General features: G+C 45.3%; 1 protein-coding gene across 2 annotated transcripts; it reads left to right on the top strand.

The window, feature by feature from the left end:
• The first annotated feature begins 92,135 nt into the window (after positions 1 to 92,135).
• FAM234B (family with sequence similarity 234 member B) lies at positions 92,136 to 485,472 on the top strand. 2 transcript variants are annotated; one of them, XM_069652723.1, is made up of 13 exons: positions 92,136 to 92,376; positions 189,395 to 189,784; positions 228,265 to 228,360; positions 282,018 to 282,206; positions 308,656 to 308,783; positions 323,663 to 323,810; positions 382,270 to 382,411; positions 383,805 to 383,948; positions 397,554 to 397,635; positions 410,386 to 410,541; positions 429,772 to 429,883; positions 473,198 to 473,427; positions 482,399 to 485,472. In XM_069652723.1, exons 1-13 carry the CDS (start codon positions 92,340 to 92,342, stop codon positions 482,402 to 482,404), a joined length of 1,860 nt encoding a protein of 619 aa, XP_069508824.1. In that variant the 5' UTR covers positions 92,136 to 92,339; the 3' UTR covers positions 482,405 to 485,472. The 2 variants fall into 2 exon arrangements, with proteins under 2 accessions (XP_069508824.1, XP_069508823.1); XM_069652722.1 differs by having other exon boundaries at positions 189,395 to 189,790.
• Positions 485,473 to 576,716: the final 91,244 nt, after the last annotated feature.

Here is a 576,716-nt window from a genome sequence, read left to right as displayed (position 1 = left end):
AACTCTTGAAGTGGGGGATGCAACCAATGAGGACTCTACCCTGAGGGTTGTCGCCAAATCTGATTCTGGGAATGCCACCATTCCTGCTGCCTCTGTTCCAAACCCCAGCACTGCTCTTCAGGGGGAAGCCCTGAAGATCGAACTTTTAAAATTGGAGCTACAACGGGAACAGTTAGCCTTTCAAGACAAAATGTTGGCAACAGATGCTGAGCTTAAGAAAGAGGAGTTGGCAGAGCAAGTGATACTCAAAGATAGGGACACTGAGCACCAAAGAATCCAGCTAGAGAAAGCTCAAGTGGAGACTTCAGCTAAACCAGTTGAGAGTGTTAGGTCCCCAGCACCAAGTTTATGAAAGATTTGGTTGGTGTGTATGTGGAGGGTTCTGATATCCTCCAATGGATCGAAGTATTTGAGATGGCTTGTGCAATTCATGATGTTGATAAGAGAGATTGTCCTAAGTGTTTGTTAAGCAGAGTGCCTCAAACTGGATATAAGTGTATTCTGAAACTGAGTGTGGATGAAAGGGGTCAGTATGAGTGCATGAAGTCTGCTTTAATTGCCGAATTTGGTAAAACACTGACCCAATACCTTAAACGGTTCACGGAATTTAAGAAACAAGAGAATGTGTCTTGGATTGACTGGGTGAGTGCTGCGCACATGAACATGATGGGGTGGATTGATGGTTACAAAGTGAAAACGTTTGTTGAATTATTTCACCTCTTGTTTTTTGAGAATTTTTCAGAAGCCTGTTCACCAGAGCTGCGTCAGCATGTTGCTGACCAGAGCATTTTGGACCCCTTTAAGCTGGATAGGTTGGCTGACAAGTGGGTCTCCCACCGGGTGTCCCCTAAGGACCCCAGTGGGAAGGACAAGCACAAAGAAAAGGGGGCCTCTCAGAGAGCAGAGGAGTCCCAAAAGCAGTCACAGTCAGGTAAACCAACACCTTCCTCTCTGAAGACCCAAAAACCTAGTGGGGATAAGTCTGTTGTGGGTGGGAGTAAGAGTAGTGGTCCGCCTGCTGCAAATCAGGGTCCCAGTGGTTCCAGTACCGTACCCTACACTCCCGGCACATGTTGGGATTGTGGGGCTCTGGATCACCGAAGGGGTGACCCCAAGTGTAAAGGTAAGGCACTTGGAGTCCAGGCTGTCAGCCTGGCCTACCTTTACTCTGTACCTGAGGTGGAGGCCACTGTCCTCCCCTCGTCTACTAGGATCACCTTCAGTGCTTCCGTAGAGATTTCCTTAGTGTCCCCTGGGGCCTGGGACCAGTACGCAGAAGTACTGGCGACTATCCCACAGGACACTCGTAGGTTTTTGAGAAGTGTCCTCTTGAATGGGCAGCCTTCTACTGGTTTGAGAGACACTGTGGGAAGCATGACAGTGGTGGACAGGACTCTGCTCAAGCCACAGGACTATGTAGGTGCTCCTCTGAGAACCACCAGGTTAGCTGGTGAGCCTCCCAAATTATCGCCTGTAGCCTTAGTCAACTTTACGATTGGAGACAAGACAGCAAAGCTTCCGGTCCTGGTTCAGGACAACGTGTCTTCGAACATCTTGTTGGGAAACGATTTGGTCGAGTTGGGGATGATTGCGGATGGTCTACCCATGGCTGCTGTGGCGGTCACCCGATCGCAGGTCACACAGGGTCCGGCTGCGAGCCCGGTATCCTTGCTGACGGGGAAACCCAAGGCACGAAGGAAACGGAAAAATAAGAAGGCCACCTCTGTGGAGGGAGATCCTGCTCTTCCTGCTGTTCCGACAGCACCCATTGGGATCCATGCTCCAGACGGGCTGGGTCCAGTGGTGAATCCCGTCTCAACTCCTGTGGGAGAAGAGCCAGAAGACTTTCCTCTGGGAGAGGCTCTCAACCCGGAGGATCATCCCGACCTTCAATGCTTGTTAGCTGAAGGAGGACCCCCTTGGGCGGACTTCTGCAAGGGACAGAGAGAGTGCCACTCTCGCTCGAGGGTCTGAGGAAACAGGCCCTGTCCTAGGCACATTCCGGATTTATTGGGAGGGTGAGCTCCTTGTTTGTGAGCCCACTAAGCCTGAACCCGGTGCCCTCAAGAGGTTGGTGGTACCCCAGGTTTACAGGCCCTTCCTGCTGCAGTTGGCGCATGAGGTGCCCTTAGCTGGTCATCTTGGTACCAAGAAGACTAAGCAGAGGCTCTCTGTCCATTTCTACTGGCCCCGGATGGGAGGAGAAGTGGAGTCCCACTGCAGGACCTGCCCAACTTGTCACTTGTCTGGCAAGACTGGAGGCAGTGTCATTGCCCCACTGCAGCCATTGCCAGTGGTTGGCTCACCGTTTGAGAGGGTGGGCATCGACATCGTCTGTCCCCTTGACCATCCCACGTCAGGTGGACATCGGTTCATCCATGTCTTGTCGATCATGCCACCCGGTACCCTGAGGCTATACCCTTTCGGACTATTACTGCCAAGCTGGTTGCCCGGGCTCTCCTGGGCATTTTCACCAGTGTTGGATTCCCTAAGGAAGTTGTCTCTGACCGAGGATCCAACTTCACGTCGAGCTACATGAAAACCATGTGGAAAGAGTGCGGGGTAACCTATAAATTCTCCACCTCTTAACACCTCCAGATCAACAGTCCGGTTGAGTGATTTAACAAAACTCTCAAGGGCATGCTAGGCGCTTTGGAAGAGCCCCTAAGGAAGAAGTGGGATCTTCTCCTGCCATGCCTGCTGTTTGCTTACAGAGAGGTACCTCAAGAGGGTGTTGGGTGCAGCCCCTTTGAGCTACTCTTTGGACATCCTGTGAGGGGACCCCTTGCCTTAATCAGAGAAGGTTTGGAGGCCACCCCTCCAGGTCCCGCCAAGCAAGTGGGGGACTATGTGTTAGGCCTCAGATGGAGGATGACACAGATGATGGGTCAGGCAACAGCGAATCTCAAGGCCAGCCAGGAATTGAATAAGTACTGGCATGACCTTAAAGCATCGCTAGTGGATTGGACTCCGGGACAGGAGGTCCTCGTGATGGAGCCTACCAAGCCTTTGGCTTTGGCAGATAAATGGACTGGACCCTTCAGGATAATCTCCAAGATGGGCGAGGTCAATTATCTGGTTGACATCGGAGCCTCTGGGGTAGCCCCTCAGGTATTCCATGTTAACAGGCTCAAGCCTTTCCACAGTTGAGTCGAAGTCTCATGTCTCTTGCTAGCTTTAGAGCAAGAAGAGGATGAGAGTGAGCACTTTCCGAATTTGCTGCATAGCAACCCTCAGGATGGCTCAGTGGAGGGAGTACATCTCTCTCCCGATCTGATGACAGAGCAGCAGAAGGCCTGCAGGACTTTGCTCCGGTAGTATGCCTCTCTGTTCTCACTGACACCAGGCCTTACACCGTGGTGTAGGCACGAGATTGACACTGGTGACAGTGTGCCTGTCAAAAGCAGGTGCTACCGTATGTCAGATACCGTCAAGAACCACATCCAGGCTGAGGTCGCCAAGATGATGGATCTGGGTGTTATTGAACCCTCAACCAGTCCCTGGTCCAGTCCTGTGGTCCTTGTCCCCAAGGCAAGTTTCCAGGCAGGTACCAAGGATTGGACCACATCCAGGCTGAGGTCGCCAAGATGATGGATCTGGGTGTTATTGAACCCTCAACCAGTCCCTGGTCCAGTCCTGTGGTCCTTGTCCCCAAGGCAAGTTTCCAGGCAGGTACCAAGGATTGGAGGTTCTGTGTGGATCAAGGAGTCAATGCCGTCACTAAAACTGACGCGCACCCGTTGCCCAGGGCTGATGAGCTCGTGGACACCATAGGTGCTGCCAAATTTGTGAGCACCTTCGACCTTACCTCAGGCTATTGGCAAATAGCTCTGACGGACCATGCCAAGGAAAAGACGGTGTTCTCAACACCTGAGGGACTCTACCAGTTTAGGGTCATGCCTTTTGGGTTGAAGAATGCCCCTGCCACCTTCCAGAGATTGGTCAACCATGCGCTCAGTGGGCTGGAAGCCTTTTGTGTGGCCTACTTAGACGACATTGCCATCTACAGTTCCACCTGGGAAGAGCATTTGACACATCTGGATAAGGTGTTGCAGGCCTTAAAAAGGGCTAACCTCACTATCAAGGCCACCAAGTGCCAGATAGCTCAGGGGAAAGTCACGTATCTTGGTCATGAGGTAGGAGGGGGTCAAATCCAACCTCTCCCCAATAAAGTACAGGATGCACATGACTGGGAGACTCCCACTAGTCAAACCCAGGTGAGAGCCTTTTTGGGCCTCACTGGGTATTATTGCAATTTCATGGCAGACTATGGAACTATAGCTGCACCCCTGACAGCTCTGACTTCAACCAAACAGCCTAGGAAGGTTAATTGGACTGCAGACTTTCACAGGGCCTTTGATGGCTTGAAATAAAGTCTGTGTAGGGCACCTGTGGTGTGTGCGCCCAATTACAGCAAGCCCTTTATCGTTCAAACTGACGCCTGCAACCCCGGAATTGGAGCTGTCTTGTCCCAGTTAGATGACAAAGGAAGAGAACATCCTATCATCTTCATCAGTAGACAACTCAGGGTAGAGAACTTAGGTGGGCTACTGTTGAAAAGGAATGTTTTAGTATAGTTTGGAGCCTTAGGCATTTCAGACCCTACCTTACCAGGTTTACCTTCAAGGTCCAAACCGATCATAAGCCCCTGAAGTGGCTTATGCAGATAAAGGGTGAGAACCCGAAACTGCTCAGGTGGTCCATTAGCCTGCAAGGGCTAGACTTCACCATAGAGCATAGACCAGGGAAGAGTCACGATATGCAGATGGCCTTTCCAGAAGGTATGTTGACCGTCTGGATGAGGGTGTCTATCTCATGGGAGATTAGGCACCCTAACCTCAGCCTGGAGGGGGTGACTGTGATGTTGGAAATGCATTGGAGGGACAGGGCCTCCGTAATTTGTCCTTTACTGCTTTTTATTGTGTGTTCTGTCCTGTTTTCTGCGCAGGAGTTCATGTGGGACTCCTGGCGGTGCAGCTCTCTCTTTTGGTTTTGGTGAACAAACCCATGGGATACCCTTATGGCACCCATGGGAGGGGGTGCAACCCTGTGCCCCTAGTGTATGTTTTTGGGCACCTGTGGGTGGCCCACAGAGTAGGGTACGGGCTGGTGGCAACTCCGTGCTGAATTGACTAGTGCCCTGAGCGTTCTCCATTTTGGGATGCCCAGGCCCTGTCATTGGAATCGGTAGATTCCTGATGGAGACAAGATGGCCCCCATGGCCTCTTGCCTTCCATCACCTGTTACCTTGATCTTCCCGAAGTCCCGGGAATCCCTGACTCTGTCCCTTCCCCCTGACTAGCTGTTGGGTGGAAGTTCCGTATATGGTAGTGTGGAGAAGTGCTGACCAGACTGGCTGGAGCCTTCCCAGAGACCGTATGTCGTGGGTACGCCTGTGGGTGGGACCTGGGTGAATGGAGTGTGTGACGAATACGCATTCTGTGTTGTGGGTGTCTAGTATCTGGTATTTGACACAATGACTGAGACAGCCCTGCCCGAAACCAGTATGAATGCAGTGTGGAGTTTTGAATGGCTGGGTACTTATCCCAATACACATAACTTGTTGTGAGTCTCTGGAGAGAAGTGAATGGCCTGAATGCACTATGAGTCTGATTGGCTGCCTGCTTGCATGAATGCCCTTCGCTGTGATTGGATGCTTGAGTATGACCCAGCGGAATGAATGGGAGATCAACAGTATATATGGGGACCTCTCACTGCCAGGAATCGTGTTCAGAAGCTGAAGTCCACAACGACGAGTAACGGGAGTAACTGAACTTGACCTTGAAGCCCTGCTGGATGAGAAGAATTGCTGTTGCTCTCCTTCACAATCTGAAAGCTGCTGTGTCTCCAAGGACTGACCCAGAGAGGACCTGGTAAAGTGCCCTCTTCCCGAGCTCTGAGGGACCATCGTGCACCAGCTGATCTTTGCCAAAGCTCCCTGGTAGACAGATCTTCGACAGGCTGCCGACCCGAGACGGGGACAGCTGTGGAATCCCAAGGAGAAGCGCCCGGACTCTTGTCCGCCACTGTCGACAACCGCCGTCGCCGACCAGAGCCACCGTGCTCCCATTTGCCTAAGAACTTTTGAATCCAAGGACGCTCTCGTCCGCATCGTCGCCACTGTATCCTGCTGGAGAAGGCCTGACCGTCGACGCACCGAGGAGCATCCGCCGGTGGGTTTCCTGCCACCCAAAGACCAGAGAGACACCGACGACTCGACGCCCTTGCTGGGCCAAAGTTCTTCAAACTCTTTGCAGTCCAGAACTATCGACACCGAGGTGCCCCGCACGCCTCTTCCTTGCAGGACGTTTACGCTTCCCCATCAATGAGCACCGCTAGGAACGAAGCTGCCACTTCACCGTCGTAGCTCAGCCTGTTTTCTGTCGGACGTTCGGCGACCCGTGACTCCTGCCTTAAAGGGAGGACACTCAAGAAGGGCCGTCGATTCCCCGACGACGAACGCTACAACGCCAAGTACTTTGGGGTTGCAGAACTATTGGGAAGTCTCTTGTGAACAATATATGGACTGGGCTTGTATCTTTATTTTACAGGTTGCCCAGGTGGGGGGGATCTCCACACAGAACTGTGTTTAACTGTAGTGACCAGTATTTCTGCCAATTGTTCTTATCAACTGCTTTCCTCTTTTCTCTAATGTTGGTTTCCTTCACGACTTGATTTGTGTGCCTTTTAACCGTACATTTGATGCACTTTAAAGAGATCTAATCGTAATTGTGGTACCACGTAGAACTGTATAGATTTGCCATTATAGATAACCGAGTACAAAGTGCGTTATCGTGATATTGTATATAACATTGAATATTAATTATATAAAGACTGTGTTTTAACTGATACAGTGTGCGGACATTCCTTTGTGGGTGCTTGGCGACTACACTGTACTTAAGAACCAGCCCGCATCACCTTCCCGAGAAGATAGGCCTTGATTGCTCGATCACACACCAATGTTGAGAATCTTGGCAGGGGACTGTGGATGAAGTCAAATAAAGGGAATCCCAAAGCCAGAGACAACCCGACAGGTCAGGACCGTTCTAGGATACAGCCAGAGAGTGCAGGAAAAGGTCATCTTTCCTTGCCGGGCAGCACATATTATGAGGATCTCCCTAGAGAGCAATCCGCCATTAATAAGGCCAAGGAATGAAAGACACAGTACCTTCTTCTAGAAAGCCACACGGTCGCGTCACCTCACAAAAACAGAAGAAATTAATCAGGGACTAGAACAATGAGCGACAGAAAGACACAATATGGATCCTGAGCACCTAAAGGGATCCCTACATACACTCACAAAACATACTGGACAACCTCAACCAGCAAGACAGCGGCGCCACTGAATGCCGGAATGTCGCTGAAGGACCTTGAGCCTTAATTAATTCATGAGGCCAAAGAGGGTCTTCCACCTGAAAACCCAGAGTGGATGCCCTACAACCAGCAGGTCTGGGGCCAATGAAGCGATAGTAGAGTGGAATCCAGAGCTTCAGAGATCATGAACAACGGAACAACCGCTGTAAGACTTTGGTAGGTCTGAGCCCATAGGAGTGCCTATGTAAAGCTGAGGCACAGAGTAAGTGCGCAGTGAGCTTGACTAGGGAGGCAGACAGCATGGCGCGCCTCCACAGGAACCAGGAGACCTGGAGATCACACAGGAGCTGCAGGCCCTGGCAGAGAGAGCATGAAATAGCAGAGCCTAGACAAGCACAGAGGCCTCATCAAGCTCCTCACCTTGAATTTGCAAAAGAGTCCAAGCCGTAGGAGAGCTTACCTTTCCTGAAGGTCAACCAATGAAGCTGGATGGTGAGAGGGGCACTATATCCCTTGAAAATGAGAGGGATACTATAAGCATTGGGCGTGAAATTACAGTATCTCTTTGTAGTGAGGGGCAGTATTTGGTTTAAGAGTAAGAGGGTCGCTATATCCCCAAAGGGTCTCATCGGCGGGCACCATATCCCTTGAAATCAAAAGAAGTGAATCAAGCACTATACCTCTGGGGAGATTACAAAGAGTGATCTTGGCCCCTTAAGCTCTGGGACTGTAATTTGGGCAAAGAAGCACTGGGCACCACCTCCCTGTGACTTTACTTGTGGCAAAGAAGAATTCTTGGCTCTATATGCCTGAAACTGTCTGCGGTATAGGAATCAACAGGGAGACCAGTACCCTTAATAGAGAGAGTAGCAAGAGCAACCTGACAATTTATAGTTTAATCCCTCCTTACATGTTGTGAGAGATTGCAGTCTGACAAGGTTGTTGATGCCCTGACTTTTTGATTTTGATTAATTAATAAAATGATACAGGTAATGCCATATCACAAATGGTGATTTGGCAGCCATACCTATGCTTTTATAGGCTCCATGCCAAAACTGTAGTGTGCACCTTTGCCCTTCTTCATCAGTATTCTGATCTGCAGCGCCTTTTCTTCAGTGGCACAGGGCAAGTTCAAAGGTCACACATGCCCTTTTGACAGCTGATGTGACAGCCAAGTCACTTCAGCACAGTGGCGCATTTAAAGTCTGCACCCCCTTTCCCAAAACCACATAATAATGCGAAATTACTATTCTGCTGGGAGTTTATTTTTTAAACATAAGCCATACCTGAGTTTGGGTATTGTAACTAGTAATTCACATAATTATTCAAGCCTATTCTGATCTGTGTCATCTATGTGTCAACACTGTGAGCCTAGGTCAGCAGTGGAAGGGTTGTGTGTATTCTAGTCAGACAACCTGCCCCAGTGAGCCACAGGTCATGAGACTGAAAGACACTGCCTCTCTTTTGATCCTTTGTGAGGTCTGGTAACAATTCTATCCAGCACAACCGCCCTTCAGCAGGAGCTGTCCTGGGAAACAGGAAGCACACCCTGCACAAAAAGGTGAATGACTCCTGCAGGTTTTGCCAGTCTCCCTGAGCTGAGAAAAACATGTGGTACTATCTTCAACCCACATTCGACAACCATTGTCCCAAAGAGAGACTCCTGTGCTGCTGTTGGCACTCCCTCGACTTTGAACTGCTACTGTTTGCACCTTCAAACTAGCTTGACGCTGCATCATGCCATGCTGAGCCTGACACCCGTTCGGCTCAAAACAACCACACAATTCCTGGACCGGATGACACCTCGAACAACTGGGAGCATTTCATGGTTACCAGCGACTCAAATCTTCTTGGCATCAAATTGCTGCCTCATTGAACTGCACATCGGACCATCAGGATCACACTCTGAATGATCACCGGAACTCGACTCTAACTGCTGGAGCACCACTCATTTACCAGCAGTTACCACATCTCGGACTGGCCAGATCTTTGACTTACACTTGTAAACCTTCCAAAACATCATCACTCCCATGCCACACTGGAACTGCTCTGAGCCACCATTTCGAACCAACCTGCTGCCAGCTCACCTATTGGGCCTACATGGCTCACCGCACCCAGACCTGTTTCAATTTGCTAGAACAATGAAAAGAAGCCTGGTTTGACAGCATTGACCACCAAGAACTGTAAGAAGGTAATATTAACTACTAACTGCCCCTTGTTGCAGCTTTGGGCCCTAGAGAGTAGTTAGGTAGCCTTGGATCCATTTTCTCACAAATTCTAAACACTGCAGTACTTAATTGCCTTTTTCCTCCCTGCTAAATATTCTGAGGGCTTGCTTCTCTTACATTCTGCATTTCTCTGTCTTCCTTTGCAGGGATGAGATTGTATAGTGTTTTTATGGTTATTTTGTACTTTGGTTTTTTAAATTAAAGATATATATTTTTATAGCGTGTTCATCGGACAGTCATTTTCTTTTGGACTGTTTTACTTGCTGTTTGAGTTGCTTACATTCACATCCCTCCAGAGAGTATAGCCTTCCCTTGGCCTACCTTACCATACAAAGCAAAGGAGGTATATCTCTTGGCTGTGCCTGTTTCCCTTTAGGATTGGGATCAATGTTGGTTTGTAGATGTTTAGGGGCTGAGTAGGCGGTTTAGCCACTGCTCATCCCTATTCTCCTGCAGAAGAGAAGTCATTTTGTCACATACATTTTGCAAATAGTTTTCTGGCAGTAGGACATCCTTTTCAGTCACATTTAAAACCATAAAGATACAGGATAAAAAGGGTCAAATGCTGGTGGATTATAGCACTGTCAAAATGCTACCCATTTCTCAACACATCATAAAGCAGTATGTAACAGTGAATCATAATTTAAAACCAATTGTATTAATCAACTGGCTGGGGTACACAGCATTAGCCGTGTCCTGATCGAGTGGTGTCTCATGAGCCCTGGAGGATGTTGCTCTTGTCCTCTTGTCTGCAAGTCTTGCTTTGGTTTGCTGTGGTTTCTCATGTGTCCTGGAGGATGTTGCTCTTGTCCTCATGTCAGCAAGTCTTGCTTCAGTTCAGAAGCTCTTGATATTGATTTTTGCTTCGCATGAGATGGAGCTTTTCCAAGTGATGTTCGTTTTTTGTTCGGCATGTTTCAGTCACTCAATGGCTTCAGCATATTTGAGAAAATGTCCACGAAAGATTGATTGCTTGTGCTCTCTTCTCGTGAATTAACTGTAACCTTGCCATTTCCCATAGAGGTGTGATAGAAAAATGTTTTTAATTCCCTTTAAAAATGCTTTAATAAACACTTTCGAACTGTATACCGTAGTAATATATTTCAAAGGAATAACCAACACATCGAACATTTTGCTTCAGACAGTTTTTAATATTGCCTTTTTCTAGTACCTACTGTAGGTCTTCAGGGTGAGCATCAGTAAATGAGGGTGTCTACGGAGTGAATTTTTTGCATCCACACATAGACTTCAATCCTGCCCTAGACAAATGATGAATATATGCTAAATTTGGTAGCAGTGGGTTCAACGGTGTGGATTCATATAGCCGGACTGACATACAGACACACAGCCAAACAATTTTTTTGCATAAGGTTTTTGCATCCAAACATAGACTACGATCTTGCCCCAGACAAAAGAGGAATCCATGCAAAATGTGGTAGACGTGAGTTCAAAAAGTGTGGGTTTGTATAGCCGGACAATCATACACACACACATACAATATTTCCACATACACTCCCCTTCCTGGTCACCCGGGATGTTCATTATATCCCCCCACCCTCTCTCTGGCCTCCGTGATGTTGTTGTTGCCCTACAACACTCCCTCATCCCCTGTTATGTTGTTGTTGCCCCCCCTACCTGGTCCCCTGTGATGTCCTTGGCCCCATCCCACTCGCTGGTCCCCTGTGATGTTGTTGCCCCGCCACTCCCTGGTCCCCCCTGATGTTCATTTTACCTCCCACCCTCTCCCTGGTTCCTGTGATGTTGTTGCTGCCCCCCACACCCTCCATGGTCCCCCGTGATGTTGTTTGCCCCCCTCCTGCCCATCCATTTGACCCCTTTTGTCCTCTCCCAACCCCCAGCTTTGCCAGCTTCTTCTTCCCACTTCCCCTGCCCCCTTATCCCTACTTCCATCCCCACTACACCTTTCACTGCACGAGTTGTCTTGATTCACTATGGTTTTCACCATCACCGACTTGTTGCCAACGCTTGGATTGACTTATGGACACTTTGACTTTGGTGCATCACCTTCTCAGCTCTCATGCTGGACCTCCACTGGATCTCGTACTCTGGGGGACCTGAAACATGCTGTGCCTTTCGTCGTCTTGATTCCTTGCCTACATTCTGCTCCCTGCAACATTGCGTGTTTTACTGACCTCTGCAACTGTATTTGCTCATCCCTCTGCTTCTCTGCTCATTTCATTGTTTGATTCTCTGTTCTCTCCTCTTCTCCATTCTCCCTCTCTGCTCCCGCCCTCCCTTACTTCTTTCTATGCACTTATTCTATCAGAATTGTCGCTGGACATAGTTTGATAAGGTTAAAGGTCAAATTTTCGACTCAAAAGGGTCGGATGACAAAAGGGTCGAGTCAATTCGGCCAAAAAAAAGTGTCGATTTTTTTTTTCTTTTTTTTTTGGGGGGGGGGGGGTCGTCCCCAACCCAAGCCCTCATTTTTGGTGTAAAACACCTTTTTTTGCTATACTAAAGCAAAAAAAAAAAATATATACATTTTTAAAAAAAATTCAATCCTTTTGTTTTCGGTCGAATTGACTCGACCCTTTTGTCATTCGACCCTTTTGAGTCGAAAATTTGACCGGACACCGTATGATAGCAAAACTGGGTTGGCTCCTCCCCACTTCTCATACTTGTTCTCTGCCCCCACCCCCTCCAGCACTATCTGAAATGTCATCAGGCCTAGTACGATTGTCGCTTGTTTTGTTCCTCTCCCTCCTTTCTCCTCCCCTCTCTCTCACCTCTTGTAAATTACAGCTCTACCAGAAATATCATCAGGCCTCATACTGTAGCCGCCTGTCTGTTTCCCATTTCCTTCCTAATCTGTGTCTTAGCTCTGGTACTATCTGAAATGTCGCCAGGCTGTGTACGATAGTTAATTTCACCTTCTTGTTGTTCATGGCCTGTAAGAATGCATTGTATTTTCCCTTGTTCCCTCTCTTGCCTTGAAGCACTTTGAAACATATTGCGTATAGGCGCTATATAAATAAACTATCATATCATATATAAAGATAATACATAACCACATTTATCACACAAATCTTCTAAACAGTTAATAAATCACAAAATATATCCCAATAATTCAAGAGAAAAAGTGCAAAATACAACAGCACATATAAATCATCCTTCTGATTTGGTAATCAATTGTACCATCTGAATCCTATTTTTGTCATCAACTGTCCAGAGATCCAGAAATAATTCCTCAGTTGTGACTAAAACACACCACTCAATCACATGTCCCTTTCAAATTTGAAAATCGATCTGTCAGTGTTAGACTTGTGGTACATAGAAAGCTCTATGACCCTCTGCTGAACATGTTTCTGTTCTTATGAATCATGTGCTGAACATTCCTCAGGAGCTATAATCTTATTCATCAGACATAATAAAGTGCATATAATTTCTGTAAACACAATATAAAGTTCCTGTAAACTGGTACTCTGTATTTAGTTAAACTTCCCCTTGAGAAAACGTGCACAACTCCAAACACTGCTGTAATACCACATTAAATAGCTATTAGTTGTATCTGTTAGTTTGGTACAGAAAAATTCAACCCCCCCTTGATGTTCATGGCAAACAAATTTATCTCAAGAATAATTCACTCAGATTCATAATGAGTTTGTAAATAAATTGGAGCTCATCAGGTGCTTAAAAACATCACCTGCGGAAATACACAAAGAAATGATGTGCATTCAGAACCTGCATCCACCTTTAGTCCACAAGAGACAGCACCAGCAAAGAAACACTTGGCAGTATTAAACTCACAGAACTCAATCTTCGGGTTAGCTTTTTACTGCGAACACCACTCTCACTCGAGAGAATCAATCTCTCTATCTTTATTGCTTCTTTCTTTTTTCATGACTTTTTTCTTTTTTCTTTTACCTCTTCCTGCAGTCACTAGATTGTGCTGCTGAACAATAACGGCTATCTTTCAAAGAGTTACTCATATGGTTAACCTTGTGTTACTTCTATTCTTATTGGCCATGTTTCCACTTACCTGAGAATTTCTCACACATCTCAGCAGGCAAAACTATTTTGATATAGCATGCCAAATCAAAGAAATTAAAGGGATAGTCACATGACTCAACTCACATGTGACCGACCTACCCTCTCTAGGTAGACACTAAATTGTGCGTCCATCTATCAAAAAGGTGTTGTAAGGCAATCAGACCATCCACGTCAAAAGAACTTGTGGGCGGACTTTGTGCTTTCCAAAATTGCTACTGTTGACATTTCTCAGAATGCATGCTCACTTCCAATTATAATTATCGGACTCATTAGCTTAGTAAGGTTTCCGGTCAGACAGTCAATGATCTTGGAGGCAGGGTATTCAGGAAAAATTAAGAGACATATAAACATTTCTTTATACCTAGTTAAATGCTTCAGTGTCATAGATGTCTTGTAGGTTTTACCTTAATTTATGCCACTCCACTTCCTCATTCAGATCCTGTGTACCACTCTTAGAAAGATGAGCTCACGTTCTCTCCTACCTAAAGAGCTTAGCATCCTTCTCCCTCTTGTTTTGTGCCTCACATCTTCTGTACCACTGTTCAGTAGAATTCTTCCCACCCATGTTGTTTGACCATGAAATGTTTAACAAGCAGTGCTTGATCTATTTGGTTCTTTATGCAACTCCAATATTCAAATATTTGAGTTTTAATGTTCCGATTGGTTTAACCTAGGTAGCGCAACCATCATGGACAAATGATCATATATACAACATGTTCGAAATTGCAATTAATAAACATGTCCTGTACCCATGGTTTGTTTAATCTAATATCTATCTCTTTGGTCTTCTTAGTAAGTTTGAATACACCACATTTACCACATGGGTGGTCTCCTGTTATAGGGTTCATGCCTCACATTTCGTACAATGACCAGGGCTTTGCTTCATCTTTTTCCAGAGTACTCTTACTTAGCATATTTCCAATAGTGGCACTTTTCCGTTGGTCAAAGATCGGTCTTTCAACCCTTGTCTCAGATTTTTGAAAAATTTGCCTGTGTTTGCAAATAATGTTCTTAATTTTGAGACTCAAGTTGGTGAATGTGGAGATGCAAACCCTTCGATTATCTTCCTTAGCTCTCGTGGTGGTTTCCAAGAGGGCTTCCCTGTGGTTACCATAGGCTCTCTGGGGCAGCTCTTTTAACCAAGTGCTTCACATAGCCTCTTGCCCTTAGTTTTTTGGGAAGGGTATTTGCTTCCCTTTCATAGGATGTCTTAGTACTACTATTTTGTTTGCGGCGCAGAAACTGGCCAAAAGCGAGATTATCCCTCAGATGTTTGACATGATGACTAGTATATTCCAACAGAGAGTTGCTATCTGTCATTTTCTGAAAAGGCTTCACTAAGAGTTTCCCTTCTTGATGATAAAGTTTAAAATCTAAGAAGTCCTTCTCCTTGCTCTTAGTCATGGGGAACTTGAGGTGATGATTCGGGATATCTAGCCAGATAGAAAAGTCCATGGCCATCTCTTCAGTGCCTTCCCACACCACCAGGATATCATCTGTGTAGATATTGCTTTTCCCCAAACTTTCTCATACAGATTGGCCAGACTCAGGGCCATTGTGGCCCCAATTGCTCTGCCCTCTATTTGCTGGTAAAACATACCCGTTAAATCAAAAGAATTCTCTGTTACTGCTAATTCCACAGCACATCAAAAAGGAATTGGGTAATGGATCTTTATCTTTCCTATTCCACAAAATCTCTTCTACTTCTTCCAAGGTTGAGTGCTGGGGAGTGTTTGTGTATAGGGATATTATGTTCAACCCTATCAACACATTTTTACCAGGATCAAAATCTTGATTTTCCAAAATCCGGATAGCCAAGTAGTATCTTTAACAAAGGATTGTATGGTAGTTACAAACCCTTTCAGATAGTTGTCTGCAAACTGTTATAGGGGTTCCAAGACAGAATGTATCCCAGACACAACTGGACGACCCAGTGGATTCTGTATGCTTTTATGTATTTTGGGGAGGCAACACAAAATTGGATTTCTCAGCCCTTCATTGATCAGAAAGGCAGCCTAACAACATTCTGTTGCTTTGTTAACTTTTTGTTCAATCGTACCTTTAAGAGATTTGGTTGAGTCCAGTTTCAGTAATTCGTTCCAATTCTGATCATTAAGTTGGCGTAAACATTCCACCACATAGTCCGTCCTATTTAGAATGACTATGCCTGCAGCCTTTTTGATGATTATCTCTTGATTCCCTGACAAGGACTTAAGGGCCAGTTTTTCTTGCCTTTTAAGATTTTGAAATGTATTCCCAGGTTTAGATTCTAGATTCTCAAGTTCCGTCAGAACATTTATTTCAAATATGAATGATCCTGGTGAATGTTTGTGGTATGACAGTACATGGTTTTCTCAGACCAGTGGCATTTGTGGAGGGTGGACTCTCATTGGTGGCAAAATACTCTGTAATATGTATTTTCCTCTTGAATTTCTTGAACTCATTTCAGAATTCAAAAGGATCATCTTATTTTGTTAGTACAAAGCCTAAGCCTTTACTGAGCACTTGCTCTTCATTCTCCTTTAGCTTGTACCTGGATATATTAACTACGAGCGAGACGTGCTTCTCGTTTCTCTCAGCTCGTAATCCCAGTCTCCTTTAGTCTGGCCCTGTTCTAAAAATGCCCGGCTGTTTCCGTTTCTATTTCCTCATCCTTTTACTGTTCCTATGGTTGGAAGGAAGGTGGCCGGGATGACACAGACCCAGTGACGATTATTGTGTGGGTATGAGATTCTTTTGTAGGTCATGTGGTGCATTGGTGTAGGGAGAGGTGGAAGGGATCTGGAGGGCTTGGTAAAAAATAAAGGTGACACCTTGGGAAAGCACTCCGGTGCTTGGATGGTTGAGAAAACATGGGATGTTACTGTTGGAACACGTCCGCTTTCCTGAGCACCTGATTAGCAAGACACTCTACGCTGGGTGTCAATATGATTTAACCCATCCTAAGATCTTTTACATAAATTGTTCCAGGAGTAGAACATCATTTTCTGTTATAGAGTAACCTCTGGGACCTATAGGCATTTATCGACACAACCCTTCCTGATATATAGGTCAATAGAAGGATCGGGAAGTTTACTGGGCGTTAATCCTCGAGCACCAAATAGTAGCTATGAATCCCATGGGTCCAAGGTGGACTACAAATCATGACACTTTAGAGTTCCAGCATTTCTGACACTTTTTTCTAGACAATTCCACCAAGACAGGAACACTCTCGTTAGTTGCAGATAATCCTCAGTACTCCTATGAGTTTATCCTAACTTGACCCTGTCCAGAAATAAAGGGCCTCATTACGATTTTGGCGGTAGCCATGCCGCTATTGGGTCCGGGTTTGGGTCCGGGTTCCCAGAATGAGGAATTACCGAGCCATTCCGAGTTCGGAGGGCCTGGTAATTCCTCCCTCTGGAACCCGGACCTGGGCCTTCCCCATTCCCATTTCAGCCCCCATAGGGCTGAATGGGAATGGGAGAGGGAGCAAACAACGGGCCGATTACGAGCAGCCCATTGTTTGCTCCCTCTTCCCTCGCCGGGCCCGCCATGCACGTCTGGTGAAACCAGATGTTTCACCAGAAACGTTTTCACCAGTACGGGGTTGACGGCACTGGCACCTTTACCGGCGCCGTTAACCCCTTACCGCCTGACTTGTAATGAAGCCCAAAGTGTTGAAAACCTATCTTTTCAATCATGTGTTTTTTTCTATCCCAGCCAGACCAACCCAATTACATGAAAGTAGAATTCTATGGCAAGACAGGAGGCTCCTATTATGCATAACAATCTTTACTCTGACAACACAGCAGCAAAGAAGAAAAAACTTTGTAAAAACTTTTTTGAACAAAGAACTCATTACATTTCCAACAATGTAATATAAAAAATCCCAATCCAAAATGGAGGACAGGTCATGCCTCCAGTGTAACCAATGGGCATAGAGCCAGTTCCATAAATGTCCCTTTCTCTAACACCAACTCCTCTTTCTTTGCTGCTGACGCCACAGCTAAGTCACTTCTCCTAGTTCTTGCCTTGGTGTGTGATAAGAGTTTAGAGTGTTACTTTGTGTTAATGTAGAAGGAGTACTGTATTATATGCACTGTGACAGTGAAATTGTTATTCCTTTTGAATTTGTATGGTGTTAATGTAATTAGCGCGTTCGCGTTAGAACGCTTGGCCTGTCACAGTATTACTTTGTTGCGGGGCTCTGCTGGGAACGTCCGCTCTGTGTGGAATTCTTTTCTTCTTGTAAACGGCGCTCCCGCCGTGTTAGTTTCATTTACCTCGCATCGCCTGCCTCTCATAATAGGCAGCGACACGTGAACTTAGTTTCTCCTCAGGGGAGTTTGTTTATTGTATCTGGAGTCAGCGCTCAGCTGGCATGCTCGTTGAGACGCGCGCGGTAGATTAAAGAAGCTAAGCTTCTTACCATCACGTATCACCTTAGTGAGCATTTTATTTTATTTTTCCTCACACGCATCGCGTGTGTTTGCAATTATACACTGCTCGCGTATGAGGCCAGGTGCACACAGATAACACCCTGCTGAGGTGTTTATGTTGAACAAGCCTGCTCGGCTGCCCTATGTTTTACCCTGCTAGGGTGAATTCATTTTGAAGGATACCAATATATAGCCTGCTCGGCTGCCTTCAGTCCTGTCACCCTGGTAGGGTGTGTATGTTTCCATAGCTTGCTCGGCTGCCACCATTTCTGTCGACCTGTTAAGGTGTATTAGTAAATATATAGAATTTTTTATTAGCCTGCTCGGCTCTCTTGATTAACTTGCACCTGTTGGCCAGCCTGCTCGGCTGCTTTTGGTTGGAGTGGTAGTTGACACTCCTTTGGTGGCACTATATTGACTAAGTTGGTCATGGATAAAAATATGGCTCTGAGTTTGGCGGATGCCAGCACTCAAGTGCGTCCTTCAAAGAAAAATGATAATGTAGTAGACCAGTCTAGTCAGCAACCATCTGTAGCACAGGCAATCCAGTCTTCCCTGGATTCAGCCTTGTCTGGTTTCAAGGACACTCTAGCTTCAGCGTTTGATAGGCTGATCAACCGCATCGCTGATTTTCACCCCTCTCAGGATGCTGGACCCTCTGTCAAACCTCAGCCCCCTAAAAAATGTACCATGAAAACGAAACATATTTCAGGACACATCAGTCCTTGCCCTGTCACGTCCCCTGAGTCTTCCCCTAGCAGAGGTCAGAAGCGCAGGCGGGATGAGTCCCAGCAACCCCTCTCCTCGACCCCTTGGCCATTTTACGCACAGCTCTCTGCGGCAGTATCCCCTATACCTATTTCCACCTCAGATACCTCTGACGATTCAGATTCGCCCCCTAAGAGACGCAAAAGAAAGGTGACCCCTGCCCCTACACAAAAAGGTCCTGTGCTTAATGTTAATGGTGTTCCATTTTTTGACCCTGCCCTCATATTGCACCCTAGATCTGCAGAGTGGCACCCTTCTAAGGAGATTGCTTCATTCTTAGAATAATTGGATCAGGTGTCCTTTACCTAAGGGAGACAGGAGTAAGTTGAGGTCTGAATGCCCTAGGCCTGTCCTTCAGGACAAGGTGGTTTGTACTCCCGAAATAGATCAGCCTATGGCGGTGTTTCTTGCTCAAAAGGGTAAGGACCCCAGAAAGGGGGTTGACAAGGCCTGGCGTAATTGCCAGGATAAACTGTTAGATGTTTTGGATCCAGTAACACATTATCTTTGAGATGGCTGAGGAGGCTGCGTCCTCCAATTCCCCTATTGATGTGAATGTTTTGAGGGGTTGGATCCAGAGGACTGTCTGCCTGCTCGGCAATGCAAATGCCTCAATCTCCAAAGAGAGGCGCAAGTCTTTGCTTATGAGACTAGATTCAAATTTAGCGGACATGTCAGAATGGGAAGCAAGGCCTTCCGCTCAAGGAAACTTGTTTGGGGATAGTTTTCTGAAAGACCTTTCGGCGTATGTGCATACTTTTACAGCTTTGGATAAAGCTAAGGCCAACATTAAAAAAGTGTTTACGCATAAGGTTTTCCCCAAGGCCGGACGAGGTAGATCCCGCTCTTCCAGCTGGTTCTCCCAGGGCCATTCCTGTCAGTTTGCCTACCGAGGCACACATAATTCCTCCTCTGCTCGGGGAGCTAATAACCAATTCTTCCCTCAGCAAAATGCGGGTTGGAGAGGACGTGGAGGAAGAGGTACCAGGAGGTCCAGAGGTGCATCAGGTACTTTCTTGAGCGTTAAGAGTTTTTTCCCAAAGAGATCTAGGGGGCACACTGGCCAGGTTCCTCCCGCAGTGGGAGCCCCTCACACCAGACCCCTGGGTGTTACAGACAGTCCAAGGTTATCGCATAGAGTTTTATTCCCCTCCTTGCCAGTTATCAGTTCCCCATCCATTGGTTTTCGACGAAGTAAAACAGTCTCTAATAGATGTGGAGGTCAAGGACCTCATCTCCAAGGGAGCGGTAGTCCCGGCCTCTTACATGGCCTCTCAGTTTCTGAGTACCATTTTTCTAGTTCCGAAACCAGATCAGGGGTTTTGCCCAGTGATTAACCTAAAGGCCCTCAATTCCTTTGTAGTATACCACCACTTCAAGATGGAGGGAATCCATCTTCTCAGGGACATCCTTCTTCCGGCAGACTGGATGGTCAAGTTGGACCTCAAGGATGCTTACCTAGTGGTTCCTGTGTTCTCTCCACATCAAGAGTTTCTCCAGTTTCAGGGGGGGTGTCGAGTTAAGCAATTTGCCTCCCTCCCGTTCGGCCTGTCTTCAGCCCCATGGTGCTTCACCAAGTTGATGAAGCCTGTGATGGCTCTTCTCAGGTCCAAGGGGATCCGAATCATTATATATCTATTGACGACATGCCCCTGTTAGCCCAGAACTCTCAGAATCTGCGCTCTCATCTAGAATTTACGGTGACTCTTCTTCAGAGCCTGGGGTTAGTGTTAAATGTCAAAAAGTCCATATTGAAGCCTACGCAATGTATCCAATTTCTGGGCTTCGATATAGATTCAAAGCGTTGCATCCTTCTCCTCCCAGACACCAGGTTAACCAAAATAAGGAAAGAGATTTGGGTTATCCTCAAGAAGGACAACATTTCTCTCAGATTGTTGGCCAGAATAGTAGGGATGTTGTCAGCATCCATCCAAGCTATTTTCCCAGCCCCCCTTCACTACAGAGCGTTGCAGCGTCTGAAAGCTTGGCATCTGCGCAGATGTTTTTCTTACTCTCAGATGGTGGTGCTGTCCCCAGAAGACAGGTTGGAGCTCCTTTGGTGGCTCAGACACATGGATGCATGGAATGGGAAAGCAATTTTTGGTCCCTCTACGAATGTAGTGCTGGACTCCGATGCCAGCAGAGCGGGTTAGGGAGCCAGGCTGGGTCAGGTTTCCACAGGGGGAAAATGGTCCGAACAGGAGAAAGAGCTCCAAATCAACTGTCTGGAATTGTTAGCGGGGTCCTTTGCAGTCCGAAGTTTTCTCAAGGATCAAGGGTATTGTTGTGTTCTCCTCCGCATGGACAATGTTTCGGCAGTGATATATGTCAATCATTTGGGAGGGACCATGTCCAAGGTCCTAGCGGACCTGGCAAGGGACTTTTGGCATTTTTGCCTCGATCGCAATATTGTGTTAAAGGCAGAATACCTTCCGGGGATCAGCAATGAGGTGGCGGATTGGAACTCCAGACACCCTCAGGACAGGAGTGACTGGATGTTAGACAGGGGCCTCTTTGCCAAGATAGAATTTCTATGGGGTCCGTTTGCAGTGGATCTGTTTGCCTCGAGGCTAAACTGTCAGGTGCCCAGGTTCTACAGTTGGAGACCAGATCCTGGCACTCTAGCTACCGGTGCGTTCCTACAGGATTGGTCGGGTCAGAGGTTGTGCACCTTCCCTCCTTTTGCAATGATAGCAAGGGTATTGGTTCAGGTTCGCAGGCAAGAGGCCACGCTAGTGATACTAACCCCCTTTTGGCCTTCCCAAATCTGGTTCCCAGCCCTCCTAGAGTTGTCAGTAGATATTCCTCGTCTTCTTCCCTTTCATCCCCAGTTGCTAACGAGTCCAGGAGGTCTTCCTCACAAGCTGGTCCTTCAGGGGCACCTATTCCTTATGGCTTGGAAGATTTCAGCGCTTCCTGGTGCTTCCGAGGGCCTACGACTCTGTGTCAGTCATCAGGGACTCTTGGGCCCCCTGTACAAAGTTGGGATACACTTCAACTTGGAACCACTGGGTTAGCTGCTGTGTGGTTAGGCACCTCGATCCCATTTCTGCCCCTCCTGTAGAGGTGGTTAATATTCTGGTGGATTTATTTAAAGAAGGGAACTTATAGAACCATTAATGACTTCCGATCTGCTATATCAGCGGGACACCTTTTGGTTAAAGGGGAGCCTGTAGGTAGACATTTCTTAGTGCGAAGAGCGCTTAAATCTATTCATATTAAGGTCCCTCCAAAGCCTAAGTATTCAGTCCTTTGGGATGTTAATATGGTATTAGATCTCTTCCAAGCCTGGCCCCCTAACGAGGAGCTGTCCTTTCAACAGTTATTTTCTAAGCTAGCAATGTTGTTGTGCCTAATATCTATTAAAAGAGTGTCTATTATCAGTGCTTTAGATGTGGACAATAAAATGTTTACTCCTCAAGGGGTAAAGGGAACTCTTATTTCCAATATCATAATCCGTTTTTTCTGCAAATCTCTGGTACTTCAATGGGTACCACCATGGCGCCCACTTACGCTAATTGTTTTATGTATAAATTTGAGCTTGATCATGTATTGAGCAAACAAGAATGGAAGAAAGATATTCATCTGTGGACTCGGTATATAGATGATATTTTTGGGGTTTGGACAGGTACAGAAACAGCATTTGACGATGTTTTTGAGTACATAAACAACATCGATCCACGTGTGCAATTCACCAGAGAGTCATCACGCAACAAGATCAACTTTCTCGATGTGCAAATAATAAAAAATGACACGAGTTACAACACTACCCTTTTTCGGAAGCCCACAGATCGCGACAACCTGTTACACCGCCTTAGCTTCCATTAAACAAGCTTATTGAAGAACTTGCCATTTTAGCCAACTTATCCGCGTCAGGAAGATTGTTAGTGACCCTGAAGATTGTATTCTACAACAACTCGAGATGAAAGAGGGAGAATTAGACTCGGCAGTTCAAAGAGTCAACATTCTCGATCGGGAAACTCTTATCTGCTCCGAAAAAAACAGTCAGAGAGTTAAAATCACCAGTATATGTGTCTAAATTCTCCATCCAAAGCAATAAAATTAAGAAGACAATCAAAAAACACTGGAGCATCTTTAAAAACGACATTAGAGTACAGAATTTATTCAATGAACTCCCGGTGTTTGCCTTTCAGAGAAGCAAGAACCTTAGGGATGAATTGGTACACACTAGACCACCTCCTAAAAAATTGATCACACAACGTACTGGTACGTTCCCCTGCTTACACTGCATTAATTTTAACTTTGTGATCAAAGGGAATGTTATTTTTCACCCACGTACAGGCAAAATGATTTTTCTTAAGTCATTTGGAACTTGTGACAGCCTCAATATCATACATGGCATTAAATGCCCATATGGAAAATACTATGTGGGACAGTCAACCCGAGCAGCCAAAACTCACTGGAACGAACACCGTTCCTGCATCCGGAATTCTAAACCGAATTCAGCTGTTGCCCGGCACTGGGCTGAAAATAATCACAACCTTTCGCAAATTAAGTTTTTGATTTTGGAAGTCCTGACCGGGAACAACCCTCACGAGGATTTAAGTCTACGCCTCAATCGCAGGGAAACATTCTGGATCGACAAACTTTGCAGCCTTGTCCCAAATGGTTTGAACGAGGAAATCAACTACCATTGCTACATCTAAAACTCACTGAACATTTGTGCCCACTCTGATGTCCTGAGGGTTACTTATAGTTTCCATTACTTTGCCTTTATTGAAATTGACTGTAATTGACTTCATGTTTCCCAATTTGGTTCTAATTTTTACTCCTATGTTACCTAACTAAACCTTGCTGCATATCCCGGACCCCGGTCTGGGACCCAAGGTGCCGCCAGTGGGCGATACACCCCCGGCGACAAGGTCATTCTAATTGACTAAACTTCTGTGCCTATGATACCTTCCACAACCACATCGTACTTCCCGGACATCGTCTGGGACACAAGGTGCTGTCTTATGGCAACACCTTTGGCTACGTGGTTGTTTAGAATTACCATAAGAAGTTTGAGTATTTGCGGATTTTGATTCCAAAGTCCATTCAACACCATATGTACAGCATTGTGTGCATTGTTTAATTTGATTTATTTATTTAATGTATGTGCATAAGCTTTATGTTTATTTCCACACCACACGTTATACACTTGTTTTATGTACATTATGGCTTTCCTTATGTATATTTTGGTCTTTCTTTCACCAGTATCTATTAAGGGACATCATCCGCCATTTTTGTTCTGTTCCGGTTCCAACCTGGTTAGCGTTACATATATAGTATTTTTTTCCATTTCTACCCTTTTTTTTGGTGGTTTAGACTTTTCCATATTAAGTCACCATAAGTAATGCTATTTTCCAAGCATGCTCCTAAATTGAATTATTTGAAGATCTGCGCAGGCTGTCACCTGCAAGACACCTTTGTTTGTGCCCGCCAGCCTCCCGATAGCGCGAGGTGGACACGTGATACATTAAAGAGCCGTTGCCTCGGCAACGGCCTAACACGGCAGTTTCAGTCACTGCCCAACAGCCGCACGCAGGAGAACTCCAGCGCTCCACGTGTGGAAAGGTACAAGATCTGGTTTTTAAACGCTCCCTCATTCCTTTTTCTTATCGTTTGTGCCTGTTTCAACATGTCACTTAACTCGATCTTCTCCCACCATCAGATATGATCCACATATTATAGCCACTGTATCCACGGCTCATTGAGGCTCATCCTACTTTCATTTTGAACAACTTTTGTTTCCCTCTGTGCCACACCACTAAGATAAACCACTTTTTTTGCCTTTTGGTCAGTTTTGGTCAATCCATTTCATTTCAAAGCACTCATGTTATTTTGTGTTTCTTATTTTTTCCATCCTTCCTTGGAATCCCCACTGATTGGTATGTTCATATTTTGTTTTTACATTCTTTATATGTATGCTTATTTGTGTGATTTACTTACCCTGTGGACATTGTTGCATTATTTTTATGTTTTTTACTTTGAACTCATTAGACTTGCCCTGAAGAAGGAAATGTTTTCCGAAATGCATTGGCGCATTAAGTCTGTATTATGCATATGGGTTGTGGCAACCGCTTCCTCACTAAGAAGGCATTAGTGATAGCGTCATTTTGAATTGATTTGGATAAACTACTACTTCTGATATAAAACATCCAACAGACTTTTCTCATCTTTGAACCATATTTGTTACTCACCGGACGGGGAGTATACCAAATCGGTGGCCGGAAGGCGCAGGACTGAACTATTGATTGAAGAGCTAGGTCGGGGCCTCTAACCTAGCCTCCTCTCTGTGAGGGCACAAGACCTTTTTAACGATATGACTCTCTGCTGGGTAGAACCAGGCAGAGAGACTGATCGCTTAAAAGAGTGGGGAGAACACACCGCCACAAACCCAGATGTAAAGGAAAAACAAGAGGTGAGCAATTGGGAATACAGAAAGATCCCTTTTCCTCAATACTTCTTTCTATTAGTACCTGAACTATGCCCTCCCCTTGATTCAAGGCAACTGGAAACCACCTATAATTAAAAGAGGAGAATGTAACCTGTCCTGACTATAGTTGTCAATTAGCAAAGGAAAATTAATAACCACAAACAACCCTTACCACTAATGTGCTGTTGAATCTGCAATATCCAAAGAGTTATTGACAAAAGAAGGGCAAAATAACAAATAGGTAGGTTAGTTAGGGAAACTGAACCCGGGCAGAAAGAGGGCCGCACTAGAGTCGGGTTGGTGCACTATCAGCAAAGTGTCCCTGTGCACTACTGAAGAAAGCCCAATTGAAGTCTTATTGTGGCAAGAGGATGGTAACAGCAAAGGACACAATTAAGTTGGAGTGTTGCAGGTGATATAGTTTGGTGGCAAGGTACAATGAGTACAGGAGATATGCTGAGTAGCAAGTGGTGAAAAGAATGGTCTTACCGATGCTGTGATCTCAAACAGTTCCAAAGCGGCAGGCAAAGCAGTCCGTGAATGAAGTAAAGGTCTGGTACAGGAGCAGGCGGATATTACCAAAACGGCAGGCAAAGCAGTCTGTGAATTAAGAAAACAGGTCTGGTACACGAGCAAGCAGATATTCCAAAACGGCAGGCAAAGCAGTCCGTGAATGAAGAAAACAGGTCTGGTACACGAGCAAGCAGATTTTCCAAAACGGCAGGCAAAGCAGTCCGTGAATGAAGAAAACAGGTCTGGTACACGAGGGCAAGAGTAGGGTTGAAGGCGGAACTTCTAAATACCGGGATGCAACTTTAATCAGAAGCAGCATTTCGTCCGGTTCCGAGGTTTAAATCGGGAAGGAGAAGGCAGAACCGGACGAAACCGAGGCTCACGCGTCATCGCCTCTGGGCTGACAGAGGGAGGCGGAAAGCTGGGAATTGTAGTCCAAAATTGCCGCGGAGTGAGCCGAAGCCACTATTCTCCAGGGCAGTTGCCAGTGGGTATAGAATGGGTTTGCGCAATGACGCATACCCCTACAGAGGGCAACAACCTTCCTGCGGGCCTGTCGAGGCGTAACAATATTATTACCTTTGATACCGGATGAAAACATTTTTTCACCTGTTAATAACTATTTGCCCTTGTTGGGCCCCACTGAGAGCGACTGTGTGACCTAGTATTCTACTCGGTCTTTGGCTTCCGTTACTCCTCAAGGGGTTACCTTTTTTGTTTCACGGAGAACTAAGTGTATAACTTCTTCAAAATCCTATCCAGCCTTCCCAGAAGACAATAAATTGTGTGTTATCGCATGTTTGAAATGTTTTGAGTTAAAAAACGGAAAGTCTGCGACCTCCAAATACCTCTCAGCTGCTGATTTCCTATAGGAAGCCCCACAAACCAGTATCCCCTTCCACTTTGGCCAGATGGATTGGGTGGGTCATGCGGGAGGCGGGGGTTGACACTTCCTTTTTTGGTCCCCATTTGTTTAGGGGTGCTATGGTCTCAAAAGCCGCTTACTTGGGCGGCAGCCTGGAACAGATTCTTAAAGCAGCTGATTGGTCACGAGAGTCAACTTTTAAAACGTTTTATCATAAACGCATTGCTCACGTAGCTGTTGATGTTCTGCAAGGGCTTTGAACATGCATAATAGGAGCCTCCTGTCTAGCCATAGAATACAAAACCCGCACACTAGCGTGAGATGGAGGTTTAGATTCTATTAAAGACAAGGAGGCGAATATTAGTAACACCCGCCCGTCCTTATTTGTTGCATTGGTGCTTTCAGATTTCAGGTGAGAGGTCCTGGTTGCAAGGAGATCGCTTCAAGTTCGGTTTGCGGGAGGGTTCAAGTTTTCGCCTGTTTTCATTGGCATCATCACTCCTCGTGCTACAAGGATGATTTATACAGTGAACGTCCAAGGAAGAGCAGCATTAGAAAGAGGAGTTGCTGTTAGAGAAAGGGACATTTATGGAACTGGCTCTATGCCCATTGGCTACACTGGGGGTATGAGCTGTCCTCCATTTTGGATTGGAATGTTTTATATTACATTGTTGGAACTGTGATGAGTTCTTTGTTCAAAAAAGTTTTGAAAAAGTTTTTTCTTCTTTGCTGCTGTGATGTCAGAGTAAAGATTCTATGACAAGACAGGAGGCTCATATTATGCATTACAATCTTTACTCTGAAACCACAGCAGCAAAGAAAATACTTTTACAAACAAAAAAAGTTTCCACAACACAACTAGATAGAGTTCAATGTCAATGTATGGGGAACTCCCCAATCCATCATGGAGGACAGGTCATGCCCTGCAGGGGACCAATGAGCAGGGACCCTCTTCTATATATGTCCATTACTCTAACCCCAACCCCTCTTTCTTTGCTGCTGAAATCCACAAGCTAAGTCACTCCTCCTAGTTCTTGACTTCGTGTTGAATTTATGGAGTTTAGAGTGCTATTTATTTATGTTATTAATGTTAATTTGATGAGTTTTATTACACTGTACTGTGGAAATGGTCATGTATTTTTCATGTTCCGTTGGTAACTGGCTGAGTGCCGTGTTCGTGTGCGAACGCTGACCTGCAGGTCACATTCATGCTTTGTAATGCTCCGCTGGGAGCCTTCTGCTTCTGCAGTGTTTGTTTATATTTCTTCAGCCCTGAGAGGCCTTCTAATCAGGCTGCGGCTATGTGTGAAATTCTTTCCCTCCAGGCAGTGTTATTTTTAGCAGCTGCCCCAGCCCCAGAGCCAGCACACGTTTCCCACAGGTGGTTTGGGAACGCTTGAAATTCTTTTCACTTGAGAGGAAGTTTTGTTTTTCTACAAGTTCATTATGTAAGCGGCAGTAGGAACCTGCGCGCATTTTTTCCATGACTGTAAAGGCTGCAGCTTCTTTTACTCATTAACTTCCCGCACGTCGCGTGTGTGTGTTTTTCTGTTTACATGCGCATTGTCATTAGTTGCATACAGGCTAAGCCTGTCCTGGGGATCCGGCTGGGGGGGGGCAGTTTGCTAGGCCCTCCTTTGATGGGAGTAACTTCCATGAGCATTCCTGAAAAGGGCAGCTGTGTCCTCTTTTTAGAGTGAAACGCTTGTATTTCTACATTTAATTTATATAGTTCTATGGTGGTGAGGGATGTTTCAGCCCACAAGAGGCATAGCTCAAGGAGAGGTTTGCAGGTTTACCAGGCCGAGGGGCCTCGGTTCGCTGCCCGCCTTTGGCGGTATACACATGTGGATGCGAATGTGTATTTATTTATAGGTATTCACATTAATGTTTATATTTATTCATATAATATATATATATTTAAAATTGATATTTTATTTTGTGTTTAAATTGATATTTTCAGTATATATTAACACCAGTTCGCCTACTGAAGGGTGCTTTGCCTTCTTGGTAAGTGCTATAACCTGTTTAGCTTCAGGTTCTGCCTGAATTCTATGGGGAGGTTAACCCCTCGTATACTGCTGGTTTCCACACCCTGCGGGGGTGACCAGTTTCAGGTACTCTGGAGGTGCTCTGGAAAGGTACCGTCACCTGCTCGGTGGCAGGATTGGCTTGTGTTTCTGCGAGGTGATCCCTCGTATACTGATGGTTCCACACCCTGCTAGGGTGAACAGTTGAGGTACACTTCATCAGTGTATTCCTCACTTAAAGTTGGCAACTTTGTCGGTGTGCTGCATATGGCGTTGTTGATTACCTTAACGGTTTGTGTGCCATAACCTGTTTGGTTTCAGGTTTCTACCTCAGTTCTAATGCAAGGTTACCCCTCGTGTACTGCTGGTTATCACGCCCTGCTCGGGCAAACAGTTGAAGGCACAATTGCTCAGGGTATTCCTCCCTTATGGTTAGCAGTCTGTTTAGATGCTGCATATGGCAGATGTCATTATTTCGGTAAGCACACCGTAGCCTGCTTGGTTTCAGGCTTTGCCTGGATTCTGCGGCGAGGGACCCCCTCGTGTACTGCTGGTTGCCACACCCTGCTAGGGTGAGCAGTTAAGGTGCACTTGCCCAGTGCTCTCTTTTGCTAAACATTATGTTTAAGTGATGAATGGAACACATTGGAGTGTTCAGAATTGTCAGTGGCCCGGATAGCTCGGTAAGTAGCAGCTTATAGAAGGGCCGGGGGGGGTTTGGACCCCTGTGAGGGCGTAACCCCTCTTCTTTGGATATTTTATATGTCTATTTTATATAATTTATTAAGTACTTTAAAGAAAAGAGTGTGTGGAGGTTGTGGTAAAACAGACCCATGTGGGGGGTTGTACCTTCCTCTATAGACACTGGTGTTAACCTTCGTCTTTTAGTTAAACTTCTGTCGCCCTTTACCGTAGTTAGTTTCAGGATAACTCAGTCCTTCCTTAGGTCTTGCTTTCCCCGATATCAATTGCTCCACCCAACACCTGTGCTGATTAAGCTGCTGTATTTTCTCACATGATGAGGAAGAAACAGATGATGCGTTATGCCTCTGTTGAGGTCTGCAGGGCTGGAGGCTCTCTATAGTGGGGAAGGGGTTTCCCTTACTATTTGTCCCATTGGACATTCTTTTTACTATTGAACTGTTGGTGGAGACAGGGTCAGCTCGTGGGTAACTGTTCAGTTTTGTTGCATGGCAAATTGAGCAACCGTGTTCTACTTGGAGAAAGTGTTTGGGAAACACTTGATGATATCAGGTATACGAGTTGCCAAACAATAACTTTAGGGCGCTTGCCCCATGGGGTTTCCTCCCAAATCTTGGCCTGTGGTTCAACTAACCGTCTAGCAGTGTGTTGCACTTTCTCCTCTGCTCGAGGAGTTCAGGCAGGCTTTTGTACCCTCAAGAGCGTTGCTTAATCTCTTTTGTTGTGTATATATATATAGACATATACATTTTCTACAGTGCACCAATTAGGGTGCTGGTTTTTTCTCATCCGTACTGACCCTACTGATACAGGTTCCTAATTTTGGAGAGGTCTAAATAAGTATTTTATCCTGCTGAGATCGATAAGTGAACACTTCACGTCACACACCGTTCGTAATAGTGATATGCACCACTCATATACCTGAGGGTTCGTAGTACTGTATAAGTACTGTTTGCTATGGACAATGTGCTTCATTTTCTTTTTTCCCTGATTCCCTTAGTGGCCAGTCAGCCTCACACGAATACAGAGACTCAGATCTCGGGTTGGAGGGGACAGTGGTCCCAGATTTCTTTCACAACCTGTATTTACGAGGCATTGATCATTTTTCCCTGAGATCTTTCCCCCTCATTCCCATGCTCGTCATCCTTGGGGGATATTGTATCATGATATACACCACGTGGAGTATCGCCCGATGGTTTTTCCGGTTTTTCTTTTACAGGAGTTCAGACTCAGGGCCAGTGCAGACTCGCACTAAGCATTTCCCTCCCGTCAGTTACTTTCCTTTGCGCTATTCCTGGTATTTCAACAGGTTAAGCGGAGCCTGTCCACGGTCAGGGGGTTGGTTAGAGTGTATTTATTTCTCTTAAGGGTGTTAAAAGCGGGGTTTTAATGTGGTCCTCAGGGTAGCCTTCTTCTGGGTTGCAAGGTTTTTTCCCTTGGTTAAGTGGGGGAGGGTTCTCCTCATTTGTGAAGGCTCAATATCCCTTGGTGAGATAGAGGGGTCTGGGAGTGATACTAATCTCCCTTCCAAGTTATTATGACCCTCTATCACAATGTGTTCCAGCGTCTCTACATTAACTGTCAGAAGGTGTCTGCCAGTACGATTCCCAGAGGGCTGGGATATTTATATTCAGTTAATGACTTGATTCTCCTAGTCACCTGCACGGCAGGTGGACCTTTGGGTTTTCACAAGAGTTTGTTTTTACAATAAGGTGCCAGCTCAGGGTGCTGTGAGCTTCAAGGCTCTCCATTTTGACTGAAATAGAGGTTAGTCCTCTTCTGGTGTGCAGCTTCAGTTTAACTATTTAGTGATCGCTTCTTTGCAGTTTAGAGTCTTGCTAAGACTTGGAATTGGATGTCACTATGATGGTAGCGATTGGATGTAAGATACATTTTTTCTCCTTGCCAGGTTTGGCCTCTTAAGGATCAGGTTTGTAAATATCTGCTTCTTGTCATGGTTGCAGAGTTCTTCTTCAAGTGTTCGGAAGGTCTGACGGTCTCCGGTTGGCGGTTTGACAGGTTTAGCTTCTCAGGGGGGCCCCTCTCTTCCATTCTGCTTCGGCCTCCAGAGGACATCCCTCCTTAATATACACATATGTCTGAAGACAATTGTGGGTTAAGTCTATGGTTTTTCAGCTCTGCTCAGGATGGATCATCCTGTTACAAATTTATAAAATGATTTTTACTCCCATTTTACCTTTTGAAGATTTGTCTTTCCCTCTTGGTTCCCCAGTGTAGTTATGTGACATGCCCTGATCCTAATGCAATATCTTCCTTTAATGCATGGGATGGAACCTAAAAGACTTTCCCCCTTTGGGGTACTTTTTCTTTATCTCCAGGAGAGCTCTGTGCTTATTTTCTTTGGTTTGCTTTCTAGGATCCCAAAGATGATATTAATTTAAATGTTTTAAATGTTTTATTGGACAACAGAGGCGTTTTTTACAGAGGAGTTTTGTCCTATCCTATTAGTAGGAAAACTTTGTTTAATGGTTTTTCCCCTCTTTAGCCAGTTGGTTTTGGCGGCCTGTAAAGAACACTGGAATTGGCACAATTTCCTGTTTTCTTGCATTTGACGATGCCTTATAAGACAGTTTTCGGGCGAACTAGTCTTGGTCAATTCTCTTGCGATCAGCTGATTGATTTCATGAAAGCATAAAAATGTTTTTTCCTTTCCTATTATTTTATTATATTTTATTATATTGGCTCTATTGTATGGATCATGTTGTACTAATAAGATGCAAGGGCTTTGAACTTGCATAATATGAGCCTCCTGTCTTGTCATAGAATAGCTAATCCCCCACACTAACGTGAGATGGGGGTTTAGATTCTATTAAAGACAAGGAGGCGATTATTATCCCACCCACCCACCCTGGATATGATGTGATATGACAATTGTGACACGCATGTACACAGGTGGTTCAAGAGAGAACATTCTTTGGTTTGTTGTTTTTCCCAACCACCCACCCTTCTTGTTTGTTGTTCTTACAGCCACGAGTTGAGGTTCTCATCAGGAGTGTGGCTCGCAGTAACAAGTTGTGGAGTGCGTGATTTTGGATGAGAAGTCCTATCCAGAAGAACTTCGGCATAGATTCAGGCTGCGAGAAGGTGGAGATCTCCAGTTTCGTTGGATTATTTTTTCCCTGAACAGTATGGAAGGTATACCTAGATGTTCCCTGTAAGCCTATTACCATTCCAAGTAGGTTTATGTAGTTTGCCACGTAGGTTAACGTCAGTGATGATGAATTTTAGTATAAGAATGCTGTTTTTTCATATTATGTTTGAGATTGTGCTTTGCGACTTCGGATGATGTCCGTTGTGCTCAGTGTTTTAGATAATTGACATTAAAACAGTTGAACTTTGCCAACTTCCTGAGTCAGTTTTTATTATTGATGTTTGAGTGTATTCTGCATCACCATCCATTTCTAAGTACTGCTACCTTGTCTTAAAGGGCTAGGTCGGTCACCCAGTTTATGTGGTAGCAGAAATGATGGTCAAAGATCCATTGACGATTTAGTAAGCTTTGGGGTCCCGGCAATATCAGACGTCCTCTGCCTTTTAGCTTAGCTGAAAGAACGTGAGGCTCCTTGTAGATAGCGGCAATTAGATTAAAGAAAAAAGCTTGCAGGTATAGGAGGGACGGGTCCCTCGGTTTCAAACGAAATTCCCCTCCTGTATTCTTCAAGAAGCTGACGAACTGAAGGCTGAAGCGGCTGGTTTAAGGAGGAGACAATCACGAGAGTCAGAAGTCGAAAACACGAATGGTGAGTAGGCTGAGTGAGATGGCAAACTGAATGAGTATTGAGTGGGGAAAAGTGATATAATAAGGATAGAGTAACGGAGGGTTGGTTGGGATATTTTATTGTTTAAAGTCAAGACAATGAGCGTCATAAGTGTGAGATGATGAGCATTACAATTTAAGAGTATATAGGCGAGGAGCAACCTATATAGTGAGTCCAGAACCTATGTCAAGGATGTTTGAAGGAGCTTGTCCTAAAGTCCAAGAGACATTGTAGGATACAAACGACTAAGACGTTTTTAAAGAGGACAGCTCATACTCCATTTGAGTCATTTTAGGGGCAGTAATAGTCACGAGGAGCGTGAAAGACAGTGTATGTGGGCCGGCCAGTACATCAGTGTTGTCTGTCTGTCCTGTCTATCTGAATATTGTATATGATATATATGTGACAAAGAAATGAAATATTGAAGAGAAAAAAAGAGAAAGAAATAGACTGGTGGAAACGATTGAGATTTGGAAATGTAATTATTTATTTATTTAGTCACTGATGATGTTCAGTGAATAAGTAGATTGACATAGAACGTGATATAGAGGCTTGGAGCTGCAACGACTGGTGCACGCTCATAGTGTATTGTTTTTCTGTAAAGTCTTTGTCTGTGTATAATAACGGTGAACTGTGATAATCGATTGTGACTAAAGTCATAATGGAGGATATTACTCTGCTTGTACACCTGTGCAGACAGCTGTCAAGACACGCACCTAAGTTGAAGCAGTACAGTGCAAAATGAGTTAAGGGTACGGCAGATAAAGTGTTCATGCCATGGCCGCAAGGGGGATCACTGTCTAAAGGAGTTTTGCAGCACATGACGACATATTTGCATGCTGCATACAGAGGAAAAAAGTAAGAAAAAACGTTAGTAAGCTTAGAGCTCTGGAAGATGGATCAGGAGGAATGGGAAGACCTGCCTCCTGAGGACTGGATGCTTATCCAGTGTAATGAGGGGGGTGAAGAGCCTTCTGCCCCCCCTACCGCGCCTGAGATAAATGGCAAAAGTCCAGAAGATGAAGGATTATATCCTTTACGAGCGCTTAAGGCAGCGATAGGGTATAGAAACCCTACGTATAAGTCACCTGCATGTAGCAGTGACAAGAGTCTGGAAAGGATCCCAGAAAGAGATGTAATCCCTAATGTCCCATGGGATAGGGAAAAATGGGAAAAGGAGAAAAGGTATAAAGAGAGAAGTAAAACAACGGCTACGTCTTTGGACATAGAGAGAGCAATAAAGAGATGGAAAGGAGATAAAGATAAAACTGACGAGGCAGCACTCATACAGAACAAATGGATGGGCGGTCAGATATTGCTCAAACTCGATGGAAAGAGCATTGAGGAAGTAAGACAGAGGGAAGACCAAAACGAACAAGATAGACAAGATCAAGAACAAGGGAAACGATTGAAAATATACAAAGCTAAAAGAAAGAGTAGACAAAGGCTAGAACGGCTGTATCAAGATGAACAGTTGAGAAAACAGGAAAAAGCAGAGGAGCAAAGGAAGCTTGATAACAGGCAGAGAGCAATCGAAGTAGAAAAAAGAGAAGAAGAAGAACAGAAATTAAGGGATGAAAGAATTCAAAGACGCAAAGATGAAGACGTGCATAGAGAAAACGAGAGATGAGAGATGGAAAGACAGGAAGAGGACAAAGTTAGAGAAGAATCTAAGAAACTAAGGGAATTTGATGAGGAAATGGAATGAAAGAGAAGACAAAGGGAACGCGATCTCGATCGCATAGAAAAGGAATGAATGGAGCCTAATCCAGTAGTGGCATGGGAGGATATAGAGGAATTCTTCCCGGGACAAGAGATATTGCCAGGCCCGTCCAGATTAGATCTAGAAGATGATTATGATATGGAAGTTATTGGAGAGAAAATCGATCAAGTCTAACATGACATGAGGGCAAAAGGTGAATAAAAAAATGAGGGAAAAAATTATCGATTTGAAGGTGTACAGCTGCGAGGCTAAGAGAGAGGTTCATTTAAACTCGAGCATAAAGCCTTGTCTTTGGAAAAGCTGAATCTGAACAGAGATGAGAAAGAGGGAAGCCACACCAGTTGGGGACAGGATATGTCAGACAAATTTAGGGAAACCTTCCGTGGGGAGGAGGGATTCAGTCTGAACAACAGAAGTTCCAATGGTCAGATGTCATTCTTTTTCTAGTGTAAATACTAGCCTAGGACACTCTCACTAACCTACACAGAAGGCCATAGTTCTTTCTTAAACAAATACCAAGACGTTTTGTGTAAAAAAATACATATATATTTTATTCATTTTTGTACAAAATGTATTAAAAAAACACAGAGATCATAAATTCAATGTTATTAACAGCATAGAAAATCGATACGGCAGTATGTACCACAGAGCTAACATACCAAATAACAATTATATTTAAAAAAAATGTGTATATTTCACTCCATATTACTCTCTTCCAAACACCATCACTCACATTCCATTCATGCTCATACTTCCATCAAACATCCAACATGTTTCTTTCCATTCATTCCATTTAAAACCACATTTTATGGAAATTCACCAGGGAAAGCCCTGTGTTACCACCAGCCTATCCTATATCACATACTATTACTTTATCACATACTATACAAAAATTGTACTACTTTATCACATACTATACAAAAATTGTACACTACAATTTCTACAGCCACTTCTTATTGCACATTTATCCCAGTACTTCTTAGTGCCACCTCTTTTGGTTCTTCTGTGAAGGTGACCCGGATGGGTGCTCTTTCAATGTGCCTTGTCATGCACTTGAAGGAATAGTTCAGATTTACTTCTTGGTTTTATCAAACTGTGTTCCACAGGAACTGTTGCGACTAATAGACAAAACTCTCCACAGCCGAAATCACTGGTCCTTTTGCTAATAGTCTTTGCAATATTTCTTGTATGCTCATCCTCCATGGTTGTTAAGGCCACTTCTGTGTTATGTTCCTCGAGCGGTCTTCTGGCATACACTGCGTTCTTAGATAAGTACACTTCTCCGCGTGTTTTTAATAGTCTTTGTAATTCTGCTCATAAGCTTGTCATACAGAGTTGCTAGGGACACTTTTGTGTTGTGATCCTCGAGCGGTCTTCTGGTATGCACCACATTCTTAAAAGGATCTGTGTGCATGTGTGAGGTGCTCAGGACCCAGGGGAAGGTGTGTAATTTTTTTTACTGGGAATCTATGATAAATGGGCAGTAAAAATAAACATGCCTTACCCCAGTTCCCCCCAGTGCCTCGCAATCACACATAACCACATTCATCAATATTGTGATTATGTCTGAATGCAAGGCGCTGGCACATCATGGAGCAGGCATGGCATTTATTACTGCGCATGGTTGATAAAGCAAGCATGATAACTGTTATTATGTAGCTATAGTTGCATTTTCATGCAGTCTGTCTATCCATTTCTTATTGTGGTGTGACATTTTGTATTGGGCATCTTCGGTATTGCGCGTGGGGTAAGGGGTGTGGCGAAGGGGTTTGTGGAGAGCAGGCCAGCAGGAAACATAGTTTGACTACTTTGTTTCATACACTTCGACCACTGTGTGAACCCCAGATGTCTGGAGTCAACCCAACATTGATCTCCTCTTAACAGGTGAAGTCAGGCCTTGCGCATCAAGGGTTACCAGCTTAAAAGATTCAGTTTACGCCATTAATACCCCCAATAGCGTCAGGAGAGAACATGTGACAAAAATCGAAATGAAGAAGCGTGACTGTAGCAGCTAAGCAGAAAAACTCTAGCCAGCTCGATCCCAGCAACCACACAGACATATGCTGCGGACCACTTCCCCATCCCTCAAACAAACAGTACCCCTGTACAAACAAAACAAAACCAACTCCCGCTGTCACGCATCTCCAACTGGAAAAACCCATGTCCTTCCAATCGCCTTATGGGCCATATGGGCCAAATGAATAGGGCCCATACATGGCCCATGTCCATTTTGAAAAGAAAATTGCCACCGCTTATCACGAGAGAACCGTCAAGGAAAAGGGAACGCAATAGCATAACATATGAAGAACGAGGAGGTGGGGGGGAAGTCCAGTCAATCCCTTTGCAAACATCTTCATAGCAGAAACGGATGACAACACAGCAATCAAAAATCAAAAGCCTAGTCTACTATATCAAGCTGAAGGCCACCACACCCTGGTCTCCGTCCATCAAGAAACCGGCGTGCATGAGATGCGGGAGGAGGCCCTAGACCTGACCGGCCTGCCACGACCCCTGCACCTGACAACTTTAGACCAGGCAGAAGAGCGAGACAGACAACCCTTTGATAGATCCTCAGGCACCACACTTGTTGAAGGAGAAGGAGTGTGCAAGGATGGATTGATGATAGCCATGAATTCTTGCATCGTCGCGACAGTTCTGAGCACTCCATTGATGGTACATATAACCACGCAAAGGAAACCTCTACCTTATTTCAGGCCCTTGTCACGCAACCATTGTGTAAAGTCACATAAAGACCTTTTCTTAGCCATGGTGGATGGGGCGAGGTTCTGTAGAATGGTAACCACAGTAAAACAAAGAGGTGATGGCTGGAAGGTTCAGAATTAATCTTAAACCTCTGGCAATTGTTCTGGGCAACCCTCCAGACTATCGTTCTTCGCCTGCCAAGCAATTACAGAAAGAGGAAAGACCATATGCAAATCAGGCTTGGTCCCACACCCAAAGGGGCAGTCCTGCCCGAAATGCTAGGTCACATCCCTTCTGCACAAGATCACAAACAACCCCAGACATGTTTCAGTCTCATTGGGCATCTTTGTGAAGGTGTAGCTTTGGTCTCTAGGCCCAGCAGGCAAGGGACCCAGGTCTGGGCATACCTGTCACACTCGGGTGACAAAGCAAAACAAAGAGGTGTTGGCTGTAAAGTTTAGAATGAATCTTAAAGGTCTGGCAATTGTTCTGGGCAACCCTTCAGACCAAACATTTCTGGGGTTGCTTATGTTTCAGTGCAGAGGGGACCTTGAAGAAGAGTTAAGGATAGGATGCTCCAATTGGTGGCAGTACCTGATTGATTTGCATGTGGCTGGACCCCTTTTGCAATGGTGCAGACGGGCTGAAAAACAGTGGTGTGGAAGGTTGCCCCCAGAGCAGTGCCAGTGGTTTAGAATTGTTCAAACCTTCCACTTATGACTTTATTGATTATAGCTTAACTTAGTGCCACAGAAAACCAAGTTGGGGTCACCCTGGAGGCCATCACAATGATTTCCGTGACACAAAAGGAATGTAACCTGGTCAAGACATCAGGCGTCCGCTTGTTGCGAAGCTGAACTGAGGAGGACACCCGGTGGGTGCGATACAACTCTATGTCCTTGTCATCCGGTCATTGCAAGAGGGTTTTAAACAAATCAAGGACATAAGTGTGTAACTCTGAATCTTGAATCTGAGGCGGAATGCTTGTAAGGTATACATAATTCCACCTGGATCTATTCTGTGCACTCTCATGATGCAACTGTAGCTAGGAATTAAGCGATTCAATCTTGTCGAGACTGTTGGACAACTGAGCTCATAAGAGGTTTTGCATGCTTCATTCTCTAGGTTATCTATCCGGGTCTCGGCAGCATTGATCCTGTTATCAGCTGCAGAAACCTTGTGGGACAGTTTGCCTACTGAACCCTGAATTCCCTTCTTTATTTCTGGAAGCATTAGCAAAAGATTGGATCTGGTGAGTAGTGCAGATGCAGCGCTTTCCTCCTCACGCTGCACGTGGATATGAACATCAGCAATAGGGCCGAGCTTCTTAGATTTATCTTGGCTATGCATGAGAGCCAGCCCATCGACACTCTTACTGCCCTTGCGTGCCTTTGCTGTTGACATCGTAAAGCCAAGCGAGAAGGTGGCCCATAGTGCATCAGCATGACAGCAGGTCTCCAGGCAACGCCACAAGCCTTGTGCGCAAATCGATATCAGCACCACCTTTAATCCAGCTAAGAGAGTTCCAAGGTTTGTTATATATAAAGCTTCCATACCATGGATTGATGATCCAATCCAGGGCATCAGCCTCCATCCGTCCTCCAACTCCACTACACCTGAGCGGGTGATGCCACCCTTCCGCAAAATGTCTGCAGGCATGGCCAGTGTGACAGGGAGCTCATACAGGGCTTTGGACAGGGGACCCGGTCTCTTCCACTACCCGTGCTCCAGCTCCTCTTCCTATTGTCCGGGAGCAAGGAGACCCCTCCGTGATGAAGCACTGGTCGCCCAGGCTTAGAGGTGCATTGTGAGCTCAGAGAGCTGCAGGGGCGCCATCTTGATCTGGCAAGCCGACACAAGCCTCAGCTGCGATCCAGGCTCCCAGCATGGGGATACATCGGCTAGTCTCTGAGGTGAGTCACTGGAGGTGTAATCGCATCAGACCCTCCTATGCCCCCGATCAGGTGTTTCTGCGGTCGTGGGCCGATGGAGGGCCCGTATCCCCGTTGGCTCACAGAGCTCACATCAAGTGCTACCACTCGATTGCTCATCTTGGCCATGCCCCCCCAGCTTGTGTGTTTTAGTGCAATTTCTCCACCCTGTCTCTCACTCATTTTAGCACTACCCACTGAATGTTCATCTACCCCTGTTTCACATGCACTGTGACTCCATTTTCTATGTGATCTTGAGCAGGAGGGGAGCATTACGGAGACATCAATGAGGGGTCCAGAAAGGGCATTCACTTTGAACTTACCTCAATGTGGCCCTTTTTATACGGGCTATCCCAAGCCTCCCATTGCCGATGCATTATCCCATTATTAATGACTTCCCGATCATTTAAACATCAAACCAGATTACCAGCAGTCATCTTGACCATTATCAGACCAGAATTACCAGAGAGTCAACCGACCTCTGCTAGACAAGAATTAGCAGTAATCAAAACTGTCAATATTTTACCAGATCTAGATCAGGACACAACAAGTATATAACTGCAAGAATCATGATAAGAAGCCAGGACTTAAATAATCAGCTGAACCAAAAAACCCACCCTGAAACTTCAGCCCATATCAGCATAACCCTAAAACAAATGTGCATCTTGTTTAGTCATAAAAATCCTTGCCTCCTGTTAGCGGTCCACGAAAGAGCACCACTTACGATCAACCGTCTCCCAATCATGCCTGAGAGTTTTTAACCAGGACTCCCTACCTTTCAATTGGTTGTGCAGAAGGGTGTTTGAAGGGAGGCGACCCGCAAGCTGATGGTGCTCCCGCATTGCACAACAGAGTCACGGCACATAAATTGACAGAGGAACCAGGCTCACATATCAATTTCAGGTGATGTCAAAGAGGGGCGTCTTTATTCATTGTCCTGCAACTAACCGCACTGACCTGACGTGCCCTGCAGACCTCTTACCTTTATAGGCCATCGATCAGCTGACATTGGCAAATTTGAGAAAATACCCCTAGCCCTTCTGGCACATTTATCCTGCCTCCCACCAAAACAATTAACCCATTCATTAAGATGTAGTCCTTTTTTAGTGTCCACTTCAATTGATGACATGATGGTCTGCCAATCCTTGCCGAGGGGTGTTGGAGCAGCGCCACCCAAGATGACCTCCAGTCACTTATGAGTAAACCCATACTCCCATGTCCTAACAAGCCCAGGCTGATTTATTTCACCATGCAAATGCCTTCTCCCCTGACACAGTAACACTGCCGGTCAGCACTTTGCAGTTCAGTTCAGTTCATAAAGCCCATGCTCAAATTAGTTTATTGGCAATCAAGCAGAGGCAATGTCAAATGGGATCAAGGATACATAAAAAGTTTGTTAATTGGAAAATCTAGGAGAAATGGGCAGTGATGTAAAAAGGGCAGGGTCAACTTTTTGATTTATAATCAGTATCCACCTGAATATTACATTTTCTTTAGTGTCGTCCAATGTATCTGTGTATTTATTCATCGTTGGTTTTCCCTGTCAGCAGTACTGGCAACAGACCCAGAGGAACATTCCAAAGTGTTCAACCCCTCCATAGGCAAATTAAAGTGTTCCTGCATGCAATACAAATGGAAGAAGGAGCACTACCAGTTAAGCAAACAGTCAGATGGATTCCCGAGATGGTGAAGCTTGAAAGAAGGGATAAAAAAGACTGTTGAAGGACCAGAGTGGCAGAGCCCCATCATGGGCATCACAAGGAATGGATCAAGCAAATAAAGAATGTGCATAGACCTTAGAGCATTGAGCCAAGATGTGGTAAGTGACGACTTACCGTTACCCAACATCACAAAATTATGTTATCACTGAGAAAAGCCAAAGTGTTTTCCATGCTGGAAATCATTATCGCGTATCACCAACTGCAACTGCATCCTTGTCCGAAACTGACAGCTTTTAACACACCCTTCAGCACATACCAATATACCTGAATGCTGTTTGGCTATGTTCAGCAGCTCCTGTGTTCCAAGAATTAAAACACAGACATTACAGGGTATTGAAAAGGTGCAATACTTTCAAGATGGCATTCTGACTCCATACCATGGAAGAAACGAAGAAGAAAACAATGTAGTATTAAAAGAAGTACTGAAGAAACTAAAATAAGCGGTATTTCATCAAAAAAGATACCAGTGTGAATTCAACAAGAAAAGATTAGACTTCTTGAGGTACCCTATCCCAGCCATAGGAAGGGGGCCAAAAGGTTTTGTGAATAACATTTAAAAAAGCATCAGAACCAACTAGGCGGGGGGAGTGACAGCCTCCCAGCCAATGAGAAGGCTCAGAACGGCGTCTTTAGCACACCAGTAAAGACCCCTCTCCGAGCCTCCTCAGAGCTGGAGGCAGCCATCTTCCCTTGCCAGGAATCCCTGCGTCCCCTGCGTCCCCATCCCCTCACCACCCTTTTCCACATACTTAGGCCTTCCTCACTAACCTTGTGCTACATTGTCTCTCGCTGGCGCTGGGAACAGTAGTGTTCCGGGGGATCTTGGTCTTCCGAATGGCCGCCATGGAAAGGGAGACTGGACTATGAGTATGAGTAGTTCCCTTCTCCCCGATCCATGGCGGCCATCCTTGTGCCAGGGTACTAATAGCAAAATAACCCTTACGGGGGGGGGCATTACCGGTGAGGTAATGTCCCAGGGCTTAAGTTAAAGCCTTTGCTTCGCACAGGTTTGTAACTGATGCACCGGGCCATTACCTCAGTGGTAATGCCCCCTGCTCTGGTTATATTGCTTAAGCAATTAAAATATTATGGCAAGTTGGTAGGGGGATTCATTGCAAAAACAGAATGCTTCAGAAACTCTTGAGAAAACCAGAACCATATCAATGGACTGATCAATGCAAACAAACATTCAGAAGGATAACAGGAGATCCTGTCAATGCACCAAACATGAAGCCTTTCAAAACAAATCATGAATCCAGGATAGCAGTGGATGCCAGTACAAACAGCTCAGGGGTCACACTGAGGCAAACTGGAAAACAAGGAATATACCCAGTAATATTCACATCAAATGCGTTGATAGAAATGGAACAGCACATATGCATGCTGCAGTGCACTGTTATGTACGCCTTACGTCCCGTCGACGCGGTGACGTAAGGCACTGTTAATAAAAGCCCTGCCCCCGCTACGCATGTGCAGTTCCGGGCACCCCGCAGCACAGGCATGTCCGTGTCTCTTTTCGGGTGCTGCGCAGCGGGGCCTTAGCCCACAGGGCCCTGCATTCTCTCTTCGCCGCCGACGCATCGGCCGGGGAGGAGAACGTAACACTGGCGACGAGAGGACAGGATCGCACGACACATGCGATGCCCAGTCAATCAAGCCCTCGGCACAGGCAACATTTGTGGGAACACGGTGGGGGGCCCATTCCCCACCAAGAAAAAAAATGTTTTCTTCTACCTCTGCCTCAACCACCATCATCAACCATCAGGGGGCCTACCGCAAACCAGACCACAAACCAGTTGATATCCTGAAACACCAACAGCCTACCACAGGAAGACATACAGAAGTCTTGTGTTTTATCTCCTGCCACGCAACGCTGGAGCCAAGCAAGGCCATCTACCGCCTACTAAGGTGAGGGGGAATCAGCACACACCTGCCCAAACAGGCCCCAGATCTGCATGCAATGGCAACAGGCTTTTCTACTCCTAGGCCCAGCACGCCTTCAAGAATCGCAGCCACCCTTTCACCATCTACGCCACACACACGATCGCAAGGAGGGACGACGATGGCGCTGAGCCCTTTCGACCCATACAACGATCCCTCCTCAGTTGGTCTTCGGTGGCAGTTGTGGATCCAGAAATTCGAGATGGCCATGGATTGCAAAGACATCACCACATCCAGGAAAATGAGGTTGCACCTCCTACTCAATGTGGGTGACGAGGTTCTGCGCATATTCAACTCACTTGCAATAGCAGATGGCTCAAACATCTACCAACTAACCAAAGACGCTCTCACAGCCCATTTCGTGCCCCAACTAAACCCGGACTACAAAACATTCATTTTTTGCACCACCATCCAGTTAGAAGACAAGACACTTGACGCCTACCACACCAAGCTCAGGAAACTCACGATCTCATGCAAGTTTGACAACTTTGAAAAAGAAATCCGACGGCAAATCATAAATGGAATACACTCGGAAAAATTACAAAGGATGGTGTTAAGCGAGAAGGGCATCTCCAAGTCCAGGATCCTAGAACTTGGATGCCAGAGGGAGCTGTCGCATGCCAGAGCGGCACACATGGGCACGACCCTGCAAAAACTTCAACCTGCGTTAACGATGGCAACAGTGGCACAAATCATGAACCGCCAACAACTGAGAGACGAGGCCAGCGGCACAAACAGCTCTCCCCGGTGGCAGGCGAAAATTCCAGGACCCACTGAATGTAGGTGGTGCGGAGGATCTCACCACGGAAGACGAAATTGCCCAGCTCAAGGCACTATGTGCGGGGCATGTGGCCGGAAAGATCACTATGCAAGGGTCTGCAGATCGTCTGGGCCACCCCAACATCCTCAAACAACTCAAGACAAAACCACTGTGAAGAAAAAGAAACAAGCCAGTGCCCGCCGAGTTGAAACAACCAACTCGTCGACCGATGACAAAGGGGACAACGATGGAGACTCACAAAATGAAGCAGCAAACAGGCAATGGAAAAAAGGAAGAAAGGTATACTTAGTTTCAGCACTTGATTACAGAGGTACAGCACCCATGAAAAGACAGAGAAGACGGAAATGCCTAGTGGCCATTCAAGGCCAAGAAACACAGATGACGATAGACACTGGGGCGTCAGTTAACGTCATGCCAATGATTGTGTTCAGAAAACTATGCCCCCCACCAGTTTTGAAAAAGACTGACACACTGCTATTCGCCTATGGTTGCGAGACTCCCCTACCTATAATAGAACGATTTCGAACAACACTCAGCAGAGGTGACAAAACACTGCAGTCCAAGATAAACGTTGTGAATGCAGGCATTGAATGTTTACTGAGCGGAGTCTCAGATCTGGCACTCATAGGTTTTATCTGTGACGTGACAGATACATCAGACATCACCAGCATCCTTGACAAATACCCGAACATCCTCAAGGGTATCGGATGCCTAAAAGGGAAATCCATCAGACTACACATTGATGAATCCGTACAACCGTGAACAGTCCGCCACCGAAGAACACCATTCCACATAAGAAACCAGGTCGAGAAGGAACTGCGTGCACTCGAGAAAGCAGGCATCATTGAAGAAGTAACCGGACCAACACCGTGGGTGTCATCGATGGTCGTGACCAAAAAACCCAAACAACCTGGAAAGGTGAGAATCTGCATTGTCATGCGCCTCCCCAATGCAGCAATCAAGTGGGAGCGACACATCACCCCCACACTCGATGAAATTATAACAGACTTCACTGGATCAAAAGTCTTCTCCAAAGTTGACCTCAACGCTGGATACCACCAACTGAAACTTCACCGGGACTCTAGGTACTTCACAACATTTTCCACGCACCTAGGCCTATGCAGATAGAAAGGGCTCAGTTTTGGCATTTCCTCAGCGGCCGAAGTATTTCAGCAGGCTATCCAGGAGGTGATACGTGGCATCCCGGGGGTACTCAATGTCAGCGATGACATTCTCATCCATGCCAGTGACAAGGAAGAGCACGTATGTCGCCTCGACATGCTACTCAGCAGGCTAGAGAGTGCAGGCCTAACAATTCACAAGGACAAGTGCGAATTCTTGAAGGAGGAGATCTCTTTTTTTTTAGTGTGTGTTCAACAGCGCAGGAGTCTCAGCTGACCCTCAAAAAGTGGCAGACATTCGGGCTGCCTCTCCCCCGACCACACCCACAGAGATACAAAGTTTCTTGGGGATAGCAACATACTGTGGGAGATTCATCCCCAACCTGGCGACCATGTCCGAGCCACTATGGAAACTCACCAAGGCCAGCACAAAATGGGTCTGAATCCCCACCTGCCAGGAAGCTTTCGAACAAATCAAAGCGTCACTCTCGGCCGACACCACCATGACATACTATAATCCCGTGCCTTGACACCTACGGAGCAACGGTACTCACACATAGAAAAGGAAGCAATCGCAGTACTGTGGGGCTGTCGCCATTTTCACCTGTACGGCTGTAAATTCAAGACCTACACTACAGGGTGATACCCACAGCACCACAGGAGTACCACCAGCAGACATCATCCATTCCACATCACCCAAGCAGGGGTGCGGACACTTACGACAGTGCGCGCACTCACCAAAGAAGGACTGTGGCGAACGAACGCATGAGCATCAAGAGACACACCAGGAATTCCAAACACTGAGTCGGCGATCAGGTAATAATGGTAAGAAACCCGCCCATGTCGAAGCTGGATACCCAGTATGACTCTGTCCCATGGACCATAATACAAAGACGGGGGACCATGATAACAGCCACAAGGGGACAAAGACAGGTCACCAGGAATGCCTCATGGTTCAAGATGGTACAGAGACAACTGTGGACGGATAGAGAGCAGCAACCCTTGGAAGAGACAGATCTGTTAATTGAGGATGAGCACCACCATCAGGAGGGGGAAGCAACCATGAACTGCGGAATGGACGAGCTGCCAAGTGAACCAGAGGAGGCAGGTTCGAACAACGAAGGTGAGCAACCGAATGAGAGTCAGGGGGCAGCCCCCAGGCGTGGGCATTATGCTTTAAGAACTGCACCCAAACCTCCAGAAAGACTAAAAGACTATGGGGGTCATTACGACCCAGGCGGTAATTATGCCAACTTTACCACCATGGTGTAAACTACATTTACACCATGGTGGATGGCGGATTTACCGCCCCATTCCAAGGTGAGTGGGGCGGTAAATCCCCATTTCCCATTTTCCCTTCCCCATTCCCATTTTTGCCCCATAGGGCATAATGGGAGTGGGGAAGGCGCTAATTACGCCACCGTAAATTACGGTGGCGTAATTAGCATCATGGCGGGTTAGCGCCATGGATTTTAACGGCTGCTAAAAGCAGCCGTTAAAATTGGAATCAGGCGTTAAGGGTTAACGGCGGCGTTAACCCTTAACGCCTGGGTCGTAATGAGGCCCTATGAGTGGTAGAAGCCCAGCCCTGAGTGGTTTGAGAACTCACAGATTATATTAATGTTTGGAACAGACCATGATTGTTAATGTTTTGTTGGAAAAAAGGAGGAATGTTATGTACGCCTTATGTTCCGCCACGCGGTGACGTAAGGCGCTGCTAATAAAAGCCCCGTCCCTGCTACGTGTGTGCAGTTCCGGGCACACTGCAGCACAGGTGTGTCCGCGTCTATTTTCGGCTGGCGCTGCGGGGCCTTAGCCCACAGGGCCCTGCATTCTCTCTTTCCCGCCGATGCATCGGCCGGGGAGGAGAAACAATCGACAGGGCCTACGTTAGGGAAGGAAGTTCAAATTCTGGAAAGCTCACAATCCGTTGGTGAACATATTGCGACCAGGGAACATGGAGTTAGCATTGAAAATACAAGAGTACAGTTTTAAGATAGAACATATAACAGGATGGCAGAATCGCCAATGCCCATGTTACATGCGTTAAAGAAGAGTGTGTGGTAGCCATAATATCAGACAGAAGCAACATAAGAGACAACGAGATACAGGAGGATTCAGTAGGTAACAGAGTTCAAGGACATCAGATGGTGTAGACAGAATTTACTCCCGCAAGACATGCAAAACTACTGGAAAGTGTCTGCAGAAATATTTTTGTTGTATTTAATTTAATTTATTGTCACACGGATTGTATTTAACAAACTCAACACATACATCGATATTTATACTCCTTTTTCAAAAATGTAACAAACCTAATCATTAATTATGCACATTATACAATGTTATGAAAATATAGATTTCATATAGAAACAAACATGTAAAATCATCATAAATAAAACTTGTCCATAATCATCAAATTCTAAAACCCTCACTCATTTCCATCGTAATTTCATAATCATCAGAAAGCGATAAAGTGCAATTAATAATGGTAACACATATTCATTGTGACCTTATAATGATAAGAGATGTGATCGTACCTCTGAATGCTTCTGTGTCTCAAAGGGCACACAGGTACCACTTTAATGAGGTGCAGGATAAATTAGCTTTATTGGTGGCCCTTAACGGAGTCACAAACAGAGAGAATGGTTGGCAATTGCACATTATGCAAAGAGGAGAGAAGAGAGTGACAGCAAGACCAACTCTGCTCTTAAATGTACTCTGGAAAGATGAAGCCTGAGTTGACTTCATTGGTCCCAAGGACTACATGCCAGAGAAACAGAGCATGCGATAATCATGGTGGACTATTCTTTCTTTCTTGTCAATGTTATTTCAGAAAATAAACCAAATTCCATAAAAGTAGCAGATACAAATACAAGCACAACAGCATTAACAATCCGTCTCATAAAAAGGGAAATCTTGTCAAAACTAATTAAAAAAGTCAAAAAAATGCTAGGTCCCTGTACATTAACCAGCTTTAAACAACATGTTCCTTCTAAACACAAGTACATAAGGCATATTCATTAGATGTTAATAGACATTTTGTTAATGTAAAGTGCATTTTCAGTGTTAGAATAGAGTATGTTAGCCGAGTATTCATCCTATGGTGCAAATATACAACACATGACCAGATCTACCCGATTTCATTCTCATATTTCTGAAGGAAGGAAATTAATGTCTCGGGAGGATAGCTCAGGGCAAAGTGCAAGACGACACAGAGCACCACAGGTTCGATCCCTGGTCGTTGTAAATAACCTATCATATCATGCTTTCGTCTCACTGATGCATAAAAGTGCAAAATAATAAAAAGTAAGTTACGTTTTCATTTGAAATGTCACAAAGGCATTTACAGTTACTCCTAGACCTGTTACCCCAGCGTGTAGGGTTAGGAGAGACTGCCAGAGGGAGTGTATTCATTTTCATACAGAGTGATGTGATGAATCCGATGGAGTCATCGCTTGACTTCTGGAGGTAGCCTCGCCCTATGTGGTCAGAGGATGGCAGCCGCTACCTGATCCTAACCCTGGGGTTGTCTACATGTGGGAGGATCACATTGGTGGAGGCAGCCCTCAGGAGCGTGCCATGACTTCGTAGGATGATAGATGATATCCCCCTGTTTCTTTAGAGAATACCCCAGCCATTCCCCAAGCATTGATGGCTTGTTATCATACCTCCCCTCACCCACCTAAGAGAGACACTGACAGTACTGGGCATTTCAGGAGGGAGATTACCAAGCAACGCACACAGGTAACGATCGAAGGGGCTAGGGAACTGCTTTCCTCACTGGAAATCGTGTTTGTGTATGTGTACTTGTACAGTTTTTGCTTACATTACGATGTGCATGTGAATCAAGTTACTTGAATTGCAACGAGAAATTGAATCCGTGACCTCCTGAGAATTACTGATCGACACGCGCTGTGACTTATAAAGCAGCGTGTGTGTGTGCTGAGTACTTCCATATTTGTTGTTAAGGTTTCACTTTAAGTTGACACTCATCCCGCTGTGTGGCTGGGAGACAGTCCTTCTGATTTTAAGCATGATCTGGGTGTGAAACAGCCTTTCAACCTTTTATTCGATTAAGCGACCTGGGACCATAACTCCCAGAAGCACAAGTGCTCTATTAAAAGAAACATCAGGCACTTCAGCGCTGCCGCTTCAAGAGCTAAGCCGGTCTTGCGTGGGTCCTCGCCATCCACGGTGTCTGGCACACAAAACGTTGCCTGTGGAACCTAAGGCCACCCACCCTTTACCCAGCGGTAAGCATGGGTCTGCTACCCCCGAAATACTTCTGTTTGATATACACAGCCATCAATGCATGAATTTGGTCAAATTGAAAGCTGTAGAGGCCCTAGACAGAGCCAGCCAGAATCAGACCACTAATAGTAAAGAACTGGCTACATACAGGCCACCCAGAAAAGATAAAGTTATGTCGCCAGAAGCATCACAACACAAGCAAACAATGCCTAAATTCGACCTAAAGATTTGTTTACTAAACACACGGTCACAGAATAAGCATGTACAGTGCATTCACGACATGATAGTCGAAATAAATCTGGACATCCTTTGTATCACCGAGACATGGCTAAAAGAGCCTGTAGGCTCCACGTGTGATATCGCAGTCCCTGATGGCTACTCCATCAACTATGCCAATAGAGAAAGAGGGCAAAGGGGTGGAGTAGCAATAATTTCGAGAGACATCATAAACCTGTTCCCGAGTAATATATCATGTAATGGAAGTGAAATCCTGCATTTAAAACACCTACCAACACACAATAGTAACCTAAACTTAATTGTAGTCTAGAGGCCACCCACGGCTATGCCAGAATTCATTGAGGAGCTCACACACCAACTTAACTTGCGTAAAGGGCCGAAAACTGCAACCCTAATACTAGGAGACCTCAACCGTTGGTATGGCGACCCCAAGGACAAGGAACCCATCAACCTAGAGAAACTAATGAACAACATTGACTATAGGATCTCGGACCAAGAACCAACAATGGACAACGGTCACCAACTAGAATGGGTCATAACAAATAATCTGGAGTCACGGGATTACAAGACAGAACCATGCATATGCTCTGATCACTATAGTGTCACCCTTTTCATCACTCCCCCACTTCCTGAAGTCAAGACCCCTAATGCCCCAAAAAGGGCTACAAATCGGAATTTTAAAAACATAGACAGGGATCAACTTGAATTATGTATTGAAGAAATCAAGAGCAATCAAAATGAGGATGACTCTTGTGACTCTCTATTGACGAACATGCTCTTCCATCTCAAGAAACTGGTAGACCAGAAGGCACCACCACAAACTAAAATAGTCAGATCAGACTCTAAACAACATCAGTGGTTCTCCAGAGAACTTGTAGAACTAAAAAAGGAAAAAAGAAGAAGAGAAAATGTATGGCTCAAAAACCCATCCCCACACAACAGGGAATCTTGGAAAGAGAGTAAGAAAAGATACAAGAGCAAGATTACGGAGGCTAAAAAGAATTTCTATAACAAACAGATATCCTCTGCAGCAAACACCACCAGCAAACTTTTTAATATACTGAAATCCAGAGAAAAACCTAAAGCAATTGCGCTGCCCTTCATACAACTCAAGAAGAGTCTGACAAAACTCAGACAGCTTTCTTCAATAAAATCACCAAGGCTAGGGAATTAATAGTAAACGCCCAATCCTGTGAAAAGAGGTCAGATACCTTTCCACCTGAAATTTGTACCCAAGGCACAAAAGCCTTTAAGTTTACAGAAATCACCACAGAGGACAATAGTACTTGCAGTAATAAAATCTACATCTTGTGCGTAAAACATACTACCACCCAAAATGATACTGGACCACCCAGATATTTTTGCACCCATCCTGACGAAAATTAGCAACGCCTCATTCAGAGATCAGGTTGTCCCCAAAGTCATAAAAAGCATTACTATAACGCCATTAGTAAAAAAAAAAACAACCTGGATCAAAGCGACCCCAACAACCTCAGGCCCATTACGAACTGCAATTCCATCCTGAAAATCCTGGATAAGATTGCCACCATGCAACTCCAGGCCCACATAGAAGCAACAGAATCCTTACACTATCAACAATCAGGATTCCGCCCAGCGCTATGCTCGACCTCCAAAATAAAATGTTTAGGATAATGGACAAAGGGAGGGCTGGTCTCCTTATCCTCCTGGATCTAAGTGCGGCATTTGATTTGCTTGACCACAATCTTATTAAAATAGCCCTCGAGAAAACAGCCAACTGCTCGAAAGAAGCAATTGGCTGGATAATGTCCTTTCTCAATAAAAGTACCTCAAGGGTTCACTGGGGGGATAAACTGTCCCTTGAAAAAGACATCTTATGTGGCGTCCCACAAGGTGCCAGCATGTCATCTTTGCTATTTAATTTATCCCTACGGTACCTTTGTCTAGTCCTTAATCACATTAATGTATTCTTCACCAACTACGCTGACGATACTCAGCTGGTGATCTAACTGAGCGGTGATTTTGAGAAAGACAGTGAACAGCTACCCACACCCACAATACAGTAGAATCATGGATGGATGCAAACTGGATGTTCTTGAACGGCAAAAAAACTGAGCCAATGGTATTTGGTTCTCACCAGGCCAGGGCTAAATTACCACCTGCATATAGCTTGTTTCAAATAAAAGACACCCAAATTCAAGTCTCGAGTAAAGTTAAAACCCTGAGATTGATGCTTGAAGCATCATTGGGGACTGAAGCCCAAGCACAATACATAAAAAACATGTTCTTACTACCTCAGATTACTCAAAGCCATTAAACCTTATTTGTCGGAAGGCAACTGTGCTACCATAGCTAGGGCCACTATACTATCACGCCTAGACTATGGCAATGCACTTATTCTAGAGGCAAACAACCAATGTTTTAATAGCTACCAACTTACTCAGAACAATGCTGTTAGGATCATTAAGCAAAAGTCCAGATCCAATCACATTAGTGACTCCAGAAGAGAACTCCATTGGTTGAAAATAGACGACAGGGTCCAGTTCAAGGCTCTGACACTGGTGCACAGCTGTATTTTTGAGAAAGCCCCAGCATATCTAAAATCTAAAATCAACATCTATGTACCGGGCAGAGTGCTAAGATCCACTGATCTAGGTAAGATAACCGTAGCCCCACACAAACACAAGATGGGCTCAGGAAAATCTGGCCCTAATGTGGTTGCAGGCTTTTGGAACGACCTCCCTACCAACATAAGATTGGAGGTGAACTACCTGCGCTTCCGCAAACAACTGAAAACACACATTTTCAGTTAAAGTTCCATTCCTCTATAACTAGTTACCCGGTCCTCTAAACATGTATGTCTCGTATCTCTGTCCATGTTCTTCTATTTTGTTTTGTCTGTCCTTGTGTCCTCGTATCTGCGTCCCGAAGCTTGCAAGCTACCGGCGCATTGCAAATAAAGAAATAATAATAAATTACATTCTGTAGGCCTCTGTGCATTCATGAAATGTGGATGGGCCTTTTAACACCACCAGAAACACTATGCCAGACTTTAAATCTAAATTGTAAAAACTAAACTACCAATACCATAAAGCCAAGAATACTGGGATGAAAAATATGCACCGAGTAATGAAGATTACTGAGAACCCAAAGCACATGCTGCGCTGTAGTGTTTGGGAAAATCAAGCCGAAGCCGGGAGATTTAAACCAGCAAATCAGCTGAGCAGGAGTAAACCTTGCCGGCTGGAGAACACAACCTCTCTCGATGCTTGAGCGGGAGACGGGAGGGCTGGAATGGTATTCATGGGGCGAAGAGGCTTTCCAAAAGGGGGAAAGAAAGCAGACTGTAGGCGAATGTATGTGGCAAGGATGCCAGAAGCAGAGGAAGAGCTTCTGGCCGTACGCCGGTACTATAAAGCAGCCTCCTTCAAAATGAAGTCCAGTGAAGCGTGAAACCGAAAGGCGGGAGCATGAGAAGCAGAGAAACAGCGCAGAGGCGGCTAGAGAAGGCAGAACACCACACAACCACCAGAGGGTTGCAGCAGAAGCCCTGACAAATGCCAATCAATGCCGCTGAGTCCACCAAAGGGACCCAGGGACCCCGGGGCATCTCGGAAAGCCTGTCAAAGTACAACCAGCATAATTAAAGAAAATGAGAAAGAACGAGCAAGAGAAATACTCATGTGAAGGCATAACAAAGTGTGCAAAAGGGGATATTAAGTGTGTGAATGCATGTATTACATATGTGTGAGAAGCCCTGGCAGGATAGTGCATCAGGCAAGTTGAGAGACTGTCAAAACCTGTTACAACCTGGCAGGAGACAGTGGCACCCCCAGACATTTTGAATAGGGGTGGCCACACTGGAAATCTTGGGGTGGCACAACAAAACAAACACACATACCTGAATGGGTCAGTGGGGGGACAGCGTTTTCATAAGGGTGGCCACGGCCCCTTATGCCACCCCCTGGTGGCGCCCCTGGCAGGAGAGTATATCAGACAAATGCAAATTTGTTCTTACCAGAAAGCTCTGGCAGGAAAAGCTATTACAGTGCAAATGCCCTGACTGAGAAAGATAACATCTCACTATTATGCACCATTGCTCTCGGCCATTGATAATAAGATCTACTTGTAACAGGGTTGGGCTAGAGCAAGGTAAACCATCTACTTCTTATATTTGTCCTTACATAAAGAACTAAACCACCATTGTTTCGTCCTTCCTTACTAGTTGCCACTCTAGTAAAAAAACAATACATAATCACATTTCTGGCAGGCCAGTTTTCCAGGTTTCCTAGAATAGAATCATGTCATATTGTGTATTAAAGTTTACAAAGTCTTGCTCTGCTATCTTTTTCTTCGAGCCTAACTTGTGGACAAGTCATCAAAGTGTGTAAAGAAGCAAAGTTTGTAAGATGGGTTAGAAACAGGACTACGATAACATTATTTGAGGCGTTTCAATTAAAAGGAAACCCTGAGTACTTAGGTATGGACAATTCACATCCAAAAAAGAATGACATAAAGCACAGAAGAGCCACGCTTTACCACCCCGAAAGGAACAGGCAGGTGGAGAGAATGAATTGTTGCATAAAAAGGATTCTGCAAGCAGTGCAATACAGTGGATTGTATTCTGAGTATAACGCTCAGAAAGGGATAGAAGCCCACAGACCCACATCCAATAGCATGATAAAGAGTGTCTCTTTCTACGTGATAAGACGAAGACAAGGCAATACCCAACAATCACCAGCCTTGGTGCTTAGAAACACTGGGGGTCATTACAACCCTGGCGGTAGGGGGTAAACAGGGCTGGTAGACTTGCCGGCCCCCTTAACCCCCTACGGCCTCATTATGGGTTCTGCTCGCGGGACCCGCTAAGGACGCCTGGTAAAACCAACAACACACAGAAGGAGATCAGCCACCAAATCATCAATGGCATGAACTCCGAAAAACTGCGGCGAATAGTTCTGAGTGAGAAGGGGCTCTTCCTAGCAAACATCCTAGAGTATGTGCACCAGAGGGAACTATCGCATGCCAGTGAGGCTCAGATGTGTACCATGCTGCAGAAAATACAGCTTGCCCCGCCAACCACAGTGGCACAAATCACAAGTCGCCCAGCGGCCCGGGAAGAGAACAACGACCCCCATGCAGGCAGCCAGGAATACCCAGGCCCATCGAATGTGGATGGCGTGGAGGTGCACATCACAGGAAGAGAAACTGCCCAGCCCAGGGCACCATGTGCGGCGCATGTGGTCATCAAGATCATTATGCACCTGTATGTCGCTACTCATGCCCACCACAGCGTGCTCAGTCACAACTGCCGAAAACACAGCCCAAGAAAAAGAAACAAGCAGACATACGATTGCTGGTCACAGGAGACAACTCCTCCATGGACGAATTCGGGGATGAACACAGAAGGGTAGCAGCAGCAGTCGAGTCAGGACGCACAAGCAAAAAGAGCAAAATCCACCTTGTGTCGGCCCTGGAACAAAGTAGCAAAATTTCGAAAAGGAAGAGGAGACCTATGTTCCTCATACACATACATCTGCGAGAGGATAGCTCAGGGCAACGTGCTCGCCTTGGAAGCAGGACGACACGGAGCAACACAGGTTCGATCCCCATGTCCGCGCTTAGAAACCTCTGGGTATTAGGTGTGTTATGAAAAAACTATCATATCATATCAAGGCCATGAGACCCTGATGATGATAGACACCGGAGCATCTGTAAATGTAATGCCTGACGAAACATTTAAACGGATGCAACCTCAGCTGGAACTAAACACACAGACACTCTACTATTTGCATATGGCCGCAAAACGCCCATACCAGTCCTGGGTCATTTCCGAACACTGAGCAGAGGGGACAGAGAGATCTGTTCGAAGGTATACATCGTGAATGCTGGAATCGAGTGTCTATTCATTTGGGCATCAGCAGAATTGGACTGATCAAATTTGTTAGGGAGAATTCTCAATAATGTGACATTTCCCTTACCTTTTGAGACCCCAAGCAACTTTGCTGGATTTCTAGGATTTTAATGTTTACCTGGAAAGAGTGTGAGCCTTTTTTCCCCACTCTTTCATGTATTTTGATGTGTGTTTTACTTTTGTGTTCTTTGGATATGGAGTTTTTAGACAAACTCCATAGGCATCATCTTTTTCTTGTGTGTCACACAGCACCCTCAGTGCAGTGGCACCAGGGTGTCTTTCAGATACCCCCAGGTTTAAATACCTTCTCTGGGACTGACTACAATCTCCCAGAGCATGTGAAGTTAAATTGACTTTACTAGTCCTTTTAAATTCATAGACCCAGCACACACTATCTTCCGATATAGTGCTGGAAGGGTTGCCCCCAGATGCATCTGATGTTGTAATGGAGATGGGAGAAGTAGATAGAATGGAGTATGAAAGTGTGAAACTAGCTTTCATATCTAGGTTTAGGAAAACTCCTTCCCAGTATCTTAAGAGGTTTAGAACCCTCAAAAAGCATGATGGTTCCCCTTGGGCTACCTGGGTGTGTGAATGTTTGAAAAACTTAGATGGTTGGGTTAAGGGTTAAGGGTTACAGAGTTAACACTTATGAAGGCATGAGAAATCTGTTTATGTTGGAATCTATTTATGATGCCTGCTCTCCTGAGCTGAGGCAGCACTTGGCTGACTCCAAGGAAATTGATCCAAGGAAGTTGGCAAAGAATGCTGACTTGTGGGTTGCCAACAGGGCTACTCACAAGGGTTCTGGGGCATCTCGGAAGAAGGATGAGGGAAAGCAGCACAAGAAAGATAACACAGAGAATTCTAATACCTCCACTCCAAAAGAGGGCCACAAACATAACAAGGGTAAGCCACAAGGGAAACCGAATCAGGCTAGTGTAACCCCTGGTGCTAAACCAGAGGTGGGTCAGGCCAAACCCCCATTCATAAAGACATTTGGAAAATGTTATGCTTGTGGGGCAACTGACCATGTGAAAGGGGATCCCAGATGTAAGGGTAAACCTTCAGGGATCCACACTGTCTCCTTAGCCTTCTCCCCAGAGGAAGAAGTTCAAATGGCAAGTGGAAACTTTCACCTACTGGCTGAGGAACCCATGGACGTCTCAGCCAGTGTTCCGTTAGTGTCCCTGGGTCTGTGGGAACAACAGAACTTAGATGTCTACAATTCCATTCCAGACAATACTAAAGAGTATTACAAACACAGAGTTCTTTTGAATGGCCAGGAGACCCCTGCCATCAGAGACACTGGGGCCAGCATTGCTGTAGTGGATGAATATTTTTTCAAGGTAGATTATGTTGCTAAGGCACCCAAATACCTCACTAAGCTTGCTGAAGGCCCTGTCCTAATGCTTCCACAGTTACCAGCTCGCATCCAGTGCAATGACATGACTGTCAAGATACCTATCAGTGTACAGAGTGAAGTACCTGGGAGAGTCCTGTTGGGGAATGACTTAAAAACTCTTCAAGTTGTATCAAGCACCCCCAGGCCTCCCAGCAAAATGAAACAGGAGCAGACAAGCAAGGCCAGAGAGAGTACCTGAAGGGGCTCTCCAGGGGAATTTATAGAGGAAACTATAACCCCCTAGTACACAGGACTTACTGACTGCAATTTCTAAAAAGAAAGAGGAAAGAGGGAAACCTAAAGCCTCAAGGAAGAAGCCAGCCAGCACTCCTGTGCTACCAACAAGGACATCCCAGAGAAGACTGTCCAAAGTCACACCTGTGACTCCTCCGCCAGCAGAGTCTGAGTGTGAGGAACAACCTAGTGTGGGTGAATCAGCTGCTGAAGAATCAAAGCTGAAAGAGGACCTTGCTCCTGTTGGAGATCTGGATCCTGCAGACCATCCTGAGCTGCATTATTTACTGGCAGAAGGTGGGCCCTGCAGGGCAGACTTCAGCAGAGGTCAAAGAGAGTGTCCTACTCTTGAAAGTCTTTGCCAACAGGCAGCTTCCCAGCTGGAAGGGCAAGAGCCAGGGAAGCATAGGTTATACTTGGAGGATGGCCTCTTCTACAGTGAACCTACTGAGTCTATTCCAGGGGACTACAGGAGACTTGTAGTGCCTCTGGAAAGCAGACAACAGTTCCTGAAGTTAGCCCATGAGATCCCTTTGGCTGGTCACTTGAGTTTCAAGAAGACGAATGAAAGGCTTTCTCTGTATTTCTACTGGCCTAAATTGGGGTCTGATGTAGATAGATTCTGTAGGAGCTGTCACACTTGTCAGACATCTGGCAAGAGTGGAGCCAAGAATGTAGCCCCCTTGGTGCCTCTCCCAGTGGTAGGAATCCCTTTTGAGAGGGTAGGAATCAACATTGTTGGTCCCTTAGACTCTCCAACTTCTTCAGGTAACAGGTTTATCCTGGTTGTCGTAGACCATGCTACTAGGTATCCTAAAGCAATGCCTATGAGGACTGTTACAGCTCAGGCTGTGGCTAAGGCCCTACTTGATATTTTTACCAGGGTAGGTTTTCCTAAGGAAGTCATCTCTGACAGGGGATCCAATGTTATGTCCCACTACATGCAGGCCATGTGGAAGAACTGTGGAGTGACTTACAAGTTCTCAACTGCCTACCATCCGCAGACAAATGGATTGGTAGAGAAGTTTCATCGTACAATGAAGAGCATGATAGGTGCCTTAGAAGAACCCCTTAGAAGAAAATGGGACCTTCTACTGCCATGCCTTCTATTCGCTTATAGAGAGGTCCCTCAAGAGGGAGTTGGATTTAGTCCCTATGAGCTTCTCTATGGCAATCCAGTTAGAGGCCCCCTGGCCCCAATTAAGAAGGGATTGGAGAGTGCTCCTTCCCCCAAGCCAGTGAGAGTCACTGACTATGTGATAGGTTTCCAGAGGAGAATGTCACACATGATGGCAGAAGCACCAGATAACTTGAAAGTAGGTCAGGCTCTGGTGAAGCATTGGCATGGTGGAGTTTACTCAAGACCAGCAAGTTCTAGTTATGGTTCCTACAAGGCAGAGAGCCTTACAGGACAAGTGGACAGGACCCTTCAAGGTTGTGGGCGAATTTGGAGAGGTCATCTATCTGGTGGATTTAAGCAATCCTAAGGAGGCTCTCAGAGTCTTTCACACCAACCGTCTAAAAGCTTATGTCTCAAGATCAGAAGTAGGAGCTTTGCTTCTAGCTTCAGCTCAAGAGGAGGAGGAGAGTGAACCTCTACCTGACCTACTCAGAGGACAGCCTTTAGATGAGAAGAAAGAAGGAGTCAATCTCTCTTCTAATCTGACACTGGAACAACAGGAGGAGTGCAAGTTTCTGTTAAATCAGTTTGCCTCAATTTTTCGATATCACCAGGCTTGACCCCTTGGGGCCAGCATGATATTCTCACTGGTGACTATTTACCCGTTAAAAGCAGAGGTTACAGGATGTCAGATCTTGTAAGAACCCACATAAAGGAGGAGGTCAACAAGATGCTTGATCTCGGGGTAATAGAGCCATCTAAAAGTCCATGGTCTAGTCCAGTTGTGCTAGTACCAAAGGCAGGATCCAAGGAGTTGAGATTCTGTATGGACTATAGAGCTCTTAATGCATTCACAAAGACTAATGCCCATCCTTTACCAAGGACAGATGAACTTGTGGACAAACCTGGTTCAGCCAAGTACCTCAGTACATTTGATCTCACTTCAGGCTATTGGCAAATACCTCTGACAGACCATGCCAAGGAGAAAACTGCATTCTCAACCCCAGCAGGCCTCTACCAGTTTAAGTTAATGCCTTTTGGACTAAAGAATGCACCTGCAACATTCCAAAGGATGGTTAACCAGGTTCTGAATGGGATGGAGGACTTCTGCATGGCATACAGGGAAGACATTGCAGTGTTCAGCCCTACTTGGAAAGAACATGTTGACCACTTAGGATATGTTTTGCAGGCTCTTGAGCAGGCCCATCTGACCATAAAGGCCAGTAAGTGTCAGATTGGTCAGAGTAAAGTGGTCTACCTTGGACATGAGGTAGGAGAAGGTGAAATCAGGCCATTGCCTAGCAAGGTACCAGCTGTACAAAACTGGGCCACCCCTACTACTCAAACCCAAGTGAGAGCCTTCTTAGGCCTCACTGGTTACTATAGGAACTTCATAGAGAACTATGGGACCATAGCTTCTCCCTTGAATATGATCTCCTCACCCAAATTTCCTAAAAAGGTCAGGTGGAATGAGGAGTGCACTCAAGCCTTTGAAAGACTTAAAAAAAGCCCTTTGTTAAGCTCCAGTCTTAAGAGCTCCTGACTACAACCAAACCTTCATTGTGCAAACAGATGCTTCCAATACAGGTATAGGTGCAGTTCTGAGTCAGCTGGATGAGAAAGGTAGGGAACACCCCATTTGCTTCATCAGCAGGAAGCTGAAGGAACCTCAAACGAGGTGGGCAACCATTGAAAGAGAATGTTTTGCTATTGTGTGGTCACTGAAGACGTTTTGACCATACTTGTATGGATCTACTTTTGTGATTCAGACTGACCACCAATCCTTGAGATGGTTGATGCAAATGAAAGGGAAAAAACCTAAACTACTGAGATGGTCAATCAGCCCGCAAGCCTGCAAGGGTTTGATTTTCTCATTGAACACAGGTCTGGGTGTCACCACCAAAATGCTGATGGTCTCTCTAGGATGTTTGCCCGACTGGAGTAAGGAGATACATCCAGGAATGGATTAAATCCTCCTGTTCCTTAGTCTGTGGGGGACGAGTGTTAGGGAGAATTCTCAAGAGTGTGCTAATTTCCCTTACCTTTTGAGACCCCCAACAACTTTGCTGGATTTCTAGGATTTAAATTTTTACCTGGAAAGAGTGTGAGCCTTTTCCCCACTCTTTCATGTATTTTGATGTGTGTTTTACTTTTGTGTTCTTTGGATATGGAGTTTTTAGACAAGCTCCATAGGCATCATCTTTTTCTTGTGTGTCACACAGCACCTTCAGTGCAGTGGCACCGAGGTGTCTTTGAGACTCCCCCAGGTTTAAATACCTTCTCTGGGACTGACTACCATCTACCAGAGCCTGTGAAGTTAAATTGACTTTACTAGTCCTTTTAAATTCATAGACCCAGCACACACTATCTTCCTATAGGGTGCTGGAGGGGTTGCATAGCATCCCCTGTGTCAAAACACTCATGTAACAGTCAAATGTTACCCTTTCCTCTTGAAAAGGCTGGTGGCAGTGGTTTTAGAACAAACTATCATGATTTTTCCTGACTGCAAACGCCGGTAGCGAAAAATCGGGTCAAACATGTTTTTCAATATGGCGCCCATGACCCCTCTGTAAAAACAGACTCTGGTCAAATTTTTTCGCCGTTTCTTTTAGGAAAGGTACTTCTTGTGTTTAACTCTGCACGCCAAACCAGGTTTGGTCCCTTTGTTCGATGCCCTTTGGCAGACTTCAGTGCTGAAGCCCTCCTCTGGCGCCTGAGTGTCTGGGGTGGACAGGATGTGAGGGAGGTGGCCGAAACTCCCTGTGCTTATTCTCCTAGGAGACCTGAATGCACTCTGGCGTGATTGGCTGGCTGACTGTCCAGCAAGGACAGCCACCCTGCTGGGTGAGTGACAGCTAAGCTGGAATGAATGAGAGAAAACTGTTTAAAAGCAGGTCTCTGGGACTTGGAAAGCAGCGTCGACCACTGGAACGAAAGAACCTAAAACGAGCTGAGGGAGGATGACTGCTGCAACTCCTGGACCGTTGGTTTGTCCAGTGAAGCCCTGCCTGAAACTCCATCGACAGAGAAGCTCCTTCAAGGACGACTTCTTCCCTTTAGCTGGTGGGAACAACCAACTCGTAAACCACCTGGACACTGTCTCCATACTGGTCGAATTTTCCTCAGAGTGCTGTTGAAAACCGTATAGCCAGGGAGAAGGGTACCAGTTTGTGGACTTTAAGGCACTCACACCTTAAAACCGAGGCTTAGCCAAGCTTGTGGCCTCTTCCCTGGGCAGTGCAGGAACCTCCCAATGTCCCCCTTCTTGTCCCCAGGACTGAAGCTCAGGAAGAACGAGATCTGCCGCCTCAGCAACAGCTTTTCTTCATCAATAAGGCACTGTGCAAACGCAGTGTGGAAATCCTTTCTGTTGCAGTGAAAGTTGGTGAAACTTTCCCAACTTTGGGGTCTTGTTCGCTCCTAAACCGACATATAACTCTTTTTCTGGCAAACTACTTCCTCGAACATTGGCAAAGACTTAACCGTTTACTACCAGAACTGTGCTATCCTATCCAAGACCCTGAACCATTGACTTTGGCCTAGGCCTATTGAATTGAATTGTCAGATGTAGTGAACTAAAACTATTTGCCATGCCTATGAAAGTAATTGTGCTTTAATTCTTTTAACCCTTGTCTTTCTACCCCTTTTAAAAGTTACTGAAGTGCCATTTTGCTCCCACTTCAGGGGAGCCTAACTTGTTCAGAAACTTATTGGTTGTGTACTGTAGTGTATTAAGATTGTGATATTGAGCTGCTTCTTACTAGTGGAATGTTTTCCAACTGACTGTGTAAATAACTGTATATTCTTTTACCAAGAAACCTTGTAACATCTTGTACTGCTCACATTACTCTTGCGATAAGTCTGGCTGCTCAGCCACTGCTACCACATAACTGTGTAGTACCGGCTTGTACCAAAGATTGTGCTTATACCTGTAGTCTTAATTATGTGTAGTGTTCCCAAAGGGTACTGCATGTAATTCTGCCAAAAAATTTTTATCTGCAATGTCTCTGACTCCAAAGACATCAGCGACAGACTCACAAAGCACTCCAGCCTCCTCAAGGGCTTAGGATGCCTGAAAGTGAAACTGATAAAATTGCCCATTGATCCCACAGTACAACCAGAGCGGTGCGGCACAGAAGGGCACCCTTCCACATGCAAGAGCTAGTTGCCAAGGAACACGAGCTAGAGAAAGCTGACATAATTGAACCAGTGACAGGCCCGACACCATGGGTGTCCCCCATGGTTGTCACTAAGAAAATCGAAGCAGCCGGGGAATGTACAAATCTGTACCCCGACTGTGGATGAAATTGTAACTGACCTCACAGGGTCCTGATTCTTCTCATATAACCAGTTGAAGCTGCACCGGGTCTCAAGATATATCATTATGTTTTTAACACATATGGGTTTCAGATGGTACAAAAGACTGAGCTTCGGGGTATCTACCGCAGTGGAGGTATTCCAGCAAGCAACCCAAGAAGTCATCTAAATTAATTCCCAGAGTACTGAACGTCAGTGATGACATCCTTGTACATGCCAGCAGCCAAGAAGAGCACCTACGCAGACTAGAAATGGTACTCGACAGACTGGAGCTGGCTAGACTCACCATCCATAGAGAAAAGTTTTAATTCCTGAAAGAAGAAATCATCTTATTCGGATAGGTGTTTAACAGTAACAGCGTGTCCAATGACCCCCCTCAAGGTGGCTGACATTGAAGGGGCCTCCCCTTCAACCACTCCGACAGAGGTATGCAGTTTCTTAGGCATGGTGACTTACTGTGGCAGATTTATCCAGAATCTGGCAACGATCTCGGAGCCACTAAGCGACGTAACCAAGCCAAACATTAAATGGGACTGGAGCACACGCTGCCAAGATGCGTTCAAGCAAATCAAGGCCTCGCTGTTGGTGAACACCAGTATGGTTCTATAATAGCTAAATTACCAGAGTATCAGGAGGACAAAAGAGAGATGGGGGTAAATTGGCAGGAGATAACCTCAGCGCTTTGGAAAAGAGAAACTCTATGTTGAATGCTTTGTTACTGATACTGATCATATAATAGATGGAGTTAAATTGTTAACCTGGAATTCCTGAAAGAACTCTCAATTGTTGAATAATGCAGACACAGGCAAATGTATAAGAGAATCTAATTGTATTATTTCGCAGGAAACCTGGCTGGTTACTCCGTTGGTTCTGGATGGCTAGCATGTTTTTTCACAAGCTGCAAAACAAATTAAATTGGAAGACCAGCAGGAGGTCTGACTACTGCCATCCGGGGTAGTCTTGAGTTCGTAGTTAAAGAACTGCCCGATCTTCCTCATGGCCTTTTGGCGATCTTCCTGACTCGGTCTGACCCACTATGCATATTATTGGTTAATGTGTATTGTCAGAAAGAGATCTGTCGATTAGATTAATTTCTTCACACCATCATAGAAACCGTGGGCCAATGGCAAAATTATTTTTTATGGGGCCATGTCATTTTGGATGGAGATTTAAATACCAACTGCTGACTTCTTAATGATGAATGTGAGCAGTTAGGGAGAATTCTCATTTCTGTGCTTTAGGTCTTTTAAATTTTAATCCTGGAGTGAGTGAGCCCTTTTTCCTCACTCTTTCGTGTGTTTTTTTTTACCCGATATGGCTTATGTGTTTTAGGAGTCTGACAAACTACATAGGCATCTACTTCTTGTACGGTGACACACAGCCCCTTCGGTGCAGTGTCACAGAGAAATCCTTTAGATTTCTCATAAGGTTTAAATACCTTTTCTTGGGTGAACTACTGTTCCCAAGAATAGTGAAGTAAAATTGACTTTACTTACCTTTTCTCTTTGTAGGTCCAGCACACACCATCTTATGTGGAGTGCTGGGGGGGTTACTTAGTAGCCCCTTTTCCTACCTACTCATGCAACAGAATGTATGTTACTCCCACTAGTTTAAATGGCTGGTGGCAGTGGTTTAATTATCCTACCATTGTGCTTTTCTACCGCAGGTGGAATCCTCCGCTGCAGTATAGCACCCATAGGTGACCATTTTGTCAAAATGTCCGCTGTCTTCTTTTTTTTGCCATTTTTAAGTTGTGAGGTCTTTCTTGGTATTTACTCTGTGGAAGGTTTGAGCCTTTTGTTCATTTTGCCTTTGGCGGGCTTCAGTACAGAGACCCTGCCTCTGGCTCCAGTGTGTCTGGAAGGGTAGGAAGTGAGGGAGGTTCCCGAAACTCCCCTGTCCTTTGTCTTTAGGAATGCCTAAATGCACCCAGTCCTGATTGGCTGTCTGGCTGTCCTTTCAGGACAGCCGCCCTGCTGTTTGGGTGGCAGCAATGCTGTGCATGAGTGGGAGAAACCTGCTTAAAAGGTGAGGGTTTTGGGACTGAAGACAGAGTCAACCACTGGGAAGAACAACCCGACAAAGAAACCATGAACGAAGCTTGCTGCATCCTCCTACCATTTGAATTGCCTGTTGAAGCCCTGCTCTGTGCTGAAACTCCTTTTTCTAATTGACAAGAGAAGCTCTGGACAGAACGGCTTTTCCCCTTGGGTTAGTGGGACCAACTAACCCCGAGACGAGCTCCACTGGACCACCATCCCCGACTGGCAGTGCTTCTTCGTTGCTGTAAGAACCCAATGCCAGGGGTCGAGTGTCTGTAGTACAGTGCAACGTCTGCCGTGGAACGAAGCTGCAGGAGACTCCTAAGGACCATCCTGAAGCAGGACCTCCAGATCCAGAGTCCTCTCACCAGAGTGCAGGACTGAGGGAGCAAAGAGTCCAACCGGTATCCAAGATCCACAACAGTGCTGTTTATTAAGCATTGAAACTGCGAAGTGCCGCTGAACCGAATAGGGCCCGTAGCTGCCAACGACCTCCCAAGTACCACCATAGGAGCCCTCCAGATATCCTCCCTCTTCTCCCCATGACTGAGGCTCAGGAACAAGGGCATGCACTGCTGTAGAAAGACAGAATCCAACTGGACTACTCTTCTTCAAACCAGAGGTACTGTTTAGGCACGGGGTACTTACCTTATTGTCTTATAGCCGCGCTCTTCTCATTTTGGAATTGCATTCGCTTTCCTTTTAGAGTTGATTCCAACTCTCTTTTCATAGGTTTAACAGCTTGTGGCCCTACAAGTGATTTTATTTTTTAACAAACTCTCTAACATTGTGCAAGACTTTTGATCTAAGAAATGCAACAGATCCATAGGTCTCGGGAGGATAGCTCAGGGGCAACGTGTTATAAATAACCAATCATATCATATTATAGACTGTGTGCCAATTGACTTTGGCGGTCCTGGCTCCCTGAAGACTCTTCTGGTCCATTGGCTTTGATACTGTTTGTCCCTCATAGCTGGTAGCTTGTTGTAGACTGTTACTGCTGGGAAAGGCTAATCTAGATTTCATTGGAAGATTTAGCTGTCCTCACATCTACTGAGAAACTGTCTAACCTTTTTCCTTCCCTAACCTTTCCTTTCTGCAACCTCAGAATCTGCAAAGTATAACTAGTGTGATATATAAATGCCATTACTGTCCTTATGATTGAAGTCACCTCGGGGTGTAGGAATTGTGTAGGAAGCATATCCAAAGATTATCCACTAACTTGTTTTGATTCTGAAAAATAATTTTAAAGTATATTTGCAATGTTACAACAAATTGCCTTTTTAAGGAATGCTTATTTAAAACTTGATGTTAATTAAATAAATAACTATTTATAACTGAAATCTTGAGTGTAAGTGTTACTTGGTTACTCGTATTTACGGATTTCATTTGTACAGCTCACATTTACCCCTCTTGATATAGGCCTGGCTGCTCAGTCACACTACCCACTTATGTAGTTCAGACCTATACCAAAAAGTGGGTTAACTAATACCAAACAGGTAAGTGTTGTGTAGTCTCACACAGTGTGACTGCACCAATTCTTACCTAACAATTGCACATGGAGATGACTTTGGTGCTCGAGTGGCTGCCCAGTTTCATCTCTGGGCCCACCCAATGCTTCCAGATGAGATGTTCCTCGCCCTCTTCATTCAGTTTAGTGTAACCCTCCAAAAGGCCCAGCCAATCCCGTTTCATTTGATCTTTGCTCCAAGCTGCTTAGCCATCTGGACTCCGGTTACAGGGCCTCCACCCCTTATGCCGATGGCACCCAATTTTATGCGTCATCAAAGGCTTTTGAAGGTACTGCTCAGTAATCAAGGTACTGCCCATCTCCATTTCAGCCCTTCACAAACAAACCAATTTCCCTTTTCCCAAGGGTGTGGCCACCGGATGGGGTGGTCATCAGTCCGAGCCTGTGTTAGGACAATTTATCAACTAAGGTCTTGGTAAAACCATACAACTGAGACAGTACGAAACTCCACTCTTAGTATTAGGCTGTATCACCTGAGTATTTGGTAGCATAGACAGAGCAGCCAGGCTTATCTTGGGAGGGAGAGAGGGCTGTAGGAAGGTACAAAGAACTAGTAGTATACCAAGGGTTCAACAGAAACACTTACAACCAGTAGTATTATAATAAATGTTTATTATAAATACAATTAGGCCATGTTCAGTATTGGAGGTAAGTGCTTTGTCATTTTAGTTATATCTTGTGAATATTAGCTTGCTTCACATCTAGACAGGATTGTGAATGTTCGCTTGCGTCACATCTAGACAGGATTGTGAATATTAGCCATTGCCACATTTTAGCTATATCTTGAAAATATTAGCTTGTGTTACATCTAGACAGGATTGTGAATGTTAGCCATTGCCACATTTTAGTTAATATCTTGTGAATGTTGGCTTGCGTTACATCTGGACAGGATTGTGAATGTTAGCCATTACCACATCTTAGTTATATCTTGTGAATATTTGCTTGCGTCATATCTAGACAGGATTGTGAATATTAGCCAGTGCCATGGTGAATGTTGGCTCACATCACACCTATGAAAGAAGAAAGTTCCCAATGTGGCCTAAAGTTAGGCAAATAATTGAGAATCTGTAGCGTCCAGTCTCCACAGGAATCCTAAAAAAAGGTTTCTTGCAAACCCTATGCTACTCTTAATTAAAGATAGGTGAAGTCAGTTGATTAGAGCATAATAACAGTTACTTGGTCAATTAGATTCATACATATTCAGTAAACAGAACCATTCAATAGTCCATGGATTCATCCAGTTTTAATGTGAGGGATTGCCCAATGTGTTTCGAGTTAAGACACTCTTTATCAGGGGCTTCATATAAGAACTCTAGAAAGAGAATCTTAATTGCAGACAAAAGTCCAAAGGATTGTGAACTTACATTGACACATATACAGCTAAGACATTATGGTTTTAGTGCTAGAATGTGGTCTACTACTTGTCCCGTCTTCTGTTACTGGACACACCATAGTGTGAAAATCTTGTATTAGAAGGAGTTGATGCAACACTATTGACAGGTCCGCCTTATCTATAGCCCTAACTAGCCGCCACGTTCCATTAAATGCCTTTCACTGCCTTCTACTATCGGCAGCAGCACTTACATTCCTTACTCCTCCTTTTCCATATTTTCATATCCATCGCCCATTCATTTATTGGGTGTCTGTCACGCGTCATCGCCCACTCTTTTATTGGGTTTTACGAGTCATCTAACCTGTAAGGGTTAACTTATTTCACTCGTAACCAGACTCATTCACATTACAGAATCCGTCTCTTTATTCACCTTCATCATCATAACATCCCCATGATGCACTTTGCAATTTTTCCCATATTTAACATCAGAGTTTGGGCATACATTATCCTCTTCATTTATTTACTTTCAGAGTAAGTCTTTTTGGATTTTTGATAATGTTTTTTTTTGCCAAAAAACTCTTTTATCGGCATTTGACATCACACACGCCTCGGCATGGTGACGTCATCATGCCACACCGCCAGCCCCATATTATCGCACCACGGTAACAGCCGCATCTGGGTCCTGTTACATGGCAAGAGAACGCGAGTCCGCATCCGAACGTGGAGTCCTTTTGAAATCACTGTAAGTACCAATAAGACGCACACGCTGCAGCTTCACTTCACAGTACTATCCATGGCTGACTGTACGCTCCGCACATGTCTTTCTAGATCTGTGACTGGCAACTGAACTCCCATTGCAGCACTTGATGTGACAGCGCTCGTATTGTTCTTCTAAGAAGTGATAATTACCTGACAACTGTAGCCAAATTTGTAAGTTTACCGCTTACATTTTCTCTTCAGTTTCTGTATTGAATAGGATGCATTTGCACCCAAGAGCACGCTGACTTCTCGAAAAAGACAGCCGATTGAGTTGTTACCCTCTCACTTATCCATCTATATTTTACAAACTATGCTGACAACTGAGACCTACTTGGGCCATGTTGCCCATTTTTTTATTTAAGAACGCCAAGCATGTGACACACAGTTATCTATATTTGAGACATTGCCGCATTTTCCACTTTTTTCCATCCCCCATTTTTTCGATCCTGTGTCTTTGTATTTTTTAGAAAGTTTGATGCAGTATACTTAGATCCCTTTCACTGTCACAATACGGTTGACCCGAATAGCGATAACAACTTACGCTCTGTTTAATTGTCTTACACATAGACGACTACAACTGACACATTTCTCTCCTTTAGAGAGTACTTCTTTGGCAAGGAGCCGTTCCTGACCCCTGGTAAACTGCGTTTGGACTGAGTTATTTAATTGGCTCACTGCTTCTGGTTACCTGACAGGTAAAAGCTTTCCCCTTCAATTTTAGGGAGAATGTTCATCAGCCCACCCCACCATTTACAGCTGGGTGGCACTAGGTAATTTTTGTATCCCTTGTCTTTTTTACACAGAATACCAACTGCCTTTTGAAAACCCTTATAACCCATTCCGTTACCCATCGGATCTTAACCGAACATGCACTTGGGTAAGACTTAAGGGTTCACCTAAGCCTTTTCTATTTCATTTTACGCTTCATTTTTATTACAACACACCAGAGACCATTGTGGTAGTCCATTCTACTTTTATCATAGGTAAATTAACCATTTTCCTAATTAGCTGTGTAGTCACTATTATCAACCACATTATTTTGAAACCCTAAAGGTTATCAAATTGAAAATCTGATGATATGATACCTTTTTTTTCGATACCATTTCATATGTGTTAGGCATACAGTATGTTTTGGGTTCAGGTACTGCAAAACTAGGGGAAGACTGTTGAATTACATCACTTTTAGACATATACAATTAATCGCTGGGTCTAGGATTTCTACCCTATTGTTTACAGGATTTTAATGCTTTAAACTCTCTTGATACCTAGTAACTAGAGCTGATCACTATGAAGTTGAGCCGATCACTGACACTGCATCTAGTTTATCTTTATGACTCTGTTTTGATTGTCTAAATCGTTATGAAATGTGACCGATATCTGATATTATCGTTGTATGAATTCTTTTTGTAGAGTGTTTATATGAAGCCCCTGATGAAGAGTGTCTTAACTCGAAACGCGTTGGGCAATCCCTCACATAAAAATTTGATGAATCCATGGACTATTGAATGTCTCAGTTTACTGAATATGTATGAATCTAATTGACCAAGTAACTGTTATTATGTTCTAATTAACTGACTTTACCTATCTTTAATTAAGAGTAACATAGGGTTTGCAAGAAACCTTTTTTAGGATTCCGTGGAGACCGGACGCTACAGATTCTCAATTATTTGCTTAAAACTTTAGGCCACAAGAGAGTGTGCAGGGGCCGCAAGTTCCCACTTTGGGAACTTTCTTCTTTCATTGTACAGTTACAACCTAGATGCCAAGGTTGTCTTTCTCTCCCCCACACCTGCAACACATCAAACAACAAATTACTGATCCCAACATAACCAAGTTAGATTTGATACTCATAATCTTTTTAAATCAATCTGGAACATTTAGGTGTGCATGGTGTCAATTTGGAGTATTCACATCACACCAATACAGGATTGTGAATCTTAGCCAGTGCCAACTATTGGTTATATGTTGTGAACATTAGCTTGCCTCACATCCAGACATGATTTGAATGTCAGCCAGTGACACATTTTAGATATAACTGTGAATATCATCCAGCACGGCTATGGTACGTATAATCTGTAGACTACAATACATATACCTCATACCACATCTGTGGACACAGGCTACAGGCACGGCCAAGCATCCATGCACCGTAGAATGCAGCTATAGCTAAGGTTTCCGGTCTAGCAGCACACATAGCCGCCCAGATTGAAATAACAGACGTACCTCAACACCTCTGCCACTAACATACAGCGACTGCCTATGAAAGAAATACGGTACAGCTGGTCAGACAACGACTCTCTCAACAATAGCAATCTATTGCATACCCCCAACAGCGCCCACCCACGTGCCTGATCTCGCTTTGGGCAGCTTAGTCGAGCCTAGCCAGCCACCCAACTCCTAGACCGGCAAAATGCACACACGCATCTCCTAATCTAAACCCTTTAGAATTTTCAAGCACATTGATTACGGTCACTAAGGGCGTTCCAACTAAAAGGCGCATTGAGGCCACAGGGAAAGAGAGCTATATAAATAACCAAATACAATACAATCCAGACACTCACCTCTCCTATCACTATGCTCACTCTCTACTCTACATTAACACACAATTACAGCGCAGCTACACCCCTCGATCAATTCAGCCTAGCTGCTCACATATGAACAATACTCCATGAACAGCTCAACATTCAACTGATATCAAATACCGCCACACCTAATTCTAGGATGTAGCTATCATGAGGCAATCGCATCAGCTGCGCACATAATCGGTGCACCCAAGCACCCTATTACACCCTACTCTCTCGACTGACCTGGACTGCGGTCCACAAGGGCGTTCAACCTACCAGCACTTTGAGGTCATACCAATGATATATAGAACGCTATATAAATGCCAAATAACATAACATGACATAACTGCAAACCGAGTTGTATGTAGACGCCAGCCTGGTCAGACTGGGAGATATCTTACTTCAGTTGTCGCCCACTTGAGAGAACAGGCCAATTGTGTATGCATCAAGAGCTGTGAAACCAACAGAACTGCAATACTCACACATAGAAAAGGAGGCCATCACAGTCCTATGGGGCTGCAGACATTTTCACCTGTGCCTATACGGGCGCAGGTTCAAAGCAAACACTGACCATAAACCTCTGCTGCCAATCTTCACAGGTTCTTCCACGCACCCGCCCGCCAGAATCGTAAAATGGTTGCTGCACCTCCAGCAGTGTGACTTTGAACTGGAGTACCAAGTGTGGGCAGACAACCCAGCGGACTTCCTTTCCAGACAACCAAGAGCATCCACACCCCGCGAGGTGAAGGAATCAAAAGAGACAGTGGAACACATCTGCCAGATTATAAGCACAATGAAACCCAAGGCCATCAGCATCACCAACATCATAGAGGCAACACAAGCTGACCCATGCTGTGACATCGTAAAAAGAACGCTGTACTGGCAGGGGAGAGGAAATCTTTCCTCCGGAACATCTACAATCGTACGACAGCAGCCAGAGACTTCGTCACAGGGGTCTCCGGGTGCGTCAAGAACTGTCAGTTACAAGCGAGGCTCTAATTCTAAGAGGTACACATATCCTCATCCCCACCAGGATACAGGACCGGGTTGTCACGCTGGCGCATGAAGGTCACCAGGGGATAGTCAGGTCCAAAGCCAGAATACGGCACAGAGTGTGGTTTCCCCAGATTGACGCAAAGGTTGAAAGCACCATTAAATCATGCCGCCCATGTCAAGTGACATGGGCACCCCTGAGGGCCGAACTCATACAGTCTGCGAATCGGGGCACATCAAAGTGGGAAACTATCAGCATCGACTTCTACACAGTACAGGAAGGAATCTACCTGCTGGTGGCCATTGACGATTACTCACGATACCCTGAGGTGGAAATGATATTGTCAACAACAGTAAACACAGTGATCCTAGCTCTGGAAAAGATCTTCACCCCCCACAGCCTACCAAAACACATCAAGAGCGACAACGGCCTTTGTTCCAGGGGAAGGAAATAGTCAAGTACATGAACGACTTACACATCCGGCACCACCACATCACTCCAAGGTGGCTGCAAGCCAACTGGGACATAGAATGTTTTATGAGGATGATAAACAAGGTGCTATGCACATTCAAAGCCCAGAACAGCACATGGCGAGTGGATCTGTACTGATTCCTGCTAAATTACTGAGTGACCCCACACAGCTCGACAGACATCACCCCAGCAGATCCGATGTGTGGGACTCTACTAAATTCATCACTACTACACCACCACAGCAGGGCAGTAAAGGACCTCGACCCAAAATGTACTCATGCAAAGCGGTCGCAGCCAATGAACACATGAGCTCAGAGCGGCATGCAAAGGAGTCGAGTCACAAGGTGGAAGACAAAATGTTGGTGCAGAGAAACGGAACAAAGTCTAAACTGTCAACCCTCTGCGATCCCACACCCCGGAGGGTGACCCAGAGGGATGGAACAATAACAACTAGCCAGGGACAGGAGACCATCACGAGGAACGCTTCATAGTTCAAGCAGGTCCCACAGGATCTATGGACAGAAGATCAGAACCAGCCACAAGTGGAGAGCGATGACACACCACTGACCCTGAGGCAGCCTCATGACGACGCAGGGGAGCTAAGCCATGTCCGTGTGGCAGACCGGAGGGCGAGCCAGATGACGAAGAGGTTGCAGTGGTGGTACTCCCCACCAACACAGCAGTGGGTATTACCTGAGGGGGGCCCTGCGCACCCCAGGTAAGCTGAGAGACTATGTATGTTGAAGAGACCATTGCGTCTGTTGGGACTAGAATATAGTTAACTGTGTTTGGTGCATAGTAAGCACATGTTTTGTTATTTTGGAAAAAGGAGGTACAGCGGGACGTGCTGCGAGTGAAATAAAAGACCCCGGATGTCGGAAACCCGCCAGTTCAGAGCTGGAGACCTGGAGTGACCCCAGATGTCGGAAACCCGCCAGTTCGGAGCCGGAGACGCAACTGGTGTGATGCGTTTGTTTTAGCAGTGCTGCACAGCAAGGCCCACCCCATGGCTCACCAGGGGGCAGTACACAGCAGGGGGGCTTGCAGGGAAACATCAAAGGGGATAATGTACCAATGTTGTAACCAGCCACACACAGGCAGCCTAAGGGACCCGAGTGCAAAAGGCGGGTGACATGCAATCTGAGAGAGGAAGAGAAAGGAAAGAGACGCAGCGCCCAGCTCCCTCCATTCACCTTCAGATAAATAATCTTTATAGATGATGTTTGGATCAAGGACACTAAAACTCATGATGGTGATATTCTTTATGGAGTGCTGAGAAAAGACAACTCCACAGTAAATTTGATTGTTGGTCAAAGTATGTAACATATCTTTCATATACCTGCTCACCCTGCCACCCTCCTGCACTTCCTCCTGGCCACCCATCGCACTGGGGTCTGTATCTGTACCCATACAGTCCCCCCCACCATTTTCTTCTTTTTCTGCACTTATCAGACTTACCCAGTCTACTGCCGTAAACAAAGCACTTGCCACTTGCTGGCTGCACTATGACTCTTTATTGCCTCAATTATCTATTTATTTTTATTTACTATTATTTATCTGTTTCTCCTCTGCCCCGCACTCTCAACTCTCCCCCTTCTATGTACTTTTCCCCTTTCCCATGCACTTGCGCGTTCTCAATGTCACTGGTCTAAGTAAGATCATATTTGTGTTCTCCCATGTTCCCCTCCCTTTCCTTATCGCGCTCTGAAACACTTGTGTATGAGCGCAATACAAATAATATATCATATTGATGTATGTTGTCATTTGGAGACACATCTCCAGGGATTCTCACTACTCACCAAACGTTGTAGCCTATTATGTGTTTGACTTTTCTGGGAAAACAGCCAAGGCTCATAATTGAACCTGACAATATACAAGGATATACAACGGTTCACTTTTAATGGAGAAATGACCACGACAAGAAATGTATATCTCAAAAAGTTGATGTAGCAAAATTCAGATTTTCAACACATTTGTTACAGAAAGTCATAATTCTATTAAAGACACAGAGGCAAAGGATTATGCTTTCTCTTCAACTTTACTGATCAGCAGCAAAGAAAATCACCAATGAACATGAAACACAAAACTAATAAAAAACTACCATAACCATGGTTTTCGAGTCTTTGTAGTTCATTTCTATTGGTCTTCAAATGACCATGTGATGTCTCTAAACCAATCAAACAAGTCCTTAATGCTTAAAGCCTCCTGTCCTCTTTCCATTCCTCCTCTTTCTTTGTCCATGCAAGGTTGCGTCCAGTGCATTTTTGAAATTCCTTCCGTTCCATTCCCCTCCTAGTTCAATTCCCAGATTGCTTGTTGTCAGTCACCATCCCTATAGAATCATAAAATTAAAAAAGGTGACTATAAACCGAAAAAAAGGATGGGACAATCGTAAATTCAAATACATAGTAAATAACTTCTCTTCTTGTGCATTTACAGCATTACCCCATATTGTATTCATCATGCATTGATTCATATTCATAATAAAAATATCAACATTTCCGTATTTATAATACATTACATTCTTAGAATTGATAGGGTGGGATAATCCTTTGCCTCCGTGTCTTTAATAGAATTATGACTTTCTGTAACAAATGTGATGAAAATCTGAATTCTATGTGAAGACCATAGGCTCGGATTATGCTTGTTCAAAGCTTACTCACCACTAACGATGTCGCACTTTCCATAGGTTTGAAATAGAACGTTTTAAAAGTCGATTCATCACTAGGGGGTCTGGTCATCTTCACTCCTCTTACTAACCTACTGTTACGCTCACCTGGTATCCACAGGGACGCCACCCAGCCGGGTTACTCGCTGGTATGCTTCTCAGCTTTGCCCTGATGTGGTCTGCGGGGAAGGTTGTGCCTGAAAATACAGGAGGGCTGTGTTCAAGATTGACCGACTGGGGTAAGTATCCTCCCTCCACCCCCGTATGATTTCAGTCCCTCTGGTGCCCTCTCCTCACCTTGTGGTAGAATTAGGCGTGCTCTCCGTCCTGCCTTCTTTGCAGGGGCGTGTTGTCTTTCATGGGCGAGTGCGGTCCAGTTACTTCAATGACGCCGGCGTGTTTGATATTGTTCCGGTAGGTCTTATTGCTGTTCTTTACTTTTGTTGCTATACTGCATGCCTTTCTTTGTTTAAAATGTCTCTTTTTTCTCCCTTAGGTATGCAGAGCTTCAGCGCAGCGAACTGGCTTGGTTGAGCCCCGCTGGTAAATGTTGGCGCATTAAGAGCGCTATGATGCGGTAAGTGCTAAGCGCAGCGCTGCAAAGTCTTGCCTTTGCTAACCTGTGTTTTCCTTCCTTGTAGGTTGTGGTGTTCTTCAGTGCGAGTGGAATGTCCGGAATGGTGCCAGCCGAGAGGCGACCAGCCAGGTAAGCCTTTTGAGCAGTTCGTAATTTGTAAATGTCTCTACTGCTTTCTTTAATGTTGCCTCTATCTTCCTCTTTCAGGTCGTTCTGTCCGGGAGGCGTGCAGATTCGAGGAAGCTGTTCTCAGTAGCTGTGAGTGTTTAAAGATGAAGACTGCAGGTGAGATGCTGCTGCTAATGATGTTCCTTTTGTCTCCTTGCAGGTTCTGCTTCTCCGAGGTTCGAGGGAATAGCTGGACACGGTGAGCCAAAGTAACACGAAGCGTGTTGTCTTGCTCGGGTGTGGTTTGAATAGCCCCAATAAAATAGTCCAGGAAAAGTAGTCCCTAGGCTACCACACAAAAAACACTAGACCGCATAGCTTGGTTCTTAGGAACCAAGCTATGTGGATGCCTCCATGTTGGCTGACAATAATAAAGTAGTTCCCAAGCACATTTTTTATTCATGGTGTATGAGCCTGGCGCTGTAGACGCCAGGACTGGCCCCATGAGGGCTTTTGAAGAGGATTCCAGGCTCTAGAGGCCCGAGTCCTGACTCCACCTGTCCAATGGGTTTTCCAGAGTGGGTATTGGGCGAGGGTCCTGACAGCACTCCCCCCTAAGGCCCCTCGCATGGTGTTCCTTCTGTCTGGCCCAGGTTTGGTTGGGAAGTTCTGAAGGAATTTCCTGATTAGACGTAGTGCGTGGATATTCTCACTGGGCTCCCAGGATCTATCTTGTGGTCCAAATCCTTTCCAATCGACGAGATGATATAGCTTGGTCCTAGAGTATTTAGAGTCCAAGATATCTTTGACTTCGAATTCTGGTTCTCCGTCAACAAGTATGTGTCCCAATCCATGTGCCGGGTTGCATTGGCTTCAGGAGGGACACATGGAATACCGGGTGAATGTGTAGATTAGGTGGTAAATCCAGTTTCACGGCTGCTGGGTTGATAATTGCCTTAATGGTATAGGGTCCTAAGAATCTGGGATGAAAGGTCCGGGTTCCTTTGATGGATACGAATTCAGCGGCTAACCAAACTTTGTCTCCTACTTGATAATCAGGGGCCTTTTTCCGGTGTTGGTCGGCGAATCTCTTTTGTTTTTCTTTGGCATGAATAAGGTGCTCCTTTGCCGTTTTGAAAGCCTGAGTAATGGTTGTGTGTAGAGTCTTTACCACTGGCATTTCCAAGCTGGGTGGAAGGTCCAGTTCAGAGGTACGTGGATGTCTGCTATAAAGGGTATAGAAGGGTGTTTGTCCGGTGCTTGAATGCAAAGAATTGTTATATGCATATTTGGCTATCCATAGTAGGTCTTTCCAATTCCTTTATTCGTGGTGCAGCATGCACCGTAAATATTGCTCGAGTGTCTGATTGGTTCTCTCGGTTTGACTGCCCGTTTGGGGATGGTGACGGGTAGATAGCTGAACGTCGATCTGCGCCACTGCACAACGTTTTTTCCAGAAGTTTGAAACAAACTGGCTGCCTCGATCAGAGACCAGAACCGAAGGGAAGCCATGTAGCTTAACCACACCCTCCAGGAACACTTTTGCTAAAGTGGCTGCGTCTGGGAGGCCTTTGAGAGGAATAAAATGGGCCATCTTCGAGAATAAGTCCACAACTACAAGGATGGTGTTGAACCCTTGGCTTGGAGGTAGATCAGTGATGAAGTCAGGGGAAAGAGTGTGCCATGGAACTAGAGGAATGTCCAATGGTTGTAGGAGACCAGATGGTTTTTGTTTCTGTGATTTATTTTGTGCGCAGACACCGCAGGACTGAATATATTGAATGATGTCCTTACGCCACGTAGGCCACCAAAGGTTCTCTTTCACCTTAACTAGGGTTTTGGCGATCCCAGGATGCCCTTCGATCAGTGAATCGTGATAGTTTGAAATAATATGCTGTTGTAATTCCTTCTTGGGTACATATGGGCGATCCCTAAAAAAGGGTAGATGGTCCTTGATGGTATATTGTTCTCCTTGAGTTTTCCATGTGAGGTAGGCATCAGGATTCATTGTCTGTTGGATTTCTTTTCGTAGTTCTGCTTGTGTTAAGGCTGTCGTGATACCCAAGAGTTTGTCTGCAGGTATAATAGGTACTGGGTCTGTAGTTGTATATACTATTTCATCTATGCCCATGCGAGATAAGGCATCTGCCTTTCCGTTTCTGACTCCTGGTCGAAATGTAAATACATAATCATATTCGGCGAAGAAAAGGGCCCACCGTAATTGGCGCAAGGACTGGGCCTTGGCTGTTTTGAGATATTGCAGGTTTTGCTGGTCTGTGATGACTGTAATGATGTGTCTGGCTCCCAGAAGGTAGTGCCTTCAGGCTTTAAAGGCGGATTTTATAGCCAGGAGTTCCTTGTCTGTGATGGCATAATTAATCTCTGGAGGTGAGAACTTTTTCGACCAGAAGGCCACAGAATGTAGCTAGCCAGTTTCCGGGTCCCTCTGTGAAAGGACAGCCCCCATTGCGAGACTGGACGCATCAGTTTCAACGACATAAGGGAGGTCTGGACGAGGATGTTGCAGGATTGGAGCAGAGGTAAACCTTCGTTTAAGTTCCTGAAAGGCTTCTTCTACTTCTTCGGTCCAAGCAAACTTTTTATTGTTTTTTCGTAATAGTACTGTGATTGGGTGCACAACCTGAGAGAAGTTTGGGATGAACCGGTGGTAGAAGTTCGCAAAGCCGAGCATGCTTTGTACCCCTTCCAGAGACGTCGGTGAAGGCCATTTGAGAATGGCATCTACCTTGTGCACATCCATTCTGATGCCTCGTGGAGTAAGGATAAAACCAAGAAATTCTACTTCGGTGACGTGAAAAAAAGCATTTTTCAAGCTTTGCGAAGAAGCGATGTTGACGGAGCTTGGTGAGGACAGAACGAACGTGCCTGACATGATCTTGTTCCGAGGCTGAATATACTAAGATGTCGTCTGTGTACACTAAGGCGCACACATCAATTAACTCCCTTAAGACGTCATTCATGAAATACTGGAATGTCGCAGGAGCGTTGCATAACCCGAAGGGCATGACTTGATATTCAAAAAAGCCGTACTTAGCATGGAAGGCAGTTTTCCATTCATCTCCTTTTCTGACTCGGACCAGGTGGTACGCTCCTCGAAGGTCCAATTTGGTATAAATCTGGGCATCTTTAACTTGGTCTAGCATCTCAGGGATAAGTGGCAAGGGGTAGCGGTTCTTCACAGTGATCTGGTTCAATGCGCGGTAGTCAATACAGGTTCTCAAGTCTCCTTCCTTTTTCGGTACGAAGAACAAAGGACTGGCTGCGGGGGACTTCGAAGGACGGATAAATCCATTTTCAAGGTACTGGTCTAAATAGGATTTCAAATTAAGGTTTTCTGGTTCTGTGAGAGCGTAGATCCTGCCGCAAGGGATTTGTGCACCAGGAACAAGGTCGATCTGACAGTCATAGGGCCTGTGCGGCAGCAATGTATTGCCTTGGTCCTTTTGGAAAACATCCTGTAAATCATGGTATTCACTTGGCAAGGTATTAGCTGCTCCCAGGGTTGATACTGTCGCTCCGGAAGTCATGGGGATACAGACGTCGGGTTTCTCCTCTTGGTAATAGCAGGTAGGGGAGCAGTCACCGGGGAAGGTTAGTTTTCGTGCCCGCCAGTCTAGCAAAGGGTTGTGAGCAACCAACCATGGCATCCCTAGTATTAGCCTGAACTGAGATGCCTTGATGAGATTGAATGAAACAGACTCCCGATGTCCGTCCTGGCACAGCAAGGGTACCCTGGCTGTGCACTGGGTTACTGGTCCAGAAGCGATTTCTGTCCCATCCACGGTGGTTACCTTGTCCAGAGTTGGCTTAGAACACAAGGGAAGCCCCATCTCTGCTGCCAGTTCTTGATCAATATCATTTCCAACTGCTCCGCTATCGATGTATGCTTCAATGGCATGCATTCTTGATGACTGTTAGTGGTTATTTAAGATTACTGGTATTGCAAAGTGCGAGGTCAGCAACTCTTTCTTCTCACTCGACAAACTGACCTCTACATCTGTCGAGCTTGGTAGTTTTCCGATTCTTTAGCTTCATCCTTCTCTGTGGCCCGACTGTTCTTCTCGGGGGTTTTACTGGACAGTCCTTCAGGAAATGTCCTGGTTTCCCACAATACAAACAAAGCTGTTGTTGTCTTCTTTTGTCCCGCTCTTGCTTTGTTAATGGAGGCCGTATCCCTCCAATCTGCATGGGTTCTACAGCATTTTCAGGTACACGGTTGTGTTTTCCCTTGGTCGAACAAACACGGTCCGAGGGTCCGTCTTAGACCGGTCTGCCTTTCGGTCCTGCAACCGGTGGTCTAGCTGCACAACCAGATTTATGAATTCTGCACAGTCTCTGGGTGGATCACCCACCTGGGCTAAGACGTCCTTTAATTCGCCTTGTAAGCCTCGATGGAATAACGTGGTTCTTTTGTTTTCTGGCCACCTAGCTTCGGCAACCAGTCTGTTGAAGGTAGGAATGTCCGTTAACAAGTCCTGATTCCCCTGTCGGAGGGACAAGAGTTCATTGTCTACTGCTTGTTCCTGGGTATGGCGAGCAAAAAGTTTTTCCATTTCTCTCTGGAACCCCCCCAAAGTCATGTAATAGAGGATTGTCATGGGTTACCAAAGGCACTGACCAATCTGCTGCACTACCACTCAGGTATGATAAGACAAAAGCTACCCGAGCTTGGTCGTTTGGAAAGGCTCCAGGCCTACAAAGAAAATGAAGGCGGCACTGATTGATGAATGCTGCATACTTCCGTGGGTCGCCTGAGAACCTTTCTGGTGGTGCCAGGGGCACTGTTCCAGGTAACGTGATCTGTACTGGAGTGGGTGGTATGGTGGGGTTTTGCATCTTTGGATTGCTTCCAGGTAGAGGCGTCTGTCCTGCCTGTGATTGCAAGTATTGCCTGCTAATCTCTTCAGTGCGTTCTTTGGTCACTATTAGGTCCCTCAGGAGGGCATTAGTCTCTTGTCGGGCAGAATGAACCTCAGCACGAAGCTCTCCTAGTAATTGGGCCAATTGGTCCATTTCTGATGTCTCCATGGTGCCCAGGTGGATTTGTTATGGGAGGCTTCGCGTTCTGTTACGCTCACCTGGTATCCACAGGGACGCAACCCAGCCGGGTTACTCGCTGGTATGCTTCTCAGCTTTGCCCTGATGTGGTCTGCTGGGAAGGTTCTGCCTGAAAATACAGGAGGACTGTGTTCAAGACTGACCGACTGGGGTTAGTATCCTCCCTCCATCCCAGTATGATTACAGTCCCTCTGGCACCCTCTCCTCACCTTGTGGTAGAATTAGGCGTATTGTCCGTCCTGCCTTCTTTGCAGGGGCGTGTTGTCTTTCATGGGCGAGTGCGGTTCAGTTACTTCACTGACGCCGGCCCGTTTGGTATTGTTCAGGTAGGTCTTATTGCTGTTCTTTAGTTTTGTTGCTATCCTGCATGCCTTTCTTTGTTTAAAATGTCTCTTTTTTCTCCCTTAGGTATGCAGAGCTTCAGCGCGGCGAACTGGCTTGGTTGAGCCCCGCTGGTAAATGTTGGCGCATTAAGAGCGTTATAATGCGCTAAGTAAGCGCTAAGCGCAGCGCTGCAAAGTCTTGCCTTTGCTAACCTGTGTTTTCCTTCCTTGTAGGTCGTGGTGTTCTTCAGCGCGAGTGGAATGTCCGGAGTGGTGCCAGCCGAGAGGCGACCAGCCAGGTAAGCCTTTTCAGCAGTTCGTAATTTGTAAATGTCTCTACTGCTTTCTTTAATGTTGCCTCTATCGTCCTCTTTCAGGTCGTTCTGTCCGGAGGCGTGCAGATTCGAGGAAGCTGTTCTCAGTAGCTGTGAGTGTTTAAAGATGAAGACTGCAGGTGAGATGCTGCTGCTAATGATGTTCCTTTTGTCTCCTTGCAGGTTCTGCTTCTCCGAGGTTCGAGGGAATAGCTGGACACGGTGAGCGTCACGTTGCAAGCTGCGAAGTAACGCAAAGCGTGTTGTCTTGCTCGGGTGTGGTTTAAATAGCCCCAATAAAATAGTCCAGGAAAAGTAGTCCCTAGGCTACCACACCCAAAACACAAGCCCGCATAGCTTGGTTCTTAGGAACCAAGCTATGTGCATGCCTCCATGTTGGCTGACAATAATAAAGTAGTTCCCAAGCACATTTGTTATGCATGGTGTATGAGCCTGGCGCCATAGGTGCCAGGACTTGCTCCCTGAGGGCTTTTGAAGAGGATGCCAGGCTCTAGAGGCCAGAGTCCTGATTCCACCTGGCCAATGGGTTTGCCAGAGGGGGTTTTGGGCGAGGGTCGTGACACCTACAGATCAAAGGGTGTTCCCCAATCGCTAAGCCTCCCACTCTAGGGTGTACTGCCGATATCGCAGACCTGGCCGTGTTGATAGTTCTGTAAGCCTTTCCTTGAGCTGCATCTGAGCTAAGAAATTAGCTACATGTACTACATCCGTTCCATCAGGATGAATATTCCTCTTCAGACACCAGATACTCCATCTAGCCCATGCTGATTTATATGCTCCTTGTGTCCCTGGAGCCCAGGATTCGCTAATGATGTTTTCAGATTCATTCGATAGTCCTGGCCTAACCCAAGATCTCCTGAAATCGCCCAAGCTATTAGGTGAGTCTCCTCGACCTCACTAGTGGGTGGCTGAGATCTCTGGGGTCTCGAACGATGAATTCGTCATTGGGTAATGCCACTGGGTTCTGGTGTGATAATTCCAGAAGGCTGGGAAACCACACCTGCCCCCTCCAGTCCGGCGTAACTAGTACTAGGGATGCTCTCTAGCGTCTCACCTGGGCTAGCGTTCTCGCTATCATGGAGAAAGGAGGGAACGCATAGTTTGTCTGGTGGCCCCATGATTGCAGGAAGGCATCTGTCGCCTCTGCTTCTGGGTCCGGTCTCCAGCTGAAGAACCGGGGTAACTGCTTGTTTAGTCTTGATGCAAATAAGTCGATCTGGCATGGTCCCCATCTAGACATCAGCTCTTGAAACACTACCTCGTCCAGCTTCCAATCGCTGGCATCTCTGAGGTATCTGGAGTTCCAATCGGCCACTTCGTTCTGATGGCCCGGCAGATATTCCGCCGTCACTGAGACTCTCCTCTGAAGACAGAGTTCCGAGAAGACTTTTGCCAGTTCTGCCAGTAGTCTGGATCTTGTCCCGCCCAGTCTGTTGATGTACCTGACTGCCAAGACATTGTCCATTTTTAGCAGGACACAACATTGAGCCCTCTCTTGAGTCCAGCATTTCACTGCAAAAGACCCTGCTAACAACTCCAGGCAGTTGATATGGAGAATCATCTCTTGATCCGATCACCTGCCCCCTGTCGACAGGTTACCGCATCGGGCTCCCCAGCCCCATCTGCTGGCGTCGGATTCGATGACCAGGTCCGGGGATGAACCAAATATCGCTCTCCCGTTCCATGCATCCATATGGATTAGCCACCATTCCAACTCTTCCCTTACCTCTTGGGAAATGGTCACCTTTGACTTGTAGGAAGCGCCCCTCCTGAGGTGATAGATCTTCAGCCTCTGAAGTGCCCTGTAGTGTAGTGGTCCTGGGAATATTGCTTGGATTGATGCCGCTAGACGGCCCACGAATCTTGCAATGTCCCTCAGCGGCAGTTCTCCCTTCGCTAGTGTGTGTCTTAGCTGTTTTTTGATATCGTTCACCTTGTGACTGGGTAGACTGAAAGTTCCCTGAATAGAGTCCACTATGAACCCCAGGAATTCCATTGATTGTACTGGTACTATACTGGATTTCTCCCAATTTATTAGAAACCCCAGACTCTCTAACAATTCTATTGTTGTCTGAACTTGCTCTACTAGCGTTTCCCTCTCTTGGCACATCAAACATATGTTGTCTAGATAGATTATAAGTCTTATCCCTTGACCTCAGAGATGTGACACAACTGGTTTCATCATCTTGGTGAAACACCATGGTGCTGATGCTAGGCCAAAGGGCAGGCCTCGAAATTCCCATGTTGTTTCCTCCCAGATGAATCTCAGAAATTTGCAGTGATCTTCTGCTATGGGAACAGTCAGGTATGCATCTTTTAAATCTATCCTGGCTAGCCAGTCTCCCTGAATTAAGGTATCTCTTAACAAGTGTATCCCTTCCATCTTGAAGTGTCTGTACACCACATATTCGTTTAGGCCTTTCAGGTTTATAATTGGTCTTGTCTTGTGTTTCCCTTTTACTAGGAACATGTTGCTTATGTAACCCTTTGATTGAACTGTTACGAGTCTTATAGCTCTTTTGCTTTCTAGCCCTCGCAATTCTCCTTCCATTAAAACCTTGTCTTCCCTGTTCATTTCTAGCCTCTTTGGTGGGTTTCCCTGATGTGGTGTCTCTAGAAATTCTATGTAAAAACCTTGAGCGGTCTGTATTACCCAGGAATCACCCGATATATCCAACCAATTTTGTAAAAACTAAGCTGTCCTCCCCCTACTTCTGGGGTATTTAGGTGTGGGTAGACTGTTCTCACCTGGGTTGTTCTGCTGACGTTCCCCTTGTCGCCAGTTTCTGCCTCTTCCTCTACTCCTTGATGGAAAGAAAGGCGTTTGTCTACGATCGTCGTGCTCTCGCCACTGTGCTCTGTCTTGATAGGATCGATTATAGTGGAACCGGCCAGCTGAGCGACCCCTGCCTCTGCTGGCCCATCCAAAAATGTGCCTCCTGAACACTCTTTTGAGAAAGGCATGTGCCTTGCCCAAGGCTGCATAGGAATTCACAAATTTGTTTAGCTCCTTGATAAAGAAGTCCCCAAATAATTTCCCTTTTGCGGATGACGCTGATTCGAGGAGGCTAACTCACTCAGTTTAGGATCGATCTTCACCAACAAAGATCTCCTTCTTTCTGTACTGATGGCATGGTTGGCGTTTCCCAACATGCATATCGCTCTCTGGGCCCACCCGATTAGAATTGACGGGTCTATCGGCTCTCCTTTCACTTTAGCCTCTTCTCCGATCTGGAGAATTTTTGTGAGGGTTCCTGTCATGTCTAGCATCTTATCTTGGCATGACCGCCAGGATCTATCCAGACCCTTCCTCACATCTTTCGTGTATTTGCTCATGAAAGTAATCATCTTTTCATCTATTTCGGGTGTATCCACTGCACCCTCTGGGAGGTGAGATCTGGGGCATTCCGCCCTCATCTTGCTCCTAGCCTCTTTGGCTAGTGGCGCTCTGAAGCGCTTCTTTAGATAGTCCGCGATACTTTTTGGCGGCTCCCATTCAGATGATCTGGGATGAATTAGTGCCTCTGGATCGAAGTCATCGTCCTCTGCACCATCCTCCTCTGTCTCCTCTCTTTTCTTTTTCTATGGCGCTTTGTGACCTTCTTCCTCTGAGGAGGACATAGACAGTACTTCCTCCTCTGAGTATTCTTCCTCCCAGTCGTCCTCACACTCATCTGAGGTATCTGAGGATCCTTCCTGTCCCCTGCTAGGTCCCGCTTTTCCTTTCCTTCTCCTTTTACCACCCTTCTTCTATGGTGGCGTGCCCGGGGGGGTGTGAGCTTCCTTTGCCCTGCGGGCTGCTTTTCTGCCTCCTTTAGATTTCTTCTGTGCCTTAATGTCATGACCGCGCCGCTGGCGCATGCATTGTCAACCATCATGGACTACTTGGTACTCATTTATCCTCCTAATACTCCTTGAACAACTCCTTTTCACGCCTTGGTCTTTTATTTCCATTTGCTCAACTTTGGTTCTTTCTTATTTTATTCAATTAACTACATTTACCATAATGCACCTGGCTGCAGTCCTCAATTCCTGGCTATTCTCATTCATCGTTATTGGGACCACAATCCCCAGAAGTCCTAGCGGCCAGTGTTGCTTCCACCTGCTGAGGACCAGAGAGGGAGGAGGCAGATTGTCTTCAGGTGTGCTGCTACGGGTGCTGTCAATTAGCCTGCCTCAGAACAGGGCAGGGCTGTATATAAGCAGCTGCCTGCAGGAGCACAGTGTCTTGCATCTTGAGTCTCCCCGCTCCTGTTTGCCTTGACCCTTTACTTTGTATGCTGTTCCTGTTGCTGCATTATCCTGTTTTGTTCCAGTGCCCTTTCCGGGCTCCCTGTCTTGCAGCCGATCACGCTCCGCTGCCTTCTACCTACAGCCCTTGTCCTCTGGGCTTCCTGCCTTGCAGCCTATTACAGACCTCTTCAGCCCTCTACAGTCAGTGGCCCTGCTCCTCTGGGCTCACTCCTTGCTGCCCTGCTCCTCTGGGCTCCTTGCCCTGCAGCCTGCCTCACTCCGGCTGCCTACAGTCCTTGTCCTCGGGGCTCCCTGCCCTGCAGCCTGCTTCACTCCGGCTGCCTACAGTCCTAGTCCTCTGCTGCCCGCCTTGCAGCCTGCCTCACTCCGGCTGCCTACAATCCTTGTCCTCTGGGCTCCCTGCCCTGCAGCCTGCCTCACTCTAGCTGCCTACCGTCCTTGTCCTCTGGGCTCCCTGCCCTGCAGCCTGCCTCACTCCGGCTGCCTACAGCCCTTGTCCTCTGGGCTCCCTACCGTGCAGCTTGCAACCTTCTGCTGTCTCCAAGCCCTTGTTCCCTGGGCTCCCTACCTTGCAGCCTGCACCTCTTCGCTGCCTCCAGCCCTGCTCCTCTGGGCTCCCTACCTAGCGGCCCTATTCTTTTGGGCTCTCTGTCTGTCGCCTACTACTAATCTCTCTCTGTCCTGTTCTTGTGGACTCCCTGCCTTTCAGCCTACTACAATCCTCCGCAGTTCAACACAGTTTGCCTCTACCTAGTGCCACTCTTGACTGCAGACCTGCTTCCTACTTTGCAGCCTTCTGTTTTCCTGACTGCTGCTTCTTGTTCTCTTCCTTGAGTCCTCTGTACTCTACCTTACCTCAGCACAGCCACCCAAACCCTACTTGGGTACCCTGTGCCACTCTTGACAGAGTGCCATTCCTGACAGAATGCAAGAACAAAAAGATTCTTGTTCCATAGGCAGGAAGGGCACACACAGACCAAAGATGCTTTCTTTTCGGTTCAAGAAAGCTCTGCAAAAATCTAAAGTTTTCTTAAGGACTGCAAACAAAAAACATAGTTTAAAAGACAGACTCACCCTAGTAAACAAAGGTTTACAAGCACAGTACTACACTCACTGGCTCGCTGACCCTTCCATGTGTAACTACTATGACATTTGCAACTATGATCCACAGTCTCTATCTATAGAAGAGCTACAGCAAGAAAATGAATTCCTGCAGATTTTGTTAGGCCAACCAGTGGAAAACACTCATGCGGTTTCTGGCATTATTTCTGACACTTCATTCGACATTCAGCTGGTACACGAACCTTGTATTCCTTTATCCCAGGCTACCCGGTCTCAGGACCAATGTCGTAACACTGCTTCAGCCAAGGATATTGCACTCATTGTGGCAGACTCTCAACCAGAGAATGCTGTGGCCAAAGTGATATGCTCAAGATCAGCTTGGCAAGCTACACAACCTCCCCTGACTGCTGTAAACATTCATTTAACCGGACAAGGCATTCAGTATCCTGAGGTTAGTGCAGCTGGTCCTGGGTACAAAAGACCAATTCTGACCATCGGTTGTCTTAATGCTTCCCCAGTAACTACTAACCATGATAACTCTAAGGTCAGTCTTCCTATTGCAACACCCGAATTTTCTGCTGCACCAGATTCTAAAGCTGTAGAACAGGCTAATGGAACATACCTGTTACAAGAACAACTCTTAAGCCTTAAAAGACAAACCGAAGACCTCTATGATGAATTTGTCTATCTGCATTATAACAATCTAGCTAAGGGACACAACTTACCAGACCATCTGACACTATGTCCAACACCCGACATTCTGTCTTTAGAGTTTAACAGATTAAGACCTGTACTGGTAACACAGAAGAGGATACAGACTTATACAGAGCAGTTGGAAGACCTGAACTTGGCATATACATACCAGTTAAAGCTTTACACCGCTCATTCACTTACTAGCCACAGTAACACAGGCTGTCGTTCAGATAGTGAAGAATGGACTCCTCCAGGGGGCCAGATTGCTCACACGGCCATTACACCAAAGATCAAGTGTAATCATCTGACTGGACATTCCGCTGAGTCAAAGGATTGTTCCATTCTTGCCCTTGATGTCAGTCCTTTACTCCCACTTAAAGCCTCTACTGAAGTGACCAGATCTGAGATGTATTCTGCTTCTATGAACATTGGCACTCCTGACCAGGAGTCAGATCCTGAAACATACCCAGTACCTGTCTGGAATCCAACTTTGCCTACTGTCAATACCCCAGATCCATGTATCAACATGGGCACACAAGACTTTGCAGGCCAGCCTTCGGAAGGCTCACCCTTTCCTGCTCCTACATCCACCATGCTACTTGTTACAAGATCTGCTAGCCCTATCTCTGCTGCTCCCCCTGATAGTACTCCTGAATCCGCTACTGATGCCTCATCTCAGATCACTCCTAATGCAGTCGAAGCACCCCCTTCCTCTCTGCCTGCAAGGACAGTACCTGTTGCAAAGCCAGTTAAAAGTTCTCCTTTAAGGCTACAGCTCTGGTAGATCCTGTTGGTGCCTCTGCAGCACCTAAACTACCAGTCACGACACCATCAGTCTCAGTTGCGTACCTGTCGGCTGGTGCTCCTGTGACACCTATACTTCCAGCTGTTACAGCATCTGAACTTCCTACTGCCATTCCTGATCTTCCTGCAACTTATGGTGTTCCTGCAACATTTGTTACTCCTGAAGTCTCTGTCGCAAATCTTCATGTTGCCATTGCTGCTTCTGACTATTTGGACGACCGTCCTAGAGCAACCAATTCAGCTGAATCTCTGGTTCCACCTTTCAGCACTGTACCATTGCCAGTCCTAAGGAAGACCACTTCTTTCAAAGCAATATATGCCATGGAGTCTGCAGCACATCTCCACAGTTCCTCAGTTCATGAACACACTGTTGGGTTTTTGGTCCCTAAGAAGTTGTCTTTTCTGAATTATACCTCAAAGGTTCGAACCAGTTTTTGGTGCTTTATGATGTGCCTTTTTGGTATAAGACTCTCTCGCGGTGTGACAGGCCTTGGACGTGCTCTTCTTGTTGGTCAGTCTTCAGGGGGCATGGAGAGGGGCATACTGTCATGCCTGCGCCGCTGGCGCACGCATTGGCAACCATCATGGACTACTTGGTACTCATTTATCCTCCTAATACTCCTTGAACAACTCCTTTTCACGCCTTGGTCTTTTATTTCCATTTGTTCAACTTTGGTTCTTTCTTATTTTATTCAATTAACTACATTTACTATAATGCATCTGGCTGCAGTCCTCAATTCCTGGCTATTCTCATTCATCGTTATTGGGACCACAATCCCCAGAAGCCCTAGCAGCCAGTGCTGCTTCCACCTGCTGAGGACCAGAGAGGGAGGAGGCAGATTGTCTTCAGGTGTGCTGCTACAGGTGCTGTCAATTAGCTTGCCTCAGAACAGGGCAGGGCTGTATATAAGCAGCTGTCTGCAGGAGCACAGTGTCTTGCATCTTGAGTCTCCCTGCTCGCGTTTGCCTTGACCCTTTACTTTGTATGCTGTTCCTGTTGCTGCATTATCCTGTTTTGTTCCAGTGCTCTTTCCGTGCTCCCTGCCTTGCAGCCGATCACGCTCCGCTGCCTTCTACCTACAGCCCTTGTCCTCTGGGCTTCCTGCCTTGCAGCCTATTACAGTCCTCTGCAGCCCTCTACAGTCAGCGGCCCTGCTCCTCTGGGCTCACTCCTTGCTGCCCTGCTCCTCTGGGCTCCTTGCCCTGCAGCCTGCCTCACTCCGGCTGCCTACAGTCATTGTCCTCTGGGCTCCCTGCCCTGCAGCCTATCTCACTCCAGCTGCCTAAAGTCCTAGTCCTCTGCAGCCCGCCTTGCAGCCTGCCTCACTCCGGCTGCCTACAATCCTTGTCCTCTGGGCTACCTGTCCTGCAGCCTGCCTCACTCCGGCTGCCTACCATCCTTGTCCTCTGGGCTCCCTGCTCTGCAGCCTGCTTCACTCCGGCTGCCTACAGTCCTAGTCCTCTGCTGCCCACCTTGCAGCCTGCCTCACTTCGGCGGCCTACAATCCTTGTCCTCTGGGCTCCCTGCCCTGCAGCCTGCCTCACTCCGGCTGCCTACCGTCCTTGTCCTCTGGGCTCCCTGCCCTGCAGCCTGCCTCACTCCGGCTGCCTACAGCCCTTGTCCTCTGGGCTCCCTACCGTGCAGCTTGCAACCTTCTGCTGTCTCCAAGCCCTTGTTCCCTGGGCTCCCTACCTTGCAGCCTGCACCTCTTTGCTGCCTACAGCCCTGCTCCTCTGGGCTCCCTACCTAGCGGCCCTATTCTTTTGGTCTCTCTGTCTGTCGTCTACTACTAATCTCTCTCTGTCCTGTTCTTCTGGACTCCCTGCCTTTCAGCCTACTACAATCCTCCGCAGTCCAATACAGTTTGCCTGCACCTAGTGCCACTCTTGACTGCAGACCTGCTTCCTACTTTGCAGCCTTCTGTTTTCATGACTGCTGCTCCTTGTTCTCTTCCTTGAGTCCTCTGTACTCTACCTTACCTCAGCACAGCCACCCAAACCCTACTTGGGTACCCTGTGCCACTCTTGACAGAGTGCCATTCCTGACACTTAAGCCCTTTGATTTTCTCCAGGCCCTGTGAGAACTTGAGCCAGTCCTCCATCAGAGCTATCTGCTGTGGTCCATGTCCCAGTGAGGCCCTAGGGCTTTCTGGAGCACTTGAGTCATCTCTGTATGGCTCCTTTTCTGGCTAATGCTAGCCTTCCCCTCATCAATGGAGGAGCTCATGTTTGCACAGAAACACTGGGGAATTCAATAGAATCAAAGTATACCAGGATTTAAGATCTTACTCTATATCCTCTATGTATTGATATATATATATATATATATATATATATATATATATATATATTTATTGATCACCTGGTCTGTAATATCATATATGATTATATATGTAAATAATCAGGTTTTACCTGGGACTGTGCCCGTAATATTGTGCGGTACATCTATTGGCCTGCAGGGGTGCTGAACGTTGTGTTCAGTCAGAACGTTGCGCTTAGAAAGCGGAACGAATATGTGATAAATGATCTCTCCGAATTTAATAGAATGTCAGCGATCGTATAAATCTCCTCTCACTCGCTCCATAACGGTCTCAGCAATGAAAGAGAGTTAGTGCCGGAACTACGTGGTCCCGTCGCGTTCTCTCTCTTCCGTGGCCGCAGTGCCCTCTGTGATGGCTCTGTGGAGTTGCGGTCGCCGGAGCACCAGCCCCGTCGCGGCTGCAACTCCCAAGAACCGAATAAAGGTAATGCGGATATGCTCCACCTTATATTAATCGCACGCGCGTGTGATAATCAAATACAAACACTCTCCACACAAACACTCTCACTGTAGTAAGAAAGAATAAAAAAGGCACTTAACTCGCTGCCGAGCAGCAAAGAAAGAGGAGGAATGGAAAGAGGACAGGAGGCTTTAAGCATTAAGGACCTGTTTGATTGGTTCAGAGACATCACATGGTCAGTTGAAGACCAATAGAAATGAACTACAAAGACTCAAAAAACATGGTTATGGTAGTTTTTTATTAGTTATGTGTTTCATGTTCATTGGTGATTTTCTTTGCTGCTGATCAGTAAAGTTGAAGAAAAAGCATAATCCGAGCCTCCCGTCTTGACGTAGAATATGATGCTTAAAACAACAGAGACTCCTGTGGTGTCACGTGCCCAGTTAGTTCGGGGTCACGTGACACAGGAGAAATAAAGGAATCACCGGAACTGATGTGAGAACGCCAGTCCGGGTTTATGCCCCCAACAGAGTGGTCGCGTTTTCCTTGCCCACGAACCTAGAGCGCAGCGCACCATCGCAGGCCCATCAAGGCCTACACATGGATGCCGGGTCTGCATGCTGCACAGCAGACAGACATCACAACTCCCATCTGCTATTCTACAAAGTGGAATGCCAAAATCAATGGACACCATTTGAATTAAGATTTGAAAAGCTGACAAACTAAGTAAACAATGCATACTTGCAGATTTGAGAAGAGATGATGAACTGCTACATTTTTAAAATATAACGAGACCACAGATCCCAAGTTACATGGCTGCCTGCAGACAGCTGCTGGCACTTGCAGCTTCACTCTTGAATTGTGCACCACAGTAAGGGAATGGTTCTGCAGGATAGCCAGCGTACAGGAATCACCCTGCGAGAAATCAACAAATCATGAGGCACACAAATGCAAGCAAAAAGTGACGTTACACCGGCCATCACACAAAAAGAAATCAATGCAATACATGCCCACTTCTGCCCGTCCTGCATCCCAACCACCCATCCTTTCGTAGGAGCCCACAGCCCCTCGTAGGACATAAGCACGGCACATGTTCACTTTTCATGCATGCAGCTATCTTCGTTCTTTTCCCTAGAGACCCACGCACTATATAGAGAAGAGTTAAATAAAAGGAAGGAAATCAACTGATCTTAAATAGGTCGTAGTATAAAAAAGAGGGACACAGTAAATGCAAAAAGGATCAACGAAAAGCTCCACCAAACAGTAACTTAAAGGACGCACTACTTCGAGGAATCTATTTTTTTTTTTTTTTTTAGCCAAACCGAGTCATTTAGGGGGTCGGACTTGTTTAAGACCTTTTTCTGAGGTTTGGTTTTACAAACACTCGCGCCTGTCATACACACTGAGCGGCATTTGTTCGTTTTTCTCTGGGTTCGAAGTATAGAAGCCTTCTGCAGCTGCTAGTTTGGAACCAATGATACACAGACTCTCATCCACACAACAACCCCATGTTCTAGTCCGGTCCTAAACTACAACTCCCAGCATCCCGAGCGCGCCTCTTATCATCAACAATGGCTACGGTGCTATCTCGGGCTCTGAAGCTGCCAGGTAAGGAACCGTTACAGGGTAATGTAAGGGGCGACAATATTGGTGGGAAGACGCTGCGGCTGATAGCACAGCCGACTTGCCATCATCGAATCGTTAGACGTCGTTTGAATGTGCAGTAAGGTAGCTGGATAATTATATATTTTTTAACAGATATGCCTCCCAAAGACCACTATTCGCTTGCACGCAGAGGCAACCGCACCCGTAACACGCGCAACACCTTCGCTACCACCTAGTTAGAATTCCTCTCCTTCAGCAAGGGCAGATTTAAGGCAAAGGGCACAGTGGCCAACAATGACAAAGGGCCCCAGGTGTGCGGGTCATGGAGGCGGAGCCTAGAGTGGGCGGGGTTGCACAATGCAGCCATTTAGGGACAAATGTTACTATTTTTAATTTGTTTTCTTTAACTTGTGTTTCTTTTTAACAGTTTTCTTTATTGGGGTGTGACTCTTACTAGAGACAGCTGTGCCTCGTTTTGCTGTTAATTGTGGTAATCTTGAAAGATCAAGCCTGAAGCTAATATTGGAAACTATAGTGTTCAAGGCAATGGGAATGGACATTACAGGAGGTGATATCATTGAATAATTCCTACAGCATGCAGAACCATTTTGAGAATGTCCTCAGTGTTCTTACTCCACACACTTGTAATATCATTGAACATCACAAACTTAAAGGAGTTCACCTTTTTTTGTGGGCGCTACTTGTGGCACTTATAACCCCTTAACTCCAATCCACCACCTCCATATCTCCTCCAGCTCTACAGGGCAGTGAATGGAAATGGAGAGGGAATACGGTTAGGATGGTGAGGGAGAAAAGTGGAGAAGGGGCCGGGTGAAGAGGATTAAAGGGTGGGGAAATGTAGAGCAGGGGATTCAAGAGTGTAAGGGGAATAATGGAGGTCTAAAGAGTTGGGGAGAAATGAAGAGTAAGGGAGGGCAGTAGAAAGGGAGAGAATGGAAGCAAGTGAGTGTGGATGGGCAGCAGTGTAAAGGCAGCTGTTGTGAGTTGGGTAAACGAGAGAGGGAAACATTTGGTGAAGGAAGGCAGGTGAGTATGTGAATAGCAGCCAAAGGACGAAGAGAGTGATATCTTTATAACAAAGAACCTCTGGCAGAAATGATGAAAGAAAAGGCAAGAGGAGGATTAAGGGGAATAAGGCAAGAATAGAGGATGACATAGGGTTAAAAAAAGAGCAGGAAAGAGTGTGATAGTAGACAGGAAATTGCCAGTGAGGAAAAAAGGAGGGCAAAAAGATTGCTGTGTGGGAGAAAATGGAAGTAGGAGGGAAAGGAGTAAAATGGGGGCCTATTTGTGATGCGTGGTGGGCAGGTGCTTGCCATAGATGCCCACCTACACGCAGTCACAGCTGCATTATATAAACGAGCAGGTAAACAATTAAAATGCAGCCACTTAGATAAGAATGTATCCTGCACTAGCACCTCCAGTTTCAGCTTTGTGTCTACCTCATTTCAACAAACCAAGTGTTGTCCCTTAAAAGCTGCAATTGGTGGGTGATTATAAATGGGAGTGGAGTATAATGCTGCATGCTGTGTAAAATAATGCCTCAAGTAGATTACCCTGTATTGCGTTCTCCTTCACTGCAAATACCTTTTTTTAAACCAAATGATGTTTGTAGGTCCACCTTCCTTTGCAGGCTGCTACTGCAAATTTGCATTCAAGGTGGTGAAAATAAAGCTATACATTGTCTTTTTGCTTGACCTATATCTATAACGATGTATGCAGTGTCAGGTTGGTTTCTTATGTGATTTGTGTACTTTTCAAGGCATTGATAGAAAAACGAATTCATTTTTGGAAACCCAAACTTTAAAAAAATATTTATGTAACTGATCACTGGGAAGATATGTAGTCAAGTGCTTATATTACAGCCTGTGTCCAGATCCTGATTTCACAACTTTAACAAAATGTGTGATCATGGGCAAATCATTTAATCTTACTGTGCTTGAACTGCTGGCATTGGGTGTCGCTAGAAGTGATTTTATTTGCTATGAAGAAAAACCCTCATGTTTTACTAAATTATTGAGTTGGATATTTACAATAGTGAATATGTATGTGTTGCACAGCATATTATTCTCTTGGCTAATGCGTGAAAACAATTTTAATGTCTTTATCAAAGGTATTCTAGAGTATTGAAGACTGATGTCACTGCTTGTAATGTTATTTACTGTGATGTCGCTACTGATCATGTCAATCAATATTGTGCAAATGAGGGTTCTGCATATCTTTTGCTGGAGAGGTCCAGAAGACAAATTAGAACACATCAGTGCCTTGTATGCCAACAGTCCCGCTGTCATGAGCACTGCTCCCGAGAAGCCAAGTGAAGCCCAGCATCCCCGGAAGCAGGCTCACGACCATCGTCCCCGGCTCCAGCAAACCCCTATTGGGGCCCTTTGGACCATGTCCTGGCGCCTCTGGCGCCAGGCTCATAAGGAACCTCAGTCCCGGCGCCAGGGGCGCCGGGCTCATAATTCTTGCAAAGGTGCTTGGGTGGACCTACCTGTAGCAGACCATGCTGCATACTCACCTTTGCAAATGCTGGCAGGATGAAGTCCCCAGCCTTCTGCTGGGAGGAACTATTCCCTGAACTGGGACTACTTTCTTACCTAGGTGGGGCTGGTGCCACTCCTTAGCTCTGGAACACAGGAACTCTTTTACCTGGGCGAGGCTGAGGAAGAAGACACCCAATCACTCCAACACTATTTAAACCACACCCGATTGGGAAAACGTGCTTCGCGTTATTCTGCATCTGCAGCAGGACGCTCACCGAGTCAGCTCCAGCATTCCAGTGACATCTCCAGCTTCAGCTCAGCAACCTGTGGAAGAAAGACACGAGAACTATACTTACCATCCAGGAATCCAGACACCGGCAGAACCTGCAAGCAAAAGAAACATAAGGTTAGCAAGTTGCAACACGTTCGCAGCCGTGCTCGCTTACCTGATCCATCTGTGCTTTCACGGATTCTTCGCGGCCTTCTCTTCAGCAGCCTAACGGCACCTGTAGAGACAAAGAACATTGTTAAGTAGGAATCGGGTGAAAGCGGCCGCATTTACTTTTCTTACCTGCTTTTGGGCGCGGATTACGATCTCTTCAACCGCAGCAGCCCGGCACCTGAAAACAAGAAAAGACATTATTTAAGTGTCATTAAAGACTGCAAGAAAGCCTAACACTTACGTGTTTCCCCACGTGCATCCGCGACTGGGAAAACGCCCGCAAGGTCCCGACACCTGCAAATAAGAAAAGAACATTGTTAGAGGTGCTATAATAAGGTCACAGATCATTATACTCACGTACTTCGCACGTGCAACGGCAACGGACGAACAACGCCCGCAACATCTCAAGACCTGAAAACAGAAAACAAGGGACATTATTGAGGTGTCATTGAAATTCCCATACCTACGTACAACCGCACGTGTGGTGCTCTCAGTGACCACGCCCTCAGCATCCAGGCACCTGAAAAAGACAATGCAAAGACTACATTAAAGGTGCCCATCTCTTCAAGACTATAAGCTCTTTATACCTAATGGCATCCGCTCGAGCAGTAACAGCGGCATCACCTTTTGGCATCTCAGCACCTGTGCCACTTCTAAGGCCACAAAAGACTTTGAGGACCTCCAGTGACGTAACTGGAACCCACGCACCCCTGCATAAGTCGCAGGATGGAGAGCCCAGCATTTATACGCCTAAGGTGAGAGCTCACCAGGACATTGGACTTTCGGAGAGTTGGCGATTAGTGAGGAGGAAGTCCAGCCAAACGGTCATTAACCCTTTTTTCTTCCGCCTGCAGAAACCTTACCCTGCAAGCCAGACGGTCAATAAGAGGAAGCCCAGTCCAGAGAGTCATCCGAGCTCTACGCTTCTCAATTGAAGAGACTATAACAGTTCAGCCGGGACCAGCGCCTCCGTGGGAATCAGGTGAGCGTTACAGAACGCGAAGCCCTCCAATAACCTCCTACCCAGGCGCTATGGAAACTTCCGGCACTGATCAACTGGCCCAGTTACTAGGGGAATTAAGAGCTGAAGTACATGCTGCCCGCCAGGAAACGAATGCCCTGAGGAGGGAATTGATTATGTCCAAAGAACGAACTGATGGCCTCGCCAGACAGTTATTACAAACACAAGCGGGGCAAACCCCTCTACCTAATTCAGGAGGGACCTATACCCCGGTGGCTTCAGCCAATCCTGTTCAAATCAATCTGCCCGGAAATGTGCCTTTGGCTCCGCCCGAACGCTTCTCTGGTGACCCTAAGAGGTTTGCGGTGTTCATAAATCAGTGCCGATTGCACTTTCTTTGTAGACCAGCTGCTTTTCCGACTGATCAGACTAAAGTAGCCTTTGTGCTTTCGTATCTTAGCGGCAGCGCCGCTGATTGATCGATCCCTCTGGTTACACAGGATGACCCGATTCTTCGCAATTTCCAGGCCTTCCAGGCCAATATGGAAAGACTTTTCGCAAGACATTCCCAGGGGCAGGCCCTGGACAACAAACTCCTTTCCCTACGGCAGGGCAATCCGGATCTTCTGGCTTATATTGCGTCATTTAACAGACAAATCATAGAAAAGAGATGGCCCGAGGACAAGAGGATCACGCTTTTCCACAGGGGTTTGCGTGGCGAACTCAAAGACGTCTTAGCCCAGGTCGTGAATCCCCCTCAAGATTGTTCAGAGTACATTGATTTAGTGGTCCAATTGGATCACAGACTGCAAAACAGAAAGGCAGACCGCTCCAGGTTCGAAACTCGAGTATTCTCTAAACCACTAACTCACACCAAAGGAGTTGAAGCAGTAGAACCTATGCAAATAGGGGTCGTAAAGGGTCCCCTAACCCAGAAAGAACGCGACAGGAGACGACAATTGCAGCTATGTCTCTATTGTGGAAATTCAGGACATTTCCTCCGAGATTGCCCGGTGAAACCTCCGAAGAAGACAGTGGGAGCTTCAGATAAGAATTCCGAAAAGCCCGAGCCGGGAAACGACCTCGCCCGACAAGTGTAGAGGTCCGCTTGCCGAGCGTAAAAACCAGTTCTTTGACCTCGCACTTCATAATGTCAATGCTCCTCATAAATCAAGAACGACCGGATCGTTTGCATGGCATTAAAGCATACATTGATAGCGGAGCGATTGGAAATTATGTAGACCGCGAGATGGCTTCCAGGATGAACCTACCCCTTTGTCCTAAGGTAATTAAAGACGTCATTACCACAGTGGATGGTACGGAAATAGCCTCCGGACCGGTAACCCATACCACCACAGAAGTGACGTTATTAGGCCAAGATGGACATCGGGAGGTAATCGTGTTCGATGTGATCAAGGCCCCTCAGTTCCAAATAATTCTGGGGATCCCTTGGTTGGAGAAACACAATCCTCAAATTGATTGGTGAGCAAAGACGATACAGTTCCCAGAGTGTGCACCTACTTCTTATCCTCGACCCAGTATTGGCCTAGCGGTAGCAACATCCGAAGGACCGCAATTGCCTCCAGAGTATCAAGAATTCCAAGATGTCTTTCAGAAGGAACAGGCTAATACCCTGCCTCCCCACCGATCTTACGACTGTCAAATAGACCTGATACCCGGAGCCACTCCCCCTTGTAGTAGAATTTACGCCCTTACTGAGCCTGAAAATCTTCATTTGCGACAGTATCTGGACCAGTACCTGGCCAATGGATTTATCCGCCCATCAAAGTCTCCTGCATCCTCGGCTCTGTTCTTCGTACCTAAAAAAGAAGGTGACCTTAGAACCTGTATTGATTATCGTGCCCTGAACCAGATAACGGTAAAGAACAGATACCCCCTACCTCTGATCCCGGAACTCCTTGACCAAGTTAAGAACGCCTGTATTTATACAAAGCTAGATCTCCGGGGAGCCTACCACTTGGTACGGAATAAAGAAGGCGACGAATGGAAGACGGCATTTCGCACCAAGTATGGACTATTTGAATACCAAGTGATGCCCTTCGGACTATGCAATGCACCAGCCGCTTTTCAGTATTTTATGAATGATGTCCTCAGAGAACTCATAGATGTTTGCGTAGTCGTCTACATAGATGGCATCCTTGTGTACTCATCTTCAGAAGGAGATCATCGGAAACATGTTAGAGCCGTCCTTGAAAAACTCCGCCAACATAAGCTTTTTGCTAAGCTCGAAAAATGTGTTTTTCACGTCACAGAGGTCGAATTTCTAGGCTTTATTCTGACACCCAAAGGAGTCCACATGGACTCGAGAAAGGTGGACGCTATCATCAAGTGGCCATCACCTACTTCCGTGAAAGGTGTCCAAAGCATATTAGGTTTCGCCAACTTTTACCGCAGGTTTATTCCAGAGTTTTCACGAGTGGTGCAGCCCATCACTGCCCTCTTAAGAAAAAACAAACGTTTCGAGTGGTCAACGGAAGCAGAACAGGCCTTTCAAGAGCTAAAAGCCAAGTTCACCTCAGCACCCATACTGAAACACCCACGCCCAGACCTCCCTTACATCGTTGAGACCGACGCCTCCAGCTTAGCAATAGGGGCGGTTCTATCACAGAGAGATCCGAAAACTAACCAATTGCACCCCGTGGCATTCTGGTCTTGCAAGTTCTCGGCGCCTGAAATTAACTACACCATCCCAGATAAAGAGCTTTTAGCAATTAAGTCCGCTTTCAAGGCCTGGCGGCACTATCTCCTTGGAGCCAAACGCACTGTCACGGTAATCACCGATCATCGAAACCTACAATACCTGAAAACCGCCAAAGCTCAGTCCTCCAGACAGCTTCGCTGGGCACTTTTCTTTGCCGAATTTGACTTTGTAATTACTTATCGCCCCAGGAAACAAAAATGGCAAAGCGGATGCCCTTTCCCGGATTGGAATGGGAGATAATATTGTCAATCCTGAACCTGTGCCAATAATTCCAGAACAGAGAATCCTGGGCCTGATTTCTTCACAATCCATCGAAGATATCGAAGCAAAAGTTAAACAACTTGTGACCCTTTCGGACTTACAAAACTGGCAACTGAAGGGAAAGGACTTCATCATAAAAAAAGACCTGCCTTATTTTCAGGGACGACTATTCCTACCACATGCCGATTTACAAAAACAGGTAATCTCTTGCTACCATGATTCCTTGATGGAGGGCCACCCAGGCATTGCCAAAACCTCGGAAAAAGTCAAGAGACACTTCTGGTGGCAGTCATGGAGAAAAGACATAAAGGAGTTTGTGATGTCCTGTGGTGTGTGTGCCCAAAACAAAGGTCAGAAGGAAAGACCAGCGTGTCTCCTGCATCCGCTAGACATCCCGCCACATCCCTGGCATACCCTCTCCACGGACTTCATCACCGATTTACCCTCCTGTTCCGGATACAACACTATTCTAGTAATTGTAGATTTGTTTTCTAAAATGGCCCACTTCGTTCCACTAAAGGGCTTACCTTCAGCTTCAGTTCTAGCACGGGAATTCCTTGAAAATATTGTAAGATTGCACGGCTTCCCTTCGGTTTTGATCTCAGATAGGGGGAGCCAGTTTATCTCTCACTTTTGGCAAAGTTGCTGTCGTTTAGCTCAAATCGATGTGAGACTTTCAACCAGCCATCATCCCCAGACCGACGGACAAACTGAGAGGACAAACCAAACTCTGGAACAATATTTACGTTGTATGCTACAGCAGTCGGAAAGTAATTGGAAAGATATCCTTTGGATAGCCGAATATGCTTACAACAACTCAATCCATTCAGGAACCGGAAAAAGTCCCTTTTACATTTTATATGGGATTCATCCTCGAACCTCCAATCTCGACCCGCCCCAAGATCTTGGAACGCCTGCCGTGGATCAACTTCACAATGCTATCACTCAAGCTTTCAAAGAAGCGACAATCCACCTACAACAGGCTAAAGAATGGTACAAACGGAGCAGACCAACACCGAAGAGACGCCCCTCAATACCAGGTTGGAGATCAAGTTTGGTTATCCACCAAACATTTATCACTTAAAGGACCTCACACCTTCAACCCAAAATATCTGGGACCATATCCAATTACAGCCATAATAAACCCAGTGGCTGTCAAATTGGGTTTGCCATCCCACATGAAAATACATCCGGTGTTTCACGTATCTCTACTAAAACCTATGCAACCTGGAACCAGACTGAATAAACCTCCAGAGCCTATTCCAAGTAAACGGAGAACCTGAATTTGAGGTTAAAAACATCCTGGACTCCAAGATCATCAAATCAAAATTATACTATCTGATCGACTGGAAGGGTTACGGACCTCAAGAACGATCATGGGAACCCTCTGACCACGTCCATGCTCCTCGTCTAGTCAGAAAATTCCACCAAACTTTTCCCAATAGGCCAAAACCTCCGGGGAAGACAAGTTTGGGAGGGGCCTTGAGGGGGGGTGCTGTCATGAGCACTGCTCCCGAGAAGCCAAGTCAAGCCCAGCATCCCCGGAAGCAGGCTCACGACCCTCGTCCCCGGCTCCAGCAAACCCCTATTGGGGCCCTTTGGACCATGCCCTGGCGCCTCAGGCTCATAAGGAACCTCAGTCCCGACGCCAGGGGCGCCGGGCTCATAATTCTTGCAAAGGTGCTTGGGTGGACCTACCTGTAGCAGACCATGCTGCATACTCACCTTTTGCAAATGCTGGCAGGATGAAGTCCCCAGCCTTCTGCAGGGACTACTTTCTTACCTGGGTGGGGCTGGTGCCACTCCTTAGCTCTGGAACACAGGAACTCTTTTACCTGGGCGAGGCTGAGGAAGAAGACACCCAATCACTCCAACACTATTTAAACCACACCCGATTGGGAAAACGTGCTTCGCGTTATTCTGCACCGAGTCAGCTCCAGCATTCCAGTGACATCTCCAGCTTCAGCTCAGCAACCTGTGGAAGAAAGACACGAGAACTATACTTACCATCCAGGAATCCAGACACTGGCAGAACCTGCAAGCAAAAGAAACATAAGGTTAGCAAGTTGCAACACGTTCGCAGCCGCGCTCGCTTACCTGATCCATCTGTGCTTTCACGGATTCTTCGCGGCCTTCTCTTCAGCAGCCTAACGGCACCTGTAAAGACAAAGAACATTGTTAAGTAGGAATCGGGTGAAGGCGGCCGCATTTACTTTTCTTACCTGCTTTTGTGCGCGGATTACGATCTCTTCAACCGCAGCAGCCCGGCACCTGAAAACAAGAAAAGACATTATTTAAGTGCCATTAAAGACTGCAAGAAAGCCCTTACGTGTTTCCCCACGTGCATCCGCGACTGGGAAAACGCCCGCAAGGTCCCGACACCTGCAAATAAGAAAAGAACATTGTTAGAGGTGCTACAATAAGGTCACAGATCATTATACTCACATACTTCCCACGTGCAACGGCAACGGACGAACAACGCCCGCAACATCTCAAGACCTGAAAACAGAAAACAAGGGACATTGAGGTGTCATTGAAATTCCCATACCTACGTACAACCGCACGTGTCGTGCTCTCAGTGACCACGCCCTCAGCATCCATGCACCTGAAAAAGACAATGCAAAGACTACATTAAAGGTGCCCATCTCTTCAAGACTATAAACTCTTTATACCTACTGGCATCCGCTCGTGCAGTAACGGCGGCATCACCTTTTGGCATCTCAGCACCTGTGCCACTTCTAAGGCCACAAAAGACTTTGAGGACCTCCAGTGACGTAACTGGAACCCACGCACCTCTGCATAAATCGCAGGATGGAGAGCCCAGCATTTATACGCCTAAGGTGAGAGCTCACCAGGACATTGGACTTTCGGAGAGTTGGCGATTATTGAGGAGGAAGTCCAGCCAAACGGTCATTAACCCTTTTTTCTTCCGCCTGCAGAAACCTTACCCTGCAAGCCAGACGGTCAATAAGAGGGAGTCCAGTCCAGAGAGTCATCCGAGCTCTACGCTTCTCAATTGAAGAGACTATAACAGTTCAGCCGGGACCAGCGCCTCCGTGGGAATCAGGTGAGCGTTACACCCACAGTGTTGCAAAATTGTTATCCTGTGTATGGGTTCAAGAGCTCAGGGTGGGGTAGGGTTGGGGATGGCTACGCAGTTGCCCCTATGTTGGCTGTCAAACTGCACAGCAACATATTTCTTTCATGGCATTAAGGGCCTGATTTATGGAAGTGTTTTATAATGGCGCAATCGCATAGGAAAATGTTCTGTGAATCAGGCCCTAAATGTGCACTTTCCCTTGTGTGCGTGTTACAGGCGACCCTTTTCTGGCTGCAATCGCCTTCACTCAGTGGTATTCAAACTTCTTTTTTTATACCTAATTATTATTGGTTTTATCAAGTACAACAAGTATGTTCTTTAGGCAATGCAATAACAAAGCCAGGATCAATAAGAACAAAAAAGACATTGGTGCGTGAACGATCTGGAACTATGGTCTTAGAATGGAAACATAATACTTATCCCCGTTAACCCCAAGCCACCCACCCCCTGCTTTGGTAAATTGTCACTAACAGTCTAGAGTATCGACACTCGTTACTATAAGCTCTGCAAATGAAGAAGTTCAGCACGTTAACTAAGCACATGGCATCGAAAGCGTTGATTAGCACATTATTAACATTACGGTTGTATTGGATTGTCTTTATCATGGTTAAATATTTGTAGTGTAGCACATTTCTTAGGGTAGTTCAATATATTTGATACAGAATTCAGCCCAGGCCAAATATACTGAGGTGCGGACTCCGTGGAGGGCGGCAGTCAGGCTGTCCATGCGATATATATTTTTTGCTATAGTGACCCACTCCGATTTTGTCGGGAGAGATTCTCTTTTCCATGAGGTGACGAGACAGGCTCTTGCGGCCAAAAGTAAGCCATTGACCATCTTGGAGAGCTTGACGAGTGTATCATCCTATTCCTCCAGTTGAAACGGAACCAGTAAAGGGGTCTTGCTCCTAAAAACACCATCTAGATCTCTGACCCAGCTGAGAACTTCGTCCCAGTACACTTGTGCGGCCAAGCAGTCCCACCACATGTGCCAATAATTGGCTTTGGTCCCACAGTTGCGCCAACCGTGTGGATCTGTGCCCTGAGATATTTTTGCTAGCCTAATTGGTTCGTATTGCCATCTGTGGAGCAATTTAACGCCATGAAGTTTGTACTGGCATGCGATGGATGTCTTTGTGATTCTGCTACAGATTTGTGACCAGGCTTTGCGAGATAGCTCTTGCCCTAGGTCATTCTCCCATTTTGTTTTCAGGGTCTCAGCAGATGAGTTATTGACCTCCAATAATGCAATGTACATGGCTCCTATTATGCCGCTGGAGCCCGTCCATGTGTCCAGTATCTTCTCGAAGGGAGTGAGTTCCCTTTTCAGGTCGTCTTTCCATCTTCTGTCTGCTGTAAATATGAAATAACCGGGAGCGTACCTAGGTTCAGTGCCTCCTCAAGTTCTTGTATGGTTATGAAATTCCCTTCCTTCCATAGTTGGCCTTCCCTTTCCAACCCCACTTCATACCACGTCTGGAAGCGTTCTGGTTCCAGAATGGCATCCTGTATTCCTGGGACCTATATGTGCCCCAGCAGCGAGGGCCATGTTGTTATTCCTTCCATACCTTGCCTTGTCTCCACACATTCCACAGGGTCCCAAGGATGGGATGTTCTCTTATTCTCTGGAGGAGTTTGGATCTAGGCACCCAAATCCATCTCCCCTACGGTTGCTGGTCGTAGATGATTATTATCGAGGTCCACCCAGTGGAGATCTTTCGTCTGCCTGATGTGCGGAATAAGAATTTGCAGCTGGGTGGCCTTGTAGTACAGTTGTATATCTGGGAGAGCGACTCCTCCAATATCCTTCCGAAGTCTAGAGATTCTCAGCTTTTTGTTCTGCCATAAAAATGTCAGCATTGAGTGCTTCATGATTTTGACGAATGAGTTTGGCATGCAGATTGGGAGCATCTGAAATAAGTATAAAAGTTTGGGTAGGACTACCATCTTGAAGGCGTTGAGTCGGCCCATCCATGAGATTGTGAGTGTGTTCTATCTCTTGAGATCTTGCTCAATTGTTGCGATCAGTGGAGGGAAATTAGCGTCGTAGAGGTCTCTAAGATTGCAGGTAAGATTGATGCCCAGATAGCACAGGGTCTTCAGGCTTATCTTTATGCCCAGGGGTTCGAATCGTGCCACCATGGCATCTTTACTTTCATCCAAGGGGAGGATGATCGATTTCCCTGCGTTTATTTTGAGGCCTGCTAATGGACCATATGCTTCAATTGCTTCCATTGCTGCGGGAATCGACGTTAGAGGATTTGTCGTATGTAAGAATATGTCATCTGCATAAAGGCCCAGTTTATATACCCGTCCCCCTACCTTGATTCCTTCTACAGACTTGTTCTGTCTCAGCTGCTGTGCGAGAAGTTCTACGGAGTGCACGAAGAGTATGGATGACCAAGGGCGGCCTTGTCTGGTTCCCCTTTTCAATTTGAACCACCTTGAATAGCTTCCGTTTACTGCCACACTGGTTTTGGGAGCGGTGTATATTGCTTTGGTTACCCGGTGAAGTTTTGGGCCAATACCTATTTTCACTAAGATTCTGTCCAAAAAGTCCCAGGCCACCCTGTTGAACGCTTTCTCAGTGTCTAGTGAGAGGAGTGTCGGGTCTTCATCCATGTTCCGAGCTTCGTGAATCAGGTGAAGTGTTTTTCTCATATCAGCGACCTGTGGGCCCATTGTAAAACCCACCTAGTCGGGATGTATTAGCCTGGGCAGATGTTTCTCCAGCCTGGCAGCGATCACTCTGGTGAATATTTTTGCGTCGATGTTTAGGAGTGATATCGGACGATAGGAACTGCAGTGAGTGGGGTTCACTCCATCTTTGGGTATGACCGTCAGCAGGGCTTGGGCAAACGAGGGGGGTGCTGTACCTGTTTCTATTATGCTGTTGAAGAGTGATGTCAAGAAGGGAGTAAGAAGTATGGAAAAGGTCTTGTAGAAGCCTGGGGTGTAGCCATCGTCACCGGGGGCTTTGACTACTTTCAGTCACTGTATGGGCTGTTGTACTTCGTCTGCCACAATTGGAGCTTCTACGGCTTCCGCTTCTGGGGCAGAGAGTGATGGGAGAAGTGAGTCCGTAATGAATGCATCTATGTCTTGGTTAGATGATGGCGCTGTGTTGGAGTAGAGATCCTTGTAAAAGGTGGCGAATGCTTCCTGTATCTCTTGCGGCGTGTTGATTGACTCTGTTGTGTGAGCGGGTTTTGGCCTTTCTATCTCCTTGATCCATCTTTCAGCACGCTGTTTATGGAGCCACGCCGCCAGGATGGCATCAGCTGTTTCCTTTTTTTATAAAATATTTGTTTGAGAAATTGGAGATTCTGTACTATCTTCCCTTCCTCTAGTGCCTTAAGCTCATCTCTCGTCCCCTACCTTGATTCCTTCTACAGACTTGTTCTGTCTCAGCTGCTGTGCGAGAAGTTCTACAGAGAGCACGAAGAGTATGGATGAGGAAGGGCAGCCTTGTCTGGTTTCCCTTTTCAATTTGAACCACCTTGAATAGCTTCCATTTACTGCCACACTGGTTTTGGGAGCGCTGTATATTGCTTTGGTTACCCGGTGAAGTTTTGGGCCAGGACCTATTTTCACTAAGACTCTGTCCAAAAGTCCCAGGCCACCCTGTCGAACGCTTTCTCCGCATCTAGTAAGAGGAGTGTCGGGTCTCCACCTGATTCACAAATCTCGGAACATGGATGAAGTGTTTTTCTCATTGGATCAGTGCCCTGTGGGCCCATGATAAAACCCACCTAGTCGGGATGTATTAGCCTGGGCAGATGTTTCTCCAGCCTGGCAGCGATCACTCTGGTGTATATTTTTGCGGCGTGTTGATTGACTCTGTTGTGCGATCGGGTTTGGGCCTTCTCCTTGATCCATCTTTCAGCGCGCTGTTTGCGTAGCCGCGCCGCCAGGATGGCGTCGGCTTTGTTTCGTTTTTTATAAAAATGTTGTTTGAGAAATATCTTCCCTTCCTCGAGCGCCTTCAGTTCATCTCTCAGGCTTCTGGCCTCAGCAAGGTAGGCCTGTCTCTCTATGGGCACGGACTGGGCAAGTCTTTCGGCATTCTTTAAGGTTTGTTTCAATCGGTGATCTTTCCCTTTTCTTTTGGGCTCCTTCTCTGATGAGAGTGCCCCTCCACGTGGCCTTGGCTGCCTCCCATATGCTTTCCTTTCGGACGTCTTGTGTGTCATTGGTGATGAAGAACTGTTTGATCTTATTTTCGAGTTCTTGCTTGAAGATTGGGTCTTTCCATAGATGTGCATTACATCTCCACTTCGAATTTCGGTGTGGGAGCTCATTCCACTGTAGGTCTACCATGTCATGGTCAGACCAGGCGATCGGAAGAATGTCAGAGTGGTTCGTCACATCTATCAGGTCCTCATAGATGTAGATATAGTCAATTCTCGTGAGGGTGCCATGTGGGGCAGAGTAGAAGGTGAAAGCTCTTTTCTCCGGGTGGAGATATCTCCAACTGTCTCTCATACCGTACAATTCAAGGGCTTCGTGGATCTCTGATGTTTCCTGTTTTTGGTAATCTGTTGGCGCATGGGACTTCGTTTGACGGTCCTTGTTCGCATCCATCCAGGTGTTAAAATCTCCACCTGTGCCATACTGGTTATTTTTTCCGTGGTTCTCTGGAGGAACCCACTTTGGCCTTGGTTTGGTGCATAAATGGTTGCAAGTGTAACTTGTGTATTTCCAATTACTCCGGAGACTAGGAGTGCCCTTCCATCTGTGTCCGACCAGGATCTTGTAATTTGCATGCAAATCCCTTTACATATCAAGATCCCGACCCCGGCCCTTTTGATAATATTCAAACTCCAATATCTGTTGCCTACGAGAGTACTTGGAATTTTGCGCTCCTCTCCTCTTTGGTATCTGGTTTCCTGTAGGAACATGATATCAATGTTCGATCGCTTAAATTCTCTGGAGACTAAGGACCTTTTCGTTGGCGAATTTAACCCTTTGACATTGAGTGTGCATATTCAGAGGCTATTGACCCTATGTGCATCAACTGTTCCTGTCATCCGCAGCATAGGTGGAATCTGCTCTCTGAAATATGCTGTTTGTGCTAATTGAAAGTCTATACTTCATTTGTTGTGATGAGTGACTTGTGAAATGTACAGCTAGAGTGAGTGACGTTCGTACCCGCTCCCTCCCTGAAGGTGCCCGGTCTCCTTCGGCATCAGGATCCCGTGGAGTCAGAGCCACTGATGGGGTCTTTGGACCTGACCCCCTCATTTTATATAATTTTGTTAGGAGCCCCCAAATGGCGTTGTATCATTGTTCTCTTGGTGGTTTTAAGCGTTTTCGTAGGAAACTCCGAGCTGAACAGTGGCCGTTTGAGTGCTTGTTGCGTATTTGCTAGAACGGTCTGACTGAATTGAGTCCGGTTGTGTCTCTGCGGTTCCAGAGTCATGATGAGTATTTGCTGTTGTGCGTTAGCTACGTATGCTATGCGGTCTATGGTTATCAGCTCTCACATGCGTGGACATGTTAAGCCTCCAGAATTTTCTAGACCCAGGTATTTTCTTTCTGCTCGGGCCTTTCAGACACCACTCTAATTCTTTGGTAGTATGTGTTTGAGGAGGATATCATTCCATCAACCAGCTATTGGATGGCATTGTTCATTTCCATGTCCATAACAAGCTTGTATTTTTGCCCATCGCATTCGAACACAAGGGATACCCCCATCTGTAGCAAATACCCTTCTCTTTGAGCCATCTGGTCAATGGGAAGCACAGCCTTCTTTTAACGAGAGTGAGGGATGAGAAATCTTGAAATATTGTTATACGTGCAGAGTCTAGCAGTATTGTATCCTTTGTTCTGGCTTTTTCGATAATTCTGGACTTATATGGATAGTTGTGAAAGCAGACCAATATTGACCGTGGGCCACCATTGTGTCCCCCGGCTTTATGTAACCGCTCGATCTTCGCGGTGTCGATGGAGTCATCGTCGAAGAGAAGTGTGATTACTCGATGGATGATATTCTTTAAGTCACCCTCAGTTTCGGCTTTGGTTTCAGGAATTCTGAAAAAGTGGAGGTTGTTCCGTCTCTTTCGGTTTTCAAAGTCATCAATTTTTAACACCATGCTTCTCGGCGTTCAATTTCGGTTAGCTGGGCGTCCATCTGCATTTCAACAGTGTTGAGTGAACACTGGTTATGTTCCACATCTTTAAGTCTGTCCTCCATTTGGTCAATTCTGCTGTAGATCTTGTCGAATTTGTTGCTTATGTCTGTGCGCATTCCCCTTATTTTGTCGATTATGGCTGCAATGTCGCCTTTGGTTGCTGTAGAATCCTAGCTGTTGGACGTCATTTCTGTTGTGTTGATCGGGGAATTCCCCTTGTTGGTATGTTGGAAAGCAAATCTGGCCAGGTGTTCTTTGTATGTTATGTGGTACAGGCTTTTGCCACTGTTTGCTTAAGAGTACGAAAATTGTTCAATATCACACGCCACAACAGTTATTGAGAGTAGGTGCTGTGCTGTGCTTAGTTGACGGGCTCTATGCATCAAAATGAGACTGTTTCACCCACGGATGTGGTTGTCGCAATTGTGAAGGGGAGAGGCGGGCACACGCCCCTAGTCGGGGGCCACACACCTCTACTTCGCTTTATGAGGACATGTTTGGTTCTTCCGGCGCAGCAGCTACTACTGTTTCAAATATTACTGGCGTGTGCTATGCAGGCTGTGAGGGAGGGTCTTGCGCAGCATTATCAGGTGCACCGTGTTACCATTCATTGCCTTGTGCATGGGTGGTAGGTGCTCATGTTTTACATACGGCATGGGTGAAAAAGGTTTGTCACAAAGGGCATAATGTAGTTTGGTTATGTGTGCCGTTTCGGGTCCTTATTTCGCCTCTCCCAGCCTTTGCTCGTGATTGTCATAGCATCTTCATTCACCTCTTCTTACCCGAGGTGTTTGGGACTGCGGGAGGACAGGCAGGTTAAGACCTGCAGTCCTCAGGCCTTATATGTGGGTTTGGATGGTGGTGTGTCCCTGTTCGTTCCCCCGGCGCGCTTTGGCCGATGCTGGTTGTATTGCCGGTTGACATGTAGAGTTCAGGGAGGGAATGGGTCCAGTAGGGTGCTGGAGGGCTCAGCGGGGATAAGGGCCGAGGAAACAACACCTCATACCTTCAGGAGCATAGCGGAGGTCTTCTTGCACCTCTATCCTTTTCGTCCTCTGGGTGCAGTCCGCTCCTGCGCAGAATCGAGCCCCGGCGGGGATGCAGGGCTGCCACAGAGAGTTGCGGCGGGGACGCCGTAAGCTCTACGCGTCCCCGGACTGCATCGCTCTTCGCCCCACTGGGGCGGTTCGCATGCACGCCAAGCCCGGGGCACTGGTTGCCGCCAGCACTGCTTCGGAACTGCTATGCTGGGATAAGTCTTCCACTGCTGGCGTGCTCTTCGGCTGGTGTCCTCGTCTCTGTTTGTCGTTGTCGGGGAAGCCTCCACAGGTTGCCCTCGGATTACACGTTCAAGCATTGGAGCTTTCTCTGAATCCCCTCTTTTTTTGTGTTATTCCGTGGAGGCGGGGGTCCGTCGAGATGGTCTGCCACCTTACAGCTAATATATACCTCACGTCACCAGGGCCTCTGCCCCCCTGCATATGCGTTGTTCCCCTGCACCCCAGTGGGGCGAGAGGATGTTTTGGGGGAGGGAGGGGGGGCAGGCTCTTTAAAATATAAGCAGATGTTCTACTGCTTATATTTTGTATTTAAAGCTGTAACCTTAATCCTTTTTTATATTAAAAACATTTATCTTAATCTTATTTTGAAGAGTTTTGAGGTCCCCCTGCACATCCTTTGGTCCCTCTACTTTGAAGACCACTGCCTTAGTTGAAGACTTCAAATATGTGCTTGGCATCAGTTTACAGATTGCCTTTGATAGCATCCAGCAGTGTTTACACCTCTTTTCCTTTTACTCTGGTTTCATCAGCATTAGCATCTTTCTGACAGAGCAATTACTAACTTTTCAGTGGCAGTTTTGTCTTGCAGCTCACCTCTGGCTGCCTGCCCAGTGAGATTAAAATGCATTCGGTGTATACATTCTTATTTAAGCAACCCAACGGTGCCACAGACTGTGACCACCCCGCCTAACTGTTGGCAAGGGTGGCCCAATCATATTGAAATGGGCCCCCAAGAGCCCTGACAAATGTTTAGTTGGGCCCTCAGAGCGAGCCCTAACGCTGCCCTTCGTTATTCCAATGTGCCTCACTGCCAGCAAGCAGGGAGGAGTGCATTTGTATTGTGGCTGGTGTGATGAGATGGAAAGGTGTTGGACCGGGAAACAACAGGGCCCGTCTCCTTTTGTCTGTCAACCGAGTGCTAAGTCTGCCTCTGTCCTCCAGAAAAGCATAGGCAAAGGCCATGGCGCTCCCCACACTCGCATTGTAATCAGGAGGCAGGTTGTTACATCACCACCAAGGGAACAACTTCTTTTGAAATGTTTTGGGGGAGGGGGCTTACAGAGACCGATGCAAGTGCGGTTTGGGGGGAGGTTGCATTGCTGCACAAAGAGAATTTCTGCCTTAGTCTTTGAGTACCCAAAGGGAATACCTATCCTAATGAGAACCAAGACTAGCAAGGCACTGTTACAGTCCCATAGAACGGGCAGAGTACCTCCTGGAGGAAGGTCACACAGTTGGAGTTTTATAGCTTTGGCACGAGTGGTGCCTCCAGTAATCACATTTGGGTACAGAAAAGGGCCAGTCCTTGGATTTGCAGCACTGTCCCTGAAACAGATGTTAAACACCCCCTAATTTGCATATGCATTGACCTCACAGAAAATTAGTTCTTGGTACTGGGGGTGTGGGGGGGTTGAGGGGATTATGAGAAGTTACATTACCAAAGTAATCGCTCTCAAGTTTCACACCATGTGTAAGAAGGCAACCCAGTCCTGTTTTACCCTTTTTTGGATTCTAGGACTTGTATTTTTTTATTTCCCATTTGACATGTATGAAAACTACAACTTCCATAATTCCAAGCAAAACCAGCACTACAAGGCTTGCTATGACCTATATAAACCGCAGTGATGTGGGACAACATAATATTGCCTTGAAGTCTCTCCCTTTTGAAACTGAGTAAATGGGGAGTAGAAAAGGTGCTTTCACCAGAAGTGGTCTATATTCCAGGGATCGGGAATCTAATTTCAGACTTCCCGAGCAGGGTTTTCTCCCCTGTTCCTTGCCTTTTCCTCTCGTTCTTCCCTCTCTCCCCTCCATTGTTTGGCCTCCCTCCATCTCCCCCGATGAGTCTTATCCTAAGTAGTTCCCTTTCGGTCTAGGGTGTCTGACGAATTGACTTCTGCACTGCAGGAGTACAAAGATGAGTAGAGGCGAAAAATGCACACTCAGCCATCACTCGTCCGGAAAACCTGGAGCCAACACAATCATAAATGTAAAACAGGTAGAGTCAAGAGATATACCCCCTTCACCTTTTGTGGAAATTTGTCCTGAGGAAAGGCAATACTCTCAAGAGGGCTGTGATTGTCATTCAGTGCCAACCCAAACAACGAAGTATAGCAGTCCAAAATAAAGGAATGTCCAATCAAAGTTCTATAAAGATATATGCTTTAATCAAACACACCATGTACAATAATAACTAACTAGAAACCACTGCACAAACCCACTCCTGTAGAAAGCACACAGAATATGCAAAGATAGAAAAGATGCAGCACTTTGGGTAACGAGGCAGGTGGACAAAAGGCAACAGACCATAATGTTAAAAGGATACGTTTTGAGGTTGCAAAAGGGATTTTTTAAATGGTTTTATTTATTGGTTATTTGAAATGTGCACTATACAGCAGAATTGTGTTTCAAGGTGCTTCAAGACGGGGGGCATAAGGAAGGGGAAGAGGGTATAAAACAGAAACGTTCTTAAAAGGACTTGAAACATTCAATGTGCAAGTGCTTATAACATGAGAGAAGGGGAGAGGGGAGGAGGAGAAGTGTAGGAAGGGGGAAGAAGGGAAGAAAATAAAGAACAAACAAAATGCTCTGACTAGGTCGTGAGACGATTTAGAACATGCAAGTGCTGAGACATGAAGGGGGAAACGGGGAAGGAAGGGGAGTGTAGGAGCGGGGGAAGGTGAGAGGTACAGTAGACACAAAACAATTAAAGTGCAGGGACAAGTAGGTAAACTGCATTTAAAGGAGAACTAGACATGCAATTAAGACTAAGCAGATAAGAGCGACTACAGACTGGAAAAGCCTCACCTCATGGAATGATGGGCTACGTCAGGCATGTAGACAGCAATTAAGACAAGCGGGTAAAAGTGACTAAACACTGGCAGAGCCTCGACTCATGGAATGAGGGGCTACATCAAGTATGAGCACAGGTAACGATGTAAAACACAGCACATGGAGAAAGAAATGTTCAGGTGGTTGCATGTAGATCAGAAGCAAAAACATGGCATGGTTAAAGTTAACCAGCGGTTGGTGGTGGGTCAGAGCAAAACACAGCAGGTTGCAAAAGTCAATCAATTTTGCAGGTGGGCCAGAACAAAACAGAGCAGGTTTGAAACAGTGGTCGCCAGTAGGTAGAAGCACAACACAGATGGGTGCAGAGTGAATCGGAGGATGCCGGTAAGTGAAATGCAGTCCATAGCGCCGGCAGGGTAAATCACGCTACAGTAAAGGAAATGGACCACAGTGGGTAGTGAAAAAGTGGCAAGCCTCAATGGGTGGTGACGGGGCTGCTTCTGGAGTGCTAACAGGAAGGACATAGTAGCTGAGCTGAGCCAATATAACAGCCCAATTAGAATGACCTATACAGGCTAGGGCTCAAAGATGGACCTGGGGGTAGATACTAGTCAATAATACATTTGCTAAAGTCTAGGTGGTTTGACAGCATTTTACCTGGCTTCTCGTCATCAATCGCTGGTGCTCCTCAGCCCAAAGATGTGGAAGTCACTGTAGTCCAGCGGCAAGCTGCCGTCTAGTCTGGGTTGAACAGAAACTGGCTGCAGTCTCAAATCGTTTATTCGAGCTGTGGGGATCGGGCACTCTCAAGGTTTGGTTCGGTGGTCGAGCATCAAAGGGGATCGAGCTGGTGCATGTGCAGGTGTGTCGATCCTAGATGGAGATCATGGCTTGGGAGACATCAGGGTCAGGCCAGTCATCATACAAGTGCGACAATGAAGAGGTTAGTGCTTTGGGCAGGAACTTGAGCAATGCAAAGCGGGGGTACCCGGTTGATTTGAGCTAAATCTCCAGGGGCGCATGATCCGAAAGCGCAATTAATCCCAGAGCAACTTCCTGGAGTCGTCCTACCAATCTAGCTGAAACACAGATATAATCTATTCAAGATTGGGTTTTGTGGACATGTGAATAAAATGTAAATCCAACTTCCATTCCCCTCTTGGCTTGCCACACATTCACCAATCATAGTTGTATAAATGTGTCTTTGAGCTGTTGTGATAGTGTAGTCCGCGGCTAGTGTCTATTTGCGCATCCCATATTGCATTAAAATCCCCTGTCAGTTTTAAATGGCTGTATGTTACTTTTTCAAGTACCGCTAATGTAGTCTTCAGGAAACTTTCCTGTCCCACGTTCGGTGCGTACACCGTCGCTGCGGTAAATACTTCCCTTTGAATTCCGAATTTTACATATAGATACCTCCCTTGTTTATCACTTATTGAGTCCAATATGACCACCTCTAGATTCTTCCTAAACGCTTTGAGGATCCCCGCTTCCTTCTAATTCATATTAGCCTAGAATATCTGTGGTTAGCCTTGTAATTTAAGGCGCAATTTATCTTTTCTACGGATATGTGTTTCTTTGAGCGCGAGAAAGTCTGGTATCTGGAACCTCAGGAATGATACCAGTTTACATCGTTTTGCAGGAGAGTTCAACCCTCAAATATTATACATGAGCACTTTAAAGCCCATACTAAATACTATATCTGAACAATCTTTCCTTTTTCGTTGCACCTTAACCTCTACGCCCCAATTAGTACCACCAAGCTTTCTGTCAATCCCTTCTTTCTGTTGTTTAAGATAGAGTGCGTGCCCCCCACTTCTTAGGAAATATAGAATTCTTTTTCACCTGTCCACCTCCCCGCACCATATCTTCCGGTTCATCCTGCTGATGTTGGTACCCCCGTAACCCTTCTCACACTCCTCCCCTCCCCCCAAACTTTGACCTGGGTCGGTACATGTGTCCTAGTGACAACCACGGGAGTAGCCTTCAATGTGGTGGTAATCTTCCTGGGAACAACCAACTGCGGAGAGATATAACCTTCTCCAAGAGATCCCATTTTCGGTCCTCCGTTTCATCCCCATTTCTCATCTCGACCTTCCATCGCCAATTCTGATCGCCCTCCCCCAGTTATTTCCAAACGTCCCATCCATGGTTTTCCGTGTACCTGATTTATCTAGTCCCCACCATCTTCATCCTTCCAACTGTGGTGTGTCCTTCCCTTTTGTCCCAGCCTTTCGGAGTTTGAGTAATTCTGTTGTCTCATTTTTCCTTGGACCATTGTTATCGTCGCCTTTGCTGAGTGGTTCATCCTCCCACATCCGACGTCCCTGTTCGATCTCTACTTTCCGGTGCTACCGCATCCAGCCCTTCTTCAAATGTTGTGACTCAGAATTGCCTCCGCTTCCAAGAAGAAAATAGCAATCCAAAAGGGAAAGTCCACCTATACCGTACCTTCTACCGGTGGAGGATGCTGGTGACCGGATTCATCTGGCTTTTTTTTTTTAATAGGGTGAAAAGGATGATGGAGCTGTACGTCCGAGCCATTGATGGTAAGAGTCGATCCTGTCCATGCCACTCTCAAGACTCCCTCCTTCTCCCCATATGATGTAAATGCGGCCAACAGGTCCCGGGGTCAGGCCGCCCGGTTCTTTCCTGGGAGGTCCCACCCTATGAATGCCATCCAAGAGAACATCATCCGACTGAATTTCTAGGAGTAAGTTGGCACATAGTTTGTATAGAGTGTTTAAGATCTTTATCTGCAATTTCCTCTGGAACCTTTTTGATGCGAATATTAGATCGCCTTGACCTATTCTTCACACTGAATGTGTGTCATCCGTGCAAGCTGTTCCAGACTTTCATCAGTCTTCTGGCAATTCTTGTAGAGTGCGTTCTGCAGTTTCTAGACGTTCATCTATTTTTGCGATCTCCCCTTTTATTTCTTGTACCGCTGTTTTATATATTGGCTCTTATCATGGTGATTTGTTCCTGAAAAGACTCCTGCAGTGTTTCCCTTAGGCGCTGTTGGTGATCGGCCAAACATTGCATCAATTCCTCTTTTGAAATTGCCATTGTTTCTCCTTGTTCTGTTGTCACTGTATCTGGCGATTGTTGTCTTGGGGATCTAGTCTCACCCGGAGAACCTTTCACCCCTGATTGCCAGCACTTTGGGATTGTTCCTTCTGCCCCTCGATTGCTTACCTTAGAGGATGCCAAAGTGTCTTTAGGACGTCCTCTCCCTTTAAAATTCAGCATATGCTTCCTTAGTCTGTCCCCACTTAGGAGCCCACTAACTGGCTGTCTGTTAGCTGATGCCTTGGGTTTACCCACTTCTCATTCCTTTATAGCGCTCACTGACTATAGTTTCCATGTACATCGCCAGTGGTCACTACCTCCAGTCTTCAGATTCTGTTAGTTTCTAAACAAAATTACCTTTGGCCTAGCCCCACATGGGCGACCACTTGCTAGTCTCCAAATCTACCTCGGGTGGTGTAGATCACTATTCCCCCCCATGCTCTTGTATCTCAGGGTGATTGTGCACTGTGTTACTCCTAAGTTACTATGCTATGGACACAAACATACCTTAATACCATAACCCTAAGAATAGAGACAAAATGAAATAACATACACGACAAACCACACCAAACACTAAGAAATGACACGAGAAATAAGATAACAATGGACACAAATGAAAACGCACATCAGTTTCAATTATAACACAATGGAATACATTTATTCATGCACAGCAAGGCATGATGCAAACACTACTATAATGCAAATCTCGAATTTGCACCTTTTTATGCTCTGGGTGCAAATCTACAATGCAATACATGTAAGCCTTACAGGCGTCTAATGCAAGCAATCTAATAGCAATTTATCAAGTCCAGCTGGATCTATCAGGCTAATGCAAAATACATATGGAAAGTGTGGGCATTCAGCATTCCTCTTCAATCCACACCACACTTTCTCTATAAGACAATCCCTGCCTGATTTCCCCTTCTCCAAACTCAAAGCTCTATGTGAGTGTCTGTCCTAATTCCCCATTGCATGTGTCTTATTCAGATCAATTAGGCCTCATATCAGCAATACACCCCTTTTGCCATGTCTCTAATGTATCCCATCTCTCTCCTCTCCAGCTCCCTTGCAACCAGCCAGTCAGTCAGGGCCTCTCTTTGGCCTCTCAGTGGTCTAGTCTTCCTGCCAACTCTCTGCCAGTCTCCTTGCTAGATCGATCTCATCCGCTCTCATCAGAATGCTTCCCCAAGCTTCCTTTCATTGCCTCTCGATCTCATGCCAACTCTCTTCCAAAACGCCTCTTCTCTCTCAGTCATCTCTATCTAAATCTAAAAACTCCCAAAGCCTCACCTCTGGATAATTCAATGACATACATAAATCTCTATGGTTACATTAAGCATTCACTTGTTTCTGTCAAACCAGCATTTCTCTTGCTAAGAGCCTGAAAGTCTGTGATTCGTGTCTTGTTCTGTTCTCAGTCACTGTGTGTTCTCAGTGTGACATTTGCACATCATATCTTGTACATGCTATCTGTGTTACGAAACACCATCCTCCCATCTCTGTCCATATTTCTCTATTCACTCCATTGAAATACCTCTCTTCGTGTCTCTCTCTGAAGCAACTCACTCCCTGCTGCATAGCCCCCACCTTTTCTCATCTGCGAGCACAGGGCCTGATGAAGCCTCCTTCTCCTGTTGTCTACTCGGGCAGAGGTGAGCTCTTATCTCTGTCTGCCAACCAAACTGTTTACTCATTCCTCGTTCAGTGTAACTTAAAACAACTTTTGCAGTCCGTGGCGTTTCTGTTCTGTCTCAAAGGCTTCAGAATGACTTAGAAGCCAGCTACATGCTTTCTATTCTCGAATGTAGTGCCTAACGCATTCACTCATACCAAGCGCTATACTCAAAGCCCAATGCATACTCCTAAGTGCACACTCATGCATGTCTGTACAATGCATAGATAATACATAATAGTCAGTCTATCTCTACATGTTTCTACAAATATAACCGGCCTCTCTCTCTATCAATTGCAAATGGCTGCATAATATGTGGAATGGATAACTAATCACACTACTAATCAGAATGAATGATGTATAACTACTTAGGATGAAATGATGGATAAATGAATCCCTAAATGAGTCACAAATTACTAATGATTCACTACAATGAGTAATGGATTTCTAATGATAACATACCAGGCTTCATCATACAATATCTGGTTTTACAATTCAATCTGTGCTATAGTCTTTGCTCATGACCTTCTGTTCTCAGTCTCTTAATCCGAAAGGGGCCGTGTATATCACGGTGTTGTCAATCCCCCACAAGTTCTCAGCAGTTAAGGTCTCCTTTCCACCTGTAGGCATCTTGTTTCCCACAAATTTTGCCCCTACCTTCTTGTGAATTATTGTAAGGCTTGCTCCTTAATTGTATGCTTGAGGGTGGTAGGGGGGGCCGCATGATTCTCTATGCATTTGTTCAATCCTCTGGGTCACCATACCCTAGGGATGGTCCTCGGTACTACCACTTATGTTCTTTCAGGCCCCACTCCTCCTCACCTGTTTCACTCGCTGTGTCATTGTGGCTCGTGGGTTCTATAATTGCTTGGCGTTCCTTAGTGCAAGCGGGATGAGACTCCACCCTTTTTTTAGTGTATGATTGTCCCCATTGTCAGATACTGAAGTCCTCACTTCAGGGCCGCCATGTCTAGATCCCTTTCTATGTTTGAGAAGTCCATTTACAATCACCAGGGGGAATAGCTTCTCTACGTACGTTCCCCTCTCTGTGCTGCGACTCTCCTCCTTTATTGTGCGCTAGTTGCATGTCACCTCCTCCTGGCCACTTGAGGGAGAGTGCCTCTTCTTGCTATGTCCCAAGCTCCCCTCCTCCTCAGTATCCTCCCGTGAGTGCTGCTTAGTCCACAAGTGATCCACAACCTTACTGGTGAATCCTAATGGGGTGGTGCCCCACCCAACACCTCCCGTTGTTCCACTTCTCACAGGATCCGCTCAAACTCGCCCAAAGTCTTCAAATACACTTGAGTCTTCGCCTCCTGGGTGGATGTGGGTGGGAGCTTGCACCCGCTTACTTTCTTGCACGGGTGCTGGGGGGGGGTGAGATGGCGTAAATTACTCCTTTCTCGTAGGGCCGGAGACAAGCTGTGTTTAGCACGTCCTCCTTGTAACGACAGCCATCTTGGAATCTAAAATACCTTTTAAAGCATAATGGGACATATTTAATGGACACAAAGGTTTTAGTTTGCATCACATATGTGATGCAAACATACGTTTGCGGTATGCTTTATCCTTGTCTCAGAATGGTAGTGCCTGCTTACTGGTTGATGCTTTTTAGCTCTTGCTTATAAAATCCTTATTTTGATCCCAGCTACTGCCATATTCCGTTGTGCTCCCCCCATTTCCCTGACCATGTGTTCTCAAACATTTCACTGTCAAGTAATGTATCTGGTAATCGTGAATCCAATAACATTTAGACGGATGCTCTATCCACTTTTATGGAGTCCTAGAGCCTGTTCCCCTTTGCTTCTGACTTGATCAGTACGAAGTTGGAATCATCTGACCTTGTTTCTTTGAATATGGTTCTGACTTTGGGTCGTTGACTTTTCTGGTATGTGTAGGAGAAGTGCCCCTTCATCCCACATTTTAAGAACTCTAGATGCTTTTCCCAGCTGTGACTAATGCATTTTGTCTGGCCTTTCCCTTTGAGTTCTTGTGACCCATTCAGCTTGGGTTGATGCATGTCAGCATCACCCCTGTCTGTCCATGCTTCCCTTGGTTGCATAGGCAACCTCTTGATCTTTAACTTGTAGCCCGCTGCCCGTGGGTGTCTGAGCGTACTGACCTAAGTCAGGACTGTTGCGTTCACCACCCTGAACTATCATCGTGCATTTGGACCCTATTTCCACAAACTTTGAGATGGCTGTTACTTCCTGGAGGCTTGGTTCTGGCTCTCCACATCTTTTGTTCCATTCTGCAATCAGACATGTTCATTAGTTGGTCTCTTAAGTATTCGTCCACTGTACCAGTGAAACTAAAAGTGGCAATGAGTCCACTCAATGCACCCAAATAGCTGCTCACTGGTTCTACTTATACATTCACAGCTAGAAATGGTAACTATAGCACCACTTGCCTTTTGTTGCTGATAGATTAAGATTCCTTAATCTTTGCCATGGCTTGCTCATACTTCTTTTGTGATGGTGCTGAATGCTCCTCCCTCCCCATGTTGAGGGGTGGGTTCCATGTGTCTGCAGTTATGCAGATGTTTTGGACTACAGCTCCATCAGCGGTAGCCTGCTTAGTCAATGGTGAAGAATCTGGGGAGTTATAGTCGATAATTTCTGCAGGGCCACAGGTTGCAACCCCTTATCCAGAATGTTCCAAAGTCCCTCTGTGCCTACGCTATGTAGAAGGGGGACTTCTTTTTCATCCTTTGTAAACATTTTCTCACCAGGGTAAGGCAGGATTGGTGGTGGAGTGGATATGCTCTTCCTTGACCATCGCAACTAATTCTCCCTGCCCAGGTGTGACAAGACCACATTACTCCCCTTAAGAACCTGCTGAAGTTTACTGATCAGTATGCCTTTACATTGTGTTTGGGGTGTGTCTGAGATGGCAAAGTTGTTTCCAAGCTTTCTGGATGTATGCTACAATAGGTTGACGTAACAAAGGTAACCTTTCCTTGATGGTATTCGTCCTTCTGATTGCACAGTCCAGTGGTCGTCTTTCCTTAGTGCAATGTTTTATTATGATTTCACACTGGAAATCGACTCTTGAGACAATCATTGAGCCTCTCTGATGGTGCATGGATGTTCTCGAAATACTAAGTGTCTTTGGGGCAATCTCAATGGCAGCCTGCAGTGTGAGATGCCTTGTCCTTGTGATCAGGGGAGTTGCTAGGTCTGGAAAAGACCCGGGGCTAAGCTGATGTCGGAATTGTTGGGACTGGGGGCTAGCTAGTCTTTTGGCTGTAGCTCCTGCGATTCTATCCGGGGCTACAATCAAAAGATCAGGGGCTATAGCCCCCTTAGCCCCCCCTAGCAACGCCCCTGCTTGTGATGTCCCACTAGTCTTCAATCCGACTACTGTCCCTCAACTCCCAAGACTGGGATTTTAGAATGATCATTTCTTTGTTCTCGTGCAGCAGTGGACTAGAATTCCCATAAATTGCTGGTTCCTTTGCTCTTTATGCCAGCATACATCAATGTTGCAAGGCAGAGACCCATGAGCATCTGCATGTTCATGGTATGCCTTGTTTTGATTCAATTACTGATACATTCTGCAGCTGGATAGCGGACTAGTGTTGCTCCAAAGCAACTGTGCCTGCCATTTAGCCCACAACAGTGGAGTCATGTAAACTACTATCTCAGATACCACTTTGTTCCATGGCCTTGATGAAAATCTGGCAGCAACTGGTGCACCCTCTTCACTGTTGCTTTATTCGCACATCTGTCTTTTTACATACATTTTTCTTCCAAGGCATTAGGAGCAAGAGAGGCAGTTCTTATTACTGCCCACCACGTTAAATCCCCATATCTTTCATCCTCTACTTTGCGTCTTTGCCAGCTTCAGTGCTGTTCTCTGCGTGTCAGTACTCATTCCCAACTTGTTGAGAATAGCTCTGGTACTTGCAAGTACAAGAGTATGGTTTTATTAGGAGACACGCTGTAAAATATTCAAATAGTAACATTCTTAAATGAACGACATATGATCCTTATTACATACCATACATTGATAAAAACAGTTCAGTCTAGTAAGAAAGGTCTAACCTTTAGCTTTGATTGAGCAGCACTAGCTAAATCTTACTCCTTTCAATAAACCTATATTACGGTGAGCATTTTTCTTGATTCTTTTTTTTATAGGGTGTCATGCCACTCACCCGCGGGTGGCGCCGGGTTTGCAGAGCCTTAGTTGCCCCTTCCTGGAGGCTCTTTCCCTCTTGGTGCCTAACCCGCTTGCCTCTGCATACCGCACCAGGCTCTTGGGGAGATGCTGCTTCACCTGGGTCCGTGTAGGCGCGGTTCCCAATTCTCTCTGCTTTGCACATGCACAGACCCTGCGATGATGAGTGCTTGTGTTTCAAGCCTCGTTTTTGTTGGAAGGGCTATATCCGGCTACAACAGACGCTGCCAGTTGCCTCCCAACTCGTTCTTGTTGAATCATGCTTCACTCCCTCAGCTCTCAGGTTCAGCTGCCCCGAGCCCTTTCCTGAGCTCTGCTTGTTTCTTGCCTTCCTTGGGTCCTTGGTCCTTTCCCTCTGGTTCCCTCCTTGCCCTGTTGGGTCCGGGTTGGGATGGCTCCCTATTGGTTCTCAGTCCTTGGGATAGGTATCCCCCCACCACCCTCCTGCCTTGGTTTCTGGGCTGTTTGCTGCCTCCCTGTGTTCCCATACTGTCTTTCTCGCCTCACCCCTTTGTTCCATTCTGGTCTAACTAGCTGTTGCCTCTGCTGGTGCTTCAGCCCCAGCAACCATCTGGATCAGCTTACCGGTACACGTGGTTTGGACATCCGGGAACCTCTACATATGCAGTGGCCTTCCCTATCGGTGCTTGCACTGTCCTGATGTCACGGAAATTGGGGAAGTGCTGTCCCATGGCGTTGGGAGCTGATCCAGTACCTGTCTGTTTATCAGAGAGGTGTTGGGATCGTACCCTGCGCTACTTAGTCTTCAGCAGCCTGGAACCCAACAGCCTGGCTTCAAGATCAACGCCAACCATGAAGAAAACTGGTACGGCCCATCCTCTTGATATCATCCTTGACATAGGGTTAATACCATAGCTGATATTTATATACACATAAACTAGTATAATTTTGAATAGATTTGTTACATGCGAGGGATGTTGTGATGTTAACTGAACAAACTAGGTTGCTATACCTGCCTATTGCTCCTGGTAGTTTTTCTTGCTCCATTACACCCTGGGCTAATTTTTATGTTATTGTTTGTTTGATTTGGCGGATGACTTTTATCTTTGCATGACACTAAGCCCAGTGACCATAATTGTCTTTCTCCTTAATTGTTAACTTGGTGGTGCATAATTAGTACGTTCACATTGGAACCATCGGGTTACATACCGGTAGAAGTAGAATTGTGCAGTCCTATATTTATTTTCAGTGCAAGATCTCTGGTACAGGAATCATTTTCGGAAGAAAATCTGCAGAGTGAAAAGCTTACCCTGACCTGTCTGATATTTTATCTTAAAATCAGAAGTGGGCATCTACTTTATTCACTGCTACAAATAATTTGGATTACATAAGCCCTAAGAAAGTGAATTATATTTTTAATATTTGCATTAAAGACTGTAAACGCTTATTACAAAAAGAGATTAGAGCACTTGACAAGTTCACAGCTTCCTATTCTTTGAAAGACAGGGAGCTTTAGTGCCAGAATTATAAAAACTGGGTAATCCGCTATAAAAGAAAAACTACCTCTGTAGAAGCTTTGACAAGATGGATATTATAAAGGTTCATGATTTGCTCAGGTTTTGGACTGTGTGCCGTGGTACAAAAGGAGTGCAGGTGATTCCGATATCTGAAGGGAAGGGGGTAATTGTTTTAACCTTGAAGTATAGATTGTGTTGACATAATCATTCGGAGATTGATTTGGGTGCAGCTATATTCCATTGAAGATATCCAACAGATTATAATCAATGTAAAACATTTTAGGGACCCAAGGCAAGATGTATTAATTAGTGTGTTATTCCCCCTTTAAGTAGCTTTAAAACCTCTACACTTCTTCTACATTCTCTTCCTCAGACATGTACTGCTTCCTTCATCTACTTCTTTATACTTCTGCTTCATGTTCATCTTCACGTTGTTAAGGTAGCAATGGATATGATAAGATTAGGGGTTGGATCAAGGAGGTGTAGGGGGGAGAATATGAGTGAGAAAAGAACAGGGATCACAGGGGATCTTGCCCTGTAATTACTAAGTGAATGTTAGAAGAATTTAAAGACAGAAGAAGTAAAGATATGAAGAGGTAAATGTGACAAAGTGAATGTATGGCAAAGTGAATGCAGAAGAAATAAAGACATATATCCACGATCAAAAGCCTAACCATATCTATGGGCTGATATTTTGGTGTGTCTTTTTCGCATTTTCTCCAAAGGTCGACATTCCCCTCCTCATAGTCGACCTCCATGGTCATTCCTATTTTTTTTTTTAAATGTGGGAGACTTTCTGGCAAATTATAGACAGATGGGTCTTTTAGATATTTCTGGAAAAATGTTGACATTTCTTTCAAAAGAGATCCTGTCATGGACAAACTTGGAGAAAACGTTAGAGGTTAGGCAAACAGGTTTTAAGAAGTGTCAGGCACATAGGTCAATGGTTATTTTGAATGATATAAAGGAAATTGCATAGTTGAATAAGACTACCCTCTTGTAAGTAGCTTTTTTTTGGATTAAAACCAGCTTTTGATACAATCGACTGACATTGTTTATGGTGGAAATTGAAGAATAAGGGTGTTCTGCAAGGTTTAATAAAGCTGCATATGTTGTTAAAGGCATTGACATTTTTCCTAGTTTCTAATGCTGGTAAATTAGTCTAAATTACCCATATTGCATGCCTCTCAACTTATTACGTTTCCAAATGGGGATTGGCTAAATGTTTTTGACTGGAAAACCTAAATAAAATCCAGTGGAGATTAACGTTTTTTGTTGGTGATTAAGGTTTGTTGGCAAGGTTAGTCTAGTGAAGGGGCAGGTGATTGAACGGGATTGTATTTAGCTCTGTGACATTGTAATTTGTTTATGTGGGACCTTCAATCTGCTTTTGGTTGAGTTTCAAATTATCCTCCAAGACTGAAAGTGGCAACACACATCTATCTTGTACAAAACTATGATTGGATTAGAATGTTCCCTTTAGTGTTTGGATGGGATTATTCAGTGGAAAACAAAGTTATTCGATTTGGTGTGAAATGCCTGAAAAGAAAACCATATACCTAGTTTGTTAGATAAAAAGCCCATAGACGAGGTCCAGGAGTTCTTATCTTGGTTTTAACATACAAAAATGTGATAAACGATGGCAGGGTTTTCATGAAAACTTTTAATCGTGGCTTCTGAATTAAAGCAAACCCAAATACTGATGTGTGATGGCGAGGCTTTGCCTTGTTTTGAATGTAATTAGCTTAACAAATTAGGTCGCATTTTAAGATCTTTACTACACCTGCCATGTTCTGTCCTGATACAGATCATTACAGTAGAATTGGCATTGAAATCTTTTTTTGCGCCTGCCATGATAAGAAAAAAAACCTGAGTATTTTAGGCAAAAGTAAAAAAATGCAGGGTTTGATTCCATCAACCAAAATAAAAAGGATGGTCACAACTGGTCAATGTAAGGTTTTATCAGACTTATTGATGGGATGTAAAACATTTATGAAATCTATTGATTTTGATGCCTTTGTTTGAATTTGTATCATTTCATAAGTGATGTTATCAAAATATTGTTTTTGAGAGTAAGGCGGGGATTATTCTCATTTCAATTCCCCACTAGCAACTGAATCCCAATGACCATATGCTATCCCAATGAACACGGAAGAATCAAAAACGAGGATCATACCATATGCAAGCAGCTGTTTCACCACGTTCTTAGAACCCAAAAAAGATGGCCTAGTTCTAGTTTGGGCCTGTGAACAGCACCACATGTTTATATATGCAAATAAATTCCCCATAGAAACCGCCAGCAAACATTGTTGGCAATCTAAAGCAAGCTGAAGTTGAAATGCTTCCATAAATAGAGCACTGGGGTTATGACTGAACTGTACCTTCCAGATCATACAGAACAGGACAGAAACGCAGCATAGCAGACTACATTCTGAGACATCCATGGCAGTAGACCGTCACTGTGGCAAGAAGATTACCAGCAGAAGAACCCAACTTCATGTCAGGGGTGCTGCAATCGCTCCTTCTGTTATGAACAGAAATAGCGGACCACACAAAGAAAATCCCAGGTCTGCAAGCTAACGGGATATTATTCCCCAAAAGTCTGCATCCGAAGATAATTGATTTTTTGAGCCCTCACAGGTGGTCTCTCTCTATTTGCTTGCCCCAGGTGTGGGCTTAACGCCCTTCTACATGAGCAATCCTATTTCATTTTTCTCTTGTGGTTGCAGATGGATTGGGGCCCTTCTGACATTATGAGCAATGAGTCTTATTGAGTCATCAATTTGTAGTGTTCTCAGAGTGTCTTTTAGTTTCTAAAAGCCTGTGTTCCATGCTGTACATTTCTCCGCTTTTGCATGTTTGGTTGTCACGTTGCAGTTTTGCGCTGCAATGGCCATTTTTCTACCTTGCCCTCTTTGCCAGTTTTCATCATATCTGCATATTTATATGTGCTGTCATACTATGACTTGGAGTGGTCGTTAAAATGCTTTTCACTGCTGAACATTTTTCTCTTTTCCGTTTGAATTGTGTTCCACTATTTTGTTGCTTTGGGATTTTTCAAGTTCTGGCCAATGGTTGTCTTTTTCACAGTTGTGGTTTCTTTGACCCATTTCTAGTAATTCGCCTCGGCGTGGGAGTGTGCAGCCTCATCTGTAGCATGTTTTCCAGGCATTCCTTTTGGCATTCACTTTGTTTTTTTCCTGTATTCTTCCTTTCCCTCTGGAGTCGACAATTCTAGAACCTTTTCACACTGTATTTGTACTGCTTCCGTTTTGGCCATGTTTAGAATCTGTGTTAGTGCCACTGGGTCATTCAATGGACTTTTGAAGCCAGTTGATGAGTACCCCTTAATAACGCAAAGAACCTTTGCCTTTTCATTCAAGAACTTGTCAGTAGTTAAAGCACAGTTACTGCCAGTCTCCTTGCTCTGTGTGTTGAAAGACTGTGTTACATTTGTAGTTTTTCTAGTCCAGATTCCACTGTGGATCTAAATTAATTCTTGGATATTCCTGAAGGTTATTATTCCCCGTTTTTTTCCTTTGCTGAAACTATTGCATTAAAGTAATGCTATGGAGAAATGGCATACGAGGAGGAACAACAAGTGTTTGGTTATTTACCCACCCATTGCTCGCCCATGGCCATGCTAATCCCTATGGCCATGACCACCCACTTCCTGTCTCTCCCTGCCCAAAACACCTCCTCCAAGGATCTCTTTGATCTAGGTCTTAGGATCAAACTTTGAGCTCGTAGTGCCTGCCAGTCTTCTTCTGAGAGTTAATGACTTAATTGGACCTGTAAATGCGCTACTGGTGTAATCGCAATGTCTTAACCCGGGCATCCTTCAGCAACTCGATTTAAAAGCACTATGCGTGTCCTTCGCTGAAGTCCTGCTAAAAATCTGCATTGGCAAAGCCAACACTTTTGCCTTGTATATTAAGCATTTGCCAGGCACTGCCATTATATGCTCAGATACTCTCAACCTTTTGCAGCTGCATCATCAATGGTCAGTTATTACCACTATGGCAATCCCTGGCAAATGCCTTTCCCATGCCTACACAAAGGCCAAAACTGTTGGCATTGCCAATGCTTGTTTATTTTTGAAGACTACCTGTTGTAATGGTCAGCAGAGCCTTCAGACGGCTCTCAGTTGTTGCTGATTCAGCGAGGTTGCATCTTTGTTGCCAGATGTCTTGACCGGATGCATAGGATAAGTAAACCTACAATGTTTCTTGTTAATGCACACTTTATTCTCCCAATTGCCAACTATACATGGGCCTTCATGGGCTTTCCAGATACTCGAGTCCAGCGTGGGTATTTCCCTCTATCTACTTCCCGACAATTTGTTCCTCACCGGAAGTGGTTTCCCCTTACAAGAGGCCATCCACCTCGGAGGAAAGGGGAGCGAGCACTTGGTTTCACACTGCGTAAGCAGAGATCTGAGAAGGCGAAATTAGGAAATTACTATTGCAGGTTTAGGGAGAGAGGCTGAGCTGTGGCTTCTGGTCCTCACTCTCTGAAGACAGGCCCGCAGCTGTCAGAGAGGGTATTGCAGCAGTCTGGCCTAGCATGAACTACAGCCAATGCCAAAGACAAAGTCGTTGTGTTTTTATTTTTTATTTTAGAAAAGGTGGTAAACTTCTTAACATAATTTCACAAAAGCACATTTTTATTTAAAGCACTTGGTGATGATAGTGTAACATTTAAACATACAGATTGCACACATCCTTTTACACATTGCATTTTAATCTCTGTGAGTAACCTCTACATGAGGGTTGACTGGGCGACTCCTTCCTTCCTTTTGTTTTCTGATCCTAATTTATCCTTGAGATATTGGCGGAATTTCAACCATATGTCTTTGGGACTGCACTTGGTGGCGAATAAAGTTCCATTCACTCACTGTGCGTGCCAATTCTGTTTCCATCCCATCAGTAGACACCTTCTAGCTAGTAACAACCCCAGGTTAAGGAATCTATGTTTTAGTTCGACAACCACAAGTGGTTTGATAACCATCGCGAACATGAGCATTGACAGCGGGCACCCCTGCCTCGTACCACCTCCCAGTCTAATGGCTGATGACATGGTTCCGTTAATGTTCACCCTTACCTTTTTGGTTTTGTATATAAAAGGTTCACCCATGTTATGAAGCGGGGGGCCAAACCCATCATTCTCCAATATTTGCAATAAGAATGGCCAGTGTACTGTATCAAATGCCTTCTGCATGTCGAGCGAGAGGGGGGATTGCCTGAGCCTCTGGTGTAACTAAGGACACAAAATGTGTATAGCCTGCATAGATTTAATGCTGTGGCCCTCCCTGGAATCAACCTGGATTGGTCTGCGTGGATTAAGTGGGGCGTCGCTGGGAGTAGCCTATTTGTGATGTCCTTAGCACATATTTTGGCAATGACGGTGATTAGGGACAGTGGACGATACGAGGTGCACTCACTGGCTGGTTTGCCAGGTTTCAGTAACAGTGTTATGATAGCTTCTTACACCGACTCTGGTAACTGACCTTTGCCCAAAGCCTCTTCCCACATTTGTATCATATACGGGATCAGGAGATTGTGGTAGTCCTTATAATTTCTGATACTAGGCCATCATTCCCCCAGCGCTTCTTGTTTGATAGTCTCAGATTCTCCTCCCTAAGTTCTTCTGATGTCAGTGGTGCCTCAAGCACCTCAGACGCCTCCCTGGACAGCAATGATGTTAGTATGGACCTAAGATGGCCCTCTACCTCCTCAGATGTCAGGCCTCCCTTCGACTGATACAACCTGCTATAGAAGGCGTGAAATACTAAATGTATGTCTCTGTCTTTGTACACCTGATTCCCAGAGTCAGCAGTTATTTACGCTATAGATGACTTGCCAGTTTCTCTGTGGACCAACCTCGCTAACAGACGCCACTATCTTTCTAGCTTTTATATAATTACACAGCCCTCGCACATTTCAACTCAGCAGCTGGATTTGGCAAGACTCGTCACAAGATCCCATTTCCCAGTTGTATGCATCCCACATTAACATAGGATTATGTACATCCTGCACAACTACTTTCCAACAGTTTCCACCAAGTTCTTTTTAAATTTAACCACTGTGAAAAACCAGAGGGTGCACTCTGTTTTTGTGATTGTGGACTCTGGAGTACACCACTTCAGTAGCCTCACACTTTTGTGTGTTACACAGCACCTTCAGTGCAGTGACACACGTTTCGACTTCCCACTGACCATTTCTGGGGCTGACTACTGTCCCCCAGAAAAGGGTAACGTTGCCATTAACTTTACATAGTCATTTAACCACAGACCCAGTAAACCCCATCTTATATGGAGTATTGGAAAAGGTTAATTCTTAGCCCTTTTTATCTGCACCTCTTGGAGCATTGTTTCACTCCCTTAACATTAAGACTTGGCTGGTGGCAGTGGTATCTACCCTAATTTTCCTACCGCAATTATATCACATAACGTGGTATTGTTTTAGGCTATTTTAGTAGCCTCGAACTTTAAACCCGCTAGCCCAAATACTTTCTATTTCGGCTCTGGTTGGGTTTAATCACCATTTCTTTTTGTTAACATCCTTCTTGGGTCTTTCTTTGCGCGGCAAACCAGGTTTGCCTCCTTTGTTCGCCAATCTTTTGGCGGGCTTCTGACCAGAAGCCCTCCTTTGGCGTCTGGATGTCTAGGTGGGCTGAATGTGAGGGAGGGATGTAGTCACCCCCTGCACAGGGTCTCCTTGGAGACCCAAGTCACACTTTGTATTGATTGGCTGAGGTGGTTGTCCGGGCTGGGCAACACCCCTGCTGAGTGATTGACAGCCAGGCTGTGTGAATGGGGGATTTTGGCATAAAAGGCAGGACTCTTGAGCTAGAAGGCAGAGTTGCCTCTGGAACTACAAGGAACTAAAGAGAAGCGGAGAAGAAGACGGCTGCTGAAACCCCGAGTCCTGGTGAAGCCCTGCTGCAGTCCTGAGCTATCTACCCCTTCAACGACTAAGAGAAGATCCAGTCCGGAGTCTTCTTCCCTTGAGCCTGTTGGGATCAACCAGCTTGTCTTTTCTTCAGTCAGAGAATCCTCTCCTGGGTCGAAACCGCTGCTCTGCTGTAGTGGTCCGAATAGCCATCAGAAGAGCCCTTTCCTGATTTAAAGGAGCACACCTTTTATTAATCGTTGTCTTTCTCGCTGCTACTGGCCTCATCCCTGGGTAATGCAGATCACTCCAGACGTCCTCCTTCTTGTCCCCACGACTGAAGCCGCAGGAACTGTGAGTCTGCAGGAACAACTGCCGTGGCACCAGCTTTTCTCCAACGGAATAAGGTACTGTGCACACTTGGTCTTTCTCTCTGTCTGACCAGCCGGAATCGGGGTGAACCCTTTTCCTCCACAAAGATTTGTTCTTTCTTCCCTCCTTCTTATAACTTTTCCTTCCATTTGACAATCTTTACGAACTCTTGGCATCTCGACTCGTGAACTGTTCAACGTGTGATCCTTGGCAACTGAGCATCTGATCCATTGACAAAGGTGCCTTTGATTTTTATTTACTTTTCCCTTGTTTTAAATTCTTAAGTACAGAGTGTGTTTTAACTTCGTGAGCATTTCTATCCACGGGTACGCGTTAGTATCGCAACACCGGTCTGTCAAATCCTAATGTACTTACCTTGAATTTACTGGCACAAGTGAAATTGGTTGTGTGTGGTGTATTTTACGTGTGGTTTCCAATCTATAGAAGTGGTGTTTTATAACAGATGGTTTAAAAATAAATGTACTTATATTTTTTACCTGAAACCTTGAGTCAGTGTTTGCTTGAGTCACAGTAATTGTGGTCCTTTGTGTAATCTCTCCTACTGCTCATATACTCTTGAGATAAGCCTGGCTGATCCGCTACTGCTACCACTTTAACATAGTAGTACAGGCTTGTACCAAAGGTGAACTTGTATTACCAATTGTAGTCTTAATTGTGTGTAGTGGTCCCTAAGGGCACTGCACAGGATTCTGCCTAACACTGGTGTACAGCGGTGAGGATTTGAAAGTAACCACAAGGCTAAACGCCACAAATTCTATTAGCTAATGAAATCATGTCAAATATGGAAAGCTACACTGAGGAGGGTCTTTTGAACTACACTGCTGAGGTTTTGAGAACCATGTGTAGGGAGCGGAGTATCTCTGGTAAAGGAAAAACAATCTGAACTGGTTGTTAAGTTATTAGGAAAACCAAAGTCTGGAGAGTAGGTCAGAATGGCCTACCCCTCCAGCAAATGTGGATACTGATGTTTCTGATTCTGAGAGTGTTGAAGAAGAAGTAGATAACCCTTTGTTAGGAGTTCCTACAAACCCCTTGCCTGCTCAGCAACCACAACTTCTGTCCACAGGGACCCCCACAGGTCCTACACTTACTCCTGAGTTTATTGCACTAGATAAAATGAGATTTGAGTTACAAGTGAAATGTATTGATTCACAAACTGCCATGAAACATCAAGAGTTAAGGCTCAGAGAAATGGAGTTGAGTCATGAACTAGAAATGAAGAAATTGTCTTTAGAAAATGCTTCTCTCCCAGAGTCTTCTAGGTCTTCCAGCCCTAAGAGACCCTGTATGCCAAAGGAAATGATTGGTATGTATGAGACTAAACCTGATGTTTTGGATTGGTTAGCAATGTTTGAGTACAATCATGGGATTCACGGTAGTTCAGGGAATCTGTTGATTCCTTGGCTTTTCTCTAGGCTTCCCCCTGTTGCAAGTGATGCTGTAATGGAGTTGCGGGAGGAGGATAAACAGGATTATGAGTGTGTGAAGCTAGCATTAATAGCTAGATTTGGGAAGACCCCTTGCCCAGTACCTTTAAGAGGTTTAGGACCCTCAAAAAGCATTATGGTACCCCTTGGGCTACCTGGGTGTGTGAATGTTTGAAAAACGTAGATGGTTGGGTTAAGGGTTACAAAGCAAACTCTTATGAAGGTTTGAGGAATCTTGTAATGTTGGAGTCTATTTTTGATGTCTGCTCCCCTGAGCTTACACAGCACTTGGCTGATTCAAAGTAGATGGCTCCTAAGAAGTTAGCTAAGGCTGCTGACTTGTGGATTGCCAACAGGGATACTCGCAAGGATTCTGGGGCAACTCAGAAGAAGGATGAGGGAAAGCAGTTAAAGAAAGACAACAAAGATAATTCCAATAATGCCACTCCAAAAGAGGGCCCCAAACATAACCAGGGTAAGCCACAAGGGAAACCAAATCGGGCTAGTGTACCAACTGGTCCCAAACCAGATGGAGGTCAGAACAAACCTCCATTCAATAGAGCATTTGGGAAATGCTTTGTTTGTTGGTCAACTGACCATGTGAAAGGCGATCCCAGATGTAAGGGTAAACCTTCAGGGGTCCACACTGTCTCCTTAGCCTTCTCCCAAGTGGATAGCCAGTGGAAACTTTCAGTTACTGGCTGATGAGCCCACAAGAGTCTCAGCTAGTGTTTCTTTAGTGTCCTTGGGTCTTTGGGAACAACAGAACGTAGATGTCTATAACTCAATCCCAGATAATACTAAAGAGTATTACAAAGATAGTGTTCTTCCCCACATGTTCAGCAAGGGAGACCCCAAGTACCACATCCTGATTTATTATTTATGAAAACTTCCTTCTTTCCTAAGATCATTATCCCACACTTATTTTGTATTTAGCATAAGGATTGGCAATAGGTTTTTCTTAGTATAAACCCTTTTATTTGACAAGACGCCATTAGGACTGCCTTATTATTTGATGGTCGAATCTTGCTCCCATCTTAGATTTAGGTTAAGATTAGGCGTTTTTCCAAACTACCTTTGCAGTTTAATAAACACCCTTGAACTGTGATCATTTGTATCTGTCTGAACTGTTGCCACCGTGAGTTCCTTACACAGTATGCCAAAGTTTGCAAGACTGATAGAATTGTGCCATCCACGCATCCTTTGTTTTTTAACAGACTCTCTAAACCCCTGTATTGCTCGCCCAGAGTGCATGGACAGTCATTAATCACCAGCGCAATTGCAGAGCCAATACTTTAAACGCAGGTAGACAACGCAATGACTTACAACCACACGCACGCTTAGAAAATAATGAGCACTTATACGGCTATTTATTCAAAGCTCGGAAGCAACAAGTGATAACACAGAAATAAATCACAGACAAGACAGAGAATTTAAAATAAAATACATCACCGTGGGCGTAACTGAATCCCTCATCTCGCCAGAAGCGGCTGGAAGACCCCGATAACAGCCAGGCCGACAGCACAATAGCCCACAGGTATGCTGGACAAAGGCGTCCCCCTTCCGACTGAGGTCTTTGTACTTGCCCCCCTGTGGCTTGGTTACTACCTGTTTCTTAACCTGTTTATAGCGCTCTTTGGCTGTAAGCCCTCTCTTTTTGTATAATTCATACTTAACCCTAGTTTCAATGCCATTAATTTCTTCTCGTGGCACACCATCTTTTAACAAAGACCAAAACATGTCCTTTCTGGACACGCGGGCGTCTCTACTATCTTGCCTCCTGCCTTCATTTCTTCTCTCACTACGCCCCTCTCTCTCTCCCGTGGCTTGTCATCACTCTTTTCCCACTCCCCTAAATCTGCCAGTTGCCGAATGGCATCCACTACTTCATCAGTGGGTTTGCCCATCATACCTACGAGCAAAGTCATAATGACACTTTTGTATGCGGGCGGTGCAGTTCTGATCACCATATTTCTAGTTGAAACTGAGAGTGGCACGGCTCCCATGTGTCTTGGAGCATCTATGTGAATTTCCTCTTTCATAGCATGCTTTCTGACCTTTTGAATTGCCTCTTTCAAAGTATACCACTTTGTTTCTTCGCTAGGCCAATCTGTGGTAATGGGGTATTTAAGGTTACATGCCTGGGATGCTAAGACACCTGTGAATCTTGGCCATTCTCATCAGGGGGCGGCCCTGCCCTTAAGACCTCCTGTACATTGGTGTCAGTTGACAAGGGTAGAAAATGCGGTGAGTCTGTGGAATCTACCAACAACCCCGCGCACCCCCATCTAGCAACCTCACCATCCATGTCAATAAAGGTTCCCCTGATTTTTGCCTCAAACGGGTAATAATATCCCCAACCTCCTGCTGGGTGTAATCCTCCAGCGTGGTTAAATCCACAACCCCGCCCGCAGGATTCTGCGGGTGGGGCCCGGCTCGCCGTCTTCTAACTGGCTTAGCCACCACTGTCTTCTGCTTAAATTCCGTTTTAGGATCTGACTCATTTGCCAAACTGCTCTCTGGACTGGTTGAGTTAAAAATGTCACCATCCCAATTATCCGGATCCCAGTCTACACCGGTGGTAGTGATTACAGCTGCCACCTTTCTTTGGTTGAGCCCTCCCCGTCTTTTCCTATACTTATACCGGGCTACTCTGACTGCTGCCCTCTCGGCCACGGCCTGGTATGTGTCGGCTTTATCTTTAAAAAGTTTAATTAGAATCTGCTGCATTAAAGCAATCTGCCTTTCTGCAGCCAGCTCTCTTTCCAATCGCAAAATATAATTTTTCATTTCCAAATGCCTTTGATGTATTTTCCTATAGGCATGCAGGAGGACCAAATCCCGCCTACCCAGTGCAGTGCATTCCCTTCCCCTTTCCACTGAAACTTGTTGTAAGCACAACATTACATGAGACGGATCAGCATCTCCCAATCCCTCATCCCATGTTTCACTTAGCCCCCAATGATTTACAACCACACGCACACTTAGAAAATAATGAGCACTTATACGGCTATTTATTCAAAGCTTGGAAGCAACAAGTGATAACACAGAAATAAATCACAGGAAAGACAGAGAATTCGAAAGAAAATACATCACCGTGGGCGTAAGTGAATCCCTCGTCTCGCCGAAGCGGCTGGAAGACCCTGATAACAGCCAAGCCGAGAGCACAACAGCCCACAGGTATGCCGGACAAAGGCGTCCCCCTTCTGACTGAGGTCTTTGTACTTGTCCCGTCTGACCGTTGAGGGGTTCTGCATATATGCACTCCTCAAAAAGGGGTGGTAATTTCTCGAACCTTCTGGCAATGCACTTGCGCATTGATGGGCAACCGTTGGTTGCCAGCTGGGTTAACCGACAGTAACCTCAAGGAGCAAAGCGCTTCCCTCCTCTCCTAAGAACAAACGCCACGGAAAACAGTCCCATAACTCATAACAAGACATAACAAAACCAGCTTTCCCAGCAGAATGTCCTTGACTGCATACCAGGTTTGGAAAGCTTGTTTTCTTCAGCAAAGTAAATTCAGCTCTCAGCAAAATAAGTACAGCTTTTCACTGAGGCATGGAGTAAATATCCATTATGGCTCCGAGTGCCCCCAGAATACACTGCGCACCAACGCCATGTTTTAGCTCGAGCATAACAACCCCCTGGGGTTGAACCTGGTGAAGGGAGTTGATAATGAAGCTATATTTCTTTTTGAGACACTATTTTCCTTTTGTATTCCCTTAAGATATTTGTCATTTTTAGAAGGAGGGCAAGGTTAGGTTTTCTTAGTATAGGCCTTTTTATTTTGACCAGTCTGACTTGGACGTATTTGTTATTCGTTTATTGGTCGAGATTACGCCCATTTTAGAATTGGGACCAGTTAGGAATTCTACCAACCCAACTAAAATATTTAAAAAAGTTTTTTTTAAACTTGCGTCCATTGTGTCTGTCTCTGCTGCTTGATACCATGCCTCCCTCACACCCCCAATAATCTCCTACTCTTCCCCCCTCCCTCACTGCCCACCCTTAACCAGCAGTGTTGTGTACCGTCCCATTCTTCCCTCCACCTCTCCCCCCGCAATCCCCCCAACAATGACATCTGTGCATTTGCAGTGGGGCTAACTGGTTCAGCCTATGGTAACTACACATAGTATAATTTGTACATTTTCAACTTGTGGATTCAGATACATATTAAAACACAGGTTACCATCTACCAATTTCACGTAGTATCAATCATATTATATACCAGAGGATGCGTCTCGGATCTTAGACGAGGTAGGGATCACAACACACTCCGGGAGTAGAATTTTTGCTCCTTTACATGTAACTGCCTCGTCGGGAACCGTTAAAAAAAATGTGTTTTCCAGTTGAACTGAAATCGTAGCCTGGCAGTGTACAACATGGTGTACTGTAGATTGCGGTCACTGAGTCGTTTCTTCACCCCTAAAAATGGACTCCTTTTCTTGGGGTACTGCCACAGAGAAGTCTGGAAATAGTCGAATTACTTGCGATTAAAGATGCAACTCATGTTTGTTGCGGGCCTATCTCAAAAGCAGGACCCTATCTCTGTAGCTCAGGATCTTTGCAATAATCGGTCGAGGGAAGTCTCTTGGTTTAGGTTTCAGGGTAAGTGCCCTGTGGGCTCTCTCGACCACAAAGAATGGGGACAAGGATGGGTTACCCAACAACTTCTGCAGCAGTCATTCGACTGCTCGCTCTATGCTGCCCGTAAGAGCATCTTCCCAAGACCCCCACAATGCGCACAATATTTCTGCAAGACCCCGATTAGGTCATCACATTTTGACTTCACAAACTTTACTTCCTTCACCAGCGTGGTTTGCAATTCCAGGACATTGTCCTCTGTCGTAGTAATCCACTCCTCGGCTTCATTGATTCGCAGCAGACCTGTGACACTCTAATCCGGCAAATCAAATGAAAACCCACAAGCGGGTGAATGTACATACAAGTTTCCACCAACCTGGTCAGAACGCCGGAACCGGTACAGCAACGGCGGAAATGAAGAGCTTCCCTGAGAGTCCTGAGCCCCCTACCCCTTCGGAAGGAAAGAAAACCTCAACAGGGAGAGGCAGGACCCCCAGGGAAACGCTCAAAGGGGAAAAAACCCTGGACGCGTTGTCGGAGATCCTTGCAGAAAGATGGCTATCCAAGACACAGAACTCCTGGCTCGATGTCAGTATCACAGGTTCTATCGGGAGAAAATAACAGGTAAATATAGGAGGAAACCGGAATAGAAGAACAGAATTAATACAGGTGAGTATGTTCTTACGGATGGTGTTGGTAGATTCTAGCTGTTGATGAGAGGTGAAGATTTCTCGGAGTGAAAGGTAGGTAAGGACTGGAGTTCTAGTTCCTTCAGGAACTTCTGTAGTAATGAGAGGAAAGAATACTAAACAGGAGCGGGAAAGAACGGATAAAAAACTAACCAGAAGGGAGAAGAAACGGAGGACCGGGGAAGGAACTCACCGAGTCAGGAAGACTTGGGATTCCGCTGTTTTCGCTTTGTAATAAAGGCTTGGGATAGCATAGCGAATGGGTTCCCGGAAATGCAGGCTGAACGGTAGTAATAGCTGGAAGGGAGCGCTGGAAGGGAACGCTAGACGATAGGAGAGAAAAAGGAATAAGTAGTCACAGGCAGGATAGCTTGGATACACGAGAGTAAGGAGTACCTAGAATTCGAACTTACGGAGCGTCATGCAAGTCAGTAGCGACGCGAGAGGGCGAAAGCCTTCGGTTCTGAAATAGTGCCACATGACTTGTCGTAAGAGTCAGCTGGTTGCGTGGATGAATCATGTGACCTATTCTTGACGTGCGCTGGCAGCGCGGAACAACAGTACCGCTAAAACTGATAGCATTGACAGGAATAGACAGCGCTGCCGTACAACAAAGCGCAGAACTGCACAGTCTCCACTTATGCAAATGTAAAAAGCAGCGATGACGGAAAGGTGTAACAGTATGCCCTCTCCTCCTGGGGGGTGATCCGGGGTGTAGACGAAAAAAACGTCGAACCAAAAGGGGAGAGTGAACACCAGAAGCAGGTTCCCACGTTCTTTCAGCCGGAGAATACCCCTTCCAATCAATGAGAAATTGCAGCTGACCCCTGTGGTAGCGGGAATCACAGATACCGGCCACCTCATATTCTGTCCTGGTAACAGTGATTACCGGAGGTGGAATGGTCTTAGTAGAGCGTCGGAAACGATCGGCTACAGTTGGTTTTACTTGAGATAGATGAAAAACAGGATGAATGCGGGACCAGGCAGCTGGGAGAGCCAGTCGAACAGCTGCCGAGCCCACTTTGGATAACAACTTGAAAGGACCATAAAACTTAGGAGATAACTTAGAAGGGACTAAGTGTCTTGGGAGAAACCGAGAGGCCAACCAAACCTTGTCTCCTACTTGTAGTTCTGGAAATTTGCGTCGATGTCGGTCTGCATATCGCTTGGCTCGATCCTGGGCTTCTTGAAGAGCCAAACAAGCCTTCTTTTGGCCAGACTGGATGTTGTCTATCAGACAGTCTACCCCTGGTAGTTTAGAGGAGGAAGGAATAGCAGTAGGGACAAGAGGGGTGAAATCCGTATGAACAGAAGAAGGGGCTAGTCTTAAGAGCTGTGTGCTTGGCATTATTGTAAGCAAACTCTGCTATTGATAACAGTTCAGCCCAATTATCTTGAGCTGCTGAGACGTAACAACGTAGGTATCCCTCCAGTGTTTGGTTAAGACGTTCCGTCTGCCCGTTGGTCTGGGGATGATATCCCGAACTGAGTGCCCTCTTGATGCCCAAAAAGTGACAGACTCCCTTCCAATATTGTGAAGTGTATTGGGGCCCTCTGTCAGAGACTATAACTTCAGGTAGTCCGTGTCTGGAAAACACTTCAGAAATGAGGATCCTAGCCATTTGGGCTGCCCCTGGCAATTTGACCAAGGGAATGAAGTGTGCCATCTTGGTCAAGTAGTCTATGGTGACCATTATGGTCGTATAACCTGAGGAAGGGGGAAGATCCACTATAAAGTCGGTGGAGATGACTTGCCAAGGTTTCTCTGGTATAGGCATGCGGGTAAGTAAACCAAAAGGAGGAGCTCGTGAAGGTTTAGACTGGATACATGTTGCACATTAGTTTACATAATCATGAACATCGACCTGAAGAGTTGGCCACCAGAAATATCGTTTTATCAAATCCAGAGTAGTCTGTATTCCCAGGTGCCCTGCCGCTCTAGAGTCATGGCACATCCGAAGGACCTCAGATTGAAGAACGCTGGAAGGAATTAGTACTTGTTCAGCGTGGAAATATAATCCTCGATCCCTTGTAAGATGGTGAGTAGAAAGAAGATTTTCACATCTGGATTGATTCTTAATGGTATACTGCTTTAGTAAATGTAGAAAGTCGGAAATGACTGCCACAAATCTCGCTTGAGGAAACATCTTCTCTGAACAGAATTGAGAAACATGTGGTTTCTTTCGAGATAAGGCATCGGCTCTCAGGTTCTGGCTTCCTGGGAGAAAGGTGAATTCGATCCGATAAGGCAAAAAAATATACGCCCACCGTGCTTGTCTACTATTGGTGGTTTGAGCCTGTTGTAGTACTTTCAAGTTCTGATGATCTGTTCGGACCACTATGGCATGGGGAGAGCCTAGTAGAAGATGTCTCCATTCTTCGAAGGCCTTCTTAATGGCCAATAACTCTTTTTCAAGTACCGAGTAGTGTAGTTCCGAGGAGTTAAACGTTTTTGACAGATAGGCCACCAGTCTCTCCTCCCCTGATTCTGTTGTTTGTAGAAGGACGCTTCCTAGAGCATGGTGAGAAGCGTCCGTCTCAATGATGAACTGACGAGATTGATCCGGATTGAGTAAAACCCTGGCAGAGATGAATAAACCCTTTAAAGTCTCAAAGGCTTGTTGGGCTGAAGGGTCCCAAGAGAAGGCGATACCCTTCTTGAGTAGTCGAGTAATAGGTAGGATAGTCTCAGAGTAACAGGGAATGAATTTCCGATAGAAATTTGCGAATCCGAGGAATCGCTGAACCTCCTTTACGGTGGAAGGTGCTGGCCAATCCAGCACGGCAGAAACTTTTCTTGGATCCATGGAGATCCCGTTTGCTGAAAGGACAAATCCTAGGTAGGTTATCTGTGTTTGATGGAACTCACACTTCTCCGCCTTACAATACAAATGATTCGTCTGTAAGCGACTCAGGACTAGGTTGACGTGCTGGATGTGGTCTTCAAGAGTAGCTGAGAATATCAAAATGTCATCGAGGTAAATGACGACACAGTGAAGAAGCAAATCGGCAAAGAGGTGATCCATAAACCGCTGAAACACAGCAGGCGCATTAACTAGACCAAAGGGCATGACTTGGTATTGGAAGTGTCCGAAAGGTGTTCGACAGGCCGTCTTCCATTCGTCATTAGGAGCGATTCGGATGAGGTGATAGGCCCCCCTAAGGTCCAATTTAGTGTAAAGTGCCGCTCCACGGACGGCTTCGAGAATGTCTTTAATCAATGGCATCGGATACTTGTCAGGAATAGTGATCTTATTAAGTCCTCTGTAATCGATGCACGGTCTCAATTCTTCTGTATCTTTCTTTGGAATAAAAAATAAGGAAGCTCCAGCAGGAGACTTAGATTCGGTAATGAGACCGTTCTGGAGATTAGCATGGAGGTATTCTCGAAGGGCTCTCTTCTCACGTTGGGACAACACATACATGCGTCCAAACGGAACCGGTTGATCTGGAAGCAGGTCTATATGACAATCATCTCTTCGATGAGGAGGAAGTGTTGGAAACTGGGGAGTAGAGAAAACCCTGAGAAAGTGCTGGTGACATTCGGGAATCAGACCCAAGTGACCGATGGAAGGCAACTCGGTGGTAGGAGGAGGCTCTGATGGAATATAGATGCCTACAGAATCGTGTGAAAGACAATGAGCGACACAGTACTCCGAACCCAGAAAAAGTGTTCCTGCCTTCCAGTTTATGTAGGGGTTGTGTAATCGCAGCCAAGGCAGACCAAGAATTATGGGGAAGTGTGCCGCTCTGATTAAATCAAACACCAATGTCTCTTTATGAGAGGCGATCAAACAAGTTAGCTGCTTGGTTTGTTCTCGTATAGGTCCCGAGCTTAATGGACTTCCATCTACCCCTAGGATGGGTGTAGTAAAGGACTTAGGAGTTCTGTCTATCCCATTCTTGGCTGCCCATTTATCGTCAATGAAGTTTCCAGCGGCTCCGCAGTCGAGCAGAGCCGGTATACCCATCAAGTTCCGGTCAGGCAACAAGATGGTTAATGAAAGTACAATCATGGATGGGTTATGAGCCAACGGTTCAGGGGTGGACTCATCTTCGGTCGGGGAACCCTGAAGCTGGACTCCTACCGTGGTTCCCCTTACGGTAGGGGCTTGGCGTTTCCCGACAGCAAAGGTCTGGATCTGCGAGGAGGAACAACTGGACAATCTCGCAACAAATGGGAAGAAGACCCACAATACATACACACATTTAAGGCTTTCCTTCGTTCTCTCTATTGCTGAAATAGGACCCCTAACTGATCCTATCTGCATGGGTTCCTCAGAAGGAATGGTCCTATGTGGAAGGGTCAAGAGATCTGGGTTAAGACGAGGGCCTTTCCCCTTCTTCCTTTCTATTGAACGCTCTTGGAGACGGTAGTCTATTTGCATAGTCAAGGATATCATCTCAGCCAGGTTTGCAGGCCGTGGAATCTTGGACACCTCATCCTTCAAATCTTCAGCAAGTCCTCGACGAAAGAGGGTGAGTAGTCCGTCATCAGGCCAACCGGTTTCGGAAGATAACTGTCTGAATTGGGTAATGTAGGACATAAGGTCCTTATGACCTTGCCTTAGATCTAAAAGCCTTTCCTGCGTGGCTACCGAAATCTCTTGCCGACCAAACATGGACCTGAGACTTTTGGAGAACGCTGGGTAGGAATCCAATATAGCGTTTCCGGAAGTGACTAACGGAGTAGCCCAAGCAAGGGCGGGGCCCGTTAGGTGTGAAATAAGAAAGCCCACTTTGTCCTTATCGGTGGGGAAGAATCGGGATTTAAACGTAAACTGGATGGTGCAACTATCAAGAAATTCTTTTAACCTATGAGGGTCACCATCATATTTGCCCGTGGAGAGGGTAACGGGAGGGGTTTCAGAAAAGGCCCGGGCAAACTGTTGCTTCAACTGTGCATTGTCCTGTTTAAGACTCTGCATTTCAAGAGACATGGACTGCATAGCAGCCATCAATTGCTGCATTTGTTGTTCCATCCCAGCACTACCGCTCCGACCAGGTTAATGAGCAGGGGCGTCGCTAACTGTGACACTCTAATCCGGCAAATCAAATGAAAACCCACAAGCGGGTGAATGTACATACAAGTTTCCACCAACCTGGTCAGAACGCCGGAACCGGGACAGCAACGGCGGAAATGAAGAGCCTCCCTGAGGGTCCTGAGCCCCCTACCCCTTCGGAAGGAAAGAAAACCTCAACAGGGAGAGGCAGGACCCCCAGGGAAACCCTCAAAGGGGAAAAAACCCTGGACGCGTTGTCGGAGATCCTTGCAGAAAGATGGCTATCCAAGGCACAGAACTCCTGGCTCGATGTCAGTATCACAGGTTCTATCAGGAGAAAATAACAGGTAAATATAGGAGGAAACCGGAATAGAAGAACAGAATTAATACAGGTGAGTATGTTCTTACGGATGGTGTTGGTAGATTCTAGCTGTTGATGAGAGGTGAAGATTTCTCGGAGTGAAAGGTAGGTAAGGACTGGAGTTCTAGTTCCTTCAGGAACTTCTGTAGTAATGAGAGGAAAGAATACTAAACAGGAGCGGGAAAGAACGGATAAAAAACTAACCAGGAACGGAGAAGAAACGGAGGACCGGGGAAGGAACTCACCGAGTCAGGAAGACTTGGGATTCCGCTGTTTTCGCTTTGTAATAAAGGCTTGGGATAGGATAGCGAACGGGTTCCCGGAAATTCAGGCTGAACGGTAGTAATAGCTGGAAGGGAGCGCTGGAAGGGAACGCTAGACGGTAGGAGAGAAAAAGGAATAAGTAGTCACAGGCAGGATAGCTTGGATACACGAGAGTAAGGAGAACCTAGAATTCGAACTTACGGAGCGTCATGCAAGTCAGTAGCGACGCGAGAGGGCGAAAGCCTTCGGTTCTGAAATAGTGCCACATGACTTGTCGTAAGAGTCAGCTGGTTGCGTGGATGAATCATGTGACCTATTCTTGACGTGCGCTGGCAGCGCGGAACAACAGTACCGCTAAAACTGATAGCATTGACAGGAATAGACAGCGCTGCCGTACAACAAAGCGCGGAACTGCACAGTCTCCACTTATGCAAATGTAAAAAGCAGCGATGACGGAAAGGTGTAACAAGACCCTATGGTGGTGACGTTCGCTGTTATATCATCTAGTTATTCATGTACTAATGCAAACCCTTTCTGCATAGTCTCTAGCATCTGCTGAAGATGAGGTTTATGGGGCAATAGGTGCAGGGGAGCTCTGCTGTTGGTGCTCCCCTTTGAGTCTGGGGGTTGTTTTAGTGTATCTGTCCATGCTTTCAGATTTGTGTACTCCCCTCTATGTCCCCTCGTCATGCCGTGGTATCTCCTGTCCAAGGCCTGTTTGCACTTCCAACTACGCACCGTGCTGGCTCGATAAAAAGATTTGGCTGGATAATCTCACACTGCAGCCACTGCTAGAGCCTCAACCGTTTAGCGCCATGCATGCACGGGCCTATCTTACTATTATAGAAGCACTAGAAACCACCACTGCGCAATCCAGCAGTTTGTTATCCTCTTCTTCTTCTGCTGTCAGTAGCTGGCTTGAACAAGAGCCTGTTATGCGGATGTCAATGTACGAGTCGCTCCAGAGCTATCCAGGAGGGGAGTAAGTGACACCCCCTGGTTATCATCAGCAGCCTGCTCGTTGCTGGCAGTCCTTCACTTTTCCCCACACATATCCGTGCCAAGCTAAGCAAGTCAGATCATTTCAGTCAGTCTCATCCCCAACATTTACAGTGGCTTGGGCTGCAATCATACAATTCAAACTAGCCCACGTGTGGCAGCTCAGTGCCCCTGTTATTCAATCTGGCAGGCCGCTACCCCTCTCTTTGCAGGCTACCTCCTCACCGCGCTTCAATGCCTCATTCACTAATTAATCACTGAGCCAGGGCTCACTTGTCAGACATCCAGCTCATGTGAAGGACCTCTCTGCTCCGTTGCACTCTGTCTGTTCCTGCTACTCCTCCTCAGTCTGGCTGGCTGTATGGGAAGAGCCCTCAGCAGAGCGCTGCGCTGGTGGCTGTCCTCCACCACCTCTAGCACTAATAGCAGCTAGCAATGGTCCATGTGTTGCCGAACCATGGGCAGGTGTCCCCAACTGCAGCAGACCACCGCCTGAGCCCGGTCAGGCAGTCACACTTTTGGTGCTATAACATCTGAACTCTCCAGTGCATGACAATCCTGCTGGCAGGCCTCTTGGAGACAGTCAAACGGATCTCCGCTGTCCAGTCTGTAAGGTCAGAGTAGGATTGCTGTGCTCCACGTCTAGTCCCTTACCCTGCGGGCTTACGTTCATGCAAATGGTGTCCCTGCGGAACAAAGTTCTACACCAAGCGCCCCGAGACCTACGGTTGTGTGACGCGATACAAAAATTTAAATAATCGGCCATCTTGCTTGGCTGCTCCACAGCGCCCTCCACAAAAGCAATTTCTTTTTACTGTTTTAATAACCCCAAATTAGGCCCTCATCCAGAAGACACCAAGATGTTTTATTTTGTCTTTGGAAGACTTCCCCTCTTCCACCTGCCCCCCCAAAAATATTGAAGTTCCCCCAGTGATCAAGTGTGCCCCCGGATTGCTTCTGTTTTACGACACCTGGTTTAGGAGCCGTTGACCAGTACAATCTTAACTTCTGGTTACTTTTTTGAAGTGCATGTGTTTTGTTTGCTTATTTGACCTACTTGAAAATAAAGTTGAAGGCAACACAACGGAAAGTGGTTATTCAACCACAAATGTCTCGTCAATAACGCACCTGCCTACCTCAGTAAGCAAATTGTCAAAAGTCAATCTAATAGACCTGCATGGACATCATGTGCTAACCTCATTGTGACTTCAAGATTTAGAAGACATAAAGCAGGTGGCTCTAGTTTCCCTGTAGTAGCAGCCAAACTGTGGAACACCCCGCCTCCACAACTGAGAAACGATCCTTCCCTCTGGTCATTCCGAAAAAGCCTTAAAGCCTTAAAACCTGACTATTTAGCTTAGACTCCCAACAATAAGACACTAGGCCCAAGTCGAACACACCACTTCTACCTAACCGTCCACTCCTGTTAAGACGACTATTATGTATACTTGCCATAATATCAGCACCTCTAACCTCCAGTATCAAATGCCACGAACACTAAGTACTCATGTTGTGAACTGTAATATTATATATTTTTTCAAAAAGGTAGCAGTCGCCCCTCTCCAGAAAGAACATGGCGTGATAACCTGTTCTGTGGTTTTATTCCCACTTTGAGAGTTTGCAGCCATCGCTTTTTGCTCACTGTACCTTTCACAGATTGGAAATATCCATTTGCATATCAGTTTTTGTCCCGCCCACATGAGCAGTCCAGCACCGAAATGCTATGACAATTCCCTTCTGAACAAGAGTACCAACAGCAACCCCATACACCTGTTTCAGCCTTGTTGCGCTTCATCAGTGAGGTGGAGCTGTTCCTCTCTGAGCACAGTGAGTGCAGGGAGTTATTTTCTACATTTGGAACTACTGAAATTATAAATATTTCAACTGTGCAAGAGCGCAGAAGCCTCCAGAATGAAATGAAAGACCCTACCTGTGCTATCTTTTTGGATAATCGTCTCCTGTACCTGAACCGATCGCACTTTAACGGGAGCTGGCTTGCATGATATCTGTCGTTTTTGACCCATTGTGAAACTCGGTAAGTGACCAGGAATTATTTTTGTGTCTGCAAATTACTACCCGGTTGAAGGTGTTATTTCTTGTTCATGTGATTTTCTTCTGAGTTATCAAGTTTTCAGTTCTGCGGCCAGTTGGCCAGTGTCAGTCAACTACACTTGACAGGATATCTATTTTACGTTCTTTCCCACTTTCCAGTACAGGAGGAGAGGTGCTTATTTAAACCCACATAGAAATATGAGAGGGAGGGTGAGTAACCACTTATTTCAAAGAATATCCTGCGGTGGGTTCCTACTTTATACATGGAAAACCAGCTGATTGCCATCAGTGTTCGATAAGACTTTGATTGATGTGGGACTATTTTTACTCCCTAGCTCGGAGTTAACATATTTTTTAAAGGCAGTAAAAAGGTAATTTCCACTCCCAATAGGGTTATTCTTTAAGCAATATCAAATATATTTAAACTCTGAAGCAGACGTCTTTTTGTAATCTATACTTCTTTGCACGTAGCAATTCTTAATGAAAAGATGCATTTTGTATCTTAAAGTTGCTCTCGGATCAAGGCAATAATTCTTTCCTTTGGAGCTTCCCTGCTGATACCCCTGAACATATTTTCGTGGAGGTGAGTGGTTTGAAGCGGGGAGTAGAGCCTTATGTGCCCATTTCCTATATTTTTTTTTATAGGATGTAAGGGAGGCATGGTATTGCAAGTATGACACTGACACAAAAGATACAATTTGTTTCAATGGGGTTGGAGAAACTCCTACTTTGCCTATAGCTAAGATGGAAGTAGTCCCAACCATCAAATAATAAATAAAACAGTCCTTGTTGAGTCTGTGAAATCAAAATGGCCTATACTAACAAAAACCTAATGCCTGCCCTATATCTTGTACAAAAAGTGTGAAAAGGAGAATGTGTATTCAAAGGAAAGTCAGTGTTCAAATATAAAGAATAAATGTGGGTGAGTGAGCTCCCCTCCCCACGTTGGACAGCACGGAGTAAGGGGGTCCCTGTAGGCAAGATGACACACTCTGGCTTAACACAAAGGCAGTTCAAGACGTGGATCCAGGCACGCCTGGCCTTCCACGTTAAAGTCTTCCAAAATGCAGTTTGCCAAAAAGTTCATGTCGGTCCCCTTTGTCGGGCTGAGACCACTCGAAGCAAAAGTTCCCATCGGTCTCCCTCAATCAAGCTCGGATATTTCACAGCAAAACAAAACTCTTGCAGGGGTTCCCTTCCCCAAGCTTAATTCACCTCCTTTAGGGGTTCCCTTCCCCTAACTTATTGCACCTTCAGTCTCCCTCAGTCGAGTTCAGACCGTTTCCTGATGTTGAAGACTTTCAAATATGCATGGCGCTTTTTCTACAGACCTCCGCAGGACCACTTCGACTTTCCAACTTTCAATTTACACCCCTATTATTATTTGCCTCACTGCTTTCTGGTCTGGGTAGTTCACTGTATTATGCAGCATCAACGTTCACCATTTTACACTTCCCCTTTTCTCAGGGTCAATTTCATTCACCTCGCTTTTACAGTTCGTTCACTTTATCGTCATAAACTTATCACCTTTCAGATAGACTTTCAAGTGGGCTACCTCTTTCGCCGGACTACTGTTACTCCGTATTGCTGACTTTACAGCTACCGTCACTTTAACGTTCATTAGCAGGTCTGCCTTTCTTCATGTCTCGTCCACACCTATGCAGCCTTCAGTTGTGCAATATTATGTTGCCACTTCAAGCTTTCTTTAGCACACACCAGTCTCTGACGTTGCTTGCCAACTCAGCGGCTGTGCTTGTTTCTTTCCGTCTTTACTGTCTTTCAGTTTGAGTGAAGGTTAGTACCACAGGCTTGGCCTCGCCTCCCCAACTATTCCGTTCACCCAAGAGGGAAACACAATGCAGCTTTCTTGTTTGGGACTCAGCTTTCGCCATGTGTCTTTTGCAGCCTTTTGGAGGCAACAACCTCCTGCAGGGAACTCCTGGGGTTCTCCACCCATGGCTCTCGTCCCTCTGTCTGTTGCCTGCTCCAGTAGGTTTGCTTTTGCCCCAGAAGTACTGCTCTTACTCGTGTTCCACCTTGCTCAGTGTGTCTCTATGTTCTGCCTTTTATCCGTGTGAGGAGAGCTAATTGGTATCAGATGTATGCACTTAGAGTCAAGTGCCTGACTTTACCTGACCCAATTAGCGGAACACATCCACTGCGATGTGTAAGAATGACCATTATTACTCTGTCGCCCTCATCCTTGGCCCAGTGTTTATGTGGAAAGAGGGGCGGAGGTTGAGACACTGGATAATCCTATGACATAGGAGGGATCATGGGTATGGGAAAGGGAGGAATACAGCATCTCGCCACTAGCTGCCTCACTGGAATCAAACGGGGATGGCACCATACTAAAAAGCCCAAAACATGTACGCCCTTGAACATGGCAGAGAAAACAACTGGAGGGACAGAAGTGTACACAAGATTGCAACGTAACACATAGACCCTCACCCCCCTCCATTCCAATTTAAGGGAGGGAAACTCCCACCACACCTTCCCTGCACCACCCTCGCAACAGTGGGAAAGGACTGCGCCAACAGTGCCCCTCCCCTGTGCAACTAAGGAGAGGAGAGGCACTAAACCACTGAAGAACAACCACAACTTTCTCACATAAGTGACTTCCAGCCACACAACAACCTTATAATCCCAATACACTACAGGCTTCCAGCCCCAAACAACCTCATTTAATGAAACGCGGGACATACAACACCCCAGTAAAATCTGTATGCTAGTTCCACTGTAACAAAAAAACACACCAAAGTCCAAAAATGGTCACTTGGTTAGATAAATAACCACTTGCTCAAAAAGAGACTCCACTACTACATAACCGCCAGGGTGAAAGCACCCCACCGACCAACAACACAATCAACACCAGACACGTTTGCATAGCCAGTGCACCGCACTACAGAACCACTAGGAAAAATACCCCACTGGCCAAGACTCATGGCGTCAAACACCCCACCAGCCAAATGGGTGTTGTGACGAGTTGGACAACATCGTCCCCGAATTAAGACTCTGCTCCCACACCAACACCCAGAAAGCTTCTACAAAGACAATCAGCGTCTTCTAAATATAATTCGGATATACCCTATGGGTATATGTATTAATGCAAGGTGATGACCAGAAAAAAAGATACTGGGATGAGGAAGCTATGCCTAGAAGGAAGAAGAGCAGGATACCAACCCCAAGACGTTGGTCCTTTGTCTACGACAAGGGACCAGGCAACTCGTATAAGAGAAGAGACACTAAGTTGAGGGTTAGATTGTTGATGTGATTATAGTAGTAGTCGTGGCCGCCGTATTGGAACCGGAGGATCTCGTTGGGCAGTAGGACGGAACGGAGCAGCCGCCAGGAAGCTGAGAGAAAGAGAGTGGAAGAGCATTGGAGGCGCCCGACTACCTACTGGTAATCTTCATTATTCCGAGTCCAGATCTAGTCGTAGTCTCCCATGACCGTTTTCCCCAACCACCCTTCCCACATAAACATGTAGGATTCTTTTTACAGGATCCCCAGTCTCTGCCATGTTTCAGTCCTAGGTTCCTTTCACCCCACCCTCAACCTGTGTTTTAGTCTGTCTCTGTGAAGCACTCTAGAAGAAAAGCCCTTTCCCTCCGACGGATGAATATTCATTTGTGTTCTGATGCGAATATGAGTGTTTGTTTTACTCAATATAAATGATTGCAGCCTTACACTGCACCTTACTCTGCGAAGGGGATTTTGTGGGAAACTGTCCATAATCCGCATTTTGCAAGCAATGTGATCGTTAGCATGTCAGTTCGTGAGGGGCCAACACGTTTATGTAATACAGAGATGCCATTGTTCTAGCCCAGAATGCTGAGCGGAAGGAGGGTCCACAGTTGTAAAAGGAGCCTAGGCACCCAGGCAGAGAGAGTGAATGTGGACAAAGGCAGCACTAAGAGGGAATGGGGAGCCCAGGAGTGCAACGCATTTGGGCAGACTGGGCAGGTCTTGCATCCTTCAAGACAAAAGTGGAACTCCGAGGATGTAATGGTGGGTGTGAGCCAATCAGAAACACTTTCCGCATCAGGAAGCTAAATATGAATGCATTAACTGTATGAGAGGTCTAGTTTTATTTAACCAGACCTAAAGGTGTAACTTAGTTTTCACAGTATGTACATACATGTTGGATTGTTTTGTTGGGAGAAAAATACAACTTTAGAATTTATTTTTAGGCATTGTAAGTTTTGAGGCATTTTGGGGGTATGGATATTCGTGGCCTAAAGTATAAACTGCATGCAACCTACCACAAGTCCGAAAGTCACCCCAGAACACTCTTAAAGAAGGTTTAACAGTAAGGTTATGCGATCTCCATTTTGTAGCATGTGCCTTGTGTAATTAGAACTGCTCTGCCGCTGGGCCTAAATATACACTCTACATTGCAATCAAGTTGCTTGGGAGCGCGCAGAGTCCAGGTGAGACGGGAGAAACAATGGGCCATTCACAGCTGAGCCAGAGGCCACATTTAAGATCGTGACTGAGAGCGAGAATGAGGAGGAGTAGTGATAAGCTTAGGAAGGAAGGAGGTGTGTGAGGGAAAGGGTGAAATGCAGCCAAACCTGAGGGCTTCATGCCAGACCTTGACTGAGAGAAGGATGCAGGAAGGACAGCGAAACGACCAGGAAGGGGAAGATTGGAGGAAAACTGCAGACCACCTCTTACAACATTTAGGAAATGTACAGGATGAAAGGTAGATGAGAACGAGCAAGGCCAGGGAAAGGGAAGCGCAATTCACATAGTAATGCAGTAGTAGTAATATATTAGAAATGGTGAAATTTACGGACAGTCCCGGTTAAGGGGTGAGGGGGCACATTCCATAATTCACAGAGAAAGATTTGGGATGTGACACCAGTTTACAGGTCATGTTCAATAGAGAGGGCGGAGCACAGGCTCTTCTTATCAAAGAAGAAAATCCCTAAGTTAGCACGGCGAAGTCTGAACAAGTGCAGAGTACTCAATGTGAGCAAGCATTGTTTTTATGCTGCCATCATACAGGTCACAAAGGATTTTGGGGAAAATGGAGGTAAGAGAAGCCTGGTGAAGAGGCACTGCCCTTCAGAGGACACCCAGTCAGTCGCCTTGTGTACTGTAATAACGCAGGGCGGGCCATGTGGACCGCAGCCAGCTTTCCATGGGGGAGTCATGGAGGTAGAGGCTGTTGGTGGCTGAAGGATGCCCTTTATGCTGTCCTCCACCTTCAGTTGGGAGCAAGATGGTTCCAGAAAATGTTCTCCTTTTCAGGGAGAGTTCATGCTGCTCATCAGTGTTGCAGGTCTCCTTCCTTAACTTTAGAAAATGTGTCTGGTTGGGTTCTAGGTGGGCAAGGTTTCATTGTTTTTTTTGGGCCAAATTTGATTTCATTGCTTAATGGGCGGTTTTGTAATTGTGGTATTAAACCAATTTCGTGGCATTCTATTTAAGTGGCCCCAAAAATATCAACTGCTCAAAACCCACCACAGATCCGAAAAGTAACCTGCTAAATATTTTTTGACAAAAAAGATAGTACATGGTGCGCCTGAGAAAGGCAAGGATTTGAAGGACAGCTGCAGTCTATAAATAGGGTGGTGCCTGCCACACCTTCAAGATGAAACTGCACTCTCGTTTTGTAGCCCATGGCCCAGCTACTTGTGCTACATGCTGGCCCTCTGAGGGAACACACCGGAAAGAAAGATGCAGACATCAGTGGCGAGGGAGGTGCTTTCAAGAGCTTATATAATATATAGTTGTGGCCAAGGAAGATCGCCTTTCGCTGCAGGAAGAGACCATGTGTGATGTTTTAGATGGCACGGAAAAATATCTGGTTTAAAAGTAATGTTAAAATGGAGAAGAGGGCCTGGAAGGTTAGAGTGGACAATTGGAAACATGTCTATTTTAAGCCTAGACATTGCAATTTGAGGTATTTCTAAATATGAACAATGGTTTAATTATGCCAATGCTACATTCGTGTATAGCACAAAGAGCATGGTATATTTATGGTATACGGCATAGGTAGTATAGCTCGGTGGCAACACGCTAGTCTTGGAAGCTAGTATGCAGAGAAACACAGGTTGAATCCCGGTCCGTCCTTAGAAACCTCCTTGGTATTAAACGCATTATAAATAACCGGTTATACCCTCGATCACATGGATGAACTGCATTGCAATCTCCCCCCACTAAGGCTTTCTGGGCTGTGACCCTCTTCTGAGGTACTCCAGGATCGCTACTGCTAATCATGTACCCCCTGCTTCGCTGGTAACAATCCAGCACATTGCATAATGACAGCTGGTCTACTTGCTGCGTTAATGACAGCTGGTCTACTTGCTGCGTTAATGACTGCTGGTCTACTTGCTGCCTGATAGTTATGTGCCTGAGCCTGTCTCAAGGATTGGGGATACTTTGTGACCCGGGATAGCTCGTCTATCAAGGCCTTGCCCCCAGAACTTGTACAGGATAGGGGTCACCCTTTCTCCAAGCCTGGTGGACTAGCCTCTGGGAGATGGGGAAATCGGTCTTGGAATAGGCCAGATCTTTAAAGATCTTTGTTGCAGCTGTATATGGGGGAAAAGGAAGCGGTCAAAATGATAGTAAGAGCTCTGTAATGGATCATCCAGACACCTGTCCAGGAAAAGAAAAATCTGCTTCTGTGCAGCCCTCTGTATAGGGTCCCGTATGTAAGTGTGGACGTGTGGGAAGCCAACACCACAGATGGAGGTTGAGAAAATATATTCCTGCGGAATAGGCTATAGTGGCACATGAACCCAAATGTCCGAAAAGACCCTTGCAGAGGAATGCAGAACATACCGCACACCCGGAACTTGGAAGGAAAACCTATGCAACCTCCTAAAACAACCTCTGTTGTATCCAGTCTGTCAGCAGGGATCCCCATGGACACTCCCCAGCCCAAAGGGAAGATGTGGAGTGCAGACAATGGCAGCAATGCCAAGGCCACCAAGAGCAGCCAGAGTGGACCAGAGTGCTGAAGGTGGCAAATGATAACCGTATGACGCAGAGACTATCTGGGGGGGCTCCATGCAAAGGAAACCGGAATGTGGCCAGTGCAGGGATGCAGGAAACAGATCATTAGGGAAAGAAGCCTACATAAGGCCAGAGATGGACCCTGGCTTGGGAGAAGCAGTCGGCCATGAATCAAGGCAGGGAAGCATGACTGCCAGTGCTAGAGAAGCTGAGACTGAGCAAGGGCCGCGTTTGGTTATGCAGGCTCGCAGAACTGAAGGAGGTAAGGCTCCTCTCCTGGAAAGACTTGGACGTTTGACAAAGCTTGAGTGCCGAGAGGCTTGAGCGGCTGGGAAGCCTGAAAAAAACCTGCCTCAAGTCCCTGAGATTACTGAACAGTGGACTGGGCACTATATCACTGTAGGCACTATACTCCTGAAGGACGAGTTGGCACCATAGTGCTTAGTGCAGGCAGAAGCGAGATGGGCGCTGTGACTGATTGTGACAACGAAGCGCGCTGAGCTGGATTCCACGGCCCTGAGACTGCACTTGTATTGGTGTCTAGTGGAAGGCGGGTGGTATGTGATAATTGCTAATGGGCCCCATGTTCGGGGAGGTGCTGCAGGGATATTGGGTGTTTATTACACACCCCTGTTATTCAGTTGGTAGGACTATACTGAAGAATGTAAAATTTGAGTCCAGTTGCTTTGTTACATAGTTTGCTAGGCCTCTTCTTCCTGATGTGCTTGTTGGGCCGGGTAGCTGAGTCCGATGTCCCTGGGTTGTTACTCCGTTCTATGTGGATGAGGGAGGAGTTTGTGGGGGGGGGTATCACTGTGGTTTGGCAGTGTGGGTGGGTGCAAGTTATCGCTTTTGGGGATGTTTGGGGAGTTAAGGCAAATAGGTTCACATCGGATCTTGCTACACTACAAGCTTGTAATTTTGAGAGTGACAGAGTTGAGGTATGCCACATAGTTTGCACTGTAGCTAGTTTACTGGGTGTTCAGCTACGGTTGCTATGTGTGCAGTATGATCCACCCTGAGAATGGGACATGGCGACCTGTGAAATTTTGAGGTGGACCATGAGGGGGCTAAACAATCCGTGAAAGGCGAGGGGGGGGTCATGAATTATTGCGAGTGGCGTGGCGCTAAAATTGTGCTTTTGCAGGAAACACACACACTTGAAGGGAGTAACTAATGAACGGTAGCTAAATCTTGGTGGACTTCCGATATTCCTCGTCATTTTCCTCATATATTCTCTTGGGGTTATCTTTTATTGTCTGGGGTGTTGGACGGCCGGCATCTCACAACATTTATGGGCCAAACATAGTTGACCCTGATTTCTTTGAGGCTCTGCTGCTAAGATGCACTTCTTATATTCATACCAACCTTATTTGGGCAGGGGATCTTAATCTTAAATTGCATGTCCTGAGGGATAGGTCCAGCATAAGCCATAAACCTTCTGCGAATGCCATCCGGATGCTTAAGCTTTGCATGTCTGAGTTGGGGTTGATGGATGTTTGGTGTATGCTCCATCCGGATGGCAGAGAGTATTCCTACTATTCATCAGTCCATGATATGTAATCTAGGATTGATTATGTACTGGTGGGAGCGACATTACTACGTATGACCAAAAAGTGCATGATTCATCCTCGTGCGCTTTCCGACCATTCTCTGATTCAATGGTCGATTGGTTTTGACTCTGGTGTTGTGCCACAAACCTTTTTGGCGATTTAAGTCCCTCTGTCCCCCTAAGTTCCTCTGACCTTGTAACTACTATATGTTAAGATGCAAACATGTTATTGTAACACTAATTATTGTTCATCTGCACATTTTGGGTCAAGCTTGCCCGGGCACTCCGTATGCTGCGCTTGTCACCATCTGTAATTTAACTGCTGCTAGAGAAGTTTTGTAAATACCCATATCAAGGCCCCGAGGATAGCAACTCTCTGTATTATTTGGAACTTATCAAGTAGGAATTTATGTACCAGGCAATTTTCTTATAGAGCAAACACATGAGCGTCTAAAAGAAAAGAAAAACCAATAGGTTTGGGGCCCTGATTCTGCATGATTTATCAGCTGCGTTTGACACCATTCACCACACTACCCTGATCACCTGTATGTCCTCGACTGGTCTCTCTGGCCAAGTCTTGGCTTGGTTCTCTTCTTTTCTGATGGGGTGCTCCCAGTCGTATCCCTCCCCCCTTTCTGGTCTCAGTCTATCCCTTTGCTTTGTGGAGTTCCGCAGGGCTCCTCACTATCTCCAATGTTGTTCAATTTCTATATCCAACCGCTTTGAGTATAATTCATGCTTTCGGCTTTTTGTGTTATTTCTATGCCGATGATACTCAAATTATTGTGGGGTTGGATCTAACCCAACCTGAGACGGCGGGTCGATTGAAGAAGATTCTACAGGCCATTGGTGACTGGATGGACTCCAACTGGCTTAAGTTAAATGGAGAAAAACGGAGGTGTTGGTGGTGGGTACTGCGCTGCCCTCTGTTTTGGACCCCTGAGTTCTGGCATGAGAGTCTTGGCACTTTTCCCCAGCCGGTCTCATCTGTGAAAGTTCTGGGTATAAAAATCGCTGCTTCTTTTTCTATGGCCGACCAAGTTTCTTCAGCCAAAAAGCTAATTTCAAACTTTGGGACTCTTCGCAAAGTTCTTCCTTATATCCCTCAAAAATGTCACGCACCGGTGGTTTCTTCCTTGGTTATCAGCAATATTGACTTTTGAAATGCTTTATATCTTGCTCTGCCACGGTATTTGCTTCAATGTCTCCAGCTATTGCAGAATGCGGCAGCCAAGGCTGTTCTCCATCCTCCTTTTGGCACCCGGAAGTCTCTACTTCTGCGTCAACTTCACTGGCTTCCTGTGGAGCAGGGTATTAAATCTAAATTGCTGTGCTTGGTGCATGAAGCCGTCCATAAATCAGGAGCAGAATATCTTCAGGCAAAGTTTTGGATCTATAAAACTGCCAGGCCACTTGCTTTGTTCGCAAGCATCAACCCCTCAAGTGCCAGGCTATTATGCAAGTCTATGCAAAAAGGACGAGCATACTTGTCCTTGGCACTTAAGGGCTAGGCTCGTTTGAGTGGGCGGTAGTGCTTTTTCAGTGGCAGCAGCAAAGGCCTGAAATCTTCCCCCGCTTTCTTTACGTAACATTGAGTCTCACTTGCCATTTCGCCGGGCACTGCACACTTTCCTTTTTTAGTCCTTACTGGTTTTGGTAAACCTCTCTTCTTTGCTTAGCGCGAAGATGACTTCGGGCTTATGTTGCACTTTACAGATGTGATTAAGATAAGATAAGGGTTAGAAGAAAAAGATTTAAAACCTAAAACCATCCATAAGTTCTAAAAACTCTGTCCACAAAAACAGGTCTTAAAGGGCTTTAAAAAAAATGGAACAAATCCTGGAGAGGGAGAATGAATGTGGGGGGTGTTGCAACAATCTAAAGGTTATGTAACTAGGGAAGTGATGAGGGACAGCCTTATAGGCCAAACAAGCTGCTATAAACAGTTTTCTGTACCAAAATAGAGTTGGTGCAATTGTGAAAGGTGGGGGGGGCGGGGGATATGGCTACACACTTTAGCGCTGCAAGGCATCAAATAAGCAGTGTTGCATAGCAATTTGCTTAGCAATTTGGTAGATTTGCTAATTAAATTGACTATTGTGTAGCAGACTTGGCTATATAAATCACTGTGTTTTAATGAAAGCATAGCTCACCCAGCATTCCTCTCTTGCCCGCAGATCTCTCTCCACCCTATTTGCTCTATTCACTGCAAGTTCAAAGGGCCTATGGGGGAGAGAGAGTGCAGCAGTAATCATCTCTTCTACTCTTAAAAGTGGCAAAGGCCTGTGAAAACCAGAGGTAATCGGGACAATACCTTTCTTAAGCCAACTATATCCTGTTTGGCAAAAACCAGAATGTGTTCGGTTTATTTTTTTTTAAGGCAGTCTTGCAATCCCATTCCTAAAAATGTAGGTTGTTACATAATGCATAACTACATTATTGCTAGTGTGGACCACTCACTGCATTGTCTCCATGCCTTTAAATAATGTTTAGGATAGTGTATTTAAATCTCACTGTATTTCATTTTGTTGGGGAAGGTCCACTATATTGAAGAGTGAACACTTTTGAAAATGTACATGATCACACAGCCAAATGCTTTTGTGCAAACCTTGTTCTGTGACCTGCCGGTTGCATGCTTCCGTGCAAATGGTGCTCAACCCATTAGCTGATCACAAACTCCTTGACAGTCTATCTTATTCCCCTGTTGCTTTATACCAGCTAGCCTGAAAACGAAATGGCTGCAAACTACAATAGTCCACCTGGCTTGCCCAGTTCTCTGCCTGCAGTGCCATCCACCCTGCTTAAGTCTCTATTTTCTTTCCTATTACATAATGAATTCACAAAGCTAACTAAATGTATGTTAAGTAGTGATCAATCATTCCAGTCAGTCTGTACATTTGCAGATCTACTGCAATACCATAACACTGTTGTTCGCCTCCCGAGCTTGCTTTGTGTTGTGATTTTTTATTTGATTATATATTGGCACCTGCGGGAGAGAGCTGATCTATCCAGAGGCCGGGAAAGCACACGATAAATGCAGGTAGCCGTTCGCATTTCATGCCAGGCCGCTGCGCCTCTGCCGAGCCTTCACCCTGTCCTTCGCGGTGGTACCACAGGCAGATTCTCCACTGGAGTGCCACACCTCAACCAGCTCACCTGCGAACCTCCAGGTCCTGGAAATTATTATTTTCAATCAGACATACGTGTAATTTATTTTCAAGGGAAGCATGAATTGCACAAAGCCTGGTCCCATTCAAACAAACAAAGTCTCAGCATTCCAGATGGCATGTCTGAGCGCTAATGGCCATAAATACTGTTGCCTGGTGCGCAGGGCTGGAATGGTGTGCTTGGGCTTACCTGGCTCTGGCTTGAGAACCTTAGCGGCCCTGCCCTTCCCAGAATGTGGCATTTAATGCTATTTGGAAAACATTTCATATCTATGACGGGCAAGGGCCATATTTTCCACTTGAATTTGACTACTCTGCCTGCTGCAACACCATGCTACATCTCATGCAATGACCTTCGTCGGGGTCCGGCATACTAAACACCGGGCACAACCCTGTGCAACACCAACTGTACCCAGCTGCACAGTTCCTTGCACTGAATGTTTTCAGAGCCTTTTTTTGCATATCTAAATGTGTGTTTATTCAGGGCTAACCTCTACATTTTACAGGCACTCCTCTCACTAATGTCTTACCTCAGCATTATGCAAAGAATGCTGTATTGTGCTCATTTTATGTCTTGGGTACAAATAACGTCTGGTAACATTAAAAACATTAGTAACACAATTGTTAATCAATTAAGTTTGTTTGCTAATCAAGAAACGTTTCATTAGCAAACTCTGCTAATCAATTTTTGAAAACGAATGTATGCCTTGCGCTGACAATCTTGCTGCAGAATGAAAGGTGTTCATGAGAGTGATTTAAGGATGACCTGACTGAACTGAATTATCAATGTCCATACATAAAACGAAATCATGAACATAAATTAAAATCAGCATAAGGAATGAAAAGGCTTGATAGCTTTAAGAGAATGTGAATAGAAATTATAAAATCCCACTTTACTATTGATAAGAGGAATAAAAGAAGGCAAAGAATCCAATGAAATTAATCTGTTTTGAACGTGTCGGATGCAGACTCGGTGTTTGTAGATGAGGTGCGGCTTGGCACATAGGGAACATTTCTTGATGGTTTATGAGACTGCAATTTTGTGCAATCTTGTGATTTGGGTATTCCTTGCAGCGTGTCATTAGTGGCAAAAAGCAGTGCAGTGGGAGTTTGCTTTGGTTCGCGGACTGCTTTAAATAGGATTGGTCTGCTGCCATAGGAAGTGAAGTGAATTGAATTGGAGTAATCGTGTTTTTTGCCTCCAGAGTAGTAAAGGATTTCTTACTGATGCACCTTGCTCATGGCCGATTGGGTGAATTGTAGCGCAATGCCTGCAGTACCAAAAAACTATCAGCTACAGAGCGCAGTTAGGTCGATGTGCAAGAAAGCATTGATTGGTACAATGCATACAAACCTTACTGCGGCAAAGAAAGGAAAGCTCATGACAAAAGGCACTGCGGTAGGCTTTATTAACACAGTTTCGGATAAGAGAGCCAGCCAGAGGTAGGCCAAGAAAGGATAACTACCTTCCTGAAAACCCAGGCCAGCTCATTGTGAATCGGCCCCTTTATCAGTGGAGGAACCCTATTACACCCGTTACAATCAGGATTTCTGCCCGAATTTGGGACTGAAACAGCGCTAACTGCTGTTTGGGACAAGCTGTTGCAAGCAGGAGATGATGGCAAATTATTCCTACTTGTAATGCTCGATCTATCCACAGTGTTTGACACAGTGGACCACAGTATCCTGCTGGACCATCTAAAAAGTACAGGAAATGTCTCCGAAAGCGTCTTCGACAAGTTTGTATCCTTTTTGACTGGGCGCAGACACAGTTGGGGTGCTCCCTGTCAGAAATTATCTTACAATTTTGTGGGGTCCCACAAGGTTCTGCACTTTCACCCCACCTGTTTAATCTTTACCTCTGTCCATTGATGGACATCTTAGGAAAGCATAACATCAGTTTCCAATCCTATGCAGTCGACACGCAGTTGTATATTAGACTTTACAACGCAGATGATTCACTTATCAAGGTGGGTAGATGCCTTGAAGAAACAGGGGAATGGATGGCATCAAATTGGCTGCAGCTTAACCCAAGTAAAACTGAGGTGATTCTCTTTGGACCTAAACTCTTACTGGAGGGGAATAGCAGTCCACCCCACCTCTGTTTTTAGGTTCAAGACTGAAGTATGTTTCTTAAGTAAAAAATCTCGGGTGCATTTGGCAGAGCAACATGGGCTGCGACGGACAGGTCTCAGCAAAAGTTCAGGCAGCATTTTATAACGTACGGCTGTTACGACAAGCCCTCACATATGTGCCCGAGCACGATCGTGCTATGGTGGTAGGAGCACTAATTGATTCAAAATTGGACTATTGCAATGGCCTTCTCGTTGGAGCCCCAGCCAAACAAATCTATTGCTTATAAAAGGCACAAAATGCAGCAGTTAGACTAGTTTATGGGGTACCAAAACACACCTTTGCTGCTCTCTTCACTGGTTAGCAGTGGAGGATCGTATAAAGTTCAAGATTGGTTGCCTAGTGTTCAGATGCATAAATGGCCTGGTACCAAGCTACAGGAGGGACAAGCTAATACCGTACCAACCTACTAGTTCTCTAAGGTCGGAAGATAAACACCTACTCACTATCCCCAAGACAAAATGCGTTTCCAGGGGAGATTTTTGCTTTTCAGTCTTTGGGCCTAGAGTGTGGAATAGTCTCCCTCTGAATTTAAGAAAAATGAACTTGCTGCTAACATTTAGAGCAGGACTAAAAAATCACCTTTTCAGATAGGGTTTTCTGTTAACTCATGGGCTACTGTCAACATGTGATTGGTAACTATGCTTTGGCTGATGGTATACTCCAACTGCGCCGGGATTCGATTGGGTTTGTTGCATGCGCGTTATAAATATCTCGATCAATCAAATCTCAATCAATCTCCCCCTGTGCTTCTTTCTACTACGGAAATGTCCGATTCAGAGCCAATTGATAACAATTCTCTTCTGAATTTAGGCTTCTGGCTGGAAAATGAGAAAACTCCTGCTGGCCCCAGGTGTTTGCCTTTATCAATTGACTCTAACGAGATGGCTAACAGTGTGCTGGGAACTAATCTTGCCAGATCCCCGGATTTATCTTGGATAGCTGCAAGTGTCTATACTTCTTTGACGGCTAGTCGTACAAGGTTTTCAACCTCCGAGTCCTCGCCAGAGGAAGAAATGAAAGAATCCGAATGCCTTTGAATATTAAAAGCTTTGTTTACCATGTGTAATACAATGTTTGAAGACCAACAAATAATGAAAGAAGTCTTTAAGAAATAAGTAGATGTGGTACTCTGTTAGGCTCCTAGAAACGTGGAACACGCTCATCATGAGTTGCAAAAAACTGTGAAAATCACTGAAGAGCGGCGTGTGGAGCCTAATTTAATTAAAGCCCCCCGGAGATGAAATAGTCAGGAGAGCTCCTCCTATGTGGATGATTTGGTGGTCCACTCAGATATTGAGTCTGTTACCAGCTTGGAAAATGTGAGCCCCAAACAAGATCCTAAATGGAGGAAACGTAAATACAAGAAGAAACATTTGATCCGAAAAATTACCAAAAAAGATTCCAAGCCTTGGTGTCGATATCTCCTAAACAGATTACCTGTAAGGAGACTCCTACCCACTTCCACTTGGTCAACCACATGGCCATTAAACCGAAACAATCTTATAGGCAGAAGGTACTCAATCCTTGGTCAACTAATCAATCTCGGCCTGCAAAAGTGTTACCCTGCTCGACTCGTGCAGATGCGGCAAATTATGCTCAAACCATATTTACTATTGACCAACCAGAGCAATTGAATTTGCCTTTCCTACAGGAGCCTAATACTTTGCTTCATTCTCAAGAGAGTGAAACACATTTTGCTCTATCTAAAGTAAAAGCCAACTACACAAACATTTTTTATGGATCAATATGCTACAAAGAACAGGCCATTCCTGAATAAGGACATGTTTTGGAACTCCTCCTCCAGCATCTCAATTTGAATATGATTTCATCAAACAACATTTTTTGGTAGAAATTCCAACTTTATCCATGGAAGAAAACTGGGTAGTCATCCATTTAGTTTCTCTGATTATGTTGGAGCTTATATTGGCATGCACTGCAGACTTCTTGGATATGGGCTATGCATTTTCTGAAGTGCAGGAGATTGAAGGTAAAAGAAAAAGTGCAAAACCCAACCAAGAAGTGAAACCAAAGGTCAATGATACTAAAAAGGATGACTTTGAAGTAATGGTTAATACTATTATGAAAGCATTAAAAATAGTGTTCAATCACCATGTTTGGGTATGGAAGCTTCCCAGGAAGGGGCATTAAATGAGGTCTCTTGACCGGAAAAATGTCCTTATGATAAGGTCAGATGTATAACATGTAATACGAGAGTTTGCTTTCTTGGCCTGGACAGTTTTGGGACCATTATTTGTTGTATTCCTTTTGTATCATGATACTGTATGCTCTATTCTTTGATATTTTATGTTTTATTGTACAGCGCGCTGATGCAAATATGTGCTGTTTTTGCGCTGTATAAGACCCAATCAATACTAATAATAATACAAATATAAGAATCAGCGCCTGGACACTATGGTCCCAGACTGTGTTTGGATGAATCACTTCTCCAGTCTTTACAGTGCTTTACCTACACTGGGTGCGTGTGAGCCATTATTATCATTATCAATCGATGACCAGGGAGTTCACTATTGTCTAGGAGAAAGAATGGTAATGGAAATAGAATTTTCCAGTGAGGAAGTAATTGTGGCCATAAAATGTCATATTCTTAATGTTAGGGAGAATTCTCTGTTTAGGCTGAATTTCCCTACCTAGTGAGTCCCCCAGCAGCTTTGCTGGATTTCTGGGGTTTCTTTTTTTCTCCTGCCAAGAGTGAGACTCTTTTACCCTCACTCTTGGACATGTTGAAGTGTGTTTTCTTGGTTAAACCTTGTGTTGAATGGGCTATGGGGTCTTTTACTCCATAGGGCCTCATGTATTTTTGTGATGTGGGTGGCACAGCACCCTCTGTGCCGTGACCCAGGGGTGTCCTAGGGACTCCCCAACATAGACTCCATACCCTGGGACTGACTACTGTCTCCCAGGGCATGTAAAGTCACCAAAGACTTTGCTAGTCTTGAATCCTGAACAGAACCAGTACAAACCATCATATTGTGGACGTACTGGCTGGGGCAATTCGATTGCCCCAGGGTCTGTTAGTCGAGGGGGCACGTCTCCGTCCCCCCTGATCGAGTTTTGGCTGGTGGCAGTGGAAACTACGTTTTATATTCAACCGCGAATATTTTCCTATGGGATTTCCCATTGTTTTAGGCTAACACATTTAATTATTTATTTACGGTAGCCTTAAACATACCGCCGGTTTATATATTTATTATTATAACTCCGGTTGGGACTTTTTGCCAAAACTTGATTCTAAAATGGCGTTGGCGTTCGCCTCTGTAACTCTGACCCAAAGTGGAGCCCTTTGTTCCACTTTTGGCGGGCTTCTCCACAGAAGCCCTCCAAAGTGGTGCCACTCTGTCTGGGGTACTTAGGAGGGGTGGAGGGGGGTTTAGGCACCCTGGACTGAGTTACCTTGGTAACTCAAGTCGCACTCCGTCCTGATTGGCCCAAGTGGTGAGCCGGCCGGCTCACCACTTAGCATGTTTGAGTGACAGCTAGGCTGGGTGAATGGGGGTTTGCTGCATAAAAGCAGGGCTTTGGGGACTGGAACTTTAGAAGTCGCCACAGGACCAAGAATCCGACGAGGGAAGAGCTGAGCCGACCTGCTTCGACGACACCACCCGGTGGAGCCCTGCTGAACCGTCTCACCACTTTTCCCGACGACCGAGGAGAACTCTTAACGGAGTGGCTCCTTCCCTTGACTGGTGGGGACAACCAGTTTTCGCCTTCTTTTCGCTTCTCGAGGTATCTCGTGGCCGCCTTGCCAGTGCCAAGCACCCCGGCAACCGGAACCCCACCACTTTTACCCCAACCACGAAAGTCGGTACAACCCTTTGACCGGAGGACTCCGCGGCTGGTTTCTTCCCGGGCAGTGCAACGACCTTCTTCTTCTGCTCTTCTGCGAGAACTTCTTCTCCCCTGACCGACGTCGAGCCTTGCTGCCACTGCCTGGAACAACTGCCACCGCTGGAGGATCCTTTCCGCTTAAGGTACCGTGTTCCGCCTGGCTTCCCTTGCCATCGACTGTACGGGGTAGATTTAGCCCCCGGCTTTCGAACCTGGGAGTGCCTGGAATACCCTGGCTAAACTTCTAAGCCACTCTAAACTCTTTCTAACTCTTTGCAAGACTTTGAATCCCTAATAACAGTGTGATCTTGGGCACATTTTCGCGCCTGCTACTCTAAGAGTGGGCCCTGCCTAGTGACTTTTGCTCACCTGTGACTTTGTGCTTCTTTGAGCCTATTGCAAGTGTTCTGGACCTTAGAGTGGTGTGTTTAACCCATTTCTGTTTCTTTTTATCCCTTCCTTAAACCTACTAGAGTGTCATCTAACGTTAAGCGCTCACCTCTGTTTTAATTATGTGGGGTTAACTTAGAGTTGTCTAGATAGGAGTAAGGGTTGAAACTGCTTTCCTTATAACTGTGTTTAAGTGTTTTTACTATACTTTGCTAGAGTGTTTCCAACTTATGTGTTCTTAAAAAAATAAATAACTATATACTTTTGAAACCAAGCTCTGGTCAGTGTTTGCTTGTGCTATTGTGTCTGAGTACATATTGTGTATACTTTGCATACTGCCTAACTCTTCTTGAGGGAAGTCTGACTGCTCAGCCACAGCTACCAGGTAAATCTGGGTGGTGCGGACTGCTACCAAGTGGGTTTACTGCTATACCTGTAGTCTTAAATCTTTTGCAGTGTTCCCCAAGGGAACTGCACAGGTTTCTGCCTAACACTGGTGTACAGCGGTGGGATTTGTATTGAGTATACATTTTATTGTGCTTTAGATACCTTAGTGCAACTAACCACAAAGCTTAGCACTGTAAAAGTAATCCTCTAACATGTCAGTTATAGAAAGCTATAGTCAAGAGTCCCTTGCAGCCAAAACTGCTGATTGTTTAAAAGTGCTCTGTAAACATAAGGATCTCCTGACTAAGGGCAAGAAAATGGAGCTGATTGAAAGATTGCTAGCTAACCAAAGCCTGGGTGATGGTTCAGAGGAACCTACCACTCCAGTAACTGTAGATGACAGTATTGAAATTAACATGGAGCAAAATGTTGATGATTCTGAGGAAGAGTCAGAAGAGGAGGGTGAGGCTGTTGTGACTGTCCCCCCTAGGCCTCTGCCTGCTCTACCTGCTGTACCTACTGGACCTTTACCAGGTCCCACATTTAGTCCTCAGTACTTTGAACTGGAGAAAATGAAGCTAGAATTGGAGTATAAGAAACTTAATGCTCAAACTGACAAAGAACTAAGGCTAAGGGAAATGGAGCTCAAGTATGACTTAGAAATGAAGAAATTATCTGTTGAGAATGCTTCTCTCTCTGGCTCCTCTAGAAGTTCCAGTCCTAAAAGACCCCGGATGCCTAAAGAATTGGTTGGTATGTATGAGCCTAAGTTGGATGTGTTGGATTGGTTGTCTCTGTTTGAATATAATCATGGGCTCCAGAACATCACAGGAAATGACTTACTCACCTGGTTGTTCTCTAGGCTTCCCCCTGTTGCAACTGATGTGGTAATGGAGATGGGGGAGGAGGATAGGAAGGACTATGAGTGTGTGAAACTAGCTTTGATAGCTAGGTTTGGGAAGACCCCTTCCCAGTATCTTAAGAGGTTTAGGAGCCTCAAAAAGCATGATGGTACCCCTTGGGCTACCTGGGTGAGTGAAGGGTTGAAAAACTTAGAGGGATGGATTAAGGGTTACAAGGTGAACACTTATGAAGGTATGAAGAATTTGTTTATGTTGGAGACTATTTATGATGCCTGCTCTCCTGAGCTCAGACAACACTTGGCTGATTCCAAGGAATTAGATTCCCGGAAACTGGCTAGGGCTGCTGACTTGTGGGTTGCCAACAGGGCCACTCACAAGGATTCTGGGGTAACTCAGAAGAAGGATGGGGAGAAACAGCCAAAAACAGACTCCAAAGAGAATTCTAATAATTCCTATCCCAAAGAGGGCCCCAAACCACAAAATAACCAGGGTAAGCCACATGGGAAACCTATTCAGGCTACTGTACCTTCTGGCCACAAGCCAGAAGGAGGTCAGAACAAGCCACCCTTCCAGAGAGCATTTGGACAATGCTATGTCTGTCAGGGTACTGACCATATCAAAGGAGATCCCAAGTGCAAGGGTAAACCTGCAGGGATCCGCACAGTCTCCTTAGCCTTCACTCCTGAGGATGAAGCACAGATGGCTAGTGCCCACTTTGAACTCTTTGCTGAAGAACCCTTGGGTCTTCAAGCAACTGTAAGCTTAGAGCCTATGGGTCTGGTTAGTCCCCAGAATAGGGTTGTGTATAACTCCCTACCTGTTAACTCTAAGGTGTATTATGTGGACAGTGTTCTTGTCAATGGCCAGGATACTCCTGCCAGGAGAGACACTGGGGCCAGCAGAACAGTAGTGGATGAAAGCTTCTTTCAACCTGAGGATGTGGCCAAAGCACCCAAAGGTCCCACTAAGATGTCTGGAGGCCCTGTCCAAATGGTTCCTATTCTACCAGCCCTCATTCAGTGTAACAACATGACAGTGAGGATCCCTGTCAGTGTTCAGACTGAGGTACCTGGGAAGGTCCTGTTGGGGAATGACCTAAGAACTCTAGGAGTAGTGTCACATACCCCCAGGCCTCCCAGTATGGAGAAGCAGAACTTAACCAAATTGGCTAGAAAGGCTACCTTGAAGGACCCTTCTAAGCCTGTGGGACCCTCTACTGAGAACCCCACTACAAACCTTGGGTTTAGTAAGTTGACCTCTGACCCAGGCACCTTTCAGGATAGTATGCTAGGAACATGGGAGCCCCAACCAAGCTCCATCATTGTTCCCCTAGTCTCAGAGTCTCTGCCTCCCCCTGCTTCTGAGGAAGAGGTGGATAGACCAACTAGGCCCCTATCTGGACCTGAGAGAACTGGTAATTCTCAGTGCTGGTGGAAAACCAGAAGAGAAAAGTCTAAGGCCAAAAACCTTCAGACTGTTGGACCTTCTACTGAAGACCCCAACTCAAATCCTAATATTAGGGGGGAAACTCCTAAAATAGGTAAGGGTAGATCTAAGAGGAAGGGGAAGCAGGTACATTGCCTAACCCCAACCCCTCCAACCAAGAGGCCTAAGACCCAACCTGCTCCCACAAGAGAGGTGGTGAGGAACCTTGGAGGCCCCTCTAGATCTAAGGGAATCCTTTATAAGGACCCCTTCAAAAAGCCTAACCTAGGTTCAGAAGTTGTACTAACTTCTGAGGGACTGGTCAACCAGATCCCCTATAACAAAAAGACTGATGTTCCTCAAAGGGTCTGTAGGTCCGTTAGCTTGCAGAAGAAAACCTTTGAGTTCACCATTGAGCACAGGTCAGGGTGTCACCATCAAAATGCTGATGGACTCTCTAGGATGTATATCATCGACTAGAGGTATGAGGTTCATCCAGGAGTGGATTAAATCCTCCTGTCCCTTAGTCTGGGGGGGGCGAGTGTTAGGGAGAATTCTCTGTTTAGGCTGAATTTCCCTACCTAGTGAGTCCCCCAGCAGCTTTGCTGGATTTCTGGGGTTTCTTTTTTTCTCCTGCCAAGAGTGAGACTCTTTTACCCTCACTCTTGGACATGTTGAAGTGTGTTTTCTTGGTTAAACCTTGTGTTGAATGGGCTATGGGGTCTTTTACTCCATAGGGCCTCATGTATTTTTGTGATGTGGGTTACACAGCACCCTCTGTGCCGTGACCCAGGGGTGTCCTAGGGACTCCCCAACATAGACTCCATACCCTGGGACTGACTACTGTCTCCCAGGGCATGTAAAGTCACCAAAGACTTTGCTAGTCTTGAATCCTGAACAGAACCAGTACAAACCATCATATTGTGGACGTACTGGCTGGGGCAATTCGATTGCCCCAGGGTCTGTTAGTCGAGGGGGCACGTCTCCGTCCCCCCTGATCGAGTTTTGGCTGGTGGCAGTGGAAACTACGTTTTATATTCAACCGCGAATATTTTCCTATGGGATTTCCCATTGTTTTAGGCTAACACATTTAATTATTTATTTACGGTAGCCTTAAACATACCGCCGGTTTATATATTTATTATTATAACTCCGGTTGGGACTTTTTGCCAAAACTTGATTCTAAAATGGCGTTGGCGTTCGCCTCTGTAACTCTGACCCAAAGTGGAGCCCTTTGTTCCACTTTTGGCGGGCTTCTCCACAGAAGCCCTCCAAAGTGGTGCCACTCTGTCTGGGGTACTTAGGAGGGGTGGAGGGGGGTTTAGGCACCCTGGACTGAGTTACCTTGGTAACTCAAGTCGCACTCCGTCCTGATTGGCCCAAGTGGTGAGCCGGCCGGCTCACCACTTAGCATGTTTGAGTGACAGCTAGGCTGGGTGAATGGGGGTTTGCTGCATAAAAGCAGGGCTTTGGGGACTGGAACTTTAGAAGTCGCCACAGGACCAAGAATCCGACGAGGGAAGAGCTGAGCCGACCTGCTTCGACGACACCACCCGGTGGAGCCCTGCTGAACCGTCTCACCACTTTTCCCGACGACCGAGAAGAACTCTTAACGGAGTGGCTCCTTCCCTTGACTGGTGGGGACAACCAGTTTTCGCCTTCTTTTCGCTTCTCGAGGTATCTCGTGGCCGCCTTGCCAGTGCCAAGCACCCCGGCAACCGGAACCCCACCACTTTTACCCCAACCACGAAAGTCGGTACAACCCTTTGACCGGAGGACTCCGCGGCTGGTTTCTTCCCGGGCAGTGCAACGACCTTCTTCTTCTGCTCTTCTGCGAGAACTTCTTCTCCCCTGACCGACGTCGAGCCTTGCTGCCACTGCCTGGAACAACTGCCACCGCTGGAGGATCCTTTCCGCTTAAGGTACCGTGTTCCGCCTGGCTTCCCTTGCCACCGACTGTACGGGGTAGATTTAGCCCCCGGCTTTCGAACCTGGGAGTGCCTGGAATACCCTGGCTAAACTTCTAAGCCACTCTAAACTCTTTCTAACTCTTTGCAAGACTTTGAATCCCTAATAACAGTGTGATCTTGGGCACATTTTCGCGCCGGCTACTCTAAGAGTGGGCCCTGCCTAGTGACTTTTGCTCACCTGTGACTTTGTGCTTCTTTGAGCCTATTGCAAGTGTTCTGGACCTTAGAGTGGTGTGTTTAACCCATTTCTGTTTCTTTTTATCCCTTCCTTAAACCTACTAGAGTGTCATCTAACGTTAAGCGCTCACCTCTGTTTTAATTATGTGGGGTTAACTTAGAGTTGTCTAGATAGGAGTAAGGGTTGAAACTGCTTTCCTTATAACTGTGTTTAAGTGTTTTTACTATACTTTGCTAGAGTGTTTCCAACTTATGTGTTCTTAAAAAAATAAATAACTATATACTTTTGAAACCAAGCTCTGGTCAGTGTTTGCTTGTGCTATTGTGTCTGAGTACATATTGTGTATACTTTGCATACTGCCTAACTCTTCTTGAGGGAAGTCTGACTGCTCAGCCACAGCTACCAGGTAAATCTGGGTGGTGCGGACTGCTACCAAGTGGGTTTACTGCTATACCTGTAGTCTTAAATCTTTTGCAGTGTTCCCCAAGGGAACTGCACAGGTTTCTGCCTAACACTTAATAGGTCCCCGGGGCCAGAAAGTTCCTGCTGATTTATTCGGTGCCAAAATGGATCTATGGAACCTATTCTTACAATAGTCTCTAATGCAGTTATCATTATGGGACAGATACCCTCCTCTTGGCATTCCGCAATAATCCAACCAATCTTCAAGAGAAGTCTTAGGGACAGACCGGCCTCTTGGGCTCAACTCCTGATGTACCAAGACTGGGGAATAGAGTCTGGTTGCTCTTAGCATACAAGGATGATACTGTATTGATTGCGCTACAGAAACTCATTATTGACTATCCTGAATTTATGAGTGGGCTTGATATCAAGACGAATGCCCAAAAATCAGCACCAATGGTATGTTATAGAGGAGGACGCATACTTAAATGTTCATCTATGTGTAGGAACGGTATTCATATTCCAATTGTCAAGGAATTTGAGCTTTTTGTGGAATCTCTGATCGGAAACATGCACATAAACTCTCTGACATTCAGGCATTCGCTTGGGGGCTGGCTTGATTTATGTAGATGTTTAAGGCAAAACCCATAGACTTAATTAAGCAAATGCCCCGAGCCGCTAAAGCCCCCGTCGCGAGGGGCATATAGCTATTAGTACCCCAGCCCGCAATATCTGTGCGACCGGGGCACTAAAAGCATTTTTTCCTGTCCCGAAACGCTGCAGCGTTTCCGGACAGAAAAAAAAAAAATTACCAAGAAAATGGCCACCAGGAAAGGGACAGGGACAAAAGAGTCCATTTTCTCTTTCCATGGTGGCCTTCGGGAGCAGACGCGCTGGGAATAAAAGTGTTCCCAGCGCGTCCGTTCCCGAAAAAAGACAGAGAAGGTAAGTGGGGTTGCGGGGGCGGGAAAAGGGGAAAAAAATACGTACCTGTGTCCCCGGCGGGGGACGATGGAAGCCTCCAGCCGTGTGGAGGCACGGAGCGCTGATGGCCCTGCTCCGAGTCTCCACGTGGCGGGAGGCTGCCATCATCCCCCACCGGCGGGGAGCGAAGGCAGCCTCTTAGCCGTGGGGATGCTCGGAGCAGGTATGGCCCCGCTTAGAGCCTCCTCATTGGCAGAGGTGCTGCCATGCCCCCTTCCGGGAACAATGGCAGTGGAATCCCGACCGAGGGCTTCCCGGCCGGGTAATGCATCAGCGAGGGCCAATCAGAATGGTTCTTTCATTCTGATTGCGCTCTCACCGGGTACTAATATTAAAAATGTATCACAGTAAAGCAGCCTCAGTGGCTTGATATGGAATGGCACTCTGTCCAGATTTAAAATTCGAATAGCCTCAGGTAATCGAAAATGATTTCTTATAAACCAAATTCTGGGCCTTCATCGTTGAGCCTCCAATTATGGGGCCCATCTAGAACTGGGTGGTGATCATAGTAACAGCACACTCTCAGTACAACCATTACGCCATTGGTTAGGCCTCTGTAGGAACGAAAAAGCCAAGTTGACACAGGCTTTAATTAGATGTTTAGTGACAAAGGATGTCAACACTATCAAACCTTGGCTACATTTCTATAAAAACTAGGTTTAGGGAAATTGATGCTGTTATCAACTTTATTTCACCAGACACTTTAACATCCAGGGCTGCCTCAGTTTTAAAAAGAAGACTTGTAGCCGATATGCAAGACAAAAGAGAAGGGCTGGAGTTGCTAAAACCGTTCAATTGCAGACACGCGATCAGATCTGGTGTGGAAAACGAATCCTACCCAGAGAATCTTGCTCACAAGGGCTCGATTTAATTGGCTTCCCCTAAGAGTTATTACGGCATCCTGGAAAGGCAATAATGATAGCGCAAACTGAACATGCTTAATATGCAATGCGGCAATTGCGGACTTGGCTCACTTTGTGCTGTCCTCTCCTGCATGTTTAGACCTCAGATCCGTGACCCTATTGCTAATTTTGCGAGAGAGATGGTTTGCGTCCAGCATTAGTTTATCTTTCATGGGCAGACACTCCCAGGGTAGGATGGCTGCTTTTAACCTATTTGAGGTGTGCACTGCATAAACGGAGAATGTGCATGTCAATTTAGTGCCTTTCATTGGACATATGTGTCTCTATAGGTGACATCCAGACAATTTCCATCTTTATAGTATGATTGGAATATGCTCCAAGATTGTTTTCAAGGAAGTACCTGTTTTTATGACAGTTTTTCTCAGGTGCCCTCTATCAAGTACATGACAATCCACCAAAGTCAAAAAGCAAATCTATTAAATCTATCCTGCACGCTGCAAATGCCAGTGTTCTATGTGTTTTCTTGCTTCTACCTCGAGAGTAGCTCCTGAGCAGCGGAGGTCTTCACAGCAGAAGCAGGTGCCAGCCTTCGGGTTGGCAGGCTTTACAGTGGCGCAGTACTGCTAGGGGAGGGAGAGAGGGATTTGTATTCATCCGACAGGTGCGGCTGAAAGAGAGGAACTGCAGGATGGCGGGGGCATTTTGAGCCTCTGCCAGGATCGAGTTCCAAGTGGTCAGGCTTGGCAGAATACTCCTTGAGTCTTCTCCTCACAGGCTAGCTTAGACTATAACAATTTGATAATTTTGCTTTGTGAGTGGAGGGAGACTCCAGAGGTTTGGCATTTAACTGCCAAGTATGTTGGTACTCTGTTCAAGTCTGCTTTGTGGCTGCTTAACAACATAGCATAACATGTAAATCAGTAAGGTGCCTGCTCTCTCCCTAGAATACGGTGGTGTTCCGCCTATCTACGGTGAGGGGACAGAAGAGGCTGACCCTATTTAGACTACAGTTATGTGGCCCAAACCATGGGCTCCACAATGTAAAAACACTAATAAGAAATCCAGACAGGTGGATAGTAGGTGTCCGGATCAAGAGTTTCAGCAGGAGGAATATAACGTGTTAATGCACCTGCTTTTGTAACTCAAAATACTGGCTATTAAAACCACAAACAAATAAAAAACATATAACTTGGTAGAGGGTGACCAGTTATTGATCTGGCATCCCTTCTAGTGTCTGGTTGACTGGTTTTAGTGGCTAAAATAGGTGTTGCCACTGGCTTCAGAAAATTTAAAGCTTATTGTTGATGGGAATAGCTCCATGAGTGCATGTTAGCACGCATTGTTTCCTTCCCTCATGCACAGGGCATTGACCACCTGGTGTAATAGGCTGTACTCGTGTCTAATCAAGGGATGAAAGGGGTGGCCTCATCAGATTCCCGGCATTCAATTACACCTCCGAGACGAAATTTGTTTCAACTACAGATGCGTGCTAAAGCGTCCCCCGCTGCCGCAGTCCAGTATTTTGAGTTACAAAAGCAGGTGCATTAACCTTCCTCCTGCATAAACTCTTGATCCTACTGTCCTACTCTCCACCCGTCTGTTGTTTTTTCTATTGTAGACACATTGGGCCTCATTACGACCCTGGCGGTAAGGGGTTAACGCCAGCGTTAGCTGCGCCGACCCCTTACCGCCAATTACGAGGTCCCCTAGCGCCATGGTGCTTTTAACACCTGCTTTTAGCAGGTGTTAAAATCCATGGCGCTAAGGGACCATGGAGTTAATTACGCCACCGTAATTTACGGTGGCGTAATTAACGCCTTCCCCACTCCCATTATGCCCTATGGGGCAAAAATGGGAATGGGGAAGGGTAAATGGGGATTGGGGACTTACCGCCCCGCCAAGGTCGGAATGGGGCGGTAAGTCCGCCAACCACCATGGCGTAAACTTAGTTTACGCCATGGTGGTAAAGTCACGGCCCAGGCGGTAACTTACCGCCTGGGTCGTAATGAGGCCCATTGAGTGATTTTGCATTGTGGAGCCCATGGTTTGGGTCATATATTTGTAGTCTAAATAGTTTGGCCTCTTATTCTGTCCCTTCAGTGAGGTGCACCAGATCGTACACAAAAACTACTGACTTCCTCTGAAGCGACTCGAGCATGGAGCTTTACAATATATTGCTTACAAAACTGGTCGCATTTCTTAATTAAAACACATCAGATTGCACACAGTCATCTTCGGGATAAACCAATTATTTAAGTTTCGATTTGTGCCAAAGACCCATCCACTTTGAAGTTGGGTTCTACACCTTCAGGGGTTTCCATCTTGGTGAGCGACAGCTGGATTCCCTACGCGTGGCATGGGTGGGACCTATATCTGAGCAGCTCCCTCACTTATGGAGGCAATCCAGAATGGCAAAAGCGGATGGGCCGCAGAGTTTGGATGCTAGTAACCACTTGCTGGCGTGGCTCTGGGCAGCCTTTCATACCATTGTTGGCAAGTCGCTATTGGTCCTGCCACCATCCTGAGCAGCCCATCCGGAATTGCAATACCTCAATGACGGACTACGGCTAGGGCTGCCAAGGGTCCTATGCAGGCTGCCAAGGGTCCTATGCAGGCTGCCAAGGGTCATACGCCGGTTGCCAAGGGTCCTACGCAGAGGAGATGTAGCCTCGAAGTTCATACTGGACTGCTCTTTTTGGTGGCAGACCCAAGCCTTATTTGCACAATTGCTGGTCCTTGTCTGCGATGGTGCTGACTGGCGGAAACACGATGGTAAGAAAGGTTGCCCAGTCAATGATGGTTATGAGTTTCAAAGCCTTCGATCCTTCATTTCTTGATTATTCTCGGTTTTCCCCATCAGAATTCCATTTCTCATGTATCAACCCTTATTTTTTCTATTTTTTTCTACTTCCTCATAAGTACATAAACCCATAGAAAAGATCATTTGTAAGGTACCGCAGTTCCCAAGATCTGTATGCATGCTGCAGATCACAAGATAGCATACTGGCTGAGCCGGCATAGCGTTGCAGTGTTGCGAGGTTCATGCAGTGAGTAACGCTCTCCAATCTGGACAGGAGGGTGGAAAGCGGCTGCTTAAGCTCCAGGGTATTTTTTTTTTTTCGCCGCAATGGGCAGAGGTTGAATCAACCTGCGACAACCGGATGTACCGGATTGCGGGAGAGAGGGGAGTAAAACAAATGCAATGTGTGGCAGGTGTCAAGGGTTGGGTCTAGGTAAACCTCGCCCACTCGCACAATGAGTACGTGTTGCAGATGATATGGTCACAGGTAGGAGACCAAAAGGAATTGGGCTGGCAGTCCAGGCACCATCCCTCAGGGAAAGCCATGTTGCACCACAAATATTCTGGTCACCTCATTTATTTCTCTTCCATTAAGAGGGAGCCATGGCTCACAGGTGATTGTGGTATGGGCAATTAGAAAGCTATGGTCAATTCAGGACTTGTGCCTGGTTATCAAATTCATACCAGTCTACACTAGGCATGCAAATGCTCTTTTCTGTTCTGGCCACTTGGTTCGTACACATTTCCCAGACAGGTCGCCTTCACCGAAACAACGGGCCTGTCTGCGAGCAGCACACGTGTTTACAGCCAGGCTCGCATAGGCCTATGGGGCAATGGGCCCATGGGCGCACAAAAAATGCAAAATGCTGGTGTGCGCCCGATTTTTGGGTGAAAGTGGCCAATTTTTTTGGGCCAATTTGAGGAGTTACTTCACTACGTGGCTAGTAGTTCTGACCAGTGTTGCTGAATAAATATTCTTTATAATGCACAATGTGCATCACATTTTATCAACAAACTCCCCCTTGGGTACTATTCAAACAGTGTGCGAGTGTGTGTGTGTGTGTGTGTGTTTTTTTTAGATATGCAGGAGGGGAAAACTGAACGAACGGAAAGCGGAACACAGGGTGGGGGCAGATGGGAGGGGAAGGTGTAGGCAAGGTAGGGCATGAGTGGGCAAGGCCCCACGCAATATGTAAATGCCCACTCAGCAGCAATGTGTGGGCATTTACAGATGTTAATTTCACTGCGGTGGGCTCAACGACACTAGCTTCAAGACCCGAATCCTGGCTACACCTCTGGGGATGTGGGGGGAGGGTGGGAGAAGAGGTGTCGGCGGAGTGCAGAGAGAGGGGGTGCGCAGAGAAACGCTTCACTGTAGCTGCGAAGCCAGGCTCCCGTGAAACTGGTAAATGGGGGAAACCTACTAGATCCCTCTTTCACAGCCTCCTAGTTCCAAACATCCCAACAGTGGAAAGGGAGGAACACTACAGAAAAACAATCTGAAAGTGCTGCCTATTTACGCTAATTTCACAAAAATATGCAACCGCACACCTTTCAGGTTTTCCTGGGCAAGCATGTGCACGTTTTGAAAGCTCCAGCTTTTAACAGATGCTTTTCTGTATTCTCGGACACTAGTATCGCTGGTTTTATTTTCCCGATACGAATGCAGGGCTTGCTTCGATGGCCGGCTCACCATTTCACACTAGGCAGCTGGGTGGGGCTTTGTAATCGCTCTTTTGGGTTCTACCTGAGTGCTGGTCCCATGCTCTTAGCAGTTGTTTGATACAGTCCTGCATCCTATTGTTATGTACTCTGTGACTACAGGTTGCAGGCCCACAAAGAGAAATCTTCAGTCCGTTCAGGAAAACCCTATTTTACTTTGCAACAGAGTGTAGTGCCGGTTGGAATATCCTGTTGGCAAGAGGAACGCAGGATCTTGCTGTGATTATATTTTTTGAAACACTTGTAAGCCACAGGCGTGAGCAAACCGCGTGCCACAGCTGGTGATCATGTACAGAGCTATCATTCCCACCCCAACACACTGCTTTGCTTGCTGGCTGATTCTAATAAATTGCTACGCAGAGAGAAGACCAACATCTGAGTGCAGCCCCTGCGAAGCAAATCGTGGCTCCGGGGTTGCTGTTCCCTGAGGTGCTCTCCCACGCCCCCTCTTGCTCTAGGGGTACTATATTGGTTTGGATTCCTCTCTCGTCCATGTAGGCATTTGTCAGGATGCAGTGATGACCCTCCACCCCTTGTAAAGGATTTCTCCTTGGAGGGATTCTACAAAGCCACCAGCTGCAGCATAGAGCGAGAGCCCACAGCCTCATCTCCCAGTAGACTCCCTTCTCTAGCTTTCCCTCTTAAGCTTTGCCTGTGTTGCCGTGTGGCTCGCTTGGCTTAGCCACCGGTCTTCCTAGACAGCCAGCATGGCTCTGTCACGTCTGGTTCTTACTCGCTCGCTCCTCTCCTCGGCCTACCAGTTCAACACACCTGACACTCTTGCTTGTCGTCAACACGCTCAAAGTCAGGAGGCTTCAGCCTCCTTTTATGGTTGGACTTTGACAGTAATTGTCCCAGTAAGTGCTCTGATTGTGGGTCTGTTACCCTATTAGTGTGTGTCTTTGTGATTGATGTGGTCCTAATGGATCAACTTCTCCCCAGGTGCCTGGCCCTTGGTTTCACCAAACGTATTGTATTGATTTTGTGATTGACTTCAGCCATGTCCAGCCCCAATGATCTAAGGTCTCAAAAGGCCTGCATGCTGTATTGGGGTTACGCAGCAGTGTACTGGTGGCTGAGCAGTCCGCACCTGCTCTGGAAATGTTGCAGGAACATTCTGCGCTCACTAGTCTTGCTGCATATTTCTGGTTGGGCCTGGCTTTGTGATACATGCCCGGGCTTGCGCGCCTGGGGTGTGCTTGGTTTTTACTCTGTTCATGGCTCCGGGGTCAGTGCTCACTATAAATGGAGCATCTGCAGACAGCAGTGAACACTTAAAAAGACTTCAATGTGTATCATTTGTGACACTAGGCATAAAGCGGGGGCACTCTTCCTCGTTGGTCATGTGACCTATTTCCCACAATGCCCTCAGGGATGAAGGATTTTTCCTGTCATGAGCAGCTACTGAACCATGCGTTGGGTGTCAGAGCTGTGACCTGCGTGGACCCTTGGGGAATCCCCCTTTAAACACCTACAGTGGTCGCATCACAGAGCTGTTGGCTTCCTCTGACCCCCAGTGATCCCCAGGACCCCTGAATCGGAGATGGCATGGTGACTTTGTTACAACGAGTAATTAATTGCTATTGCGCGATAAACAAACTACATTGTCTTGTCTCCAAATTGCACATCCTAGGCTGCCCTACCCCGTGCGTCCTCTCTCATCTTTTAGTGTACATTTTAATAACGCATCTTTTGATCTGGGTCCCAGCATTAGGGTTGTGAATCTTGCTTCAATTGTTAACACAGGAAGCAGCTGATCCTCTTGTTATTTTGTTGTTTTGAAGGGTCGTTGGCATATTTCTATACCAGAAACCAAAAATCTGTGAAAATCAAGTTCACGTTGTCCAGGTGTGTTTTCATTGCCATTGATGTGCATTGGTCTAAGTCTCACAGCACACGCCTTCATGATATGTCATTTATAGCGCGCCTGTACACGTGATAAGACAAGGCGCGATAAGACAAGGGAGGGAAGACGGAGGACAAAATCGACGATTTTACTAAGCCCTGTGTCATTCAGATCGTGCAAGTGTTCCAATGCAGAGTGCAGGGGGAAGAGAGGGGGCCGGGGGGGGGAGTGCCAGCGAGAGGGAAGGGGGAGTGAAATCAGGGCAGAATGCTCTGAGTAAGTGAAGTCAGCGCTGCTCAGGGTAAGTGCAAGGAGGCAGGGGACTGTAGGGGTACAGTTACATCTCCTAAGTGCGCGGTAGGCCCGGAGGCAGTGCAGGGGGTACTGATGATGGAGAAGCCTGGTACCCAGTGAGACTCTTGGGGGTAGCCAAGCAACCAATCGACGCAGCAGACAGGTAGGTCAGCAGGGGAGGGATGGAGAGAAAGCGGAGGAGAAAAGGGAAGGGCTTCGGGCCAAGGATAAGTCTCACAGTCCTGTTCTAGATTAGTTGCAGAGGGCGGATAGTAGAGGAAAACAGATTGAGAAAGAGGCTGTTGCAGTAGTCAAGCCTAGAGAGAACCAGAGCTCTGGAGACAGTGAGCTTCTGGGGGAAAGTGAGAAAAGGAAGAATGCCTCTGAGGAGGTGCAGCTGGTAGCAGGGGGGAGTCAAAGAGGACACCAAGGTTTTTTGCTTCACAGGAAGACTAAGGAAGAGGGCCCAAGGAGGGAAAGCGGGAGCAGGGCTCCCAATCGGAAGGATCTCTGTTTTACTGGCACCAAGGCAGAGCTGGTTGGAGGCCTTACCAATCCAACCCATGAAGTAATCAAAATAGAGGTGCCTGTGCCCACCATAAATGCCATGTTTGCGATTGTAAAACACACTTCATGACACCAAAAAGCTTGAAGTAAAAATGTCCACTTACCGCCTGTTTTCGGCCATTTTCGGCGCTATTACCGTCAGCACAATTATGGCCGGCAGTAATAGCACCCCCCAATTACATTGGGTCCTGTGGACCCAATGGGGAAAGGGCAATAACCGCCCAATCACTACTCGTGATCCGGCGCTAAGCAACGGTAACGTTATTTGCGCTGGCAGTATTACCGCCAGAAATACCGCCAGACTCGTGACGAGGCCCTAGACGCACAGTTGTAAAACTCAGGAGGCCTTTAAGGCTCGCATGGCTTTACCCATCCCGGTAAGCAAATACAATTACAGTCATACTGTTTGTCTACGCGCTTCAATAAGGATTTGCATAATGTCCGTTGGGCTTAGTATGTGATTTCTGTACTTTTCACATGAATTCTATGCAACAGTACTGTTTAGCATGATGCATGCCAACTAGAGCTGAGAAGATGCATGATCAAGTTCCAGGGTTCAGACCCTGGCTTCATTATTGAACGAAATGATCCTTGGCAACACCGAGCCTTACTTGGCAAAATACGGTGGCCCCAAAGGTTAAGAATGCACAGAGTTTACAGTGTTAAACCTCAGTCGTACAGCGGTACATCTACAATCAATAAAGGGACTATTCACATATTGCACTATACAACAGTATGTGGCTCTGGGCTATTCCTTTCAACTTCTTGTAATGTAACTACAATTATAGCCACAGAGTGCCTTAAGTGGGGTACTATATCGAGGGGTGTACTCTCCATGCCCCCCTAATGAGAGCCCCCTCGCCCTTCACCCATAAGGGAGTGGGGAGGCTGGTTGACACAAGTGGGCTGGGGTACACTGGCATTATAACCTTTGGTGCACCGACCCCCTCCTTTTCAACAAAAGGAGGGGCGGGGCACACCAAAGGTGCGACACCAGTGTGCCTCAGCTCTCTCACACAGCAGGCAGCCCTTTCACTCAAGGGGCTGTGTGGTTGAAGAGAACCCTTTAATCATGTGGTTCCTTGAATGAAAGTGTTGCCTGCTGCATGTCTCTGTATTCAGATACACGAGGAGAGCTGGAGGGCCCGGCTAACCTATTGTTCCGGCGTAAAGAGGTAAAGGGCTTTCATGCTGCCTGATGACTCCTTACTCAGAAACAATGGGAAAGCCGGCCTTCCAGCGCACCTCCTCTCCGAGTACAGTCATCCGGCAGCCTGTGTAGCCGAAGCCACGGTTACACGGGCTATCTAGAGTGGTCAGTTCTTGGGTTTAGAAAAAAAGAAAAGGTGATGCCTTCTTTTTGTTCTAATCTGAAGTCCTGACACCTGCGGACAGCCTGGGCTTTGTCGGGCATGAGAGGTTCCTGAGCCCTTGTAGATAAAGGTCTAACGCAGCTCCTGGCCCTGCTGTGCAGCACACAGCCACAGACCCAGTCCCAGCGCTTCTGCACTGTGAAATGTCACATGGGAGCTGTGCCTCCGGGGAAAACGTGAGCATGTATTCTTGGGTTTCAAAGTGCACATCTTTTATCATTTTCCAACACTATTAGAAGAATATCGTTTCTTGGGTTATATCCGCCCAGTGCGAAACCCACTGCCGACCCCTCCTGCCCGGCCAACTATCGCCCAATTGCCATCACTCCCTTCCTGGCAAGCTCCTGGAGAAACTGGCCATCTCCCAGCTTAATCTCCGCACTGAATCTGTTGGTTGTCTCCATGTCCATCAGTCTGGCTTCAGAGCTGCCAGAAGCACGGAAACTGCTCTCCTGAACACCCGTGTAGACCTGCTCTCCAACCTTGACTCCAACACCCCTTGCGTCCTCATCCTGCTTGATCTCTCTTCTGCCTTTGACACTGTCAACCATGCCATCCTGCTCAACCGTTTCTGTGATAACCTGGGTATCACTGGTCAGGCTCTGGCGTGGCTGACTTCTTTCCTCGGCGACTGACCCTTTCAGGTCCAACTTGGGTCCTTCTTCTCCGCTATCTTTTTGTCTACCTGTGGTGTCCCCCAGGGGTCTAACCTCCCTCCCTGGCTGTTCAACCAATAGCTGGCACTCCTAGCCCACCGCATCGCCGCTCTCTGCCCCAACTTTCAATGTTATGCGGATGATACCCAGCTCATCTTCAGGTTACCCTCAGCCTCCTCCTCTACTTCCCTCATCTCTGACTGTCTGCTATCCAGGAGTGGTGTGCCACCAATGATCTCTGCCTTAATACCAGGAAGACTGAGATTCTCCTCATCGGCACACCCGCTCCCTCCTTTCCTGTAGCTCTCTGGCTGGCCTCTCTTGGCCCTCTTCCTGCCCCCACCTGTGAGGCTAAAAACCTTGGGGTCATCTTCGACTCTACACTCTCCTTCTCTCCCCACATCTCTGACGTCTCTAAGAAGTCACACTACCAATTGCACCTCCTCAGAGGTATTCTTCCTTTCCTCTCCTTCCCCCAGAATCTCACTGTCTCCAGAGCTCTGGTTCTTTCTAGGCTGGACTATTGCAACAGCCTTTTTCTAAATCTTCCTGCTTCTACTCTCCGCCCCCTGCAAGTTATCCAGAACAGGACTGCGAGACTTGTCCTGGTCCTCAAGCCCAGGGATCGTATCTCTCCAGGACTGAAATCTCTTCACTGGCTCCTAGTGGCTGCGTGGATTTAAATTCGAAACCCTCTGCATCGTCCACAAGGCCTTCTGGGGATTGGGGCCCCACTACCGTCAACTCTCTTCCTAAATACCTTCCTTCTCAAGCTCTTCGCTCATCTGCCTCAAACTCCCTCAGAGTCAGTCGCTTCTCCAAGCAACAAGTTGGTGGTAGATCTCTTTCTTCAGCTGGGGCCTCCCTCTGGAACAGCCTCCATGCCTCCCTTAAACTTGAGGAGAATCATGTTCGGTTCCGGAAGCACCTCTAAACCTTTCTCTTTGCTTCTGCTTTTTCTCCTCCTCTCCCTTGCTGACTTCCTGGCTGACACTGTTATTGCACTGGTTGCCTGGCCGCCCTCTGATCCCAGGCCCAGGTCTCCTACCCCGCCAGTCACACTCCTGCACTGCCCTCCTGGCAACTCTGCACTTGGGGACTGTTTCTGTATCCCTACAGTCCCACTACCAGCACTTGACACCTGATGTCTGCACTTACGCTTGCACTTGCCACCTTCTGGCTGTACTTTTACTTATTGTTTATTTATTTTCTTATCCCATGTACTGCACTGTCCACCCCTTCCCCCGGACTCTCCTCCCTCCCCTTCCCATGCACTTGCGCTATCTGAATGACACTTTGCCTAGTAGGATCATTGTCTGTCTTCCCTCTGTTCCCCTTCCTTGCCTTGTCGTACCTTGAAACACTTGTGTATAGGAGCGTTCTAAATGCCATATTATATCATATCAGTTCACGTATTGTAATGCAAAGCCAATTAAATTAAAATTGCATATTTCACAGAAATGCTAATTTCTGATGACATCGCTCCTCATTTGACATGTTAATGAGTCTTCCCACTTTGTTTTTTTTTTTTTTTAGGACTTGAGCTCCGATGGGGAGTTTCAGCTGCCCAATCGGAGAGCTGTTGTCCATGTCTAACCATCTTTTGCTAAAATGACAGACCGTTAAAGATGTTTACCCAGGCAAAAGGCCTAAATTGCAGTCTGTCCGTGAAAATAACAGATGGATGGCCATCCTGGCACTAGAGGTGGCTCTGAATAAACTTGTTGGGGGGATAGAGGGTGGCAAAAAAGGCAGATGTAAGCTAGGTTTGTGATTGTGTCGGCTTTTGGTCTATTAAATGGCCGCATTGCTGACACCTGATGGTTGGCAAGATAGATGTTATAGGGCAACAGTTCTCATTCCAAAAGCAACGCTGTGTCTAGAATGATTTAACAGACCATATTATCTTGAATATAAGAATGCCTGTCTTTTTTTTCTTCAATATAGTTATGTAACTCTTTCTGCTGTTAGTAGACCACAATAGGTATGCCAAGAGCAAACACCGCCGAATAACCTGCCCTTTGGGATGATGTGCACTCCGGTTGACCACGTTTTGAGCTCATTGCACCTTCCAAAGATAAGATATACTCATTTACATATCCGTCCGGTCACACCCACCAGCGCCATCCAGCACCAACACGCTAGGCAATTCTCCTCTAAACAGGAGAACAACAGGTGACCCCAGACATGTGCACCTCAGTGAGGTGAAGCCGAGCCTTTCTAAGCGGCGTGAACAAGGTGGCCACATCTGGATTACCCTTAGTGATGTACTGTTAAACCCATGCGTTTTTAAAAATGGGGGAGCCACAAATAAATGTAGGTGTACTTGTTCCTTTGAAATGTACTGGCCCTAAATATGTTAAATAATCCCTTTGCCTCTATATATTATACTTCATAGCAGTTAGATGGTGGACACCATGATGCTGCATACACATATTCACTATTGCAGAATGTTTCCAAACCTGTACATAGAATCTTGCAGCATTTTATTAAAATGGCTGGACCTTCTAAGTGGGGTCACTGTTGAGTAGAAACTCTGCTATTTGCTGATTCTCTCATTGATGAATTTGTAAACTCATCAAGAAAGGGCTGACCCTTCTAGTAATTGCTTAGGAGCAAGCGCCAGCAGGACCGGTGATGGAGTAGGCGAGATAGGCAGCAGAAGCAACAGGTAGGCCTTCCGGAGAAAGCATCAGCAGGACCGGTGATGGAGTAGGCGAGATTGGCAGCAGAAGCAACAGGTAGGCCTTATGGAACTATTGCTTATTTCAGTTTGTCATTTCATTGCTTTTTGCTTGCTTGTTGGACTCATTCTGCCTTCTATGTAGTTGTTACTCGCCGCACCTTATCTGCCAGGGGTGTTGTATGGACGTCCCGAGATCAGCGTGACGAACCAAGGTGCAGAACCAGTTGACTTGGTAGCGAGCCTGATTTCACTACAATATCCAAGAAATCAGGCCTCCTCAACTTGAGGGGAAACCTTTTTTACGGTACACCCCTCTGCTGCTCTAGAAAGACAGGCAGAGGAGTTGATCCCACAAAAGAGCGGGGAACACACGCACCACTTGTACCAATGCTGTAAAGAAAGGACAAAGAGTGAGTGACACTGGGCTGAAACCACCAAGCAATAATCTGACAACTAAAATGATAGAATACCTGTATAGTTGTCTTGGTAAGGATAGGGAATCTGAACCTATAGTAAGAACCAAAACCAGCCTTAATCACCTATAGTAACCCAGAACAACCCCCCTCCTAGTCTATGATCTTACCACCAAGAAGAGAGCCTGGAGCCAAGAAAGTACCAAAAGGAACGACAGGGAAAAATAACAAAAAGGTAGGTTAGTATGGGAAGACTACCCTGGCGGGCGGCACGAGGGACGCACTGGTAATGGGTTGGCGCACTGGGCAGCAGAGCAGTCATACGTGCACGTTTCAGCTGAGTCTTCAAATGGAATGCTGCAGAAGGAGGTGATGATTCAATAGCAAGAAACAATTTATGAATATTGGTTAAAGTCGAGTGCTGGTTTTGGGGAATAGAATGCAAAGGTAAGCTGCAAGAAACCCCAAAGAAATAAAACCCCTTACGGTACTCCAGGAGGCAGGCAGAGTCGTAAAGTGGTCCGTAGTTGAATTCAGGAAGTAGCGCTGATGCAAAAACCAGAAGGCAAAGCAGAGTCTGTAAGCAGTCCGTAGTCAGCCAGGAATCAGCGCTGTAGCAGAATCGGAGGGCAAAGCAGAGTCTGTAAGCAGTCCGTAGTCGAAGCCGTGCAGCAGCAGAAACAGAATCAAGAAGGAAGAGCTTCAAGGTAGAAGACGGAAAGTAGTCTGTCAACCGTAGCTGATTCAATAACGCGCTGAAAGCAGGATACCGTAACGCTACAATTAGAAGCCCCGATCTGTGGAAGTGCACTGGCTTTATGCTGTAGGCTGGGGCGGGGCTTGATCGGGAGCGTGCTTTTACAAGAGCTGTCAGTGTCTAACATGATACGGGAGGTGCGCCTTTGTTGACAGTTTCCATGGCAACCTCCATTTCTGCCACATAGACGTGTTCGCGCACCGTTTGGTAACATGTAACGGCTGTAATCTCAAGGGTGCACCCAGGCGATGTGAATCAGATGAAGGTCCACGTGTGACAGTAGTACACTAGCCCATTCCATTGGCCTTAAATGCAAAGCTTCAAGTTCAGATCAGGCACCAGACACAGGGTTAAATGGGCATTTCAGGACTACAGGACAATGATTTACATTGATACGTATCAGAGTCGGCTTGTTCTTTAGCATCAGAGATGGTTACGCAAACCTGGAGACTGTGAAAATTCCCTTTGGGCAAATGGAAAGCATAGCTACTCCTTTCTGGATTTATAGGCCAGCAACTCCTAAATCAGAAGGTAATAGAAAAAGTAATACACCTCAAACTATGTGCATGCTCTAAACTAATAATTGCTTGTTCGCTCTTAAACTAGAATGGCTTGTGAGTTGGCAGTCCTGATCATAAACAGCATCTTGCAGCAGAGAAATCAGTCCCTCTTCCAGTTGGTTAAAATTGCTTCAATCAATAATCCAAGCCAGATTATGGTTAAGAAAAAAATAGTTTATTTATAAATTAAGCATGTGTCCAAGTGCCAACACGTCTTTCGACCTGCTTTTGGTCTTTCTCAAGGCTGGGCTTAAATAGGAAGTGTATTCCTTTGCCTGCCTTACTTTAAAAGCCCCTCAGATATCGTTAAGACATAGGTGAAACATCCTTGATTAAGTATTCTAATGCTTAAAGTGCGAAGGTTGAAGAGAAAGTAGAAGTGACCAGGTGAATGCATGGCCAAGTAAATGCAGAAGAACTAAAGACATTCATCCGCTGGCACTCACTGTCTGGCCTGAATGAGTTCTTCCTGCTGCCACTCCAAATGTACATTTACCGCACTCACATCAAGCTCTGTCTTGAAAACGGCCACTAAGAAAACACTGCCATATCGGCCAGTTAATCCCATCTCCAAGAATGGATCAGGCAAACTAAGAAATGCCTCACTGGCTCCAAGACGGCAGTATACTGTTTGATGAATACAATCCATACCACCCACAAATCAAATCGGCCCCATCAGTTTGTAGCCCCACTCTCCTCAAATCAGCAGGCAGGGACAGAACTTTGGAAGTGATGCTTTCGTCAAGCCATTATCCAGAGGTAAAGTTGCAAGGTAATAGCTAGGCACAAAAGGCACTCACCCACTTGGTTCTTCACATAACACCCAGCAGGGTGCGAAGAGTCAAGTTGCAAGCTACTAACCAGCCATACAAAAGTTACTGTCCACATCCGTTATATGCATACAAAAAGCACACCATTTCTTAGATGCCAAGTGTGGCTAGTGGCGAGTGCAAATTCAGCACCCTACACACAGCATACTATTTCTTACTTGCTAAAGATTGTTATCATTATGTAATGGCTAATGCCGAGTGCAGATTTTGAGGTAGGACTATCCTTTCTTGCTGGAGTGAACACAGTGACTAGCCATTGGCTAGTGATATTTGACTCTTGCTGAGTAAGAAATGGTGTGCTTTGCCTATGTATATAATTTAGGTGGTCAGTAACCTTTTATGGCTGGCTAGTAGCTTGTAACTTGAATTTGTGAAGAACTAAGTGGATGAGTGACTTTTTATGCCTATCTACTTTACCTCTGGATAATGGCCTGTCGAAAGCATCACTTCCAAATTCCTGTCCCTGCCTGCTGATTTGAGGGGAGATGGGGTACAAACTGATGGACGCAATTTGATTTGTGGGTGGTATGGATTGCATTTGCCAAACAGTATACCGCGTCTTGGAGCCGGTGAGGCACATGTTAGTTTGCCTAATCGATTTTTGGAGCGGAGATTAACTGGCTGATGTGACAGATTTTTCCTGCTAGCCTTTTCCAAGGCAGCGCTTGATGTTGGTGAAATACATGTACATTTGGAATGGCATCTGGAACAAGTCATCTGGTCCAACTCATTTAGACCAGTGAGTGCCAGCAGATGTATGCATTTACTTCACCATATATTCACCTTGTTACTTTTACTTCTTCTGTCTTTCGCATCTTATAAAATTCACTTCATCACAGAAAGACACACCACGACAACACTTCTTTTCAAACCCATATTCTTCCCCTTGCTTCACCTTCAAAACCCAACCCTAACCTTGCAGCAAATCATAGTCCTTGCCTCAAGCTTACTCCTAGACTTCTCTATCCTCAGCCTAAACCCCAATCCTTTCTTTACTTATAGCCTTAAATCTAACCCTACAGTAAATCCTCATCCTGACTCACACCCTGGTCCCAATCTGAGCTCCCTCTTCTAAAATTGACTTTGTTGTGTGAGGGGTCAGAAATGAAAGCTGGACACAAAGTCCCCATATTTTGGTTAAAGACTTGTATTCCAAACTAGCAAAAAGTACCTGTTCTCCGAAAAGGTTCTGTGGACAGACATGACAACATTCTCCTAAATTGTTGATAATCAATGATCCTGTAGGTCGCTGTTTCGATTTGCTTATCGCTTGCTGTGCTTTTTACTCTGAAGTGAAGTTTTATGGACTGTCTGAACTACTTATTGTGCATGCTGTATTTGTTTTTTAGTTGGTCATGCCAGTTGTGGTGGGCGGGATATCAGATGTAGATACCCAACCTTATGGAATTAAAACTATACAAAAGTAAACTAAGAATGCCTAATGGTGGAATTATCATTGTTGTACAAGTATCTTACCCCAGCCACCATTGGGGTTAATACTGTTTTAGTTAACGTGTGGCTGGCTGACATACCCTGGAGCGGACATTGGGTGGAGGTGAGAGTTGGTGTACTGCTGTGCTCCCTCCCCACCTGTTGCCTCACCCTGGCTTGGTGTAGTTTGTTGCAGTTTAAATGTCCCAGAAATTGTGCATTCTAGGGTTGAGAACCGGTCCTTCTATGACCACATTGCCTATTTCAGCCCCCCCGTCTTATTTGTGAAGTTGCTGAAATGAAATCTGGGGAAAGGGGTGGGGTGTCCAAATGTCATGTAGCCAGTATTGTTCGGAGGGTCCTAACGGGTAACTCTGCAAAATTTGGTGCAGATTTGTGAAACGGTGCAGAATGGTATAAGGAACAACGATTCACCATGCCACAAACAAACACACACATTTTGACTTTTATAAATATATATAGATGAAAAGGGGTTGGGAAAATTCCTCTCTGACCCTATTTCTAATAGTTTCCCTACCTAAAAACCAAAACTAAGGAACTGTCTGTGTAGGGATGTCAATAACAGAAAAGCCGTCCTTGTGTCAAAAATGTCCTGTCCTACCCTGACTCTATAAACAAAACAAAGAAATGTTTTCAACCTGATATGGGCAAAAAAAGTGTTCACAACTAAAAGTTAGAAGTGCTCCAATAAAAATGTTCTTCAAGGTGAAAGACCTTGGAACCATAGGGTGATTCCCTTCCCCTGGATTCTTTAAATGTACTGGCAGTGTCTCTCTTACTAACAGTTCCTTTGCGTCGTCCCTTAATTCACAATGTTCCTGTTCTACAACAGTCTTTATTTAACACAAATATTTCTTTTGATACAATAAACACTGTTCTTTTGTAGTTTTCCTTATAGATTTCGACCTCTCCTGGTGTACTCTCCTGCCAGGACTTCTCTTGTGGTTTCACTTGCCTTGTATACTCCCCTGCCAGGACTTCTTATGCTTTTCAATTCCCTGATATCCTTCTCTTGCTAGGACTCCTTATATGTTTCAAAGTTCCTCTGTATCACCATAACTGCAAATACTGTGGTCCACTAGATATATCTGTCTGCAGTAATATTTGTTCAAACTTTGCCGCATGCTTGCATCTTAGCAGGCCTTGACTCTTTTTTTTGTAATGCATTTAAACAAACTCTTATAGGGGTTTGATTCTGTACTTTGCCTTCTCTGCGTTCAAATAAATGTCTTGTAATTTCTGAATCGGTACTCTCAAAACATTCAAATTGTTATTGGCGTGGTTTCTGGAATGTCCCGGGGTCCGAATTGCTTCTGGTTGACTCAACCGTTCTCTCGGTTCGGCTCACGCTTCTGTAGCGTGGCTCTGCCGTTTGCTTTCCACTGTGGATGCTGCAGAAGTCCTTCCGGCTTCCTTCGCGGCTCCACAGTCGCATACCTGCTTCCCTTCAGGTCCCGGTCTAGAGAAACTGCCTCGTCGAGCTACCAAGCGCCCGTGAACTCTCTTATGGCTCCCAGCATCTCCACGGCACTTCCTGCTCTCGGTCTGCATTTCTCCTGCTTTCTGCGGACGCCTCTACTCTGCCATACCGGTACGTGTCTCCCACACTCGAAAGCCTTCTCATTGAAGCTGATGTCTTCGCCTGCACTGCCACACTTCAGTTTCCATATTTAAATGTTCTGTGCACAGGGAATTCGGAAAAACAACTAGACTGCATGTTGTGCTTTGAGCTCTTGATACCTTGTACGAACTCCTTCCTCCTCCTCATCTGAGTACTTAGGTGATTCTAGTGACACTTTCCTACAAACTCTGCATCTCTAGCCCTTTCCTTGACCTTACCTTTAAATCTAACTGCAATCCCAGTGTGCTATTGAGGTATGATTAAACATGGTATACTCAACCATGTTGTTGTGTTCAGTAGAGGTTTATACTGTATTAGGGTAACATATTGATATTACTCAACAACTCTCAATAGTTGCTCTCTTATGTCCAACAATGTGATTTCTGTTCCCCTGCTTGGTCCGACGCTTAATTGGTCATTCTAGTCGTGGCCAATTTGCCTTGTTGGATCTGTAGCTACCGGGCCATCTCCTTTTTTGAGAATTTCAACCTCAGACTGAGGTTTGAATTGGGTTAATAATTTGACAAGTCTGAAGTGACAATGTTGGGTAGTTTTAAGTAGTGCAGTGACTGAGGCATTTTTGGGGTGGATTAATATCCAGACATAGTGCATTTTATACGGTCATGACTTAATGATTTCCACCCAGGCTTTGGCTAGAGTGCCACTATGCTCCTTAATCCAGCTCACTGGTCATGGCTGTGTTTGACAAGATGAGATGTTACTGTGCATCACAATCTTAATTGCAGGTTCTGTCATCATATGAGGGGGTTATGAAACTTTGATTGCTTTGTGTCAGTGCTACTGCTATGGCAGATGTAAGGCATTAGTTACCAACTTTCTATTTGATCATTTCTATTTTGTTATTCATCCCTCAATCTTTCAGTTGTCACAATGGCATTCTTTATAATATAGCATGTGAGACTAATGTTAACACTTGGTATTTTTCATAAATTCAATGTGATGGTAAATGCAAAGGTCATTGCAATGATCCGCAAATTGCATACATCATGGAAAGTGTTAAACATCTCTTTTTTTCGCCTCAGGGAAGAAGAATCATGACCTTGGTGAATATGACCCACTTACTCAGGCTGACAGCGATGAGAGTGAAGATGATCTTGTGATCAACATACAGAAAAATGGACTTAAAAATGGCAAGAGCATTGTGCAGGAAGGGCAGGACGCAGACTCTGATGTTGAAGTTGGCCAACAGAAAATTAATCATCGGGTGTCGAAAAATGGGTCTGAAGGGCTCTCTCTGGCAGGGGCATCGTCCTCGGAGCAGAAGGTTGTCTCCTCCATGGTGCCATGCTTGCGGACTACCATCTCCCTGCTAACGGTGGTTATTACTATGGTGCTGGTTTTGGTATGTGCATTCGTTATCCCCTGTCCCCAGAAAGACTTGCTCCGCATGTGGACGTTCAACTTAGGACAAGGTACAGGTGAGCAAATGTTTGTAATACAAATCGATGCCTGCCATGTGTAAAATGTTCATAATGTCTAGAATGATGGCCCTTTCACATCTCCATTGCAGTCACAAATTCATCCAATAGAATTTGTGATTCTTGTTCCTGCTTAACCCTCAAAAGGATAACTGTGTTTCTTCCTGCAAATATTCTTTTTATTTATTGATTGTGTGCTCACTTTATAGTAACCAACATGTCTCCCCCTCCTCCACCTTTTTTATGTGGATGGAAATTGAGAGGTTTTCAGTAGTAGTCCATCAGTCAAGACTATTTGTCCCTACCTTTTCTGGAGATTTCCCCAGCAAACAGGAGCCCACATATTAGGAAACATCTGTGTTAATCTAAAAACCTTTCCTATATACAAAGTATATTGGATTCATTCTTTTTTTGTTTTTTCTCTTTAGGCTCACATGAGCAGTGATTCTTTTTTTGTCTCTTCTGTCACTGATTGTTAGTATTGTAAATATGCCTGCAAACCTTTCTTCCCTTTCCTTGTCATAATCAACCCAATACATCGTTCTAGTGATCTTTCAAAGTGGTGACTTAAGTTCCCCCTGTTCACTGTAAAGGGCAAGAGCAATGTCCCTGCACATTCTCTGAGCAGAATCTGACACCCCACACAAATGGACACTCAATCCTCATGTAGAGCTCTTGGCCAGTGGTCAGCACGCTTGGTGTCTTCGTTATATATGATGCTTAAGTCTCAGCCTCTGTGTTCTAGTAGATACTCTCCTTCTCGAATGGTCGAAAAAGACTGTTTGCGTTTCCACCGTTTGCTCTAGTCTTGAAGATCTCTCAGAAATTCACAGGTGTCAGATAAGTCATAAATACTGGTAGTTCCAACCAGACCCTCCTAGATTAGGTATTTACAGCTCCTCTTCTTTTTGGAGAAACAATTTCCTGCCTGACTCCGTTAGATTACAAATCTCCTTATTAAGCTGCAGGGTGCATTTCTCTACTGTCAGTGAGTTTTTAGACCCTGGTTCCAGAAGAGTCGACTTCTGACCATTTAATATTATTTTCCTTTATCTTATACCTGGGTGTTGCCCATTGAGACATTATTTTCCCATTGCGGGGCCCGTACGAGCCCCAGAGGCACAGACATTCAGACACCCCTACACAAGCAGGGAAGAATGTAGATACACTGCCTCTTCAATCACAAGCTTGTCCCTCGTGCTGCAGTGGAAGAAGTACTACTTGCAGGGAGGCAAACCAGTGTCTGCCATCTTTGCCACATCTCTGTCATAATTAAGCCCGCAACAACTGCTGATGAGGTGGGTGGGCAATACTCCTCCTCAGCAGACACACACTGTCCACAAAGCGAGGTTTGAAAAGGGAAATGATTGAATGAAAATGTTTGGCAGGAATTTAATGCACCACAATCTCAGGGCAACTTGAAATACCCAGGTGAAAAACAGTGTAGAAAGTAGTCCTTAGCAAGTGAACACTGTTGCACATAGTGTAGTAATCAGACAGCATTGCCTAAAACAAAGCAGCCCCCATAGCAGCCAGAACAATTCCACACAGGCAGCACAACTCTCCTGTACTTCCACCCTGTTACTGCAAATGCCCCTGTGAGTATTTTCTCATATAGCAAATTATTTGTAAAGCGATGCTTAAATGGGACCATCTGGTGAAAAGGTAGATGCTCTTGCACATAGCAGGCTCATAGATATACAGACTCTTAAAATTGCTGCCAAACCAGGGCAATGAAAATGACTGATGCATAAGCACCACTTTCACAGCCCACGTTCACGTCTAGTGAATCCTGACTTTTGAAATATTTAACCTGCAGCATGCCAAGCAGTGCCAAGGTGAATTGATGGATGCATTCCACGCCAGGGTTAGACAGCATTCTCAGACTTGCAAATTGGCAGACGCAACAATGAATAAGAGTACAAGTCACCCACGGCTACACACCCATCAAACAGCAACCACACATCTTTAGCAAAGATACTTGAATTAATTGGTTGCCAGATTAATGTGTGTCTGCTACCGAGAGAGAGCAACAGTCACTGTCCAAGAGCATAGGATGACTCGAGGCCAGACAGATCGATCTCTCTCCTCATCAATCACTACATGTAACCCATAGAACTTTCTCATGGTAGGGCCCCTTTTCACATGCTCCAGAAGTTGTTTGAAAACAATCTAGAAAACTGGAATAATATAAGTGGTGACTGGCCCTTTTACAAGGGTCCTTCTCAAAGTGGTTGCTCATAAATCCAAGTAAACCTGGCAGGTGCAAATATGTCCCAACCTGAAACTGCCAAGAGAACATCATCTACTGTCAACCAATGACAAGGTTGTAACCAATCTGACCAATTCAAATATTTCTCCAAACCCTGCCACAGATAGGATCAATATTTTTCCACCAGCGCAAGCTGGACAAAAGCTTGAGGACCATCACAAACATTTTCATCCATGTGGAACTATGGCCTTAAAAGTGACTCCATCTTGGCATTTACCCTCATGCCTAGCGCCATTCGAGGCTCATTAGAAGGCTTGGGAGGTGGGCTCATCAGTGAGCGACAACATCCTGCTGGACTCCAAAACGGAATACTATCCCTGTATACTTGGCTCTGTCTTCCAAAGAAATTAGCACTGCAGCCCAAGTTTCGCAAAGGTAAGTGGAGATTCTTCAAGACCACTCTGGAATTCATGTAATGTAGAAATATGACCCAAAGAAGGTAATGAATATCATGTATGTCTGCCCTGCCAAGGAAGCATCTTAATTTGGATGTCACTTGAAGGAAGGGAAGGGGTAAACTATTGTGAAGTTATTCCATGACTGACTTTGATCATTGAACCACTGAGACACCTGACAAAGACGAACATGAAATGGGAATGGACTGAACACCAGAAAGAGACATTCCAATTCCTCAAAGTCCTGAGACTCGGCAACATGAACATGACATATTTCAACAATCAAAGATTGACCGTAATCCTGGTGGAGGCAAATCTGTGCTCTGCCCTCGCACAGGAAGACCAGTTTGGCACATCATGCAGAAGCACATGCAGTAAAGCTCTAAACCCCCAAAACACAAACCTTGTTCTGTAAACTGTGTGACGAATCCTAGGATATCGTCCCTACTTCCCTAGGGGGAGCCCCTTCCCAAGAGAACAGGGGGTGTGAGGCTGCTACCCAATAGTCCCCCTGGGGGTGGTACTCAGAGGGTGGATCTCTTGGGATGGAATCCCCCCTGTGCGACTAGGAATGATTCTAAAAATGATAGAGCACAGCGTACACCTATCTTATTGTATATAAATTGCTGCAAGTATTCACAAATTAAGTTGCATTTATGGTGCAGGGTAGAAAAATGCAATCCTGGCACAAAATGTTGCTAATATCACAGAAAACAAATAGTGTCCTTAAGTAGCGGACACTCCTGTCCCCTGGACACCGTTATTACTGATCAAAAGACAGTCATACGTTATTGTAAGGTTGCATGTATTACAATCGATGTATAGAAATAAACTTTAGCAAGTTTTAGAACATGTCCATACACATTAAAAAAAAAAAATTGCTCAATGCGTTTCGGGTAAATACCTATAGCAGGAGAAAAGTTTGAAATGATAAATTATTTTCTTCAAAGTTCATGAGTCATTTAAAGAGTAAGCAAAGATACAATCCGTATCACCATTTTAAATTAATTTAACAGTTTATCAATCTTTATCTCACGTAGAATTCAATTGTCATTCACCTGGCTGACTAAGTCCTCAAAATAAATTCTCTCGAATAGCATTTACTTCTGTATCCTTAGCATATCCGTTCTTTCAGACCTATGGGTGAAAATTTAAGAATGAAAAAACTAGATCGGTATATATAGTTGCCCTAGTTCAAGAAATCGAATTATTTATAAAGGCCGGGAGAATAGCTAAGGGGCAACACATTTGTCTTGAAAGCAAGACTACGCATAGCATCCGGGGCTTGCGCTTAGAAACTGGTCCCCGAGATTAAGTGTTATAAAAGAACAATTATAAATGAGGAAGATCAGCATGAAAGCATACCTCTATGACCGAGGTGAATGCTGAGAAAGGAGCTCTTTATCTAAATAAAGATTTCTGGATAGCTCGCTTCAAAAGACGAAAATGGGTAATCCTCAATCTGTCTGAAAAATAAAAGAATAAATAAAATTGGGATCCTACACTTAAGGATGCAATCTATGTGATATTACTAAGCTTTGCTGGTGAAGAAAGACACTAACCATTTGCCACCAAAATCATACTGTACGATAACTATTTAATTTTGGGCAGAATTATTATTTACAAGTATCAGGCATTTCAATGGGTACAGCAATGGCTCCGGTCTATGCCAACCTATAAATGTACGCCTTTGAGATGAAATATGTCCTTCAACATTAACTGGGTTCGCAAAAGTGGCTATTCTGGAAAATATTTATTGACAATATTATTGGTATTTAGAAAGGTACACGTAATGATCTTGACATCTTTTTAAAAAATATTTTAACTTGTGCCATCCAAGAATCAAATTTTCACTGGCAATAGGGACCCCACACACCCATTTTTTAGATGTAGAAATATCTTTCAAAAACAATACATTGGAAACATCCATTTATCCAGGGCTTGCTAAATCTACCAGCCCACTCGCATTGGCGAGGAGATTTTATCAAGAGCAAGTACCATTTGCCTGATACTCGACCTTGCTGGAGAGTATGGGGATGTTTAAAACGTTTCTTTGACATTTACTGCAAACAAAGTTTATTTGTAGTAAATGTCAAATAAAAGTTTCACTGTGAATGGCTGGCCCCTGGGTGACAGAATTGCACCAAAAATGAAGTGTGCTAATGGAGACATGCACTATTTTCCAGAAAGCACTGGTAAACATTGTCACCTGTTATGGGGCGAGTACATTTCTCTTAGGTCCAATATGTAAACTAAGGAACTCGCTCTGTAGGTCTAGTGGGATTTGTATGAATTTGCAAGGCCTGACTAATCTCAACCCAGCAGATAACACACTTTGTTATGCTGGTTTTCACCGACATCTGAAAAATAACTTACCATTAAGTCAGTATTTGAGAATTAGAAGAATAGTCTCAAATGATATCAATAATGAAGAAGCAGTACGTGATATAACAGACAGATTCAAAGCAAGAGAATACCTTGACCAAGTATTGGAAGTTAAAACTAAGTGTGGTCCATTAACAAGGAAAACTCTTCTGGGCAGAACCCTTGACTGGATTGCGCAACATAACTGCCCACTCATCATCACTGGAAACCTTCCCACCCCATGGTCAGACCACCACATCATCACCTTCAGCATCCTCACCACCTGCTCCACCACCCCCCCACCCCAACCACTGCCACCCTGCCTCGCCAGAAGCTCCCGCCAACTCACTAAGGAAAGGCTACTGCCTTTCCTCCAAGGCCCAGCCTTCAGACCCCCTTTCTCCACCGACCCAGAAACACTCGCAACAGCCTACGAAGCTGCCATCAAAGCAGCCATTAACTCCATTGCCCCCCTTAAACCCCGTAAAGCCAAACCCACCACCCATTCCAACTCCTGGTTCACCCCAGACCTCCTCGCACTCCGCACTGAAAAAAAGGATGCCCTCACTCAGTGGCAAATGTCTCATTCTGACAAAGACAAGATGACTTTTAAATCATGCTCCACTAGATATAAAAAAGCAATCACCCTAGCTAAGGCCAAATCCTTTGAATCCAGAATCTCTGAAGCCCAATCCAGCACTAAAGAAATCTTTGCCATTTTCAGGGAGCTAGAGACACCCGCGCCTGCCCCCCAGAACTTCACCAAAGACAAGGCCTGGTGTGATGATATACAAGCAGCCTTGAAAAATAAACTGAGTCTGCTCCAAAACAAAATACTAGCCACCAAGCAAGCCCTACCCAACACACACACCCCTGTCCCACCACCAGCCCCGGACACCCCCCAACCCTTTTTCATTCAAACCCATTCTAGAAAAAGACATCACCAACATAATGAGGAACATCAAACCCTCCAATTGCAAAGGTGATGTATGCCCAGCCACCATTATCAAAGACTGCGCCGATACATTAGCTCCCTTCCTTACAGCCTTTGTAAACCTTCCTTTGCTACAGGGAAAGTCCCCGCCTCCCTCAAGGAAGCCTGGGTCCGCCCTCTCCTAAAAAAACCCACCCTTGACCCCACCTCCCCTAACAACTATAGACCCATCACCACTGTCCCCTTCCTCCTCAAAATACTGGACAAAGCAGCATACCTGCAGGTTCAACATTTCATTGAAGAGAACAAACTCCTAGGACTCCGACAATCAGGCTTCCGCCCCAGACACGGGACCGAAACCGCCCTACTTGACCTGAAAAACCAAATGGACGATGCCGGAGACATGGGCAAACCAGCACTTCTCCTACTTCTTGACCTATCCGCGGCTTTCGACCTCGTGGATCATGACGTCCTATGCCACCACCTCTCCTCTACGGCCAAATTTTCCCCTGAAGCCACAGCATGGATCACTTCCTTCTTACAAGACAGAACCATGCAAGTATTCTCGGACCTAGCATCCGCCTCACCTACTATCATACTCTGTGGTGTGCCCCAAGGCTCCTGCCTCTCGCCCACCCTCTACAACATCTTCACACGACCCCTTTTTCTCATCCTTGACGCCATGGGCATTTCATACACCAACTACGCTGATGACACACAGATCCTCCTCACCCTCACTGGCAACTACGACACTGACTCCATGACCCTTCACAACCTCTACAACACCATCCAAGCCTGGATGGCAAACAATGGACTATGCCTCAACTCAGACAAGACTGAACTCCTCCTGGTAGGCTCACCCGACACGCTGAAAAATCTAGACTCCCAGTTCAGTCACTTCACCATAGACTCCATCAAAATACCTGTCTCAGAATCAGTCAAAACACTTGGCGTCTACTTAGATTCCAACCTATCCATGGTTAAACAAGTCAACGCTATAGCCTCTGCAGCTGCATATCATGCCAAACTAATCAACGCAGTCAGGCCCTTTCTCTCCAAAGAGAACTGCACTAACATAGCCAGAGCCATCACTGGATCTAGGCTTGACTATTGTAATGTACTCTTCCTAGGTACATCCAACAAAAACCTAGAGAGGTTACAAATCATTCAGAATAGCGCTCTCCGGGCAGCCCAAGGCATTGCCAAACGAGAACACATCTCGGAAGCCAGAAAACGAGCACACTGGCTCCCAATAAAAGAAAGGATCATCTTCAAAACACTTACACTGACTCACAAGTGCTTTCACCTTACTGCCCCCGACTACCTCTCCCAAAGGATCCACCCCGTCTCTACTACGAGGCCAACCAGATCACCATATACTAACATGCTTTCTGTGCCATTAGTAAAAAAAGCCAGAGCTGGCGGCTCCAGCTTCCCATATCTCGCACCCACTCACTGGAACGCCCTACCTCCTATAATCCGAGGTGAGGCCTCCCTTTGCACCTTCCGCAAATCCATAAAAACCATCTTATTCACATAAGATTCCTCGCACCAGCTGAATACATCTCCTATGTTCCATTGCATAAACTGTTTGTAATGACCAACTGTACCAACCAAAACAGCAGCTCTATGCCTGTTGAATACATAATGTACTGATGAATGCTTCTTTGCCTGTAACTAAGCTCTTGCAAGTAACAGCGCCTCAATGCCCATGGGTTACTTGCGCGCTATATAAATTTAAATAAATAAATAAATAAATAAATAGGATTTGAAAGAGACCCACCGCCATTGATACACTAAATGAAGTTCTCACGACAAAGGGCACAGATTTCACGATTATTGAAGAAAAATTGGAAGATCACTCAGCTAGATGCACAGCTAGTTAAACTCATCCCAAGACCACCAATGGTGGCTTACACTAAGGGAAGACATTTTAGAGACAGGTTTGACAAACTTTTTTTTTGTCAAAACCTAAGCAAGACACATTTCCCTGCTTACATTGCAGTCACTGCAATAATATTCTGAAGGTAGAGCACATTAGACACCCATGTACAGGACGGAAAATCGCATTTAGACATTGTGCCTCATGCAACTAAAGTGATTTATGGTTTAATTTGCCCATGTGGCAAACATTATTTAGGGCAGATTTCACATAAGATCAAGGAACGCATTATAGAAAACAAATCGAACATTCTCACCACCAACCACAAATCTCCAGTAGCGAGACACTTTATGAGAATGATGCACACAATCACACAGCTAAGATTTGTCGTTCTAGAATCGAAATGTACACCACCACGAGCAGTGAATACATTAATGTTCAAGCATAAAATTATTTGGATCCATAAATTGGTTTCACTTGACCCCACAGGAATAAATGAAGCATTTTCCTTTGCACCGTTCATCTGATTCAACTGAATAAATGATTAATTATTAAGTCACTACCATTGTATGCTTAAATAAGTGAATTCAGGCAAAATAGATGCCGTGACCTGTCTTAAATGTTAACATATTTAATACTTCTACTGAGAGTTTACAAGATGCACCACTTGACAAATGTAAAAAAATGTTACACAAAATCATGCATTCTAGTAGCAAGTTGACCACTTTTAGAGACTTGATAAGCTATTCAGGATTAATCCATGAATTACTGTCTTGTTTCTATGGAGAAATGTGTGTGTATAATATTCTAATCCCTATACTGCTTGACGAATAGGTTTTTCATAAAAGGGATATATACTTTACTGGGTCAACCACCAATAGAGACTCTATGAACCATTCAGGCTCGATTTACTGTCTGGTTTCTGTGGAGTGATATATGTGTAATATATTTTATTTCCTGTACTCTTCGATGTAATTAATTTATCTTGAATAAGATGCATACTTTACTAGATATACACTCTCATCACACCTTGAGGAATAAGAATTGACTCTTTGAATGATTGTTTTTATGAGACAATATGCACAGGACAGCTCTACAATTTTTAGATTGTAAATGTGGAATATCGGGTGTCATTACGCTTAGGCTAGCTCGTGCCAAACCACGTATTGAAATTGATATTATTAGTGAATTTAAAACTTGAAATTTTACATCAATGTGACACTTTTCTTATAGATTTCATTGGATCTTTTACAGGACACAGGAAATGTTATCACCTTTATTGAACAATACAGCGACATCAGTAAACCTGCTGGGTAGAGACCTATTGAGTAAACAAAAGATGACAATTTAATTCACAAAGGAATAGTATGCACCACACCAGGCTTGCACTATACCAGAGTAGCCCCAGTACTACAAGCACTATGCAGCACAATGCACTTTGAGCGCTATCAGTGCATGAACAGTTGTTCATGTACGCAGTAATAGTCCTGATTGGATGGCTCCCAGGCATCCAAAACAAGATATTTCGATTGCCAGCAGAATTCCTATTTAGACAAGTAGTCCCACAACAGAAGGCATCAGGAACAATGTTCACCTTACATACAGGGATTACCAGAAGAGACACTGTAATTTTGAAAGGTACTGATGAAGAGGGACTAGAATGGTGCACAGGATTATAGACCCCACACTACCATTGAGCAAAATAACTGACCAGCACTTATTTGCATACACAGAATCAGAAGGGGGAGATACTTTTGGAAATGCGCATATCCTGCCACAGGGTAACACAACACAGAGAGGTACCACAGACAAAACGTGTTGCAACTGTATCACCATCATGACTGTATGACTACTTGGCAGCTGTGCCCGGTCAACTATGGACAGACAACCCCAATGATGTAGGGTTATTGAACAGTGTAGGATCAAACTCAAACCAGGTGCAATACTCCCCAGAGTGAAGCGGTATCCGTTATCCAGAGAAGCAGATGAAGGAATATATGACCCCATTACAGCATTAGTTGAGCAAGGCATCATAGTACCATCCACTTCACTGTGCAACATGGCTACATACTCAGTGAAGAAAGCAAAAGTCTCATCATGCAGGTTCATACAAGACCTAAGGCCTCTGAACAATATAGTGGAAGCAGAGTATTCTTTAGTGCCCATACCAGCTTCAATACTCTGCAGCATCCCAGCAAATGCTATATACATTGCATTTTTCTTTGTGCCTTTGTACCCAGATTCCCAGTATCTTACCATGCTTTCCTGCAGCAGACAGAGGTACCAGCACATTTACCACAGGGGTGCTGGGAGTCCCCTAGTGTCTTCAATAGTGTCCACCAGTTGGACCTAGGAAACATACAGATGCCGAATACAGTGCTGCAGCACGAAGATGAGCTATTAGTAAGTAGCACCACAGAAGAGCAGTGCAGGGAAGACATTTGACTTTGAGAAATGATTGTCACTATAGTTGAGTTTAAGGACTCAATAGTAGCGATCTCATTTACTTCTGTGGTCATTTGGCGATCGCTACTTTTGTTGTTTTTTTCCTTAACCTTTTATTCCTGCTCTGTTGTTTATGGATAGGATAATTAGCATGGGATTCAATTTCTGCATTTTGAGTAGAATTACCCTCTACATCAGCGACTACACAGAGCACATGAAAGCTATTAGATTAAGTTGTTCCCTTATCAGGTACTTCACCATCCTGTACACCTATGCCATGATTATGGAGCAGTTGGTCTAAGATAAGCCTGTGTTTCTTTACATGGTCATGGATGCGGCCACACAGTTTCAACGAGATTTTAACTGCAAAATTTAGAACACCCCACACCGGGTCATCGCTCAGTTGGTCATCACAGTCCAAGGATTTACCAGCTGAAGGCACGTTTAAGACGACAGCTTGTATTTCAGGTGCAGCTTGTGACATAATTTAATTAATAGAATTATTCAGCTGATATATCTCTGGAGAGGTAGACAATCTTGAATTAGAGACAACTTCCTCATTTGTCTGTGTACTAGAATGAATCATATTTTTGTCAATAGCCTCTTGATGGACAAATGCCGAACAAGTGTTAACCTGACACACAGAATAGCATAGCTCAAGTAAAGAATTGTTATCGCTATTATCGACTTCAACCTCACTACAATTAGCTTCAGTTACATGTTCAGGAGAGCAAGCAGTAGAATCAACAATAGTTAAGTCATGGGAATTAGAAGTCCCATCTGCAGGCTTAGTTTTACATCCATTATTATTGACTTTATAATAAGCAGTGATGAGGCCGCCACCCGAAGCAACATGCTTTACAGAATCAAGCTTGCCCAAATTAGCAGGTCCATCAAGTCTGTTGCCAGAGCGGTCGACAGTATTCACAGCACGTTTGTAACCTTTTGCCTTTACATAGGGTTTGTTATTGCGAAGATTATACATGTTTTTACGCTTGGTTTTCCCTGGCATAATAGCCAAGGTACAAACAAACATACAATTAGGGTTTCAACAAAGTAATATCAAAACTCACTCAGTTTAGTAAAAAGGAAATTCAGTTAAAACACATAAGGACTTATTTAAAACCGATCATAAAGCTGCAGCGAGAATTGAGCAGTCTTTATATAACAGTAGATTTCCAAAAACATAGATTGATAGAATGTGACAGCTTTTAAAAACCAAAGAACGAATACACTGGAATTTAAATTTCAAAAGCGTCTCTCATGTGACCAAGTAATGCGATAGAAAAAAAACAAACATGTCTTGCACGGCTGCTGTAGATGAAACAAAAAAGGCTGAGTCGTTAGTAAAACAAATCACAGACCAAACGCTTCAGAGGCAATTCGCAGACAGTTGTAAGCAACTCAGGGAGGCAGATGAATGTTCGATGAAAATACAGAAAGAGAGACTGCAGGAGCACCAATTAAGGTTCGCAAGCAGCTCTGAGTCAATAAGCACACTAAGGTTTCAACTGCACAGCAGCTTTTAAAAATCAAAGCGCAAATTCACTGGACTTTCAATTTCAAAAGCGTCTCTCATGTGAGCAAGTAATGCGAAGGAAAAATAAACGAGGCTCACACAACTGCTGTAGATGAACCGCGAAGGCTCAGTCATTAGCAAGTCAAGTCACAGACCAGACTTTCCGGAGCCAGTTTGCAAGTAGTTGTAGACAACTCGAGGAAGCAGATGGATGGTCGATGTAAATACAGAACGAGAGACTGCAGGAGCACCAGTTAAGGTTCACGAGCAGCTCTCGGAGTCAAACAATCTAAGGATTTGAACGCACAGCACGGTCAGCTTCAAACAATTTTATCTTGCAGAGAGAATTCCACCAAAAAGCCAGCACAGACTGCACATACAGCACATTACAGTTGAGAGTACCTACGCCGATTGAGAACGCTGAAGCTTTGGTAGCCTTTTCCCCCCTGTGAAGTCCTCCTTCAGTTTCAGTCGTGCCAGACTGAGCCGAAAAGGACCAAATCTTCTTCGATGCGTCACGGTACACGTTGAAGCCTAGGTACCTCTCCCGCTTTTAAACGCTGATAGCAGTAATTAGAATACAAACAAATATGTAAATATTATAGATGAGCATCATTCTGAAGGAGTAAACTGTATGGTACAGTACAATGAAAGAAATAGGCAGAGCTCAGTATAACGATTCATGTTGGGTGTGCAGGCTTATCCTTCATGCCGTTGGCACCCCCAGACTGTTCCCTTCAAGTGCCAACATTAGAGGCACAGTGCTTTGCACATTTAGCACTCTACAAGTTACAAGGGCAGTTCCAGGGACACTCGTTACAAATAAACTGATAAAAGCAAATGTGAAGGGGAAAAAAGGACTAAATTACAACAAATGTGCATTAAGGCCCCAGATGTACATTGAAGGTGCAACATTTTGGACCAAGAAATTCGTGAAGGGGTGAGCAGTATTTAAAGCAGAGGTACTGGTGGGGTACACTGAAGATGTCATAAAAAATGAAGATGGAAAATGCCAACAAGAATGGGCAACATATGTGAACAAGTTAACGAGTTTGCAGCAACATGAGCAACCAGTAAAAGCACAGGCACTCACTCGATCTTCATTTTGTTTCAGAAACGAGAGAAGCTTGCCTGTGAACCAGAATAAAGTTTGCAATACGACTCTCACCATAACAGAACTGCGAGATGGCACAGCCACCATCATGGATCTTTTCTGGCAGTACAGGGCCAATACCTTCTCCCATCATCATGGAATGGGGTGTGCTCCCTAGTGAACCTGCATGCGCCAGTACTTTTAATCCCAAAAGAACACCTTTCAAACTCAAAAGGTAAACTCCAGTCCTCTGCTGTGCCCCCAATGGTGCAAAGACAGAATTAACTATTTTATCAAAGAAGCAGACAAAGCCCTGGAAGAAGTACTAATGTAGTACCGCCTCTTTACAAGAACTGAACTATTCTTTATATCCTTTTTAACCTTTGGAATACAGGCAGCCATGAATGCCAAGTGGCTCCAGATAGTGAGCTAGGACCTAGTTCAGCTAGCTAATGCCACAGAGAACGTACTTAATGCTGTGCGAGAAGAGATGCGGGTGCTCTGCATCATGACATTAGAAAATCGCATGGTACTTGATCTCCTCGCTCCAAGGGAGTGAGGTGTCTGTAAAAAGATGAGGAGTACATGTTGCACAAATGTGCCTCCAAATGACTAGGACAATGGCTCGTTGTCCATAGTCCTAAAGGTCTTGCATCACCTAAAGACAGTTATAGAAGGGGAAGGAGGCATCAAAAAAGAACAAGACAGGTTGACTGAAATATTCTCCTGGATGCCAAACCGGTTGACAAATGCATGCCAAGTAATCCTACTTATTCTGATCTTTCTAATATTAATTTGAGCCTATACCAAGTAATGTATGTAATGGTTTTTTTGTATGTCTCGTGCAGATGGTGTAAAATTACTTGCAGCTAAAGTAGGAAATGCCACTTCTCTTTGGAAAGATGAAAATACCCAAACAGAAGAGGTAGACGCAACCAAGAATGGGACCAATAGACCATCCAATAGGCCAGCCAGGAACATTTTGGGCACCACCCCCAGATCCTGAAAATGACCTTTAGTGCTACGTAGATCCCACAGCAGATAGCAATTGCATTTTGTTTTTAGGATGTAATCCCTGGGATTATCAAGGGGGTGGGGGGCATCTGAGAAATGTTAGCACAATATGGGTCCCAAAAGATAAGAATGATTGGGCACACAAACGGGAATTGAAAGATAAGTTCATGAGGGAATTAATTCTGGGTGGAATGAAAGGGGGTAATGTTGGGATGAACGTCCAACGTACCACACATGAGAGAAAATATAAACTAACAAAACCCATAAAACACAAGTCTGAAACCCCACCGAAGGACAGAGGCCCCAACATTGGAACAGATACACTCATGCCATACCCCTTTGATATAAGATGGACAGTAGCCAGCAACACGTACACTTATATACTTAGAATTGAGTTCATGAAGAATGAAGGCAAAGACGATTAACGTGTGAGCTCTCATTGGGATTAACGCAGCACACACACACGCACACACACACACGTGTAAGTGAGAAGGCCCAAGACAAAGAGTATTTAAAGCAGTAATGTGAACGCGCATTAGAAATAGTAAGAGGAAGCAGAAATAAAACGCGACATAAACATAAATAACATCTTTTAGGTGTGTAACACAGAAGGGTAGGCCTCAGAATAAAAATAGTTCATAGGTCATTTAGGTTTTAGTAGGCCTCAGAAATACATGGATTATTCCACAGAGTAAATGCATTTGGGTTTAACTCATACCATATAGACACGCAGGCAAGGCCAGCAGCCTTGGACAGGGTCTAAAGACGCATTGCGATTGGTCAGAATTATAAGGTGAAGTTCTTTCCCAGGCATAGAATGGAAAAGCATGACATGAATCAGATGTTGCAACTGTGAGCAGACCCTGTGGGTGGAAGCTGTAAATGCCACACGGACTGGGTATGAACAGGAAGGTGCAGCAAGGTCCCATGCGTCTAACAAATTAAACATACCACCAATGAAGTTCCTGCCCATGTTCTTAGAAACTAACAAATACAAGGTCACAGTTTGGTGGGAACGTGGCAATGTGCAGAGACGTGCACAAGACAGTCATTCAGGCAGAAGACTCACACTGCCCAATGTAGGAAAATATTCACCTAGAAGTAGAAGCAAAGCACCACACAAAGTGAGCACCTTTGCTAAAAATACACAGAGATGGGCAAACAGGGTTATATATATATATATAGTAGGAACATAACGCATAGGGCCTCATTACATGGATGGCGGTAGGGATTTACCGGTACCGGTAAAATACCGGTACCGGTAAATCCCTGCCGCCTTACTACGAGGTCCCTTTGCGGGTTGGGGGATTGAACGCCTGCTTTTTGCAGGCGTTAAAATCCAACCCGCTAAGGGACCTCGGAGCTAATTGCAGTGCCGTAATTAGCGACTTCCCCATTCCCATACAGCCCTATGGGGCAGAAATGGGAATGGGGAAGGGCAATGGCAGAAGGGGGATTTACCGCCCCTCCAACCTTGGAATGGGGCGGTAAATCCCCTTTCCGCCAAGGCGGTGCCGGTATTTTACCGGCATGAGCCATGGCGCTAATGGCGCCATGGCTCACCGCCTACCGGGTAATGAGGCCCATAGTGTCCTAGCACGTATTAAATCACAACTGCAATTAGATATTCAAACCGCGCACACCCACCCATTCATTTAATACACAATTTAATCGTGCCCTTGGTCGCATAGCAAGAAGCCGAGAAGCACGTCCCATGAAGTCAGGTTTTGAAGAATATGCCAGAATCATTGATGCAGCTGTTGTAGCGCCCCAGGCTGTGGTGGCACAATTTGTTATGGGGTTTGTGACACAATACGGGGCATCATCACTTCGAAACGAGGATTAACCCCTTTCTGTGGTGATATCCTGAAAAAGAAGCAATATCCTCACTCTTTTTCTGATGATAGAAAAACCCTTACCTAATGGACTGATAAGCGGTGGTCATTTACCATTACCCCAAAAAATACTGGCACAAGGAAGAAGGCAACCTGCCTTTAAAGATTCTAGTGGTTGCCGGTTTCCTGTTGGTTCCCTCCCAATAGAAATATAGGAAGAGAACCAGCAAGTGTGTTCAAGCCTTCCCTGGAAGAGCAGGGCACCAGAATCCTCGGTAGGGGCAGAAGGGGCTGTGTACCACTACCATATCGAGAGAGAGAAGGGGAACCCTTGGTCCCCAGCAGTCTATGGGGAACTAAGGAAGCCTGAAAAAATCTCTCTGGGTACACTCTGGAGCAGCAGCAGTCTACAAAGTACGGAGGGAACCAGCAGACCTCCTCTCTGGAAGAGAACAACTGGGGAAGCTGCCGAAGTAAGGCACAGGAGAAGCCATAGACACTTACTTTAGCGGCAGAGAACTGGGACCCTCGTGAACCAAGCACCAACGTACGCGGAAGGGGACCAGGAAGGTGCAGGGAGACCCCCCCAAAGACTCATTGAAGTGTATGGTAGCACCAAAACAAGGTGCTGCGTTACAAACTGAAGACAAGGGTAGGGGACCCATAAGGAACTGGGGAAGCCACAGTTTAAAACTGAAAAGGGGCAAAGACCTGTTGAAGTCTACGTAAGTAAAGGTAGTGGTGGTAGTAGTAGTAGACATTTACCAAAATGCAGGGAAGGCAATTGCAGTACTCACATCCTCTCTGGAAGAGAGCCGTACTCCTTATCTTCATTGGGAGACAAGTCAGCCACGTCGGCCAAAGAAGGAACTGAGACACAGGTCTGGGACCACACACTAAGAAAGGACAGTCCCTAGCAGGAGAAGTATACCAGGGCTGTGGATTGAGAACTTCGTGAGAGCTAAGAGGAGGGAGACATCCTCTTAGCCAATGCTAAAGTAGAAAAGACCAGGGGAAGTGGATTGTCCCCCTTGGAACTCGGGATCTGGAAACGTTAGAAGAAGGAAGTCCCCCCCCCCTAATATCAAGTCTGGTGAACCGTTTGTGTATATGAAACTGATGTGAAAGCGCCTTCCTTGGAAGGTGAGGCAAATTCAAGTTGAACTTTTACTTTGTGCAACTTTGAAACTTCATTTTGTTCAGGAACTTTGAAGAGATTGACCTTACACCTTATTTTGAGTTCATAGTGTAATGGCAGGAAATAGGTTGTTTTGGACACAACAGTGGACTTCTATTTATTTGACATCCTGACAGACCCCTTAGTTTATTATTGCGAAATAGGGAAATTCCTCGTATTCGTAGGGAAAGCTACTTCTGTTCCAACCTCTTATACGTTGAATATAAGTTTATACACCAAAGCATGCCACCAATGTATCCGCTTCATACTTCCGACACCTCACAGGTTACTACCGAATGTAGCAGACAGTATAAAATTAGTGCTGTTGACTGAGGTTTTGTTATATGCACAGCATTTCCATGATGAGATGAAAAGCCAAAAAGAAAATACTGAAGCCAAGCTTATGGCATTACAGATGCAGAAATTACAACCTACCTAGAGAAGAGGAGTGTTCTGCTCTATGCCCTGGGGACGGGCTGGGGAAAGTGGAGAGGGGCTCCTCAGCCACACAAACGGGGCCGAAGTAACGAGAGAGATCCTACTTATGCTTACAGCGGCCAGTGCAATTACTGTAAAGTGTTTGGGCACTGGAAAGTTGAATGTCTGAATTGGCCTCAGTAGGACGATCGAGGCGGTCAGCCAACTGCACTGATCGGGTTGGTTGTGCCCCCGCCTCCACTGCCATAGCAACAGAATGATTGCTAGGGATTGCCAAGGGGTTCCAGAACTTGTTGCACCACTCATACCGCTTAATCCTGCTGCTCCCTATGTTAATTGTGCTATTGCTGTTCCAAAGGTATCATGCTTGGCTGACACTTGAATGTCGCTCTCACCACTGAAGGCGTCTGAATTTCCTCATGTTGTACACAACTGATGAAATTGTCAGTGCTGGTAGTATTGGAGGCACGCTGATACCTCACTCTTTGCTTCCCCTGCTTGGGGTCACATTGGCTCTCTTTCAGATAACCACGCTTTTCTGTTGAGCCCACGTTCCCCTGTTAATTTGTTTGGGTTCAATTTGTTATGTAAGCTTAGTTGCTCCATTTACTGTTCCCATGACGGCACATTCCTTGACACCCTGCCCACAGAGAACATGGGGTTTTGGCTGTGCTATAGGAGATTCCCCATTCGAACCATGGCGACTGAGCCGACAATACCTTGCTGAAGCAGGAAGTGTTGGAGTTCCAGCTGAATTGTGGCCTACCCATGAAAATGAAGCTGGTTATATGCTCCATTCCAAGCTAGTCAAGATCCTCCTTAATCCTGCCAAACCTCTGTCATGTGTGCTTCAGTTTCCCATATCTAGGCTTGCAGAAGAGGGTATCCACCCTGTAATATGGTCCCTGCTTGAACAGACACAAAGCCCCTCTAATACCCAAATTCTGCCCACCAAGAAGCTAGGTAAAGGCGTCTCTATCCTGATCCACCTTGGCAGTCGGTACCTCTTTGCATTTACCTCTAAATCTATGCATTACATATTCTCAAGTCTTCCTATGGAGTACGTAGAGAGCCCCACCTTGTTTACCCAAATCCTGAAGAAGGTGCTCGGGGGGAGCGGAGTAAGGGACAGCAAGTGCAGGGAGGGGGGTAGACCAGACACAATAGTCTAGTCAGGGAAGGGTAATCTAAGGCAAGTGCTGGTAGGTGGGGGCTGGGGTTGATGCTGAGACAGACTGACCGAGGGAGGGCCTTGCCCCTGTATGACACAGAAGGGGCCAGACAGCCAATTGCAGCAGCAGGTGGGAAGAGGGAAGGTGGAGGAGAAGAGGATGGTCTTGAGAAGATGCCGAAACCTAAGCAGGTCCAGCTCAAGTCTGAGAGGGGTGTGGAGGCCATTGCAGAGGGAAGCTCCTGCCAAAGAAAGAAATCTACCCCCTACTCTCTGCTTAGAGAACCACCTGACCTGCAGAGAGTTAGAGCTAGAGGATCGAAGGTCTCTATCGGGCTGGTATTTAGGGAGAGAAAGTTGGATGTAGCATGGTCCCAGGCCCAGAATGCCTTGTGGATGATGCAGAGCGTCTTGTATTTGATCCTTGCAGCCACTGGGAGCCAGTGGAGAGATTTAAGGGCTGGAGAGATGCGGTCCCTGGGCTTGAGCCCAAGGATAATTCACACAGTCCTATTCTGGATTAGTTGTAGAGGGCAGAGGGAGGAAAGAGGAAGGTTGAGGAAGAGGTTATTGCAGTAGTTCAGCTTGGAGAGAACCAGAGCTCTAGAGACATTGAGTTTCTGACGGGAAGGTGAGGAACGGTAGAATGCCTCTGAGGAGGTGCAGCTGAAAGTGAGCCTTCTTGGCAAGGTCAGCGATATGAGGTGAGAAGGAGAGAGTGGAGTTGAAGATGACACACAGGTGTTTTGCCTCACAAGAAGGGTAGGGGAGGGAGCCCAAGGAGGGCAGCCAGAGAGTAAGGAGGAATGAAGGGAGGGTTCCAGTGAAAACGATCTCAGTCTTACTGGCATTAAGACAAAGATTGTTAGCAGGACACCATGTCTGAATAACAGTCAGATAATCGGGAATGAGGGAGGAATTAGAGGGGGTAGAGGAGGGTAGCTTAAAGGAGAGCAGAGTGTCCTCTGCAAAACACTGTAAGTGAGGGGAGAAGGTGGAAATCAAATGGGCAAGAGGGGCAAGGTAGATGTAAAAGAGCCACAGTGAGAGGATGGAGCCCCGAGGGACGCCACAGGTAGAGAGTGAGGTAGAGAAGAGAAAAGGGCCAATTTGAACCTTGGAGGGCCAATTCGAAAGGAAAGAGGTCAGCCAGACCAGTGCCATTGCGTGATGGCCAGAGCGTCATGGAGTCAATTGAGGGGGGTTGACATGATTGACCGTGTCAAAGGCAGATGAGACATGAAGATGAGAACAGGCAGAGAGTTGGTGTCAAGGTTTGAGAGCAAGTCTGCAGGAGAGCGGTTTCTGTGCCTCTGGCTTTCTGAAGCCAGACTACTGGTCGTGTACACAGCCAACAGGATCTGTGTGGTGGATTAGTTGGGAGATGACTTCTCCAAAGGTTTGCACAAGAAGGGGGTAGTAGAGATAGGGCAGTAGTTAGCCAGGTAGGATGAGTCTGCAGACTGCTTTTTTAGGTGAGCGCACACAAGGGAGTGCTTGAGAGGTGAAGGGAAGGTGCCGGTGGCAAAAGAGGGATTACAGAACTCACTCAATGAGGGAGCGAGTGCAGCAATATTTTCTGAACAGGGAACCACCTGTCTCAATGAGACTTTCATAGAACAAACAGTCTTGGTGACCTCATCCGGTGCTATGGGTGTGAAGGAGGAGGGGTGGAAACAGAGCGGCCAAATGAGGCCTAAGTGCAGGTGGAGGAGGGAGGGGAGTAGAGGAGAGTGAGGACAGGATGTCCTGAGTCTTGCTTGTGAAGTGTGAATCCAAGGCCATGCAGAGGGCCTTTGAATGGAGAGAAGTGAAGACTGTGGTAACTGCGGTAAGATTATCTAGTTTCTTACAGATTTTGAAAAGTTCTGCTGTGTGGTTGGTGGCACCGGAGATGCAGGCTTGAATATGGGCCCGCTTTCCGACCGGATAGAGAGTCTGTAAAACCTTTGAAGCAGACAGCAAGCCAGTTTTGTCAGAGGATATGCGAGAAGCCATCCACTTCTGTTCTACAGCTCTGCACTTACTTTTAAGCGGGGCTAAGTCAGAATCATACCAACTGTTGCATTTGGAGGTAGGCTTCATGCCGATCCTCATGGCAGGGGCAAGGATGTCAAGGGTATTGGAGATGGAGAGGTGAAGGTTAGCAAGGACTGAGTCAGAATGAGTCAATAGTAGGGGTGTAGGGAGGAACAAAAGAGGCAGCAAAGGCAGCAACTGATGACTCGCTTCATCAGTCGGATGACGGAGAAGGAGGCTGGCAGTACAGGCAGAGGCTTAGCTGGGGAGCCCAGGAGCTCCAGAGGAGAGAAGAGGATGGAATGATAAACCAAGAGAGTGGTAAAGAAAGAGAGGTCAGCAGAGATGAGTGCATCCAGAGTGTGCCTAGCTGAGTAAGTCAGACCAGAGGGAAGACTGGTGAGGGAGAAAGTCACAGAGGTTGCGTAAGCTTAAGCCTGCATCAGGAGAGTCAAGATGGATGTTGAAGTCTCCAAGGAGGAGAAGCTTAGAGGTAGAAGTCGGGAGGGAAGAGGTGAGGTCGGCCGACTCTTGTAGGTATGCGGAGACCAGCCCAGTGGTCCTGTCGATAGTACCAAGAGTGATTGACAGAGTAAGAGGGATGCAAATCTTGCAGACAAGACATTCGAAGCAGGAGTAGGGTTGGATGGGTATGATAGAGGTAGGGTTCCATTCTGGGAAGACAAAGGCAACTCCGCCAGCGGGCCAATTAGGACTGGACTTGCATAGGATTTTGTAGCCCTCGGGAGCTGGCATTGAACTACATCTCGGTGAGCCTGAGGACGTCAAGGTCAACGTTTTCAAGGAGGTGACAGATGTCAGAGGAGTGTTTGACAGCAGAGCGAGAGTTGAGGGTAGCTAGGTGAAGCTAGTTTCCACCTTTAAAGGGAGGGCTACAGGGAGGGAGGGGTACAACCGCCAGAGGTGGGAGGACGGGGGGGTTGAAGTGGGAGGCTCCCTTACTCTGTTGACAGCACAGGTTGAAAAGGCTCACAAGGCATCTAAAGACACGCTACAGCTTTGCTTACCCTGTGTGCAATATCTGGGCCATAAGATTTCAGCTGGGGAAAGGCACCTGTCTCGGGATCGTATCGTGGTGATCCAGAAAGTTCACAAACCACAGACCAGGAAGCGAATGAGAGGGTTCCTTGGGATGGTCAGTTAGTGCGGATAGTGGGTCTCAGGGTTGCCACCGTAGTTAAGCCCATTCAGACCCTCTCAAGCATGATTCGACTCCAGAGCCCTTGCCATGGTCCCAGAATGCTGAAGATGCCTTTGTCACCATAAAGCAAGCACTCGCAACAGCCCCAGCTTTGGGTCTGCCTGATTATGATGAGCTAAGGGTGTTGCATAGTGATGAGCGCAAGAGATTTGCACAAGGATTGTTAACACATTTGTCTGTGATGAGCGTCAGCCCAGGTCATACCACAGTGTAGCCCTTGACCCAGTAGCTGCAGTATTCCCGGCTTGCCTGTGGGCTGTTGCCCCTGCCACCCTGCTGATAGAGAAAAGACTGATTAATTGGTGCAAGGTCACCCTGTCACAATTTCTGTACCCGCCTCACCAAGTATGAGAAACTGCTTATATCTGCGGCAAATGTTAACTTGAACTGCTGCCCTCTCTTGAACCGTGCCTTATTGTTACCAACCCTGCTAAACAGACCTCCGCATCATTGCCTAATTGTTGTTATGCTTCTGCTGCCCCACACTGATCTCTTAGATGTCCCACTGCAGAACCCCAACTTGATAATCTTTGTGTATGGCTTTTGCCTGCGTAGCCAAGGGACAGAAGATCTTGTCTCTGGTTACTCTGTATGTACACTCCATGCTGTCCTCAAGGCTTATTGATTGCCCACTGCTTAATCTGCGTAGGTAGCAGAACCTGTCGCCCTCACAAGGCGTGTACCCTGGCACGGAGTAGATCAGCCACGGTTTACACCATCTCGATGTATGCACACCGTGTTGTGCAGAATTTCGGTATCCTATGGAAACCGCGTGGGTACGGGACATCCACCAATAACACTATACGGAATTGAAAAGGTTTATCGTCTCTATTGCACACTCTACTGCTTCCATCTTCTCTGGCCATTGTTAAATGAAAGGGATAGGATCCCTCTGTCCTTCACTGCCCAAGGAAATCCCCAAGCAGATAGTGCAGCTCATTCGGCGGCCTTAACGGGTCGATGGCTCCTAATTATACTCTTGTTTGGGTTGCAGTCCAACAGTCGCCGATTGCCTACCTTTCCAGCCTTGCCATACTCCAAGACCAAGCTTCCAAAGAAGAAACGGTGAACTGGACTTGGCGGTTTTGTAAGTTGGGGAGGGATTCCCTTTGGGTTCCCCAAACAGCCACCTAGTGGCACCCAAGGTACTTCTCCCCTACCTGTCCCGAGAGGCCCATGGCTCTGCTCACTTAGTTAAAAATGCCATGATTTCTCTAGTGCACCAAGACTGGGTTGCCCCTTGTTTTACGTCAGTAGCACAGGTTTATTTTGAAAGATGTGCCACATGTCTAACTCCTAATGTTGGGCAGTTAGAGCAAAGCTGTCTATGTCCAGTACCGCAGGGTCCCTTCTTAAACATGCAGATTTATTACTTGAATTGCCTCGTGATTGCGGATGTGTTTTCTGGATGGGTTGAAGCCTATCCCTGAAGGATAGCTAATGCTGTCACAGTAGCAAGGAAATTGTTTGCTGAAGTCATACCCCGATTTGGACTTCCCCTTGGGTGCCGCGGGACCCATTTTACTGGACAAATCAACAATAAAGTGTGTCAGTCCCTAGGAATCTGATAGCGGTTTTATTGCATGTAGCAACTCAGTCGAGCGAATTTGTCGAAAGCTGAAACAGCGACCTCAAGCTTAGGCTGTCTAGAGTGTGTCAGGAAGCAGGTCTGAAATGGCCGCAAGCACTGCCACTAGCGCTGTTCGACCTACGCAATAACCACCAGCGCAAGCATGGTCGGTCCGCCCATGAGATCCTTACAGGCGTCCCATGAGAGTAGGATCTGCAGCTTCACACCTCCTGAATCTGTTCCCAGAAGATAAAACTATAGTAATATATTGTCACCCATTGGTCAGAACTGTCTGTTCTCTTCATTTTTCAGTTCAAAGCTGCCCTACCGGAACTGGCGCCTGAGCCCCGTCACCCTCTGAAGCCTTAGGATTTAATCCTCCGGAAAGTTAATCAGCAGAAGTCTGCACTCTAGCCCTGGCGGTGCAGACTGCACCGCATACTGTGGTGAAGTGTTGCAGTTTGACGTCCTGGGTACATTATACCCCTGCCTCAAATTCCCCATGCCTGCCGAAGATATCGCCTCTACTTTCTGATCTTCCGTGGCCAGATCTCTCGGCCACGGACTCCTCTGTCAGAAACACCACCTCCAACCTGCTGGTGCCAGGCCAGCCCAAACGAGCACTGAAGGTCTTCCACGAGCAGCGCCAGAGCCAAATACTGCTGCTCCACATGCAACATTGCATGCAGGTACTGATCCAAGACCCCCAACTCTGCAATTTGTTCACCCTGGTAAGATCTCTGCGGGAGCTCCTTCTCAAGCTCCTACAGCAAGTCATCGAAGCACCGGAGGGAACAACCCTGAATCGGTTCCCATGCCTTGCATACCACCTCCAGCACTTGGCCCCCATGGATCTCGCAACTCAAGCCTGGTAAGGGTTGCCCTGTGCTCCCGTGGAAAGCTACCCCAGGGTCAGTAACCCAGGACCGAACACCAGCTGGCCTGCCTACTCGCCACTGGATTTGACCACTCGCCACCAATGAATCCTTCTGATGTGATAGTACACTGGCACAAACTGGTAGCTGCTAATTTATTTATTTTTTAATTTATTTATTGGTCACTTGTTAGGCGCTTATACAGGATGCAAATAGTGTTTCAACGCCCACAGGGCAACAGAGAGGAGACACGGGATGATAGACCATGTAATTACAACAATGATAAATAATTAAATACAACAAAAGAAGAGACAATGGGGAGCGGAAGACGAACCTACTATGCCTTTTGAGTGTTCAGAACGTGCCAGTGCAGAGGGGAGAGGGATGAGGGGTATGGAATAGGTGTTGTGGTGCGCATGGAGAGCAGCAGATAAGTGCCTTGAGAAGGTATGTGCAAACACCAGTGGCGGAGGGTGAGCCGAGGCAAGTGCAGAGGATAGACAGCAGCTTAGATGATAAGATGTGGGAGGTCAGGGCCCCGAGGATGCATAAGGACCCTGCACACCAGTCAAGCTAATGTACGATTAGCAGGGGAGAGTGGAAGGGAAGGAAGAGGTAAAGCGTAAGGTCTTGAGGCTTTTCTGGAACTTAAGGAGGTCCTGCTCAAGACGAAGAGGGAGGGGGGAGGCTGTTCCAAAGAAGGGAGCATGCTTCTATCTTGAACATTTACTAGGGAGTACACTGGTGCAGCCATGAACATTGAACTGTGGAACTTTTGCTCATCCAGGTTGGAACCCTTTTGAACATTGACATGTGTCCTGTTGCCAAACTGTTGATTGATGTGTCTTGAACTTATAGGATTTTTGGGGACTGTTGATTGATGTGTGTTGAATTTATAGGATTTTTGGGGAGTGCAGCGTGCACCCAACCTTCCCAGATGAACTGTACATTATCACCTGCCCCTAACCTGGAGACTGCAGCGCGTACCAGATTCCCTGGATATTGACATTTGGAGTCCGCCTCTGATACACACCATGTCTGGTTATTTGACTACTGTTGTTGTTGTTGGTGTATTGATTCATCTCACTGTGGTTGCTGCTTTTATAACTACATGTCATGAACATGATGGTCCTTCTGCTCATCTTTGTGTTCACAGTGAGAATGCATACCTGCACCTCACCTGGCAGTATGCCTGCATCTTCAATGTCACTGATTGTTGGGTGTGTGCACATTGACATCATGACTTGTCCTCCAAGTTCCCTTTAGACCCTATTCCCTTCAACTGGTGGGCTGTCTGCCTGAATCTCAAGCTGGTCACCCGATCCCCAAACCCCAGACCATGTAACAATTCACATTCCCAGATGGGGTTTACTGGTCCTCGAAATTTCCCCACCCCATACCAGGTAATCAGGGTGCCAGCAGCAATTCTTCCTTCATCTTCGGCTACTTGCCTGGTGTGTTTTGTCAACAGGGATGCACTATTCATGAAAATCAGCAAGTTCCACTATTACCTTTCAACCAACTCCATTGTAGTCATCAATAATATCATAAGATCATCCTTGCCTTTCAGCCTAATTTTTTCCTTTACCTATTCCCGGATATGCAACTTATTCTCGGACCTATTTCATCAGTGAGGACAAGGCTTATCCCTGATTGCCCATTAATTGGGGAGGAAGTGGTTACATGGGCTATGTCCTACCTGCTGTCCGGCATAATCTCACTTCCCTAACACAGTCCCGCACAAAAAGAGGCGCATCTAGGGAAGGGTTTATTGCTGGGCTAGGTTACCGGATACCAGCCCTAGAGGTCAAAGGAAATTGGGACCGCCTGACCCAACTGTCATGTATGATGGGGCACATTGGGAATTCCACTGCATCCTTCCTGACACTACTGTCCCATGAGCAAACAGCTATCTGAGCAATGGTTCTAAAGAACCGTATGGTGCTGGAAACCCTCACTGGGAGGGGTGTGTGCAATCGTGAAGAGCGAGCGTTGCACTTTCGTGCCCAGTTATGCCAGCAACAAATTTGACATTGTGCCTCATTACTAGTAACACTTTTCCAGCACCTGCCTTCCTGGTACCACCGGGACATCGTGAAGTCAGGCACACAGAAAATGTTAGTCCCCATTCCCATGGAGTCCTGTTGGACTCCATGGGAATGGGGACCCGGAATCATCATCACTGTTGCTATCAGTGCCAGTGCTTGTATGGCTGCTGTGCCTACCGGGGCTGTTGCACCCTGCAGGTCAGACCTGCGGGGGGCAACGTCCCAGGAAGGTAGAGTTGTAGTGTGATGGTCTGGAAAGGGCACCATTAGGGTGCTACCGGCACCCTTAATTCCGGACCGCCACACTTGTAATGAGGCCCATTGTCTCAGACACATCACATCATCCCTGAGTGCACCTGGACCTTTAGTTCCTGGATATTGAGTATTCTGGGACCACTGGGCGCCTCTATCAGCCAGATCCTACTTCTAATCCTAGTACTATTCTTGAGCTTGTCTTGCTTTGTGATGAGTTGTAAAGTTTCTTCTATCGTGCCTGCACCCATTTCTCAGGGGCTCCCCTGACCACTCCGGTGTTTTGCTGCCAGACTACGGAAGACGTTAAATGTTATGATTTACCAGCATGGGATGTCTGTTCCTCCAAAGATGTTAACGGACGATACTGGAGTGAAGGTCTCATTGGAGGGAATTATGGGGCGGGCGACTGGGTAATGAAAATTTTATTGAACCGTTTGATCACTTTGCTGCCTCATAATAATGCTCAGCTAATGCTAACTCCCCCGTTTAACAAGTGCCTTATTGCCATTGCAGGGTGAGCCCTATGTTGTAATGCACATGTCCTAACTTTGAAGGCTTTTACCGTCTAGTACCTAGAGGCATCCACTTCCAGTGTTCACGCCTCTTGACATGTTTCCCTTTTGGCATATAAAAGCATGCTTAGACTGCTGCTTTCATAGACAAGCCTGCTTTAGCAGACGGAAGTTGTCCTGTAGTAAGCAGGCTCGCATGCCCGCCCGGAGCCGTGTGTGAATCGTGCAAGCAGCTTGCCCAGCAAGACTCCAATGCATCGCTGTCTTCCATCCTGATGATGCTTTCCTGAGCGCGAGAATGCAGTACCCGGCCCACGATTGGTATGCTGAGACACTACTGTTCGTTCACCTGAAACGTTGCTTATCAGTATCATGCTAGGTCTGAAACCTTGCACTCCATTGAAAGGCATGTGTGGCTGAGTGAATGTAGGGGAGTGGGGTTGTTTGGTAGAGTCTCGTTTGTCGTTGGGTTGCTGTTTGGTCCGTGTCTACCGGCTTTGCTCTTTGCCAATATGCAATCCACTGCAAGGGTCTGTTTTTTTTCCCACGACAGTACCTTAGGATTAGCCCAGGTATAGTTACAGACAAGCTTCGGCGTCTGTTAGCAAAATGGATGACCATCTGTACTCGCTGAAAAGACGACTGTTTAGGTTGGTAGTGTAGGGGGAGGGGTAAGGCATGGAATCCTCTCTGGCTATGGATTAATATTAGGTTATACGGTTTGATCTCCAAGGCTGTAGCTTTCAGCAGAATTCCGAAGTATCGCCTTGCGGTTATTTACTAACACCTAGTGTGTGGACTTCTGCGGTCTCTAAAGCATTTCTTTGGTGGCTGCCATTAATGTATTCAGGGTATGACTCCAACCATTGTACGCAATCTCACGACACTCAGTACTTTAGATATACAGTAGTTATGCCAAAACTAGAGTGCGCCACGGGTGCTCCAGAAGAATGGTCGCTTGGTAATAGAGATGCTGTGCTTGCACCTGTGCTAGAGGCCCCACAGATGCGTCATGGCACCAGGCACTAGTCTTCTAAGGGAAGAACACGTTAGGCTAGGTGTAGACATATAGACGTAAAGGCTGGCATGGGTTAGACGTGTATTTTCACAGCTCTGGTCACTTTGTCCCAAGTAATCCCGGGAATTTACTCTCGCACTGGTAAATGATTCTTCCTTCCACTAGTGTGAACATGTATGTTACGACCTCTTCGATGCACACCCCCCACGCATTTAAAAAATATTTTAAGTAGGTTAAAATGACAGACCTCAGAGAGCAGAGCAGTGGTCTAAGCGGGTTGGAGAATTTAACATGTGAATATGGTGATGAGATTCAAATTCGATTCAAATTTGATGTGGTGGATGCGTGAAGACTGCTTGAACGTATATCTGTACTGTTGTTACATCCTGAAAAGCGCTCCTTTATGCATCTGTACTGTTGTATACCTCTGTATAGCACTCCGTTGTGTATCTATATTGTTGTATACCTCTGTATAGCGCTCTGTTGTGTATATTGTTGTATACCTCTGTATAGCGCTCTGTTGTGTATCTATATTGTTGTATACCTCTGTATAGCGCTCGTTGTATACCTCTGTTGCTTCTGAAAGCTAGGTCCGCGTTCAATAAAAACCATAATAATACTTTTAAAAATAATGGTGTTGGTGCGCCTCACTGCATCTTGAGTTCTCTATCATGGGATGTCAAGATAGTGAGCATACTGATGATGCATGAAGGAAAGGGTTAATTTAAATGTGACAGACACGTGCAGACTGACTGGATACTCCGAAGACCATCGACATGATGTGTGTAACGGTGCCCTTTCACCTGGTGCGCTGCCTTTGATTGAACACTGTGGTCGTGACACCAGGTGCACCTGGCAAGGCCTACTGTGCGCTCGCAGGTGCTGGAACCATGATCCAAGGAGGAGCAGCGTTAGGTGTAGAACTTTCTTTCCATTTTCAAAGACTCTTGTGCCATTCATTATTTGACCTGAGTAAATAACGCTTTTGTCTTTGAAGCAAGACAATCGGAGCACCACCGGTTGGGAAACCGGTCCGCGCTTAGGGGCTGGTCTCCGGTATTAAGCATGTTATAAAAGATTAATTCACACCTGCCCCCCCTTATGGAGGAGGCCATGCATCACAACCCAAGAAACAAAGTATGTGCATTAACACTCCCACAAAAATGAAATTGTGCCTTTCCCTAGTGTCACCATCACAGTGACCATCCTCCATCTGAGTGTTTGTGCCAGGAAGAAAAAGGAGAGGACCTGCCTGTTTAAATTGGAATTATTTGTGTGTAGAACGGGCATTTGCCTGCCGTTCTGTGCGCAAATCCCTTTTCGACGAATGGGGATTTGCGGGCAGAATGGCCCGCAAATCCCCTTTTTACACGCAAATAATTCCATGGATCCAGGGCCATAATGTCTCCAAGTTCGGGATAGTGATATGGAGCCACTAGGGCAAGAACAAGACTTTAACCAGTATCCTAAAGGAAAAAGTTAACCGAGTTGGAATTTGACTAGGCAGGATGTTGCAAGAGCTGGCTGCCTGAATCCCAGAACTGGGTCTTCCTACAGATGACCCTTTAAAAATATCAAGAGCAAAAAAACAACCAAGAGGAACTTCTCCTGCAGGGATGTAGCAGGCCAGTCGTTTGCTCAGAGGCTGGGAGCCCCAGTTATGGAGACATGGAAAGGCAAGCCAAGAATTGTATTCTGTCAGGGATCCACTAGCCAGTGCAATGGCCATCGGACTTCAGAAAATGCCGTCCCTCTTATGGGGACCGTGCTGGAGTCTGATGTACACATTCTGATCCCTCCGCCATTTGTACAGAGAATTGGCATAATCCGGACAGGCATTTACCGCGGCAGCTACCACAATGGTCCAATGGTGTAAGGACAACAGTGGCATACGTTTCTTTCGTTGTTTTAGTTGAAATAAGAAATGCTTCATTAATGTGCAGACGTGGCTGAGTCAAAGAGAACTGTCGTGTTTTTTTACCTTAGAACTTAAAGAGAATAAGTTACCAAACAATGGTGGCACCAGGATATTCGGGAAATGTTTCTTCTTCCAATCTCAGAAGATTAAAATCTCAGTTTTGGACCCGTTCACTCACAGGTGCTTTTCGCTAGGCCATGGTATGATGATGACTTGATTTAGCCAGATGAGCAGGGACTGAACATCCCCCACCACTTTCTCCCAGCGGACTAACTCCACCTATACTTCAGTGCCATCTACATAGGATTTTCGCCAGCATGGGGTCTGGCATGGATTCACATGCTCATGAATATTCCCCGTCGTCAGGCTGGGAATCCTCGGTAAAGAAAAAATCAGTATCAGTTTCGTTTCTGATCTGTCTTTCGTAGTAGTAACCAATCACTGATCTCTGCATCATACTGACCACAGCCAATGACTGCCCTCTACCTAAGCCCCGCCTCTGGCAGCCATCTTCAGATTTTTACCGCACGTTCAAGTGTTGGGATCCTCGTGCTATTGCTCTCGAGCGTTAGTGCTATTTTTTACGTTTTTTCTCAAAAAACTTCAATTTTTCAGTCAAAAGAGCCTCAATCTCCACCGTTTCTTCATCCGATCAACGGGGACCCGTGTCGGATTCGTCTACGCCCCTCAAGGGTGAAGATTTCGTCGAGCCATGCTTTTGGAGGACTCCAGAAGTTTCTCAGCCCCATCTCGGACATGGCCCAGGAGAAGGGAAGCTCGACGCCCGGAAAGCTGTTCAGGGTCTGCCCTGGATGCCAGCTTCAGAATGTCTTTAAGGAGGACGAACACTCCCTTTGTCTTTACTGCCTACATGAGGACAAGACGCACGTGGAGAAGGACTGTGCGTTTTGCGGCAATATGTCGGAGCGGACCATGAAGGACCGCCATCAACGTCTCGCCAACTGGCTGGAAGGGAAGAGCCCGTCAGGCGAGAAGAAGAAGAAGAAGTCCGAGCGGTCTTCTAAGACCTTTGAGGACGCCCCGGCGACGGGAGTCCAACACAAGGCCAAGCACCGCGAGTCCACTGGCACCGGGAGCGCCGAACGGTCGGGCTCTACGGGCGCCAGGCAGGGTGCTTCCTCCCCGGCGCCATCAACCACGAGCCAACGCTCTGGTTCAGGTAAGAGGAAGGCCGAGCACCCGGCGAAGCTCCTGGAGAGACCCTGGTCGAGCTCGAAGGCCCCATCGGAGGGGGAGCGAGGTAGTGACCCTCCCCCCAAGGAGAAGGCGGTGAGCGCACCTAAGGTGGTGAAAGCCTTAATCCATCCGGCCAAGGCCTCTATCGAGACAGTCGCGGCGGCCCTGGCTCAGCCTGTGGAGGCTACACCAGTGGTGGCGACCTCGGGGCTCAGAGTCTCCCTGCCACCGCAGAGGGAGTCCTCTTTTATGCCCATCGACAGGACCCCCGTGAAACCTCCTACGGAGAAGGGGGGGCAGGAGGTCGTCGTGGATTCAGCCTCAACCTCTGAGGAAGAGCTGATCGAAGTCTTAAGCCACGGCGTTGGCGTGGAAGAAGACCAGCCCGTCGGGAGGGACCCCGACGTAGGAGACGACGATAACGTCGAGGGTGCCGACGGGGCCCCTGACCGCCCGTCGGACTCCCCTCAACCAGTGCCGCAAGACAACTCGCCGGCCATTTTGTTGGCTATACAGTCCTTATGCTCGGAGATAAGGACGAGACTGCCGTTACCACCAGCGGAGGAACCACTCCCGACGGGGGACCCGGAGCCAGGCCCTTCTGGGAGCCCTCCCCCTAAGAGAGGAAGGATTCATCCTCCACCTCCTCTTCAGCCATCGCGCCCTGTTCAGCCCTCCTCCCCGTCCACGACTCGTGGGGATGATACGGGGACTGACACGGCCGCGACGGGTACGGACGACGAGGTTTACGACGAGGATCTGCCATCGTCACCTCCCACCCGGGCTTCCCCGCCCGACGAGATTGGATCGTTTCACTCCATGATCGCCAGGGCATCCGAGCTTTTCCAGCTCTGCCCGGAAGAGAAGAAGAAGGAAGGTTTCCTTTATCAACGGCGCGAGGCCAAGAGGAAGACGGTCCTCTCTGTACCTCTACTGGACGATATTTGGGATGAGGGCCTCGCCCTCCTCAAGAACCCATCCACGACGCCGGCTAGAAGGGATCGGTACGAGAAGAAGTACCGGGTCCCGGACGCGGCCCCCTTGTGCCTTCGGGCACAGCCGACCCCGGACTTGGTCGTCTCCGTGGCAGCCAGGAAGAAAGCGGGGGGGGGGGCGCGGCCTCTACGTCGACCTCCCCGCCGGATGGCGAGGGAAAGAAATTCGATACGATGGGACGCAGAGTCATCTCGTCTGCAGCGACGATGATTAAGGCGGCCAATGCCTTGGCTATCGTAGCCCGCTACGACAGGGAGTTGTGGTACAAACTGGCCCCCCTGCTGGGATTCCTACCGGACGACAAGAGGGTGGAAGCCCTAGAGATCTTGCAGGAAGGAGAGGTGGCGTCGGACCACGCCATTACGATTGCGACGGACATCGCTGACACTGGATTTCGCCAGTTGGGCAACAGCGTGTGCCTTAGGCGGCGTGGATGGCTCAAGGCTACTGACTTCCGTCAGGACGTGCAGACCAGAGTCTTGGACATGCCATTCGACGGAAACAACCTGTTTGGGAAAACAGTGGACGATTCCCTTCAAGCCATCAAGGCAGACACGGAGACGGCCCGGGCTCTTGGGGTTCTCCAGCAACGGCGGCCGCCCTTTCGGAGCGGCAGAGGCAAACAGGGTGCCTCCAAAGGTTCCGGCGGCGGATTTTCCACCTACCGTCAAGCGGCCTGTTCGTCGTCGCAGGAAGCTTACAGGGGACGAGGCAAGTCAGGCGGACCCCGCCGTCGTCGCCAAGGAGGACAAGGCGGCAAAGCCTCGTCGAAGCAGGACTGAACCGGCCGTGGGGTCGGACCCCCACCGAAGCACCCCAGTGGGAGGCCGGCTGGCGAGCTTCGTCAGCGTGTGGGAGTCCATCTCCACCGACCGTTGGGTGCTGGACGCCCTAGCTCAGGGTCACGCGCTCGAGTTTCTAAAGAGGTGCCCACGCGTCCCCCCTGTGGCCAGGAAAGAACATCACGTCCCTCAACTTCTCTTGGAGGTAAAGGCGATGCTCAAGAAGGGCACCATCGAGCTCGTCCCAAAGAGGCTTCGGGGCTCTGGAGTTTACTCAAGATACTTCCTCGTGAAGAAGAAGACGGGAGGATGGCGGCCCATCCTGGACCTACGACGACTGAACAAATTCATCAAGGCACAGAAGTTCCGGATGGTCACCCTCCAACACGTTCTGGGTCAGCTGGAGGAGGGCGATTTCCTGTCGTCGTTGGATTTGGAGGATGCCTACTTCCATATTCCCATCCTAAAGGGACACGAAAGTTTCTCAGGTTCGTGGTCCAAGCGCGTCACTACCAGTTCAGAGCCCTTCCCTTCGGACTGAGGTCGGCACCCAGGGTGTTCACCAAGTGCCTCGCACCGGTGGCGGCGCAGCTGCGCCGAGAGGGGATCCACGTCTACCCCTACCTGGACGACTGGCTCATCCGAGCGAAGACGAAGGAGCTCGCCGTGGAGCACACGGCAAGGACCGTCCAACTTCTCACGGACCTGGGATTCTCCATAAACTACGCCAAGTCCCACCTGGTGCCCGCGCAAGACGCACTGTTTCTGGGAGCGAAGCTCGGCACAGTGTCGCTTCTGGCCTCTCCGTCAGAGGAAAGGACGAGGGCCATCTTGGGCAAGGTGCAGCGGACGCGGCCAGAGTGAGGTCCATCAAGTCCCTCCTCGGAATGATGTCTTCTTGCATTTACCTCATCCGCCTGTGCAGGCTCCGAATGCGCCCGTTGCAGGAGTTCCTGGACGCGCGCTGGATCCAGACGACAGGCAGCTTCGAGGAGAGGATCACACTCGACGAGAGTTTCCGACGAGCGATCCGGTGGTGGGGCACCCGCGCGCATCTGACGGCGGGCATGGACTTCCAGACCCCTGGCCACCAGGAGACAGTGACCACGGATGCCTCCCTGGAAGAGTGGGGAGCGCACACCGAAAGCACGCGAGAGGCCTTTGGCTCCCGACGGAGAAGTCCCTCCATACCAACGTCCTGGAGCTCCGTGCAGTGTTTTGGGCCCTCAGGTCCTTTCTTCCGTCCCTCAAGGGCAAGGTGGTGAGGATCTTCACCGACAACACCACCACCATGTTCTACATCAGGAAACAGGGCGGAACCAGGTCCCCAGCCCTGTCCATGGAGGTGCAGGATCTGTGGCATTGGGCCGTCGCCCAAGGGATGTTTCTGGTGCCGTTTCATCTGGCAGGGATAAAAAACACCATCGCCGACTCACTCAGCAGGGAGCTGCGCTCGTGCCACGAGTGGGAACTATGACAGGATCTAGTGGACCGCCTCTTCCGACGGTGGGGCACACCCCAGATCGATCTGTTCACGACGGCGACGAACTCCAAGTGCCGGAGGTTCGCCAGCAGGTTTCCCCAGCCGAGGAGCATGGGCGATGCTTTCTCGTTCCCCTGGGAGGGCCTGTTTCTATATGCGTTCCCTCCATTGCCATTGCTGATCCGGCTCATCAACCAGCTCAAGAGGTGACGGTGCAGGATGATCCTCGTCGAACCGCCGTGGCTGAGGCAGATATGGTTCCCGGACCTTCTGGACTTGTCAGCGTCCCCGTCAATCAAGCTGCCAGTGGACGCGGATCTTCTCTCCAGGGAAGGAGGCGCCATCCTCCATCACGACCCGAAGTCGCTGAACTTGCAGGCCTGGCTCCTGCAGCGTTAGAGTTTGGAGGATACGACATACCGGCCGACTGCAGAGAGGTTCTTGCAAAGGCCAGGGCATCCTCAACCCTTAAATGCTACGGACACAAATGGAAGAGGTTCTCTGTCTGGTGCCACGCACAGAAGATTAACCCTCTACGGATTACGGCTCCCCAAGTACTGCCGTACCTACTGACGCTGGCCAAAGCTGGACTGGCGCACGCGTCCATCAGGATTCATCTTGCTGCGATCTCCCGATACACAAGAACCACGGGGCGGACGTCTTTGTGGTCTCATCGTCTGGTGAAAGAGTTCATGAAGGGACTGTTCAGATCGTTCCCGCCGGTGAAGGCTCCGGCCCCGGCGTGGGAGCTCAACATGGTGCTGACCAAGCTCATGGGACCTCCGTTCGAGCCTCTGCCCTCGGCTCCGTTGAAGTTCTTGTCGTGGAAAACAGTGTTTCTTGTGGCCATCACCTCCGCACGACGGGTGGGAGAGATCCAGGCCCTTTCTTGCAAGGCCCCGTACTTGACTTTTCACGACACAAGGGTAGTGCTCACGACGCACCCCTCCTTCATGCCCAAGGTGCCGTCGGACTTCCACCTCAACGAACCCTTGGTGTTGCCTGTTTTCTTCCCGTCGCCTTCGTCGCCGGCTGAAAGGACTTTGCACTCGCTGGATGTGGCTAGAGCGCTGAAGTTCTACGTGGACCGCACAAAGTGTTTTCGGAAGACTTCACAACTCTTTGTGAACTTTGGACCTGTCAATCAGGGGAAGGCTCTCTCGAAGGCTTCCATTTCCAGATGGCTCTCCGGCTGTATCATGTACTGTCATCGGTTGGCAAACCGACTGCTGCCTGCCTGGCCGTCCGAGAGCCCATTCCACCAGAGCGATCGCAGCTACCACGGCGTTCCTATCTGGTGTGCCCTTGCTGGACATCTGCAGGGCTGCTACGTGGAGGTCGACGAACACCTTCACGAAATTCTACTGCATCGATCGGGATTCCAGGGAGGAGTCCAGGGTCGGCCAAGCAGTGCTGCGCAACCTGTTCGCCTAAGGTGAGCCTGGTGAGGAGGTAAGAATTGCTTAATGTTGAGCCTTTGCCACCTCCCGTGGTTGTGCATGTGTGTACTGCTATGTATTCTTTGTTCATGAGCATGTGAATCCATGCCAGGCCCCATGCTGGAGAAGGAACAAGTTACTTACCTGTAACTGTTGTTCTCCAGCATGGGTCTGGCATGGATTCACATGCGAACCCTCCCGCCTACCCCTATGCGGCTCTTCACTTGGTCATACTGCCACTTCACGTGCTACCAAATCTGAAGATGGCTGCCAGAGGCGGGGCTTAGGTAGAGGGCAGTCATTGGCTGTGGTCAGTATGACGCAGAGATCAGTGATTGGTTACTACTACGAAAGACAGATCAGAAACGAAACTGATACTGATTTTTTCTTTACCGAGGATTCCCAGCCTGACGACGGGGAATATTCATGAGCATGTGAATCCATGCCAGACCCATGCTGGAGAACAACAGTTACAGGTAAGTAACTTGTTCCTTATCGTGACTGATGGAAGATTGAATAACAAAAATCGAGTGTACGTTGAAAAGAACCGGGTAAAGCAGAGAGCCGTATAGCACCATGCAGAGGGACCTCTGAAGGGAGAAGGTGGAGTAGAAAGGTCCCATCTGGACCCTTTGGGACTTTTCTGTTAGGATGTGAACCACTTTCAAGGGGAATTAGTAGGACAGATAATGGCTGATGGATGCAAAGAAGCAGTGTGACTCTCCATATCGAGTACAGCAGCCAGGTCAAGCATGCCTCAGTCACCCACCGCCAGTGTATCGTGCCAGAATTTCAGAAGAGCCGTCTCTTTTCCATGAGCTGGGCTGAAGCCAGACTGAATGGCAGAGGCGGCGATGCTGGTCTAATTCAGATTGTATCTGTGTCACTACTACCTTTCCCCTAGGTTTCGAAACCAAAGGGAAATTGGTCTAAAATGAGATTGCATTGTCGCGCCTGGAAAGTGAATCTGATGCTGGATTTCAGGGAATTAGGCACAATCCTGGAAAATATCTGGCATTTCAGTTTGAGGTTAGGCTGCTGTGGGACAAGGCCTGTGACTGCAGGAGGGCAAGATGGAGCTGCTTAGGGGCATGTGGTATTGTCTGCTATGGGACAAAAGGTGTGGCCTGCCCTGGGGTTTGATAAGCGTTTGGGGGCCTGTTTTGGGATGAGGTTAAATGTCAAAGCAATTCGTTTTGAATGGTTCAAGACACTATAGATTTTACAGTACAAAAAACTGGGGCTGTGGTTGGCCAAGAAATGGGAGCTGGTCTAGGGCCAGAGATGGAGGCAGCTGTTGGACCAGAGATTAACTTCTACGGAACACGTGATGGAGCAGTTGTGGATGAGTTGTTCTCACAAAACCTGAGTACTATTTGTTTACTTAGAAAAGCTCCATATGATTTTACAAAGCTAAATCCAAATGATGGAACACTCATCTACAGGCAGGAGGGCAGGGAGGTTTACAAGCAGAAGCATGGGTGCAGTTTTAGGGTGGGGGGCCGGTGTGTTTGTCCCCCTTCCCAACTTATACCGCGCACCATTTTGTCCTACTCATTTGGCCATTTGTCAGGGGCCGCTTTCATTTAAATGTCATGCCCCCCTCCCCCAAAAAAAAATATTCAGCTAAGTTATTTCACTGAGTAGAAGCTGTTTCTATTTTTGAGAAAGGGGCAGGGCAGCAGTGGGAGGTATAGGCGTGGCTCCATTGTGTCAAGAGGGCAGGGGTATTCTGGGACAAGTGTTGCTGATGCTATGGAGTAAGCAGCAGGGCTGGTTTGGGACACGATGTGGGTGGCTGCTGAGGGACAGGAGGCGGGTCTGCTGCTTGGGAAATGGAGGTGGAGCCTTCTGTGTGGGGGAAGGGAGTTCTGTTTCAGGAGGCAGGTAAGGTAAGCTTCTCCACCACAGGTCTGCCCTGCGACAGGAGGCGGGCCTGCTGATGTGGAACTGGTGATTAGGCAAGAAACGGGAGTCATCTGTGGGAGAGGAGGTAGACAATTGGATTGGACGAGAGACTGACTACTAAACCAGGACAGAGATAAGTGATGAGGACTATCACAGAGCAGGACTTTGTATTGTGAAATATAGAGCTGATATGAAATGAGACCATGTCTATTATGGCACATGCGATATGCTATCCAGCAGGAGACATGGGCGCCTACTGTTAGGTGGCGAGGCAACATGGAAGCATAGTATAGCACAGGACATGGGGGTCTGCTGTCGGGCAAGGAATGGCACTGTTATGGGGCGCGGTGCTGTTACAGAGGCAAAAGGTTTTTTGGAAGGTGGTGACGGTGAAGGGACTCGTTGGTTTTGGAGGAGATTCTTTTCCTGGAGGGAATTCCCTGTGATTTGGTAAACGTTCTGAAGTTGGATTAACAGCTTCAGAGCGTAGGAAAGGGGAGAGCTGCAGAGTAAGGCAAGAGCTGCTGTCGGGCAATAGTGTACATCTTGCTGGCTGTTTTTCTGAATCTTTCTGAATTTCGTTACGCCACTACTGACAGAATCTCAAAGTCCTCAATATGCACAATATGAATTAATACAATAAATATGTGAGATTGCTCATTGCTTTAACACACGCTTTACACTTTTTTCCAGGTGTTTTGTCTCCTCTTGAACTTTTTGATGTGAACAATGATGGAGTGCCAGATATTCTGCTGTCATTCAGGCCATTAAGGAATGATACCACACAAGGTAATTTGGAGCTGTCTTCCCTTTTTAATTACACATTCTTCTTGGAATGTGCTCCTTACCCCATTAATGGTCCCAAGTGGCGTTTAGAGAACTGTTCAAAGCTACCCTCAAAATACCTCCCGATGTAACTACCCCTCCTCTGGGACCAAACAAGGCCAAATGACCTGTTCCATGGGACTTGGCTCTCTCCGGAAAGGCTACAATCATGTGCAAACACGTGGCCCCTCTGAGATTGAACACTGCCAAAGTACCTGCTCTTCCCCAGGAGAGTCTAGAACCACCTTTTAGCTCTGTCTGCCTTATCATGCGATGAATAGCCATGTGCATTTCAGTTTGGTCCCACAAACAAGGGCAATCCAGCTGGGCGCTGTACTGGTCATGTGTGGATCATCAGATTGACATGCAAATGGACATTTCTCCTCTGGTATGGTAAGCGAGCTAAAGGGTGATTATAGACATCCCTAAACAGGAACCATCCCAAAAAAACAGACTATTTTGCTGTGGTGTTCTCAGTAGAGGGTCTCCCACGTTGTTGTATCATTTGAAATGTTGCGATTTCATCCTAGGTCAATAAAGGTCATCCAGACGTGGAGTTCTTTTGCTCTGTGTCCTGAGAGACACAAAATCGCAGCCACTCGCTTCACCGATGTCCAGCAAGGCAGACATTCTTGCTTGGAGTGGCCTGAGGTACTCTTGTTCAGTATAGTCTTGCCTAATACTGTCCAGTTCTCCTCTGAATAAGAGTGCTGCCAGCAACCCCATTGTGTTGGGGTAATCCGGGTGTGTTGCCCGTGTTCTCAGTAGCCTAGACTCACGTCTCTGGTGGCATCCAACAAGCAGAAACACGTGCCTGGGGTTCTTGGTCAATTATTCATAGGAGAATGCGTAGAATTTCAGTGGTGGACTTCCCCTGTAGGTGGAGCCAGACTGATAGTCAAAATGGATAGTCTCGTCTGTCAGAGGTACTGGATGCTCAAGCGCGATTAAGCCTCTCCCTAGTGTGCCACCACCCATAGAACAGGATGTTATAACTGTTGGTTGCTTGAGTGTTTCCCATGTTTTATATTTATAGCTCCAATCCTGCTCTCTTCTCTGTGCCACACCAAAGGAGAAATGCCCATTTACGTATCAGTCTGGTCCTGCCCACAAGGGCCTTTCTGGTAACAAAAGGCTGGGCAATACCTTCGGGATAGTGGTCTCCCCATCTCATGTCTGCCCATATCTGTGTGTGAATGGCATCCATGTACTGTGCCATGCAGTCTATTTTTTGTTTGCTGATGTCGAAAAGGAGCTGTTATTCATTTCATGTAAGAAACTGCTGCCTTTACAATACTGGTAAGCGAGAGATTCTGTTGTAATGCATTACTCTAGGTATTGGGGTGTTGGCCATATGGCACCGCACTCCTACTGGTCTGTCGCCTGTGCTGAATAACTTCATGGTATTTTCTTTCCTCCAGTGTCCTTTTCTGATAGCATGGAGACCTTCTTGGCAAAATAATTAGAGCACTTTCTTTGCATGCAGACTTTCATTTTGTATTTAGAAAACCATGTTTTTCCTCAATGGTTTTACATTTTTTTCAGCATTCTCCTTCTCAGCATGTATCCCGTTATGTCATCCACCCAGTTTCCCTTCTTTGCAGTGATATATTTTTTTTTTATTTTTGAATTGCAAATGCTTAGTTTCTTTAGTTCGTTAAACTATACTTTCTCTGGCATTGCATATTCCCAATTTATCAGATTGGTACAGATCAAACAACTTTATTTAAAACCTCCTATTTACTATTGTAACTTAGCCACTTCAGGACACTTTTTCTTAATTGTATTGTTATTATGTGGCTTTATATTTAAATGTATACATCTAACCATCATGACATGTACTGTCTGCATCCATAACACGCCCCTAAACCTGGGACATCTGGCAGGAATTTAGTTCAGTACCTTGAAGGACTGGTGCAAGCATGTAATGTTCTATTTGATAAAAGCGTCAAGTCCTATGGGAGAGGAGCTTTTCAGTGATTCTGACCTAGCTTTGCTTGGGGGAAAAATGTAGGACAGACTAGGTCTGATAATGGGTGCCGAGATAGTAGGAATGTGTTTTCCATTCTCAGTGAATCTTTTTCTGTGTGAAAACGAACACTTTCTTGACTGCTGCTGTTGCCTGCAATCCTGCGCTGGGAGTTTTCAAGAACTCGCGCTATACAAACGCTTGCTTCCAGGAGGAGGCGGAGCACTGTGGCTGTCACGTGACTCTCACGTGACCTTCCCTCGCCGCAAAGCTCTGCTCAGTCCACCCTTGCGGCGTTAAGCCCGGCGGGGTAAAGGGCGTTGGCTGTTGTGCGGCTGTTTGGCGCTGGTTGAGCACTGCGGCTTCTCAACTGTTTTGCCAATCTAATAGAAAGCCTGCGTCAGTAAAGGGCGCAAGTTTGTGACTGTTGTCTGTTTGCTGTGCGCAGGGCGGTGGCCATTCATTCCCGTCCATTGCAAACACAGATCTTTACCCCGGAACAGCAAGGAGATTTCAGTCCAGCAACGTCAAAGATGTTGGATGGCGGGCCGCAAACAAGAGGAAAGACTCTACAACGACGACGTCTTCTAAACCCATGGACGCTAGCGAAACCATCAGGACGCAAAGCGAAGGTAAGCCCTCAATCTGAGAGTGACATTGTTAGTTGCCCAAATACTGACACAATGAATATTTCGCATTCAGATGGAGACATTACTGCTAACCTCTAGGCCATAAAATTATCTACACAGATACCCTCTCTATACACATTAGCTGTAAAAGCAGCAGGGTTAAGAGAAGATCTGGTAAAACGACCGGGGTAAAGAAATTCAAAACAAGGATGTAAACTACTAACTCTTCCATCGCAGATTGGAATACCAGCAATAGATTTGAGCCAACAAATATACTCACCGCTCAATGTCGAGACAGTAGATATAAATCCGGCACTATTTCAGTCTCCTTTTGAAGTAACTGATCTTGAACTTCTGAATGCAACAAATCAAACTGACAAGTTGACTGAAATCAGTCCCCTTGGTGACAGTGTCTCCTGATATCAAGACCCCATGCCAGGACAACAATAATAGCAAAGGGAGCACAAAATCAAAAAAATTGCAAACGATAACTACTATTAAGACAAATGAATAGTCTGGCATCAATATCACAAGCGACTCCAAGCATGTGGAGGGACAGTTAAAGTCAACCTGGGAGCTACACAGTAAAGAACCTATACAATGTATGGCCCCCAAAGCTTCTGCAAACAAGCTCAAAGTTATATGTAAAACCATACTTCAAAAGGATATGCCAAAGCACCTCACCATAGAAACTTGCCCACAGCCAAATACTAATGAGGTGACCAGTCCAAGAAGAAAATTGCAGACAGCTCAGGATGCTCGAGACAGTCGCCTGTTTGATAAATTAATGGCTGCCTATCTTGCCGTTGAGGCCAAATTAACTGCAAGTTTCCAAGAAGAGGTACAAAAATCAAAAAAAAGAGGAGGGAAAAAAATGCATGAAATGGCTAAACAGCCGTACTATTCGGAGGCTAGTCGACAAGCCACCACCAGCACCCCAATAACAAAACTGCCAGGAATTAAAAATTGTGCTTCAGAATTAACTGGACATTGGGACTCCACACTAAATGTATCAGTAGTGGCTGTAAAGGTTCAGCAAGAACAAGATGAGGAGGTAATAAATTCCATCTCAAATGGATGTCAAGTCCAAGCAAACGAAATAAACTCTAATCGCGAGACTGGAGTTACATCAAACCTATCATTAGCAGCGACCATACAAATTCATAACCAGGTGCTTGCAGCCACAGCCACTGCGTTAGGCCCGTTCATTAAACTTTATCAATCATTACAAGATACTATAAATAATCAAGTGGCAATGATGACAAATGTTTTTTCAAAAATAACAGCCATTGATGAATTTACAAAGCTCTTACAGTTAAGAATTGCACAGGAAGCAGAACATTTGATGCGGTGGCAGTCAATACAAAAAGAGCAGTTGATCAAAGATCAAGCATCAAAAGATGATCTAATGGCAGCATTGATTGAATCCATTAAATGGATGCACCAAAATGAAATTAGAAAATAATCCCTGCCTTCAAGCCTTCACTCAGGTCGAACTAGTAGGGTTAATCCCTCAATGTCAAATGGAATGGTGGACTTAGAGATGCAGTCAGATATAATACATAGACCTCCAGCAGCTTTATATCCTACTGTCACCATCGCAATGAAAACAACAAACAACATCACACCGAGCGCGAGCACGGAGGGGCTACAAAATAGTCCAAAGATTAAAGTAAGAAAGACTGACCTAGTGGTCCAACCATCCAAGCAAGATTTTTTTAAATGTTGACCTACAAGAAAGACCTTTTAAGATGCCAACAGAAAAATGCGAAGGCAACACTACTGAAATACCACCTATTCAGGCAGCACATAAAAGCAATGATCAGGCTGAGATAACGAAGGATGATCAAATAAATTCTTTCTCCACCTTTGGAATTTTTTCTGGGTCAGCCAAAGTAGGAAATCTGAATAGGAAAGAAAAAATTAGTTGTACAGCAAATTTGAAGATAAAGAAGCTGCCGACTGAGCGCAAATCAGCAAAGTCTTTCATCCACAACCTTCCCACTCCCCGTAAGGCATCGCTGCTTGTCCGTGCCACGACAAAAGACAAACCAACCGATACTCAGGAAGTTGTAACAACTTTAGAAAAGACTTTTGGTGGACCATCCTTATCAAAAAACATAAACAAACGTAGGAGATTAGAGTCTGAAGATCAAGAAAGCTCTTTATCTGCTACGTCAACTAATTTATGTGACTTATCAACATATTCCGATGACCAGTTAACAGAGGTAACAAGTGTCTCTGAGTCAAAAGTCTTAATGCCTCAAAAAGAAAAAAGAAAAAATTTACACGGAGAAGAGAAATCAAACTTAAAAGCTAACGATGCTAGAGTGACCTCTCCGCCTGATGTCAAAAGACTAAGGAATATTCCACAATGGCATAAAGTGAACTCCAATGCACGTTGCAAATTAAACCTGAAACTTACTCTATTACAACAACAGAAAGCAACTAACTCTAGCGCAAATCCACCACAGAGGCGTAAACACATCAAAGAGTGCGCACAAATAAAACTAAGACTACAAAATATCCGCTCAGATGATCCTAATGTCAACTTAAACCGAGGTAACATCATGAAACTATTTAAATGCATTCCTGCACTGCGCACTGTAACCTCTGAGGACCTAATGATCGTAGAATATGCAACCGAGAGAACCTCAGACCAAGTGCTGTTACACATCAATTCTCAGGCCGTTAGAAGAACGCTTTTTGATGCAAAAGATGATCTTTTACTATATGGTTTTGATCTCTCTCTTGAACCAGCGAGTGAATATAATCGCTGATCATGCCTCTAATGACAAATCTGTCTTACCGACACGACTAGATCAAAGAAGAGAACAACTAAGGCACCACTTTTCTAGAACAAGTCATGTCAAACCAGCTATGCCGTCACCACAACATGAAACAAAAAGGAGATATCGTACCATCTCGCGAAACTAGCTAGGAAGTGATCCACAGGACCAGAACTATAACTTAATTTCTTGGAATACGAGAGGGTTTGTACACCTGCTGAACGATTTTTCAGTAGCCCTAGATCAAAACGTTGCCCTTTGTTTACAAGAAACATGGCTGCGGGAGCCACCGACCCGAGATGGTTACACGATTTTACTAAATCCAGCAGGAAAAAATCAAAACGGACGACCCTTTTCAGGACTCTTGATGATGATCAAACATTCCCTTTCTTGGCATGTGAAGGAATTACCAAACCCAAATTTATTTGTCCAAGGAGTATTAATTGAACATCGAGGGGCTCTTAACATTGAAAAAGCAAGGACCTTGCTAATAAATTTTATTGGTACGCTGCAATGATTAGTCCTTCGAAACTAGTAAATTCTGTGACCACAATGATGGATATTTACTTAACCAGTGAAAAAGATTTGGAAATAATTATTTGTGGAGACTTGAACAATTCATGGTTTGAGTTTGACAAATCCACGAACAAACAAAGGCCTATAAAGTTTGACAAATTAACAGCCAAGGCAAAATTGTGGCAAGCGGCAATGAGTAGCAGAAATTGCATTATGCTGAATGGACAGGTTAAAGGTGATATACCAGCCAATACAACCCGGCAACAAATGTACAAGCAGAAAACATTAGATTACATTTAGATTTCACATAACATGTTAAGAAAGGTCACACAATTAAATGTCATTCCAACTCTTAATAGCGATCATCTACTGCTAAAGTTGACCTGGCATGAGACCAAGCAAGATCTACCGACCAGATATGCCCAAGCTGTTGCCACGAATGCAAGTGAAAATCGCCTTCGAATGAATGGTAATCAGATCTGCCAGTTGACCAATATATTCAGAAAAGAGACAGCACCGCATGACCCAAATTATGCACCGTTGTTACAGAAATTCTTAGTGAAAACAAATGCTAAGGGGATAGTTGGGCACCAACATAAATTTAGCAAGCTGTTGTTGAAAGAAAAAAAATCTTTTCTGCGAGACATAAGAAAAATTAAGACATCAAAAAACATTATGCAAGACGATCATTTACGACATCGTCGACAACGATACAGAAACTGGGTTAAAGCATTTGCTACTCAAAGCGACCAAAAACGGTCTGAATTAATGCTTCAATATTTCAAAAACATAATTTGTGAGAAATTTGGGCTATTTTGAACACTGGTCATACAAAATGTAACCAACTACCGATCAATGAAGTAGCGCCCCACACTTGGGAATCTTATTTCTTTAAATTATTTAATGATGGAGAGAAAAATAAGAATACAACCCAAAAGACATCAACTGAACGATGGAATGTAGCAGAATCTAGCTCCGAAATTTTGGCAGCAATTAAGCAGTTGAGAAATTCAAGAGCCGTCGGACCAGATCATCTCAAACGTGTGATGCCCAAACAAGAAGCAGAATGGTGGGCACAGTTCATTGCAGTGCTATTTAAAAAAATAGCAATCACACAAGTAGTCCCATCATCTTGGCGCACAGCGGTGGTAGTACCAATACACAAAAAGGGGTCAAGGGCTGACCCAAGTAACTACCGCCCTATTGCTTTATCAGATACAATTGCCAAACTATTTGCTTCAGTCCTTCAAAAAAACCTGACACCTTGGGTCGCACAAGTAGAGATCGCCGATTGTCGACAAACAGGATTTACAAAAGGTGTAGGCACGGAAGTAAACCTATTGCTACTGAATTTACTAAAACTAGCCTCACTAAAAGAACGTTAACCTTTATTCCTGGCGTTTGTAGATATGAAGCAAGCCTTCGATAAAATAAATCGAAATTCCTTTGGCAAAAACTAAGGAAATGGCAATGTTCAGCGAATATACTGGAGCCGATTATAGCCCTCCATGAAGCTACATCGATACGCATTCGGACAAACCAGAGTGGTGATCTGACAAACATAATTCTGACATCAAAAGGAGTAAAACAAGGCTGCCCGTTGGCAGCTCTGTTATTTACGTTATTCATCTCTGATTTACCGGACAAACTGAAAGAGGTGCGATGTTTTCCGCCGAAAATAAATGGTCAAGCACTAAACTGCATTATAGATGATATAGTTCTGGCAGATCAAACACCAATAGGCCTTCAGCGACTGCTAACAAAAATAAATATATACTTAATAAAGAACATGCTCGAAATCAACACAATCATAAAAATGATGAATATGAAGGGGCAGAAAAATAGAAACTATAAATGGTTTGTTGCAAATAAAGAGATTGAAACGACGACGACAATACGTTATCTTGGAATCATTTATAATACATCAATCCGAGAATGGCCTTGGTACCAAGACTTGGAAAAATAGAATGACAATTTATGCGCCACAAGGGCTAAAAATACACAACGACTATGGTAAATTCTCCATCCAACCAGTATTGACATTCTATTTGAATAAAGTTATACCGGCCATCACTTTCGGAGCCGAATGTGCCTGGAATCTTGACTTCAAAGTATGGGACGTTTTTGAAGGGTTGTTTTGGCGCAAAGTTTTAAGATTACCTCGATACGTCTCAATGACAACATTGCGCCACGAACTGACGATCACCTCTCTGTATAATACAACTGTCTGGAAAGCATGTACATTGTTACACAAAATAAGAGATCATCCTGGCGAACCAGCATATAAAATACTTAAAGTGAATCCAGCAGATCTAACATCAAAAATCTTAAAGGACTGGGCTCACAAAGTGGATCAAATTTTGATAGCAGCCGACATTGACATAGAGTCTCTTCAGTGGCATCCGCAATTGGTTAAAAAACGCCTCCAACTATGGTGTTGGATCCAGAATAGTGAAAGAAGAGCGTCTCAGAAAAACGCTCTTCCGCTGCAACTCACAACGAACAAATTAAATTTACAACCCAAATATCCACTAAAATGTCCATCTCGACACCATCGAGACCAATTTTTGCGGCTGCGGGTAAATGCCCTACAGACAAAGGAGATGAGATGGTTAAGAAAAGATCCTGATTTAAAAAACAATCTGTGTAGACACTGTGAAAAAACTGTTGAATCACTCTACCATCTGATCACAGAATGTGAAGCAATCTCAAATCAGAGGAAGCTTTATCTAGGATTTTGTTTTCCTTTAAACAGAAACGAAAAAGAATGGTGGTCGCGTGTGACTTCAGGACATAATATGAAAATAACTTGTGCAATTATTGATTTTTTGGATGTAATTCTAAAAAAGAAATTTAGATGGACCAGTCTAAAATAGTTTATCAAATAACTCAAGTTAGATTGTCTGTGCATTTGAAAGTCCAAAGTGGTTATATAGATTTTGTGATAAATGTTTGTGATAAAAGTTTGTATAAACTAAAAATTCACAATAAAAAAAAAAAATAGTAGGGATGACGACTGAAAGCCAGCAGCCTGACCTAGCTCCTTCAAGAGATTGACATGAGCCCTGCCCATTGGCGAACATGTTGACAGCACTCCTCCACAAAGAGTTGTAGCACATCTATGACGAGTCAGTCGCCAAAGAAATGGTAATGCTTCTCGGTGAGTCCCAGAAGCAATCGAAAGACTCGGCAAGACCCTGGCATTTAATGCACAAGTCGCATCAGCAGCACCACTATGCCTGTTGTCATGTAATGTATGCCTGATCAAACTGACAACAGCCCCGTCTACTGATGCACTAACAGCATGACTGATGAGACCATCTTCTAAAGGAATAGGAACAACTTGGAAAAAGATGAGAGGCATAAGTCTCCACCTAATGACATTTCTCAGCTCTGTCTCCATTAGAGTATCTAGAACTATTTGTGAAGCAGTTTCAGAATCATCATTTCTGGAGCTTGTGAATTTGCTTAGATTCACCTGCTTTGCATAGACCACCATCTAGTGGTTGGTGCAGAGTATTACATATTGTTTTTTCAAAATTAAAAAATGGGCTTCAACAGGGGCATATCTGTAACACTATCCCTACCCTACGTGTAGGGGTACCCATTACCCGTCACGTGTCGACATCCTCAGATTGTTTATTTATTTTTTTTCGCCAGCGAGGTTGGATGCTTAATGCAGAGTCTGTTGTTGAACGACCGCCTGGGCCTAATCGAGGCCTAAGCTCTCCAAAATCAACTGCCGAGCACAGAGACGAGATTGGCGGCACTTCGAGTGAACAGCGAAAAGGCGATGCAGTAGGAAGAGGGATACAATTTCTCAAACGTGCTGAAAATGTAGAGCAGGACCCATTGTAGTTTTGCATGCAACCGTAATACTCAGCTCGCCCGTTCGCAGCAATCCCGATGGAGAATACTTCTTTTAAATTTGACCCATGACGCAAAACTAAGTTCCCTCAGAAGGACACACACACCGAATGTGCAACAATTGTCTTCCAAGGGACCACGACGACTCTTGGTGTAAGGCCTGTAAGCCCTTTAAGCTGAAAACAATAAAGGGCGTTGTACAAATAGGTGGGCGGCCTATGATATGTAGGTGCAAAAGAATTTGGGCAATTCAACCACTAACATGGAAGACCTAGAGGAAATGGGCACTGCCTTCAGAAGCGAAGCCGAAGAGCAAGACAAAGAGGAAATGTTGCTTGTCCTCGCAGCCACCCCCCAGCAGCTCCATAGGACCAACGTCAGGTTGTGCTGTGGCGACAACCCCAGGCACCCATAGGGCTGCACAAGCTTCCAAGCCCAAAAGACAGGACGTGCACAAACACGCATTCGTCCGACGTTTCCACTTTTATGCCAAAACGAAAAGCGGCATAAACCAGAACGACTCCTAAATCAAGGCCGTTGATCCGACAGGCCGGAAACGGTTACCAGACATTTGGTCGAAAAAAATTGGTCGACCAGACAAATGGTCGAACCAATTTGGTCGAAAACCAAATGGTCGAATTTTTTATTTTTTTTATTTTCACCCCTTTTTTTTATTTTTTTGGGGGGGTCCCCCCCAACCCCCTTTTTTTCTCTAAAAACCCCTTTTTTTAAAAAACGAAAACCCGAAAAATAAATGTATAAATAAAAAAAAAATTCGCCCATTTGGTTTTCGACCAAATTGCGTCGACCAAATGTCATTCGACCAGTTTTCAGTCGACCAAATGACTGGACACCGCCGGAAACGCACAAAACCAAACGGGGTCGGAGATTTCGACCGTCACGTTGAAGCCTAGACAGCGGAGTCGAAATATCGAAGACCAGCATAGAAAAGCATACTCAGAAGGACATTGGGCCTCATTATAAGTTTGCTGGTCCGGTAACTACGGTACTGGTAAGCTTGCCGGTACCGTAGTTACCGAACCAGCAAACTACGAGTTCTGCTCGCGGGTGCCTTTTTATCCCACCAGGTTTTACCTGGCGGGAGGAACAGCACCCGCGAGCGGAGTATGTCGGATGCACCGGCACCATTGTGAATGGTGCCAGTGCATCCCACCTCCCCATTCCCATTGAGCCCTATAGGGCTCAAATGGGTATGGGGAGCATTTCATTCCGGCGCCCACGAATGGGCAATTACCAGGTCCGGCAGGGCCGTAATGACCCGGTAATTGCCCATTCACAGGCACCGTACATTTTTGGAAGTTTGGCAGCAGCCTGCCAGTTTTACCGACAAGGCTACCACCAAACTTATAATGAGGCCATTGTGTTTAAGAAAACACACAAATCATACACAATACAGACAGTAGCTAAAAAAAATTCCACATCTGTGGAAGGGAAGGACCCTCTGTCGCCTGCCATGCAGAAGAAGGGGTACCACAGGATTATCCGACTGAAGAGGAGGCGTTAGACCACCACATAATACAACCACAGGTAACACCATGGTCAGAAGGTAGATTCTCCAATCATTTGGGTAAGATTGAATTCTTTGTGGATTTTTGCAACAAGTTACCCACTAAGAGAAAGGGGAAACCTCTCTTTGAGGTTGCAACAAAAAAAGTTAAACTAGTACCTAAACCAATATACGGGTTACAGCATGAGGAAGACTTAGTGGAGGAAGAAGGGAGATTATTGAAGAGGAGGATGGCAACATAGAAATTGATCCCGATAATTGCACCCTCCATCCCCACAGATGACACAATCTCCTACCCGTTCCTCCCCTACGAGGGCCCAAGTCATGTATGCTGATCTATTAAAAAGAACAGCAATAATTAATCTAGAACTAGAGGAACCACAGGAAGAGACGAACTTCATTGAGGACGTCCTCAATGAGAGGAAGTCTGCCTCACAGGCTATCCCTTTATTACAAAGCATAGTAAGGAGAATTACACTATCTTTTGCCAACCCAGTACAAACAGGCCTATTAACCCTAGAATAGAGAAAAATACAGCTCTGCACCTACTGATCCCCTTTATATAAGGGGCCAGCAAAGAGCGGATTTGCTAGTAGCAACTACAATGAGCGGCAGGGCACCTCTATCTACAAGTGAATTCCCACCAGCTAGAGAATGCTTTCGCAAGGAGAATAGCAACATCTGCCTCCCACAAAGTCAGAATTGCTAACGCGCCAGCACTCATGGCGAGGTATGATGGAGATCAGTGGGACGAGATGGAACAGCTCACTGATCAAGTGGCAGATCCCATTAGATCAGCAATGTTAAAAATAATGGAGGGAACATATACGTCAAATGCGGTAATTAAAAACTCAATGGATGTCCCAGAGACAGCACGTAGAAACATTACAGGGGCAACAATTTTAAAAAGACATGCTAGGCTTAGGGGCTTAAGGTTCAAACCCGAAATGCAGGCCAAACGCCTGGACAAACTAGTCGCAAATGAATGCCTGTTCGCTACAGCCATGGACAAAGCTCTAGAAAAAGGCTAGAAAGCAACACGATGCCCTAAAAAGACTAAACCATATTTCAGGGAGATCCTTCCCACAGATGGGACATTTTAGAGGCAGGTGGCCATTTCGGACGGAGTCCTACATCACACCACACCAACAACACACAGACCAGGATGGTTCTACCTTCCAGAGCAGCCACACTCTAAGAGCAGGTGGTAGCGCACTCATGCACCATCCCCGCAGGGGTAGATCATGTGGCAGAAGGCAAGCCTCTAGAGACGCAGCCCCCCTGCTAATAAATGACCGCTCAGCAACAGTCCCCTTCCATGCAACCCCAGTTGGAGGTTGCATATCAGCTTACACCTACACATTGGGGGAGATGACATCAGACAAGTGGGTCCTAAGTACAGTAAATAAAGGGTACTGCATCAAACTACTAAGAAACCCAAAAAGAGAAGCATCCCCCCGGAACACCTAAAGATTCTGATGGAGGAAATACAAGAACTCTTACGCATAGCGAGAGATGGAAGACGTACCAGCAAAATAGGTAAACACTGGGATATACTATGTTTGTTTTCTGGTACCGAAAAAAGGACTAAACTATGAGACCAGTGTTCCGTTTAAGACCAGCAAACAAATATGTCAAACCTCAACAATTCAGGATGACAACCCTACAGGAAGTTGTACCATGGATATTGGGGTGGGCAAGGTTGGGCGGTGGGTGAGCTTTGGGTACACCAGTGAGCTAGGGTTGCTAGATAGTGGATGCTGGGCTGGTGTGAAGGTGTGTGGTGGCTACTGGAGTGAGCTATTTTAAGCAGCACTCTTTTAGAAGCTCTAATGATCTATTCTAGAGAGACAGGCCTCCAAGGATCCTTCACTCTGTGGTTTGCGCTTTTACTTGCAACATATATGTTTTGCCAAAATGTAAGATTACCTGTAGATGTTGTCTATAGCTGCACCTCGTTTTGTGAAAGGGAGGCACACTGCCACCAAGGCAAGTCATGCCAGTGGAGGCATCTATGTTTGCATAATTCTCATAACTATTAATGGGCACATCCATGGGTAGTCAGGCACGGATGCACACTCATAAGTGACCTTCCTGAATTCCTACATTTTTTTAATTCACTTTTTTGCCTGACTAAATGGAACTTTTACAGGCAGTGTTTTATGCTTGAGGTTTCTTTTTGGCCACAACGGATACCCCACTGTGATTTACAATTCCTTGTCCAGGTATTTGACTTTGTATATTTAAGATACAATAAATCTGTTTGTGAATGGCTTCCTGTTGACATGAAACCTAAGCTTCAATGTGTGCACAATGGGGGCGACACAAGCCCAAAACACACATCTAGTGATCTGACACGTCTTATTTTGAGGTACTGAACCTGTTCAAGCGCCCCACAAGGGTCTACGACCTGGGCCTGGCCCCACTGGAGCATCACTAGATTCTAATGACTCATGACTGCAATTATTTTGATTACATCATAGGAGGTTTTTACATTTGAAATCCACCATTGTGAGTTCATTAGCACAGATTCTTATTGCCTACACTCTGTGGCAGCATTGTGTTGCATTTCGCATGCACAAAGCACAGTGCCCTCTAGTAATCATATTAGCGCAGTGGCACTAATTGCAATAGCACTAATGTGAATGCACAGACATTAGCGCATGTGCAGATGTGTAATAACACAATCCCATTCGGTTTAATATTCCCATCTTTACTCTTGCACATAAATAGTTTGTGTCATGTGAATAAACTGGGTGGGGTGCAGCGGCCTCCTGATAGGCTGGTGTTAGTGCTAGGGGTAAGGATCCAATGAGTGCCAAATGCTGGAAGCATGGGAACACAGAAGCATGGAGAGGTGGCACTGAACTGAGACAGGGTGTGGGAATAGCAGGTGTTAGGGTATGGAGAGGGGGTGAAGAAAGGGGGCATGTTGTGAGTAGCGGCGGGGTCAGAGAAAGGATGTTTTGGGGTGAATCCTTGCCTAAAGGAAACGGCAACAAAGAATGTTTGAGGGAGACATACCAGCCAGCGTTAAAAAAACGGGTGTCGCGTGAAAATGGTAGGTGGCAAAATTCATGTCGACCTAACACCACCAGCATAAAGGGCACATTTGTTGTTACTCCTGATGCTCTCATAGATTCAGTTAATCAATCTGCTCATCTCCTAAATGTTATTTAAGCAATATGCCCCGAGTGGCGGGGGCATTACCAAGTCAGGTAATGCCCCGCGGCCCATAGTTGATGAAGGCCCTGGGGCATTACCGGACTTGGTAATGGCCCCGCCGTGAGGGGCATTTTGCTATTAGTATCACAGCCCAAGACCGGGGTACTAAAAGCTTTTTTTCTGCAGCGTTTTGGGACAGAAAAAAAAGAAAAATGACACAGAAAATGGCTGCCGGGAAGGGAAAACGGAGTCTGTTTTCCCTTTCCATGGCAGCCATCGGGAGCGGACGCACTGGGAACAGAAGTGTTCCCAGCGCGTTCGCTCCCGAAAGACAACAGAAAAGAAGGTAAGTGGGGTTGGCAGGGGTGGGGGAGAGGGAGGGAGGGAAAATAAATAAAAAATAAAAAAACATACCTGAATCCCCGGTCGGGGACGATGGCAGCCTCCAGCCGTGTGGATGCTCGCAGCGGGGATGGTCCCACTTCGAGCCTCCTCATTGGGTGAGGGGTTGCCACGGCCATCGCCGTTGACAAAGTGGCTGGAATCCCGGTAGGGGATTCTCGGCCGGGTAACGACCCAGCGAGAGCCAATAAAAATGTGTATTACATTCTGCTGGACTCTCACCGGGTACTAATCTTATATAATGTACGTACAGTCCCCCATGCCTCTTGTGAGTCAGAATAACTTCATGCTTATTTGAAAAATAGATGGACTCAATGTGATAGATTAAAGTGCAAGGTTTAGGATTCAGCAATGGATATCTGCATACCTCAAACTATCGTTTTTGAGTATATTCATGAGAACACGTGTTAATTCTAGGTGCACTCTGAGTGTAGCCTCTGCACTGAATCTAGGTGAATCTAGCCCTCGGGGGCGGGAGTACTCTCCCCCAGGCCACCTCCCTCTGCATCGCCCTGCGCAGGCCTTGCCCCTAACCTTCCCACACTGCCCTCCCTTCCACCCTTACCCTATCCCTCGTCAGTCTTTGCATCTCTACGAACCTCTCGGGCTTCTCTCACCATTACCCCTTCCTCAACCGACCCTCACACACACTCCATAGGCATACAAGAATCCCCATAAACACAGAATCCACAACACCTGGACCTTCCGCTCTGCACATCTCACCTTATCTCCCTCCCCAGATCTCTGCCTGCACCCCTCACTTAGACAACCTCACCCAACTCGCCCAACCCAGTGAAATCACTCTTCAACACTTTCAACACCCCTGGCACCAACCCCTTTCAGGCCTCTCAACACTCCTCTGGAAATCAGCGACCCAGCGTTATGTCGGATCTTACACCCTCCTTCTTTCCACCTCTTCTCTTCAACCACCCCTTTCGGCGACTCCAGCCACCACCCTGCACCTTCTCTGGCCCTCCTTCACATCCCTGACTCCACACCTGCAATCCTTCTCACAATTTCCATCCCCTCCACCCCACCAGACCTCCCCCAAGGAACCACACATCGTGAGCACACTTTTCATACACTCAAAGAATGCTCAGAGCCCCGAGACACCTTGCCTTCCCGTAAAAATCCCCTTCCTACCAGCCTCCTCTCCCCCCCTCTTATCATCTCCCTTATTCACACAGTACTTCTGTGGGGCCTACACCGAGGGGATCCCCTCCCTTGGCCTCCCTCACCACCCGTACCCGGCTCTCTGATGCTCGCCCCTCCGGGGACCAACAACCGCCATCTTTCCATCCATCTCCTCTCATGCATCCTAATTAACGCCAGATCTGTCGCCAAAAACCGACACATTTCAGATGCTGGTGAATCTGTTTTCAATCACATGCTGTGCATATAGTCCAACATCCAGTGGTAATTGCATAGTATCGCATCTTTTTTTCAAGATCGAAAAGGGACGTCGACCTGGGCGTTTCTAAAGCAATATTCCTACCGTGACGTGTATTGTACCCAATATCTCTCATGCATCGAGTTCCCCCAGATAGTTTTTTTCCGCCATACTGGTCGGTTGCTTTCATTCAGAGCTCGTATTAATGAGATTTATTGCTGTTTTCTTTGCATTTTTCGGCGCATCTTTCGACAGTTTCATTGACAAATGTTTCCTGTTTGCCATCCTGTGAATCTGTGATTGAATTCTCGAGGGATGGCAATGGCCTTCACTGTTAGGACAGTTTTTCTGAAGTCCAACTAGCTTAGTAAAACCACTCAAATGAAGCAGTACAAGACTCCACTCTTAGTACAAGGCTGTCCCACCTGAGTTCAGGGTAGCGTAGACAGAGCAGCCAGGCTTATACATATGGTCCAAAGAAACAGTGACACACTATGTATAGTAAAAATAAAGGGTTTATTTTATATACAAGCAGACCTAGAGATTCTTGGGTAAGTAAATACTATCAGAGACCATATAAACACATTATAAAAACACAATACTATGCTTTAAATACACGGATCAAACCACAGAGCTTATTTAGAACACCTAACGGTGTTTCTAGGTAGGTCAGACCTTTGTATACACACTCAGTATAGGGCACATCTATTCTTGGAGTAAAACCATGAGTTACTTTCAGATTACTTTACAGTAATGCAAGGATAGTAGACCCTAGCGGTTGTACCGTGACGCTCAAAAAGGATATCACATAGTAAATCAACTGGACAATATACTTTTCAGAATAGTGGGACACTTATTCCAGCAAAAGTAAAAACCTATAACTACATTTTTTATAACACACAGTTATACTAGGTGAGTAAAACCTAAGGTGTAATATACTATTACAGGTGTTTTTTGAGGTCAGTGAAATACAGATCGAGATAAGCAATAACTTTTGTAACTTATTTTAGTATGGCACACAGCTAACTCAAGCTAAGTAAAACCTCTACACTTTTTAAAGGAGCTATCATCAACTGTAAACCTAACATTTTTTTTGTCTGTCTAAAACAGACCAGGGAAAGCAAACCCCAATGTTACTCTTTATGAATGAATTAAGGTTATTCTAGGTAGGTAAAACCTAAGTCAGACTTATTCTGGGCAGGCTAATAGCAAGTCATGGGAAGCAGCAAGACCCAGGTGGGGACACTCATACATTCATCCTAACAGGAATAGTGAAGTGGAACCAACAGCATTACTTTTGGGAAGAGGCACAAACCAATCACAGGTGAGTAATATAACCCTTACATCTACTTTCTGGTAGAATGGTAAAACAGTTTCTTATGCTATAGCATGAGTTCCCTCAGAGGCAGTAGAGGGACCCAATTGGTCCAGGTGCCAACTGTAGGCAGGGTGAGATTCAGTTGCAGGCAAACTCAGAGTTCCAGAGGAATACTGTTCAAACAAGTATTTCAAGTATTTCACTTTAAAGTTAGTTGAGGGTCCAGGGACTTCAGAGAAGACACCCTAGGAAGATTCTGTAGTGGACCTGGGTGAACTGGATGAGTGACCTCCCAATCACATATAACACCCCAAAGCTATACAGAAATCACAAAGGCTTAAGGTAGGTAAAATACCCCAGCCAACACAGTACCTCAGCACAGAAAGAGTTGCAGCAGGAAGACTTCAGGATCTAGAGCCAAAAACCTGGTCAACGGATTCCTTGGTCAAGAAGACGGAAGACAGGACTTTGAAAGGACTTTTGCAGCAGGGATCACAGGGGAAGGCTCCAGGCGGCTGGATGCGACTGTGTGGATTTGGCGCCTTTTCAGGAGCACAGAAGAAGACAGAATATTGCGGGTGGTATTCTTGTTGTTTGCAAGTTCCGGCACTCTGGTGAGGGAAGTTTTCAGACCTGAATCGTGCCACTGGAGATCCAGCAGGATGCCCACGAACTTTCATTGAGATTCGGAATTCGTAAGACAGTGCACCGCACAATGGCTCGAGATCCCAGGGTATTGGGGTATTGCAGCCCGCAAGGTCGCAGTACAATGTGGGATGGCTCAAATGCAGGCCATCTTGAGTCTAGTGGGTCCACCAGGTTCTAGATCAGGGTCGTCATTTTCAGAGTACCCAGGTTGATTGGAAGTAAGGGCTAAAGCAGGCTCCAGTTACACAGCAGGCTCTCCGGCCGCTGGAAATTGTCTGTCACGTTTCCTTCATCGTCCTCTTCAGTTTTGGTTCCAGTGGTCGACTACCTCTTTAGCTTCCAGGATCAGACTTTATGCAGGAACCCAGCCAATCAAACAGCCTTGAAACATTCAAACTTGTGGGGCTGGCAATCCTTTCAGGACAGCCAGGCTTCCAGTTTGAAGTGGATTCTTGCAGTCTGTCACAGGTTTCCCCCTTTCTCACCTGTTTTCGTTGTCTGATGACTTCTTTAGGAGGAGTCTTCTTTCGTATGGTTCGGGTCTTCTACAAGCCCGCTCGACCGTCCTCAGCTTCCAGTGTTCGTTCAGCTTCGATGTCCGGAATCGAGGGAAAACTCCAGGAAATTCAGAAAAAGGATATGGAGCACGCAGAGGCGGTGCAGGGGTGCTGGGAAGGGCTGGATAAGAAGGAGGGAAGGTAGATTGGAAGAAGGGGTTCCAGGAACCAGGAAACGACAGAATAATACAAGGGAGAGTACGGAGCACATGTTCGGTCACAGCTAACAGCAGCGTTGAGATGCGCGGGGCCGCGGGGGTGTGGCCTCTTTATAGAGTACGCTGCGTAGAACATGAAGACTGGTGAGCAGCGTTCTGAGCTTGCAGCCATGTTGGTAGTATTATGGAGTGTAATCCCCGACGTGTCAGGGACCAGGATGCCCAGAAAGGGCGAGTTCGATGGTTCATGATAGCATGCCTCCTCCGAAAACCCGTCCCGCCGGGTTTCCCCGGGTGTATGAGATGGAACCTTCTGAGTAACCAGGGGGTATTTAAGTTTGAGATAGGTTCCCAAGTGCGTTCACTGGGGGATATCCTTTCCATTCCACCAGGTACTGGAGTTGGCCACGTCTATATCTGGAATCACAAATTCTGGAGACCTCATACTCCAGTTGGTCATTGGCGAGCACTGGGTTAGGCCAGAGGTTATTTCGAGAGGTCTGGACGTATGGCTTTATTAAGGATGTATGAAAGACTGGGTGGATTTTCTTCCAGGAGTCTGGTAATTTGAGTCGAAAGGCCACTGGGTTGATGATTTCCTTTATAGGGAAAGGCCCATAATACCGGGGAGCCAATTTATTTGGTCATAGATGCCGTGGCAGTAGCTTCGAGGATAGCCATACTTTATCCCCTATTGTGTAGGAAGGGCTCGGTCTTCTTTTAGAGTCTGCATACAGCTTGGTCTGGGTCCTGGCCTTCTCTAATTGTTCTTTCGCCTCTCTTTGTACATTAATGAGTGTTTCAATCCAGAAGTCGACTGTGGGAGCCGATGTAGGATGTGGAAGGACAGAAGGTAGAACTGAAGGGTGGAATCCTTGGCTACAGAAAAAAGGGCTGGTCTTAACGGCCGAGTGATCCAAATTATTATAAGCGAATTCAGCCACTGGTATTAAAAGGGACCTTGGTAGTGAAGCAACAGAGATATTGTTCCAAGGTTTGGTTAACACGCTCTGTAGCTCCGTTGGTTTGGGGATGATAACCTGAGGAGAGGGCACGTTGAATTCCTAGTATCCGGCAAAGGTGTTTCCAGAACTGAGAAATGTATTGAGGCCTTCTGTCTGATATGATCTTGGAAGGGAGTCCATGTAGTCGGAATATGTGTTCTAGGAAAATTCCAGCAAGTTCTGACGAGGATGGCAGTTTATACGGGGGTGTAAAATGAGCCATATGAGTGAACAAGTCAATGGTGACCGTGATGGTTGTGTATCACCTGGAAGGTGGTAACTCCACAATGAAGTCTGTAGCTATGAATTCCCAAGGCCTTGTTGTAGTGGAGGTTGCTGTAGTAGACCCGCCGGTCTTTTGTTGTCGTGTTTGTTTTGATTACAGACAGAGCATGCCTGAACGTACAGTTGTACGTCAGCTTTCATTCCGGGCCACCAAAATTGCCTTTGTATTAGTCGAAGGGTATTGGTAATACCACGATGTCCGGAGTAAAGGGTATCGTGAGAGAGGTTTATTATCCTTGGTTGTAATTTTTGTGTTAGAATGACCAAGGTGTTATCTTTGAACAAGTATCCATGTTTAGTCTTCAAATTCCACTGGTTCTTGCTCAAGATGTCTTTGCAGAGCTCAGAGGATTGAGTTTGTTTGCAAACTTGATCTAGGAGACTGATTGCCTGAGCTACAAATATTGTATGGGGAAACATCTTAGGAAATATTCGGTCTTCAGGGGGTTCATAGTCAGGACGCCGAGACAGGGCGTCAGCGATTTATATTTTGTGTTCCAGGAACATGGTGAATCTGGAACTGGTATTGGGCAAAGAAGAAGGCCCAACGGGCCTGACGGCTGTTCCTGAATTCCATGGCCTGTAATACTTGGAGATTTCGATGGTCCGTGCGAACCTGGACAGGATGTTTAGCTCCTAGAAGTAAATGATGCCACTCGGTGAAGGCTTGGCGGATGGCTAGCAGTTCCTTTTCTAAAACCGAGTAATGAGTTTCACTGGGGGTCAATGTCCATGAAAGATAGGCAATAGGATGTTCCAGTCCGTCATCGAGTTCCTGTTTCAAAACTTTTTTAATGGCATAGTTAGAGGCGTCTGTTTCCACTAGGAAGGGTCGATTTATATCAGGTTGAGCCAGGATGGGGGCTTGTGTAAACTCTGTTTTCAAGCGTTGGAAGGCCTTCTCCTGGACTGATGTCCAATGAAAGGGAGTATCTTTCTTCAACAAGGCAATAATCGGTTGAACAATCTCGGAGAAGGATGGTATGAACTTCCGATAGAAATTAGCTAGGCCCAGGAAAGACTGGATCTGTTTTTAACGGTGGTCGGAGTTGGCCAGGATAGTATGGCCTTAACCTTGGATTGACCCATTCCTATGCTATGGGCTAAGGACAAATCCTAGATAGTGAACAGTGGAAACATGAAAAAAGCACTTCTTGGGTTTTGCTAGGAGCTTGTATTCACGAAGCCGTTGTAATACTGCCTTAACATGTCCTTCATGCTTGAGAGGATCCTCGGAGAATATCAAAATGTCGTCCAGGTAGACAATGACGAAAAGAAACAGCATATCCGAAAACACCCGATCCATAAAGGGTTGGAAGATTGCCGGAGCATTAGCGAGTCCAAAGGGCATGACCAAGTATTCATAATGACCAAAGGGAGTTCTGAAGGCTGTCTTCTATTCGTCTCCTTCCTTAATACGGATCAGATGGTAGGCACCCCTGAGATCCAATTTGGTGAATATTACGGCTCCTCTTACGGCTTCCAGGATATCTGAGATCAAGGGTAATGGATAACGATCTTTAAGGGTGCACTGATTTAGACCTCGATAAAAAAGACAAGGTCTGAGCTCCTTGGTGTCTTTCTTAGGAACAAAAAATAGTGAAGCTCCGGCTGGAGACTTGGATGGGCGTATGGTGCCGTTTTCTATGTTAGTATCTAGGTATTCACAAAGGGCCTTTTTCTCGGGTTCAGACAGAATAAACAACCTTCCAAAGGGAATCGCAGCTGAAGGTTCGGTTTCAATAGCACAGTCTTCCGGCCTATGGGGTGGTAAGGCTTGGACAATAGCAGAAGAGAACACATCGACGTATTTCTTGTAGGCTTTAGGAACCTGGATGATGTTGGAGACCGTAAGAGGACATCGCTGGGTTGTTGAACGTTCTTCCGATGGTGTCGGAGAAAGATCCAGGAGTAGACAATGAGACATGCAAAATTCGGAACCTAGGAACAGGGAATCTGCTGTCCATTTGATGTATGGATTGTGTTTTTGTAGCCAGGGCATTCCCAATACCATTGGGTAATGGGCAGATTTTATGATGTCAAACTTTATCTTCTCTCGATGATGGTTTATTGCAAGCTCGATTTCCTTGGTCTGAAGGGTTATAGGTCCAGAAGAGAGGGGTCTCCCATCAATTGCTTCTATGGGTTGCAAGGTGTTCTGGGATTCGTAGGAAATATGATGTTTAAGGACCCATTCTTGATCTATGAATATTCCCATGGCCCCACAGTCCACTAATGCCAGAATGGGGTAGGTTTCCTTCTTGGATGGCGATAGAAAGGCCTGTAAAATTACCAGAGTTTTGTCCAGGAGAGTTCAAGGATGGTATAGATGTGGAGCCTACATCTCTCTCCCGAAACTGAGCTCCATCTAGGATCGGGAGCTGGAGTTTCCCGAACGCCGCGGAGGGGCTATTGGACATTCTCTGCTAAATGCTTGTCCGAGGCACAGTACATGCATAAGCCAGTATGAATCCTTTGCAACCTTTCTTGGGGGGATATGGGTCCACGGAAGGCCCCTAGTTGCATGGGTTCAGGTTCGTTTGTAGGAACAGAAGTATCTTCGGATTTCGAGGAGGTCTCTAAGGGGTTCTTTTGGAGGGGTGACTTGATCTTCCTTTTCTCTGCCTTCCTTTCCTGGATGCGAAAATCAATCTGTAGAGCAAGATCCATAAGTGCCTGGTAAGAACTTGGAAGTGCCACCCTGGCTAATTCATCCTTGATATCTTCCTTTAGCCCTCTTCGAAAGAGAGTGAAGCAAGCTTCAGGAGGCCAACCCGCTTCTTTAGCCAGTTGCTTGAATCGAGTCACATAAGTGAGCATGTCCTGAGAGCCTTGCTGGAAATCAAGTAAACGTTCTTGAGCACTAAAGACCTGTTCTGGGCAGTCAAACATGGTTTTAAGTGCTTGAATGAATCCGTCATAATCATCCAAGAAGGCATCTGCGGAATTAACTAATGGTGTGGCCCAGGCTAATGCATTCCCGGAAAGGTGTGAAATAATAAAGCCCACTTTAGCCCTGGGGGTGGAGAAATAATAAGGTTTAAAGGTAAAGTGGACCAAACAAGAATCCAGGAATCCACTGAGGGTTTTTGCAGAGCCATCATATTTCTCAACAATGCCGCCCAATAGCACACTGTCTTTTGTGCCAGAGTCGCGGGATAACACCAATTGCTTTAACGCAGCGTTCTCAGCTTTCAGGTTCTGCACTTCGGTCGTTAGTTCCTGCATGCCGTGCATAAGATCCTGGATGTCCGCCTCCATGTCTGTATCGACTTCGGTCAGGTGGCGTCTCAATCTGTCACAGGTTTTTCCCTTTCTCTCCTGTTTTCGTTGTCTGATGACTTCTTTAGGAGGAGTCTTCTTTCGTATGGTTCGGGTCTTATACAAGCCCGCTTGGCCGTCCTCGGCTTCCAGTGTTCGTTCAGCTTTGATGTCTGGGATCAAGGGAAAACTCCAGGAAATTCAGAAAAAGGATATGGAGCACGCGGAGGCGGTGCAGGGGTTCCGGGTAGGGCTGGATGAGAAGGAGGGAAGGTAGATTGGAACAAGGGGTTCCAGGAACCAGGAAACAGAATAATACAAGGGAGAGTTCGGAGCACATGTCCGGTCACAGCTAACAGCAGCGTTGAGACGCGCTGGGCCGCAGGGGTGTGGCCTCTTTATAGAGTACGCTGTGTAGAATGTGAAGACTGGTGAGCAGCGTTCTGAGCTGGCAGCCATGTTGGCAGTATTATGGAGTGTAATCCCCGACGTGTCAGGGACCAGGAGGCCCAGAAAGGTCGATTTCGATGGTTCATGACACAGTCAGGCTGGAAGACAAAGGGCTGCAGATTTTTGCACTCCTCCCTCGTTTCCTGCCTTCACAGACACTCTGGAGCCTGGGCGGGGAATCCACAGTATTCCTGCACAAAGGACTTTCCCACCCTGTTTGTCAGGAGAAGGAACAAGAAAAGACAAGGTACGCTGAAATGGTGAAAAATGAAGACAGGGTCCATGTTGGTAAAATGAGCACCTATGGGTGCCTTTACTGGGGCAGTGGAAACAGCCTGCGGTAAAGGTGCACCGAATGAATGAAAAGGTTCACTGCCACCAGCCGTTAAAGGTATGTTTGTCCCTGTAACATACATGTTACATTTAAAATGAGAAAGGGGATACTCATTTTCTCCCCAGCACTGCACATGAGGTGGGGGTGCTGCTCTCACCTAATAAAATGTAAAAGGGATCTAAAGACCCTTTCTACCTTTGGAAACTGTCGTTCTGACAACGTTAGCCAGAGAAAGTTAAACAAGGAGCGCCTAGGGCAACCCAGCAACAATAGGCACTTACTGCCAAAAAGTTGTCAGAGGATGAATTTTAAAAGACACTATGGAGAGTCGTAAAAATGACACCCATAAAAAGAGTAAAATATTCTGTGAGTGTGGAAAAATGGTCCCACTCACAGAGGTATAAGGAAAAATAATTCACTGGTAAAAAAAAAGTTCTGGGGTTCACACAGGTCAGGAAGACTTATTATTACTATGAAAATCTTACCCAACATTCATCATCAGGCTTTGGCCTTTACAGTAGGGAGAGTGATATGATATGAGATATTTTATTTGTATCGCGCTCGTACACAAGTGTTTTAGAGCGCGACTAGGCAAGGGAGGGGATCAGGGGAGAACACAGCACAACATAAAAACGATCTTACTAGGCCCAGAGACATTGAGAATACGCAAGTGTATGGGAAAGGGAAAAGGGGAAAAAGTGCATGGAAGGGGGAGAGTGGAAAGTGCGGAGCCGAGGAGCACAAATAAATAAATAAAAATAAATAGAAAATGGAGGCAAACTGTGGTAGTGCAGCCAGCAAGTGGCAAGTACTGTGTTTAAGGCAACAGACTGGGTAAGTCTGAATAAGTGCAGAAAAAGAAGAAAAAAGGGGGGGGAGGGGCTGTATGGGTAAAGATACAGTCCCCAGTGCAAGCGATGGCCAGGAGGCAGTGCAGGAAGGTGGCAGGGTGAGCAGGTACCTGGGGACAGAGGGTGGCCAGGGGCACAGTGCCAAGAGAGAGCAGATCAGCAGAGGAGAAAGGGAGCGAAGGCAGAAGCAAAGAGGAAGGTTTTGAGGTGCTTCCGGAACCAAAGATGGTTCTCCTCAAGTTTTAGAGTGGCAGGGAGGCTGTTCCAGAGGGAGGCCCCAGCCGAAGATAGAGATCTTATTCTCGACATTTCAGTTTAGAGAATGCCTTTTCTTTCTTCCCCTCCTCTTCTTTCCCTTGTCTGGCTGCTCTTTTTCCACATAGTAATGTAGACGACTCCATTTAAATTGTGCCCTTCCTGTAATAGGAGGTTTCCGTGGAGGAACACTCATAAGGAGTGTAAAAACTGCTTACCTCGTGACCACGACGAGCAGCGTCGCAAGGCATGTTGACTCTTTAAGCCTAAAATGATTAAGGAAAGGCGCACAAAGTGATAGGTGGCCATGCAGACAGAGTCCCATTCCCTCTCCGGCGCTTTCGCCCCAGACAACGATCCCTAAAGCAGCCACGGCTCCAATTTGAACACCAAAGACATTGTTCTAGAGTCTGCCAACTCCAGTGTGCCCTTCCCCAGCCCCACTAGGCATGTCAAATGCACTGCTATGGTGAAGTCACACCCTGGCGACAGGGGAACACATTCTCACACCACCAAGGCTAAATACACAACCCCTCTGCCTCCTTCAATGACACCATCGAAGAGGCCCCTGGTACCCAAAGGGCCATTGAAAATGTCAGTGGGGCATAGTGAACCTTATAGTTCTCGGCCTTCTGCGTACCGGCAGCCGCGTGTGATACATGGTACTTAGTCTTCCACTTCCCAGGGTGCTTCCCCTAAAGTTTCAGCGTGTGTTCCTTACACGTCGAAATGTGCTTCTTTAAGCCACACTCACTCCAAAGTAAGGGAAAAGCACATAAGGCCCCTTCCCACCGGGACTCTCATGGTTCTGGTCCCCAGACACCCTCTTCTTTGCCTCCAGGCTATACCCAGGCCTCCTCTCCATTATTGCAGTCCTTACAGAGGCCTAGAGGCCCTATTCAGGAAGATTTGGCTTTCCCACTTCCTGAAACTCCAACTACCAGCTCCTGGACTAGAGAAAAGTTTGAGGAGTGTATGGACAAAGTCTCAAAATGTATTTGCTTTTCAGCTAAATGTGATGAGATTCTTCACAAAAGATCCTATTCCTTCGAGGAGGGCCCCAGTACCCTGCAAATCTCCTAAACTTCAGTTCCCCATGATCCGCCCTACCTCCCCTGGCCTCAAGCTACCCGATCCCTCTAAAGATATTTTTCAGGATAAGTATGACCCAGATGCAGATGTGTTTTATATCCCAGACCATGATGTTGGGTCCCAGATCCCTGTCTTCTATGACCCAGGCACATTGGTTAATGAAGATGACCAGGGGGCTTGGCCCACTACCCCTGCTAATGAGGCAGAGCCTGACAATATTTTCTTGGACGCCACTCCTGTCACCCAGCCCAGAGAGGCTTCCCCTATTGACAACTAGCTGCTCTTCAATGACATTCTTCGGAAGGCAGTAGACCACTTTAAAATTGTTACTCAGGAGGCGGTGCCTGATTCTGACTTTGTCTTTGTGGACAACATCCTTAAAGAAAAGGTTCCAGTCAGGCAGACTTTCCCCTTCTGTACCCCATTAAGAAATGTATTGCCCCCTCTTTACTTAGGCCATCACTTACTCGGACAGTGATCCCGTGCGTTGAAAAGATGTTTTGCCCTGTGCCCTCTGATCCCCTCTATTTTCAGGAACACTCTATTCTGGACTCCCTGGTAGTCGCCACAGCAAGGAATCGCGCAGGTGTTCCCCTGTCTGTAGCTGGGGCTGTAAGAAACTCTGCGCCTTGGGCAAGAGGATTGCTTCTTAGGCAGCCCATAGTTTCTGCATTGCCAAGAACACCACCCTGGTTACCAGCTTCAGTGATGTTACAATACCTACTTCCAGAGGCGTTGCTAAGGGGGCTATAGCCCCTGATCTTTTGGTTGTAGCCCCGGATAGAATCTCAGGAGCTACAAGCAAAAGGCTAGCTAGCCCCCAGTCCTGGCAGTTCAGACATCAGCGTAGCCCCGGGTCTTTTCCAGACCTAGCAACACCCCTGCCTACTTCAGAATGTTCCTGAACCAGCTAAATCACAGATACTTGTGATTGTGCAGGAGGGATGCCAGGTCACGCAAAATATTGTTAAGAACACGACGCAGCTGAGACGGCTGGCAGAGTATTAGCCAAAGGGACTCTTTTGAAATGCAATGCTTAGCTGAAGAACTCGGGGTTTAAACACAAGACATAAGCCTCACTCATCAATATGCCCATTGGGGAGTGGTCTCTCTTTGGAAAGGTAGTGGATGTTGCTCTGGAGATGGAAAAAGGGGCATGAGACACTAAAATATCTCAAACAAATTTCGATCAGGCTGTACATCCGGCGCAGTGTTTTAATCCCTGCCGCTCCTTTCGCAGGTAATCCTTCTCTCGAACCGCTCAGGGTTCCTACGGTACAAGCAGATCACCCTGGTACTCTGGCCAAAGAGCATCCAACACGTATAGAGCCTTTGGTGTGGAAAAGAAAAGGGAAGGAATGCAGCCGCCAGAGGCTCATCTGCCCCTACCAACAAATTACTCTAAGGTTCAGTTCCCCTCCCATGCCTCTCCAGTAAAAGGTCAGATAACAAGCTTCACCCATGTATGGGAGGGGATCACTTCAGACAAGTGGGTGCTCAAGACTCTAGGCGAAGGGTATTGCATAGAGTTTCTTCAAATACCTCGATATCAACTGCCGAAGAACAGACTGCCTCCAGAACATCTCTTCATCCTTCAGGCAGAAGTGGAGGCCCTGCTGCAAAGTGGAGCCACAAAACCCGTCCCTGATCATCAGGTAAGCAAGGGTATCTATTCAATATACTTTCTTGTATCCAAAAAGGATCTGAAAATGCGTCCTGTATTAGACCTACGCCCTGCAAACCAGTATGGTTCAGGATGACAACTCTGCAGGAGGTAACTCCACTGCTGAAGCATGGGAATGACATGGCAACCTTGAATATGAAAAATGCATACTTTCATATTTCACTGTTGCCAGCCCACAGAAAGTACCTAAGGTTCAAGATGGAGAAAACTATGAATTCGAAGTACTCCCCTTGGGCATTGCCTCAGCCAGAGGGATTTTACCATGGTTCTGGCAGTGGCTGCAGCTCACCTGCGCAGATGGTCTGTTCCGGTGTACCCTTATCTAGAGGACTGGCTCATAACTGCAGACACACATCAAGCGTGTCTGGAGAACACCCAAAAGGCTATAGACCTGCTTTTTCAACTGTTGTTCTCGATCAATGAAAAGAAATCGAGCCTCGTTTTCAGCCAATTTAACCCATTTCTGGGGGCCCTAATTCAAACAGAGAACAGACTTGTCTTCCCCTCCAACGAGAGGGTCTAAAACATGTTGTTCCAGATCCCTCAGTATGTAGCCGGTCATCAAATAACCGTACGGAAAGCCTTTCAACTATTAGGAATGATGGCATCCTGCATTCTCCTGGTCTCACATGCCCATCTCTGCATGTGTCCTACGCAAGAGTGACTCTTGTGCCAATGGTGTCGGGCAAGCGGTCAGTGGGACGATCTAGTGGTTTCCTCGAAAGCCACAATTCTATCACTGCAGTGGTGGACGGAACACAACATTCTGAAGGTAAAATTGTTCACCACCCCTGCAGTAGAGTCCACTCTCACCACAGACTCGTCCCTGTCAGGGTGCAGACCTCACCTTCCACACCAGACGGCGCACACATCAGTAGCAAACAAACACATCACCCTGTTAAAGCTACTAGCAGTATTCAAAGCCCTGAAAGCCTTTCAGAAACCACTGCAAGGGAAGAACGTCCTAGTCCTTACAGACAGCGCCATGGCGATGTTTTACTTAAACAAACGGGGAGGTACTCACTCTACAGGGCTGTCCAAACTGTCACAGAGCATTTGGAAATTATCACTCAAACACAACATATTCCAAATTCGTGTTCTCTCCTTGTGTGACTCAGAAGGCGAAAACAAAGACTATTCATTGGAGCTTCAAACTATGATAGTGATGTGCTCACACTCCCTTGAATGTTCCAAGACAGTGAGCAGGAAACAAGGTCAACTACAAACGGAAGACTTTGGCTCATGGCCTACGACGAAAGATGGACTAATTGGGAAAACTGGGAGTAGTCTGACAGGAGTCAAACCCCTAAGTTTCGTTTCACGCACGTGCTGCTAAGATGCCGAAAATCCAAGGTTGAGATAGTATGCCAACCAATCAATGTGGTTGGGGGACAACCGAATATGCAATGTAGCATAGACCAATCCACTGTTGTTTTGTCTGCTATAAACAGTACTGTACGTATTTAGAGATAGTTCAAGGCGTGCTCTACAGATAAGGGGTAGCCAGTGATGTACTAATCCTTATATGTTGTATAGGTACATATGTTCCCTTAACCAATCCCTTCCCTTGATAGGTTTTGTATTTTGCCACGCAGAATGACGTCGTAGATGATGCATATTGGGGTATAAGACCTCCATGTAATCAAGCTGCTATGTAAGTGTGCATGCATCAGTCTGATGTCTGTGAGTTCTCACTACTTTATTAAATGACAATAAAGTAGTACTTTGATTGTTAGTAAGGTGTAGGGGTGCACTCAATTTCAAATAGGGGTTTTAGCAATTGATAACTGTAAAGACTGGAGTGGGTGTCTGTACTTCTGCTCTCTATATGGCAGAGGAGAGGCACAGAGGACCCCAGCCAAGATTCTCTATTGGTACGTGGTCGAGCAATCAAGGCCTAGCTTCTCAGGAGGTGATGCAGGCTGGTTCTTAAGTACAGTGTAGTCCCCAAGCCCACACAAAGGAATGTCCACACACTGTATTACTGAAAACACAGTCTATATATAATTAATATTCAAGGTTATGTACACTATCACAATAACTCACTTGGTGCTCAGAAAATCTACAATGGCAAATAAATACAGTTCTAAGTGGTACCACAATTATTATCAGATTTCTTTAAAGTGCATTAACTGTACTCTGGTTAAATGTCACACAAATCAATTAATAAAGGTAACCAACAATAGACATAGGAGGAAACAAGTTGGTTAGAACAATTGGCAGAATACTGGCCCCTACTACTAGACACAGTTCTGTGTGGAGATCCCCCCACCTGGGCAACCTGTAAAATAAAGAGATATAACAAGCCCAGTCCATATATTGTTCTAGAAGTCTTATTTCCTTCTATAATGTTTCTACCCTCCCAATGTACCTGGTGGAGCAGAGTTCTTTGAAGAGGCGTTGATGGATCCTTCTTGAGTGACTCCCTTTAAAGCAGGAGCCACGGATCGTCGAGCGGCGTCGAAGAAGGTGAACTCGGCATCGATTAAAAGTTCGAGGGTGCCGAGACCACGGCGTCGATCCAAGCAGTGCTCGTCGGCGATGTCCTGCGAGGATGAGGTGTGCGGGGCACCTCGGCGTTGGATAGTTCAGGACCGCAAAGAGTTTCTGAAGAACTGTGGCCCGACAAGGGCGTCGAGTCGTCGAAGTCTTTGTGGTCTTTGGGTGGCAGGAAACCCACCGGCGGATTCTCCTCGGCGCGTCGGCGTCCTCTTCTTTCTCAGGCGGGATAAAGCGGTCGACGGTGCGGACAAGGGAGTCCTTCAATTCAACAGTCTTAGGCAAAGGAGCGGACGGCTCTGGTCGTCTGCGGCACGGCGTCAAGCGGTCCGCTCTTCTGGGCAGCACGGCTTCAACGGGCCTCCAGCGGTTACGGCGATACTCCGAACCCTGGTCGACGGCAATGGACTTCAACGGCGTCGATGTCCGGGTGCTTCACTTCATTCTCCTCGGCGGTCCCCGTCTCCGGTCGGCAGCCTTTCGAGGGTCTGACTTCCAGGGAGCTTCGGTGAAGGTTAGCGGTGCTCCATGGTCCCTCGGAGCACAGGAAGACGGCGCCTAGCCAGGTCCTCTCTCGATCAGTCCTCGACGAACTAGACCGCTTTCGGATCGGGTTGAAGCAAATGCAGCAGCAGTTCTTCTTCCAGCTGGGCGTCGAGGATTAGCAGTTCCAGTTACTCTTCAAGTGTAGACACAGATTCTGAACAAATTTCCAGTGGTGAGAGGTCCCCAGATATACTATACTGCCTCTCATCCACACTGCTGGGTCGCACTCAGCAGCCAATCATACAGAAGGGCATTCATGCAGTCAGTCAGCCAATCAGGCATACAGTGCATTCAGGCCATACTCCTCCCTCTCAGACACTCACAACAAGGAATTTGTATTGGGGCAAGTACCCAGCCATTCAATACTACACACTGCATTCATACCAGTTTCGGGCAGGGCTGCCTCAGTCTTTGTCTCGCATACCAGAAACCAGACACCCACAACAAAAAGTGCATATTGGTCACACACTCCATTCACCCAGGTCCCACCCACAGGGTGTACCCACAACATACAGTCACTGGGAAGGGTCCAGCCAGTCTGGCCTGGACTTCCCAACAACACCATATATGGAACTTCCACCCAACAGCCAGTCAGGGGGAAGTGACAGAGTCAGGGCTTCCCAGGACTTTGGGAAAACAAGGTAACAGGCAATAGAATGCAAGAGGCCACAGGGGCCATCTTGTTTCCTATCAGGAATGAACTGATTCCAATGGCAGGGCCTGGGTATCCCAAAATGGAGGACACTCAGAGCACCTGTCAAATTCAGCATGGAGCTGCCACCAGCCCATACCCTGCTCTGTGGGCCACACACATGTGCCCAAAAACATACACTAGGGGAACAGGGTTGCACCTCCACCCATGGGTGCCAAAAGGGTATCCCATGGGTCTGTACACCAAACCAAAAACGGGAAGAGCTGCACTGCCAGGCGTCCCACAAGGACTCCTGGGCAGAAAACAATACAGAACATAAGTGAAAAAGGACTACAGGACAAGGACAGGGAGGCCCTGTCCCTCCATTGCATTTCCAGCATCACAATAACACACTTAGGTCATTAAATGATTATATTTCCAGGTGCTCCTTGTTGAATCCGTGCTACCGGATATAGACAATGAGAAAAATGTGGGCACCTCGAAGAAACAAGATACAAACAATGGCACTCACTGCAACTAACAAGTTGTGTGAATCCTTAAATATTCACCAGATGGATTTGTTTTTTTGTAAAAAAAAAAGTGTTTATATATATATATGATGTCCATATGGGTAACACAAAAATAAATCGTTTTGACCAAATTGGTTATTCAATCAATTTTCAATATACATGGCAATATATAACATAACTCTGTAACCAATTGATGAATGAATTTCACTGTAACATTCAAATTAAATAGGTTCTATTATCTGTACATTTGTTTTTTTCAATAAAGTTCATATTTTAAACAATGAACATATTGATAGGAGTTATACAAGTCTGTGAGGACTAGACGTCCACCTATCAGCTACTGTGCGTTCTGGCCCATTAGCCCTTCTTCAGGTATAGATATCTTTAGAAATGTTTGGTTCTGTGAATTTAATAGAGATAAATAATGCTTTAATGAAATAAATCAAGAAGAATTCAGTTATATCTTTGAAAAGGACTGATGGGTATTTCCGCACTAACCTGTGAATGGGCCTGTCTACTGACGTTGCCCTTCAATCTTCTAGTTGTAATCAATTGCGTTTTCTGTGAAAAGAGGCCCTAAATTACGCTGGTGTTAAGTATCGCATAAAGTGCGGTATCCTTGGGACAAGTCGCTGAAAAAGCGGTGTCCCACTAGGAGCCCACCATCACTTAAATCATCTCTTTTTGTAGCTATGTTTAATAATGCATGTCCACTCACCTAATGTTTGCTATGTGAGTCAAGTACACGTAGCCTGGAAAATCCTGGATGTCTTAAATGAGAAATGCGGCTCACTAGATGGGTTGTTGGATTTGCTGCAATGATAATAGTTCAAACAATCTTAGATGTCCGTGATACTTAACCGTAGTAACATCAATGGTTTAATCAATACATTCTGTGACATACCTCTAAGTGTAGAAAGTGTTCATATAAATATCGTGGTCATCTTAGGTTGTGTCTCCATACTGTTGTTCAGGTTCTTATGGTAGATGTTGGTCATTTTACAGGCAGAAATCCTGTAATTAATAAGTTAAATGCTCAAGTCAGTAATTTGTTGAGCAAGTAGTATGGTTTCCATCTTTAGATGTCAACGTTAATTCAATTGTATCATTCGCTATTCTGAAGGACATTAAATCTTACCTCTAGTGGTGTGCGTGCACCAGCATTTATGTTGTAAAAGGTGGCCACTGTACTCCTCATCTCCCGGTGTAATGGCGTTTCCGCGAGCGCCGTGTCTGATAGCTTATCTAGTGCGCTGAATCTCTCAATGCTTGTTTTGAAGTTACCATTCTAGTTATTAGAAATGACGTTTTCACGCACACCATAATGTAGCTCAAGCTAATCATTGAAGTCACACAACTGCCATACGCGTAATCCTAAAAATCTCCTGACCTTCACAGTTAAGTACTGGACATGAAAAAAACTATATTGGCAATAGCAACACGTTGTGGATGTTATATGTCAAGCTTAGCATCAAATGCTCCAATAGTTTGCCATATGTGCAGCTGCTCCCATCATATGCAACATACATCCTCATGGTCCCAAGTACACTCTGTGTTAAACCCCCAGCGGGTAGGGTATCTGGAGTCCCTTTCATGGATTGGAGGGGGTTATGAGTGACTGTTGTTCTGGTCACTCCGGCAGTGCTTTGTCGTGGGTTTTGGAAGGGCAGCATGTTTTACACTTCTTAAGGGGCGAACAAGGCTTTTGGAGGGATAACTGCTAATTTTGGCATGCGTTACTAACCAGTTGTCCACAGGACAGAGCTTGCCCTAAAAGAGCGGGTTGCTTTACCCTGCATGGCAGTAGGGGTCATTTCAGTGTCATTCATGCACTAATGGTGTACTGAAATCAAAAGATCTGATCCATTCCTTACTGGCTGATTTAATATTGTTAATATATGTGATTGCCTTGTTGTGCAACGTCATCTTTGTTTTCTCTCACCAAGAGGAGTGCAAGGAGTGGTTTCAGCAATGAATCATTAATGTTAACTTTGTAAAGCCCTGCATTTTTGTGCATCGGTTATATTGGACACATAGCCACCAGCCAGGACCAGCAATGCCAGTGGCATTCAAACATTTTTACGCTGCCCCCTCCACCCCCTTTGAGTAAAATTGTTGTTGCCGATCCCCCCTACAGTCAAAATAATGATGCGAGCCCCCACCCCCCAGATGAAACTTCTGTTTATAGTTTCCGTTAAAATCAGTCTCAACTCCCTCCATGATGTGGGGCACACATCTCTTGTGTAGTCGTGTGTTGATCCTAGGAAGCCTAGACATCCATGTTTGAAGAGCTGCCTGCTTGGGGGGACAGCTGTGCAACCTCACTGAAGGGCTGCTGGTGGGTGGGAGTTTGAGCGGATGGACTTCTGTTGGGCAGGCCAGTGGATGGGTATGGTGCGGCTGCTGGGCAAGCTGGTAGGCTGCCTGCTACTGCACAGAGGTGCCTACAATTTGTTAGTTTTGCCACGGAGCACGAGTCATGGTTTTGCTCACTCCATGGTGCTGCAGTGTAGTGCATTTGCCAATGTTATCCCTTTTTGCATTGCTTCCTTGATCTGTGAATAATGTTTTAAGTCCTGTTTTAATAAGCTGTTCAAAGTGTGTTTTCATTGTGTTTGCGCTGCTTGAGTCCCCCGACCCGCTGTTTGTGTTTTTTTCCACAAGGTGCTAATGTCAACTGATGTTTTGTAGTCCTAGTTGTGCTGTCCGTATGCCTCAGTATTCGAATATGTTTTTTCATGTGGAATATGGGTGTGTGAAATCCGATCACAAAGAGGACCGGCAAACAACCTTTCTCTAGTCACGCACCCATCATCTGGAACTTGGTCCCAATATCTACTTGGAATGCCCCCACAATTCTCCAATTTCTCAAATCGTGGCTTTTTTAACGGCACCTGACAATGGTGTAATCCCAATTGATGCACAGAACGCAAATCTCAGTACTGTACTACTGTAAGGATGCCAGCCCAAATGCTGGCTAACCACACCTTGTGCGGTGCTTTGCTGCTCTCGAGCTAGGTCCGTGTTTAAATAAATATATATATATTTTAAAACAAATTGTTGGTGGAACCTCTTAGTTAGTCTGTGCTGTTAGCACCAACGTTTGGTCTAATTTTCCTAATAAATTTTGCATGTGAAAAAAAGTGTTTGTTCTGATACATCAGTGTGTGCAATACAAACATGTAAAAGGACCTTGCTACACGTGTTGCCCCTTTTATTCATGCATCAAGTGATGCTGTACCTGCTGCTTTGCGAAATGTGCAACACCTTTGAGCCAAAATAGTAAACGGTATAACAGAGCTAACGCTCAAGCAATAAGCCCCGAGCCACAGAAGCATTACCGAGTCAGGTATTGCCCCGGGGCCCATAGCATAGTTAACGAAGGCCCCGGGGCATTACCTGACTCAGTAATGCCCCAGCGGCGAGGGGCTTATTGCTATTAGTACCCCGTCCCGCAAGACCGGGTTACTAATAGCATGTTTTCTGTTCCGAAATGTAACAAAAAAATGGCCGCCGGGGAAGTCCATTTTCCCTTTCCAGGGCGGCCATTGGGAGCAGACCCGTTGGGGACAGAAGTGTTCCCAGTGCGTTCGCTCCCGAAAAAGGAGAAAAAATAAGGCAAGTGGGGTTTGGTGGGCGGGGAGGGGATTGTTTGCATGGGGGTGGTGAGGAAGAAAGAAGAAAATACTTAACTGAATCCCTGGAGGGGGAGGATGGCAGCCTCCAGCCGTGTGGATGCTCGGAGCGGGGATTGCCCCGTTTCGAGCCTCCTCATTGGCTGATGGGCTGCCATGCCCCCCCGCCCGGAACAAAGGAAAGGAATCCCGGCCGAGGGGTTCCCGGTCGGGTAAAGCCCCGGCGAGGGCCAATCAGAATGTTTGTTACTGATTAACCCTCGCCATGTACTAATATTTGATAAAGTCTGGGACATCTGCTGCCTTTTTCATTGAATTGACTACAATGGCAGAGTCATACACGATGAATGACGCCTGACTAGTGGATGTGTGTTCACATATATTTACCATATACAACTATATATACACACCCTCCCTTGTAGGCTTTAGTTCCACAAGGTGTGGCAAAGACAATCCTTATGAGCCAAAATCTAATAAAGCCTTATCTTTTGTATTGTCGACGTTCATACTGACTGTTGAATGAGTGCTCTGCTACTTAGAATGAGCCTTGTCTAAACATAGTTTAGAGATAATTATAACCACAATTTTCTAATAAGCCTCATCTAGACATTGTAGCCATGCTCTTTTACCGTTCACTTTGAAAGCAACTTGTGGTAATCCATAAGCACTGACTACATAGGCGTTGCACGTTGCCTAGCAACGCTGTGTAGGCAGCTCTTAAGGCCACACATCCGCCGGCAGGCGGAAGCCGGCGGCCACCCAAGGCCAACATAAGGCTGATTGCCCTGTTTGCCCCTGTTCGCACCGGGAAGCTACCGTTACCGTTGGACCTCCAAGATCACACACATTCTCCTCATTAAGGTATCATTCGTTCATGGATGGACGTGGATGATCAAATTATTACTAGGACATAAACAACGCGAGTATTGTCACTAGCTGTTCAATTGCTATTCTATACTAGTTACAATAGTGCTCTCCTGTTACCCATATCACTGCTATGCCCTTTGGCCAAGCTCAGCCACCCATTGTCCGATGCTGTGCTTTTTGATCGTTATACGGGTCTGGCTCATGCTGTGCCTGGTGTTGTGCCCTATGGTCGCCTACAGACCACTTCTGAAGTTGTGTTGTGCCCTATGGTCGCCTACAGACCACTTTTGAAGTTGTGTTGTGCCCTATGGTCGCCTACAGACCACCTTTGAAGTTGTGTTGTGCCCTATGGTCGCCTACAGACCACTTCTGAAGTTGTGTTGTGCCCTATGGTCACCTACAGACCACCTTTGAAGTTGTGTTGTGCCCTATGGTCGCCTACAGACCACTTTTGAAGTTGTGTGTTGAGTCCCCCCACTCACAGCACCACCAAGTACACAATCATGCCCATAGCGTCCTGCAAGCCCACCGCTGCCGCCACCACGCTGCTCACCCTCCTCTCCACACTCACTACTCTCAAACTCTATCCTCCCATCCATCCCCTCATCCACACACCACCTAGCCCACTCTTCTGCCACAAGCATCTCGCTATTAAGGATATCACACCAACCATGACAGATCGTACACCCTGTGTAGTAACTCTGCACAGACTAGAAAGACTTAGAGCGCGCACACAGACCCCAGAACTTAGCACACTAGCCCTTCCCACTGAATTCAGAAACTCTAGACTGAGTTCCCGCACCACCTCCACACGTTGCCCCCGCACGGAATACCCACACACACCCACAGTCCACCACCCACTAACCTAGCCACACCTTGCAATACCACCTCACAGAACATACCAGACACGACCATCACTCACACCTCCACAAGCAAACATCACACACCTCACATCAAATGTGCCCTCCTCAATGTCCGATCACTCCCAGCTCATGCCTCTGATATTCATGACATTATAACCAGTAATAACATTGACCTGTTAGCCATCACCGAAACATGGTTACATGAAGCATCAGGCCCTGCCGTTACACTTGCACTACCACCGGGCTTCTCCATACTCAGACAAGATAGGCCAGATCGAATAGGAGGCGGAGTAGCCCTCATCTACAAAGAGAACCTACAGCTCCGACCTGTCAGTCACCCCTCGACCAACAACTCTGACCTCTTATCGGCCAAACTCACATTGTCACCCAACAGCACCATCAACATTCACCTACTATACCGCCCCCCAGGCAACTCCCCAGACTCCCAGGACAACATCTTACACATCCTTAGCAACAATATCAAAAGCTCCACCAAAACCATTCTACTAGGGGACCTCAACCTCGGATTTAATGATCCCAAGGACATATCTGCAGCCACTCCACCAAGGAACTCAATGACCTGGGCTTCATCCAAAAAGTAGAAAGTCCTACTCACATCAAAGGCCGCATACTTGACTGGATCGCAGACCATAACTGCCTCTCCTCTATCACCTCCAACTCCTCACTGCCTTGGACTGACCACAACTGCATAGAGTTCTCTATTCTTATCACCAAAAACCTTAAGACTCTGACCCCTGCCAGCGCTGCACAAGTCAGAAGCTCTAAAAAACTCACAGAGGAGAAACTACGCCCATACCTCAATACCCCAGTGCTAGCCCCCCCATTTGCTAGCGACCCCAATATCCTAGCAGACATCTACAAAGATGTCCTCACCAAAGCTATCAATGTAATAGCGCCACTCGAATGGAAAAAAGAGAAGAAATCCTTACACTCCAACTCCTGGTTTACTGAAGAACTGCACTCAATGCGATCCCACAAAAGAGCAGCACTAAAAAACTGGCAATCTGACCCCTGCACCAATACCAAAAACATATTCAATTTAATCTCACACCAATACAAGAGAGCTATCTCCAATGCCAACGCCTTCAACACTCGTATCGCCAATGCCAAGTCACACTCCAAAGCGATTTTCGCAATCTTTAATGAGCTCATCTCCCCCCCCAATACTCCAGATGAAATAATCAAAGATGAAGCGTGGTGTACCAGCATTCAAGCTGCCATGCTTCACAAAATTGACCTTCTCCAAAAGAAAATCAAAGACCACTGCAAAGCACTTCCTCACCAGACAGGAACCAAACCGACCAACACCCCACCCACTTCCTCCAAGCCCACCATACATGACTTCTCCTTCAGAGATGTCACTGAAACAGAAGTTATTAACCTTCTAATAAACCTCAAACCCTCCCCATGCAAAGGCGACATTTGCCCACCTAAACTAGTCAAAGACTGCGCAGACTGCCTTGCGCCGCTCCTCACGGCATTTATCAATGCGTCCTTTAAAACAGGCATCATCCCAGCCAATCTCAAAGAGGCTTGGGTCCGGCCTCTCCTAAAAAAACCGACTCTTGACCCCTCACAACCCAACAACTATAGACCAATAACCACTGTGCCATTTTTGCTGAAATTACTGGACAAAGCCGCACACTGCCAAATCCAACACTTTCTGGAAACCCACTCCATCCTCGGGACGAGGCAATCGGGCTTCCGGAAAGGACATGGCACAGAAACAGCCCTGGTAGATCTGAAGAGCCAGATCACCCAAATCATGGACAAAGGCAAGCCGGCTCTTCTGCTTCTTCTAGATCTCTCAGCCGCGTTTGATCTGGTTGATCACAAGATTCTCACTTCCCACCTCACGCACTCAGCCAACTTCTCCAAAGAAGCAGCCGCCTGGATCACTTCCTTCCTCGAAGGTAGGGCCATGAAAGTCTTCTCGGGCATCGCCAACGCCACTCCCACGACAATCCACTGCGGGGTCCCTCAAGGTTCCTGCACTGCACCTACACTCTATAACTTGTTCACCAAGCCCCTCTTTGACAAACTTGACTCATATGGCATCACCTACACGAACTACGCGGACGACACACAAGTACTTCTACCCCTCTCAGGCTCATACAACGAAGACGCAAAGGCTCTCCACACTATCTACTCCATCATCAAGGCATGGATGGCAATTAATGGCCTCTGCCTCAATGGTGACAAGACTGAAATCTTGATATTAGGTCAACAGAACACCTTAGACAAACTGGACAAACTGTACACTAACTTCTCCATTGACAACTCCATCATCCCCGTGTCCACAGCCGTCAAGACACTGGGAGTATACCTTGACTCTTCGCTATCAATGACTAGACAAGTCAGCGCAATCACTTCCGCATCCGCACACACCACCAAACTTATAAACGCCATCAAGCCCTACCTCTCTAAACCTAACTGCCTCTCCATAGCGAGGGCAACCATTGGAGCCAAATTGGACTACTGCAACGCTTTCCTAGCAGGCACATCAGCCAAAAACATCAATAGACTACAAATCGCGCAGAACAACGCTCTCCGGGCCGCTCTTAGTATCCCAAGAAGAGAGCATATCACCCAGGCCAGGCTCTCAGCCCAATGGCTCCCAGTCAAAGAACGGATCACCCTCAAAATCCTCACCCTCACTCACAAATGCCTCTCCTTCTCCACCCCGTCCTATCTTTCAGATACCATCCTCAAACCTTCCTCCACACATCCCACTAGGACGCAATACGCTAACCTACTCTGCATCCCACGCATCAAAAAAGCCAAAGCCGGAGGTCTAGGTTTTCCCTACATTGCAGCACAGACATGGAACGCTCTCCCTTCAGACATCCGAACGGAAAACTCACCTCCCATCTTTCGCAGGAAACTGAAAACCTCGTTCCTTGCAAAATAACTAGCAAACTCTCAAGAAGCCATGTAAATATACTGCCTTGCTATTGTATATATTTCCTCTGTAATTTATGTACTACTTGTAACTACGGTTTCCTTTGCAACTAAGATGTCTGTAACAAGCGCCACGATGCTTCTGGGCTGATGTGCGCTCAACAAATTTGAATAAATAAATAAATACAAAGAAGGCAAGAAATGGGTTTATTCAGATACAACACCCCGAGAGTCTAGTGAGCGCAAGAATGCCTGTTATGCAAATGCCAACTGTCATTTCAGAGGGGTGGACGCGCTGGCATTCTAATATGGAACATTGAGATGCCATTGCGTGCGTAGCTGATATAACATATGCATCCTCTTACACATAGCAAGTGAAACCTAAGAGGAAAACAAAACATGGCAATATATAAAAAGTGACATTATCATGTTGCAAAACATGAGAACACCAGAGGTATGGTGCAGGTGTAAGATAACACAAACCAATATAAACAGAGGTAGGTAAACTAGGTTACACAGTAATCAAATGTGACTGATCTCCTTCTCAACCGACCAGTGATACCCTCAGTACACATGCTCATGCCCTGGTGCTCCAAACCCTGCTTGTGGCCCCCTTGTGTACCTTCCTGAGAATCCTCACGAATCCCTTCTGAAACACTGATGCGATGCAAAGAATGCACCTCACAGCTGGACCTCACATTGTTACCCTTGGCATTGTCACCTCTGTACCATTCGTCTTCACACTCACTGTAAAAATCACTGCATCCATCAGCAGAAACACTCATTTGCAATAGGATGTTGTACTATGGCAACGCAGTCTTTTCTCCATCTTCTACCATCACTAGTCACAACATATCTTTTTCAGCTCTCACCACCTCAATGGGATCAAAATAACGGGAGCACCCTTTTGGTATACTAATAGGCTTCTTTACTCTCACCAGATCACCCACACACACCCTGCTCCCTTCCGGGTACATTTGCTCATTGACACATTGTTTGTCCATCACCAGCCAATGAGGAAATAATTCTGAAAACATTTTCCTGCCCCTCATCTTCTCGAAGTGTGATATCCCAGTCAACACGTGTGGTGCGTCTCTGAAAGCCCTAATCATTTCCTGAACACTTTTCCTCCAATCAAGGCCATTGGCAAATGCCAATTGAATAGTATTCTTGATGATGTCATTGGTTCACTCAACTAGACTATTGGCTTTGGGATTATATAAGACAATGCAGTGATTTTGGATGCTAATGCCTTCCAAGAATTCCCACATCTCTTGTGACACCAACTGAACTCCATTGTCGGAAATTACAACCTTGGGATATCCTTCCCTAGCGAACAGCCTTTCCATAAAATCAATCACACTTCTGGTAGATATGCTTTCAACAAACCCTACCTCGAATCACCTTTATGCATAATCAACCATTACAGTGTAAAATGTTCTCCTGTGCCAACATACGCATAGGTCCCATGAAGTCAGTGGCCACTTTCTCCCATGCCTGTTCAGGGACATCCACATTCCCAGTCTCCGTCTTCTGTGTTCGTCAACCTATGTTTCGTCAAGCCTTTACCCAGATGCCCTCTATGCGCTCGCTTGACCAATTTCCTCTGAAGGGCAGTAGGGGGAACCGATCTTTCTCCTCTAGCCAGATCCAATATCGAATTGCTTAACTCGTGCCTGATCTTATAGAAGGGTGAACTGACCTCCTCCCCATGACGCCACCCTTGCTTGGTCCGGGACAAAGCCTCCTTCAATTCCCTATCTTTGACAATCCCCTCCAACCAGGTCTCTTTGGAAAATGCACCATCCATCATGTTGATCATCTGCGCAATCCATTAATCGCTTACCACCTCTACTTCCCCTGAACTCCCTTTGGGAGACCTTGAAAAGCAGTCAGCGACAGGATTGCAACATCCTGGGACAAATCTGACCACAAAGTAAAACCCTGTAAAGCAGACAACCATCTGGTGACTCTTAGAGTGGCTAAACCTGAGCCCCTTGTGGTAAACAAATGCACCAAAGGCTTATGATCACTTTTAATGACATACGGAACTCCCCATACTTAAGTTTTGAAGTAGTTTGAAGCACAGTAGCACACCAAACTCTCCAGCTCAATGGTAGATTACCTATACTCTGTCACTATGAGAGCACGGGATGCGAATGCTACCGGTACCTCCATGTCCTTTCTGTACTGACTTAAGACTGCCCCCAGACGCAGGTAAACACGTCCACAGTAATGGTTGTTTCTGCCAAAGGATCAAAACTATGTAATATGGGTGCATTTACCACCTCCTCCTTAATTTTCCTGAATACATATATCTGAATACCCTCTCTTCCTTTTCTCCCCACACAAATTCCGCCCTTACTTTCAAGAAATCACTCAATATGGAACATTTAGGAAAAAAGTTTGCAAGCACTTGGCAAATATTTCGACTAGACCTAAGGACGATTTCAACTCATCTTTATTAGCTGGAGTTCTAATCTCCAAGATGGCATCAACCATCTCCGGACGAGTCTCCAAACCTCTTCCAGATAGACTGTGACCCAAGAATGATACTTGATGTACCTTAAACGGGCATTTCTCTTTCTTCACAGTCATTCTTGACACCTCAAACCTTTGCAGGACCTCACTCACCCTCACATCATGTTCCAACTCTTTTTTTGCCTCCCACCAAAATAGGATTTTGGAAACATCTTGCATCAGGAATATCTCCCAACAGATCCTCCATGATTTTCTGAAACACGCCCATGCCAAAGCCAATCCGAAAGGTAGTCTCTTAAACTGGTAAACGCTCATCAGCATGATAAAGGGCATAAGCGTTCTTGAAGTATTGTGCAATTCCACCTGATGGTAGGCCTTGACAGGTTCAGAGTAGAAAACCACTCTGCCTCCTCCATAGCTGATAACAACATTTCATTAACTCTGAGTAAAGGGTAGCTATTGACCAATATATTGCGATTAAGGTCTCTTAATTCCACACAAAGCCTAATCCTTCTGTCCGGGCGCTTGGTTACAACAATGGGAGACAACCACTCACTACATTCTACAGGTTCAATGACCCACTCTTCACACAGACCTTGCCATTCCAACCTCACCTTTTCCCTGACCCCAAATGGTAGATTTCTCACCTTATGTACACAGGGCTGGGCACCCTCCACGAACTGTATCTTGTGGCAGCATCCGCGCAGTTTACCAATACCTTTGTGGAACACACTACTAAACTTTCTACCCACCTCCTCCATGAATTGGTCTAACTTATCTTTGCCGATAAGTTATACTTGTATTTCTTTTCCAGGGTGTAGTTCCAAACTCAGCTTTCCATGGTGCTTCCACCCCAATAAGCAATCCCCTTTTTTCGCCACATAAACCTTTTTTTTTTTTTTGAAATATATTTATTATTTTCCATATCACAAAAAACAGAAACATCAGTCGTGACTGAAAAGCATATCATAAATGACAGGAAGAAATGAACACCCAACTCCCCATTCCCCTCCCCCTTCTCCCCCCACCAAGACCACGGTAAGGTCAAGTTCCTCAAGAGTTCTAACAAACGCTCAGGTCTGCATCTCCCTCAGGCTCCTTTTCAGGTGGTTCAGGATGAAGCAAAGGAACTGTTAGGGCCACCCAACGTTGTAGCTCGTCGCTAGAGTCCACTCTTTGCACCTGAATCGACAATCTCCCATGCAGCCGTCTCAGCCGAGGTCCATTTTAAGAGGTCTCCCCACCATAAGAGTATAGGCGGGCGTCTGGGGCTTTTCCAGGTCATGGCTATGCGCCTTTTGGCTGTGATGTATATGAGGTCTTTGAGTTTGTTTAGTGGTTTGTTCTTCCTGTTGCGCTTAAACCTGCCCAGGATACATGCCGAGGGGTCATCCACCTCAATGTCAATGTCTGCCCCGGCCACTCTGTCCTTCACTCGCGACCAGAACTCCCTTAGCACCAGGCAGCCCCAAAACATGTGTGTCACACCGGCCCTGGGTTCGCTGCATTTGGGGCAAAGTTGGGTGCCAGCTCCGGTGAATCTAGATATAGCTTCTGGGGTGAGGTATGCTCTGTTAATGATATACAGTTGGACGAGCTGTAAGCGGGCATTACGGGAGATCTTTTTGTGGTAATAAGTAATGTCCCCCCCAAACAGAGTCTTCGAAAACCAAGCCTAACTCGGCCTCCCATTTGTTCCGGCTTTTTAGGTCATCTTCGGTGGAGCCCTGCAGTAGGGCTTCGTAGATACGTGAGGTCTCATGGCCGCCTTCAGCAGCGTTCAAGATCGTTTCAATGCATACATTTTCCTCTATTTGGTCAGCAGCCTCAGGCCACCTACCAACCAAGACCCGTGTGACCGCTCTATGCAGTAGAAATTGTCCAGTGGGGAGACCAGTGGTGTCGCAGAGGTCTGGGAAGGCAATGAGTTCCCGTTCCTGAATCAAGTCTCCCAGCGTGGCCACACCAAAGGGCTCCCATAGCGTACGAGTCTCAAGGTGACCCCATGGTTGGCCAAACATGAGTGCTGCGATGGGGATCTGCGGGGAGTACGGGTCCTTAAGGCCCACCAGCTTACAGGCTCTTTCCCAGAGGCGTATCCCAAGCTTGGCGAGGTAGGGGCAGTGTACGAGGGTGCCCCTCCCCGTCCAGAGCAAGTCCCTGAGAAGTAGCTGGGGGAGGGCTGGCTGGAGTAGGCGCGTGTCTATTGTGTCCTCGTCCTTCATCCACTGCACAACATGTCTCAATTGACCTGCGAGAAAGTATAGTTCGAAGTTTGGGATCTTCAGTCCGCCCTTCTCGTATGGCCTCTGGAGGGTCTCGAGTGCTACCCTGTGTCTGCCACCCCCCCAAAGGAAGCCCCTACAAAGTTTATTGAGGTCCCTGAAGAAAGAGGAAGGGATATTGTAGGGAACGATGGTGAAGGTATGTAGTAAGCGAGAATGGGCTACCATTTTGAGGAGGCCTGCCCTACCTGCCATTGAATGCGGGAGCCGGCCCCAAAAATCCATCGACTTCGAAAGCGAGTCCTTGGCCCTGACGGTGTTAAGGATATGTTCTGTAGCGGGGTTTCTGTGTATGGTTATCCCTAAATATTTGAAGGAGGTAGCTTGCCATTCCAAATCAAGGGGGGAGGAGACCCGTAACATTCGCTTTGAAGTGCAGCTAGGGGGAAGAGGCAGGATTTGCTCCTGTTGATCTGGATCCCGGTGTGCTTGTGAAAGCAGTCCAGAGTTTCCAGAATATAAGGTAGGAGGTGTTCGGGGTCCTGCAGGTACAAGAGGGTATCATCGGCGTACATGGAGATGAGGTGAGTCGTGCCGTTGATATGAATTCCTCCATCCCCGTATTCCTGTCTCAGGTAGGCCGCTACGGGTTCTGCAGCGATGATATAGAGCATGGGGGACACGGGGCAACCTTGTCGGGTGCCCCTGCACAGGGACCACTTTTCCGAGTAAATTCTATTGGTGCGTACCCTTGCAGTGGGGTTAGCATAGACCAACTGCGTCCATTTCAGGAATACAGGACCTATCCCCATCTTGGCCATGGTGGCGTACAACCAGTCCCACCTTACGGAGTCAAAAGCTTTGGTGGCGTCCAGTGACGCCACTGCGAGCTTCTGTGGTCTCCCCTCTGTACTATAAATAACATGGTGTAACCTATGCAGGTTTTCGGTAATGGAACGGCCGGGGACATAACCGGTCTGATCTTGGTGGATCAGCTGAGGGGTCACTCTACGCAGTCTGTTAGCAAGCAGTGCCGTAAGGATCTTGCAGTCTACGTTCAACATAGAGAGGGGTCTATACGAGCCGCAATCGTCTCCGTTTTTCCCCGGTTTGAGCAGAGGGATTATCACTGCCTCACTCAGGGAGTCTGGGAGGGAGCCACGCTCGAAGGCCTCGTTATAGACCTTGGTGAATATGGGGGCGAGTGTGTCCTCATAAGTCTTATAAAACTCCCCGGAGAGGCCATCAGAGCCCGGGGTCTTCCCAGCAGGCAGCGATCTTATTACCATCTTGACCTCGTCAGGGGTAATAGGCTCATCAAGGGTCTCGGCCATATGCGAGTCCAGTTTGGGCAGGTTGATGACATCTAAAGTGTCCTCGATCTGTGTGTCAGAAGGGAGCGGGGTCTCGGAGTACAGGTTGCGATAGAAGTCCGAGAAAACAGAGTTTATTTCCTGTTGGGTATGCACGGTAGTGCCGTCAGGTGTGGTTATGTGGCAAATGGGTGGTCTGGGGGTTTCCCTTTTATAAAGCCATGCTAAGAGCTTTCCCGGTTTGTCCCCCAGTGCGTGGATTCTTTCTGTGTGTTTGGCGTGGCTTAATTTGCCCAGGGATTCCCAATGGGTTAGGCAGGTTTGTTTAAGTTCGGTGATTCTACGTAAATGATCAGGAGAAGAGTCGGCCCTCGATTCCAGGACCCTTAGGTCGCTCTTAGCCTGCTCCAGCTGGGTTGTGATGGATCTCTGGGCACCCCCAACGGCTGCTATCATCTCCCCCCTCATAACCACTTTATATGCCTCCCAGGTGGTGCTCAAGTATTTGACGCTATTGAGGTTAAGATGCCAATATTCTTCTGAGCTCTCCCTTATGTGTTCCCTGAAGGCAGTATCGAGAAGGGCTTCAGCTCTCAATCTCCATGCGGGTATAGGGGGCCTAGGCGGAAACACCTCCCAAGCAATCGGCAAGGGGGAATGATCCGACAGCACCCGAGGCAAATAATGTGCATCAACGAATGCGGATTGGTGTGTTTGGCTGAGAAATATGTAATCCAGCCTGGTGTGCACGGCGTGCGGCGGGGAGTAAAAGGAAAACTCGCGTTTCTCAGGGTGCTGATCTCTCCAAATATCACAGAGTTGTAGCTGTTGGACCAGTTTGGTCAGGATTTTGGCCGGGGGGAGGGGCGATCGTGTTTAGTGTCGGATCTGTCCCGTATAGGGTCGAGGGTGCAATTATGATCTCCTCCCCATATTATAATTCTGTTCATGTAAGGGGTAAGCCGTGGATAGAGAGAGTGGAAAAAAACAGTTGCGTCGTGGTTGGGTGCGTAGGTGCTAATTAGACACAGCTCTCTGCCTTCAATAGAGCCACACACCACGACCATCCTCCCCTCATTGTCTAGTTTGGAGCTAGTAAGTTTAAAGGGGACCGAAGGGGCGATCCATATTAAGACCCCTCTGGCATAGGAGGAGTAAGCGGAGCCCACTAGGGTGCCACGCCAGGACTTGGACAGGGCTTCAAGCTTCTTGGCAGTCAAGTGGGTGTCCTGAAGCAGGGCGATTCCGATCTTGCATCTCCTAAGGTAGGATTGAACATGTCTTTGTTTAACAAAATTATTCAGGCCTCCAACATTCCAAGTGACGATCTTGACTGTGTCATCCATTGGTGCAGTATGGGCAGAAGTTTGAGGCAATCTGAACTCGAGGTCCAGTAGTTCCAGCATCGCTTATAAAGAGTTCCTGTGGTCTTGGTAATTTTAGTTCGTGGTACCCAACTATAACATTAACTCCCCGTATCCCCTCCCCTCCCCATAGCTGCAACAAAACCCAACAAAGAACTCGCCCAGCGAGGTTTCCCTCGTTATGACATTCCCGTTTCTGCCCCTGGTGTCCACACATTGGTTCCCAGGTGCCCTACGGGTGGGTATATATAAATACCCTAAAAAAGGGGGTTGGGGGGTTACTTTCCAGGGGTCGGAGTGAAAATTGACTCCAGCGTCTCCGGGTGAGGATCTAATCAGCTGTGTAAAAGCTCGGTCCGCCCACTGGCGGAAGGCAAAGTCAGCATCATTCCCATTAAGACTGCGGAGGAAACATTATCTCGGTTTATGCCGTCTGTCCTCGATATCAGGTATTTGTAGACCATCCATCCAGTCTCTGGCCTGAGCAGGAGTATCGAACAGGTGTGCCTTATTGTTGTGCAGCACTTTGAGTCTTGAAGGGTACAGAAGCATATAGCGTAACCCAGCTGCCTTCAGTCTAGCCTTTGTATGTATGAACTGGGCTCTGTTTGTTTGAACCTGGAAGGTATAATCGGGATAGATTGCGATTTTGGCGGAGTCCCGTTTGATTTGACCCCCTGCTCGGGAAAAGGCCAGGATTACCTCTCGATCTTTGTAGTTAAGAACTTTTGCAATCACCGGCCTGGGTGGGGCGCCCGCTGGAGGTTTCTTAGCAAGAGATCTGTGGGCCCTTTCGATGGCGAAGCCTTGGGAGAGTTTGCCAGCTCCCACTTCCTGTAGCAGGAGGTTCTCAACGAAGTTAGTGGGGTCGGAGCCTTCAGCACCCTCCGGCAATCCGAGGAGACGAATGTTGTTACGGCGGGCCCTACCCTCCGCCTCCTCTGCCCTATCCTCCAGGTTTTTGACCCTTTTCTGGAGCTCGTCGACATCTCGGAGGAGGTGTGTTTTTGATTCAGTATTTTCCTTGACTTGAGCTTCAAGCACCTCCGTCCTGCCCACGAGAGAGCGGAAGTCCTGGCGCAGGAGGCCCAGGTCTATGGCGACGGCATCAATTTTATGTTCCATCGATGTTTGGAGCAATCTAATGGCTTCAAGGAGCTGGGCATTGCTGGGTTCAGGCGTCGTCGCTGCCGCGGGGTCCGATGGAGCATCCGCGGTCACACTGTCCAGGCTTACAGGGTTCGGGGGCTCACAGGCCGCATAAGTGTCCATGGTAGTCTGTCGCTGCTTGAGCCTGCCATTTTTGCCAGCCATCTTGTGAGAACCCAATCCACTCACACCCAGGTTGACAGGGGGAGCGGGCGGCAGGCCAGAAGTCCCCGCCGTGGGGGGGGGGTGGCTCTCCCCGAAGCTGCGGGGCCAACAAGGCCGTCCCGACAGGGATCTGGGCAAGGGTATAAAGTTACCCGGGTGTCCGGGGGGAGTGCGGGATCTGCTGTGGAGGGAGGAGAAGCCTTGGCACGGCGTAGCGGAGGCTGCACGCGTTTCAGGTTGCAAGGAGGGGGCAATACGTGGCCCTAGGTGGTCCTGCTCCGGCCCCCAGCTGCAATACTCAATTGGCACCCCTCTTCCGAGGCGAGCGAGCGGGGGGGGCCAAACAGGCGGCGATTACTGTGCACGGTGAGGTCCCGCACCCCCTGCGAGCGCAGGTGCCCGCGGGGTCAGTGTTGGGTAAATCGAGTGCGCTGGATCAGGCGCGACGGCCCGCGGGGACACCAGCCCGCGCGGGGGCTCAGGACTCCCGGCGGGGCCGTCTTCAGTGTGGTTCACGGGCCCAAGATGACTGCAGGCGTTGGGGGATCACTTGGTTGGGGGGGGACCCTCGAGGGGATCCACTCCCGCTCCGCACAGGAGTATCAGCTTAGGCGAAGGGGCGGGGGGGCCGAGGTCCCGGCGCCTCGGGGGGGGGGCAGCCCTGTAATAGGAGCTGCAGCCGGGGACAGGCACAGGTCTGTCGCGGTTTCACCCGCGCTGCGCAGCAAGGCACAAGTCTAGGTAGGCCACTTCCCCACTCGCTCACCTCAGCGGCGCCGGCCAGCCGCAGGTCTCCTCCGGGCTTCACCAGGACTCAGGGGGCAGAATGCTGCAGCGCAGGGGCCGGCCCGTCTCCCCCTCAACATGCACAGCTGCTCCGCCATCCTCGTACAGCCGCGCAGGCAGGCTGCTTCAGACTCCCCGCGGGCTCCAGCCCACGACGTCCGCCGTGGTGTTGGTGCGATTCAGTCCCTCGATCACTGGGACGTGGGAGCTGCCATTTTCCTTTCTCTGCTCCGGCCCGACTCACACGGAGCAGAACGGTGGCAGATGTTCCAGGCAGCACAAACGTCGGGTCCAGCGATGGCGGATGAGGTCCGGAGGAGAATGGTGCAAGTTTCAGTATTCGGTAGTTACAAGAAACATGTAAAAATACAGCTTATGTTGGCACATCGAAGTGGAGGACTCCGGAGACACGTCCGCTCTACATGGCAGTTGGCCATGCCCCCTCGCCACATATACCTTATCGTGAATGTGTTTGTTACCATATGCCACTTTGCACCAAACAAAACCTTGTATGTCGATTTTCCCACCGCCATATGCCTTGGGTTGGATGTCGGACATATTTAACGTGACTCTTGCCACCTCAAATCTCCTCATGTTTCTCCTCAAAGAATTGTGTATGGTGACCTTGAGTCGGCTAGCGCCTTTACCGGGCACCCTGCCACCATAATTTCCACCTCAAGTGGTGTGTATTCCCCTTCTTCGTCATCTCCCACTTCTCCCACAATGTGTGCAATCTTATTAGACCATTCACTCTTTTCCTCCAACACACACTTCACACCAGTCCCTCACCCTCCGACATGCTGCTCTTAGATTTCCAAAACCTGCCAAAATGCCCCGATCTGCCGCATTTTCTGCCTTTTCCTCTCATTGCCAGACACACTTTAAGGGTCAGAGCATGCCTTTCAAACCCACATGTGGGACAGTGTGACTTTCGACTACCGTGCTGGGCATTTTGACATCCCACTGTTATATGATTAATTTTTTATTGCACACACTTTTTCCTCCTCACTGACAGACTCCTTTATTCCCCCATTGTCCTTCAAAACATTAACATTTTCCTTAACATGTTTTGCATTTACCTCCTTCAAACACTTGCTTGTAAGCTTCATACCCTTTGCTATTGTTAAAGCCTACTGTAATAGCGGGTTTTTTACCTGCCATAACCGTTCTTGTATTTTGGGCCAATAACCCACTTATGTCAGCCACAAACGCATCCACAGATTCACCAATTCCTTGCTTCTTTGAAAAGAATGTATACATTTCAACCACATTTACCTGTTTACCATACTGAACCTTCAATTTCCTCTTTGCCTTCCCATACAAACCATCGCCATCCCCACTCACAGCATCCTCCCTACCCGCCCCATGAACATCCGGCAGTTCTTTTTATTACTCTCACCGCCCCCCCCCCACAACACATGAGAGTATAAAATGTCCTCTCATCAGAAAATCTCTCAAACCCAGACCTTTCTAAATAAAATTTAAACCAATAATTCCAATCCTCCCATGGTGCTGGCAGTTCCCCAGGACACACATTTCAGGGGTGGTTCTAAATTCTGCATGTCTTTAGTACTGCAAAACCAAGGAAGATAACAATGCACCCATCCCGCACCCTTTACGAAAATAGAATGCAGTAAAATAAAATATGCAAGAGCCGCAATTTCCTAGAACGCAATGTAATAGACAGCACTGATGTATGGTTCCTTACGAATGCAAAATCCCACCTGGGAGACCCCTTTCCACCAACCCTTTGAAAATGAAAAAAAACTAGATAAGGATGCCTGTCCTCTAATCGCCCATAAGTAGAGATGGTACACAGCACATCAAATTACTAGCTGTAATGGCTTCTAAATGTCCACAAAATGCTCTCTCAATAGTGCCCATCCACAACAAACCCCAACAAGTGGTTGACTCTGATTAGAGACAAAATAAAACAATAAATTGTGGAGAGCAAAAAACAAAATGCGGCGTGCCAATACTACCAAAAATGACCACCAAAATTCATTAAGGAAGAAACCTAACCAAACATTTGCATGGCCTGACAATGTTTGCAAGGTTTACTTTCTGTCCAGACAGTAAATATGGTTAATATTTACTAAAGAAAAAAAGAAAAAGAAATTCTCCTGAATGCAGATATGTAAGTTCCAAAAACTCAGCCTGGCTATGTAAAAGCCGGTTCTTTTGAACTTCCAATATGTTGCCTCACAACTAAAAACAAATGCTGGTCCTGATGCGGCCTGGATAAGGAAGAGCAGCCTTTGTTGCTGTAATATACTCTTAATGGAAATCAATAGAATGCTGCTCCGCCCCCCGCCGTAAAGCAGCTACAGACTTTCAACACTTGCAATGTCCCCCTTGCGTGAAACACCAGCATCAAGTATGCCCGCCTCCCGAGCCTGATCCATGCTCTGGAATGGGAGACACAGACTCCACCACCACACGCCCCAAGTGGAAGAAATGCTCGGTGGAACTCTCTTTGCCCTCTTAGTCCCAACCAGTGCCCTGAATGAAGTGCCACACCACGCTACACGAGGACCTCCAGACCGGCCACCCATCCCACACAGCAAGCTCAGGCATGTTCCTCACAACGAACAAAGGTAGCAGCCACGCTACGCCACCAGCCGCCGCAGTTTCAGCCGGAATGGGTGCTGGGGACTGCTCGCCCACCTCCGACCACCGGACCCTTATTTGGGCCCCAAACACTCCACTGTCCTGGCAGGAGCCACACCTCACCCCAAGGGCCTGAAGACAACTCCTCGTGCAATTCGCTCCCCAGGGAGGTGATGGGCACGCACACCTCTCACTTCGATAAGTGCAGGATTGGGTGAAAGCCTGCAACTCACCTGCCGGGTCCCTTGGTAGCCGAGAAGATGACCATGCCACAACTGATGGAGCACTGGCATCACCGAGGCAGGCCCCAACCAACCTCTCACTAGTGCCAACACCAGGCACCATAACCTTCATCAGCTGAGCGCTGCACAGGGTCTTCCCTCCTCCGGATCCTCGTTGACCACTAATATATGTTGTAATCAATAAGCACCACATATCCTAGAAGGTAAGAAATTGGTTTATTCAGATACAAGACCCTGTGCGGCCTCTATTCTCCAAGGGAGCAGTGCAAGAATGTCCATTATGCAACTGCCAATTGTCATTTCAGAGGGGTGCACGTAATGGCATTCCAATATGGAACCTTTGGGGGCCATCGCGTGCGCGGCGATACAAGACAACTGTGTTGCAAAATATTCAAAATTTAAAGAACATACTCTCAAAACCACCCCTATTTATTTGCATGTCCTTTTCACTTGTAGACTGTTGACATCACCACGTATTGGAACATGGTAGATCTGTGCAGTTCCCTGCTTCAATAATACTCTTGATGTCACGGAATATGGAATCTGATTTTAAATCGTAGTTGTACACAGATGTTTGCCAGAAGCACTGATTGTCTTGCACTGTTTGGGTACTTTCAACTTTGTTTTGTTCTCTGTTGCAGGTGCTTCCAGACCTATACTGATGGTAGTAGCCCTCTCAGGTGTAAATGGCAGCGTTTTGTGGACCAGCACCGTTCATGAGGAGATCAGCAGTATTCAATGTGGCCGACTTACCTTGGCAAGCCACCAGGAGCCAACCTGCTTGTTGACTGGCACGTCCAAACTTCTTCGCCTTGTGAATGCATCTTCTGGTAAGCAAGCTGATCCCCAGTGGTTTGTTGGGTCCTGTGTCCTCCCCAACCCTAGGGAGGGCTCGTGGGGAGAAGGGTACAATATTCCCCCAAATGGTTTTACAAAAATGAATACATCTACTGGTTTGTTGGCTCACCCACCACTGGGATAGTCTATTGGCCACTAGTAGCCCACCGGCCAACTCTAGGTCTGCGTGCAACATCATTGTCTTGGACCAGGACGTGACCTATGGACCCAACCAGTGTTGTGGGGGACACCATTAAGATCAATCTGTCCATTGGAACGGCCTGCAGGCTAGGTCTGTCAGGAACATTTTAGGGCTTCTGCAAGCCCAGGTAGTGGGCAATGGCTGTCTCTTGAATGGTCCTGACCAGTGGACAATTCATGAGGCATAGTGGCCTCTTGTCACTCTGGGAAACCTGAAGGGCATACGACAGGCCCTCCAGTCACTGGCTTTGGACAGAAGGCACTTTGGGAGGTACAGTGGCTAGTAATGGCCAGTGGGCACACTGCGAGGATGGCAGAGATTCATAGCCAATCGGCCATTGTGATGGATTGCCATTTGGCAAGGTTGTAGAAGCCACAGCTTTTTATTTTCTTGTATTAAATTAATAAAATGATATGGGGAATTCCATCTCTGGAAGGGTAAACTGTTAATCAGAACCTCCTTTCATAGGCTCCATGCCAAAAGCATAGTATACCTAAAGGTATACATAGGTGCAAGACGCCTCCTTTAAAGGGCATAAGTCCTCAGTTGATTGGTCTAAAGCTAGCCTGCTTGAGGGGACCAATCCCTGCCTCTGGCAGGAATGGACTTTACCCTCTTGATCTTGCACCCTAATTGTTTTGCTCTGAAAGATGCGAAGGAGAGCGGAAAGGGAATGACAGACAGTGAGTAGCAAGATGGTGAAAGGCTTCTTCCATTGTCCAGACAAGTCCTGCCTATCCTAACCCCATCCCTGTTACCTCCTACTGACCACAAAAAAGACCTTTTTATTTTTTTTATTTTTATTTGTTCTTGATTCCATTATAACACAACATAACCTTTACAAAAACATATCACATAATCATTACAGTATATATCGTATCAAAAAAGATAAGAACATGATTCGATAAAACTTAATAAAAACTTCTTAAAAACACTTTTGTCGTAAGAGATCTTGCAATTCATGCCGATTATTTGTGCATATAAAAGTATCATAGAGAATAGTGTAAAAATAGCAGCATGGTACATAATTTTTGCATTTGTTAAACCTGTTGAGACAAGGGTTCACAGCTTGCCCCAAGAAACATACTCAAGATGAAGTGAAAGCAGTCATGGCATATCAGTTCAGCGGTATTGGGAATTGTCATGATAATATATTTAAACAGAATTTCGGGCACTAGCACTGCCATGTGTGGTTAGTTCCTTTTCTATCAGGTTACAAAACCTCTTTAGGTCATAAATAAGAGGTTTTTAAGTGCCTTGCATCATTCTAACTCATAGGAATGTTAAGCAGTCGGTATAGTGGACATTCACAAATTCCATGAGTAGAACAGTTCTTGTATGTTTAAAGTGCGGACAATATAAAATCAAATGCTTGAGTGTTTCAATGGGTTCGGTACATAAGGGAAATCTACAATGCTGACTTTCAGATTTCATGTTATTCTCTGCCCAATTTGAAATCCTTCTTTGGTGTAAAACAGATTCAATTTGAAGCATAGGTAAGCTTTTCGCGTATGGTTGCAAGGAAATAGAATTATATGATTGTATCTAGGTATACGCTTTTTTGTAAATAAATAGTATTCCTTGTGGAGTTTGTATTTCCCTATTTGATCAATCGTTGTACACCAATCGAGTTCGAATAACTTTTTTTTTTTGCATAAGCAGGTCTAATATAAACATCGTCCACCGTGATATGGGCCTCATTCAGAATGGCCTGTACTTTGGCCTGGTATTGAACCAGGGGGGTCGTGGGCATTGATTCAATAGTTTTCCTCATGTCGACGAATAGAGAATTCGTCCGAGGATAAATAATTTTTGCGAAATTTGTGAGGAGTCGCCATTTCCAACGGGTGGATGGTGCTATTAGACCTAGCTCATGTCTTAGGACAGCGTTGGGCAGAGACATTGGAAGGCACATAGCACTTTTCAAAGATGTTCCTTGTATTTGATCTAGGATCAGACCCATTTCAGCTAGACAAATATCCAGCGAATATAAGATAACACTTTTAATTTTTAGCGTTAGGAACTCGACGACGGGAGTTGAAGAAAACTTGCAGTATTTCGCATGAATTAATTTTAGCTGTGATGCGAGCGGTCTGATCTTATTTTTTAGTCGGTCCGTCCACATTCTGATGGAATTTTTCTCCGATAGGTGATATCCTAGATAGATCGTATCTGTGATGCAGGGGATGGTAGTTCCCATAATGTGCCATTGTAACTTGCCAGGTTTTTTCCAAACTCCAAATTTCATAACTGCTGTTTTAGCTGGATTGGGTGTTGTGTGCCGCCGCAAACTCTTCGAACAGTCCTAGTTTGAGTTGTAGGCCTGCAGGAGTGGGGTCGAATAGAATGTCATCTGCAAAAGCGATCCATTTTAATTGAATGAGGCCAATTTTTACGGAGAACAAGTTTTTTTCATCCCAGCCTTTATCAAGGTCTGCAAGGTACAGATTAAAGAAGGTAGCGGCCAGGTTGCAGCCTGTTTCAAGCCTATTCCGGTATTAATTGGTTTTGTTGTTCGACCTTCAGATGTGATTTTAATTTTATAGGAGGTGTTAGTGTGTAGTGCTATAAACCAATATATTAGCACTTGCGGTATTCCCATTTCAAGAAGTTTGATCCATAGTAGATTCCGTACTACATTGTCGAAAGCTGAAGACATATCGATAAGTGCAATGTAGACTGGATTTGCAGATGTTTTCTTTGCTCCTGCTATGGTGAGTGCCATTATCATAGCATTGAGCGAGGTGCTCATCCCTTTCCTGAACCCTGTTTGATACTTGGAATATAGTGCATTGTTTTCGATATATTTTTCCAAATCGTAGAGCAAGAGAATTGCAAAAAGTTTTGCCTCAGTGTCGATTAGGGCAATAGGGCGGTAGTTATGTGGCAAGGAGGGGTCGCCTTTTTTGTATATCGGTATATTATTAGCCAATAGTCAGGAAGCAGGGATAGCACCCAGATTGAAAATGGCCTGAAATTTGTTTTTTAAGATCATGGCCCATAGGTCTGGGTCTGCTTTGTACAAGCAGGGCGGAAAGCCATCTGGACCAGCTGATTTAGAAGAGTTGAGTTTAGAAATGGCCCACTTGACATCTGTAGTTGTCCAATTCAGACGAGAAAGCTCCTGATGTGATAGAGAACTAGGAGGAATGTTCAGAAATTTGTGCGGAATCCGAAATTTGCTTGTAATGTAGGTCTTCCAAGTAGATTCTGATATAGAGTTAGGCGTTGAGGACAGTACTTGATTCTGATTACTCTTGATTGTTCGCCAAATAGTTCGTGTATCATGTTGTGTTATAGCTCTGATGAGTTTGCAGTTAGCTTCATTGTATCTTAGTATTCTTGTATGTTTTAAATTTTGTTTTTATGTAACCAAAATTCGATTCCGCTGTATTTGATACGTTTCGCGGGATAATTTGGTTTTTTTCAGATGTCTGAGAGCCTTGTTTTTTTCAGGTTTCTGAGCTTTGCAGAGGGGGTCAAATAAATGTGAGTGCTTAGAAATAGGCATTTTTTTTTTTACTAAAGTGCATTAATGCAGCATGGATAAGTTCGGCATATATTTTCTCCATTTCGCTAGTGGAGATTCCCTCAATGACGTTGCGGTTGGCAATAGCCAGCATTACGTATTGGACAAATTGTTTACATAAGCCTTGACTACATCTGAGAGAAATTTGCGGGCGATCGATTTCTGCCAACACTGTGGAATAGTCAACTGCTAATAGAGGACAGTTGAGTTTCATCTTGCCCAGTATTTGTGCATGATCTCCGTAGGTCATCTGATTGATTATTAACAGGGATGATGTTAGGAGCAGGTTATGAGTGGCAAATATAAAATCGATCGTTGAAAACTTTGCATCTCTTGACCATGTAGTCCAATTTGACTTTTGATTAGGTGTGATGATATCTAAGTCTCAATCCCTTAAAAAGTTCCTCCATGTCATACCTCTATGCTTGGATAATGGGTTGATTTTGGAGCCTCATTTGTCCTGCAATCGCAATTGAAGTCTCCTCCTAATATTATTTCAACATCTTGATATTTGGAGGTTGTGAATTCTAAACAGTTCTCAACTGTATCGATCATCTGTTCAATTGGGGTATGCGCAGGGTTCCAATAAATCGTAATTATGATGAGTTGGCGGTATTTATGGATGTTTGTATTTACTAGTATCGGGATCAGGTTGTTTACTTTCAAAACTATTTTTGAACTGAACATTAGGGCATTGTCTACTGCTATCAGAACGCCTCCGGATGGTCGGCCAACAGAGGATCGTGTTGCTGGTATGGAGTGGGTGGTATAATCAGGTAACGGAAAGGAGGTGGTTTTCATAGTTTCTTGTATCATCAATATTGCAGGGCGGTTATGAGGATCTATCATTGAGTGCCATTTCGTGAGATTGTGATGGCCACATGAATTCCAAGATTGGAAGGTTAGATAGGTTTTTGAGGTCAGCTACGATGTAGAGGCAGATTCCTTAGATTTTAAGATCGAATTAAGCATCGCAGCTAGCCAAGGTAGGCCCTGGGAGATGCCCACTCTGTTCAGTAGTTCATTAATAGCTCCATTTTCATCATCATTGGAGTTCAATAGCGAGGTAGATCGCGATTGTAGGGTTGCATCCTGCTGACATTTGTACTGAATGAAGTTCTTTGCTTCCTGTTCATTTTCAATAGAACTTAAGGAGAGGCCTTCCTCTTTGATTCCTTCCCTATTGAACCATAAATATTTCATGGCAGCTTCAGAGGTCAAATAGCACACAGCACGATAGTCGTTTTCTATTGATAATGATACTCTGAGGATATCCTCTGATTTAAACATTCGCAATTGGGGAATTCGAGTAAAGAGTGTTAGGAGAAATGCTCGATTAACACGATTTTTCCCAAGAAGTTTACGATTTCCTTCGAATCCTAATAGATGGTGCTTTTCCATATTCGTTTGTTGTTTCTTGTGAGAGGGTTGATCCAAAGATTTTATGTGAGAGTCGGAGGTATTTGTGTTGGAGAAGACACGATTTTCAGGGTAAATCGAGTTCGAGCTTAATGGTTTGTTGTCCAAGTCTGCTTTCGTAGATCCCTCATGAAGTTCTTTCCGCAAAATTTCTAAGATGTTGTGATAATTTAACACTGAGGCGTTCTGTGCTTCCGGAATAGATTTGCACAGAGCAAGACCGTGTACCGATATGCGATTATTGTCAAGATGTGATGGTGCATTGGTGCTGGTCACCTCCCGATTTCTTGCTTGCGGAGGGAGTGATTCTAAGAGAGGCAATGCTGTTAGGGTTCTTTCCTTTCCCCGTCCATTAACTATTATCATTGGACGAGTTGTACTAGGGGGATCCATTTTTTCAGCAGTAATTAAGGAGCGATTTAGTTCATTTATACAAGCTTCGCTGTAAGTTATTTTCATTGCGGTGTTAGAAGATTCCAATGCGGTATGTCATCATGGCGGGTGGTGCGGCTTCTGCTGCATGTTGGAAAGTAATTATCTAAATTCCTTTTGATTCCCGTCAATTCAGTCGATGACTGCTTATTTGGAGAATTTGAGAGCAATGGCAGGGTTTTTACTGTCACATTAGCTTTTTTGTTTCCCACTTTAATTATTGTTGTCGTATTAATGCGCTCAGACTGATCCATTTCTGTTTGTTTGATATCGGATTCAGCTGATTCGATATCTTTAACACAATTTGACTTATCAATCCGCTTAGGTGTTTTTTTCATATTTATTGCTTTTTTAGATATTTTGGAATTGGGCTTTATCGATGGAATTAAGGCTTCTTGGCTTTCTTTTGAAAGTTGGTGAAGGTCAATGTGATCTTCGTCAGATGTTATTTCAATAGTAGTAGATGTTATCGGTTTGATTGAATCAGTTTGATGATTAGGACCTTTTAGCAGTGCGTCCTTATGCCTTTTAGCTTACCTTTCGACAGCTCTTTTGTGTTGCTTTTTTGCTCTCCGAAAAAAACAGTATTTTCTTCAGTTGGTGGTTGTTCATTAGATTCTGGTTTCATTTGTTCAAGTACTTTCAGCAATTCAGTTGGTCCATCAGGGCAGACATTAGACTGAGTGGATTTTGGAGCATATAGCGCTATGATGGTATTCATTTTCTCAATTACTGTTTTTAGTTCTTTTAACCCATGTTGACAATTGCACACAGGAAGATTCAAGGGTGCCTCTGGAGGAATTGGAAAAGACATTGAAGTTACTTCAAGGCAGCATTGAGTGTTTTTATTTTTTAAAGTTGGCTGAGACGAAGGTTTCTGATTTGAACTTAGATCTTCTTTAAGATTTTTTAATGTTTCGGCTGCCATAATGAACCCTTCAATACGGTCAATTTTTGAGGACATATGTAAGAGCATTGCTTTGGTCTGCTTCAGTTCGAGGTGGGTCAGATCGTGACCTTTATCGAGGAGATCTAAGATTCGAATGATCACCCGGAAGGTGCTAGGGGAATGTTGCGTAGCATCTTCCATTTGACTCAGATCAACAGATGCTTGTGGCTGAGAGGTTTTGACATGCATTTCTTCAGGTTCCGGGGAATAGCTGATTTGAGACGGAGGAGGCTCTTTATTTATATCGTCGACAATTTCGATACTCGCGTCCAGAAGGCTTTTGGAATGCTTGGGCAAATGTGATTGAAAAAACATGCGCTTCTTTACGGAGTTAAATACTACAAGAGTCAAGGTGCCAATGGAGCGACACACAGCTTGGTCTAGCGCTTCCATTTCCTCCATGGTTAGATCAAATTGCTTTTTATCGCTTTCAAAGGCCAAAGGTGACTCTGAGCAACTTCTGAAGTCATCGATGGCTTTGCGCACTTCGGGACTAATGGAGAAAGTAGATGCAAAAGGCTCACAGAGTGTTAATGCTGGAATATGAATGGGAGTCTGAGAATTTCCTTGCGCATGAATTTGGGCAGCATGAGCAACGTGTCGGAGCGTAGGCATCTCTTCTTTAAGAGAATTCGAAGCGTGAGCTTCTGGAGCAACCGGCTCAATATATGACGTTTTTCCATGACATATTAAGGAGTCGATGCTTGTTGAGGAGAGCGGGAGAGGAGTAATCAAAATACCTTTTGCGCTTCTCAGTCCGCTTGCCATATTTGCTTTTTGCAAGGGGGCAGCGCGGTTAATTTTCGTGAAGAAGGTTAATGCAAGTTAGTTAATGTTTTTTGATTAGTAATGGAAGTCGCTCAGATAGTTGGACTTGCAGGTGCATTAATTAATTATGTGAGCACGTAAGAAATGTCCGGGACAATGGTAGAAGAACATTTTAAGATATAGGCAGGTAAACAATATAAACATCAGTAAATATTATGTCCCCCCCCCCTTTTACCTGGTGTTAGATTGTTTAGGGCAACTGGCAACGAGCTAACAGCGCTACTTATAGCGTGCGCACAAATGCGCGCAGGAAGCAGTTTTTGAACACTTCCGGTGTTTAGGGGGCGGGGCCAGCAGCGTCCATGCAATCCAGGCGTCTTCAGGGAGTCTTGAGCTTGCAGGGTATGAGGTTACTCCTCCTGAATGGGTGTGCTCCTTTGATACCTGGGTTCAGGCCACTGGCTGCTGTGCGGCAGTCCCTTGGAGAGGGAGTTAGTGACCCTCACAATGATAATCAAAGAGAGGCTGGGACCTCTGGGTTTCTGTCCTGCCGGTTGGCATTTTTGGCCCATTTGACCCTAATGCACATTCCCTTCCACGCCAGAGCTGACTCACTGGAGCTGACACATGTGCAAACATTGGTTTGTGGCGGCCACAATCATAAGTATTGCCATGCACTATTCCTACATTCAGGCATAGCTTATTCTTAGAGATTGCACTCTGCATTTGGCATGAAGTTGCGACAGAGGGATCTGGTTAGTAGATTACCCTTTTGGTGAAAGAATCGCCCATATAATTTTAGGGTTTTGCATCCTTGCCAGATGCAATTAATATTAAGGGGTACCTGGCTATTTCCCTGATCTCCCAGGTAGTATAGTATAATCAAAACAATGTGATCAGGGCGATTTTCCGGATAGATCACCTAAGGTATGGATCTAACTCCCACACTCATTTCATTGCAAAAATATATTCTTCTTTATTAGTTCATTTGTTAAAACACATATATTTAAAACATCACATATATTAAACATCACCTCTTATTCAGAGATCCACAGTACATATATACACATACGATATAAACCACCTGCGGTTCGAAATACTTCATTAGTTCCACACAGTTTTGTAGACACAGGTTCCTGTGTTCTGTTATGTCTACAATACAAACATACACATTAGCTAAAGACAATCTATCCAGAATTATTTTACACATCTCGCATGATAAATATGCAGAAACACATTTAATGTAGCGTGCCAGAAACACTGCCCAATGTTTAGTGCCAGATGGCAATTCCTCACAGAGACCTCCAGTAAAGGTGCCACTTGGGAAAAGGATTAGGTCTCATGATCACGATCTGACGATAGATTAACAGGTCAAGGTTGTGCATCAGAGCCAGGCACAGGAGGATCCCTCCCATGAGGCCAAAAAACATCAGTGGCCTCTATTGCCACTTCTGTGGGTACCGCACTGTCGATGCAGGGTTTGCCAATGAGTAGAAAACGGTCTACAACATCTAAGCCGTTGACGCCTTAACGATCATCGAGCCACTTGTTCTACAAAGTCTCAGTCAACAGTATTTTTAATGAGCCACTCATGAACCAAGTCCTCGTTAGTTGCTCTTCTGTCAACCCACTCTAACCACTCATAACTAAAGTACTCCTCAGTTTTTCCTTTTCACAACATTGTTGACAGTGGCATCATCTGTAACTAAACAGTCAAAGTCCATGTCTCTGGCTCTGTCATCAGCCTCATTGGCAGCTATAGAGCTTTTATTAGCATCAGGACCTATTTCCACATTTCCCAGGTACCTTACAAGAAGAATGTTAACTCTGGTATCATATGAAACTCCAGTTTCCCTTGAAAGATCAGAAGTTCTCTCAGTGGAGTTCTTCTGGCATCAGACTGTGAATTTGAAGGCCTGAAAATGTATTTCTCTGAAAATGAAGTTTTTTTTTCTGAACCAAAGGCCAGCGAAAACACTGTCCAAGGACCACCACCAGTACCTGAAGCTTCCCAAGTTTATATTTGTTGCTGAACATTCTTTGGCACAAACACATTGGTCAAAGAATTTGAGTACAGTACAAAATGTTTTCCAGCCTACCAGGTCCTGCTCCAAAGCAAGCAATAACTCTGTGACAGACCCAGTCCAAGTAGCATATAGCAACTGTCACTTAGACCACAGGAGGAAAACCTGGACATTAAGACGGCAATCCTCCTGACACTTTGTCCACACACATGTGTTGTACTTAGACAAGTACTGTGATTACATCATTGCAGAGGCTGTACTTGAAGAATGCATCCTGCACAATTCACCACCAGATGACATTGGCTAATTCTACACTACTGTTGCAGAATCTGTTTCTCTAATTCTTACAGAAGAGAAGACTGGTTGCTTCCTCTACCATAGAAGTGAGAAGGCACACAAGACCATTATGGCAATACCCATTATTGACAACCTCTGAAAGGTGGCTTGCATGCCATTTGGAATGCTTTCTGCTCCCCGTCTAAGTGGGATACGATGATGAAAAAATGTAAGACACCCAAATGCCTGTATGCCCAGCCCAACACTGACTCTGTTCTCTCATTAGCAGCTAGCAAGCAATCTTTAAATCCTTGCCCTTACTGTTCCCCGCCCAATAAAGAAGCAACTTGGTACCTTAGAGGAAAAGGATCAGCACCACCACTGCTGCTATGACTGTTAGGCCAGTAACGCCTTTGCTATCCTCACTATGTAGAACCAGAAAATGTGGTAATCTGGGTCCCATTCTTGAGTACCTCTTGCAAGACAACACAATGAAGCCCTGGGATTTTTGATTTAAGGAGAGGCAGATTTGGATCATGCCATTTCAGTAACTGTAGACCTAACTGACAAAGGATTTTGCCAGGTGGCAACAGGATGGTCCTGAGGCCAAGGTGGTCAAGGATGGTTCACATCTACAAACATTAGACCTGGTGTTCTGGCAAAGCTTTTGGATATACCATATGACATGTTTTTGGGGAAAAAGCTAAAAATGCTCCCAACTGTTGAAACTGATACTGAGACGCCTGTTCACTGGGCTCCCTGGTATCAACAGTAAGACAGACACAAGTGACCACAGTTCAAGGGTGATTATTGAACTTTAATTGGGTTTGGAAATGCCTATCTAAACCTAACTCTAAAGATGGGAGCAAGCTATGACCATTAAATAATAACGCAGTCCTAGTGGTGGCTTGTCAAAATAAAAGCATCTATACTAATAAACCTATTGACAATCCTTACCTCTAAATGCAAATAGTGTGGGAAACAATGTTATGCAAAAGAAAAGGTGTTTAAGAAATCATATGTCAGGATATTCAAGCCATAGGCTTCCCTTCCCCAAGTTTTTAGCACGGGACAAGGCAGCACACTCAAGCTTAGCAGAGTCTCTGGCTTCTCTAGCATGAGGGTGCATTTCAAAACTTCAACATCATGGCCTTCTGTGCCAAAGTCTCTTTGCCGTTCAAAGTCTCTTCTTTCAGACGGCCTGATGCAACACACAAACAATAAAGTTCCTTTCCCTTTGTATTTCACATTTGCACAATTTTCTTAGGTGTTTTACTATCCACCTCGGATCCCCCTCCGCCAGGCTCAGATCCACTTTGACATCAAATCTTCAATCAGTCTGCCTCTGCCGGGCTTGGACCGAAAACACACACTTGCTTTAACCCAAAGCTTCCAATTAATTTCCCTCTGCCGGGCTCGGAACAACTTTTATCTACTTTGCCATAAACTTTCTTTATCTACATTGAAAACGTTCGACTGTGCGCAGGATTTTTCTTGACCTGTCGCAGGACCACTTCGATTCACAATCTGTTGCCACTCTTTCACTTTTGGTAACTCTCAGCTCGATACCTTACAGAGACCTTCGATTGAGCACACACGCGGTGCTGGACCACTCTGTCCAAGGTATCGTATCTTGGTTTCAAAGTTCACTCATCTGCTGTTCAACTTCACTCGCGTTGGTTATCACACGCGTTTGAAACAATGTTCGTTCCATACAATGTTGCCACTTGCAACCTTGGCTTCAACACAGACCAGTCTAGTATCGGTCTCCTCAACTCACTGGCGGTGTTGATTTCACTGAACCTGCTTTGTTGTTGGAGCCAAGGACAGTACCACAGCAGCTTTGACATGGGAGAGCATTGGGTACCTCCGACACACAATGCAGGAATTCTTCAGCCTCTTTTCCTGGTCTTACCCCTTCCAATCTTCGAGGGCTCATGAAAGCATTCGTTCTTGGTCGAAAAGGTAAAGGGAAGTTCCCTCCTTGCAATACCCTTCTGTTTCGCCATCTTTCTCCTCTTGTTAAACTGCCATCTTGGAACTGCTGTTTCCTCGTGTGCTTTTTCTCACTCCTAACCTTGTTTATTTATTTTATTTGTGTGGCGCTCCAAACCCAGAGGTAGAAGGGCGCTTAAAGAAGACGGTTACATAATTGTGATATACAGTTTTCAATATACAGTGATTTACAGAATATACATACATAGTTAAGCAGTGGGAGGTGTACGCACATATCTCTGTGGTACTACAGTTACAAATACGGCAGTTTGCAGGGAACACATATGTTTAATCAGGGGGAGTGTAGCCAGATATTTGTGGTGCTACTCTTTGTTGAGCAGCCAATCGAGAACATGTTTCCTGAAAATCTGGAAGGACTCAATAGTTTTAATGTTAAGTGGTAAGGTGTTCCAGAGTTGGGAGGCGAGTACTGTGAAGCTGGCTCCTCCAGCTCTCTTTAAGCGGAATCTGGGCACTGCCAAGCATAAAGTGTTGGAGGATCTGGTGGTTCTGGTGTCGGGTTTCATGGTGAATTTATTAGTTAGATATGGTTGGGGCTAGGTGATTTAAGGCCTTGTACGTGAGGCAGATGGTTTTCAGATCAATTTTTTGGCATATGGAGAGCCATTTGCATGTTTTTCTAGCAGAGGAGATGTGCTCACGCCTGGGGATGTTGAGTGCTGTACGTAATGCGTTATTTTGAAGTACTTGTAATTTGTTAGTTATAGATTGGTTAGCGCCTAGGTACAGAATATTGCAATAGTCCAGTTTGGACTGTATGAGGGCTCTAGCAAGAGTGAGGCAGCTATTGGGTGATAGGAAGGGTTTACTGGCCCTGATATGTTTGCCGGTAAAGGCAGAGGCTGAAGCGATCATGTTGGTTTGTTTGGAGAAGTTGGCGTTGGCATCGAGGTAAAAGCCGAGCGTTTCCACACTTTTGGCAATTGGGATGGTGTGACAGTCGATGATAATGTTGCTGTAGTTGGGATTAAGTTTGGCCAGGTTGCTGGGAGAGCCAACAAGGAGAAGCTCTGTCTTCTCATCATTCAGGCAGAGGCCATGAGAGGCCATCCATGCCTGAATGATGGAGAATATTTCGTTGATCCGGGCGACGTCGGCGTGGTAATTGCCTGTGATGGTGAGGAGTATCTGGGTGTCATCTGCGTAGTCCGTGTAGGTGACATCCAGACGGTCCAGTTGGTCAAATAGTGCCTTTGTAAATATGTTACACAAAGTGGGGGAGACACAGGAGCCTTGTGGGACCCCGCATGAGATAGGGATGGGGTCTGATGCAGCTGTTGTAGAGAAAACCCGCATGGTTTTTGCTCCCCAAAAGTTCTTAAAGTTCTCCCTTCTTGATGTTCGCACAAGGGTCTCCCTCCAGTCGGTCTAAGACCCCTCTTAGGTTACCAAAAGAAATTGTTTTGGACTCCCAGTCCGAGAATGCACTTTATTTTGTTCCCACTTCACAGCTACCCAAAACAGCATTTCATGGCTTTGGGAGCTGCAGGAGTTAAACAGGGATGATGTATTGAGTTCAGGGTCTCACTGTCTGTCCCTCAGAGGCATGGGCTCGCCTGCTTAGCCCAGGGGAGGAACTATGGTGTGGGCCCCGCCATTAGACCCCAGCTGCCCCTGGTTTTGCCTTCTGGAGATACAGTTCCCTTTCCACACTGCAGCCTCGTCTGTACTCAAAGGTCCACTGTCTAGGCATTTTTCCCCTCCTCCAGGTCTCCCAGGGTCTCTCCAGCTCTCTAGGTCTTCTTCTGGCTTCTCGGTACCTTCCAGCATCCCCAGCTTGCTCACAGTCTGCTCACCTGCTCTGCCTTTTATACTTCTTGGGAGAATTAAGTGGAGTCAGGTGTGAGTAGTTAGAAAGGGAGGCCTGACCTTGACTAGCCTCATTAGCGGGACAGTCCAGCCCAGTCTTAACAGTCTTTCTACTGTGTCTCAGTGGTGTTTTCAGATATCTTCATTTTCTCAGCCCCTCTCTTCCTCATGTCAACGTTTGTAGCAAAAACCAGCATAGAGGGATTGTGGGAGTTGTAGTTGCTGTGTCCTCTCCTTCATACAGTTGTAGCCAGCAACCGTTTTTCTCCACTTCTGTACGGTGTGTTATTCCCACCCTGTAATGCTGCCCACAGCTGTTGTATTCACAGTTGGCTATCCCGCTCTAAAATCCACTTGAATGACACCATGATAATTTCAGTACTGCCCACTGCAGTGTTTTCACTGTGTCACCATCGCATTAATAGTGGGTGGCGATTCTGTGGTGTTGAGTCTGCATCACCGCAGATCTGACCCTTTAGTTGTCAGCTTAGTTGTGGCAGGTTCCACACACCACTCTCTCCTCCCTATTGCTGTACATCAATTGACACCATAGACAATCTGACAAGTTGGCACAACAAGCAATTGGGTACGAAGAAGCAGTGGGAATTGCAGTTTGACACTCAGTGATACATACAACAGATTATCAATATGCTGGCTTCCTTTGGGCTTATGGTCAACTATGGGAAGTCATTCGTACACACTCCTGCCACCTTCTTTTGGACACGGGTTCGGCAAGAGTGTGTCTGTCCTATGACTGGGTTTGCCTAGTTTTAAAGGCTGCCAGTTTGGCATCCAGATGGCGACATCAGTTCATGTTCTCAAGTTCCTGCTGATCATGCTGTCTTCCTGCATCTCTCACCCAGAATTGCAGGTTAAATATGAGGGTGCTACAAGAGTACTTAATGCCAGAATGCAGGAAATATCAGGCAGCTGGGATGATTAGATCAATTTGACAATTGTATTTAGAGGGTGTTTCCCAATGGAGAGCGGAGTTCAGTGACGAGTTCAGTCTGCAAAGAACTCTGTTTTGGTGAGAAACCTTGTGAGGAGCTGCAGCAACGATTTCCAGACAATGCCCCTTTAATTCTTGGGCCTGCCTTATAAAAACCACGTCAGGTCGCGAAGCGCAGAGTGGAGTTTGGTGATGAGTTCAGTCTGCACCAGTCCGCGCCGGCCTGCGCAGACCGCTAGATTCCACGTAATATACATGACCCGGGTCACTGCAGTACTGGGGGCCGCGGGTGTCGCTTCCTTGCAGGGACCTCAGACATGTCAAAAATCCCTGCTATTCCGACGAAAGCCTGCGAACAAGGTCTCAGCGCCGCTGGAGTAAAACTATTAGAAGGAAATATCATTGGCGATCCAAGTGCTGAAATGTGTTCTGAAATACACTCTGTCAGACACCTAGTATCTTCATTAGTCACCCTAACATCAAGAATAGTGGATGATTCATTGTTACCCATGCAAAAAGACAAAAAAAGTAAACAGGTACTGGCCACAGCTATGGCGTTGAGCAAAGCTTTTCATCAGCAAAATGGCTATAATGAGGCGGAGGCTTTAGTGCTTCCTTCGCCTTCTGTATATATTGATGCAAATGACGTTGTGCAAGAATCGCCATTTGAGATTACCGACTCAGACCTCATGGCGATAAAGTTGCCAGCTGATGACATCTCTGATAAAGATCCTCTTGACATGTCATCTTTAATGCTTCACTTGCGTCATGTTAGCGCGGTAGGTGACCGGCTAGCATGTAGCCCACAGTCCCAGCAACAGGAGTGGACTCTTTCTGATGCTGTGCCCGTGCCATTATGCAACGCCAAGACTCCAGGTTTACAGGATACAAACAGTTCACAGAAGCCAGCACAAGTAAAATATCTCAGCAAATGGTTCCCCAGTTAAGACAAGGGGAGGGGGGAGGCAAAACGGGTGGCATTGCTGATGAACGAGATGAACCCGAAGCAGGAACACCACTGCAAAGTGATGGGTGCCCTACTTTTGCAGAACACTTAACTGACACACCACGATGCTGCCAGCTCCTGGAAGTAGACGCAGTCGAAATGACAGCAAGGGAAGCCCGCCTCACTGAAAGGCTAAAGGCCGACTTCCTAGCAATACATGATCGTCTAAATGACAGCTATACCATTAAATATTCCACTAAATAGGGAAAGGTGCAAAATGGTATGAGGTAGGCAAATGTAAACTCACCTTTAAACAGCATCTCTCCTAGACGAAATCACTTATTTTAGCAGGTATTGTGGATATTTCAGAAAATAAGTGGATGGAAAAGAGGAAAACCGATGTACACCCAAGAAAGCTGGAGCCTTCAATGGAAATCACCCCTATTGGCATCACTGGTAAAGCTATACCAGCGGGTATGGAACAGGACCAAAATGTTAAAGGCTCCTTGTCAATAGCAGCTGGCATTCAAATACATAATAATGCTCTTGCTGCTTCCTCGATTGCCCTTTTGCCGTTCAGGAAGTTATACGAATCATTGAACGACACAGTACGGGATCAAATGTCCATGTTATCAACACAATAAGATGTCTTTTCCCAAAATATTGCGTTAAGACTTGACCACGAAGCTGAAACTTCTCTAAAATGCCAATCTCGTCTGTCTGATGTCGCCCGAAATGCGACGGGAGACTACAAGGCTATGATTGAGGCAGTTATAGAATGCACAAAATGGATACGCCACAATGTTTCGACGAGGAGGCGCTCTGTAGAGGATGAGTCTGCAGTGCTTCCAAATGTTGGAAAAAACTTGGGGCTTAAACCCAATGAGAGCAAAGTGGATTCTATTGGACATTCAGGAAGAGACAGGAAGGACCCTGGCGATTCCGCCACAAAAAGTCACGCTATGCACATAGATGCGTTTTCAACTGGAACGAATACACTGCCAAATAACATGCCACAAAAGGAAAAAGATTTGGTCGTCCCAATGCCTACTCAGATAGGCGAAGGTACACCACAAATCGTGTCTTCTGAGGCAGTTTGTAGCATCAAAACTTCTTTGACTGCTGCTAAAATTTACAGCGATCCAAATGGGACAAAAGCCATGGCACAAAGTGCGGCTGATCCTAAATTTGGAAAATTTGACAAACAAATTGTCATTTGGGATCTTTAAAAGTGCTGCAAAATCGCAGCAGGAAATCGGAATGAATAAACATAAAAAAAACGATTGCAAGAACGCTCCCACAAAATGTCGATACCAAAGACCAGCCGTGAAAAGAGCGCGTACAAATAATGCAAAAAAAATGTATTAGGAATCTATCAACACCTCCACGAACAAACATATTTGTACGCGCTGAGAAAGATACTCAAAAAAATCCAAAAAATAATAATAAATGTTGCTAGTCAAAATATTAAACCATCAAAATGTTCTAAAAGACCAAGAGAAAATTCTGCCGCTGACGAGAAACCATCCTCAGAAGTTTCTATCGAGCCATGTGAATTCTCAACTTACTCAATTGATGATGATGCCTCCATCGCCTCAGTTGGTGATGAACAGCCTCCTCTTGGCCAGATAAATAATCTGTCCACCTAGGCCAAGTGAATCAAGTCGGCCAGTAGCACAACGTGGTGTGCCCCCGAAAAAACAAAGTGGCAAATATGCTTGACTCTCCATTCAATCCAAGAGATAATGAGGGAGGACAGCCCCCTGCAAAGATGATCGACAAAATAAATGATTCCACCATGAAACTAAACCCTAAACAAACTATAGCGCAACGAATGAAACTCAAGAGGCAAACACTGGACTCATGCCAAAAAACAAACAAAAGCAAGGAAATGGGCTATGGAGAATTCAAATTGAAAACATCCTAAGTGAACAGAAATATGTCAACCTGAATAGAGGTAACATACTGAACCTACTACATGGTATTCTAACACTACGCTTAATAAGATCAGATGATGTAGTTATTGTTGAATACATGTCAGAAGATCGCTCTGACTGGATAACCCTACATATTAGATCAAGATTTCTAGCAATGATGATACCAGAAGCAAAAGACGATTTATTGTTCTTTGGATTCGAACTGCAGCTTGGTGAAGACCAAGCACCAGATCAAGAACACTTCCAAAGCGACACATGGACCCAAACGCTAAACAAACAAAGTAGAGAGGAGCTGTGGACTCAGCTTAAAGCTAAACAACCCATGAATACAAATGCTACCCAGAAATCCTCAAGCAACACACGTCAACATCACTACATTCACTAGCATAATGCTGGCAATAAGGAGACCTGCCATGTATTGACGTCATGGAATACTAGAGGATTTGGTCATCTGTTTCAGGAAAAGTGGCAACTATCAGAGCAATCATCTATACTATGTTTGCAAGAAACCTGGCTCCGTGAACCACCTGCCTATGACGGCTACACTGTTCTCCTGAACCCTGCTGGGAAAAACTTGTTTGGCCGTCCGTTTTCTGGGTTGATCACAATGATTAAAAATAGTTGTGAGTGGGAAATCAAATCATCCCTAAATCCTAATATGTTTGTCCAAGCAACTACACTTGAAACTAGTACTTCAAAGACAACGAAAACACATCTGATTTTGTTAATCAACATATATTGGAACCCAGCAATGATCTCAGAGGCAACATTTATTTCATCCGTAACTACCTTGATTGATGATTGCCTAATATCATCCACTGATCCTGAAATCATAATATGTGGTGATTTTAACTACTCGTGGTTTAACAACTCAGTAGCGACTCAGAAAAATGGAATTTCATCACAAACAGACAGAGGTGAACGCTGGGCTAATGAACTATTGCGGAGAGAATGTACGATGCTGAATGGCTGCACAAGTGGAGATATTCCACCAGCTTACACCTGGCAGCGTTGTGAGAGTAAAAAGACCCTAGACTACATCTGGGCCTCAAGAAACTTACTGGCTAAAGTTACCTCTCTCTCTGTAACAAAGACGAGCAAAAGTGACCACGATGCAGTGGTTTTGACATGGGTGGGTCCCTTCAAATCGCACCAAGTGAAATACATTGAAAACATCACTATAACCAACAGAGCAAATAGAGTGCGAATGAGCGCAGTCCAGGTGAGCAAAATTACATCCAACTTTCTTAGCACAGCTGCACGAAATACAGATGTCAATTATACTCCCTTGTTGCTGCAATACATGGTGAAAAACAATATCCATAACAGCGATATCATTGTAAAAAGACATCCCTTCAGCTCAATAATTAACAAGTAAAAGAAAGTTCTTCGGATTGACTTAAAACTCTTGAAAAAAATGAAAATGGAGGATTGTTTGACATTGATGAAAAAACATCGACTCAAATACCGAAATTGGTTGAAGTCCTTTAATGCAATTCGAGATCAAGAACAGGCGGAAAAGATGCTACGCCTTATCATTCAAAATGATAGCAGACACATTTGGGAAATCTTAAACACTGGTTCCTTGAAACATGCCTATGCATTGTTAAATGGGGTAAACGGTGCTAAATGGTTCGAACATTTTGCAACAGTCTTTAACGACCAGAGATGTCCAACTACATCTTCGACATCTGGAACTCCATCAAGCTGGAATGTCATCGACTCACAAGAAGATATTGAATGGGTTATTCATAAATTAAAGAACTCCAGGGCAGTATGCCCAGATGGGATTTCAAATGTGATGCTTAAATCAAATAGCACCTTATGGGCATGCTTTATGGTGGCTCTTAAAAAATAACTGCATTGGAGAAGGCCTTGCCTGAGTCATGGTTGAAGGCGATTGTGGTTCCGGTGTTCAAGAAGGGCAATCGGGACGATCCTTCCAACTATCGCCCGATTTCCCTTCTTGATACTATTGGAAAGGTCTTTGCTTTGTTTCTTCAGAGACGTCCGACGCGCTGGGCAGAAGACACAGCAGTGGTGGATGTACATCAGACTGGCTTCACTAAAGATGTGAGAGTAGAGTTAAACTTACTCTTCCTGAATATAATAAAGCTAGATGCCAGGGAGCGAGGCCGAAAAGTTTTCATTGCTTTCATAGACCTGAGTCAGGCCTTTGATAGTATAAACCGGAATCGATTGTGGGCGAAATGAAAATCTTGGAATTGTCCCAGTGAACTGCTGCAACCTTTAATAGCCTTACATTTAAATACTTCAATTTGTGTCCGCTTGAACGCCCAGGGCGAGCTCTCTTGCGGCCTTGCTATTCAAATTATTCATCTCTGACCTACCTGTTGCTTTAAAGGAGCCAAGGTCTTTCCCACCTACAATAAATGGTGATCTATGCTGATGACATTGTGCTCCTAGATACCACTCAAATTGGGCTTCAAAGACTGCTCACTGCCCTACAAGGATGTTGTGAGACAAATGACTTACAAATTAATATCAAAAAAAGACCATCTCGTTAGGCCAAAAAAGCTCAAAGCGAAATAACAAATTTGCCTGGCGATTAAAAAATGAACCACTTGAACCAGTAAAGAGCATACGCTACTTAGGCATATTGTTTAATACCTCAATACGCGAATGGGAGTGGACACAAGATCTATTCGCCCATATGCAGACATTTGCTATGCAAGGAGCAAAACTTCATGCTACCTTCGGTAAATTCACCCTCTGCCCAGTTTTGACTTTTTATCGCCATAAAGTGGTTCCCGCGGTTTCACTTGGGAGCGAAGCAGGCTAGAATATCTCTTGTGATATCTGGTCAAAGCTGGAGGGAAAATTCTGGCGCAAGATATTGAGATTGCCACAAAATGTATCAATAACAGCAACTCGATATGAATTGGGTATTGAGTCACTTTATGGTACTGTCTTCTGGAAAGCCATAACGACATTTCGCAAAATCCAACTGTGTTATGACTTGATGGTCGTGAAGATAATGGGGCCTCTGTCCACAAGTTCCACTCGGAAAGGTACAAATAACTTCCTGAGCGATCCTTGAGGCCACAGGTATTTGAGTGCCGAAGAACACCAGGAACACCGGTGACCCCTCGACCGCTGTAAAGCAAGCAATGGGTCAGTATAATGACAAACAATTCACTGAATAGCAAGGTAACAAATATCAAGGGGCTTACCAAGGTACAAAGGAGTCTGGAGACAGAAAGAGCACAGATGAAATGGAGGTGTTCCGTGTAGCTGCAGTGTGGAGCAAGCGGCAGCGGGTAGGCGCAGTACTGGAAGATTGATGCAGAATTTGGCACTGCAAAACCTGTATAGCGAGGGCACTTCGAAAGGTAACAGAAGAGGAAATCCGAAAACAGTGCGTTAAGAGTTCCAAGGTCAAAAGCCAGCCAAGTTCGTTGAAACCAGGGGTAATCCAAAGGAATCCAAAACACAGTCCAAAATGTCCTGAAACAGCGGAGCAAAACAGTATCCGAGGGCTTGACAGGGAAATCCAAGAAGAGCAGTCCGTAGTCCAGAATCGAGATGTGGAGACAGGAAGATGCCAAACGGTGCCTGATTGGGTCAGCTGTGAAGCACTGAATGAGCGTTCCCTCTCCAGTTTTGAAGAGGCCTAGGAGTGTCACATGACCCCATCACGTGACCGATGATGTAGCACGTTTTCTTGTCACATGACCCAAGTTGTCAAAACGCTGCCGGGTCTTCCTGGGGGCGTGTTGAAGCAAAGAAAAAAAGCCAGCGTCTCCGTCGACTGTCTCCAAGACGCCAGGGCAGCTGCCAACGTTGCAATGAAATAACGGGTGAGTATGACCATAGCCCGTTGGATGCCTTTGTGTGTTCTTGTTGTATAGCATGGTCCGCCGCTGCCATGCTGCTTGAGATAGTGAGGACATGAGGTTAGAAGGGGAAGGCAGATCAGGACCTGAGATGGAGGGTTTAGTGGCTGCACGGGCATTCGTGCGCGTGAGGAGACCAGTGGATGGTGTAACAAACTGTTTCCTGGGGCTCATTCGTATGACATACGGAAGATAAAGTCGAAGCATCCATCAGCCGACCTGCTAAACATCTGGTCTGCAAAATTGTTTATCATCATGGAAGACGCAGGCGTGTCATGGGAGTCGATTTCAACAAGACCACAAATTGCAAAAAACAAACTGCGTCAAAGGAATTGGATCCTGAACGACGAAAAACGAAAAAAACTAGTATCAACACTTGATTTTGGAACTGCCTTGCATAAACTTGATGAGATCCCAAAAGATTTGGACAAGTTTCCTTCTCGGTATCATCGGGACAAGTTCTTGCGTTTACGTCTAAATTTGTACAAGACCAAAGAGATGCAAATGTTAAAGCGAGATCTGCTAACTTTTGATAATCATTGTCGGTACTGTAAGAACTCTGTAGAATCGGTTAAATATCTAATGATTGAATGTACCATGATTTCATCACAACATTCTTCGCATCTCTAAGTTCGCGCCACAGAATGATAACATGGTAGAGTGGTGGGCGTATTTGATTTCAGGCACTAACGCTCGGTTGACTTGTGCCGCAATCAAATTTTATGGATGCTTTGTCACTTGGAAATTAACAGGAAAAATGATAGCTCTGGAAAGGAATCAAGGGTTAAGGTAATTGATGATTGTAATGTAAAGTTTGTCTCTCTGTATCAAACTAAAAGTTACAAATAAAAAAAATAAAAAAATGGAGAGCGAAACTAAATCTACGGACATGGGCACAGTTTCAGGACCATGTCTTCTCAGTCACTACAACCATGGTTCCCACTAAGAAGACTTCAATTCTAAGAGCCACTAGGGGCCCTTAAAAAAGCACCTGCGTATCAATTGCCTTGAATTGTCTGGAATAGAGGGCCCATCGTTATCATTGGTCTAGCTTTCAATGTTGCTCTATGAAGGTATTTTGAGCAGCCACGTTGGCATACTGAAAAGGACCATCCCAGGAATATTTCTTCAGAATTCCCAATAGTTGGGGATTTCCAAGAAGGCTTTGTAACTTCTAGAGCTCCTCGTTTTGGTTTTCCTGCTACCGTACAGTCTAGAGCCCGATGGATAGTCTCCTTCATTTAATTGTTTCCAGAAACCCAACTAAGAACTCCCTGACAGGCATATAGGGTCCACTCTGTTATGAAATCTAGCAATCCTCTTCATGGAAGTCCGTTCATGCTTTGCCATGCACCACTGCCTAGACTCTGATTGCGGAACAAACACTAACATAGTCCATGTTCCACTGAGACATGTATTTAAATAGGTTGATTGTTTTAGGCTTTCTGTTTCCTTTCTCTTAAGTCTTTCCCTTCCTCCCGGTCTGCTAGGATGGGTTGGCTATTCCATTTCTTATTTTTTAGCATTAAAAAAATCCTAAGATTGACGGTGGCAATAAAGTCTGCTGAAAGGATTAGTGAAATCACCAAATTCCCTACTGATGAACATGTGGCAACAGTTTAGTTTTAGAACTTTATATATTTGCTTGACTAATGTGACATGTTCCAATGTTTCCATTGTTATTACTGTATCATCACAAGAGTTCATGCTATTCTCGGTCTGGGTACATATCCTGGCTATCGACAGCAGGAGTAGCAAGCCTCCCCACCATAGTCACTTCCTGCCCTCCCTCCTGTGGCCCTAGCTAATTAGATATTCATTCTGTATCTCGGTTCTCAAGAGGGAGCTTTTAAAGTCTCCCCAAATGTCTTTTGGTCTTCACGTCACTGGCAGCATCGTGATGAACAACTCTTCATTGCTATTTGCCCATTTGACATCCCTCAACTTTTCTTCCAGTGTCGGAGCGGTATGCCCGATCCACTTCAAGATACATCTTTTCACCAACAGCCACCCCAAATTCAGAAAAAACGTATTATGTTCAGGTACACTTCCCCATAGCCCAATCAGACATTCCTTAAGGGTTTAACGCACAGGTGTCTCTGTAATGTCGGACATCTTGTTGCATATTAGTGGTCATAAAATGTGTATATAGCCCGCTTACTCCTTCCCACATCTGGGGCATAGCCCAGTATTGTTGTCAAAAGGTTTTTTGCAGTTTCGCAGGCGTATAGTGTAGTCTGTTTAATATTTTGATTATATCAATGTAAATCTTGTGTTTAGTGAGACCTGACCAGTGGGCTACACATCTTGGTATACTTGTTGTCAGTGATTGCAGTGACACGGTCTAATGCCCATTTATTTCTCACTTTAGCCGATGCATCCGTCATTTGTTCAATAACTCTCTTGTGCAGCGTTTGTTTATTTATATCACGCCTAAGCCCGCAGGCATCAGGGCGCACACATGACATGGACATACATAATTGAATAGTTTGCTAGCTCCAATTCCTACGTGTCAACTCGCTTACTTGAAAATAGTTGTTTTCAGCGCTTTCCTGAAAGCTGTGTAACTGTTCTCTTGTCTCAGCTGCATCAATAGTCTGTTCCATATCTGGGCCGCTTTCACCAGAAATGATCGGCCAAGACCCTTCGATTATTTGTAAAGAGGGCAGACAATCTGCCCCAATGCTTCTGATGTTAAAGAACGGACTGGATTGTAATGGATGATCTGTTCCTTCAAATAGGCAGGTGCCTGCCCGAGTAGACAGCAATGTACCATGGTCATGACTTTGAAGGTGATCCTGTCCTCAGTTTCTAGACAGTAAAGGGCGTTTCTGTCTGCTGTAATGTTTTTCCTTCTGGCTTTTTTCCTTATAATTCTTACAGCGTTCTTCTGAATAGTTTGGCATCACGTAATGCACGCCTTGCTTGTTCCTATCAGCAGGACATTTCCATAGTCTAGCCTAGATAGTATTGTGGCCCTTGCAAGGGTTGCACTGTTTTTTTCATTCAGATAACGTCTGGTGTGTTTTAGAAGTCGCAGGTAATACTGACAGTTTCTGTTCAAGTTGGTAACATGTGATTCTGCACTCAATGATGCTTCTAAGTATATCCCAAGTGTTTTTACTTTTCCAAGAACTTGGATGGCAGAGTCTTTGATCTGAAATGTCTTATATTCCCGACTTAGTTTGGCCCGTGCTTGGTGTGATCTGAAGATCATCAACTCGGTTTTGGTCCCGTTCAAGCACATCCAATTAGCTTTCATCCAGGTCTCGATGGTATTGTATATGGTTGTCACCCTACTGTTATCTATGTCATAACAGCCACTAAGTTCCACCACCAGCTGTGTGTCATCTGCATAGTTCTTTAAGTAGGCTCTGATGTTGTCGAGCACTGTGCATGGACACCTAAGGTATAGGTTAAACAGCAAAGGGGACAAACTAGCCACAGTTTATGGGTATTTAACGAGAGAATGTATCCCCCCAGTGCATTTTTTATCTCTATTCTGACAGAAATCGGACCACCCAACTAATGACCTCTGTTGAGCAGCTACCCATGTGTTCCAATTCTCATTGGAGCTGTTGATGGTCCAACAAATCAAACGCTGCAGATAAGTCCAATAACATCAACATGCCAGCTTTGCCCTTATCCATGATGCCAAGCATGTGGGTGTGGAGGTCCAGCATGGCCGTTTCAGTGCTGTGGGACATTCTAAAGCCTGATTATCGTTTATGAAGAGCGTCACTTGCCTCCACAAAAGTTTGCAGTTGGGATGCGGCCACCTTGTCCAGTATTTTCAACAGGAAATTACAGTTGATGATCAGACAGAGGTTGCATGGATCCTTCTGGTCCAAGCCTGTTTCTTTTTTTACTAAAGGTGTAACTGTCATTGTCTTAATGGCCTCCGGTATATTACCATCTCTGAAGGATGCGTTTGCCATCCTCGTGATCAGACGTGCAAAGATATCCCTGTGTTCTAGGATCATTTTAGGTGGCAGTATGTTCTCAGCGCAGGGCGTGGGTCTCCTAGCTGCCATTAGGGCTCTCATGTCCTCCAGAGTGATGGGGCTGAACTCAAATTCTTTTTCTGTCACCTTCTGTATCTGTGGTGCTAAGGGTGGATTTTGTTGGTCCAACTTAATAACTTGAGTGTAGCTACTATTCTATGACATCCTTATGAGTTAGCTATATATTCTACACATACATTCTCTACTGGTTCCAGGGGGTAAGTCTGCCACTTCTCTTGAACGCTGCCTTTAATCTGAATAGGGCCTCAGGTTCTCATATCATTCAGGGTTTCTTGAGTTGATGTATGTGTATCTGTGCGATTCCTGGAGTTCTAGTCTTGGTATGTATTGAAGGGAGGTATAGGTGACTGTACAGTCCTGACAAAGATCAATCGGAGACCTAAAGGCTCTTCCCAGCCAACTGTGCACCCATTTATTACTTGAAATCCACATGTTTCTATCTTTTAAGCGAGGGCTGAAACTCTGATTGGGCATTCAGGGTTGAAGAACGCATTCAATTGCAGAGGTCGCCTTACCACCTGTGTTTCATGATATGGTATGGCATTTATAACATGCCTGTACACAAGTGTTTCATGGTAACACATTGCTTGTTAGCTTTTCAAAGCATGTGGATCAAGGAGCAATCCAATGGAAAGTAAAATGTTTCCCTATCTGCACCCACATGTCCATGGCGTTAATTGCATTCATAAATTCATACACGGCTGTAGGATGCTGCTGATACCAGCTGATCTAGTCGAATGTTCAGTACCTTGGAACCTAGGGTTCTCTGGATGACGGTTGGGGCAATCAGGATGGCCGCTGTAACTGAGTGGACCTGCCTGTGCCACCTGCCAACCTCAGACACTACCCTTCTGCCCATTGAGGCAAGTAAGTAATCTGTGCACTCTTCATGTTGTAAATCTCATGAAATAGGCTCCACAGGAAGGAGCTTAAGGTCTCCCTACTCAGTGGCTGTAGTATAAAGGACCCAAACAATGTGGTTGGGCTACTAGTTCAAAACTGCTCTCTCTCCTTCTCCCATCTCCCTCCAACAAAGGCATGGTGGGTTTATAAAGGCTCAGGAAAACAACATTAATGTGAGCTAATTTGCATACCACAATGCATTGTCGTGTAGCACTGAACTGGAGGATACTGGGTGGTGGTGTCGCGCGTGCAAGTTCGAGGATATGGCTTATTCCAGATATCAATGTAGGATGTCGTGCATATTTATAAACCAGTGTAGAGCTGTAGTTTGTTGCATGAATGTATTTTCTTCTTGACAGTAGGTGTAATGACTAATAACCTATCATGTTCTTTTATAGGAAAGTCCATTTGGACCATGCACCCAGACCATGTGCCACGTGGCATGATCAAGGCCCAAGCCTTAATCCTCCCTGACCTTGACGGAGATGATGCCAGTGATCTCCTTATGCTGATGGGGGACAGTCAGGTATTTTCTTCATTCATTCTCATTTAAAAGCCGGGCCGCTCACTGCACAAAATAAACCACATTCTGCATGTGGTCTAAAGTGCATGTGAAGAGAAAGAACAGTGTGTGAAACCGTTCTCAAAATGTGTAATATATATGTCCTGATGGTAGTTAAATCAGTAGGTAGCAGGCGCAAAGCATCTTGGTCCTTACGTTGAAATCGCTGTACCTTGAAAAATGTAAAAGCATTGTGTTCCTCACCCTCCATATTTAGGTCCATTTTCTCAAGTGTGTAGGACCGGGTGAGACGCAGAGGGGCAGACGGGTATGATGAAAGGGAGGTTAAAATATTTCAGGAAAAAAGGAGCCTTATGACGTGAGCTTGCTATTGATGGCAGGATAAGGATACAAAAAAGCACAGTACTAGTTGGAGCTCGCCTTGGCCTATGCGAATGCCTATCCCATACACATATTACTGACAGTGAATGAGTTGCCCCTGGTATGTACAGCTAGGGCACTGCCATCTGTAAGTGTGAGTGGCACCCACGAGACTGGAGTACTGGGGAGAGCTAGGCTAGGACCTGTGAGTGTTTGGGACATGGACTGTGAAGCTGGTTAGCTGTTATAGTTACCTGCAGGTCCATTGGAGCTGCATGCTTAGCTCGAAGTCGGTGAACTGCAGAGCTTTGATACCACAGTAATAGGCGCTCAGCTTGGTGCTCGTAAATGTGTAACCCACGAGGTAGTAGCAAAAAGGAGAGCCCACCTAGGTATCTTGGTGTTAACACATCAAGGATTCATGAGCCTGCGCTCACGTAAGCTCAGCTCTGTCTCATCAAATTGAGGGTCCTTGAGGCAGCTTGGTGTTGGTGACCATAAGCCCATCGAGGATGTGGCCCTCATGAGTTACTCATCTTGGTGTTAACATGTAGCATGGGGCTATAAAACAGACACAGCTGCTGTAGAAATGTCAGTTCATTAGGCAGCCCTTTGCCCTTAGTCACATTCCTCAAAGAACTGAAATCAGTTCTGGTTTAAGTGAGTGCTACCAGGTAGGAGGGCATGAGCCCAGTGGACAGACCAGGACATTGACTGCAATCCTTCGGTATCCGTATTCTAGGTGCGCTGCCATGAGTGCCTAGTATAGTCTTAATTAGCTGTCTAACTCTCCACAACTTCAGATACAACTCGCAGGCTACTGCCAAGACGGCGGGGCTGTCTGGAGAATAGGTTTATAGTATTGAACTCAACAGGGAGAGTACAATATGAAATCTGCCCTCACTCTAGGGTGCTGACGGTCACCCATCTTTCACACGGATGGAACAAAGCACCTGTGGGTCTTTGGGAGCTTGTGGTCATAGCAGAGGCCCTCCATACAATGTTTAAAATGGCTGCCTGAACCTTACTTGTATTGCCGTTTCAGCATTCATACACAAACTGTTGCAAGGATTCGGACGGTGTGAAGTTAGTATATATAATAACTCCACAGACAAATGGAAAGGGAGACAGTAGACACTGGCACTGAAATGGGGCCACTGCTTTATTTGCTTTGATGAAATAGTAGCTGCACCCAGAGGGCTTAACAGTTTGGCTTGCACTCAAAGTGTATTCCTCTGCCTGCCGCTACCATTAGCTTTAAACTGGGACTCTCTCCGAATACTCCCTTCCCGCTAGCTATCTATTTCAAGTGCAAAGGATTGTGGCAAGTGATTGTTGATCTCTGGCTATAGGGGAAAGCATTACACAGGCAGCACGGTGTGAAGGCTTATTGTGGGCTTTGTTAGTGTCAGTTGATAACCGCTCTATACAAAACCTACACTTGTTATAAATGTGAAGACCACATCACACCCTGGGGGCCTACTCAGTGTATTTATTTTTGCTGTTTATTTTATTGCAAATTAATTTTTGTATAATATAGTTGTGAATGTGCTGTGATACTCTTCTCATGTAGGCACCATATACAAAAGTGTAATTACTTAATACTGGAATTGGGGGCATTGTAATTGTTCAGACTTGGTGTCCGTCAACATACACCTGGTATATGGTCACAGGCAACACTGGATCTGGGAGGCACAGGGTTTATGTAGGTAGCTGCAGTGGCATGATATTAAGGATTTTGCCCCTCAAACACGGGTCAACAAAAAATATAGGTCACAAGCTGGTCATTTGTGAAGGAGTGGGAAATCGATTCTGATCCCCCACTATTCCAAAACAAAAAGAAAGCCGAGCAAAGGGGACATTGCCCTACCACAGAGAAAATGGAATGGAATTTGTTAAGTCATGACTGCTTGATACACCAGTGAGGGGGGCAATGGGGCCGGATATGGAAGAGATGGGCAAAGTGACGGAGCCAGGAAGCACCCCGGGCCATCAGTAGAAGAGGTACGGTAGACCGGAGTGCCTAACATGGAACGTGTAGTACCCAAAAAAAAAGGGCCAGAGGTAACATGCTCCTGATCCTGTGAGTAAAAGGACTTGAGATGGAAGGAAGGGCAGATTGTTGATGACCCAGGGACAATATGGGTCTTGAAACAGTGAGAAAGGGGCTTTGAGGTTGTCAGTTGAATGGGCTGTGGCTGACAGTGTGGGGGTGAGGCATGGAAGAGGGCGTGTGTTAGGGAGAATTCTCAGAAATGTGCTAATTCCCTCTATTTTAGAGACCCCCAGAAACTTTGCTGGATTTTGAGGACTTCATTTTTTTAACCTGGCGAGAGTTAGGCCCTTTTTCCCACTCCTCTCATGTGTTTTAATGTGATTTTGTACACTGTTTTTCTTTTAGTTGTGGAGTCTGACAAACTCCATAGACATCATCTTTTACATTGTGTCACACAGCACGTTAAGTGCACTGGCACAGGGAGGTCTTTCAGATTTCCCAAAGGTTTAAATACCTTCTCTTGGATAAACGACTTTTTCCCAGGGCAGTAAAGTGAAATTGACATTGACTTTACTTACATTTGTAACTTTCTAGACCCAGCACATACTATCTTACATTAGGGTGCTGGAGGGGTTACTTAGTATCCCCTTTGTCTAGCTTCTCATGTAACATTTTTATGTTACCCTTTCCTCACTGAATGGCTGGTGGCAGTGGATTACTTTTTACCACCATTATGGGGATTTTACAGCGGGCTGCGTTCGCAGCCACGGTAAAGCACCCATGGGTGCCATTTTTGTCAAAATGGCCCTGGTCTTCTTTTTTCGACATTTCTTTGTGGAAAGGTCCTTCTTGAGATTTACCAGGTTTGGTCCCTTTTTTCATTTTGACTTTGGCGGTATTCACGAGTGAAGCCCGCCTCTGGCTCCAGGGTGTCTGGCGGGGGCAGGAAGCAAGGGAGTTGCCCAAAACTCCCTGTGCTTAGTCTCCTAGGAGACAGGAATGCACTCAGGTGATTGGCCGGTTGGCTGTCCGGCAAGGACAGCCACCCTGCTGGATGACTGCCAGCTAGGCTGGAATGAATGGGAACAAGCTGCATAAAGGGCAAGGCTTTTTTGGCTTGGAAGGATGAGTCGACCACTGGATTTAGGAATCCAAAGAAAAACCTGAAGAGGACGCCTGCTGCAACTCCTGGACCATTGGTTTGCCCGGTGAAGCCCTGCTGCTGTGCTAAAACTCCAAATTTGTATCAACAAAGAAGCCCCTGCAAGGACGACTTCTCCCTTTGAGTTGGTGGGACCCATCAACTCCAAAGTAAGCCACCTAGACATCCCCTCGAAGCTGGTTGAGTCTCCACTGCAGTCGCTGCTGGAACCGGATAGCCAGGGAGAGGAACACCAGTTCATGTGTGTTGCTTTTAAACTAGCCAAGAGCTCCAGGAAGATCCTCCGGACTCCCAGAAAGCAAGACTGACCGAGCCTGAGCCCCTTGAACAGATTGCAGGACCCCAGATGCAAGGAAAGCCCACCTCGACAGCCAGGGACTGCAGTGTTGCTATTTGTGGTAGACGCGAGGAGCTGAAACACTGAAGTGCCACATGTTTAAAGATTGCCGTTTGCAAGCGGTGACTGTCTCATTGCAGTGCAGGAGTCCTCAGAAGTCCTCCCTCTTGTCCCCACAACTGAGGCCCAGGAACAGCGAGATCTGCAGAGCTGCACAGGAACAGAAGTCATCTGCTCCACTTTTTCTTCAACCTAAAGGTACTGTAAAGTTTAAGAGAACTCTTGTTGTGTAGCCACTTGTCCTCATTGGAGACTTGCTTGGTTACATCTGTTGAGTTGCTATCAGCTTCTTTACCTCACAAGCCTAATCAGCTTGTGGCCCTACTTTGATTTCTTCTATTCTGCCAAGACTTTTGAAACTTTGTGAAAGACTTTCTACTTACCTGCAAGAAGTGCTTCAGTTCACCTTGACCTTTGCTAACTTAAACATTGGCTGGCCTGGCTCCCTGAATGGCTCTTGTCTCCTCTGTTTAAGTGTTTCTGCCTTCCTTCCAGGAAAGGGTTAACTGACTTTGCATTGGAGGGATTATTGAAAGTACTCAGCTGCTTAAGAATCCTTTTGTGAATACTTTTTTATTCTGATCCCTCTTTTCTTTGACACTCTCCTAAGGAAGTCTGAATGCAAACAGTGATATATTAATGTCCATGGCACCCTAGCAATTGATGTCACCTGAGGGTGTAGTTAGCGTCTGTGAGCCATCCCTAATGGGTATCCGCTGATTCAGAAAACTAAGATTGTGTATTATTTTTTAAGTGTATTTGTGTGTTGCTTAACATTGCTCCCTTCTGAAGAAGGCTTACTATAACTGACTGGTAAATAAATTACTATTGTGAAACCTTGTGTGTAAGAGTTTATTTGAATACTTGTCACTGTGAATCTCTGTGTAACTCCCCTACAGCTCAGATTGACCCCTTTTGAGATAAGTCTGGCTACTCGACCACAGTACCAACCTGTGTAGTACAGACTTATACCAAAGGCTTGGTTCCTATTGCCAGGAGGTCAGGGTTGTTGTAGTGCACCCAAAGGGTACTGCATACAATCATGCCCAACAGCGTGAAGACAGTGTTGGACACCTTCGAAAGTGGGGCTTGGGCAGATTTATTGACTGTGTGATGGGCTGCATACTCCGAGATAAATAGGGCAAGTATTGAGGGTGGAGTCTGGTCTTTGCTGCACTATTCTCTGATTAGCACCTGTGACCCCTGCCACAAATAAGCAGGCCCTTGCTTCCCTAAAGGAACCACAAAGGCAACCACCAGACACAACATGTCAAAGCCTACAGTGACAAGGATGGTGGACTTGGAGAAGGAGTGTATGAGAAAGGTAGAGATGCAGTTGAGAAATTGAGGGGAAAAGACTGCCACAGATCCCATGCACATTTGATTACTAACAACTGTCTAGAGTGCAGTTAGTTAGGAAGTCCCCAGGGAATTCAGTGAGATAAGGCCAGGGCCTTTAGGTCAACATCCCAGTTACTTTAGCAGATTGACAGTTTGATGGTGGAATAATCAATGTTTACTAACCTGAGTCTAAGGAGGTCTGGGTTATGGACAGGGCGCATTGAGATGAGATGGACACAACGGTCTTGAGCCATTTATGTTTCAATAAAAACCCTTGGACCACCTCTGAAGCTTGGATTGATTCCTTTTCCATCTGTGACCTACCACTGACTCGGCCTCAGAAGATGGGTTCTCTGTTCATGCAGAGTGGTGAGTCATTGGTGGAGCAAGGGGCTGGGGCAGTAACCTCTTAGGTTCAGGTCTCTTTCAGATCCTGCTAGACTGGTGCCCCAGGAGGAGTCTTGACTAGAGAAAAGGCAGTCCATGACTACAGATAATTTGTCTCTTAAGATGACCTCAGTGGGTGGTGATCAGCTTGTTCTGGTTTTAGAATGGACAAGGCGCCTCTGATCTGCCACTGAAGCACCTTGAAACCTATGTTGCTAGTGTGGCCAGGAGTCCTGAAGCCATAATGATTTTAGTGGACAATTGTAGTGCCAATGTTGGAAATGGGGATTTTAAAGGCTGATCGAGACCCAGTAAAGGATATGGTAGGGGGGTTGACCCCTTTGTAACCTCGACCTCTAAAATGGGAGGGTACTTAATCTTTTATTGCTTGAACATGGCTCAGGGATAGTCAATGGACAAGTTCCATCTTTTTTCCCAGTCAGAGAGACTTTTAGAGGGCACCGGGGAAACTCACTAATTGATTATGATGACATTCCAGCACTGATATAGGATCATTGCTATGGAAGTCTTAAATCGAGAAGATGGTGATCATTACCCTTTGATCTTGATGTGCCGTTTAGAATAAAATCTAACTCCAAAATATGAAAGAGCACTGTACATAACATTTCGCCTAGGTATTTTACTAATAGCTTTGCTGAAACATAATTGTTAGAGCGCTGTTTCGCCAATGTGCCCGCTGTGTAAAAGCGTTATCGAGGATTTAAAACGCTTCTTATTGCTGTGCCCAGTTACACTGCCACTGAGGAGGCACTTTATTAGACCTCTTTTTTGAAATCGTGGTTGCAGAACTATAGTGGAGGCCATGATAATTTTCCACTTGTACACTTTTGAAATGGGAAAGACAGATCTACCACAAGAGGTGGTGGAGTAGCTTTACTAGCTAAAGAGGCCCTTAACATAAGAATAGCCCCTGATCTACCATTCACATCGGGAGAAGCCATCTCACTAAAAATCTCCATTACACTGACCTGTACACTCACACTTCATATCTACAGACCCCCAGGCTCCTATCTCTACCTTCGAAGAGGACATTACAACACTATTAACACACAACATGAAACCTCATTCCAAAATGATCATTATGGGTGACTTCAATCTAGGCCTGTACGACCCCTTAGACACTTCAGCTAATTCCATTGAAGCCTAAGGATTTACTCAAAGAATCATCACACCTATTCATGATAAAGGATGCACATTAGATTGGCTAGCCAACACTAACTGCTTCACCATCATCCAATCTAATCCCCCTTGCCCTGGTCAGATCATAACCTTATCATAGTCACCACTAACATCACTACCAAGATTCCGAAACAGCCTCAGTCATCATCTCCAACCCTTTCTAGAAACCTTAAAAATATTAACCGAGACAGCATGTTACCATTACTCAACCCTATCCTAGAACTAGCTCACCAGGATACCGACCCCATCATAGCTAGTCAACCATTACAATGAAATCATGCTTGCAGCCATAGATAAAACGGCTCTGCTAAAAAGTAAGAAGATTAAACCCTGAGCTCATGTCGGTCCTTGGTTCTCCCCTGAACTTAAAGCGCTCTGGGCATTAAAAAGATCTGCTGAAAATAAATGGATCAAACTACCAACTCAAGAAAACCGAACTCAATTCAAAACCCTAGCAAATAACTATAAGAATGAAATCATCTAATCTAAAAGTGTTTACAATCAAAGAATATTCAACACCCAATCTAACACCAGAGAGCGTTTCACTATCCTCCGGGAATTAGAATCACCAGCACCCACTCCAGATTTTACGATTAAAGACGAACAATAGTACTCCAATATTCAGAACGCCCTCGCTGACAAAATCTCACTACTACAAAGGAAAATTGAAAAATAAATCCAAACTTAACCTTAATATTACCCCACCAACCACAGACCTTATCCCAAATACAGCTAAGGTGTTACATTCTCCCCACTCACTACCCTAGACACAATCAACATTATCAAAAGCCTAAAAGCATCTAGATACAAAGGTGATATCTGCCCCGCTATCCTGGTAAAAGACTGTGCAGCTGAACTGGCACCGTTTTTCACCAGTCTCATCAACAACTCGTTTGCCTCCAACACAGTCCCTAATGACCTAAAATAGCTGGGGTCCGACCATTGCTTAAAAAACCTACCTTAGACCCTAATATCTCAACGAATTTTCACCCCATTACTACAGTTCCCTTCCTACTTAAAATATTAAACCGCACAGCCTATCTGCAAATCCAAAAACATGTATAAGACAAGCATCTCTTGGGTTTAAGACTATCTGGTTTTAGACCAGGTCATGGCACCAAAACAGCCTTACTTGGTTTGAAAACTCAAATGGACCAGTACATAGACAAAGGAGAACTTTGCATCCTCCTGCTGCTAGACCTTTCTGCAGCGTTTGATTAGGTCAACCATGATATACTATGCCAGCACCTTGAAACTGCAGCCCAATTCTCCCCAGACTCAATCAACTGGATCAAATCGTTTTTATCTAACAGAACACTTCTTGGACACCTCGGCAGCACACCCTGCCCCGGTAATGTGCCCCACACTTTATAATGCTTTTACTAAGCTTTTGTTTGATAAACTTGATAATATGGGTATCACATATACAAACTATGCGGATGATACTCAAATTCTCATACCGATAACTGGTTGCTACAACACTGACACCATAAACTTAAACAAAATATACCTTGCAATCCAAGCTTGGATGGCATGTAATGAACTATGCCTCATTGATGATAAGACAGAGCTTATCCTCACCGGAAACTTAGTAATCTCTCACAGTGCTACAACTCCTTCATTATCAACGGCAACACCATCCCAGTGGCTACTGAAATAAAAACCCTAGGGTTATATATTGACTCCACACTTTCACTAAATAGGCAGGTCAATGCTGTTGTCTCTTCAGCTGCATATACGGCTAAACTGATAAGAGCCAGCCGCCCCTTTCTCTCTACAGAAAACTCTATCACCCTGGCTAGGGCCTTGATACTCTCTAGGATTGATTACTGCAACTCTCTTTTTGCAGGAACTAGCACTAGAAACATCAATAAATTACAAACTGTACAAAATAACGCCCTAAGAGCAGCATTAAACATCCCTAGACACAACCACATTTCATCCACTAGAAGGAACATTCACTGGCTCCCCGTCCAAGACAGAATCAACTTCAAAATCTTGACGATGACACACAAGTGTATCGCTAACAAGGCCCCTAAATACCTCAGCAAACTCATCTGCAAAGCCAATACAAACAGACCAACCTGCTCTGCCTATACTAACATGCTTTCTATCCCTAGTTATAGAAGACAGAGAGGAGGTGGCTCAAGCTTCCCGGTAGTATCCCCAAAATTATGGAACGCTCTTCCCCCTCCAACTGAGAAATGACACCTCATTCTGGTCATTCAGAAAAAACCTCAACACCCTGCTCTTCAGATTCAACCTTTTGCAATAGCTTCTTAGGGTATCGCTCTTAGTACAAATCAGGATAATGATCTGCAACAAAATTTAAATATGTAAATTAGTGTGATCTCGGAGTCTGAACTTACTGTAAATTCACTGTGTAATGTTTATATGAAATGTATTGTGTCTAATTGTGTAAAGTAACGATTTCTAAGATGCCAAATCTGTAACCATATCCTTAAATTGTAATTCAGCAGCTAGTCGCCTCTGGGCTATGTGCGCTCTACAGATGAATGAATGAATAAATAAATAAATAAAATAAATGTGGTGGATCAAATGTGTAAAATCATGGCCATGGAAAATTTATATGCACTGATAATAGGCAAATACCAAAGTTTTGTAAACACATGGCTCCCATTTCATGAGTTTGTATCCTAAAGAGACCAACTATATCAGAAACCCACCCTGCTACGGAACCTCTCAGTGATGTGTGTTAAAATTGCCTGGATTGGACACAGGAAAGGCAAACCTAATAGAGGCATGCAAAGGACTAAGCCTAAACCCAAAGTGCAAAGAAGCAACTATATATGCAAATTCACCACCAAAGTTAAAGTTGAAAAATAAAGCTTTTAAGACACGGAAGGAAAATATACACTTCCACTAGCCCATTCTGGACACACTGCATTTGTAACCAAAATGTTACATATGAAAGAATTATGAGGGTGCAAAGCATCCTTAACACGCTTGACGTAAGTGTGATGTGTGCAGTTGTGAAAATACAAGAAATTAATAGCGACACAGTCTCTCAGCACTGATAATCCTATGTACTGATCATTCTCTACATAACAATGAGCATAAAGCAGAAGGCTCTACTCTCACCCTCGAACCGCCACCTAAAATGTCAGGTCAGGAGACAAAACACAGCAAAGAGAAAGTGTGTCCCAATTAGGTCTATTGAAGAAAAAAGACAATCTTTCTAACACCTCTGGAGAATGTAATCAAAGCAAACCGTGTCAGGAAGGAACAGACAAAGTGTCAAAGATCTCCCTATCCCATAGATGCTGGCCTCCCTCAAGTCCCTCCCTCAAGCTTAATGGGCCGTCCTCTCTTATTGATATTGTCTGCTTCCTGACCTGACTTTTTGGAGCTAAGCAAAGCCCTTTACTCCCCTTATGTTTTGCTTACTTACATGCTGAAACAGTCCATAAGACTATCGATACTGGGAGACCCTGTCTCCCTTAGTGGAATTCTTGTATTTTTAAAACTGCACGCATCAATTTAAAGTGAAATGTGGGTAGGATGCTTTGTATCCTTATAACTTTTTCTTATGCAACTTTGTTGTTGCAATTACTATGCATCCAGGATGGGCTGGTTTGCAGCAGATATTTTTCTACTGTGTCTTTGCCCTTTTACTTGTGGACTTTTGCATTTTACTGCATAATGCCATTTTGAGTACCATATCCTCTCAAATTGCCATGCCATGACATTTCTGACTGTCCATTAGCCATTTTGTGCCTTGGCCTTCTTCCTGCCCTCTTGGGGCTGGAATTGACATATATGGCAAGCCCTTTTCCCAGGCAAAGCCTCTGCTTTGCCGGGCAAAGTAGAAGTCTCTTTGTGTGGCTGTATGTGTGGGCTGGGTCTGACTGGACCCAGTACACATCCAAGTCGCAGTGTGACTGTTGCTAGGCAGATGTGTTGGTCAGAGACTGTTCATGATGGACAGGCCATGCCAGTTTGAATGGTGCAGATCTTTATCATTGATGGGCTTTGCTTCAGTCCAAATCCTCGATAAAAGGACTGTTTCAGCCATTTGACAAATCATTGTTGAGCAAACAACCCTATGAAGAAGTGTAGCCCACTGGCAACAAGAGGACACCTGTTGCATCTAACCAGCATTGCCACCAGCCAAGTCCCAGTGTAGCAATGCTCCTATCTCCTGATCTCAAGAAGGCCTTGGTAGTGTCAGTGCTTCGACCCTTGGACCTGTAGGAACAAGTCCCATCCCTTGCTCGATCTGTGCCTACTGAGCCTTTGGAAATGTCCCTGGACCACCTGGTGGACTAATCTTGGGCTTCCTCGCTGCAGCAGTCGTCGTTAGTCCATGAAACCTTGTCGATCTTCAACTTGTGGAACAAGATGTCTGCTTCTGCAGTATTAGCCTTCCTGACTGAAGAATAGCAATGTAGGGTCTGACCCCTTGTTTGCACCACAAGGATTGCCGTTGAAGCCAGATCGTGGTGACTCCCGCTTGAAAGCTGACCTCTTTCAGTCTAGGAGGTTGCCCGCCCAATCAATGGAGGTCTTTATCTTGTCATGCCAACCGTGTACAGTCTCCAGAACAGTGTGTGTGTGTGTGTGTGTGTGTGTGTGTGTGTGTGTGTCCAAAAAGTAGGTCTGCTTGCTCTGCGGAAAGGACACCGATTGGCCAATCGACCTACGTCGTGTTCGCTGATTGGTTGGAATGAAGCGTGAGGTGCATCACATTTTCTTGATGCGTCCGCCATTTTGGATCCACGGACAGCGCAGTGTGGAGCAGAAATCTAATTTTGGGGAGTTTCTTGGTGTGGAAGAGTGGCTGGAGAGGGTGGAGGAGTGAGAGATGGGTCAAATGCTGTATTTGTTTAGGTGGGAGAAGGGTGTGATGTACTGGGCGCACTACTGGGTATACTCTGATGTTGGTTTTGGGTAGTTAGCAGACCATTGGGTGAAGCGGGTATGTATTGAAGAGTTTGTGCATTGGCTGTAATTATTGTTTCAGAATGTTAATGGAAGCGGATAGGTTTTGAGGTGGTTGTGTTATGTTTGTGGGTTGTGGTCATTTGGCAGGTGTTTGCTTTCATGGGTGTGGTAAGCGAGGCACTTTCACACAATTTAGCTTGTGAGCGTGTACGCAAGGGCGTTTTCACACACTTTGCTGTGGGGAGGACCCCCCCATCACCTGTGACCATGCCCCGCAGGCAGCCCACACTACATGGGGCCCCCCCAACACCCATGACCATGCCCCGCAGGCAGCCCATCACCCATGTCCATATCCCGCAGGCATCCCACACCACAGGGGACCACCAACACCCATGCCCTGCAGGCAGCCCATCACCCATACCCATGCCCTGCAGGCAGCCCACACCACATGGTGCCCCCCAACACCCTTGACCATGTCCGGCAGGCAGCCCACACCACATGGGGCCCCCAACACCCGTGTCCATACCCCGCAGGCAGCCCATCACCCATGACCATTCCCTGCAGGCAGCCCACGCCACAGAGGACCATCAACACCCATGACCATTCCCTGCAGGCAGCCCATCACCTGTACCCATGCCCCACAGGCAGCCCACACCACAGGGGACCACCAACACCCACAACCATGCCCCGCAGGCAGCCCATCACCCGTGTCCATGCCCCACAGGCAGCCCACACCACAGGGGACCACCAACACACATGACCATGCCCTGCAGGCAGCCCATCATCTGGACCCATGTCCCGCAGGCAGCACACACCACAGGGGACCACCAACACCCATGACCATGCCCTGCAGGCAGCCCATCACGCATACCCATTCCCCGGAAGCAGCCCACACCACAAGTGACCACCCCATCACCCGTGACCATACCCCGCAGGGAGCCCACACCTCATGGAACCCCCCAACACTCATGACCATGCCTCACAGGCAGCCCACATCACAGAGGGGACCCCCTCATCACCGGTCACCATGCGCGCAGCCCTTTCCATGTGATTTGGCTGGCGTGGGTGGGGTACGGGATTTGGCAGGGGGTACACAAGGCCATCCTCACGCAATTTGACTGGCACGCGCGGGGTATGCGATTTCGCGGGGGTTAGCGAGGCACTTTCCACGTGATTTGAGTGGCGCAAGCGGGGTATACGATTTTGCGGGTGGTACGCAAGGAACTTTTCACACAATTTGACTGGCGGGAGCGGGGTATGTGATTTCGCGTGTGTACGCAAGGCACTTTTCACTCGATTTGACTGGCACGAGCGGGGTATGTGATTTCACGGCTGTGCGCTACGCCATTTTCATGCGATTTCACTGCTGCGAGCGGGGTACAGTCTGATTTTTCACGGGAATACAATGGTGGGGGGGGTGCTGTGTGCTGGGCCAAGGGTAGCGCAGGGCCTTTACTCCATATTGGACTTTTCACTGGCTTTTTCCTGCGCAACGTGTGGTGTTGGGGGTGTAACTGGCACTGCAGGATGTTCACTGCTCCACGGCTGGTTATGGCTCGGGAAATCCATGAATATGCTGCGTGCGGAAAAGCTGTTTTGCGCTGCGCCTGGCGCATGCTGCCTCTCTGCGCGATGCACGTGTGATGTCCCCCGTTGCCACTTGTGTACTAGATGGATATCTTTCTTGTCGCAATCTATTTCTATATAGGAGTATCCCTTGCTAAATTCTGACTGTTTTTATTCTGTCTGATTTTTCTGAATGGCTTCTGCGATTTCCTACAGAGATTGCTGTCTGGCTTCATTTTCTTTAGCTTGCCAATCACTTTCCATCCGTATTTGTAGACCCCAGATGCCAAACCCTTCACTCCCCCTTGGCCCTGTAACGCGCAGTGGAATGAGATACCCTGAGATCTCACTGCCGAGGGAAAGATGGGCAAACAAAATGGCAATGGTCGAAAAGAACGAAAGAAAATGCTGAATGCAGGTTTTGTGCACATTCAGCATAGTAGAAAACTTTGAATCCCATAATGCTGAGCAGGGGGGGGGCAATGGTTGTGGGGCTGTTCCCTGCTCCCCTAGTTCGCCATTATGGGCTTCGGGGGTTATGGGGGTGTCCCCCACTTAAATTACATGAAAAGCAGGGGACAAATGTCAAACAAGCAAGTTCAACATTTTCAGAATGCAAAGATGTCAGCTTGGCTGTATTGAGTCTCGTTCTTTTCGGCTGTGATTTTCTTTCTTGTAGATCCAACAAAACAAAGGTAAGTGAGGAGCTCTAGTAAGAGTAAACTGAATAAATGATTAAAATCAGCAGTCTCTCCTACCTTTTTTTTCTGTGGATTGTCCTACTATGCAGTAGCTTCAGTTACCTGGAAAGAGGGCTTGAGACTGCATTACCCTGCTGACACCCACCGGTTCACCCCAAACCCTCGTAGTGGTCTGTATTTCAGGGGACAGAAAAGAAAACCTGGACCTCAAGCGAAAACATCGACCATCCGGACACTCAGAGTACAGAGTATGGGAAAGAGAGGGCTTAGAGGAAGACGCATAGCAGTAGCCGCGCAGTCACACAACAGCTCAAGGAAGGGACGAGACCAATGGGCGAGCTACCATAACCTGGTGCAAAGCAGTCTTCTCTTGCTTGTGCTACTCTTTTGAAGGTAGTTTTAACCCAGACGTTTTAGTAGACCTATTTCTGTTTTGTTCCATCGGGTCAACAACATAGCCCATCTTAGAATGGTGACATGTTTAATGATACAAAGAAGCCTTAGGAGAAATAATACCATAGCTGTCCAGTAACCTTCCCAGCCTCTATGGTGGTCGTCTTGTGTGGGCAATTCATTGTGTTTGCCTAAGATGTCTTCACACAACCCCCCATTTGTAAATGCACGCGTGCATAGAATTCTGCCTGCATGGTAGCTCTGTTGAACATGAATCTGGATGTGATATGCTCCTTCTGGTGCTTTAAATAATAAAAGCAGATGTGTTAATAAGTGTATCTAAGTATGGGCTATGATGGGGACATCATGCTGTCTGTTTGGGTGTAACTGCTTAATGTAATCCTTGATACAGCATTGATCTCCAAGGGCATAGTTTGGCCTTCTTTAATGTTGGCATGTTCTTTTCCCTTCTAGCCAACTCTCACCTTTCTGTTGGTATCGGGCAAAATCGGAAAGCCTCTTGGTGGACCAGTGAAATACAACGTTCTCGGAAACGGCAAATTGATTGTGCCACAAGTTCATGTCACCAACCAGGGAACCTACTATATTTTATTTGGATTAGGTAAGCAGCAGAATCTGTCCTACTATTTTTTCAACTTAACTGATTTTGAAGTTGTATCTTCACTTGTACCATCACACAGTTCACACAATAGTTGAAAAGGAGGTGTTGGTGCAGGAGTAATTGGGAATTCGTTGATGTGCCTATGCTCCACTGGATGTTTTCTGGCTCTTGTAGTGCTCTGGCTATTTTTTCCAAAATAGTGATTGTTTCGTCCAGTCATCCTGCTTACTTCCATTTCCAGTTTGGTATAGCCTGAGGCCCCCTGATTGGCCGGAAAATATTTACTCCAAAGACAAGCGCATGACCCCCAATGTGCCAGCTCTGCCTTCCGCCTGTATGCCACTAACCACCACACCGAGTTCCTCATGTTTGCATTTTTTGCATCTATCCATCAATTCGGAAAACAACTGCATTCCTCTAGTACCACCCATTTTGTCGGAATTGCTTTGTTTTTGCTGTGCCCTTTTCTTCTTTGAAGAGGAGTTTCTCCTTTCCAAATTGTGATTGCAATAAAAAAAATCTTCCTAGTTTGTTTGCCCCCTCCCTCACGCTATGTATTTGCAACTTCAAGCAAACACATGCTAAGGTATTTACTGTCGGAGTACATGAAAGATGTCATTGGACAGGTCTTCAGTCCATTTTGTAAATTGGCCCAGTACCAAGGGAACTGCTGATTTCCATCTATCTGATGCTGCATGCAGAGGTCAGGAGACCTAAAAGATAGATCTAGGGACTGTCCCTGTGACTTCTGACCCCAAAACCGCCATCTTTGGATGGTCTTTCCCCCTCCAAAAGGGGTTTCTGCTGGGCTGGGAGCAACACAGAGCTCACCCCAACACCACCAGAAGCCCTCTTTCCATCTGCCTGAGGCTGCTTCAGAGATCAGGAGACCTAAAGGAAGCCTCCGGGATCGATCTAGACACTGCCCTTGTGACCTCTGACCAGGTTACTTCTGGGTTACTTTGGGTATATATGCACTGTTCTTTGGGCCTCCATTTGCCCGGGTGTCCAGAGCAAAGGGGAGACAGAGCTACGGGTTGCTACTATAGTCTTCTCCATTTCATTCTGTGTTCCCTATTAGCCCCTGTTGTCCACAGGTTGCCAGAAAAATGCTTTGCATACAGCACACAAACATGCAAACCTAACTCCAATACTCCACTAAAACAACTATTTGCATACACCTGCAAGTACCCCTAGCTTCCTAATTACTGTACTGACCCTCCAAACTGTGTGCTATTCGCCTATCATGCTTTCACTCCTGCTCCCCCTGCTGCTGCTCCTACTTACCTCTCACTACGCTTTCTCCAATCATGCTACAACTTCTGTCTTTCCTAGCCCTATTATAAAACTCAAAACTCCCAGTACTCCATTTCTCTTCCACCTCCTTCCACCAAACAAAGCTGACAAGCTAACCATACCTCCTCTAACACCTATCCTCCTGGCCTCTCTTCCTCTGAGACGCAACCTTCATTACCTCATCAACTGAATATTGCACTCTGAAATGCTCAGTCTGTATGCAACAAAACGTTCTTTATCACTAACTATTTTTACTCCAACTCTCCTCCCAAGGGCCTTCTTGCTATCACTGAAACCTGGATTTCTCCATCCGACACTGCTACTCTGATGGCCCTACTTGACTCCAAACGAACCTTCATTCACTCTCCTCGACTGACTGACAGAGGTGGCAGACACCTACTCTCTTCCCACCTAAACTGCTCACAAATCTCCAATGCCACGTCCTCTCCTACATCGTTTGAATTCACCATCTCTACCATTGCCTCACGTGGTTCACATCATCTCCATATATCACCCTCCTGGCCCCACTAGACCATTCTTTGATGATCTTGGGCAACTCCTTGATCCTCTTTCCACTAAACATCATGCCATTCTCGTAGGTGACTTTAACCTTCTATCTTCAATCATTTCTCAGAAATCTGAACTTCATTCTTTTCTCAGTGAGCACACTCTCCACTCTATCTCTCTCTCTCATGGCTATTCCCTTACTGTGGCTACTATCGGCCACCTGGTCAGACCTCCACCTTCCTCTGAGTGGGCAGACCTCTCCTCTTCCCTCCTGGTCTCAACCACTGAACTCCTCCTTCATAGAGACTTCAATATCCATCTGGATACTTCCTGTCCTTCCACTGGACTTTTTCGTGACCTTTGCGACTCCCTCTCACTCTCTATTCTCCCCTCTGGCCTGACTCACTCTGCAGGGCACTCTCTGGATGTTCTGATCTCTTCAGACCTTCCCCTATCATCCCCACTGACCACTCCTCTCTCCTGGAGTGATCACTTTCTCCTTTGTTCACAGCTCACCCTCTCTACCCCCCAGGCCAAGCCAACTCCAGCACTGACGCCTACCTTCTCGGTTATCCGACCCATGAAGCGTGGGTCTGTTGAGGCTTTTGCCGCCATTTTCTCCGCCCCACCTCCTTCCCCCTTGGCTGACTTACACCCTAACACAGCCCTTTCCATGCTCCACTCTGCTATATCTGATACTCTTGATGTTCTTGCCCCTGTCATGAGAATCCGCTTGAAGCCCAAAGCCAAGTGCAACTCTTGGTATGACTACGACCTTGTCACCCTTAAACACAAGTGCAGGGTGGCTGAGAGGAAATGGCATGCTTCCGGTACGTCCTCTGACAAACTGGCTTGCCGCCTGCTCCAAAGGCAATACTGGCTCTGTCCGCACCAAGAAGAGAGCCCACTTCCAAGCCCGTGTCTCTGCGGCATCTAACAACTCGGCCAAACTCTTTAAAATCTGCAAGGAGATTGCCAATCCTGCTGCAGTATCTACCTCTTCTATCCCCTCCTCCCTTCGCACTGCCCTGGCTTCTCATTTCATCTCTAAAACCCAGGACATCCTGTCCTCTCTCTGCCTCTCCTCCTTCTCTGTCCACTCCCTGTTCTTCCTCTGGCCCTTCTTCGGCCACCTCTCCTCCATGCTTCTATGCCTTTCCCCTGTTCTCCCCAGAAGAGGTTTCTAGACAAGTCCGATCTATGAAAGTCTCATCAAAACAGGTTCAACCCTGTTCCTCCAAAACCATCAAGGACCATATTGATACCCTGGCTCCTGCTCTGACTGATTTCTGCAACCATTCCTTTGCCACGGGAGTCTTCCCCCTCCCCCTTGAAGCACTCCCTTGTGCACCCACTTCTTAAGAAACCCTCTGCCGACCGCTCCTGCCCAGCTAACTATCGTCCCATCTCCATCACTCCTTTCCTGGGCAAACTCGTGGAAAAGCTGGCCATCTCCCAGCTTAATCTTCACTCAGAATCTGTTGGCTGTCTCCATGGCCATCAGTCTGGCTTCAGAGCTGCCAGAAACACGGAAACTGCTCCCCTGAACATCTGTGAAGACCTGCTCTCCAACCTTGATTCCAACACACCCTGTGTCCTCATCTTACTTGATCTCTCTTCTGCCTTCGACATGGTCAACCATGCCATCCTGCTCAAGCGTCTCCATGATAACCCTGGTATCACTGATCAGGCCCTGGCCTGTCTGACCACCTTCCTCTCGAATCGACCCTCCCAGGTCGAACTCGGGTCCTTCCTCTCCTCCATCTCTCTCTCTACCTGTGGTGTTCACCAGGGGTCTAACCTCTCTCCCTGGCTGTTCAACCAATACCTGGCACTTCTTGCCCGCCGCATAGCCACACTCTGCCCCCACCTTTCAGTGCTATGCGGATGACATTTTCAGGCTCCCCTCAGCCACCTCTTCTCCTTCTCTCATCTGTGACTGTCTGTCCGCCATCCAGGAGTGGTGTGCAACCAATGATCTCTGCCTCAATGCCAGCAAGGCAGAGATTCTCCTCATCGGCACTCCTGCTCCCTCCTTCCTGTCTCTCTGGCCGGCTGCTCTTGGCCCTCTTCCTGCTCCCACCAGAGAGGCCAAAAACCTGGGGTCATCTTCGACTCCACACTTTCCTTCTCTCATCACATCTCTGATGTCTCTAAGAAGTCACACTACCAGCTGCACCTCCTCAGAGGTATTCTTCCTTTCCTCTCCTTCCCCCAGAAGCTCACTGTCTCCAGAGCTCTGGGTTTCTCTAGGCTGGACGACTGCAACAGCCTTTTCAAAATCTTCCTGCCTCTACTCTGCACCCTCTACAACGCATCCAAAACAGGACTGCGAGAATTGTCCTTGGCCTCAAGCCCAGGTTCTGCATCTCTCCAGGACTGAAATCTCTGCACTGGGTCCCAGTAGTGGCGAGGATTAAGTTCAAACCCTCTGCATTGTCCACAAGGCCTTCTGGGGCCTGGGACCGCAATACCTTCAACTGTCTCCCCCTAAATATCTTCCTTCTCGAGCACTTCGCTCATCCGCCTCCAACTCCCTCAGGGTCAGTCGCTTCTCCAAGCAGCGAGCTAGTGGTAGATCTCTTTCCTCTGCTGGGGCCTCCCTCTGGAACAGCCTCCCTGCCTCTTTGAAACTTGAGGAGAACCATCTCCAGTTCCAGAAGCAGACCTTCCTCTTTGCTTCCGCTTTCTCTCCCCCTCTCCCTTGCTGATCCCCTGGACGAATCTGAAACTGCACTGGTTTACCTGGCTACCCTCTGATCTCGGGCCCAGGCCCCCCCCTGCAAGTTGCACACCTGCACTGCCCCCATGGCAACTCTTGCACTCTGAGACTGTTTCTGTATCCCTACAGCCCCTACTAGCACTTGCACCTCATGTCTGCACTTACTCTTGCACTTGCCACCAGCTGGCGGCACTTCTTATCCTATTTATTCTATTTATTATCATCATTAATTCACTGTTCATCCCATGCACTTTTCCCCTCTCACCCCCCTCTCCACCTCACTTGCGCGATCTCAATGTCACCTAGCCTAGTAGGATCGCTGTCTGTCTTCCCTCTGTTTCCCCTCCCTTGCCTCGTCGCGCCTTGAAACACTTGTGTATAGGTGCGTTATAAATGCCATATCATATCATATATCGATTACCTATCTACCCACACAGGGGCTAACTCTGGATCTCCGATTCCTCTCCACCTCTCAGCCACTAATACTAATGTCACACCATCCATATCTGATTACTCAATTGTTTCCTACACCATCACTTTTCCACCCTCTGACCTTTCCTCACCACTTGCTTCACCTAACTAAAGGAAATTTAAACCATCTGCCATTCCCTCCTTTCTTTCCGACCTACAGTTCTCACTCTCCTCCCAATCCCTCTTCCACCAACACTGCCTTCTCCAGCTTCCAACCCCTACTATAGGAATAATTCTCTCACTTTGCACTGCTTACTTTCTCCCTGAAGTCTCAGCATCCTCAACCATGAGTCACCACATTTGTACGCTCTCTTTGTACAGACATGCGTTGGCTGCTGCACAAATGGAGGCATACTCGCTCGCATGAGGACCTGCAATTCTATCTCTCTGCCCTGAACTCTCTCAAGTGCACTCTTTATAGAGCAAAAAGGCAATTCTACCTAACTCTCATTAACTTTCACGCCAACCATCCTCGCCAGCTACAGGGCACCCTAAACTCACTCCTCCGATGTCTATGACGATCAACTCCACTCTCACAGCTAATGACCTAGCTGAATACTTTGCTGCAAACATTTCCCAAATTAGGGACTCTCTCCTCACTTTCCTCATACTCCCTCCTATGTTGTACACTGTGCCTACTCTACCATCATCCTCTGCCTCCATCTCCCTCTTGAGTCACACTCATACTGACAAAGTGCTTTCTCTACTAATGAAGGCTAACACCTCTTGGTCCCCATCAGACCCTCTCACTTCTCATCTAGTCAAGCCTATAGCCTCTTTAGTGGCCTTTCACCTAGCTGAACTCTTCAACCTGTCCTTTGATTCTGCTTGCCCTCCGTTTTCAAAACAGCCATAGCAATCCCTCTCCTAAAAAGGTAAGTGGCCGATCTTACCGGCTAACTTTTGCCCTTTGTCTCTCCTTCCGCAATACTCTAAACAAGTCGAAAGGGTTGTATTTCAACAGTCTTACACATTTCTTACACATCCACAACCTTTGATACCCCCTCCAAGCAATCTTCCACTCCTGTCATTCCACAGAAATTCCTCTCATGAATGTGTCCAACTTAATCGCCTCTGCTAAGCACTCCAACTTATCCTCTATCCTAATTCTCCTTGACCTGTCGGCTGCTGTTGACACTGTCGATTACTCTGATCTCCTTAGTACTGTTTCTTCTTGGGATTTGTGATAGAGCCCTTGCCTGGATTGAATCCTACCTTGCACCTCACCAATTCTGTCTCCTGGAGCAACAAAACCTCTCAACTTGCTCCTCTAACTGTTGGTGTTCCTCAAGGATCTGTCTTGGGTTCGCTCCTCTTTACACTCTACACCACTGCTCTCAGGGTACTAATCTCCTCCTACGGGTTCATGTACCAACTCTTCGCAGACGACAGCCAAATCTTATTCTCTTTTCCTGAACTCTCCTCTGATCTCTCTATCAACATTTCCAACTGTATCTCTGGCATTAAATATTGGATGGCTTTGCACTCTCTGATATTAAACTACCAAAAGAGAGGTGCTAAGCCATCCGTATTTCATGCCAAGAGCTCGCTCATGTCTTCCTCTGCCCATCAAGTCCCCACCTGACGCACTCCCCCTACTCTTCTTCTACAAAAACCTCGGCATCATCTATAACTCATCTCACACCTTCTCTAGTTTAATCTCCAAAACTGGAACAGCAGCTCACATCAACCTCCTGAAGATTAGGGAAATTAGGCACCTCCTTTCTTTCAATACTGCCAAGCATGTCTTAACGACTCTTGTCTGCTGTAAACTGGACTACTGTGCCAGCATCCTCTTTGGTCTCCTGAACTATGCTTTCTGTCCTCTCAACAAGATCATTAACTTCGCTACCAGGACCTACTTCCTCGTACCGTCACCAGGCTGGATGGCTGACAATGCAAAACAGGGCCAGATTTAAATGTCTTCTTCTGGTTCACAAATCTATCCACAGTAAGGCACCACTGTATCTATCCTCCTCTATCCAACTCTACAAGCCTTCTGGTAATCTCTCCTCAACTACCCTTGTGGCTTCTCGCCCTCCCTGTTCTTCCTCTTGCTTCTGCTCCTTCTCTCTTCTTGCTCCACTTGCATGGAATTCTCTTCCTCCGGACATTAGAGAAACAGTCCACACGGATGTTTTCAAAATCGAGTTTAAAGCCTACGTCCTGACCTCCGAGTTACCCTCTTAACCTACCTCTCATCTGCCTGCTAGATCACTTTGTTTCCCTCTACTCTAACCTGCATCTGTCTCTCACTTCCTCTGCCTCCACTCTAGCACTTCACCCATCATGGTCAAATCCCGAGCACAGCTGGCCGTACAGCCTACCTGCATGTAAAAATGTTCATTGTCCTTAATCTATGAATGTCTACTTATGTATTGTCCCTGCTGACTGTTCCATTTACTCCCCTCCACAACCTGGTCAGAATGTCCTTCAAGCTCACCCCATTATACGAAGTTCACAGCTTCCCATCAAATCTGATTTCTTATCTAGTGTACGTTCTTTTGTGATCAAAAGAGCATTGTTCATCTTGTGTGTGTGTGTGTGTATGTATGTATGTATGTATGTATGTATGTATATATATGTATTACGCGGTAGCGGCCATGTAGTTATGGTTAAGTTGGTGTTTCCATAGGAAGAGCACTTTTTGGGCGGCTTATAACTTCGCTCCACCTGGACGAATCCTCACCAAACTTTGCAGAAAAAGTATATGGCCCACTCTGAATTCTTTTGCAAAGTTTGGTGAGGATTCGTCCAGGGGGAAAAATTATAGGGGGGGTCCCAAAACTTTTTTTTTTTCCCATAGACTGAATGGGAAAAAACTTTGCGCACGGCTACAGCCCGAACCGCTGGACGGATTTACACCAAATTTGCGGCAGGAGCGGCGGCCTGGTCCCAAAAGCGTGCTTTTGCAAATTTGGTGTAAATCCGTCCAGTAGTTTTTTTAAAAAATGACCAAAATGTAAGGCAAAAAAATTAGTGATATCTGTGTTCGCTTCGCGGACGGACTTCCCTGTTCGCTCCGCGGACAGCACCCCGATTGGCCCAGCGGCTTGCGTCATGTCCGCGGACATGCGACATGTTCACTGATTGGGCGGTGTGGTGCGTGATGCACGTCAGATTTTCTGTCGCACCCGCCATCTTGCATTTGCGGACGTTCGCGGACAGCGCGGTGAGTTTGTTCAAAATGTGTATTTAGTAGAGTGTGTTAGTTTGTAGAAGTCTTTGGGGAGGATGGGGGAGTATGAGATAGGTTCAAAGTTGTATTTTATTTATGTGCTAGACGCTTTTGTTGTGTTCGATTTGTCTGCGGACAACACGGCTGTTCTGGAATGTTCGTAAATAAACAGAATGGATTCGGTGTCAACTTGAAAGTGTTCTAAGAACACTCGTGGGGTCTTGGAATGTTTGCAGGGGGTGTCCTGGAGACGTTGTCTGTATTGTTCGTTGGCAAGGTGAAAATGTTTTAAGAACAATCGCGGTGTCCAGAAATGTTCGTACAAAAAGAAAATGGGGGTGTCCTGAGGACGCTGTTTGCATTGTCCTCTGGCTAGTTGAATGTGTCCTAGGACCTTCCCCCTGTCCACGGACATAACAATGGTTGCAATGTTTGCATCTATGGGTGTGATATGCTGCAGTGGTTGTGGCCATGATATAGAATGTTGGGTGCATGGCCACTTGGCCATGCACCCAAGAGTGTATGCCCTGGCCACAACCACCGCAGCATATCACACCCATAGTGGCTTTTAACTTTGGGTCAAAAACTAATTTATAAGGAACAATCTTATAAGCTTGTATGGGTGTGATATGCTGCGATGGTTGTATTTATCTTGTTATACGTACTATTTGGTTTAGTAACGGGAGTCCATGTTTTTCTTGTTCATTGCTGTAATAAAAGAAAATAGCATGTTAGTATTAGTATTTTATAATGACTTATTACATTGTACAATCAACATTTTCTTCTTTTTATTGACCCTCATATTTAGTAGATTACAAACCAGAGTACTGTGCAATGTGCAAAGTTTCTGTGTTTGTTGCTAAAATCATTGGGTCTGTGGGAGAAAAAAATCCCTTTTTCTGTTATGCTACAGTTTATTTGTTTGTTTTCCGCGTTCTTTCTGCCTAATGCTTTATGCTTTGGATTGTTCCAGTTTTTGTGAGCAGTAAGATATTAGGTATTTGTTTGGATATTGTAAAATTTTGGCCCAGTTAGATACCAGTAGGCGTATTCTAACCGTTTGTTTTGATATAATTTCGTGGTATTGATTTATCTGTTTGCATATTTGTACATTTTGGGACAGGTAGATACCAATTGGCGTAAACTAACTGTCTATTTCTTGCTCTATTTGAGTGGTATTAATTTATCTGATTAGTTGTTGTAGAAACTTTGGGCAGTTAGGTTTTGAAATATTGTGACAGTTTATATTTTTTTACTACAAGTGTACTTAAGGTTTAAGTACAGTTCAGTTATCAAATTTTGGTTTTAAGAACATTAAATACGCGTTTGTAAGATTAGCTGGTAATCCCTGCTTTAGAGTAACAGTACTATCATTACATTCAAACCATCCACATTTTTTTTTTATATATGCAGTGTAGTGCCCTGAGTTGGTTGTGGCTCCTGCGTGGTAGATTATACCTATTGTTGTGAAGGTTTTCCTACCAAGTGAAATTTGACCATGTGTGAATCCAGTCAGCTTGATGACGTTTTCCGTACCATCTGCATTGTAACGAAGAAGCATTAGTATTACGTATTTACTATGTGTTTGTATTAGTACCGTGGAGCGATTATCCAAATTGCAGGTAGAGCATAATCTACCGTGGTTTGCATTTTGTACAAGTTGCTGAAATGGAACGGATTCACAATTAGGTATTGATATATAGACAAAGCGCTCATTGGGGATTTGTTCTTGTGTCACATTGTTGCAGAGAGTGCATGTATGTTTCCACATGTATGAAATCTGGAAGATTTCATTTATAGGTATGTTTTTGTTTTCCAGTACTAATAGTAAGTACATTAGAAATTCTTGTGGATCTTCCTGTGAGTTTATAGTGAATTTCACCATTCCAGCACAGTAGTCCAATTGTCGTCTTATTCCAAAAACACTATACGTGTTGTCAGGATTGTTTGCTGCATTTCTGTGAAGTACTAACATTTCCAAACACAATGGGTCTGTACTGTGTAAGTAAATGTTGTCAACAATTGGTGGTAATTGAAATAGAATATTCATTGCTACATTTGCATAGCAACTTACACCAACTATATTTGAGAATTTAAATGGTCCAGGTAGTTCTGTATCTAACTGCTTTTTTTGGAGTTTGTCTTCCTTCTTTAAAGAAGTACCTGGTTTACTTTGCCTAATAGATTCTTTTTTGCTTGTGGTACTTGATGAAGTTTTAGTTTCTTTTAGTCTCTTTGGAGGATTTGCAGTGACATCATGTTGCATTTCTGTTTGATTTAGTTTTCTTTTAGAAAATGTTCCTTTTTGTGGAACAGGATATGTTTGTAGATGGGGGGGTGTATAGTGAACAAAATCTATTGTATTCTAAAATGCAAGGAATATCAGCGTTTACTTTACTTGCATCAAAGTTTATTAGAAATAGACTGTCAATTGTACGTAGGCGTGGCAGTGCTACTTAGCTCATGCCTTCTTTAAAGACTGTGTTACCAATGTCTATCATTGCTTTGTCTAGAGTAAGACTTTGTGATTTTTGAATGGTGATTGCGTATGCAAGAGTTAGAGAAAATTGTTCTCTGCGTACATACATGTCTTTGAAGAGAAGGAATCAAGCTGTTGAGCGTCCTATTCTTTTTACTTCTGAAAGTTTGTCAAAGCGAATATTGACAAACTGAATTTTGTTGTCACGTGGGTATGTTTGAAAGCCAACAACTGTACCCAGTTCTCCATTAACTAGTCCTTGGTCCACGTCAAGGTTACGTTTAAGCATTACTCTGCAATTTGAGGATAATTTTAATATCTTTTCCAAGCCTGCTGTGTTTGAGATTGATTTTTCTAAACTATTTATTCTTGCTGTGGCTTGGTCACACATGGGTAGTGTCATTCAGTACATCTAGTTTGTCTGTGGCGCTAATTTCCATAATTGGTTGCATTTCTTTGCTTAACATTATTTCATTGAATTTGAAACAGCTTGCAAGAGTTGGCATTAAGGCCATGCAATTGACATTTTTGTGGGCTAATTGTTCCATAACATCTGTAGCACACGCATTATCACCATAAAGTGCATGAATGTGCCGGGTTTTCAATATTGCTTCTGCTTCTCTAGAAAGTATACCAACTCTGATACTTTTTAAGATGTTGGCATAAGTGAGATCTGCAGATTGGCAAATGTTTTCTGTTAATTCTCTGTATTGGAAATGTTGCCAAAGGTTGACATTTCCAATGCTGCCAACAGTTTTACGGCAGAGTTTGTGTCCTAATGTTTTAAAAATAGGCTCACCTTTTACAGGTGTCAATTGAAGAAGATCTCCGAAAACAATGATGTGTTTTCCTGCAAATAGCTCTTCATAGTTTGTTTTGAGTACTTCTTGTAATCTGAGGTGAATCAAAGCCAACATTAGGTTGGACACCATGCTCACTTCATCTATTAGTAGCATTTTCATTTGTTTCAATACTCTGCGTACTTCCATTGCAGCTTCTGCAGAAAGTTTGTAATAATCTAACTTGTTTTGGTGTTCTACTGGCAGGAGTAGTAATCGGTGTAAAGTGACACCACCTATGTTGTAGGCAGCTAAACCTGTGGGGGCAGTGACAACAGCTGACAGTTTGTTGTTTGTCAATTGTTGAAGGAACTTACTGATGATTTTGATTAGGAATGTTTTGCCAGATCCAGCTTCACCACTGACATACAATAGTATAGGTTTGTAATTTTGGCAGGTGCATTCTTTGTTTTCATGTTGCACACCATGTGCAATTTCTTTTGTTATTGCTTGAAAAATGCTACGTTGCTCTTTGTTTAGTTTTGATTGTAGTGTAGTTAAGTATTCTTTATCTTCATAGTGACACATGGTGTTTTCTACTTCTATGATAGGTAATTCTGCCTCATTTGTTATTAGCGGTTCTCCCAGTGGTTCTTGGCTTCCTGTGACAGAAGGTTGACTACTGTCAGGACTGTCCTTATCTAGTTGGGCCTGGAGTTCCTCTTCGTGTTGCTGTTCATTGTGCAACATTGTTTTGTACTGTTCAAAGTTTACATCAGTTATACTGCTTTCATTGGCTTTGAAAGCGTCTTCATATGAGTCATAGGTATCTAGTATTTCTTCTTCTTTTCTCCATGGTTCGAAGAGTTGTAGCAGGGACATGTAATATATTTCTTTATGTTGAGGAGTCTTTAATGACAATTTGATATGATTAATTAAATTTGGTTTGGTGAGTTTTACTAAGCTGCCATCAAAGTTTGTCACTTTGTATTTACGGTTTTACTCATCAGGTTTTATATTATTTTTGTATGTGTAGTTTTGGGCTATGTGGTATAGACACATGGTTTCCAAAGTGGTACTCCTGTTTGGGTAGTATGTGTCCAATACATTGTTTGTTTTTTAAAATGTCTTGGCTGTTGGGATCATGTTTGGCTATTGTTTCTATATCTTCGTATGATTTTAGAACTCTTTTTCTAGATTTAGCTGGACCAAGACTTAGCCATACTATATTTGCAGATTTACCATACAATGCAGTACCAGTTAATCGATCAGCTGCTTCATAGGATCCACATTCTCTACGGGACAGCATTTTTATGCCCAAGCTGTATAATTTCTGAGACACTGTTTTATCTGAAGACAGGTCATTCCAGAGGTCTTGGAGCTCTGTCTTTTCTGATTTGGTTAAGTATGCTGTGACATATCGTGCAACTGCAGTAGAATTGTCTGCAATGTACTGCACATCTATGTTTGCATTCCACAAGTGGGCAATGATTGCATTGTAATCATTGATATATTTTTCTTCTCCTTTTCTTTTTATGCAATATGTATTTTTAGGTGACTTACCTTTAACACTATGTCTAACTGAAGACATGAGGTTGTTCACTTGACCTGTATTTGTAACTGGTCTAGGGAAACCAAATCGGCATTTGGTGTAGTATTTCCCTTTGTTTTTGTATTTGCAACGACAATATTGCCACATTTGTGTCTTTGGAATTGTAAGATTTTTGCATGAAGATCACTATTTGTGGATTCTGACGGAATTTCACAACTGACATATTTTTCAATAAACTGTAAAACAGTGGCATCACTGTCTTGACCAAATTTAGGAGCATCTTTAATCCATAAAAGAATGTGGACATGTGGCGCTCCTCTGGCTTGGTATTCTTTTCTCCAAAAGAAGTGTTGCACTTCTCCAAGGGGAGGAACAGTTTTATTACAAATAAAATGTAGCATGCAATGAAGCGATGGTGAAAATATCTAGAAACATTAACAGGATCCTGAGTCCAGGTGTTAGTATATATGTTTGTTTTGTTTTCGTTTGATAGGCGTAGGAAAGCATGTAAATCTTCCATGCATATTCTGCGCAACTTAATGTAACAAACCAAGTGAGTGGGCCAAGGTTTCTGATCATACAACGTACATCTCCATGGCGTCGAAACCAGTACTCTTTAGTACCTCGCATATTTGCTAATAGATTTGTAAGATTTGTCTGTAAAACCTCATCTTTTTGTTGAACTTTTTGTAATAATTGTGTGGCTGTCATATTTTGAAAGTGTGATCCTGATTTTAATATGTGTGCAACTCCGTAACATAAAGTTGCTAGTTCACTTTCAAAGAGTAGGTGGAATATGTATTCCACATTTTGTCGAAATCTGGGATCTTCAGAATACATTCGTAATGAGCGATATTCTGATGCTGATATTTGAACAGGTCTATCATCGTATCTTCCTCCTTTGCCAGTAGGAAAGAGTAGAGGAAAAGCACGTGCTTCTATACTTTTTTCCCATATGCTGATTGGTGATCCTTTTGTTTGACGCATTTGGTACGTTTCCAGTGCATCTTCTATGGTGTCATTAGAGTGCAATGGGTGAATTGTATAATGGTCTAAAGTGTTTGCTATTGTAGCAGGATCTAGGAGCTCAAATTGACCAGTTTCTTGTGTCTCTTGAATTATTTCAGTTGTATCTTTCAAGTTTTCTTCGATATTAATTTCTTTGTAATAATCATTATTCTCTTTGAGATATTGCAGGGCTTCTCTAACTTTATGTAAATCTACCAGTTGTTGCCAAATTCTTTTGTCTTTTTTAGGTACTCCATTTACCAAGATAATTAAAGATTGTTGCATTGGACGTTGCACTCCTAGAGTGTTCACATTTTCTTTTAGATCTAATGGTAAATACACTACTTTTCCACGAATACCTTTCACTAATTCAGAGGGAGGTAATTTTGCAGTTTTTGGTTGAAGGCGTACTATTGCTTGAAATGGATGAACTGTTTGAATTATGATGCTCTCATATAAATTAAGTTGTTGAAGGAGTTTTGGTAGTGGATGTAATTCCAAGTTATTTGAGATAGCACGTGAAGGAGTTTGGTTGTTGTCAAGTTTGGTAGTGCAGTAACTGCAAAGTATTATGGGGTCAGTTATTTCGTATTTGTTTTCTGCTATAAGGTAGAGAGCTAATTCAAACCATTTAGAATCTTCATTGTCTTCTATTTTGTATGAAAGGTCTATAGTTTTTGTGTTACTTTTATAACAGGTTCTGCGGCAACATACACACACGTGGTTTGGTACTTCAGCTGAAGTGCTTTGAAATTTTAGTATTTCTTTTTTGTATGTGTGTAGTGAAAGGTTGCCATGTGCAGATTTGTTACGAAGTTGGTTGACAGCTGTTTCATCTTGCAAGTGGGTTTCATTTCCAAAATATTTTTTCTGTATATACTCGATTTCTTCTAGTAGGTCTTTTGGTGTACCATGTAGAAGAATGTTATTTAAATTGGCTAGTGCTAAAGCAGGACTTTTTGCATAATACAGTTTATAAATTAGATTTCTTATACTTGCATGATGTGTTGATATCCTTTTGATATCATGGAAGGTTGTTTTGCAAGTAGCTCCTGATATGCAGGCCAACGAATGTCCTTGCAGTCCTGTGTGCTTGCGTACTGGATAAGCATCCATGCTTTGCAGTATTTTAATTTTGATTTTGTCTTTGCTTTTCACATATTGATTGAGGAATAGGCGTAAAGATTTGAACATTTTTTTGGGAATGTTACGCATTGACGTGCATGGCCATGTGTAAATTAGATGTTCTGATACCGTCGAATGGAGGGGTAAATCTAAGTTTTCAGGGCATATTTTTGTAAGGAGTACTTCTTGTTCCATTATGGTATTATTAACTTTTTCATAACCTCGACCACTGCTATGTATGGCAGTTGTATTTGTTTGCTTTTGTTTGTACGCTTCTTCATTAAAGTATGGTTCTGTGCTTGTAGTGTGACTCCATTCACCTCCACAGATATATAAGAAGTTATTTCTGTTCACATTTTATTGAGAAGTCTTTTTTGAAGTTTAGTTATTAGTTTTGTTAGTGGTTTAATTCTGTTTAACACAACAATAAATAAGTTTCTTTTGAGAAGAATTGCACTTTATATCAACGCTTTTAAGATTACTTTCCTACGATAGGTTTGAAGTGTTGAACCTGGTTTCTCTCCTGCTTTTATCAGATATTGAAGGACTTTGTGACAGAACATTTTGGCTAATATACTTTTCTTGGTATGCTTACTTTGTACTATATCAAGATTTATAGAAGACATTTTATTTGTAGTGATAGTTGATTTTCTGTTAATAGTTTTTTGGGGCGTTTTACTTTGTGATAGAGGAGGCACTAGAAAATTCTTCTGTTTATGACTGTATTAGCTGTTGTGTTTCAACGTTTTTTACAAATTCTGCTATAGATGGGTGTTTATGTTGGAGACTTTTCTTTTCATTTGCTCTACTTCTGCGTCCCTTTCTACGGAGTTGCTTTTTGGTGGGCATTCTGTAGCGTCTGTTGAAAAAAAAACAGAAGGTATGGGTTGGGGTTTTCTGCAATGCATGTGTGTTGTGTGCTGATTGTTTGAGGAAGATGATAAAGATGTATGTAATGGTGTGTGATTGTGAATTGGGAAGTTGAGCTACCAGGGATGGGTATTATTCAGTTAATGTGTTACTAAACTGGGGTTCAGATGACAGAATGACAGAAAAAAGTAAGCCAGTGGTGTGGAGAAGAATAAATAATATAGGTAAAGCTATACAATTAAAACAGTTGTCTGTTCTACAACATCTACATTCTAGCGGCTGAGTTGGGTAATTTGTGGGCCGAAAAATAGGAATTTGAGGGCCATTCTGACAGGAGATCACTGTTTAAGACGGGGGATTTTTGGTCAGAATGGTGCAGAATCTCTATTTTTAGGCACAGAAATACCATGAATACACCGTACAGTGCGTGTGAGTTATAAATCAAATATTATGGTAACAATCTACTTACTTTTTTTTTCAAAAATGAGTAGTTTGCTTCTTAGTTCTTTGTAAATCAAAATCGGCTGCTTCTATTCAGGAGAATGGGCTTCACTGCCATTGTAAAAGAAAGAAATTAGTAATTTGGTTGCTATATAGCACTGTTTTCATTTTAGACATAGATTTTTTTAAATTGAAATGCTCAGCGCCTTCCTGAAAACCATTAAAACTATATTATGACTAAGAGTAGGAAAGAAAATATGTTTACTATGGTTTGTGGAATTCATAATCTACCAACGTATACCACTATTCTTGTAACTAAGCTTTTCCACGTAATAGTGAGTCATTGTCATCATAGCTCTCACCTGATTTTGTTTTTGGAGGGTGAGACGCCCATTGGAATGAATGGGCGTGCAGCAGGCTTGGCGGGTGAGTCAGTCCTTTACAAGGCGGGTGACACCCGCCAAAAGCATGTGAGTTGAGAGATATGTGTCATAGCCTGCTTTTGCACGTAACAGTGAGTGAATGTCATAGTCTGCTTGTCCTATATAAATGTATATATGTACTTATATAAACGAAAAAAGTTAAAACCAATTATGTGTTTGTACAAATATTGTTTGAGATTTGATCATAGAGTGTGTATGTTATTTTGTGTGATTATATGTCGTGTATATATTTTATTTCAAAAATGTTAGTTTAATAGTATTTGCGTGTGTGTGTGTATGAAGAAATTAAACGATATAAAGGTTTGTAAGTTAGGACAATGGAACAATGATCGTCCATTCATTTTTCAGATTATAGAAGGTAAAAGACGGTAAGAAAATGTGTTCATGTACTGTGTAGAAAATATGCATACCTCTACTTTCTGTTCATGTATATGGATATGGACCAAGCTGCAAGTAGAAATATTGGAGATTTGTATAGTATTTCTCATAGATCGTGGTTGTCAATGGTATGAGACTTGTACTCCGAGAGATAAACCGTACATTTGTAGTGCTGCTCTATGATGATGCAGTTACATGTAGAGTTATTGGATTTGATTAGTGGATGGTCATGTGATTGCTTAGCTACATCCAATGAGGGAATGGCACAGAGAGTGAAATCGAAATGGTAGAAGGGCTGTACATGTTACGATACGTTCGCGGACATGGCGGTAGTTCTAGGACACATCATATTACATCCGAGGAATTTGGGGAGGGGAGGTATGGAAATGAGATTGGATGAAGCAAGGGATTGGTCAGTAAAGTTTAGTGAGTGTGTTGTGCTTGGAGAGGTTATCTCAGATATTGTTTTTGCAGAGAGAAGAACAGATAGCTCTGGCTGAGTGTTTCAAAACACAGATTGCATGGATTTTGGGAGACTCGTGAATTCATTGGTTGAAGGTGCATGCAGAAAGCTGTGGAGTATCTATTGATCTTGGATTCCCACATGTGGAAGTGCACTGGCATGGAGTGCGTGGAATGAAGTGGTTGGACCTGCTACCTCTCTGTGCAACTTTGAAGATAGAGGAACATCCAGACATAATTGTAATTCATTGTGGAGGGAACAGTTTAGGACGTGTCTGGAATTTCTTTGCAATTTGCAATGAAAGAAGGACTTCAGAAGATAATGGACATGTTTCCAAACTTTAAATAATTTTTTCACGGATTGCGCAGAGACAAGTGTGGCTTTGTTCTTTCTCATTGGTCCACAAATGGAGAAAGCAAGGCGTAATGTTAATAAGGTTGTTTGTGCCTTCCTAAGAGATGAAAGCCAGGCGTAATGTTAATAAGGTTGTTTGTGTCTTCCTAAGAGATTTTGGCATGTCCTCTTTTAACAATGAAAATATTTTTACATTTTTCGCAAAGATGGAGTCCATCTTACTTATGCTGGCAATCAGATTTTTCTGAGAAATGTACAAAATGCATTGCAACCTTTTTTAGAAATACAGCATTTGTTTTGAAGTACGTCTTACGTAGTTAAAATGTTTTACATTCAAACACCTCCCAAAGGCTCTTTTCAGAGCCACCACTTCCTGTTAGAGAAAAATGCATTGGTTTCAATAGGGTAGCAATGCAATTGTTTTTCTGTTCGCGGACCGTCTGCGGACTTTCACAAAATGGAAATGGCTATGCTTTATGTATCTTCACTTCTATTTTTTAACTGTGAAAGGTGGCTCTGAAAAGAGCCTTATTTTTCTTTTTTGATTTTTGTTATTTTGTATTTTTTTTGTTTTTTTATACACGACACACTAGGAGAGGAGGGAAAGGAGGGTAAAAGGAGGGGGACACCAACCACAGGGATAAGAAAGGGCGAGCTGAGAGAGGAAGATGTAGAGTGGGTTTTATTTGGGTAGTGAGCAGGTGTTCTGGTGCTCTGAGACGATCGTCTCAAAAGCACTCCGAAGTCGTTCCCCCACTGCAGAGTACTGTGTCACAGTACACACATACAGCTGTGACCCTCGAAAGGTGAGGGTCATCAGAATTCTGTATGGCCTGTGAGGCAGCTTGAGGAAGACGCTGTCCCACAGAGGTGTTCCTTGTGGTGACAGGATCAGGAACAGAGGATGAAGTAGAGGCAATCAACATACTACGCTTCTCGCAAGGTACAACCTTGCGAATGGCCCCAGTGTGGAATGAGCGCAGGTGTCGCTTCATGGTAGTGGTCCCAAAGCTATACGAACCATGCTTCCCGCCACTGAGTACCATTTTGCACTCATTACAGGTGACACGGTTCGCATGAGACTTAGGACCGTTTCCATGAACGGTAAACAACCACCACACCCAAGATTCACACCGAGGGCGGGTAGTAGGGATTTCCTCTACCTCATTCTCGTCATCCTCTTCTTCCTCCTCTGTATCCTCACTCCTGTTCCCCTCTTCAGGCCCTTGGGGAAATGGTGGTGGAGGGGGTGGGGGTGGTGCTGAGGCAGATGTTAGCACCATGTGGTATTAGCCGAGCCATGGATGTCATAGGCTTGGAGATGGAAATCTCAAAATCTGCAAAGTATGCAGCAAAATGCAGTGTGCTCTGTGGAATAGTCAGAAACACAATGAGAATGCACTCTAGGGCGTGGTCTTATATCGGGGTGCTTGTGCGCGGGTCGCGGACATGCGCGCCGTCCGCAAGACAGATCAAACAACAAAAAAGGTTCAAAAAGTCACAAAAACTATGTGGAAAGTTAGGATTAGTATGTGGGATTTGTGGTATGGTGATTTTTTAATGAGAAATATTGTGGATTACTTGGAAATGTACTTTTAAACTGGTCGGGGACACGAACAGTGTCCGCATTTAGAGCACGAGATGAGCGTGGGCGCGGTCACATGATTGTTTTGTGAGCATGTTCGCTAAGGTAGCGGTCGTCCGCAGGAGACCCAATGTACGGACATTGTTTTGCGCATGCGTGTTGATGTTCTGCGGACAGTGTTCGGGTCCTGAACTAATTAAAAGTGCGTCACATGTAAAACGAACAGTTACGGACAGCCGTTTGTTCTTAGCACCGTTTAATTTATTTGCTAACAATACGGACAGACATAGCGTTTCAAGCACACCTCCATTTTTGTTTATTTACGAACAATTCAGGACACCACGAGTGTTCTTAGAACAGTTTCTGTTTGCTATCGAACACTACGAATAGGCATAGTGTTCTTAAGGACACCTCCATTTTCGATTATTTACGAACATTTCAGGACACTACGAGTGTTCTTAGAACATTTTCAACTTGCATGAGAACTTTACGGACAGATGTAGTGTCCTCAGGACAGTCACATTTTCGTTTCTTTACGAACATTTCCGAACAACCGCAGTGTCCGTGGACACCTAAATTGGTTTTATCACAAGGAACTGAAAGTAATTACAACACAATATAAGAAAAGTAACTTTATTTCATATATATATACAATTATGACTGGGAAGGTGGGGCAGAAACGGAAACCAAAACAGGAGAATTAGGGATTTCTAGATAACTGGGATCAGGTGAAGAAGGGAAGGAAAGCTCATCGAAACGCTTTGGTCCATAGACAGGGTTTGGGGTTAACTGCGTGGGATAGGGTGAGGGGGACAAGTGCAGGTTGGACAATGGTGTGCTGTTGGGGGTTTCACATAATTTTTCACAACGTTTTTCAAATCCATACATTTTTGCATAAGGTCGTCCATTTTTTGATTAATCTGCTGTAGAGTGATATCCTCTGATTGTTGTTGTGAGATGCTTGGAATTTTTGTATGGTCTGTAATAAAAAAAATGTATATGTTACATGTATACAGAATAATATTTATTAATTGGTTTATATAGTAAAGTGTGTACCATTAGGTGGACTATTTTCTAACATTTCCTCTCGTGGGAAATGCTTCTCTAGCCAGTCGAGAGTACTACACGTTTCTGTGAGAAAACAAAAAAGTAATTTGTTTTTTTTTTCTAATATAGAAAGTTTATAAATATATGAGTAAAAAGAAGTGTACTTACTATGTCTGGTGAGATATGTAATCAGTAGTGTATACGTCTGGTCTTGCTGTTGGTTGTGGAGCGTCTGTGAGGTAATTATGGTGGAAGCCACTTTATCTTCTTTTGGTATATTCCATTTTAAAACATATTGTATTTACATGAATGGTTAGTGTGTTACATATATGGGTAACATTTTTTAAGTATTACTACATATACTTTGTATGTGTGCTGCTTTGTGAAATGTTCCTATGTTATGATATAACTATTACACATACCTCCCCAGAGTTTTTAGGTGGTGGTACTGTTGTCCAAACATGTCTGCAGACCGTCAAATTCAGTAGAAAGGGTTCAGTATGTTCCATATTATATGTACATAAAGTCAAAGTTATTATTGTTAAGTTGCGCTACTAAAAACCTATGAAATTCAGTAAAAAAACTTTGTTAAAGGGACGTTATGGTTAAGTTGCACTACTAAAAACCTATGAAATTCAGTAAAAAAACGTTGTTAAAGGGACGTTATGGTTCAAAGTAAAACCGAAAACCCCCTGAAATTCGGCATTCATGGTAAGATAAGCAACCATAACTCGCGCCGCCACCGTGCACTGCTAAGACTAACACCTAGGACATCAAAGATGACATCACAAATGTCATTGATAACATCACGGATGACATCACATGTCTGGCTCCCTCTTTTTTCCTTTACTGATATATCTAGGCCAGTTACAATCGGGAACTAAAAATTCACTATACTATAATACAAAGTACTATGTTTGTAGACTTATACTACAAATATGTTCTTACAGTAATTCACTTAGGGTCCACTCAAAGCATATGAACCATATACAAGGGAGAAAACACAGACTTGGAAGACAACAATGCTTTCTATGTATGAAGATGATTAGTACGGTTATCAACACTGTGTTATAGTTCTGTTGTTTTTTTATTACTGTACTTTCCCTGAATATGCTCATATTTGTACACCTTGCACGTACACTACTTTCATTAGGGACCAGTCACAATATGTGATAGTTATACATAGGGAAGTAGTAGCTTTGAAGCAGAGCAATCATTTCTGTACATGAAGATAATCAGTTACGTTATGAAAATTGTCGGGTAATACTGCTGTTTGTTTACTTCACTTTCCCTGTATATGCTCTATTTGTATGTGTTATTGTCTGTTTGTGTTTGGTGTGCAGTAATGCAATAATGTAGTAATTGGGTTTTATTAGCTATCTATTACATGTTTCACATTATGCAAAACTCTAATAAAAAAGCAGTTATCATTTCAGTATTCAACATGGCAAGATTATGAATATTGCACCTTCATCATTTATGCTGCACACACTGCTTATGTTTCTGCATGAATAGCTTAGTATACTGGATAGAACTTCATAATAGAATGCTATGTATATCAACACATTCCTTAATGCACTAATTAGATCATGATATTTATTCCAATGATCCTTGACACTTTTTTGTCAATATTACAATAAGAATCCCTTCTACAGAGTTTTCATGAAAAGTAAATGCTCATGTGATGTCATCAGTGATGTCATCAATTACATTTGTGATGTCATCTTTTATGTCCTGGGTGTTAGTCTTAGCAGTGCACAGTGGCGGCGCGAGTTATGGTTGCTTATCTTACCATAACTGCCGAATTTCAGGGGTTTTTCGGTTTTACTTTGAACCACAACGTCCCTTTAACAACGTTTTTTCACTGAATTTCATAGGTTTTTAGTAGCGCAACTTAACCATAACGTCCCTTTAACAAAGTTTTGTTACTGAATATATATATATATATATCACTACTAAATAAACTTTGTTAAAGGGACGTTATGGTTACAAGTAAAAGCAAAAAAACCCTGAAATTCACCAGTTATGGAAAACTAAGCCCCCAAGCCTGCCACCGCCGCTGTGCACTGCTACCACTAACACCCAGACCATGAAAGATGTCATCTCAAATGTCACTGATGACATCACTGACGACGTCACATGTTTAGTCCCTTTGTTTTCTTTCCCTGCTATATATATATATATATATATATATATATATGTACATTCAGTAAAAAAATCTTTGATAAAGGAATGTTCTACTTCACAGCGAAACCAAAAAACACTGCTCATTCCCCCATTATGGTAAGCTAAGCAACCATAACTTGCACCATCTATGCGCATTGCTAAGACTAACTCCCAGGACATCAAAGATGACATCACAAACATCATTGATGACATCACATGTCTGCCTCACTTATGTTTGTGCATTGAAAAATGTAGCCCTGGTGGTTTTATTCACTGACAATCACAATATAAAAATTGAAAAGATGCTGTATATCTAAACGTTACCCTTGTGTCTTCTTAAAGTACTTTCCTCAGGGTCTGGTCGCAGCTCATGATGCACATGCATGGGGTAATAGCAGGCCTCAAACACATTATTTGTCTACAGGAAGATAAACTTTCTCATGATGCTGTTTCTTTCTTCCTTACTTCAGTTTCCCTGTATATGCCGCTCATTTATATGCATTGGGTCTTCATATGTATTGTTTGTACTAGCACAAGTGTGTATTAAGTCATGATTTGTTAGCTAGTTATCACATGTTTAACATTACACAATCACCCCTGACATCTTGCTCCCAACATAATACAAAGCACCCCTTGTAGGTAGGGACTTGCCTCAACATTCTTTTCACATGTAATGTCATCAGTGATGTTTGTGATGTCATCTTTGATGTCCTGGGAGTTAGTCTTAGCAATGCGCGTAGATGGTGCGAGTTATGGTTGCTTAGCTTACCAAAACGGGGGAATGAGCAGTGTTTTTGGTTTCGCTGTGAAGTATAACATTCTTTTAACAAAGTTTTTTTACTGAATGTATGTGTGTGTGTATATATATAATATATATATATATATATAGCAGGGAAAGAAAACAAAGGGACTAAACATGTGACGTTGGTGATGTCATCAGTGACATTTGAGATGACATCTTTCATGGTCTGGGTGTTAGTGGTAGCAGTGCACAGGGGCGGTGGGCAGGCCTGGGGGCTGAGTTTACCATAACTGGCGAATTTCTGGGGTTTTTCGCTTTTAATTGTAACCATAACGTCGTTTTTAACAACGTTTTTTTTACTGAATTGCATAGGTTTTTATTAGTGCAACTTAACCATAACGTCCCTTTTAGTTTTTTTTTTTTTAAGTGATTTTTGCAGGTTTTTAGAAGGAAAACATAACCATAATGTCCTTACAGCAAACTGTTTTTTTACTGATGTCCATAGGTTTGCAGTACTGTAAGTGAATGATAACATTACTTTACCAAAATGTTTACAATGCATTTATCAGAATTCTAATTGTAACACATAACCATAGTGTAAAGGAACATTTGACTTAACTGCCCACCTGCCAAAGTATTGCGCATTAGCATATGCTGGCGCACAGCATGGTGAAGTGTTGGAAAACTCATACACAGGTCGCAATAACATGTGTGTATCGTTGATAGGGCGGAAGGACATTGTATGTTGTTGTACAAACTTGTAACCGCAACACTTCCCGTGCACCACTCAACAGGGCAATTGTGCAGCACAATACAAGCAAGAGTGCATACCGAAGTCTCTGGAAGAACAAACCACATTCCTTCTCAAAAAATGGGGGTAGAATGCCATTAACAAGCGAGATTGTACAGCAGTAAGCCGTGGTACCAAAAAAGAGGGTTTGTTGTCTTTAACCGGAACGCCTCCGGCGTTCCCGTTAGAAGACAACCAATCCTTTTCCACGATGGCCACCATGGAAAGGGAAGGCGGGTGTTGCATAGAAACCCTTTTTCGCTTTCCATTATAGCTGGCAGTACATATTGTGTGTAAAAATGTGCGTAGAGAAGGCAAAGCGGTAGGCTTCTTACGTCTGGACAAAATACTAACAATGTTTTTTAAGTGAAGCACAATTGCGTCAGAAATAGTGAAAGAAGACCATTGCCACTGACCTTTAGACACATAATTTTGTAAGTGTCACAGGTCGAAAGGTTTGAAGATGTGTCCAGTGGGAGGGTGTAAGCATGTATTATTTTACAAACATTTTTGTACAGAAAACATTTGTAGTGCACTTCACCTCATTTTTGCTCTTTTAGAAAGATAGCAAATGTGACAACATAGCGTGTGAAGCCTGAACTAATCTTGGTCATTGGGGCATGTGGGTGACAGAAATTGGCGTGACGGCACGAAAGCATATTAGATGGGTCTGACCGTTGCGTACCCAAACAAACTGGCATTCAATACCGTTTGTGGTAATGTACCGTGCCAGCATATGGAAATGTGTAATGAATATGCTGGGATCTACAAGGTAGCATGACACTTTTTGAAGTAGAAGAGCGAATTTAAAAAAAAAACACTAACATGTAAGAATTAGTATCGTAGTTTTATTTCACAATACACTGTGCGAAATGGTCGCCTTATTCTCATTTGCATAGAAATTGAAAGTTTGTGTCTGTGCTGGACAATGAAATTGGTAATGGTGATGGAGTCATTGTTGGTTTGGAACACAGAAAGAATGCGTTGTCGGCACTGTAGTTCTTTTCCTCTCACGTTCATTGGCATTATGAAATGAATCGCTGTGATGTACTGCATCAGAAAGGATGGTAGGTTATTGAAAATGTTAATGTTACTGGGCATGTTGTTGTTTACCCAGACGGAAACTGTGCGTTGTCGCACAGTAGTCATTTCCTCACACATTCATTTGCAGGACGACGTCAATCGCTGTCATCTACGACACCAGAAAGGATGGAATGTTACTTCTTATTGCGACAGCTGCGTACGGGCATAGAGGTCCAATGTGGTCATCCCATTCAATAATGATGGACAGACAACCTTTAACGAAAAGTTGCATTTGACGGTTAAAAAAAACATCACTGGGATGTTGGAAGCCGTGACAATCGCAATAGGGAAGGAAATAGCTGAGGGAGAAAGGAAAAAAATATATATCAATACGAAACCTTTACAAAAAGGAAAGGTGCAACACATAACATTTGTAATAAATAATAATGTTTGATGAGGAATTGCAGAACGACCATACAAATGGTGACAATGTGCAATCTGCATAATGGGTAAAAGAAAAATTCAATTGCACAGAAATGTTGTATTTCAATGGAAGGAAATGTAGTGACATCCTACAGACGGTGCCAATATGCACTCTGCATAAGGAAGATATGCCAATAGTAATATAAAGATTGTTGTATGGTATTAGCTAAGCGATCAATCTCTTATTCTGCGCAGCCGCAGTGCTGAGACTGATTGACCCATTGCGGAGGAGTTGCCTGGACCCAAAGTCATCTCACCCCTAGTGGCTGTTGCTCCCATTTCTGTTAAAGATCTTTGACCAGAAATCCCCCGGGATCAAAGGCGGGAAATCCACCCAGAATCAAAGGAGAGAAATCCCCCAGGATCAAAGGAGAAAAATCCCCAGGATAAAAGGCGAGACTTCCACCCAGAGGGTCCAGTGGAGGGATCCACCTAGGACTGTTTGCAGACATCTCACCTGATACTGATGAAGATTTTCTGCGCACCCATCCCAGCTCTTTAACTATCCAGTGAACTTTCACTTGCGTTCTTGCAGAACAACAATTAACACTACGACTACTGCCCTGGGCCTGCCCACCGTCCAGTAGGACCCAATTGAGTACTTTCTTTGCCCAGCCCTTTTGCCTTTTGGTGATGGAAGACCGAGACTTTGGGATTTCAGCACCGGCAGGGTCCCCACTACGGAGCCCTGAAGAAGGCGGATGCTACCTTAATGCACTTCCACCGAAACGTGTCAATCCGGGAACAGCCACATGCATTTGTTCCCGCCTGAATCAGACTCTGTTCACTCAGTCTCTGCCACGTTGGCTATCAAGATATCTTATTCTCCATAGGACACTGGAAACACATACTGTTGTAAAGCAATACCTGACTAAGAGACTTTCCTTTAACAAGGATACCCTTATGACAATTGGGCGATGGTATAGCCTCCCTCGCCTTTCACTTTTTTACCTTGGGATTTATTCTCAAAGGACCTGTGTGTTCACATGAATTGGTACACTGTTATGCAAAAAACGAAAGATAAAAACCTTTGCTCAAGATTGATCTGTATATTGTTAATACAGCATTTTTTGCACTTCTCTCCCTTTTTCAGAGTATTTATTGTTGGTATTATATGCTGTCTTTACCTTTTGTTCATCTATGTTGCATTTTTCAACACCTTCTTTTAAGCTTTATGTACTGAATATTTACCTGTACGATTAGCAAATAAAACCCTTGTTTGCTACCCTCTGGTTTGTCTTAGCTCAGTGAGAGGTTAAAATACCTTTTTCCTCAGGTTTGGATCTACCACTTAATAGACCAACCTATATACTAATCTATGGACAGGAGTATACTCCTGTACCAATAAAGTATTATAGCCTTGAGCTTCGTACACTAGGAAGGGTACATCTTCTTGTTTACATGGTATTAGCTAAGCGACAAAGGGAAAATACAAAAGGTATCAGTAGGTAACCTCTGCAGAAATCAAAGTTGTAATACATAACATTTGAAGTACATAAAAATGATAAGATTGGAAAGGGCGAGCCATTTTTCAAACGGCGAGAATGTGCAATTTGCATAATGGGAACAAAAATTGGAGCGGCACAGAAACCTTGTATTTCGTTAGTAAGACAAATAGTTTTTTTGTGGGAAATTAACAAGGTAATGGCAGTTTGCGGTACAGGCATCAAAGAGAAACTTACATTATGTGTACAGGCTGCATTGCGTCCGCTACAAGCTGAGAGTAGGTTGTTTGCTAGAAACCTTCTTCGGGAACTGATATGTCATGTGTCGTGCAAAGGTTTTTGAAGGATAACATTATCAAAGGGTATGTGGTTCAAACTGTGACTTCCTGCATTCTTTCTGTTGCTTTCCTGTACCTCAAGGTAAAAAAACAACGGACCCTTATGGGTTTAGACACATCAGCGGCCATACGGAGCGTGTACTGCAAAAATGAAACCTAGTGACCTTCACTCAGAATGGAAATACAGGCTCTTTTTGCAACAACATATCAGGCATTCATGAGAAACGTTACTCCCATACATGAGCAGAAGCGCTGTGTGTACGAAACAGTGCAGGCGGCTGCCTCAGAATGGAAACGGTAGGTGTTAGGAAAGATTTCTTAATTGTGGGTAATTTTCCTTCCATTTGGCAACCCCTAAACTTTTTGCTGTTGTTTTCACCATGATCTAGACTTTGCCAGAGAAGTGCAGCCTTCTGCCGCACTCCTCTGGGCTTTCACTCCATTCTTACGGGGAAACTGACATGCCCTTAAAACAGTCAGTACCGGGAAACGCTGTTTTCCGTAGTTTCTTTATCATATTGCAGCTTTCGTGCAACATGACACAAGAGGGCACTGTAAGCTAAGTTACTGCTCTCTTGGGTCTCTAGCCTTCTACAGGCCCTAGATACTCTTTTTGGATTGTAACTGATCGGTGCAAGTGAATCACGGACGGGAATGGTGGCAGCGATCGTTTCTTGTGTTTTGAGCTCCTTTTGGCGTTTTAAGCGCGTTTCTCGCGCTTAGCCCAAAATGGTGGCCTGGCTCCCAAAATGGCCAGACCACGAGGCTCCTTTGTCCTGTCCGCTGACCGTCTTGCCCCCTTCACCTTCCCCAGGTCGAGCCGACCCGGGGCCTTCCTTATTTGGCCATGTACTTTCCCGCGAAACACGGATGCTTTCGCGGGCTTCTACAGGCCTTGTGTGTGCCTCCAGGATGTGGGCTGAGATGTCTGGTCCCAATACACATCCTGGGTGCCAGAGAGTCTAGGGGGGTGTGAATGCCTGGGACCACCGTGGTCCGTGATAGGTCCACGTATGGTGTGAGTGTTGATGAGCGGATCTCCCATTGGGTCCCCTCTGTTTTGGCACGAAGGGAACCGTGGATAAGAAGGGGCTGGAAACGCCACTACCATGTCGATCTCCTGAGTTCTCACGAACAAAGGAATACAGGAGCCAAGTATCCTGCAACCACAAGGCTGAACCGAGGAATCGCTGGTGACCCGCTGAAGGACTGCTCCTCTGCACTGCTGTCGCTTTGTGAAACCCTTTCTACCTCTGATCGAACCAGAAGGCCTGTACTGGTACTTCGACCCTTGGAATAGCGGGGACAGCTATTCTTGCCATCTTCACCATCTCCTGCACGTAAGCCTTCGGAAGTGTCTCTGGGCCATCCAGCAGACTGACCAGCCTACCCAGGAGTCGTGCTCTGTAACCGCCGCCAGGTTGTGTTGTATTTCTAGTCCTTGTCACTCTCACACGATTCATACACTTGGCATTCCCAGGTCTGAAGTGAGTAGTGTACATTTGGCTGAGATACACACGGCCGCTCCGTTGCCCTGCTGTGGTAACAAACTGTGCGGGTTCACTTCGTTTGGGACATCTTTAACTCAACTCTGCTGCTGCAGAATCTACACGACGACGAGACGTCCCCTGCTCTCCTGAACCTGCCAGCACTGAAACTGACGCGGAGAAGCCTGGGTCTGCTTGCATCGGGGACCGGTGAGTAGCATAGCTAGAAACTGGTCGCCCTCCTACAGGAGCCCATACCTTTTCCCCGCTGTGTCAAACAGCACGCCTTTCCATACTCGCGCTCTGCTTCTGCCCACAGTGGAGGCTGCGCTTGAGTCGCGGAACTCTGTTCTTCTTCATCTGTGCACCAAACTGAACTGCCTGATTCCCTCGAAGAGACTCCCCTTTTTGCCCGTTGGCACCAGCGTGTGCAGGTACTTTTGAGCACAAGGCTCTACTCTTTGTAGGGCTTGGACTTCCTTTTAGTTAGGTGCCGCTGAAGGCGGACTGGGTCTAATCATTATTTCGCACTGCCTGTTTTCCTTCCCTTCTAGGTGGACTACACATTTCGTGCATCTAACGCTTTAGACTCATTTGTATTCGTATATATATTGTATTGGTTTGGTATGTGTTGGTTTACTAGAGTTTTATTGTGATTTCTCGCTACGGTCATTGTTGCAAAGGCCTTGGAATAAATGTGTATATATTTTTAATATAACACCTGTTTGGAGTAGTTTGTAAGTGTCCTTGCTTTGTGTGCTCATTGCGGGCTTTGTCACCCTCACCCCTCTTGAGACCTAGTCTTGACCGCCGCGATCGCTACCCTGATTGGTCTGGCTTGTCCAGAGGTTACCCTGTTCCAAGTAATTAGGTTGGCCTTCTGAACTTCTGCGCCGCCAGGACAGAGTTCAGAAATCCGTCTTAACAGTAGGACAGCAGTCTGACCGCAGGACTGTTTATGTTCTGTTACATAGACGCTGTAAGACCTTGTTGCACATTGACTACCAAGTTCCACTTTACGGTATGACTGTGGCAACAAGAAAAAAACACTGTTTGACTTGCTACTGCCACATGTGAATAACACTCACCTTACAACACAGTGTCCCATAAGTGTTTGTTTGCGGCGATGTCTGCATACAACACAAAACAAAATGAACATGGCAGGCGTATCGAAAGAATGAGACGCTCTGCACGCTGTGGTGGAACCAATCGGGGAAAAGCGCAACTTGTTTGCATTCAGCACGCCACGGATTAGCCAATTGAAACCTTCTACACGGAGCGAACAGGGAAGTGTGACCGCGAAGCGGACATAGATATCACTAATGTTCTGGCAGCTATTTTTTGGTCATTTTAAAGAAAAGTATTGCACGGAAGGGCACCAACTTTACAAAAGCACCCTTTCGGGCCCAAGACCCTGCCCCTGCTGCAAATTTCGTGAAAATCCATGCAGCGGTCTGGCCTGTAGCCGTACGCAAAGTTTTTCCCCCATTCAGTCTATGGGGAAAAAGACGTTTTGGGACCCCCCGAACCACTATAACTTTTTCGCCCCAGCACCAAACATCACCAAACCTTGCAAGAAAATTCAGAGTTGACCATATACATTTTTTGCAAAGTTTGGTGAGGATCCGTCCAGGGGGAGCGAAGTTATAAGCCACCCAAAAAGTGCTCTTCCTATGGAAACAGCAACTTGACCATAGCTACATGGCCACTAACGTGGCCATGTTATAGATAAATAGTAAATGAAGATTTCATCACAGGACGCCGAAATGCTGACCTAGATTAGAAGGAGAGTGGAAGTGAGTGCAGTAACAGTTTTGACAATATCTGTTTGTACCAGTCTAAGTATTGGTGACGTCCCATATGTTAGGTTGGGAGATGAAAATAGTTGTGACCTTAGGGGGCAGGTGCCACTGCCTGCTCCATGAGGAAGGCAAATTCAGTATGAGCCATTTCCAACAAATATTGACCATTGTGACGTTGCTGAGACAAGGACCTGCACTTGTGGTACTCGGAAAGCAAATGTACAGAGATGGGTCACAAAATGTTTGGAATCCAGAAGTAGCATGTCCTTTGCAAATCCACCCACGCAGGAGCTCCACGCTGCAGAAAGACTTCTCCACTTTCAAAAAGCATTTTGCACACTGCTAGATCATGCTGAACACATTCCCCGAACGTCTGACTGTAAGATGGCTGCATGGCATTATAAAGCCTCAGAGTGAACACATAAAGGGCCCTGCTCACACATCAATAACAGGTGTTGAAATTATAGTTCACCCAAGCAAGCACAAATACAATGCTCCTTATAGTTACAATACAGGTCACAGTCAGCTGCTGTTTGTTAATGAATTATGCCATGCCACATATGAAATAAACGGGCAGGGAGAACAGTTTTGTGTGCGTGTCAGGAGCCAGAGGTGAAAGAAGTTGAGCAGTGTGTCGCAGAGTGGCGAAGTGGAAAGTGATAGGAAGGAGGAGAAGAGGAGGAGCTGTTCGGAGGAAAGGTGGAGACCATCAACAGACCAGGTAAATCGGGGCTGAGTAACAGGAGGAGAGCAGCAGTTTTGAGGAGAAAAGACCAAGAGAGTGGGGTTCCTAAAAGAATAGGAAGGAAAGAGCAGGTTGGAGTATTGGAAACATTACTGGAGAGTGGACGAGAGGCAGTGACAGAAGGAGTAAGGCACAGTTTGAAGAAGGGCAAAAGGCTACCAGGAGTGGAGCAAGAAGAGGAACAGGATAAGTAAGAAAATACCAGAGAAACGATAAAAGAGAAAGATATAGGAGTATGATTGTCAGTATCCCAGAAGGGAAGGTGATCAGAGAGAAAGATAGGAGAAGAGGGCTGGCCTAGATTCAGATCAACAGGGGGACTCCTCGCTTAGTGGCCGAGTCGCACGCAAGAAGTCCCTGGCAGCCTGTAAGAGGTTTAAGCCTAACAAACCGAGAGCCCGTGGTGGTCCTATAAAGGATCTCAAAGAGTGTGATGCCTAGCCCTGCATGTGTGACATCCTTGCATCTTTACCTCGGTTGCCCGCTCCTTCAAGCCTGTTCTCCAGAGCCCGTGTCAGACCATCTAAGCTGCATGTTCTACCTGCTGTACTGCTTGGGCCTCTCCCACAACTTGCAGAACTCTCACACGGACCTCGCGCAACATCTCCAGTTCATTAGTGTGGTCACCCACTCAGGCAGACCGTTCCCTGTAGGGGAGAGGGTGTTGACGTCCTGCACATGGTCAGTATCTTCCAGAACCAGCCTCTTGTTTCAGACTCGGAGCGACCATGTGTTGTTCTGGTCCCCAATACTCTGTTAATCATGAAGTTTCTCCAGTGGCTGCTTCACTACCAGTTGTTGCAGTTTTGGGAAGCATGATGGACCTGCTCCAGATCTCGACAAGAGTATCACAGGACCTTCTGACTTGGTCCTAATGGGTCAACATCCTGCAAGGGTAGCCTTTTTGGCAACCCTACCAAAGGGCAACCATAGTCACGGATGCTTTACTAAAGGGCTGTGGGATCACCTAGGTGAGCTCACAGTGAGTGGGTTTTGGTCCTCAGCAGGGACAGCGCTCTACATAAACCTTCTGGAGAGCAGAGGAATCTGACTAGCCTAGATTGTTTTTTTCCTTCCATCAGGGAGAAGAGTATCCCGATTCTGGCAGACCACACAGTGGCCATTCACTACCTCAACAAGTGGGGGTAGTGCTGTGTCATTCCCGTTGTACAAAGTGGCAATGCATCTGTTGTTCTGTTCCCTGAGGAGCAACCTCTGTCGGCAGCTCATCTTCCTGGGACAGATAATGCAATAGCGGACATCTTCAGCAGGTAGAGCTCAGTCTACCACGAGTGGAAGCTCTTTGAGAAATGCTTTGCCTCCTGTGTCAGCGGGAAATGAGAGATGTTCTGGTCCAGGGAATTTACCCTGAGAGAGCCATTGATTGTTTGCTGTATGAGTTTCCATGAATCCCAATCATTCCTTTGGTTCTTGCGAGGTTGAGTATTTTAGGATCCACCTTGATTTTGATTGCCCCAGACGGAGATCTGAAGTCGTGATACAAGGCCTCCTGGGCTTGGCCATTTATCCTCCTCAGCGGCTGCCAGCAAGAGTGGACCTTCTCTCTAGATCAGAGGGAAAGTGCTCCATGTGAGTCCCAATACTCGCAGCCTTCATGCTCGGCTACTGACAGGTTGAGATACAAAGTGTGGTATTTGTCAGATAACACCCTGCATGTACACCATCCCACCAGGAGGCCCACCACCTAATTAATCTGCATCTATAGATAGCATATGTTTTGAAATGGTGCTAGGATAAGGTTGTAGGCCCTTTGCTCCGCTACAGAACCACAGTATTACACTTTCACTTTGCCTTGCACAAGAAAGGGCTTCAGGTCGGCACAGTGGAAGGATACTTGACTGCCATCCCTGTTTTCATTACCCAGAGCAAGGGTCTGTCTTATTCATCCAGACACTCATGCAATTCTTGAAAAGCCTTACTAACAGATTTCTAAGGCGGTATCAGATCTTCTAGGGGAATAAGTGACGACAAACGTCCTTCTAAAATTGTACCAGATTTTAATCTATCACAAAAGGGCCATTTCACAGTGTTCTTCCGTTCTCCTCATCCTGCCAAAGTGGAGGAAAGTGTTCAGTGCCTCGATCCAAGAACATCATAAGGACAAGAGAATTTACAAAGGACAACCAGCTGTTTTTTGTATTTATTATTATTATTTTTTAGTAACTTTTTTTTTGCAGGAGCTAGTTTGGTCAAAGTGTTTTACTAACTGACATTGTCAAGATCGATCTTACTTTGTACCTCAGAATGTTATTATTTAGTAGGAAAAGAGGTGCCACAAGGTCTCAGGGCACACTCTACCAGTAGCCTAGTGGTCACATGTGCTCTGGAAAGGGTGTACCAAGTTTGGTCATCTGCCAGGTGACCATACATTCAATCAAGTCTTAGCACTATTGTTTAGCTTGATCAAAAAGGCAGGACACCCGCTTCAGCAGGACTGTATTAGAGTTTCCGAGTGTAGGAGTTTCTCGCTCTTTCTCCTTTTCCGGTTTACATACTGATTTGGGAGTCTATCGAAGATGAGGAATCTGTGAAAGGATGCAGTTCATTAGAAGAAATACACATTACACATTACTTACCTCTGGTAATATTCTTTCTTATGGATTTTCCTCCCACTGATTCCTCACTGCCCTCTCACCTAACCCCACAAGAAAAGAGAACTTATCCTATCTAAAACTTCTTTACTCAACTGCTGAGCATATGTGGAAAAAAGGTGGAAGTGTAGTCCGAGGGTGCTGTGTGCTCAATGTAAATTGGGCATGGTGTTGATTCCGGTGCGATAGAGTCGAGGATCCCAAAAAAAGGCACTGAGCTGCGACATGCCCTCTGGAGGCTAAAATCATTTGAAAAAAAGCTGACGATGGAAAGACGAGATAAAGAATCTGTACGAGGACAAATCATCCAGAAACAACATTACCAGAGGTAAGTTATTTGTTTGGCTGTACCCTGCAGCAGATAACAAATACTGTAGTTTGTGTGTTCTGATGGGCGTGTTGAGGAATGATGCTAAGCTTGAGCATATGAGGGATCGTATTTGTGCATACGTTAATGTATCTAGCGCTTGTCTATGTGTGCGGTTGCAGAATTGTTACACATCTATGAACCCTTTATCAGTGACGCAATGGCCCAACAGCCTGATTGACCCCTGCCCCTTAATCGACCCGTGGCTGTAAACCAACTAGTATACTTGTCCTGAAGTGGGCTCCTGAAGGGCTGAATGTTGCTTTAATACCTGTGTACGTCCATGCCTTAGACAATAATGGCACAGATGATCGGGCTCCAGCCTTTATCTGTCCAGGTGTCAGGAAAAGCAAGGTACAATGCTCCCTAATGCGCTCTGCATTGGTTTGATTCCATCTTCACCTGTGGGTTCTCATTTCCCTCATCCGCCAATGAACCGTGTGCTGTGTCTATGTAGTGAGGTAGAATGTAAAGAAATCCGGGGGACCCGACCCACCCTTATAATGACCAATATCTCTGCACCTGTATGAAGGAAATGATGCTCCAATGCAGCAAATTTAGCATTTTTCTGCATTTTGTAAACATTTCACTCGATAAAGTGCATGCTAAATTATCAAAGATAAATGCAAGCTTGGGGAGCATGACCATTTTAACTAACCCAACAATGCCACCCTTCCATTCCATGATCTCAAGTGGTTTCACTACATTATGCTGTACAGTATCTTTTCCCCTATAGTGTACTTTTATACCTATATATTTAATGTATCTTGGGGCCCATGTATATTCTGGATTTTGGATACAGGTTCAGTTAGAAGCCCTCAATGAAAAGAGTTTTGCTTTTGACCTATTGATCCATAAATCGGAGAACTTGCCAAACTGGTCAGTGAGCTCTAAAGCATCCTGAGACTTGTTTCAGGATTGCTCATGTATAGTAAAATATCATCAGAATAAAACAATATGACTAAGGGCCTCATCACGAGTTGGGCGGAAGGGTTATTGCCCATTCCCCATTGGGCCCATTTGGGAATTCCGCATTCCCCATTGGGCCCAATGGGGAAAATTCGCGCTATTACCGCCGGCGGATTTCCCGCCGGCGGTAATCGTACCGAAAATCGTCAATTTTGCCGCAGATTTCCCCCCAGCTCGAGCTGGGGGGAATCCACCAAAGCCATGATCTGGCGGACCCTTAAATGCGGCAGTAATAGCGCTACTGCTGCATTTAAGGGTTACCGCCAGACTCGTGATGAGGCCCTTAGTCTATTATCACAGGTGACCTTAAGAACACACCAACTTTTCTAAAAGGCTCAAGGTTTATTTTTAAGATCTCTGAAAACGGACTCACTAAGAACTGTCCTCCCTCTCTTGTCTCACTTGGGTTCCCCCCCGTGTTCCTAAACCACTAGAGATCTATAGCCTCTACTATCTAAATGTTTTACTTCCAAGGCCTTACTATTTGACTAGTCCAGCTGAATGCATGTCTTTGGTTGTGAATTCAGTGAATATAGTTCCATTGTCCAACACTTTTGTACCACCTATTGCATCAGCTTCCCACCCACTTGGTAACCAACATTAGGCCTCCAACCTAATCCAGATACCTTTTGATGAAAGGGATGGTTCCAAGTTGTGCCTTTTCCAATGCATAATTCTACTTTCTCTACTACCAATATTGAAGATGTGGATGTCCTTGCGGATAATTTGTCTACATAGGAAGGTTCTCCCATTTCCAAGTCCCAATGACATGCTCTTGACTACCTTCTTACGTATTTTGTTTGCCTTAGTGAAGACTTACTCAGGACTACCTCGAAGCACACTTTTATTTTAAATTCCATTCTTGAACATCTGTCTCCAGCATGTGCAATTTCAAATGTTGCACAAATAATATCTGAATGATTATAGAAATTGTAGATTTAGAGCCTCTGACATCAAAGCAAGAAATTACTGAAAGCTCTTTGTATGCCACTAAAGAATGGAACTGTTCCAACAAATGGTATGTTACATGAATTTATTAAGCGTGCTGTCACCCAAAGGTATCGTGGTGCTATAAAAGAGGTCAGAGACCCTAAGCCTGCAAACAGCATCTAAAACAGGTGAGGTTTAAGGCCTTTCTTAATGCCAGGTGGTTGAATAGATTCTTCAATGTGTAAGGAAGATCGTTCCATAGCTGGGCTGCAGCCACCGAGAATGCCCGGCCCCCAATGCGGGTACGCCGAAAAGAGGGGACACATAACAGGCCTGCCGTAGCTGAATGCAAAGATCTAGTAGGGCAGTAACGAGTCAATTTAGCACAGAGATATTCAGCTCCTAGATTGTGCAAAGCACAATGGACCAAGCATAAAGCCTTGAATCTGATGCACTGACAAACAGGCAGCCAACGAGAGAACGCAATACTGGTGTAATGTGAGCCCCTGGCAACACACGCAGCAAGATTTTGCAAACACTGGAGCCGCTGAACTACACCTTCAGGCTGAGCCAATTATAATCAATTGCAATAGTCCAGAAGACTCAGTACTAGAGCTGCCACAGCTTCAGAGGGACCAAGGGGAGTACCTTTCTTAATACCCTTAAGATGGAAATGGCCAGCCTTGCAGACCGCCAAAACTTGTGCCTCCATGGAGAAAGTGGCGGAAATGATCACACCCAAGTTCTTTACCTTGACCATTGGAATAGGAAGAGGGCCAAGAGAGAACAGCCAAAAAGAAGAAACCCAGACACAGGGATCATGAGGGGAACCCACCACCAGGACCTCCATCTGACCTCCATTCAGTTTCAGACAATTGTGGTTCATCCAACATCCCATGGCTGACAGGCACTGATGTTAGCATGACGACAACTCAGCCTGATCGTGATCTAAACGGATAAGGATCTGAGTGTCATCAGCATAAGAATAGCACCTGATGCCGAAGGAGCGGATGAGACACACAAGAGGCCAGATGTAAATGTTAAAAAGAATGGGAGACAAGGCCGAGCCCTGTGGGACCCCACAACCCAATCCTGAGGAACCCGAAAAGAAAGGGGGACGTGAGAGGATTTGAGTCCTATTGGCCAGGATGCATGTAAATCAGGCGAGCACCTGACCAGAGTTACCAGTCTGAGCCAGGCGGGCTAGAAGAATGGGGTGGTCTACGTTGTCGAAGGCCGCCGATAGGTCTAATAATATCAGGGCACCAACCCACATTCACCAACCAGCTTGGCCATGTCATCCTGGACCGATACGAACACACTTTCTGTCCCTCGACCAGGTCTAAAACCTGATTGGGCGGGGTCAAAAAGTTGATTCCATAAAAGAAGAAAGCAGTGGCGATGCTTGTAGTAACGAAGACCTCCGGTACTCAAGGTAAGTTCTTAGGGTCTTTATTGTCCTTGTCCTGTACTCCATCAACAAGACACGGGGATGGTAGGGGACACAGATGACACAAGTTCACAAGGGAAACACCGGGCTCACCCCCACACCCATCTTCTCAACTCACAGATTGCTCTCTCACTAACTGTCACCCAGTAGAACACTCCAACACCAACCTTCCACAACTCATGACATCACACACACACACACACACAGCTGCTCTGTAAGCCAGATTACTACACATCTCCCTCCCTAGGGAAACACAAAAGAATGACTAAGGTAACGTGACCAGCACCCAACCCTAAACATCCAAACACAGCAACATGTACCAGAAATTCCGCACACAGCTGCCGCCTATGCCCAGAACCCTTGGCAACCTCAATTAATGGGAACCGCACAAAAGCCACTCTCAGGCCAAACCGGACCAAATAGAAATTGCCAATGGCACACAACTAACCAAATCCCTCGGTTCACACCTCAAGGCCTAAAAACAATAAACAGAGCACTTACGCCTGTCCTGAGCTGCCCCTCAGGAGCTAGCGTGCCACCCCTAGCCACACTATTGTTAGATAACACTAACACAACTACCTAACCAAACTTACCCTCGTACGCACTTACACCTTCCACTCCGGTCTGCCACCCCGGAGTATCAGAGCTGCCCCTCTGAGCACAAACCAACCTCCCCCTAAGGGAGCAACAACAAATGCCCAACAGCAACCGAGGACCCACACAGCACAACCCTGACCGCAGTAAAAAGAAGAACCGCATCCACAATACTGCTCCACTACCACAAAACCGTTGGCCATTTCCTCTTTCTAACATTACACCATTTCTAAACAACCAGTGACAACCTGATTTACCAAACTCGAAATCAGGAGGTAAACTGGCAAAGCTAAAACCCCAACCCATAGTGACCTACCTCGGCCCTTAGACCAAGCACCATGGACGACATGAAAATTCAACACAACTCGGGCATAGCGACCAGACTAAAGTTAAAACAAAACGCTATGAAATACACTGCAGCAAAACAGCTGCCCTGAGAACAACACCCACGCCAAGTGACCTACCCAGATAACCATCAGGCACTAATGACCACAACACCCACGCCAATAGCGACCTCCCCTGATAACGCATCAGGCACTAATGACCACAACACCAATGCCAATAGTGACCTACCCTGATTACACATCAGGCACTAATAACCATAACACCACACCATAACCATTATATCAACTCCAACCACACACTCAGGAATAATGCACAACTGGCACCAAAAACACCATAGCGACCTACCCTGGGACCAAATCAGACACTATGAAACCACAGATAAACATTGCCCTCAGATACATCACAAAACACAGAGTCCTACCCCGCCACTAGACCAGGCACTACAAACAGAACACGGAATGAGAACAGGCACACCGCGCACTCTACACACACACACATGGGAATGAATCCAACCCATGACCAAAACGCCATAACGACCTACCCTGGCACTAATAGTGCCAGGCATTAAGAACTCATGCAGTCTCAAACACGCAACCACACACGCACCACTAAATGTACTCGCACTGATACACTACACTCCTCACACAAACACACACACAACCGTAAGCATACAAAGCATGAACGAATATTACATTACTTATTGCATGGTGAACAAAATAGGCGCAGACAATACTTGAAATGTCACCCAACCGTAGGTAACCCCATCCGGTGAAATCGCTAGGATAACTTGCTGCCATGAAAGAAATGTTCCACGCTGCGAGAAAGTCCTGTCCTCGCACACACTGTTCACAGTAGGTATGAGTTCAAACCTCTGAACGCTGATGGTAGGAGAGAGACGTCCTTCCCAATGGAAAACAATAAACGGTAGTAATTGATGTCATTAAGAAGTACATCGTCAAACACTCTCCTAAACCCCAACCCCCATCCCTGAGGGAAGAAAGTAGGATGGGAACACCCAAATCCAATACCTACACGGGGCATGATACTACACGGAAGGCCACAACAAAAGACACCACAGGGAACAAACAACGGCCTTCAGTAACAGCACTCCTAACGTTAGATCAGGGCCATGAAATGAGACCTAGCAACTATCCTATTACAGTGGGCCACAACGTGTACATCACTCACTCACAGGCACACGGCCCCACACTAACCTGTCTTGAATGTTCCAAAGTCACGCCGTAAAGCAAGCACGTTCCAACTAGATTTGCGCAGGCACGTTCCAAACTTATGGCAAGTTCCAAACACTACTTGCCCAGTAATCCCTTTTTCCTCTCGGGTCCGTAGTTCACTGCTCACGACCCGCAGAGGATGAGGCTTGAACTACAGGAAGTAATGATCCCTGCAACGTGACCTTGTTCATGCTTTGCAATACGACGGATGTTTACAAACGGACGGCCGAGGACTGGGAGACACGCAGGAAGACAATGTTCCCTGCGCACGTGGCTCGCTGGAGACTCCTCTGCCAGATGTGACGTCACCAGATAAACATGAGTCGCCGTCCAAACATCATCACAGAGCTGCCTGTTAACCCCTTCCAAACTGACACTTCCACCTCCCGAGCACCGCAGATAACTGCACCCTGCTCAGTTTAACGCCCACATCTCCAAGGCAAACCACGGGAGAAGCCAGTCACCAGGGCGCTGAGGGCACCACTCCGCTCGGCAACACAACCACGGGGCATAAGCTCCGCAATGCCGCCGGGGCACCATGGAGATGCTTTCTCCAGGATGGCGCCATGAAGATGGATTATCCAGAGGCGGACCACCCCTCGTGTCCCTCTTTTTTTTTTTTTCCTCCGCTGCCGCCGCAATATGTAGTCCTCCTGGCAGTAGACGCGGCGGCACAGGTCCACCCTGCAACGGCGGCACACGGGCAGTGCAGCCTTACAAGCTGCAATCAGTCCGGAAGACCTGCTCCACAGAGAAGCAACGCTCACTCCCCAATGACAGGAGGAGCTCCAGACATTCCAGACCGCCTTCCATAGCCGGAGAACACTGACCACGGCACCAACTGACAGCGCGTTGCGCTCTGGACACGAAGCCTCCCAGAGGAGACAAACACGGCGGCCACCCGATGTGGACCTGCCTGGGAGTGGGGGGACTTCACAGTGCGGTGTTCCAGGAGTGCTGCACCGCCCCCGCCCCCCCTCAGCAGCACCGATGGAGAAGGCTATCCACCTACCATCCCATCCTCGTCGCCAGTGTAGTAACGAAGACCTTCGGTACTGAAGGTAAGTTCTTAGGGTCTTTATTGTCCTTGTCCTGTACTCCATGAACAAGACACGGGGATGGTAGGGGACACAGATGACACAAGTTCACAAGGGAAACACCGGGCTCACCCCCACACCCATCTTCTCAGCTCACAGCTTGCTCTCTCACTGTCACCCAGTAGAACACTCCAAAACCAACCTTCCACAGCTCATGACATCACACACAGCTGCTCTGTAAACCAGATTACTACAATGCTCACTCTAGTGATACGGATGTTGCTGAGTTCAGGGAAGAATCAAATCCAGTTACGATTATTAACGCCAAAGGGGATTCCGGTGCATGAATATTGTATGAGATAAACTGTTAACTCACATGGATCGAATAAAAAATAGAAAAAATCTAAAATGCTAAAGAAGCCTTTAAAATCACTGTTAAATCGGTCTTAACCTACTACAAACCAATTAACATAAACACATACCCCTCTAGTTCAGCCTCTCTTCAAATCTTCTGTGGGTCGAGTGATTCACAAATCTCCTGTTGTGTACCAAAGAAAGAAGCTTACTGACACCAAACGTGATGTTCCTATGCCTGACATTCAGCATTATCTAACGACAAAGGCTTTGGGGAACGCTGCACCTGACCAAAACATTGGTCCCAACCCACTGGTACCAATTAATCCAACGGAAAAATCCATTAACTTTGAGAGCATTGACTCCTTATTTAAGGAAGGGGTCAATTTTTCCAAAATCAAAACTGCCCAGTGCTGGAAGATACCTCCGACTATGGGTCTGGGAATCAGTCCCCGTAATCACTCCTGGGTCGTTTTTCACCACATAGTCCTTTACCCTTGGGGCAAGGTAGCCCCTCCATTTCCCTTGCCTCAAGGTTTACACATAACAATGCTTTTTTTGATCTAGAAAGTAGTAAATCTTGCTTAGCGGAGAATAGCAAACGGGTTGACAATGTTAAAAAGTGCCTGCACATAGTTTTTTTACCCATAGTGAGGCTTTTTTTTAAATCGCTCATCTGTACTGAAGCTTTTTCAACGAATTGTGCCTCTCTGGACAATATCTTCCTCTGATACTGACCTTGTTGAGATTTTGGAACACAAAAAAGATGCTAGTACACAAGTTCAATTCTACTCTGAGCATGTCATTGATTGTTTCATGCTGCATGATGTGGAATTTGGTCATTTGGACTATGATTATACCATTAACCACATTAGCTATATTCCTCACAAAGACCAAACAAACCATTCTAATGCATTTTTGGCAAAGTTGCAACATTCTCTACTCCTTATTAGTACGTGGCGAGGGACAAAGAGCTTGTAAAAAGCAATCTCATTGGCCCTCGCCCGGGCCTTACCAGAACGACAAGGCTCTGAAGCACTGCTGCAGCTCCAGGTTCCTTAGCCACTTGCCACCATGGAAAGGCAGAAGAGACTATGTGTAGTCCCTTCTCTCGATCCCCGGTGGCAATTTCTTTTGCTTTTTTTTTTCCTCGAGTCGAGACACGGTCACATCGCTGTTTCTCGACTAAAGAAAAATTGCATAGTACCCCGGTACGACGTGCCGGGGTATTAATGGGGTAATGGGGTACTAATGGCAATATGACCCTCGGAGTGGAGCATTACCCTTTGGGCATCTAACTATGGCCCCAGGGGTATTGCCCGACCGACACAAGTGATCTCAGTTGAAGGGTGTTTATTGAACTTCAAATGGGTTGGTGGAACGCCTATATAATCCAAGATCTAAAGATGGGAGCAAGCTACAACCATCGAATAATAATAACGCAGTCCTAGTCGAATCTCTGTCATAATAAAAGGGCCTAAACTAATAAACCTATTGCCAATCCTTACTTCTAAATACAAAAGGGTGTAGGACAATAATGTATGCAACAAAGAAAAGTGTTCAAGAAATAGATCAGGACGGTTGAGCAGTTGGCTTCCCTTCCCCGTGTTTTCAGCACAGGGCAAGGCGGAACGTTTGAGCTTCGCATACACTCTGGCTTCCCATCCACGAGGACACAGTTCAAAGCATAGACATCAAGGCATTCTACCAAAGTCTCTTTTCCAATAACAGTTTCTTACTGCAAAGGGCCTGTCATAACAAACAAATATCAAAGTTCCATTTCTATTAGGATCGTTGCATGCACAAGTTCTCGCTTTGAGTATTTATCATGGGTCTCCCTTCTTCAGGCTTGGACCCCTTTGTACCACAATGTTCACTCTTGGCCTCCCTCATTTGGGCTAAAACCATGGATCTCCCTCGTTCGGGCTTGGATCTTCTTATCAAAATCAAAGACATTCGAATGTGCAATGGGTTTTGCTTAAACCGTCGCAGGACCACTTCGATTCACTTAATACAATATTCTCATCAATTTTTTGACTTGCCTTTCTCTTGGTGGGAAACCTTACAGAGACCTTCGATTGAGCAGACTCACTGTGCCGGACCACTCTGTTAATGGTATTGTATCTTACCTTCTCAAGTTCAAACATTCATCAGCAGTTTAGCTTTTCTCGCGTCTTTCATCACACGCGTTTAACAATGTTCGTTCCAGTGCTCGTTATACAATGTTGCCACTTGCACCCTTGACTTCAACATAGACCGGTCTTGCATCGATCTTCCCAATTCACAGGCTGTATTGATCTCTCTAATGCTTCTTTGTTCTTGGAGCCAAAGACGATACCCCGGCGGCTGCCGTTCCTCCTCACCTTGATTAGTTACGCGGGAGGGCCTTCGGTATCTCCAACACACAATGCGGGAGTCTTCAATCTGGTTTCCTGGCCTTATGGTTTCTTCTTCAAAGGTTTCTGTAAAGTAACGGTTTCTTGCTGAAAATGGCAAGGGTATTTCCCTCGGTGCAAACCCTTCTTGATTTTGCCTCACTCAGTGTGCTTTCGTGCTCCACCTTTTATCTCTGTGGGGAGGTTTAAAGGAAGTCAGGTGTGAGTGATTGTCAGTAAATTCCTGACTTCGCCTGACCATAGTAGTGGCACATGTCAGGTACGTTGCTCGGGTGTGAGTCTGTTTTCTGCTAGAGCGGGCTGTCTGTGTGGAAGTATTTATGAACGTAAAGGGGGGGGTGAACATCCCACGTATCCTACCTGGTAGGATGGGGTAAAGGTGTTACAGTGGGAGGGATACCGTGTCTCGCTATCCGGTATCCCACTCCCTGAAGACCCCTCACCCAGGTGATTCTCCCGCACTGGCCCACCCCCGGAAACTGGATGCAAAAGCGATGGCTGTGTCCTGGTCACCTGGAGGACAGATCCCCGGGGACCAGCAGTTGAGACACCTTCTGGTTTCTCACACTAACTAAAACTAGCTGTTCCCTAAGACTGTTAGTATGAGGATGGGTTGCAAAGACGCACCAAGAGACAATTGAATTATTATGAATTATTCATCTGGCAATAGAAGCGTACAACTGATTGAGCAGGAGCGAGCTGACGGCATAGTGAGCGATGAGGAAGAGCACGAAAAGTGGCTAAGGCTTTAATCTTTCTTCCTGGTAAATAAAAGAAATCATCCCTAGCACTCACTTCAAAATGATCTCTTGGAACTTTCGAGGTTTTAATCATCTTTTTGCAGAAGGTGGTCTCATATCTTACTCTCCTAAGTTTAACCACATATCTTTACAGGCGACTGGGCTCACTGAAGCCATTGCCATTGATGGTAGGAGGCCCATTCAGAAACTGGCTACCAAGGGAGTTAAGGGTCGGTCTATGAGAGGCCTGCTTATAAATGTGGATCAGGTGGCTTATAAATGTGGAGAAGGAACAAGTTACTTACCGGCAACTATTCTCCAGCATGGGTCTGGCATGGATGCACATGCAAACCCTCCCTCCGACCCCTCAGCGGCTCTTCTTGGTCATACTGCCACTTTATGTGCTTACCAAATCTGAAGATGGCTGCCAGAGGAGGGGCTTAGGGAGAGGGCTGTCATTGGATGGGGGCAGTATGACCCAGAGGACAGTCATTGGTTTAAAGGAGAAATACAGTTTGTAAGTGAAAGTGAAACAGTTTTTCTTTTACCGAGGATTCCCAGCCTGACGATGGGGAATATTCATGAGCATGTGAATCCATGACAGATCCAGTAGCTTATCTAGTAAGTAACGTGTTTCTTCCACAAGGAAGCAATTAAGTATTTGGGGTCATGAGATTTTGAATCGTGGAATCTGACAGAAGGAGGGCTTGATTAAAGGTATTGAACAATTTTCCAGCCCAAGCAACAAAGAGAAAATCATCTTGTTCCTGGGGATGGGGGAATATTATGCCAAATGTATTCCCAACCTCGCCAGTAAGACTTGCAACATGAGGAAGTTGGTGAAGAAAGAAGTATGGTTCCAATTGGATGGAAAGTGCGAGGCAGTTTCGATCGGTCAAGATTGCATTAAACAAAGCTCCCACTTTGAGCAGTTTTGATTACAGGAGGAGGAGCATTTTGACTACAAATGTCAGTAACCGTGGCTTGGGGTGATACTGTTACAGAATGGTAAAGGAGGAGAATGCACAACAGTTTTTTCCTCCTAAGTGTTAAAGGAAGCAGAAGTGAACTGTTAAGGAGGATTCTCAGAAATGTGCTAAATCCCTTCTACCTTAGAGAGCCCCAGCTTTTTTTGCTGGACTTTAGGACTTTTAATTTCTAACCTGGAGAGAGTGAGACCTTTTTCCCCACTTTCCAGGTATTTTTCTGTGATTTTGTACACTGTTTTTCTTTTGACTTTGGAGTCTGACAAACTCCATAGGCATCATCTTTACATTGTGACACACAGCACCTTCAGTGCAGTGGCACAGGGAAGTCTCTTAGATTTCCCAAAGGTTTAAATACCTTCTCTCAGTGAAACTACTGTTTGCAAGAGCAGTGAAGTGAAATCGACTTTACTTACATTGTGTTACTTTCTAGACCCAGCACACACTATCTTACAATAGGGTGCTGGAGGGGTTACTTAGCATCCCCTTTGTCTAGTTTCTCATGTAACATTTTATATTACCCTTTTTTCCAATTAAGGGCTGGTGGCAGTGGTTTACTTTTTACTACCATTGTGTGTTTTTACTGCGGGCTGCAATTGCAGCTGCAGTAAGACACCCATAGGTGCCCATTTCATCAAAATGGCCCTGGTGTTCTTTTTTTCTCCATTTCTTGTTGGAAAGGTCCTTCATGAGATTTACTCTGCGCGCCAAACCAGGTTTGGTCCCTTTGTTCATTTTGTCTTTGGCGGGATTCACAAGTAAATCCCGCCTCTGGCTATAGCATGTCTAGCAGGGGCAGTAAGTGAGGGAGGTGCCCGAAACTCCCTGTGCTTAGTCTCCCTGGTTACAGGAATGCACCCAAGGGTGATTGGCTGGAGGGCTGTCCTCGGAGGACAGCCACCTTGCTGTGTGACTGACAGCTAGGCTGCGAATGAATGGGAGAAATCTGCATAAAAGGCGAGGCTTTTTGTCTTTGAAGGCAGAGTCGACCACTGGACGAAGGAATCCGAAAAAGAACTTGGAAGAGATGCCTGCTGCAACTCCTGGACCGTTGGTTTACCCGGTGAAGCCCTGCTGCTGTGCTGAAGCTCCGAATTCACCTTGACTAGAGAAGACCTTCAAAGGATGACTTCTCCCCTTGGTTGGTGGGACCAATCAACCCCAAGACGAGCTAATCTGGAAATAATCTGTGAGCTGGCTGTACTTCCATTGCTGCTGCAAGAACTGAAGTGCCAGGGAGAGGATCACCAGAATCGAGTGAGTGTCTTTAAGTCGGATCCAAGCTCCAGGAAGATTCTCCGGACTCCCAGGAAGCAGGACTGACCAAGCCTGAGCCACCTCAATAGAGTGCTGGACCCCAGATGCGAGGAAAGTCCAAAGTGGTATCGGAGAACCACAGTGTTGCTATTTCCTAGAGACGAGATGAGCTGAAACTGCGAAGTGCCACTCAATTGAAGTTTGCCCATTGCTGCTTCCGACCTTCCCATTGTAGTGCAGGAGTCCTGTAACGCTCACCTGGTATCCACGGGGACGTCACTCAGCCTGTTCTGACCTCTTACGACCTCGAACCCTTCCCTGAAGGCTATTCGACTGGAGACTGGGCCTGAAACACAGGATTGGTAGAGTTTAACTCCCTATTGTCTGTGTGCTTGAACCCCTTCTTCCCCAGTGTCCAACCCTTCCCTTTGATCGACAGCTCACCTTGTTTTCTTGGATAGTGTGCTCTCTGTCCTGCTTTCAGCGCAGGGGAGCGTTGATTGATGCAGGCTCGTTGCTGCCTAGTTACTTCACTGGCAAGAGTCCGACAGGTAAGTATAATGAGTCTTTTGAACGGGTCTCTAACTTCGTTCCTTTCCTTCCTTAGATGATAGCCGGCGTCCGGGGATGGCGGTGTGCTGCTGAGATGAGTAAGGCTGAAGGTGAGTGAGAGCGCGATGCACCCCTTTCGTATTTGTACTGAACTGAGTTCTTTTTCTGTGTCTTTTAGGTGCTGCAACGTTTTCAGCGTGGATGCCGGTTATGAAGAACAAATGTGGTGGGTAAGCACGGTATGCGGCGCCTCTAGATGTTTCCACGCTAACCTGGAGTGTCTTTTCCCTCATGCAGATGGATGAGAAGTTCCAGAGACAGAGTTCCCCCAGAGCAGCTGGGATTCAGGTAAGCGTTTGAAGCTCGTACAGTATTTAAAAATAAGCGTAGATTTGCAGAATGCTTAATAATGCCTTTTTTCTGTTCTTTTCCCTTTTCCTAAGGAAGCGGCGTGCCGGGATGGGAATGACACCGCCAAGGTGCCCGCAGAACAGGAGCAGCGATGAATGATGGGCAGAAGCGTCGCAAGGTACGGCTGTTCCTAACGGTGTTCTTGCAGGATCTGAGCGCAGAAGAAAGATGCAGGCCTACTGGAGACCGATCGGAACACGGTGAGTGTCACGCTGCAGGTGCAGAAAACACAAAGGATGTTTCTCAGCCTGGGTGTGGCTTAAATAGTCTCTGGGCTGAACCACACCCAAAAGACTAGACTGCACATGCAGTTCTGGGAACCGAAATATGTGGGGGCATCCATCTTGTCCCCATCAATGCACTACAAGTCCAATCCCCAATGTTATCCTATGGGAGTGAGTGAGTCTGGTGCCACAAGCGCCAAGTCTGACTGCAAGTGGGTCTTTGGAGGGATCGAGAGGCCCTTGAGGGCCATGTAGGTGAATGTGGCCTGGTTCCAGCCTGACATATTGGAGGGCTGGGGACATGAGGGGCAGGAATCATGTCGAGTCCCCAGGCGTCCTCCCTCTTGTCCTCACAAGGCCCAGGAACAACAGGATCTGCAGACATACACAGGAACAGAAGCCAGCTGGAACCATTTCTTCTGACGAAAGGTACTGTAAAACTAAGGGGACTTACCTCTTGTTGTGTAGGCTTTCTTGTTCTCAGTAGAGACTTGTCTTGGTTGCTTTTGCAGAGTTGCTTGCAGCTTTGCCCTTCACAAGCCTCCCAGCTTGTGGCTCTACAGTGATTCTATTTTTTCTACAAAGACTTCTAAAACATTGTGCACGACTTTAACTTACCTGTAGGAAGTGCTTCAGCTCACCTAGACTTTTGTTCAATTGACATTGGCTGGCCTGGCTTCCTGAAAGACTCTTCTTACCTCTGACTTTGTGCTTTACCTTTCCTCCAGGAAAGGGCTAATTTACTTTGCATTGGGGTGAAAAAGTACTTAACTGCTTCAGAATATTTGTGTAACCTTTGTTTTATTCTCAAACCCTTTTCTTTGACACCAAACCCAGTATTGTTCTAAATGTTCCAGTGATATATTAATGTCCACAGTGTGCTAGTTATGTAAGTCACCTAAGGGTGTAGGAACCTCCTGTGTGCCATCCTAAATGGGTACTTGCTGATTTAGAGAACCTAAGAGTGTGTATTTTGAAGTGTATTTGTTACTTATATATTGCACCCTTCTGAAGAAGGCTTATTTGAATACTTGTCACTGTGAATCTCTGTGTAAAAACCCTACTGCTCACATTGACCCCTCTTGAGATAGGCCTGGCTGCTCAGACACACTACCAACCCGTGCAGTACAGACTTATAACAAGGGTTGGGTTACTATTGCCAGGAGGTCAAGGTTGCTGTAGTCTTACAAAGGATACTGCACACAATCTTGCCCAACATGAACTATTCGCCTGTAGAAGGAATTTTTGGCCATGAAGTGGGCAATAGATTTTAGACCTTTTGGGTGGGGTTCAAAGTGTGTGGTCCATACTGATCACATACTGTTAAGGGGTGTGCTGACCACAAAGGGTTTAGACAGTGTATCTTTCGGGATAAGGAAGTGGATCACAGGATTGCAAGAGTATAGCTTGGAAGTCTAGTATGGGCCCGGACTGCTGAACAAAGCGGCAGATTGTCTTTCGATGTTAACCAATGCGGTGGAGGTAGTGAATGTGGATGAAGAGTGTGACACTCATGTTTTTGAAGTTCATCAGGATGTGGTGTCGGAAGAGGAGTGAGGTCATGTTAGCAAATCCAGTAATGATGGAGATAAAAGCGAAAATTGGTTGTGGTTTAAGGAGTGAACAGAGGCGGAAAGGTGTGGTTCCTGATGTTGTGTGGCTGGTATTTGATGAACTGCATGTTAAAGGAGCACTGTACCTGATTCTGTCAAGAGGGGACGGGATCCCTCTTAGTCAGGGGTGGGAGCCCCACCACAGGGATTCCCATAGCCAGTCCTGCCCTGAAGTGCGGATCATGAGTGGGGAGGGGTTGAGGGTGGTGAGGGAGAGACAGTCCCTATCCCTTCTTTTTGTGACTGAATGCATGAAATGATTATCACATAGTATGGCCCCATACCCATTCTTCACAATGCTCACCAGTTTGTTTCTGTTTCCCCTGGGGAAACTACAATTTCCACAAGACCCAGTGCGGGAAGTACGAGCAGTCGTCCTGATCAGGAGAGATGTAGGCAGCAGAAAGATCAACTCAGCAACAAGGCAATTTCATCTGCCCACACAAACCAACTTCCAACAAAAAATACACCAAACGGACCACGGACCGCCCCCTTCAGGGATGCAACTCACTCACCCATAAGGACAATATTGTTACCTTTGTCACTCTGGTATCCCGTACATGCCGGGGAGCCCTCACAGGAACATTAAGGATATTGAGACGGATTGTTGCTACAGTGGGCCACTACTACCAAGAACCAGCGGACATGGGGATCAGAAAGGAGCTGGGCTTAAAAACCCTTTTAGATTTTCACATACTTGTCACACCTGCCAGGGGAAAAAAGGAAGCCAGCAGTTATCTGGGGAACCGGGTGAGGAGGTAGCCAGTATAGAGGGAACATGGATGGAAAAGTGGGGTGAGCAGGAAGCATTAAGGTGTGGATTATTCGGGTGTGGTCAAGGAAGGGGGACCAGGATACCAGACGAGGAAGGACGTTAGTGAGGAGAGTGGAGAATTGCTGAAGGAGTGTGCATGGTGGAGAGAAAGTCGCACTTGGTTTTAAGTGGCAAGAAAGGTTTGATAGTGAGACTGATGAGAGTAGGGAGTGAATAGTAAGGTGATCGGTAGAGTGAAAGGAGAGGAGGGTGACTGGGAGTGGGGAGGAGTGTGGAAAGAGTGCATAGTAGTATTGTAGTTAGAGGAGTAGTAGCGTGGAGAGTTTTTGTTTTTTTGGTTAATCATTTGTAATGCGCTCCAGACGCAGGGGTATCAGGGCGCAGCAGTTACAAGAATAGGCGAAGCTCGAGTACAGAAGTTACAGAAAACAAGTATGGGTACATCGTGATCATGCATTGACATCCATCAAGGAAAGTATACACATATATACATTCTATGTACAGATCTAGTGGAACTAGATGGGAGGAAGGATGGAGAAGTGCCAGTGTAGCTGTGTGGTCTGTAATCATGTGTGGGATTTACTGATCTGAGTCTGAAATTCTGGTAGGGTTGGTCTTCTCTAATGGGGTGTGGCAAGGAGTTCCACATTTGGGCCGCTTTGACGGGGAAGCTGCAACCACCAATTTTAGAGAGCTTGAATCTTGGGACGGTGAGGCAGTTGGTGTGGGCTAGTCTCATGGGTCTGATAGAAATTTTCCTTTGGAATCTGTCAGTGAGGTAACTGGGGGCAGCGTTGTTGAGAGCTTTATAGCTGAGGGGAGCTTTTTTTAGCAGGATTTTATTGTGAGTCGAAAGCCAATTATTATGGCGCCTGATGGCAGACATGTGAGATCTTCTTGCCACGCCGAGTGCAGCTCTTAGTGCGTTGTTTTGCAGTATTTGTATCCTCTGGATGGTTGCTTTGTTGGCCCCAATGTATATGGAGTTACAATAATCCAACCTGGAGAGTATGAGGGCTCCAGTAGAGTGGAATGGTGGTAGCGTGGAGAGGGTAACAGTTGTAGCGAGGAGAAAGGTGGTGATAGTAGTGCAGAGAAAGAGGTGGTAATAGTGGTGTGGAGAGAGCATAGTGGGAGCCAGAAGCCTGGAAGGTGAGAAAGGGGAGATGGTGGGCGAGAAGGAGGGAGAGGAGCTGTGGAAGAACAGGGTGAGATACAGAAAGAAGTAGGGAAAATTAACAGTAGGGCACGAAACTAAGAGACGGAGTGGGGCCTCAGTATCTGAAAGGCACCTATCAGATACCACGTTGGTGGACTTTGGGTCAGGGACCTCCTAGATTGTTTCCAGATGAAGTTGGAGGGATAAGGTGTTTCACTTTAGGTCATCGCCTTCAGTCAGGGAATATTAGATGGTAGGGGTTCCCGATCTCTAATGATAAGTATGGGGTTGAGGGATGGCTGGGCTATGGAGGGGAACGGCTTGCACTAGTTGACAAGTAATAAAAGCCCTTAAAACTGTCTTTGTTGCGGCCATCTGTGATATTCTGCACTATTTTCCATGCAAAATGCTGGACCATGTCAGTCAGGCAAGTGTCCTGTATAATTTTGCGAATAGGTGTCTCCCATTTATTCAAAGCATTATTCAAAGCACCTTACTTGAGGACCAATTCTTCTTCCAGTAGATTAGTCCTGAGCAGATGATTCATTAGAATTAGTTGAAAGCACATGCACTTATCCCTCCCCGCTACATGTACACCTCAGCTTCTTTGTGCTCTCTCCGCTTTGTTATTCAAGTACTTATTGAAAGAGCACCTACATCTGTTAAACCGCTCCCAGGTAGAGAATAGTTTCTCAACTGTTAATCTCTATAGTTTGCACAGCTGCACTCGTTTTTGAGTCAGATTATGTCATTGTTTCTGTTTCACGTGGCATTTGACTAGAAATACATCCGGGGAACAAATCACAGTTCGGCCATCTTGCAACTACATTTTGCAATTTTCTCAGTTGTCATTTTGACTGATGATGAAAATGCAGTCTTAAAAAATCTCTAATATATGCATTGCTTGGAATTAAACTCTTATCGCTGGCTGACGACATACCAATCCAATCACTCTTAATCTAATGCCAGTGGTGAGGACTGTTTTTTTTTTTGTGTCTGGCTTATTTACCTTCAGGCTACAGCCCTTTACTGATTGTAAGCCCCCTTCAGCCTGGGCAGGGTCAATATGGTAGCCTTACAGCCGTTGGAATCGGAAAAACATATCTTCTAGTGTGTGGACCATTGTCATAATTGGTTAAGAAATGTGCCACTGTGAAAGTCTGCACCGTAAAGGATTTCAGGTTGTCCCTTGCCACACATCCAGAGAGGATCTTGTGTGACCGGGATGTGAATGAGCTGCAAATTAGCTACTTGTGGATTATACTTTGTATGGAATGAGAAGGGGATGCACACAGCGAACATCAGCACTGGTCAAAGAAGACTGCATCAAGGGTTGAAAACTCGAACTTGCACTAGCCTCTTTCAGGATGTACAAAGTTAGGCCAAGTGTGAGGCCAGGCATAGGACGCTGTACATGTGCATAGCATTCATGTTCTGTGCTAGGACGTTGTACCAGGATCTAGAATGTGTGCACCTAGCTATAAGGCTCTACCGGAGTTTAAAATGTATGTACTTAGTCATGATGTTGTATCAGGGAATATGTGTGTGGCCTGGGCACACAAGGGGGCATAAGATGGCAGTGCTTTGCCAAAAGACTCTTTCAGAGTGCATGATGTTACTGCTAGGCAGACCACCCTTGTCTAAATGGTCTGAAGCTAGTCTGTTCCAGATATGAAGCATAAGTTGGATGGGCCAGAGACTAAGCAATCCTCTGCCTGGGAGCTCATGCACCTCACTCATGACTCTTTGAGAAGGGTGGCTGAGTAGAGCTCCTTACCAATATGGCTCTACCCACTGTCAACCCACTCCCTCTGACATCACCACTTCCTCTTTTGAATATGTCACTGTTTAACTCCTCCCTACTACACCTCTCACTGTTCTGGCTCTCTTTCGACCCCTCTTCTTCTTCACTCCTCCTTGGCTATCCTGACCCTTCTCCTTGAGTCATTCCCACCGACATCCCCATTGTCTAGCTGGGGACTTCAGCCTTCGAAGCCCTCCAAAGCCACCCACCTTGATTTTAACTCCGTCTTATCTGACCTCTCCCTCCATGACCAGCATACCGATTCTGGTGGGAACGCTCATGACCTGGATTTTCACTCTGTTTCTCTCCTCTGACCCCTCTACTTCTGATCACTCCATTATTCAATTTAGCATCTTAGTCCCTACATCCACTACTCCTTTACCCTCCTCTTCAATGACAACCATTAAATTCAGGTAGTACTCGCTCTTGTCTATTACCTTGATAAAATGAGGACCTCCCTCCTGTCGCTTCCCTATTCATGCCTCTTCCATTGACCAGGTTTTTTCTGACCTTCACTATGTACTTGTAACACCCTTTGATTAACACTAGCCTGCACACAAATTCACACCGTCCTGTCTCCAGTCATGGATCGCCTCTGAGATGCAGACCTTAAAAACAAAAATGTGTAATGTGTTTTGATGTGGGCACACCCTACTCCTAGCCTACAAAAAACCCTTGCTGCCCTCACCTCTGCAGTCGGCTTTCTCAAATCCTAATTCACAAACATTATTTCCCTGCAATCAACTTTGCAAAATTTCATCTACTGTGTGGGGTCAGAAATGTGAGGCGCACAACTTGATGAAGGTTTATCATAAGATGCCATTTTAATAACTGAAAAAGGATTGATAAACACCTCACTGTCCCTACCCTGAAGAGGATGGAATCTGTCCCTCACACTTGTTCACACAACAAACTTAAAATGGGAATATATGGCATTTCAACTATAACAGTTATGTTCAACATAAACCTTGTAACTTTTTCTCCTTGCAACCAAGGTGAGATCCCCTTCCCCAGATTCAAAGCAGGATTTTCAACCAACAGTTCGAAATTAAGAAAGATCAATTCTACAACAAAGTTCTGGTGATTAGATTCTTATTGCTCCAAAGGTCTCTCACTTGGACTTTCCAACAGTCCAAAAGAAATGAAAACTCTTGTTTCATGCAACCTCTTCTTAGGAAGCACAAACACCTCCACAGTTAGTCTTTAGCTACAACAATGTTTTGTCAGGATCTATTAACAGTAGTTCAAAAGAAATAACAACTCTTTGTCCCTTCACTTGTAACAAAAGTTCAACACAACTTCTTCGTCAAAGATTTTAAGCACCCCACAGTACTTCAATGTCTTTTACCTGGTCCACTCACCTGCCAGATCTATCACTACAAGGTCCCTGCCCTGGTATACTCACCTGCAAGGTCTAAAGAAACTCATAACACTACTACAAGTACTTTGGTGGTCAAGTTTGATTCAAACAACTTTGTACATTCTCTTGACTTCCAAATACTTCACTATTGACTACTACTTTTGGGAGGTCCAGAAACACATTGGTGCTGTTTGTTCCACACTTGTGATTGCCACATGCAAGGCAGGTTGTGCTCCTCTCCTTCTGAATGTTTTCTATCGGAAGGGCTGCTTTCCTGACACTCCTGTGTTCCCACTCTTACATCAACCAACTTTCTCTCACACTTTCTCTTCTTGTGCTTTGCCAATTCTTGTTTAGTTCTTTTCCAATTATTGCCCCCTTATCACTCTGGCCATAAGGTTCACAATCGGCTTGCTTCTTTATTGCCCTCGCTTGGCTTTGGCAATGATGATTCTTATTAGCTTGCTTTAGTATGGCCCTCTTTTGGCTTTTGGCAATACTGTTTCCTCTTAACTGGCTTTAGTATTGCCTTTTCTTGGCTTTGGCAATTACTCAGCCCTTTGTAAGTATAACTCCAATCTTCTTGCCTGTGCCAGTTCCTAATCTGCCACTTTAGCTTCTTTGTATCAGTTTGGTATTTAAAGTTGGTATGATTATGCCCCTTTAACTTATCATTTCGGTATTCAAAACTGTTGTATATGGCTAGTGGCCGATTACGACGCATTCCCGGGTGCTGCATACGTGTCCGCTCTTGCTGCTGCCTCTGTGCCTTCTGCTTCTTCCACTTCGCCTAAACAGCAAACTGCTTCTCCCTGAGCTCCTGCGGCTTGCGCCGGTCGAGGGAGGAGCTGTCCTCGCTACACAAACACTCCTGTACTCGTCTGCCACCGGAGCACGATTTACACAAGGGAAAGCTTTATAAACTCACCATTCCCACTACGCAACCTCTGCATACGCAGTCTTTAAGTTTGGAGACTCTCTGAAGACAGTCATACGCTCTGGCAATAGCGGCGGCTCCAGCATCTCTGTTTTTCAGCTTCCTCTGCTGCCACTGCAACACGGAGTCACTGCAGACACTCTACTACTCCTAATGACCAGACCCTCTCCGGAGTGGTTCATTAGAATCACTAGGCTGCACCTTGCAGTCTACTGCCTCCACATACCTTTTCCTCATGCCAGTACTTTGGGTATTGTGGGACTGGAAGTCCTCAATGTGAAAATTACACTTTTCTTCTGCATCTTCACTTTTACAGTAGGCCATTAAGATTGTAAGATCTCTGGGGAAATGTATTAAAGGTATTTTCCCATTCCTCCTAACCTGATTTCCCCTCCTCCCCGCCCCCTCATGTGATCCTCCCGCAGAACACCACCCCCACTGTTAGGATCAGGAAGCGTCTGCCTTTCCCTGGTCACATGAGAAGGGTCCCAGGCCAGGGTCTCTGGGGAATCATCTCTGATTCATTACACTACCCTCCAAGATTTGCTCACACCACCCAAGCCAATATCCATTGCCTCAACCCTCTGTTAGTGGCTTTGTTCACTATTTTTCCACTTCAATGAGTGACACTCTCACTGCCCTCCTCTGTCTCCCTCGCCAACCCTCCATCTGTGCACCGCCTCTTCCCCATACCTTCAATTACTTTTTGCCTTCATCTCCTACCGAATTGTCACCTATCCTTCTCTTAGCAAACCCACCCTGTGCTGCTCTCCACCTGCTTGCTCCTCCAAGGGGCTAAGGATTAGTCCCTGCACTGATCTCTCTGAGAACTTTAGCCTCTCTCCCTCTCTCTGCTGGACTCTGCCCTGCCGCCTTCAAATTTGCAACTGTCTAACCCATAATGAAGAAACTCTCAGCTGACCCAAACGTCCCAACAAACTACTGCCCAGTCCCTCCCCCACCCCTATTATTCACCGGTCCTTGAGTGGGTGGTCTTCAACCGGATCACTAAGTACATTGAGGATAATATCATTGAAGATCACATCAATTTGGCTTCCATGGTAAATTCTCCACTGAGACTGCACTCATGCATGTCACCCGCTTTCCCTCTGATGTTTCCACTCTTTTGTACTCATCCTTTTGCTGCCACTTGCAACATTGTAGACCATTCCCCTCTCCAGGACCGTGGGTTTCACAAATACGAATCCCAAGGTACCTTCTGATCCCACCCATCTCCCTGTCGGCATCCCCCAGGGATCAGTCCTTGGTCCTCTGCTCTTCACGCTCTATACTTCTGCCCTAGGAAGACTTAGGAAGACTTATCATTTTGTTTGACTTTCACTATTATCTCTTTGTGGATGATACTCAAATCTTTTTTCTTTTTCCCTCCTTCATCCCATCCCTCTCAGAACAGATTACCAACTGTCTCACTGCAATCAGTCACTGCATGGCTCCCCTCTGCCACATGTTGAACTCTTCAAAAACTGAAATCCCCTTTCTCCTGGCTTCCAACTCTACCTGTCCCATCCCATTCCCGCCTGGCCTCCTTGCTCCCTCACCCAATGCTTGCGCCCTTGGGGTCCTGTTTAATAGCGACCTCTGACTGCAACAATTCACTACCACTCCCTCTGCAACTCAGATGAATCTTTTCATCATTCTGAAAATGTTCATATTTTTTATTCGCCACAAAAACCTATCTCTACCCTTATGCTCAGCAAACATGACTACTCATGCCTACCCATTGGCCTTCCTCTCTGCTCCTTACTTCCTCTAGACAAAGTCCTCAACTTTGGTACCCGATCTACCCAGATCCTTCACCACTTCTACCTAATGACAACGTGCTGGTTGGCTTTCTGTACATAACCGCTCCCTTTTCAAGTTCCTTCTCCTAGTCTACAAAGCTGCCGGTGCTCTTGCTCTTCACTACTTGTCTGACTGTATGTTGGTCTACTCCCCATTTTATTCTGTCCGCTCCTCCTCTGCAATCAAGTGCAGTGACCATGCCCCCTTCCATGCCTCCACTCCGTTCTGCTCTTTTTCCCTACTCAGCCTGCCCATTGGAACACGCTGCCGATCACAATCACAGCCAGCTAACTGTGGATCTCTTTAAAGTTTGGCCTAAAGAGGGAGCTCCCTCTGCCCTCCATCCCATCCACCTTACCTGACCCCATCACTTCCTCCAGTGCTGCGTAATCCAATTCATATATTTGCACAGTACTCCCCTTTAGTTTGAAGTAGTTGCCGCCCCCCACCCAGTTTAATGTTACCTTTGTATGTCTCCTATTTATTATATTTTTGTTTTGCTCTGATTGTCCCTGGTCTATGTCGTACTTTATTCATACCTTCATACGCTGACTCACCACCAGTTCTCATCTTTGTGCTATTGTACAGGGAATGCCTCTGCCATCTGTAAATGTGTTATTAGTCATTTCTGTTCATAATTAAATTCCTTGGTGTGTAAATTAAAATCTAATACCTAGACACCGAAATGGTGCCATTCCATGTATGCAGCCTAGGCAGTAGCACCTGCATAGAACCTTTTCCTGGACCCCTTGTGATAAAGTAAATGAGATGAGATGAGATGATAAAATAATTAAATGTGCTAAATGAGAATGTTTGATAATGTCTACTTGTAGGCAATGTCCAGGCTGTGGCTCTTAGAGATATATTTGCACATACCAAGAACCGGGACCGTTTCCCTCAAGTGCTGCAGAAGGAAGATCAGGATTGGGAGAACAGAAGATCTGTGAACCAATCTAAACTGATTGACGTGTTCAGGTATGGGAGCCTCTTTTATTCTCTGCTATACTCTGTATTCCTACCCACAAGCAGGAATGACTGAACAATTAAAGAAAGACCCCTGTGAAGACTGGTGGAGCCGCAGGATTTCTCGGGTCACATCCAGAATGGCCTACCACTCAGCATACAGTGAAACTGAGCTGGGAATTCCGCGCGTACACTATATTGAGGATATACAGTGTTTTAGGCGATGCCAGTGATTCTACTCCTTAAACGATGCTACTAGTGGTTTATGCAGCCTTTCAAATGTTGGCCTCCTCAATATCTGGTTGGTATTAGCAAAACTGCAGGTTGGTGGCTAGAAAGCTTGGACTTAATCCTAACATCTGGCATTGCAGGACAGATGTCACCTAGCAGTTGGGTGCATATCATCTTTCTTTTCTGTAATGGCATGTCAGGCTGAATAAAAGTCTTGAGCGTTGCCCAGAGCAATAACAGCATTAAGATTAATTCAGAAACTTCCAGCTATCATCCTTCAACTTTGCTTATGTCACCCCAAAAGATGAAGATTGACCCTTACTTCTCACACCATTGTTTGAGCTGGTTTTCTTTCAAGATTGCCTTGATATGCATGTGAAAACGCATGCTACAGCATAGCAGCCTGTGAGGAGCTCCTTTCACAAGCTGCACTGATGGCCTTTAACTTCACATTTTGGTACCAGGTTGTGAGCACTGATGTGGGTTAACAGGAATTGCTGCTCAGATAGAAGAGAGTTCCATTTATAGGGACAAGCTGAAGAGTGAAGAACATCATTAGTGTCTGCAGAGAGGGGAGAGCCAGGGAACCATGGAAAAGCCTGTGATCAGTGGTCTCACTGGCATAATCTCGGCAGGATAGCTCAGGGGCAATGTGCTTGCCTTGGAAGCAAGACGACACAGAGCAACACAGGTTCAATCCATGGGTCCGCGTTTAGAAACCTCTGGGTATTAAGCACGTTATAAATAACCTATCATATCATTGGTGTATACAAAAGTGTCAATTTATACAATGACTCGCATTGTCTTGCATCTTTGCCCCAATTTCTGCTTTTGTTGTCCTCCTGTGACATCTCATGCCTATAAAAGGGTGCATTGATGACATCGGAGATCAGTGAAAAAGGTGAAAGCCAGGCCAGGTCATCAGAAATAAACCCTATGTTTTACACCAGTTTTGCTGGGCAAAGAAATATCTAGAGACTGAATTATGCCAGCCGTTGCTAAACATTGTGGCAGGCACTACAATTAACAGCTGAACAAGTAAAGGAATAGCAAAGGCCCTGCGGTTGCACCCTTATAAATCTACAACAGCAGGGCATGTTCTTGACTGTTTTGTTAGGTTCTTGTTATGTAGACTTGGTGGTTAACACAGCCTCTCTTGTCTGCTTATTTTTAGTGGCGGCGTGGAGTTCCTCCAATTGGTAACTGTGCCAGGTAATAACTGCAGTGACCTTCTCATCACAACTAAGCAAGGCATCTCTCTTCTAAGTGGGCAGGATCTGGAACCTCGCTGGACTCTGAACCAGAAAAACATTCAAAGGTTGACTCAGTTTTAATATTGTTTTTCTGTTCACTTTCAAAAGAACATTATTCTCTTTACCATGATCTACTTCGTTATTACTTTTGTTTTGGTGCCTTTTGGGGTTGCTGTTGACTGCAGACTAGTTTGTGTAAAGCTTATGTCTTGCTTGGAGAAGAGTTTGATGTTACAAACAGCTGTTTGTTTCCCATTCCTGCAGTATTGTGATCTGTTTTAACTTGAATACTGATGCCCCCCCCCCCACTTCCCACACACCCCCTTCTTTTCTAAGGCTTTAAAACAGCAAGTATTGTCAGCTAGATTGGAATTGTTTACTTGCAAAAAACGGACTTGGCTTCATAGGCAGCCATCCCCCACACCCGTTGCCCACAATCCACTGTGCCCAGGCAGCACAAACTAGGGCAAAGATTAAGGGTGCCTCCTGTTTGCCTGGCACCACAGCCCTACTCTGCAACACCCCTTGCCCTAACCCATTGAACCACACAGCATCAAGGTAAGGGATGGCCCTTTGAATAATATACCACTGTGATATTTGGCTACTTTATTTGCCTACTCTCACAGTTTGCATGTTGAGATTTTGCCATGTTGAGATTTTGCTATTGTGATAGTTTGTCACTTTGATAATTTACCACTGCGATAGTTTACCACTGTGCCATTTTGCTGCTGTGATAATGTGTCACTGTTATAACTTTACATTTTGATAATTTGTCACTGTGATGTTTTGGAAACTATACCATCTTGATAGCTTGCTGCTGCAATATTTTAGCAAATGTATTAATTGTGACTGTGATATTTCCCAACGTTGATAAATGCTCCTCTGAGACATTGGGCTTCATTGCGGGTCTGACGGCAACCCTACCGGTGCTACCGGCGGGTTGCTGCCAGACCCGTAATATTTACTGGTGCCGGACTTCCAGGTGCCACCGGGCTATTAAAAATCTGTCGGCTGGGAAGTCAGGCGCTGGCAAAATGTAAGTCCCCATTCCTATAGAGTCCTTTGGCACTCTATGGGAGTGGGGACACGGAAGCAAGGGCACCGTTGCTAATGGTGCCGGTGCTTCTGTGACCAGTCTGCCTACCATGGCTGCTATGCCCAGCAGGGTCAGACCTATCGGGCACCACGGCTCTGGCAGGCAGACCTGTAATATGCCGGTCTGGAAACAAGGGTGCCAGTGAGCTTACCGACACCCTTGTTTCTGGACCGGCAGGGTCCTAATGAAGCCCATTGGCATTTGGCTAACGTGCAACTGAGATATTTCACCTAGTTGATGAAACACCACTGAGATACTTTACCACTTTGACACTGTGATACTTTACCATTTTGATAATTGGTAGCTGGGAGACTTTTGCAATTTCGATAACTTCCCACTGTGGTATTTGCTGTTCTGATATTTGGTAATGAAGAAACTTTGACAATTTGCTGCTGGGATTAGTTTTGCTGCTGGGGTGAATTTTGCCGCTGGGAGATCGTGTCATTGGATAATATGCCACTGTGATATCTTCCCATCTGGATAACTTGTTGCTGAGGCTATGCGACTTTGATAAATGACCACTTCCATATTATGTCACTTAATCACCCCATTTTAACAGCTAGCAACAGGAATCTCTCCCACCGTGATAATCTACCACTGAAATATTTCTGGCCACTCTGATATTCTCACGTCTGGATACCTTGCCACTCTGATAATTTGTCACTGGGATATTTTCCCATCTAGATTATTAGTCTGCTAAAAATCTGTATAACTAAAAAGAAAAGCAACAGGCACCCAAAGCCCAACCAGAAACAGTCAACCCTCCACCACCAGATCCTTACCCCCCTCCCCAAAAGCAAACTGCACAAACCACACAGAAATGCCTTGATCTAGGAAAGACAGCCGGACAGGAATTACCCATAATGGCCCAAGCACTAGCAAAGAAAGCCAAACAACTCACCACCTACTCCTTCTGGGAAACCTGCGTACATTCTCTTCAAAGAACACAGCTCTTTTGCGACATCGCTCTGTCTCGCTGTACCTATCTACCTACAAACCCTCACAACCAGCCATACAAAGAAATCTTAACCACACAGGGAGATAAGAAGCAAGTGCCACTGATGGAATAAATAAGGTCCAAATAACTAGAAAACAACCAACCAACCTGAACACACCGTTCATCACAAGGGAGTGGCAAGACGACAGAATTCCAAGTTACAAACCCACAAGCAACCACGAAAACGACAGACCCTACACGCACCCTACTCGAGCTCCTCAATGAATAACAGTAAAGTAACACAGGGCCACACCCCAACTCCCAGGCCAAAGTCAATCACTGGATCAAATGACAGGAGGAACCAATGTCATACTGACACAATCCCCAACGAACAAAGATACCCCTAAAAACAAAATGATTCACTGCAACCTGTTGAACGCTAGATCAATGTCAAAGCATAGCACAGGGAACCACAAGCTCTACAGTGAAGGGCAAACAGATACGCTTTTCCTCACAGTAACCTTCCTAATGAATGATTTTAAGGTAGTTGGCCAACCACAAAGAAAAAGGAAGGTGGCCTAGCCATAGCGTACAAAGATTATTGAATAGCAGCAACATAGTTAAAGATCCCAGATTGTGAATCCCTCTTCCTCCACCTAGCTCTGCACCATTTCACCAATCTATCCTTCCTACACATCTACAGAGCACTCGCATACATCCCAACCTTTACAGAGAAATCTGTAGACGCCATAACAAGCATCACAGTAGAACACGACCACCTGATCATGCTAGGAGACTTTAACATCTGGTTTGAAGAGAAGAATTCCAACTCTGCCAAATCGCCGACTTCTCAACTATCCACCATGCACCCACAACAAATGGTGAATGGGTCAACCCATGCGACTTTGGGTTGTTTTACCATGACGGAACAAACTGGAGCCGAAAAAACCATAGCGGTTTTGGCCAAAAAATACACTTTGGTTGTTGCAGTAAAACAACCCAAATCAAATACATTAACCCCCCTTACTTGCCATGCAGCTGCACACTTTGCTTTGTGCCACCAACTCGCTGTGTCCCTGCAACGCCTGTTCCCATTCACTTCCATGATCGGGAACTGGTGCTGCAGGGCCCTTTTCTTTTTTTTAAAAAAGGTTTTTATTTTCTTGCTTTACGTGAACGGCTGTGGGGACACCCCTGCTTACATTATAGTGAACAAGGCTGGGGGGGGGGCACTCCTGCAGCCCTTGTTTACTATAATGCCACTGAATGAGTGATTTGGTCGAAACCTTCGGCTGAGCAAACCTTCCGTATGGCCGAAATTTAACCAAATAATTCTGTAATTTTAATTCAGTCATTTTGGGTAACCCACCCATGCAGCCAGATGCACTTTGGATGCAATGTTCTGCAAAAAAAGCCTGACTACAATTGCGCCCCCAATACACATTCTTTGGAGCGACGACCTTATGACACCTTTTGTAATTCAGCCACCCATATACATCTAACTCCAATACAGGAAAAAAATGGAAATCCCTCAACACCATTGACCTCAACACCAGACAGGAATCCACAAAACCACCAAAAGCTCTCCTGGACACACTTCCACCAGAGCAAAGGATTGAGACCCCCCAAAATAGCTCACAGGAGCTCTAGATGCTGTAGCACTCAAGAAACTCTTCGCCTCTTCCTAAAAGCAAATAACTGCCAGATGGTTTATGCCCCCCCTCCGAGCCCTGAAGAAAGCAAATAGGAGACTCAAGCAAGCTTGGAGGAAACATGACAACATCGAATAACAAAACAGATGCAGCTCTATAAAGTAGAAATCCTAAAAGCAAAGAAACTGCACTATGCAGAACGCACCTCAAAAACAAGCAACTCCCAGAAAGAGATATTGAACATCATCAATGAGAGGGGAAACCCGACATCTTGCAATCAAGTCTCCACTCCGGAAGAAACTCTGTGATGACTTGGCAAACTACTTTAAAAATCCAACAAGTCATAAACACTATGCCCAAGAACATAATCAACAATTTCGCCAGTGACCACACACCAGAGTCAACCCAATACTGAATTACTTCATACCAATCTTTGCAAAAGACTTCACTAAAAAAGGCAACAATGCTGACTAGCCAGTAGACCCTTCCCCCTCCAAACATCTACATGAACATTCTCGGCAAAGAGCTACCTGCACAATACTTCCTCAATCTCATGAACCATTCCCTGGAAACAGGAACCATATCTAGAAGTTTCAAATCTGCCTACATCAAACCACTTCTCAAAGATCACTCAGAAAACACAGACAGCCCCACCAACTACTGGCCTGTATCCAACATTCCTCACCCGGCCACACTGATAGTTACCTACCTACATAGACAAATTCTGCTAGATCTGAGGTGGTGAAGGGCGGGGGGCATAACTGTAGGCAAAAACCCTTGCCACTTTCTCCATTTTAGGTTGTCCAGATTCATATTGCCTAGGTTGATGGAGTACTCAAGACAGCGTGCTAAAAAAGAGACATCAGAAATTGAAACATGCCTGGTAGGCGTTAGTCAACCAGCCCAAATGGCAGGTTCCATGGCTGCTTTTGCTTTGAGACCAGTGGGGATTTTCAGCCTGCTGTTTTAGACACCAGCCTCTTCATTAAACACAGCTTCCAGTGGAATGTGACTTTTGAAATGTTGTGTCCTAATGTAATGTCTTCAACAGTCGCATATGAAACCCCTCTGTTTGTCTGCATGGTGGGCATCTGAAGGCCAGTTGCTGTGCCATGTAGGTAGAACCGCAAAACGTAGATGCTGTTCAAAGCCTCCAGCATAGATGGTTGAAACTTAAGGACAGTACGCGGTTTTCCAAACCATCTAAGCAGACTGACTCCTCCGTGATCTTTTATTCATATAGTCCTCTGCCCTGTAATGAAATCCATTCAGGACCCAAATCTGCTTCCAACTTTGCCATTCTCATTCACAAGTGCATCACTCACTTACACCTTAAGCAGTCTGTCAGAGAGGTGAGGGGTAGACACAGCCTTGCGCTGCAGCACTGTGAAGTCAACGCTTCTCTTCTGCCTGGCATTAAAATAGCAGATGGGCCCTTTAAGCCAGGGATAATAATTTCAAGTTGCAAGCTGCTAGACGGCTATAAAAAGTTACTTGCCCCCTCAATTCTATAAGTAGACAGCACACCATTTCTTACTCGCCATGAGTCCATTATCAGTAGCCAATCACTAATGGAGAGTGCATGTTTTACACCATGCCCTCAACTGCCTCTACCCTAACGTTGAGTTTGATTGCCAACAGCGACAGTATGATCAGACTCTCGTTAGTCTTCGTGAAATTGGGAAAATCCCTTGAAAGGCACACTGTAATGGGGAATATTCACGGGTTCTGGAATAAAGAGAAGCCATGGAATAACCAATCAATGCCTTTATTGGACAATCGGACTAATATGGAAGAGCCCATGGCTCTGCAGTAGGGGCCAAAGACCAGTTCAAGATCAGGGTCTGAAGGAGTTCAAAGTGGGGCAGGAGTAAGGAAGAAGAAACATCGACCAAGAGAGTTGCTGCTGTGTAGGCTAAGACCTGACCCTTTGGCCAATCATGCCAGTGGCTGCATGAGAGTTTAACCCTGGCCTGGAAACACCCCCAAGAAAAAAACTGCACAATCGGACAAAATGGGAGACCTGGTCGGAGTCTGAGAATATCCAGCTTCTGTGATTGTGAGAAACAGTGGCCCTTGGAGTGTGACCCCTGGCTGAAGTATACTATCACAGCCTGACACATGTCTTAAGTAAGGGGGACACATATTTCCCAATTGGAGTGCGTTATAAAGTATGGTTTCTGGCCAAGGAAGGTTACCTGCATCTAGAAGGTGAGAATATCGCGGTCTGGCCATTAACCCTAAGCAATCGGGAAGACGTACTTGCTGGTGGGAGTGTTAATAAGCAAGCAGGCTGCTGTATCCTTAGGCCTGGAATTGCCAAGACGTGAGATGGGTGCTATAACCCTAGAACTGATACTGGTCAGGAGCTTTGGTTTGACAACACGTAATAAGAGGTGTACTACCATAGTAAGGCCCTTGAGACAGAGTCTTTCCATCCTTACACCTTTGCCATAGTGGCCTTACTATTAACCCATTGGTGTTTCTCCCGCCCATAATAACAAAGTTCATAAAGGTTTTGAATTTGCAGTGCACTTAAGACCTGTGTGTGTTCTATTGATCCTGATCTGCATGTCACTCCTGTAAGTTCAGCACCCCCAGTGTTGCTACTACAGTGAAGGCTGCCCACAATGTGATATCACTGTAGTAAGAACTGAAACCAGTGTGATGGAATTGTAGCGCAAGGGCTGCAGTGTCGTAGAGACCGCTTTCAGTGTGACATCTCTGAAGAGATGAAAACGCTCCGAGTGCGGTTTTGTTGCAGTGAGTAGCAGCTTCTGGTGTAAAATCACTGAAGTATTGATACTAGGAGTGTACCGAATAGCATATTTAGTGTTTGACCAAATAGTTTGTCAAGTATTCGGCCGAAGCCCAATCGTTTAAACATAATTTTTTAACAAATCATGTTCTAAACTTGAAACACGCACTTCTTTAAAAAGAAAATGAAAGCACTATTTTAAATGTGCTACTAGGTTTCATTTTTTCCTCTTTATTTTAAAAAGCAACTCATCCATATTTTCATCCATATATCCCAAGCCAGAAAATAACATATTAACAAGAAGGAAGGGACCATATCTATAGAATATTATATACGCAAAACCAGTACTACTCAAAGTGCATAGGCTGCAGTTAACAAAATAGATACTGCAATTTACAATTGCTATTTCAAATCGCTCACAAATATAACCTCCTGTGTCCACTCAACCACACGTATGGATTTTTCTATGTCTTTGCTTCGTCAGCCCTCCTTCCCACAGCACCAGTAGATACAGTGCTCTCCACCTCTGTTCTCACATCATTCTGTTCAGACAGACAGACCTATAATGTTATTCAAGAAATCTGCCAATAAGCAAGTTCTCCCAAGAGGCCAATATGGGTTGGGAAATATCAGCCTCATCTTGCGCTGCCTGACATGTAACTTGACTTGATCTAGCTCTATTGACCTAGAAGGGGCAGCCCACATTTTGCAGAGCTTATATCTTTGACTGGCTCTAGTCCTCATACCAATCTCTCTATACTCCTTCTGGCAGACTGGCCCACAGGGGAACTGGAGAGATTTCCCAGCATGAAGTTCCTCAGAGGCCTCTTAGTTGGGCATGTTATTCTGTGTGACATTTTAAGTGACTACCACAGTTCAACTGGTCTTCAATACCGTTTTGGATTCACGTTTCTCCCTGGGGATTTCCCACAGGAGCAAGCTATGCTCACTCTCTCTCGCCACTCTTTCTCTCCAATGCACCTTAGACATATTCAATCAAGAATGCTTTTAGACAACATTTTATTCAATTCCCCTTTGCAATCTGCACTCTATTTTTCTCTCCGAGTTGTTAATTTGGTTTAAAATGAGAAGCATTCAGCCAGAGCTGAATAGCTATTTTTCAGCCGGACTGTGGCTGAATACTTACTCGAAGTCGAAGTTCGGTACACCCCTAAATGACACCTCTCAATATGGTATCGCTTAAAGTAGGGATGGTGCCTAGTGTATGCTGTACAAAGGGTCACTGCAGTTCGGGCAGCTCATATTGTAATATATTTGTAGCACATGCAGTCCCTCAGTATGACCTAAATACAGCAAAGACATTTCCCAGTGTGATTTCAATCCAGCATGTAGCTTTTTCTTCACACTGTATTTGTTAGTTGAGGTAGATTCCAAGTGGCTTCCAAGGCTGGAGTTCATCAGTGATGGAAAACGGTATTCACTTTTCAGGATAGAGGGGGATGCCCGAGACTAATGAAGGACGCCAAGGCTGTAAATTATCCTCACCATGGGGTCAACCGGGGTGCATTGAAAATTGATGCAGGTGAAGCCCCGAGTTCTCTGTGCAGAGTTTGAAAGAAGCATGAAAGGGTTGAGGACATTGTGAAATCTGTGAGCAAAAAGGAATAGTCTTGATAGCCATATCTCAGATAAAACCATGCGCAAGCTTGTCCAAATCGAGAATGTCATCCTGAGTGTCTGAAAAACGGACTGGCTTCATAATCTGGGAAGAAAACTGAAATTCATTAAGGTTCCACACGATGGAGGTAGAATGCCTGAGCAATGCATTGCGAAGTCCGGTCTTTGATTGAATTCATTGGCTATACATCATAACACAGATGGCTCCCAAGCATGTACAGTAAAAATCCTAGCTACTGATTGTTTTAGTACTTTCTATAGGACTACTGACTGTGCATGAGCATGAACCTTCATGCCTACTTTTTGAGTTTGGCAAGAAGGAGACCCTGACGGCCATGGTTGACATTTTCAAACAATCAGGAGATCTGACACTTAGCGTGATGGCACTGTGGTAAGGGTAGTTCTAAGTGTGATGTGTGACGATTCACAGGATCTCATCACTTCTCCTAAGAGGGGAGCCCTTCCATATGAGGCTAGGTCCCTACCCAATAGTCCGCCTAGGGGTGGTAAAAAGCTGGAGGACCTCATAAGGATGAACTTCCCTCATGGGGATAAGGACTCCCGTCCTGTGAAAGTCCTTCCTAAACCCTTGTTCCCAGAAGTCATGGCCCTATTAACTCCTCCTCCCTCCCAACCTGAAACTACTACTGTGTGTTATTGTGAGGTCTCTACTATCGCATCTGTAAGACCAGATGGGACTGAGACGAAGAACCACCAAAGAAACATACAGAACAGTAGAAAGGATTACCAAAGAACTGTGATGTGGTGGCCACTAGGAAGCATGAAGATAACTTCAAAGGCATTGACACTATGATGGGGCTGACCCAGCAATTTAAAGTAAAGACTGAGGAAGGACTAAAGGTGTTTGGGAGCAGGAGGAGCAGCGAGGGAAGCTGGTGTCCGCCCTGCAGGGCCCGGGAAATTCAAACCCACACTGCCCGAAGCATTGAGAGACAGTCGGTCTCAGAATGAGAAGCTGAAGGGGACCACTCAAGCCAGAGTAAACCCTACTCACTGCAGAAGCAGGAAGATTTCCGTTATTGCATCGCCACTCCGAAGGTGGTCCGTTTGGTCCATAAAACAGGCTGAGACCACCGCAGCAATGTCTCATTGCAGCCGCGCATACGAAAAAGGAGGAATGCAGGAATAACCGGTAGTGCTCCCCAGTGAAGATACAGGTAGTGGGAGTTGCAGGGAATCCGAGTGGGGACCAGGGAGCCCAACAGTCAAATATTCCTTGGGAGTGATCTTGTTCGTCACAGTAGTGATACCCAGAGAACAGAGACTCAAGTATTCCTCGGCAGTGAACCCCCTCATCACAGTGGGAAACCCAAAATATGTAAAAGATACCAAAAGGGCCAAGAACTCTCAGGGAGTCATCTCCCCAATAGTCAAGATGTAAAAAGTCCTGACAAAGCACCAGCAATAAGAAGAAGAGTTGATAAAGTTTTAACTCTGCTGTTTGCAAATCGCTTGGCAGAAGTAAAGGCGTGTGCAAAGGACTATCAAGAAACAGTATATAAACTCTTAAAGATAGACCAGGGTAAGAGAGTCATTCTCCCGGTCTAGATCTATTTGGTAAATCAGACCCTGGTACAAGAGACTGCAGTTAGGTCAGCCTACGACTTGATTTGTTCACCAGGAGAAGGCACCCATTCTCCTGGTGGCTTGGATAAGAAGTTAATTGAACCCTTTTTTTCCTTGGTTTATTTGTTAGTGGTTGGGATAGAGTACTTAGTTTGGACAGAGGGCAGTATATTATAATTTATTTTACTTGCATTCTGATGAGCACCCGAGTTAGAGGCAGGTTCTTTTCTTTATTTGAATACAACTCTATAGCCAAAATGATACCACCCCATCAGCCTTCTTACTCCATCTCACCACAGATGTCACTGCTGTAAATATCTACCCTGGTGTTATGTTGTAACAGTGATTTCAACAAGGAGAGTGGTGACACTAAGGTATGGCTAGATCTTGCTTAGGTCAGCCGACCATGGTCCGCCAGAGTTCTTTCACTTAGGATTCAGATGGAACCCACAGGTAGCTTCTAAAATAAAATTGAGTTTTCTTGTTACTGGGATTTTTGTTAGTTTGTTAGACCAGGTCTAGGGATCTGATATATCACTTTACTTGGTTTACAGTGTGTTTTCCTTTGAGTTCCTGACAAGTGAATTGCTAGAGCAGTGAAAGCAACCCTCCTCATGAAGTTAACTAGTTTAAGGGTACACTAAATACTTTAAATAAGCAAATGTCCACACATATCTCTTTGAAAATATATTCTTTGTAATAAAGTTATTGTATGTACACATTATCTACAAAATACACAAGTTAGTACACATAAATACACTTTTGAGAATATGGATAATAACACAAAGTGGTTTCAAATGACCATAAAATAGTCTCACACTTCACAGAAGTCCATCTGGACTTTTCGGGCAGGCAGATAGTTGCTCCCGAATTCTATGGGTCGTTAGAAAGCAATGGACCAATTTAATCCTATGTAGGAAAGTGAAGGGTCTGCACAGAGGCCCTGAAAGCAGTTCAGACCAAAAGAAGAACCCAAGAGATGTCAGAGGACTCAACAGAAAAAGTTCTGTTTAAGAGTTGCACACGCCAAACCCTAGAACTGTAGCATGCAAAGGAGCACTTGCACCACCAGGTTGTGGTTCTGTTCTGGATAGACTAACTCCCCACAGGACCCCTTCAGCCACAGGAGAATGGAGCAAACCTTCAGAGGTGACTCAGAGGACACTGAACAGGAGATTCAGATGAAGGAAGGCAGCCATAGATGTTCCAGAGAACAGCATACACAGTGGTGCCCTTGGAGCACAGCAGGGATGGTGGCGGTTGACAACCGGATGGGCAACGTCTACAGCAGAAGACACCAACCCCGCAAGAGTGGACTTGGAAGCCCAGCTGAGGTCAGGGAAGGGACCCTTGAAAACAGGCAGGCAGAGTAACAGCGACTACGCAACTGAAGAATGAGCAACCATCAATGGTGACCCTAGACAGTGGTCCCATGTTGCCGTTCAAAGAAAGTCCACTGTAGGTCTCCCCACTAAGAAGAGTATAACAAGGGTCCTGCTGCACAGAGGAGCCATCAAATAAAGGGTCTAGCAGGGGCAACCACCACACCAGTACATCAGAAGGATGTACTGATGGGTCAAAAGGGTCACACAGCATAGGTGAGACCGAAGAAAAGTTCCACGACAACACCTGCTCAGAAACTAATCCAGTTGTTGTATCGGAGCAGGATTAGACACAGTTCCTTCTAGTCAGAGATGCAGTGCTTCATCGTTGAGTTTTAGAGTATCAAAAGATGATAGGGCACTATGCCCACTGCTGTCCCGAGGTCAGTTATCTCTTGGAAAGTTTAGGATAAGGGGCACGTTGGCAGAAGCCAGCGCACCTTTGGGCTTCATAATGCTCGAACGGGGCCACACAATATAAGAGTTGCATCCAAGTGAAACCAACATGTTTCACTGGGGGAAAATGGACAGGGCATCACGACAATAAAGTAAAAAGTTCACAGGATTCGGGAACATAAGTAGGACATCCATTTCTTTCCTAGCAGTCTTGCTCAGTAAAGAGAAAATAAGTGTTCCGATTTTTAAGGCAGCCCCGAGAGATTGGGGCTCAAGTGTAAACATATTCAGTCAATAAAATGTGTAGGAGTGAATCTGTTCCTAGAAAACTCTTCTACATAGAGTGTCTTCCTTACTCTAGTGGGCCGAATACTTAATGAAACAAAATGCAGTGAGTTATTGCAGAAAGCCACCCCTTTCTTTTTCTCGATTTTCCGAAACGCCAGATGGCTCTCTGGAAGTCTGGGCGTTGCAATGAAATTCATCTTCCTCCGGATGTGGAAGTCGGCTTCTGGAAGATCTAGTAACCTCTGTCTCGTTGTCTTCCATCAGATCCCATGTGGCGGTCATGATCCAGGGGAAGGTTTGGGGTTGGTCCATTGAGGATTTACTTGGGTGTAGATGATCCGCAGAAAAGACGAGTCATGATGAAGTCTCTGGGAGCAGAGATAAAGGAAGGTGGTTTTAAAGGACATTACCCAGAGCCGAACACATAGCGTAGTGCATCGAAACTGTAGGGGCACAAAAAGGTTGTTCTTATAAAGGTTTGCAGTGCCCGAACAAATAACATTTAACTTGAAATGCAACCATGGTACTCCAGAGTATGCTCATTCAGTTTCCCCAGAAGGAACCCAGAAAAACAAACCATACTATGCAGAGTTCATTAATGCATAGCATAATTTTCTGTGAAAGACGTTCCCTGCGTTCTTTGGAAATAAAATGGAAGAGGTCAATTTTTCTAAAGTCACTGCCATTTGATCCTTCCACAATAGATCACAAACAAGGGAATTTCATTGTGTTAAATGTTCAGAATTCTGAGATTTGGAGCCTTGGCTGTACCTACCACCACATGACCTACATTCCTCAAGAAATTACAAATTCCTCCAAAAATTAAAGCGTCTCTGGAAATGTAATGCCTTCCGATGAATACTGAATACTAACCCTTTAGAAACCCCATTGTGGCAGTGAAAGAACACCTTTCATTAATAGTGCTTTATGGTAAGAGAGATGGGCATTGGTGACCAGGTGTGTACTATAGCATGCAGCACAGATCTAGAAGAGTGTTGTACAGAGTCCTAATTCCCCAGTTGTCTTCTCCGGTTGGGATTTGTGTCCAGGTTGTGTTTGTGCAGAGCAGTCGCCGCCTTTGCTGGCTTCTGCTCATTCAGAGTCCTGCAATGAATGCCGATGGGAAGGGCCGTCCTTGGCTGCTGGTGATAGATTGAAACAAGTATTGGCAAAGCCAATCGTTTTGGCTTTTTGCTCGGCATGTGGTAGGCATTTGACAGGAATATCTTCATGATACTGTCTGGTTATAAAATGGCGAGAGATGGAAGATTGTGGGATTACCGCGTGGCTAAAGGCATACTTGGTTACGATATTTTTATAATCACATTAGCACATTTACAACTGCAATGAAGCCACAAACTCTCACCGGAATGCTTAAAAATAACACTGGCACGGCAGTATTTGATGCTACTGCTTGATAGCGCTGGCTCAAAGAGATCCCAGGATGTGTTTTGGGCAGAGAGAGGCAGCTAGTGGGTGGGAATGGCTGTAGGGTTTAGATCGGCCATGGGCAGTCAATTGGTGGGTAAATTACCAAACATCCTCAAGCTGTGCGTCTGTCCTAGCATGTCATCTCTCCCTGAGCTGTACTCCAACAGTTTTGGCTTATAGGGGGCTCTTTAGTGCCACCTAACAGCCAAAACTATAAAGGGGGAACTTTTCTCCAAGTAATGTCTTCATAGTGCATCCATCTGTGGTGCAACCATGCTACAGTCACGGCAATGAGTGCAGGCGTTGCCTGTAACAATATTTGGGAACACAAGACTAAATGGTAAAAAATAAACACTTCCTGCAAAATGTACCTACAAACTCTCTCGTTGGAAGAGCAAACCAACACAACAAAAGAAGTAGTAAACTAAAAGGCTAGGGGTGGATCAATGCAATTCTAAACCTGCCCGTTATCTGCGTTCTCATTACTTTACCTTCCTGTTTACAGCCAGCCAGCCCCTGGTTTCTTCAATGAGGACCAACATCTCGACTTCATGCTGGAGGCGCAGAGTGGGGACCGACGGAAAAAGGTACGTTTTGCAGTCTTTCTGCATCTACCAGGGGCACACAGGCATCGTCCTTTTGTACATGATACTAATGCACAATGAACCTTGAGGCATGATGGGAAACCTGCACACTTGACTCTTATTACGACATGAAGGCCATGCATTCATGGATGCAATCTCCTGTTTCAGATTCAAGTCCCTCCGGGACCCATATTGCCAGTCTTTCTGCCGCGTTCCTTTTCCATTCACAACTTTAGGGGGTCTATGCCACCATGTGGCAGAGGCAGATACTGTATACATGCACCCTGTGTGATAGCTCAACCAAACTGTGGCAAATTCTGTCTGTACAATGGTGGTTCTTTAGTGCAGCCTTGTGAAGAGACCACTATGCGGGTATGCTACTTCACTCAGCAAGGTGTGGCAATTCCTGAATCTGTTGGAATTAGAACTATCCAACATTATATGCCAGGCGACGCAGAAGCTGGGAAAATGGCAATGAAACTGCTCTTGACTGCCATTACTGCGCTGCAATAACATTTTCCTGTATGATCACAACCCATGAGGCGAACATCTCCCCACCTGTTCCATATGGAAACTGCAACAGCCAGGGCTGGACTGGGAACCACAACTGGCCCTGGAATTATAAAGTGGCCCCATATTTTGTCGAAGGAGCGAGCACAGTGCGTCAGCCAACCCTTCTAATGAAAAAAGTATCCCCCTCCAGCCCCCCAAGAAAATGTTGGATACAATTTGTCAAAATTAGGTCATTTAAGCCAACCAATTTTGGTGCTTCCCATTTTCCCCCGGGATGGCATCAAGAGTTCATTGCAGGACGTAGAGAAATCCATTCAGGTTTCTTCTGCATTTGCCATAGTCGGCATCCATTCCAGGGAAGCACAGACTTCCTGTGCCACTGTTCTCTCCCTCTCATGAAGGGTGCATACAGAGTACCTTTGAAGAGGCACATACATCCACTTAATCCAGTCCCATTTCCTCTCTTAGGTCAAAATATTAAATTGATTAACACAGTTTTGTTCACTTCCTCCCAGAACTTCACATTAATGTACTTGCAGCTCTTCTCACAGAGGCTACGTTCAGATTACATTGTTCAGTTATTGTTTTTCAGTAGATACATTGAGTGTCAATTTATGGGCTCATAAAAATCCTTTTTGGGTGTTTTCTGAAGTTGCTGCACTCTAAAAGGCACAGAATTCAGTTTGGGGTAATCTCTTGAAGGCATTGTACTAGCCTCCATTCCAATGGACTGATGCATGCAGTTCCGATTCTTCCCCTCGGCTAGTGTTTAAGTCAATTCCTGGAGGCCCACGAATGCAGGTCAGGCTCTTCTTTAGGTCCAGCAGGCAGACTCATTTGTGGATGCACAGAAATCCAGTTCTGGTTTTGCTTTCGGGGCAACACCTAGACCTTACCCCCGGGATTCATACATTCAAACCATTTCTTCTGCCAGTCCCAGGAGATGGATTTCTATGCACATGCTGCATAGAAATGCAGTCCATCTTCTCCTTCTCCAGGAGGTATGCCCATATTAAATTCAAGAAAGCACAGAATCGGCATTACACCTAAATCCCATGTCAGGGCCACACAATTTCAGTTCCAGTGTTTCTCCTCTTTAATTGAGTGTAACCCGAGTCCATTCAAGGTAGCAACCAATCCTGGTCCCATCCTTCTCCAAGAGCGATGCCCAGATTGCAGTTCAAGAGGTACAACAATCCAGTTCAGCTTCTTCCGTCTCCAATCAGTGCCTATTCTGGGGTCAGGAAAGCCAGTGTTGGGTGTCTTCCTCCTTCAGGGAAGCAACCAGAATCTATTGTATGCAGAGTGATGTAAATCCACTTTAGATTATTAACCTGTCGGGGGAGGACAGTAAACATTTAGGCCTAATGGTCTGCTCCAAGGGCACAGGACTCCAATTCTGTTGCTATCTTCCCTCTCCCAAGATGCTTCCTCAATTCCATTTCAAGACCACATGAAACATGTTCTAGTGCGTTTCCACTCTATACCAGGGATCCATCGGTCCAGCCATAGAAGACTGTGAGGAGCAGAGATGGAATTATCAGAGAAACATTGAAAAGATTATGCTGCGTGCTACCTGCCTTCTACCTCACCGGTGGAGGAGGGATGGCATATAGATGGACATTTTGACCTCATCTCTGAGGCTTTGCACTAGGCTTTGTGATCTCATAACTACTCACTTTACTGCACCATTGTGGCCCTGTTGCCCCCTTTCACAAGTGAACCGTCAGCCAATTTTTTACTTTTTACATAACAGCACTTGGAAAGTTGGAACAACAAGTTCCAGCATGCCTAGGGTTCTAACCTAAAAGACAGGACTAGCAGAGGGTGTCGCACATGACATGGGCACACTTGGTACTTAGACCCCCAGAGCCCTTTAACATGGCTATCAAACATTAGAACCTTTCAGCGTCCATCCACTACTTCAAGCCTTTCAACACCTTCCTAAACTCCCAATCACCCGTTCACACCCACTTGGGACCCTTCATTGCACCTCACAAGCCGTTGGCACCTCTAAGACCCCTATGCCTACCCTTGAACTTCTTTAACTCCTGTTAGAGCATGTGTCATACCTTGGAACCCTTCAGCACATAACGGGGTATTTGAGCAGCCAATTGAATGCTTGACTTCCCCTTTTCAACACCCCAGATTCACTCAGAAACATATAGCACCCCCAAGACCCATCACTGTGCCAATGAACCCATCAGCACCCATCATAACTCGCCCGCAAAACTTCTAACCCTTTAGCACCCTCAAGCACCATCAGCACTGCTTGAAACCCTTTAGCTCCCCTCAAAAACGTTCAGCAGCTCCTGCACCCTTCAATGCCAATCAGAGTCCTAAGGGCCCATCAGAAACTGTAAGCACACCTCTGAATATTTCATGGCCCCTTATAACTGCTCAATATTCCAGTGGTTGCTTTCACAAAACCCTGGTAATAGTGCCTATAATTATTTGGTACCCCTCCTGAACTTTTCCTCTCGGGATCTCCCCTTAGAACTGGTCACTGAGCCCGAAAGTAATTTCCTTGGCATTCCTTGGAATACTTCAACCTCAATGGAATAGTTCAGTGCTCACTTCAACATTTTAGCATTCTATTAAGTCCTTCAGCCCCTGTTCGATGCCTTTTGGCATCCCACATTACACTTCTGCCCACGTTGGATCTCTCTTCTGCAACTGTCAAAACCCCTCAAGTCCTAAAGTTATGTGTTACAAGCATCCATCACCCCAGGCCCCTTCTGCATGTCTCAGAATCCAGCCCTCCCCCCCCGCCCGCAAAGCACCGTCACTCAGTGTACACCTCACAAACCTTTGGTAAACCTTGAATAACTCCAATGCTCCCCAGAGCTCACCAGCACCCCTCAGAACTCTAAGCAGCCTGCCCACTGGTGTCTCAGAACTCCATTCACCACCCATCAAACATGTTTAGCATCCTTCAGGTCCATTCCACATGCCCGGGCATTTGCGCTCCATGTACACTTCAGCAAAGGCCAGACTCACTCATCAAGTCATCATCCCTCAGATCCATAAAATAAAGTCCCTGCGCCACTGAGTGACCTTTGCTCTCCTCTCTGAATCCCTCAGCATTTCACACCAGGCCTCTTTACATTTCGATCCCCTCTTCCCCATCCTTGCACCCAGGATTCCCACAGAACCCTTAGACATCCCTTCCCTCCTCTCGACACAAACCTCAGCTGCTCTTTGAGGCGTAGACTGCACTCCACAGTGGGGGAGGGGATCGCTCTGTCTCGGGATAGCTGCGGGGCTGCCGGAGCTTGGTCTCTGGCTGCTTCAGTTTATACCTCAGTGCCCTCTGTCCACGGACTGAAAAATCAGTTACAAACCCTGTGCGCGAGGACGCCTGCACCTGGCCCCTCTCCCCAAATCCCATTGTACACTACTGGACCCTCCTCCGAATATGCAGATGCAGAGTGGCAACAGTAGCTGGCAGCGTGCAAGGGAGTGAGGGGTGGCAGGTGACTAGGTGAAATCTGGCAGCCGCCCCTCTCCTGACGCTGCACACAAAGCATGCCAGACTGTGCCACATAGTACGGCTCACCGGCAAGTGCTGAGAGAGCCCTACTGTGCGCCCCACCAATGCCCTCCAAACTCATGTTACCAAGGGAAAGAAGACAGGCCCCTTTAAGGAGGAGGGACTTGGGACGATGGGAGGGGCGGGAGGAAAGGGAGGGACAAGGAAAAGAGCAGGGACCCTATGTAGAGGAGAAAATAAAGAGAAGGTTGACGGAAAGTGGACTCCTGTGTCGTCTATGATCGAGGCCTAGTTGGGGCCTAACAACTCGCTCTGTTTCTAAATCATAGGGTTGCTGCATTACCCTTTATGCGTCAAAAGCCGGTTTCCTCATTCTTCGTTGGCGCGAGCGACCCATATTTCCTTCACTAGTTGAAGTTGACAGTGTAGATTCCCCACCCCTGAACAAACTGGTTTTGACGAGTACTTTAATGCCCATCCCCAAAAGGACATGCTCCTGAAGCATGTGGGTTGTCTGTCAACTGGTTTGACAATCCATTTCAAATATTGGGGAGGGGGGGTTGCAAGCTCTTCAATCCCATTAACTCCATCAGTGAGTCTAAAGCAAGAACATGGTACCTATCCCGTTGTGCAATCAATGTGCTTCATTGGGGCATTACTTGGGAAAGGCACAGGTAGAAAGGGGTATTGTCGCCTTGAGTTCAAATGGTGGGCCCCTCTGAGATTTCAGGCCATAGAAATACATTGGAAATTGTGATTTACTCTCGCCAAGGTTGTGACTGCAATACAGGTGAGGAAGAACCACGTCTTGGTTTTCGATGGGTCAATCTGAATCTGCTGGATTTCTGCGGCTTACTCCAGCACGTACATTTCCTAAGGCGGTGTACTGCCCTCAAAATGAGCAAGCGCGAGCCTGACCCATCATCGGCCACAGGAAGAAAAGAAATGCGCAGGCAATTTTATGTGAACCACACCGACTGGCTGGGTTTTGGTATCCTTCCGCAGTACCTTTAAGACCCAAAGAGGCCCTATACCTTGAGGCCTACCGGGGAAGGTTCTGGGGTCCCGGTGGGCCAGTCCAGCCCTGGCAACAGCCCATTGGTCGATGCTGTTGAAAGCTGCTGCTGTGGCCTCCTGCTGAATGGTCATGGGAGTATTGTCACCCATGCAATGGCTTGTCCTGCAGCAGTGGCAGTTCCAATGTTCACCCATGGGAGCACTGTAACCTTCGCTGCTGCACGACTGCCCTATCTAGCTGAAGCATCTGCTGATTGCCTGTTTAATCATGTCTGTAACCCTAGCTCTATTTTTGCAAAGTGCCATAAGTTAATTAAGTTTGTAGGATGCACGCTATAAATAAAAATGAAAAAGTAAACTTTTTTTTATTTTTTTATTTTTATTAACCTGTTAGGGTTTTTTACAAAACTGTGTTGTGGCGAACTGTGTTTGTGCTACTTTTGAAAGTTGGAAGTTGACCCAGGACTCCCAACACCACTCTCGAATTTCCTTGAAGGTCTCTGACTGAGGTTGCAGGCGATGAGCCAATGTCGCTAGCTTTTACCAGAGCTACTTCGAGAAATTTAGCTGCCGCTCTGGACCATCTAGTGGAGTCGCCTGCAATTAGACGGAACCATATTGTCTCTTCGTCGAGTGAAAAAGGGCACGTGATGAGTGGTGTCAAATAAGCCCTTCTTTCCTGCGCCAGTCCAACACATGAAGTGAGTAGATGACGAACAGATTCTATTTGGTCAACTAGGCCGCAGACGCGGCAATAAGAAGAATTAGCCAGCGCTCTTTTGGCCAAAATTTCTCTCGTGTGCAGAAGATTCAGGCAGGCCCGCAGGAGAATTTTCCTCAACTTTTTTTTCGGGAAATCTTTCACAATATTTCAACGGAACCTTTGGGCGATTGTAAGTGGGTGGCAAGTCTTTTAGGGATTTGTACGTTAGGATTTTTTCATTAGTACGTATCCAATCTTGTTCTAGAAGTTTTTGCTTTACACGCCCAGGATTTGAGATGAGGAGGTCGTCTGTACAGTGGACTTCTTCTAGTTTTTTTTTCAATTTTCTTCGCCCAGTTAGTGAGTGGTATGCACTTCCAATTTTTCAGTTCATTTTCTAATATCCGAAAGATCGGCAAAGAGTCAGAGGTCCAAATTTTCCTATAAAGTAGAATCGCACTTTGCATAACAACTGAGGCTAGTAAACCTTTACATGCCCCATAGTATGTCCGACCAAGCCTGTGTAGTATTGAAGTCAGCGAGGTGAAACATTATGGTAATAGTTTAGTAGCAGGTGGGCGGGCAGTTTCTTGGAATTGTTTCCCACAGAGAGTTTTTACTGTTGGCAAGGAAGATCTCTGGCAGCTACCAGTGCAATCCTAGTTTGAGTCAATGGCTTCAGACAGATTCTTTTCCATTCTTTTCTACTCAAGTGTGTTAGGGAGAATTTTCATTTTAGTGTTTAATTCCTCCCTCCTTAGAGACCCCCAGCTCTTTTGCTGGACTTTGGGACTTTTTAATTTTAACCATGGAGTGAGTGAGCCCTTTTTCTCCCTCACCCAGGTGTTCTGATCTGATTTGGATTCTGTATTCTCTTTGTTTTTGGAGTCTGACAAACTCCATAGGCATCACTTTTTGTATTGTGACACACAGCACCTTCATTGCAGTGTGACAGAGAAGCCCTTTGGATTTCTCTAAACGTTTAAATACCTTCTCTTGGATAAACTACTGTTTCCAAGAGCAGTAAAGTGAAATTGACTTTACTTACCTTTGTTACTTTGTAGATCCAGCACGCACCATCTTATGTGGAGTGCTGGAGGGGTTACTTAGTATCCCCTTTGTCTACTTTCTCATGTAACATTTTTATGTTACTCTTTCTACAATTAATGACTTGTGGCATTGGTTTATTTTTCCTGCCATTGTGCATTTTTACCGCAGGCTGAATCCTCGGCTGCAATTTTGCACCCATGGGTGCCCATTTTGTCAAAATGGCTGGTCTTCTTTTTTTTGATATTTCTTGTTGGAAAGGTCTTTCTTGAGATTTACTCTGTGCATCAAGCCAGGTTTGGTCCCTTTGTTCATTTTGTCTTTGGCAGGATTCACCGCTGAAGCCTGCCTCTGGCTCCAGCGTGTCTGGCAGGACAGGAAGCGAGGGAGGTTCCCGAAACTCCCTGAACTTAGTCTCCTTGGTTACAGAAATGCACCCAAAGGTGATTTGGCTGGTTGACTGTCTTGGAGGGCAGCCACCCTGCTGTTTCAGTGACAGCTAGGCTGCGAATGAATGGGAGAAACTTGCATAAAAGGCGATGTCTTTTTCCAGGAAGGCAGAGTCGACCACTGGACAAAGAAACCGAAGAAGAAACTGGATGAGAAGCTTGCTGCACCCTCCTGGACCGTTGGTTTGCCTGGTGAAGCCCTGCTGCGGTGCCGAAGCTCTGAATTTCTAAGCGACTCGAGAAGGCCGGAAAGGACGACTTCTCCCCTTGGGTTGGTGGGACCAATCAACCTCAAGTCGAACTTGCCTGGAACCCCTCTCTCTGCTAGCTGTACTTCTTTGCTGCTGCAGGAACCGAGTGCCAGGGGACAGGAACACCAGGACAAGTGCCTTTAAGCCGGACCCGAGCTCCAGGAAGATCCTTCGGACTCCCTCGAAGCAGGACTTCCCAAGTCTGAGCCACCTCAACAGAGTGCTGGGCCCCAGAAGCAAGGGGAGCCCATAAATTGTTCAAGAACCGTGGTGGTGCTATTTGCGTGCCGCTGATCTGAAGTGTGCCCATTGCTGCTGCCGACCTTCAAACCGTAGTGCAGGAGTCCGCAAATGTCCTCCATCTTGTCTCCACGACTGAGGCCCAGGAACAACAGGATCGGCAGGACTACAATAGGAACAGAAGCCAGCTGGACCTTTTTCTTCAGACTCCAGGTACTGTGTAACTAGGGGTACTCACCCCTTGTTGTGTGTAGCTTGTTTGATCTCAGTTGAGACTTGCATTGGCTGCCTTTTGGAGAGTTGCTTGCAGCTATGCTTTTCACAAGTCTTACACCGTGTGGCCCAACAGTGATTATTTTTACAACAAACTCTCTTTAACATTGTGCAAGACTTTTGTGATATCTTCAAGAAGTGCCTCAGCTTCCCTAGAGTGTGTTCAATTGACATTGGTTGTCCTGGCTCCGTGCAGACTCTTCTGACCCTTTGACTTTGTGTTTATCTGTCCCTATAAAGGTTGTACATAAGTTACTTGCATTGCTGTGAGAGGGTTAACCTATAGTTCATTTGGGGATTGTGAAAGTGCTTACCTGTTCAGGAGAACTTGGTAACCTTTGTTTCCTTCCCTAACCTCTCTTTCCTTGTTGACCATAACTCCAGTATTGCATTAAGTGTTCAAGTGATATATCAATGTCCACAGTGTCCTAACTATTGAAGTCACCTGAGGGTGTAGGAAGTGTCTGTGTGTCATCCCAGAAGGGTATCTACTTACTTACTTAATTGAAACTGAAGGAGTGTATTTTTGAAGTGTATTTAATTGTTGCATCTTGACCTTTCTTTAGCTTACTTAAAAACTGACTGTTAAATTAATAAATAATTTTAATGAGAATTCTTGAGTCTCTAAGTGTTATTTGAATACATGTCACTGTGAATATCTATGTTGCATCTCTACTGCTCAAATTGACACCTCTTGAGATGAGCCTGGCTGCTCAGTCACTGTACCAACTTGTGTAGTACAGATTTATACCAAAGGTTGGGTTAACTATTGCCAAGAGGACAAGGCTGGTGTAGTCTCCCACAGGGTTACTTCATAAAATCTTGCCTCTCACGGTACATAATAACTTCTTTTGGACTCACATCTGCTACTAGAGCCCCATGTTCGGAGCAATATGCCTTCAGACGGTTATAGGTCAAAGGTTTGACTGCAAAGGATCGAATGATAAAAGGGTCGAATCAAAAGGACCGAAAACAAAAGGGTCTATTTTGTTTTTGGGTGGGGAGGGGTGGTTCCCCCCCCAAACCCTGTTTTTTTTTGTGGTAAAAACCACTTTTTTCCTATACGAAAACCCCCAAAAAAGATATATTTAAAAAAAAAATCGTACCCTTTTGTTTTAGTTCCCATTGACTCGACCCTATGGCATTCGATCCTTTTGGATTCGAACCTTGTACCGGACACCCCTTCAGACAATGAGAAACAGTGTACTGTGGAAAATGTGCGTTCCAGAGCCTGACTTTCGATCTAATGCCCAAGCTTTATTGGCACTGGAGAGCGTGATTGGCCTCTTCTCAGCCAGTCAGAATGCAGTCATTAAGTACCGACGTCCTTCCAAACGTTCCGACTTCAGAAGCCGGGAGGGGAAACAGCAAGCATTTCTCTGCATTCATGAAACCGCAATGCAATTTCCCAGCAAGTCACTTTCACGTGATGGGCAACATCGACGCAAAGTAAAGTGAAGGAAATAGTACATGTCCCAAAAGGCAGCAATACAAAAATACCATCTGGCTCGTGTTTTCAAGACAGTTGTAAATAGACTAAACTTGAACAGTTTGGACCGTATTCCCATGAATCGTAGCAGAACTCGGAGGTTGAACACATTTGCTTTTAGCAGGCAGGACAAGGGACTATACTCAATAGAACTAGGGGAAAAGGTAAAGTTGCCGACTCTGACAAGTAAATGTGCACGTGTTCTGGTCCACAGATACAGAAGCAAAGAACTAAAAGGAAGAACTTGAATTTGGGGCAATTGGCTGACTGGACAAAGGCAGCCTCACTTTGGATACTTCCAAGTGCCCGCTGGAGCGCAGGCATTTTCCAAATGTTCCTTCACTCGCAGTAAAACTGTTGGTTTTCTGATGCCTCCCAGAAGGCCACAGTAAGTCGAGCCCTGATTGACCATTTCCTCAAGTGCAACTTCTCAGTGTTCTACTAGTCTTGCAACGTTTGTATTGACCACGGCCATCCAATCAGGTAAAGTTAAACAAGCTTGAACCGATGTGACGTGGCAGCACCAAAAGATACTCTGAAGATGGTGAACTATGGACACGCCGCATAACTAGGTGCAGGTAAGATTGCCTTTCAGAACGTTTGGTTCCACCCGATCGATGCCAGAACTAGGAGTGGCATGTGAATCTGAAGCAAATATACAGATGTGGAATCACTGTCACAGGTAAGTAACGTGTAGCATAGGCACTCCATGTAAATAAACAGTGCAGCTCCACCTGCGCAATCAATCTCCCTGTTGATTGACGTCTGTGACCAAGTCCCATGTTGGAATCTGTGTAATTGAACTGGGTGACCCGAAGGACATGGGCCAACAGAGGCGGCATGATTCAGGCCCCACCACAGGCTGCATGGTTCAAGCCCCAGAGAGGAGTATGGAGGACCCCCCCCCTCCATGCTCCCCAGTCTATCACCAGACTTAGGATGAAGCCAGATTTCTAGACCCTTGCAACCATAAAGTCTACCAATCGACATACTCCTCACACCAGTCAGGATTATCATTCCAGAGTTTATCAGCTCCCCAAGGAAGAGGGGAGTTGGGAAAGTTCCACTGTCTATTTGTCAGAATCTGGAAAAGTAGGAAACGTCCAGTGCACAACCAATACAGACTCCAGTAGCGACATAGGCCTCCCTACCGCTTCACATAAAGGCCCTCAATATTGGTACAGAGGTTGTCAGCGCCGCAGATAGAGAATGGCGTTGATCAGGAGGAAAGTGCTTATGGACAAATGGGAGACTTGCAGCCTGACCTGTTACCTAAGAATAACGTTAATAGGCAGGGAAGGAAGTTGTTGGGAAGAGAGTGGAGCCGGTGAGCTAGCATCCAGGGTGGGGCAGGACGTGTGGTGGGGTGCTGCCCCGCGAGCCAGACAAAACTACATTTGTTGCTTGGTTTAACAAGCAATATAGTTTCTGTGTGGGCGCCAATGAGCCTGCTCTGTAGGTGATCACAGAGGACAATGAAACAAAAACTGCTCCGAGCAGAGAAACAGACTAGTAGACAACAATGGAGTGGAATGCACCACAGACTGCAAACAAGTGAGTCCAAGATGGCAGCCATGCATATTGACAAAAAACTGAAGAGAGCAGGGAAACTCTAGCCTCTGGACCAGAGTATTATGACATAGGAAAGCAGAAAGGCTATGTCCAGAGAATATATATTTGAAAAAATGTATCAAAATGTATTTAAAGTGATACCAACAATTTGAACAATGCATATTGAAACATCGGACTGCAGGGTCCCTCCACAGAATGCACAGAGAATGATGATCAACTGGGGGTTTCATAGGCCGGCACCCAGTCGCACGCCTTGCTTACCACAAAACACAAACTAAAAGTAATTAAGCATTTATTTCAGCAGATGGACCGGCTTAATTGCAAATGGGTCCAGGAATTGTGTGGCAGTGTGAGAGTGAGGAGTTGGAGGTGTAGAGAGCAGGAGAGTATGCGGTGGTGCAGCGGGAAGCTAGAGGCAGTAAGGTGGTAGAGAAGGTTAATGGGTGTGGAGAGTAGGTGAAGAAATGATTTAGGCACTATAAATAGGAGAGACCAGCAACCAGGAAGGAGGAGAATAAAGACTGAGGAATGGAGGTGTGGCAGGACTTATGAAGAGGAGAAGGAGAGAGTGACATGAGAGGTGGTGGTGAAAACGTACAAGAGTTGGGAGAATGTGAATGAACAGGGGGTATCGGAAAGAGGAGAAGAAAGAAAGTATACAACAATAATCAAGGTGGTGTCAAGAACCAGCAGTGATGAGGGCAAGATCCAGGGGTAGTAGCGGTAGGTGGAGTGGGGCACTGCATGGAAGGCGCTAAGAACCAGGAGGAGTGGATGAGAAGACTAACTATGAGACACAGGAGCAGGTGCACAAGTCAAGGGACATGAAGCTGGCCAGGCAGTTGAGACTCCAGCACTGAGGGAAGACTGGCAGGGTGCGCGGCCACCTCCAAGGGGGTTGAGCCTGATGACTCCAATGCCCAATTCGAAATTGGCTAAGATCTGATTATGTGATGCCAGCCTGCGTCCAGGAGGTCAGGCAGGGACTGTGGGCCTCAGTCGCATATCAAACGAAGAGGGAAATCCCACCAAATTCTATCACAGGAGCCCAGGAAGAATTGCTAAAAACTGGAACGACTTTTTGTCCGCCATTTGGCATGACCAAAGAGGGAGAAGGGAGTATGATCCTCCAGAAAGCCTGACGTTCTTATTATTTTGAATACCCCCAACTTTGCTCTAATTTCTACCTAACCCTGTAGTATTTCTCCCTTTTAATAAAACCCTTGAATCTTTGGCTTCAAGTTGTCTGTTGGTCTCCAGCCGTGACACATTCCGCTTGAGGGAAAACAACTTTGGAAACCCTGATGAAGTAGTGGCTCACTAGATGTGTCTGAGGGGACTCGTCCCTGCCCCCCAACATCATGTCAACAACACCTGGATTTTTGTACTTGCACCTCTTTGCATTCTAGCTTTATCATGGAAAAAGGCAGATATGCAAGTGCTGGAATGTGGCAAATTGGCCTAAATGCTAACCCTGGCCGAACGCCTCACCTGACATGGGCTGTCCTCCAAGGGCTGGTGCTAAAGTCCATTTTGATTTTGTAATGGGTGGAATGACAGAGAGAATCTGAGATGCTAGGGTGAGTAACTTGCACTTGATTTTTTACCGAAAATGCTACTTGGCTTTACTTGACGTTACGTAATATGTTTGCCGTAGTTCATTTTTTAAAATTAAAAAAAAAAGTAGTTTCTTGACTTTTTTTCAGGTTTTGGTTATTAATGGTGAAACTGGTGCATCTGTGTGGAATGCGACTGTACCGTGGCAGATGCACGAGTCCAAGACAGTGTCGGTCCTGACTGCAGATATGAAGTCTGTCTTCTTATACTGGGGCGAGGAGCCTCATCCTGCATCCAACAGCTCTGTGAGTATACGTTTCGTGCGCTTCTTTGCTTGAGTCTGGAGAGCAGGTGCGGTTTCTGGACAAAATCAATGGTTCAGATGTCTTCATAATTATGCAAACGTCAAACAGAATGGTTTTGAATTTCAGATAATTAGATAAGCAAAAGGGTTTATTGGTTTGCTTGCAAGACAAACGGACAACACCACAGCCTTAACCCATTCCCAACTAACTAACCCAACCCACCCGAGACTCCACATCCTCTACTCTTATACCAGATACTAATCAGCAGTATCGCATAGCTTATCTGCTCTATCACACAGCCTAATATGATCTACCCCACCTCTACTCCTATTACTTTGCACTAATTGCTAAATGGAACTATGTCTATGCATTTCTTTGTAACCTGTGACCCAATTGTGTCACCCAAGATTCTGTACCCTGCATGTAACTTTTCTCTTTTGTAACCAGAAATGTAAGACTGCTTTAACCTACGCCGTTATACCCCAGGGTCTGGGCGTATAACAAATGCAATAAATAAATACATTAAATAATAACCGTTCGAGGCAGGTGACCCCCAAACTTTCTAGAAACACTTACTGGGCATGCTATTCATGCCTCCTGCCTTAAACAATATCCCCTCATTGTTAAGAAACATTAGTTCATGGTGGGAGATACCGGGTAAAGATGGCTGCTCACACGCACTTCCGTCCTGTGCTCCTCAGGTGACGCACGTAGGCCTCTGCCCTCATGACAGCTTCTTGTATTGATGAGAGGTCTATTGTTTTTGCTGGTTTGAGCAAGCCCGATCCATTGGCTTCAGTTCAATTACGTTGTCCCACTAAGCTAGAAAAACCATCAAGTCTGTATTCAGTGGCGCACATGTGCAGTCCAGTTCATTACAGGCAAGCATTGCCTTCAGTAAACTGGGGCCAAGGAACACCCTAACCAAAGTCCACTAGAAGTTCAAATTCAAATAATTAACACTGGGGCTAGGGGCACAAGATGACGTCAAGATGGGGTTAAAAACGTCTTTCACTTATCCTGCAACGAAAAAATCTTCAGACCCACCTCTGAGAAAGGCATGGTGACAAGAGAGACAAAGACTCGGAAAGTAAGATTTTAACACCTTTATTTAAAGTTTCAGGGTTGGTATAATAGCTAACAGTATATTAAACAAAAGGGGGCTCCTGGTTACGGCCCTGTTCTACCCAGGTCGGTTAACACTTAGTAAAAACAAATGAACAGGGTCAATGAACCCAATATATACACTTCTGCTAGTTCACAAGCCAAAGACTTATTTGGCATTACTTTTTTCATGAAGTTTAATACACAACATAAATTGTAACCAATTTAAACCAACTTTAAAAAAATGTCAGGAAACTCATCAATTTACATAAGGTACTCATGATACATTAGTGCTCACCCAAGACAAATACCTTGGATCACGATACAAAACATAAATATACCCTTCAATCCATGAAGGATAACATGGGAACAAATGTATAAATTCATTAAGGTGTGCTTAGTTACACAATATTTAACAGTTTATAAATTGGACACTGGGACAGGAAGTTAAAAAAAAGTCAACATGACTGTGTTTCAGCCATTTCTAGCTACATTGTGTAGCTACTGTTGTGTAGGCCTTCATCAGGACGAGACCAAATTGTGGTGAGAGGGTCTTGTTGGCTCGTGTTACACAAATGGGAATGACGGTGTTGATTGTGTGCACAGGGACTGTTAAATAGTCTGAGAAAAGTAACTGGCAGTCATATATTGATGTGTTACTACGTGGATCATCTGTTAGTGGTTAGAGGACTCTGTCAGAAACAAATCCTAGATGTCTTGGTCTATGCAAGACAATTTAGTTCAATTTACTACACATCCCAGAATGCCTTTCTTCCTTTGCCTTTCAACTTCAAAATGACCTCAGCTGCCTTTCATGATTTCTTCTGCTTAGAGTTTATAAAGAACGTCAGTCGTTTTTGCTCACTTTTCACTTTCAGATCTCTGCCCGCTTCAGCCACACGCACGCCACTGGGTTTCCCTCTAACTCACCCAGGTAGCGCAGCACTGGTGGGCAGCTACTTTGGATTTGCGGACTGAGGTCAGGGTCTCGCCAACTGCCCCTCGGACACCTCCGGGACCGGCAAACTTCCCAGAGGAACAAGCACTGGCCTGGACACGGCCAGCAATGAGCAGCTCGCCTTACTATGGCTCCATGGAGACGCAGCCCCCTCGCCCTGCTGCAACCATCCAGCTGCATCAGGTCAGCATCTCAGCGTCCCGCTCAGCTCCGGTCCTTCCAGGCTTCCTGTGCTGCAGCTTCCCCGTTCAAACCAGCATCCCCAGCTCGCTCATTCACATGTGAGAAGTCGCCCCTTTTATAGCTGAACACACATGTGTGAATGGTTACAATTGCCGACCCTGCCTGACTCTGTTAGTGGGACAGTGGTTTCCCTTACTTTCCCAATGTTATCCCTATGGGTAATCATTATTGCTCCTAGTTGCCTCTGTTGAGATACCCCATAAAAACTGAGGTGTGATGGGAAAAGGAGTACCATGTCTCACTCTTGGGTGTTCACCGCCCAATCCCTCATGACCTTCCACTCAGGTGATCCTCCCTCGCTTGTCCACTGCCAGTGACGGGATCCAAAAGCAATGGCCCTTCCCTGGCCACCTGAATAGAGGACACCAGCTGAGTAGATGGGTGAACATCATCAGGTGTCTCACACACCCCTTCATTTAAATTTCCCCGCCTGTCTGGTCAGCACATGATTTATAATTTATTTTACTTCATTGACAGGAGACTGCATTCTTTCACATTCTTCATTTAATTAAGGCCGGGGTTGCCTCTAAATTCAGCTTGTTCAAATGTTAAGTTAATTGGCTTTTTCACTGCGCACATCACCACCGTAGTGGTATTAATGCATTGAAACTTTGTCCGTATGGAAGAACTGTGTCCCCATCCTGCATGTAAACCAGACCGTGGTTTGCAAGTTGAAAGGAATGCAGGAAATGGCAAAGAGATGGAGAGAGTTGGCAAACAAAGCAGACAGACATAGGTCACAACAAAAGGGGATGATAACATAGGCTTGAGTGATAGTGACTGTATGTATAATTCTGAAGCTTGTGGAATCTGCTTAGATTACATGCTATGCAGACATCTAGTGGAAGCTGCAGAGTATTACAGTTGTTGTTGTTTTCGAAAAACTCGAAAAGGGACGTCGACAGGGCGTGCCAGTAATACTATCCCTAGTGTGACGTCCACTGTACTCATGGTCATTAACGCGTCGAGGTCCCTCAGAATGTTTTTCCCCGCCATCAAAGGGGTGTTCCTTTCCGGCTAACAGCATTTAGTATGAAAACATTTGAGTTAGTTACTTTTTGTGTCCTGTTATTGACGTTCTTTGACAAGCAACTTCAACAACGGTTTTGATGACAAACATTGTTGTCTGCACAACTTGCTTCGATGATTTTCCACAGCCTCACACAGTAAGGAGTGTCAGGGCGGGGGGGTTATTCTACATATCTTAGTTACTAAGAGAATGCATATTTCCCTTCCTCCCCTTTCTAATCGACAAGCTGCCCTTCCAATTAGACATGGAAAATACACCTTCTACATTTTGTCCACCCTGTAACAACACATTTCCCTGTAAGGACCCGCACCGGGCGTGCAACCTCTGTCTTCCGAGGGATCACAACGAGGGCCACTGTAAAGCTTGGAAGATTTTTAAGCCCAAAAACTTAAAGGACTGCAAGGCCAAACACTGGGCCCACCACGCCATGCAGGATGAGGCCACCATAGATGTGGAAGGTGCTTCTAGCGACGGCAGCATCTGCGTCTTCAGTGACGGCGAAGGCGAAAGGGAACAATCAGATTCCCACGTGCAAGCCGCTGACCCCACCAGACAGGCCGGTGGTTCTGGTACGGGGACGACACCCGGCAGCACCAGCAGAGACAAGTCACCCCACACAAAAGACACAACCCAAGGATATAAGTCGACAACACTGACTACACGGCCACACATGGCATCGAGGGGACGGTCCACCAGTTCCCTGTCCTCTGGGCATTCGCAATCGCGTTTGCCTCACGACAGGCCCCCGAAGGTGAGAGATAAATCCAATTTGGACCCTGTGTCAGAAAATACAGCTGGAAACTAGTTGTCGAAAGACGCGGCTCCGGCTCATCGTCTGCCGAAAAAATGACTGTCCTCACACTCGTCGAAGTTGACTAAATCCATGCAGACTTCGGAACTGTCTCATCTGGTTAAGAAACACGTCCTTGAGACACTACTGAAAGGGCGGGCTTCGAAACACCACACATCGAAGTCCCACCAATCACATAGGGAGAAGGAGAGAGTTACCCAGGGAGAGGGAACTATGTCTGAAACTATGAAGCACAAGAGGCAGCCCACACCAGAACTACCTCACTCTCATGCAGCTATCCAAGTTCTTCACAATGGTCTGCTGAAGACATAGACCGTGTCATGAGATTTATGTCCTTTATGGCTGATTTTTTTTTTCAAGAAAAATCCTCAGGCTCTCCAAAACTTGCAGAATACATCACCAGCTAGTGGGGCAGCACTGCCACAACCCTAGCAAAAAGAGCACAAGAAACCCTTCAAGACGACACCCGTCAACAGGACTCGGACCAGTTTCGACACCAACCAAAGCTTCCAGGAAACTGGAGCATTTTCGGACTCTCAAGGGCAGGAAGACTTGTTATGTTATGTTATTTGGCATTTATATAGCGCTCTATATATCATTGGTATGACCTCAAAGTGCTGGTAGGTTGAACACCCTTGGGAACCGTAGTTCTGTTCAGTAGAGAGAGATAGTGTCGTAGGGTGTGTGGGTGCACCAGATAAGTGTGCAGCTGGTGTAGTTGCCGGTTGGTAGCTGCGTCCTAGTGTTTAGGTGTGGTGCTAGAGATGTCAGTTGGATGTGTGCAGTCTGGTGGGTAGACATCCAGACTGGGCTGTGGCTGCTTTAGGCCTGAAGGACGCGTATGTGAGCAACTATGCCAGAATCTGCTCGGCTAGCTGCGTTTTATTAGGGTGATGAGGTGTTGATGAGGTCGTATTCGTATGTGGACAGCTAGGCCAAATTAATCAGGGGTATAGCTGTTTTCTAGTTTAGTGATGGTGTATAGTAGAGAGTAAGAGTGGTGATGTGGTCTGGTGGTTATCTTTAGAGCGCCCGAGACCAGGCACGTGAACAGGGTGATGGGAACATAGCAACAGACAGACACTTGGAGACAGGGGCCGACACGGGTATATAGGGGGATACAGATATATAGCAACAGCATGGCAAACAGGGGGGCATGGTGCACAGTGATACAACATGTGGGATGAATTCCATCGAATTCCGTTCGTTCCATTCTGCCCCATTCATTCCGTCCACTCAGTCCATTCCTTCTACTTCATCCACTCTATCTAGTCCATCCATTTTATCTGTATCAACTATTCCACCTATTCCATCCACACTATCCATTCCATCGATTCCACCTATTCCATCCGCTCTACCCATTCAATCTATTCCATCCATTCTATCCATTCATTAGTTCCATCCGCTCTAACCATTCATCAATTCATCCACTCTATTCATTCCATCTATTCCATCCACACTATCCATTCCATTTATTCCATCGACCCTATCATTCCATCCATTTCATCCGTCTATTATCTATTCCATCCACCCTATCGAATTCATCCATTCTATCCAATTCATCCATTCTATCCATTTCTATCTATTCATCCACTCCACCCACTCTATCAACTCCATCTATTCCACCTGTTCCGTCTACTCCTTCCACTCCTTCCATTCCGTCCACTCCTTCCATTCTTTCAGCTCCATCCGTTTCATCCGCTTCATCCGCTCCATCCGTTTCATCCGCTCCATCCGTTTCATCCGCTCCATCCGTTTCATCCGCTCCATCCGTTTCATCCGCTCCATCCGTTTCATCCACTCTATCTGCTCCATCCACTCTATCTGCTCCATCACTCTATTTGTTCTGTCTACTCCATCTGTTCTATCCAGTCCATCCATCCACTCTGTCCGATCCGTCCACTCTGTCCGATCCGTCCCCTCTGTCTGATCCGTCTACTCCATCCACTCTGTCTCCTCCATCCAATTCAATTTGCTCCATCCACTCCACCCACCCCATCCATTCCACCCACTCATTCCACTAATTCCACTCGTTCCATTCGATCCGCTTCATACGCTCCATACTCTATCCAATTCCAACCAATTTCATCCACTCCATCCACTCCATCCACTCCTTCCAATTCCATCAACTCCATCCACTCCATCCAATTCCATCCACCCATCCAATTCCATCGACTCCATCCAACCACTCTATCCATTCCATTCCATCCTATCCTGTGGGTAAGATCAGAGGTCTTTGAACACCAGGTAGACAGTCTCTTTGTGTGTTTTGTCATTGGGTTGTTGGGGGATTCAGACATAACTTTAGGGTGGTCATTGGTGTTATGGGAAGAGCCATGTTTTTAGTAATTTGCGGAATGACAAATAGTCTTGGGTGTGTCGGATGTGAGCTGGAACCGAGTTCCACAGAGTAGGGGCCAAGACTGAGAAGGAGGATCCTCCGATCCTGATGGAGCTGGTGGTTGGGATCACTAAAAGGAGGGTGGAGCTTGATCTTAGGGTGCGTGTTGGGAGGTAAGGTTTTAGCTTGTGTTGCAGGTATAGAGGGCCGGTCTTGTGCACTGCACAGTGAGTGATGCACAGGGTCTTGAAAGTGGCCCTTCGTCCAGCTGGGAGCCAGTGGAGGGTTCTGAGAGCTGGAGAGGTGTGGTCTCTTGGACCCACCGCTAGTAGCATATTTGCAGCAGCGTTTTGCGTTCTCTGCAGTTTATTAAGGTGGTATGCCGGGACTTCAAGGTAAAGGGAGTTAGCATAGTCCAGTTTTGACATTACAGTAGATATAACAGCGGTAAGTCTGTTCAGGAAGGATAGGTAGGGACACTGCGCCTAAGGATTTTGAGATGGTAGTGACAAGATTTAGATACGTTGTTGATTTGATGAGAGAGGGTTAGGTCAGTCCATAGTGCTTCCAAGGTTTTTTTACTGTGACGGAGGGGGTGGGCGGTTGGCCCATGGATGGGGGCTAAGGTAGTGGACAGGGGAGAAGCTCAGTGTTGCTACACACCATGATTTCAGTTTTAGTGGGGTTTAGGAGGAGGTGGTTTGTAGTCATCCAACGGTCGATATCAAGGAGGCAGGCTGAGAGTTGGAGTCTGAGTTGCAGAGTTTCAGGATGATTTGTGTATCATCGGCATAGTTGTAGCAGAGGAGAGGTAGATCATTATTATTATGATGACGACAAGGAAGACATTTATGTCTTACCTTCTCCAGATCATGCTGACCCGCCTGCGGCCGCCTCACCGGTTGATAACCAGCTACAATTCAATGACATGCTCCTTAAGGCAGCTGATCATGTCCAGATTCAGGCACAATAAACACAAGCCGACAAAGACTTTGTTGAAGACATATTGGGTGGCAAAAAAGCAGCAAGAGCAGAGCTTCTAACTTTACTATAACACTGCTGCTCTGTAGAACTGCAACCTATTTCCTTGAAGTCTTGAATGAAAGGCAGTTTAGAATTCCTTGTGGAATTCCAAACTACCTCACTGCCAGTCTCCTCCTTTCACTGCTGCTGCATAGAGGCTCCATCTTGCCTTGGGCAAACTAAAGCCTCCTGCTGATGAGTAGAGACTTCATTTTGCCTTGGGGGCGGGGTGCTGGAGGGGGTAGGCCTCCTGCAAACCTCATTAAGGAAAAGTTTCTTGAATTCATAGTTCCAAGCCATAACCCATACAAACTTCTACCACCTACAAACCTCCACACCTGTACCTCCTCCAACTAAAGTGTTTCCGACGTGTGCTAATGGATGAACTCCTAAAAGGACCTTTACTGTGAATGCCCTTATGTGAAAACATTATAGAGTACCCTGGAATCCTGACAGATTGTTCTTCTACAAATCCGAAATAAACAAATTAAATGAAAATAGTGACTGCTGAGATGCATGCATACTAGAATGGTATCAGACCAAAACAAGCCATGAAAAGAATCAAGAGGTGTCCATATTGGACAAGTCGATTTTCTTTTAAGAAAGACATAATGTATTTCAAGGTACGTAATGGACCTATTGCTACATAACTATCCACTAGCTAATTATACCCAGTATACTTTTAAGAAGTGTATACTACAGTTTCTAAGATAAATAAGAATGTTATGAAACTATTTTAGAATAGCACCAATGCAATTCAGGGAAGCACAACCCAGGGTTACAAGTTTAGAAGAGCAGCAGCTAATTAAGGTGAGTAAGACCTATATACAAGCAACTCAAAGACCAGTATTAACTCAAAGACTGTTTTAGATCTGTATAAGCAGACCAGGGAAAGCAAAACCCAATAATACACTTTAAGAAAGACGCAATGTATTTCAAGGTAGGTATACCCTATCGGTAAGCTTTTACACTCATTCAGTTAAGAATAATAAAACAGTACCAATACTTATTACTTTTCAGAGGGGGGGGGGCACCATTCAAAATTAGTAAAGTAATTGTGTATACTTTTACATGTGACTGCTTAAATAGTAATGGCTCACACCCACAATTGTTATAGGAAAATGACAGTAATGACAGTTCAACTGTTTAACTAGTAGTGGCTTGCACGAGCAATTGTTAGTTACAACACTAACTGATGAGTAAGTACTTTTATACCTGTTACAATTTGCAGACAGAATCATTATCATCAAAGTCCTTCCCTAGTCAATAGCATGGGTTTTCTCGGAGGCAGAAGGGGGGACCCTGGTGGTCTAGGGCCAGCTGTAGGCAAGTCAGGATAGGGTTCAATTGCAGGAAAGTCAGAGTTCCAGAGGATATCTTCTTTAACGAGTACAAACTTCAGAGTTAGTGTTCAGGGACTTCAGAGAAGGCTCCCTATATGCATTCCAGCATTAGGCCTGGGCAAGTGGTATGGGCAAGCTCCCAACCACCTGAATCACCCCCTCGGCCTCACATAATTCACACAAGACTTAAGGTAAGCATTACCCAAGCCAGCACAGTACCTTAGGAGAAAAGAAGAGCTTTGGCGTGGATGCCTTCAGGATGCAGCAGCACAATGCTCGGTCCCTGGATTCTTGGTCTGGAGACCAAAGAACTGGACTTTGGATGGGAACTTGCAGCAGCAGTCATCAAAGGACTTTTCGTGGATTCTCATGGCACTGTGGATTTGGTGCCTTTTTACAGCAGCCAGATGAAGAACGAATATTGCTGGTCAGATTCTCTACACTAATCTGGTCCTGCACTCTGGTGAGGGGACTTCAAGGATTCGAATACTGTCTCTGGAGATCCAGCAGGAGTCCACCAATGATTCGAGTGGATTTCGGACTTCGAAAGACCATGCACTGCACTCAGGCTCGAGGTCCCAGGGCATTGGCGGCTTGCAGCCCAGCAAGGTCGCAGCACGTCGTGGGATGGCTCAAAATGCAGGTATTTCTGAGCCTAGTGGATTCCACTAGCCTCTGGGTAGGAATTGTTGCATTTGGGATTCCCCGGTCGATTGGAAGCGAGGGTTGCATCAGCCTATGGTTACACAGCAGGCTCTCGTGTCGCTGAAAATCGCTCCAGATGTCTTTTCTTCATCTTCCTCTTCAGATTTAGCTCCAGTGGTCGACTTGCAAGCAGCTTCCAGGTTCAGAGTATTTATCAGAAACTACATCACAACTTCTGAAAACTCTCCTTGCAGTCACAGAAAGGGGCGCTCTAGGAGAATGGTGGTCCTTCTGTCCATTACCGAGGCTGAATTTACAGCCTGCGAGTAATAATGACTAAAAGTCATAAAGGTAAAACCACTTCCACCAACCATTCAACTACACTTGCAATTGTAACAAACATTTTACCAGGCAAGTAAGAAAGTGGATACATTGTATCCCCTAGCACTCCACATAAGGTGGGGTGTGCTGGCTCACAAGGGGATGGGAATCCCACTTTACTTCTTGGGAGCAGTAGTTCACACAAAAAATAATAAGAGAATTAAAAAGGAAGCTACTGCATTTAAAATACTGTCTGCTGCAGCAGTACCTTACATTCAGTTCAAAGTTATAGGAAACTATGACTCCAATCACACACTATGGAGAGACATTAAAAGGTCACCCATAAAAAGAGTAAAAGATTAGGTGAGAGGGGAAAAAGATCCCCACTCACCTAGGGACAAGTGAACATATTCACCAAGTCCAAGCAAAATGTTCTGGGGTTGACACAGGTCAGGAAGATTGTTCATAAATATGAAAATCTTACCCAACACTCTGATGTTTCTTGTGAGCTGGGAAGCATTGGGTACCAGGCAGTCAGCTTTGAAGTCTGATTTTGATTGCAAACACTTACATACATTTTCGTATGTACTCCTTGCACACACAGAAACCCACATTTATTTTTACATTCTCTTCCCCCGGCTAGTGGCAAGGGTTTTCTGTCCATTTCTGTAGGTGACTTTCACTAGCTATCGCTGTAAAATGTGCTCAAGGGAAATTGTGACTGGAATAATGGAATTTTATTTATCCTCCGGAGCTATTACTTCCTTGCCATTGATGGCAATTGCCATCTTCTTCTTCATATTGCTAGGATTACCCTGGCTTCTACCACAACTCTACATCTCCCCAGCTTCCTTTGGAGTAATATCTTCGACCATGTCAAGAGCTCCTGTGTCCACTTAGTGACTAGCCTTTTTCCTGGGCAAGGCTTAGATTAATTGCAAGTCACTCTGCTACCCCTGCCCATAGTATGTGCACTTGGAGTGTGTAATGATGAGCCCTATTGAATTTCGATTGATAGGACTTCTCAATACCGGGTATGGACTGGGATGGGTCCTTTGTCTGGACAGTTTGGGCCTCAGTGAATTTCGGAAATTATGGGGCAATTGTTGTTATTGCTTATTTCTAAAGCGCAGCATATGCCCATAGGTATCTTGGCGCTAAAACAAGACCTCTCGCAGGAGGGCCGCCGGAGACAAAATAGTACATATCCTAAAACAGAAAAGTTATTAAGGAGTGACGAAAGAGTAAATGATTGTCAATCACACAAAGCGAGTGAGGAAGTTGATTCCATAACCTAGCTCCAACCACTGAGAAGGCATGGCCTCCAATACGGGAATATTTCAATCGCGGGATCTGAATGAGATACGCATCTTGTCTGGTTAGATGCTGGGGTACCATCTAGCTTGCACTGGGACCAGGAGTCTTTTCCCCCACCTTTGCTTAAATACTTGTGACAAAACAGACCTATTCTTTTCCCACTCTTAAACCCTGTTTCTCACAGAACATGTTTGTTTAGTAACACAACATTTGTTTTAAGGGGTAAGTGCATGCAGGCATTTCTTGCATGTTTTGACACATTTCATATTTTCAGATGATCCCATCCTTCCTAGTAGCCGCAGAAGGCCACACTGTTTCTGAAAAGGCACGTGTTCATTGTGGAAGTCCTCAGGACACCTGCATGCCTCAAACCTTAACAACACACGTTGTAACTGTACTTAACAATAGTTGTGCCTGTCTCCAGGGTTTGCTTTGATTGATCCCTGTGAAGGGTACTTATGTGAATAACCATATCTTGGGCAAATCAACCAACATTGTTTTCGGTTCATTAAAGGGCTGCACACAGTCTTCATCATGCAGGAGGTTCAGTCATACCCCCTTCTTTACTTAATGTGAGTGATGCCTAGATAACGTGCCTTACAAACACACATTATATTCCTATAACACCCATTGTTGGTGTATATATTGCATGTAAGTAGCAGTACCGAGGTCCAGTATGATGGCTCAAGCTTTTATAGCCTACATTCTTTGGACCATGTGAGCAGAGGTCAGAGACTGAGAATGCTGGGAAATGAGGGTTAGCAAATCAAAGAGAGCCGAGAACGGGCCCTGGGCTTACCCCCAAGGAGGAGGGGTATGAGAACGGTAAGCGATACAGTAGAGAAGCTTTGGAAACACGCGAGAGGCAAGAATGTGGCAGTATCTTCAGAAGCCTGGCGGAGAGCTGGCTCATGGAGTGCTGTGATGAGGAGGGGCCCTGACCTTGCAGGGGCTGCACCCAGGTGGTGGCGGCCTGCACATGAGGACACATGTTTTGGAGGGGCTGAGACCTGGACCCAGTGATGGGAAGCAGACATAGTCCAAGGAACAGCATTGCCCAAGGAGTAAGGTGTGTTGGAAAACCCGAGCTGGCAGGGGATCTTTGAGAAATGGACCACCCCAGGTTTGTAGAATACCTTAATGATGAACGCCGTTTATCTCGTGTGCCAAGACTCTGTGTAGTATGATCGCAACATGGTCTTAACATCTTAAAAGCGGCCCGTTTGCCTAGTCTCGCATTGTCTCAATGACGCCGGCTAGATTGGACATCCCCCACACTATGACATCCTTCACTTCAGGATTTCTTGCATGGCCGATTGGAGGCAAAAATACGCTTTTGCCCATTGCACTTTGGAATGTTCCTGTCAGGGGCTACGGTAAACCATGCCACCCAGCACTGTATCGCCGCTGTCGTTATGGCAAGGAATGGGGGCTGCAATGGCGAGGGGCACTCCAAGCCCCAAGATGCCTAGCGGGAGGTGCATGTTTTTGGAACGCAACCCGACATGTCATGATTGCCGCTACATTGGTGAAGACTGAAGGATAAGACTCCAGCATTATGATGAAGCTGCACTCGACAAAACCTCCATTGAGTCTTGCTTCTGCTGTGTATTGTTTGTTCTTGCCTTCTCCTTCCTTGTGTCCCAGACCGGCCTGCGCCTCGACCTTCTGGACTACCCTGGTTTTGACGCTACCTTTGCTTGTGTACCGACCCTGGCCAGTCCCTTGACTCCCTCCTGGTCTATCCGTTTGTATTGCGTTCTATTTCTTGTGTCCTGTTTCAGGGCGTGAACTTCCTTGTACTCTTGGCTCGTTTGACGCCAGTGGAACCCTGGATTCCTGACCTCGTCTAGCTGGTGTGGTCTGGTGCCTTTCTGACCCTGTCTTCCCAGGGGGTTCTTCCTCCTATCTTGGATTTGTGATTACAACTGCAGTCTACCTACCCCAGTTGCGTCCTCGTGCCATATGGGGCAGTTATAATTTCCTTCACCTCCAAATTCTGCTATCCACAGCTAAGGTGAGTTGATATTGTATAGTCTGGTCTGCCTGTAGTGAGCTCTGCGACCAGCATTCATAACAGTACCAGTTGAGAAATTCAAATTCTGACATAAGAGATAAATGATTAGAAAGCATTTATTTATTTGTACATTTATATAGCGCCCATAGCCCATAGGCATCTAGGTGCTAGAACTTAAGCGATTGGTTACAGATTTGTGTACTTCATCAATATAGTTACAGTTGCAATAATACATATATTCACTACATACAAAGATACAGATATACACGTCAGGTGAGATACAAATATAACTATCAGGTGCGATTTACATGGAATTAATAGTCACAACAAGATCACATATCAGTCATAGCCTATGATACTGAGGGTCCTAGTGTCAATTGTTGGGGATCTAAACTGAAGAGTCAGGTTTTTAAGCTTTTTAGGAATGACCAGAGGGATGTGTCATTTCTCAATTGTGTGGGGAGAGTGTTCCACAGTTTGGCTGCTTTGACATAGACATAGACCAAGGAATAACTAGCATTGCCCTTTGTTAGCAGCTTGTGTGAAACTATAACTTATATCCTTTAAAAGTTAGTTAACTGTTGATACAGGGTACAGGTAAGTAGCGTGAGTTCAGTAACTCTTTGGCTTTTTCTTAGGTATTGGCCGCAAAATAATATGTCAACTTGCACCTTAGCAAACTTACTTTGACAGGTGGTTACCCAGGGGGACCATGGGACCAGGGTCGGATTGGCCCATCTGCCACTCGGCCCGTGGCCAGGCCAAAATCATGTGTAGTCCCCCTGGGCCGGTTTGTAAAAGAAAAGTTTGATGAAAAAAATATATTTTCTTTAAACAACGAAAAAGCACACGCTATGGCATAATTCATCAAAACAAGGTAACAAATGTAACCTTGCTTTGATGATTGATGTGCATGCATGATGTGTGCATCGTAAATTATGATGCATGCATCATTCACATGCTGCTGCAGCATGCAGCCAACTTTGCACCACACCTGCAGATGAACTGATCTGCTGTTAAATCTCAGGTACCAGTTTAATGGTATCCACTACAGAGTAACTTCTAATTTTACTATAGCTGATATGATAGCTCAGTGGGTTCAACACTTGCTGCTGCGATGTGTGTGAGATCTACAGGTTCGAATCCCAGCAAGGCCATCTCAGCCTTTCATCCTTCTGAGGTCTATAAAGGAGTACCAACACAGGTTGGGTGATATTGTGTGCATATTTGTTCTATAAAAAATAGCTTAAGCGTAAGTGCTATACAATAACATATTCTCATTTGGCCTTGGACATCAATTTACATTCACAGTAATTTGACAATATGGATCTATACACACAGATTAACAGTGGGATTTCTGAACTTGCTTCCCATGGCCACTTGGGGGAGGAGATCACTGCCACACACCCAGGGAGTGCTTTGTCTGGGACGCCAGCAAAGGGCAGTGGATAAGCGCAATTCCTGTTGGCCTGGCGCCCTACCCTGTAGCCCCCCCCTTATCCAGAGGACTACAGAAGAGACATCACAATATAATTTATAATTTGAGCCAATTTGGTTTCCGCTACATTTGAATTTAGCCACACTAGAATTGTACTGATTGAGTTGTTTAGATTTAGTTTAGGTGCCTGCCTCTTCAAACCATACACTTAAACCCAAAGCAAACATGGGACGATACAGAATGAAGAACCGACAATAAAATTACTCAACACCCAGAGATCACCCGAAACCAACTAACCATCACCCTTCTCTTTTCCACACCCTCATGCCTCTCACGTACTAAACATGCCCAGAGTGCTAGTGAAACAACCCACCAAAACCACACCCCTTTTCCAATACTAGTACAAACCCAATATCTGCAGACAACAAACAACTCAGACATGGGACGTCACCTTTCCAGACACAACAAGCCCAGCGCACCTAACAAATCACGCCTAGAAAGTTCACACGCACAGACGCCAGTTTCTCCTGCTTTAGCCTACATCAACAGATGAGCACCACCACTATCCTTTCCCTCTCTCCCTCACTAACCATACCTACCAACGTTTCTTACAGTTCCACCGGAGCGCCTGGAGACCATGCAAATGGCAGCGGTGCACAGTATAAATCAACATAACATAACATTGTTTTGTGCTCTCCAATAGGCCTATCATAATGGAGCACATCTGCTGACGGTCCACAGCCCTCCGCGGCCCCAAGAACCTTGGCAGACATTTTGTAATCGGTTGAAAATCCTTCCTGCGACTTTGGGTGCCACATTGGTTCTTGGTGGCTACCAGGCTCCAGCCACTCCCTCTGCCTCAGTGACTCCAGCAGCACCTCACTCTCCCAGCATGCCAGTTTGCCTCTGTGCGGATCCCACCTCGCGGACTGGATCCTGCAACAGAGCCCAACAAACTGCACCAGTCTCCAACAGCACTCTGTCCTCGCTTCTGCTCTGCATATGTCTACACACGGATCTCATCTGACATACCGAGGCCACAGTGAATGTGGATAAGACTGTGTTTTCCCTTTGTTGTGTTCCTAGGTCTTGTCTCATATGAGTGAATCGCTGTGCGGGTTTCAGCTGTCATACAGAGCCCCTCCCTCAAGGGTAACACTCGGTAGCATAAGTGTGAATGACCTCCATTTTCGTATTTTTGTATCCATGCTCCGTTGTTACAAATATTTGGCGGTCCTCCGCCTTGACTCTCCTCTCCTTTCCTTTACATGGGATCGCAGACAAATACCTTGTGTTTAGCTGGGGTAATGGACTGAAGGAGAATGCATTACTGCCTCTATTAGAGCCAGTACCTTCAGGGGCTGTATAACCTGAGTCTGAGTGGAGGTCTGGATTCTGAGGTGGTCTTTGCAAAGGCCCTGGTAGGCCTGCTTTTCTGGTCCAGAGATTATCTTTCATGAACCCTGACTTAGTCACATTGTGCTTTCCCTCGGGTTCAGGGTTGAATTGCAAGCATCATGCACAAACTAGTCCTATTTGGCTTTGGTAACTGCAGTTCTGCTCCCCGTAGCAAGCAATATCCATAGCGTCATATGGCTATGTCTGTATGTCTGCTATGTCTGTATCCTACTCGCTCTCTCATGGGAAGAACATCTGGCCTATGGACTTGTTACTGGATTTACACAGGAGTTTCCAATAGACGGGTCCCTTGGATACAGGATGTACCCTGCTGAAATCAGAGTGATTGACACCAAACAGTGTGCCAAGCAAAGCCAATTGTGTGTACCCTAGCTGTTAGGCAAAGCTTGTATGCAGTACCCTCTGGGAACACTACACACAACTCTGACTACACATATAGGAAACCCAACCTTTGGTATAAGCTTGTACTACACAGTTTTGGTAGCATGTTGAGCAGCCAGGCTTATCAAGAGGGGTCAATGTGAGCTGTGACAAGTATTCAAATAAACACTTACACACAAGGTTTCTTGAATAAACAATTATTAATTTATTTATCAGTCAGTTAGCATAAGCCTTCTTCAGAAGAGAGCAATATAATAGCAACACACACATACACTTCAATACTATACACTCTTGGTTTCTAAATCAATAAAGACCCTTTTGGGATGGCTCACAGATACAACCTACACCCTCAGGTGACTTCAATAGCTAGGTTGCTGGGGACATTAATATCATACTGTTTGCATTTAGAATACTGTTAGAAGTTGGTAAAAGGAAAAGGTCATTAGAACAACAAGAGACCACAAATATTTTTAAGCAGGCAAATACCTTTGGATCCCCACAACAGTCATTCACTATACCAGGTTAGGCCAAAATGGGCAAAAGTCTTATATAGGATGAAACACCTCTGGTAGGTAAGTAGAAAAGTCTTTGCACAATGTTTTTAGAAGTCTTTGAAGAAGAGAAGAATCAAATGTAGGGCCACAAGCCGTTAGAGTTGTGAGTGGTAGAAGATGCAAGCAACTCTACAGCAAGAGGTAAGTTCTCTCAGACTTTGTACAGTACCTTTGAATTGAAGAAAGTGCAGCAGATGACTTCTGTTCCTGTGCAGCTCTGCAGATCTCACTGTTCCTGGGCCTCAGTCGTAGGGACAAGAGGGAAGACTTCTGGGGACTCCTGCTCTGCAATGGGATGGTCACCGCTCGCAACAGGCAATCTTCAAATCCGTGGCTGTTCAGTGTTTCAGCTCCTTGCATCTCCTGCAAATAGCAACACCGTGGTTCCTTGCTGTCGAGATGGACTTTCCTTGCATCTGGGGTCCTGCACTCTGGTAAGGATGCTCAGTCCTGCTTCCTGGGAGTCCTGGAGCTCTAGGCTAGCTTAAAAGCAACACACACAATCTGGTGTTCCTCTCCCTGGCTATACGGTTTCCAGCAGCAACTCTGTGGAAATTCAACCAGCTCTGAGAAGGATGTCCAGGGGGCTTACTTTGGAGTTGATTGGTCCCACGAACTCAAGGGCAGAAGTCGTCCTTGCAGGGGCTTTTCAGTCAATACGAATTTGGAGTTTCAGCACACAGCAGGGCTTCACCGGGCAAAGCAACGGTCCAGGAGTTGCAGCAGGCATCCTCTTCAAGTTCTTCTTCGGTTCCTTCGTCCAGTGGTCGACTCTGCCTTCCAAGCCAAAAGCCTCGCCTTTTATTCAGTTCTCTCCCATTCATTCCAGCCTATCTGTCAGTCACCCAGCAGGGGGGCTGTCTAGGCCGGACTGTCAGCAGGCCAATAACTAGAGAGTGCATTTGGGTCTCCTAGGAGACTAGGCACGGGAGTTTCGTACACCTCCCTTACTTCCTGCCTACCCCAGACACCCTGGAGCGAGAGGTGGGCTTCACTTGTGAATCCCACCAAAGGCAAAGCGAACAATGGGACCAAATCTGGTTTGGCGCACAGAGTAAATCTCAAGAAGGACCTTTGCAAAAAGAAATGACGAAAAAAGAAGACCGGGCCATTTTGACAAAAATGGCACCCTTGGGTGCTTTACTGCAGCTGCGAACGCAGCCCGCGGTAAATGCACACCGCAGTAGTTAAAACTAAACCACTGCCACCAGCCATTCAGTGAGAAAAGGGTAGCATAAAAATGTTATATGAGAAGCTAGATAAAGGGGATATTAGGTAACCGCTCCAGCACTCTATTGTAAGATAGTGGGTGCTGGGTCTAGAAAGTTACAAATGTAAGTAAAATCAATTTCACCTTTCTGCTCTGGGAAACAGTAGTTTATCCCAGAGAAGGGATTTAAACCTTTGGGAAATCTAAAAGACTTCCCTGTGCCACTGCACTGAAGGTGCTGTTTGACACAATGTAAAAGATGATGCCTATGGAGTTTGTCCAAAAAGAAACGCAAAGCTCAGAAATCACATTAAAATACATGAGTGGGAAAAAGGGTCTCACTCTCTCCAGGTTAAATAAATCAAGTCCTCAAAATCCAGCAAAGTTGCTGGGGGTCTCTAAGGTGGAGGGAATTGGCACATTTCTGAGAATTCTCCCTAGCACTAACCCTAAGGGATTTATGATCTCTCAGGTAGACAGATAGGTATCCGTGTCTCTGAAGAGCTCTCTGATACGGACCCCTCAGTGTAAAGTTTGATAAATCAGATTGGGGGGGGGGGACGGAATCAAAAGTACTCTGGGCCTTGTGGCAGCAGGGAAGGTTGGAAATTTGGGTCTCGCATACCTTTGGCAGGATTACCTTGCAATACCAAGATTTTGTAATGCAAAGGTGGGCATGAAGCCATGTGTTTCTCTCTAAGGATGTTGGTCTGGAAACTTGCACGGCTTGATGCTGTGGAAGGTGGCAATGAAGCCGAGAAGGTATGTATCATCAAATTGGTTGACTATGCAGCAGATCCATTGTTACAGATGGGGCTTTTTTTCATTTTGTTAATCTTTTTCTCCATTTTGAAACTGCATTGTCGCAAATCTTCTCGTTCCACTAAAGAATGTCCTGTATGTTACTATCTCACTGTGATGTGTACGTTTATGCTTTCTAGACATTATGTGCTGGCTAATTTGGGATCTCTTTTTCAATTAGAAATGCATATGGCCCCATAATCCGCACTGTGCTGCATAGGCGCAATATGTAAATAATTGATGCGCTCCATATTAACCTGTAATGTTTCCTTAGTTTGCAGGACGTGATGTGCGGCCACGCCAGCATCTCTACCTTCTACACCCCACATACCCATCTGTGCTTCTGGACATCATTAATAGTACAGCAAGTGTGACTGCAAGTGCCAGTGAGTATTAACATCTGCAGAATATTCAAATGTGAGAAATGCCTGTTGCAGAGTGTTAGAAAAGATGTTCTTTTTGCACCTTTCCTTCCCTCCATAGATGTCCTTGGGACCCCATTCTTTGTGCTTGTTTTGAACCCTGTACTGATTTTTTGGAAGGAAGCCTTCTGCTTTAGCCCGCCTACATTGCTTCATACTTGTTGATAATAGCCTAGATTCATTATTTACTATCCGAGCATTTTGTCTGCCCATAACCTACACTAGATATGCCCTCTGTATCTCATATAGCTTATGTGTGTTACTGCATTAACTAGCCTAAAGTGCCCTGCGCCACAATTGCATTTCGCCTATGTGTTTTTACCTTTGACTAGCCTAGTTGGGCCTTGCGCCACAATCGCATTTAGCCTATGTGTGTTTTTACATTTGACTAGCCTAGTTGGGCCTTGCGCCACAATTGCACTTGTGTGTTTTGCACTGATTAGCCTTGAAGGGATCCAACCATAACTTGCATCTGTTAGGCATAGCATTGAAGCCCCTTTTACCCACATTAAACCAACCACTTAGATGTTAGCATGACCTTCAGTATAGTCTCACAATGACTTCTGCCTATCTGAGTAAACTAAGTTGCTAAAGTTGCAACTATGTTGATTTTAACCTCATTTTTCTGAAATCGCATTCAGACTGCCTGTAAATTTGCTCTGCATAGAACTACATCTGAATTACTGCATTGACATCTTGTGTGAATATGTTGATCTTAACCTCACCTGCTAAGTGGCACCTAGATTGCCTGAAATCTGGTCAACCTCCAACTGTGTATCCATGCACTCCAGCCAATTTGCCTCATCTTGAATCTAGCTGTTTATCCATGCATTCTAGACAAAATGCCATAATTCGAAGCTAGTTGTTTACTCAGGTACTGTGGCCTACCCGCTCTGCCTTAATCTAGGCGTCACTCATTGTATTTTAGCCAACCTACCACACTTCCACCTAGTTGTTGTTCTAGGCACTGCAGCCATCCTGCCATATTTGTCCTACCTCCTAGGTGTTATTCAATGTATTTTCAGTAACTCTGCCCTACACTTCAAACCTAGGCCACCCCCGGCATCCCAGCCATATCAACTACCCTTATCTAGGTGCTACGTAGACCATCCCAACCACTTGTGGTCACCTAAATTCAGGTATTACTCGGCGCTTCACAACACTCTCGACCTCATGTGTCTATTCACCACTAACTTGTTTGCCTATTTCCTGATCAGCCTCAATACTGCATTACCGATCAAGATGGCTCCACACCTACCCAACATGGCAGCCCTATCCAGCCTTAACAACCAAGTACCATACTTAGATTTAAACGACCCTCAGGTACTGCTCCCTTCCAGTCACCCTCGCACCTCCATAGAAAGGGACTTAGAGCCAGACTAGCCAAAATCCATGAGCCCCCTGCCCGCTCATTGCCCACCACACAAAACTCTAGAACGCCGCCACTTCGACCAAATCCTTCCACACAAACCAGTAACCCATTACAAAACCTCTACCCTACACCCCTTCATAACTCCCTCAACCAGGGCACTCCTGAACCTACACAAGACAAGTGCCATACTACTACTTCAAAAAACATAGCCACTACTTCTAAAAACATAGTTAGCCCTACAATTAAGGGAGCCTTGATCAATGCCAGATCGCTAGTAGCTCATGCTACAGAAATTGCAGACTTAATCCTTACTGAAGACCTCGACTTCCTTGCCATCACTGAGACTTGGTTACACCCAGCAGCAGGCCATATGGTCATGTTGGCAGTCCCAGATAACTACTCTATCTTGAGACAAGACCGCCCCAATTCCAGAGGAGGTGGTGTCGCCTTCATCCATAAGTGCAGGCTTACCATGAGACTAGCTACTTCGACCGATGCCCTCTCTTGTGAATCACTAGCAGTCAAAATACCACTCACTAACACCCAAACTCTTAACATCTACTTGATCTACCGCCCGCCAGGCCCCATTGGCACCTTCGATGAAGACCTTAACTCTATTCTATCTAGCAACCTCAAAAGCTCCACTTAAGTTCTCACCTTAGGAGACTTTAACTTGGGCTACAATGACCCGGAAGACCATCCCGCTCGTATCATAGCTAATACTCTTACTGAATTAGGCTTCGTGCAAAGATGCACGACACCCACGCACATGAAAGGCAGAACACTTGACTAGGTGGCCGACTACAATTGCCTAGTGAATATCACAAATATCTCACCTCTAGCCTGGACTGACCACCACTTGGTATCATTCATGCTCTCCACCGACAGACCTCCATCCCCGCCTTCCATTAAGGCCCCACCCACTCTCACTAGAAACAAGAGGAACATGACAGCAGAAAGACTTATCCCTAACCTACTCCCCACACTCAACTAATTTCCCGACAAACTGGACCCTGAGTCTCTGGTTGAAGAATATAACAAGATTATGGCCACCTCGCTGGACCGCATCACCCCCCCTTAAACTTAGATCCAGGAAACCGAAAACGCACCTCAACAAATGGTACACACCATTCCTCAAAAACCTAAGGCAGCAAAAAAGAAACTGCGAGGCCATCTGGAAAAAATCCCCCTCAGTCTCAAACAAACTCAAACTGTCCAAACTAGCTGCACTTTACAAAAAAGAAATCTACCTGGCCAAACGAGCCTCCTTTGACTCTCCTATATCCTAAGCTAAATCCAACATGAAAGAACTCTTCTTTATCCTCAAAGAAATATAAACCCCCATAGCACCCCTTGACACGTGCACTAAAGATAAAAACTGGTGTTCAGAAATTCAAAGTGCCCTAGCGAACAAGATCGTGACTCTTCAAAGTAAAATCTCCAGCAAAAGAGCTTCCCTGAATGACACCCTCAACTCAAAAATTCCGGACAAGCTCATGCCCACAGATCTCACCCGTTTCCAGTTCTCCAAAGTCAACATACTGGAAGTTGAAAAAATGATCCTATCCCTGAAACCGTCTAATTGCCAGGGAGATCTGTGCCCAGCACAACTCATTAAAGATGCTGCCCGCAACCTCTACCCTTTCATTACAAAATTGATTCATGCCTCCTTCGCCACTGGCTCTATCCCTACCAACCTAAAACAATCTTGGGTACTTCCTCTACTGAAAAAACCTACACTTGACCCAGCCATACCCACAAATTACCGACCCATAACAACTGTTCCCTTTCTACTAGAAATTCTGGACAAGGTTGCCTATGTACAAATACAGAAGCACCTGGACGAACACAACCTCTTAGGATCTAGACAATCTGGATTCCGTCCCCAACACGGGACCGAAACCGCTCTTATTGACTTGAAAGCGCAGATCGATTCGCTCAGAGACAATGGGCAAGCCGCCCTACTCCTCCTCCTCGACCTATCTGCAGCTTTTGATTTGGTCGATCACTCTGTCCTATGTTCACATTTCCACACTTCAGCTCACTTTTCCACTGAGGCCATCACCTGGATCACATCCTTCCTTAACGGCAGGGCTATGAGGGTGTTTTCTCCCACGGCGGCAGCACACCCTATACCCATCACCTGCGGTGTTCCTCAGGGCTCCTGTGTCTCCCCCACACTATAGAACATATTTACCAAGCCCCTTTTCAATGATTTGGATCATCTCGGTATCACCTACACTAACTATGCAGATGATACTCAGATCCTCCTTCCATTTTCAGGAGTTTATGGAAAGGATTTGGCCTTGCTAAATGGGGTGTACATCATCATCCAGGCATGGATGGCCACTCATGGACTATGCCTGAATGATGATAAAACAGAACTCATGATCTACTACATTCAGTATAAAGAAACTTGGCCCGGCCTATAATTCCTGACGGGAACAACATCAAAGTCGGACAGGAGGTCAAAACATTGGGATTCTATCTAGACTCCAATTTTTCCCTCAAAAGACAAGTGAGCTCCCTTGCATCCTCCACGGCTTATACGTGCAAATTAATCCACGCAGCCAAACCTTTCCTTTCGGACACTAGCTGCCTGACACTCGCCAGAGCTCTCATATTGTCTCGCCTCGACTACTGCAATGCCCTTTACCTGGGATCCACCAAGGCCACCACCAGTAAACTGCAAACCCTTCAGAACAACGCTCTCAGAGCAGCTCTGGGCATTTCCAGAAGAGAACACATCACAGGATTCAGCCAACAGAAAAACTGGCTCTCCATCAGAGGTAAAATTCTCTTAAAAACGGCATCACTCACCCACAAGTCTCTTAACAACGCAGCCCCAACCTACCTGATCAACAGATTCTACAGACAGTCCTCCTTAAGACCCGTCAGAACTGCATACAAAGATTGTTTAACTGTTCCCCACTACAAACGGGCCACCATAGGTGGCAACAGCTTCCCTGTGAAAGCTGCCAAGCTTTGGGATTCCCTGCCTCCAAACCTTAGAGTAGACCTGCCATATCAGAAGTTCTGTTCCAAGGTAGAGGGGGGGGGGGTGTGTGTGTGTGTGTGTGTGTGTGTGTGTCTGATCTCAAGAAGGCTTTCCTTGACCAGTGAGAACAACCAGTCTCAGCTCCTGCTTGAGGATCCGTACTTGCTGGACCAACCAGTGTACTGACCAGCTACCTCTCTGCAGCCATCACCATTCCAAGCATGGCCTTGACTTTGCAGATCATCAGCTTCTGCCAAAGGTCACCTGCTCCTGCATTTTCAGCATTCTCACTCCAGTCGAAGCTTGCTTGTGGCTTCCCCCTGTGTTCGTCGTCTGAAGATCACCTATCGCCACCTAACGGTGGTGACTCCTGTTGTAACACTCCTTCAATCCTGTGAAGTGTCTTGAGGTGGTCTGCCCCACAGAAGTCTTCATCTTTCCTTGTTTGGGTCTTCTGCTAGAAGCTGTCTGGCACCAATTCCTGTGCAACATGAAGGGCCGAAATTGACTCATGCATCCCCAGCCCATGGACCTTCCTCAACCAGACCAAGTGCAGAAGATTGTGTCACCAATGGATTCCAGAACACCTCCAATGGTCTTTGCAAGAATTGAGTTGGGCGGGGTGGGGTAGGTTAACATACCTGTTTCTGTCCACCCGTGTCCTCCGAAGGCTTTGATTGGGTGTAAAGAAATGGCCCAAATTCACTCTTACCTGACCTTTGGTGGTGGAACCTGGTTTAAAGATTCTTCTCTAGCCCTATCCTAGTGTGATGGATTGAGTTTCTTGACCTTTTCTCTAACTTTGGACCTCTTTTGCTAATATTTACCACTGTCACTACTGTTCCTACAAGAACTTACTCGAAGAAGTATATGCTTTGGAACTGCCGACTTTTGGGCACAAGTCACCAAACCGTATTAGGGTTGGACTTTATAAGATGTAGGGAATCTGTGTCGATTCTAAGAGTTCTGACTACTCACTAATGTTGCACTCTTAATTGATTCATAAGAGGGGTGTGTGTGTGTGTGTGTATATATTTCGGAGGCTTGTGGAATCTGCTTAGATCACATGCTGTGCAAAGGCCGACATGTAGTGGAAGCTGCGGAGTATTACAGTTTGTTTTTCGAAACTCAAAAAGGGTCATCAAACTAGGGCATGCCAGTAACACTATCCCTAGTGTGACATCCCATGTACCCATGATCCATGATCCTTCACGCGTGTAGGACCCTCAGATAGTTTTTTTCCGCCATACTAGTCGGACGCATGTTGCGGAGTTTCCTTGGCATTTGCCAATTATACCTAAATATTGTTAAAAATGTTCACTGTTATCTTCCATCCTACGCTGAAGATCGACATCAGCGAAGATCGAGGGACCAGCCGTCAAACTACACGACGGACCTTGGGCCTTGGAAGACCTCTGGCCTCGGCCCGGGCCTTGGAAGGCCTCTGGCCTAGGCCCTGTACAAGTAGGAAGAGTGGGGGGTGGTCATAACTTTCCCACATTTGTTTCCTACATATACACAGCACGCTGCCAGATTTACACATATGGAGAGTACTCCTTTCAAATTCTGCCCTAAGTGGAACAGGAAGTTTCCCTGGGTAGATGAGCACAATACGTGCAATCTGTGTCTCCCACAAGACCATCCCGAGGCTACATGTCGAGCTTGTGAGCTCTTCAAGCCAAAAACACTTAAGGACCGATCGACGAAGCACTGGGCCCACTACGCTAGGCAGCTAGAGTGCATGGACGTCGAAGGGTCGTTCAGCGATGCCAGCAACGCCGCCGTATCGGACGGCTAGGGCAGAGGTGTGACTTCAGACACCCACGTGCAAGCCCCCGACATCGGAGGACTGGCCAGCGGCCCAGTTATGGGGACAACACCCGGCGGCAGAAGCGCAACGCACACCACCTTCCTCTAAACACATCAGTCCCAGCCATGACTCGACACGCGTGTCGAGCGATCGGCAATGGAAGGCACCGAGAGAGCGGTCCAACGATTCTGTGTCCTCTGGGCGTTCCTGTTCACGATCGCCACATGACAAAGACCAACCGTCGCGCTTGAAAAAGTGCCGCACTCCCAATAGTTCCAGAGGCTCGATCATCAGAAGACGATTCCGACCTCTATGCTCTCAAGTCAAAGCGCGTAGAATCTACTGTCAAGATTCAGCGCCCTCCTTCTACTACCTCCGAATCTCGACGTGAAGCGACGAAACCCTCGGAAATCCCTAAAACCTCTGGAAAACATTCCTCTAGTCACGGGAAGGGGGATAAACAACACAAGAAACCTTCAAAACACCATAAAGAAAAACAGAAGGCTCCGAAAGCGATAGAGAAGTCCAAGGTCCCTGACAGTACTCCTAAGAGCAAAATTGTCCCTCCCACTCCTCATGATATGGGCGTGGGTGAAGAAGCAGAACAGGAGAGGTTTATTCCCAGTTCCAGGGAATGGAACTCAGCTGATATTGATAGGGTGATGAGAAGGATGTCTTTTTTTTTTGTTGCAGACTTCTTTGAAAAAGACCCGAATTATTTCCATAGCTATGCCAACACACCAGCTACCTCTGCCCCTTCGGGGTCCAAGGACTCTCAACCCCCTACTAAAAGGCTCTGCTCTGAGGCTCCGGTGCAAGGATTGGTTTCAGAGCCCTTGCGAATTGAACCTTACCATCCAGAGTCATATAGAGAAGAGACAGAAACTCATATGCTGGAAGACCAGACAGGGGTTTCTTATTATGGGGATGGCGAGGAGGAGGAGGAGGAGGAGGAGGAGGAGGAGGAGGAGGAGGAGGATGATGGGGCGGAAGCCTACAATCTTGACTCCCCAATTCCTAAGGACCCCCCCCGGTGCATGACTCGCTGATTGATAATCAGCCACTCCTCAATGAGGTACTGGCTAAAGCAGCAGCTCAGTTTCAGATAGACACACAGGGTGTCCAAGAAGATAGGGATTTTGCGGAACAAAATCCTAGGGGACAAGAGAGCCATTACTCAGGCTATCCCGATATTAAAATCAATCCAGCGTAGAATTGATCCCTCGCTGGTAACCCCAAATCTTACACGTGCAGTGAATCCGAGAGTGGAAAAATTATTCCGGGCCGCACCCTCCGATCCTATGTACATAAGGGGTCAATTAAAACCTTACTCCCTGGTAGTAACAACCACCAGAAAGGGGGCAGGTGCTGTCATGATGCATACTCCCGGAGAGCCAGTCCAAGACCGGCAGCCCCGGAAGCACACATCAGGTACCCAAGGGAAGGTCCAGCAACCCCAAATAGGGGCCCTTTGGACACAGTCCTGGCGCCTTTGGCGCCAGGCTCATTTTGGACATCAGTCCTCATAAAGGGAGTGCTTTTGGTGGACTTACCTGATGCAGACCATGCTGCCAGATCCAGACCTCTTTGAGGCCTGAAAGGAACTACTTTACCTGTGGGACTATTTTGCCACTCGGGCGTGGTCAGGGAAGGATACATACCTGGGACGACTTTGGAGGCTATTTAAGCCACGCCCAGACAGCAGCTCACGCTTCGCGTTGCTCTGCTCCTAGCAGTTGGACGCTCACCGTGTCTGCTCCTGCATCCTGACTCCAGCCACGCCCACTTCAGTTCTGGAACACCTAAAAGGAAGAAGAGAGGAAGAGAAGGTGAATAAAGGACATTACCTGATATTGCATGGGATCCGGAGCCAACACGCCGACGATCCTAAAGGGAAAGACATTATTTTAGGATTCCTCGCGTTGCTCGTTGCAGCGCTGCGCTCAACTCACTTGTCCACAAGGAATTCCGTACTCCTGCGACCATCTTCACGTTCCGCTGCATTCCAGCACCTAGGAAGGAAAAGAGAAGAACAAAAGGTGAGCCAGAGAAGACATTGGGAAAAGACTGATTGCCCGAAGGCTTACCTGGCGATTGGTGGGGGAGAATCCTTCCTCATCTCGGGTCGGCACACCTTTTGGCAGTACCGCGCCCCGGCCACTATGGGAAAAAAGAACACGCGCATTAGTGGGTGAACATACAGACATTAGAAAAACCACCCCAACATAAGCTCACCTGAATTATCCACAGCGAATTGTCTTCTCTACGTGGAATCTTCGCTCAGCACCTGCGCTAAAAGACTAAAAGCAGTCCATTGAAAATAAAGGCCAAACAGGAAGGGAGAACAACCCTTGGACTTGATAAGTCATATACTTACGAAAGCGCCTTATTCATCCAAAAAACCAGTGAAGCAACTGGACCTGAATGCCCGTCCGATAACCAGTGAAGTAACTGGATTCTACCGCACCCCTGCACCAGAAGCAGGATGGAGAGCTCGTCATTTCAAATCTTAAGGTGAGAATTAACGGGAAGGTTCAGAGGTGGTTTGAAGAGAGAGTAAAAGGGGAAAGGAGGGGTTCGACTTGTCACTCCGCAGGTGATTAAAATCCTTTTTCCCATCTACAGAAAGATCTTCCTACGCATCAGACAGGCGTGGTTTGGGGGTCCGGCCCAGTCGGTGTTATGAGTCCTGCGCATCACCTTAGAAGAGGCCGCAGCAGCCCAGACCTGGTCAGCGTCTCCGTGGGAGTCAGGTGAGCGTTACAGGTACACCACTAGCGTCTTCAGAAGCACCTCCCAATAAGGAGAGCGAAAGGATATATGCTCTGGGTAGGAAAGTTGCCTCCATGTCAGCCTATCAGGCACGTAATGCTAACAGTACCACTCTTTTAGCAAGATATAACTGCCATCAGTGGGAACAAGTAGCTGCACCTGAACCACTAAAAGGCCAGTTGGCCCAACTTGCAGCAGACGGAAGGTCCATATCTGGATGCATCCTTAAAAAAAATGTTGATGCAGCAGATAATGCTGGAAGATTGATAGCCGAAGGCACAGTAATAAAACGCCACGCTTGGCTAAGGCAGTCTGGTTCAAACCCAAGACCCAAGCCACGCTTATAGACATGCTGGTAGAGCCGAACGTTCTATTCGACAGGGCAGTGGAAGAGGCACTAAAGACAGCTAAAGATGAGTACAGGACCCTAAAATCTCTCGGCCAACTCACAAATAAACCCTCAGGTCAAAGGGGGAAATAATTTGTCGCTTTCACGGCCAAAGCTCCCAGAGGGGTTCCAACTACTACCAAAATCAAGGAACCTCATGGGGCAACAATCAGTTCCAAACATCAGAGGGATTCACCAGAGGCCAGCGCAGGAGCCGCACTAGGGGTTGAGGCAGCCCCGCCAGAGGTGGTACGCCACCTAGTAAACGGTGACGTTCCACTTCGGGTCCCCTCCCATGCATCCCCAGTAGGGGGGGCGCATTTCCACCTTCACCCATGCATGGGAGGGGATCACTTCGGACAGATGGGTGCTGTCCACGGTGTCTGCAGGATACTGTATAGAACTATTAGCAAGCCCCCACGACCATCCTCCAAGACAGAAGGTACACTCATTGGAGCACCAGAAAATCCTTCTCGAGGAGATCGCCACTCTACTTGCAAAGGACGCCATAGAACTCGTCCCGGGCAACCAGGTAAACGGGGGTATTTATTCAACCTACTTCCTTGTGCCAAAAAAGATCTAACAATGCACCCAGTATAGGATTTGCACCCTGCAAACAAGTATGTCAAGCCACAAAGATTCTGCATGACTACACTCCAAGAGGTAATACTCCTACTAAAAAAAGGGGGATTACATGGCAACATTGGATATGAAAGATGCCTATTTTCATATTTCAATGTTCCCAGCGCACAGAAGATTCTTGCATTTCAAAATAAACAACCAGTACTACCAGTTCAAAGTACTGCCCTTTGGTATAGCCTCGGCTCCAAGGGTATTCACCAAGGTATTGGCGGTGGTGGCGGTGCACCTATGCAGTGAGGCAATCCCAGTGTACCCTTACCTGGATGACTGTCAGGTCCCTGGGCCACAGGAGGTGTCAGGTTAGGCATTATTAATTGCCAATTGTGTTGTAGTGGTTAAGGAAGGTCATTTGTATTGAAAATGCATTTCCTTAATCTAATCATCTTATCACCCAGCAACTATTGTCCCAACTCATGATGGAGTACTTCCTGTTCAGCAGTGATTGGCCAGTGACTACTGTGATGCTATTTGGAATCTTTGGAGAGGTTCTAAACTGCCTTTCATCAAGATCAGCTTAGGAATGGTCACAGCGCTCAAGAGCTCCAGAGAAAAGAAAGCACATCTCCTTAAAGACAATCTTCAGCAAGAGTCAGAGACTAATCTCAAGTGACAGAGAGAAAAAAGAAAAATCAAAGTTTGTTCAAATGGAAATGTTTTAAAACTTTAAAGAAACTGATTGTAAGCTGCATGTACAGTGTTGATATTTATCTACTCAAGATAGGTTAAAAGACATTATTCTTTTACAGTAAAGGATTAATAGTTTAGTACTTGTAAATAAATTAATCTGTAACAGCATTTTATTAGCGCGCATGCATCGACATTAAAAGTGAATGTTCAAAAAAAGTTGTAGTTGCACATGAAGGGTTGCATGGAGAGCATTTCGTTTGCATTGTGCGTCGTGAGTTTCCTCGCGTTTGAGTAAAGCACCTAGCTGCATGTCTTACGTGCCGGTTGAGGCTAAGGAAGCAGCGTCGGGCATATCCAGTTAGCACTGTGGCATAGTAATAATATCGGACGAGGCTACAAGCGAGGAGTCAGCTGAAAGAAAAGCCACGCTGGACAAGCCGTGTGCGCGGTGAAGGAAAAGCAGTACCAGAGACATTTTCCTTGCGGCGAGTCAGTGAAAGGTATGCGCACGCGCAAGCAAATTCAGAAAAAAGAAGTGAAAGAAAGTTAAATAAAAATGCAGATGAGTTAAGGCAAAGACTGATAAGCAACTCATTCAGAAGCTATCAAGGCAGCAAGAGGAAGCATGCAGGCAAGCAATGTGTGTGCTGAATTCAACTTGGAACTTTCAAAAGTCATTATCATTATGTAGCATTTAGAAGCTAGTTAACAGAGCAAGTAAATCTAAGTAGTGGTAAAGAAAGGTTTTTGAATATTTTAAAAAGGGAACTAAAGACTGCATTAGAACTCAGTAAAGAGAGCATAGGAAGTATCCCAAGTACAACAGTGAATAAGAATACATATTTACATTGGTTACTAGAGTAATCTCCCTGAGGGTGAGAAGAAGTAGTCAAAATGCAATGAGCACAGCAATGTGGACTGATTACTAGTGCCAGCAATACAAGAACTCTCAAGTACCAATTAAACCTCTAAACTTTAAGCAGAGGTAGTCAGGTAATTGGTGGGTTTAAAGATGGGGAAATTTATAATTTCAGTGTAGGTGTAATTTTTGGATGTTAACCAGAGATGTGTTATTTGCAGGTTATCCGTGTTCCAGGAATTAAGGATACCAGAGGAATCCTGACCGTTTATTTTCTCCACTTCCCCCTTTCCCCTGATCTGGTCAATCAAGCAGTTGTACATTTGATTGTTGGGTGGACTGGATTGGAGGATTGGGTGGGCTGTCGTCTGCTCCTGCAGGATTTTTGGCGCTGGGGCCTGATAACGACTGGCTCATCACAGGGGAAACCCCCCTAATTTGCAGACTAACTATTCAAAGAACTATCAACCTCCTCTTCCAATTGGGCTTCTCAATCAACGAGAAAAAAATGAAGCAGGTGCCAAGCACCTCAAAACAGTTCCTAGGAGCTGTCCTAAACACCCAAGAGTGGTTTGCCTTTCCATCAGCGGAAAGAATTCGGAACCTGTTGCTGCAAATTTCTCAATATCAGTCCGGTCGCCAAATAAGGGTGCGCAAAGCGATGCGTTTACTAGGCATGATGGAATCTTGCATTTACCTGGTTCCCCACGCGAACCATGCAGAAATGGTTGGTCTCAAGCAAGTGTTCAGTGGGATGATCTAGTGGTAGTTTCGCCAACACTAGTACAGAGTCTTCGCTGGTGGACAAGAGAGAATCTTACAAAGGGGAAACCCTTCTACGATCCAGAGATACAGGCTGTTGTCACAACAGACGCCTCCCTAGCAGGGTGGGGAGCCCACTACCTGCACCATACAGCTCAGGGTCTCTGGTCTCACACAGTGGCTCAGAACCACATCAATCTGCTAGAACTTCTGCCAGTCTTCAGAGCACTTCGGGCATTCGAACCCCTCCTATCCAACCAGTCAGTGCAGATCCTAACAGACAGCACGACTGCAATGTTTTACCTAAACAAACAAGGGGGCACTCGATCTCCCAATCTGTTCAGGCTTGCCCAGAAAATTGGAAATGGCACTCAAACAGAACATTTACTTGACATCCCAACATGTTCCAGGGGAACTCAACTCGCTAGCAGATGCTCTGAGCAGAGATCCCCTCCCAGAGGAACATGAGTGGCGACTACACAAAGAGGTCGTAGAAGACCTCTTCTCTCAGTGGGGTTTCCCCACTATAGACCGATTCGCCACAAGCGAAAACAGACAATGCCCAGACTTTGCATCCAGGTTCCCCCAGCCAGGCTCCAAGGGGAATGCCCTATGGATGAATTGGTCAGGGTTATTTGCCTATGCTTTTCCACCAACCTCTCTAATGAGGAAGGTGGTGAACAAGATCCACAGGGAACCGATGATGCTCATCCTGGTTGCTCCTATGTGGGCAAGACAACCATGGTATCCACACCTACGCAAACTGGCGGTGTGCGACCCCATCAAGCTCCCGTGCCAGTACAACCTACTCTCCCAGCACGAGGGACTAACCGTGCATCCTCAGCCCCACTCGATGAAGTTGGCAGCATGGCTCCTGAAGTCAGAGTTCGGACATCTCCCAGAGATGTATGGATATCTTGAAAGAGTCAAGAAAACCTAACACGAGGCATTGTTACTATGACAAATGGAAACAATTCGTAATTTGGTGCCAGAATAAGCAAATCAACCCAGTTAACTGTACTCCTTCGAATCTTGTCACCTATATGCTCCACTTACTGGATGCAGAGTTAGTGTTTAACTCACTTAAAGTGCACCTGGCTGCTCTGTCATCCTACACCACTTCCCATAACAAGGTGTCATGGTGGAAAGTGCCAGTTGCCAAAGCATTTATGGAAGGGGTAAAAAGACTCCACCCTCCAATTTCTAACCCACCACCAGGTTGGGACCTTAATGTTGTACTTGCTGGGACCATAATGTGGTACTTGCTAAACTCATGGGACCTCCCTTTGAACCCATGCACAAAGCTAGTCTCAAACACGTAACTTATAAAACTGCCTTCTTAGTAGCCATTACATCCATAAGAAGGGTCAGTGAAATTCAAGCTCTGTTAGTGCAAGATCCTTTATTTACGGTACATAAGGATAAACTGGTTTTACGCACTCACCCTAGGTTTTCACCTAAGTTAATTTCCAAATTCCATGTTAACCAGTCCATTGAGCTACCGGCCTTCTTCCAACAACCCAAAAGCTCTGCTGAGGTGAAACTCCACACACTAAATGTGAGGAGAGCGGTCCTCTACTATGTAAACAAGAACAGACCGCTAAGAAAGACAGATCAACTGTTCGTCTGCATAGCTCTAGGCAGAGAAGGAGATTGCGTCTCAAAGAATGCCATCTCTAAATGTATAGTCAGATGTATCCAACTGTGCTATTCCCTCTCAGATAAAACGCTGCCTTTTACGCCAAGGGCCCACTCTACAAGAGGTACTGGAGCCACTCTGGCTTTCATTGCCAATGTACCCCTTGACAGCATTTGCAAATCAGCTACATGGAGCTCTATTCACACCTTTACTCAACACTACTGCATTGACACTCATTCCAAGACATACTCGAGGGACAAGCGGTTCTAAGACATTTATTTGCTCATGAACCTTCTCACATCTCACCTCCTTCTTCTAACACTGCTCGCTAATCTATGCACAGAATGTGATCTAAGCAGATTCCACAAGCCTCAGAAGGGATACATTACTCACCGTAATCGTATTTCTGATGCTTGTATCTGCTTAGATTCACATACGCCCGCCCTTCCTCCCCTCTGAGAGAAGGCGCATGGATGCTTGTAGTCTTATCTATCTTATCTGCTTGGATACTCTGTACTCACGCTACTCCTCATTGCTACCTCATGTCAGAAAAAATACAATCTGAGGGTCCTACATGTGTGAGGTATCATGGGTACATGGGACGTCACACTAGGGATAGTATTACTGGCACGCCCTATTTCGACGCACCTTTTCGAGTTTCAAAAAACAAACTGTAAACTCTGCAGCTTCCACTAGATGTCAGCCTATGCACAGCATGTGAATCTAAGCAGATACAAGCATCAGAAATATGATTACGGTGAGTAATGTATCATATATATATATATATATATATATATATATATATATATATATATATATATATATATATATATATATATATATATATATATATATATATATATATATATATATATATATATATAATCTCTGAGGCTTGTGGATCTGCTTAGAACACATGCTATGCATAGGCCGACATCTGGTGGTAGCCACAGAGCATTACATTTTTTGTTTTTGAAACTCGAAAAGGGACGTTGACGGGGTGTGCCAGTAATACTATCCCTAGTGTGACGTCCACCGTACCCATGGTCCTTCATGCATCGAGGTGCATCAGATTGTTTTTTTACGCCATCGTAGTCTGAGGCATATCACAGAGTTCCTTCGTGGCTAACAACTTTACTTAGTAAAAGTTTAATCTTAGTATTTCTTTCTGTCCGTTCAACAACCGTGTACCGCAAGATCTCTGGCAACAGCATCAAGGACAAGACCATCTGTCGATGACAGCGACTCCCGTCTCAACAAACTTTTGCCAGCGGGCCTCGGCCCTGCACAGTAGGGAGAGCGGGGGGAGGTTCATATTCCACTCTTACTAGAGAATGCATATTCCCCTTTATTCCCATTTATTTCACCAGGCTGCCATCCTTGTACACAATGGAAAACACTCCTTTTAAATTCTGTCCTTCCTGTAACAGGAGGTTTCCCTGGAGGGATTTGCACCAAGTGTGTAACCTTTGCCTCCCTAGGGACCACCCGAAAAACAGTCTTATAAACTGTTCAGACCAAAGGACTGCAAGACTAAACGCTGGGCCCACCACGCCATGCAGGCCGAGGCCGCCATTGACGTTGAGGGAGCCTCCAGCAATGGCAGCATTAACGTACTAAGTGACGCTGAGGGCGAACAGATCCATTGGATTCCTGCATGCGATTCCCCCAACAGGCTGGCCGGTGGTTCTGCTACAGGGACGACACCCTGTGTTGCAGGGGACACCCCCACAGCCCACCCGCGGGGGAATAGAAAACGGGGGGTGCGGGGCTGTCCACCGCAACACCCTGCTCACTATACTGTGTGGTATAGTGAGCGGGTTGTTGCGGGGGACACCCCTGCAGCACACCCGCGAAAAAAAAAGAAAGAAATAGGTGCTGCGGGGGCTTTGGGGGAAACACTTGCAGCCCCCATAAAAAAAAGAAAAGGACCCTGCGCCGCCGGTTCCCAATCATGGAAGTGAAAGGGAACTGGCACTGCAGGGACTCAGCGTGAAGAAAAAGGTAAGTGGGGTTTGTGTATGTTGGGGGTGTGGGTGGGGGCGTGTTTTGGGTGTGGGTATGTACATTTGTTCGCATGAGAAAGGTGGAAACTTTTGGTGGTTCGCACCTTTCTCATGCAAACTTTCTGGCAGCGGGCAAATCAGCCACGGTTGGATCACATAGATTCCTGGCTGACTTCCAGGTAGACATCCAACTCCAAAGCAATGACCTACTCCTAAAGGCTGCAGAGCCTGATTTGCACATGCCCTTTCTGTAATGGCTTGGCAGGCGAAGAACGATGGTCTAGCGGGCTACCCATAGAAATGCCCGAGGTAGAGATTAATTGTAAACCTTCCAGCCATCAACTCTTTTGTTTTGCTGGCCTTAATTCCACACGCTTCTTCCGTCTAGCTCTACTTCTGATGCTGCTTGAATGATTCTGTATAAAGTGACTTATGTACTAACATAGATTCACACTGCCCAGCGCGAGAGGCGTAGCACCAAAGGGGGTTCCCCACCCTCTCCCGATATGTGTATCCCGTCTAATTAAGAGAGCTGTTCATAAAAGCCCTTGGTGGGTTCTCAATTATTTATTTCTGTGGTTTTCTTTGGAGCTGTGATTTTCAGCCCTATTGCCAGGTAAGGGTTACCCAAAACCAGAAATTAATGGGAAACAGGGTGTGGTGGCAAGTTTATCTCCAGTAGTATTTTCATGTGCAAAATTATAAATGTTCACGAAAAGTGCTAATGTTGGAATTGGGAACTGTGAGTAGCTGTGTGCATTGTAATGCTAAGTGCCTACCACAGCATCTGCATAGTGCATTCGCGAACTAAGATGTCACCTGGATGCATTTAACAATGTGCAAAGCTGCCTGATTATTCAACGTGCAAAAAACCTTTTGGAAATGTGCAGGTGACAGACTACGCAGACAGCTAATTGTCACAGCGTCGCATGTGAATAGGACAGCCAAACTAAGACTACCAGAATGCGGAGAAACATGCAGCACATGATGCCCCACTCACACTTGATGGTGCATAGTTGGACCTCTGCCCTGGATCTCTAGGCGCTATGAAGCGATTGTCACATATAGCATCTGGCAAATAAATCACCCAGCTGCACACCATCATTTTCATTGTGCTTGATGTGCAAATGCTACAGACCACTCAAGTTGTACATGCTCATGTGTGAGCTGGCCATCTTGTCCAGGTTTTCTTTTTCCCTTGCAGTTTGGTGCCTATAGCTCTGGAGTTATTGTAGCATTACCGTAAAGTATGGACACAAGAATACAAAGAAACGCACAAGATCGGGGCCTTTTTTGAGGGAACGTATGTTTCTGCATTACTACCACCATATAGATTCAGTATGGAGCGTTGGGAAAGTAGCAGACTCGTGGCCAGCCTATTCTTTTCAGCTATGCAATGCGATTTCTTCGAAAAAAACAATAGGTCGATGGAGATTTTGCCTAATTTGGTGATTGTTTTTTGTTTGGAACATTTCAATATAAATGGCGGGAGACCCCTGCATCCCTCTACTTTTTTGTTTGGGACATTTCAATATAAAAGGCGGGAGACCCCCGCACCCTTCTACTTCACCCTCACCTTCTTTATTACCCAATCCCCCCCCCCACACATACATTTGAGTTGAAATTTGTTCAAAAATATTCGATGAATTCTGCTGCGGCAAAAACTCCCCATCTCCTTTTCAGCCAATAACACTTTACAATTATTGATTGGTCGGCCCAAAACTATAAGGAAAGCTAAACTTCAAGTCCTCCGCAGAATGTGAACTGCTGTTAACTGAACATGAATTTGTTGGGCACTTAAAAAACTATGTTAAAATATGACCCCCTCTAGAGCTGTCAAATTTCAAATGCTAGATGCTCCAAGTCCTAGCCTCCAGACCAACATCACAGGTCTTGCGAAATCCACTTGAATACTAGCACCATTTGGTATTTTGAGTTCCATTTTATGGTGCTCGACCCTGTGGCATTTTTAGGCACGGTTTGCTCTGTCTGCAGCCACCTTCTAGCTGACAGCAGTGCACCAGGTAAATCCCAGTTACCTGCAAGTCAGTCTCTGGCAGTCTGTCTCTCAGGCCTGTTGGTGAATGTGTTTTGGGGGTGGGATCTGGAGGTGGATATGGACTGATAACAAAGTAATGTCAGTCTGGGAGTCGGCCTGTTTCTGCTTTCTCTAAGAAGTGCTCACAGAAAAACACTCACTGACACAATATAAGTAGTTAGCACAAATAAGATATCCATGTGGCCTAGAACTGGTGGGGCACAATAATGATCTTATATTACGTCAGTCGTTATGTCAGAATACTCCACATCAGACCCCCAAAGTCCACGCTACAACTTACTGGATGTTTTGGCTACATGATCCAGGCCTGCATGGAATTAGATTTTGTGAATGTGTTCTGCTGCAGAATTGATAATTAGTCGGAAAAACGATTTACCGTCAATGTATGTATATTGCGGGTGTATAAGCTTCAGTGCAAAACTGAGGCTTTTTTTTAGCCCTATTACTTGTTGCTGAAGAAACTCATTTTCAAGGGTTTCAAAAATTAACATGTTGTCCATAAAGGAGTTGTTGAATGGCCTTCTGATGCTCGCTTGTTAGGGAATTTTACAAAAGTCTGCCTTTGGTAAGACTTTAGAAGACTCACACTTGGGACACAGGGCTCCAACTCTTAGTATAGGCCTGGACCACACAGGCATGCTGGTAACCATGGCTGAGCAAAATCGAAAAAAAAGCCTGTTGTCACCAACAGCTAACCCACGTGCACTCTTCACGGACACCGTCCTTCAATATAATATCTAAGCCTTATCAATAAAGTCAATATACTGAATTACGAAAAGAGTTTTAATAACTAATTCACAAATTATGATCATATAATAGCTCTGTCTTAGAGGAATAACAGTTGTCGAGTTCAAAAGTACATAAGTAATCAAAAACAAATTAGCAAAATTCATGGAATCTTTAAGTTCCTCATTAGAGATGCAACTTAAACAATATGTACAGCTTAGTGGTGCAAATCAACTACAATGATTCTCCTTATATGCCAACGCGTTTCGGATACATCCAAGTGTCCATCTTCGGGGCTTTAAACTGCTCTCTCTTGAATTGTCAATGTGACTTCTCCTCTATCTCCCTAAAATAGATAGTGTACTGTTATTAACATGTTTGTATTGTATTATCTTTCTCAAAACACACAAGGAGACTCGGGGGGGCGAAGTATAATGCCCAGTTAGACCATCCCACTACAGGTTATTAACCTTAAACTAACTACAATGTAACTGGGTTGGGTCGTTTCGGAAGCTTAAGTGGGGGGTCATGCCTTCTTTGTTTCTATTGTAATCGGGCATTCCTAAAAAAAAAAAAAAAAAAAAACTTGCTTTACAAAATGATCATCTTTAATTTAATTTACTTCTGTCTTAAAACAAATGCCAAAAAAGGGAAATATACACAATATTGCACAAAAGAAAGCTAAAGTGTTTCGTGCTTGAAAGTGTGTCAAATAACTTGATGCATACAGTACATTATACAATTTTGTACACGAAATTCTAAAAATCAATAGTCATTCATACTCTTCATACCTAATTCACCCAACATGTTTCATTCCTTCTTATATGTTAAAAAAAACTTTTATATGAAATTCTTCAGGGATTTTGTGTCTGTTATTTCCCTTCTTTCTACTATCTTGGTCAAGTTAATATAATTCGGTACAGTTCATCCATCACTTGTCTTAGTATGATCTGGTATATTCTGTGGCAGTCCTCCCAACATATGCTTCTGAAACGACATTAATGTACCTATCGCTCGATACATCTATTTCATTATTATTATGCTTTCAAGTTTTCAGTACTTATTGTTTACATAACATTTTAGTTGCAAATCCCTATTGAACTATATTTACCACTGTCAAACAATGTCAACGGATAGTGCTATGTACACAAATTTTGTCTCCTCACACTCCCACTCTTACCATAGATTAAGTGATATGCCACCGGTCTCAAAAGTAAATTAAGTCATTCAAGTCGTGTTGTTTTTTATAGTTGGCTATATTCGGCTGCACACCAACTGCCAAACAATATTGTTTCCTATGTTCTACGGAACACCGGTGAAAAAGAAAGTGAAGAAAAGCAGCTCATAGCTCATACTTATGTTGCTTACGTTGCGGATGGATGATTAAGACTCACGACTATGTCAAATGCACAATGATGTGTGTCTGTGTTGTCACATCCTTTAGCTTTCAAGATGATTGGACAAACCTAATAGTAAATGAACATTAGAATGGCTATTATAAATCATTCTGTGTTTTGGGTCACATATCCGTTTGACAAAGTAAGTGGAGCGGAAGGGATTTTAGGACAACATATTAGCCTTACCCTATTTGGTCTATGGTCGTGGGGTTCCTAGTAGTTGAGGATGCGTACTGCAGCATCAAGTTTATCTCTGGTAGCCCATGTCTCTTGAAACACCTGATCCCAAGATATCAGTTTCTCTAAAGAGTGGAACATCAAAAGAGGCCTTAGAGTTATACAATATGGTTAAATAGGTACTGGCACATTTCGCTTGGTGTTTGAGGTTGAGTAACCTCCTGTAAGTATAAGCCAACATCTAAATATGGACTTTGGCAAGCAACTAGCCATACCCTGTTGTTCTTCTCTGGTTGTGTAACTCTTGGAGGTGCCAATGCACTCTGCTGCGTCGGAATTCCACCCGTGACGCCCGTTCCGTGATGCAATTCTCCTGGTCTCTATGCATTGGTTTCTATAGAGCGTAATGCAACCACTGGTCAGCCAAATGCATTCACAATCTGATAAGGGTGCTTTTGTTGATATTCTCTGAAGGTGCTCTTAATAGCTGATACTAGATGTTGTTCGTATTACCCGATGTCTTAAAAGGGGTCCAAATCTTAAACGGCGAGTATCTTGGCAGTCCTGATGTTGTCAGTATTTTTAGACTAACCCGGTTAGACTGCCGTCGTTCCCTTAATACGTACACGCTCATTGATTTTTGACAATCCTTTTTATAGTTCTATGTTTATGTTCACTGCTCTTGAGTAAATTGAAGAAACCTATCTTGATTGGTAATCCATTTACAGAATTATTCTGCTTCAGCCTCACTCCCTTCCATAGTACTATGGGTTATCGTCAGTTAGAATTTTGCTTCCATATAGGGGTTAGCTACGCTCAGAGCCATTGTCTCGCCCATGGCCGTACCATGTACTTGCTGAAGAAATTATCCATTAAAATGGAAAAAATTCTCAGTGAGTGCCATTTCGGCGCCCCAGAGGATAAATGAGGTAGGTGTTGAGGTTGTACTTTGATCCAATAGTAACTGTTCTTCCAACATATTGAGTGAGGCTCTTTGGAAGATGCTTGTATATAGAACTACATCTAAGCCTAACTGGAGTTCATTAGTAGCATCAAAATATATTCCTTATAGCTTCTTAATGATCTGTGTGGTATCCTGTATGTATGATGCGGTTTTGCATACAAATGGTTGAAGAAATTTGTCAGCAAATTGTGACAAGGGTTCCAGAACCGAGTTCACTCCAGAGACGATTGGGCGACATGGGTTTTATGAATCTTAGGAAGTGTGTAAAACTGTGGTGTCCTAGGTTTACTCATTATGAGGTAGTCTGCTTCTTTTTGAGTGATCCACCCTCTTTCTCAATCTTTTTCAACTTTGTGTGATCACTAGTTGTCTGTTGGTAGGATCCCTTGTCAGTCGTTCATAGCTTGTAGCATCTACCAATTGTCTATCACATTCTTTTACATAGCCTGTTCTATCTTGTACAACAATGGCTCCACCTTTATCAGCCTTGTGAATCGCAATTTTATTGTTGGCTAGCAGATTTTTCACCCCCTGTTTTTCTTTCTTATTCCTATTGTGAAAGTTGGATGTTGCAGTGTTTCTTTGTTCTAGACTTTTGACATCTGCCAGTGCTCTTTTTTTCAAAGACTTTGACCCCAGTATTATGTGCCAGGGAGGGGACACAAAAGGTGGATTTTCTATGTAGACCAGTGTTTTTGCTACCCTCCAACAACTCTTTATCTTGGAAAAATTGTTTGCGGTGGACTTTCCTCACAAACCCGAAGAATTCTTGTCGAAATAGAAACGAGTTATGGAGATTAGTTGTCACAAAACAAAATAGACTTCACTCAATTGTTTGTGATAATAGGTAGTGTATTAATTGTACAGTTGCCCTTTATGATGACGCGTGTTTCGACGGATAACACCGTCTTTTTCAAATCAGGGCTTATGTAGTTTCAACATTTCCAAAAAATAAAAATTCAAATTCAACCAAAACGTCACCCAAAGCATATAATTTGTGTCCATGCGTTTTATGTTCCCAAATCATATCAAACATATAATTGCAACATCCCATAAAAATAACAGTGCATTTGGTGAGTTTAAGTGTAATGAGTGACCATTTCTCAAATTGATTGTTTATTTGTATAGAGCCTATGCACAATGTGCTTCAAAGCGCTTCAAGGAGGGAGGGAGGGAGGGAGGGAGGGAGCATGGGAAAATACAGTAACATTCTTACAGGTCCTTGAAACAAATTAGAATGTGAAAAATAACTATCAAATCATAACAGATAGTACAAGTGCATGTAACAATAAGGGAGACGGAAGGGAAAAAAGGAGAAACAATACAAGCAGTAACATTACTATGCCTGGCGGAAATTGCTGCAGTGCAAGAGTGACAGGAGGAGGGGGAGGAGGGGATGTGGGGATGTGGGGAGGGAGGAGAGAAGAGGAGAAGAACAAAACCTATGACTATCTTAAAAGGGTCAACGACTTCGCAAGATAGTGCTGGGGAAGGGAGTGGGAGGAGAAAACAAGGAGGGAGGGAGGGGGGGGACAGACAAGCTATTATCAGAAGTCAAGGGACTGTGAGAAGAGTAAGTGCTAAGATGAAAGAAAAAAGAAAGATGTGAACAAGGGGAAGGGCAAAAAGGATGACGGAGGCAGGCAGCTACAATCAATAAGACAGACTGCAATTGGGGTAGTGCTTAGCTAACGCAGGACAGGGGAGGGGGAGGCAGCAAAAGAACATGCAACTACAATTGCTATGCCTGAAGGCACTTTGGGGTAGTGCTGGAGAAATAACAGAAGGAAGGGCAAGGAGGAGGAGAAGAGGGGGAAAGGGGTAAGGATGCAGGCAGGAAAGGGATGAGGGGGGAGGCGGAAGCCTCACAGAGGGTAAGGGGGGGTGTGAGGAGGACTTTGATAGAAAGGGGGTGAAGGGAAGAAGAGGGGAATGTAAAGAAGGGAAGGGTGGAGAGGAGGGTGCCCTGAGGGAATTAAGGGCAAGAGGGTGTACGCAGACACACGGGGCAGTGGGGGGGGACACACACTCGGGGGGCAGTGGGGGCACACAGACACACTCAGGAGACAGTGGGAGCACACAGACACTAGGGGGGGCAGTAGGGGCACACAGACACTACGGGGGGCAGAGGGGGCACACAGACACTAAGGGGGGCAGTGGGGGCATCACACACTAAGGGGGCGGCACAGCGGCGTACCGTGGTGGACAGGGGTAGATGGGGGGCCTTTGTTGTGGGCCTTTGACAGTGTGGCCGGTTCCCGCCTCCCGGTTGCAGCCATTGGCTAAAGGGGGCCAAGGCAACCAATGGGAGAGGGAGGCAGGAGCTGGCCCAGAAGATGGAAGCAACATTCACAATGCAACAGCAAAAACGGCCATCTTAGAAGGCATGATGGTAACAGGCAAGTCAATTGCTCAAATAGTGTAATCCCAAGTGGGTAATGCAAGGAGTGCGGAAATGCACAACAAACAAAGCAAAGTATGCACGCACGATGGAAAGGTGCATTATGAGACAATTTGCAGTGTTGCTTGTCGCATCACGAATAAAAGTTGCAGATTCCTTACCCCCATTTATGCGTATCAGTATTGGCGGTCCAGCGCAGGTGTGAGGGTAATGGGGAGCAGAGGGAAAGGGCTCATCCAGGTCGGAGAAAGGAAAAGTAAGAAGGTTGGATGGAGGGACACAGATATGGGAGTGATGCAGACATGAGAGGAGGGGGAAAGGGAGGGATATTTTAGGGTAAAGAGAATATGCAAAAGAAAGCAAAAAGATCAGTTGGTTTTGAGACCCATCTTAATATTACGTCTTGTTTTAACAACTTTGTAATACTTACAACGAGGATAATAGATTTCGTCTTACCCAATTTGTGTGTCGTGACCATTTGATTGTCCTTTTTACATGCTTATAAAGTCATGGGTTCAATCCCAAACTGCCAAGTAAACCTATGGTAAGTTCTTGCCCATTCTTGTATTCTTGTGCATGCACAGGTTTTACAACTTTTCGGATATCATATATTGATTAAATTCTTTGTTCATAATTACAATTTTAAATAGATACAAATATTTCTGTCCCTTGCTTGTATCCAGAGGCGTTGCTAGGGGAGGGGCTAAGGGGGCTATAGCCCCTGGTCTTTTGGTTGTAGCCCCGGATAGAATCTCAGGAGCTACAGCCAAAAGACTAGCTAGCCCCCAATCCCGACAGCTCCGACATCAGCTTAGCCCCGGGTCTTTTCCAGACCTAGCAACTCCCCTGCTTGTATCTAATTTAACATTTTGTTTATAATTTTTTCGGAGTGGAACGCAAGGCTTTCCAACTAATTGAACTCTCCTTCAGAGTCCCTTTGTTGCATTTTAACATTACGTTCGCTCTGTACGCAAGAGTCATCATAATAACCATATTAAGGTTCCCACAAATGGACTAATGTGGAACAAGAGGATGCTCCGAATCATATATTGCGTTCTCCATATTAAGGGCTTACCAGAAAACTATAAGCTTCCTAGCGTCCGTGCGTTCCAGTCCGCGTCTGCCTACAATCTCATTCACTGCTGTTTTTGTTGTTCATGCGGTCTCCTGGCAACCGCTTTAGTCCTACTTCCTTGTCTATTGGGGCCGCCATACTTTGGCCACAAAGTGAGCTTCCCAATGTTATAAATGTAAGTATTACAAAGTTGTTAAAACAAGACGTAATATTAAGATGTCTCATAACCAACTAATCTTTTTGCTTTCTTATGTGTATTCTCTTTACCCTAAAATATCCCTCCCTTTCCCCCCTCCTCTCATGTCTGCATCATTTGGGAAATGGTCACTCATTACACTTAAACTCACCAAATGCACTGTTATTTTTATGGGATATTGCAATTATATTTTTGATTTGATTTGGGAACATAAAATGGATGGACACAATTTATATGCTTTGGGTGACGTTTTGGTTGAATTTTAATTTTTATTTTTTGGAAATGTTGAAACTACCTAAGCCCTGATTTGAAAAAGACGGTGTCATCCGTCGAAACACGTGTCATCATAAAGGGCAACTGTACAATTAATACACTACCTATTATCATGAACAATTGACTGAAGTCTATTTTGTTCTATGGCGTATGAATATAATAAAGAGTAACCGCAGCTAGAGCAACTTTTAGGAACGGAGTTGAGGAACCAATTTTCTCTCTTGTTACCAGATTCATGCGACTCAAACTAACTTACAATAGTAAGAAGGGCGCTGAGGTCCAATTTTAGTATCCACTGTGAAAGGTTCCTCAGTAAGTATCCTAGTTGTCACAAAACCCATCCCTTTTTTGAGGGCATGATTTTCTTTAACAGTGGGTATGTAAGTAGAAAGATTCACCACAAGGCTCTCGTGCTGTGTGTTGTTCTGTTTTCCATGTCTTGTTGCCCTGCTCTAAAAAATTGTCAGCTGCCCCTCTTCTTCCTTGGTTTGGACGGTTGCCACTTCTCCTGCCTCTGAAATTGTTCCTTCTCGAGGGTAGCGGGAATTGTAGCCTCTTTGGTTGGTACCGATTTCGTTTTTAAATTCAGTAATTTCTATCAAAACGTGTCTAGTTCACTAGTGGGTTCAGTCCAGATGCCAATGACATCATCAATATATCTCAGGAACATGGAAAGATGTTGCACCCGCCACGCCAAATTCTGGACGTTTTCTGTCTCAAGGTAAAGCATGTAGGTGTTTGCATAGCTGGGAGCTGTGGCCTCTCCCATGCTTGTCCCTGAGTCCTGTAAGAAATACCTTTCTTCAAACTTAAAGTTATTCATCAACACAAGCTTAAGCACAGTTAGCTGAAAGACCCTGTTGGCTACACATGAATCAGATTTTAATTAGAGCCACTCCATTGCCTCTAGTCCCGCTTCATGCACTATATTAGTGTACAGATACGTCACGTCCATAGTGAATAGAACGTCACGACCCTGCACAAACTGTGTTTTATTAAGTTTAGATAAGAAGTGAGGGGTGTCCTTAACGTATGTAGCACTGCCCTGTATTAGTGGTTGGATGGCCTTATCTAGGTATTTAGCCAATGGCTCCAGTAAACTACCCATGGCAGCGATGATCGGGTATTTAGGTGGATTTTCTGCATCTTTGGGAATATATAAAAAACCAGCATTGTCGGTTGTGTTGTTTCTGGGAACTTTCTTGTACGCTCAGAGATCACTTCCCTGTTCTCTGCCTCATCGAAGACTTCCTTAATAAATTCCCTCACTTTCTCTGTGGGATCATATAGAATTTCCTGGTAGGTTTCCCTATCATTCCGTTGTCGCTCTACTTCTTTAAGATAGTCCACCTTGTCCATTAGGACAAGTGCCCCACCTTTATCAGCTGGTTTAAAAATCAGACTTTGGTTGTTGAACAGCCCTATGTGTAATTCCTGTGTTTCTTACTTTGGAACTGTATCTTATTGAAACCCTCCAATACCTGTTTCACAAAGGCAGTCAGAACCGTGTTTTGTACAGGTGGATGGGTTACCCATATGCACCTGAAACTAAGAGTAACATCTAAAGGAACTATTAATTTTGAGTGAACAACCTGAGAACAATTAGATAGTGCACCTCATCCCATAACTTTTGTATATACAATCTGAGCAGTCAGGCTCATCTTAGGAGGGAAAGAGGACTGTAGGAAGGCACAAAGAGCTTGTAACATACATATGGTCCAAAGAAAAACGTGTACACCCTGGGAGTTATATGAAAATAATGGTTTATTATATATACACAGGCAAAGAGAAATCTTCAGAAAGCTAAGTACTCTCACAATTAGCAAACACAATATAAAACCAATGCAATACTTTTGGTAAGTAAACCACAGTGTAAATGGCAGTATGCAATTCAAGGTAAGTAAGAACCACTTTGTAGAATATTCTGAAGTTGCAAGACCAACATAAGTAGGTAAACACTTTTCAACACTTGTGATACTTTCTTTAGAGAGGCCTTCGGCTTTAGCATTCCTTCCCTATCTAGGTATGGGATTGTCTCAGAGTTGGAGGGGGACACTGGTCATTATTGGCCTGTTGTAGGCAGAACAGTATACGGCACAAGCTGTAGAAAAGTCAGAGTTCCAGAGGATTCTTCTGTGAGAAGTAAGCACTAAGCTTTTTGTAGGTAAAAGGGTTCAGGGACTATGTAGAAGGCTCCATGAATGCGCTCCAGTGTTAGGACTGGGCGAACGTGTATGGGTGAATAACCAAATGCACGAATTACCACCCTAGCAACACACGAGCGGCAGAATGACTTCTGGGTAAGTAATACCTTGAGTCTCACAGTAGCTCAGCAGTGAAGGTGATGCAGGCGGACGCCCTTACGATACAGCAGCTACAGGACACAATCACCAAATTCTTGGCCTTCTGACAAAAGAAGGGAAACTGGAAGGGATTTTGCAGCACCAGTTGAGTGGAAAGGCTCCCAGCAAAGAATTCTTTGTAGCTTCTCGCGGCTCTGTGTTTTTGGCGCCCTTTTCAACACACCAGATGTAGAACGTTTACTGCCCGGTCGAATCACCTTGCTTTCTTCTCGGTCCAGCACTGTGGTGAGGGGGCTTCAAGGAGTGGAATTTTGCCTCTGGAGGTTCGGAAGGAGTCCACTAAAGTTGTGGGAGGATTCGATCTTCTGAAGATTATGCCCTGCATGATTGTCACAGGTCCCAGGGTATTGGCGTTTTTCAGCACAGGAGGTGTCGCAGGTAGTCTCAAGGCTGATTATTCCCACCAGCCCAAAGGAAGGAGTCATCCTCTTCGGAGTTACTCTGTTGCATGGAAGAAAGGGTCAGCACAGCAGCAGTCACTCAACAGGCATCTCCAGTCACTGGAAGTTGCTGCTGACATCTTCTCCTGTTCTTCCTCTTCGGATTAAGTTCCAGTGGTTGACTGTCTGTGCACCAGGAATCCAGCCTCTTATCCAGGAACCCAGCCAATCAGCATTCAAACTTTGGGGGGACAGCCAGCCAGCCTCCTGGTTGGAACTGGCTCCAGGCAGGCATGCCAGAAGACAAAGGCCAGCAGAGTTTCATGATCCTCCCCTGCTTCCTGTCCTCACAGACACACTGGTGCATTGGCAGGCTTCCCAAAGGATTCCTGCCAAAGACAAACGTCAAACCAGGACCTCCCCCACCCAGCACAGAACCAAGAAGGGACAAGCAACCAAGTAAACAGTCACCATTTTGGATCAATGGTGACCCTTCTGTGGTGCATTACTGCAGCTGTGAACACAGCTTGCGAGTAAAAATGACACAAAAGTCGATAGAACACATCCACTGCCACCAGCCTTTCAGGTATGCTTGTCACTGTAACAGAAATGTTACAGGAGCAGTGAGAAAGGGTATACCATGTAATCCCTCAGTACTCCACATAAGGTGATGTGTGCTGATCTCACAATATAAAATGTAGAAAGGGTAAAAAGTATCCCTCAACCCATGGGAACATGTGTTCCTACAAGGAGAATAAAACTAAATAAAAAGGGCTCCCCAGCAACACTGCATAGAAAGTGCTGCATGCTGCAAAAGTAAATTACAGATTCCTATAAAGTTGGAGGAAAGCATGACTCCAAAAATAAAGCCTGGAGAGACACAAAAATGACGCCCACAGCCAGAGTAAAAGAAGGGGGAGTGGGGAAAAAGGTTCCCACTCACCCAGGAGCATAGACAAAAAGGTGCTGGTGGTCTCACAACTGAAGAAGATTTGGCATAAAAATTGAAAATCTACCTAACATCGCTCCCGCAGCTGAGCGAGGATGAAGCTCAGGATGGGGCTCAGGCAGTGAGCAAGATGTGGCCAAGTAAGGTCAAAGAATCAATGGATGCAGCCACTGACAGCAGGCTAGGTGATCCCACAGTCCTGGAGTGAAGCCGAGCGTGGCAAGCTAAGCACTCTGGTCTCCGAGCTCAAGCACTGCAACGACTGATACATGTTCTTTGTGGGGAGCGAGAAAAACCAGAGTGGATTGGAAGTGTACTGCTCCATATAGATAATATAGGAAATGTAAGTAAGTCGTTAGGACAATGCAGTGGTGGTCCAGACGTCTGGCTCATAGGCTCCTTTTTGTATATTCCTGTCAGGACAGATCAGAAGTCAGGGTCTTTGGAGGAAGAGCAGCTGCATTGGAGAATGGTGCCTGTGGCCTCCCTGGCTGCTACAGCCACAATGCCTCCAGCACTCTCGCCTGGAGCTGACAGGTGGTGGGTGCAGGTGAGTTCTGCAATGTTGAGCCTCAAAATAGATATTTAAATGGTTCCCCTTCAAGTATTGATGGCATGGAAATGCGGTAGGCTTCTGGCTCATTGAAATCCATGAATGGCCCTGCTCATCCAATATCATGTGTAAATTGAGCTAGGTATATTCTGCAGTATGTTGCCCATTGTGTGCACCTTCTGCCACCAGTGCTGTGTGATGTGACACAGATCATTAGTGAGGGGTTAGGCAGGTAAGCCAGCAGCATTGTGGGGTACAAAGTATTGACTCGTCAAATAAACACATGCAATGTTATTCGTTTAGCTATATTTCTGCATCATTTTGCAGCGAACCATTTTCTTTCAGGTAACACCCTGCACTATCTAATGGTCCTTTCATTTAAGTTTAAACAATAAAGCACAGCACACTATATCCTTACCCTTGGCTGATGCTCGATTGTGTGTGTGGGGTCATTTATCCACCTCCTTCAGGGGTGTCTGCCAGGTTTTCAGGCTATCCGTAATTAATATTCATGAGGACACATTTGCATACATTTGGAATCATTGTATGCAAATGATTTCATGAATATTAATGAGGTGCATCCTAAAAATCCAGCATGGATCTGGCCCTTGAGACCTGGAGTGGACAACCCAATTCAAATCCTAATTTTCAATCTCAATATAATGCCAACTCAAACCAACAAGCTATTGCAAGGTTTAGGCCTGACAACCAAATGTATTATAGGAAATAGATTCCAATGTATCCAAGAGGAGGAGAATATTGAAAGGCTGCATTAACATTGTTGGTAATGTTTCTTCATATGCACCATGTATTTTTTAGTACAAAAAAAGTATTCTGCCATCAAGTTAATGGGTTGACTGCATTTATATTGAGCCAAATAGATAAACTGTCACCCGGCTGTAGTACAAGCAGGATTTTTACAATTTTGTAAATCTGCATATATATGGGGGAAAGTAATTATCACTGCAGTGTAAGGGTGCAACATGGTTTGATCTGTCAGAATTTGTGCACATTATAAAAATGCCCCAAGTTTATCAATTATTTGATATAGTTGCATTGATTTCAGATGGTGAAACACCATGTCCTTCCTACCAAGATTTGGATCTGACTTGGATAGATCCATCTCGCTCATTCGCTCTCTGTCACCCATCCACCTCTGCAGACCCCTCAACCCACTGAGCTATGCCATCATTTCCTTGAGTCTTAAAAGCAATCCGGGTGAACAGGAATGTGAACATTAATAAATCTGATTTTCAGCCTGCTCCGAAAAAGAAAAGGGTGCAGTGTATCGAGGACCTGGTTTAGAAAACCTGGAAAAGGATTGGAAGAACACAATTACCAGTAGAAGTAGAACAAGCCCCCCCATAAAATAGTAGTTCCTGCTTACCTTCCATCCACTAGTTTTATCTTATAGCTACACCACATGAGGATAATCCTCAAAATGCCATCTGTTCTTAAAACGAATTTGAAGGACCCAGAATGAGTCAAGCTCACAAGCTCAGACCTGGCAAAGGCACACAAATCCCCATGGTTGGTAGGATAGCATCAGTTGCAGCTAAGCGTGTGAGCTGTTGTATGATTTATAAACATATCAACTAGCCTTTTTAACTTAGTATCTTAGAACATTCATGATTTGGACATACAAAAAAAGGAAAAATAGGTATATGGTACCTCAGTGATTAAACAGGGGAGTGTAGCAGAGTTTGGTAGTAATGTGGAGAGAGGGGATCAGTAGTGTGTAGAGGGTGGAAGTAGTTTGTAGAGTGGACCGCTGGTTGTAGTGTCAAGAGAGGGTGTAATAGTGATGTTAAGAGAGAGGTAATAGTGTGGAGAGAGGTATATAGTAGTAGGGTATAAATAGAAGAGCCAGTGTAGAGGAGAGTTAATATGTGAAGTCTTAACATATTAAACACTAAACATAAAATGGAGAGGGGGTAGTAGTAGTGTGGAGAGAGAGAGATAGTAGCAGTAGTGGGCTGTAAAAAGAGGAGACAGAGAGAGAGAGAGAGAACAGTGTAGGATTGGTGCAGTAGGAAGAGGACCATTGGAGAGACAGAAGAGAAAAGTGGTAAGGAAAGGGAGCGTGTCAAGAAGGCAGAGGTTTAAGAGGAGAGAATGGGAGAGAAGTAGTTGAGCATGTAAGTAGAACAAGAGGGGCCGGAGTGTCAGGAATACATCTCTAATACAACCAAAGTCATCTTGGGGACGGTAGAGCAAGGTTCACCTAGATTGTTTGCTGACGGAGACTAGATGGATGAGTTATTTGCTTTTAGGACATCACCACCTGTCAGATAGGCTTTCTACAGTAGGGGTAACCAGTCTCTAGTGACAATCCTGGAGTTGTGGGATGCCTGGAATAGGGAGGCAATACCCATTGCTGAATTAGATATACATATGTTTGGCCTGGTCACACTCGTACAAAACACATTTCAAAGTTAATTAATATGCTTGTCAAACTATGAACAATGATCATAGTCACCCAAGATAAACATGTATATTCAGCCAGCAATATAGATAATCTCAACACAGGTGTATTTGATCGTGGTTTACATATCTATTGATGTTTCAGTGGGTACAGATGAATACAGCAGTGTGTGCTTCATCAGGATCAAAACTGTAGCTTGTTAGTTTTTTGAGAGATCAAGGGAGACTGTCCTTGTCTGTACTTTTATGGAGGACCTAAGTAAGATTGAACTTGCATTCGGTCATGCAGGTTTATTTTTTTGGGTCCCTGGACAAATAAAAGGATTGAGAGATTTATATTCTAAGCTTGTTCCACTCAACATCTCGGAACCTTAGTGAAAGTCCTTTTGCTGTGTACTTACTAGATAACTTGCCTGTCCATATTCCCTGCATTGCATTTACCGATTATCTGCCTCCCTTATCCCCACTTGCCAAATTCATCCCCCGATATGTGTACATGGGACACTTTTCTGATTCTGTTCAATATCTGCCTTGCCACCACTCCAGATTTTCTTTCCCTCTTTGATGAGGCCCCCCCCACCCTCTTTTCTTTTTGCCAAATGTCCCATGCTGACTCCATTCGACACATATAAGATATCCACACTGCCTGTGGACTCCATCCAGGGTCTAAGTGTAGTACTAATGCAGGAGGCCCATAGTGTGAACTCAGAATTGGTTTTGCAATCCATGTTCTCACACAGGCAGAGAATAACGACTCCATGATTGAACAAGAGGCACTGGCTTTTTTTGAGCAGCTGACCATTATCAACAGTTTTGGTGGGATCTCCAGTTTACTATGAATATTCAACCTAAACCCCTAGTGATTGTGTTAGCAGTATGTGGGTCAGAAAAACTGTTGCCCAGACCTCAGTCCATTGCTTCCAAACTGATGGGCACCCATGTACAGCTGGAGCACATGGCATAGCAATTTTATATTGTGTCAAAGGTCGAGGATAGAACTGGGGAAAACATGGACCACCACCTGTTCTGTGAAGTAGGTCCTCGTGTTGATGGTGGATTTCCCCAGGTTTCCCAGTCTATCCCTAACCTTTAATGCATATGTAATGCTACAACTACTGGGACCCATTTGCCTGGTTATGTAAAGTTCGGTTTTCTCAGTTGTTTTTGTCCAAGTTCCAATCTATGATGCTTTATTATATAAATGTATGCACCATGAAAATGCCAACAGATACTGTTAGTCTCAATCTACAGGCTGTAGCACTGAGAGGAATGTTTTTTTTTTTTTTTTTTTTATAAGAGACTCCATGTTCTACAACTGTTTTGGCTCATTGGGCTGCTGCAAAGGGTCCTTGCAAACAGGATAATGATATCATCATAAATGAGTCATAGGCGGCCCTCTGCGAGAACGAACACGGCAAAAATGGCCTGTTCTTTGGGAAGGTACCCACTCGAGAGTCCGCAGCCACACTTTAGCTCACTGTATCTTTCACAGATGGGAAATATCCCTGCATATCAGTCTTGGCAATTCCCTTCTGATCAAGAGTAATGAGAGCTAAAGACTTGGTTGAGACTCTCCCGGGGGCCATCCACCCAAGAACAGGACAATGGGCTGTGTTTGTGCTGGTAGAGGGACTCCCACAACCCCCCCAGGTTGTGCATATTAAGTAGCTTTGGGTTTCACCCTAAATTACCAAGGGGATCCAGACGTGCTGGACTGCCCCTGGGCAGGACAAAGACTGATATTCAAGGATATCTCTCCTCTGTGAAAGGGACAGTGAGCCAAAGACTTGGTTGATACTCTCCCAGGGGCCATCCATCCAAGAACATGTCAATGGGCCATATCTGTGCTGGTAGAGGGACTCCAAGAGACCCCCTTGTTTTGCATATAATGTAGCTTTGGGCTTCAGCCTAACTTACCAGGGAAATCCAGACGTGGACTCCTTGCTCACTGTTCTTAGAGAGGCACAGCACCACCTCACTAATGAGGCCTGACTAGGCCAAAACACGTGTCTTGGGTTGCTGTTGGTCCTCTTGTTCAGAGGAAAATTGCCTTTTTGGTGCTGGACTGCCCTGGGCAGGACAAAGATTGATATGCAGGGATCGTTCTCCTCTGTGAAAGGGGCAGTGAGCTAAAGACTTGGTTGAGACCTTCCCGGGGGCCATACACCCAAGAACAGGTCAATGGGCCGTGTTTCTGCTGGTAGGACTCCCAGAACCCCCCCACCCCCCTGTTTACGATAATGAAATGGTTTGACCAAAGACATTATTTGTTTTCCATGCTTTCCCACCATGGTGCCTGTGAGCCTGAATCTCTGGAGTTCACGGAAGCCAATATATTGCGAGAGAGCAAACATTTACCCACCGTTTAGAGTCAGGGGTTGTCATAATCTTTCAGTGAGATATCCAACCCCAGAGCTTGCCAGAAAGGAACCCCCTCGTCTGAAGTCAATTTAAAAACTACGATGTCGGGGCAGCCCTGCTGGAGTATAAAAAGTGCAACAGATTTTGGACATGTGTGGGAGTTGGCGGTGTTAAGAGCAGGAAAGTGCGTGGTGGTGTGGTGAGGAGGCAACGAGAGCTGGTGGCGGTCAGTGAGAAAAAGGGTGAACGAAGCTATACTGAGGAGGCAGAGAAAACTAAGGTGAAGGAGTTATTAGGAGGAAGCTGAAAGGACTACTAAAAGTAAGGAGATGGTGTCAAGAGCTTTGAAGAGAAAAGGCAGGAGAACAGGTGGTGATAAATGTGAGGAGAAGAAGAGCAGTGTGCGGTGAGGCATTGAAGAGGAAAGAATGAGAGACAGGTGAGGGAGGAGAGGTGGAGAAGATTAGCTACAAGGAAAGGAAAATAGCTGAGGAGGTGCCTAAACAAGGGGCAGTAAGCTCGAAGGGTTGTTGAGAGCCAATGACTGTGACAGGATCTGCCACCAGCACCATTGATGTTAAACCACACAACCCCAGGGCCATCTATTATCTTTGGTAAGATATTAGTGTCCGTTGCCAGTGCTGCGTTAACTATGACCTGAAACGCTGAAGGTGATGGTGCTAGATTCTCTCCTGGGGAAGAACAACTTCTACGAATGCCAAGGATACAACTTCAAGGGCACAGAAGCACATGGACACCTAAATCCCAAAAGATGGTGAGTGACCTTTTGCCCAACAGCTGGCAGAGACTTTGGTAGAGGAGCTGGAGGAAAACTGTCCTTTGGAAAGAGGGAGCCTATCATGTTTGTTCTTTGATTTTCTTTTTTTACTTTTTCCACACCATGGCTTCAGTTCAATCTAATGCCAAATCCCTTAGCATGTTTGTTGTTTCATAAAGACCCATGAGACTTTGGCTTGTTTGTTGGCACCTTAACTGGGACAGTAACTGACGGTCTTCATGGTTGACCCTATTGAATGGGGTAGGTGATGACTGTGAAAACTTTTTTGAGTGGTATGCAAAAGCGGCATGTGTCGTGAATAGGGGAAGGGTATCGCAAGAAGATAGGATGGATATTGGTCAACAAGATGCCATTCTCAATATGGTTTTATGTGTTAAAGAAAGAAGCTTTTACTAGAGAGGATTTGTATTTATTTATGAGGTATTTATAATGCGCCTATACGCAATGTCTTTCAATGCATGAGCAACCTATTCATGCTCTGAAATGCAAATGAAAGAAATTATTCGGGACACCCGGCTATGTGACCATTCAGAAGTTACATAAAGAAAGCTTCTATTAGAAGAATCAGTAAACATGAAACACTTCACCACAGCACTTTAGCATCCCCTGGCCATTGAGATTGTGAAAACATTTTACAGGCTGGTGAATTTGAGTAAGTTCAGGTTTAAATGTTATTACCCTTTATTTTATTATATTGTTTAAAGCGTGGTTGTAGCTCGAGAGCATCAGAGCACTGTACAGGGTGTCAGTAGCCAGCATTTGGTCTGGCGTCCTTTAAGACTATGAGTTGTGGTCTGTGCATCAGTCTATGGGATTAGTCCTTGGTCAGGTGTTGTAGAAAAAAGCCACCTTTTGAAAGACTTTTACGAAATTTGAGAATTGTGGGGCCATTGCTGGTTGATGCCAGGGTTGGGAACAAGAGGATAGGTGCAGGGTAAGGGAAGCATTGTTTGCGGGTCCTCTCTTACTGGATGAGTTGTGAGTCGTGCCAGTTGGATAAGCTGTGCGCGGAGCATGTGCCATCACCATGTAGAGCTGACCTGGCAGGTACACTGGTGTGCTACTTGTAACTGACTCTTGAACAGTCGCGCAGAAGGTGGTGATTCAGTCACATTTCTGCACACCCCTAATAGGGCATGCTGCAGCATGGGTGAATGCTTTTAAGAGAGTCGAGTGAGCAGTTGGGAGCCTGCCAGGAGTGCATTTCCCCATCGATGTGCAAGACCACAAGAGCCTACACTACGGTCCAGAAGTATTGCGGCGGGATGCCAGGTTTGTTTTTGCAAAGGGTGGAGGTCTGGAGGCATGCCTTTTGTGCCTTCTTTGCTATGTGCTTCTGGAAGGACAGGCTGATGTTGATAGTGAAGCCTAAGGATTTTGCTGAATCCGAGGGTTGCAGATAAAATCCTTCTAGGTGCATATCATTGAGCCATTCTTGGATAGGTTGTTTAGCGGGGGAAACAATGAGGATTAATTCTGTCTTGAAGGGGTTAGGTTTAAGGTAAGCAGTCCGTATCTAGGACTTGATGATGGCTGGATAATTGCAGACACACTGATGTTTTGTGGGCTTTTTACTCTCATTTATAATTAAGTATCGTCTGTATATTTGTGATGGTTATATCAGGATCTTTAAGGAGTGTGCCCAGAAGCTCCATGTAAAGGTTAAAAACGATTGATGAGAGCATGGAGCCTCTCCGCAGAAGGCCGGGATTAGGTCAGAATGCAACGTGTTCATCTGGACAGCCTGATGTCTGCCTGAGAGGTAGGCTATAGACCAATACAGGACAGTGCCAGAGAATCCCATCCTTTTCGGCGAGGAGGATGCAATGGTCAACTATCCATTTCAGTTGAGAGGTCAAGGACGACAAGATATGAGTCACCTTTACCCATGATTTGAAGATTCATAATGGGCCTGTAGTTGGCCAGGTTGTCTTGATCTCATTTTTTTTCTCAGAGTTCATATGAGGCCAGTCTTGAGCGTGTTGAGGAATGACCCTTCATTGAGGGAGGCATTAATGACGCTGAGGAGTGCACAGATCGCCGGGCCCATCAATTGTTTAATGATGGAGTTGGGATGATATTGTCAGAGTAGGAGGTAGGTTTGAGGGTGGTGAGTGGGGAGAAAGAGAAGAGAATTCGGTCCACAGGCACAGTGTGCATGCTGGAGTATAGGGGGGACTAACGCTGATGGCGGTTGATTTAATGGTCTGTTGGATTTTGTCTTTTTTCAATGAACACATTGTTAATTCCATCACATTTTTCAGTTGATGGCACCTAGAGGTTGGGTAAGGTTTGGTACAATGTTTTACTACTTGAAGAGGTCTTTGCTCCTGCCTGAGGCTCCCGCAATGGCAACTTTGGCCTTGGTGGTCAGAATCCTATGGTTGACCAGACAAAGACAAAGGTTCAGTTTTTGTGCCACCATTTCTCTAGAGCTCTGAGCATTTGTTGGAGGCAAGCTCAGGGGCTCAGGGATGTACTAAGGGACGGGTGGTTTGGTCTTAGCACAGTTGTTTTTTAGGGGGGCATGAGAATCCACCAGTTTCATAGAGTTGATGAATAAGTTTCAGAGGACTGAGTCATTCCCTGTGGCAGGAAAGTCTGCACAGTTTGCTTCTAGTTCGTTGGCCGGGAAGTGTTCCAGTGAGCAACGTTGAGTGAGGGGGTGTTTAACCTGTACTTTGTGGGCTGTGGTCGCATGGGTGATCAACAGTGGTATTGGCAGCAGGGTTAGACCATTCGAGTGGGATAGGGTCTACGCAAGTGATGAGGGACGATGATGTAAAGACTAAGTCTAGGGTGTTGTCTTTGTTGTGCGTGAGGAAGAGCACAATTTGCTTACGGTCCATGCATCTGGTCAGTGTGTAATGTGCACTTAGTATGGTTGCCTTCCTCCCTTCCTAGCTGGGCAACATGTTGGATGCCATAGCCTGGGGGAGCAGGAGGACGTTGAAATCCTAAGGGGAAGATGGGCTAAACAATGTTTCTGTTGTGATGCAAAGGGCTTCAAGATATTTGTATGAGATGAGGTTGGCGATCTCTTGGGCATGAGCAACTGCTGAGCGAGTATTAATCGACATCGGGGGGAGGCGGGGGTTTGTGTGTGTTTGGTCCTTGGGTGATCCTAAAGTCAAACTTTAGAGGAACCCGCTAGAGTTTCAGGATTCAACCAAATCTGAATTATTGGGCCTGAATCCTAGGGAAACTGCCCAAACGAGTGCTTCCAAGGTGGTGGGTCGCCTTGGCCAGGAATAGTGTGAAATACTACCTTTGTGGCATTTTATGACTTACATTTAATCCCTAAACTCTTGTATTTTTTCCAGGCAATCCCAATGCATTTTTCCTGGGAAGACATACCTAAATTGGAAAAGGTTATAACATTTATTTGGGAAACAAGGAATAGCTAGAAATTGGTGCTAACCGGACGGGATTGAGAAGGCATTGAGTGGCCTGATTTTATGCAGGTATTACATGGCAGTGCAACTCCCGATTTTTGAGGAGTGAATCAATCTGATGTCATCCGAGCAGTGGTGTACAATGGACTGTACAGCCATTGCAAAATATATATACGTGTGATCTTATTTTTTTACCGAAGTCTCCTAGTTCACCCATAGTGCCCGTCATGAGGATCCGCTAGAAGCCCAAATCTAACTCCAATTCTTGGTACGATTCTGACCTTGCTGCCCTTAAACGCAAGTTTAGGGCGGTGGAAAGGAAGTGGAGGACATCTGGCGCACCCCCTGACAACTGGCCTGCCGCCTGGTCCACAGGCAGTACATAATCTCTGTCCTCTCTAAGTAGAGAACCTACATCCAAGCTTGCATCTCTGCATCTCTGCAGCATCTAACAACTGGGACAACTTTTAAAAATCTGCAAGGAGCTGGCCAATCCTGCTGCAGTCTCTACCTCTCTTGTTCCCTCCCAGACCCTCTGCACGGCCTTGGCCTCTCATTTCACTACTAAAACTCAGGACATCCTGTCCAGCCTCTCTTGCTCTACCACTCCCGGCCCGTCTGAGGCCGTCTCTCCTCCTCCCTTCTCCTCCTTTCCCCTTTTCATCCCCAGTGATGTTTCTAGACAAGTCTGATCTATGAAAGTCTTGTCAAAGCAAGTTCTCCGCTGCTCATCCAGAACAATCAAGGACCACATCTACACCCTTGCTCCAGCCTTGGCCGATTTCTGCAATCACTCCTTTGCCACTGGAACCTCCCCTCCCCTTTCAGCACTCTCTTGTGCACCCCCTCCTAAAGAAGCCCTCGGCCGATACTTCCTCTCCGGCTAACTATCGCCCGATCTCCATCAGTCCTTTCACGGGCAAACTCTTGGAAAAGATTGCCATCTCCCAGCTCAATCTACATACTGAATCTGTTGGTTGCCTCCATGACCACCAATCGAGATTCAGAGCTGCCAGAAGCACGGAAACTGCTCTCCTGAACACCTGTGAAGAGTCTAATCTCCATTCTGTCCTCATTCTCCTTGATCTATCCTCTGCTTTTGACAGTCAACCATGCCATCCTGCTCAATCGTCTCTGTGACAACCTTGGTATTACTGATCATGCCTTGGCCTGGTTGACCTCCTTTCTCACTGACCGACCCTCTCGAGTCCAACTGGGGTCTTTCCTCTTTTCTATCTCTCTCTACTTGTGGTATTCCCTAGGAGTCTAACATCTCTTCCTGGCTCTTCAACCACTACATGGCACCTCTTGCCGACTGCATCGCTACTTTCTGCTTCAATTTTCAATCTTATGTGGATGACACTCGGCTCTCTTCAGGCTTCCCTCAGCCACCTCTGCTTCTTCTCTCATACCAGACTGGCCGCAATTCAGGAATGGTGCGCTGCCAATGATCTTTGCCTTAATGCCAGTAAGACCGAGATCCTCCTTATTGGGACACCTGCTCCCTCTTTTCCTCTCTCCCTGCCCACTCTGGGCCCTCTTCCTGTTCCTTGCTGTGAGGCTACCATCTTCACCTCCTCAGAGGTATTCTTCCTTTTCTCACTTTCCCCCAGATGCTCAATGTCTCCAGAGCTCTGGTCCTCTCTAGGCTGGACTATTACAACAGCCTCTTTCTAAATCTCCCTGCCTCTACTTTTCGACCTTCACAACTTATCCAGAACAGGACTGTGAGACTTGTCCTTGGCCTCAAGCCCAGGGATCGTATCTCTCCAGCTCTGAAATCTCTTCCCTGCCTCCCTGTGGCTGCAAGGATCAACTTCAAGACCCTCTGCATCATCCACAAGGTTTTCTGGGGCCTAGGACCGCTCTACTTCCAGCATTCTCTTCCAAAACATCATCTTCTCACGCTCTCTGCTCATCCACCTCCAACTCTTTGACGGTCATGCGCTTCTCCAAGCAGAGAGTTGGGGGCAGATCTATCTCCTCAGCTGGGGCCTCCCTCTGGAATAGCCTCCATTTCTCTTTCAAACTAGAGTAGAACCACCTCTGGTTCCGTAAGCAACTCAAGACCTTCCTTTTCGCTTCCGCTTTCTCCCTTCCTCTCCCCTGCTGATGCACCTTACTGCTCCCCACACTGGTCACCTCTGGACTCAGGCCCAGGCTCCTGCATGTCCAGTTGCCTTCACACTGCCTCTGGGCTCTCAGGCACTTGAAGGTCTGAATCTGCAACCCTACAGCCCCTTCTTTCCACACTTATGAGTCAACCGCTGGCTGCACTTGTGAGTTAACTGCACTTCCCCTTTCCCCTGGCATGTCTCCCCTTCCCTCTTCCCCGCACTGGTGCGATCTGAATGAAGGCCTAGTAAGATCGTTATTTTGGCCTCACTTTGTTTCCCCCTCCTTGTCTTGTCGCGCCTAGAAACACGTGTGTACAGACGCGTTCTAAATGCCACATCATATATCATATGATATCACAGTCTACATTAACCCGGCAACTAGGTTGGTCAGTTTTTGACATCTGGGAATCTTATCACTTTTCCCTCCCGTTTGCTCCACTTTATGGGAACCCGTGACTGCTCCTCAGGAACTAAGGGTGGACGTTTTTTTATAGGCAAAGTGTGGACTACCTGCATCTCTCTGACCTTTTCACTAAAGCGAAGATTACACCGTTCCAAGAGTGCAGATGCGATCCAGCAGGCAGGTAGAGCAGGCAGGTAGGTGGGAATTCTTGCAACTCTGGCTTTGGGAACTACAGACTGGAAGAATCTAGGAGACCTCTGAAATGCTTTGAGCTAGTTATCATGTAATTTATATGCACTACGGGTCTTAAAGCATTGTACACAAGTCTGGTAATTTCCATGATGTTGCCAAGATGAAAGTGCCAAACAAAATGGGAAGAGGAATTGGGTATGAGTCTTACAGGTGACGACTATTCAGGGATGCGTACCGGGGCGAAATCCTCATCCTCATGTGTGCAACATAAGGAGATACCATACAAGTTATTCTACCGTTGGTGTATGACCTCAGTTATGTTACATGCTCAGGAAGGAAGCCACTCAGACCTCTGCTGTAGAGAATGTGGAGCAGAGTCCTCGCTACTTTGTGTGTGCATGCCCAGTTTTACTGCCATTTTATCTGCACTTTGTGAAAAGTATCATAGAGAAAGATTCCCCCAAGGATCCGGAGGTGATTCTTTTGGGCAAGCCCCTTAACCATCTATATTCTTTGTATATGCCGATCTATTGATTCGTCGCATACATTTTACTTACAGCTAAGTTAACTATTTGGGCAGATTGGGGGGGGGATGTTTTTTCAAATAAATGGGAGGGTTAAAGTATGCCAGGTTATAGCATTTGAAAGACTGACAGCAGAACTGCTGCAAGCTAGATCAAACATTTGGAAAATATGCCAACCTCAATGGACTATGTGGCCTGCGACTATAGAGACCGCTCATCCCATACTTGACTTAAATCGTGGCATTTGTTGTCCCTTGTTGAGTAGTGGGTTACTATAAATGTTTGTTTTACCCAACAAAAGACTGTGCATAGAAATGTATATGAAAAAGAAAATTGTAAAGATTCGGGTGGAGGGAGCTGTTCTGCGGGGAGTTGGACTTTTTTGTATTTAATTTAATTGAGCTCAAAGATTTAAAAGGGAATGTTGGTTTTCCCTATATGAAAATGTGTCAATAAAAAATGTTTTGATGAAAAAAGCTACCCTACCAAAGGTCCTTCAGCTTTCAGTCATCCAGTTGATATTATTGAAGTGTTCAAATCTGTGGTTAAGACCAGGGATGGCAAGATTTGAAATCTCAAGCGGGTTGTAAAGGTTACGGAGACTGGTCTTGGGGACTTTGGGCAGGTGGCTTTTTCCACCAGAGTGTCTAAGAATTGGGGACAAGAGTGGGCCAAGGAGGTGAAACTCAGGAATAGGAAGTGATGCCTGCAAGATACCATTAAAGTTAAGGGAATATATACTGTACCCGCTCATCTCAGTCTTTCATCTATGATTTATTGTTTAGATAAAGGTGTACGGTGGTATCTTGTTTATGGTTTATGTCCTTGTGTATGCATCAGTGGATGTATATAGGTGGATGTATTGTACTTTTAAAGGAGAAGAGATGTGTTATGTTGGTAATCAAAAATAAAATGTGAGTGAATCATTCCATTCCACAGAGGGCCCTTATGTGTGAGGCAGGCAGGTATCCAAGTAAGGGATGGATGCACAGTTTTTTGTCTGGGTTCACTCGCTAAATAAATCGCTCTACAATCAAATACACTCCTGCAGAATTCAGATTTCTCTACAAGGAACCAGCTGTGGTTCCTTGGTGAAACATCAGTCGGTTGATCCTTCTTCTAATTCGATGGTGGTGATGTCTGGTGCTTCCAATAAGAGATTTGTATTCAAGTAGATAAGTCTGTATTCACATGCTGTGACTCTTGGGTGGATGTCACCCAGATAAGGAAAAGTGTAAATATCTAGTGCTAGCAACAGTGAACCCAAAACACATCCTTTTTGGGGCAGCAGCAGTGCAGGCTTCCGTCACACAGAAAAGAGCGACAGCAAGGGCATTTCAACACCCTTTATTACACATAGATGTTACAGCATGATCACCCACACTATCTTAAGGTTTTTTGGCCTGTAGACAGTTTCTCCTCTACATATTGAGATTTGGTTAAAAATAATAAAGTCTTTCTTTAGAGAACCAAGCTTTCGTTGGGTGTTCAGTGTTTTTCTGGGTTTCTTGCTATGCCTTTATGCCTGTTTTTATGTTGTAGTTTGTAGGAAATCCTATTTGTCATATTATATTTTGTTTGTTAATATCACTGTTTAATTTCTCATGTAACTCAGTAAACGGTTATCGTACAATGCCATCCTTATCCAGGATTCCCTGTTCTCTTTTGCAACTAGTTGGAATAAACGACCTGCTGAAGGATGCCTTCTATGTCACAGTGACAGCCGAGTATGCTCCAGGAACCTCCAGGGACATTTACAAGCCTATGGCAGTCAACAAGATTGGCCTGCGATGGGGCATGGCGAACAGTAATGTGATGTCCCTCGGAGCAATGCCATCGAAAATCAAACCAGGGGACGTAAGAAGAATCCTCTCAAGACTGAAGTTCGTGAACCAGAATCAAAAGGTGAGCATGTGTAATGTGAAGTGGCTTTGAATTGTGCACCTCTGTATTATTGGGGCTCGTTACACATGGCCTTGCAAAAAGGAGGTGGTGATGTGTGTTAGTCAGCAGTCTTCAGAGTGTAACTATTAAGCTACATAGTTGATGGCGATGAAACTGAGTGTATAATTCATCCAGTGGGCATGAGCCCAAGTTTAGCCAATTAGATTCAGCGTTGAGAGACCTTTTCGGTGGCTAAGCATCTGAGGGCATTGTGGCAGAGCTACAGAAATGAGCATTGATGTTGCTCTGTTAATGTATGTTTTCAGCTTTTTGCCCTTTGCAAGGGTTGGTTGTTTAAGTAGTATTCAGTGCTAGGAGATGGAGGCATGAGTCTGTTAGTGGTTGAAAGGAGTAGGTATTGGGTTAGTGAAACTGAACCTCTTGGTTCTGGATTATTTTTAATGTTGTGCAGAAAGTGTTGTGAATTGTTGTCTCCGGGTTAAGAGTTGTAATTGTTTTGCTTACAACCCCTTAGTTGCTGTGCTCCTATATATCTCGATTTAAAATGGATGAAACTGCATCCCTTAGCATTATGGGGGTCTACAAGGGTGCATGGAAAACAACCCATAGGATATTGAGTTCCTTAATTCCTTGGTTGTAGCATTATGCATGGCATAAGGTTGCAGGGAGTGCGACCTAAGAGTCTGAGCTCCCAAACGCTTTGGCTGTAGTGTTGGGTTCAGGTGTGTACCTGTTGCCGTGAGTACGCAGAGAAGGTTAATCTGGACTATGTCTCTGGGAACGTGAGGTCTATGCTTTGGTGATAGTCTGAGGAGGTTGGGTTTCGTCAGGTCTTTAAGGATGTCATGCTAGTGTCATTTGAAGAGAAGGTTTTCAGGTATTTTCTGAAGGCTAGTGAGTTTTCCTCTATGCAAAGCTGCATGCAGATAGTTTCAGAGCTTGTTTGAGGGACAGGCACAGTTACTAATGTAGTGTTACTGGACCACAGTGCTGTACTTGGCTTGCTGTGAAACAATTGTATTGTGGTGCCTTCTGGATCCATGTTGTGGAAGCTGAATGAGCGGGAATTTCAACTCATTCCTTTGTTCGCAAAACGGTGAGTCATTTTTGGGCTGTGGTGATGTCTTTGTTTCAGGAATTAAGCAGCTTTGTTGGACTCTCTAGTCTGTTCAACAAGTAGTATGGGAGTGCTCGGCAAAGGCTGCTGGCATAGTCTACTCTTAAGAGTAGTAGACCAATGACTACTAGGGTTCGGTGCATGATGATTACATATGGTATGCTGCACCAGATCATTTAGAGTTGGAAGAAGCAACTTCTTAAATTGGCTTTAATCTGTGGTTTCGGTGTGTGGGCACTGTCCACAACGAACCAGATATTTTTGACCATTGATTTTATGCTCATTTATGTGTTGACCTGGGTGAAGCATGTGCTAAGATTCAGTTTATTTGCTGCAGAGTTGTTTGTAGGTTTGGTGGTCATTTGAGTAGTTGGAACATCTGACGCCTGAGTTATTGATATGTTCCAAGAGGGAGGTCATGTGGATATTGAAGAGAAGCAGAAAAAGACTGGATCCTTTTGTTACTCAACAGGTGAGGTTGCGGGGGCATGCCCTGAAAGGGATCCCTTGTTTCTGTGCTGTCTGTGAGGTAGACAGTGACCCAGCGTAGTGTGGTACCTTTTAATCTAATGTCATCCAACTTTTTCAGCAGAATTCTGTTGCTGCTGTTATCAAATGAAGAGATCAACATAAAGTATGATTGGGGCAGATTGCGTGCCCGTGAACTCTTAATATGTTATGGATCTGTGGTAGAAACACCAATCTATTTGTGATTAAAAAACATGTCATTGCTGTAAATCAATTGCAGGCAAACTGATGGGGTGATAACTTGGAGGGGTCTTTTGGCTATTCTGGAAACAACTGGAGGTGTTGGTGGAACACAGAGTTGGGAGTATTGGCATTATTGTGATAGGGGAGTTTCATGCAAAGATTGGCGACTCCCAAAGGGCATGAAGGATTATATTTTGGAGGAAGAAGGCTGGAGTTTTCCAGGTTTAAATTCATATTTGCGGGCTGAACAAAATGTGGGCTAGTATTTATTACTGATTGGGTAAAATCCTCCTGTGTACAAAAACCGGTCTAACCTCTCTTAATAGCCATGGCGCCCTCCACATTTGTATCGCCCATGACAGCCACGTTAATTGATTGCATCTTCCTGAATTTATCGTCATAGGCAGGGGCGGTGGATTCTTAGGCCGTTGGGATCGTAGAAAATGACCAGAACCTGGATCTTGGAGATCTAGAGGAGGGCTTTCTTGCCAAATTGGATTTTAGAAGCATTCACCTCCTCGAAATTGCAAGTAAATGGGATAGATTTTAAATGGAACAAACAGTCGTCGGCAGGGGTGGACTAGGAACCAAAGGAGGCCCTGGAAATCATTTTCAAAGAGGGCTCCATATTGCACAATTTTCAGCAAGCCCAGCACTTTTCCCGTGGGAACATTTACAAATACCACATGAAAGACAGACCCAGGTTGCAGAGGCCTACCAGGAAATCTCCAGAGTTCCCTGTAGGTTAGTCCACTCCGGGTTCTCGTAATACAGGTCTGGAGTGAGTAGGTCAGTAGAGGTATTTGAAATAAAGACCCCTCCTAGTAACATTCTTGAAGCATATCAGGCATCAATAAAGACTGCAGGGGGAGGTTTGTTCAAGGGGGCCTTTTAGCTCCATGGCTAAACGAAAAGGCGGTTTGATTTGGCAGAATGTAAGTCTGTAAAAGAGAAGCCTTGTACAAAGCCTGAAAGCAAAGGGGAAAATGTTCCCATGTTAGGGAACCTCAAACTGCAAAGAGATTTTGTGTAACAAAAAGAGAAGTTGCCACATAAGGCTCTTGTAGTCCCTTCATGACGCAGCTTTGAGCAGTGACCAGGGAGCCTTTAGAAGAACAATGCCATGGGGGCATTAGACCATCAAACACTGAACTCCAGAAATAAAGGACTCTAGTTGGTTCAACAACTTTGGCCATTGTACTCCAAGGAACATGGGACGATATTTGATGTTACCACATGAATTTGGTATCATACCTTGTCTGTAGTAGGGGGCAGGGGTGTGATCATAGGGAGGTTGATTTTATTTCACTATTGTAGGTCATGACGCTCTTGGAACACAACAGAACGGTAATACTTCTGGCCCAGATCGAATGCCCCTACATTTGACCAAACATGAACCTTTTGTTCACTGTTTTTAATATTAAAAAAAGACTTGACAGTCCGGTCTTCATGAAAAATGGTAGAAATGTTTCCTATGTTTAAAAAGGTGAAGGCTATTGAATTGGCCCATTGGTCCTGTGAAAAAGTTATCTCAGCCTTTCAGTAACAAAGTAGCACAACTGAGCATCATCTTCCCTGCATCTGTTAGCATTCAGTCAAATTTGTTTTTGACATTTCTTGACCTGCGTGCGTGTTTGACCTGGTTAATAGCAATAGGTTATGCCTGGTTTTACATAACCTGGGTATGGCTGTGGCCTACTTTAAATTGATTGTAAATCTAAACAAAAAGAAACGGGAAGTGTAAGTTACATTTGAAGCAAATGTGCAACACACCAACTTTAAGGTTATGCATGGCGTCAGACGGCTGTTTTTGGCACCACTTTGTTTATATTGTGCATTAATGAGGCTGGAACAGGTGCTTGACGCCATTAGCACCCAGGGTTACCAAAGCTGTAGCCCGGGTTCTAGAAAAGGAAAAAAGAGGATGCGTGCTGTTCAATGAATGAAATCCTTTTCCAAGATAGCCGCAATGGAAAGGGACATCGGGGCTCTTCGGAGCCCCTCTTCCCTTTCCGTGGCGGCCAGAGTAGCAAGGAAGCAACTGCGGCCTGCACCGCCACAACAACAAACAGGTAAGTGGGGGTGGGAAAAGGGCAAAAAATTCCCAAAAATAAGGGAATGGGGAAGATGGTGGCGGGAGAGCCGGCCATCGTGGGTGGAATGGGAACGCAGGCTTTCAATGGCAGTTCAAGCATGCACTCCTAGCCACCTGATTGGCTGGCTCTACCCACCAGGGTGCTAATGGATTTAAAGCAACTTTGCAGGCGACTCCTTCAGACGTCACAGAGGTTAAGAGATGGGCAGCACAGGCAAACCACACCTAGCTACAGTTAATCTTTTGAGCGCCTTTGAGATCCTCTGCGTTGAGCATGTTTGGTTATCAATACAGACATATCTAAAATCAGGATGGTCTGACAAAAAACATGCCCAACGTTAAAATTGGGTCTCAGTGGTGAAGGGGGAGGCCCTGGAAATTGTGACCAAATTTGATTGTCTGTGGGCCCACTTCTGAAAGCCTGTACTGAAAGAAACTTTGGTTGGCGACAAAGATGATGAGAAGTAGCAATCACCTTCTATAATTGGACAACTCCAGGTGATGGACAGGGTGTCCTCATTACCCGATCTGAATTTGATTCCAAGACTTGCTCAGAGCTTGGATAACAAAGCTGTCCCTCGACCAATTACATTTTCTAGAAAGCATTGTTATTTATTTGTATTCCTTTGAAGAACAGGGATGTCAATTTCAAACAGAAATGACTTACAATAACACATTTACAGATGGCAAAGGCATTCCCAAGAAGGGTGTGTGCGGGGTCGGAAATGTGAGGCAGACAACTTTGTGAAGATTTTTCAAAAGATGCCATTTTATAAACTCAAACAAATTGGATAAACGCCTCACCATACCTACCCTAACAAGGATTTCCCTGCCTAAAATAAACTAAAAGAAACACTCTAACAAAAGGTTTCTGTCCCTCACACTTAGATACACAATAAAGCAATAAGGAAATATATGGCAGTTTAACAACAACAAATATAACAGAATAATTAACATCATCATAGCTGCTTCTTCTAATAACCGTGGTGAACTCCCCTTCCCCAGATTCAAGCAAGCTTTTCTTTAAATGGCTACAAAGAGTAAGGAAATCCTGTATTAGAACAAAAGGTTCCACTTCGGTCTCTTTCTAATCCAACTTGACAACACCAAGTTCCAATTTGGATTCCAGAGGTCATTTATATGGCGTTAATACCCCGTTCCAAGGGTTGGAACAAGGGCTCATGATCTGGCAGCCCAAGTTATCAGCCCGAGCTAAGCGAGGGTGGTTAATAAGGGCACCGGGCCGTAACCTCCCGTTCCAGCACTTTGAACAGGGGATTAAGGCTGTTAGCACCACAGGTTGCCAAAGCAGTGACGTGGAATGCTAAAAAATTAATATTTTCCTTCATCCGCGCATCCCGTTGAACGAAGGAAAATGCTTTTCCAACATAGCCACCATGGAAAGGGAAGCAGGGCTCCGTTTGAGATGGAGAACCAGCGTGACAAGGATTCAAAGGGGATAAAAAGGGGAAGGACCTCGTGGCCAGTTAGGGTTAAGTCCCGTGACTAGGGCATGAATTGGGCAGGGCAATTATGCCAGCATGAGCAAACCCAAGTGAGGGTTGTAGGGCATGGGGCAACATTAAACTACATTTGCACAGTCGCAGGCAACCATGGTACTACAGCCAGCCAGCCAGCCATATATGTGCATGGCAACAAGGAAGGTAGCTGCGGTATACTATGCAATAGGAATATGCTTTATATTAGGCTGGATAGGTTGGCACAGATGTCCATCCAGATGCACTTTCCTGTGCTGCTGGCTGCAACTATAACAGGGGCAGTGGCTCATTCAAACATAAAAGCATGATGCAGAAGATCCCTTTTTAGGAGTGGAACAAACTAGTACCAGCCGGCACAAAGAGAACAGACCGGTCTACTACACGTAAATCCTTGTTAGCAACCAATCGGGGACCCATTGCAAAGATGTAGGGTGCTGTTAAAGAAGCCTATGCAAATTTGGCACTACATGTTCCAAATGGAGCAGACCAATTGGCTCCAGGGAGGAGTGGTCTTGCCAGGCTGCATGTTAGGCAAGTTTCCTTTACCTCCTCCATTACCTTCAGTGAGTCCCCAGAATATGTACTTTGTGTGATCCTGTACTTTGAAGTGTGGCCTTTTTAGGTGGCAGGTTGACCGAGATCAAAGATCAGTGGTGTGCTAGTTTTAAAAGGGTTTGTCAGAGATTAGATGCCATTGCCATGTGTACTGTATCTGTTCTCGCCAAATCAGAAAATGGTGGTTAATACCCCTACTGGTGGCTATAAAATGTCAGAGCTACAACAAGGCCATTATGTTTTGTTAAGCTTGAAAGATCAAATACCAAATAGTTTAGGTTCACAATAATGTATCCCTTTTGAACTCTTGTTGTGTTACAATAACACTGGGTGATCTCTAGTATGTATCTGAGCAACAAGTGTTGCACTCTCACTTTTCTAGACAGGCCTACCCCATAGAATCTATGTTCAAAGGTTTTATGGATTGACTTTGTAATGATCTGAATTCAACTAATGAACTCAACCGAGTGCACTTGGTGAGTTGATAATGGAGCATTGCCAGGGAGATATGTTTTGCATGTGTCCCATGGAGATGGAGTATAAATTGTCCCCCCCCCATGTTGGTCTTAATCAGGGTTGTGAATTGTAAAGGAATTGTTTGCTTTCTACGTGTTCCCGAAACTGTTGGTTTTTTAACTGCATGAGGATTTTTGAAGGAAGTGTTTATTAGATGTTGGTCCATAGTTTTCTGAGTAGATGGTCTTGGTAACCTGTGGGTTTTTTGAGAAGGGGCTTGGTAAAGGCTGGTTTGAAAGCTCGAGGGACAATGCCTTGCTCAATAGATGAGTTGGAGACATATTGGAAAGAGGTTGCAAGTCCCAGTTGATGAATTATCGCTTAACAGATGCTGGGGGTGTGGCCCATGTTGAAAGCATGTATACCTACATTTCACTGAATACAATTTTACCTAAGGATAAGTGACCAAATTCATTTCACTGAAAATGGTAGGGTAGGGTAGGGTGAGGGAGGGTGGCGGGGGCGGGTGTCTCCCCTTGCATTACAAAAAAAGGAGAAAAGGTAAAACGTTAATTCCGTTTTTCGGTTAAATTTGGTCAAATCTCCATTAGGTAAAATATTTTCAAATAATTCACAAACATCCGTGAAAGCATGGGTCCTGAAAGCTCTCTGATGGACTTGGTGCTCTACTCTCTGATTTTTCTTCTGCCGTTATTGTTGGTCCTTTCTTATGAAGGTGTTTCTGGATTAGATGAAGTTTGTCACTAAAGTGTTCTGCAGTGGCATTGTAGACATCTTTCTGGGGATGGAGTATGTTTTGTGTTGAAGGATTTTTGAATTTGTGGATAATCCTGAACATTTCCTTCTGCATGACTCTGTGGTGTGCATAGTAAGTATTTTTTGGTTATCCAAAACTGTCAGTGGTAAAGCTTTGTGTCTATCAGTAGGAAATGTTGTCTTTGGTTTTCTTTATTTTGATGAAGTTGATTTTAGAGGTGACCCATTTGGCACCTTGTTTCTTCCAGGTGCGTGTGAAGCGCTGCCTTAGGGCAGGTATGTCAAGAGTGTTTAAAATCCATGTATTGAGGTTGTGAGTGGCTTTTCTGGTATTCATGTCTAGTTTCCGATTGTGGGCTTGAGTTTCAATGCTTCCAGGTTCTCCAGAAGTGGCCCCAGTTTCATCTCGTTCCGTGACCTTTTTGATGTGGGGCGTGCTTTGATCTCAGTTCTGGTAGTGGTGGTGTTTGGTAGAAGATGCTGAAAGTGATGTGTGTTGGTTCCCCCAGGGTAGGAGCTCTGATGGTAGTGCAACTTTCATTCCAGAACATGCCATCGTGTGGGTATCCGGCCATGCAAATGACTTGTTGCTTGACTTGTAGCTATCATTTTGATAGGTGTTGTCCTCCTTTTCCAGTCAAAGAATGACATCTCTCAATATGGTGGTGTTTTGGTGGTCAATTGAATGGTTTTCAACTGTGGATACCAGATTATCTGGGAAAGTAGGGTTGTATGAAGGGTTGTATGTGGATGTTCTCTAGATATGATGGAAGCTCAGTGTGGACGTGTGGAGAAATGATTCTCAATTTGGAATATTTTCAGAAGGTGAGATTACAACATTGATCCTCTTTGCATACAAATTCAATTCCGCCTTTTCTCTTGGGCGGTCTCATGGTGTGGTTTACCTGGTTTTCTGTGGGGATAGCTTTGTGCATAACCGCAGTCATCCTCTGTGGGTCAGTTATGTGTGATGCAGAGGCGTTGCTATGGGGTGGCTGAGGGGGCTATAGCCCTGGGTCTTTTGGTTATAGCCCTGGATAGAAGTTCAGGGGCAACAACCAAAAGGCTAGCCAGCCCCGAGTCCCGACAATTACGTAGTCCCAGATCTTTTCCAGACCTAGGAACACCACTGGTGTGATGAGTAGAAGATCTGCATTGTGCTCACTGAGAAGGTCGTCGAAATATGTGGCTTGTTTTGCTGTGCAGCAGTCTTGGATGAGAAGACACCGGGTTCTGAACTTGTCCTCATAGATCCCGTGTGGTGTCTGCTTGATCTGGATGGTTCTTTCCTTGGAGTGGAGGAGAAAATCAGCCTCCTATTTAAGCAACCTGTCTTGCAATGAAAGTTGCTCGAGCTGCTAGGAATCGATGCCCATAGGCTGGCCTCTGTGGTGAATGCCAAGGAATGTGTGCCACAGCGAATGTCCAGTGACCTTTTTATAAAATCAAATGATTTATTATACAACATTTCAGTGAATGCTCATTGATTTACGTTGTATTTGCAAATCAGTGGATAATCTGTCACAGTCCCAAGTGCTCATGCTGAACCTCTAAATGCTCTTTCTGTACCTTGATTGCTCATCCATTTTTCTCCTTCAGAACATGTATTCTGAGTTCATTTCATATAGATTGTTTTCTTAATCCAGTTAATCTTCAGCCTTTGCCTCGTCTGTCCCTAGTCTGCTAGCTCTTCATGCCGCAACCACTCTGCTCTGCTTCTCCGTCGATGCTATTAATTCAGTATCCCCTTTTATTCCCCAGTTCTAGTTTGGAGCTTTTGATTTGACTGTGATCTGGGGACCTGGCAAAACAATATATGGAATGAACTGGAGTAAACTTGAGACCAAGCCGGACGTCGCCCACACTGGATGGCACTTGACATGTGACTACTGCACGGATGCTGTGTCTGGAAGGCCTCGCCACTTGAGCCAGATTCCTTTGCTAGATGTCCTTTCTGTGAATCTTAGGTGGTACTGTTCCCTGATCAACCCCCACCGCATGTTTTTAAATTGGGTCTATAGACATTCTTCAGCCTTTGTTGCTACTGGTTTACATTCAAGACATCAGCTGGTGCCATCTATTTGGAAGATGTGGAACCAGTAAGATGTCTTTATTTGCACAGCTGGATTTATTTTTGTTTAAATGCACTGCGCATGTCTAATGACATTAAGAGAGAGCAGCCGGGCTTGCGATTCCTGGCTGTTTTTCTCACCTTAATGGACCTTTGGCGATCTTGTGTAGCCCACCACATCCACTGATGCTCCAGGAATATGCGGTTTCAGGTGCAGGTGTGTGTTCAGTGAACATGTTGTTATCCATTGTTGAAAGAGAATCAGTGAGCAAAGACAGAAGCTTAAGATGGACTGCATTTAATAGGTGTGTGTGGGGGGGAAGCGGGTAGAAATCCACTTCCCACCCCATGGTGTTGATGGTTTCAACCTCGACCCACATCCCATAATCAGTGTGTTGTGCATTTCAAAACGATTTATCAGCATGGTATTTCGCCTACAGATACTGCCATGGTTAAACACGATTATGTTCTAAATTCACAGGCGTGACATGCAGTTCCAGCTTCTCATGTATTGGGCACTTCCAGGTTGGAAACTGTTGATGTTCTTTAGACCCCAAGATCTTGTGTATCTGTGGTAATATAGGGAAAGGATCCTGAACGTCAACAACAATTGATGTGCAAACACTAGATCTGTTCATCATCACCGCCATTAATACTGTCATCACTTGATTCTCTCGCTATCATGAAATAAGTACAGACTACATCGGACTGACCCACAACCAATGTTTAACAATGTAGCATCTCTTTTGCACCATCTACTCTCCAGGGCAGACGTTTGTATTTGATGTTAATATTTATGTTCTATATGCAGGCTATAGTTGCATATGGAAGCATCCTCTTTACCCCGCATGAGCATGGCGGCTCAAGGAATGGTGGAGCATAGAAAGTGGCATGATTGCACTGGTTCCCCGCACCTGCCCCTCACCGAGTAACTGATAGAGCAGTATCACACGCCCACATTCCGAGACTAATATCCATCAATGCCTCCCGCCTCTCCGGGCAACTGGAGCACCCCGGAGGTAAGTAGACATGGGCGGGAACTTTGGTGTAAAGCACAAATAGCACAAAGAGCATGCTTTGCACAAAAAGCATCCCAGGCACAATCTGCAAGCTAGACACTGGTAACACTGGCTCAATTAGGACACACATGGCACAAACATCCTCCCTTGCACACAAGCACTCCATGCCACAAGACCAACCCTTGCCTATGTGAACGGCACCATTGGCTCATGCACGGGTCTCATTGTGCCAAAAACACCACTGCATAAAAGCCATGCCATATGAGTCCCGTGCCTACCTTATATGAGTAGTGCAACATTATTTGAGTGGTATTTCTGAGCGCATTACCACAATCACATGAGCAGATCCATTTGTGAGTAGCACCGCTTGCACTCGAGTAGTCCTTGCTGCATACCTTTTTTTAAAAAAATCAAACTATATTACTTTCCGGTAGTTCCTTTCGACAAAATAACTTTGTGGGGAAGTAAAAAAAAAAAGAAATATACATGAATTGAGATGAAAAGGGGCATTGGGGTGGGAATGGTGGGGGTAGGGTTGGGAGAGTGAGAATCGGATGGGGTGGGGGAGTACACCCCCTTTTAAAAATAAAAAAATAAAAACCAAAAAACCTACACATTTCTTTTGTCGCAGTGAACTACCATGAAGTAATACACTTTGAGAAAACATCCTAGGAGCGCCCTTGCATAGGTGAACAGCGGTGCAGGCACATAATCGGCACCACTGGTATAGTGGGCAGCACCTTGGAATATGCATTGAGGAACACTGTAATATTACTGGCACGACCCCAGAATATTTAGTCTCTTTTGACAGCAAACTTACTATGATATAGCAATACTTTGTAGGTATAGGAATTCACAGGAACATTGATGGCCATTATTGACATGGGCATAGTGGTTCTCCAGTCACAGGACATGTGATGGAAATTCTTCTCCTGCGGCCCAGAATCTAAGGTACCATTTCTCCTGTGGTTTCTCCTCTGCGTCATAGCATTTCACTGGGCACATGCTTGCATTTGCTGATGCAAACAAGTAATGTTCCTTGGTGCTGTTTGAAATCTTGGAATATTTATGGAGTCCCCTCTTAGAATGTCCTCATCAGCGGATTTGTCTAGGTAATCGTGCTCAAGTCTTAAATGATTTGGGACCACCCTTTTTAAAAACAATATCTTTGGTCTAGTGTGCTTCCCCGGGTGCACTTTGGGGCTGGTACCACAAATGTTTCCTGAGCTACATCTGATCCCCAATCTGTCTGCTTGTCCTAATGTCAGTTTACATAATTATCCTAGACGGCTCACGCCAGCACCCCAAAGGTCTACCTCAGTCCAGCGCTTGACAGGTTGAGCTTTTCTGTCACGCGATGCACCAGCAGTGCTGCAGCTGAAGAATGTCTGCAACCTTCTTTGTGCTGGCTGCTCAAGCATCCAAGAACACATCTCCCATTCCCCTGCACCCCACCCACTTGTGCTCTCTAGCACCCCGTTTCATACCATTCCTCTTTTCAGATCATTGTCTAAAGTTCGGCAGCAGCTTCTGCAATCCTCATGTTATCTTTGTACCATGTTAGTAGATGCCCAGTGAATATCGAGGACTTTTCTCTATATTAATCATCTCTGGTGTCTACTCCTCACTATCGTGTACCTTGAAGGCTGTGTTAGCTCTAGTTTTCAGCCTAGAGCTTGTGTTTTATCATTTGTACATTTGCCGTCTAGCTAGATAAATAAAAACAATTGTGTTATTGAACAATATGTGACTGCTGCGTGTGTACTTTCTTGCAAAGGAAAGACATCCTACTCAACCAAAGTAGGATGGGCATTACTTGCAGGCATGCGTTTCATGCTCAGCTTGGTACTCTCTGGCTTCCTGGATCATGGCGTAGCTGCGTAAACTGAGATACCCTGGTTCTAAATGCTGGTGGTTCTTGCGCATGTGCAGCACAGTGATCTTAATTGGAGCATGTGCTTTTGATCCAGTTAACGACCACTATGCAGCACTTGAACAAGCTATGCCAACCTGGGGTATCTGTTCTCTGTATACAGGCCACGAGCGCATGTCAGACAAGATTTCTTCTTGTTCATTAGAGCATGGGTGGTGGCTGTCTTATAAAGAAAACAAAAACTTGTCAAACAAAACAGATCCTCGTCTTCTTATTGGTACTTTCATTTGCAGTGCCGAAGGTATGCAAATGTGACCTGTGAAAAAATGGGGCGGGGGCGTGTCCTGTTATGCTACTGAAATTTATAAAGTGCAACTAAAACCCAAATGGTGACATCCTGTAGCCCCCTTTTTGTTCTTTCATAATTCTTCCTTTGCCCTTTCATAATGTTTTTTTGTTTTTTTTAAGACTGATGTAGTGTGGTTATAGTTGGACAATTAGTTAGACATGCAGAATAGTTGTCACTGATATATTGATATTTTATTTCTATCGCGCTTGTACACAAGTGTTTCAGAGCGCGACAAGGCAAGGGAGGGGAACAGGGGAGAACAAAACGGCGATCTTACTAGGCCCAGTGACATTGAGAACGCGCAAGTGCATGGGAGAGGGGGACGGTAAAAGTGTATGGAAGACGGGAGAAGTGGAAAGTGCGAAGCAGAGGAGAAACAGATAAATGACAATAAATAAATAATAAAGGCAACAAACAGTTTTAGTGCAGCCAGCAATTTGCAAGTGCTAGGTTTAAGGCAGCAGACAGGGTAGGTCTGACAAGTTCAGGAAGAAAAAGGTGGGGCTGTATGTGTTCAGATACAGACCCCAGTGCAAGGTTTGGCCCGGGGGCAGTGCGGGGGGGAGGTGGCAGGGTGAGCAGGTACCTGGGCCCGGAGAACAGAGGGTGGCCAGGTGCACGGTGCCAAGAGAGAACTGATCAGCAGGGGAGAGGGGGAGTGAAGGCAGAAGAAAAGAGGAAGGTCTTGAGGTGCTTCCGGAACCGGAGATGGTTCTCCTCAAGTTTTAGAGTGGCAGGGAGGCTGTTACAGAGGGAGGCCCCAGTCGAAGACCGAGATCTACCCCCAGCTCCTTTCTTTGAAAAACGCCTGACCCTGAGGGAGTTGGAGGTAGAGGAGCGAAGAGCTCGAGAGGGGAGGAATTTGCAGAGGGATAGCTGAAGGTATTTTGGACCCATGCCCCAGAAAGCCTTGTGGACAATGCAGAGGGTTTGGAATTTAAGCCGTGCATCCACTGGGAGCCAATGGAGAGATTTCAGAGCTGGAGAGATACGATCCCAGGGCTTGAGGCCAAGGACAAGTCTTGCAGTCCTGTTCTGGGTTAGTCTCAGACGGCGGAGAGTAGAGGCAGGTAGATTTAGAAAGAGGCTGTTACAATAGTCCAAGCTAGAGAGAACCAGAGCTGGGATACCATGAGCTTCTGGGGGAAGGAGAGGAAAGGCAGAGTACCTCTGAGGAGATGCAGTCGGAAATTTGACTTTTTAGAGACTTCAGAGATGTGGGCGGAGAAGGAAAGGGTATAGTCAAAGATGACCCGAGGTTCTTAGCCTCGCAGGTGGGGGCAGGAGGAAGGCCAAGGGAGGCCGGCCAGAGAGTGAGGAGAAAGGATAGTGAAGGTGTGCCGATGAGGAGGATCTCTGTCTTGCTAGCATTCAGACAAAGATCATTGGTGGCACACCAATCTTGAATGGCAGTTAGGCAATCGGAGATGAGAGAGGGAGAGGAGGTGGCAGATGGCAGCCTGAAAGTGTCGTCAGCGTAGCACTGGAAATTTGAGCAGAAAGTGGCAATGCAGTGGGCGAGAGTTGCCAGGTATTGGTTGAAAAGCCAGTGCGAGAGGTTAGACCCCTGGGGAACACCACAGGTAGAGAGGAAGATAGATGAAAGGAAGGACCTGGGAGGGTCGAACTGAGAGGAAAGAGGTCAGCCAGGCCAGAGCCTGATCAGTGATACCCAGGTTTTCACAGAGACGGTTGAGCAGAATGGTATGGTTGACCGTGTCGAAGGCAGAAGAGAGATCGAGGAGGATGAGGACAGAGGGAATGTTAGAGTCAAGATTGGAGAGTAGATCTTCATGGATGTTTAGGAGAGTAGTTTCCGTGCTTCTGGCAGCTCTGAAGCCAGACTGGTGGTCATGGAGACAGCCAACAGAATTGGAATGAAGGTTAAGTTGAGAGATGGCCAACTTTTCCAGCAGTTTGCCAAGAAAGGGAGTAATGGAAATTGGGCGATAGCTGGACAAGAAGGATCGGCTGTGGGTTTCTTGAGAAGAGGATGCACAAAGGAGTGCTTCAGAGGGGAGGGGAAGGATCCCGAGGCAAAGGAGTGGCTGCAAAGCTCAGCAAGGGCCGGAGCGAGGGTGTCAATGTGTCCCTGATGGTTTTAGAGGAACAGGGATGAACCTGTTTTGATGAGGCTTTCATAGATCGGACTTGTCTAGCGACCTCGTCAGGGGAGAAAAGAGGAAAGGACGAGAAGGATGGTGGGGGGTGGCTAAAGGAGGATCAGCAAGCACAGATGGGGAGGGGAGAGGGGGGGTGTGGGTGGAAAGGGTGGACAGGATGTTCCTGGGTTTTTTAAATGAAGTGAGAGGCAAGGGCATTGCAAAGAGCCTGGGAGGCAACAGGAGGGGTAGAGACTGCGGTAGGGTTGGCCAGCTCTTTGCAGGCTTTAAAGAGTTTGGCCAAGTTGGTAGATGCCGCAGAGACACAAGCATGAATGTGGACTCTCTTCTTGGTGAGGACAGAGTCGGTATTGCCTTTGTAGCAGGCGACAGGCCAGTTTGTCAGAGGATGAACTGGAAGTCCTCCATTTCCTCTCAGCCGCCCTACACTTACGTTTAAGTGTAGCTAGGTCAGAGTCATACCAGGAATTGCACTTGGCTTTGGACTTCAAACGGATCCTCATGACAGGGGCAAGAGCATCAAGCGTATCACAAATTGAAGAGTAGAGCAGAGACAGGGCTGTGTCAGGATGTGAGACAGTCAAAGGTGGAGGGGGGGAGGAAGTGGCGGCAAAAGCCTCAACTGACACACGCTTCATGGGCCGGATGTCCGAGAAGGTAGGTGGCAGTGTTGGGGTAGGCTTGGGGGAAAGAGAGGGAGAGATGAGAGGAGGGTCAGAGGGATGGAGAGGGGGGAGGTCAGAGGAGATCAAGACATTGAGTGTGTGCCCTGCAGAGTGAGTCGGGCCAGAGGGGAGGATGGACAGGGAGTGACAGAGGTCACGGAAGAGTACAGAGAAGGAGCAAGGAGAGTCTAAATGTATATTGAGGTCACCAAGGAGGAGGAGTTGAGTGGTAGAGGCCAGGAGGGAGGAGGAGAGGTCTGCCCACTCAGAGAGACATAAGGTGATTTGACCAGGAGGCTGGTAGATGGTGACCACAGTAAGAGAATGGGTAGGCGAGAGTGAAAGCCTACAGACAAGGCATTCAAAAGAGGAGTAGGTCTGAGTGGGAATGATAGAGGCAGGAATCCACTCAGAAAAGATCAGGGCTTGCCCCCCCCCCACCAGACCGGGAGGATCTGGGTGCTGAGATGATCTTGTAGCCATCAGGGAGGAGAGTGTCAAAGCTTGTGACAGAGCTGGCCGTGAACCATGTCTCAGTAAGACCAAGGACATCAAGGTCTAGTTCTTCAAGGAGGTGGCAGATGTCGGAGGAGTGTTTGACAGCAGAGCGAGAGTTGAGAGTGGCAATATGAAGAAGGTTGCCAGCCTTAAAGACCTTCCGGGGAGGGGTACAGATCAGAGGTACACCCTGCAGAGGAGACAGAGCCCTAGGAGGAGGAGAGGAGGAGGAGAGAGAGAGAGGGCAAGGTAGCCAAGGGGGGAGAGGAGGGAACAGCAGGAGATGAAAGGAAATTGATGAGGCGAGGGAAGCACCTATCAAAGAGGAGGAGATTGGCCTGAGAGCCTTGGACCATGACAGTGCCATTTAGGTAGACATTAATGATGACTTTAGAGGAGTCGAAGGAAGCCATGAAAACTTCCCAGCGAGTGCCACCATTAATGGGAGAGGAGGACATGGGGCAGAGCACAGAGACCATATGAGGAGTCCATAGATCTGGAAAAGGAACGACAAAGAGGATATCGGTGAGGGTCTGTCTGGTGGAAGCATTGGAGTAGGTGTCGGCGATAGGAAGACCAGGGTTAGAGGCCAAGATATCCTTTTTGAACTTCTTCCTACCAGACTTAGTGAGAAGGGAAGGATAGTCAATGGAGAAGCAGTTGGAAAAGATAGGAGAAACAGAAAGCGCCATTGGGGTAGAAGTGAGGAGAGGATGGAGATACTGGGGGGGGGGGGCTAAGGCAGATAGGTGTTGGACAAAAGAGAGTGATGAGGTCACTGGGCTGGCAAGTTACAGAGAAGAAACAGTATACAAGCAAAATACAGAGCATTTTGCAAGGGGCAGCAAGATTTGACTTTTTAGCACAAAGCAAAAACAGCAAGTATTGACTTTTTAGCACAAAGCAAAAACAGCAAGATTTGACTTTAGAACAATGCAAAAACAGCAAGATATTGACTTTTTAGCACAAAGCAAAAACAGCAAGATTTGACTTTAGAACAAAGCAAAAACAGCAAGATTTGACTTTTCAATCTTGGAATCGGATGTTAGCAAAGGGTTTTAGGAAGCACTGCGCATCAGGATGACATGGGAGTAACAAGCAGAAAGAACAGTGATGGTCAAAGGCAGTAGGAGTGAGTCCATAAGAAGGGAACTAACCCATAGTTCTGGAGGAGGTAAAGTCAAGGCAGTCCGAATATAAAGACATGACACTAAAACAAAGAGGTGGGGAATACAGATACAATTAGACAGAAAAAGAAACCGGGACAGAAGAGGAAAGAAAAAATAAACAAGCTTAAGAAACCCAGGAAAAAGGAGGATGGGAGGTAAAATTATGAACAAGGAAGTGGGAACAAGAATAAAAGAAAGCATGTGTGAAAAAATACAAAAATAAAGCAATTATTGGCATAACTAAGAGTTGCTATTGCAATATGCTTTGGCAAATGGCTAATGAGAAACTGGGCATGAACGTGGAGGGGTGAACGTGGTGAAGGAACTGGAGTGTGTTTACTGTCAAGGTTAGTGTCCGAGTGTTCTCTTCATATTTTAAAGAAAAGATAGTTGGGTATATGCATGTGGACACGAATTGCAAAGAAATAGATACTGGGAGGTTGGAAGTCGAGGCTTTCACCAGAAATAGAGGTATGGACGGATGAAATGTTGAAACTAGCGGAAATGGAAAGAAGGAGTTATGGTCGTGAACAGAAGCAAATCTTATTTACGAAGATTTGGGGGAGATTCCAGGATTTGTATTAGCCCTGATTCGTCAGTATTTATTTGAGATGGGTGGGTGGGAGGAGAAGGGGGTGGGGGTAATTAATGTAATATTTGTAGTGGATAGTTATATGATTTCTTATTTGTTGAAATATAGTTTGTTTTATTAGGTTATGATTTACAAATATGAGTTCAACATTATGATTGTTTAAGTATTAATTATGGAATGTTGCAATTATTGTATGTTTTAAAACGAAAATAAAGACTTGGAAAAAAAAGTGTAAGTACAAACATTTATAGAGGTCTTAAAATGTAAATTGTACAGTTCTAGAAATAAAATGTAAGATACTGCACCTGAAAAATAGTACATTCTTTAATACACATTATTTAGGTAAATGTCGTTTGTAAACATTTACTGATGTATAACTGTACATTTGTAAATGTACATATAATTAGTCTGGTAGTTTTATAATCTGTACTATTGCAAAGGTTGATCTTGCATCGAAATGGTAAGTTGTCATACTTTTTTTTGGAGTATTCTGCTCCTTGCCATTTTGGATTTCCAACTAAAAACACAAAGCTAAAAGTACCATAATGTGAATGAAAACTAGAAGAGTGAGCAGCCCCATAGCTACAATTACTTAAGTAAATGGTGCCACGAAACACATCAACTGATTTTTTTTTCATAAGATTTAACTCTATACCCACGTATAGTATTTCTGATATTTATTTGATTAACTGGCAGACTTTTTTTTACCAAAAATGCTATACATTGGACAACAGTATGAATAACATATACCGTCCCTAAGAAGGGTGCCTTTACATTGATTGTATATTTGTGGGCACACTAGTTGATAAAGGGGAATTATCAATGGTACATAAGGGACAGTCCGTGACAAGGGATCATACATAAGTAATATAAACATGTAGGGATTGGCTGAATGTTAAAGTTGGAATATATATGTTTGTCCCCTCGAGGAAGAGCAGACAAGGTGTTCAAATGTGAGGGGAATTGGTATTGCCCTTCAGTTGGAAGAAAATGGAGATTGAGCGTGTCTTGAATAGTTCCGTAGATTGGATTGCTTTGATTGCCCGCAGAAGAGCATTCTAGTGGAGAGGGACATGTAGTGTGAAGGATTGGAAGTGGGAGGTGGCACAGGAAGTGGGGACATGTAGTGTGAAGGATTGGAAGTGGGAGGTGGCACAGGAAGTGGGGACATGTAGTGTGAAGGATGGGAGGTGGCACAGGAAGTGGGGACATGTAGTGTGAAGGATTGGAAGTGGGAGGTGGCACAGGAAGTGGGGACATGTAGTGTGAAGGATTGGAAGTGGGAGGTGGCACAGGAAGTGCGGGTGAGAGATAAGTTGCGAGTTGAGCAGCATAGAGCATGGAAGGGAGAGTACATGGAGGTGCTGTCAGTAATGTAATAGTGGGAGGCAATATCATACATTGAGTTTCAGATGAGGAGAAATGTAAAGTGGGGAGTGATTTTACATTGAAACCTTCTGGGATGGTGGCGGTTTGTCGAGGTGAAATAGGATCTAGGTATATTGAAAAGGTTGCGTGAACAAAGTGGATTACTTTGTGGAGGGAAGCAAAAGTGTAGTGTGGAAGGCCTAGGAGGAATAGTCAACTTTCTTGGTGACCAATATAGAGATAAGAGTTTTGGCCAGTAGGACGATGTTCTTGATATTTAGGAAATGAATCCGGGCTACAGTGGCTGTGATGAAATTAATGCATTTGAGTTTGCTGTCAAAGATTACCCTAAGCGCAGACCTTGGGCAATGGAGTGAAGAGGGAAAGAGATTGGGAATGGGAGAATGGGGCTGCATTTGGAGGCCAAGAGAAACAGAGCCAATTTCTGTTGCGTTCTGAGCGGTTCAGATTGAGCGATGGGCAGGAGAAGATTGGGCGTCATTGCATGCAAGTTAGTGGACTCCAGAGACATGAATCTATGGCTCAGGTGTGGAGAGCGAAGAATTACAGGCAGTGGAGGACACTGTCAGGAAGCAGTTGCTTTCCCTCTGAGTGCTATCCTTGGCAACGCTGGAAGTTGCCATGGAGACTACAGCATCACATGGTAAGCATTCCCTGCGTCAACGGCCCGGCATGTCGCGGGTCACAGTGGCAACTAGATACAAATAGAGCTTATAGTGCGTCCGCAGTGATTCTTATTGAAGTTTCCACCACTAGTGTAACTTCCCTGCTTGTTTACATACCTCGTTTGGATTTTCTGGTGCTTGGATTACAGCTTGCTCCTCGGATTTCTACTGTCTTCATTGGGTACTAAGGACTGTGCAGACTAATGGCAGAAGATCTTGGCAAGGCTTCTATGACATGCAATTAGATTATCCTGGAACTTAACTTTGGGTTTTTTGGGCCTTTTTCTCCATGCAGAGAAGTTACCTCACTGGCGGGTTTGGACGCTTTCCAGTTACGGACTGGCACCTTGCTTTTCCCCCGCTCACTTAGTGCGTCCTCGTGCCGTTCAGGGTGAGGTTTGTACCACTGCTAACCCCTCACATCTCCCCAACTTCACATAACCTTTTTGGGATTCTTGTTCCTACCATAAAGACAAGACAGTCATCGATCTTTTCCCTTCTTCCTAAGTCTACTCATTCCTTGGCAGTTCCTCTTTTTTCTATCACATCTACAGCAACGAGGGGCTAGGCCCTGCGTTTGCCACCTTCCTCTGCTCTTTCTGTGTGCCTCCCCACCCCCACCAAGTGTTGATAGTGGAGATGTCCTCCTCCCGGACCTCCCCCTGAGTTTGATTGGTTGATCATACCTCTTTGACACAAAGTCATTATGGTAGGGCAGCCCCTGCCCATTCCAGCCCCCGCAGAGAAGGGCCCAAAGGCAAAGGTCAATAACAGAGAAGTGTCTGCACGGGAAGCAGGCTGCCACCCACTAATGAGCATAAGTTGGTGCAGAGTCTTGTGAGTAGCAGAGGCGTGCAGATCTCTGCTCTTTTGGACCTGCTGTGGGAAAGTCTTTCTTTCATTTTATTCAACTGAGGAGGAGGAGCGTGACTCAAAAGCACCTCGACCCGCGGATCAGCACACTGTCGGTGCAGAGTATTGCGAGTAGCAGAGGCATGCAGATCTCTGCTCGTTTGGACCTGCTGTGGAAAAGTCTTTCATTTCATTCAACTGAGGAGGAGGAGCGTGACTCAAAAGCACCTCGACCCCGAGGCACAGAGTCAGTGCAGAGTCTTCTGAATCTTTGGAGACCTTGTGACTCTGTCCCTCCCCCTCAAGCACTACTCTCCATTGTCAGCGTTGTTATCGTTGGCACCTATCACGCTGCTTAATTTTCGGTTCTGCTCATGGCAGTGGTGCTCTTGAGAAATACAACGCCCACCTCGCAACCACTGACATGGTCTCGCCTGAGAAGAGGAGGCGGAGATCTGGGTCTTACAGCATCAGGGCAGCCGAAGCAGCTCTAGCAGAGAATGGACCATTCACGATCTGAAGTAAGCAAAACCTTGAGTTCCATTTGCTCGACCGACAATGTTCTGTGCAAAATGCCCTATACCAAATGTAATGGTTCTTATTGTTTAGTTCAGAACAATGGAGAAAACAATCGAATTTAACTAACAAAATGTCAAACTGTGCAAAATACCCTCCATGCAAACATGTGAACTATTGTAATTGTAATATTTGTAATATTGTTCAATCAACTGAAAACAACACTGAAAATAAAAGTGGCACACACATTTCAGATGAAAGGTGTGATGTCGTCACATGACTCCCTAGTCACGTGGGAAGGAACACGGGGCAGCAGGAAGGGGAGGGACGGGATATGACGTGGGGTAAGCACTTCTGGGTATCGTGTGGAAAATAAAAGATGTGTTGAATGAAGGCTCCGCGTCTGTGTCTTATTTCAGGGTGTGACGCCTTGCACATCTCGACACTGGCGACGAGGGAACTCGCGCAGAAAACACACGGCAGCGTACGGCGCACGGCGGGTGGGAGTGAATATACTCCCCGCCAGCTGAGACTCTCCCCAGGAGTCCGAGCGAGGTCTCGCAGGCATCTGTCAACGGCGACAGGTAGATCAGCGGGTGGAGCGCGGCGGCTCCCTGCAATTGTCACGTGTGTTGCGCAAGTGGAGCGCATCGGCTCCTTGCGACCGCTCCAGAGTGGCAAATTCATCCGTGAGTGAAGCGCGTCAGCTCCTCACACAGAAGCGCGTGAGTGGAGCGGGTCGGCTCCTCACAGCGTTTCCCTCACCAACAACGTGCAGGAATTTCACGGGTGGAGCGCATCGGCTCCCCGCGACGTCTCCCTTCCGTGGAAGGGATTTGGCCCGTGAGTGGAGCGCATCGGCTCCTCGCGCTGAAGCGTGTGAGTGGAGCGTGTCGGCTCCTCACAGCGTTTTCCCGCCAAAAGGCAGTGACATCAGTGGGTGGAGCACATCGGCTCCCCACGCTCACACAGGTACGATCGAATCAAGCACACGCAAGTGGAGCACATCGGCTCCCTGTACAAACACCTTCACGTCACGCGGAACATCCACCATCTTCAGGTTTTCAAGTGTAACGTAGTAATCTGTCATCCACTACACTTAGTGAGTGCGCAGTTATACATTGTCTGTCATGCTTGATGATTCGTCTGAGGAATCACTAACAGTACAAGTAACTCCCGCCAAAACAACACGCACAAGCATGACGGACGGCCTGATAACACAGCTGCCCCCCAATTTTGACCTGAGCGACACCAGCACACTGGGACCAAGGTGGAAAAAGTGGGTGAGGGATTTCGAAGTATGTCTCAAGGTGGTAGGGCCTTTGGAGGATGAAAGGAAGCACAGCTTGCTCACCCATGCCATAGGATCAAATGTGAGAGACATTCTAGATGAAATTCCTGAAGATGACATAGACACCTACACCAAATTAAAGACAACCCTAACCAATTACTTCACGCCACACACAAACGTGGACTATGAGCGTCACATTTTTCACACCACTGAACAACTAAAAGGTGAAACAATGGATGCATTTGTGATGAGATTAAGAATAAAGATGAAACACTGCGATTTTAACAACTACTCTAATGAGGAAGCCCTTCGCTCACAGATAATTGTAGGGTGTGAAAGCAGTGACTTCAGAAAACGACTTCTACAAAAGCCTCGAAATCTGGAAGAGATTCTACGCCTGGCTCGATCCGAGGCGGCGCTAACAGCACAGGTGGAAGGACTTGATGGCATCACCATCATTCATGGGAAGCATGAAAATCTACACAAACTTGAAAGCACCACCAAAGGAAACACAGATCCATTTTGTTATCGCTGTGGACATGAATATCCTCATGACGGCACCTGCCCTGCCATGGGTCAAATTTGTTCTGCCTGCGGGGGAGAAAATCATTACAAGGCTGTGTGTTTCATCTATCGCAGCAAAGTGCGAGGAAGTGGAAGAAATAGACGCTCCACACCAGAAAGAGAATTGAGGCGTATGAGTCCCAATCGTGAGTCACACTACCATAATGACGCAACACGCCGCCGACAACGAGAAGAACCGTCAGATAGAAGACAATCAAAGACCACACATGAATGGCGTGACGACAAATCTTCATCCTCCGGACGGAGAAGACGTCCCCGGAGATATGTCAGGTGTCTGGTAGAACAATCACATTCTGACAGCATCTCTAGCACCTCCTCAGAGGACAAACCCAAGAAGGAATCAAATCCACGTAGAGGAGAACCACGGACAAAAGGCTACCTATATGCACTTGGAAACCCCACGGCAAAAGAAAATAGCCCTACTCTCATCATCAATGTCAACCAAGTGGCTGCCGAATTTCTGGTGGACACAGGAGCCACGGTAAACGTGGTGAGTGAGGAAGTGTACAACAACATGCCAAATGCACCACGTTTGCAACCAGCTAGAGCACTCATTTTTCCATATGGCTCCAAGACGCCGCTACCGTGTAAAGGTTTCTTCACGGCATCATGTCGATACAAAGATCACGTGAAGGAAATACCCATGCGTGTTCGTGAAGCTGCCACTGACAGTGGATGCATTCTCAGCTACAAATCTGCGGTCGACATGGGTCTAATTCATGTTCTATATAGACTCATGATGCACAAGCACCTGGACCCCACCGCCAACATTGACAAGATTTTCCCTGCACTGTTCAGAGGACTCGGAAAATTGAAGGACAGACAAATTGAACTACATATAGACAACAACATTCCTCCGGTAGCGCAACACTACCGCGGCATTCCCATTAATATACAAAAACAAGTGGAAACCGAATTAATGAAACTCTTAGAAGCGGACATAATTGAACCTGCTGAAGGCCCCACTCCTTGGGTATCCCCCATTGTACCAGTCCCGAAAAGAGACTCCGCTGACATTCGCATTTGCGTGGACATGCGAAGACCTAATGAAGCAATCTTGAGAGAACGTCACCAATCTCCTAGGATAACGGACATGGTGCATCTGCTCAATGGAGCCACAGTGTTTTCAAAACTGGACCTCAATAAGGGGTACCATCAATTAGAACTTCACAAAAGGTCCAGATACATCACCACTTTTGCTACTCACCTGGGCCTCTACAGATACAAGCGGCTCAGTTTTGGAGTTTCTTCAGCGGCAGAAATATTTCAGTCGGAAATTCATAACATAATAAAACACGTACCAAATAGCTTAAACTATAGTGATGACATCTTAGTATTTGGACAAAATCAAGAACAGCACGATGACACCCTTATGCGTGTGTGCATGGCACTGGAGGAAGCACACCTCACCCTGAACAAGGACAAATGTGAATTTAGAAAACCAACCCTGCGATTTTTCGTCCACATCTTCTCAAAAAATGGAATGACACCGGATCCTGAGAAGGTCAGCGCACTCACAAGCACGACACCACCAACCTCCGTCACCGATCTGCGATCGTTTCTAGGTCTAGCAAGTTATTGCACGAGATACATTAAGGATTTTGCATCCGTCAGTGCACCCTTGAGAGCCCTCACCAAACTTAACGCCGATTACTGATGGACGGATGAATGCCAACAGGCGTTCCAAATCATCAAAGATCGCATCGCAGATGCCAAAAATATGGCATACTTTGACCCACAGAAGCACACAGAATTAATAGTGGATGCTAGTCCAGTTGGCCTAGGAGCCATTCTGACTCAACTTGATCACAAAGATGGCCAGGCCATACACATAGTATCCTATGCCAGTCGCAGCCTCTCAAAAACTGAACAAGCATATTCACAAGCGGAGAGGGAAGGTTTGGCGGTCGTGTGGGCATGCGAGCACTTTCATCTTTTCCTGTATGGGAAACCTTTCACTATAGTCACAGACCACCAGGCACTATTATTCATCTATGGAAATGCTCAAGCCAAGATGCCTCCCAGAATAGCTCGATGGGCCTTAAGGCTACAAGACTATCAATTCAACATCATTCATCGACCAGGAAAAGAACAAAATCCTGCAGACTTCCTTTCGCGTCATCCCAGTCAAGATTGCAACTCCGATCCATCCATTGCAGATCAATACATCATGTATGTGGTCCAAGAAAGTACACCACAAGGTTTGGACATGGAACAAATAGCCAGAGAAACCAACGCGGATCCTGCAATGCAGGTCATTATGAGATGTCTTGAGACAGGGCACTGGAAACAGGCAAAGCAACTCAAAGAAGGTGCAGAAGAAGAAACCAAGCAAGACATCACCTGTCTGCTCACAGTAAGGGAAGAGCTTGCGGAAACAGAAGGACTCTTACTAAAAGGGACAAAACTAGTGATTCCTCGGTCATTAAGAAAAAAGGTCCTTGAGCTTGCACATGAAGGACACCGGGGAATAATGTCCACAAAAAGGATGTTGCGACAAAGGGTATGGTTCCCCCAAATGGACACACAAGTGGAAGAACTGCTCAAAAACTGTCCCACGTGTGTGGTTCTTAACCCTCAAACAAAACCTGAACCGCTCAGAATGACTGAATTGCCAAACGGAACCTGGGAAGAAATTGCCATCGATCACTATGGTCCTCTGGAAGGGGGTGAATATGTCTTTGTGGCCATCGATGAATATTCGAGATTCCCAGATGCACAAATTGTACCGTCAACAGCAGCATATCACACCATCCCTGCATTGGACAGAATGTTTGCCATATACGGAATTCCAAAAGTAGTGAAATCAGATAATGGACCCCCATTCACCGACAAGATTTCAAAACCTTCGCAGAATACATGGGTTTCCATCACAGAAAAGTAACACGGCACAGTTGAACGATTCATGGGAAGTATTAAACGCACCACGCAGATAGCTCGCCTGACTGGAGAACCACTGGAAAAATTACTGTGTAAGCTAATGAGAGACTACCGCAATACCCCACACAGAACCACTGGCAAGTCACCGTCAGAAGTCATGTTTGGTAGAAATGTGCGAACTAGACTACCGCACATAGAACTGGAGGAAGAACGGTACAAAGGTGACGCTGAAATGAGACAACAAGACGCGTCCCAGAAAATGAATATGAAAACCACAGCGGATAAGAAAAGGAGGGCCGAGGAGAATAGTTTGGAGCCGGGAGACATCGTCGTTGCGAGACAGCCACAACATCGCAAAAACATGGCATCGTTCAATGAAGAACCCCTCACCATCACACAGAGGAAAGGCTCTCTCATCACGGCTGAGGGAACAACGCATACGGTGACAAGAAACAGCTCTCACTTCAAGAAAATACCAGGGATCATACCACTAGTCGATCATCACATGCCAAGGGACACTCTGGTGCGGGATGCACCCTATGAAGGAGACCAAGAAGATTCCGACACTGATGAGCCCCGTTGGCTACCTCAGGAATCGAGCGAAAGAAATAACTGGAGACCTCAGAGATCTCGACGACGACCACCGCGTCTCATTGAGGAGATGCCCTGATAACGAACTTAATGTTTAGTATCGGGGGGGTGTGATGTCGTCACATGACTCCCTAGTCACGTGGGAAGGAACACGGGCAGCAGGAAGGGGAGGGACGGGATATGACGTGGGGTAAGCACTTCTGGGTATCGTGCGGAAAATAAAAGATGTGTTGAATGAAGGCTCCGCGTCTGTGTCTTATTTCAGGGTGTGACGCCTTGCACATCTCGACAAAAGTATCACGTGTGACACAGTAGATAATGCACGGGGATGTAAAGGCCTCTGTAGTCGCTCTATCCCTTATGTTTGCACAGCTGACACTATGCTTATCTTAACAAATATATTGCTGGAATCTTTGGTGCCGTCTTTGCAAGTTCTTGCATGGAGAGTAGAGCAAAAAATGCAAAGTGCACTGTGCGTTCATAATGCCGAATCACCTGCGAAATGTGCGTCGTCCAATTCAAAAGACTTCCAAGCTGGACGCACCCCATCTAACAGCTCACTGTGCACTGTGCTTAAACGCATAATGGATGACGGGTCAGCAGATGCTGCCGAACAGGACGTAATGTTAGGCCAAACGGAAGACAATAGAGGCGCCCTCAGAACTGGATGAAGTGTTCATCAACAATATTTCGGGAATCAAAGTTCAATTTGAACCTGCTACGTTGCCAGTAAATGAAAGGAGAAAATTGCTGGTTGTAGCTGACAAACTCCTTTTATGATGCAACTCAAATGAACAAACGATTGAACAAAATAAAGTGACACCTCAAAGAGAAATGAAAATGTAGAAGCAGAAAGTCGGATACCAGGGAATCTCGATGCAACAGTGCATGGTAAAGACGTCACAACCGAGTATAAAAGAGCGTACAAATGTAGACGTTTGGATTCAAATTCGTCATCTGCGAAAATCTGCTCTCAGAGAAAAATTCATCAACACATGATACCACTAATAGAATCTGTAACTCGCAATGAGCACGATTCAACCAACGAAACATCAAACGTGTCTGAGACAAAACTAAAGCAATCCACGAGAGGGATTACACAGCAGGACACTAGCGAAACTTCCTCAAACTAATCCAATGAAACTACACCGGACTAGTCTTTTACTGATCGTCATTCCCAAAAATTAGGCGCATTCGGCATAAGAACAGAACTTCAAAGCGCAACACAAACATTTGCAGTGGCGCCATACTTGAAAATGTATGAACACCTAAATGACAACATCAAAGACCTAACCACTTTAACTGCTCTCATGAACTCAAAATTAGTAAACATTGAAGTTGAAATTAATACGAACAAAATGCAGATAATGGAAGACAATAAACATATTGATTATTCCTTAAAACAGTCAATGGAATTAGGTCAAAATAACTGAGGATAAAAGATTATTTGCACAGTGGCAAGCGAGGCAATGGAAGCGCTCAAGCATCACCAGAACTTGCACACTGTGGCTAACACAAATGAATGGCAGTCGAACAACATGCGACTGTGACAATCCACCTCAAGCTTCCTGTGAACGAATGCACAATCTAGAAGGGGTAAAAAAAAAACCCTTAGGAGTGCTGTTATCATGTCTTGAGTGAAACGCCATAAAAAGTAGGAACCAACTAAGAACCAAGAGCAATGGGTCCAAATGCCATCCGGTATGAACATCGACTGACTCGCCTGTGAGAAGGCCATTCAACCTGTACCCTCCACATCAGCGAATGGCGATGGAGTAATCGGAAACCCTGAGTGTAGTACGATTGATGAAACCAACTCAATTAACCACAAAGAAGGTGTCTTTTCTATCTTCACATCTAAGCCTCACAGTAAAAAGCCCAATACAAGTGCCGTGTTTAATAGCAAAAAACTAAAATCCAAATGAAAAAGAAAAACAGAATAAATAACTCTCAAATTATTGAGGAATTTAAAAACAGTGAACGTTAGTCAATACTGAGCGTGTAACAACGAATCAACCTAACAGTGGTTCCCATCTTGTCGTCAATACCAAAACATCCCATTGCCGATTCTCCAAACGAGGATGATGGGGAATTAGACGAGTTGATAAATGTATGCAACACCGAGGAAGAAGTTGAGCTTGAATCTGACTCCACCCCTCAAACAAATATTATATTTATTTATTTTATTTTATTTATTTATTTATTTGTATTGCGCCGGTAGCTCTCGAGCTTCGGGGCGCAGAGACAAGAACACAAAGACAAAAAGTAAGACAATAAAACACGTAACACGAGACATTAGGGCTCCATAGGTAGGTGGGCAAGTTGTAGTATATGTATTACTTGAAGATGTGGGTTTTCAGTTGTTTGCGAAAGCGTTGGTAATTGGCTTCCATCCTTAACTGGCCAGGCAGGCTGTTCCAAAGGCCTGCTGCATTTATAGGGAAGGATTTACCTGCCCTGTTTTTAAGTCTGAAGGGAGCTACCACTATCGGACCTTGTTAGGCTGATCTTGGCTCTCTCGTAGGTTTGTATGGAATGATTTTAGTTTTCAGGTATGCAGGGGCTTTGCCAAAAATAAATCTATGCGTGAGCATGAGGGATTTAAATTGGATTCTCTCTTCAATTTTTCGCCAGTGAAGTTCCTTCCTGGCTTCGCTGATGTGCTGATTCCTGTTTTTCTGCTTAATGATTCTCGCATTGTTTTGCAGAACTTGGTTGCTGTGGTAGCAGTTTTTATTAGCTCCTAGAATTAGGGCATTGGCATAGTCTAGGCGAGATAAGATGGTAGCTCTTGCGACCGTGGCAGTATTTTCCTCAGATAAGTAGGGTCTTATGGCTTTTAGTAGGTGCAGGTGGTATGAGCACGTTTTTTTAACGTAAAGGGTTTGGGCATCTGATCCCAGGGATGCTTCTAGCATCATCCCCAAGGTTTTAACCTTGTTTAGGACCTTAATTTGGGTGTTTTTGATGGTGAAGGTGTTGTATGCAGGATGGAGCTTAGATCTGACAAGATTGGAGCCAAAGACCATAAGCTCTGTTTTGTTGCTGTTTAGGCACATCCAATTTTGGTCCATCCATTGCTCTACCGCGTTGTAAACTAGGCTTAGCTTTTTGTTGTCCTTTTGATGGTCTCCACTTAGTTCAATTACCAGCTGAGTGTCATTAGCGTAATTGGTAAAGAACGTGTTGATGTTGTCGAGGACTTTGCATAGAAACCTAAGGTAGAGGTTAAACAGGAGTGGGGACATGCTGGCACCTTGTGGGACTCCACAGGTGATTTCTTTTTCTATTGAGAATAGATTTCCCCAATGAACTCTAGATGTTCTGTTTTGTAGGAAAGACATGATCCAGCTTATTGCTTCATCAGATTAGTTTGCTGTTTTTTTTTAGCGCTGTCTTGAGTAGGTTGTGATCTAATAGGTCGAAAGCAGCGCTCAGGTCCAAGAGAACGAGCAAGCCAGCTTTCCCCTGAGCAATGATGTTGAGCATCTTGGTCTGTAGATCCAGCATAGCTGTTTCTGTGCTATGCGCTGGTTGAAAGCCAGACTGTTGGTGGTGGAGGAGGTCTGAGCTTTCTACGTGTTCTTGGAACTGTGTGGTGGCAATCTTGTTCATTATTTTAAGTATAAAGTTGCAATTGGTTATGGGCCTTAGGTTGTTTGGGTCCCTTTGGTCTAGATTCGGTTTTTTAACAAGGGGGGTGACTGTTACCCTTTTTTATACTTTTAGGCACAATTTGATTGCGGAAAGATGAGTTTATCCCTTTGGTTAAGGCTGGTGCACAGGGTGGTCTAAGATGATGCTGGCCGGGAGTATGTTTTCGGCGCAAGTTGTGGGTTTCATGGATACCAGGGCTTTTATCATGTCGTTGGCAGTAATGGGCTTGAACCTAAATTGGGTCGTCTGGTGAGTAAGTTCCTCAGGTAAGTCTTGAGTGGGTGACTTGGTAGCCGCTTGGGATTTGGCTATAATATTCCTGGCCTTATCAATTTTGTTAAAAAATGCTATCTGAGTTGCGTCACATTCTTCTTGGGTGGGCGAGAATGTGGGGGTGATGCCTTTTGGTTTATCAATAGATTTAAATATATTGAAGAGTTTGCTGGTGTAGTTGGCTGCCACTGAGATCTGTTTGTCATAGTTGTTGTTGTTTGCCTCAATTATCATTTCTTTTTAGGTTTTCTCACTGATTTTCTAAAGTGTTTTCTTGTCCGATGTGGGTTCTTTTGTCCACTCATTTTCCCTTTTCTTTTGAGTTTTTTCTGTTCGAGGAGCTCCTCTGTGAACCACTCATGTTTTTTGTCCTTGGGCCTAGAGGTTTTGGTTAGGAGTGGAGCTTCTAGGTCCACTAGGGCCTGTAGGTGGCTAAGTAAGTTAGATAGGGTGGCCTTGCATGTGTCTTCATTATTTCCCTGTGTTTGAAATGTGTCTAGACATTGCATCAGGTGCTCCTTGCTGATGTTTTTATAATTCTGCAGTGTTTTTTTTAACAGGGAGGTTGGGAAGTTTGGGCTTTTGAGTGGGGGGGAGATATGGAAGGTCACACTGTAGTGGTCTGACCATATACATGGGTCAGTTTTATATTTTTGGGATAAGAGGTTGTTGGTAGCAACCCAATCTAGTAGATGACCATTGTCCATGGTGGGATCATTGTTCATGACTTGATAGTCTGTTATTCAAGTGTTTCTCCAGTTTAATGGCCTCTTTGTCTTTGGGGTCTCCCCGCCACCGATTGAGATCTCCTAGGAGTAGAGTGGCGGTGTTTGGTCCTTTGATCATGTTGAGTTGGTGTGTTATTTCCTCATTAAAGTTGGCCATGTAGGTAGGTGGTCTGTAAACAACAATTAAGTTGAGGCTACTATTATTGGTTTGGAGGTGTTTAAGGTGGAGGATTTCAGTACCATTACATTGTATTTTAGTCGGGAACAGTTGAATGGTGTCTTTGGCAATAACTGCCACACTACCCCCTTGTCCTGATTCTCTGTTGGTGTAGTATATGGTGTAGCCCTCGGGGACCACTAAGTCGCAGGTGGGGCCGACGGGCTCTTTTAGCCAGGTCTCGGTGATACACATGATATCGATATTTTCCACAGATATCTTATCATGAACGCTGATGGCGTGTTTGTTAAGGGAGCTTGTATTGAGAAGACCGATCTTTAGATCTGGGGAGGATGGGAGGGCACTTTCTTATTGATGAAGGTCTGTGATGTTCTTTTTTCACGTCTCTTAATTGCCAGCAATTCTGTGGCAGTAATATTTGTGTCAGGACTAATTCTTTCGAGGATTGAGTCACAGGCGGCTTTGGCGAGCTTTGTGTTTTGGTAGTTGCACAAGATGGTAGCAGCTATATCAAAGGATAGTTGCCCCATGGTTGTTTTTAATTAGATGTGGTTCCTGGGCAGCGTGGTGTGCACCGGACGCCATGGACGGTGAAGACCGGTGCAAGACCGGCTTGGCCCAGAAGCGCCGGTGCTGAAGCGCCTGACGTTCCTTTAAGAGGGATGTTGGTGCTTCTGGGAGTTGAAGTCGAAATATGACTTTCAGCCAATGGCAGAGGCTGAAACAGCCTTCTACTCACGTGAGCTGTATTAAAGAGTAGTTTAACACGCGCCGCGAAGCGGCTGGCGTTTTCCTGAGCAACTGTACAACTCGTAGTCCCAGAGTCAGCAGAGCAGGGACTCGCAGGTGAGTTGTGTGGGAGCGTCTATTAGCTACCAGTGCTTGAACTGATTTTAGCACTTAGAAGCTTGCACAGAAGCTTTTCTTCAAAACAGATCAAAGTGTCAGCAAAAGCTATCAGCTAGGCACACAGTTCCTGTTAGAGTTGCAGTTTCTGTGGCTATAGGTAAAGCAATTGTTACAGAGCAGTCATTCGATGCTTCATTCACCACAAAGTTATCAGGCAGGCAAACAGCGAGTTAGTACTTCTAAAAATAAAAGCAGTTTTAACCCCTGCAGTGACTAGCACTGTACCTCCCACCTTGAATGCTAAGTAACAACGAAGAGGAAGTAGACGTGACAGAGCTGGTGAGTCAGGGAACTCACGAGTCCGTTAGCCATACCAGGCGTGTGTGTCATCTAATACTCCCGAGAGAACATCCAAAACCCAGAACAACGGGTGCTCAGGAACAGAGGTTTCTCACAATGAAGGAAAAAAGATCAAGGCCGATGGGCCAGGTCCCGCAAATCTGCACCCTAAAAGGGTTGACTCCCGAACAAAAATTGAATCTGCCTATGCAGGAAATAATAAAGATGTCTAACATCCACAACTTTAAAGGAAAGAAACAAAATATGGAGCCGGCAATAACACATTCAAAGACAATACAGTTCAAGAAAATAGAATCTACAAATACTAACAAACAAGAGAACAATAAAGAACTGGATAGGTGCCAAAAAACAAGTTCAAAGTACCATACTTGAGCGTATTCTACCAATAGAAGATGGTTTCGTCTTGAACAGAAACAATGTACTTAGACTGCTACATCATGTGCCCTCACTTCAGACCATTGAATCTGCCGATATCAAAACAGTCGAATTCATTGAAGAATTTCTCTTAGACAGAGTCTGTCTACATCTTGACTCAAGACTAATCTGTGACCTCTTATTAGATGCTGCACATGTTCTACAACCATATGGATTTGATATATCTGAAATCAGAATTGTTTCGCACCTGTGTAAGAACATCCAAGGTCATAAAGAATCAAAAATCAACAACAGACATGTTACTCAAAATCAGACCCTTGGGCATCAATTGAGTGACCTAAATATGCAGAACAGTGTAGCTGGAAATACTCCTAATTTTCGTCAGCTTGCTAGCCCATTGAAGGAAGCACAAGTAGGAGAGCGTCTGAAAATCACAGTTGAGTGCAATCCGAATTCCCCTAAAGGCACGACAGCTAATAATGATGACAAAAGGGAGGACTTGAATAATTACTGGAATTGGCTTGCCAAAACTCTGGGAAGCCACAACTACAGCTAATAGCTAGAAAGAGAAATAGGAGCAAAGCTCCGGCTGGGAGCATGGAATACCAGAGGTTTTTGTCATCTTTTCAACTCTGATTAAGAAAGGTCTAACTCTCTCCAGAGCTTGTGTTTGCAGGAAACGTGGCTTGACACATGTGCATTTACAGACGAATTTCAAATTGCCATGAATCCAGCGGCCAGAAAGTCCAAGGGGGCGACCATCAGCCGGGCTATTAACCCTTATTTGGAAAACCTCTGGCTATCAAATTTGCAACGCTAGGAATATTAATCCATACATACTAGTAACAACTCTAGAGCTCAAAAGAAATCTAAAAAATGGAAAGACGGACTTACATCATCAATCTATACTGGCAACTTAAAGTGGCTGGCACCCTAATGTTTGTAGATAAGGTGATGGAAGTCATAGATGAAATCATGGCAGATGATCCAGGATCTAATGTCTTTTTGTTTGGCGACCTCAACATGTATAAAAGACGATAAACAATCATCATCAAGCAAAAATTGTCTGATACAACATTGGAATGACGAGATGACATTGAGATACATGGCTATGCTTAATAGGAACACTCCAGCGGATGTACCGTCTCATCCGAGGTGGAAGAGAGATACACAAACATCAGTTCTTGACTACATCTACGTATCCGGTGATGCAGCTGAACAAGTAGACTCGCTGCAGGTAATACACAAGACGGAGAGCGATCATAACCTGGTAAAGATGTCACTTGCAGTTCCACAAAATATAGACCATCAACAGTGGAAGCATGCTGTGGCAGTTGGCTCAAGCAGAGGGAGATTGCGATTAGACCACAATGACGTCAATGCAGTAGTTGATGGCTACAGAGACAACGTGAACACCAATAGTGTTGAGTATGGTTATCAGCTAGAGCAATTTGAAGTACATTCGGTTGGTCACCGCAAACAAGTCTTCAAACCGAAGCATGTATATGAAATCCAGATCGCTATAAGAAAATGTGAGATCCAAAGAGAATTGCAACATAGTAAGATCATACATGGTCTCTTTCATTGAGCTGAAGCAAAAAAAATCAAACAGAAGTACAAAAACTGGATACTCGCCCATAGAGCAGTCTTAGAACAGCATGATGCTGAACACATGATGAAGTCCCTTATAAGTAAAAACACATCTGATTTTTGGAAAATTATCAATGATGATCGTAATACACAAAAGGCTCTGTAATTCAACATGGTGACAGAAGATCAGTGGATAATACATTTCGGCAACCAATACGAAAAAAAAAGAGAAACAAAAGAACCATTTATGCCAAAAATAGAGAAGTGGATGATTGAATTTGAGAAAGAAGATTTATTAAGGAACATCAAAAGAATTAGCTCGTCAAGGGTCAAGGGCCCCTGGCCCTGATGGCATGTCCAACCATATCTTGAAACAAAATCCAGGGGCATGGGCGGAGTTTTTCTTTCTTCTATTTACAAAGATAATCTGGCAACAAACTAGTCCAACTTTGTGGAAAAAAGCAATAGTTGTGCCTATTTTTAGGAGAGGCAACAGAGCAAATCAGATGGACTATTGTCCTATTGCATTGCTCGATGTCTTAGGCAAGACCTATGCCTCACAGCTACAACAGCTTCTCTTAAACTGGATAACATCACCCAACATCTTAACCTTCAACAATCTGGATTCGTCCGTGGTGTAGGATGTGGTCTAAACCCATAACTTATTAACATCATGAAAATGGAAGCAATAAGAAAAGGTACCAAAATGTATCTCGCAGTCATAGACCTATCGCAAGCGTTCGATAGTCTCGACCGAGAAATACTTCGGACGAAACTGTTGAAGTGGAATTGTCCACCAAGTTTTTACTGGCAATAAAAGACTTAACACTCCAACACAGACATTCAAGTTAGACATGATAGAGCTGGACGCTTATCCACACCCATAAGAACCTTTTGTGGTGTCAAACAAGGCTGTCCGCTGGCATCGATACTTAATCTATTCATATCAGATATTGGGGACATTTTTGAAAACTTGGTATCGTTTCCTCCCAAAATTCATGGATCTCATGTGAGTTGGTTACTCTATGCGGACAATCTCATCATGCTGGACGTAATCCCAATTGGGTTGCAGCAGAAACGTTATGCTCTCGAACAATATCTTAAAGCAAATGGACTGAGCATTAACCCCAAGAAGTCTGAAGTGCTGATAATCCAAGACTTGAGAAGAAACAAAATCAGCAAGGGAAAGAAAACTTCATTGGCATCTGGAGAAACAACCCATAAATTGCGTGCCACACACAAGATATTTGGGCATGCTCATTAGTTGCAGCCTAAACAAGGACCCCTGAGTAGCAAATGTGAAGACTAAATATACACAGCTTGCTATACAAGCTGCAGCCTTGAATAAAAAGTTTGGTACATTTTCATCAAAACCTATAATACATTTCTACAATCAAAAGGTAGTGCCAGCCATGATTGATGGGGCAGAATGTGCTTTCAGATGTTCAGCTAACACACGGGCCTCAATTGAAAACATATTTTGGTGGCTGATAAAAAGTACACCAACATCATGCATCCGGTATGAGTTAGGACTATTATCTATTAATGCCAGAATTTCATGGAATTCATTAACAACATATCGCAAAATGATTATGAAGAATGGCTCTCCTCAATACAAGAACTTCAAGAATCCTAGCAGTGGACCAAACAATAATATAATAATATCCTAATGGCCTGGGTGGATCGTTGTTAGGGCATTCTAAGTGATTTGTGTACTGACAAAAACACACTTGAGAGCAACCCTGACTTGGTTAAGAAAAAGTTAAGGGAACAGGACTAGATTGATGCAGGCGATTCGAGAAGGAAACATAAAAGCATGAAAAATATGCCTATAGAGTCCAGAGCCCTAAATAAAATCCCAAAATACCTGGAGAAATTCCCTGACAAACTCTTCTCATGAAAATGCGTTTGAATCAATTCAAGACAAAGGAAGTGGTAAATCAGTGGCAAAAAGACACAGAAAAAGATCTAACATGCAGGCTGTGTAACAAATATGATGAATCGCAAAAACATCTGAAATTTTGCCCTTCACTAAAAATGGAAAGAAATAAACATATGGCGGAAATAACTTCTGATTATTCAACAATGACCCCCGAGCATTGGTGGCAAAGATGTTTTTTTGAATCAAATAGCAAATTCATATTTGCCTTAACTTTTTTTGGGGAAACAATAGAACTGTGTCTAGGTAAAAAGTGACAGTAAGATCTGGAAAGAATATTCAGTGTACAATAAACTCTGTATGAACTCACTGATTCATTTTCTTCTCTAATGCACGTTGAAATGTATTGCTTTTCCTTTTAGCTGTTTTTTCTTGTTTTTCTTTTTTTCTCTTTCATTGATAAAATTATAGATTTTTTTAATCCTTTCGCATGTAAACCTGTGTATGAATTTTATGTATTGTTGATTTTTAAAGGTTTGAAATAAACCAATAAAATTTTAAAAAATTAAAATAAGCATAAGCGCCATTCTATTCCACATAACCCCAAACCCTGCACATATACACCAACAGAGAGCCCACTGTGCCCCCTGCCCTCCCTTCCCGATCTCCACCCCACACTTAGCTCAAGCAACAGGTAAACGGTGCTCAGCAGCTCATACCCAGCTGCAGTGGGAAGCCCCGCCTATTACCCAAAGCAGGCTGCCTTGTTCCCACCTTGACTCATCCGGCTGGTTGCCAAGACATAATTCCACCCACGAACAACATAAGCAACTTCGGATATTATCCACATGTGCTAAAAGAGGACCAGACAGCTGTCAACCTGCATCAACAGACAAGGTAGGGAGAACTACGGCTAGTGATTGCTACGTTAACACTCACCCCATCTTAAACCACCACCTTACCTTCTGCAATAAGTACTTCACCCACCAAACATGCACAGCCACACACACTCTTGTGAGTCCAGTGTGCACCCAATTTACAGGCCCACGTTGAAGCATCCATTGCATGGCTGAACCCAGCCTTCTCTCCTGCTATCTAGGAATCTCAAATCTAGGTATGTTTTCTCATTGTCTGCCATTCTCTGAACCCTAGGCCTTTTCTCCCACTATCTAGGAATGTCAAATCTAGGTGTACTCTCGTTTTGCCTACCAGTTTGTGAAACCTAGACCTTTTTCTCCCACTATCTAGGAATCTCAAATCTAGGCGTGTATTCTCATTGACTGCCATTTTTATGAAACCTAGGCCTTTTTTACTACTATCTAGGAATCTCAAAGCTAGGTGTGTGTTTCTCATTGACTGCCATTTTGCAAAACATAGGCATTTTCTCCCACTATCTTAAGAATTTCAAATCTGTGAATGCTCTCGTTTTGCCTACCAGTTTGTGAAACCGAGACCTTTTACTCCCACTATCTAGGAATCTCAAATCTAGGTGTGCTCTCCCTTTGCCTACCAGATTGTGGAACCTAGGCCTTTTCTCCCACATCAAATCTAAAGGTGTTTCCCACTGCCTGCCATCTGCCAATTCTAGACAGGCCCTTCAACCAGGAACACCCAGCAACCACTGAAAGCAAGTAGCGATAGCCAGGTCACTGCACAAGTTAACTAGGAACCCTTCACCCACCTCCCATATCTAACTGCACTGCCCTATTGTAACGCGTAGCATCCCGCCAGATCCCTGTTTAGCACGTTCATCCATGGATAGAGGAACACCAGAACCTAACCCACTAATTGGACAACCACCCATCAAGGGCAACCAGCTATCACAGTGCGAGAGGATAAGAGTCAAAACCAACCAAACCACACAGGCCCTACAGGTGGGCTACCACCCCTGAAGCCCCAATACCCTAACCATCCTACTACCAAGGACCATACAATGCCCCGACACAGAGTTGGACGCCGCCAAAGATAATCAGAACAAGGAACAAACCGAACAGATCCACACCCTCACCCTCCTCCAGTAGAAACTGTCACGAATACAGAACGCACCCCAACAAACACTACAGCCAACAGAACAAGCATCATGAGAAGAGAAAAATCCCTGTATTTTACACCATACCTCTCAACCACAGCAACACCTCGACCCTTCAATGCCACTGACTGGTCCAGACACACTGACAACCAACTGCAACCCACAAAAAAAGAAGAGGACCCCAGAAGAGAAAGGTATGAAACCAAATCCCTCACTCTGCACATCACAAAAACACAAGGGCACGGCCAGCAACCCCCATCATAACATAGAAGACGATGAAGCTGAAGAATTCAACCCAACCATCAATGTAACAGACCGCCTTAACGACGAAGTAGACTCCACAGATCACCAACCAATGTACGACAACAACACAGAAAGCACTCCAACTAAACAACTGCAAGACAAAACAAGGATCAAAAAACAAACCTAACCATGTCAAAAAGATCCATTGCAACCTAATCAATGCTAGATCAATGTACAAGCATGCCACTGAGATTTACAACCTCCTGTGCGACTGAGGAATCGACATCCTATTCATAACTGAAACATGGCTAGACGACAATTACAAAATGACACTCCATAACTGCCTCTCTGACAACTTCAAGTGCTCACAAGCGAACAGGAAAAACAAAAGAGGAAGCGGACTGGCGATAGCACACAAGGAACACCTGAACATTGAAACTGAAGAACCACTAAGCATGGAAAACTGCAAATCCCTAATCCTTCCCTAAACAGCAAACTCAAAAACAAACCTTAAATTCATCCTGGTATACAGACCACCGACATACGATGCAACCTTCATGGATGCCTTCACTGAAGCCATCACCAACCTAGCCATAGAGCAGGAATACCTGATAATCCTTGGAGACTTCAACAACTGATTTGACGAAGAAACCAGTAACACCAAAATCACTAGCCAAACAACTGAAGACAATGAAACTATCAGCTAGTCAAAGGAGCAACTCACGCAGGGGGACATATACGAGACGCAATCTTCGCCAACAAAAACCTCAACACCACAGCACCACCGATACAGATCCTCTGGAGAGACCACCTCATCATCCCCTTCATGATCACGCTAGCCACATCAACAGCCAAACAACCCGACAAACTCCTGCTATCATGAAAGGAAACTGGAGGACCATCTAACATGGCAACCTAGTAGAAATACTTGAAATCAACAAACCACAGGCAACGACTATAGATGAAGCTGACCTCAACAGAAAAACAGAGCTACTCCACAAATGGATCACCAGAAGAATAGACAAGATCACCAATGAAAACCCTTTCACCCCATCGCACAAAAGAGCAACAGAAAAATGGTTTACCCTGCTACTCAGCGCCATGAAAAGAAAAAACAGGAAGCTTGAATTAGAATGGAGGAAAAAAATTACCTGGTGAAGAAATTACAATTCCAACGACAAATCCGCTCTTACAAAAAGGAAATCCATAAGGCCAAAAAGAAATACTACGACAACAGAATCATCAAAGCTGCCAGCACCTAAAAAGAACTGTTCAAATTCATAAACGAAATGAGAAACCACGCTGACTGCAACAACACACCGATACCTTCACTGAAATTATGCAATGACCTTGCAGACCACTTTAAAACAAAATCATCACCATCCAATAGATCATACAAAGCAGACCAACCAACTGCAACATGCAAACTACCCAGCCATCCGAGAATCACCAGAACAAGCTCTGAAGCTTCCCCTCATTATCTGCAGAGACAGTTGTCAAGCTGGTAAGCAATAGCAACAAAAGCTGGCTCCCCCATGGATCCCTGCCCCCGAGGCATACACAAATCAATCCTCTCACAAGGAACACCCATGGAATACCACAGAAACCTTTTCAACCAATCCCTTTCAACAGGGAAAGTACCAAGATCATTCAAATCGGTTCCTCAAGGACCCAGAAGGAAATGTGAAGGACCTCTCCAACTACAGACCCATATCAAACATCCCGTACCCAGTGAAACTACTAGAAACATACGTCTATAGACTAACACAAGAATTCATAGAAGAACACCTACTGCTGGATCAAGCACAAGTAGGCTTCAGACCGATGAGCTGAAGGGCATTGGCACTGCTCTCAATATGGGATTATCTACGGGCTAATGTAGACTGAGACAAAAGTACAGCTCCAATACTTCTGGATCTCGCCACAGCATTTGACACAGTCAACCATGACATCCTCATCAGAAGATTGGAGGATATAGGAATCCCTGACCTAGCCCTACTATGATATGAAATTATAGTTTATTTATATAGCGCCTATACACAATGTGTTTCAAAGCACTTCAAGGCAAGGGAGGGAAAAAGGGAAAATACAATGACATTCTTGCAGGCCATGAACAGTAAGGATATGAAATTAACTATCATACTCAGCCTGACGACATTTCAGATAGTGCAAGAGCTAAGACATAGATAAGAAAGGGAGGGGGAGAGTAGGAAGGAAATGGAAACACAGGCGACTACTAGGCCTGATGACATTTCTGGTAGAGCCGGAGAAAAACAAAAGGTGAGGGAGAGGGGTGCAGAAAGGGAGGGGAGGGAGAAAACAAGCGACTATCTTACTAAGCCTGACGACTTTTGAAATAGTGCTGGGGGGGGGGGGGACAAGTAAAGGGAAGGGGGAGGAGACAGACGAGATTGCTATTATACTAGGTCCAGGGACAATTCTGATAGAGTAAGTACATAGAAGAAAGTAAGGGGAGGAAATAGGAAAAGGGGAAAAGGGAGAGGAGGAGAGAACAGAGAATAAGCAGTCAGAAAGAGTGGAGAAGCAAGAGGGGAGAGTGAATACAATTGCAGAAGTCAGTAGTACCACATAATGTTGCAAGCCAGGAAACAAGAGGAAGATGGGAACAGCATGATTTAGGGCCACCATGAGTAGAAGATGCAAAGGAAGTCCAGGATTATGGACTATGGATTAAATTCTTCCTAACAAACAGAACAGAAACTATATGGATCAAACGGTTCCTAGTAATTTTTTCGAAAACAAAAATGTCGAAAGTCATTTTTTTCGAGAAAAAAAGTCGAATTTCTTTTTCAATACGTTTTTTTTCTCGAAATGGGGGGGTTCCCCCCAACCCCCCTTTTTTATTATTTTTTTTATTTTACCCCTTTTTTTTATTCCCGAACCCCAATATAAATATATAATAAAAAAAAAATAATTCAACTTCGTCTTTCGACATTATGTTTTCGAAAAAATGACTGCACACCGGATCAAACCTTTCAAATCATCTCCAAGAGAATCCACCTGTGGAGTACCACAAGGATCCTCCTTATCCCCATTGCTTTTCAACATATACCTGACGCCCACTAATCAAGTGCATTAAAAAAACATGGCCTCACATGCTACAACTACGCTGATGAGACACAGATTGTCTACAAAATACAAGATACACAGGAAGGAAACACAAAGCTGGACGACTGCCTAAAAGAACTCTACGGCTGGATGAACATTGACAGCCTCAAACTCAACCTGGGCAAAATAGAAATAATGATCATATCCAAAAGTGGGGGAAACAATGGCTACATCCCTTGGCCGATGGAACTAGGAACAGCACCGACTCCATCAACGATAGTAAAAAACCTGGGAGTGTTGATGGACAACGAACCAACACTTGGGCCACAAGTAAACGCTATAATCAAGAAATGTTTCTTCCTCCTACACGCGGTAAAAAGTATCCTACCATTCCTCTCTTTCACTCGCTGGTATACTTTCTTTTCAATGTATCACATTTTCTAACTTACTGACCTGCTGTGCAACATGGGAAGGCTGATGCCTTGCCACACAGAGGCGAAACACTTACCCAAGAACTAGAGGACCAATACCTTTTGCTGTCCAATCAAGTGGTTTGTGGATGTACTCTGCAGTCTCAGTTGAAGAGTGATATACAGCAATGTGTTTGTCAACATCTGGTAAAGGTGGAGGAATGGAATGCTCATATCATAGATGGCTTACCATAAATCCAAGAGAGAATATATATGCCTTACGACAAAACACGTTTAAGCGCCATCCAATGGTGCCATGATTCACGGTTTGCTGTCCACCCACGAAGAGGAAAGACATTGGAATTTCTGCGAAGATGGTGTTGGTGGCCGTCCATATCACAGGATGTCACCGACTACACATAAAAAGTGTTTGGGTTTGTGCTCAGTGCAAATAGCACACTGGTAAATCTGTTGGTTTGCTGCATCCCCTTCCAGTTCCACCAAAACTGTGGTATATGATTTCCATGGATTTTATTGTGGAATTGCCTCCTGTCCAAGGACACACCATTTGGGTTGTTGTTGACTATTTTACCAAAATGCCTCTTCCTTCCTTATTTAGGACTCCCGTCAGCTCCAGTCCTGTTGGACTTGTTTTTTAAACCAAACCTGTTTTTTGTTTTTTTGTATTACCTACTGCCATAGTCACTGACAGAGGTTCACAATTCATGTCTCATTTTTGGACTGCTCTAATGATCACATTTGGCATTGAGCAAAGTTATTCCAGCTCATATCATCCGCAAACAGATTGGCAAACCGAAAGGCTTACTAGCTCTCTGGAACAATACCTGCATTGTTTGTGTATACAATATCAAGACTGCCATTCAGTTGTATTCGGTACAGAATTTGCCTATGATTCACTACATACAGCAGCACAGTACTTCCACCGGTTATGCCATGTGCGGGCAGCATCCTTGGTCACCACCTCTTGATCCTCCTTTGCCTACTGATACTCCTGCTGCCCAGGCATGCATTAGAGACTTAACACAGGTACATAAAGAGGTTCATTCACATTTGGAACAGGCACAACAGGCCACCAAGAAATACGCTGACAGTCACCATGCTAGCTCACCTGATTGGTTGGAATGAATGTGTGGTTGGCTACAAAGAACTTGACGATGCCTGGTAAACGAAAATTGCAACCACGCTATGTTGGGCCTTATCCCATCACCTGAATCATAAATCCTGTAGCTACGCAACTTGCACTCCCACATAAATAGCATGTACATCCTGTCTTCCATGTTTCCCTGCTCAAGCAATGTCATCCGTCCACAAGACTTTCTGTGCGTCCTGTTCTCCTGTCAGTGTCAGGTGATGAAGAGTATGAAGTAAAGGCTATATTAGACTGTAAAGAATGTAAAGGTAGGTTCTATTACTACATTGATTGGAAAGGCTATGGTCTGGAGGATTGAACATGGGAATCCTTGGAAAACATTCATGCTCCACGTCTTTTGGCCTGTTTTCACGCCTCCAAAGGGGAAATGGGTCCTTTGGGGGAGGATACTGTCAGGAAGCGGGTTGCTTTACCCTCACCGGCGTGGGCTCGGTAGTCTCTACAGCGCTATCCCTGGCAACGCTGGAAGTTGCATGGAGACTACAGCAACGGGTGGCATGTGTATCACGTGGTATGCGTTCCTTGCGTTGACGGCTCAGCACATCACATGTCACCATGGCAACTAGATACAAAATAGAGCTTACATAGCATCCGCAGGGCTTCTTATTGAAGTTTTCCACAGCTTGTGTAACTTCCTGCTTGTTAATATATCTCATTTGGATTTTCTGGTGCTTGGATTAGAGCTTGCTCCTTGGATTTCTACTGTTATCTTTATTGGGTACTTCATTTTGGCGTTTTCTCCATGCAGAGAAGTTACCTCACCTGCGTGTTTGGACTGACACCTTGTGTTTCCCCACTCACTTAGTGCGTCCTCGTGCCATTCAGGGTGAGGTTTCTAACACTACTAAGCCCTCACATTTCCCTAACTTCGTGTAACCTTTTTGGGATTCTTGTTCCTACGTATCAGACAGTTATAACTCTTTTCCCTTCTTCCTGGGTTTACTCATTCCTTTGCAGTTCTTGCTCTGTTTTCATCTATCCTGGGCACGACATCAGAAATGGTAGGTCAGAATTGGTAGCCCATTAGATATATACAAGTGAGATATTCAGAAATACCCCGTTTCATCTAAGAGCTACATCGACCTACAGGTACACTGGCCTCGACCCAGGACACCCCATTTGCTTCCCTCCCATCCAGGAATCGACATCATCACTTCCAGGTTAGTCGTAGTATCCATAATTATATTGAACAAAGCAACTATTATAATAGAGTTACTGGGTCTCTTTCTTTACAGCCTGGTGTACTCTGATGATTCCTTGCCATTTCATACGAACCCTAGGATCACCCGTGTACTAAGATAGGGTGCTCCTTCGTTTCGTATGAAAGGTCACCCTTGCTGAAGAGACCCTAGTAAAGTGACAGGTGTTGAGCAATAGTGTAGGTTCAATCACTGACAGACACCGACTGGAAGGGGCGGGGAAAATTGTTATTGTTCCCGGAGCTGTAGGGATAGGTATGAGAATAGGACACTGAGTCGAGTATGGTGTCCTTGCAGACTCGTGATGAATGGGCTTGGTGGGAGAGGGATGATCCACAGTGACAAAGGTGTAGGCAGAATGATCGGGATGAATGAGGGTGGGAGGAGAGGTAGGAGTGGTGGTTAGTGTTGATAAAGTGGCATGGCTAAGGGCAAATTCAGCGCAGTATTTACTCCAGAAACCCAGTGCAGAGGGTCACCTAGTGATTGTACTTCCAGGTTTGACAGCTAACCTCTTTAGGATCTTGGAGTGATATGGCAGAAGAGAAAAAGGTCGACTAAAAAGAGGGATGATCAAGGTTGACAGTGTGTTTTTTTTCAGGATGGGTAAAATGGTGGCTACCTTATAGCAGGTTGTGATAAACCAGTGGATAGAGACCGACTGAATATAGCGGAGAGCTGATCACAAGTGAGTGGAGGAGGTGTGTTTATTTTCTGGGGTGCAAAAGGATCAATGGACGCACATCATATGTATCTGCTCAGCAAGGCAGGTTGGAGTAAAGTTGAATACAGAACAAGTGGGAGAGTGGTTGGAGGGATTAGTATGATGATATAAGATGGAGAGTGTCAGGTATTTTGATGATCTTGCAGGAAATGTAGAAGACAGAGTCCAAACGGCTTCATTCTCTTATTGCATTTTTCTAAAGTTACTTAGTAGTACGCTTCTGGTGCATTGCTTGAGTCCCAATGTCTGTTGCTCATCAATGCTGTAGTGCTGTACTTGTGTCTTTGCACAGATCTTTGAGATGCACCCATGCCCAACAGTTTTTGAGCTTCACTGTCGTTAGTGTTGACCTCTCCACTTCAAAAGCTCCAGTGTCCTTTGGTTGATTCCAGAGTCGCAAGTGCTGTCTGGCGTAGACTCTGTCGCCGGGTTGAAGTTGAAGAGGTTCTTCTGTTGCTGTTCCTTGTTGTTTGTTGGGGAACTGTTGTGGTTTTTTTCTGTGAATTAATTAACTTTGCACAGGTTGACATATTCTTAAATATACATTAAATTATTCTAATAAATCTGCCCTCCTGTGTGCATCAGATGCTGTTCGTTTGAGCGCAGCTGGGGCATAAATCCTCCTTCCTGTCACCACTTCATGGGGTGTCCGGTGGTGGTCCTTGCTTGGCTGGTTGTGCAGACTGAACAGGGCCAAGGGCAGGGAATATGGCCAGCTCCTTTCAGAGTGTCACAAAGCTTGGCCATCTTTAATTTTAGCAGACAGTTTAACCTTTCCACCACCCCATGTTCCTGTGGGTGGTAGGCAGTACATAGGGTGTGTTGTATTCCTAACAACCTGGTGACCTCCCCAAGGAACTTGTTTATAAAGTGGGGCCTATTATCGGATCTCAGAACTTTGCAGGTGGCCCACTTGGGGAACACCTCCCTCACACGAAACATTGCAGCATATTTGGTGTTTGCATTGACTCATGGTCCTGCCTCTATCCATCCGGAATATGGGCACAATACCACCAGTACATAGCTGTATGTGCTGCATCTGTTTACCATTTCAATATAATCGATATGAAGTTCCTTGAATGGCCCTATGGGGCAGGGCAATGTGGCTTTTACAGTCTTGAGTGTGTATCCAGGATGGCAACCTGTGATATGTGGTACAGTTTGCCACACATTTTTCGACTTGTTCGGCCAGATTAGGCACAAACTAGTGTTCACTAATATCAGCAGCAATGTGCTTCTTTGGTGCATGCATAGGAAAGTGGAGCTGTTGTAGGGCAATGTTTAATAGCTCTATGGGTATCTACTTTACCTGTGCTGTGCTATCTTGGTGATAGGGTGCATGCTCTTTTTACCCACAATACTTTTTCCTCTGCTGGGGCTCTTTTGAAACTCTATGATATGCTCCTTTGATAATGCACAATAAGCTTCTGGTCATCCTCCTTGTTGAACTGTTGAAACAGACGTTTGGTATTCCTCTGGAAATGGCATATAAACTGCTTCTTTTGCGGCTTCATCTGCAACTGCATTTCCGCGCAATATCAAGTCTTTGCCTTTGGAGTGTGATGTACACTTCACTATGGCTACGTGTAAGGGGGCTTTCAATGCTTTCATTAGTCTAGCTAACAGGATTGCATGTTGGACTGGTGATCCATCTGCCCTTCTGTAACCTCTCCTCTTCCATTTTGATAAACCTGTGTATACTGTGGATGCCATATAGGCAGAATCTGTATATATTGTGACATCCTCTTATGCTGATATTTCTAGGGCTTCTATGAGCGCTACAGGTTCTGTTGCATGTGCTGAATAGTGTGAGGTAATCTCTGTTGAACCACTTTTTTGTATTCTTATTCTTGGGCCTTCACATATTTTATTACTGCTGCTTGTTTTCCTTGATCTATGCTTGATGACCTATCTACATAAAGCACTTCTCCTTTATCAGGGGGGGGTCTTCGCTCACCCTGCTGTATTCATCTGGTTCTCCTTCATATACAGTATAGTCATGCACTTTGTCCTGGGGTTCAACTGATGTGGCAATGTATGCTGCTGGGTTGACAGTGTGACAGCTTACTATGATAATGGTTGGATTTGTCAAAATTACCTCATATCCACTTGTTCTCTGTGGTGAGTGTTGATTTGTTTCTCTCCAAGATCAAAAACACTGCATGCTCAACATACATGGTGAGTGGGCATCCCATAACTATGGTGGCAGAGTTTTGTACAGCAGATGTTGCAGCAGTGAATGTTTGCTCGCATGGGAAATTTCCTTGTATTACTGAATCCAACAGACCACTGTAGTATGCTAATGGCTTGTGCTTTTAAGATGATCGCTGTGTGAGTACTGCTGTCATGACTTGTCCATTTGAGTGAAAAAATAGGAAAAATGGTTTGTTGTAATCTGGGGTTGCTAATACTGGTGCCCTGCTGATAACTATTTTGAGATCCTCAAAACATTCAGCCATCTTTTCTGTCCACACATGTGTGCCTTTAATGGTCTGTCCTTCCTTGAGTGCCTGCAACAGGGGTCTGACATATATTTAACAGTCGAATAGCCATGTGCAGCAATAACTGCACAGACCTAGGAACTGCTGCATTTCTCTGATTGTGTTAGGCTGTGGTGTGTTCCTCACTGCTATGGCTCTCTCCGTGCTTATCCTTCTCCCTGCTGAGTATATGATCTGTCCTAAGTATACCACTTCCTTCTGGCAGTACTGTAGTTTGTCGCTGTCCACCTTGTACCCCTTGTCTCAAGTATTGTCAGGAATTGTATTGTTTTTTCTCCACTGCTCTTCTGTGGTGCTGCACACTAATAAGTCATAAACGTTTTGTAGAACTGCACTGATCATAATGCTGTTTCCTAAGTCCATCTAGAGGACCCTACTGAAAACACTAGGGGATTCACAGTACCCTTGGGGAAAACTAGTGTGCTGGAATCATTTTCTGCGATATGAAAATGCAATCAAGCAGTGAGAGTCTGGATGCAATGGTATTGTGAAGAATGCATTCTCAAGGTCCATCACAGAAAGGTAGACTACTTCAGCGGGTATGTTACAAAATGTTGATGCAGGGGTTGGCACTAGCAGATATTCTGATTCCACTATATCGTTAAGAGGACGGATATCCTGAATGACTCTCCATGATGATCCCTTTGCTTTCCTCAGAGGCTGTATGCCCATGTTGCATGGTGAGTCTGGAGGTGCTGATGCCTTGGTCAAGTAGTGCTTTAATGGGGTCACAAATTCCCTCATCTTCTTTGGACAGTGGATATGGCACCTGGTTTAAGTTTGATTTTTAACTGCCCCTATGCTTTTCAGTCACCCTACGTTATGGTCGATTGCTTGTCCAGAGTCAACTAGGAACTTCTGCTAAGTCTTTGTGTAGTCGTGAAGGTGTTGCGGTGGCAGTCAGTACTGTCTGTGGTATTTCCCTCTGCTGTATCACCAAGTAGCAGGATATACTGATTTGAAAGGCTGCTGCTCCATCTGTTTGCTTGTTTGCAAATAGCTGTTCATCTATGATCTCTACAGGCAATGTGGGGTCTATGCATCGCACTGTCCCCCTCTCCATCCCTTCCTCATCTGTGCCTGTTATGATGACTGTGTTTCTCCTCATGATATTTGTGTCAATGTGTAATGTGAACATTGTTCCTAGAGCTTCCTCGTGTTGCACTGCTGGTCTGAATACAAATTCTGCTGGCAGTCGAAATATTACATTTTGTACATCTGATCAAAATGGTCACTGCATATGTAATTAGCCTCATGCATTGGTAATGCTCGAATTGTGTTGGTGCTGCAAAGTGCCTGTATTACTGTAACTATTCTGTTGTAATATATTCCTTGTGTTAAACACGCGATTCCTTTGTCAGTAAATTAAATTATCATGTAAAGCTTCTGTCGGAAATCCCTCTGTGCTGGTGTCTTGGTGCTGTAAAGTAATGGTGCAACTATCTTTTGAGTCCCTATGGTAAGGGATACTTCTTCTGTAAAAGGAACCCTTACAATTGCCCCAGAAAATCCCTGAGTGGCCATACTACTAATTCTCAATGGAAACCGTCCTTCCCTTATGCAAGATTGGGTGGCTCCTGTGTCTACCATGAAGGTAAACATTCTTTTCCCTATTTTCACACCCACCTTGGGTTACTTGTCTGAATTTGGAGTGATTGAGAGAACTGGGCTGATCAGGGTTTTATTTTTATTTTTTTATTTCAATTGTTTATTCATAAAACGCTTAATACCAACGAGTGGTTTCTAAGTGCGGGATCGAGATTCGAACCTGTGTTGCGCTGCATTGTCTTGCTTCCAAGACAAACACGTTGCCCCTGTGTTATCCTTCCTCTCCGGAGGGCTGTCCTATTGTGTTTACGTTTTGGATCCTGGAAGTGGGAAAGCATTGTTTCCTAAAACACTAGCTCCAGTGTAATGTGTAATAGTCCCTTGTGGAAGGGCACTCTGCTCCCATTGTACGGTAGTTGCTTGTGCTGGTGCCTGTGACATTCTGCATTTCTGCATAGCATTTCAGGTGGGGTATTGTATGGGCTGCCCCTTCGTGGGTGCGATAATTTGTACTGGGCCTACAGTCTTGGGTTGTGCCGATCCTGGGGCATACGTTGGTACTGGGTCTGTGACTTGATGCGGGACATAAAATCCCTGTGTTGGCCCTTGTGCACAGCAGAGTTAGGGGTGCTCCTGGGTGATATTGCATGGGGGGGTCCTGCTTCAACAGTCCTTAGACATGTGTCTCATCTTCCCGCATGTCCAACATGCTCCTCCAAATTGAGTTTGTAGTCTCTCAAATCCTCCCCCCCTCATCCCTTTTGTGATCCTCCCCTATCTCTTTGGTTGCTATACAGTGTGTTTGTCTGTCCTTGTGCTGGTCCTGACTTTGTTGTGCATCTGTAGGGCAGGTTACTACTGCTCCCTAAATGCTACCTTTCGTTAGTTTCTTCTGTACTAATTTGGCTTCTACGCTCTGCACCTTTTCTTCTGCTGCCCTCTCGTTCTCGTGTGTGCGTTTACAAAAATGCCCTATGTGTGCCTGTTTTCCACACCATTCTTTTGCTTTCATCCCTACTATTCTATCAAATTCTACTTGTACTTCAGTGGGAAGACCTTTTTGTAATGCATGGTAGAAAAATTATATGTTATTTTTCCATGTTTCCCCTATCTCTTCTCGACACATTTCTTGGATGGACTGAATAGACAATGCAGGATCCTCATCGTGTTTCATTGTGCGTGCCATAATGGGACCTACGTCCGGTATATCTGGGTATGCCCTTCTGAGTGCATCCCACACATGGGCTTGACAGTTATTGAATGCAGCCCCATCATACACATCACTCTAACGGCACCTCTGAGTACCCTGCTTGTTCCCAAATTGTTTTTGTCTGATCTCAGATGGCTAACAAGCTTTTCATATCTCCAAATACTAGTGTAGCCCCTGCTGTATGTTTTTCTACTGCACTGATCTACTTATCCACCTCTGCAAGAGGTGGAAGCATCTTAATCAAATTATTCTTATCCATATGGGGTGCTGGTACGTAATGTGATCTGCCCACTCCCTTTTGTATCAATGGGAATGGACGTCCCTGTTTTGGGCTACGATGTGTTCTAGCCTTCTTTCTCCCACTAACAACTGCAATTGTTCTGTGGCAAGGTCTTAATCTCCTCTGCCATGGCATCCTCCCTTCATGGTTCTCCTCAGTTTCCCAATTCTCCTCACTTTCTTCCTGCTCGTCTTCACTATCAATCACCTCTGAGTCATAATTTACATCCTGCTGCTCTGGTTCTTCAGTTTCTACTTTTACATCTTTTATCGATGCCTTGTACAATTTCAATAATTCTCCTGCTGCCCATGTTTCTGCATCTACCATAGGGCAAGTCACTCTATGAAATTCTTCTTCTGTCTTGTGTATTGCTGCTTATAAATCTTTACACCATTTATTTTCTAATTTTACTATTGCTGGGTCTCGTCTGTCACTAGGTGCACTTGCACCCTTTACCGGGTTTGTTTCTGAATACGCTGGGGGTTTATATTGGGAGTTTGTATATCCTGCAGATGTGTTTTAAGGGCTAGTGACCCGCTACAAGCAGGGCTGTCGGCTATGCAGGCGTTGGAGCCTGTGCCGACTGGGTGCTTTTCTCTTCACTCATCTAGTGTACCGACTACGCAGGCATCCAAGCCAGTGTCGTATGTGCGCTGCCCAACAAGAGTGGGGCGGACGCACCCTCAGTATTCCCCTTACTTTTAGGGCTACTCTCATCGTTACTATAGCTTCCTTCCTGGACTCTACCCTTTCCATGGATAGACAAGTCAGCTATACCGCGTCCTCAGCAGCATTCACAACTAAAATCATTAATGCCATCAGACCTCACCTCTCATCCAAAAACCGCCTCAATATTGCGAGAGCCACCATAGACGCAAAATTAGACTACTGTAATGTCCTCCTTCTAGGTACCTCGTCCAAAAACATGAATAGACTACAAATAACCCAAAACAACGCTCTCAGAGAGAGCATATTTCTCAGGCTAGACAAGGCGCCCATTGGCTACCGATTAAAGAGCGCATTCTTTTCAAGACTCTCCCAATCACTCACAAATACCTGTCACAATCTGCGCCCCCATATCTCTCTGAACAAATTCACCAAACACCCACCATCAGACCCAAATGTGACTTATACTCGCACCAACTCAAAATCCCCGCCTTTAACAGAGTCAAAGCAGGAGGCTCTAGTTTTGAAGTGCTAGCACCAAAATCCTGGAACGCACTTCCGCTCAGACAGGAAACAAACCTCTCTCATGGCCTTCAGAAAGGCCTTGAAAACCATTCTTTTCAAGTAGGCCATACTCTCTCCGCTGTTATGCCTTGTAACCTTACTAATTTACTGTATAACATGTATGCTAACCAACAAGTACTTAACATGTAATCTGCATGTATGTAATAGATACACGTTATGCTTAACCTAATACCAAGACTTGCTCCCATGTAACCAGCACCTAAGTAAATATTCTTGTAACAGCGCCACGAGGCCCGAGGGCTGTTGTGCGCTTTATAAATGGAAATAAAATAAATAAATAATTTCCACAATTCTCATATACTCGGTCTCTTTTTTTTAATTTTTTACCCTTGTATGTAAACAGTAAATGAAATGGGTGTACATGTGTTCCATAATGCTCTTGTCATGTGTACCCTCAGGTGGCCAGGCTGTAAACATGTTTCCTTCTGTTCCCACTGCCCACTCATTATATTTCAATATTTTCTCCCTATAAATTGGTAACTCTTTACACATATGCTCAAATGGAGTACTCATTTTACTTCTACACAATAAAGCACAAACAGCACTGATCAATATTACACGTAGCACACAGAAAAACAAAGTCAACATAATACCTTCAATATCACCTCAACCGGCCGCCACTTTATGGCGCACCCCTGATATGGCTCAAAAAGCACTAAAACGTAAGAATCAACACAATAAACAATATCTGGATACAAAACACAGTGCGCTCATGCGCATAAACAAAATGTAAAAAACCACGCCACCTCTCGAATTCAATTTCCACCCCAATCTTTTCCCCACACTCAAAAATGTGCATCAACCAGTTACCTCTGATCTCTCATTACTGTGTGTATATATTTACACATAATACAAAAAGAAATCACTATTCTATAACTTTCTGCTGCTCGCCCCTTACCGTGGCAGAGTGTACAGTCCGCAAGTACAGGACTTCCCACTCTTATTTCTAAAGCAGCGCTACCCTCCCCCCTCTACTGCGGGATGTGTATGCTTCACTTACCAACGTTTAAGACTATGTGACATCACTGCTTCTCGCTACAGGAGCCCTCTTCACTTTCTGCTAAAAAGAAAACCAAAAATCCCGAAAAGCAAAATGGACCACGTGGCTCACACTTCCGCATTTATACTCCCTTCCCCATTGTAGTTCTCGGATCAGGTGCACTGGCTAGCGATGGTCATCCAAAGTCTCACTGGGCTGTCTCTCTCCACAATTGCCTGCATTCGAGGGGGCAGGCTAGAGCCTGGGGCGATCAGATAGGCCTTCTGGGTAACCCTGGTGCCTGCTTCCTCCTTGTGGTTTGCGCAGTCTTCTGCTCTCTCCAGGCGAGCCTTGCTTGCCCCAAACTGCGACAGAGGAGCTTGCAGCTGTCTCGAAAAAACCTGGGTTGTATGGGCCACCAAATTATATACGGCAAGTCCCTTTCCAAGTAATAAAAATCAATCCAAAAGAGCCAAAAAAGAAGCAAAAGATATGCAAAAAACAGAAATGTATTGTACCACAGCCCAGTCTGGGAATTGCCTAAAAGACATTCAAATGTAACACACAAGATGGCCGGTTTTATAGCGAATTACATAAGCGAAAAGACAACAAATGTTACTGTTAGGGAGAATTCTCCAGAATGGCTAATTTCCCTTACCTACTGAATCCCTCAGCAGCTTTGCTGGATTTCTAGGATTTATTTTTTTCACCTGCTAAGAGTGTGAGCCTTTTTTTCCCCACTCTTAAAGTGTTTTGTGTTTTTGTGTTTTCTGTTCATTGACTGTGGAGCCTCACCTACTCCATAGGCATCATCTTTTTACTGTGCGTCACACAGCACCTTTAGTGCAGTGACACAGGGTGGTCTTTTTCAGACTTCCCACTTTAAACTCCATTTTCTGGAACTGACTACTGTCTCTCTGAACATGTAAAGTTGCCATTGACTTTATTAGTCGTTTTAAATTCACAGACCCAGTACAAACTATCTTACATGGAGTACTGGAAAGGGCTAATAGTTATCCCTTTTTGTCTGTCTCTCGTGGAACATTATTTCGTTCCCCTTTCTTTAAGATTTGGCTGGTGGCAATGGTATCTACAATATTTTTCCTACCATGGTCGATGAAAATAGCCTTGGTACTGTTTTAGGCTATGTTAGTAGCCTCAAACTTTAATCCGCTGGACCCCATTTACTTTTATTTGGTTCCAGCTGGGTTTATTCGCCATTTATTTTTGTAAAGGGCTTTCTCGTGTTTTACTCTGCGCGTCAAACCAGGTTTGGTTCCTTTGTTCGCCGTCCTTTGGCCGGCTTCTGCCCAGAAAATCTCCTTAGGCACCTGAGAGTCTAGGTAGACAGGATGTGAGGAAGGGGTTTTAGGCCCCCTGCACAGGGCCTCCTTGGAGACCCAAGTCGCACTCTTGTTTGATTGGCTAGGTGACTGTCCTGCCAGGACAGCCACCCTGCTGTGTGATTGACAGCCAGGCTGTGTGAATGGGGGAAAACTGCATAAAAAGCAGGCCTCTGGGACTTGGACGGCAGAGTCGCCACTGGATCATGAGAACCAAAGCAAAGCTGAAGGAAGATGACTGCTGCAACTACTAAACCTCCCGGTCAAGCCCTGCTGCGGGTCCGAATCTCCTAAACTTCGACAACAGAGAAGTTCCGCAAGGAATCTTCTTCCCTTGAGCTGGTGGGACCAACCAGTTCGCCAAACACAGAGCAAGGCCTCTCTCCCCTGTTCGAATTTGCTGTACATCGCTGCAGTGAGCCGGATAGCCAGGAGGACCAGACCCTGTTTGGGTTTTAAGGAGCACACCTTTTATCCGTTTCTTTGCTCTGCTGCTGGTTTCTTCCCTGGGCAGTGCAGGACCCTCCAGTCTTCCTCCTTTGTGTCAGTCCAACAGTTGCTTCAGGAACCGTTAGCCTGCAGGATCTGCCAGGAACTTCTGCCTCAACTACAGCATTCTTCTTCTTCTAAGATCCTGTTCAAACCCGGTTGTTCGTTTCGTCCAACCACGGTGAAGGTGTTTTAAATCTTTTGCCAATCCGAGGGCTTGTCCTTCTCTACTCTTAAGTAACTTTTCTTCCGACCAACTTTCTTTCGAAATCTTGGCAAAGACTTAAGCGTGAACTACTCTGAACTGTGCGATCCTCTGCAAAGTCTCTGAACCATTAACATTGGCCCAGGCCTATTGATTTGAATCCTCCTTGTTATAAGCCTTTTCTAGATTGCCCTGCCTACTTACTTGTTGGTGCTGCTTGATTGTGAATAACCTTGTCTTTCCCTTCCTTTTTAAATTGCTGGAGTGCCATTTTGCTCACACTTAATTTTGAGCCTAACTTGTCCAGAATTGATTGGGTGTTGTGTAGTATATTAAGATTGTGATTTTTCTGCTGCTTTACTTAGTGAACTGTTTTACAAATCATTGTGTAAATAAATGTATATTCCTTTACTCCGAAACCTTGAGTCAGTGTTTGTTTGAACCATAGCAATTGCTGTCCTTTGTGTAACTTCTGATACTGCTCACTTTACTCTTCAGAGAATTCTGGCTGCCCAGCCATTGCTACCACTTTACTGTGTAGTACAGGCTTGTACCAAAGGTGAATTTGTGCTTGCACTTGTAGTCTTAATTGTGTGTGGTGTTCCCAAAGGGTACGGCATATGTTTCTGCCTAACAGTTACATATTGTTAATATTTTCCAGGCCTCTGATTCAAGATTGTCATTTGCACTATAGGTGCTTCTACACATTTCCTGACTCTATTGGTTTATTCTAACCTTTTGACTAAATTAAAATATCAAGCCGTTAGTTCATTAGCATTGAGATCTCACACGTTCCAGATTAGATAACACTCTTTTAAACTTTTATCATTCGAACTTGACTTGTAATTGGTTGCTCCAGGAAGAGTATGTGTGAAGTGAATGACTATGTACATTTCGACCAGTCCCTAAGTTAGATGTGACAGTGAGACATTGAAATTATAACTTTTACATCCTTTCCCATTGACCTAATTGGTTGGCACCTTTTTACTGTTTTCATCATCGTGAACTATTCATCGCCAGTCCACTTTGCAACTCGTTAGAAACATTACTTGGCTCTTCTTCTTTTCTCATGATTTCATCTATCCTGCCTCTCACCTTATGGGCTGGGGTTTATTTTTTTAAATTTTTTTTTTTGCATTTGGTTTATTAAAGTAAACACCTTTACAAAACAGTGCAATTAAACATTAAAAGATTTGCAGAAGGGCAGTAATTAAGCAATAACATTTACAACAACATTTAAAAGGAAAAATTCATTCCCTAAAGAAAACTAAATAGTAAAGGAAACATTAAAACATCATATTGAGTTAACAATGATGGGAATACCAAATTTCCATTTAGTCACTAAAACTTGTACAAAATAAGTCAGTTTGAATTAAACAAAAACATAAACACAGTCAAAAGATATCAAAAGACGTCATCCATATGACATTCACAGTACGAGTTTAGAGATCGGTACATAGTATACATATCATGAACTCATAGTATAGCAATTAATATGTATTACATCGAATACTCATTCCCACTCAAACGCAAGATCTAGAAGTGGGGATTTGCTTAATTTTATTCGGCCAACAGATCTTCTGCCAGTTTAGACTCTATAATTGTCAGCAAGTTAGTCAGACGGAGTGTAAGATTCTGACTAAAGCCTTCCATGCAGCGCTTCCATAAGAGTTCTTTTGCGGTCATAGAGTTTGAGTAAAAATGCTCGAGGAGTTGGATTCCAAGGCCTTCAAAAAATGGGCAATGAATCACTAGATGTTTCAAGGTTTCTGGCACTGTGTAATTTTTACAGAAGCGGCAACTAATGTGATAATACTGGTTGGATAACCAGTCCAGTATTTAGATCGTTCACGAGTGTGAATTTGATTGAGACGAAATCGCATATAGGTTTTCCTTGAGCAAGCAGAAGGGAACTGTAAAAGATATTTTAGTCGAAATCCCCATCTGCCGCGAACTCCATTGTATTCTTTAAAGGAGGAATATTTGCCCATTTCGTCCAACATTATACACCAGAAAAATCTTTGAAATTTAAGTTTTTGGCTTGGTAACCACATGCTCATAGATGAAGGAGTTTCATTAATAAGCAATAGAATTTTGGTTAATTTGAGCGAGTAGGTATTGAGCGATTTAATATGTGATTCACTCAATAATTGTTTCAGTTTCACATAGAGCGTGTTTTTCAGTGGATTATGAATCTTAATTAGATTAGTAATACTTCGCTATGTGTGTTTTACTGACAGTTGTAGTAGGTTTAATTCGTGGCAAATCATAACATTAGGAATCGAAAGTGCTAACCCCAGAACCGTTTTCCATAATTTCCCCTGCAAGATATTTAAATAGGCATCTAAATCATATGTACAGATGTCCAGGGAATATAGGATAATGGGTTCCACCTTCAGCAAATAAAATTGAATTAAGGGTAGTAGAGAAAACATACAGTATTTCTGATGGATAATTTTCATTTGAGATGTCAACCCCCTGATCTTTTGATTAAGGTAGTTTTTCCACATAGTAATTGAATATTGATCAGTCAGTGGGTAGCCCAAATAACGAAGCATAGGGGAGTATTCGATTTTAATATCATTCATATACCATGAGTATCGATGACAATCTAATTTTCGATTAGAATAAATCAAAATAAAAGTTTTCGTAGGATTGGGAGTGAGATTATGATTAAAAGCGAATTCAGAAAATAAATCCAGCTTTCGTTGAAGACCAAAAGGGGTTCTATCAAAAAATAACAAATCAGCAAATCCTAATCAGTCTAACATTAATGAGCCAAACTTCACTGAATAACATTCCCCAGCAATCCAGTTATCATCCAATCCTAACAAGTATAAGTTAAACAGCACCGCTGCCATGTTGCAGCCCTGTTTCACCCCGGTTTCGGTCGGAATGGGATCAGTCAGGGCTCCTTCCTTTTTAAGTCTCATACGATAATTTGTGTTTTTATGGAGTAAGGCAATCAAGGCAACCAATTTAGTTGGAATGCCAAGATGGATCATTTTTTTCCATAAGATTTCACGAATAACGCAATCAAAGGCTGCGGTCAGATCCAAGCTAGCCATATAAATTGGCCCTGAGTGACTGACTGAAGAGTGGGCTTGGAGATGAGAGAGGATAGTAGCATTTAACTGACAACCAATGGATTTTCTAAATCCTACCTGATAGATAGACAGCATATCTTTGTTCATCTGAGTCTGTAGTTGGTGAAGAAGAAGAATGGAAAATATTTTGGATGAAGAATCTGTAAGAGCAATAGGGCGATAGTTAGAGGGACAGTCCGGAGAGCCCTTTTTATAAATCGGAATAACTAGCGCAGAGGACCACGACAAAGGAGTTTTGCCCGCTTGTAAAATCAAATCAAATTTGATTTTAAGAATATGGGCCCAGAATTCTGGATTCGATTTGTACACACATGATGGAATACCATTGGGGCCAGGCGCTTTCGAGGGCTTTAATCTGCTGATGGCATCGATTATGTCTTCTATGGACCAAAGTGATGGAAAATCTAGGTCCAAACGTGGCTCACTACCCTTTAGAGAGTGGAAGCGCTCGGGCATAGTGTATTTGAGTTTTACGTAAGATAGCCAATTTTCAGCAGGAATCACAGAATCAGTAATAGTTATAGGTTCAGAAGTAATAGAACGAAGAGTATTCCAGATTTTCCTAGAATCATGCTTGAGTAGATGGTAAAATTATTTTTGATTATCTGCATTCAGAAGATTTCTTTTTAACCATTTAAGTTTATTGCGATATCTTTGACGCACTGCTTTGATCAATTTTTCACGATTCGGGTAGGAAAGAAAAGTTTTATTGATTTGGCGAATTTCTTGATTTTTTTGTGTTTTTAAGAAAGCAACTTGATTATTAAATTTGTGCGTATGAACATGTATAGCTTTTTCATGCTTATCCCTTGATTGGAGCATAGCATCCAGATGGAATTGGATTCTAATGGAGTTAAGATTGTCCAGAAGGATAAGAGAAGAGCTAGATGGTAATAAAGACAGGAGAATATTAGAATCACATTCCAAATTCTGAATAAAAGTTGCACACACTTTAGGATTCCATCTCACTGTAAGGCGATGCCGATCAGGTTCTACCAAGGATAGAGAAGAGTTATCATTGAATCGAGCCAAAGGGATATTCATCTGCATGGAGATAATCCTATGATCTCCTAAGGATGGATTTATGATTTTGAGAGCATCAATAGTCGAGTATAAACTCGAGGAAATGAAAAAGTAATCAATAAAGGATTTGTAGTTTGCTCTTGTCCATGTATATGTGAGGTCGTCCAAAGCAAAGCAAGGGGTTTGTATATCCCATTCGAGGAAGAAGGAATTCCATATAGTCCCAAACTTTTTGGAAGTTATTGAGTGCTTATCCCTAATTGCATTATTGTGAACAGCTGTTTCATAGCAATAGCAATTAAAGTCACCTCCTACGATAATTCTTGCCGAAGGGTGTAAGATCATGCCCTTTTCTAGTACATCGTTCATTTCCTCAATGATGGTCTCAATGGGAATGGACAATTTGTTCCCATAAATACAAACCAACAGGAGTATCATGGAAGGATCCAAATCATCTTTTATAATAATAGCGAGTATGGAGTCAGAGCTACTAATCCTCTCAATAGAACCTGAAAGGCAGAGTTGACAAGTATGGCCAAGCCGCCTGAAGGGCGACCCTCGGTACCTCGCCTTGCAACCTGAATATATGCTGAGTATCCGTCTATCGAAAAGGAGGATTGATTCATGGTTTCTTGAATAAAGATCAAGTCAGGTCGATTAAACTGATTTAGGCGATACCAAGTTATTTATACCACAAGAGTTCCACGAGATAATGTGGAGTCGGAATAGGCTGAGAGTCTTTCATCGCCTTTTGTTGGTTTGGTTGCGAAGCGTTAATTGGATCCCTCCATGACATCTCCTTTAAAGCAGACATAAACTGTTTCATTGTGTTGGCATCAATACTTGGAGAGGTACTCTGGTTCGCACTATCTGTAACGCTTTCAGCTATCAGAGGAGTAGTTTCTAGGTAGCTTTTTGCCTCCTCAAATGATGAAAAGAATGATACAGTTAAGCCAATAGATGCTAAATCATCAGAGTGATCCCATAGCATCTTCATAATGAAAGGAGACATAAATTTACAAATCATTCTGCTGTTATTATTAGCAGTCAATTTCACCCAGTCTATGTCGTCAGATCTAACAATTCGCAAGGCGGGAATGTCCTGAAAAACAGTAATCATGAAGGTGCGATTCAAGCGAGCCTTACCAAAGCGAGCTTCATCGCTTTCCCAACCCATAATTATAGCAGATTTTAGATCATTGTAATTATGATTGGTTAGTGATTCATGATTATCCATTGTGGATTTAAGATTAGTCAAATTAGGACACTCGTTGGCTTGTGAGCGTTGTGGACTCAGAGTTGGTAGCTTGGGGCTAGTTTTTTTTCGCTCTGAGTTCATTGTTTCACAAATAGTTAATTGATCGCTGATTTCATCAATTTTATCTGAAGTTTTTTCTTCAGACTCGCTTGAGCACACTCCCTCCAGGTTTTTAGGTTGAGTTTCAATTGGATAATTAGGACAAATGGTTGATTTGTTTTCCATTTGTCCATTGGCTTTGCCCAAAATCACTTTCGCAGTTTTTTTAATTTTCAACATTGGATAGTAATTGGAGAGGGCAGATTGAACTCGGTGTGGAGCCTCTACAATTAAGTCGGGTACCATCTCAAGATCAATTGTACCCCCTTCCTATTTGTCCATTACCTTTTTTACCTTAGATCGTGATTTTTTAGATCCTTGACAGGATGGTTCTGTTAGCAAATCCTCTTTCATTAGTTTTTTTGTTTTTTGATGAAGGGTTATGAGGTACTTTGAGGATTGAGGCAGTCGAGTTAGACTCCGAAAGATTCAACAAGGCCTTAGATTCCTCACTCAACTGATTCAGATCACTGATGTTTTCTCCCCCTGAGAGATTACAAATATCTTTAATATGTGAATTGTGATTATCATTTTTATCGCGTAGTTGATTCTTAGTTTTTTTTTCCTGTTTCCCTTTTTGAAGTTTAATTAATAGATTTCTCTTTTGGGCACGAGCCAAGGTCCTTCTTTGTTTTTTAGTAAGGGCAATTGGAGGAGCTTTATTAGGCAACTCTTCGGTATCAAATATTTATTTTATTTCCTGAGGAATAAGGTCCACTCCGGTTAAGTCAATAAGATCAGTTAGGACTAAAGGACTATCTGGAGGAGCCCTTTCCTCTACACAAGGAGTCGACAGAGATTCTTTGTTGACTGAATTGTAGAGTGTGGCAAGATTATCTGCCATTTGCCTTACAAGATTTGTCAGAACAGCGAGGTTGGACTCATTGGAGTTTTCCAAGTTCACTGCTTCTGGGTTCACAGCCTTTCTGATTTCTGCTTTGGGAAATGGTCCTTCTGACACTACCTCGGAGAACAATTTAGTTTGAGTACTTATGTTTTGAGCATGAGGCGTTGAATCTTTTTTGTTTATGATGGAAGAAAACATATGGCAGGCAAATAACATGCCCTCCATTTTGCTAAGAGTACTCATGAGGGTAGACATTTGCATCTGTAAAATTTTTATTTCCTCATGAGTCTGCTCATGACCTTTGTCAAGTAAATTAAGAATTCGGGTCATGACCGGAAAAGATTTGAAAGGGTGTTGCATTTCGACATTCCATTTTTCTTGTTCAGTGGTAGGGCAGTTTGGCTGTGGATGAGTTTCACAATGGATAGACTTGTTAGGATCATAGCTAGGTGCTTTATTTCCTTCACGACTAGAAGGAAGTTGATGAGTATAGATCAGTGGTTTTTTCCAGTATGGGGGAACTATTTGTCATCAAAGAGGGTCCTCCTGTATTATTAGTTCTGAGTGTTGCCCCCCCCTAAAGTACTGGCTTCTTTCTGTGCACTAAAGGTACAGAATATGTATACGGTTGGGGATTATTAAATAAAAACACATTTTGGATCCCGTACTTGCTTTTATTCACTGGGGTTGAGGGTTCATTAGATAGACAAATCCGTTTACCCAGTTCTGTCTCAATTGCCGGGGCAAGTATGGAGAAATCAGCAGTACGGGGATCAAATTGCTCAATTCCCATTATTTTTTTTATTTCTTCTCTGTCTAGACTCTGATCTGAATCAGTCGACATTTTCCCAATCCTTTGAGGAGATTTTATTGACTTCTTTTACTGACAAAAATACTGAAGCAGTTTTGGAAGCTATAATTTTTCCTACCGGGTTGGTTAGAGGGGGCTCGCAATCAATGTGCACCGACCCTTTTTTATACAAGATTTGTTCTTCAGAGTCCTCGAGGGTTGTAACGGCAGGGACATCGTCATTAGATTTCTGCAAATCATCACAATGAGCGTCCTCTGCCGTCAATTTTATGGACAGAGAGGCTGATTTCTTGGGTCCCTGTGAATTTTTAGATTCCTGTTTTTTGTTATACTCAAAAGAAGCGAGTGCGAGAATAACTTTATTTTCGACGTTGCTCTCTAAACTTAGAGCCACTTTTATATTTTCAGAGAACGAAGAGCTGCTATGAATGGAGTCAAGAGGGAGTTTAGATTCTATGTTCTTCTCTTGATCAGACCAAATTAAGGGCTTTTCAGAAGATGGTTTAACCTCAATAGAATCCACCTCTATTTTTTTAGGATTTATTAGGGTTTCTTTCTTTTTTACACTACGGAGCCCCTCTGCCATGATCGAAGCAAATCTGGATGCAATAGGAAACTTATGGGGCAAAAGGCAGTGCAAACAAACTAGAGTAGCTCCTAAGTCACTCTTCAAACAAGATTTAACGCACTTTAATGCAAAGGCATAATAGGTCTCCCTGCCACCAAGCCACCTTACCGCCTAACAGCCCAACAGCCACACTTCGCAGGCACTTCCGGATGCGCGGGTCCGAGTGCTAATAAGGAAGTGGCTTGTGGGCTTGTGGGCGGACAGGGAGGCGGGTTCGGGGGGGCGTGGCTAGAAGGGAGAAGAGAAGAAAGCAACGTCAGTAAGTGGCACAAAGCACAGAAACCCCCGGGGAAACCTGCGGTAACTTCGATAATAGGGCAGAGAGTTCAACAGTAAATACCCTCTGTGCAAGTCCAATAGCAAGCGCGTTGCGCGCAAAACTTGAAGCAAATGCTTCCTCTTGCCGACGGCAACAGCACCGAAGGCAACAATTCCAGCAGGGCAACGGAGAGCAGAACAGCATAGACAGCCCAACAGCCACACTTCGCAGGCACTTCCAGAGGCGCGCCGTCCGCAGACATCGCAGTAAAAACATGTTAAAAAAACACAACATTGCACTTGTCAAACTTATCAAATAATCTCTGGGGAGGTGAGGGATGATGAAGATGGGATGGGATGGGATATGACTGCAAGAAGCAAAAAAACAGGTGGTTTTGACCGCGAAAGTCTGCGAACAGTTCGGATGTTCGTGAACAGTCCTGAAAAGTTTGCAGACACCTCAGCATTACAGGGTTGGTGAAATGAAGTTCTTGGATGGCTTATAACTTTGGCACCACTTAATGGAACTGCATGAAATTTTGCATGTATATTTCTGAGCTGATTCTGAATGGGTATGCAATGTTTGGTGGGATTCTGTCAAAGGCTTATAAATGAGGTGCCATTTGACGAATCTACACTTAATTTGGGAAACTGATAATAGATCAAGATATACATATTTTTGCGACGTTTGATGGGATTCTGTCAAGAGGGAGCAAAATTAGAAGGGGGGGGGTCCCAAAATATTGTAAAGGGTTATAAATGTGGTGCCATTTGACAAATCTACACAAAGGTTTGCAAAAAGATTATAGATCTAGATTTAGATGTTTTTGTAAAGTCTGAATAAATTTTGTCAAGTGGGGGCTAGGTTATATGACTGTTGCATGTGCATACATTTGACACTTTTGAAAAAATAAAACATGGGTGGATTTCCAGCAAACTTGAGTAAGGAGCATTGGCAAGGACCTACAAGCATGGTTTTGCAAATGTGCTAGTGTTTTATTATTTGACAAGTGTCATAATGTAGCTACAAAAAAAAATAGCAGTATACCTTTAGTGACTGAGCGGTAGCCTGTGGCCATGGGCAGTGGCCAGATTGTCCGGGTCATGAAATAAGGTCATGATCCGGACAATCTGGCTACTGGCCATGACCACAAGGGACAAAACATAGGATTAAAGTGGCCATGTCCACCTGGGACTGGCTTTGTGGTAAAGTTATTCGAAATTAGCATAGTTCTGAAAGGGAAGAAAAATGTGCTTGTGGTAATATGGTCATAGGGTTCTTTTGCGCGAAGAGGGGCCCTATATGGAACCCTCGCCTTCCCTTTCCATGGTGGCCATCTTGAAAAATCCTCTTTTTTAGCACCTCAGGTTCCCGCTTTGGGAACCTAGGGTGCTAATGGCCTTCATCCCCATTTCAGGGGCTGGAATGTGGGGGGGATAATGGTCCAGAGACCTCGTTATCCACCCTCGCTTCACTTGGGCTGATAACTTGGGCTGCTGGGCCGGTATCCACCTGGAACGGAGGATGAACGCCACAATTTTCCCATTAGCATAACACAAAATGCAAATGCAAATGGAAATATTGGAAAATCTTATTGAGTATGTACTTTACTGAGAAATATAAAGTAGATGGAGTCTATACATGTTTTTTCAGTTCTATTTTTTGAACTGTGAAAGGTGGTTCCTAAAGGAATATGTCTTTTGCTGTTTTTGGATGTATTTTTTTGGCAGGAGATCTGAGAACGAAAGTTGGGGAGGGAAATGAGGGAAGAAGAACCAAACACTAATATGGAGGGGTAGGTGGATAAGGGAAAATGTTGCGTGTGCGTTACTTCTAAGGTAGGGGGCAGTGTTTCTCATGCTCCTTGATTACAGCAGTGGTGGTGGCTCTTGGGGAGGAGGGATGGCATTAGCTGATGCCATTTTAAGATAAATAGCAGTTTTGCTAAAAGTATGTACTGTGTACTAGATTGTTAATGGATAATGAGAATGAATAGGTGTTGGAGCTGTGCAAGGGAAATTTTGAAGTTGAAAGTTCCTAGATAGAAAATGCAGTTCTGAACTGTCTGCGAGTAGAGATCTTATCGTGAAGTGCGGACTGGTTCTCGGACACGTCATCATGCCGCGCACAAGTATGGTCATGTGGCACTGTCCGGAAGGTCTGCTATAAAGTCAGATGTTCGTAGATGTCCACGGATGCAAAACTAGCTGAAATAGTTGCAAAATGTGTATATAAGTGTTAAAAATGATTCTAGAAATTGCAGAGTTTTAAGGTGACACTTTGTAAATTGGACACAAATATTGCTATATTGGGTAAGTATGATATTAGTAAGTTGTAGGAAAATAGCATGCACTGGTACAAAACCCATGAAATTCAATGAAAAAACTTGAAGGGGACGTTATGGTTAAGGTGCGCTACTAAAAACCTATGAAATTCAGTAAAAAAACATTGTTAAAAGGACGTTATGGTTACAAGTAAAATCGGAAAACCCCTGAAATTCACCAGTTATGGTAAGCTAAGCAACCATAACTAGCGTCACCACCGTGCACTGCTAAGACTAACACCCAGGACATCAAAGATGACATCACAAATATCATTGATGACATCACATGTGCATTTACTTTTCATACAAGGGTTTGTGAATGTAATGTTGGCAAAAAAGTATCAGGAATTATCGGGAGATGTGTAATAAACTATATACTTCATTATGCAATGTAGTGTTCTAAAGAACATTCCATTGCAGTGTTCTTTCTAGTACAGGAACCTACTCATACAGAAATGTGAAATAGTTGTAATTTTCCAACGCTAAATAATAAAACGGTGAATGTTTCTGTATCAGACTTTTCCGTACTGTGAAACATGTACTAAGTAGCTAATAATGCATCACGTACTACATATTTCTACTAATACACACAAAACATAAATAGACTACAATGCATACAAATATGGGGCTTATATATGGAGAGTAAAGTAAGCAAATAAGAGGCAGTATCATTAGCAACTGTGTATAATCTACATGATTGTATTCACGCACAAAAATGATTGCTTTGTTTCATGCCTGCTTCTTCCCCTATATATGTACATCATAAGATGCGATTATATTCTAAGGAAAGTAGTGTAAGAACACGTGAGAATAGCAACATCTATAAATGTAATACCGTTTGAATGTTAAGTTTCTGACTGTCAGTAAATAAAACCACCCGGCCCTGATATGGCAGTGAACACAAAAGAAGGGGCTAGACATGTGATGTCATCAATGATATTTGTGATGTCATCTTTGATATCCTGGGTGTTAGTCTTAGCAGTGCACGGTGGTGACGCAAGTTATGGTTGCTTAGCTTACCATAACTGGCGAATTTCAGGGGTTTTTCGATTTTACTTGTAAACATAACATCCTTTTAACAATGTTTTGTTACTGAATTTCATAGGTTTTTAGTAGCGCAACTTTACCATAACATCCCCTTAACAAAGTTTTTCCATTGAAAAAAAAAATATATATATATATATATCCACAATCCTCCGCACCGTCTGCACGGTGCAGTCTTGAGCCGCACTCCCAGAGTGGTGTTCCAAAATTAGAGTCAATCCTTACGTTCTCCCAGAAAACTCACTGTAGCCAGATGCAGGTTAAAATTCTTCTTTAATAGTACAAAAGTTAAAAATTCATGTGGAAACCTCCAGCCCTCGCCCGGTAACAGAGGAAAACCTCGACGATGACGCGTTTTGCTACACCTCGTAGCTTGGTCACATGTCTTACTCACAAACAGACACAGTATTTATATCTTTCACCCATTGGCTAGCAGTGAAAATAGAGGTAGGACTGCCACCATTTGTAAAGTGCAAAATTTCCGCCTTGACTGCCCGCCATTTTGTAATGGTTTCATTCTTCGGTAAAACCTATGAGCCCTACAAGTAGAAAAGCTCCAAGCTCACCCCTTCCAATAAGGACAAATATAGCAAATGTTACAAATGGAACAGATGTTACAAATACAACATAACAATTCCCATTTTAGTGATACTATAATGTCGTATTATGTTATTCATGTTCGTTATTCATATCTGGTCGTGTCTCCACCCGATGTAATTCTAACACATTAAGTTACATATAGATGCGTCATTTGAATGGTGCCAAATTAGATTTGCAAAGATATGTATTTTTCACAATTTTTTACGATCAATCTCAGCCGTGCAATGCATAGTGCATATAACCCATAATTCTTCCACTGTAATTTGGAAAATTCATTACACATGCACAATTTGTCAAATATAATAAAATGACTGGTCTTACGAAACCAAATGTTAATAAAAACACTAGGTGAATGTGTCTTATCTCATCAATGACATATTGTCAGACCCTGCCTGCACACTGAGTGAACGTTTCTTTGATTTTGCAAATGACACTTACTAGTTAATTGAGATGATCAATTACTGGCTTTGCCAGAAATAAAATGACATTAAGGGATGGATTTATAACACTGTTGCCACATTTTTCGAGAAAATCCACAAACCAGGGGCAAGAAATTAATCTATGGGTGTTGAATAACCTGTGTCTGAATGATTTAAAAAACAACCTCCTGGTTGGTATCATAAAAGGGAGTAATAAAACCTCTCAAAAAAGAGGAATCAAAGGGAGGGTCAACAAGTCATCAAAGAATAACCACAGATCTGTTTCTCACAGTATATCTTGAAGGCAATATAACATTTGTTTTCATTCACCCAAGAACGTATATAGTTCCTCGTCAATGTTGTGTCCCAATGGAGACTTGCTCTCAAAATCGATAATGTATCTCGTTTCCCGTTGTCTCAATAATTTCTCTCTATCTCCTCCCCTGGGTCCAATCTTAACTTGATGTAACCTGATAAACAAGAAGTCACATAACTTTGCTTCATGCTTCTCCCAAAAGTGTTTCGCTATTGGGTATGCATAATCCTGGTTCTTTATTGCTCTGATGTGCTGTTGTATGCATACCTTCAGTTTGCACTTGTTACTCCCTATGTACCATTTGTTACAGGTGCATTTGAGTGCATATACAATATACTCTGAATCGCACGTAATTCTGTCCATAATGGTGATAGTTCTCTTGAGTATAGGATGTATGTAAGTACTGCACTCCTCTGCATACTGGCATATTTTACATTTTCTGCATTTGAAAAAGCCATCCTTCCTACAGTTCAACCAGGTTGGGTGATGTGAAGTGATATCAGGTGGCATGAAACTGCTCACTAGTTTGTCCTTTATAGATTGGCACTTCCGAAAGGAGAAGTTGGGATATTCCCCCAATGACTGCCTCAAATCTGTGTCGACTACCAATGTATGCCAATGTTTGCGTATAATGCTTTTGATGTTTTTTGCAGATTGTCCATACGTCAAAATTAGGCGAGTTGTTGCCTCTTTATCCGTTCTCAGTGTCCTGTCTGTGAGGTCCAGTAAGAGTGTGGAACTCTCACATTGGCGGGCCTTTAAGTAGGCTCTCTGTATGATCTGTTTGGGGTAGCATTGTTTCATAAAACCCCATGCTGTGATTTTACTTTCTTCATCATAGGAACTGAGTTCGGAACAATTCCTCCGAAGACGGATACATTCGCCATATGGGATACTCCAGATTAGATTTTGGCAGTGGGCACTTTTGGCATGTAATGAGGCATTTGTTCCTGTTGGTTTTCGAAACATTTTGGTTTTAATCTTCCCATTCTCAATTTGGACATTAACGTTCAAAAATACTACTTCTTTAGGACTGTGGGTTTCAGTGAATTTAAGATTGAATTCATTGATGTTCAACAGTTCCACAAAATCTGTCCATTCTTTGGAGGTGTCTTTCCAAATGATGAATAAATCAATGTAGCGTTGCCACATGATCACTTTGTTCGTGAACCTCTCGTTATCTTCTTTCCAAGCCTCATATTTTTCCCAGTACCCCATTGTCAGATTTGCATATGAAGGGGCAAAGGTCGTACCCATCGCGGTACCTTGCTTCTGTCGATAGTATTTTTGATTAAATAAAAATATGTTATTAGTCAGACAGAGATGAATCATAGCCAAAATCATTTCTGAATGTTTAGTATAATTCAGAGACCTTGTGTTCAGAAAATAAGTGCAGGCCATCATACCTTGTTCGTGTGTGATGGACGTGTATAGGGAAACTACGTCCATCGTGGCCAATAAGAAATCTGAATCACAAGGTAATTTGTTAATTTTTGACAGAAAATCTTTTGTGTCCTTTAAGTATGAGGGTAATGTCAAAACGAAAGGAAATAAAGATTCATCTATATATTTTGACATGTTCTCGAACAGTGACCCAGTAAGTGTTACGATGGGTCTAGCTGGAGGCTTCAAAATACTTTTATGTATTTTAGGAAGGAAATAGATTGTTGGTGTTGTCGAATGAGGTTTGTAGAGAAATTTGATATCATTATCTTCCAACATTCCTTCTTCGGACCATTTGCTGAGAAAATTCTGTACCTTCAGTTCTAAGTCCTTCATGGGACTTTCAGCAAGTTTTTCGTAGCAGGTCTGATCATTGAGTTGCCTATTAGCCTCATGTACACACTGATCTCTGGTCATGAGTACGATATTCCGGCCTTTATCTGAAGCCTTAATAATGCAATTGGGCACGAGGTTCAATTCTTTCAGGGCTTTAGTATACTCATTCCCTATATTGGGTTTTTAGTTTTTAGCCTCCTCATGTCTCATTTTCTTCAGATCTTCAATCACCAGACTTTGGAATGTTTCTATAGTTCCGCCTGTTATGACCGGAGGTACAAATTTAGATTTATTCTTCAGTTTAGTACCAATCCATGTTTATATCTAATTCATCCAAGTCTAATTCGGTGGATTCAGAGGCTGGATCGCCTCCTTCCTGAAGGAACATGAGAGTGGATAAAGTGTCCAGATCTGACTTTGTTAGTTCAGTCAGCCCAACTTGGGCAATTCTTTGTTTTTGTTGGATGGGATTAATCATGAAGAATTTGCGTAATCTGATTTTTCGGATATACTGATCAAAATCTATCCTGGTTTGTGGATAATCATATTCCGGTGCAGGACAAAAATTCAAACCCAGACTCAAGGCTGAGCTTTGTGATTCAGTTAGAATGTGATTGGACAGATTGACAATAGACATTTGTAGACTTGTCTCAATGGCCGTTCCTTTTAGTTCCCAGAGCGCAGTGATCTTCCTGAGGTGTTCTTTACCAATTTGTTAGCACCTCTGACCTGGCTCGTTTTTTATATATATATATATATATCACTAACAAAAAAACCTTGTTAAAGGGACATTATGGTTAAGTTGCACCACTACAAAACCTATGAAATTCAATGGAAAAACTTTGCTATTGGGACGTTATGGTTACAGGTAAAACCTAAAAACCTGAGAAATTCGCAAGTTATGGTACGCTACTCAACCATAACTCGCGCTACCACTGTGCACTGCAAGGACTAACACCCATGACATCAAAGATGACATCACAAATGCCATTGATGACATCACGTGTATATAGTTTTCATAAAAAGCCTCCACAAGGGATTGTCATTGTAATGTTGGCAGAAAACTATCCGCCATCATTGGAAGAACTATCATGAGATAGATAGTTCATTACCAAATGCATTGCAATAAACACCATGCAAACAGCTTGAAGCGCATCCATTATTAGGGAAAATGCTGTACCTATGCAAAATGTGTACTTTCGCAACAAAGTGCACAAGGGCATAAAGTATGCAGCATAAAGGGACAGCACCAACATGAAAAGTGACGTTTGCCTTCATCAATCTTACCGCACACCTGCTGCACAATCAAACAAAGAAGGAAGAGGCAGAGGAGCAAACAGCAACTACAGAGAACTGAACATCAGAGCAACGTGGTAAGTAGACGAAAGTTTTTATTGTAATTGCACAGGTTCTTTAGTGTACAATAGTAGAAAAGCATTATGTTTTCTGTTTGTGCGCAGCAATGGCTTCCACCCTAGAGTGGCTTGAGGAGAATTTTCCGCATGAAGAAATGAGTGATGATGATAGGCCCATTGTTACCCGTCACACTTTGAAAAAGGAAAGAGTTACTGGGAGGGCAAGAACCCTGGAATGGCTGGAGGAAAATTTTCTGAATGACCAAATGAGTGAGCATAGTACCGCCATAGGTAGGGAACGAGCTAGCAAAAAGAACAAAATCTCAATGTAAAACTTCATTTCAGGTAACCACATTTGTTCTCTTTTAACAGAACATACCGGCATGCAAAGTGGCACCTGGGCATATGAAAGTTGACCGCCTGGACACCAAAAATCGAGCAGTTGATCCTCCAATTTGCTGCCTTGAGAACGTTTGTAGAACAACATATAAGGGGCAAAATAAGATATTACTGCCCAACTTGCACATGTCTGCCTTCCCCAATTCCCAGCCCCCTTCCCCGCAAAATCAGTGTGATGAAAGACGCTTCGATGAGAGCTCAATCCCTTCTTCCCATCAGCAGTAGCTTCTTGAAATGGAAACATTCCCTTTCCGAATACTCGCTATAAATCTGCGCTAATAAATATTGCAATGTTAATTTGTACAGATTGTGTATGTCCCTTTTTTCCGTTTAAACAGGCCACTGTAAGAGAGAAGGGCACAGCAGTAGTGGGAATGAATACAAGTGAGAAAAATGGAGGAGGCGGACGGCCGCCGCACCAGGCTGCCTTATGTGCAATCACAATACAATCATCTGGAGGACGCCACTACGGGCCGCATGTTTGCATGCATACATCCGTCTGGAAATAGTAACAGCAGCGTCCATTTATCTGTGGCACAACTGTGCACATACGTATATCGTGCTGTGACGCCTGGTAACACTTTCCCTGGTGAACATAATCAAATAAACTTGTGCTATAGTCATAGTAGCTGGAAGTGTACACCCTCGTTCTGCACGTATTTTTCCACGTAAACATCCCACCTACTTTATAGTGCTCACAGCAAGCATGGGTAGAAATGTGCAATGTGCGTGAATCATATGTTTAAGTAGGCCGGGGTGGGAAACTTATCGGTAGTACAACTATGCACGTGCGACAAAGTGTAGCGTGCACTATACATCCAGCAGACAAGCTTGGAAGTGGAGAACAATGGCGATGTCACCACAACAACGTTGCGCGCCATCCCTTATTTGGCGGACACGAGCCAGATCCATACACGTCGAAAGAGAACATTTCTCTGCAATGTACAGAATGTTACAGTGATAGTGCACCCTTACAGCGATCCTCCACTCTTCCTTCTACATGTAGATATTGTAGGAAATTAGTTAATGGCACTTTGCGATGTCACGTGCTGCCCATGAGCCCTATAAAAGAGCACACCCTACGATTGCTCCGTTTGTCTTACTATACAAGAGCACCGGTGCGCAGTGCTTGGGGCAGAAATAGCTTTCTCACCAAATCTGTGCCTGCAAACAACTTCTCCAAGTAATGGCCACCAGAGCTTCTGCTACTACCTCTGACTCAGAAGCACCCACACCACCAACTCCTCCTTCTAAAAGTCCTCAGCAAATGACAAGCGTCATAATCGGGAGGGAAATCGAAAAGGAAATGAGAGTAAAGTAGAAGGAATCCCCATTGCCTACAGCCAGCAGCAATCCTGGGTGTGGAAACTATTTAGGACCGTTGGAAATGTGCCTAAATCTCGTGCTAACCAGGTGCAGTGCACTGAGTGCAACACAGTACTCAGTCGCGGGAAACCTGGCTTGTACAGCTATGGCACCACTTCCATGCGGCGGCACCTTAAAGCGCACCATCAGGCAGCTATTTGGAGAGCTGTCCCCTTGCAAGCAGGCAGTACGTTATTGTCTACTACAGCATCCTCTGCATCGGCTCCTACCACCACTAGAGATACTCCATTGGGCCACTGCGTCCCGCAAGCAACCTTGGATGACATACACAATACAACAGACCCCTACCTTTCAAAGATCACTGTATTGTGCATATACTGCAAAGCGGTACTGTGTAGGGGAGTGTTAAGACGGATTTCTGAACTCTGTCCTGGTGGCGCAGAAGTTCAGAAGGCCAACCTAATTACTTGGAACAGGGTAACCTCTGGACGAGCCAGACCAATCAAGGTAGCGATCGCGGCGGTCAAGACTAGGTCTCAAGAGGGGTGAGGGTGACTGAAAGCCCGCAATGAGCACACAAAGCAAGATCACTTACAAACTACTCCAAACAGTTGTTATATTAAAAATATATACACATTTATTTCAAGGCCTTTAAAACAATGACCGTAGCGAGAAAATCACAATATAACGATAGTAAACCAACACATACCATATCAACACAACATATATACAAATACAACAAGTCTCAAGCGTTATATGTACGAAATGTGTAGTCCACGTAAAAGGGAGGGAAAACAGGCAGTGCGCAATAATGCTTAGACCCAGTTTGCCTTCAGAGGCACCTAACTAGATGGAAGTCCGAGCCCTGCGAAGAGTGGAGCCTTGTGCTCAAAATTACCTGCACGCGCTGGTGCCAACGGGCAAAAGGAGAAGCTCTTCGAGGGAAATCAGGCAGTTCAGTTTAGTGCACAAAAGAAGAACAAGTTCCGCGACTCAAGCGCAGCCTCCACAGTGGGCAGAAGCAGAGCGTGAGTACGGAAAAGGGTGCTGTTGGACACAGCGGGGAAAAGCAAGGGGCTCCTGCAGGAGGGCGACCAGATCCTAGCTATGCTACTCACCGGTCCCCGATGCAAGCAGACCCAGGCTTCTCCGCGTCAGTTTCAGCAGCTGGCAGGTTCAGAAGAGCAGGGAACGCCTCGTAGTCGTGTTGAGTAAAAAGACGTCCCAATCGAAGAAACCCGCACAGTTTGTTACCACAGCAGGGCAACGGAGCGGCCGTGTGTATCTGAGCCAAATGTACACTACTCACTTCAGACCTGGGAACGCCAAGTGTACGAAGCGTGTGAGAGTGACAAGGACTCGAAATACTACACAACCTGGCGGCGGTTACAGAGCAAGACTCCCGTGTAAACTGGTCAGTCAGCTGGATGGCCCAGAGACGCTTCCGAAGGCTTACTGGCAGGAGATGGTGAAGATGCCGAGAATAGCTGTTCCCGCTATTCCAAGGGTCGAAGTACCAGTACAGGCCTTCTGGTTCGATCAAAGGTGAAAAGGGTTTCACAAGGCGACAGCAGTGCAGAGGCGAAGTCCTTTAGCGGGTCACCAGCGATTCCTCGGTCCAGCCTCTTGGTTGCAGGATACTTGGCTCCTGTATTCCTTCGTTCGCGAGAACTCAGGAGATCGACATGGTAGTGGTGTTTCCAGCCCCCTCTTATCCACGGTCCCCTTCGCGCCAAAACGGAGGGGACCCAATGGGAGATCCGCTCATCAACACTCACACCATTCGTGGACCAATCGCGGACCACGGTGGTCCCAGGCATTCACACCACCCTAGACTCTCTGGCACCCAGGATGTGTATTGGGACCAGACATCCCAGCCCACATCCTGGAGGCACACACAAGACATGTAGAAGCCCGCGAAAGCATCCGTGTTTCGCGGGAAAGTACATGCCCAAATAAGGAAGGCCCCGGGTCGGCTCGACCTGGGGAAGGTGAAGGGAGCAAGACGGTCAGCGGACAGGGCAAAGGAGCCTCGTGGTCTGGCCATTTTGGGAGCCAGGCCACCATTTTGGGTTAAGCGCGAGAAACGCGCTTAGAACGCCAAAAGGAGCTCAAAACACAAGAAACGATCGCTGCCACCATTCCCGTCCCTGAATCACTTGCACCGATCAGATACAATCCTAAACGAGTATCTAGGGCCTGTAGAAGGCTAGAGACCCAAGAGAGCTGTAACTTAGCTTACAGTGCCCTCTTGTGTCATGTTGCCCGAAAGCCGCAACATGATAAAAGAAACTACGGGAAACAGCGTTCCCCGGTACTGACTGTCTTAAGGGCATGTCAGTTTCCCCGTAGGAAAAGAGCGAAAGCCCAGAGGAGTGCGGCAGAAGGCTGCACTTCTCTGGCAAAGTCAAGAACAAGGTGAAAAACAACAGCAAAAAGTTTAGGGGTTGCCACATGGAAGGAAAATTACCTACAATTACGAAATCTTTCCTAACAGGGAGAACATTTTTGGTGTGCTTTTCAGTCAGCGGTCCGGGACCATGGCAAACACTGCCCCCTACCCAATTAAGGTGCACCTTACATCTTCTACTCTCCACTTACCATTTCTTATCCTTGTTGTTGGTACGCTTTGTGAAATCGCCCTTCCACTGCTGTCTTTTCTGGCGTCTCTTATAACAGGAAAAATGCTACACAGCCAGAATGCAGGGCGAACAAAAAGGCTCTTTTCAGAGCCACCTTCCAGTGTTCAATAATAGAACTTCAAATGAAGCATGCAGACACAGCCTATAAGCACTGCATACAGAGAAGGCAACAATTAGCAGCGAGACACTGTCAAAAGCATTGTATGCGTTTCCACAAAAAAGTAGTGGCTCTGAAAAGAGCCTTTTTGGTACTATTTGTATTTTAAACGTTACAATTGGGGAAAGACCACTGGGAAAATGTATCCTAAACTTGCAGGAAGCATTGTACGGCATTTTGGATACTACATAGAAAGATCTGATCACCAGCATCAGTCAGATGAACTCCATCTGAACGAAAAATGTTCCTACTACGAAAGGTAATGTTTTCATTGTAGAAGGAGAACATGCCTACGTCGCGCAGAACAGCGCACACAGCCTTGTTCACATTGCGCCACGCTTTCTCCATTTATGGACCACAGAAGGAAGAACGCAGCCACATTTGCCTCTGGGCAATGCGAGAAAGGATTGTGTGAATTTGGAAACATCTCCATTAGTTGGCAAAATGTCTCCTTCATTGCAAACTGCAGTGAAATGCCAGTAACATGCCCTAAACTGTTCCCTACACAATGAACAATAATAATAATGTCTGGATGAGGAAGTGTCACCAAACTAGCACAAAAAGGACCCACATGGACCCACTGCATTCCACTTATTCCATACCAGTGCAAAGCAACATTATCGAAACCAAGGTGTGCTGCTAGTGCACAACGCTCTACGTAAACTTGTACCCAATGTATCCACGAGTTGCCTAACAGCCATATAGTCTGCCTACTTAACGGCACACTCGTCCCCGTAGCCTTGTCCACTCCTATTAGCAAACAAACATTCTGGCACAATCTGTTCGTACACACCACACCCACAAATTCATATTGACCCATCCCAACTCCTGCACAGTCCCATTTCCATTGCAGCCACCCTCACAATACCCGGATGTAGCACGTACGCTCCCAAAAAAGGTGCGGCTTTCACCAACATATTGCCGTGTGTACGGGGCTACACATCACATTTTAAGCATAATAAACAAATCGGCGCCTTCGTAGCAGTTATGGAAAGTGTTTATTTCTAATTTTAGGGACGCGTCAAACACCTTCTGTGCTCCTTGTTATGGGTTGCTCTCTGCTTATGCTCCGTATATTACTAGATGTGTGTCTGCACCGTACATAGTACATATGGCAACAGATTACTAATAGCAATAGAGGAAAAGAAATTCACTGCCACTAACAAACGTCACACTACAAGCACCAAAGTTATCATGGCCACAAAACAACATCCCGCCATGGAACACAAAAGCATACATACACGTGAATAGCTCAACCGTAGTCCCATTTCCATACCAAGCACATTACGAAGAACAGCATTTAGCATGTGCAATTTCCCCTACTACCGCGAGGGCCACAGCCCAGTAGAGCAGGGCCGATCCTTCTTCTCTTTCAAGTAGTCTTTCAGCAGCACTCCCTGATTGGCTACTGTTAAAGTATTACATACGCATACACCAATAACAACCAAGAACTGTGTATTTAATTCTATCACATCTAATGAACAGTGCATAACAGCTGTTACTCACGCAGAGGTGACATATCTTCTAAATCAAAAGCACGTCCGTGAGAAAGTACGGGTCAAAGATCTACGTATTCTGCACCCACAAACATCAGCATCACTACCCATCAGCACACCCAGTAGGTATTACTATATTTTTCTACATTGCAGTGCCAACTGTGTTATACGTCAGCATACCTCTCAAATCACTCGCTTTTGGTGGGTGTCACCCGCTGCTTATGCCGCTGTCTCACCCGCCAAGCTCCCTAAACGCCCATAACAGTCAATGGGCTTTCACACACCAATTACAAAATCAGTTGTTTTCATCCGCCCAAGGGCCATCAAAGGTTGAGAACTATGCACGATGCGTAGCAACAGAGTACGTAGGTGTAAATCTCCATAACTTACTCAAAATTTGTACTGTTGTGCCTCCCATCACATACCATTACATTGCTTCTACCATGTTGTGACGGCCAAGGGCAAGGTGCACTCAGTGGGGCGGGCAGCTAATGCATTAACCCCCGGCCAGGGGAGGTCTTTGTTTGGGCATCATCTATGTGAAGGGCGTGGCAGCAATATGGTGTTCCTCCATGGGGTTCCTAAACTCTCCCCTGCTTCAAGAGAACCAAGGGATGCCCTCCTGAACAAATGCTTTTTCACTGGATGCGGGATGTGGGGGACTGTGGGTTTGTGTCCAGGGGGTCTTTATTAGAATGCACCAGGCTTTCCACATGCCCTGCCAAATCGGACATTGTCATACTGGTCCTAAGGGACGCCCACATGGTCAGGGATGTCATGGAAAAATGTAATCGCCATGGGCGGACGAGACAAAGTAGGAATATAGTCAGTTCCTCCCTCGATTCTGTACAGGTGTTCCCTTTGGGTAACACTATTAGCAATCAACCACTCTCAGGGGCAAATCTTATTCTATTGGGCCCAAGGCGCACTGGGTGCTACAAGAGACATGGGGGAGGTAGTTGTTGATCTTTGGTCAAAAGTTCTGTCCGGTGGCATTTTCTCTATTTTGGTGGCTTTGTTGTACTTTTGCACAAGAAATGTATTTTTAGGATGTACTTGGATGGCCTTTTAGGCCGAATAAAGTTGTGAAGTGAAATGCTCCTATAGTGGTAGGTGGCGGCAAAGGTTCCATTTGGCCACAACACGCATTGGTAGAAGAAAAGGTTTACTGTGTTCTTTTGTTCTGTCTTTTTTATAGTTGTTTCCCCCATTACACCACCTCCTAGCAAATTTGTACAAATCGCAAACACAACTATCAGGCACCCTTTCCGACCAAACTATGAAAAGTGCATACATTTCTAGCATAATGACAGTTTCCACCCGTACATCATACATAACAGCAGTTAAGCAATAAAAAAAGTTATTGTCACTTTCAAAACAGTAACATACGTAAATGTGCATAATCAAATGAAAACCCCTAAGCAATGGCTGCACTCGGGTACTAAGCATACATATGCACAGAACTGCATGCAAATGGACACCCAAAAACATTGTACTTTCTACTCTGTACACCTTTTCGCACCTTTGTCTCATCCTCCCAGACTGCACAGTACTGCATTTGTCAAGTAAATAGGCCTACACTAATACACACACGTTATTCATAACCTGTGATACACTAAACTCCCAAGTAGCCCACCTACTCCCTTAACAAACATGCTTATAATCCCAACCGCCCTTCATATTGTACACCTTCCATTTATACAAACACACTTCGTCTCCCTGCCAAGACATCCCCCCCTACAGTTCTCAAGTATGTAATTTACAAATGTAAGCACTATATAATTTGCCAACATATTTTCTTACCGTCTTCTTATACAGGAGCAGTACCCACCTGTCTCTGGGAATCTACTAGAGTGTCAACTTCAAAATACAGCCTAGAAGACACCTACTCTCTGCAATCTACAAAGTACGTACAATACCAGCATACTCATGTATGTCTTCCTAAACCAGTGCACTAATGTAGCATATACATGTGTGCCCATCCAGCAGTATGTACTTCCTTGTTACTTATCACACCTCTACAGGTGTGAAGTGTTTCTTATGTCACCACCATTACAATAATACCCACATACTAACATAGTGTCCCCAACCTAACCTTACACACCACTGCACAGCCACACACTTGCACTTAAATAGCTGCCTACCCTCCCATTCACCCACTGACGCACATTGCACACATATGCATGTCAAGATTTGCACACCCACACTTTTCTTTCCTTTGTTCGCCAACAGCTACTACACATTGCCTACCAAATGGCAATTCCGTAGAAAGCAAAGCAGAAAGAGAGCCACTCAACCTACAAACACAGAAAGTAGCCATCCACTGCCATCTCAACCTAAACAGAAAGGTGCAGGAGAAGAGTTAATTTAGTCATTAAGAAAAAGAAATCCATCTACCAGTAAAGTAAAGACAGTGTAGGTGATCTGGCAAAATGGGAGAATGTACAGGAAACCACAAAATACAGTACAAAGCAGACTACTCCTAAAAGAGCATGTACAAATGGTAGTGTAATCACAAGCAAGCATTCAAAAAGAATAATTTTACAGAAACATTTCTACCACAGAGTCCTTCAAAACCTTACAAGTAGAGGACAGAAATCATGCTCAACCCTCAAAACCTACTGTAGAAAAGTCATCCTAGAAGCTCTTGTAGACAGTACTATAAGTGTGAAGCAGAAATTGTTTATAGTAACTTTGAAGAGAATGAAACCACTAACAAGATTCATTGATAAATTGCAAGCACTACTTCGAAACAAACGCAATGTCACCATAGATACCTTTGGCCACATATGTACAGGTGAGTGGAGTCACACCACCAACACAGAGCCATACTTCAATGATAAAGAATCCTACAAACAACAACTAACTAACCAAATTGTCTTAGATCAGAGTAGATAAGGGTATGAAAAGATAGCCAATGGACGAGGAAACACTACTTTCAGAAATATCCCCATCATACTTGCATAGCACTCTCCAATCCACCAAACCAACACGCCTCACCTACAAATGGCCTTGCACATCAATGTGCAACATTCGCCCATGCCTAATCAAAAATTTGCAGCAATTCCTCAATCAGTATGTCAAAGGCACCGACAAAAGAAAAATGAAAATACTACAATGTATGGACTCCTGTTCAGTGCGCAAGTACACTGGAATACGAGGACATTCCTTAGCATGACATTCTGGAGCAGCTTGCAAAAGCACCGTCATCGCATTAAAAAGTTAGCAACCCACCATTCAACAATCAGAAATCTAGTGTACAAACTGTACTATACAAAAGCTCTAGCTTTAGCACTCCAACATTTAAATGATATTCTCCTACACGGTACAGCCAAACAAGTGCGCGATGAAATTGAGCACATCCTAAGGAAATACTGTGAAACTGAACAGCACTTACCCACTCCAACATTGTCACCCAACAGTACTGACAACAGTGCAGCTATCAACTTTTTACATCACACATACACAAAAGAAATACAAAAGTTCAAAAGCACTTCTGCTGAAATGCCAAACCAAGTATGTGTGTGTTGTCGTAGAACTTTCTATAAAAAAAAGCACCAAAAACTGTTGATATAAATCAGAAAATAGAAGGCAGTGAGGAATCCCAATGGTTTCAATTAGCTCTGTACCTTCTACCAGAAAACAAGTACGACATTGCCAACACCTCCATACAGTGCACATACTGCACTGCAAAACTTGACAGTAACCAAAGGCCTTCACAGGCAATTAGTAATAATTTGGCACTGTTTCCACTGCCAAACACACTGCAGCTGCTTAATTTGTATCAGAGCATTATAATACAAACAGTGCACCCATTTCAAGCAATAATACGTCTTCAACCAAAAACTGCAAACTTACCTCCCACCGAATTACTGAAAGGCATTTGTGGTAAAGTAGTTTATTTACCGTTAGATCTGAAAGAAAATGTAGACACTCTACGAGTGCAAAGGCCAATACACAAATCTTTGATTATCCTGGGAAATGGTCTACCTACAAAAGACAAAAAATATGGCAACACCTAGTGGACTTAACCAAAGTTAGAGAGGCATTGCAGTACCTTAAAGAAAATAATGAATACTACAAGGAAATAAACATTCAAGAAAACCTGAGAGAAACAATCAAAATAATTCAGGACTCCTCAACAAGTTGCCAGTTTTGAACGCCTAGATCCTAGGGCAGCCTCCAGTATTTTAGCCCACTATACAATTCACCTACTGCACTCCAGAGACACCATAGATGATGCACTAGAAACCTATCAAATGCGGCAAGCCAACGGAGCCCCAATCAGTATATGGGAAAAAAGTGTGGAAGCACAAGCCTTTCCTCTAATCTTCCCCACTGGAAAAGGTGGAAGATATGATGAAAGAAGAACATAAATAACAGCATCCAAATGCTGCCGTTTATGAATGTATTCTGAAGACCCAAGATTTAGACAGAATATGGAGTACATATTCCACCTGCTCTTTGAAAGTGAACTAGCAACCCTATGTTATGGAGTTTCCAACACATTAAGAACAGTTCCCATTTCCAAAACATGTCTGCTACACAGCTACTTCAAAAGGTGCAAGAAAAGGATGAAGTTTTACAAACTAGTGTTACAAATGTCTTGGCAAGCATGCATGGCACGAAAGAGTACTGGTTAAGACGGCATGCAAATGTACAGTGTATGCTACGCAACCTTGGCCCACCAACATGGTTTGTCACTTTAAGTTGTGCTGAGTATGCATGGGAAGACTTGCACACTTTCCTACACATAGCAAACAAAAACAAAACGGGTATAGACATGAAAACACCAGGAGAGCTGTGCTCTCTCGATCCAGTAAATGTTTCACGCTACTTTCATCATCACTTCCTTACGATGCTGCACTTCATTTGCAATAAAAGACTTCCTCCCCTCGGAGAAGTAGAACACTTCTTTTGGAGAAAAGAATATCAAGCCAGAGGAGCACCAGACATCCACATGCTTTTGTGGATTAAAAATGCCTCTAAATTTGGTGAGGAGAGTGATGAAACTGTTTTGCAGTTTATTCACAAATATGTCACTTGCGAAATCCGTCCAGAAAGTACCCATAGTGACCTACGAGCACATATTTTGAAATTCTAAAGACACAAGTGGGGCAAGTATTGTCAACGCAAATACAAGAACAGAGGCAAGTACTACACCAAATGCCGCTTTGGTTTCCCTAGACCAGTTTCAACAACAGGCCAAGTAAACAGCTTCATGTCTTCGGTTCGACACAGTGTCAAAGGAAAATCTCCTAAAAACACATACTACATAAAAAGGAGCAAAGCATCCAAGTACATCAATGATTACAATGCAATTATTGCTCGCTTATGGAATGCCAATGTTGATGTACAGTACATTTCAGACAATTCTACTACTGTTGCATGATATTTCACTGCCTACTTGAGCTCCAAGACCTCTGGGATGACATATCCCCTGAAAAAACACTGGTACAAAAATTGTACAGCTTTGGCATTAAAATGCTCTCCCATAGAGAATGTGGCAGCTACGAAGCCGCTGACCACTTAACCCGCACAGCCTTATATGAGAAATGTGACAACATAGTGTGGCTAAGCCCTGGGCCTGCTGCATCCATAAATAGAGTACTTAAATCATACAAAGACATACAAACAATAGCCAAAAGCGATCCCAACAGCCAGGACATTTTAAAGAACAACTTATTGGAGACATACTACCCAAACAGGGGTAGTACTTTAGAAGCCTTGTGCTTGTACCAGGTAGCCCAAAACTTCTCATACAAAAACAACATTAGACCAAATGAGGAAAAAGGTGGATACAGAGTGGAAAGTTGTGAAGGCAGCCTCGTGAGACTAAACAAAGACAGCCTAATTAATCATATCAAATTGTCTTTAAAAACGCCTCAACACAAAGAACTGTACTACATGGCTCTACTGCAACTTTTTAAATCACGGAGAAAAAAAGATTTATTAGCCACCTACACGTGCTATGAAGATGCTTTCAAAGCCACTGAAAGTACAATTACTGAGGAAAGCTTTACACGGTGCAAAATCATATTGGACAGTGAATGCCAACAAGAAGAAGAACTTCAACTACAACTAAATGTAGACACTTCTGAAAGCAGTGAACCTTCGCAAACAGGCAGCCAAGAGTCACTTGAAGACCCACTCATAGCAAATGAGGCAGAATTAGCCATGACGGAGGTAACCACCACTATGTTTCAGTATGCGCACTCTGCAGAAGGTATATGGCATTTATAACGCGCCTATACACAAGTGTTTCAAGGCGTGATGAGGCAAGGTAGGGGAACAAAGGGAGGACGGACACCGATCTTACTAGGCCAGGTGTCATTCAGGTCCCGCAAGTTCATGGGAAGGGTGCAGGGACAGTGCAGTACATGGCAAGATGATAACAGTAAGTAAGTAGCGGCCAGCATGTGGCAAGTGCATGGATAAGTGCAGACAACGGGTGTCACGGGCAGGGAGGTGGACTGTAGGGATACAGAAACAGTCCCCAAGTCCGGCGGTTGCCAGGAGGGCAGTGCAGGTGTGAGACGCTGGCGTGGAAGGGACTTGGTCCCGAAATCAGATGTGTCCAAGTACCCAGTGCAGTTCCAGTTACAGCCAGGAAGTCAGCAGAGGAGTGGAGGGGAAAAAGCAGAAGCAAAGAGGTTTTGAGGTGCTTCTGGAATCGGAGATGGTTCTCCTTAAGTTTGAGGGAGGCAGGGAGGCTGCTCCAGAGGCAGGCACCAGCCAAGGAAAGAGATCTACCACCAACTCGTTGCTTGGAGAAGCGACTGACCCTGAGGGAGTTGGAGGCGGATGAGCGAAGAGCTCGGGAAGGAAGATATTTAGGGAGAGCGAGTTGAAGGTACAGAGGCCCCATGCCACAGAAGGCCTTGTGGACAATGGAAAGGGTTTTGAACTTAATCCTCGCAGACACTGGAAGCCAGTGCAGAGATTTCAGTCCTGGCGAGATACGATCCCTGGGCTTGAGGCCAAGGACAAGTCTTGCAGTCCTGTTCTGGATAAGTTGCAGAGGACGGAGAGTAGAAGCAGGCAGATTTAGAAAGAGGCTGTTGCAATAGTCCAGCCTAGAGAGAACCAGAGCTCTGGAGACAGTGAGCTTCTGGGGGAAGGAGAGGAAAAGAAGAATACCTCTGAGGAGGTGCAGCTGGTAGTGTGGCTTCTTAGAGACGTCAGAGATGTGAGGAGGAGAGTGTGGCGTCAAAGATGACCCAGAGGTTTTTAGCCTTGCAGGTGGGAGCAGGAAGAGGGCCAAGAGAGCCTGGCCAGAGAGCTACAGGGAAGGAGGGAGTGAGTGTGTCGATGAGGAGAATCTCAGTCTTACTGGCATTAAGGCAGAGGTTATTGGCAGCACACCACTCCTGGATAGCAGACAGTCAGAGATGAGTGAGGGAGATTAGGAGGCCGAGGGTAGCCTGAAAATGAGCTGGGTGTCATCCGCATAGCACTGAAAGTTGGGGCAGAGAGCGGCAATGCGGTGGACAAGGGTTATAGGTCAAAGTTTTGAAAACAAATGGCACAAATGCCTTTTTTTCGACTGTAAAAGGACCAAAAAAAAGGATCAACATTTTTTTTTATGAAAAAAGTTTTTTATACATGCTAAACTAAAAAGATATATAAATAAATATTAAAACATGTCGATCCTTTTTTTTTTGGTTCTTTTGTTTTCGATCAAAAGGTCATTCGACCCTTTGCAGTAGAACCTTTGACTGGACACCGTGGGCAAGGAGTGCCAGGTATTGGTTGAGCAGCCAGGCAGAGAGGTTAGACCCCTGGGGGACACCACAGGTAGAAAAAAAGATAGAGGAGAGGAAGGACCCAAGTTGGACCTGGGAGGGTCGTTCAGAGAGGAAAGAAGTCAGCCAAGCCAGAGCCTGACCATTGATACCCAGGTTATCACAGAGATGGTTGAACAGTATGGCATGGTTGACGGTGTCAAAGGCAGAGGAGAGATCAAGCAAGATGAGGACGCAGGGGGTGTTACACTCAAGGTTGGAGAGCAGGTCTTCACGGATGTTCAGGAGAGAACATCCTATACATGCCTTTCCGAGCAACTTGACAAAACAAGGTGCAGGCAGGCACAGATAACGGGGTATCTGCAGGAGGGGCTTTATGCTCTGTGATGTTTTTCAAAGGCTTCATTCCATCCCTGCCAGGGGAAGTGGAGAAAGTCCATGAAATCTTGCAAATAAGCAAAATAAATGACTTTGTTAGGCTAATTAACGTATCAACTAATTTTCTTTTGGATATATGTATGGGGCTAAGTGACGTGGGAAACTTGAATGCATCTTCTGACCGAGTGCGAGTCTGTCGGGATGCTTTGCACACTGGCTCTACATTCTGCAGGCACAGAGGAGAACATTGGTGGTGAAGAACTTTGGAACGTCCACACGTCTACATGAATGTGTTCCACAAAGCATCTATCTTCTTCACAATCTTATGGAAAAGGATTTTTCCGATTTTGGCCATTTCAGGTTGGTGAGATGTGTCTGTGAAGCTGTGATATTGAGCAATGTTTGTATGTTTGAATTTTGTTTTGGGCAAAGGATGGGTTTTAAGGTATGTTAGTTTTGGAAATGTGTAGTATTAAATGTTTTCTTTTTGTAAACGATGTAATACTGTCAATAAATAAAATATATATATATATATATATATATATATATATATATATGAAAACAACAGATATGCCAAGTAGTGCTCAGCCTACACGTAGCTGGTGCTAGGGACAGAAATCTTGGCCGGATTTCTTAATATACATGTGTAGAGGAAGGTTGCAGCACTACAAAAAAAAACAACCACAGCATGTAGAAAATAAACCCTGCACACACGACCAAACCGCTTGCTCAAAAAGTATTTTAATTCATTACAAAAATTCTCGTGCAACCAACACTACCTAATGGCCAAAAAGGGTAGGCATATTTCCCACGCCTCCCTTGCTAACAGACAGGTTTTTAAGACACTCACCCCACCCGGGTGGAAACCGCCAAACGTTCCGCTTGTGTACCAAGCTTCCTCAGGCTTTCTTCTTCCCAAATACGTGAAAACACCTTACTTTTATAAAAACAGGAACCGGACCGGCATCGGTGTTGGGCTCCTCCCCTGCGCTTGCAATTTGGTCGATCATGTGATCGCAAGTGGCTAGCGTCGCATACGGGCGAAATTACAGCCATCTTTGAATGGATTCAAAGTACCTCAATGCAAGTTAATACTCGCCCCATATCAGCAAATGCTGTATTGGGGATTTATATGAGTCGAGAGGCTGCACAACACATGCCTGATCCTGTTCTCTGATCTATTAAAATTTAGAATTAATGTGTGTTATTCGCGCCAGTGCGCAAAAATTTCAATTTAATGGTTTAGTTTCATCCTACATGATGTAAACAACAAACCATTGCACCCCTTGGCTTGGGGTGCCTTAAGCAAAAGCCAAAGTAGAGTGCAGCGCATTTCCTTTCTTTAAAATCTCATCACATGACCTTCCTCTAACAATGATGTTATTTAAAGAGGCCTTGTTCTATTTTCAAGCGAACATAGCCAGCTGTATTTGTTTATGCAAATCCTGGCCCAGCGTTCACAAACAAATCCAGAAGCATTTCCGAATGGAATGCCCACATGGGCAATACATACAGAAAAAGTGCATGGTGCATTTATAACAATTTCCCCAGAATGATAAAATGGATCATTCTATTAAAGTGCCAGTGCATTTTTTGCAAATTCACAGTATCAGACATGTCTCAAATGTGTATATATACAAAAATTGTTTAAAGAAAACACAAGGCAGCATAGTATAGTCGCAGGTACCTTCTCGTGCAATTATTGTAGAAAAACATACATTTCCGGGTCAATGTTTAGTCCCAGGGGTCTCAGTGTGTCAAGCTTACAGATAAGTGAGGCTTCTAACTGTCGCAATTTAAGTTCTCGATTGCCCAGTCTCTTATGCACTGGAATATGGGCAAGCCCCACTTACGCCAACCTCTATATGGGATGGTGGGAGTCACAGATAGCGCGGGCTGAGGAAAGAGAAAGATTCACCGAACATATAGTGGTTTGGTATCGTTTTATAGATGATCTCTTTTTAATATGGGATGGGACTGGAGATCTATTACAGACCTATGTCAATATGCTTAACGAGAACGACCTGAATCTTGAACTTACATCTGTTCAGGACAGAAAGGAATTGGTTTTTCTGGATGTAAGATTTACTGTTGTTAATAATTCCTTGACCACCAAACTCTTTCATAAAGAAACCAGCTCTAACTCCACGCTTCATGCTCTCAGCCATCATCCCATAGCTCTCAAGAATTCAATCCCTTATGGAGAGTTCTTGAGAGCCAAGAGAGCTTGTAGCACAGAATCGAATTATCAAAAGGAAGCCCAGTATATAGGCCAAAGATTTATGAATCGCGGCTATAAAAGGAAGATTGTGGCTGACTGTTTCGATAAAGCGAAAGAAATAAAAAGAACAGAATTGTTTAAAAAGCAGACTAGAACCAAAAAGGATGACATTAGATTCATCACTAACTTCAATTATCAGGCTAGAAACATCAAAAAAAGAATGAACAAACATTGGAATGTGCTCCTGGCAGATCCTGATCTCACAAAAGTATTGAATACTGCCCCGAGTGTTGCATATCGTAAAGCTCCCACTCTTAAAACTATTCTGTCCCCTAGTATGGTGATCACAGAAACAACTATGTCTGAAAGTCAAGTTTTGAACCAAGAAATTGGGGGCTTTCGTAAGTGTGCTAATTGCAAAATGTGCAATTTTTTTTCCAAGAAACCGTTCATTAGTTGTAATGGTCTTAAATGGAGACACAAACATAAAATCACTTGTACCACTACGTTTGCAGTATATGCTATCACATGTGAATGCGGGTTACACTAAATTGGATCAACTATAGGAGCCCTTAAATTGCGTATATTGCAACATTACAGAGCAATTAAAAATGGAGACCTTACCAACCCCCTTACGGGACACTTCATTGAAAAACATAAAGGTGATGATAAAGTGATGTCTTTTGTGGGGCTTGCCCATATTCCAGTGCATAAGAGACTGGGCAATCGAGAACTTAAATTGCGACAGTTAGAAGCCTCACTTATCTGTAAGCTTGACACACTGAGACCCCTGGGACTAAACATTGACCCGGAAATGTATGTTTTTCTACAATAATTGCACAAGAAGGTACCTGCGACTATACTATGCTGCCTTGTGTTTTCTTTAAACAATTTTTGGATATATACATTTGAGACATGTCTGATACTGTGAATTTGCAAAAAATGCACTGGCACTTTAATAGAATGATCAATTTTATCATTCTGGGGAAATTGTTATAAATGCACCATGCACTTTTTCTGTATGTATTGCCCATGTGGGCATTCCATTCTGAAATGCTTCTGGATTTGTTTGTGAACGGTGGGCCAGGATTTGCATAAACAAATACAGCTGGCTTTGCTCGCTTGAAAATAGAACGAGGCCTCTTTAAATAACATCATTGTTAGAGGAAGGTCATGTGATGAGATTTTAAAGAAAGGAAATGTGCTGCACTCTACTTTGGCTTTTTCTTAAGGTACCCCAAGCCAAGGGGTGCAATGGTTTGTTGTTTACATCATGTAGGATGAAACTAAACATTAAATTGAAATTTTGTTTACTGGCGCGAATAACGCACATTAATTCTAAATTTTAAAAGGTCAGAGAACAGGATCAGGCATGTGTTGTGCAGCCCCTCCCCTCCGCGTATATAAATCCCCAATACAGCATTTGCTGATATGGGGCGAGTATTAACTCGCATTGAGGTACTTTGAATCCATTCAAAGATGGCCGTAATTTCGCCCGTATGCGACGCTAGCCACTTGCGATCACATGATCGACCAAATTGCAAGCGCAGGGGAGGAGCCTAACACCAATGCCGGTCCGGTTCCTGTTTTTATAAAAGTAAGGTGTTTTCACATATTTGGGAAGAAGAAAGCCTGAGGAAGCTTGGTACGCAAGCGCAACGCGTGGCGGTTTCCACCCTGGTGGGGTGAGTGTCTTAAAAACCTGTCTGTCAGCAAGGGAGGCGTGGGAAATATGCCTACCCTTTTTAAGCCATTAGGTAGTGTTGGTTGCACGAGAATTTTTGTAATGAATTAAAATACTTTTTGAGGAAGCGGTTTGGTCGTGTGTGCAGGGTTTATTTTCTACATGCTGTGGTTGGGTTTTTTTGTAGTGCTACAACCTTCCTCTACACATGTGTATTTTTGTGTATATATATATATATATATATATATATATTAAGAAATGATAAGTCTACAAGGCAAGAAATGTGCCCAGTAGATGCCAGATTTGCGATGAAAAGGTGGTGATGCAGAAACCTTTCAGAACGTTGCTTAAATTAAAGACACTGTTACAAACAGGTGTATTTAAAAACTGCTATTTTTAATAAAGCCAATTCACAAGATATTAACTAAATGAGAATTGCTATGTAGGCAAAGATTTAACCAGTGGACCATTTACGCTATACCTGATTAAAAGTACATCTTTATTGAAAACACATTTTTTTCATACATTTCCAGTATTTCGTAGAACAATATTTTGTCTGGCATTTTGAAAGTTCTTGCAAAAGATAATAAAGGAACTTTTTAAATTTATTAGCAATGCTTTTTATTGTAACTGCACATATGGTCAATTTGTTTCCTGAAATCAAAAAATAACCTAAGGTCACTTGAAGAAAGTTCAAATAGACCGATTAGGATCAAATGGAATAAAACAGACTGCACAGGATAAAGTAATCACAATCGTTTAAATACAGAAGTTTCAAAATGGATCATTCTTATTCTGATATACATTATAATGGTATACATTTGTACAACCCCCCCCCACCTCTTTGACACATCATTTTACCATTACGCAGCTCTGTGTCATTTGAGAGACAAGGCACCCGAACTTTCATGCGCGCGCAGACCCTGGCCACAAGCACTGGGTGCTGCAGGCAGACCCTTCAAGTGTGCAGGTATTCGTGCATCTGTTGTTCTCTGTAACAATCCTGGCTGCATGGATGAGAGCAACCCAGTGCATCTGTGATCATTTGGGGGCCAAGATTCAAACCAAGGGTGCATCTCATCAACTGGGCAAACACCTCGTCAATTCCATAACGTTATTTATTGTTCTGATTTTGCTCCTTCTTTATTTGCTGTGTTTTTATATACACCACTCACTTTTGGTTGAGGGACACCGTTCGCTAGGTTTAGGATTGGTTACTTGATTTTCCCGTAAAACCGTTTTTACAGAACATCCGTTTTACATTACTAGTATGTTTATAATGTCTTTCTGCGTTTGCTGGTACCATTAAAAGACATGTCCAAGATTGCACGGAGCATATTGATAGGTGTTGTACACAACACACGTCCTAAGCTTGCAAAGGCCTTTTGCACAGGCATCATATATCCGATCCTATGTACAGAAAATATACTGCATATCAACCTCACTTTGGAGTCATGTTGGGGCCCTGAATGGGATGTAGGGAGATGACATTTGGGCATGCAACCTTCATGGCAATAAGAGAGAGAGAGAGAGAGAGGGTGGGACAAGGCAGAGATTTTGCAGAAGTTGAGTTCACCCTAATAGAAGTCTGTGTGGAAAGAAATAACAATAAAGGAGGCGCACACACAGTTTAACTTCCCTTGCTCTGCGCCAGTCTATCCTGCTAGCTGATAACTTGGTGCAAGACCTCAGTCTCATTATCAACAAATCATTCTCGTAAGGCTCCTTCCCAGAACATATGAAGCACACCATCATGACTCCCTGATTAAAAAGGCCTCCTAGGAACCCACGTCCCCCTCTAACTACAGCACCATCTCTAACCTGCCAATGATTAGCAAAATCATGAAGAAACTTGCCATCAAATAACTCCAAGACTGGCTTGCTAAAGGCCATCTCCTGGATCACCACCAATCAGGCTTCTGACCCTCCCATGGGCCAGTGGCAGCTCTCCTTGACAGAAGAGAAGATCTACTCGAAGACTGACTCTAATCAACCAACCTTACTTATCCTTCTTGAGCTACCTGTTGTCCTAGACACAGTAGACCACCAAGTACTACTTTCTCATATCCAGGACAGGCAAAGCACTCACCAACATCCAGTCCTGTAACCAATCTCACCCAACCTGGTCCTTGCTTCTCTCCAGTTTTCCCTCTGGACTACAGCATTCCCCAGGGCTCTTCGCTTTCCCCCTCTTATTCAATGCCTGTTTGAGACCACTCATGGACATCATCAGACCCTTCAATCTGGACTTCCAAATGTATGCCGATGACACAAAACTTCTAGCAAAAAAGACAATGTGCTCTTGGACCCCAGACTCTCCCTTCTTCCTGACCACCCTTCAGACCCCTATCAGTGCCAGAACTCCTTGCACTGTTCTCATATCTTACACAGTCTCAAATCTTTCTGGTCCCCTCTTGGACTTTATCTTTGTTCCTGTTGCCTTCTTCCGGGGAACTCTTCACCGGTTTCACCAGGTTTCGCAGATCCAGTCTCTTTCCTTCAATGCTACTTCCACGGTCTACTTCTCTCGGTGGGCAATTGTGCGTGGTTTCAGCGTCCACCCACGACAGGTCACACCACCACCACAGTCTCTTACACTCTTTGTGCATTTGCCCAAGCAGCCTCGTGCTATACTAGGATAAGCAGTCTCGGTACAGTTGTCGGACTGGGCGGTCCATCCACTACAGTTCATGCCACCGCCTTCCCTTCACTCCACTTCTGTTGTGCCAGTTTCCCACAAACTCACAAGACGCTTCTCAGGCGTCCAATGGTTCGTCTCTGCAACTACACAGATCTGCCACTCTGCAGTCTCCCACAGCCCACGCTCAGTCTCACAGGCTCGACTGTGGCATCTTTGCTCACCGGGCTCTCTCCTGGATTCACACTGGTACTCAGCAAACCAGAACCGGACAGGTCAGAAGACGACTAAGAACACAGTCCCTCTTTGCTGTTCAGTTTAAATAGCGGGGACAGCCCCAGCATAACATCAGCCCAATAGACAGCAGCTGTTCGAACCTTCATCAAGCTCGATTGCAGCAATCTCAAGCTCTTCTTCGTCCCTGTATCTATGTCATCAGGATGGTTTGTTATTTCACAATAACACAGCTACGGACGTGAGTTTATGTGCAGAAGGTTTGGGAATCAACAGCCTGGGGGGCAGAGGTGTAAAGGGACCATACCTCCCAATTGCGTCCTTATGCCCGGGAGAGGAGTTTCTCTCCATTAGATCCTTCTTCATGTTACCACCCCTATGGGGAATATTGGCTAGCAGCCTGACCTCCCTAGCCTCATGGAAACGGGGTGCCCCTTAAGGAGAAGTGCCGTTATCTGAGGGATCACCACACAACCTAAAGAAGTCCTTTCTGACTCCCTGCAAACATTTGTAGTTTATAGGGGCAATTCTGGATACCAAGCGAGGAAGGGCTCTTCCTCGGAGAGTGGCACCCAGAACACAATAGCCCTCTTTCAATCCATTGTGGGACTCCCAGCAAGAGTTTTGTTGAGGATGCTAGGACTGATGGCGACACTGGTCCCGGGGAAGCCAGTGGCCCCATTTAAACATGGACGTGAAGGACATTATCGTGCATCCCCCACCACCATTTCACACACAGCTGCAAGGAATAGCTTTGGTGGGTATCCACGACCAATCTCCTTCTGGAGGGAGGGTGATCCACTCTGGCAGGTACAACCGCCAATCACTAATCACAGATGCATCCCTAATGGGGCAGGGATCTCACTTGGAAGATCTTTCGCAAGCAGTCTGTGAAAGGCTAGAAAAAGTCATTCCACATACATTTTTTAAAACCTGGAGCAGTTCGCCTGGCATTAGAATACTTTTTACCATCAAACAGTGGTTCAAGTATACAAGTCCTCATGGACAATAATACTGCCATGCACTACAATGTTCAGAGGTGTCAGACTCAAGCAGGCAGGGGACCAGCTTGGATTCAAGAGCAACTTTTGCGGCTGTGCCATTGGATCTTAGAACATTAAGCCTATAATTATACACAGTGGTAGCTGGTGGAGTTTTAAATCTTAGTGCTATCAAGCCAGAAATGTGTGCCAGCATGAGTCCACTCAGGATGGCCTACAGGGAATTTCTCTCCTGAGAAATACTTTGTAAAAAAGGGCAACTGTGCATTTTAATAAACAAATTTAATGAGAAATGAGATAGAAAGCCATACACTTAAAAACATATCTGTTACGGAAGACCTGAAAAATTCTAATACTTCAGATGCAAGATAGAAAAGAGTACACAAGAGCATTTCACCTGAGCAAATCATGGATGTACACAGCAGAAAAGTGTGTGACCCAAAAAATGGATGCACATTAGACAAATCAATGTGTGCATATCATCACTGAAATAGGGTCTTATGCAGTTGCCACTACCACGATGGTGAACATTTCAATTGAACCCCCCCTCTTAAAAAATTAAGTGTCTCGAAGAGCTGTGTCTCAAGTTCTAGCTTTCGTTTCGTTGTTTCAACCTTTTCTCTCATCAGCACGTTGTTTACTTTGCTTTAATATCCCATGCTTAAAGGCTGTTTTGGGGACTTCAAGTCCAACAATGCCCAAAGTACTGCGACGAGGAAGAGGGATTTGGAGGCACTATAATGCAAGGTGCAGTCTAGTGATTCTAATGACCTACACCAGAGAGGGAATGGTGAGTATAAAGAGCCCACTCAGGTGCAGGCAATGTGAAGAAACAGAAGGTGGAGTAATTGGCCTGACACCACCTTTCTGTAGCAGCAGACGTTGAAGGGAAGCGGAGACACCAGAGCCGCTAATTGTGAAGCGAATGCCAGTTTCGTGTGGGTCTCCAACCTTGGTTTCCCTGTATGCAGAGGCTGCGTTTTGGGAAGCGTTGTTGCAACAAACTTTCCCCATGGTGACCATGATTGTAGAGGTTGTGTGGCGGGAAGTGTGAATCCGAAAAGCTTTCCCTAAAGTAATTGATGCTCCGGTGGCAGGTGAGCACTTCTGGAGCGAGGAATAGTCCTTTCCTGACTGGCGTGGGCCACAGGGAGCAGAAGGAAGAAGCTTACCGTGCAGCAGGAAGCAGAGGAGGCAGAAAGAGTGGCAGCGGAGCGAGCAGATGCGAATGCTGCACCCTGTGAGTTCGCTAGCTTTATGTGATCCCGGAACGCTACGTATTTGCCCGCTGGCCACTATTACACATGTTAAATACAGAACTGTTGTAAAGAAGAAAAAGGGGCAGATTAAGAATTATTTTGCATACCAACCTGATACAAAACAATCAAAGCAGCAGACTAAGCCAAAAGAAGGCAATATTAAAAGAACATAATAAACACAACCATTGCAATGTGCCAAGAGAGAGCAAAATTAAGGGAGATTAACACCAACCAATATTTCCAAAGCCAATAGAGGACAATTGAGAAACAAACCAATTGTAACCCCTATTGCCAGAGAGAGAGAGGCAATAGTTGATAAAGAAGCATTGTCTAAGCCGAAGAAGAGCAAGTGTGACAAAAGGCCATTATCAGTATTTGGTTGATGCAAGAGTGGGAAAACAAGAGTGACACAAGAGCTGCCCTCCAGATAGAAAGAATTTAGGAGGAGAGAGCATAATCTGTATTGCATGTGGCAATTACCAGGGTGGAACAAACGGAATCAATGTTTTTCATGTTTGCCCGGAAGAAGTAGCCCACAACGAAGTTGTTGATACTGATGTTGTTGGAAGTCAAAAGACTTGGCTAAAATGTTTGAAGTGAACTTTACAACAGAAGTACTTGTAGTAGTAGAAGCTATTTAGTCCTGGCAGGCGTGCATACCAGGGCAAGGGACCTTGTAGTAGTAGTCCTGGCAGGTGAGCGGACCAGGAAGAAGTTATTGAAATACTGTGTTGTGGTTAAAGACTAAGAAGTGGCCAGACCACTACCATATCTTGTGAATCACAGTGAAATCATCCTGCCAAAACATTGCTGTTGCTCTAGTTGGTTTTCCTAAGAAAAAGGTGTGTGGAACCCTTTGCTGCAAGTGGAGAGACAAGGAGATAGTATTTCTTTTGAACTGCTGGAAGAGTCCAAGTGAAAGACTTTTTGGAGTAAGAAGAATCTTATCACCAGAACTTTGTTATTTTCAACTGACAGAAATTCCTGCTTTATATCTGAAGGGAACATTACCCAGGTTACAAGGAGAAACAGTTTCTAAGTTTATGTTGGAAAGAAATGTGATTTTGTTATATTTTAATTGCCATCTATCTCCTTCATATGAGCGTTGTATGTACAAGTGTGAGGGACAGATTCCTTTTGTTAGAGTGTTTCCTTTAGGTTATTTTGATAGGCATGGAAATCCTCCTTAGGGTAGGGATAGTAAGGTGTTTATCAAACCTTTTAATTTAACAAAATAGAATCTTATGAAAAACCTTCACAAAGTTGTCAGCCTCACATTTCTGACCCCTCACATATCCCATTATCAAATAAATAGGATTAAGTCATTTTTGTGCGGATGACTGCAGGGACTATTTGTACAAGTACATTTTGTGGTACTTGATAAAATAACTCTTCCTTCCTCTATGCCATTACAGATCTGATAATGCAAGAATGTGTTTTGTTAAACACCACAATAAAGGAGCAATGATTATTGGCAAGTACATGGAGTACAACATCTCCATCTCACAAAATAGATATTTGCAGACGTTTTTTGAAATAAGTGGAACAAATGAAATATGGTCCTGTGGAATTAATTTTTGTAATGCTTCCTGCGAAGAGGGACATTATTACAACGCATAGAAACATCAGCCCTAACAGTATACATTGTTTTAACATACGCCCTTACGTAGGACCATAAAACCCAACAAATCATTCATGCAAGTGCCTAAATTCTGTTAATTTAAATAGTGATTGCATGCAAGGTACAAGTCCTACCCAACGAGATTATACTATACAATTGTGTATGTGTGTGTGTCAAGACAACATGCTACAAAAAATGTGTCAATAAGATGTTTAGTATTCCGCCGATGCAGCCAAAATGTTAGGTGAAATGCACACCAACTATGTCACCAAATCAATAAATATGTATAAATGAGTTGTAAAATACAATTTGTAAAATTTGCTAGGAGCTCCTGCTTTGGGCAATTATCAGAGCTATGCTCTGCAATCTTAACCTGAAGCCCCCCAAGTGCTCAACTCAATAAAGAAATTCTTACTTGGAAGTAGTAATTTAATACAAAATCATCATATATTCATGATATCGTTGGTTACAGTCCGAGTAGTTACTCTAAAATATAGTTCATGTTAGATTCCACAAAGGTGTGCGAGTATTGATGCTAAATGCGTTTGTCGTTTGACTATCTTCAGAAACATCACTAAAGCAAAAGGATATATTACATAAAATGTTGAAAGTCAAACACATTACAAAATACATTTTAAGTACATTAAAACACACCCCTGCACCCCAATTTGAGTGAGTTTATCAAAGGCACCTGTGCGTTTAAGAGTTACATCAACTCAGACATTATATCCCTGAAAAGAGAGGATAAAAGGTAATTTTGTGTGTGTACTTTTAAAGTAGTACTAATAACAGTAAAGAGTATTATGATCCTATGGAATTTACTGAATAATTCAGTCTTTATGTCAATCAGAAAAGCATGAGAAAAACACAGTTTGAGTCTTTATATTGTGCAAGTGGACAATATTATCAAAAAGCTAAACAAAACGGAAATGTAACGAAAAAACTGTTATCCAATCTTAACAGTTCCAATTCTTCTGGCGGAGTAGATAACATCAGCACTGTAGTCACGGATTGAAATAGATTGCGTTTGTGCAAGTAACCAGGTCGAATATGAAGTCAAAATGGCTGCAGCGCTCTCCATGATGATATGATGTCATATTGTGTTGGTAAATGTTCAAAGAAGATTCAACAAAGTAAATTGTGTTATCTTTCAGAAAGTACTATCCAGGTTCGGCAACCAAATGTCTGTGGAATAGAAGATTAGGATAACAAGGGACTGGTCCCCAATGTTATCCTATGGAGGACAGGGGAGACAAATGCGTTCCGTTTACTTACCTCCCTGCCTCTGATTTACTCGGATGACTTGATGGGTCGACTGGAGGTTGGTTTCCTGCAATTGTTTCCGGTGAGAGGTGCCCAAGGAGCTTCAGATACAAGGATTCTTCCTATCAGCAAGATGCAACCCCTGGCGATGGAGAAATGTAAGATTCACCAATGCAGGCCTCCTGAGGACGCTTCAGGGGACAGGGGGAATGAGAGTTCCAGCGACAGTCACTGCACACAGACCACGACACGCGACCTTCCAGCCACAGTTAAAGGAGCTTCTATAGGACAGTATCCCTTGCAGCTGGGATGCTGAAATTCGCAGGGAAGGAGACTTGTACCATAATCTACCAACCACTGAAGCTTCGGGTGCAACCGCAGAATGGTGATGCTTCTGGCGAGGTAGCCCCGAAAGAGCTGGTCAGTTCACTGCGTGGTTCAGGGACCCTTCCGAAGGCTCAGGATGGCTGGATCCTCAAGAAGACTTTGCGACTAGTTGGTCCCACTAATCCAAGGGCTCAAGGACTTCGGAGATCAGGTGGTCCAACAGGGTTTCACTGAGCAAGACAAAGGAAGGGATGCCAGGTCTCCCCTTCGGATCTTAGGTCGGCTATTCGTCTACAAAGGATTCTTGGCTCCAAGGCTGATCTGAAGAAATGGCTGCAGGAGTCCTCTTTTTATCCAAAAATCCAGCCTGGAAGCAAGTTCAAGCCCACCAAAGGATTTGCACCATTCAAACAGCCAGCAGTTGTCAAATAGCAGCTTTCCCAGGCAGCTGCATGACTTTATATGGGATTTCCTGATCTGGCAAGGCAGAAAGAAGACTAAACTACAATATGGCCAAAGAACAAGTGAAATAAATTGTGGCACAGCCATTTTTGGGCACTAGGCATGTTTTGTAGCCATTCCTTGGTAAATGCGAGTGGGCACACTAAAATGAATACAAAAAAAGTAAAAAGAGATCGGCTGCCATGGCTTGTTTTCAGGCACATATAAAAGTAATCAGAAATTACAAGTGTAAAAATCTAGGGTGATACAAAAGTATCCCCCCATTGCACTGCAAGATGCTTTGTGCAAGGTTAAAAGGTTACAAAAATGTAAAAGGTAAAAAGGGAAACAGTTTCCCACAGTACTGTACTGATAGTCTGAAGGACTGATCAGCTCCCCATAAAAATGAGTAAAAGGCTGGGCAAGTGAAGCTGAAGGCTTTACGTCCCCTCAAAAAGTCTGGACAGGTTAAAAAACAACACAAAAAGATTGTGGGGTCCATAGAAACTATGGAGGGGAAGTTGCCAAAAGAGAAATCTTTCCTAGCAGCACATGACGCTATGAGGCGTAGCAGTATCTGGAACTCCAAATCATGGTAGATTCCCTGGTGAAAAATGAGTGATGGGTTTAAAGGAGATCCAGAACCTCTCCATCAAAAACACCCAGGTTAGATAAGGGGCCCCAAACGAAGGTCAGCCTGAGTAGGTGTCAAGGTCTACTTCAGTGTGTTCACAGACAGGTCAAGACAAACCAAGCGATCAATCAGGACCCAAAGAGAGGACACACCGTGCCTGAGGAAAGCCACCACAGTGGACATCAACTTGATGAATATACATGGTGCTGCATTCAGTCATAGGGCAGCCCTCTGTATTCAAATTGGTACCTTCCCTGACAGAAGCGCAGAAACTGCTGATGTGGATCCTAAATCTAGATGTATAAGTAAGCATCCTTCAGATCCACTGCACAGATCTAAACTGCATGATAGAGGGCAGATAGGATCTGCACCTATGCAAACATCTTGAACCATTCCATGGGAATGAAGGAGTTGGAAGTTGGACAGGTCAAGGATGGTGCACAGGGCAACCTTGTTATTTTTCAACACTGCAAAAAGCGTGGGGAACACCATACTCCTCTGGGATGGAGGGACCTTCTCCACTGCATGAAAGATTAGGAGCTGTAGGGTCTCAGAAGTTAAAGAGAATTCTGCGCTGAAGCAGAGATGAACGGGAAAGTAGTGGGAGGGCAAGGCGGTACCCACAGCTGGTGATTAAGCAGGCCTAAGGGCAGGAGGTTGGCCTCCATTCCTCCAGATTGAAAACAATCCTCCCTCCAATAAGGCTGAAAAAGAACGTCATTGTTTAGGTTCTCCAAAAGTGCAGAGGAATGAGGGGCGCAGACGGGGAAAGGCCACCAAAAGAACCCACTGGTCAACCTACCTGGTACACCTCTCTAAGAAGTCCTTGAATGGCCGGGAACTACACTCAAAAGATCTTTGCGCAGAGAAGAAGGCCTTAGGAGCCGGCTTCCCCAGCACTGCAAGGGACTTAGCTGTGTGAGCGCTGGCCTTCTTCTGCTTTATATCCTCCTCTTTTGTGGAGTGGAGCAGATCAGTACCGTTAAAGCCGAGGTCCATGATCCCCTCTAAGACGCCAGACATGAACTTGGTGGCCCATATTTATGCCGTCTCTTAAGGTCAACCATCACCATCATGCCTCTAGAAGAGATGTCCACATGATCAGATGAAGGAGGTCCTGGGTAACCTGTTTAGCCGCTGAGAAACCAGCGTGGAAGGATTCAAGTTTGTCCAATGCGAGAACCTCGTTAAAGTCAGTGACCTCCCACCACAACAGGTGCTGGGTGGTTGTGCCCTTCTAGGCTGGACTGTTGGCCTGGCAAAAATGGTACAACGTCTGGCAATAAGCATTTCCTCTTTCCCCAGAACTGCAGTGGCCAATAAGCATGCTGTGGATCTGAATTGGTGAGTGGCAGCCACCACTAACTATGAGGATTGCTGAGGATGAGAGGGTGAGACATCCCGTCACTGTGGGCAAGGGCCTGCACCTCATATCAATATGCCTTTTCAACACGGAGCCCAAATGACGCTTTGTCCTTATTCAGAATGCCTCTGCGAAAACATCTTTTTGTAGCGCCATACCAGATTGGTCATTTGTGTGAGCCGACAGCAACCCTGCCATGACTCCAGTCTCTGAACGCACATCCTCCTCCTGCTAGTTTCATGTGTCCCCTAAATCATCAGAGTCCAAGAGGAGGGAAAGGATGGGCCACCATGGGCAGAGAACGTGACAGCCCTGGTGGCAATGGAGGCTGCAGGTGAAGAACTGGGCCTGGAAGTAGCAGTCTTAATGGTGTAGGCATCCCCACTGGGAAAGAATGGAAGAAGGCTCAACACAGGTGTGGCTAGCAGAACCATTGGAGCTGCTAACTATGGCACGAACATCTCATGGGTAATATCCTGAAAGAACAAGTTACTTACCAACTGCTAAGAATTCTTTTGACTGGATGTTCCTCCAACGTATTGCACATCTTTGATATGTAATGCCCCCAGCTGTGTTACTTCAGAAATCTTTCAGCAGAGGGTTTCCTGCGTCGATGGCATCAGGTGTCGATGTCCCTCAAAGGCCTCCGTCGAGGGAGACGTCACCGGATGTTATAAATAGGACACACTGCGCCCGTAGCCTCAGTTTGTTTTTTCCTCCATAACATGTGACATGCTCGTGCACAATGCCTGCTTGACTGCACATAGCCTTGAGGGAACGTAAGCTGCAACAGCATAGGAAATTCTTCAAAGGGGCAGGCGGGGAGGGCGATGTGCAATACGTTGGAGGAACATCCAGTCGAAAGAACGTTACCAGTTGCTAAGTAACTTGTTCTTCGAATGGATTGTGTCCTCCAACATACTCCACATCTTTGACAGACTCCCAAAGCAGTACCAGAAAATGGAGGAGGGAAAAGAATGTATAATACCCAATCAGATGGTCGCATAAAGAACCTCTTTCCAAAGGCCATATCTTGACCATGGAGCGTATCCAGGAAGTAATGTTTGACAAAGGTGTGGATAGAAGCCCATGTCACTGCGTCACAAATATTCCTAATAGGAACTCCCCGCTGCAGGGCTGTGGAAGTAGTCAAACCCCTAGTAGAATGAGCTTGCAACCCTTCAGGAGGGTCCTTGCCCGCAAATCTGTAACATTCAGTAATGGTGAGGATAATCCACATGGACAAGGTCTGTTTGGTAACAGCCTGGCCCAATCGGTGTCAAGCATACCCTACAAAGAGTTGGTCATCCACTCTGACCCTGGACATCCTAGAAATATAAAAGCTCAGAGCTCTCCTAGGGTCCAACCTATGGAGGCGCTCCTCTTCCTTAGCAGGATAGGAGGAGGGATAGAAAGCAGGAAGGACCACTTTTTGGCTTAGATGAAACTCAGACACTACCTTAGGTAGAAAGGATGGACGTACCCTCAGTACAACTCTATCCTTGTGGAACACAGTAAAGGGTGGCTTAGATGAAAGTGCCTTCAATTAACTCGCCCTACGAGCGGATGTAACCGCAACAAAGAAAACCGTCTTAAAAGACAACAGTCTCAAACAACAAGATTGCAAAGGCTCAAATGGAGCACCCATCAGGAATTTCAAGACCAAATTCAGGCACCTGAAACTGGGACGGTGGGAACACATTAGTGAGCCCTTTTAGAAATTGGGAAATCAAAGGGATCTTAAAGTAAGAACATTCTTCAGACGAGCGGTTGAAGATAGACAGTGCTGCCACGTAACCTTTAATGGTACCCGCTTGAAGGCCCCTCTGGGCCAAAGAAAGAAAGAAAGACACAACCATGGGAATGGAACACTGAAAAGGATTGACATTGTGTCCTCTGCACCAGTCGCAAAATGTACGCCAACGGTACAGGGATTTGGTTGCAGGCCACCTGGCTGAAAGCAACACCTCCATCACGTCATCCAGGAGGTCCCAATCCTTATATCTCAACCTTTCAGATACCAAGCGTGAAGGTTGAGAGTCTTCACCTCTGGATGGAGAACCCGGACCCCCCCTCCCTTGTGCGAGAGATGATCCTCTCAGTAAGGGACACGGCGTGGAGGGCACTTGGCCATTTCTAGACGGTCCGGGTACCACGCTCTCCTGGCCCAATCCGGAGCAATGAGGATCATGTGGGATCCGAACCTCCACAACTTCCTTAACACTTGAGGAATGACAGGGACCAGAGGAAACATGTACAGAAGTGGCAATGACCAATCCACGACGAAAGCGTCTCCTAAGGCTCCTCTTGGAGGAAATTCCCTTGAGCAGAATCTCTCGCAATTCCGGTTGGCACTGGTCGCGAAGAGATCCACTTGAGGGATTCCCCAAAGGGCGAAGATCTCCAAAAGGACTTCCTGAGCCAACTCCCACTCATGAGAGACCGTGCTCTGCCTGCTCAGAGCATCCGCCACCACATTCTCTTCTCCGGCCAGATGTACTGCTGAGAGTGAACGTCCCTGTTGGATTGCCCACACCCAGAGCTGCATTGCCTCTCTGCACAACAGGAGTGACCCTACCCCCCATTTTTTGTTGAGGTAATGCATGGCGACTGTGACACTCTTCCCCCGCACAGACGGCAGAAAAGCCTTCAGGGCCAGCCTGATGGCCCGCAGCTCCAACAGGTTGATGTGAAGTTTGGACTCCGATGGAGACTAACGACTGCTGGCGGTCAAATCATTGGTATGAGCTCCCCATCCTGTGAGGGAAGCGTCCGTCACTACTGTCACCTCTGGCCACGGTTGCCAAAACGGCTCCCCCTTCATCAGGTTCCCCTCGTTGGCCCACCACAGAAGAACCTGTGAGAACGAGAGTGGAATCTGAACCGGATCTTGCCTGAGAATTGTGACCACTGCATCTTGAGGACCCATTGCAGGGATCTCATCCTCAGCCTGGCCTCAGAAAAATGCAGGATGCCATGAGGCCGAGCAACCTTAAGAATTCGAAAGACGGGAGACACTGGGCATGTTGAAATGTGTCCACCATCTGCACAATGTGATGAGCCCTCACCTTGGGAGGCAAGCACTTCTCCAAGGACGTGACCAACACAGCCCGATGTACTGGAGCTGTTGGGAAGGTGTCAGAAGCGACTTCTTGAAATTGAGGGAGAAGCTCAGCTTGTGGCGGGAGTGGCAGGTGAGACTGAGATGATCCATTGCTTTCTGGGGAGAACGCGCATGGATCAGCCAGTCGTCCAGGTAGGGGTAGACATGAATCCCCCCTCACCTGAGATACGCAGTCACCACCACCAGTAGCTTGGTGAAGACCCTTGGAGCGGAGGTCAATCCGAATGGCAGGAGCCGAAACTGAAAGTGCGAGCTGCCAGCCGCAAACCTCAGGTACTTTGTGCTTTGGATGAATCGGCACATGAAAGTAAGCATCCTGTAGGTCCAGAGACACCAACCACTCCTGAAGTCAAAGGGCCTGGAGGACTTGAGAAAGAGTGACCATCTTGAACTTGCCCTTCCTGAGTAGTTTGTTCAACCTATGCAAGTCCAAGATGGGTCTCAAACCCACGTCTTCCTTTGGAATCAAAAAATATGGGGAATACCATCCCTTGTTCCTCTCGGCTACTGGCACCAATTCTATAGCGCCTTTCTCCAGCAGGGTCAAGCTCTCCTGCACAATGTTAAGGATTTCAATCAGGCGATACACT

Source organism: Ambystoma mexicanum, chromosome 3p (genome assembly GCF_040938575.1).
Source record: "Ambystoma mexicanum isolate Mex_15411 chromosome 3p, UKY_AmexF1_1, whole genome shotgun sequence".
Taxonomy (NCBI): Eukaryota; Metazoa; Chordata; class Amphibia; order Caudata; family Ambystomatidae; genus Ambystoma; species Ambystoma mexicanum.
The sequence above is the reverse complement of the archived record's forward strand: the minus strand, read 5'-3'. Positions and strand labels throughout refer to the sequence as shown.

What these genes read in the sequence shown, in the direction of transcription:
- FAM234B (XM_069652722.1), top strand. Translation starts at nt 92,340, where the DNA reads ATGGCTACGGTGCTATCTCGGGCTCTGAAGCTGCCAG. An exon ending in AAGGAATGATACCACACAAG is followed by an intron (nt 228,361 to 282,017) that starts GTAATTTGGAGC and finishes TCTCTGTTGCAG; the next exon opens with GTGCTTCCAGACCTATACTG. An exon ending in ATCCTGCATCCAACAGCTCT is followed by an intron (nt 410,542 to 429,771) that starts GTGAGTATACGT and finishes ATGTTTCCTTAG; the next exon opens with TTTGCAGGACGTGATGTGCG.